General features: G+C 38.1%; 4 protein-coding genes and 1 long non-coding RNA gene across 15 annotated transcripts; 1 reads left to right on the top strand and 4 right to left on the bottom strand.

The window, feature by feature from the left end:
• Positions 1-40,378: 40,378 nt before the first annotated feature.
• TTC27 (tetratricopeptide repeat domain 27) lies at positions 40,379-153,198 on the bottom strand. Of its 3 annotated transcripts, XM_059841329.1 has the most exons (20): positions 152,988-153,197; positions 150,063-150,240; positions 144,419-144,548; positions 136,622-136,762; positions 133,966-134,068; positions 131,518-131,682; positions 127,282-127,418; positions 124,540-124,652; positions 119,793-119,859; positions 94,494-94,607; positions 72,492-72,587; positions 70,291-70,413; positions 63,895-64,122; positions 59,237-59,335; positions 57,524-57,576; positions 53,368-53,533; positions 47,797-47,994; positions 44,283-44,394; positions 43,603-43,703; positions 40,379-40,623 (listed from the first exon to the last, which is right to left on the bottom strand). In XM_059841329.1, the coding sequence occupies exons 1-20, from the start codon at positions 153,073-153,075 to the stop codon at positions 40,501-40,503; spliced, it is 2,535 nt and encodes an 844-aa protein (XP_059697312.1). In that variant the 5' UTR covers positions 153,076-153,197; the 3' UTR covers positions 40,379-40,500. The 3 variants fall into 3 exon arrangements, with proteins under 3 accessions (XP_059697312.1, XP_059697313.1, XP_059697314.1); XM_059841330.1 differs by lacking the exon at positions 72,492-72,587 and having other exon boundaries at positions 152,988-153,198; XM_059841331.1 differs by lacking the exons at positions 70,291-70,413; positions 72,492-72,587 and having other exon boundaries at positions 152,988-153,198.
• Positions 153,199-174,528: 21,330 nt separating this feature from the next.
• LOC132324815 (uncharacterized) lies at positions 174,529-178,963 on the top strand. The gene is made up of 2 exons (XR_009485742.1): positions 174,529-174,678; positions 176,519-178,963. It is a non-coding gene; the product is annotated as an uncharacterized LOC132324815 (long non-coding RNA).
• BIRC6 (baculoviral IAP repeat containing 6) lies at positions 178,743-355,210 on the bottom strand. Of its 6 annotated transcripts, none has more exons than XM_059841327.1 (74): positions 354,836-355,209; positions 339,341-339,522; positions 336,847-336,984; positions 336,273-336,466; positions 334,512-334,623; positions 333,165-333,247; positions 331,789-332,011; positions 331,526-331,686; positions 329,582-329,640; positions 327,551-328,945; positions 318,962-319,111; positions 315,497-315,722; positions 311,116-311,276; positions 308,200-308,331; positions 306,842-306,973; positions 306,411-306,589; positions 305,796-305,926; positions 304,816-304,977; positions 304,573-304,704; positions 304,202-304,299; positions 302,864-303,011; positions 298,229-298,362; positions 297,021-297,155; positions 296,397-296,485; positions 295,358-295,672; positions 294,848-294,947; positions 294,134-294,348; positions 293,757-293,965; positions 293,108-293,454; positions 291,824-292,043; positions 290,731-290,864; positions 288,085-288,222; positions 287,163-287,290; positions 286,611-286,742; positions 284,432-284,647; positions 283,876-284,059; positions 283,343-283,498; positions 282,884-283,017; positions 281,151-281,304; positions 280,266-280,382; positions 279,177-279,331; positions 277,903-278,029; positions 276,923-277,033; positions 275,234-275,367; positions 274,165-274,292; positions 271,519-272,081; positions 268,410-268,585; positions 267,769-267,865; positions 267,392-267,586; positions 265,332-265,532; positions 264,428-264,707; positions 261,729-261,985; positions 260,457-260,565; positions 259,727-259,948; positions 255,725-256,505; positions 254,679-254,822; positions 252,831-252,960; positions 249,286-249,417; positions 246,822-246,989; positions 243,573-243,746; positions 239,284-239,480; positions 236,813-237,113; positions 233,933-234,150; positions 231,477-231,641; positions 229,498-229,666; positions 201,302-201,512; positions 193,437-193,582; positions 192,498-192,608; positions 191,051-191,268; positions 190,215-190,376; positions 188,861-188,938; positions 183,581-183,769; positions 180,511-180,645; positions 178,743-179,428 (listed from the first exon to the last, which is right to left on the bottom strand). In XM_059841327.1, the coding sequence occupies exons 1-74, from the start codon at positions 355,068-355,070 to the stop codon at positions 179,249-179,251; spliced, it is 14,454 nt and encodes a 4,817-aa protein (XP_059697310.1). In that variant the 5' UTR covers positions 355,071-355,209; the 3' UTR covers positions 178,743-179,248. The 6 variants fall into 6 exon arrangements, with proteins under 6 accessions (XP_059697310.1, XP_059697306.1, XP_059697308.1 ...); XM_059841323.1 differs by having other exon boundaries at positions 296,298-296,485; XM_059841325.1 differs by having other exon boundaries at positions 297,009-297,155.
• A 3,034-nt stretch (positions 355,211-358,244) lies between these two features.
• On the bottom strand, positions 358,245-371,262 carry YIPF4 (Yip1 domain family member 4). The gene is made up of 6 exons (XM_059841332.1): positions 370,974-371,262; positions 367,298-367,451; positions 364,480-364,651; positions 362,267-362,344; positions 360,472-360,585; positions 358,245-359,295 (listed from the first exon to the last, which is right to left on the bottom strand). The coding sequence occupies exons 1-6, from the start codon at positions 371,056-371,058 to the stop codon at positions 359,158-359,160; spliced, it is 741 nt and encodes a 246-aa protein (XP_059697315.1). The 5' UTR covers positions 371,059-371,262; the 3' UTR covers positions 358,245-359,157.
• A 92,623-nt stretch (positions 371,263-463,885) lies between these two features.
• Positions 463,886-491,560, bottom strand: CDC42EP3 (CDC42 effector protein 3). Of its 4 annotated transcripts, none has more exons than XM_059841334.1 (2): positions 491,411-491,560; positions 463,886-465,985 (listed from the first exon to the last, which is right to left on the bottom strand). In XM_059841334.1, exon 2 carries the CDS (start codon positions 465,707-465,709, stop codon positions 464,948-464,950), a length of 762 nt encoding a protein of 253 aa, XP_059697317.1. In that variant the 5' UTR covers positions 465,710-465,985; positions 491,411-491,560; the 3' UTR covers positions 463,886-464,947. The 4 variants fall into 4 exon arrangements, with proteins under 4 accessions (XP_059697317.1, XP_059697316.1, XP_059697319.1 ...); XM_059841333.1 differs by lacking the exon at positions 491,411-491,560 and adding an exon at positions 490,868-491,032; XM_059841336.1 differs by lacking the exon at positions 491,411-491,560 and adding an exon at positions 489,367-489,460.
• Between the last annotated feature and the right edge of the window lie 56,972 nt (positions 491,561-548,532).

Genomic DNA, 548,532 nt, shown 5'->3' on the forward strand with positions numbered 1-548,532 from the left:
TGAACAATTGCTCTAATGTTTGAAATACAATGGCTACACTGTTTTGTTTCCAAGTTCTTTAGGAAAAATCACAACAATATTTTTTTTTTGGTACCATAGTACCTCTCTAGATACTATAGAAAAGTATTCAGTGTATTATTTCTCAATTAGCTGTTACTCATTATACTCTAAAAAAAATCTTCAAATTAAAGCTTAGGTACAACTGACACTTAGGGAAAAATCTTTGAAATTCAGTGGAAATGCTTTCGTAGCCTGTGGATTCAGAAGTGGCAGGTGGAACACAAACAAATAAAAAAGGCTAAGAAAAATCTCTAAGTTACATATACCAGTTTCATTGTTACAAGCCAGCAAGTCAACCAAGCACTTAGTTTTATGAGGTGTTACAGAGTCAGAGGAAAAGGGGTTAGGGGACTCTACCAAAAAGCAACAGTGCAAGGTAATGGAGAAAAACCCCCACCTTTGTCCCTCTTAGAAGCCAGTTCCCTGTGCTGGTTGCAGTTGTGATACACTGTACAAACACAGCCTGGTGCTCCTCAGCCCAGAGAAGCTGACTTGGAAAACCCCACATTTTCCCAGCTTAGCCTCACAGTTTTCCCCTACTCTATATGGATCATGGTCTGGTCACTTCTGCTCATGGCCACTCTCAGTGAGCAGCTGTGAAACAGAAAGGTTTTGGTGTGCTTTGCTTCATTCCAAGCTTATTTCTTGATGGCAAATCACACTTCTGCTTTGTTGGTCTCCAAAACTGATTTTGTCATCCCAACTCAAGGAAAGCACCTGTGTGGGACTAAGGCACTTAGAGCACACAGCTGTCAGAAGGTATGACAGGATGTACTAACCTGTCAGGAAATCTCTGTAAGGCTCTAAGAGAAAGAAAAGATCCTTAAATGTCAAAATTACTTTTTTTTTTTTTTTGAAAGAGACACTGAAACCTGTGAGCCAAAAAATTGACTCAGGTAGACAGAAATTTTGATGGAGTTACAGGAACACTACAGCAATTTGTTTTTTTCTTTTACTTTAGCTGTTTTCAGCTTTTTTGTCAGCTTATCTGGGTTTAAGCTGACACTGCTGTGGCTCATTGTATCAGGTTCATTTGTAACACTGTCTAGTTCTATTAAGCAGCTAATAATCCTCACACCTATGCAATACTTTTCATTTATAGACTTCAACACACTGGCACAGCTGTACCCCCATTTTACACAGGGGACAAGTCAAGGAAAGCAAGGCCAACACTGGACTTTCTAACGCACACAGCAGTTTGGGTGGCAAAAGGATGTCGGATATTACTTGGTTTTTTCCCCGGTGTGCTGGAAAAGGATTTAATTAGGCACAGTGGACTTCAAGTGTGCAGCCATTTATGGGGCTGAAGGCTCAACAGGGTTCCTGTGTCTCGCAGGCACAGCTGGTTGTGCTTTGGGGGCAGGGGCTCAGCCTGAAGTGTGAAAACCGCCTGCTGCCACAGCCCTGGGCACAGCACATCTGCTGCACCCAACCACTGCCTGCTCCCACCTTACAAGGACAAGCAGAAACACAGAGGGGAGAGACACACAGCCTCGGAAATGTTGGTGGCATGGGATCAGAGGGAACGTGAAGGGGAGACTGTGAAAAAAGAAGGGGAAGGAGCAGAAACTTCCAGGACAGCGTGAGAAAACACATTCAGGGAAGAAGAGGTGGGACACGCTGCACCTCGTCCATGAAAGGTTTGAGCCAGCAAAGAACATAAGCACTGCTTAGGTGTCCTTTTACATTCAAGCTGCTGGAATACAAAGATGCCTGAGCTTTGCAGTCTTAACACTTTTCCACTCATACGTCTGTCTCTTTTCTTGCCCTGTGCTGGAAACATTCGCAGAATTATAGTCCAGTTCTCCTGAGTACCATGCCCCTGTAAATGGAAGCTTAACAGGACAGGAAGCCAGCCCCATTCATTATACAAGAACAAGAAGGACCATAAAGCAAGATCCCAGGGTGAGACTGCCAGCAGTGCAGTCCTTATTGTCAGGAGCAACCCAGTCAGCCCTGGGGCACAGGCATACCAATGTCATTTTCATAGCCTCATTTTCACTGCCCCACCACCTCTTTGTGAAGCTGACACTCTTTTAATTTCCAGCCTCCATTTATGCACCACCACTTTATACCCACTCCCTGCTTTCTGTGTGACAATTTTCCTTCCACCTTTGCAAAGTTCAGGCTTTTCCTGAGTGGATAACATGTAAGTCGAGTTATCTGCAAGTCTATTAGCACTTCACTTACAGATTAATAACAACTTCTATGTTTATACAGGACTTTATATCCAGTGCACTTCCTAGTACTTTGTAATTGTTAATATAAATTTCTTTTACAAAGGTGTAGACAATGGTCTTAAATCACTAAAGAAGGTGTGATGTTTAAGAATTATTAACTAGACTAATAGATTTATCACTTAAACAACTAAGCTTTTGCCTTAAAAAAATATTTAAACAACATAGCCTTAACATTAAGACTTTTATAATTAGATATATTAGAGAAAACACACTTCAATAACATTTTAGAAAACACCAAATATTAGAATGTTTAGTCTGATGGTGAAGCTTATCAGTTTAAGAACTCATGAAATATTGGCATACAGTTACTTGACAAGTAATCATATCCTGGCTCATGTATTGAACATGAAATTCACACTGGACCCCTCTATTGAAAACAAAGTGCTTTTTATGTGGTTTAAGTTTTAAGGGATTCGTACATTTACCAGTTAAATTGCTGGGTAAAAAAAAAAAAAAAATTAACAATGAGCACAAGTATACTCTAAGAATAAGCTATCAGGTATCCAAATACTGAAAAAACCCATAATCTGACTCTTTCTAAAACAGTTTAAGAAAAGTCGCAGCAGCTGTTAGGTTCTGATTTCCTTTCAAAATTAGATTATTAATTTAGATACAACTAGAAGGTAAATTTGGCTATACCAGTTTAAGTATCAGTCTCCATATAATGTTATTGTTCCCTATTTTGCAACAATTCCCTAATTACAAAGAAATTCTAAGTTGCTGGAAAGCTGTGCCATCAGACAGCTGGCTCAGCCAATCAAAACTAGGATTTTCTTTTTAAAGTTAATATTGCCATTCATGGCCGTGGGCTGCGTGCAGCTCTAACCCAGCTGTTCAGGATAACAAGGGAGCAGACAAAGGCACATTTCACCCTTTCAAACCTTGCTGCACTGCTTCTGCTTAGCTCTTGCTCTGGGAAAACCTGGGAGGGCACAGGCTTTTGGCTGGGACACAGCCCTGGGAGCTGGATGAGGGGACACCCCAGGCTGGAGCAGACACCTCCAAGGGCTGCCCTCCTTGCCAGAGCTGCTGCCCCCTGAACACTCACCCTAACCCATTCTAAGCAGAGAGCAAATTTCTGCCTGCTGGTTGGAAAGGAGAAAACCAAAACCAGGCGCCTGCAGCAGCCTTGGCCATGTCTGAGTGAGTGATGGTACAGAAGTGCTGCAATACCTCTCTGTGCGTGGGACCCACAAAACCCTAAAAATATGAGACTGTAAATGTACTGCAGAGTCAACAGTGAAGAATGGAAAAAAAAGCAGACCAGCCCTCTGGGAACTCCGCTTTCCTAAGTCATAAAACCCTCAGTTTTCCCCGTCTGGAAAAGCTGTCCACAATGCTCAGAACAATATGCTTTTATTTTTAGCCTTTTATACCAAATAACCACGAGGAAAAAAATACCCAGTGTCAAGTGTTGTGAGTGGGCGAAAGTACCATCTTGTAGTTAAGACTGATATGTTTTTAAAAGCTGGAGTTTGAGACATAAAATTGAAATTGTTCAACAAAGTTTACAAGTCAATTTAATATTTCAGGAACATGTTTGTGTCTTTAACTAAAACATGTTTTCAAACTGCTTTAGTTTTTTTATGCTATGTGTAAAAAATATTTCATGTTCTTCACTTTGAAATTCACAAAAAATTAGAATCTTTAAAAAGTCCTGAAAAATGGACATGCCAAATATGTTGTTAATAAACCAAAAAAAAAATTATTTTATTGACTAAAATGGCTTGAAATCAAGCCAAACTTCCAAAATGGAAAGGAAGATACATTTTTTTTCTTCTTTTTCTGAAGGCATCCAACAGTGCAGGAATGCTTTGTTGAAAATCTAAAGATGGACAAATAATCAAAAACTTGGTGGAGCAGCAGACTGTATTAATTAAACCACAATTAACTTTGCGGCCCTATTTGGTTTTGCATGGTCACGCAGTATATTCATGCGTACTGTATCTAATCCTGCTATCACCAGATAGACAAAACTCCAGACACCAGGAATTTGGTTTGGCTAAGTCAAGCACAGTGACTTATTTCAGATGCTGATCTGTTTCTTAAAAAGAAGCATTGTTACTTTTCTCTGTATATTCTAGAGCCCAGCTCAGCTGAGGCTCAGTTGCGTGGGCGTGCTCAAGGCAAACCTTCAGACAACACCCAGCTATTGCAGAAATTTATAAAGATGGTAATGAGGCTTTGCCTGGGTGTGTTGCTGTATCTGCAGCTGAACTGGGTCAGAGACTGAAGCTCCTGGGCACCCTCCCAGCTGCTCACTGTTGCTTCTTGGTTTTTTGACTGCCAGAGGTCACCCTCTTTTGAGATCTGCCTCTGTCACTGCATGCTTAGGTTGGCACTGTGAAATGACATCATTGTCACCGTCATGATTGCTTTATCATTGGTAGCTCTCAGCAGGCACTCACATTACAGACAAGGAAGAACAGTGAACTGACTAGGCCAGGGCTTGCTCACACCTGCACCCACCGGTGTGGCCCAGGCTGCTGCAGGAGTGCAGAGTTTACAGCAGCACCAAGTCATGGCAGGCACTTCTCACCTCGAGGGGCTGGCAAATCCCTCTGGGTACAGGAGCCCCTCTTTGCACCTTTCCTGAGAGATGGAGACCTCTACTCCAGCTCACTGGGCTCGTCTGTATTCTCAGCCTCTGCTGTGCCACAAATGCAGACCTGCTCAGATGCCAATCAAAGGCAACCTTTTAATTTGGCACAGCACAGAATAGGTGTTTAGGAACAGATACAGACAGGGTTTCACTGCATTAACACCTGTGGCAGTGTTTCCCAGAAATCTAACCAACTGTGAGGGGAAGAGGTGATAAGAGGCAGGGTAGTTTTGGCAGCCTGCCACCACGAACTGGTGTATGCTGAATTTATGTCACAGGCAGATTCTGTGCAAAGGTCACAGCAAGCTAAACATTAAAAATCCTAACAGGTCCTTGCGCAATTAACATTTTAAAAATAATGTATATTATATAAACTGCTGTGATTAAAAGGGGCCAGGAACAGGGGAAGGCAGCCTGCAGCCAGGATTGTGCTAATTAAAGTATACAATAGAAATATTAATCAAGTGAACTTAAGGGTGGGAAGCAGGCAGGAGGAAGGGGGAAGACATGACATAATCCCCTTAGTACCATGTGATATTCCAGTGCCCTTAAAAAGGGGACAGGCAGGCAGAAAGAGAGCAGTCCTGCCATCCTGGCTGGGAAAAGCTGTCTCTACCAAGGCAGGGGTTCTGCCTGGGCTGAAAAGCCCAGACAATGTCTCTGAGTGCCCACACTGCATACCACAGCTGGGGTACTGCAGCCTGCAGCATCATGAGCCCATCAAGGCTTTGAAGAGGATGTTTTCCAAATGTAGCTTTAATAGGGAGGGTTTTTTTTACTTTTTCCTACCTTGGTATTACAGACTGATGGTCTGAAGTAAGCCCTGTCTTTAAGGGAAAATCTCACTGGGAGTAACCTTACACAGTAAAGCTCTCTGTTCCTGTGAGCATGGCAATGTTCAAAGCTTTTCCTGTAACCAGAATTCCTATCTACATTTTTAAGGATACCCTAATGATAATATAGTCATCCTCCTCCTAGTCACAAGGCTGTTTGGGAGATGGTATCTCTGGGTCTGAGGTGGGGGAGCATCTGCCAGCAGACTGCTTTAGCCAGGAAAATCCTCTGGCACAGAGGGTGAGTCAGGAGCCTGCCAAGTACAGAGCACTACAAGGGTGTTTATAAAGAAGCAATGAAGCCTGTGCATGCTTCTGCCTTCCTTTGCTTGCTGCTATGGAGGATCATCCTTATGTTACAGCCCAGCTCCTGGCTTGTTTTGTTTAGATCTAGCAGCTCAGCTCAACTTCCTTTTCTCTCCTCAGCTGGTCTTGCTGGTAAGCTGGGCACTTCTACTGAAAAATCCTTTTTTTCTCTATTCTCTCTTCCTCAGCACCACCCTCGTGTGTGGCTGTGAAATTCTGAAATTCCTTACTTAATTCTTTCTGTCCCTTGATCGTGACCTGACATCTTTATCAGCCTCTGATGTTCAGGTTGCTGGGCATGCAGCACACAGCACCTTGGGGCTGGATTTCCCTGGCAGGAACCTGGGGAGCTGCCAACAGCAGTAAGGAGGAAGAAGGATGGTGAATCTCAGCCAGATTCTGTCACATGAATAGACTATCTTACAGTAATTAGGAACCTCACAGCAGCTTGGATATACATGCCCTTTACACTCTGCTCACTACTCATGTGCATACTGTATTTTTCTTAGCATTTTTTTTTCACTGATCTTTTGAACAGTATTTTGGAGCAGCTCTCAGTACCAACAGTAAGATAAACAGGGCAGTCCTGTTCAACTTTAATTAGTAGTTTGCAGCAAGGATAGTATTAAAATATCAGCTCTTACTATCAAAATTACACAAACTTTCTTGCATGCAAGCACCCAGTCAAAGGAATGCATATGCCCATACCAAAAGTTCTTTCAATACCTTTGCTGGCATCTGTTATATACTGCCTGAACAAAGAAAGAGAATGGATCTTTTCATCCATATAGCCATTCATACCTAAGGTCTTTGTTTCTGGGGCGCAGGAATGAAGCTAGTCCCCAGAAAAACAAAAAAAAAAAAAAAAAAGTTTAAAAAGACCTCAATGTAATCTTGTTTCCCTTCATGATTAACTGAAGTTGGGAAAAAAAGGGATCTCTTTCATGAGCCTTAGGTTGCTGGAGACATATTGGAGTCATGCTGCTCTGTCAGCTGAACAGGAGCTCCCAGTGTGAGACGCTGCTAAGAGAGACAATGCTGCTCTTGGATACAGGAGCAGATAGCCAGGGCTTGTATCCAGTAGGCTATCAGATGTCTGCACACAGTCCTGAGCAAATACTGCTGCAATACTGTCCTGGCCCAGTGCCTGCAGTTCAAAGGGGATGCTGATAAATTATAGTAACTTCAGAGAAAAGCCACAAGAGTGTTTAACATGGACGTGACCAATCTTCCTTGTCCTATAAGCTCTTTATAAAATCATTGTTTGAACAAAAGCCAGCAAAGGAGAATGCCAGGAATAATCAGAAGAAGACAAAAGTGGTGCCTTAGGAATCCTACTGCTCACTGCATGGAAGATGAAACAAGGCCATGATAGAAGATGGGCTGGCACTCACCTCTTCCATAACCAGGCCACAGTCCTGCCATGAGCTGCACCTTAACACTTCCATTCCATGTAGCTGGAGCACTGCTAATCAGTTACCTGGAAAATAAACATCATCTATGAGAAAGCCCATTACTTATGACTATTTAGCTCATCAAAAGGAGGTTAAGGACTGAGTTCAGAGTCTGATACATAGAAAAGACTTTGAAAACAACTGTTTCAACTCAGTCAAGGAGAAGGACTCTGAAGGTTGAATATGAATAATGTCTTCATTTCTTAAGGTGAAAAAACTTTTTGAACGTAATACAGCATTTGAAATTTTGAAAAAGAAAGTTCCATAAAAGCAGCCATAATCTCATTTCCATTTTCTTTCTTAAAGCCATTATCCTCTTCACAGCCCTGTGAGCAAGTATTGCTTATTCACATGGTAAATGGCTGTAGCTGTATAACTAAAAGAAATTTCATTAAAAATATTTTCTTAATCCTACATTGGAAAGAATGAAAATAAAAATGGGCATGAAAATAAAAATTTTCATGCCCATTTCTAACTTTCTACTTTGGAATGACCTATTTATGACATAGAAATTAATTAAACTGGAATAAAACCCCCATACCCTAAACTCTAAGCAGTCCAGCTACTCTGGCAGCTTGTCTCTTTTCTGATGGCAGCACACAGCTACTGACAGTACAAACCTACCAGCAAATTGTGCTGGGCCTTCAGACTTACTACAGAAAAAAACCCAACCGTTCAGAAGCCTTTGGCCAGGATGACCCCTGCTAGCAGTTTTAAAATGTCACAGTGGATTGAGGCACACAGTAATTCTTTTGCAGTCCAGAGGTATGCAGAAGAGCTACTAGGAGATGAAGAAAAGCTGGGGATTCTGGGAAGCCAACTCTTGCATTAAAACTTTTAAATAACATTAAATGTATTTTTACGAACAGCACAATCCCTCTTCCTTGGCTTTCTTGAGAATAGGCTAATAGGAATCACATGACAATGATAAGTGCTTCAGCAACCATTATTGTGGCTAGTGGGGTTTTAAAACAACAACAGAATTATTGTATGTTCCTATTAAATCCTCTTTGTCACCCTTGATGGAATTGATCGAGTGCTCTTCAGCGAATAAACACATTGGTGAATGACTCTTTTTCTTGGTCAGCTGTTGTGCTGACAGGACTCTTTTATCCTTGGAGTGGCACATGGTATGTGTGGCTGCTGGGAGACAGCAGACAGAAAGTCAAGGCCAGGGCTTAGGGAACAGGCTAAGAAATGCCAGTGGAAGCTTGTGCAAGAATCAGCCAGATTCAGAAGGGAAGGAGAAGCCCTGTCTAGTGTCTGTGGAGACTGATTTGGGATAGCCATTGGGATTATCTTCCTCACGACACACTTGCTTTTAAAGATGCCATAGTGATTTCAAATGTTGGATTCCCCCAGCAGTTTCAGAAACTATCTCAGCCTCCTGGAAATCAGATGCTGCTAAAATACCTTGCCACAGAGGACAACACCAACACAACAGCAAACGGAAATGCCATTTTTTCATATGCAAACCTATTAGAGGAAAAGTGATTAGAAAAATCTTCCTCTAAATTAAAATGTTGCACATCATAACCCTCTTGTAAGTCCAAATGTTTGGGTATTTTTAGCACCACTCTACCAAATTAAGAGGAGGGATTGAAACCAGTAAATCAACCTATGCTTGCTTTCTGTACCTCACCATGCCACATCCAATATGCCTGTGGTTTCCAGTGATCAGAGAAGGGGCAACCTGTGAAATTAAGCAGGTATTTTGTCCTCAGAAGTAACTTTTTGTTTCCCATTTCCCCTAAGGCACTGTCCTGCCTCCAGAAGCAGACCCAGCCCTGGCATTCCAGCACCATCCCTACTCTCCAGCGCCAGCTGGGCAGGGAGAGTTGGTGCAATGAATTTTGCAGCTACTCTCTGTGTGCACCCGTCAGCGCCACTGACCACATTCCTGGGACCTGACACACACTGGAACACCTCTCCTACACATTCTTCTCCTCCAGTTTTGGCTCATTCCAGTGGTTTTCTTAGAAAAACGAACAAACTATGGTCAAATTACTTTAAAATGTAAAGCAGACATTTTGGCCCCTCAGCTAAACATCTTTAGAGTCAAATACTGCAGAAATGTACAGAAGATATTTTGACCACCAGAGGGGGCCTGTATTGTCCCAAATTTGAAGTAAAACCAGAAAAGCACGTTTTAGGAGAGAAAGAAAGCAGCAAGTATGTGTTTGTACCAGGGTAGCACCTACAGGCATGAAGCAATGATCCATTCATTCCCTGAGATGACGGGAAAGCAAGTTTGTGTGGGGTGAGCAGGGAGTGCTATCTGGTACCCACTCCATCAGCTGTGCTCAGAAGGTATCCTACAGAGGGAATTCTTGAGGAGTAACACGAGTTTTTTCTGTGAATCTGTATGTGAAATACGATGAGATTATTTTGGCTGTTGCTTTTAACCGCTGCTTCCTCCACGCACATTTCAGTACAAACAATGCTGTAGATGCAAGTCAAGCATTCAAGGTTGTTATCTATCATATGTCATGGTATTAATATCTCTGTCTTAACATTTTTAAAACATCAATATTTTATCAATATTTCACATAGATATAAGACAGGGTTAGGTATTCCAGTCAAAGTACAAAGAACAGACTTCAGAAATACAGTTTCCAGTAAATGCTTCTAATTATAGTGAGAAATCCTAGCACAAAATTTAACATGTAAGACTGGAAAAGCCTAAAAGAACGTTTTTTCACCCTAAGAAAATGAACTTATCTACAACTGAGAGATACCATTTTCCAGTACCTACTTAGTTATTGTACTATCTCAAAAGTATTTGTTTTCCCTTTGTCTCCATTTTGCTTTTTTTATCTGTGTAGAATGAATACAAACCTTGTGTAATGCCATACCCCATGCTTGCAACTCATTCATATACCATCATACTAATAACTAGGCAGCAGAAATTCTAATCCAGCAATTAATGCAAATAATCCTGTTTATGTTCTGTGACTTTTACAGCAGACCATTTATACAAAACAATGGCATTAACACTACACAAAACATTTAAAAAGATGGGAAAGTTAGTGCTGTTTGAATAGGAATTGACAATCTTGCATGTTCTTGCTCGGAAACATTGTTCAAAGGAAACAAATCTTCCAGCTGAAAGCCTCGTTCCTAGAGCCATCCAATAACACATACACAGGACCACTTAGACCCAGCATTTGTCCCACACTCTAACTTATTCATCTATTTGTAGCGGATATGAGACTTTGTGGGTGGCCTGACATGGTCCTCATTCAATTTTATTTAATTACTCACTTGATTTCACTTGAAAGAACTATTAAAATGGCATCTTAATTGCTCAGTATTATCCAGAATCTTTTTCAAAGCCCATAAACTGTCAGGGATTAAAAATTATGTCACTTTTCTGAATTTCCTATTCAGAGGGGAAAAGAAAAAAAAAAATCTCCATCCAAGCCAAAATAAATACATAAAAATACACAGCCCTTCAGGAGGGGGCCAACTCTTTCCCTCCCCCTATGCTGCACTTCTGTTGTGAGCAGGATTTGGGGAAAGCAGATGAAGCACTACAGCCATAAAGATTCAGGCAGGAGAGGAAAGTCACATTTGGGATCATCAGATCCTGGATGATGGGGTTTCACAGGCACAGCTCACTCCACCCCCCAGACACGGAACACTGCCACCCCGGGCTAGAGGAAAGGTCCATCCAGCCCAATATCCTGCCTTAGACAGCAGACAAAGGCAGATGCTTAGGAGAAGAATATAAGAACATGTGCATTCAGAGTGATTCCCTCTCCACCCCCCCCACCCCCCAACAATATCCTCTGTGTTTCCAACAATCAGGAGTTTAGGGATTTCCTGAGCCAGATGTTACATCTGGACCACTGTTTTTAATAATCAAATAGAAATTGAGACCCTCTTCTACAGGGGCTTGGCTGTAGCTGCAGCCAGCCCAACACAGTAGCAGCCACAGTGAGTGGCTCTACTTCCCTGAATCCACACAGCATTTCTTCCTGTTTCTGACCTTCATATGCTATAAATTTAGGATTAGCCCTAAGAAGAATTCACAGCCATTGGACTTTATAAAGACAGATTATCCCATCAGTAGCCCTATTAAGAAATCTCTTAGTTGAGTGGAAAGCTTTGTTTTTACATGAGCTACATCTGCAAGTAGGTGTTAACTGCAAGACATATGGAATCTACTTCTTAAATATCTTACATATCAGAAAAGTTTGGTTAGATATTTGATTCAAGTGTACTTCAATCTATCTGGGAACTGGAAAACTAGAAAAAAATAAAATAGATAAATGTTGGTATAGAAGCATAGGGCACTAGTGCATTGGGCCACTACTTCCCTTGAAGTGCTGCAGATTCCTTGTGTAGCAGATATCACGTAATGGCTATGAGGACCAGCTCTCATGGATCCAGAAATTAGATTAATTTTTATCTTTGGAGAAGGGAGAAGGCAACATAGAATGCTACTTTCTTTTTTGTCCTTGATGTCCATGCACAGCTTTGCTTTTTCTTTGTTTAATTAACCAATTTGAAAGAAAAAGTGTCTTTTATTTCTACTTTAAATAAAACATCTCCCTTTCTTCTCCTGATCAAATGCCACACACTTTTAAAAAAAAATATTTATTTTTATAGAGTTAACTCAAAAATAACTGAACTCTAGAACCTGGCATGCAAATAGTTCTAATCTTAGTGTACACACATGTTCAAGCTTGAAAACAAACTGAGTAAGATAAAAATAAAGGTGCTGGTAATTCTGAATATGGCCTCTTGGCATCTGCTAAGACCTTTAGAATGTCCTGATTTAACTCCCCCATACTTTGTGACTTGACACAGATACACCTGCCTGATCTCCATGCTCAGAAGGCTCTGCAGAGGCGGCGGACAATGAAGGACAGCGATGCCTCACAGTTATCCCAGCAGGACCTTGAAGACAGTGAGGGAAAAGAAAGAAGAAATTGCCTAAGCACAGACACACTGCAGAGTGCTTTCTTTCAAGAACTGCAGCTCCCAAATACTTTTGTTGCATTTTGCTACTTTAAGCTCTGCAGTTGACTCTTTGGACTTTAAGCAGTCCCAGTCCCTCAGTTTATCACACTATACATTGAACTGGTCACACCACATTCCATTCCAGTGAAACAAGAGCATCACTGACTGATTTTATGATAATTCATCTCCTGATTCATCAGCGTTTAGTTACATGTTCACCTTCAAGATAGAAGGATCTCATTTACATACCCAAGTGGCTTACTTAGTTGGAGTTTAGTTTGGGGTTTACCTGCTCCAAAACCCCAAAGCCATAAACCCTAATGCCCCTCAACTGGAGTTTCCAGTATTTTGAAGCTGCTTAAGGGAGACTCAAAACTGAGACATTCCCCCAACATCAGGGTCAGACATTCCATTAGGTAAGGATGTGCACATCCTCTCTAGTTCTCCGTTTCTTTCTCAGCAGCCTTTAAAGAAGTCAAATATCTTCAAGGAGCTGGGATCCTCTCAAAACTCTTGCTGTCTCATGGAAGAATGTAGGCAGTGGAAATAATGCTCACTTACCTTTCAATCTCCACCCCTTCTTCTTTTGCCCTTCTGTCCAATCTTTTCTGCACTTCCCCCCTGCCATCCCCGTGCAGCAAGAGAGTCTGTCTGCAGGGCAGGAAAGGGAAGACCATGGGGAAACCAAAATCATGCTCTTCTGTGGACCCCCTTCAGTTAACAATGCAAGAAACATCCTGCCCAGCACTTTTAGCAAGCTCATTACTTTTAAATGCTAGTAACTGAGCTCCATGTTGTCAGTAAATTGTTTTAAACTAATGAGAAAGTACTGCTATCTAAAGAGAAATTGTCACAGAGTTTACACACTGATATGGAGTCAGGATTGCCAGAAATACCCACCTGCATGTCCCAGGCAGTGACTCCTGCAGGAGTCAGTGTGTTAGCTCACACAGCACTCAGGAAGTGTCCAGCCTGAGCCCTGCTGGAGTCATGCTGGGCCTAAAGTTAAACATTAATTCACTGAAAAGAAGAGAATGGCCAGTTCTGGGTACTGAGGAGACACACACCTGTTAAGTAAAATAGGTACTGACAATCTTCAGAGCTCCTGAGGTGCAACAGATCACCCACCTGGAAAATCTTTTCTATCATATGAGAAAGTGCACTTAAATGATATCTGAATTTTCTGAGCATGAAGCATGGACATCTTCTCTCAAAAAGATACAAATACTGAAAAATTTCAAAGCATGTTTTAACTCTAAGTTGGATTTATCATAAAGAAACATGTCTGGTTTAAAAATTAGAATTTGTCTTTTTCTTAGGCATGTGTCAAAACCAGAAGAAATTGATCAGTTTCCTCTGTGCTTAGGTCTGTGTATACATGGACACACCTACATACAAGACCAGCAGCCATAACACAAGTTTTATCATTTAAAAAGCATCCTTCCCTGGGAAAATAATGCCAAAAGTGGCTTTTCTCATTTCACTAATTAGAACTCAAATGGTTTCCAGTTTTGACATAGCTCTTCAGAAATGAGTGTTTCTGCCTGTGACTTACCTGATTTACATTCTATGTCACTTGAAATTCAAGGAGTCATTCATCTTTGCATCACCTACTGGCACATGCTGACTGCAGACACAGTCCTGCAAGCTTCCACCACTCCCATCAGTCTCAAGAACTGTTTCCCAAAATGCAGCAATAACAATTCGTTTCAAACAAGACAGTCCAGCAGCTGGAGTTACACTGTAACCAGAACTGTCAGAGGAAGTAGCATATTTTTCAACTAAGAAATTGCTGATCACTTCAGGCCTAAACAAAATAAGGGGGAAAAAACAACCCCAGCTAATTAAAAACTTGCCTTGCAATATTATGGTAAAGATTTTTCTTTTTTTAAACTGTTTTTTTTTCCCCGTTTGTTGCTTGCCAGATGTTAACAGGATTGCAGCACACTTGCACAGCTCATGGAGATTTTTGACTGTAAAGTTTACAAGAGACACATAAAACGCATCTCCTAGCCTCTGACACAATTTATTTTTAACTAGCCCAAGTGAAAGCACTAAAATTCCCTGCTCAGCACTTGAGGAATGAGTATCTGACAAGGAATGCAGCACAATTGCCCCCAAATAACTTTGCCCTGACCCACCAAACACAAGGATAAAACAAATGAGATGGTTCTTGCCCCTCCTCCTTTTCTGAGAAGTCAGCATTCTCCACTGAAAATAAACCAGTGTCAGTAAGTGACAATTCTGGAATTCTCCTTGGGAGTCAAGTCCCAGCTGAGACACTAAATCACTTCATGAGAATGTGTCCTATTGCAAAACATTTGTATCAGGGTCCCATTGCAGTATCCTTGGGTGCATTCCTTTTTTAATAAAATTGACATTTTATTCCACTTAGGCACATCATAAAATTGCCCCCAAATAATACTTCATGTGGTAGTTCTGTAATAATCAAAGAGACACTCCAGGCACTTTATTCTAAATGTTAGTCCTAATCCTCCAGGCAAATACAACGGATTGTAGCAATTTGGGTAGTCATTGGAGCATAAAAAATGAACTTTTTAAAATACCTAATGCTTAAAAAGCAAACAAACAAACAAACACAATAGTTTGCTTGTCAGAACACAAACAACTTCCCCACAAAACATCTGAGAAATAATGAAAAGGCAGAAGTTTGGACAAATCCAGTTTAGTCATTGCGTGCGAGTCCCTGCCTGCAGTAGGAAATTTTGATGCTTTCCTCTTTTTTACTGACATGACTGCTGCTGCACCAAAGGATCTACAGAGCAAGCAATGTATACAGGAGGAGACAGATTCAGCAAACTGAAAAGCATTCCCTGTTTTCCTGCTCCAGGATAGAGGATACCATAGCTGTCAGTGGATGGGTTAAACCAAAACTACTGAGAAAGCAAAACTAGTGAAAAGCAATTGTAGAGACAAACATTGGCTATGTGACAGGGCAAACACAGACACAGAGCCGAGCTCCCCAGGTGAATGGCCCCATCTGCACCAGAGGAATGATGACACTATGCTGTGTGTGTAACTTACCTTGTAGGAGGCAGAACCCTCCCATTTCAGTCACAGCTACACGGGTACAACTCAAATTTTACTTGTCACCTGAACTTTTCCAAACTCCCCCTGAACACAGAAGAATACATTGGCTTGGAACCATTAAACAATTTTAATTAAGTGGTTGCAAACAAACAAGCAGACTGACCCACACATGCAACAAGACTCTAATTTCCCCAATTTTCATTACATTCCCTTTCTTCCCTACTTTCAGATGATGAAACTGCACAGTTTGATCTTTTCTTTTTGGAATGGAATGCTTGACCACATTTAGACCTTGGACAACAAGATACCCCAGCTAACACATCCTGGGAGTGGCTGCCGAGGTCCAGGCAGTGACCAGAGCTGCCCTATGGACCAGCCTGTTAGGACAGCCATCAAGCCCAGCATGACTTGACCTGGTCTCTTCAGAGCCACGTGTCCCATAGCATCCTGCAGCTATCCTGGCTCCCAGAGGCTTTTACCCATGAACCTGGGGGAACAGGACATCAGATGCCCATGGAGTGCTGCACTGATACACACCTCCTGCCAGGTTTCCACTGGGAGCACTGGCCAAGGAGGCCAGACACAAGCTCAGGCTTTTCTTCAGGTCAAGCTATATACAGTAAGCACAGGACAGAGCTTACCTTTGTCTAAGTGGTCAGGGCAGTCATTTGGGAGGAGAATTCTGTCTTGGTATCTGTACCAGAGATCATTTGTAGCTTCTTTTTAATAAACAACAGACATATGCATTTATACATATATCTACACAGATACCCACTTAACTGCTTGAGCTTAGGTCTAAAATCTGCTAAGGGTGGGTACCCTCAGCTTAATGTATGAAGTGGCACATGGTCCCAATGAGCACCATTTGAGGGAGTCAAATCCATGTTTGCACTGGCCTGATCCAACTGGCTTTGTGTTAAAGGTGCTCAGCTTGCACTGGGCCCTTCTGAGGGCTGCAGGACCACGTCAAGCACTGTCAGAAAAGCAAGTGCTTCTGAAGCTCCAGTCAGAGGTGTGCAGGATAGAAATCCAGGCACTTTAAAAAGAGATGGACTTGATGACTATAGGATGGGAGGAGCAAAGTGTGGGCTTTGTGGCTTTGTATTTTGATATTTCCAGTTTGAACACCTATGTCTTCATGGGGCTGAACCTGAAGCTCAAAGCTCACAGTAAATCCTGTGTTACCAGACAGGAAGCACACCATGTAAATGAAAATGGCGAAGTACTGAAGACCAATCAATTGGAGACTTCACAGAGAAAATATTAATGAATTCTGTGTGCCCAAAGTTTTTAATTGCAGTTTTTGAAGATCACTGATGTCCTCTGATACCCTGAGCTTCAAAATCAAAATGTCACTGTAACTATTTCTTGAATACTTTTCTGCCTTTTCCCTCTTTCTAGATGGAGAATTTTCATCAAAAATTTGTTCCTTACCTCAGACTTCATATTTATGCTGACTCTGTATGCTAGAAAGGAGATGAGAGATATCAAGCATATTTTTCAAAATGTATTTTCAATCACATAAGATAAAGAATCACATTAGTTACCTTTGTAACCTCAGCAAAAATGACAGATGATGTTTCTGGTGATAGAAGTGACCAGACATACTTGGTCACAGTCAGCTCTCTCAGCTCTGGAAAGCAGAGACAAACAGCTGAACCACTGTTTTCTCTCTCCTTAGATGTAGTTCTCATGTGTCAGTGTGGTGGCTATGTTAAATCACAGTCTCTCATAGGATATTATCTTTAAGGAGAGGCACATGGGAAACCAATAATTGGTACAAAAACTTGATCCATCATCCCTCTTGCTGGTAACTCAACGGATCCCCCATTTCCAGGCTTCATGAGATACTTCAGCTTTTGGAAAATGTTCCTGCACTCTGAGCCTGTGACACACATTTTGGTGTTAATCTCATTTTGCTGAGCTCATATCCTCACCTCAGCGCAGGCACTGGTGGTCATATTCTAAAGACAGATGCTTTAATGCTGAACATAATGACATAACAAGATCCCATGGCTAAGAAAGAGATTTAGGTAAAATGCTTTCAAATTGTAAAGCATGCATATTTCTACAGTGAGGAAATGAAGCATTTAATTCAAGTTTGTGTCAACACTGATTTTTTTTACACCTATCTCAAATGTTCTAGGCACAAACCAAGAATTGCAGGGTGAAATTCTATGGTTTGTCCTATAAGGAAAGCTGAAAGAGATGAATATTTATAACCTCTCCTGGTTTTAAAATCTACCAGTTCTTTGACCTGTGATCAGAGTGCCAGCAAGTTTTTTGGAAGAGTTCTCCAACCTATGGTTTTCAGACTATTAAAATATTGTAATTTTGAAAACATGCGCCTGTTTTTTAGTGTTTGCTCCACTTTTCCTTTCCTTTTTTTTTTTTTGGGGAGGGGGGGGGTGTTGCAGTGGGGAGGGACAGGGGAGGGATAGGGAAGGACATGAAATTAAAAACCCCCAACTTTCCCCAAAAGATCTGCTTAAACTACTACACGACTTTGTTTACTTGGGATGCTACCCTGGGTTTTATGCATTCATTCTAAGATAGTACAAAGAATTTCTTACTATTGCTTAACTTTGATTTTGTTCTGAAAGGCAATTAAGTATCTTTTTTCAAAGATATTCAGGTGACTTATTTCAACAGTAAAAAGATCCTTCAAGGGGAGCATGTGCTAAACATCTCTGCAGGCATTGCTTACTGTGTTAAGGATTTACTCAATATTTGAAAAAGTAGACTCCTATTCTATTTTTTACTTTTTTATTCTTAATTTTACAAATAGTGAATCAGCTCCCTCTGACATGGGACATATAACATTCTGTATATTATGTTCAAAGTAAATAAACAATCTGAACTAATTTCCCCTTTGACTTCCTATTATCTAAAGAAGTAAATTCATATCTTTGACTTCCTATAATCTAAAGAAGTAAATGCATATCTTTTTCGTCACTTGTCCTTCATATGGGGAAGAGCAGAAGGTAAAGATCTGTCCCACAAAGGAATCTGCAGACAACTGACTTTACAGCGAACCCCTAAAATGCATAATTCATTTTCCAAACAAGATCCTGCCAGACCTGGAGAGTTTGTATCTAAAAACATCCTGATGTGAGTTTATCCAGCAAACTCACACCATTATTATTCTTGGCCTAGTTTCCTAAGATATTGAAAAAGTGTGTCTTCCCCTCATAACTTCTATGGACATGACCAACTTCAATCGCCTTTTAAGAGGAACAGAGATGTCAAACGTATTCAGTTCCACAAGGCTGTGAAACTGAAATGAGGAGAAGCTCCACTGGAAAATGGCAACAGTTTTAGACATCAGTAAATGTGAAATATTGTGGGAATCCTAGGTATGGGACAGGTTTTGCTGGCATTTGCACTGTAGATCAGATGAGATCTACCCACAAGATAGAAAGTTATGGATTAGACCTCAGTAATGTTGCCCACAAAACTGTTTTCTGTACAATGACTGATGTATTTTTACAATTTTTTAAAGACAAAAGTGTTTGAGTAGTCCCAATCTGCGGCACACCAAATGGCTGGCTGCATCTGCCATCCAGGCTGCCTGCTAATTCCAGAGAAAATATTGCCTCTGCCACCTGGGAATCACTGCTGCCATTTCCTCTTCCCCACTTATTTAGGAGAGGACCTGGAGTTCTACTGCTGGGAGGCACTTCAACCCAGAAGCCTTTATCCCTGTCACATTCTGTGAGCAGGTCCCACAACTGGTCTCCAGCCCTGCCTCCCAAAAACAGCTGGACAGCTAATCACATGAGCCATAAAATCTCATGCAGTAATTTAATCACAATTATATTTGCATTATTTCATGACATTGTTATAGCTTTGGTTGGCTGCTGGAATTCTGTGTCTCTACCTTCTTTTCTTGTAAGTGAAGTTCTCAACCGCCAGCTAAACAACATACAATTATGCTCTATCTATAAGAACTAAAAAGCCACTCAAAACACACTGAATTGAAAAATCACAGTCTCTCTGTCAAGATTTTTCCTGGAACTGATAAATACTAGATAGACTGCAAGAGAAATTGAAAATAAACCTTAAAATATGGCTCTAAGAGCAAACCAATTTGGACAGTCTTATGGAAACTTAGAAAATCAAGCTCAAGCCACAGAGATTTAAAATAAAAAGGCAGAAAGAGCAGATCCTTAGATTCTGTAAACACATAGAACATAATATTTGTTTTGACTGAAAGATTTCCCACTATATTTTTAAAAATATGTTTACTTGCATAATACAAAATTGTACGTACAAAGAATAATGTACATTTTATACCCTGAGATCATCCATCCCATCTCTCAGATGAAAACCAATTGCACTATATGTCTTAAATATTTTGTCACTGGAAGTTTAGCTAGAAAAACAAATGCCTAACAATTTTATTGTTCAGCTCTTGAAAGAATTCTGGTTTTCATTACAGCAAAGAATAGTTATAAAAGCTGCATTTCAAAGACTGTGTATGGTACCACAGACTGACATTAGGTACCTAAATGTCAGTACCTAAATGTCAATACCATGGTGAGAGTAAATCATGGCATATTTGCATCAATAGTCACTGGATATTTGCTATCAATTGGAATGGCATTAAAGTCTCTAATAGCATCTAGAGCATGGACAGTCAAAGCATTAATCCTGCCATCACTTTCCTTCTTTTCTTGATTAGTTAAGATGACATAGGAAAAGCCATCTCTGGCATTGGGAAGCCCTAGATATGTATCCAAGCCACAGCTTTTGTGATTCTAAGCAGGTCATACCAGAAAAAGCCCAGCATATCAAGAGGTGGGCACTAGCCATGCAGCACCAAACATCCCACAAATCTCCTCTGTTCCTAAAACAAAGGTGGGCATGAGAAGAGAGATGGAAGAGATTGGGCACGCACTCTGCGATCCGAGGTGCCTCCCTCCACAAGTAGCTGGCAAAGCAGGATACTTCAGCTAGAAAGGGCAAAGCAGAGCCAGGGAAAGGGAGTGATGGGAACCAGGCATGCTCAATAGTTATTTATTTCTACAGCTGTACAGGAAATTTCAGCTGTTGGCAGCCTGCCTTGGCAAGCCACACCTTGTCACCCTTTCTGAGCAGACAGAAAAGAAAGAAGGGGAGCCAAGTGAGATCCCTCTGTGGGTTCAGCCACCAGTCCACCTGGAGCCAGCAGTATCTGAAATGTGATATTTGAGTACCTGCTTTGCTTTGCTTATGGGTTAGAGATTTCTGCTTCAGCCTCAAACTGGGGAATAGTTGTTGGCCTAAGTGCTGAAATGGCAAATGCTGGTAGGACTGTGAAACACATAGAAAGGTTAGATGCTTTCCTTTCTCAGCTTGAGAAAGAGCTCCGCTGAAGTACTCTGCCCCATTTGGACTCCACACTTGAGAGATGGAGCCAAATGGAGATAGCCCTGAGGGGAGTGATGGAAACTAATCTGAGGCTCAGAAAACCTGACAAACAGGGAAAGACAGAATAAACAAGTTGTTTACAGGAAAAAGCTGAGAAGAGACTTGAGAACAATCTTTGGTGTATAAGGTTGCAAAAAGAAAAGGAGGAACAAACTATTTTCCAGGTCCAGTGTAGACAGGATAACGAGCAATATGCTTCATTTGCAGTATGAGAAATCTGGGGAAAGGAGTCCTCTAACAAAAAAGAAAACTAGACACTGGCGAGTTAGTCTGGAGAGCTCATTATGGGCGGTATTTAGGAACAGAGCAGACAGATCTGTATGACAGAGTGATGTTGGTTTAATGGATCCTTCCTTGGGACAGGGAGTGGACTTCACAACTTTTCTGAGATCATAGCTTGAGAAAACTCTAAATGAGGTAAACTGTGTGTCATGGTCACACTACAGACCCCGAGACACCACGTGTGAATCAAAGTCAGCAAGGACTGTGCCATACCAAAAGGCCAAATGGATTCCTTGGCCTTCAGTGGAGGACTGTGGGTACTTCTTTTGGCCACATTCTTCTAATGTGTGTGAAATATTACCTATTGACACTCCCTTCCCTTTGCAATTTCCAAGTGATTTCTGCTTATCTGGGAGCTGACTCAGAGGACAGTCTTTGTTAGGTCACTGTTAGGGCCTCACTTGGCCTCCTTTCCCATGAGGGAGGAAGTGGTCTGGGAAAAAAAGTCATATCCTCACAATAGTTGTTGGAAATCGCAGCTTTTTTGGAGGGTCGAGACAAGTCTCTTAAATCTGTTTCCAAATTTAGATTAACAGGGAAACTGAGCATGTCTAGAATATACAGAGGCCTGGGATGAGAAATAGACTATGTCTTAGATAAGTCAAAAAAAGAGGACTAAAGAGAGCCATATCACACATACCTCCTGTATTTGTAAAGGGGCCAGGAGCCATCTGGATACTCCCAGCTCAGGTGAATCCTCTTCTTCAATCAACCCCACACCAGCAGGACTCCTTCCAGAAGGGCTGCCATGCTTTTCTGCCTGCTGGTGGAACAATGTCCTTGCTCTCATTCAGCTCTGCAGGAAGCACATTTTGGTGAGTGCTGCAGTTTAAGGAATGTAGGAATGTTAATTATTAGAGCTTCAAAAGATACAAGTTCCAGTGGGCTGGATTACAGAGCTCTGAATGAAATCAAAACCTCATCTTGATCTCCCCTGGTCCACAGTTTGGGATGTTATTGGAAAAAAATAATTGAGTACACACACAAGAGGGTTTACCAGCACAAAACAACAATACACAGCTTTAGGACATGGGGACATGTTAAAGTAGGAGCTGTTGTTGGGCAATATTCCTTATCCAGACTTACCCCTTCACTGCTGCTAAGAAAATTCCACTGGAAGATTTCAGTGCTATGTTTACAGTGCTCTCCTTTAAAACAGATGTAAACAGATCCCCTCCTTCCCTACTGTTTGTTTGGAGTTCACATTTCAGTTCCTATGCTGTGACCATGTTATATAATGGGTGCCACTGGCATTCTGAATGCCATAAGCAAAAAAGAATCACTTAAAAATATATCAGAACTGAGTTTCTCTGTCTGGAGTTTCTCATCAAGTCCCACTATAGTTTCTTGCTGTTCCTCCCCTTTTGCAGAAGAATATGTCAAGCTGTTATTTTGCCTACCTCTCTGTCTGAGGAAGCCTGTGAGAGAAGCAAAAAACCTATGAGATATGTTCCTCCTCTGGTTGCTGAAAAGCTGTGATTTGAGGCACTGGATGTAGGAAGAACAACACAAATACTTCTCCACCTCTGGTTACACATGTAAGACAGCACAATCCAGGGCAGAAGTTCAAAATTTGGTCTGTTATGCCCAGGCTCCTACTGTGGTACACACGGACAAAACCAGCTTGTTTAGGTTATGATTAGGACGATGACATGGCTCATCTAGTAAAATATGAGACCAGACAGTATCTAAAGGAACATGAGGTGTCTGCACAGAAGGAAAGGGAGGGTAATTCATTTTCCCATGAGAGCTTCCATCACAGCTGAACACAGAAGAAAACAGTACAACCACATTCTGTACCCTCAAAAGCATTTTTTCATTGAGTGAGAGAAAAAAAACCACATGAAGATGGACTCAGGCATGGATGCATGCCTCCTCCTAATAGAGGCAGACACACGAGCTTCTTCTTGCCAGCACACTGGTGCAAGCTGTCTGAATTTCAGAAGGTGCCAATCTCCAGCTCCTTCTACTGTTCAGACACCCTGTTTTATGAACCACAGAGGTGAAGTGGTTCCCCTTTCTGAAGGTCAAAATCTCTGGTAGTCACTGCTAGCATGTGAAATGTCTTCTCTGCTGATGGCTGCAGCATGTGTCTGAATGGATGTGGCACAAGGTAGAAGTACAAATCCCTAACTCTTGTTCTGTTTCTTACTTGCTGGATGGTCTGGGGCAAGTCTCTTCAATCTTCTGTGGCTCAAGTTCCCCATATGTGAACTGGTACTACTAATACCTCTTCAAAGTCTCTGAAAATGGATGTCTGAAAAGTTCTAGATACTGTAAGCAGTTTATTTCCCCAGCAGTTCTTAACAATTGCATGGGACACTCTCACAAAAATAAAAGACATTTAAAAGAAGTCAGGAAACTTCCAGCAGTTCAGACTCTAAGGAGAAGGAGTAAAGTCCAAACCTAAGAACTCCTGAGAATCCGGAGTTTCTCATTTAACTAAAATATAGACAGCTAACTCAAACTCCACTTCTTACCTCACTGCCTGTGACTAATTCAACAACGATTCACTAGCACCCAAACAAGGGAGGATTTTCTGTGAGTAGGTAAAAGAAAAGTTTGAGGGAGGTCTCTCTGGGATCTATAAAAACTATGCATATTACACTCTCAACAAGTTCCAAAACCATCAAGATTGAAAAATTGCATTTCAATACAGCCAAGAGTTCAAGTACTATAAAAGCACCATTAAAATGTACATTTGTATTGCATCACTGAGGCAGAGCATCAAAGGATACACATTAGAATTTTACTTCACTGGCTTTACTGTACTTAATCTAGACATTGCTATATCCTGGCTGCATTACAACTATCTCTTTATGACTTTGCCTTTACCATCCAAATATATCCACAAAGTGCCAGAAGTTGTTTCACTGGACTGCACTAAGAACATCATTCTTAAAAAAATAATAGTGCATACTTTGCATTTGACTGGATAATTACCTATGCAATTATGAATGAGTGTGCAATTGTGAAAACTAAAAGATTAGACTTAACATTTGCCAGCACAGGCTTTTGTAGTAGGGCTGGAATGAAAATCTTCTGTTCTGAGGTGAAAAACGATGAAATCAGGATTAAAGGGCATAGTTAATCAACTGCTGATGGTGGTAGTACTATGGTCTCACCAAAAGAAAAAAAAAACCAAACTATTTTGGGGGCACATTACACATCTGCTGTTTTGCACACAACACTGAAAACCTGGAAATAAATCATCAGATCTGCTTTCTCTTATGGGAAAAAGTTTGAACCAGGGTTTTCAAGCACACAAAATATCTCTGATAGTCACTGCAGTACTGCATCCTGTTATGTCCAAGTTATTTTCACTAGAATTTCCTGCAAAATTGGAGCCTGTGTGATAATTCATTTTGTGTTCACCTGTGTATCCATTCCATCAATTTCTTAATGATATTTCTAACCAGGTCCTAACACTGGCAGACTTGTGAAAGATAGCCAAATTCCTCCTTTTTCTTCCTGAAAATAGACAGATGTGTAGAGATGCTATCAGAGTCCTGGCTCTGAGAAAACTTGCAGTTGTGAGTTCAAGATATGAGAGAAGCCTCATGGGAGAAATCCCTTATATAAACACCCCACTGATGGGAAAAGCTTTGCCTGGGGCTCACATCCTCTTAGATAGTGAAAGTCAATCACCCATGAGACAAAAAACTATAGGAAACCAGGCTTCATTAGTTCTGCTGCCACAAAATTTACTTGTTAAACAAAATGGCTATTCCAGGATTTCTGAAGAAGAGCACTGTACTGTAGGCATGTGCAAGTCTGGATTTTTATTCCTTTTTCACTAAGTACTTCTGTTTAATAAGCTGCAAGTTGTGTGCCTAACTCACCAAAATGTCTCACTGCCATCCACAGCAAGACAAACTGGTGACCTGTGAAACACATGAGAGTTGAGCAAAGGTTTGCACAAACAAACCATGACACAAATCTACTGAGAACAACAAAGAATGAACAATTTAAACTACTTGCCTACTTTGCCAACACATGATGCCTGATTTTTAACAAATAAATCTCTAGCAGAACATAGAGGGGAAAAAACAACAAAAAAAGCCCGAAAGCAAGCTGTTCAGAATTTTCTTTTCAGCAGAATACAGTCTCCTAAATTTTCAGCAGTGGTTTTGCATGCCAAAACATCTGAAACAAGATTAATTATCAGAGAGCAAACTTTGAAAACATAAATAAAAACCCCCAAGCCTATTTTGATGTCTCATAGCTGGTCAACTCAGAAATGCGGCATACAAAATCTTTAACTTTTATTTCTAATCAAGTGTTGTGAGTATACTTTTTTGCTTCTTGGAATTCTCACTTTGTTTGGGAGAAAAGGAAATTCAGTCACAAAAGTCTCTCTGTGCCCTTGATGACTGGCATTCTTCAAACACTAAAGCAAGTTACAAAACTGTAATAATCTCTCCTTCAAATTCTGGATTTCACACATACACACACAAAATACCCTCAACATCCTGGAAAGCTTCTGCTATTGTGATTGCACCAACATTCACAAAAACAACCTGGAGACTTGGGCCAGGGTCAAAGAACTGGATCTCTTCTGCTCTCCAGTATGACCAGTCTGAAAAAGTAAGGCTCAGCAGCCTTCTTCCCTGATGGTCTGTTAGTATAGATTTATACTGGTTTACATTTTTCAGGTCTGTTTCAGGAAGCAGGCTACAGACTTTAAAGAAAAACAACCCAAATTCATCTCAAACCTAGTGGACAACCCCATAAATTTCACCTGACTCTAGTTCAAAAGCTAGAAAATGGAAAGGGTGAATGTGACCACAGACCACATATGAAATATTCACATTGGTATGGAGAGGGATCCATTCACTGGGTCTGGAAAGCAATTGCTTGAAAGATTTACTAATTGTCCCACACTTATTATTTTTTCATCCTTTTCTCATATTTTTTTTCATTTTTCTTCACAAAGAAATTATAGTCTGTGAAGGTCTGCAGTCACATAAATCAAAAGTTCCTCAGTTTAGTCTCTAGTCTATATTGTTCCCACTTAGTGGGTTGACAGGAAAACACTTAATGGCTGTAGCCAGATTAATACTGCTGTAGATTAATGTTTTCCTTGCTCTTCTTAAGCCTCACTTAAACCAAGTCTTGATCTTTACTCTTTTAAATCCTCTTTGTTTCTCGCAGCCCTTTTAAAGTAAAATCCCCAAGATCTTTCTCTTTGCACCTTAAAAGTTCATTCAGTTTGCTACCTCCATCATTTCCAGTTTATTTCCTTACCATGAGAACTGCTATATATGTCTTTTCACAACTTCTTCATGTCCAATTTTCAGTTCTGTCCACCCAGGTTTTAAGTGACTGGAGGAATAACAGAATGCAGGAGGTAACAGAGGACCAGATGAGCTACAAGAAACACTGATAGTGGGAAAACACTGAGAATTCTCTAATGAAAGAAATACCTGCTGATTTTTTTTCTAACTTGGCACGCCATAACTACTCTCTGCCTCACAGAATGCTCTGCCCCATAAGCAAGTTTCCATGTCCTGTGCAGAGCTGACTGGTATTACTTCAATTAAATGCATTTTTCCATTGAATGGAGATGTTTAGATAGGGGATTTTACCATGGGTCTCTTGAATCCCAAACAATTACAGAGTCTTAGATGATATATACATACCTCTCTTCAGTGTTTACAGATTATTCATCAAGCCATTTTGCAATTATATTTTTGCATTGTTTCCTTTTTTCCAGTACCTTCAGTGAATTGCATTGATATATTCTGTAATCAATCTTTGTCTGTAACTCAGTGGTTGAGTCACCAGCCCTGGAGATATTTAATAGTTGTGTAGACAGGGCATTTATTAGGGCCATGATTTAGTGGTGGACTTGACAGTGCTGGGTTAATGGTTGGATTTGATCATCTTAAGGGTCTTTTTGAACCTAAATGGTTCTGTGCTTGTAAATGGTTAACTCACACCAGAACGCTCACCACCTAAACTCTGTGGCACTTAAGCCTCACTACTTTAAGTGGCTTCACCATTTTTCAAACCATATTGATGCATACATTCAAGCTGATTTCAGAATTTGTAAACTGCATATTCCATGGTCCTCTACTGATTTAGTTGTTATGTAAAAATAACACAGTCAAATGTGATGAGGTCTGTTAGTGACATAAACAAGGGCTATGGCTGGAATGGCAATAAACTATATGTAGGAATATGCTGATTGAAAAGAGGAATGATCCTCAAGAGTCCGGCATCCTGTGAAACACAAATTTAAGCAGTAAGTGCTCCAATGCAGACATCTGATCCTGCACATTCCAGCCTATCTGGGACCTTGATCCTCTGATTCCCCCCTCTCCTCCCATCTCTGTAAATAACATTTCTTATTATGAACAACCCCACATCTGGCACAGGATTGCTTATGCCAAGCTGCACTACACCCTTCCCCTGGGGAATAAGGTCAGGAATCACGATAAACACAGCAGTATAGGAATTTCACACCTTATAAAATTTTTGTTTACATGTAATAGCAGTGATTACTCAAAAAAATCTCAGAAAAAAAAAAGTTAATCAGATATGTAGACACAGTAATTAGGTTGTAGCCACTACCAGTTATCAATTTACCCAGCAGTCTGTGTCTTTATTCTTCTGCTGCTTTTTCTCTAAGAAAGCAAACCCCCTGCAGTCCTAACTGAGAGGAGAAATAGCATTTAAATACCCTGCCCATGCAGCACAGAGCCCTGATACAGATCCTTTCCTTACTCCCTAGAAAGAAAAAAAACAAGAGAGTGCCTTCTGGAATATATTTATTTTGCTTACTAGCTTGAGACTATTTGGAGACTATCCAAACTATCCACTCTTGTAGCCCTCCCTTAACGCAATTGCTCCAAGCATAATCCCACTGGGAGCAGGCTACCGGAAGACATTCAGCACTTGTGAGCTTCTGCATCCTTGCTATGTGTGGCATGGATGGCCAACCACACAGGAGCACCAGAGACACCATCTGGGAAGAGGTGAAGAGCAGCTTCCTCAGCCTGCCTGTTCTGGATGAGCAGAGATCCAGGGCAGGTGCCCTGTGGCACACACAGCCACGGCAGAGAAGTACCTGCTCAGTCACAATTCCAGCCTGGGGCTGACACTTCTCAGCTGAGATGGAAGGACCCTGATGCCACCAAAAAAACCTGCTGCAGTGTCCCCAGCCTACAGTGTGTGTCTCTCCACTCCAGTTTATTTGCAAGTATCCCACACTTAAAGTGGGAAGTTGACTGTTTTCTATTTTCCCATACAGGTGCTCTCCCCCAGTGCAGGGCCACAAACACACACAAACTCCCTGAGGCCCTGGAAGCCAGAGTGCACCACACCTGAGTTACAGTGATCCTTCAGGGTGCCATCAGCTGCACAAGGTTTGACAGGGAAGGTTTGACATGCCAAAAACCAATCTCTTTCTCTCACTCAGAGTTCTGGCAACAAAGACTTCTTCATGGCTCATGCTTTCTACATTTAGAAAATTCTCTCCCAAGCTGGAAACACCACTCAGGGACTTTCCAGACCCTTCAAAGCTATTGGAAATGGCAACACCATGTGTCCTCCTCCACTCTCATCGAGAGTTATTTAGGAGTTAGTTCCTCTGGGTTCATCTTAAAAATACTCAGAGCACAAAAATAAGTCATGCTTGAAGGTCAATTAAATTGAAATCTTCCAAATGGTGTTAAAAGTGCCCCACTACATGCAGCTAAGAGTAAGGGCTGGGATTTATTTCCCAACACCTTTCATATGGCTCAGTCAGTACTATGCCAATGTCAAGGGGGAGACAGGGAAATACTCCAGAGGGTCAGATTTTTCATCTCTCCTCCTTTCTGTGTAGAGATGTGGACAGACTGACAGGAATGGTGGCAGCGTGCCCATCACAAGGTTGTGTTCCATGACTAGGGACACATAAAATGGGGTTACAGAAGACAACAGCTACACCTTCCTTTGCCAGTCAGCCATAGGATGAGTTCATCTGCTGTCAAATTTACAGGTTCTTTACAAAGCAGACAGCTATGGCCTGGCTGTCCCACCAGTGCTGTCAGCTGTAGCTGGAATAAAGCACATGGGGGACTGCAGGCATGCATTAATTTCAGATTTCTATTTCTTCCTACAAATGAAACCCTTTTACGGTTATATTTCTCTAAAGATGTTTGAGCCATTAATATATGTTCTGTGCAGCTGCATATATATGTATGTTCTTTGACTGTATATAGAAGTTACATCTGCTGTATTCTCAGAAAAGTGTAGTATATAAAAAAACCATTAAGGTGGTGATAGGAGCTGACTAAATGAATGCAGAAGATTAAAATCCTTCTTCAGGGGCAGAAGAAAGTAGTTAATTTGTGGTGAATAGTGAATAGTGGTTACTATTCACTAGCAAGTTTGATTACTTTATGGTTCCCATCTCTTTACCCTTTCCTGTGTAATTATTCTCCCTTATCAGTCATTTGAAGACTAAAACCTTCAAGCCTGGCTTAATTCAGTCTTGTCCTCTTTTATGTTTTCTTGTCAAGACTGCTGTTATCTACTGCTTCTTCCATCTGTGGCTTATTTTTCTGTCAGGGCAACAAGCTTCTCTTTGTCAGCTCCCCAAGGTCACTTCTGGGACATCTTCCATATGTATAACTACATGTAAAACCAATGGGTCTAAGGTCACCTGCAGAGCCCTTTGCTTTTTACAAGGCCTTACCTCATATCTCCTCCAGCTGCTCACAGGAGTTCACAGTAATTTGTACATAAAATGAATGTACTAGAAACTGACGTTTCCTTCGCCTATTTGGCAATCCTTGGGCTGTGGTTTTCTTGGATAGGAACTGTATTCCTCAGCTATGTCTAGACTGGTCAAACTAACAGTGTCTGAGCACAGACCCAGCCCAGTCACCCACCCAGCTCAATTTGGAGAATGGCCTCTGGCATGGTTTTGGCCGAGGCCAGCTAACTCTCTTCCAAGCATTATGAGGGCACAGTTCAAGTTTGGACATTAAGATGGGCCAAGGACCATTCCCAGCTGAGTCCCATGTTTGGGAGAGAGAAGTGTTTCTCTGTGTGGATGTGAGCTCTGCCATGCCATCCCAGAGCAGGCTGACATCCTACCAGACCTTCCTGTAATTCCTAGCTCTTGCAACAGGGACTGCTTGGGATGTGTGCAGTGCCCATGCCTGGGGGATCTCAGCCGTGACTGAGATCTCAGCTTGCTGTCTGAACCTCAGTGACTAAACAACAGCTTTATTCTTCCATTCCTAAGATTTCATGAGTGCATAAGAAAATATTTGCCTTCCTCCCCACCACCCCACATTACTTGAGTATCCCTTTCTTAAGGCACAGAGGCACTTCACTTCACACTTCAATGAGAAAACCCAATTCCAATCTCCCTTTCATTTGAGAAAATCTAAGAAAAAGGATCAGAAGTCTCTGCATTCCCATTCTCCTCCTTGAGCCATCTGCATTACCTCTGCTGACTCAAGGGTTAACAGGGATTTTCTGTCCAAACTCTGCCTGTGAAACCTGTGGGCTCCTCTTTAGGGATACGCTGGAGCAGTGGGACCTGGAGGGATTTCCCAATTTCCCTCATCCCAGAAAAGCCATGCTGCAGGGGAAAGGAAGGTTCTGGGGAGGTACACTGCCTCTCAAAGAGCATTCTGAAAACAAGAGAGCTGTTAATGAGTTGCAGCAGAGAAGGCTAATGTGTGAGGTGGTGATTGAAGGCAAGGAAGATGCAACACAACCAGCAGCTGCAAAATTTGCACTATTTCAGAGGGTGTTCCCATGATGCTGGAGTGAGCAGGGTGTCAAAGATCCCCTTCATGTCACTCCAGATAAAAGCTGTTATTCCTTCCTATAAGGCCTCTCTCAGAGCCCAGGGAAGAGAAGAAAGATAAATAGGAAACTGGGAGGTCATTATCTGTCTCTTACGGGTCCTTAGAAAGAAGAATTTGGTGGCAAAAGCCACAAGTAAGAAAGGAGAAAAGAAAAGCTAGAACATGTCCCCTGCTGTTAACAACATACACTTATATCTCGATGCCTCTCTTGGGCATTAAAGTGCTGGAAGGCAGAGGAAAAGACTGATGCCTGGAAAAGTGGGCATCTTGTTCCTTGCTTGGTTCTGACAATAGCTCATGGAGGCTTTCCTGCTACTGTGCCTTAGAGGCAAAAAAAGCAAATAGGGACAAGGAGAGTGTGTGCATATTCTTATCTAGATTTTGTTCATAAATGAGAAAAGTCTGAAGAGTAATTCGGATCTCTCTTAACTGGGATTCCTAGTGAGAACATTGCTACATCACCCTTTCCAACCGCAGGCACAGAGCTGAGCCCTGAGATTTTCCAACCCCCATCTCCTAAACCCTCCCACCCCATGGCTGCACTGCAGTCAATATTTACGAGTGAGACTTATAAAACAATTTTATATCCATGCCCTCATTCTGCCACAATTCAACACCATCTCCAGAGCTGTTCTGAGATCACTGATGGTATCAAGAGCAAATGGGACAGTAATTTGTAAAGACATGTTAGCATTGTTCGCCTTTAAAAGGCACAAACCCACACACACTTACGTGCCCTCACACACACACAATTTTGCCAAGCATTACAGCCAATGTTATTTTTAAGCTTCTGTCAAATAGATGCATGACTGCTGTGGGGATTTTATATGTTTAAAATGATTTCAGATATTTTCCTCTTAAATCTCTACTTTTTTTTTTTAAATTATTTTTCCAAACAGGTTTTGAAATACTCACAAAGCCTAAAGACATTTAAGCTTGCAGAAAGGCACATTTAAGGTCTGACAAGACTATATTTAGGTAAGTTTGAAGAATCACTACTTTTTCAAGGATACTGTTCTTACTAGAGTGCTGGGTTTTGGATTGATAAATCTACACACACACAGAGGTAACTTTTCTCCACTGCATCCGACAAGAATATGCAAACAAATCAGGCTCACATGCAGAACAAGTCATGAGAGCTACTGTTTTAAACTGCGAGGCCTCAGTTTTAGGAAGCATTCTTTACACTACAAATCCTCAAGTGAATAGAAAGGCTGTTTCACCGAGTTTCTCAGGGGAAGTTCATGGCCTCTGCATTTGACAGATCAAAATAACACTGCTGCTCCATTCCTGAAGTGGTGATGCAATATTTTCACTAGAACTCTCAGAGAGAAAGTCCGAAGAAAAAAACCAAAATACTCCAGATTAAATTTCAGTGACAATAAATCAAGGCATGAATGCTTGAAACAACTCAAATGCAATTGCTTGTCTGCACCGATACTACCTTGCCATCCCATAATACAAACCCTATTTATTTTCACTGATGCAGAACCTTGTTACAGAAATGTCATTACAGCAAGAAGCAGCAAAAGGGAGGATATCAGGTTTTCCTTTGGATTTATGCATTGGAAGGTAAGTGGATCTGCACTACATCCAAAACACATGCAGGCAGGATGTGACAACATATCCCAGTCGTGTTCACTGTTGTCACAGTAAGCTACCCACATGGCTTTCTCAATACTTTCACAACAAGTAGACTTATATGAAAAATAAAAATCATTTGCAATGTGCAAAATAACTTCTAGAACAAATGTATGAGATAATATCCAGAAAAGATACCTTATACCTACTGAAGTTTTTTGGCTCAGCTCCCCAAGCTTCCCCATGTAGCATCAAACTGATCACTCAGCTAAAGGCATTGCCAGCAAAACAACACAGGATTCAACTGCTTTAAAAAAAAAAAAAAATCACAAAACTTTCCTTTTGGAAACCAAACCAACAAACAAATCATCCCACCATGGTATTCACAGAATGGTATATTTTTCACTCAGTTAAACCTCATGGAAATAATAAAACCTTAACCAGAAACTCTAAAATTTAGCCTCAGGCAGAATGCTTGAAAGAGCATAAATCAAAAGCTCCCATGATATCCACCAGAGACTTGGTTACAGCCAGTGAATACTATGCAGCAGGCACTCAAACACTGCAGTAGCAGGTGGGAGCATTCACGTGCAGGAATGATAAACTAGGAAAAACCCCCACAGTTTCAGACATGTCACCTTGTGAAACAGAACATTCCAGATTGCTTTGCCTCAAGGTGGAGAGAGGATCACTACAAACAAGAGACACGTGTGCTTGTGTGTTCTAAGAGTGGTCTGCAAAATCTGCCGGAAGTTAGGCAGTTGGTGTAACCCAATCAAAGCAGAAAACTCTCGGTATTATCTAAGAGCACGACACATTTAAGAATATAATAAACACAAGATACTGAGGAAACAGGATAAGCAAAGGTTTAACCTCAGACTGACTCTTCATCCAAGATGTTCAGGAAACATGGAAAAATCCTATCTACCTCAGTGCCAATCTTCCTGATTAATAGCTTGCCAGAAGTTTGCTATAGTTCTGATTTGGAACATATCAGAATCCATATTTGACAACTCTTTCTGCAGTGAAACAGCATGTGTGGGCAGCAGTAAGCATCTCACTGCCTGTGCCACCTCTGACTGGTGTCCTTGGTACTGTCACCGCTTCTCTTCATTTTATGGACTTCTCATGCTGTTTCTTTTTTCTCCTTCCTCCAATAATTTATAAATTGCACAGGACTCAATTTCAAGTTCTGTTTGGAACTGTGTAAGTTATTCTATATGGATTCTTTACAACTGGCTTTATGCACCTATCAGCTTTCTTAGAGGTAAAAAAAGGGCAGTAAAAGTTCTTGTGAAGTACAGACCAAATGCAAGACAAACTTCAGCTACAAAAGCCCCTTCTCTCCTTAGCATGACAATAAAGACAACAAAAATTATCTGATTCAGTAGCTTACCAAGCTTATGAATTACTTGCCTGTTTTTCACTTGCAAACAGAAAATGCAGACTGATTGACACTGTGTTCACTAGGCCTGGCTTTAGGACTGCATAGAATTTACAGTCAAATTAAAAATCTCTCTAACAGGAGGTGCTAGCATTGACAATAGCAAAACCCGAACCATGGAAGATGGACTGCTACAAATAAAAGAAGCAAAAAAGTTGCAGGTACCTCTGGAGCATTCCCTCAGACCACATGGGCCTGCAGTACGCTGGTGTTTGTGCCTGAAGTTGCTATTGCCAAACCATGACTTACTTTTCTCTCCAGCTGCATCTGTTACTTCTGGTTGGTCTACCATCTTCCTCTGGCAGTGTATGGTCTGCTTAGTCACTGCTCCAACTTTCACTAAGGAAAGACTTGTGCTTTCCTGTCTGATGAAGAATGCTAATCTTTTTTTCCTTGTTTCAGCAGTTCCACAGGGACCATCATAACCATCTCTGGGCTGCTGTTCTTCCTCCCCAGTCTGAGTTTTCTGGCAAACATTCATGGTGCTCTTAACTCCCCTAAAACATTAAGTTCCTTACCCTCTGTCTCATCCCCAAGGGGCTCAGCCAAGACAGAAGGGGAAAATGCCATTTTCCCACTCCTTCAAGTAACTCTCACCTCACTACAAATTAAAATTTTGATGGTGCTGCCAGCTACTCTCTACAATAATTGCAATCTTAGGGCCCTCACTAGCATCTTTCCTATTAAGACTTCATAGACAAATGTTAAAGAAGCAAGGAAGAGCTTTTAGAGGGAGGGGATGGTGAGACAGTACTACTGGAAAGGGACAAAATGAAATTGCTGTGAGGCAAGAGCACACAAAGAACTACAAAAATTAGGAGTGCTTGTCCAGGGACCAAAGGTCACAAAACTGGCAGAGGGCTGAGAGATCACAAAGATGGGCAAGTGAAGTCTGTGCCAGAGAGGGTGGAGTAAGAAACACAAAGGTTGTTTCCATGCTTGTAGGATCACCATTCCAGTGAGCAGAAACTGAAAAACAGATCTTAAGCAGGAAAAAATCCTTGTAAGTGGATGTAGTGATTGCACTTAACACAGAAAGACTATGATGCTCACCTAGAGATGACAGTGCAAAAGAGATGAATTGCAGGGGTTAACATCTAAAAGCAACTTTAAAAATGTAGCTGCTTCACTTCAGCAGTGATGTCATTAATAGGCTAACCTGCAGTTTTGAAGATCTTCATGCTGTTAATCCCAGTTTTCCATTGCATGGCTCTTGGCTGGTACTTCTTTGCCTGGTTTGTTACACTGATTTTTGGCCAAGAACTCTTGTAGTTGACTCACAGGTTACTGAGGTGTAAAATAAATAGGAAAAAAATTGAGAAGGGACTTATGACATCACGGGTGATGAAAAGGTTCTCGATGTGTTCTGAGAAAACATTCAGGTCAGAGTAAACTGGAAACAGAAAAATGGACATTCATACTTAGGTTAACTTGGCAAACAGTTCTATAAAGAAAGCAGTTATTTAACATAGATTTTTAATCCTAAACCACTCTATTGTTGCAGAGGATCATTTTAGGTTTATATCAGTATTAGTGGGTTAAATTTGTAATAGTTCTTTCATCTAACTCAGCAGAGGAGAGCAGCAATTACTTGACTCAGCATCCTTGTCTTGCTCAGTGAAGAGAGCCTGAATCCACAAACTCACTTTTCTTGCCTTAACAAGGGAATCAAAAGTGCAAAGAAAAAAGGGTGAGTGAAAGGGCAAATGCTGTAACAACAGTAAAACAAACCAAACCAAAATGTCCAAGAAGATAGCTGCTGCTGTCTGACAGCTTTTTTTGTTTAAAGAGCAGAAACAAATTCACTTCAGCTGCAGCATATAAGCTTCTCCCAAAAGCAAATTTGTCTCCATTTTCAGTGAGGAATTCTTACAACATGCTGTTAAGTTACCAATTTTCAACTCATTTGGTGAAAACCAAATCCTGTCACTAATAATGACTAAACCTTGGTCATTGAAGGATGCTAATAGCTAAAAAGAGAACCCTGTGCTACTACACTCAACCCATAAAGGATAACTCTTTTATTAGTGTAGCTGAAGGGTTAGTAGAAATGTTTGTCTAATGAATGCAGCTACTATATTTGAGCACATGTCTGAATAAGCTACTGGCTGATTGAAACCTATCTATTTTTAAGCACTCCTGAATGCTGCAAAAACTTGCCCTACTGCAGTATTACATTGGGTTTTGTATAAACGTAAACATTTTATTGCCAGTAACTTGTGAAATTCACCTTATTTGCAGGTTTTATGCCTGAAACACATAATGTAAAATGTACAGGAATGACTTTCTTACATCTGGTCTGATTTCCAGTCTCTATAATGCATACAGCTTTCATGAGATGTACCTTTCTGTAAATGTACCTCTTACACCTTCAGAATAAATAACTGTTTCTGTAACAGACACAAGATTTTATACAAGTATGAGCTTGTTAATACATGTACACATATAAGCTTACAAATATATAGACACAATATAAACAAAAAATTAAAATAACTTTTTGAAATAATTTTTGAAACACAAAGCATTTCATCTCAGTAATCACACCAAAACCAACTCCATACTGTTGATGGCAATCTTTCCTTCTTTACAGTAATGTATTTCCTATCAAATTCCAGTTTATTTTTAATTTCAGAGAGCCCAAGTTGTACCCTATCAGCTGTTACCTTCTCCCTATTTTATATGCACTTCTGGTGTACAGCTCTGCATGAATGCAGATGAAGAAAAAATTAGGTACTTGTATATTATTTTAATTTTTATTCCTCTGGAAATAGAATGAGTTTGTTTAGCTTCCTTTTATCTCCTGAAATACATTATGTCCATCTGTACTGTCAGTCACTGATACTGAGATAGAAATACTGAACAGAAGACCTAAGTCAAAATAATGTCAAAGAGACTTCACAGCTTCTCTAAAGAATGGTAAAATTAATACCTGGTTTTTTTTCTGCCTTATTTAATTTAAAGGGGCATAGTTTTAACCAGTGTATGTACATATGCAAAAGCTGATCTTGTAAATGTGTCCTCTGTATTTGATATAAAACATCCACCATTTTCAGAACTGAAAAAATTCTTTAAAGCTTTATTTCTTTCCACAGTTTTAGTACAGAGCTCTGCATGAATGACAGGATGAGAGCTGCCTGCCTTTCTGAATGCACTGGTCAGTGAGGTGGAAGAACACTGAGGACAATGTGACATGGAACACAACATTTACTGCTCTGTACTTGGGATGACCTGCCTGAGTCAGTGTGGCCCCACCAACCCTAAGAACATTCACTTCAGCTCATGAGTAATGTCCCAAACCCAACAAAACTTCTACTACCACACCCAGCCTGACACAGCCCTTTGGGTGAATCAGATCTTCCCCTGGTTCTAACCACCAGGGGCTGAAAATACATCATGTGTTGAACCATATTAGGTCACAGACATAATAACAAACCCTTTTAGACCACAGAAATTAATTCTTTTTCATACATCATACTTCCTGGCTTATACTCGTCTCCCAAACTCTGAGACAGTTGCTTTCTCTGTCTGGGTTGGTAGAAGTTGAAAGATCTAGACTCATCTGTTTTACCTCCATGTCACACCACATTAATGGTAGACAGACATCAGAAGGGGGAAACCCCAATACTTGTAAAGTCAGAAAGAAAAAAAGAAAGGAAAAGTACCCAAAGGTCTACCCAAAGTGAACTCTAAGCCATTCCTGCAATGTACTTCTTAATCAAGTCCATGCCACGCTAATTAATAATAGGTAGCATGTGCTGAACATAGAGCTTTGAAAATAACAGAAGGGTTATAGAGGTATTTGCAAATGTGACAACTGCATTAGGAAAGGACTGTACAGTTTTGCTAAACTCTCAAGGATTCTGCAGCTGTCATGACAGTGATCCAAGTAAGAAGACAGATGCTTCCCATAAGATGGAGAGCTGAAAAGTCTGAGGTCTGTTTAGGAAATGATTCTTCCTCTTTCTAGCCAGATTTTTTTTTTTGACAGCCAGAGCTTTTATAGAGACATTGTCTTCATGACAATGGTCTCCTAAAGCTATTCTGAACCAAATACTGCTGGCATGAACACAAAAAATCAGTACCACACAAAACTGACATGGTTTTTTGTGTCTGGAAAGTTTAAAAAGGCCTGTGATGACCTCCAAAGAAACAGTATGGGCTTCCCTTGTACCCAAGGAATATAAAACCACCACCAATTCACAGGAAGAGGTAGTAAGTACATACCTGGTAGAGAGATTTACATCAGGTGTTCAGTCTCATGGATAAAGTGGCTGAAGTCTTCTGGCATCATCTGCTCTGAAAAGCCAGACTCCTTAATGATGAGTCAGCTCCTGCCTTGCCATCTTTCACACCGTGTATATTGTGTGTACATATTTCAGTTGTGTATTTATAAGTCTCTGCAGACATCTCCCCTTTACTACATTAATTGTAACAGGAAAACTGATGTGCTGTCATTAACACTAGTCATCCCCCTCTACAGGAACACCCTGTCTGCTGCCACCAGGCTTTCCCTGTATTAGGTGAAAGACAAAGCTGCTTACATTCCATGCATCTACTGAGACAGGGAGGCACAAATGGGGAAAAGATCAGTGCTGAGAAAACATGTGAAGCACTGTAAGGAAGAGACACTGAAAGAGCACAAAGACTTTCACTTGACCACCTTAGGCAAAGAAACAGGAAGAATTTTCAAAAGAACAAAATCAAAGGGAAAAGGGCTTGAAGGCTTTTTCACAGACTCTTCTAATATTCCACAAGAAGTGTCAACTTCCCATCTATCTTTTTTAAACGGTAGGCAGAAACCACTACACAGAAAAGAATCTGGATTCCTGTTCTGCAATACCAAATTGCAGCTATAAAAGTGTCTCAGGTAGACCTGACAGAATTATTGTTTTTTAAATCAAGACAGCAGAATTCAAATCTCATGTTGTCAAGCTAATCATGGGATATAATTATGGTTATTTGCCATAAGATTACTACAAAAACTGAGATTTTTCTGCCACTGAACTATTCCAGTAAACCCTTTCCTTCCTAAAAAACTTAGAGCTGGGAACAAAATAATTTTAAAGATAACCTTATTCACTAAGGAAAAGAAAGTAAGTCACATCAAAACATAATGACATATCAAAAAGATGGTCTGTCACAAAACTCTCAGCCCTTTTTCTTTCAGTCAGGTTTTCATTACATGTATGAGCAAAATGGAAGCAGCTAAAGCAAATTCCCTCTGCCAAAACTTCTAATGTTTCCACTCTTTCTGGGCAATTTCAACAAACAGGTGTTTTGGAGCCAGCTGTCCTTCACTAGCAGGTAAACCTATTACTAAGATGGCCATTTCTGTGGGAACCTCATGTTTAAATACTGTCAACAAATAATTTATTCTCCATTCTAGGAGCCTTACAAAGATGTGCAGCTTTACAATTGTGTCAAGATGGTTTACCCTTCATGCACCAAAATAACAGGCATGTACTGCTGCTTCAAATCAAAATAATGTTTGGTTTACTTGTCCCTTCTGTTTTTCTCTTCAGGGAGAAATTTCTTACCATTCAGGAACAGATCATACCATAGATGGTACAAAGCCAGAATATAGATAACCACACCATCCTCATAGGGAGAAGCAAGCCAAAACCATATATGTGAGGGAATTATTTCCCACAGGTTTCTGAAAAATTGTTATTTTAAGAAATGCAGTAGCAAAGATGCTGAAAAATGAAACCATGCAAAATAGTCCAGATGAAAATAAGACACTTGGGTCTAGTCAGATGCAAGTATTTCAGATTAGACTGCAGTTTTATTGCTGCCTCAGTGGGGGAAAATCCCCTGCCTATAAAAGGCCCAAATGAAGTACCAGTATACTGCCCACAGGATACAAGTTATGTATATTGAACAAACCAATACTGCTTTAAGTAATAACTGTTTGCAAATCCTAAAGGCAACAAACAGCCTTCTACTTTAACTGTATTACCTGAAGAACAAAAAAGACTAAATTCTTGCTCTCAGGACCCCACCTCCCACCCTGTAAGCAATTAACACTGAATTAAAATGGGAAATTGGCTGGGCTCAGCTCCCACCTCTGCTTGCTTCTTCATCTCCTCCAGACTAGCACCTCCCCTGCTCCCCCCCTGGGTGGGGCATCCTCCAGCATCCCAGCACCAAGGTGGATGAAGCAGGCAGAACTACTCCTCCACAATCACCTTACAAACATCAGCAGCTCTCTTCCAGGAAATCTGGGGCTGAAGAACCAAAACATGCAACTTTGTAAGACAGTGGGACTAGGTAAGACACAATCTTAAAAGGCAGATGGAACTTGGAAAAAACTGACCACGAGAACAGCACTGTACAGAAATGTTTTTATTGAGGGTGCTGTTGCCTGAGAATTGTTACCATTTCATCAGCAAAAGTGGTGGTGAAAGAAACATGTAATTAGCATCATCCTGTCCCAGAATTTGGTCCTTATGTCAGCACTGGTCTCTCAGCTGGTTGCTCAGCTCCTGAAGTTCAGCAATCATGTTGTCCATAGTTGTCACCTCATCAGCTATCTCACTGTGAACTTCATTACTTGTAACATCTATGAAAAGTTGCTGCACAACAAAAAGAAATACTTGTAAGTACTTTATAAATACATACCTTTAAAGAATAAATACAGTTTCTCTCCTTCAGGGGAGAGACAAAATACAGGAAGTTCATAATCTCTATGCTGTTTTTCATAATTTTGTAACCTATGATGCTATCTCTCTCAAAGAAAAGGCTATTTTGTGGCTAATAAACAGAAGTTATACACACACACACATATGGACACATATCCTGCATATAGACCTGAAATCTGTGCCACACACCTGATATTGTGCCAAAGGGGTCAAATCCTCCTGTGGATGTGGGGTTTCTGCTCTGACCTGACTGCCTACAGTTACTCCTGATTCCATTGAAAGTAAAGGACTTTTTCATGAAACTCAAATTAGAAGAGCATCTTGCATTCTGTCACTGCAGTTTATAAGGCCACCTGCTGATAAACTGGTTGTGAATTTTAATGACCATTTTCCCCAGCTTCATATTCTGTTTCTTCATTTTCTCCAAAACCTCAAATAATTTTTTTTTCCACACTTGACGTCAAGACATGAATGGGTAGAGGCATTCACCTGAGTGTAACTAGTTATACCAGAGAAAACAAAACACTACAGAGTAATAAAGATTGTTCTCAAAGACCTTAAGACATTAATAGGAAAAAAAAAAAAAGGCAGCTAACTCATGAGCAATCATAATCTCCATCTATTTAATATTGAGGCTATGTGAGGTACCACTACACAGAAATATGGGGAGGGGGGGACACCCAAACACATGTCTTCCCTTCATTATGCAAAGGGAGAATGAGTCACACTTCATTTGACACAATCACAAAGCCTACATTTAGAGACAACAAACCAAGAAAACAAAAGTTGCTCTGGAGTACATCTGTACATCAGTATATCATCAAAACATAAAGGGATAATACAGATATGTATATAAACAAAAATGTACTTGAAAGGCTTGAACCAAGGTATTCACTGTGCCTCAAAACAATGTTGTCACTGAAATAAGAAACATCTTACACAACAATAGGAACATATTCATGCTGCAAGTACAGAAGCTTCTTTAACTTTCAGCCCAAAACACACTGGGAGTGTGACAGAAAAATTTGGTTCTTTCTGGTAAGACAGGTAAATAAATCAGGATGACATAATTATTTTCTCTTTTTAATTTTTTTTTTCTGTACACAGTTAGAGAAGTCTATTCAGCTAGAGACAGCCTGGGGAAGTTTCAAGCACCATCATTCTTTGGACTTTGTGCCCCATGTCTCCCCAAAACAGTGCCCACCTTTCATGCATTTACAAATGATGCACTGGGACAAGGACCCAGTGCTATTTACCACAGCATGGCAGGCCCTGTACAGAAAAGAGTCCAGAAACAGCACATTTGTGATCTGCAGCCTTTGGCAGATTGTGGCTGCTTCATAAGTCTGACACAAACAGAAGCTCAAACATCAAGAGATGGAGATCCTGGAAGAAGTGACATTGTTTCACCTGTTCCACTTATTTGTTCCTATTGCATGTCCTGACTACAAAATTTTGGAATTTTATCTTTTATTTTATCAGTTATTTTCACTGCTCTTTTATTCCTCCTGAAATATGAACTAGTGAGTCTGTTCTTAGCCCATTTTTAAAGTGCTTTTTTCAGCTGGAATTAAAAATCAAAAAAAAAGCCCCTCACACTAATATTGACTCACAGGGCAGCAAAATGAGATGCAGTCAAGCTTGGACAGACATAAACAGTGCTAAAATGTTTGTGCACAGGATCTGACAGAAGATGACTGAGTTTTTAAACTACAACACATTTGAACATTTAAACTAGAACATACTTTGAATCTTACTTGAAATTCAAAGTAAGATGGCATCTTGGAAGGGATGCAAAATCAGTGAGTTCACATAAAATGCTTCATTTCTAATATAACAGTTTTCTCAGAAGTACCATAAAATCATTAGCTGCCAATAATATAGATGTTCATTTAATTAGTGCCTTTGGAACTTAAAACAGAGTTTACTAGACTCATACATTCTTAATCTTTCATAATTCATGATTCTTCATAATATTAACTACCTGTACTTGTATTCATATAATTGATGTCATTTAGTGCTTTCTCTACAGTAATATTCAGTCTATGCACCTTTTTTAAAGAAAACACAATCATATTTTGGGTGTAAGAGCAAAAATATGTTGTCTCTTTTTTCAACACATTTCAAAGTCTTACCTAAAGCCTGTGTCTAAAAGTTGTGTTACAGATCCAGCTTCTGTTTGCTTATGCAACTTTCCTAGGCTTTTATCCTTAAAATTAAAGAACTTGAGAGAAAATGAGCCAAGTTGAGCACACTGATGACAAATTAACACCTTGGAGCACAGGCACACATTATAAAACTTCAGCTCTGTGATTCACAGTAGCTAACTCCACAGGCAGGAGGAATCCCTCTTTAAGATAAGATGTGTATTTTAACAGAAAAAGTATGATTCAAATACGATGAATTGACATCTGAATTGGTAGGGTATCCACAAAAACGAGATTAAAAATTAGTTCTGTTTGTTAATAAATAACTCTTTTTAAAACACTCCAAGTGATGCAAAGCAATCTTGACACATTTGGGACTTTTCCGCAGGTTTAGATCCATTTTTTCTGAGACTGCCCAGTTTATCCCATGACTACTCACATTAAAAAGAGGGCTTTGAAATGACTGATTGCTTTCAAACATTCAAATCTGTTTGTCCAACATTTTAGGTAAAGTTCTACTGTACTCTAAAATGTCAATGCTGTCTCTTAGACTAGTATTGCAATCAAAGCTTAGCAGGAAGAAGGGAAATGAAAGTTTACTTAAAACTGGAATCCTCAACAGCATAGAGATGAACATCACCTGATGATGCACTGCAACAGGCAGGTATTATTTGATCTATAATTGATTCAAAACAGAGAAATTCTGGCAACAGAACAAAGATTTCTAGCTTTCAAACAAAAATTCCTACCTTTCAAACATTCCTACCTTTGCCTTGGATGACAAGCCACGTAAGTTGAGCCGAGCAGAAGAAAGTATCTGCAAAGCTTCCTGACGGTTAGATTTGTTCTTGCTGCATTTTATAGCCACTAGAATCCAAACACAGAAAGACCCCAAAACAAAAAAGCATTACCACTCTAGCAATAATCTTTAAACAAAAACAGTTAATTAAAGATCTTGACACCCTCCACAGACAATTTTCAATCTCATATCCTCCCCCAAAAAAACCAAAATTTAAAAAAAAAAACCCAAGTAATTTTGAGAAGATAACTCTAAACACAACAGGTATCTGTATCCTTCTTAAACATACGTATCACAGAACAGGGAATAATCTTAATAAGTTTCATTCATTTCCTGACTAGCATACTCAATCAATTTACGTGATGATCTGAGGACTGAGATGAACTGCAGATGCATTTTCACTTGCTTTATGAAGTTGCTAGATTATGAAATTAATTGATTCCATATTTACCAGTCATATGTTTACTGACTCACCCTATACAATTTCTGCCTCATTCCAAGTATAGTTTTGTATGCAGTATCAGGATGATACTCTGTTACAGGACTCCTAGTAGTAGGAATAAATACAATAGGTAGAGTATTATTTTGCCACTAAGCTTAATAAATACCTGTTACACTCTTCATGAAAAATAAAAGAGAGAACATACCATGTGCAATCTCTATGGCTCCTTTCACCACTTCCTTAAAAGACGAAACATCTTTCTCCCAATCATGTGATTGAATTTCACATTTATGTGCCTTAGTGAGATACTGCAGTGACTGCAAGGAGGAAAAAAAATTATTAGTATGTCAGAAAATTAACTAGGAAACTAAATTAGTTTTAATTATCTACAAAATTAGTGGTGAATCCAGAAAATGAATCAATGAATCTATCTTTACTATACTTGATTTCCTGTGAGTTGGAGTAGTGTCCTCCTCTGCAGCAGTAAGCGGCAGCTGTAAAACAGATGTTCTTCACCAATACTGCAGCTCAAGTATGAGAAGCATATAAAGTAACATCTGTCTAATTTTCATCTTTTAAAAATCTGTCTAGACTGATGGATGTGACCCATGTTTGCCAAGTCATCATAATTAAATGCACATGAAAAACAGAAAAATACTTGCATTCACACTTCAAACAGCAAATTCATATCTAAAAACTTTTAAGTGAATACATCAAAGCTTTCTTCCTGTATATGTAATCTTGGGAAATATGCATTTTATAGATGTAGCTATTAGTTGCTATACTGCTCCGGTTCTCGGTGTGAACAGGAAAAATAAATGTAAACAATATGGAAGGAGGATCCCATTAAGGTGAAAAAAATAATTTTAGCAGAAGAAATTGATTTTTGCTTTTGAATTTTGTTTTCTTTTTACAGCATCAAAAACATGAAACAAATACATGCCAGAAGTTATATGGCTTAGTTCAATGACAACTCTCCAGTTATCTTTTTAAAGAGTTTAATATAAAAGAATAAAAAAGTTTCAGTATGGGACATATACATGAGCACAGTCAAGACTTCTGATTGTGAGGGATGTCACCCCAGAAACTTCCACCTTCTCTCTCCCACCCGAGTTCCAATCACAATGGCACAGGTGACTGAACTGCTAATGCTGCTGTAAATGGCAATAAAGGGATATTAAGTCAAACCAGAGTGAATTACCTTTTTTTTTTTTTTTTTTCATAATAACCTAGGTTATAACTGGTAGTAGTTCTGGCAAGAAGAGGCAAGAACTTCCAAGAGAAGGAACAACAGTTTTTACAGCAGTCTGATTTCAGTCTACATGTGTCTGAGCCAGAGCAGCAAATGGTGGTGTGTGTGGGGGGGTGGGGGTGGTTGCTGACAGATGTCAAGGAGGGGAAAGAATTCAAAGTCTTGTGGGCTGTTTATTTGCACTTCTGGAACCTGGATTTATCCTGAAAGGAAACAGTTATGAGCCGTGGAAAGTTCAAGGAGCAGAAGGGATTCATAGCCTGGGATGGATCAGCAGGAAACTTGAAGGCTGGAAAGATTCCTCAGTGGGAAAGGTGTGGACTGGACTGCATTCGGTGTAGGAAAGACGTACTGAATGATGTGGCAGCTCAAATACACTAAAGTGTGAGAGTAAATATATAAAGAAAAAAACTCCAATACAGAACCACAAACCCAACACTTCAGTAATTTTACTCTCCTAACTTGCAAACCTTGACCGACTTTGATTCAATTTACAAAGCACTGCTGTGAATTTTAACTGTAGACCCTAGTGATTAACGTGGCATCAGATGTATCAGCAGAACAGAAAAGTAAAAACCCCCAGCCACCAAGACACTCTTTTAAAATACCCACACATACAAGATTGTACTTTCAAATTCAATGTTAGGAACAAAATTGGTTAAATATAATTAAACCTGCACTAAATAAGGTGCAGAATGGAAAGGTATAGAGCAAAGGTCAAACCCTACATTTGTAAGGAGGTGCATGACACATTAAAACGTTTGTTCCCATCTCTTTGTCCTTTGATGTCACAGTACAGTAAATAATGCCCTTTTAGAATTCATTGGCCTTTTGCCTTATAAATGTGGGTGGCAAACTGACTATATAGCTAGAATTTTTCTACAGATATGGTTATATTCATGACCCACGATGGTGCTTTTGGCAGTAAAACCAATAAATACGGGTTTCATCATTTTTACTTTGTAACATGACGTCATAAAGCAGTGATTATTTGGTGCATTGCAAATTAATTTTTACACTGTAAATTAATACATGCTGTGGCTTTAGACAGTTTTGCTCTTTTATGATCTGCATCTATGGTACTGTCATACCAGGATATTTGGATACACATGTAAGCATACCTTAAGTATTTATAAACATCATTCCATCTTGCAGGCAAGCTAGACTGTGTGTTCCACAACCAGCCTGATTAGGACACACAGCTAAAGTACTGTCTACTCTACAAATTGAAACCATGTTTTTAACTGGGTTAGTTAAAAATACCATGATGTAACCAGATTCTGAAATTATTACATTCATAGTATAGATAGGGCCTCTGCTGCTTTGCATGTCTGAGTAAGAATTTGAGGATATATTACAGGATATTGCAGTGTCTGTATTTCTGCATTCTAAATAGGCCAAATCCCTTTTACTGTTCGGCTGTAAAGAAAAATAGAGAAGACAAAAGGGAGGAATTGGAGGTATAACAGACACATATAACAATGACTAAACAAGGCTCTTCCCAGGGCAGAGCACAAAGAGACAATGAGCAAGGCACAAATGATTATAAATTTAAGCCCACAGGAATACAATTTGTAGGCCTAACCATCTTCCCTGCTTGATATTAAGCAATCCTCCAGAGAGGCATTTTTTTGCCCAGGCCAAAGGCATAACCCCATTGGTGAACATATACTGAATGCTGACCTTGTGTATTTTCAACTTCAGTGAAGATCTGACAACCCTTAATTATTTTTGAACTGTGCAAGGCCATCTGAACTTTTTGAAATTTAATATCAAATGCAAAGCACACTCCAGCATACAACAAAGTAAACACTTCTAGCAGTGCAGAATGGTTATTCTAGAAATGCAATCAACTTAATTCCTTGGGAAGTGATAAGAACAAGAAATGGAAGTTAACATAGCAAAACCAGTGATGGATAAAGAGAAACCAATGGTTCAACAGACTAGGGATTAAAAATAATTCTTTAATTCCATTTTAAGCTAATTAAGGACAAAAAAAAATTCTACTCTGGGTACTCTAACTGTGGTGTAGATTATTTTAAGTGCATTTTCCCTTAGTGATTACAAAGAACACAGATGGCTTATGCTGCTACTGGATCATGCCTTTAAGATCCTTTTTTTTTTTCAGAAGCTGCAATATTCTATCTTCTGAATCAAATATTTCAATTTAAAAAAAGTCAAAACCCACACCACCATCTGATTATAGATGTTAGACTGCTGCTAAGAAAAGTTTCAGAATACAAATTCAGGACCATACACATAGGCTGTGTAGGATGTGATAGGATGTTTTGAAATGAAACACTGATAAAAAAAGAGATTTTTTTTTTTTTTCAAGTCCAAGAAAACTGATGTAAAACATCTTGCTCCTGTTGTGTGCAACAAAAACGTGTGCTGTAGGAACATGAAGAAAAGACAATGCGCTTATAAACGGGTCTGGAACAAGAGCATGTTCTACTACAGTTCTTACCTTTTCAATGTCTTCACTACTACCATTCTCTCCATTTCCATAAAGCTGGGCATAAAGTCTCCAGATTGCCCCATCATTTGTCACTCGTGAAGTGACTCTGCCCAAGAGCTCTTGCAATTTCCCCTTCAATCCACTTGATACCTCTCCAGCACGATCTGCCAGACCATCTACTACAGCCCTGACCAGAATAGCCAGCACCTTAAAAAAGCAGCAGGAGAGAGTTATTTCAACTCAAATCAACATCAGTATATGTAATATTATCTGTAATATTTGGTCTCTATTAATGATTGTGCCATATGGCAAGTACAGAATTTACTAAGAAATACACGGACTAATTCAACTGATTTAAACCTCATCTATAAGATTCTATGTTGGTGCAGGTGAAGAGGCCAAAAATATAAGACAGAAATCTGGGTAAAGGAAACTGAGGCAGAAAATATCATCATATAGATATTTTCATCTTCTAACACCTTCATGCTGGTACTTCCTAACTTGTGAGCCTGTTGTTTGGCAACTTTAACGCTTCAACATTTTTGTCCATGTGACACTAATACCAGGAAATCTCACACACAGCAGTATTAACATCAAGACAGTCATAAAACTAACTTCAAAGATGACCTGTGAATAGCTGCAAATCCTGCAAAAACACCTCACAAATCAAGATGCAGTTCACTGGAAGAAAGTAATGCAAAAATTATGACTATCAAAGTGTATCACACTCAGAATAATAACAGACCCAGTTTAGCACTTGTGATCTGTCACTTTCCTAAAATAACTTTTTTTCTGTAGAATGACTCAATTACAATGCATCCCAAAAAATAATGAGTTTAATCAGATACAGAAAATTCTTGTCAGGACAACCCAAATCAATCAAAGTGGCTGATAATTATATTAAATAAATCAAAGTAATACAAGGAGTGAAAACAAATATACATCTACCTGGTATCTATTCAGAACTAATGGTATCACAGTAACATCTGAGCATGAGTTAAACTGCTCCCCTCTTGTCACCCCAAAACCACAGCAGTCACTCATATTCCTTATAAAATGATACAACAAACTGGCAGTTCCTTCAAGATCTCTTAAAAGACACTTAAGATAACAGAAAATATGATCAACTACTAATAGTCCAATTTATATTCATAATTTGGAATATAAGGCACCAAATCCCATCATTAACTAGGTCTTCTATAATGAGTTACTAGAAAAACACCAGTAAGTGCTGGTATTTCCATTACTAAAGCACTGTAATAAAAAAAACATAGGTGCAAGAAAAACCCTAAACTATGTTCTCTTTTGACAAGTAACCAGAACTGGTCCTGAGGATTCACACACAGATATATGACTTCTCAATCAATTTCCTCAGTTTAACAAAACTGTTTCTCAAAGTCCAAATGTTAGTTCATGTGAATATCATATATAATCATCAAAAGTTTTAAAGCTTTTTTAAAAAAAGTTTTATTTTGTTTGTACATTGAAAAAAAAAAGTTTCCTTAATCAGTAGGATGCAGCAACTGTAAAATTAGCCCCATTCCCATAGAGTCTTGACTTTGCTTACATTTCTATCACAATAATCCATTTCCTTTTTTTGTAATTCATCATGTAAGCTTTGGCACTACAGCAGTTAAAATGAAACTAGTGTCAAGACCCAGATTAAAGGGTTCATTAAACAGTAATGAATCATTAATGCTTGGTTGTCCACACTGGTTAAAGTTATTTCAAACTGCAAGTGAATTGTACTAATCATCCAAAAGTATTAGCAGTGTAGCAAAGTTTTGCAATTTAGGTTGCCATAAATGTTAAAATTTGTATCTTTGAGAGATTTTAAACTGCCATACACACTAAACTACTACAGCAATGCTCTGTTGGCCCAAGATCCCAAAGAAGCAGTAGAGGATTTTTTTGGTTGGTTGGTTTTCTTCATGCCTCTTTTAATTAACTGGGCTCCATATGACCAGAGAGTTCATGTTTATCATGATATCACACCATCTGCATGCATGTCTCCCTCTCCTTTGCTTTTGTGAATAATGTGTTTACTACAAACTGAACAAATACACTATGAGACAAAACCTTAGAAATAAACCAAGTCATTTAAAAATGCAGCAATTTTCATCAGTTACTCTCATTTCACAATTGTTCTCCAAAAAACTCCTTTCATATAAAAATTGTCTTGGTCAAACCATTTTCAGATGCTTTACTAATACTAATCAAACTTGACAGTGCTCAAGAAAGATGAGAACCCTCAGATAACAGATCCAAAACGACAAATTTGCAGTCTGTGAGTTCTCCCTATTCCCCTTCCAAACTAAGGATTATTATAATAAAGACAATTGTCATTAGTGAGCTACTTAAATGAAGTAGAGCTCCAGAAATCTCCTCACTTTTCAAGATCCCCTTGGAACATGCTCTTGTGGCCTTTAGCTAGAAATGGTTTGGCAACACGAACTGCTGAAATGAGGATGTTACTTGATGGAAAGGGAACCAGAAAAACTTTGCTAGAATCTCAATAGCACAGAATTGCAAAGTAGAATCCTTTGTCCATACTTCTCTATTCATAATCTTTGACAGCACATAATGAAGATATGGTTTCTGAAATACTGTATCGAAACAGTTTTTCCAACCACAAAATAACTTTGTCATTCACAAGACTGCAACACTCCAAGTAAAAAAGGTTGATTGCCTCCATAAGCACACATGTGATGGAAATTAGTATAATCAGGAATTGCAGAAATGTTCCAGGTACATTTACTAGCTCACACCAATAATTCAGAGACCAAATTGATGATTATAATAGGTCAGGCTTTCTCCTTGGGTACTTTTTAGTGACTGATTTACTAGTGGAAACTACAGATAATTCAGTTAGCCTTTCTATTTTATTACATAACACATATATTGAAGGTTTTCCAGGTATATTTCTCAGCTTTGTGAACATTAAACGATACATGGAAATGTGAAGCATTTTAAGAACCAATAAGGAGGGAAGATAAGAAAGTGTGCTTTTAACATTTATACACAATGCTAGTAAACTGAGACTTTTGAAACTGTCCTTTGTTGTAATCTTTTACTGCACTATTGCTCATTTATAAAGAGCCCTTTACCTCTTCCTTGTCCAATTCTACCTGTAGAATCTGTGCATACATATCTTCAAGCTTCATTATATGATCTCAGAACCTTTGCCACAGGGATGGCATTGTTAAATAACTAGAGCAGCACAGAAGAAAAATTTCCCAAATCTGTGCGCTGTACTCAGAAGGCTGGCACAAAGGACAACAATGGCCTAGCAGAAATCACCAACAGGAATCTGAATGTTTTACTATTATTAGAAGAAATCAGTGATATAAATATATGACTTCATGCTATTCTGAAATAAAATTAAAAAGTTCGATGTAGCTACAGGAATCAAGGGCATTTCAAATTGAATATTCAATTGCACACTTGTAATCAATGCACTCAGTCTCACAAGGGGTATTCTGCAGCAATGATTATGCTAAAAGCAGTTGGTTTTCACAAAGAACTGGAATCCATGACTCAGCTTGTTTCTTCCAGTCCTGTGCATATTTTTTTTTTTTTTAATTCCTACCTAGTTTCTCACCATTATGTCATGTAGCTTAGTAATCTATCAATTGAAATCCATGATGACTACAAATAGTAAATATAACCTGAGAGAAGATCATACTATGTTGAATGGAAACAATGGTGTATGTTTTCATTTACTCATGTTCATGATTTCACATTGTCGAAATACAATTGCACAAGATGGTTATAGATCATCCCTATTCCAAACAATCCAGTTGGAAAAAAGGAGAGACTTACCAATTAATGGTGAACTTTGTAAACAATTTCAGCAGAAGCTTTTATTTTTATCTGTTTTTTTGTTTTGTTATGGAAATACTCTCCTCTTCCTTGAAAGATAATTGTTTCAAGCCTGAAATTCTCTCATCAGGCCCTGAGGTTTTTCTTGGCAACTAGTTAAATCCTCCTAATTGAGGCAACTGTATTAGAAGTTATAATGAAACCCATAAAACACTTCACATATCAGAAGCCAAAGTTAAAACTAAGATGCAAAAAGAATTTAGGAAAGATACCATATACACTTCTTTAAAAGTTGTATGAGAACAAGATGAAAAAAGTTATGCAACAAAAATAGAAATTTAATACAAACAATATCCTCAAATCCTTTAATAAAATATATTGCATAAAATTTGACAAATAACAGTAATAGTCTGTATCATCTCAAAATATCTCAAATGGGCAAATATATGTAGAAACCTCTACTCCTAGTCAGCTCTCAGTCTGTTTTAAATAATACAGTAGACCACCCCTAAAAATGCTATTTTAAGTAGCAATTGACAAAAAAATTAGTTGAAAAAAGCCAACCATCTACAAGATGCTCCATGACAGGCCCCACCAGTACTACAGTAGTCTAGCTGCCAAACACACTAATCTTTACCACATATAACACAGTTTTCCATTGACACTCTCTAGTGCTAATGTTTAATGTTTAGCTATACCAAACCTGAAAGATTTTATTAATACAGAATTTTATCTGGTGCATGACTGGCTTTACTAGTAATAAGCATTGCACTCAGATACAATTTGTCATTAAAAATTAATGTGAAAAAAGTATTTAACATCCCTGTCCACCATGACCAAATGAGATGTCTCCACAATTTTAACTAATTGCTCTCTCTCCTCATCACTGGACTCAAATTCCCAGAAAAGCTACTTTTTCTCTTTTAATGGGACAAGAAACAAAACATACTTCTGGGATCCATGAGCAGGAGCAGCTGGTTCCTCTTACCCTGGTACTACACAATCTCACTAAGAGCTCGTAAGCTCTTCAACCAGATCTGCTAATTTTGCAGAGGCTCTTGAAGGTGTTTTATTACTCTCCTTGAGAGATTCTTTGGCTTGCCTTTCAGATTCACCTTGCTATTTTCACTGAGTGTGCAAAACCCTGCTAGGATCAGGACTTGGTTTCAGGCAAGGCAGCATCCCAGCTGAAGCTGTTAAGCTAGGTTCTCTGGATTTTGTCCAGAGCATACATCTACAAACACAAAATTTAACTGAAATGAACTACATTGAAAGATGAGCTAAATACCTCTTTTATTTTTCTTTGTTCTGGTTATTAAGAATCAATATTATGACCCTAATGCATTCAGTTCACTTTCAAAGGCTCATTTGTGGTATTTTCCAACACATGGGAAAAGCTTCCCTTTCTTTCAACTAAATAATTGATATTATTTCTGACACCAAGATATGCATGAGCAATATGGAAAGATAGGATTATGCATTGCATTTTATATAAAAATAGGTCTTGAAACTGCAAGGCTCATGCCTGTGCTTTCACAAAGTCTGATGCAATCTGGATGCAAAGGTTTTCAGTTTTGTGCAGTTTCATTTTAAATATTTATTCTTAGAGTCCAAATCTCCAAAACTTAAATCACTTGCCTACATAACTTCATTGGCATGTGCACTATCATTACTGACACCACAGCTATCAGCAATCTCTCTGTCTCTGAAGAAAAATTAGTGAACATATAGGATGACTTAATACGAAAATTTCCCCACCTGTGTATCCTTGTACTTTTCTTTTAAGTCCATGAGCCGGTGGTAAGCTTTAACCGCTTCTGAAAACTCTCCAATGTCTGTACTGGTGAGAAGATAGTTCTCCCATATTTGCCAGTGCTCATAGTTGCACTTGAGAGCTTCTTGGAGGGTTCTAAATGCTTTGATCCTAATCAAAAATAAAAGAGTAACAGAAATTATTACACAAGATTTCTACACTAAAATCAGTTGGCATAGCATCAACTAAAAAACTGCTTATTTAATGAATCACATTTAGAGCATAGTGCCATGCAGAAGCTATTCCTTGTAATTTACAACACTGATAATTCCTTAATGTCTCTGGAAACTGTTTTGTATTAGCTCATACACAACACTACACTCTGTAGTTTGAACTAGGTAACTTCTCTTAGCTCTTGTAATTTTTATTTTTTTTTTTACAAAAAATGTATCATAATTTTGCCATCTATGTCAATATTTTCCTTTCCAAATTTTTAACTGGAACTATGAGAAAACAATCTTACTCATGCTGCAGTTGTAACACACATTAAAAAATTAAAAATCATTGAGTTATGATAGATGTAGAATGGTACTGACTTATTTAATCACACATTTTTTAATCACATTTATTTTAACATTTGCACATGGCAAACATGCATATCCATTGCACAGGAGCCCATCATTTTCAAAATTTTTGCCCTTAGGTCAGCTGGAAGATTTACCTACACCCTCTGATCCCTGATGCTGTGCTGCTCAGTACAAATGTGTCAGAATGGCCCCAAACACTACTAGGGTCCTGCTCCAATCTGACCCATACCACACCGACAGGAGGAAGTGTTATAGAATAAAGGTGGACAGCACAGTTCCTATATAATCATCAGCAAGTTACAAAGCATCTTTAGTTTTTCATATGCACCCACTGCAGTTAACTCTTGACCATTTCCTTAGGAGAGCAGTAATGCCATCCTCAGATAACAACATGCCATCTGAAGCATGTGCTGGTGAGGTTTGAGAGCTTACTGTTTAAAGCCTTAAACATACTACAAAACCTTGTAATAAATTTGAAACTTTAAAATAACCCTGCTAGAGAATTGGAATGATACATTTCTTTCTAAGAGACCGAAGTTGGACAGTCACACTCTCAATTTGACAGTTATGATACATAAAAAACCACAAAGGAATGGATTCCTTTAAATTAAGACTTGAAATGGAGCTTTCCTAAGCTGGTAGAAAAGTCTTCTTTGGTAAGGCATAACAATATATCTCTTTTTAATAAATACCATATAAAGATGACCTGTTATCGAAATATGCAGTTCACTTGCTCTATATTGCTTGACTAGAGTTGTTAAAAGTGATTTCACTAAAGAAAGACAGCCCAAAAAAATTGTTGGTTGAGTTTCAAAAAGAGGGTCCAAGAGAGTAAACACAAGCCAAGACAATGTAATCTCTAAGTAGTTGATCAGGCCATTAGAAGTCTGAAATAGCCTGGTCAGGGAAAAATGTAAATAACTGCCAATCTAAGGCCATGATATTAAGTGTTATCAAATACACACAAAGAGAGTGGACTGACAGAGCAAAATTATTTAAGGAGAACAGGCCATTTGGCATAGTTGGAGCAGAACAGTCCACATGCAGGATCTTCCCCTGTCCACTCACCTTTTCTCTCTCTTCTGATATATTGATAGATGTGATGCTGATGAATAAATGTGCAAAGAGTTGAGTTTTCTCCACTGTTAACAATATCACTAAGGGATTTCAGACCCCAATTTTACTAGATTAAATTAGAAAAAAACACAGTCCTGTTCCTTCTGTGGATTTTGCTACAACGGAAGTTGAGATTTGCCACAGCTCTCTGACAGGCTGGAAGGTGCTCTGCCTGACTCATGTCTTGTTTCTGCAACTGCTCTCCACCATCTGTAGGGTTAGTCTGTATCATCTCCCCTACCTTCCTGAAAATTAGTAAGCTATCAGGAGGGCAGATGCCAGTAAGATGGAAATGTGAAATGTAGTCAAGATACCAAAGGGATGGAATGGAAATAGTATTCCACAAATCATCACACTTGCTATGTAATAAAATCCTCTAGATTCTCAAAACAAATCCCCTATGTATTTAACCAATCACATAATGATAGAGTATCCTTAACCAGTTAATTCATACCCAGACAGGAAAGTGTAGGCAGTACAAATGCATTATCTGGTCTTGGGAATCAGGAATCTTTCATACAAAGGACAGAGGGCCAGTCCCAGTTTATTCTGAGAAATGTGAGACCTAGATTTCAAAGACCTCCTGGCACACAGAGTAGTTTTCCTGGTAAACTAAAGCACGGAGTCTGTTTTCATCACAATTAATTTTTCTGGAGGAAATTCAGAACACACAAAACTTGCGGAGTCTTAAAAAGCAAACAACCCCAAAAGTCAACAAGACCCCTGTCCTTTGGGTGTTAGCAAGTTGCTTGCATACACTTTTCAAAAAAAATGTACTTATGTTATATTTGCCTGTTGTGTGAGACTCTGCCAAGCCTTGGCCAAACTCACAATCTATGAGTGGGCCTGAATTAAAAGCCTGTTTGGAGTAAAGCTGGGGTTTTTTTGAGGGAGTCAAAGAAACCTATAAACTTAAATATCTTACTTTTGTTTTCTTTCTTTTTAAATCCTCACTCCACTTAGTTTTTTTTTTTTTCTTCTGGCAGGCTTGAAAAATAAGAATTTATGTACCCCCACAAAAATTATTTAAGTGTACTGCTATAGATATTCTCTGTTTTGAGAGAGTGTTAAACTAGCTCACACACAGTCTTGACCTATAAGTGACTACACAAATAATCAAAGGAGTTTCTATTCCACAGCAAGTACAGGCAACACTCACCTATCAACACTTAATACTCACTTAAAATTTACTGTACATTGACTCCTATCTCACATGATTCTGTGGGAAAAAAAGCTCAGTAATATGCCCTCATTTATTACTTTTGCTACCATATCAAATAGGTTACAAGTTTTGTAATATGCTTAGCATATTATTTTACAAGACTAGATTAAGAATAATAAAATGAAACCAGTAAGCTGAAATTAATCATTCAGTAGTTTCTCAGCCTTGTAGCAGATTAACAGACAGAAAATTATTTTGATTAAAGATACTTTTATGAAATAAGCATAAACCACTACACTGAGCATCTGACATTTTGAATTGTGTGGAAAAGAAGTAACTACCACATGGATTGCACATACCCAAGGCACTGCTGAAGACAAAAGGAACTACTGAGAAGTTAAAACAAGCTCTTGCTTTCTATTACTTTTTAGCCTTGTGTAGTTATTCTAACACTTCATTTTCTCCTCCCTCCTGCTCCCATTGACATCTATCTCCTAAATCCATATTACTTCTCACTTTTCCTATGTATGCTTATAAATTTACACTTTAATGCAAGCTTACTATTCTTTCTCTCTTTTGTTACTTTGCCTCCTGACTACGTAACCATATAAATTGATGTCAGATTTCAAGTAAGGTTTTTAAAAATAATTTATCTTATTCTTTTGTTTTCATTCTTTGGTAACAAGTTATAATGTGAAAATTCTTAAACATCAAATTCTTCCATGTAAATTTTTATTACATTGCATTGAAATAAAAAATACAAAATAAGAGTGGCAGTCCACTTAGGTCAAAGCTTCTTGTATGAATCATTAGTTTTGAGGGAGAAGAATAAGCCAGCTAGCATGTGTGCAGAATACCATCTCCTTTTGTATATAAAAATCAAACTGTCTGGTTTTCCCTTAAATCTACTGAGGAAAATATCCTATGAAACTACATAGGTCTGAATCTATTGTTTGCTTGAAATGGGCCTATCTTCTTAACTTCATGCTCAAAGTAGTTTTTATTATTCATGTTTATTATTAATATTTTGCACTGGTTGTACATACTATATCATAAATACTTCCAACAAAAAAAAAAGTGTAGAGAGAGGCTGCTACTTGCAAAAAAGTTACAAAATTATTTCCTCTAAAATAAAACAGTCACCAGTGATCCAGCTTGAGAGAGAGAACTGAAGGGCTAAGAATTGCAAAATATGAGTTAAGCACCTTATATTAATAAAAAAACTCCATATAAAAAAAGGAAACTACAGCTATTTGTTTTGGAAACAATATCTTCTAATTCTTTTGAAGTACTTACTTTTGTTTTAATCTGATATAAGCAGTTGATAAATTGTTCCAGGCCTCAGCATTCTGGAATGATAAAAGGAGAAGTACAAAAAAGTTTATTCACTTACATTGTGCTTACTTCGTAAAAATACACACGTCAAACTACTGCCAAACATCACTGATTTTGCTAATCACACATATGGACACACACCTTCTACATGGCAGTTAAAATACTGCATTGAAATATAAATTACTATATTAAAATTGAAATACATAAATATTTGACTACATCAGCAACAATCAGGTATATAAATATCAATGAACTGCCTTGGGGTTGCAATACACTAAGTCAGCTCTTGCCTTCAGTCTCAGCTGTAAACAAGCCTGCTCTCTTCTGGAATCCAGCTGGGATGGCTGGAAAGGTTAGTGCTTCCAGCAGCTCATCACTTCTCACTAGCTGGAAGATACTTAAACTGCACCACTCTCTGTTACTGGACAGAAGTGATCTCATGTCCCCTAATACACCTCAGGTGAAACCAGCAGAGATGAGCAGAGATGATTCCTGCCCTTTGCCTGACACTGCTGTAAATGTAAAGCCCCATCACTGAATTCAGCAAAGTGGCAACTAGAAATGATTTGAAGAATAGAGTCTGAGCCCTGCAATGAAATGTACTCTGTACTGAAGGCCATCCTGAGGCTTAAGGAGCATTTAACTCATGCTGAGAAATCTTTCTGAGACTTAATTCATGAAAATGGTCACTACATTGCGACATCTGCAGACCTATAAAGACAGGTTTTGCCTCCAACTGAGAGCCAGTCCAGCACTTTTTACTCTTAAAACCCACCACTTAACCCATTGAGAAGTCAGCTGGCTTAGTCATATGAATACAATTAAATACAGACCCTAGAGAGATAAGCGAACCCAGTTTTAGTATCTACTTGGAAGTAAATTTACTGCACTGAACAACAACAACAAAAAAATATATAGAGTAAGAATTCCATTGCTGTCTGTATGTACATTTTTTCCCCCTAAGGAAGTTATTGCATTTTATAATAAAGAAAAAAGAATACTCTGTCACCTCTCATTGCTTTCTCATTCTTTTCTCCAAGAGGAAAGAATGAATAACGACAGTTTCTACTGAGCAGATGGCATTAGCTCTAAGCAAGCAACAAGCTGACAGTCAGGCCTTCTGGCAAAAGTATTGTCAGTGTATTTCCCAGGTATTTCCACTGGCACCTTCACTGTTTCAATGCACATTCAAACGACAGTATTGTACACATTCATGCCCTGCATCCTGAAAAAATGGCTGAGCTCCATTCTCCCTGTGCTCCTGAAATATACAGTTACAAATTTACTTGTCACACGTAAACTTGACTTTTTTTTTCAGAAGAATTTGATTACTTAGAGAAGTAAATATTTTAATATAATTTTTGTTTTTTCTCTCTTTATGTCTCCTTACAATTTAGTCATTCCCAATTGTCTGTTTTAGCAATGTGTGCAAGCACAAAGGAATTTTTCAAATATATTTTAACATTCACACACTCATACTTGGACAAAGTTAAGTAATGGCTAAGTATTTTTATGATGCCTTATGACAAAAATATATTCTTCATGAAGAAGCTTAATTTATTCAAAGGGCTAAGGTTTAAAAAAGTTTTTCATTATTGCTTTGCTTGTTAATAATGAAAACATCCTTGCTGCTTTTAGATAAGCCATCTGAATGGTTTGTTCAAAAGTACATACATCTGGTTCCAATGTGACACAGCGCTGAAATGCTTTGGCAGCACCTTCGTAGCCTTCTAAAGCAATGTATGCACAGCCCAAGGAAAACCATACACCTAGCTGGAGAGAAAAAATTCATGGTTACCTACGTACATGGATATTTCAGCACAAAAGAAATAATTTGCCCTGGGAGAACACACAACTCTTGTTGATTTTTACCCATCTTCAGCTATGATAGTATTGTACTGGAAAAATCAGTATCCTGTATGCTGATTAGAGAAAAACTTCAGGTTCAAAGTTTTAATAAATATGGATAAGCAAAGGTGTTGACTGCATGAAGACCACTTGACCATTTGTGAAGTGCTCTTTAACAGTCCATTTTCATTTACAGAACAAAGGGATAGTTATTTAGGGGTTTGCATATTTTGCTTTCATTTGTGAAAAATCCACATTCACTTTATACTATTACAAGTAAGTCAAATGATACACTCGGAAATGTTTTTCAAGGTAATCACATTTTACAAAATACATCTCAAATGACCGAACAGGAACAGTTCAAAATTACAGTTTCTTCTCTTGATAACCTTCTCAAGTTTTTATCACAATGTTTAGAGATAGAAATGTACTCAAATAACGCCTTGCAGAGAGAACGGAATTTACCAGTTCAGTAATCTTGCATTTAAAGTCTTTAGTTGTTACAACCAAATACCTCTCATCAATTAAGATTCATCCAGGGAGGAGAGCTCAGCACCTCCCTTCTCCATTTCCCCTTCTCAGGGAGCTGTAGAGAGCAATGAGGTCATGTCTCAACTTCCCTTTCTCCAAATTAGACAAGCCCACTCCTCTCAGGATGCTCCTTCCAGTCAGCTCTTTTTCCAGCTTTGTAGACCTCATTTGGAGGTCTACAATTTCATCTTTCTGAAACTGTGGGGCCCAGAACTGCACACAGTGCTCAAGGTGAGAACTGCAGACAGCAGGATAATCCCTCCTTTTGACCTGCTGGTTGAGCTGTGTTTGATGCATCCCAGGATTCGCTGCCCTCTTGGCTGCCAGGGCTCACTGCTCACACAGAACTGCTGTGCAGTGGTATGATGCATGGGAATGGTACAAAGCTGCACCAGGGGAGGTTTAGTCTGGATATTAGGAAGCATTTCTTTACCTAGAGGGCAGTTAGACACTGGAACAAGTCTTCCTAGAGGTGGCTGATGCCCCAAGGCTGTCAAGTGTTTAATAGGCATGTGGGTCAATGCCCTTAAAAATGTGCTTTAACTTGGTCAGCAGTTGGACCAGGTGATCATTGTAGGTCCCTTCCAGTTGAAATTGTCTGTTCTACTCTACATAGTATTAGATAATGGCATAAATTATAGCAAAATACATTTTCATAGCTCCACAACAGCAAGTTCCTGATTTGCCACATAGTTAATTCTCAAAGAGTTGCAAGCTAACCAGTATTACCTTTTATAAAAGTTTTGTAATTCAGAAAATGATTAAACCCTAAGTACATTAACAGAACATTTTCTGACAGCATCATGCTTTTTAAATGCATGCAGTCAAAACAAACCAGGACATTTTGTAAGGTGTTGCAAAATCAATCCAGGTACTACTATTCTACTGACATAAATTCAGCCATTTCTCCATTATATTAGCCAAGGTCAAAAAAACCCCGTTTTTCTTAGGAAGTTTTTCAAGAGGGAAAGAGGTGGGGAAGAGGAAGATGGAAAAACAGGTTACATTAACTCCATACTGCACAACACCATATTACTTCTTGAGGTGCCTGTTTAATGTTTATATTCTATTGTGTTTTGGGTACTAGTTCTGAAGCAACTAACTCTGATAATTCAGATTCTCCTTAGGAAATCATAATAAATATTTAAACACAAAAACATTACCTTAAAAATTTTTTTAAATCAGGGATTTTACAGGGTTGAGGATAACACTGTTGGCCCATACGCAAGCAGCTTTTACCTCTACAGACTAATTGCAAACTGTAGCAAACATTCTTACAGTTCTCTCTACTTTAAACTCATTTTCCTATCTCTAAAACTCAACTTATATCTGCTCCTGACTTAACTGCTATAAAATTTATAGTTAATCTGCTTCAGAGCTCAGATCCCAGAATACAAACACATGACATTGATCTTTGTCAGAGCTGGCAGCCTGGTGGGTAATCTAACTTCATGATACTGAGAAAAGAACGGCACAAACTTGACAATAAAGATATCCTTTTGCTTATGAGGGGTGTAAGTGGATGGCCCATCTCTGGAGCATATGGGTAAATAGGTGAAGATAGAATTAGCAACCACATCTGGGCTGGGCAAACATGAAAACCTACTTCTCAGCATTGTCCACCTGTCACTTTCATGATTCATAAACTCAATGATCAAGGAAGAAATTCCACATGAAGAGAAAACTATGTTTCTCAAATTTCAGAGGGCAATCCTATTAGTAAATAACCATATAGTCAATCTAATTTTTTAAGGCTCTTTTGTCCACCAGCCCTCCCACATGGCTGTTATCTCATTAACTCCCTTCTATATTCTTTTTAGGTCAGTAACTTCTGGACAGAAAAAGCAGGGGCAGAGACTGGAGCAATCAAGTATGAAATTGAAGGTTAGCTCCAACTTTATAGCTCAGGATACAAGTCAAACAGTGCTTCTGTAAAGCCTGAGAGGAAAAACAGTCACTGCATGTCTTATAAATCTAATGAGCAACAGTAGCACAGTCTCACTTCTAAACTGCACAGGCTTTCACCACCAGAGAACTGACTGTGTGAGCTCTTTGACCTCTGGAAGTGTTTGTCAAGCCTTGCAAGATGCTCATAGTTAAAGTACAAGAGGAATATGTCTGTCACCCACAGTCGTGAACTAGAACAAGCAATTCTGTGAGCAGCAGTGCTAATGAACACAAGTTTCAGGTATATTTGAACAGCAAGGCTTTCATTTCTTTGTGGATTGCCCAAAGACTGACAGAGTGATTGGCTTATATAGCAAACACCTACCTCAAAGATCTTTACCACACTTGACTGGCTGATTAAAAAGTACACAAGATTACAGGAAGGTTGAGAGAGAATGATTTTATCCATTACATATTTTGGGGAATCACTTGATGCAATCTGAAAATCTTTTCCTTCAGAAAGATTTCTAAAACCACAAAAAATTACAATTTCTTTGTAACAGGGTGTCTTTGTTTACCTGATAAATTATTCACAATTCTGTGAACAAATTAATAAGTTAATTAATTTTTTTTTTCCTTGTGGTAAAGTTCTTGCATTTAGAATCAATTTCCACTCTGCTTTTGACTCACAAGATGCCCTAGAACAGGAAACAATTCATTTCTGTAGTCACAGAATACAGACAGAATTTAAGAGACAGTTATGTCAATCTGCACTATCTAGCTGCTCAATCTGTTTGTTTGAAACAATTCAACTGAATCTTAAAAAGAGCTTCCTAAGCAACAAGAGGAGGAAATGTTCACTTTCCTATATGGACTGGCCTATTTTTCTTGGATTTCCTTTCATTCTAAACTTCCTTTGGAAAGGATACAAAATAAAAAAGCATTTCAGCAGAATATTTCTCAGTTTTGAGCCCTGTAGGCCATCTCCAGAAGCCCTTTATTATCTGGAAGTTCTCTTGATTTAAATAAAATTCCTATCTGAGTAATATATATTTTGCTGGCATTTTCGTTCATTTTATTTTCCATTCTAAAGATGTTTATAAGTTATCTGGAGCTCATTTGAATAAGACTAGGACCCTGATTTATTGGAATAAAATACATCAGCGAAATAGAAAAAAAGCTTCATGAAAATTACTTGAAAGGCTGGAGGCATTTAAAGTTATCCTAAAGGAAAAGTCCAGTTAGTCACATGGTACTTAAAACAGCAGCTTCAGCATTGCTCTTTGAGGGGCAAAGAACAGAAGGATGAATATCCTGCTTTTGCATGGACCTAGAAATGGCTATGAGGAGCACAATTTATATACATAAACAACCACAAAGCTTTTTTAACTTCTGAAGACCTTCCACAGGGTGAACCTCATTGGGATGGGATCTAGTGGCTGAGAAACTGAAACAAGATTACAAAAGTCTGCAGAATAGCTTGCAAAGATCAGCAAGGGAAACCATCCTCATCGAGAGAACTCTTTCCACTGTGATTTCAATTTTAATGCATTGTTGTACTAAAAGCTACTGTCATCACAAGCATAGCACAGTGCTTCTCAGTGACTCCAGAACATGACAGACCAGAACACTAAAAAAACATTTCTGTGAAATACAGAGATGAGAATTTGTAACTCAAAGCCACGGCAAACTCAGATAGGGCAAAGGGAAATTTTCGTTAAAATCTGCATTCCTCTTGTAACTGTTTTGCTTTATAACCTGTTCATAATTTATTTCATGGTAATTATTAATTTGCAATTTTCTTTGAAATAATCTTTGAAATTTCTTTGAAAGAGTTCTACAGGCAAAGATTTACCTGCATGCAAAGACCTGGATGCAAAAGGATGTCTTCATTTCATACTACCATTTTTAGCCAATCTTCCAAGTACATGGAGAAAATTTTGCTAAGAATAGTAATAAACTCTTATTTTGGTAACTGTGCCCAGAACTGTCTTTTAAAGAAGTGTCATCATTCAAAACAGAACATCCAAATTAAAACCAAAGCCGTATGTGCACAATTTCCCCACCTGCATAGGGTTGATCTGCACTGAACGTTCAAAGCACTCCACACATTCCCTGAATTCCCGGTTGCGGAGATGCAGGAGGCCTTTGGAGCGCTGGGCGCGGGCGCTGCGGTGCCTGGAAAGCTCCCAGGCCTTGTCATAATACTGGTGGTCTTTAAGAACATCACCAAGCAAACAATATAATCCTGGTGTTTCCTTCTTCTCTAACTCCCGCCTGAGTATTTCTTCTGCCTGTTAAAGAGCAAAGAGAAATCAACACAGAATGAGACCATTTATTTTCAGTTAATTACCTACCTGAACAACTACTGCTTTAGAACCTTGCAATCATCAGCTCAAGCTTAAGAAGTAGAGCTAGTGAGGAAACTGTATCTTCATCCAACACAGCACCAAAGATAAAGTCTAGAAAGGATCTGGTTCCAAACTGATGTTTAAAAAACACTTCAACATGATATGGTAGCTTTTGGTTTAACACACCAAGGAAAATTAAACCATAAAAACAAGAAAGAGCTTACTGCTTTCTTTACATCTTAGGTATGCATTCTGTCCCAAGAACAAATATCAGTCCTGGACATCAAACCTACATCTAATTCACAGCAATGCAGTATCAGCACCATCAAGGCATCTGCAATTCTAGAAGTTTATAATTTTTTTACATGTCCTAGTAAGTACTCCTGCAACGACTTTCCTTCCCTTTTCTCTAATTACTCTTTTCTGAAAATAATGATTTCCATTCTGTCTCACGTTGACTTTCATACTTTCAGTTGTGGAAATGCCATGCCTTTATGTAAATTGTAAATTTATCTAAATGTTTGAAATAAAATATATTTGAAATATATACAGCATTATAAAAAAGAAGACACAGGCTGTGTCTTTCAGACATCTATTATGGGCTGTCACAAACTTTCAAAAGCTATTTTTCTCAGGCCCACTATCTTTGCTCTAACAATAAAATTATTGTTTCACTTTTTAAGCAAGAGATAGTCTGTTTTCTGTGGCTTTTTGAAAAGCTAAATGCACTGGACAGACGATCTGTTGTTCAGACAGACAGTGGGGAACTGTTACCTCAGTCCCCCACTGCAAAAATGTAACACACACAATTCAGATCAGTGTAATTTTGCTCTTAGAAAAGATCTACTTGAACCATCTACACCAAGAAAGATCCAATACTGCCTGCCACAGAATTAAAGTTCAACATTGTAACTCCAGTCATTCTTCTATTGTGGCTCCTTTACCTAAAAGGAAACCTGATATCATCTCTGCATCTAAATTATGACTGCTTTTCTTGCGTAAGAATTGCTTTCTTTGACCATCAGATGATCTTTAGAGAAGCAAAGTTTTTTACTCCTATCAGTAAAATTCATCAAACCTATTTGAAAACCATCTTTAGAAAAATGCTTGGTTTACCTTGTTTTGAAATATCTAATGCACAGCAATTTTAGCATCTCATTCTTACTATTATTTTTGTAAAGTAACAGTAAAGTCTACAAATATTTGAAGTGCACAAGTGTGAAGAAGAGTTTAGATTTCTAGAAGAATAGTAAAATTAGCAAAAATAGAATCCCATTAAGAAGAAAACTGGTGGCAAATTATTAGGAAAATAACTTGATTGCAAGTGTTTTGAAGTGCCTGTGAAGCAGCTCTCTAAAAAAAGCCAAGGAAACCATTATTTAACATTTAGAATTAGCCCAGCCAAAGCACTAGAAAAATCTTGCCTAACTAGAAGACTGTACTTACAGAAACCTAGAGTGGTTTAGTTTGGAAGGGAATTTGTGTATCATCTAATCCAGCCCCCTTGCCATGAGCAGGGACACTTTCCATAAGACCAGGTTAATCAAAGTCCCATTCAGCCTGGCTTCCAGAGATATGGTTAAAGTGCAGTTTACATCCTCTTAACTGCTTCCATTAGTTGCTACAACATATTAATAACAGACATTACAGAAGATTTTTCTGTTTTAGAGAAAAAGAGCTGATTTTTTGCAGCAACCACATTAGACACCAAAAGACAAGGTGGGTTTTTTTTCCCATTCACATTGAGAAACAAGATTGAAATGTTGCTGCATAAGAAGATCCGAGGTGAAAAGTGCACTGCAAGATGCATCTTCACCACTTCCTCTGCAGGGCACTCCCAAGCTCAGATTGCTATCATGTGGCAATGCCTAGACTGGAAAGACAACCACTCACTAATGGTGTTTTACATTTAAGAGCATAAAAACATCATGTTCTGGTCTAAGCTTAAGAATTCATTGCCAACATAAATACTTCAGCACACAGATAAAACAGAGAATTAAATAAGCAGAAGTCTGATTTTTTCTTCATCTGATTAGCTATCTGATCACCTCTCTGGTGTGTTGCAAACATTTTTATTACTTAAATATTTAAAGGCTAGTACAAAGATCAAACTAAAAGAAAACCCATGTGTTATCAACATATTTGCGTTCTACAAAACCAGATAATACTCTAAAACTGGATTTCTCATTTTGCCTAGGATTTTGTGGGGGTGGAAAAAAGAAAGAAAGAAAGAGAAAAATCCTTTCTCCTAACTTTGTGGTAAAGTGTTTTCAAAAAATCACATTTAACCTTTGCTAAGAGCCCTGCTTCTGCAAAAACAAATCTTTCCTTAATAACAAATATTTAAAAAAAAAGTCTTTCACACAGTGCATGCACATGTAATATAAGTAAAAGAAATACAGCCACTAGAGATTTGTTCTTACTCCTTAAAGGGATACTAATTATTAATAAGCATGTTTATAAGTAAAAGTTATAACTAAATTTAGAAAGATATTATATAAAAAAACTATCAATTAAAATATAACTTTAAAAAAAAAGAAGCTGTATGATCCTTACTGACTGAATCAGGTGCATTTATAACAACACTGGTTTTTCACAGGACAGTCTGCACCAGAGTGGACAGAATTCAATACTAATCTCAAAAGTCACTAGAAAGATTTAGGCTCTTGTCTTGTCTTCTAAACTTCTTTGAGTGGTATGGGAATTAAACAGGCAGCACTTCACAAAAATGTCCAATCAGCAAAGAGGGGCCTAGTTTAAACAAGAGGTGGTGCCTTTTCATTTCTCACTATGCAGACTAATGCACACCAAGTTCATGGTTCATCCTGCATCTGGCTTCCCAACCCCAAACTTCCACTTGCAATTCCATTCATGCATTCCCATATTTTAATTTTATATATTTCCTAAAAGACCCTATTATCCTCACTTTTTACTGATCTAGCAGTTCTACTATTTTACAATTAATTCCTTTGCTAGTTCAAAGTATTTCCTAAAAAGTCATTTTTCTGCTTGCACATAATTTGCTTGGCTAACAGAGAAGCAGCATGAAGAAGCAGAACAGAAGAGCATGGAAAAAGGCAGTGAGAGAAGAGGAAAGCTCTTTGGTTTTCATTTCACCTTCCCTGCAATTTCATGCAAGACCCTGGGCGACACACTGACTCCTCTTTCTTAGCTTTGTAACCACAAATAGGAATGCATACCTGCCTTCTGTGACTGTTACTATATTTAGTGGAAATTAATCAAGTTCTTGAATGAGCTCATGCATTAATCAGTGTAGTACTGCCTCACATCTGGGAAGCCATACCTGACTTTAAAGGTGGGCTTTTGAGATCTTGCCATCATTGTGTTTCCTCACTCAAACGTTTTGAGGTATCTGTGTCATGCAAGACAAGAAAAATAACCCGGCAGAACATGGTTTGCTGGGATATGTTGGTCTAAAACCAGACTCTGTATCCTCTCATGAGATGATGGAATGGAGATAGGGCTGAAAACAGGCTGTTTTAAGATGGAATATCCATCTGATGCCAAATGGCAGATCTCACTAATCTATCAAAGGTCAGCAGCTACCATGTTACAGCAGTTACCGTGACTTGCAAGGGAGAAAGGCAGTACTTCAAGTGGAAGAACTGAAAAGTCACATCTCTGGTTCACCCTTTCTTTTTCTTTTAGCAAGGAAATAGTATCAATTGTTAGGTGGAAGAGACCTCTTATACCTTAGACAGAGTTGTCCAAGGTTAATAATACTCTTGAGACCTTTGGCTACTTCTCACAGTTAAAAGAAGGGAGAGAGGCACTTTTCAACACCAGTTCTCACTACACAAACAGAGATGCGTCCCTTTGCAACAAGTCTGTTAAAGGGATACAATTAGTAGAATACTTCAGTGAGAAAGCCACAGCAACTATCAATACACTGTGCATTCAGGCTTTATAGAAGTTTTTTCTCCTTTTTCTGTGCCATATGCTCATTGCTTGGCACTCTATTATTTTTTCTGTTGACTCATGTAATAATATTAGTTCCTACTACTTTTGTTCAGGTTATAAAACAAATTAATATAGAGCCATATCTAGTAACAGTAACAAATCCTCAAAAAAGTTTGCTAAATGTTAGTGACATCTTACTCTGCAAAATTTGTACTGCTACAAGGCCCTGTTATAACCAAATGAATTACCTATTTTCTAACAGCACAATGTGGAGCTTCACATGGCCTTATCCACATGCTCTGTTTCTTTATCAGCAGGTAATTCCAAAACAGGAGGAAACTTACTGTGATGTGTAAGTACTCATCACATTGGTATTGCTGATATTTAGCAGTTTTATTAGATTTTTCAGGATTTAAATTCGGGTTTCCTATATAAAAGCATTTGTGAATGAAAAACATACAGAAGTTTGTTAAATAGAGTTTGTTCTTTTGCACAGATATATGCTAAGCCCATTAATGATCTGAACATCTAATGGCCAACATACTACTCCAGTAGATTTTTGTGCATTTCTCCAAAAATAACTACCAGGTTTAAAATCATCAAAACACTTTTGGTAAATACAAGCAGTTCACACTCTGAACACTTTGCAATAAAGAGCAGAGACATTCATTCCCCTCCATGCACAGCTACATGTTTCTAATTTGCTGTCTTTTTTGGTCCAAAACTAGCTTTCTTCCAGCAATTCTGTTATTTCATACTTACACAGCATTTTCTTTTTCAAAGCACAGCACAATCCCTCATTCCGAAAGCATTTCTAAGCAGTTTCCTGTGTCAGATATCCTGTCCTATTCTCTGAGTGCCATTTTCATAACTCCCTAAGGGCAGTTTGTGAATGTAACTAGGACAGAATGCATTTCCAGGAAATGGAAAATACTGACCTCTATTTCTCCACTGTACTGAGAAGATTGTGATATTAGCATGCTATCCCCAAGGCATGCATAATGTGGCACAGAATTTGCCAGCAAGACATACCTGTCAGTTTATAATGAACAAAATCTAGGCTTTGGTGCATGACTATTAAAAAACCATGTAAGTATAAGGCATTCTGCTTTTTTTCTATTAATTGAAATTCTAGATCTCCATTAAGCTAAAATTATATTGGAGCATAGTATTTGTGCTTGTGGCATCATAAAGGCACACGTACACCCATACATTTAATGCTACCATACACCAAACAGAGGGAAAGGAAGGGAAAAAAAGAAAAAACCCTCTTTTTGTCTGAAATTGGATATTTCTGAATATCTATATAAATTCTGAAAACACTGCTCGATAGCATAAGTTTCTGCTACAGCCTGTGTGAGAGTTTGCACCTAAAAGAGAACACAGTTAAAGTGATATACAAGTAGGCATTGCTTCCAGGTATGATTTTCTAAAATCTTCCCACCATTGCTCTAATAGTAAAAGCACAATAATCAACAATAGGAAGGCTAATATAGCCTGTTACCAGCAATTTAAGAGTTACGTCACTGATATGCAGAGTTAGGTGATGGCTTTTAATTGTTTTTGGAGCTGACGACACACAACGCTAAAGAAATAATGGAGAAATTCAGGAAAACATCAACAAAGACTTAACAAGTAAAGTCTTTTAATCTTACACCACTTCTTGTCTCAAGTGTTTGATTCTGTAATTTGAATATGCTAACATTAAGCAATTACATACATCAAACACTGATGTTACTCTATTTAAAGTGTTTTTAAAAACTACAGCTAATAGTGTGAAATCAAGTGGGAAAGAAAATTAATATCCCCTCCAGACAAAGTTTCAAGACTCCATCATGAATGACTGCTACGGCTTTCCTGAAATGCCCACACTGCTATTTATCCATAGTAGCTAATTCAATTATCCTTGAATATTTTCAAGGATCACTATCACAATCTTCTTTGCATCTCAAGTTGCTTCTTATTTACTAACTTCCATTTCATGTGGCTGTTACTCCAAGTCAATTCTTTTAGCATTCACAGGTTATGACAAGCTCTTATGTGTCAATTTTTCCTAAACAGATTTTCCTGTGAAGACACCCCTGTCGAAGTGAGTGTCATTAGTGATTTGCCAGCTAAAGCCAGACAGTCCTTCACCTTTCAGATGCTATTTCAAGATGGGATCTCAGCCACATGAAACATTTTTCTTACCTTTCCATGTTGTCCTGCTCTTTCATAGCAGATTACTGCATCTTCCCACATTTCCAGCTCCTCAAATATTTGCAAGGCAGAGCTGGTGCAACCCAGCTCAAAGAGCAAGTTTGCAAGCTGGCGCTGCAAAGATAAGAAATTCCAGGTAACTGAAAGTAGAAAATAATGCCTACAGTTTAAAAAGATGCTAGAGGCATTTCTGACATCAACAAAAAGCAGACAGAGAGTATGGAATTATTCTTCTGAAACTTCAGGTTGGAGGCTCAAACCATGTATATACCTCAAAATACTCCCACCAACTGAATAAAAATTGTTGTGCTTTGAACAATTTAACAATATAATGCAAAAATAGAAATGGACATGGCAAGAATGAATTGACAGAGATGAATTTCCAGCCCTTAAATGAGGCCCATGTGGCTGGAGAACAGCTGCAGCAGGATGTGGGGCAGGCCGAGTGGGAAACAGAGGCCAAAGAAGGGAATTAAAGCCCCTTCTAGCAATGCTTTGTCACAGTATTGTGCACCTGTGGAGAGACAAAGATGGAGAGAAAGGCTCTGATACAATTCTGTCCAGTAGCAGTGAGAAATCACTGTCCCAAACAGCCACTGCCAAAGGGTGTTGGTTTTTACACAAACCAATATTGGATTTGAGTTTAGGTTCAACTCTCTAGTTGAGTTTTCCTCACAGTTCAGTCAGCCTCTTTGTTATTTCAAATTCAGCTATTATTTCAGCGTACTAATGAAAATAAATGAGTAATGTCTTCAAAACAAACATGGCATGTTTTCATGACTTTGAAAAGTCATCTTTGGTCTTTATTTTTTAAGAGAAGATTAAAATTACAAATAGGTTTTAACCCTTGAAGTAAGGGTAACATGCACTATGTGTGACAGATAGATAAATAGGTTTGAAAAATAAATGGGAGCATTCTGGGTATGGACAGCTCCTTATGCACTACACAGTTAACCTATGCAGTGGACTTGGTGATCCTGAATGGACTCCGTGAAATTCTCTACATATGTTATGAACCTATCTTTATTGGTTTAGGTTCAGTATCTGTTGCAAATCCAAGGAGTTACTAGAGGGGAACAGAGTAGTAGTAAAAAAAAAAAAAAATTAGCATCTGGCTACAATTCTTTGATATAAATATGTAACAAACTCTGAAAACCTCTTAGCTTGATATTAATCACTTAGGAAAAAAGTTTTGTCATTGTCTAAAACTAAATCTCATTAATGTTTAATTAAATTTGCTCAGTTATATTTGGTAAAATTTATATATGCAATGTGTCTTCATTACTATGACTAGAAGATTGAGTCATCTTTCATTATAAATCCCTATTTTAGCATTTCTATCTTTGGCTTAGGGAACTGGTTTGGATTGAAAATGCCACTCTGACAACTGGAAATGAAAACCATATTTGATGGTTATATTGCAAGTGCCTGATGAAAGGTTATGTAGAAAATCTTGAGAATGCTCAGAGAAGATATGATTGGTTAAAACAACATGCAGTGAGATTAGAAATCAAAAAGGAATGAAACACCACAAAATGTAAACCAACATGAATACCTTTGGAGGTATGCAATGTTAACAATTTTCTTGAGTCTGTTAAATACAGAATCACCAGATAAGACTTTAGTGTGTAGATTTCTCTTCTAGAAAATGAAGATGAACAGTGTAGTTATGGGTATAAAAAAATCCTGACAGTACCAGTAAAAGAGGGGATTATCTCAAAAGAAAAGCTTTCTCAGCTTAAGCTCTTCAGCGCACTATTGACTCCCAACCTGGCTGATTTCACCACGATCAACTTCCCAAAGTGAACTTTAAAAGACAAGAAAGATGCAGTAACAGTAGCAAAAATAAACCAGTAATAAAAGGTAACACAGTGGCAAGTTTATTTTAATAGGAGATATGTTTGAAGTTTGCAAGTTCTAGTCTACTTTGTACTGGGGGAAAAAGGAAAGGAAAGAAGAATGGCACTAAAAAGCAATTACTCCTGTGCAGGTCAGAAGAAGACATCTGAAAGCAGAGCACTGTAGAACTTGACTTCTCTCCAGAAACACCTGGTGTATGTTCGGTTATGTCTTTGTTTCTACAGAGTTTCAACTCAAGGTCGCATCACACTCACTTCACTTTGGAGTGATGCAGCAACAAAAGTAACCACCACAGACTCTTAAGTAAAGATTGAAATGGGATTGTTTCACACCTGTATGGCCCAATGTGGAGGCACCTGACAACAGTAGAAAATCTTCATGCGTTCAGTCACCGATGTATTTGTATTTTCAAACTGGTCTGCAAGTGCCTGCAAATGCAAAGTATATCCTGATTTGCTATTTACTCAGATTTAATCAACCTAAACCTCCTATAAATTCAAAGTATTCAGAATTCTAGGCATTTTTGACATACTGGAGAAATTATAATCAATTATAATCAATACCAAGAATAAGAATCAAATCTAAAATCCCAAGTAAACACTTGCAGAGTCAAACTGCATCAACTATTGTAGTGACTCTGCCTAATGCATTTCAGTCCTTAAGCTAGTTTTCCCCTAAGACAGAATTGATGTGCTTTAGGCATGACAGTTCTTATTTAAAAGAGAAAGACAAACATACTAAAGTGGACCATGGTTTTGGAAACAGTTCTAATACAGAATAAACTATTGTGACTTGGCATACAATTCAATTCAGGCTATTTTCTTTCTTTTGGTGGAGCTTTGGATTGTTGAAATATTTTCTTCTGAAGCCCTTTGAAAGAGAATGTTAACTTTCACAGAGAAAAACTGCACCACTAATTTCTTCTCTGAAAATCCACTATGAAGTTACTTAAATCAAAATTCAATAGCAAAAAACCCCACAATATTAAAGGAGGCTATAGCCAGAAAGGTGATTAGAAAATTTAAGGTAAGGGAGAAACTCTCTTCAAATGCCAGTCACCATCAAGTAGCAAATTTAAGGACAGCATATAAATAAGGGGATATTAAATTACTTGGGTTCACATGATTCACCTCTCAAAGTCTCTTTAATAACTCAAAGACTTACACATGGTGCTACACAGGTCAGAATTTTCTCAGCTTTCTGAAAATGAATGCAAAGATTCCCAAGCAAAAGGAAAAAAATTATAGGATCACTTCTTTCTCTCTCTTTCTAAACCCAACTGTTGATATCAATAATGCAACTGACAGCTGCATAAAATCAATTCTGTGATTCAAACTGCTAAGCATCTTGTAACCATTATTGATGTTAATGGGATTTACTAAGTGGCTTCATTCTTTTAATAAGAAAAGACATCACAACATGCAGCAATAATTTAGGCTCTACATTGATGCTTAACCTCCTAATTTTAAATACTAATATTTAACATATTTCATCTTATTCACATTCTTTTTCATGAAATTATCTCCAGAGGCACGTTCCTACAGCTTATCTAGAAACCTATGCCAAGCAAACAGCTGAGATGTATTTGTAGTAAGGAAAATGACACACTAATAAAATTGCATTCCTTTACACAGTTTCAGGCAAACCAAAAGAGTTAGATTAAAATAAAACTTTTAAAGTAATATTATTTAATTTTAGAAGTTATTTGAATACAAGCTATATAATACATTACATCTCTCTGTTTTAGTTCAGCTGAAATGTTCTAATGCAATGCAGAAGCACATCTTTCTATACTCTGTTGCAACAAAAATTAAACCAAAAAATTGTCCAATTCCTTGGGTACCCATTTTATGAGACCAAACAATGTAGTAAAATACAGTTGAAAAATTTAAAACCAGTAATTGCTCTAAGCCTTAGAAAACCAGGAAACTCCTAAATAATTTTTTTGAGGAGTACAGGAAATGAAAGGCAAGAAATATTTTAAGTGAATCAAAATGTTTTTGGGGGGGTTTTAAAACTTTTTTTCTCCCCCTTTTCTCATCTCTATTGTTCCAACAGAAAAACTGAAATACAAAGAAAAACATTTTTTCAGAAGAACGTATTTTATTTTAAAATGTGTGGGTATATCTTTTCTACACTTCTCAAGCAGAAAAGCCAAATGTAAGTGATGTGTTAGAAGAGAATATGATTGTTAACAAGCAGAATTCTCTCCCTTCCCAAAACCAGTACTGAACTCCATTCAGAGTCCTAACAAAACTGAAGATGAAAGTAGAACTTATGAATATTATACATTCCTTAAGAAGAGTAAATAGCAATTTAGAAGTCCTAAAAATCTGTGGTTAATGCACTCTTTAATACATTGAAAAAATTATCTCTGACAGTTCTGCCTACTATTAAAGTATAGAAAATAAGTTACTCAAATTTTGAATTATGTGTTTCTGAATAATGCTTGGAGAAGTAAAATTTGGCTGTATAATTGCAAGAAAATGAGAATCCTACCATTATTGCACAGCTCATATCTAACAGATATGAGATCATAGAACCATAAATCAATAAATTCAACAAGTGTGCACTATCAAGTGAGCAGACTTTTTCATTAATAACCTTCAACATATAAACTGCAATAAAAAAGTATGTAAATACAGAATACTTGCAACACAGTCAGATGTAAGATTTTTGTGACTTAGTTTAACTCGAGACTCAGATTCCTGCCTTGTAAGTCTTTACATAGAAATAGAGCAGAAAGCAATTAAAATTCACAATTCTAAATTATATGAGCTCTTCTACAGGCAACATTTTAAAAGGTTAACAGCTTACTCTCCCACCATGTAACACACCCTTTTCCCAAGGCTTAAACTGTCACAGCAATGAGTTCTAAAGTCAAGAAACACAATACAGAGACAAGTTAATCCAGTCTGGACACAACAAAACCAGATAGTTCTGATGGAATTTTATATCATGAGCAAAGACTAAACTATTGCCACATTAATGCAGGAAAAGACAGCTCTAGAAACTGCAATGCGTTTTCTCCACCTGACACTCCAACGTCTGCTCTGAGATTAAGCAGTACAATAATGGGATAAGCATACCAGGCTAATTTGAAATGATCACAGTAGGGCTTTTATTACTTTACTTATCAGCCTCAGAATAATCTCTTTTCCAGTCAATCTCAGCTGGTAATTATCCACAACTAAGTACATGAAGCTTGTAAAGGACTTCTCCATCTTGGACATCATTTTCCTATGTTCATTGCCATTGTATATTCTTGCTTTACTTGTATGTTCAACGTATGTGTAACACCACTAAAATCTTCAAGATAAAATATCAGCTTTGATCTTTGAGCCTGACCAAATTTTAATCTCTTCATCCACTCCACATGTTTTACCATCCTCATCTTCAGCAGCTGAGTTAGAACTTATTTTTTTTTCTTTTTAGCCAGACCTTATCTCTGTGCTTAACCTGTGGAAATACTATTACACCCCTACAGTTTCTGAGTTGTGATTTTTCCACAACATTATGCTGTTTGATTTCTCAACCTACTTACAGTACAGTTTTTAAATCTGTTATTCATCCAACTGGTCTGAAATCCCTCCCCCAAAGATTTGTTCCTTTAGTTAAAATATAATCTTTAGAATGGTTTTTGCATCTCAGGTAAATAAATGGCAATTTCACATGTTTCTTTCTATTCTTAACCTCTTTATTCCAGAGTAAATAGTTTACTTGCTTTAAAAAATGCCTCTTACATGTAATACTAACTATATGCAAACATTTTTTCCCATCCATTTCAGAAGGATGTCCTGATCCAAGCTTACTTAGGGGAAAAATCCCCCTGCAAACAAAAAAGTCCCAAATTCCTATCTTTTAAAAAGAGTGGGATATTAAATACTTGTCAAAAACTTACTGGAAATGGCATAACACCTTGCTTGTGCAGCAACTACTTAATTCCATCTGGATCTCCCATCTCAAAAACACTGAAGATACAACTACTCCTATCCAAATTTAACACTGCTGGCCCAAATAAAACCTCCATTTTATCCATGCAGTTTCACCTCACTTCTTCCCAAGTTTTCATACCAGTAACACACAGTGTGACTGCACCACTTTTTCCTTACCCTATCTTTTCCAACAAGAGCATTTTCCAGTTTTAGTGTTCCAGACACAATTGTCCCACCCAACTTCCTTCCCCCATGCAACAGCTTGCTTCACAGACCGTGTTAATCATCATAGCTTGTTTATTCTGTTTTCCTGCCTTGTCCTACTGCTAACCAGGCATCCAGCTGTTTTCCACCAACCACACCCTATTTAAAAACGCTAGTCTTTACCATGTTATTACCTGACCATGTGATATGCATTTACCAGTACAGCTATCTCCACCTTTCTTTTATTTCCTCATACCCTTTGATTTATCCTGGTCCCCTTGATATTGCTCTTTATTTATGATTTTATAAACAGAAAGATTAGGTAAGTTTTTTCTAGACTTCTGCTTCTCAGTCTAGAAATCTTGTCAGGCTGCCAGAATCAATCCCTAGTTAATACCTCTGGGACTCCAGTGGTGATGGTCCAGCCATGAAGTCGTCTCTACATGAATGCTCTCACCAGCCATAAACCACTGTGTTAATCCCAGCTGACGTGGTGTCTGTGGCATTATCTTGTCCTGCTTTTACCCTTCTCTAGCACCTCAAAGCTGTCTGCTTCTCACATGTTTTTACCATATTTGACACAGATTTAGCTTGATTCGATGAATGGAAAGTGCCTTTCAGTCTTTTCTAACACGGAACCTCCAGACACACCTTTCATGAAATTCTTGTAATTCTAGGGTTCTTTCTCTTCAATTTCTCCCAAGCCTGAAGACTCCTGAAAATCCTACAAATCACCTTGACCTTTCCATGCTCTGCCTATAAAACCACTTCCATTTTCCTTGCGCTTCTTCCATTTCTGTACATTACCTCTGGATAACTTATAAGCAGCAAGCTGGTGTCACAACTCTCCTGCTTCTGTATTCTAGCTGTTCCCATAGCTACTTACACAATTTATACACCTATAAAAGTATCAAAGTATGGACACCAGCTGTGGGACTGCTTGGTGGGTGTCATGGCTTTGTGTCAGGCACAGAAGTGCCTCAGGGCACCACGACATAGTTGGAATTGTTCAGCTGCTTGGAAGAAAGGTGTCTGGAGACAAAGGAGGGAAAGAGGTAAAAACACATTTGTAGGGAAAACAAACCTACTATCTCACCTGTACTATGGCTCCTAAGAACTTAGCAGGTGTACAGCTCAAACTAAACTGAGCTCACCTATGTTATTTACTCAAAAACAAAGTAGAGGAAAGCTTTGTAAAAATGACAGCAACTACATGTGTAACTCTGGTTGTAGTATTACAGAGTTCTTATTTTATTCATAAGCTTACTTCAAAAATTATGAATGAACAGGAAAATTTATCAGCAAATAGCTCCTTTGATTTCCCACTACACAAGTCGGTCTCACAGACAGTTTCTACTGCTTAGTATTTACAAAACAAAAAGTAGGCATTTTTTTAAGCTTATGGAACATTAAGTTCTTGTGTAAGATGTACAGACTTCTGTAAAACTTTCAGATTCATTGATAAATTAATTCAAATTTTCACACTATTTAAGACTTAATTCTAAATGCTTTAAAATATTTTTGAGGCAGTGATATTAAAATACTTGTTTAATAGGAAAATCTACATTTTCTTGAAGTCAAAACATTAATTGGCTTATTAATTTTCAAGTTGTCTTCAGCCAAGTTACATTTTCTAACAATAAAGTCTGAAAAATGCTGCAGAAGAAAGAACTACAGTCCATGCTAATTTGGGATGTATTATAACAGTAACTGTCGCAACCTTGTTCCACAACAGTGTACCAAATAATACATAAACACAGGAAAGTACTAACTAAACCTTCATTCTTCCTGAAGAACATATACATAATCAGTGTCTAAAATTCAGAAACTGTATGCCTATTAGAAAACAGGTGACAAATAGAGACAATTAAATATGCAGCATTTTTTATATTTCTTTCCTCTTAAATTTGTATTAGGTATTCCAATCTTTTCTAGTACTATAATTATTTTAGTACCTTGTGGATATGTAATTAGATCTTGAGTTATACTCCTTGATAATCTTACTTTATAAAAACATTAAACCCCACATTTACATTTCAAACAACACACTTACTTCAACAGCTCTGTCAACCCAAGAGCACCTGAAACCAAGACCACCAGGACAAACTGAGATATATGCAGACTTCTAAAATCCAATGGTCAAACATAAACTACCAGTGAAGCAATGCCAGAAATGACAAAACCATTACACATTTTCATATAACAATGCAGTAAAGTTTTGCTTAATGGGAGATATTAATTTCTGGCCTGGTCTAAACTTCATGACAGAGATTATGACAAACTAGTGATTATTTGACTGATTGCCAATTTCATCCCCAGAGGAATAGATTCAAAACCAGTTCATTGGATCATATTACATTCAATCATTATTCAAAACAGCATTTTGACAGTTCAGACAGAACTTTGTTGCTTGGAAACTAAAATGACTTTAAGGAAATAACAAGCTATCCTTTTAAAAGCTCACAAAGCTCACAATTATATATTTCTGTTAAACAATGAAACCATCTCTGAATAGTTAAGAACTAAGGCGTCAAAACACACAGAAAAAAACATTAAGCAAGGATGCATTTCAACATCAAGAAGAATCCTCCCACTCATTTATCTAATTTTCAAAGTGGAATTATGACAGTAAATACTTGAGGAAAATTTATTACAATGATCACTATTATAAATTGTAATTTGTAATTCATAGAAGCTTAAACAGACCATTTCTTACACTGTGCAAAGATGCCAAGCTGAAGACCACTACTTACTGAGATTTTACATTATTCACATTCTCAGGAGGATAAAAACATTCTGTGAGAACTCTGCAAAAGTTAAATGCTTAAAAGCACAAAAATATTGCCTCTTTTTTACACCTCATTAAAATACAAGTCTTAGTTTCATTAAAATCTTGTAGCCTTGAAGACTCGTGGTTTTGCTCATTTTGCAAATTCATCCTCTCATTTTTTCAATCAAAATATTGTTTGTTAGGATTGACCTCAATTGTATTTATTTAAACCAACTAGGACTGTCTATCACACTGCTCCCCATGAACTAAAAACTGGTTTAAAATTTATGAAAACTATCTTTACCATGTTGTATAGCACTGACTGCCTACTTGGTATTGCAAATAAAAGTCTACAAGGTGTCTGGAACACAGAAACTGATAAGATTTCAGGATGCTTCACAGAGAAAAACTACTAACAAGATAATGCAACTTGAAACAAAACTAACTGAAACATTCAAGTAGAAGACTTTAGGATGCACATTTTCAAACCTAAGTCTGTTTGCATTGAAAGCAGTGTTTTACCTACTTTGTTCAATGCTTGGGTAAAAACTTTTTGATAGTATGTAGTCACTACACTGACAGAAAACACAATGTTCACTGACCCAGGTTACTCCTGGGTCCACGAATGGAAAATGGTCCCAGTTTCTAGCAGCTTTACACACAGGAGGAAAAAACGCTGATTTCCTTAAACTGAAATGAAAACAAAAATTTTCTATGCATATTCTCTCAAATTAGAGTAATCCCTTTTCAAACAGCAGATTAATCCCCAACTAATACTTTGCTTATTTTTCCCTCCCACCATAGACTCAATGGAGAAATCTCTCTGAGCTCTAAAAACAGGAGGTCTGCTGGTAGTGGATTCAGCACTATCCACCCCATAGCAATGTTCTAGTAGCTGACTTTGATGAATCCTTCAGTTAAGATGCTCCAGGGCTATAAGTAGCAATAGTACTGAGTACACATAAGGAACATGGATTCTTCTCTGCCATCTCCTTTTTTCTTGTCCCCGCTAAACAGCTAAAGAAACTTCTTGCACCAACAATTCCTCACCAAATACTTGAAAGCTTAAAGTTTCTAGGTTGAGAGGACTCCTAATAGAGGCTTTTTCAGGACAGCTTTCTCTGTGGCATCTGCACACAGGTTTGGTTTCACTGTCAGCACTCGACTTGAACCTGAAAATAATGCAGTATTCTCTCCAAAACAGATTATAACTAGATAATTTCCTAACATGGTTCAAGTTTGGTGCACTTAAAGTTGTTATTCCCTTTAAAAGCATAAGCAAATAAACATTTTTTTTTTTAAACAAAGGTTGTGTCAATTTTGTGGCAAAGGAGGATCTTGCCTTTAATAAAGATCTGACTGTTCTTGCACCAGACACCTCTGTTTTGGTGCAATCTTTCCTCCCCGGCCCCATCAGGCATTACAATAAATTATTATAGAGGGGAAGTTACATCAAACATTTGTGTTTTGTAATATATAACAGACATATTCTTTGAGAGATCCAGTTCTTCCTCAGAAAAGCCAAGAAAGGAAGAGGATAGTCAATCTAAACCCTTTAATAATTTTTCTATACATTATATAATTGTTAGTTTGGGTATAGTCCTAAGCTTTCATAACTATGACCCACTTGATCTATCCTGTATTCCAATTGGAACACCCTGTTTACAAAGACTAATCTATCAGAAATATCCTGTATTTTTTTCTGTTGCTGGTAGACTTGGGTAAACCTACCATGTAGAACACATTTGCATTTTGCTGATAGGAACTTATGCCATAATGTATATATACACAAGCAATTAAAAAAAAGTAAAAGTACCTGTAAACAGCAAAAAAAAAAAAAAAGCCTCACTCAAGCTTTAATATAAAGCATAAGTAAACATAATAGGAATAAATATTCAAAAGAAACCTTTATGCATGGCAAAAAAAATTTCAGAATTAGATGGCCATTTCTGAAACAACAAACACTTTAAATAAAAAAAAGAATTCCAGAGGAAAAGTACTTAAGACTTGTCACTAATTGCAAGCATGCAAACATTTACAGCTTCCTACCTAGGGCAGAGACTGGATGGTATTTTGTTATACAAAAGAAATATCAAAGAAAAAAACACAGTACAAACCAAAATGCCATGTATTGATGTTACTGTTTTGGAGCAAGCATATTTGGTTTTGGTGCAGTCACACAAATCATAATTCTGTCATGTTACTAAGATACCTGGGAAAGTCATGTCTAGTCTTATCTGGATACCCATAACCTGAAATCACAGAAATTCTGCTACTTTAATTGCCAGAAGCTCTTTTTTCAGTAATAGAAATAGTCAATTTTTCATGGGGGTTTTTCAACCACAAAGTGCTCTTTTACTGTCACCTGCTTTTCAACTATTTTCATTCATTTGAAAACTTCAAGAACATCTTCACTCATTTGGTGAAGGGGACAGGAGTTTAAAGGGAAGAGACAGATAAGTTCAGTCTCTTTTTTCCTGAATCCAGCCAGAATGTCTCAGATAACATCTTGGGACACCCATTGTTTTCCCTCCTTACAAGAAGAAATTTTTCCTAAGAATAGCTGCCCTATACAATGAAACCTTGACCGATACCCAGTAATTTCTGTTGAAAAATTACTTGGCAGGAAAAAAACATTCTTCCAGTAGCTGAGCCTGACCCAGAAACCATACAGCGTATGATGGTAAGTACATTAGAAATATGACACACAGGCAAAGTGTTTAAACTTTAGCTATCCCAAAAGAAAGCAAGTCACATGTAAAGAAATCTGGTTTCAATATATGTATTTTCTTGAAAGACATCCAATCCAGCTCTTCACATGTTCCTGGAAAGCTCTCCATACATCAGGGAAAAACAAACAAACCCCCATCACTCTCTGTTAGTCACTGATCTACTCACCAAAGACGAAAAATAAACATCTTCAGTAACAACAGGTTTGAAATCAGTTCAATTTCCAGTGAAAATAAAAACATTCTAAATGCATTAAATGTTCCATGCCTGATTGTATGACATATTCAAATAGAAGTGTATCAAGCTCCCCTGAAAACTCAGCTCTTTATTAAAGAAGGAGGAATCCACAAAACCACAGTTCTTCCACAATTATATAGCCGGTTTGGCACAACCAATCAAAAAATCCAGACCAAATGCAAAATTTTCAGTCAGCTGGAAGTTTTATGGTCTCTGCTGGTCACTCACACAAAACTGGTTAATGGACAGAGACAAGACATCAGAGAATCTTCTGCTACTTCACTGGACTCACGATACTAAAAATCTTGCCCAACAAAACCATGGACTATAGACACTAAGGGACAGCCAGGGTAACATGTACATCCTTTACTCTGTTAACAGTCTTCAATTGCTTGGGGACCATCAGCTGCAAGTCCTAATGGTACCACTCTTGCACTGATGTGCAATTTTCTTGCACATCTGTAGGAAGGGGTAGCATGCTGCTGCCCAAGGAACAGATGCACTTTGCTTTCAGCTAACCCTGTTTTACTTGAGATACTCTAAGTATACTAAGATACTCTTGCTGAGCTAGAGGGAGAGTACTGAAGGACAGATGAACTCTTTCACCAGCAGCTGCCACCACCTACTTCCTGCTACCATTTTTTTCCAGGGGAGAGAAGAACATGAGCCCAGGAGTCTGCTGGGCTTCTGGTCATTCATTCATTCAACCTTCAGTCTGCATCCTTAATGGAGAGCCAGAGCAAAGAAGGCTCTGGCTCTCCATTAAGGGAGATTTCACACCAGAGAAAAGGCAAAGTGGAGCTTGGGAGCTCCTGAAATAGTTAAAGATGGCACTATAATTTGGCATTTTTGACCTTGTAAGTATCTGAATCTGCAACATTATTAATGACCTTGGCTCGTGTGCATTTCACACATGGGAAAACAGAAAGAAAAGAGAAGTGCTCTGTGGTAGAATCATTTACTACCTGTTTCTATTTCTAGGCAACTTCAATGTTTTCCCAGATCTGTATCTGGAAAAATGGGCAGGTATAGCACAGCAATGTGCATAACAGCTACAAACAAAAATATTTATGCCATTTAAAAATCTAGTTCTGGCATGGAAGGTCATATTGCTTACAAAAACATTTCCAGTCTTATCACAAAACCACAGTATCATCATTTACAATATTCAGTCAGAAAGCAATACTATAAAAAACTGGCTAACTGAAAAGTAAATGGAAAGTATTGCAAAGAACCATTATCATATCATACTCTGGGTACTAGACTGGGCCCTCCAGGGAAGTGGTCTCAGCACCAAGCCTGGCGGAGCTGAAGAAGCTCTTGGACAATGCTCTCAGGCACATGGTGTGATTCTTGGGGATGGTCCTGTGCATGGCCAGAAGTGGGACTTGATGATTCTTGTGGGTCCCTTCCAACTCAGCATATTCCATGATTCTGTGATTATAAAACTCTCCATACACTAGTCCTAGTGATTATTTGAATCATTAAATCAGTTTGGAAAGTTCAGAATCCAAATATAGTCCTCAATTCATAACTAAAGCCGTAAGAGGAACTAAATGAGTTGAATTAGGCCAGAAAAATCAGTTCTCTGGTTAGAAGCTACACCAAGCACACACTATTGCAAAGTTTGTCTCTCCAGTCAATTGATTCTTTACATAGTAGATTCTCCAAATTTTCTATCTCCAAACATATAGAAACCTCAGCAGTCACCATATTAAGTAGGGTTTTTTAATAACCCAACCCTCCTTTCCAACTTACCGGAAAGTGAAGCCCTCAGCATGATGGAAATTCTTTCAATGGAAACATCTTTTAGAAAAAGCAGTGCTCACTCTCCACTACTCCATCACAGTCACAAACTAATTTAAATGCATCAACATTTTCATTTCACATGAAACTAGTTCTTATTTTTTAAATGGTACAATCATTTAATCTGAAAATCTAAGAAAAATAACATTTCCCATTGTTAATTACACAATAGTTCATTCTTTTCCTCAAGCATTATTTTCCATCCCTATTTCTGTACTTATCTCACAGGGATTTGTCACAAGCGTAATGGCCTTTTTTACAAATCCCTTCTTCCCACTTTCTGTGAATTCATATTCTCAAGGTCAAAGATTACAAATCTCTACAGCTTATACTTCAAAGTTTTGCTTCAGAAAACTGATCTGCTGAAATCTTACTCTTAATAGTGTACAAGAAACAAATTTTCCAAAGAATTCTCCTTGATTATCCTTGGTGTTGACCTCCATAATAAAAGTAAAATATTTCCAATGTACTGTGCTGAAACTCTACACCTATTTGGTTCTACACACACTTTCTTGCCCCTAAACACCTGAGAGTAATTCTTTTCAGTTTTTATCAGATTTCCCACTGAAAATCTCCTTTGTCAATAAATGCATTGGCCTCCCTTAAAATCACAGCTTGTATGCTGACCTGAGGAAGTAAAATATTTATTTTGTATCAGGAGAAAAGAAAAGCCCTACTGACACACCATTCAGTCTTTTTTTTCTAAACAAATACATATGGGCAAGACCAAGAACTAGTAGTTATTGGGACTTAGTAAGTTGTCTTTGACTTATTACCTATTCCAACTTTTGCAAATATTAGAGAACCAGTATTTCCATATTCATTCACTATTGATACTTTTAGAACTAAACACAGTCTTCTCTCTCATTCTTTGCAAAGGGCAAAGCAGCACTAAGGTACCTTCTAATGAAAGAATTTTTCAGAACAATGCTGGATCACTTTCAAAATATTAAAGGACACATAGACACAAGCACTTCTGTCAATAGCATTTACCTCATTGTTATCATGTTATTTCCCAGCAATTGTTTTTGTACTTCTTCATTTCATTAAAGAAGAAGGCACTATCTACTATATGCATGACTCTGAATTAAAGACTGAATTCATTCTCTGTCTTTCAGTACTGTTCACCATGGTCCTGGAACTTCTGGAACTACAATAACCAATGCATTTAGTGCCTTTTCACTACACTGAAAAACTCATGCATTTGGCAGGCTTTGCACAGCAAGATTTCGCACAGAAAGCAGAGAGGACTAAGAGAACAGCTTTAATTTATTTACCTGATCTTCTTCCCTGTAATAAGCTGATTACCATTACTGAATTGTAACTCCAAAACTATCATAATAAGGGCATTTTATATCTTTGCTGCATATATTTTTATTGTTCTGGAAAATGATTAAAAACTGAAAAGAATACAAAATTATTATGTCTTAATTTGATTTTTAAAAGCCATTTAATGCAATAGCTTCCATATTTTTAATAGACTACTACCCTAATCAAACAAAATAAGCATACAGATTTGTATCATTGAAGGTGAAGAATGACTGAGCCAGAGAGAACTATCACAAATTTACACATTTTGAATTAATAAATGTCAATACTATTATGGTCAGCAAATAATTTTGCTGTGGTTTTGTTTGTTTCATTTATCATGGTTGTGCTGGTTTTTTGTGTTTTTTTTTTGTTTTGGTTTTTTTTTGTTTGTTTGTTTTTTTTAATTTGCATCTTCTCTTCTCTTCCTTTAAAAGGTGAATTTTCATCAGCAGTGAGAATCAGACTGTCTTTCAATGATGGAAACATGTTTAGACAACCCTATCTTTAGTAGAAAATTCCTGTTTGGTTTTTTTTAATTTAAATGCTGGAGTATGATTAATAGCATTTTTCATGTCCTAAAATAGGAAGTTAACTTGCCCCTGTTTTAGGACTTTTTTATCTCTTAAATAGAAATGGAAGTGTGGTTAGCAAATAAAGCAAATGTACATTATGATCCAAATTAAACAAAATTACATGCCTTGTAATGAAAAGACAACTATCAAAATGAGTTTTGCATTTAAAATTTTCTCTTTTCTTATAAATATCTTAGAAGTGCACAGGTTCTGATTGTGCAGTAAAATTAATATATATTAGGGTTTCAGTCCTAAATGTATAGGACAAACACAAAAAACATATCTTTTTGCCCTATCAGCTCCCAAGGAGTTTCTCAATTCTGAACAAATTAGGTCTTAAGCTATGAAAGAAAACACACCTTTGCACCTGCCTGGCAGCTTCTGAAGGCTGGTTTGCCCTTTCCACACACTCTCAATTCCAGATACTTGATCAGCGATTTTTATCAGATCATACATACTATTGTCCTTTAACCTCAGCATCACAACATGTCCTGCTGGTATACTGGTTGAGATTACTGATTATAAGTGTAATTTAAAACATTTAGTAATGAAATATATAAATATTAATTGAAAGATCAGTGTTTCTTATCCTAGTTAAAACCATATTATCACTTGGACTTTAAACTTTGTTGTTCTACAGGTAGTGCCTGTATCACCAAGATAGAGATATTGAATGTATAAATATATTCATATATATTAAGCATTCAACATTTAACAATTCCACTAAATTACCAATTTCAAATAATTATTCTCCACTTCTTAGTCTATAAGAAAAAAATAATTTATCACTTCTTGCTAATCTTCTTTCCAAAAGTGAGCATTTAGAAAAAATACACTTGTTTAACTGTCTATCTCTAGTAGACCTTTTATCTAGGAGGTCTTTCAGTCTAATTCTTTAGTATACCAATTAAAACTGTTTTTCTGTTTTATATGGTGGAAGACTGGAAAGCTACTGCCTATACAACATTTCCCAATCATTTTTCTTTATGATATTCTGGTAACTCATTCTTTCCCACCCATTATTACCTTGTCTCCAGGCAAACAAATTCATTCTTCACTTTAACTTGTCCCTTAAGTATCCCCTTAATGTTTGAGCAATCTCAACATCTGAAGTTATTCATATCACAATTACTTAGAACTTAAAAATTATTGAGGAAGAGACTACCTCTTGAACATAATGTATCCATTTCATCTATACAGTCACTTTAATGGCAGGAAAAAGAGAAGGCAAAAAATTTGTAAGGCATCTACACAGAAGAACTTCAGACACTGGACAACCGATAGTACTTAGTTTTTGCCTAACTCAAGGTGAACTTCCAAGATGCAAAATGATGTTGATAGTTTTAAGGAAGCATGGTGGGGTAGGAGTCAATTAGCATGCTGGAACCGTGCATATCAGTATTTTTTCTAAAGTGAGTCACATAGCAGATACTTAATGTGCATGTTTTGGTTCATTATATCAGGTCTTGTCAATGTGCATTTCACTTTGAAAACAATACTAGCCAACTAAGAAACAACATTCACTTCAGTTGTTCACAGACATTTTACTAAAAAAAGCTTCAATTTCTTTATAATAGGGCTCTTGCAGTGGGTGGGGAAGAAAAGCACATGAGAGGAAATGAGTCAAACAATCCCAAATAAAATACAAAGCATTTTGATATCAAAATTAGCACAAAAGAGGTCAAGGTCATGAGTAGAAGATAACTGGATTCATGACCATCTGACGTAAGATTTCCTTTGTGTTTGAAACACAGAGCCAAGCAGCGTACCAGGCAATTTGGAGCATCCCAACGCAACTGCCCTTTGGAATGTTTTGCTGTAGTCAAACACTACCACCTAAAGAAGCGTGGCAGAACATGAGGTCTCCAACAGCACAGCAGCGCTACTGACTTTCAAAATGGTGAGCTTACTGTTATTTCTGTAGAAATATTGAACACAAAGTTACTGAGTGCCAGTGCTTAGGATATGGTTTCAGTGTTAAAACCTGTTCATGACTTAAGCCTCCACGTCCAGCACAAAATGTTCAGGAAAGTACTGCGTACTTTTCTACAGAAAAGCAGGTGTATTATATCTTTTTTATGCCATTTACACTTATTTTTTATGTTACTTACATGAAATATAATTTTATCGTTATTGCATTATTCTTATCAAGCAAGTGTACCCTCTTGAATGTTTTTGTTTCCAAAGAAAAAGCTGTTCCACCTGTCAACTGTGTTACTTTTATGTTTATCAAAGATGTAAGCAGAATTTCCTCTGAAGTCTATAGAAGAAGGTAGATTTAAAAGTTTACTTGATGAAGGGTGGATTTAAAACCAGACTACTTGTTGTGCTGCCACTGGAGAACAGCAGGTATAAAACACTTTGCACAGGGTGCAAAACCCACAGAGGAACTGCATATGGTTCAAAATAGTATGCCTGTACTAAGTTCCAAGCAGTTGTAGTTACACTGCTTTTATAGCTCCCAAATCAGTTTGATTTGGGGGAATACACAACAGCAGTCAGTGCTGAAAAACAGATCCAAAGACCTCTTGCATCAGCTCTGCCTTCTGTTTTTCACTAAAGGGGGAAGGACAAGAATGAAGAAAGAAAAGAACAACTATCACCATCAAATTCAAGTTATATTACAATATAGGAGAAGCTGACAACTGCCTTGAGATAAGGCAGTGTCTGGTTTGTAGTACCTGGCCTGTGTGCTGGACAGTGTGACTGTCAAGCAGCACAGGGCTATTTCAAAATAGGATTTATTAGCTCACCTTGAGGTACCTATCTCCAGATCTGTAATGACACTTATGACATAAAACTGAAAAGATTCATCTATTCAAATGTAGCAACAGCTGTAAAGTCTTCATCTATTCAATTTAGCAATAGACAGGAATAGTGTCTCCTCTGTGCCATCTGGTCTGTGGAACTAATTATTTTAATTGTTTAATTTGTTGAAGTGGAGCTTATAATGTTTATGCCTTCCAGAGCAAAGCTTAGGCAGAACGATGTGAATGTTGTGTCCTGGTACTCATATTTCTCTTTGCAACTTCCTGTCATCACTTTATAAAAGAAATGCAGTATTACTGTTCAATATGGCTTAAGGATTCTGCTATCACCACCTTTCAAAATGTCACAACACTGAGTGAAGAGAATCTATGGGGAGAAAAGTCTTCAGAACTAAGGCTTAATGGGAAACATTTGGAAAAAAAACTGGAGGCTTCACATTTTTGGCTTATTTTAGAAAGTGCATTGACACTGGAAGTGGAACGGTTCAGGTGTTGAACATAATTGTCAAGAATAGTTGAGAAAATATGAAGAAACTTTCGCACAGAAAGAATGGTTTCATTCTTTTCCCCCATACCAGCTAATAGCACTGACCCAAACTGGCAAAACCAAGAGTGCAGTAGAAAACTTCTAGGCAGAAATCATAAGCTAGAAAATGAAATTACTCAATATTCTCTTTTTTGATAGTGGTACAAAACCACTTCAGTTATTTCCGAATAACTCTTGGCAGACTGGATCTCTGATCCCCCCTCCTCCCTGTCCCTTCCAACCCATAATTACATAGAAGAAAACCAGAAGGAGTCAAGCACCACCACATTAATTATTCTGAAGTGTGCTAATGAGTTTGGTGTATCCCCAGACTCACTAGTGTCATGTAACATCTTCTGTCAAATATGTCATCTGCTTAAGCAAAATGAAATACGTTCTGGAAATGTGTGCCTTGAGACTGAAATCATAACCATCACCAAGAGGTCACTCTCCTTTGAGATTGCTTTCTGAGGTAATAAGGTTTATTTCTAGTGTTCTGGAGACCTTGTGATCTTGTACAGAATTCAGTAAGGATTGGTTTTATAAGACACCTGGCTTTTCTCATCTTCTAAAACACTTTTTTGGAACATGTGTTCTAATAATAAATACAATTCATAAGAGTTAAGAACTATTGGGGTATCAGTGCAGGATCTCCACAGGATAGAAGAGGGCTGTGATCCACTTATTACCCTCCTGAAGGAAGTGATTTATATCTCCCTCAGCTCTCCAGTACATCTCAGATCCCAGCAACTTTCCACTAAAACTTTCAATTTGATGTGAAACAAATTTATTAAAATTATTTTTCTCCCCCTTCCTCCCCTCCCCCATTCCACCCACAACTAAAAGCAAATATTAAAATCTTATTTAATGTACCCCTAGAGTTCAAGAGGGGGATAAAGAACAGAAAGAGGAACTCCTAGTACAGAGATCTAATAGTTTTGCTGAACAGACAGGTGCTGTCATTCCCCTGGTTATGCTACATGTCTCTCTCTATTACTCCAACTGTGGTTTGAGAGGTCTGATCAGAAAGAAAGATATATTACTTAAGAAGCAAAAGAATAGGGAAAAATATTTTTGCTTCAAACCTGTCTAGATCAGCCTTTTGGGAGGAAGACTGCTCCCTTTTCCTTTTTGAACTCTTCCTTTAAATGTTGAATTTGTCTAATGTAGAACCACCACCAAATAAAAAAAGGCAGAGCAAGCAATTTGGCAAGGAAGTGGCCATTTACTTTTGAAAATAAAAAGGATATATTTCTATGATAAATGACATAACTTTCTTGCATAAGCATCTAAAGCCCATCAATGTGAAATTAACAAAACAGCAAAGTTGTGTTCAATCTCATAAAGCTCAAGACACCAGCTCTGTTAGATCTTTATCAGCCTTCTGTTCAATCTCTATCAGATTTCCATTTTACAGAGGAACATAATTTTTTTTTCAAATTTGAAAGAACTGAACACTAACTAGCATGATTCTTTAGTAAGAGCAATTTAAACAAAAAAAATTCCCTTTTTTATACACACTGAAAAACATTAGTTACTGGCGAAAATGACACTCTGAAGTATTATTTAAGTGCAAATTAAAGGGCAGTTGACAGAATTCCCAACCACATACATCTGTGTATGACTAAGGATATAAAACAAGATCTCATGTGACCTTTCAATCTTAGGCATAATGATCAGCCTATAATATTGCTAGTCTGCTCCCAGCTCTCCTGAAGTCTTATTAAAACACCCTTTTCAAGACACATTTCTCTGCCCCAACAGGCAAATTCCTTCACTGCCAAGAAAAGCAAGCAGGAGGGAACCGTATGAAATACCGCGTGTGTTGTACGACGTGCTAGGAAAGCCAAGCCATCAGCTTGCAGGCATGCTGTCACCAGGTGTAACGAGCAGCAGAAAACCCGGTCAGAAAAGGGGCCCATAACAAGCTGACAAAAGCTGCAAATGTAGAGGTAGCCAGTGCAGGCACTCAGGTTAGGGTAGGATACACCTGGGATATCCCAGGTAGGATAAACCTGAGCAGGCTGCTGGAGTACCAGGCACGTGGCAGCTTCACCTCTTTCACTGCTGGCATAATACAGCAGTAAATAAATGATGGTCTTGTTTCTATCCCACCATTTTAATTCCTTTTGCTTCATTCTTAAAAATATTTTTTAATCCACTGAAATGGAAGAGTAAACATATTTCATATATCAAGAAGCTACAGTGGGATGATACTCTATGTGTTTTGAACTGGTTTGGTGTGGGTGGGGGTTTTTTTTGTGGTGGTATTTTTTTTTTAAGATCATCCCTCACTTTTCCCATTTTTTCATAGCTTCTAGACCACTCAAAATTCCTTTTTTTTCTCTCCCATTCTGTTACTTGAGCTTTGACTGCAGTTTCAGCAGTAATTTGTGGCTTAACAGCTTAGTTCAACCCATCTTCCACTATTAATAGTTTCTGACTTACTTTGTTATAAAAAAAAGGTAGGTGAAGATCCCCAAACTGACAGAGCAATAGCAGGTTTCTGGTTTTATCAAAAACCTACCCCCATTTGTTTTCTCCCTCCCATTTTTCTTTGAACCCTAGTACTTCTCACCCTCCAGGACCTTCACCCAAATGGAGGAAAAACAATCACACAGCCTTAAAAATATCATACTGCATGAAGAGACACATTTTAGTTGGCACTACCTTGATCTGCATTTCTCTGTATGTTATACTGGTCATGACTAAATATTCTAGTGGAATGTAAAATAACTAGTTTTGCTTTCAAACGCTGTTTCCCTTTCTTAGAAAAATGGTTGAAAAAATTACTGGCTTTAGAAATCTTTAGCCTTAGTTTTGCAGATCCAAACCCCATTTAAGCAAAAACTGGACAGACACAATCCGCAGCATCCAGAAAAAGTATCACCTCCTCACTTGCAGTTACCTATTAGCTGAAGTACATTCCAGAGTACCGAGAATGATAATTTCAAAAATCATTCCAAAGATTGCATTATCTGTAGTATCTGTAGTTCAGATTTTTAAAATAATCAGAAAAGGGTTTTGAAAATGATCACTCCAATTCCTCTTGAAGTTTTCCAATTAGAAAAAAAAAACAAACTTAAACTTAAGAACACTCTTTGTTATAAAGTTTTATATATATATATATATATATAAAGTTATATATAAAGTTATATTTATTATTTGGAGTCTGACAGTAAATTTTAACCAATATACCCTCATTTCAAAAAGAGCTGCAAATATTTTCAAGTAATTAAAATAATGTAAACAGACATAGCCAGTCCTACAAAAAAAAGGTAGCTGAAAAATGCTTTCTCTGACAAACCAACAATTTAGCCCAGTTTGCTTTAGGGCTGAATAGCAGCATATGCCTACTCAGCAATATTCATTTAAAAATATGTTTATCAGCTGCAGACCCAGCACAGGATCAGGTGAGGGTGGAAATGGGGAAACGAAGAAAAATTAGAGTAGAGTAAGACAGGAGAGTCCCAGCATCACTAAGGTAGAGCCTATAGCGGCTTACGCACTTTCCAGACAACCCTTAAGGAATGCAGAAGGTTTACCATGGCTTATTCAAGCTGTTCTACAAGAATTTTTATAATCCCTTTAAAAGATTGATATTGCAAAGAATCACATTTACACCTCCTCCCTTAATCTAGCATAACTAATCTTTCTACAGCACTCTGAACTCGTAAATAATGAAATTTTAAAACAAGAATCCATTAAATCCATTTGTATGAAAATTCTGTGGGTTTGAAATCCATTTTCTACTGATAAATAGCTGTAGAATTCACTCGTTCTTTGGCATCTTAATGAAAATTATACACCAGCATCTTCATGAAGATGATATATCAAAAATTACTTGTGCTATGTATGAAAATAACACCATTCATGGTATCTTCCCTGATTCCTTCTTAGCACTGTTAGAAACACTGATATTAAAAAAATTCTGATCCTGATGGAACTCAGGAATGAAAACCTTAGCTGGAAAGTTATCCAAGTTATTTGATTAATTTAGCACATATAAATCATTAAACAGCTTTTAACTATTTTTGGAAACTGAGCTTGTTACCATCAAGCACAAATGCGTACAAATTATACACAAATGACTAGAATGCTTAATGGAAGAAAACATAAACGCATTAAGATTAAAGGAAATATTTAAAACCACAGATTCTCTGTCTACTGTGGGGTCATCTCCCAAAATGTCACAGCCCACGCTAATCAAATCCTTTGCATTACTGCAGTTGCAGCACAAGAAGTCAGATAAATGGACTTGCTGAGAGAACCCCTTCATGAAGACTTCTGTCATGAGACTGTCAAACTGTCTAACATAACAATTTCCAGTACTCAGGTTTAATCAAGCTAGACAAAAATGTTGGAGGCACTCCAAATGTTTTATGGCTTAGGGCATCAAGGATCCTGAGATCACTTCCCAAGTGCTGTCAGATTCTACATCTCCCAGATTTGGAATCCTGGCTTCCCTGACAGTCTCCTAAAGAACGACCACAGGAAATTCCTCTACAGCAGCTCCATGTCTTCATCAGCAAAAGAAAAATGCAGCAGCACATCCAAAATGCCCTCCTTCAAAGACTCATGCATCATAATGATTTTAAATAAAACATCAGCTTTTCAGGATTTAAATACATAGCACCATAATGATAATTTTTTACATTCCTGGCTGTTTTAGCAAGAAGGAGTGTGATGGACATAGACAAATGCCTGCTGTTCATGTGTGACAACAAGACTTAGCTATATAAAGATGACAAAGGGCTAACAAAACTGTAATATGAAGGAAAAAAAGAATCTAAAAGAATCTTGACAAAGCCTATAGACCTTTCTTTTGAAAAAAAGAATTTAAATAAATCTACTAGATGACACATTTCAGGATTTTAACATTTCTTTTTTGTATGGGAAAAAAACAATCTTCTTTTTGTTTGGACTGAGATTATTTAAATAATCACTGCCTCAAACTTGCAATAAAAATACTAATCACCAACTATCACATCAAAATGGTAAATTGATATTGCCACTTTATTAATGAATGTGTTTTCTTATTCTCACAATACCGATGACTATTTAAAAGTTTCAGTGTTTTACAGAGCTGATTTACTTGAGAAAAAAAATGTTGAAAAAATTGATAGCATTAGCAGCTTGATGTTCAGGAACATCTACGTGTACTCCTCAGATCCTAAGTCAGAAACTACAAGTACAAAAATAGATTTTAATTTCAGTCTTCCAAAACTTGTCATGTTGTTGAAAATGATGATTCATTACTTGTACATATAAGCTTATCTCAAGACTAGCAGACACAGAAGGATTTGTGGTTTATGCATCTAATTTAGAGTTAAAATTAGAAAATTATCTCGTACAGATTGCAGGGAGGAACTGCAAAACCTTCTAACTCCTGCCTCTTTGAAATTGATTTTATATATACATATACTCTATATATACACACACAAATATTACAATAAGGCAGCTCAGAAGTCTTACCTGAGTCTGTTTCATTGCCCGTTCCACTCTGCGAGTGCTTCCTTTCTCCAGTTTGGTCCGAAGGAGTAAGGCTGATGTCTGAATGGCCCAGAACTTTGGCTGGGAGAGCAAGCACTGCAGACAATAAGAACATTTTGTCATTACTTAAAGACATTGAAGACAGTAAAATTTTTTAAAGTGGTCTCAAGCATGAATGCTGTTTGCTATTCTGGAAGTCAAATATGTGCCTGGAGGACTTATTTCATTAACTGAGGGCTGTACAAATTACCTTAATCTATTTTCAACATAAAAAGTGGCCTTCAAAACCACTTCCTCCTTCTCAGCTATGCAGTGCTACGTTTACATGTACCCATATGGTGCACAGGCCAAAATGCACAAATTAAAATGGCTACTCAGAATCAAAGGAAAATGAAGAATTGATCCTGCGCTGACTGGCTCAGCTTTTTCCACACCTGCATACTGGCTAGCTGTAGACAGCTGCAGGGATCCTACTTTTCAAGGCTGAACAAATCCAGCTCTTTCTTGGCCTCTTCTCATATGCATGATGATGCCCATGTTAACAGCACTTCCACATGAAAAATGCTGAATTTGCTAAGAATCCGAAGAACATTAATTAATCTAGAACTTGCCATGACTTGAGAATGACAGGAAGAATTTTTGACTTTAACAGATGTATAGGGACCATGGAATAATCTATGCAAGCAGTTTTCCTACAATAATTTTAACTTATCGCTTAGAACATGCTGCACTGATGCCAGGAACTTAGTGCCAGTCTCCAACCACTGATTTTCAGGAAAGTCCAATAGAAGACATGCAGCCAATACAATTCTGGTATCTCTTAATAATTTACAGACTGCCTGGACTCTTTCCAGCATGGTTTTAGACAGAATATACCATTTCTGAAAAGTGAGACAGCAGGAAAGCTCCCTTGCTAATTTTATTGACACTGCAAATATGATCCATCTTCTCTGAGAAAATATATTTGTCTATAGATATTTGTAGACAGGAGAAAAAGCCCCAGTGGTTTTATTCTTTCCTCCCAAAGATCTCCCAAAGCATAAAAAAGCACAATTTGCTCATGGTTTGTGTTTAATGCCTGACAAATTTCTGTCATGTTGTAATCGAGTTTTGTTTTCCCTAGTGATTTCAAAGGAAAGGAAGCAGAAAGAAACAGTCTAAAAAAATATCCTCCAAACAAAACTACAATAGGAAGAGAGGCACAACGAAAGCAAAAATGAAGGCAGTGTGAAGGCTTGTTTGCTGTGCAACAACCAAACACTCAACTAATCCTACCCTTTCTGAGCAAGAATCTCTGTACCAACTCTTTCAGGACTTCTCCTCAATCTTAGAGTAAGAGGCACCCAAAGGCTTCTATACTGTCCTCTTTGTTCTGAGAGCCTGGAATTAATTAAGGGAACACAATCACAACATTCTCTATTCTGTAGATTGTCAGGTGCCTTTTTACAAACTATAATCACTAAATAATCACTGGTAACTGATGTATGTTCTAGTTCTGAGAGCTACCTCTCCCCTGTTTCATCCAACTTCAAACACCTATTTTAGTTGCGTCTTAAGACAGCCACAAGCAAGGTATTCCTAGCACAGGACACTGGGGTCCGAGTTTATTTTTTAGCGGCCATACCAGGTAGCTGCTAAATCAAACACCTTAAGGAATTGCTTGGGCAAACACTGGAACAATGTTTCCTTTACCTTAAAAGCTTATTTTGTGGGAAAGGTCACCCTTTTCCCTATTTTCTCCACTATTAGTATTCTGTCATACTATTTAATTTTTTACTTCAAGGGATTTTTTTTCTGTGCTACCTGGTGGTAGATATCAGTATTAACTTTGCAAAAGAACAGTGACAACTAAAAGTCTTGGCAAATAACACTCCTAAAGATATTTTCAGGTCTGATTACTGCCCTTGCCCAGCAGCAGAGTCCTTGCTCTCTCACTGGTTCACTTTAGCAAGTGGCCCACGGAGGACAGAGTACAAAGTTTTTGTCCACCGCATCCGGCTCTGCAGGAGAACCAGCAGCCCAGGAAAGCCTCTCCTCTGTCATTGTGTGCACCTCCCACACCACCACCTGAGCAGTGAGTTAAGCAAGCATGCTGCATGAGCTGTGTATAAAGCCAAATAGGGAGGGAGGAAATCTGAAGAGAAAAAGAGCACAATACAAACAGGGATAATTACATTTCACTCCTCTGCAGGAGCAATGGCAAGTCATATTTTGAATAACAATCCTGCTTTTTAAAGGTATTCATGAAATAAAATTAAAGGTATACCTGCTAAAATGAAAGGTATACCTGCTGTAAAATTACAGAAGAAAAATTTAATTTTTTCAACAGCTTTATTGATACAAGAAAACATTGCAACTGCACAAGACAATGAGAAGCAGACCTAGTTTGCATTTAAGAAGCACTTGTACTTTTATACTGATACAGAGCTCACAGTCCTGTGCCAGAATTCAAATGCTCACCTTTTCATTGCCTAATTATAATGTTTAAAGCACCACAAAAAATCGAAATAATACATGCATAAAGGGCACAAATGTTTATATTTAAAGGCTGTAAAGAATAGTTTCAGAACATCTAACCATAACTATTAAGCAAGCTTTAATCTTATACCAAAATGTCCAAATGTCCAAATAATAAATACTTTCTCATAAGATCCAAAGCTTTATATTTTCACCTGAAGCTAAATCTAGGCTCTGTTAATAGGATTATAGGTTAAAATAAAACATCTGGGGGAGGGGGGAAAAAAACAACCTAAGAACATGCAGGTTTTGTCAACATACTTGAAAGTTCATTACACTGCACCAAGGGCAGCTAAGAAAATTAACAAAATAATTCTGAAGCATAACCACTATTGAGAATCTTCACAAGTCATCTTTGTTCTTAATTTAGGGAAAGAGCAATAAAGTAAAAAAAAGAGAAACACGGGAAGATTAGACAGGCTGAGAAGAAATGAAAGGAAATATGGTTATGCAACATTTTCTGCACAGAATAGGATATTTTCACATGGGAAAAGTAATTTTCCAATTCTTTCACACATTTTTTTCCTACAAACAATATCATCCTCTCCCATCATATCAGAATGTAAAAAAGGAGATGACCAAAGAATTACACAAACCAGAATATTTAATTCAATATGACTTCCTTATATGACATTCAAATGAAACAAGATGATGCTGCAAGTCTTATTAGCAAAATAGTCCATTATTGTATAACACTTACAGCTATGTAAGAACAAAAGGCAAGTTTTGCTCTTGGAACAAAAACTTCTCCAGGCAACCTGTTCTAAATTACTCAAGGAAGTTATTGATACCCTATCCCTGGATGTGTTCAAGGCCAGGCTGGATGGGGCTTTGAGCAAGCTGGTGGAAGGTGTCCCTGCCCGTGGCAGATGAGTTGGAACAGGATGGCCTTTAAGGTCTCTATCAACCCAAACCATTCCATGATTCCAAGTAATACCTGAATTGCAAGGCAGGGGACATTAGTAATGACACCCAGATCAAACCCAGGCACAGATTTTTGTCAAACCCAAAAATCAGGTACCATTAACAAACAATTTCAGCCTCAGTATTCAGAATTTAATCTAGGTGTGAATGACTCCATGATCACTCTTATAACTTTCTGTCAGAGAAACAGAGAAACAACTGCATCAGTTGGTCTTGACCTAGAGGTAAAGACTGGTCAAAGCAACCCTTGCCTTCCTGCTTTTACTAGTTTTAAAAGTTGGACGTCCTATAGGAATTCTTCCTGCCATCAAGGTCAGGAAGAGCTTATTTGAGCATATAAGACATGCTAGAAAACCTGGAACAGGTAAAGATAATTGTTGTTAACTGCAGCACTAATTAATTTTAATGTTTTCTAATTTCTCCTTATGATAAATCTATGCTGTAAGGCTATTGTTTTACTCCTGAAGCTTGCACATGGATAAACTATCTGTAGCCCAGCAAAGTACTGTGATTGCTATGATGGAGATATCATCTGAAAATGGACTTGTAAACTAAGCAATTTTAATTGCAACCAGTTGTGGAATTCCTAAGAATTTGCACATCAGTCCATCAGTGAACCAAAAATATTCTGCTTGTTGGCCAAATTGCCGGGATGTGGTTAAAATTATTTAACTGAAGTCACAGGCATGAGGAACCCTGAAGATAGCTCTGTTCCTCTGTCATGCCTCCAAAGACATGACCCTTAGCTCAGATTCAGCCCAGGTTATTTGCTAACTTATTTTAAATTACAAACAAACAAGCACAAAACACAGGGGAGAATTTAGAGAAAAAAAATGAAAAATATTCCTTTTTAGTTCCTTATATTATCCATTTCAGTTAACACACTTCAGGAGCTTTGTTGTTTACTTTTCCAAAAAACCACACATTAAGATTTTCAAATAACTCATGTAGACTACCTCATCCATAGCCCAATAGTCTTGTCAATAGTCAAGAGTCAATAGTCTTATCAATAGTCTTGTTTCATATAACCATGTGTATCTTTATTTGGTGATTTTTTAGCAATTCATCCAGATAATTAACATGAAACCTTTATTTCTTCAACACATCCCAAGGCAAAATGGCAACCTTTAAACTCATTCTGTTCTTTGCTGTAAAATGAGACACTACTATGGCTTCTTTGCCACATTCTATATCCTGCACAATTATCAGGTGAGTACATAAAAAATCCACTAGTTATGACTGAGGCATGAACAGGGAAAATGTGCATTTGCTTGTATACATATCTGTTAATCTCTGCTGAATGACATTATTTCTGAAAGCTAACTTAAAAGGATTTTTTTTTTTTTTTAGGTACACAACAAAGAATTGGCAAAAACTTCTATGGAATTCATGACTAAGATCAAGAGGAAAAAAATCAGTATGATATTAGGGAGAAATGTGATTTGCTTTCCACATGTTATTCTCATCCAAATAATCTGACACGTTTCTGTATATCTAATGCAAGTTTTTCTTCTAAAAAGTCAAGTTCAAATGACACTTATTTAATTTGAAATTGTTTTGAAATTTTTCCTAGCACTAAACTGGTGACCAAAAAAGAAAAATGAAATAAAATTTAAAATAATCAACTTAGAGAAAAACCTGAAAGATGCCCCATTACTGTGGAAAAACTTCCTTTCATTAAATCCATGTTTTTTCAACAGAAGAGTGTTTCATAAAAGGTACTCCTTGCATTTCTGGGAAAAAAGTATGTACAGAAAACTGCCCTGGAAAGAAGCTAAATGAACTTTATGGAACTATTTTTAATTGCCTAAGAAAGATTAAGTCAATACAAGGTCCAGAGGGATGCAAAAATAATAGAAATTTTGAGAAAAGTCCTTAAAATATTAACTCCTTTACTAACCAAGCTCAAATACAAACGATCTGCAGTAGTACTGGCAGTATCTGGTTGAAATGAGATTTGTAACTTTAAACAATAATTCTGTTAGAACCCTATAAGTTAAAATAAAGTACATTTGTGACTAAGTGGTTTCCAGTACCAGCACACTTTTTATGTTTTAGTGAAAAGCACAAGTATCAAGAGGGCAAGAAAAATACTAAATTTCTAGTTAGAATTAAGCAGCAGAACCATGGCTTGGCAACAGAACAAGCCAGTCAAAATGACCACTTTTAGCTTTTCTGCTTAGTGTAGGAACATGTAAAAATCTCCTGTTGGCTCAAACAGATCAAGTATGTTCAAATCAAGTATACATACCCATTCTGCTGTACATGCCCACCCCAAAGATTTTAAAATAAAGAGGACTCAAAAGAAGATTTGACTATATGGCATCACTAACAAAAGCACGATGCTGAGGCTTCACAGAGCTCAAAATCCTCCTAGTAGTGTTTTTATTCTTATCACAACACTTAACAGTTTACCAATCCTTCAGTGACCACAAATTAAGAGGAAACTATAACAGCTACACACAGACACAAACCCTCAAATCAATAAACAACTAAAATTCATTTCTGTTTTCTAAATAGGCATATTTAAATGGACAAGGAGTAGTATTTGATGTTTAAGCTGATTTAATGTGTGTGACAAAGGATTGCTTTTAAGCACAGAATGCTGTTGTGCTGGTGAATATAAACACTTTAATGCAAAAAATTGCTTAGCAACCAGCTAAAGGAGTATTTATCTCCTTGTATCTATATTTAAATTAAAAGTTTCTATTTTGCAATTATTATAGTACATATGCTCTTTATACACAGAAATGAAATTTCTAATAAATCTAAAAATGCATTCAGAATTGCAGAATACTGAATTACAATAAAGTTTTTTGTCTTTGATACACCATTATCCTTAGTTCAATGCTACCCCCAAGACTTTTCCTTTTTATCTTCCATTGTTGTTACACACAAATCTTTTCTGTTGTTATGTGTAATGATACATAATTACTGCATATTAATCTCTAAATGTATTTTTATGTCAAAATTGAAATGGCACCATAAACTGTCTATTTGTAAATGCCCATCTGATTCATCCCAAACAAAGACTTAATGCTATAATTTCAGAGAGGTTATTTTTTTTGTACTAACAGGGGAGCTCCTCCAGTGTCTTCATAAATCATCATTTTATTGAAATTGAATAATCTGAAGTTCAGACAGAAAGAACTCCATTCTTCTATACTTAAATATATATATGAAATACTTGTCATTTTTTTGAGGATATCACCTTAACACATGACAACTTCACTTTAGGTTCAAAATTCAAACAAAACCTGACAGCCAATAAAGATTACCTCTTGGAAAGTAAATTGGAAGAGGTAGCAACAAAACAGAACACATCAAATTCAACCTTATTGACCTTACTGCTTCCACAGGAGAACTTCTACTCATGGAATCCACAGTACAATCCCCAATTTATAGAAAACATCATAAGTACGTGATAGTTCTAAACAAACAACAGTGGTTAACTTGGGAACCAACAAATAGGATGATGAAGCAAACTGTTTCAAACCATCCTCTCTTTCCAGTTTCTTTCATCCATAATCATTGGCATTGCTTTAGACATGAACAATCAGGCTGTATATTCTCCAGTTACATTTTATTGGCTACAAACACCTTCATATTTTCTAAGGTCCAACAAGAAAAAACTGAATTAGGATTTCACTCCAGATCATTCTTGTTTCAAATGGACAAATTGTAACCCTATTTGGAATAATTATGCCCTTGGAGAACAACACAAACAAAATACAGGACACAAACAAGGACAGTAATATTTTTATACCTTCAGAATGCAAGGCTTCCATAAATACTATGAGAGTGGATATGTTTAGTGGCTAGCAGGAAGGAAGAGAAGATAGTCTAATTTATGCAGAAAATTGTTCCTAGCATGGACTAGCCAACAGACTTTGCAGATTGGTTTTTGGTTGCTTTTTTCCTATTAAAAAATTATCTAAACAGAAGGAATACTCACACCAGGGTGTATTGTAGTCTACTACATCTTTCCTCCTCAAGGTCAAAAGCACTGCTCAGGTATCAAACAAAGATTAACGGCCCTGTTGGTATGTTTAACAGTTATCAAACCCTGTGTTGTATATGCCTTGATACATCTTTAATTTCACACTTTCACTAAACATGGAAATCTGTCCTACACTTCCAGCCATTCTAACAGTTTTGGGACAGAAAAAAATCAAAATATTATCAACTAATCCTGTAAATTAGAAGTCACATCAACACATGAGCAACTGTCTTCAAAATTTCTGCCTTTTTCTGTTAAATGGACTACAATTTTAGGTAGCAACCAAAAGCATCTTGTTCCATGTGGCTTTAACAACTAAACCCTAAAAACCAACAATATGCAAAGTCTTTGGAGTTACAGATTAATAATTGATTTAACAGTCTTAGGGCAAAACTAGCAACACAAGGATAATTAACATTTTTTTTTCTTTGCAAACATGACAACTTGCATTATACACTTCTAATTAATAATATTTCAGGCATTATTCCAAGTCCTGTGTTAGTTTTTCTTTTCCTGTGTTGCATGAGAAAAATGTGTTATTACTTGGGTAGGTCTTACATACTTTCTTGCCTAACAGCATCTAATATAAATTCTACATGGCACCATTAGAGCATTATGCCAAGACATTTGCACTGTAATAACAAAACAAAAAATAAAGCAATGCTTGAGCCTGTAGGAAGTGCATTAGCAGAAGTTCTGTATTTTTGTTTATTAGGTCTCTCGGTGTTTCAGTGAATTGTTACATCATGACAGCATGCTACAAAGTCAGTCGTGATGATCTCTGGTTTTTTTAAAACCTCTTGAACTTACCATGATTTAAAAAATTCTCTGTCTGTTAGGCAAACCAGAGAGGCAGAAATCCTGAAAGGATTAAAGTGACAGAGGAGAAGATTTACTTTCCTGCACTGGCTGGGACATCAGCATTTGCACAGTGCTATTTTCCAGTACTGCTTTAATATTCCATCTATATCAGTAGGTTTAGACCCCACATTCAGTATATTTTCCCCCAAAATCTAAAACTATTCACTCAATTGTATGTCAAGGGTTTATTTTGGTCCATAAAACTAATCCTGGGACTGTTGAACTAAAATAGCTTTTCACCACGACAGGTGTTAGCTGATCATTAGCAGAGCTGGGCTTAAAGCTCTTAACCACAGCCATTAGAAATACCTCTTGGTGTTAAGAAGTCAAGAGTGAGGCCAAAACACCATCAGTGATCTGCATCAAGGGACTAGTTTAATTAGAATGGCATTTTTAAAATTCACTTTGTCTAGTCTTGTCTGGTAGCCTCAGCACTCAAATTATAACATTACATCATTGTAAATACAGAGTACCTTTTGTTGACTCCTACCACTAAAACAAGAATACACTATCTGATTTTTTTTTTTTTTGCACTGCTATATACTTCAGTGTGTACAGCAATGCAAAACAAATGAGATTTTTTCATAGACATAATTTCAGAAGCTTGGATAATTTAATGGATGTGGAGTAAAATATTAATTATGAGTGTTTTAATATGAAACATATGTGTACACACACATACTGATTACTTTTTTCCGCTTTCAGTTTTCTTTTTGTCCATACACACTTTATAAGGAAAAATGTTAGAAACCTATTAGGTAAACAGTTACTTATTTACACTACACTAGACTAACCTAGAAATGAATGCTAGACTCAATAGAGCAGGAATTATACTGCACTTACCTAAAGGCAATTTAATGTTCTCAAGTGTCTCATTTAATCTTAGTCCACATGTGACTGACTCTCTTTCTAAAATTTATTGTATCTGGAATTTATCAAATCTGAAGGTAAATTAAATACAATGTAAGAGTTATTTTGTAGCTTGCTCAATCAATTAAAAAGTTAGAAGACAATTCTGGAATAAATTTTCTTCTCAGAAGACTTAAAAAATATCCCAATACATGAAGGCTCATGTAATTTCACGTCAACTGCTTTTTCCACAGCTTTTTTAACCCCACTTAAATAGTGTTCAAATGAGTAGGTCTTGATAACATCTGCCCACCGGTATCCTCATATTCTATCCTGCTTATCATTCCAAATATATTTCCCCTCCATGACACATGCTTTACACAGTAACTCTTACTCTTTCTGGTATCTACCTTGCAAAGGGAGAATTCTTGCTTCTAGGCAACTATGTATGCAAGATCAGCTTGGAAACTGTGCTGGCTTGTGTACCACTTCTGTAGTACCTAGAATTTCAAGGAATATTAAAAAAAAAAAAAATCAGGCAGGAAATCTTGGAAGTTAGTTCTATTATCTGCTCAAAGATATTGTTAGCAACCTTACTAGAACTAGCAAGACACTTCATTATCTTTCTTCAGCCATCTCTTCTACCTCACCTTAAAAGAATTGTGGTTGGAAAAACTCAACAGGCTCTTCTCAGCAACAGATCAACATTATTCACCAGTAACCTTTTCCTTTGTTAGTCAATACTCAGACTCAGCATAGTAAGCTGACTATACAGCTGAAAGTCTCGATTGGGAAAAAGGATGACTTCCCAAAAGAAAAGACCCTCAGACTTTACAGCTTCTTTGTTTCATTTGTTTTCATTAGCAAAGGAAACATAGCCAATATTCAAGTGAGGCTGCCTTACCCTGGTCTTGGTTCTTCTAAATAATATTAGTCAGGAGAACACCAAACTTCTCTTTCCATTCTCCATCACCATCTTATTTGAAACCTGAAAAATCTCAAGTCCTTTTTGCCTTTTCAGTGATTGTTTTTGAAGAACATGGACCAAAAAGAATCATAGAAAAGGTCTAGATCTGCTGCTTTTACTAACAGACCTAAATATGTAGTTCGATTATTATTATCTCCTTCTGATTCCATGTACACTTCCTCACATGCAGAACATCAGTCAAAACAAATGACTCTCCTTCTCCACAACCACGCTTTTCAGAAGCGTAGAGGGAAATGGTTAAGCACTGTTAGAACAAGGTTCATAACCAAACATCTGAAATGCCATAGCTGTTCCTTCCCCCTGTTATATCTTTACATCTTCTTGACTACACATCAAGGATTTCCTCAGCTTTTAAGCTGGATGTTCCTATGTTTTCTCTTGGAAAATCTGTCTCGTGCCATAACCCTGCAACTCAGGAACACCTAAATATTGTATGTATTAAAAAAATTAAATAAAAGCGTGTCCTTTGACATGGGGCTACTGGAAACAGATCTCTGGTCAGAAATAGAAGAAACACAAGCACATGATGAATGTCTTTCCAGCTAGCTCTGAATGTAGTTCTACAGATAAAAGTGAAATGACAGCCCAGTGTCCCCTACATGATACAATTCACAGGGAAAAAGGTCAGAGAAAACAAGCACTAGAGAAATCCTCCCTTTCAGAGGAAGTCTCATATGTTCCAGAAAAAGAGCTGTGTGAAAGGAATACAAAGATCTACCCTCACTGGAGAATTTTCTGCAGAAACAAAAGACTCAAAGAAAGCTTTGTATGGATTCAAATGTAACCGAAACAAAAAAAGCAAGCTCATATTAGCCTGCATGGAACAAAAATATAATAAAAAAGTATGGAGACTTATAGTGAGTTATAAACATGATTCTTTGCTTCCACAATCTGTGACTTCACTTGCGTGCATGAAGGTACGTGCATGACTTGCAGAGAAAGCTATGGAAGAAACAAATATCACAATTCAAAGTAATTTTAGACACAATGAAATAATCAACTCAGACCAGGATTGGCTAAGAAAATGCTTCAATGCTTTTCCCCCTTTAGGATTTTCTACTTTCTAATAACAGTACAAAGATATTATCAAACAAATTAGTTGTTCAGTTCTACTTATACAACCAAACTGCAGCTGTATCCTGGATGTCCAGAATTATAAAAGTTTTCTTCCAGATTAACAGTCACTGGTGGGCTGATATTTAGCAGGTTTTTACGAGCTTGATGCTCTCTTATGATACTAAGTGGTACACACTTTGTGTCCTCATTTAAGATGTAAAAGAAGACTATTTTTTATGCTATTGCCTAATCTGTTTTTTCTGTTGTATTTAAGTTTTCATTTTTATTTTCATTTTAAGAGACTCTTTAAGTTCAGAAGTAAGCTTTCCTTGGAGGTTCTCAACTTTTTTTTTAAGGAGAAGAAAGAAACTAGAGAAGAAAAGGAAATGTCATGAAAAAAAGAAGATACTGTTTTATTTAAAGGAATCAGCTTTCAATGACTAGTGAAGGGTAAACCACATAAAATATGGCCCCTATTTTCACTTAGAATGAAGTCCAGCCATATGACTGACACTTGTTCTATTGTGCCAAATACATAACTTATTCTGTGTTATGCTGCAAACAACTTCAGCCAGATTTGACTGTAGTAGCATTGTTTTTTTCAGGTCTGTGGTTTGGACTTACTCCTGAAACAGCATAAGTACAGACTTCCACACCACATCACAGTACTGCATTTATTTCCTAAGGCCCAATCTCAACAGTAATAAATCACGATTTTTGGATACAAAAGACTAGACTTTAACTCTTTGGTATCAATGATAAGGATTTCCCTATTATTTAACAACAGCAAATTTCTTGTTTTAACTGCTCAGCCTCTGTAATTTCACCATCTGTGCCAAGATTCTCAATACATCATGTGATCTTGAGGTTATAACCTGAAAACCAGAACAGCTTTATTTTTTTCCTCTGCACAGGCAGTAAAATAGTGAATCTGGTTTGACAATGGCTAGATATCATATTTTAAACATAGATAATTTCAGGACTGCATGCAATGGTACATGCTATCTGCGGACTTGCAATCTATTTAGTCTCAAGACAAACAAAGCAAATGACCAACAAATAGGCTGAAATTTAGAAAAATTGTGTCAATGATGGATATTTTCTAACTTGTTAGAATTGGCCATGTGGGAGAAGAAGTAAATCCTATTCCCCTTGCAAACTACCACAGTAGGCTCCTAAATCCTCTGCCTTTCATGCTCTACCCTCCTTCAGCCTTGCCTCTCCTCTGACAAAATGCATTTTTGGAACAGACAGTGCTACAGCTTAACTCATCCTCTGCTGATAGAAATTTTTTCTTCAGGGAGACAGTTATGACTGTTAATCTTTCCATTTGTTACTGCTGCCTGTGGCTACAGACAAAACCCATCATTTCTCAATACTTTCTTTGGGTTGGTAATTTTTTTCTTTTTTAAAGTAGTACTTCTTACTCAGCAAAATCTGGGTAAACCTACACATTAAGGTTCCCATTCTTTTTTTTCTGCTTTGCTTGCATGAACTTTTCAAGGCAAACTCAATTCTTTCTAAACTCCAGATCACTGGAAAAATTCTTTAGGCCTGACAGATCCTGCATCCTTATGCAACTGACCTAGGGTGGTGGGATTAGTCTGTTCTGCCTGCCTACTCACATTTATGAGCTCACCACTATGTTTTTTTCCACAGACTGCCAGTGATACTTCCTGTTTATTTGGCCTATCAACAGCCTCTGGAAGAATGCTGCTTTATATATTGTTGTTATCTGATGCTGCAAAAATTTTGTACTCTAACAGCAACTTTTGTCTTTAATTCTACAATGATAACCTTAGCACAAATATCCATTTACAATAATTACGCTTGAAATGCCTTAACTGAGAATCTTTTGCAGGAAAAGAATACAGGGTAGCAAAAATACTTGTTCTCAGACAGATTTGGAGCACAATCATAAAAATTGCCAAAAAAATGAAGCATTAAAAATTCCCTTCACAGCCTCACTAGAAGGCATTAAATTATTTTCTTGAAAAGAACTAATTTAAATGGTTTCATAATTTCTTAAATTTAACATTAGTCAATGGCACAAGAAGAATAACAGTTGCATACAACTTTTACATTATAAAATGCACATGTCCCTTTTGTGAACCAATCCTACAATGATGTTAACTAGTAAAAATCAGCTACCACATTTTTTTCTGTAACAGGCACAGTCAAAAAAATTCAGGAATAATTACATGCCTAGACCAGTGATTTATAGTAAGGCTGCCACTGACTTTATTATTCATCTATGTCAGAACAAATTACTGAAGTTCTATAAAACACCCTTCCAACCTTCAGTCTGTAAGAACAGCTGTCTGTAGAATAGTGAGACACAGTAAAAGAAAAACCACACAACGCCAGACAGGGCTCTACAGGGAGTGTGTTTACCTGGCTTTTCCCCGTTTTGAATGCCAGCATCCACCACAGGAATTCTGCCTACAATGGTCTCTATGGTTTAGCAGTCTACACACTGCAATACCTGGTGTTCACAAGTAATGTGACATGTTAATGCAAGAGGCATGCCTCACTTACTGCTTGGTGGGCTAAGGGGATCGGAGATGGCTGGAGATGACAATTTCAGTGAGATTTCTAGGATGGCCTCAACAGTTTCCCCAGAAAGAGTGTATTAGCAAGTCTCAATGTCCATTAGAAGATTGATTTCTATTTCATTCAGTTCCTTCCTGACTTCACCAGCAGAAATATTTTGTCTCTTTAAAGAGCTATTGCTCTCACATGCAAGAGGATCAAGCTGCTGGAGGCCACCAGCATCCTGGCTTTTAACCTTTTGTGGAAAAGTTTAGTTCCCAGGAGCAAAAAACATCTGCCACCTTCCTTTCAGAGCCTGACGACATAGTAGTCCTGAAAGAAGAGTAACTCCTTAAGCAGCAACCAAAAGTGAGGAAGGAACAGAGTAAAAGTAGTCAGCAATACATTAGCAAGAAAGAAATTAGGGAAGATGAGAGCAAGAGTGAAAGATAAACAAAAAGCAAGCACTGACAAAGAAGGGCTGAGAGGAATATGGCATGGATGAGTAAACGAAAAGGGAAGCTGACACAAGCACAAGTGACTAATACTAGTGGGGGAAAGAGTGAGAGACTGCTGGAGTGCATGAAAGAAAATCCTGCCTTGGTGGGCAAAGTGAATAGCATTCCTAAATCTGACGGAGTTGTGAAGAGAGAAGCTATAATCTGAATATATTTATCAGAGACAAATGGCAGTGTCTGGGTTGTGCTTTGACTGGAAAGAAGCTACAAGCATGAACTGTAATGGATTAAGATTCAAACACAACAGTCTAGTGTCTGATTAGTGTACTATGCACAGAAACCACAGCAGTTATTAAAATCACTATGAAATTTGGACAAGGAATCATAGAATGGGTTGAGTTGGCAGTGACCCTTAAAGGCCATCTAGTCCAATCTCCCTGCAATGATCAGGGGCATCTTCAACTTGAACAGGTTGGTCAGAGCCTCATGCAATTTGACCTTGAATATTTCCAGGGATGGGGCATCTACCACATCTCTGGGCAACTTGTTCCAGTGCTTATCCACCTTTTTCATAAATGTCCACCTTATGTCTAGTCTGAAGAAGCTACATAGACATTTTACTTTGAGAAATGAAAGAGGCAATCTTTTTAGTTATGCACCTCTATGGTTTGCAACTTCCCAGCTTTATTACAGCTACACGACACAGAAATGAACACTTGCCTATTATAGATCAGGAAAAGACACACAATATACAGACACATAAAGACACACTGCAGTTCTTGCACAATAAGCTGTAAGATGAGAACTGTGTCCTTACACCAGCCTCTCAATGTCCTGCTTGCTTTCTGACTCACTACTAAGCTAAATGCTTCAGACCATGCAAGCTGCTCAAAATAAAAACATAAACATATTTCTAAACATATTTCATTCCTTTATTCCAGAACAGTAATGCTTTGGCAGATAGGTATTAAACTAAAAAGCAAAGAAAACATGATTTCTAGCAAATAAAAAACCAAATTAGGTACAAAACCCAAGACATATGCTTTCCCTCTCCTGGTGTTGCAGTTATGAAATCAAACAACTAATCTTACAGCACAGAAAAATCTTTCACAGTCTATTTATAGAAATCTGTAAAAATATTTTCTCTCTCATCTTTCGCCTAGACTAGACAGAATTCATTGGAGAATGTGTTGCCCAAAGAATTCTGACAAATGTACTTAAGAAAAATCTAGCTGACACAAAACATGAAGTCGTTAAGAAGAAGAAAAAAGCCCAAGCTCCAATTTAATTAATGCAAGACATGCATGAGGATAATATAGACAAGAGAGTAAAATCTCAAATATGTCAAAATATATTAACTAATACCTAGTGTAATGATTTTTATTTCTGTTCAGAAAAGGCCCCAAATCTCAGCTTCTCAGATAGAAAAGCATTAGTGCAAATACTTTAAAACATTTTTGCAAATTCAAACATGCAGATCATGAAGTTTTAAAATATTTTATTGGCTTTTATTTGAATAGTCTTCTTAACTGACAGCTCTACTTGCTATGATTAATGCAGCCAATCCAAACATGTCAAAAGTATTTATTTTATACCATATTATCACATATATTATATCCTAGGCATATAAGTTATACCAGAAATAAGTCTGAAATTTCCCACAGTAATCATCATTTATGTAATTTATGACAGACATTGCTTGAACAGTCCACTAAAGGAGCTGGCATTGGTTCTATTTCCAGATGCAATGGGCTAATCTTCATCAATAGAATGTAAACCTTTCTTATTCATGTATTTGCATAACTGGAAAGTACTTTTCATAAGGCTCACAAACACTGCATATGAATTACCTTAGGAAGCTTTCCTGCATATTTGATGTTACGATTAAGTACTAAAAAAAATACTTTGCTTTATTGGTCTGTAAATTATTCCAGTAAAAATCTATTTCTCTAAGAAAAAAAATCCAGCTGAGCAATGGGGTTCTACTGGCAAGAATAAAAGCTTCCCCCCTTTAGTCATATAATATGTGATCTGTTCTTGAATTCAAGCATTCTATAAATACATGTAAAATAAATGTGCATACACCCTCTATACAGATGTATTTTAATGATTCACAAATTAATTTATCCTTAACACCTTACTTTCTGGCCAACAGCACTTCATAATTCCATTTTTCTATTTAAATGTGCTGCTTCTGATAAAAGAAAGAAAATACTGCGGAAATGTCAGAATCAGAGCTCCTTAATCTTTGTCCTTCTGTAACCTAGAGGGCACTGTGTTTTTCCACAGCATACCAAGCCAACAAACTCCTCATACAAGGGCAAGACAATACCCAAAACCATAACCAAGATCACTGCTGAACAGAACAGAACTTACTCAAACAACGACAGCTAAGCAAGTAAAGCAATATTTCCATTAATAAAAGGTGTGTTTCTTTGGAAAGTTTTTCAAAAATAGTTACTTCAAATCTTTCTCCATTACATCTCCTTCTAAAAGCCCATTGGTTTATAGACTTAGAACTTGAATAAACACTTTTTTTTCCTCAAAAATATTGAACTGTCAATAAATGTAAAAAAGAAAATACCAATTAGAAATCCTTCCCAGTAGCTTGGCTACCTAAAACTTCAACACGAAAAAAGACCTAAGGAAAAAAAGAATTAAGGAAAGGAAGAATCATTAGAGCCATTTCAGTTTTTCATCCCCAATTTTGGGGCAATGGGAAAAGAAAGCCATGCAGAAATGGGGTAAGGTAGTTTTATTACTTATCAAGTTCATATTATATTTTTCCCAAAGTAGCTAGAATAGAATAGCTGTAACTGACTGCATCCAAAAGAACCAAGAAAACAAGACAGTGACATTTTACTGATGACAAATGAATCAATGAGTATCAGACTTGCACATTTCAGACACCTTGGAAGGGATTGCAATATTTCATGACTGCAATCAAAGACTTTGACACTGCAATCAAACCTATCTCAAAATGTATTAAGTCACAAAAATATGTTATTTGTTCTATATTTATTCTTTAACATAGACTATAAAGACTGTTTGGTGAACTGATATGAAAAATGTTCTACTTCCAGTTGAAACATAGACACGATACAATCAGAGAAAATTAAACTCAAGTTGTTTATACACTAGCAAACAAGAATTCAACCACCTTTATTTTTTCAGATCCTATGAAACAAGCAAGATTAGAGTAATATTTGAAGTATTGGGTTAGGAAGAAAAAAAAATGAAGGGATGATATTTAGGTAGGTAGAGAAGAGGAGGGCAAGACATTATAATAGCTATATAAATTTTTAAGAATAATTCTTCCTCATACAGTAATAAAACAATAAAAAATTTACTTTGAAAAAAGGGAGGATTGGATTTATGCCTTGTTTAGTTCATCTGCGCCCTCTATAGCAAAACAGTCACTAAATCAAATGAATTATACAGAGAATATAAGTCACTAAAGAAAGTGACTGCTAGTACTGATGAGATGTGAACTGATCATCATAACATCACCAAAAAGGGGTTACTAAGCATCAGACAGAACAGTGAGAATGTCTTATTTCCTTCAGATGATACCTCAGACAGCATTCTGTTGAATAGGGGGTTTAATTTCACCTTATTGTTGCAATGAAAATTTTCTTGCTGAGGTATAACTGGTGAAGGACATGAGAGGGGGAAGGGAAGCCTGGGACATGTCAACTGGCTGTCAGAGAGGCTGCTAGAAAAAATAAGTGAGCTGCTGGATAGATAAAGGAGGAGGGGAAGAAGAAAGGGCTGCTGTGGGAAAAAATGTTATTAATTGTCATCAAATTTGTCTGCTTAACTTCTCAAACCCTTAGACAAGCAAAAAAAAAAAAATCAATATTTAAACATGATTTTCATGTTCTTTTACCAGTGCAGTTACAGTGAGTCCACTAAAATCTATTGCTTGAGTAATTCTGTACTGATTATACAAAAGAGCACACCATGCTAGAAAGGAAAGGCTATCCCAAATTTCTTGCTCAGAAAGGCACACAATAAATCAGGAATCATCTCTTGCAAGATATAATTCAAGCAGAGCTGTGGATCCCATGGACTGATGGAAGAATGCAGACCACAGAGGAGAACAAAGTTGAAAGGGATAAAAGTGTCAATTATGCTGAAATCTGATACTTTGTAAAATAAACCAACTTCAGACAGACTGTTACTTAATCCCAGTTTTGGAATGGAATGCAAGCTTCACCCCCGCCCTGCAACACATGCACTACAGAACCCAGTTACTTTACCCTGAAACATCTAAATGCAGCAAACATAACTGACAACAGCAGGCCAGTCTCCTACCCACAAAACACTGCACACCCAAGTACGAGATACTTTGTGAACAAGCTTCCAAGAGATCCAGTGGAGTCTTTGCACATGCAGCAGAAAGAGGCAGCTTCTCTTTTGCTACACTCAATCTGATTTCCCAGTACTGTGTGATGGGCCAGAAGGCATACATGCACTAAATTAGCAAGTGTTTAGATGTTTAGATCCTGACATTCCTCTAAAATGATTCAGACTTTCGTATAAAGTCTTTAAAAAAAAAAAAAAAAAGAAAAAAAAAAAAAAGAAAAAAGAATAGACTAGCTTTGAATTCATTTAGTTAAAAAAGTCTCACCAGTAACTAGCAGGGCTTTGCTGAGAGAAAGCCTTTGCAGTGCTATAATCTTGTAACCAACAGAGGCTATTCAAAATGGGCAACACAGCTTAGAAAATAAGTGAAAGAAACTTTTTATAAAGCCACAAAAGTTACAGCAGTAGAGACACATGGCACTCTTAATGAGCTTTTCAATACTCTTGCCGCATATAAAACATAAAAAAGCTGCAGCCATTTTCTCAGCAGAGAAAAATGCACTGCTTTTATTTAAGCTATATAAACAACTTCTCTTTAGAAACCAAATTGGCATGATAGTTTTATAGAGTTTTGATAGGAAGGCTTAGCATTAAAAATATCGTATGCTGTGATCTGATTGCTCCCTAGTTCCACATTAATACCGCAAATGCCATAGAAAAGATGAGAAAAACAAAGCATTTCCATTTCCACCTTCCACTCCCTCCTCCCAAAGTGCCCTTCTACAGTGAAAAGCAGAAAAAGTTTTCATATATGCATATTCATACACACACACTCAATAAAATGTGCACTGTAATCCCTCACTGTGATTTTCAAAGGTACCATACAACATCAGCTTCTATTACACTCAATAAATGCCCACCTCTCGAAAAAAAAATATCCAACCATTCTAAAATTCCTTAGTTAAAACAGTCTCTTATGGAATCAGTAGCTCAACATTGAGGAAAAGCATTCCCATCTGGTCCATCATTGGAATACTTAGTATTCCTTGGATTTTGCAGGCTCCTTCCACATTCTCCAAGTCCTCCATCAGACCTCAGTATCCCTCTCAGTATCAGAGGAACAATTTCAGCATGACACATTGTTTTTGTTAGAAGGTGGTAAATAACTTCAGTTCTGTAGTCCAAGCAAGATACAAGTTATTACCCTGGGTTTTTTCCCTCTTTAAAAAGTTACCCTCACCTGCTCAAAATATCCACAGAGAGAAGAATTGCCAGAGCTTCCTTTTCCCTCTTTCACCACTTGATTAAAAAAAAACAAAACAAAAAAAACCACTGTTCAGCTCTCCATAAATCCTGAGAAGCCTCAGAATTTTAAGAAACCAAAGCAACTAAATTTTCATGGTTCCGTTTCTCTTCCTTCTCATCTTTCACGGGTTCCAAAGGATACAAATACAGGTCTAAGACTTGGGATGCACAAAGCAAGACTTCTCCTTCACAGTTGCTGGTTACTTTCTCTTCTCAGTCCCCTACAGGTTAATACTGTTGTTGCTGCCACTCAATGTCCCTTGATCATAATACACTAATAAGGGAAAAAAGTAATATTCTCCCACATTGGGCTAAGTGCTCATCACATTTACCACAAAAACCATTTCTCCTGGACTGTTCAAGGGCTTCGACAGATGGAATGGGTAATTTTAAGGACCAGATGGAGCTCCTTAATCTTGGATATTTGTTGGACTGTCATATTAGACTATGAAACATTGTTTTCCCAGTGTGTAAACTATATGCTATAGTATAAGCTTTCTATGAAGCTCCAAGAACTTGTAATGCAGAGTCTAATCGTATTAGCTTGTTTTTTAAAAGAAAACATTTTTCTCTTTTGCAAGAGAAAAATGCAACACCATCCACTATTTAATATTTTCTCTATTTCTCTGCAAGAACTGCATAATATTAAAATTATAACAAAGGAATATTTATTGGTTCTTAAATAGATGTTTCATGAATTCCTGGAACTTTTTTACATATCAGAAATAGTTTGCAGTCCCCGGCTGTAAAACTTATGTTCACATCAAAAACATCTTTATAAAGCCTTAAATATAATTTTGATTTTTTTTTTTTAATATCATGCACGCTTACATAGCACTGTTGTTCATTTCATGTCCTCTTTGGTATACTGTCTGACTTGCATTACCTATTTGAAATAATGCAAACAACCAATATTTTACTGAAATTATTTTAAGGCTTAATTTTGCTCATTTCCTAAAAGGATTTTTTTTCTAAAAAAAGTATTTTGGCCACTGATTTACAGCTCAGTGATGTACCTGTGTAATTCTAGGGAAAAACTGCTGACCAACAGAAAATGCAGCAGAACATCACTATTGTATTTTCACATTAAAAATAATCCACTTAAAGAACGTAATGAAGCACATTTAAGCATTGGAAAACTAATTTGGGGACCTGGGAGTAAGCTAAGCTACAAAATCTCAATGTAAAAGCAGCACTGATTTGGTTCTTTGGTTTCTTGCATTGTCTATTTCCTACATTCTACACAGAAAGCCCCAGCGAAAAATTTTATAAAAAGGAAGAAGTCAGTAATTCTACTAGAGAAGCACTGAGTCTCACTACTGCTTTACTGTCCCACCATCCCTCTCTTAAAATGGCTTTTGAATGCAATATTCAGTTAGGTAATCAGAAAGTTCACCAGCAACATAACTGTGTCTCTGAAGTGGTTTGTGTGATATTTGATTGCTAAAATATATCTTAGCTTTCTTAGAAGACCAAGTGCTTACCATAAGAGAATTAATTTTAAAAATGTATAGCTGTTACCCTAAACTATTAAGTGTGAAAAAAATAATATTTATTCCCCCTCAGAAATAAATGTTTTATTTTGTGTTTAGTCTTACGCTAAAATGTAGAATGCAAGCTGCATTACTTCTCATGTAAAGATACTGTATCAACACCTGAACTATAAGGAGAAAAAAAAATCTAGTGCATCTAATTTCACTTCTGGATTAACATTTTGAAAGTTGAAGTATTATACTGATGGGTTTAGATTTGCCTAGAACATGCCAAAATTTAAGTCCAAATTCTTGTTACAAGAGCTGCTATCCCAAGCAATGAGACTACATACACCCTCACAAGTTGCTTCAAAATGAGCAACCCTGAAAGCAATTCTTTTTTACAGAAGACAGTGCTTTTAGGACAAAAACAACTATTTCCAAGTGACTCCAGTAAATGAAAAGCAGCAATCCTTTGTAGTTGACTGCAGTTACCAAGCAGTGAATTGATAGCATTATTTTTAGCATTACAAGTCATGTTGTTTAATAGATATATATACAGATACAGATATTGATATATAGATATCTCTTCCAGATCCAGTAATTTTCAACTTGTACACATATAAAAGGGAGTCTAGAATGTCAGGTTTCCGAACTGCAACTAGTACAAGGCAGGATAACATCATCTACTTGACACATCCTTTCCCTCTCGTACTACATAGATCTTAATTCTGTCTGCTTGAGAGAAATTTCATGTCATATGCACTTATTTAGCAGTGCCCAGAGCAAGAGGATCTCTTGATGATACAGTGATCAATTAAAATGCCTTGTAATTTTTCAAGTTTCCTAAGATAACTTCAAATGCCTTGCTTTTCTGAGGAAACATGAGTTTCAGTAGATATCAGATGAATGCATGACAACCATCTAACCAGCCTGCAGATTTAGGAATCCACATGTAGGCTGAGAAGATGCCTGCTCACACACACACACAGAGCAGTTTGATGCTAAAGAAATTAGTAGAGCAGCATTGATACAGCGCTCATTTGCCTGTTTTGGCAGTGCCAAAGCTTGGTAAATACCTTAAATACAAGTGAAAACAGCTATGGTGCCATTTAATTTCCTCAGCTAGCAGACACCGTAGGAACCAAGGCTTGAGTTAACACATCAAGGCTGTGTTAACATGGACACAGAATATCCCTACTGCCAGGGAACAAAGGGATGGATTTGCCTCAATGACTCAGATCTGAGACACAGAAAAGCTCAGAGATTTCATCATGAAATTCTGCAGTGACTATTCACAATTTTGGGCTCAGATGCAAGAGCCACAAAAGGTACATTTACTGAAAAGAACTCATATAAGCTAATACCTGATTCCTGCTTTTGGCTCCCAGGAAAGATCTGGGATGGTGTTATTACAATTCATACTTGTTCTTTTTGTGTCTTGGGAACATAGGTCAAGATTAAAAGAGAAAATAATTCTAAGATTCAATTGTCCCTACATCCAATTAATGGAAACATTAGGTAAAAATTGAAAAGAAACATTAGGTAAAAGTTTAAAAGAACATTATTCTGATACCGAGAATTGTTACTCTCCGGTAAATTACTATTTACTCTAATATTTAGACTACCAGCAACTTCTGTATGTCACTGCTGTTGACTGAATTTTGCATTACTGGTAAAATGAACATTCCTATTCATCTACTGCCATAGATCCTTCTTTTTTGCTACTCTGAGCACAAAGTGATAGGGAAGCCTACACAGACCTCTCTGCTGTTTCTCTGGAGATCTAACCTGACTGCCGACCTTACAAGTGTGAAGCAAGCCATAGCTGACTTAGCAGCTCTACAAAAATATAAGTAAGTAAATAAATGAAAAAATAAGCTCCCCGAAATCATTGCAATAAAATAATTAAAAAGTTAATCAGCTGTCCTGTGATTTTTGAGGGATCAGCCACTAGATGGCAGAAAAATGCAGTCTGATTTTCCCGTCATGATGAAGAATTCACCCAACATATCTCTTACACCTGCTCTAACAGGTTATCTGTCAAGCAATGTCAGATAAAGGATGACAGGAACGCTGATTATCTCTTCCCTAGTGCACAACCTACCTTGACTTTTTCTACTCTGCTGTAAAACTTTAAAAATATTTGAAGTATAGACTTGCTTTATTCTGGAAGTAGACCACTACAGGAGTAGGGTCAATTTTGTTAAAGATCACTCCATTTAATATAAAAATGATAGAATATGGAGAAGCTATCTCAAGATTCAGGTATATAATGGCTGGTTTTCCACCCAATAATGATGTGAACAATAATGGTAGTGAGGAGACTGAAGCAAGGTGTATGTTCATAGAGTTTGGAAATAAAATATGAGAAGCAAAACCAAGTTTTCACAGAAAAGCCTACTTCTATAGTTTTAAATGCTGTTTTAACATTTTCTTAACAACAAAAATAGCAAGGTTTGTCTTAATGAAATTACATCATGTCTTAAAACTTCATACATTTGTAGCAACATTACTTCTGGGGGGAAAACTGTATTGTAGTAGTTTCACCATTCTTGAAAAAAGCTTACAGTACTCAGTCCACCAGTTTGGTGTCTCTCCTCCAGGCTTTTTTTTTGTGTACATTTCCTTACTTTATATGTGTTTATTATTTCTGTAATCTTTTGTTCACCTTCAATGGTCGTCATTCTTTAATATTCTTATATTTAATACACTTCAATTACTATAACAGGAGAGCAGACAGTCTCATTTTTTCTACAGTTCAACTTTTTCATGCTCTCTGTTCCTATTTTTGGGAAGAAACAAAAACAAAACAAAGCATACCAAACCCAGAAGAAATTTGTAGTTCAAAACAAAATACTTCAAAATTATATAATGAGGAATTATAGCACTACAATCACTGTACCAACAAAGAGAAAACCTACAAAACCCAAACTGTTTTACAGCAATTCACTGAATTCCTTCATGCATCCCCTCTTACACATACTGCTAGCAGAGGGACCTAAACAAACAGTACTTCTAAACCAACCTATTTTACATTTATCCAGTAAGATTAGGATTATCTTTTTTCACAGATAGAACCTCCTTTTACAAAAAACCCTCAGCCAAACATTACCATAGTTAACCTTAGATTACTGTCCTTGATCTTTTCACATAACTGCAACAGTTAGTGGTAAGATTCTAGCTCAAGTGAAATCCAAGGGGTTTTTGCTGAGATCCCATAATTTACTTTTTCAGAAGACACTACTACAGCAATACAGTCTCTTAATACAAGGCTTAGGTAGGAGAGCAAGTCCCCTTTCCTGCACCCAAACTTAAGTCTACAATTGTGGAAAGTAAGCAAAAAGACAACACAATGACAAGCCTTTCCTCCTACATTCTCCCATCTAAACTGATGTTGAAAACCCCACTAAAGCAGAAAAGATCAGGGCAGAAGCAAATTGTGTTGTAAGTAAAAAAATAATAAAAAATAATTACATTAAAAATACTGAGAATTTTCAAAGCTTCACTGGAAGTTACAGATTTGTTCTGCAGCAAATCAGCCACTGAATTGGGAAGAAACACGTCCAAGCAGAACATCTGATACAGACTGAATAAACCTGACAGAATAAAGCCAAAACTGCTTTAGAACTCTTCTTGAACGCTGTTTAAAGAAAAGCACCTTCAACACTAATGTCACAAGAAGAGTTTGCTGTACAATTATTTAGTCACATATGCTATAATTCATTTGGGAATAAAACTTAAAACACATGGAAATGTTTTGTATGTGCTTTGAGGTGAAATTAAATTTTTAGATGTCAAGTTTTTCCTGCATGATGATGGCTGAGAATAATGTTAAAATTCAGCACAGTTTATTTTCTTGAAATAAGAAAAAATGAATGAAACATCTGACTGCTAACACAAATTTGGTTTACAAACAGTTTCCTGATTAGGGTGATTGACAGATTATTGCTTGGTACTTAAATATTAAGTGAAAAAATCTTAATATTAAGTGCCAGGTAAGTTACTTACTGAAGTAAAAGCCAAAAGTTCCTCTTCAGTTAACTTGTGTATTGGATTATTCTTTTGGAAGTCTATACTGTAAAGAGAAAAGAAAAATAAAACAATGCTGATTTCATCTTTAGAATAACATTATTCAGAACACATTTTTCAAACTTGCAGAAATCTGAAGGACACTCTGGAAATGACAAATGGGAGTAGGCTTTGTGCAGAAAATGACCTAGAACACACAGAAATAAAGAACCGTTTAGAGGACTAAGATATTTTATAAGTACCTTCCCAACACCACTGTCAAGTGAAATGTCTTACTTGGTTTAAGCTTATGGGAATAACAATTTCACTTATCCTAAAAACGTTTAAAATCTGTTTGCTTTCACAGAGATCTGCTTTAAGTTAAAATTCTATAATTAACTGAGTGCAGATTGTACAAATAAAAAAAGTACTAATGCTAAAGTAGTGCTGAAGGGTAATCTCAGACAAACACCCTCCTAGTCACTCAAAATACATGGCCACAGGAGTCCATCTCTCACTAACCAGCATTACCTTTACCTTGAACTATTCACAGGGGGAAAATCAGAAGAAAACACAGAGGTGAGAATTAAAATTGTTTTATTCAGAGTTGGATACGCTTACAGAGATGATAAAAAAATCTGGCTTACAACTCTGTGTGAGTGAACGTTTTCCTTATACAACAGCTCCCCAACATTTACAAACATATTACAAGAGATATCACCAAATTGCACAAAACCCCACAAAAGCTTTAATTCGAGCTCCCTGCTAAAACCGAAGATACCAAGTGAAAATATTTCCGAAATTGCACCACGGATGATGGATTGTGACCAAAGCCATATAACGGCTATAAACATAAGCCCAAACTTATCACACTAAATTCTGCAGCAGGCTTCACATTCTAGGCTAAAATTGCAAAGGTACTTATTGTGATAATAGCTTATAGACTGAGATTACTCCCCTCTACATAACTTGGGAGATTATTGATTGCACTGTGCTAGAGATGACTGCTGGGGATACTTCTCCTCAGAGACACCTTTAGCTCGCAGGCAGTTGCAGGCAGGCACTCGGAATAGACCCATACGAAGTAGGAACACAGTTTACCTCTAGTGAAAAAAGTTCAGGCGATGGTGAAGAGAAAGAGAGCGGGTTCTGCCAGAGAGTTAAATCCAGAGTTTATTCCAAGGTGACACAGATCCGAATCTCAGTACAGTTCCGACAGACCCGGACCACATGGCCTCAACACCTTTTAAGCTCACCGGGAGGTGGGAGGGAGAGGACAGGTAAGCCACCAACCAGGTGAAAGGGGGAGGGTCTCAGGGGACAATGACACCTGGACAGGCCAATGACTCCAGGTCTGAAAAGCATCTTTTGAACTTCTGCCAATCACACGATGCCCTAGCTGGAATGTGGAACTGGACAGACAGCCATTAGGAAGAGGGCAGGGGGGAAACAAGGAGAAAGCAGAGCTTCACACCACAACAGGAGATTACTTTGCCTGGTTTTTCAGGCATGATTTCTTCTACTTAAATACACACAGACTACTCACAACAATTTCTAGAATGTAGCTTGAGAGCTCTTCCAATTCTTCTTCCTGCAACCTCTCCAGACAGATTGTTACCTACTCTGTTCCCCTGACTTCCCATGATGGAGGTTCCACACACACTTCATACCATTTATGCTGATGTTTCACAATACCATCAGCTTCAGCAAGCTATTTGACTGTGGCCACAAGGACATAAAGGAAAGTTTATGAACTACTACTTTAATAAATTTTCCCTCATCTCCCTGCATGAAAAAAAAAGAACCCTAAACTGTTGGTGCACTCTTTTGAAAGTTTTAGATAACATTGCTAGGAAAATAATTCTGATAAATATCTATATATAGATATCTATCTCAATGGTTTTTCCCTGCCTTGTGAAAATCTTCATGCAAACAGGAAAGTCATAAAGAATTTCACTGCTTCAGTTAAACATTTTTTCCATATCTAATGCCAGCTGGTAGCAGACAGACTTCCAGTCAACTGGATGTAGTCAACTCCAGTCAACTGACTTCAGGTAAACAACAGCAAGTTTCTCTGTGCATGGGGAGAGGGAGACAACCAAAGAAAAAGAGGAAAAAAAGGCAGCAAGAAAAGTTCAAGGATTATACCAATTCAACAGCAGTTAGGCAACTAGAATGTTAAATGACATGACCATAGTCCTTGAAAAGCACAGGTAAACCAAGGGACAGTTAAATTGTGACAAAAGTAGAACTTATTTTTCATCATCCTAAAAACAAATTGGTTCAAGCAGGAAGGATTATTCCTCTTCTTATTCTAGATCAATTTTTGTCACAGCTTTTTGAAGCTCATAGATGCAGCTCTTCCAGATAAAAACAGTGCTAAAATAGATCTCTGATTTCCATTTCTGCCACATTAATTTACAAAGCCCGAAGACAAGTAAGTGCAGAACTGTAAACCTTGAAAGACAGGAGAACAACTAAATTGTTTTAATTATTTTTCCGTACTGAATCAAATCAAATTTAAAGCTATAATTTGAATCTGAATCTAGAGTAGAACTGTACCTTAGTTTTAAGCATTTCTAATGACTGTGTTAGTTCTTGTCAGACTACTTTGTGAAAATTTAATTTCTATGACCTGTATTTGCTCTAGTTTCAAGGACCGATAAACCAGTTCATTCCAAAGAATTTCAGGAGTTGAAATCTGAGTGGAATTTAGGATCTACTGTGAAAGATGTATGATGAGGGATCTTTTCATAACAATATGAAGAGAAGTCACTAATCATCACATCATTCAGTTTTGTAGGCTGTTTTCTCGCCACTCTTGAATCTTAAGGAGTTTATTGAAATAAAAGAGGGAAAGAAAACAATGAGAAACAGACATTCTTTAGAGAGATTAAACAGAACCTTGGAGTAAGATGCACTGTGCAGCGGAAAAAGGTACTTTCTGTAAAACAGCAAAAGCTAATTGTCAGTAGCTTACGACCAATTCTTAAATCTGATTAATCAGGTCTACCTTGACAGCCTAATGGATAACGTATCCAGCTTAACTAATAAATTCCAAATTTTGGGATTTAATGACCCATATTTGAAACAGTGGAATTAAGAGCAATCAAAACACCACTTTCTGGATTGTGACTACATACTTGTTTCAAAAACTGATTTTGAAAGATGAAGAATGTTAAAGAACATTGCTAAAGCTATTAAAAATTAAACAGTTTACAGGAATTCTAAAGCTAACTAATTAATTATTAAATGAAGCATTTACCCTCCAGAACTGCATGCCTCATGCATTAAAGCACAGAACCTGCTATACAAGAAGGCTTGAGAAGAATGTTTTGCTTAAAAGCCAATGCTAAATGCTTTAACATGTCTATGCTTCCTCACTGACATACCAGTAGCTAGTATGGACACCAAGGGTACAGCCAGCAATCCAAACCTAAACTCTGCTCTGTTACAAGAAGACTTCACAAAGCTGGCATCCTATTACAACACCCTTTCTGCAACATGGCTGGATCCCAAATCTTGTCTCCATCTCTGACTGAGACAGCTTCAGTCGCTTAATGTTACCCCACCCACTAAATGGCTTTTATCATTCCTATAGGAAAGCAATACTGAATTTGGTTTGGTTGGTTCTCTTTAGCTTTGCCCTGCCAATCACACCTGGCAGTCAATATGGTTCCTAGCCACTGCTCAGAACATGACAATGACGGTTTCAAACGCAAACACTGTGATCGAGAAACCTACTGTGTAGCCAGCCGATGTAAAACTCACATTGTGCCCTCAAAAAAAAAAAAAAAAAAAGAAAAAAAAAGAAAAAGAGCAGTAGGTAAATTAAAACTTTCTTCAGAAGGGAGGGAACAGGAAGGATTATGTAATCTGAACATAAAACAATACTGCATTAAAAAATGAAGTCCTCGTGAAAATGGTCCTCAGGAAGGGACAGGCTTCGCCTTGACTTGAGTCAGAGTGTTGAAGACTATAAGTGAGTGGGCTAAGAATTTATGTCAATCCACTCTTCCCTACATGGTCCTCAAACTGGATCTAACAGATTCCATCATTTTCCAGCTCATAGATGGGAAAAGCACTTTGACAGTCTGTGATGGTAAACATTGCACCAAAGTCACTGACTGAATATATTATACTTCTACATGCCATAACTTCTGATCCTCAGACCTCAAGCCTGCTTTTTGTTCTCCTATGCTATTTACAAAACCCATGAAGCATATAACTTCTAAAAGGGGAAGAAAAACCCCCAAGGTTCAGAATCACAAGGACTTTATACTATAGCTTTTAACTAGCAAAAGACACTGAATACATACAAGTATTCCCATTTCACTGAATAGTAGGGCATTTGCTTGATGGTTGATCCTCACAGAAAATGCCCACTGCAGAACCTGAAATATGTTTTCAAAATCTACCAAAGTGCTATCACTGTATGGTAGCTAATGCTAGCTGATATTTGAAATGTAATTAACCTGAAGCAAAAAGAATATGAAGCTTTTTAAAGATAAAACAACAATATAGCTATTAATGAAATATTGCTGAAATTCTGAACTGGACACTAAAGCTCACTGTGAGAGAACTGAAAATGTTATCCATCTATAATGCAAATCTTTTAGCCTTTTAGCCAGACTATATGACAGGGAAAAAAGTCCCATCAACTCACCATTTCATTATTTCATTGTAACAATGATTCATGCAGTTGTTTCTTTGGGTTTTTTTTTTAAGTAACCATAAACCAACTTACCATATTCCAAGGATTACAGCAAGCTCTTCTGCACACAAATCAGGTACCTGGTACTGATCAGCATCTGCTAATTTTATCTCATTAAGCACCGTGTCATCATTTAAATCATAATTCTGTTGGAAGAAAAAAAGAATATTTTAAAATAGACAAAATTATGCCTTCAAAATATGAAAAAATATAGACTTGTTTGAAAAAGGATAATACTACCATTAAAGAATGACACAATGGAAAGTAATTTACCATTATGATAGAATAACTAAGTAATGAAACCAGTACAAGGAATTATCACCCAAAACATTTCTCCTACAAATATACTGTTTCTTATGGATGAGGAACAGCATTCAGAGCAACTCTAAGGTTAGCTAATATCAATTTTCTATTTAAATAAGCCTGAAGGCAGCTTCCCTTTTCAAACTGTTGCTCACAGAATTATCAACAAGTTCATCCTCTATTATATACGCACAGACAACTGCAACAGATTGATGTTATGGCCATTAATGTGGATTTTCAGGCTAGCCACCTTGGACATGTGGGAATTTAGGGATATCTCTTTTAAGTATCAGTAAAACCCAACTACAGGAGCCATGACTTCTGGCAGTAAAGGTAAATTAAAAAAACCCTAGAGATTGGAAAGACCTCACTGAGCCAGCACATTCTGAAAACCTTTGCTCCTGGACAACTACTGGTAATTTTCCAAAAAAATTTCCTCCAGAACACTTTCTATTTAAAGACTCTTTAGTTTTACAAAAAAACATGCCACCTGTAGTTCACTGTCTATCATTTATTTAACTTGAAGAAGAAAATAATGTAATCTATGTCTGAAAAGTGCAAATTAACATGTTCATAGAATGTGTTTGTTTGAAAACAATGAAAGATTTCCTCGGCTGCAAGCAAAGAGGAAGTAGCTGTAATACTACTTCTTCCTTCTTCCCTTGAAAAACAAACCCAAACCAAAACAACTGGTCCTGAAACCAATTATCATACTTCTGGTTTTTAGTTACCAGTAGTAGTTTTTACAAACTATTAAAAACAGATAATGGATTTATATTAACAGTTTTTCAAATTTCCTATTAATTTCCCTTCAGTGTCCCAGTAGTAGCTGTTTCTCATTCATATCTTCCGTTGGTGAGATCAAAATGAAGGTCCACAGAAGAACAAAGGGCAAACAGGAATGCTTTGAAGTGAGTTATATGCATTCATCAACAGTATTTTATCACTACATAAATGAAAGGAAATTGTGATTTGACAGAGAATGTGAAGAAAATAAGTTTTTATTTTCTTCACATTATTTTAAGAGGATAAGGAAGATAGTCACAGTTTTAAAGTCAAATTTATTACCATCATTTTCTTCTCTTACTGTATTAGACTATTTAAAGATTATCTACCACTTCCAGTGGAAAATTATTTTAGAACTAGTATAATAATACTTCATCAGGTGTAACATAAATTACAATTTCCTCCTTCAGGCCTAAATAATTTTAAAAATCTAAGTTGTATAAACGGTACTAATTACTTTAGCTTCACTACGAATATTGATCAACTGAACTCAACTGCAACTGTATGCCAAAGCTTTAAAGTGTGACTTCCATTCCTAGATATAAAAAGACCTTCCTCAAAACATAAAAACAGCTCTGAATTGTTTAAAACTGATCAAACTATTTTAACATACCCCTTCATATCAATAGTCCTTATGCATCACCTAAAGCCTGAGGCTTTCAGCAAATACTTCAGAAATTTGTGAGTAACTGGGAAAAAACACTCAAACAATAACCCAGTTAGGAACTCTGAGAACAATGCATCCTATCATTTAGGTAAGTTGTAATTGAAGTCTATAACTAAGTGTGGTATTCACCAGGCAGCCTCCCCTGAGCTCTCACAATCCTATAAGGGGTTGCCATATGTAGTTCTACCATAAGCCTAAGTTGTCAAACGTGTAGTCAACCTTGTTTCATCAAATCAAATGCAACACCAAGGATGTGGTAATGGGCAAACAAGAAAACTCTAGATAAGTCTCTAAGATATTTATGCATTCAATTTAGAAATAGAGAAGTATTGACAATTTTTTTTGCTTAAGATCCCTGCTTGACCTGGAAGTCTACAAAGGCACAGTATTTTTTAATAAAGGCTTTCCTACTTGAAGTATAAACTTGGGACCATAATGGCTCAATTAATCTCTGGCTTCTTTAGCAAGTTCAAATAAATTTAAATCTCCTTATGGGGGAAAAATGCCATCCTAAATCAATACAGTGGTTCTCAAGCAATTTATAATTGAAGTCATCATGCACACCCTTAAGATCAGTAGGACCAACTCACATAATTCATGCCACAGGAATAAGAAGAGCAATTTCCTATCTTTGCACTGTAACTGAACACGTCTGTCAGTCCACAGGAATCTGAAATTCTGTGATGCCTTGCAGGCTACTTTGAAAATCTGCCTCTCACCTGTTTTCCTAGCTCCATCATTCTTAGTCACTAAAAATTAATGCATGAACTGTAGAAGATCATATTTGCAAATATGCTCTTAGTTGAATAGCCACATCTGTCTTGCAGACATTCATATGTTGTTTTACCCCATGTCCTTTAATACTAGGCAAACTACTGAGCCACAGTTCTTTCATGAACTTTCAAAAACCCCAGCTAAGTTTCTCTAGGCACAACACACTTTTCCCTAGTAGACACCCACCAAAAGCCTCAGAAGATTTTCATTTTAAGAAATTAAAACAATTCTTCTCAGATACATACTATTGTCAAGCTTTCTAGAGGTGTTGCAGCTGGACTTAGTTCACTGTGAGGAAGGAAGAATCCATCTGTTCTTTGGACATCCAAAATAAGCTGTGCAACGTATTTTTCCTGAAATCGTGTTCTCTTCCCCAAAGCACCTACAGAAAATATGTTTATATTAATGAACATAAACAAATATGTTTATATTAATGAACATATTAGATAACTGAAACCCAGTTATCTAATAATATACTAGAGAGTTACTACCAAGAAAAACCCAGACAAAATAGAGAAATACATGGAGAATAAACCTATGAAATTTAGCAGCGGTTAGCCTTTTTGCAGTGTTCTCACTGCCAGCAAGCACACAAAGTAATACACATTGCAAACACACAAACACACCTATTTAGGTCTTGCAAAGCTGCTTTTAATTAAATTCCCCATAACTCAGCATTTTGAAAACTCATAATCATCACGTTTCATCACTTCCCTGCTTATTTCCAAGCAATAAACCAGAAACAATTGTTCAATTCGCCTGCTAGAAGTTTGTGAATACATGGAGATAATTATGCAAATGAAAATCCCATAATATCTTACAGGACATCATTTTAAATATTTCAAATCTTCACCTGAAGAGTTAGATCCTTTGAAGAAGGATCACAGACATGATGTTACCAGAAATGGCATGTAAGATACCGTAAAAGTAATATTGGGAGTGAGTGAAACAGCAAACCAGCGAAGGCTCTATAATGAATTAACCAATATTCAGAATGCACAGTGTGAAACTCCACTCAGTGTTGCTTCTTCAGTTCCTTATTGAAACCACTGACAATTTTTATTAGTTTTTAAAGGAGTAATTGACACAGATACCAAATTGTAAGGAAAAACACATCTGTTCCTCTTCTGTTAGCAACTTGCTTGCAAAATGCAGAGAAATAAAAGAGTAATTTCAGGACAGTAACTTAAAATAATAGAATTTTAGCTCCTAACCAGAGCCAAAATGGAGCTAAAAATTACTCTATAAAATCTAAAGGTTTGCTTGTTCATTATTACTGTGATACGATGCTCAGACAGTTTCAAATGGAGGAATGAGAGCTAATCCACTGCTAGCAATCCATCTGCTGCTATTGCAGAATCAATCAAGATGAAATAATGTCCTTATTTTTGTGATAATTTGGAAAAATTTTCAGTATATAAAATCTTTGAGGTAAAGATGATTGACTGCTCATGTGAAAAAGGCCTGAAGATGAGGCCACGGTCCATAACCCTAATCCAGCAGAGGGACTGAAACAGCAGTCACACACTTTTCTTCCTGAAAGTGGAAAGAGATGAGTAGGGAAGCCAGAAATTAAACTGATTTCTCCTTTTCTGCCAATTGCCCCTTTCAGTGGAAAAGCCCTGTATTAAGAGTTGATGAAGAAATAAAAAAGGTTCTAAAAATATCACTTTGAAAATCACACAGCACACTGCAGAGAGACACACAGAGCAAAAATCCTGGCTAATGATTCATACTAATTTAACACAGTGGCATTCAAGTCTTTATTTTAATATTCCTTGAAAATCACTATGTTGCAATTTACTTCTTGTTATGTCTTACTGCCTAAACAGCTGAAGGAAACACTTGCAAACTTATTCTGGATACCAATAAAATTGCGTACTACCACTCAGAAACTGGGATTTGTTTATGCTCTCACACCTCCCACCCCATTTTTTAAACCTAAGAACTCCTTGCTATTAACAGGGACAAAACACTGGTTTTAACTGAAAAATATGTACCACATGTGTTAAAGCTGAGAAAAAAATTGGTTGGTTTATACCACTACCACCATGGCAGTGTTGAAGGCCAGCTGGATAACACCTTGAGAAACCTGCTGTACTGACAAATGTCCCTGATCTTTAAAGTCCCTTTCAACCCTTCACATTCTATGGTACATCCTCTTACAAAGTAAAAGGAACCTAAACAGAAACTTCACTTTCTGTTTCATATTACATGTTCCCAGAGATGTGTTACTGGGTATGAAAAGAATTAACAGATCTCAGAGTTCACCATTATTAATCCTCTAGAGCTGTTGATCTTAAATTTATTTTGGATTACTACTCTTCAGTTCATTAAATTTACATGCAAGAAGGATATTGGAAATTGTTTTGTAGAGTTATTATTGATGGTTATGACTCATTGTGAGGAGCATAATGATACTTTTCAATAAAAGATGAACACTACACATATTTGGATTAAGGAGACTTAAAAAACTTACACAAACCAAGTATGATTTATTCACATATTACTGAAATAACTTTGGAAAATATTGATTCTAAAAACTCTGTTGTAAGAACAGTATATATTTCCATATTTCCATGCTGTAATACAATACTCAGCTAGTAAGGATTACAACCATTAATGCACATAAACCTCTCCAAATCCTTTCCTAAAAAGGAAATCCCTCCCAAAAGGCTTAAAAATGTCTTTGCTAGAGATTGGATTTTTACATTAAACCACAGTCTTTTTCGATGATGCAACATTCCTCCCATTTAGCCCAAACATGCATGTCAAATGAATTTGTCTAGAATGCCAGCAATTCCCACATGTTCAGTTCAGTTCATTTGCCTTCAGGTTAGACATAACTATGTTAATAGATTTATGGAGATAAACCACAGAACATTTAGGAGTTTCACAACATTTTTCCAAGATACTGTATCACCACAATCTTTCTCTGGGACTATCATAACCTCTTGGTAAAGTAATAAAAAATATAAATAATTCCACTGCATTCAATCTTTTTTTTTCCTTCTCCAAACAAGAAGGTTTTTTCTAAATTAGGTTTAAGGAAATTATTAATCCAAATGTGAAGATCTCCTTTAAAGGAAAAAAAAAAAAAACCCAACATGAAGACTGTCTCTTTATTTATTCTCAGTTAATTGCATTTTTATAGCTAGAGTATCATCATAGCTAGTGATGTTTTTAATAAAAAAACCAAGAAAATTTTTGACTCATTTAAAGAAAAGTACTTTATAATACCACACTGGCAATAAATGCCACACTTGGAACACACCACATGCACAGATTTTGTTGCATATAGGGAAAAGAGCATAGGATCAATTGAAATGTACAGATTCCTTTAGATATAAACTATTATGTTTTATTTCCATTACACATTCTTGAAAGTAAGCTTTTAAAACCTTTGAATAAATGAGCATGGACTTCCACATAATTTCTGAGAGTTTGTGTTTCTTTGGGTTTTTATCTGGTTTTTTTTTTTTGTGTGTGTGTTTTAAGTTTGGGGTTTTTTGTGTTTTTTTTTTTTTTTGTTTTTTTTTTTGTTTTTTTGGGGTTTTTTTGGTTTTTTTTTTTTTGCTGGTTGGTGGCTTGGGGTTTTTTTAAGTTAAATTATTTAAATGATTCATGGTATAAATAGGATTAGCTGCAGGTCCAGCCTAGATATGAAGGAGCATGAGCCTTGTGACATACAGTGATATAATAAGTAAGGAAGCTGCAAGTTTCAGTTCCTTATCACTTTCCTCTAGTAAGTCTACAAGAAAAAACTAGAAAAAGATTTTTTGTATTTCTACTCAGGTACAATCATAAGTTCTCACAAAGAAAAGGTATGGTTTTATGTCATTTTGATTGCCTAGCAGGACCAGCTAGTTCATAGATCAATATCTATACATGGAAGGTTTTAAGTGCAGCACTCTGATTTTCTTGACACCAAAGAATACGTTCTGAAAGGATAATTATAAAGTCTCCATAGTGATTGACTTCTTGTGACTTCTGTTCATCAGAAATTTAACTTCCCTACTTATTTTCCATGATGATACCCGTCCTGGGAGTGACTTCTAAAAGCTATTTACACAGAGCAGATCTAGGCTAGTGGCACAAAAGGTGAAAGACTTCATCGAATCATCATGCAGACACCTTTTTAAGTGTCTCCAAACAAACAAAACAAAACAAAAAATATTCATCATGACACCAGCAGATGCAACTAGACACAGAATTTGACATGAAACACTAGGAAAAATGCTTATAATACCCCAAATTCTCAAATAACCATTCAGGAATGATTTTTTTTAACTAGATGTCCTATTTCTCTTCCAAGCAATACTAATCCTTGGAAGACAAGTAAGACCTAATTCTTACTAAAAGATCAAGCTTTTTCAAAGTACAGTTATTTATTCCTTGGATATGTCACAAAAAACCCCAACAAGCCATAGGTTAGTTTGGTCCAACCAATCATCCTCCTAGACTTTACAAGCAAAACTTACCTGTAAGATTAATCTGCAGTTTTGTTATGTCTTTAGCCATATTGAAACAGTGCTTAGCTTTTTTATATTCATAGTAAAACAAAAATGTATAGGCAGACTCAAGATGGAACTGAACTGCTAAGTGCCAGCTTTCACCACCTATGAACAAAGCTTCTGCTTCTGTCACTGCAAATTAAGAAAAAGAAAAGAGATGAGAATGCAGTTCAGGAGAATGGTATTTTAAAAATACCATTTTAGCAATATACCATGAGAGAAAGTCTGTTGCTCTTTCACACATTTAAAAATTCACTAACAGTGTACTGAAGATATATGTGATTTAAAGCATTTATCAAGTTTTATATCTAAGGATTATTACCAGAAAAAAGTCCAATCTTTGCTTATATTTAACAGCAAAGTTGAAGTGGGAAATGTCACCTCTGCAGAAAACAAACAACTCTAATTGTATTGGACCTTGTAAAGAACATAAGAACAAAATATTGAGCAAATACCCACCCCTTAAGTACAAAACTTCTAATTAAAGTTTCAACAGCAGATCAAGCATTGAATGGTGGCTTAGGATTTATAAGACATTTTCTGTTTGGTTGGTTTTCATGTGTTGAGTTTTTGTCTGTTTCTTTTGTAAATAATTATTGACTTCCTGAGTGATAAAGATCATGTTCTCCGTCTGAACTGGAAAAAATACCTTTGTGAACAGATCTGAAGTCTTTAGGAAAGAAGACTTGAATTTTTTCATTCAGCATAAAAGCATTTGTATTTGTTATATATTTAAGTTCTATCAAAGTACAGTAAGTTACAAGAGAATATTCCTGCAAATACAGACATTAAATTGAAAATTACTCATCTGATTAGTCTCAAATGGAAGTGGGTTTTGTGCTCCATGCTTTATTTCTGCATTTTCCAAAAATATTTAGGTAATAAGAATTCCAAAAAAGCTTACAGCATCACAGTTCTTAAAAAGTAAAACGGGTTAGCCAGTTATAGCACTGAGGCTGCTTCTTAATGGATGCTTAATTTTTCAAATAAGTTTTATTAATGGTGTTAAAAAGTCTTACTATAAAATACATTATTATCATGGATTTTTTAAACACTTTTTAAAAATTTTTTGATTTTTTTTTTTAATTTAGAGATTGGCAGTCAAATCTAGCACAAGGAGATTTTACTGTTTAAACCTCCTAGGCTTTTTTTTTTTGTTTGTATTTGTTAATCCTTAAAACCTTTCACTTAATATGGAAAGCTGCTAAGTGTGAATATAGTTTTTACACAACTTTTTAAATTCACTAAATCAAAATTTATATAGATAAATCCTGCCTAGTAACAGCCTTTTCAAAGATGAGATTTAAATTTTTTTTAAAAATCACAAACTAGTAATTTAAAAAAATATTACTCCAAGCCTACAAAATACTGGATATGCAAGTACAAGTGGAAACCATACAAAACCTCAACTTTTGAATGGAGTGACACAATATAATTTCAAAGGAAAAAGAAATCAAGTTATAGTATTTAATTGTGCATTACAACTAGACTTTCCACAGCTAGCAAGTTTCAGTGAGCTGAATACAAGATTACTTGTGCTAAAGCCATAGGATGAGCTCAAGTGGCACATTGAGAAGCAGTCTTAGCACTGCCTAAATACCATTTACTCACAGTGCTTGATAGGTTTAGGCACTTTGAGACTTTAAGGACCTTTGAGGAAAGCTTCACATCATTACTAGTGATGCAGTGGCCCAGAAGCACTGATGTCCCAAGTTTATGACATCCTTCTGGCATCCCATATCATGTTTGGCACATGGCCAAAGGAATGGGAAACTGCACCAAGTCCCATTGGTTTTGCATGATGGCTGCTTCAGAACAGCAGGGAATCCTTGCAGCTGTCTCCTATTCAGGTGATGATACTGACCTAACACTTGAGAAAAATGTCATTTCTCCTGAATTTGAAGGTCTTTTTCTCTACTAACTAACACAAAGTTTTCTTGAGAACTTGATATAGACAAGCAAGTGGGTTATTTAAGCCCTACTCAAAGACAATAAAAGGCTTAAAAGTATTTATTTTATGTAATATGAAGGTACTTGTTTGAAATACCAGTAGCTTCAGTGAGAAAGTAAACAAACTGGAAAGATGCACCAGGCAGCAGAAATTACCAGAAAGAAACTCACTAAATATTCAGGTGTATTTTACATCATCTACCTCTGAGAACCATATCCAAGAGTCTCAAAACAAGTCACTGTCAAAAAACCTTTGTCTACAATCACATTTTCATCTGAGAAGCTGAAAAATAGCAAGCACCTTACAAGTCCATATCAACTTAAGTGAAATTCTGTTCCCTCTCTAGTCATTGCAGTTACCTGGAGTAACTGCAGTTACCAACAGTTATGACTACAAATTCCCCTCCCCTGTGATATCTTAAAAGAGATGCTGCAAGCCAATAAAATAAGTAATTAGAAATATACCTTGTTTTATACAGGCCTGGGCAAGAGTAAATAGCTCAGGTGATCTCTCCTCCAACAACTGCTGGTGAATATTTACACATCTTAGAGTCCACCAAGGTAAAGTCTGAAAGAAAATATGGATACTTCAAGTTCAAAACAATTATAGAACTTTAAGAAAATAAAAGAAAAAAAAAGAAAGTGGTTTTAAAATACAGATTTTGTGGTCTTTTCAAGTCTAGTTTCTAAAAATACAAACCTGTCTAAAACAGCTGCTTTATTATAAAAAACAACCATAACCTAGCATAAAGATGAACATATCCACGCAGGTCTACAGTGCTCCAAGGGTTTTATGGATTTTCCTTCTATCAATTTCTCTAACTGCTCTGTGAACCCTGCAAATCTTTAGTACCACCATCTGGTAAGAAATGCTGTGAACAGCAGGAAAAAGGCTTGCATACACTTATTTTGGAGCAGCCACTTGCTACTTTGATTTCATAGCTCCTAACTCTTGTAACAGAAAAGGACCAAAATAAAACCAAAACCTCAAATCCAGTTGTTTCCTACTTATCTTCTTTTGTGTCACATAGATTATTTCAATAGAAAGCCATGATCTCATTCTTCAGCAATCTTCCTGAAGAGTCCTAAACTATTTAGTTACTGTTTGTATGGAAGCCATTCAGTTTTTCTGATAATCCACTGTCATCCTTCTATGCATTTTTTCCTGTTCTGTTTGACCTTTTTTTATTTCTTCAGGTGGCAGCATAAACGAGCCTGAGAGAGGCAGAATAGGAGCAGAATTGCTCTTGAGAACACATTAAAATCACAATTGATATTTCTAATGTCTGTATATTGAACTTCAGAAGGGCAAAGATGTTACTGAACAAAGCAATCACTCCACAGCAGGCAGAGCTGAACCACAGCCCAGGAAATACCTGATTTTAGAAAGCTTTGTACACAAAGCATAAATTTCCCACAGTCTCTTAACCTCTTCTCTAGTTGCAACAAGAGAAAATGCATAGAAAAATTAATTTCAATACTCTAGTCTCAAAATTATACTTAAGATTATAATCTGTGAATGTACAGCACATCTCTACAGAGGCTTTAATGATTGCTATTTATTCTGGAGCTGCTAGCACACCAATCATTTTCTATGAAACAAAGATTGTTTTAGAGGCCCCCTCTTCTGAACTTTTTACGCAGGTATACTTCAGACTGACCTAAGGGTTGTGCAGTATTCAAGCACAAACATCTAAACTAATTATATAGAGCTGATTCTAATGTCCTTAGAAAGGAACTATCAGAAAGAACAATAGCATCTATTTCCAAGAGCAATGAAAGATGACTTTTGATATCAAACTGGACAGAGTAAAGCACACAAACAGGCTTCATGAAAGAGGTCAGATCCCAACATTTCATCATTTATTTAGAAACCTAAAGGCAATTTAAGTGACAAGTTTCAAATTACTTGAGTTTAGCTTTATACAATGAAGTATTAATTTTCCCCCACAATGGAGTATACAGTGTAATGATACAATGTCCTGAGGCCTTATGCTTACCACTTAGAAATTATAGAATCAGTTAGAATATATTTTTAAAGTTTTAGACAAACCAGCTGAGCTGTGTACAATATTCTATTGGCAATGTTTTTTGGGAGCCAAGTTGAAAAGTTGCGGATTATTTTTAAGCATTTACTCTTATATGTACAGTAGCATACAGGGCTTTATTAGTGCTTTAGATAATACATTTTGAAACCTGTTGATGAAAGTAGTTCCTATCAGTTGTTGCCTTTGAACTCCTATTCAAACTTAATGTAGACAAAAATAATTGAACCTCAACCCTGCAGAATAAAGCTTCCCATTATGTCATTCTTAGGGGAGGCATCAGGGGAATTTTCTATACCAGGTACATTTTCTGTTTCTCTGACTGACCCAGTTGCTGAAATTCAGCAGCACTCATCTGTGAATAAGAGGGAAAACGATGGAAGAACTTGGCTTCCAGAAATGCAGTACAGCCAACATCTCCCACACAGTTTAATTCATCACTCATACAAAGACCCAGCTGGGAATGGATGTTGTCAGCCAAGCATAAAGAGAGGCCATGTGGCATTTTGATCTCCAGCCAAATTCTGTTCAACTGGAATTCAATAAAGAGAAGTTGCTGCTGTTAAAACTCCCCCACTTCCAGAGAGCCCTGCTACCAACCAGGCTGCTGCCGAACTACAAGGGAGGTACAGAGCCTCTAAGAGGTGCTTCATCATGTCTGCTTATTTTGAACACACATCCACAACAGAGATTTAGAGTTAGAATTCATACAGTAATGGTTAAGAGTATCCAAAAGCTTGTTTAAATGAGTATAGGACATGTAAACTGCATTACTGGGCAAATAATATCATAAAGCATGTGTCTTGATAAAGGTGGCTGTATTAAAATTTCTAATTTTTACAGCTAATGAAGACACCTTTCCCCTCTTTTGGGGAAGACAGTGAGTAAATACCTCATCTTTAAGAAGAAGATACTAGTGATTAATTGTAATCACTTTGTCCTAACTGCTTCTTAGAGGGAAGAACCTCAGAGCTACAGGGCATGAAATAGAAGTCAGAATGATTCAATGAGGTACAAAGAACGAGAGAACTAATTAAGCAGTAGCTGGTAGTCGTAGTCATTAGTCACATACTTACCTGGAGAGATGTGAGTTTGTGTCTTGAATTCACAAGGATTATCCTGGCTATAAGCAGCAAAATAGGATGAGAAGTCAAGGTATAGACTGATTCACCATCTAGAACCAGCATCTTCAGAATAGCTGCATGCAGCATTTTTGGCTAAAAGAAGGGGAAAACAAAGACAAGTTTCAGGAAACTTAAGTTTATTAAAAAATAATGTAATATAGAACAGAAAAAAAAGCTATTAAAGTATTTAGGGAAAATGTCTGCTCAAAACATAAAAAAAACCCAAAAAGCAAAACCAAAACAAAACCTAAAAGTCTGTCTCTAAGAGTCTCAACCTTTTACCAAATAATGGTAAATTCTGCACTGTATCTTGCTGTCCTGATACAGAGCATCAACATCATCTGCAGGACACTGATTTCCTCCCACCTGAAATGCACGTGTCATCCAGTCAAGTAACCCCAAACACTTTCCAGTAATATAATCATTCCCCGATCTAAAGGGAAAAGCTTGGTAAATCCATGCCATTCAATTTGCAATCACAGAAACGAAACAATTTTATAATATTTATTTTATAATAAACTATTTTATAACAAAACAATTTTATATACAACACTGAAACACACTAGATATTCCTGCAGTGTTGTCAGTATATGTTATCCTTTTCTTTCCCCAGAGGGAGCTTCCTGTTGGAATGGCAGCAGAGCAGCAATATCAGAGCCCTTACTCCCTTTGTCTGATAAATAAAAACCTCTCTCTGCTTTGGATGCATTCCTGTATGATGTTCTCCACAGTAACTCTTTCACTTAATGGCCCTGAGGTAGCTCTCCAGGGACTCTCTCAGTGGTGATTGTCATCTGACAGTCACCTATTCTCCCCTGCCTTTTACACAATGAAAGCATTTGAGCAGTTTATCTTCAGACTCAGGGAGATGTCCATTTATCAGTCTATTCATGGTTCGCATATGACAGATTTCCTTAATGAACAAAAAAATAAGGTTTTAGTTTTCAATTGGTGTAAAAGGGGCAGGAAAGGGGAATGGAAAGGAGAAAGCAGAACAGAAGGTTAAATAACAGCTTGCATTGAAGTCACTTGCCTGGGAAAGATTCTCAATCAGTCTACACAACCAAGGTATAAGTTACTTGAATCATATTTCAGCTTTTTAAACTAAACAAATAACATCATTCCTGAGTAATTTGAAATTCTTTTCAATACCTGTATCAACAGGTTATATCAAAGACAAAAATTGTTAAGCTATATGAATCTCCAACATCACTTTTTAATAACAGAGTAATCTTTAAGTTTATTCTGTTAAGTTTACACTGATTTACTATGGGGTTTTTCAGTTTGAATTAGCATTGAAAATACTTTTACTTTGCAGACAATGATTTGGGACAAAGGGGAATTCCTGTATGACATCACTGCAGTCATTTCAATCCCACTGTGGAAAATGATGATCACAACAGTCAGACTAACCACTTGAGAATAAAATAAAGAAACTGTCAACTGGAAATATACCAGATCTGTTGCACCTCTGGCCATTCAGAAAGGAATAACCTTATCAACATCTGTAATCTTGAGAGGGGAAAGTCATCAATCAGTACTTCTAAAGACTAATTTTTCAAATACACACACACATATACGCACACATAGTGGGACACTCAATACAGTTTTTAGTTTAATGTCAACTTTTTCCTATCTGCACGTTTTTGATTCTTTCTATAATCAAAGTAGACCACACTTAAAATATCCAATGGGAAAGCAAAGGAGATTTGTTATAAAACCTTTTTCAGAAACAGCCTTGCAATGCTAGAGTTATCTGTACTTGTTTAAGCACTGCAGTAACAAATTAATCTCAAATTCACATTTCAAGTCCTTTCACCACAAAACGCAGTCCTGCTAATGTAACATTAACAAAGAATGAGGGAGGAAGAAGGGAAAGTTGAGATGACATATTACAGCCTTGAAAATAAGCCAAGTCCCAGAGCCAAAGAAATGCTATCTTCTATTTTAACAAATCCATGTCCTTTTTCATGAAATAAATCCCATCCTGAAAAGCAGACATCCTTTACCTTTACCTGAGAAAGTTTAAACCAACATTCATTTTTTCAGCCTATGCTCTAAGACTGCATTATCCATGCAGAATTCACTGCCATGGGGTAGTCTTTAAAGTGAGAGAATAGCTACAAGTAAAAACATGTTTAAGGTGCTATGGCTTTAAGGACAGCAAAGTTAAGAATAGAAGTCCACCAAAATCTCTAAAACATGGCTAAGAGCAAAAGGAAATTCTGAGGTTGTGTTCTTGTGTTTAAACACCTAAACATAAAATGTGTTGAACCTATCTTGTACCTTCAAAATTCCATGTATCTCAAAAAAGCCACAACCCAAGACTTGCTAATCTAATGCTCCTTACCTAGTAAACCTGATTTAGATTTTTGAGTCTTTCTATTCTACATCAAACTTGACATCACAAAGTATAATTATTTTATTCAGGAGTAATGTTCTTAAAACACAGAAACACATACTAGATAATTACTTCATAACATATGCAGAGAAATCACTGGAGTAGTCATCCAGCTTCTGCTGGACCTGCAAGTAGTTCTGTTTGACCATCACAAATTAACACACAAATTAAGCTCAATTCTAGATCAATATTTTTTAATCTCTGAAGCACAGCTGTTTCTATATTCAACTTACAAACAGTAACTTAATGGCTACTTTTACTTTTAGTAGTAGCTACTACTACTAAAGCCCTAAATCAACTGCAAGCTGGACAGTACTCCTGTGTATTTCCATTTTCACAGTATTTCAAAAGTATTTCCCTGCACAACTGGAGCCATCTAAGTAATGATAAAAATCAGAAGAAAGCTCCTGCCATTCACATTCAATAGCTCTAAAAATAGAGTATATGAGAATTTTAGTTTAGGGAATTAGTGGTCTTTTCTTGCTAATGATAGTGACTAGAAGCAAAGTGAGCAATCAGCATGCTTTTACTTCTATACTGAGAACCACTCTGGCCTTTGCAACATTTCATCAGCTCTTTCTGTCTTGGGGATCCTTCCCCTGTATATAAAAAGGTAAGTGGAGACATAAAGAAGTAGACAAAGCCAGACTAAAGGCTTGGGAAGACTTGATTAAATGGAAGCAAAGGTGGGGCAAAGACAAACAAATTATTGGATCAGGAAGCTGCTGCCTATGGCTACTAAGCCATATATACTAGGCTTTTCATATTTTTAAAAATACAAAGACTACTCCACAACATTTGTCATCTAGCAAAGCTAAGGTGATCTCCCCTTAAGATTAACAGAGGATGTACTGAGGTTACCTGCCAAGGTTTTGTTATTGAAAACAGAATTCACTCTTTAGACTTGAAGGCAATGGCAATACTGCTTTCGTTTAGAACTGCTTTTCTCTTCAACTTTCTGAAAAGGAGGCAAGATTACACAGGAAGCTGCCTCCAGTTTTACGAGCCAAATCACTAACAGGTAACCTAAGGAAAGCTGAGGTCCAGACTAAAGATAATCATAATGAGCTCATGCAAGCAAATCTTGCCTGAGAGCACTACATGTCAAAGAAGTACTTTGGTTATGAAAGCTCTTGCTCATAAACCCTCTCTTGTTCATGAGGGTGACTTTGCTCTGCTGTTAAGGGGGTATTTTTGAAGTGACTGCATTAAGATTCCCCCTTCTGTTCTATATTCATACCAAGGGAATGCAGGGCAAGACTGTAGGCTACTTTAGCAGACTATCTTTGCTTACAAGACTCTGCCTCTGGATTTAGCCTTTATCATCCGTCCTTACATTCCCCACAAGAGGGAGAAATCTGCATAACTTTCAAAGCCTACATCTTGCTGGTCAAGCACAGACATTTTTTCTCCCTAGCTAGTGCATGCTAATAGAAGCCAAGCATCTGGGCCTGAAAAAGGAATTCACAACAAACTGAATTAACAAAACCAAGGAATTATACTGGATTTGAGACAGTAGTGCCACATAGTACATTCGTGTTTTTCACATTAATTATGACCATGGCTATAGATTCCAACAGAAGCGTGGCAATATTTCAGTCTCTTCCAGCAAAAGGAACAAATAATGCATAAAAGAAGGAGTAATAAAAACATACAAAAAAAATTATTCAACTGTATTCCAAAACTTATCCAGAAGCTACAAAAAGAGCAGGAACTGTTGATAGATGTATTTGGAGGACTTCTACCAGTTGATTACAGGTATTATCAATTAACAGATTGAGCTTCTCACCGTTAGCAGATCTATTCTATTTGTGAATATGAAATCAGACAACAAATAAAGCAGCAAGCAGCTTGTCCTCTCAACATTCTTAACCATTAGTGGTCTTCATTAGCACTACTACACATAATTTTCCAGTTCATCCACTAAAAATCCTGAGCTCAACTGTGTGAAGTAATAACAGTAATATTCTGAAACCTAAGTCAGAAAAAATATGCTCCAACTTCAACAGCTTCATATCTTTTATTTCCTTACATGCAGAGTCAGTGACAACTCTCTTAAGACACAAGGAGCCCATTACTATAAGCCACTTATTTTAAGCACTGAGATCATTAATAATGTTTTAGTCTGACCCCAACAAGATCAAAACAAGAACTGCTAATCCACTTAACTAGAATTCAGTATTTTTAAATCTTTTTTTTACCATATTCACTCATTAAAAAATGCAGCGTGGTATCAGTCCGACTATTAAGTGGTGTGATAAAGTCTCACGGTTATTTTAGAAAACTGAAATACATCTAATAAATAAAATGCTACTTTTGTGTGGACTCTGAAAATCACAAGTGAGTTCTGCAGGACATAAAACCAAATCTTAATAGAGTACATGAATACAACCATAGTTTAGAGAGAAGGCTAGACTGAAGGAGGAAAGGGAAATAATAGACACATACTCATGAATATTGTTCATTGAAGACATCCAAGAGGCCCCACTAGCAACTCATCTTAAAGAAGCTATTTTATTTATTCTTCACTAAAATAATTACAGTCTCATGCAGCCTTACTGCACTTGTTAGAAAAGAAGTTAGCTTGGAGCAAAAATGAAGCTATGTCACTGATCCAGAGGTGAAACTTTCCAAGGATAGAAATGGCAGCAGTTATATACCCTGGAAACAAAGACTAATCCAATAAAGTGTTCTGAAAATAAGAGTTTTTAAAATATTCATTAAATAAATGAGACATTGTAAAGCTGAAATTTAGTGACATTACTTAGAGCAAGCTAAAAGAAACATGAAGACATAATTTTTTAAGTTTGATGGGGGAAAAATCATATTAGTTTGAAAACCTAGAAAATGGATGATCTGTTTAAAAAGGGATTGTATCAGTCTTGATGACAGAATATGGAAGTTACAACAGACAGGGAAACTTAAGAGTTCCATTTTTAACCCACATTTTCTGAATATCTGTGTATGCATGAGAGGAGGGCTGGATTAAAGGAAACACAAAAATGCCACTATTGAGATGTTCATTTTTACAAAGTGCTCATATACTAAGAATCCTTGGAATGAAAAGTACATGAAGATAATTCAAAACATAATTCAAAACCTTTTGAATTAAGACTTTTAATAAAGAAGAGAACTGGATATAATATTTTAGCACGTAAGTGCATAGTGCTCTTGGAAAAAAAACCCCAAACATTAATATGTCAGAAGACAATACAGATAGCAGTAATAAAGGTAAACTTCCTGAATGTATAAATAGCTAAACCTTGAAGCAATATGGAAGTCTGATGGAGTCCTCATTAGAAAAAATGTCTGTTTTCCCTTATAATCTCTTGCCAGTTTCGTTTCTGCAATACCACCCCTGCATAAGCAAACATATTTCAAAGCATCACACTCCCAGCCACTGCAGAAACATAACAGAAACCAAGCAGGAGATCACGTATTTCCTTACTCAACAGGGAATTAGTATCTCATTCTTCCAGACATTCAATGAAATTGCCTGGCAAAAAGGAAGGATTTGGGGTGACCTAATTGTGGCCTTCCAGTACCTGAAGGGGACCTACAAGAAAGAGGGAGCAAGACTATTTACTGGGGCATGTAGTGACAGGACAAGGGGGAGTGGCTCAAAACTGACACGGAGCAGGTTTAGCCAAGGAAATTCTTTGCTCTGAGGGTGTTGTGGCACTGGAACAGGGTGCCCAGAGAAGCTGTAGATGCCCCTTCCCTCAAAGTGTTCAAGGCCAGATTTAATGGAACTCTGGTCTAATAGAAGGTGTCCCTGCCCATGGTCAAGGGCTTGGAACTGGGTGATCTTTAAAGTCCCATCCAAACCAAAACATTTTATGATTCTATAAAATGGTTAATAGAAATTATGAACATAGTATTTTCCAGGTCTCTGAACTCTGTCAGTGACAGCAATCCCATAAGCATCATCTTGGGCTGCAGACTGCACTAGACTGCAACCTGTGCATACACACTAACATAGAAGATAGAGTTCTCCAGTAAACAGAAACCAAAATTTATAAGAATATTTCAATATCATAATATTAAATATTATGAACAAATTATAAAGAGACTCAGGTTTTATTATTTTTACTATATATAAAGGCAAAATGAACTACTTTTCCCTTCAGAGGTAGCACACTTCAAAATTTTTGCTCATTTCACATCCCTAAAGGTTTAGTACACTTGGTTTCCACTGTTACTTACTCTGTCATCAGAAGATAAGATTTGAATTTCAAGTATCAAAAATCATGAGGAAAATAAGCCTATCTATACATACTGTGCCAGCCCTAAAAGATAAACCAAATTTATAAACATCTATTTAAAAAAAACAGGAGCAATACTGTATCTGAATTAGTTATTTAGAAATACAACCTTGCAAATGAACCTAAGGCAGGATTTTATGAATTATGGAAGACATGCCACAGTAAGGCAGCAGAGCCAATAGTTTTATGTGAAACTTTTCATATACTCCAACTTTTCCTCATTTCACAGTTTATAGCACTTACATTGCTCATGGTCCATACTCTATTCTTAGTGAAATTCTAAATTCAAACTCGTGTACAGATTTAGCATTAACAGAAACTACTGATATGTTCTTCACTGACACTGCAGTAGTCAGTATTTTACCACAGCTTTAACCCCAAAAGAAAAATCAAGAAGCTGTGCTAAAACCCCACGTGAGGAGAGTCTGGACTGTGGTACTGCCATGAGGAACAACACACAGATCTAACTAAAAGAAGTTAGGGTGTTGATTAGTAATCTACATAAAATGATGACAAAATAAATAAAACTGACAGCCCTCAGTTTCATCTCCTACATTCCCTTCTGTTTCCAAGAGCTCTATATAAATTAGCATTTTTGTACTAATATTATCTCCACTCACTTGGCATTCAGGCGCCTAACAGGATACTGAGCATCCAAATCTGTTACCATCTGCCAAACACACTGCTATTTGCAAGACATGCAACTTCTACCTTTCCTTAAAGAGGGGAAATTTCTGAGCCATTTATAAACATCTTTCTTCGATCCAGCTAAGAATGTATCCCAAAATAAACACACTAAAAAATTTATTGATTGCAGATGCCCTTTGAGTAAATGCTTATATTAAAGATATCTTCTCCATCCAAACCCAACATTTCCAGCATGAAATAAGCAGAGAAACAGTAACTACTTTTACAACACTGCTGATATAACTGAAGATGCTGCAATAGCAGCCAGTAGGATTGATGATTACAGCAATTCATCTAGCACCCCATCTTGCAGATGTGCCTTCTCTGACACAGTGCTATGGTTACTTGTGAAAAGCAGTGACAATTAAAGGACAACTTATTAAAATCCAAACCTACCTCACAGAATTTCTGTAGCAATGCAGGTGGCAAAAAATCCTGAAGCTTTAACTGAACAGGAGGCCCAGTCCAATTGCTTTGAACGAAGAGCTGCAAACTCCCCACACCAAGCAGAAATATCAGCCTCTGCCTGCAATATAGATAAGAACAGCAATTAGCAACATATTACATTTTCACTTAAGGCTACAAGAGCTGATTAAATATTGTGCTAGCTCAAAACCCTCAGCTTTACAAAAACAAAAAAAAAAAAAAAAACCCAAACCAAACCAAAAACAAAAACCCAAAAAAACCCCAAAAAACCCAAAAAAACAAAACCAAAAAAAAAATAAAACAAAAAAAACCCAAAAACCCCCACCCACTAAACCCACACTCTCCTGTGAGGAGGGTACAATGAATGGAATATTCAAGAATGCACATAGAAAACTAAAAGACCTTAAAACATATTTGTTTATAAAGGTTGTAACTAATGCCAAACATCTTGGAGGAGGAGTTTACATATTTCACAATTTAAGGCTATACATAACTATCAGAGATCAGAAAACTAGCAAAGGATGCAGATAATCCAGTATTTGCATATTGCATGGTTGTTATAGTTTCTTACAATACATCTAACTCCCAGCATTTTCACAGAAAAAATACTGCATTAGCATATGTTCAAAAAGAGCAAGTTTATGTTTGTTTTGACATAACTGTTTATTTTCAGTCACTCTAATAAAAAAATTAAATTAAATCAAAAATTCAGAATACTCCCTAAAAGTTGGTTCAGATACTTTGGCAGTAAATAATATCACATTCATCATGGCCTTTATTTTAAATAATAGTATTTTATTGAAAGATGAAATTAGGAGACTTTGTTTCATTTCTGAAACTAGGTATGGCAAAATTTTCTTTATCTACAAGACTAAGCTCATTTTACATTACTATGATTTCTTTAGCAAATAATCTATGTGGTCTGCAGAAGGCAGGGCACAATCTCTCAGAATTTAACAGTTAATTTAACAGGTGTAGACTTTTAAGATTTATATACAAACTTCTCATTTGTTTTATGATACCTTAATGGCTCAGAATCTTATTGACAAGGGCCCTAACACATAGAAAATGGGTCTCTTAACTACAAAAATTTAGCATTTTAATTGTGCAGGTTTGATATAAACACTGGTGTGTTAAGGAGCATAATTCAAAGAGAAAACCTCGTCCTTTCTTTTTGTAAGAACAGAAACTTAGAGATGTATGAGCCCTCCAATCAAAACAAAAAATTAAAGCATTTTACAACCCCTTAAAAAATAAAGTAAAATAGAAAAGCCACACACAAACAAGCAGTTGGTGGGCAAGAATGCAACAAAAGGTGCAGAACAATAGGAAAACAGGGGTGGGAAACATTAAATTGAAAACAAAAACAAACAAAGAAAAAACCAAAACAAAAACCCCAAAAACAAAAACAAAAAAAACCCCCATCTTTCAGGGGAGTTAGAGAACAAGGACTGGCAAAAAGAGTTCTTGTTGAACAAGACAAGGTAACACTTCCTGGCTGTCATTATTCAGCCAGCAACTATCTGCTAGGAAATATGAATACATGAATATATAACCAAGATCACCATTAAATTTCCAAATAACTAAAGAACACAAAGCACTAACAATTATTGTATACTAAATTATTACCATTACACATAAAATATCAACATTGGTATAAATTTCCTAATTTTTCTCCCATGATAAATTATACTTCAAAGCTTTTGAAAGGTAACACAGAACAATCAACCACCCCTGCACTGTGATTTGATACTCTAGTCTTTTGAAGATAATTTTCATTATTTTATAATTTACACTGTTTCTATCAGTAACTATTTATTTATTTATTTTAACATTACTGATATCTATCTGGAAAGCAAACTTGCTCGAAGAGACAGAGTTTTATCCATGCAGAATGCCTCTGGAACAACTGATAACCAAATCCATTACTTTGGCTGGGATACTGTTTTTCCACTGTTTGTCATCACCAAATTTTTTTTTCCCCATTTTCAGATTCATGACCAACTCCCAGTCTCCTTATCACTCACTCTCTATCAGAAAACGAATTTCAAGCTGTACTCCCTGCAAATGCTGAACTCCCCTTGCCTCTCCCCTGTTTTTTTCCATGAAAATGCATTCTGTCTCCCTGACTGCCCTTCACACTCACAATGCCGACCTGCAGATGCTCATCTCCCAAAGGCTGCCTGGAAAGCAACACAGAGACTGCTGTGAATGTCCCCCTCGCTAGGGTGATCTACATAATTTATTTTGCATTTATCCTTAGAGATATGTATCCATTCATCTTGTTTTCCTTTCTCTGTGTGAATGGGGGTTTTGCTGCCTTTTTTTAACACTGTTTACACTCAGTCCAATTTTTCTTCATGATACAGAATCACATGCTTAATATTCATATTGCTGTATCAAATGCTGCCCAAAAATAATGAACACTAGTGCATTTGTGTTTCCAAAAAAATGGATGTGCATATAATGCTAGAATTTACAAATAAAATAAAAGAAAAAAATATTCAATAGCCAGATTCTGCTTAAGTTACAGGTTTCTGTTCTTTTTAGTGATGCCATATATTGCAGTAAGAGTAGCCAAAACTTTTCAGTGTCTAACTCTGCAATTTTTTAAATTCATGAACATGAAAGAGAGCTGCAGAAACAGCCAGAATGTCCTTGTTTTCAGTTTTCATTCCATACAGCACACCAGTTAACCAACCATCAGATGTTCCATGAGAAATACCAGAAATACCATTCAGTGTTCAGTTTGGAAAATCATAACAAGGTTTATTGTATGCACTTCTTTTGCCAAGTATTCATTTATATGTGGAATAAGGTAGAAGTAGTAAATACAGGCTCAACGAAAAACAGTGTTAGAGCTCATTTCCTTGTTCCTTTAGATTTTGGAACCTGACACTATTTCCTTCCAGTCTTTTGAATCAAACTGTATGTCAGGCAAGGAATGCACCTTCCTCTTATGGAGCTCAGGAAAAAAACCAAAAAAGGCATTCCCCCTCTGCATGGTTAACACATACCCTATTGCTTCATCCTCCAAATTTTGCTGATTAAAACACAGCCATGAAGCTACATTTTCTGTAGAAAATAGCTTTTAAGCATTGAAGTGAGCAGCAATAGCAGGAAAAAAGTTAAACAAAAAATATCCTATTCAACACATTTATTACAAGGAATGCTTATTTTTTAGGACATAAAGACTTAAAGGTCCATAGTGAAAATGTCCTGGGGCAGGGAAAAGAAGGCAATCAGTTAAAAGGGAAGAAAAGTCACAGCAATTTTTAAAATGCTGCTAAGCCTTTTTATTACAGAACCATGGCTTTGAAAGTGGAAGAAGTTACAGAGAACTTGTCCAAAGAAATTACCATCTAGATAAAATTTTGAGCTGTTTTGCCCTCAAGCTGCTCAGTTTTAACTTCCAAAAAAGAACTCCTTAAGAGTTCTTTTAATACTATTACAAAATTGTACTTTGCACTGTTTATATTGTGCAAAAAAGGGTAAGAGTCACATTATCCAACTTTCTCTTTCTGATTGAATTCAACTCCTACTGTGTTTTTAAATCTCCAGAATTATAACTTTCAATTCAAGAAAAAAAAAATTATTTTGACTTATCCCATCTACAGGAAGTCACAAGAAAATCAGTATCTTACTGAATTTTCTGGGCTAGAACTTAAGAGGTTTGCTGCACTTCCTTTGAATCACTCAGTGGAAAAAGAAAATTATATTTTAGGCATTAAAAAATATAAAACCCCCATTTTCAGCATAAGCAATGCAAAGTCTGGATGCAAAGGTTACATAGGTTCCTTCCAGAAGCCCTTCACAAGACACAGGGGGTGCAGGTAGGAAAAAGAACTATGTAACACGCTCCAGAAAGTCATCCAAGACCAAGATAGTACAGGTCAAAGTGCTGCACAGCACCTACCAAAAATAGGAAATTACCTGTCTTTCAGATAAGTAACTTCAGTAGAAGTTTTTGTAGAAGAAAAAGCCACAACTTAGTTCCTTCAGCCTCCAAAACTTCTTAAATTATTACTAATGGAGCTTGAAAAATTCACTTGGATGCAACAAATTAAAGGTTGTAGTGTTTCTGGCAGATGCTGACAGGTTTTGCTTTCATTTTGAATAAAACTTCTGGCCATAATTTTGGGCAGAAAACCCTCTGTCTGCTTCTGAAATGCTAAATATTGCAGATCTGCCTCCATATATTCTGGCAAAGAGGCTTCTAATATAGCCCAGAGCTGCAGAGCAAAAAACAAAACCCACAAAGACCATAGAGCTGGAGTGCAAGCAGCAAAGCAACAAATTCCTTTGCTGTCTGCAGAGGGAGTGCACTATAACAGGAGACATATAAAGTTCAACTGATATAGATTGTGATTACCTTCAAGAAGTTGAATGGCTTAAAAAGGCAGCAACACATATTTGAAGCAATAATTAAGATCAGGATTGAGTCTGTTTCAAGTCCTGACTGATTTTTCTTTCCTTGTCACATTATTCAAATTACCGCAAGGTAACAGAATCTAGAATTATCAAAAAATTTATCCAGCTAATATTTAATAGTAACAGCACAACAAAGTAAGGTAAAAAAAAGAAACAAGAAACACCAAACAAAAAACATGCATGGGAAAAACCTCTGAACACTAACTCAGAAAGCAGGAGTGCATTGTACTGTGCACCACACCAGAAGATGACTTTTTGACACACTATGATCACAAACAAATCTCAGCTCAGTTTTTCAAACTTTTTATTCTCTGATATTTTAGCAAAAACTCTTAAGTTTATGTGTGTCATACCAAAACACACATATTTGGACTCTGCCAACACTGGTTACAATTACCTTCCTATTACTTTTATTTTTTAAGCTTTATCTTCACTTATCTTTTGGTGAATTTTTTTTTACCTTTTAAAATACATATATATATATATATATATATATATACATATATATATACACACACACAACACATGTATTGTTTTCTCCTTCTACTATCCCTAGCATGTCAGATATCAGTCTGTTCATCATTTACACAGCAAACTGTAAACAGTAAATCCAAACTCCTTAACAGCAACAATTAGCACATAGAGTACAATTTAGAGAGACCGTACCAGAGAAAGTCTTGGGAAGAAAATAATTAATTGATGAACAGCACCCATGAGTAACACCTTACTAATTTTCACATTAAGAAGAGTAGAACAACCTCAATATAAGTCAGACTTAGAAATACAGGCATTGCTTGGACAGTAACATGACAGAGTACTTCAAGCAGCCACATAAATGTAATATAACATTTCAGAAAGAAAATTGTTAATTGCTTGATGATATATGGCAAAATGAATTTACACGTGTGACTACTTTATACCAGAACCTTCTGAGGTAATCATTGTAAATAAAGCTAATGTCTTCAACAAACCCCTGTATCACAACATCATTGTTTCTTTCACTGGACAGTAATGAATTGATGCCCAAGGGAGAGGGGGGAATAACACAAGAAATTTGTTTTCTGCTTTCTTGTCAGTACAAGGATTTTGAAGGCCCAATACAAATTCTACATTTTTTAAATGCCTTTTGTAAAAATCAAACATAGCCTCTATAAACTTCTATATAATAAATACTAATTTCCACCTTTCCACGTTATCAACCTCTGCAGAACAATCCAGGTATGCTAGAATCTGTTTCTCCAAATAAGTGTCAATGTTCTCCTCTGTCACAGAAGATGCACTGAAAACATTCTGAACGGCTGAATTTGAAAATATTGCCTCATATTTCCCATCAAACATCAATTGCAATAATGATCCACTTTCTGGAAGAGAAAAAAGAAAAACAACAAAGAAATCAGTGTAAACTTTCAAACAACTTTGTCTTTCAAGACCTTTTAAACATATTCAAATGAAAATATCTACCACTCCCCTTCTAAAGAATGTATCTTCATTTACATGTCAGGGAAAGTGCAGTTGCACTGAAACTCAAGAGCAGCACTAGGAGGTGTCATTTCATTCAAAATAATTTGTATTAAAGTTACAGTGAAACACAAACGACCAGATGAATGTAAAAACAAAAATTTACATTGAAATTTCAGGAAAAATAAATGGATGGCCTTTTAAAATACTTCCATTTTAACAGCAGGATGTTCTTCCTTCAAAACATTTTAAATTAACAGTAAACTGCTATAGATAAGAGAGTAATTTCACAGACCAGAGAATCTACTTAGGGGAAACACAACAAATAAAAATGATTCAATATTTGCAGAGTTCAGTGAATAAAGCCTTATGTAAAGCTGCAGAAACTGCTCAGTCCTTCACTTACAAGCTTAGAATACTGACAAGCAATGGGCAATGAGACTTTATCTTTACAAAAGAATTATCTCCTATGGTAACTATACTACCTCAATGAAAAGCCTGCACAGGGAGCAGATCCTTAGGGGTAACTACTAAGGTGGATTTAGACCCATAAGTGTCTCTTAAGCCTGATTTCAAGACAAAGGGAAGTTAAGAAATGCTACATATTTCTAAGAAGCTTCAGACCCCTCTAGTTCTTGACCCAGGCTACAACTTTGTTCACAGACGCTATCTTCAGATATGCTACAGTGTAATCAATACAGCAGTGGGAACAACCTGGCCATGTTAAAACCTGCTATTTTTGAGCAAAACCATTATCTGCCCACCCTGCAGCTGTGGCTACAGCTCATGCAGATGCACTAACTGGTTTCTGACCAGATGATGCAGGTGTTGGGGATGGTTCAGCTGAGGAAATGCAGAGGTCTGCACAGGATAAGTGCCTCACTAGCAATCTGTGATTCCAGCTGGGGACTGCAGCTCCCTGCACTCAGTAGCTGCACTAAGATCAGCAGTCAAGGTAACCAATTTAACATTGGCACAGCTGTGGATCCACACAAGCAGCAGCTGTGCAAAGAACTGATATGAATACCAACCCCAAGCTCATCCAGCTAAACAAGTACTTTAAATTTTACAAATAAAGGAACACAGAGGGCAGAACCACTTTCAATAACAGCAGTGGATGACTCTGTAGGAATGGGTGACAGAGACTCATTCATTCTAAAGTCCCTGCACCACACTGCTGACTGAAGTTTACTTCAGTTCTCCACAATGAGCTACTGAACGATATAAAAGATAATGTGTGCTGTGTATTATTTAAAAAACACTTTAAGCTGTACCTGGAAGGACATATACAGAAGAATAGCAGTGGTTCTGCAATGCTGCTGACATCATGCCCTCATAAAGAATGGAACTAACAAGAGACTTTTCTCCAGTCTGTGCTTTGGAGAGACTTTCACCAAATGACAACTTTTTTATATTAGATTACAGTTGCCCAGACAGGCAATGCTGTAGCTTGTAGAATAACTATGGGCTGTGAGAACACGTGTTGATGAATGAGGAATTTTGAGGTTCTTCTGTTTCCAGTAACATAACAGCAGCACGTAAAACGTGGTTTTAATTCCGTGTGTAGCTTTTTATAGGACACTATACAAATTCAAAGTCACAGCTTTTAAATTCATTTTCAGGATCATCAATAGGAAGGATCCATGTAAATGATGACTAAGAATCATCACAAATCCCACCATTTTCTGTCTCTACTGCAAGATGCCTTTCTTCAACAAATTTTCCCCACATCTTATAGCAGCACACTACTTAAAGCTCCTCAAAACAAACCAAAGCTAACAAAGAATCTGACAAGAAAAAAGTAATCAGAAAAACTCCACACCACAAACAGCATGCACAACCCTTGTTGAAAAGACAGATGTCAGTCACATCAGCTACCATTCTTGGACAGTACAACGATTAAAGTCAAATGAAAAGTCACATAAGGAAATAAGACCTGATTAGCTCTGTATGGCTCTTTTCCAAAAATCAGTAAGTGCTTAGGTAAGGATAAATGGGATTTTCAATATGTTACAACATGGCACATGACTTGAGTACTTTAGTCTGCCTGAAACATGGAAGCACCTTTACGTGACAAAAGTCACACTTTAAGACCCCTCAAGAGACTATTTTCCATTGATCCCTCAAGCAACTGTGACCGAATAACTAATAAATATAGAAAATGCAGCTCGTGCCAGACTCTTCCTTCCCACGTTTTGCTCCAAGAGCGTGTTCCACCTCACTGCCAAGTTCCAACAGGCAGGCAGCCTTTCCCTCGGGAGGCGGCCGGAGGGAGCCCCGTGCTTACAAGCCTCCCGAGTGCCGGCATCGGGCGGGCGCCGGGGCGTCTGCCGGACCGGCACCGCGGCGGCCGCGGCCCCCGCCGCTCGCACCGAGAGCGGCCAAGGAACCCTGCGGCGGCCCGGCCGGTTCTGCCGCCTTAGCCCTGCCGGCAGTGCCGCTCCCCGTCCTCCAGCCTGACAAGCCCACGGCCTCCTCCACCCTACAGCGGGAGCAGGAGCTCCCGGGAGCTCGGCGAGGATCTGACAGGGCGCCGCAGGTGAAAACGCCCGCGGCGGGAGGCACCCGACAGCCGCAGCCCCGGCTCGGTCTGCTGGCCGCGGACACGCAGCGGGAACCTTCCCCGCGCCGGGCCGGGACCTCCCCTCACCTGCGGCCGCGACTTCGCCCTGCTTCCAGTCCAGGGACTCCGCGGCGCTGAGGAAGCCCCTCAGCAGGGCGCGCTCCAGGGCCAGCATGGTCCCGCCGCCCGGGCCCGCCCCGCTCCCCGCGACCCCCGGCACCCACAGAGGCGCGCGCGCTGCCCGTACGAGCCCTCAGCCCATGTGCGGGCAGCGGGCACAGGGAGCCGCCATGACAGCGGCGCGGGGCACACCGGGAGCGCGCGCTAGCCCCGCCCCGCCGCGAGCCGCGGGTGGCGGCGGCGTGAGGGGAGAGCGGGCGGCGGCGTGGCCGGGGAGGGCCCTTCGGCCGCCGGCACTGAGCGCCAGGCAATGGCTTGTCAGGGAGCGGGGCTGGGCGCGGGCACGCGTACGTATCCATACGGAGTCTGCCTGGGCGATTCCCTGTGGAGAATCACCGAAGGGGTCAGGTTAGAAGGGAACACGGTGGGTCAGCTGGTCCAACCTCCCTGCTCAAGCAGGGTCGTCCTAGAGCACATGGCACAGGATTGCATCCAGACGGTTCTGGAGTATCTCCAGTGAGGGAGACTCCACAGCTTCTCTGGGCAATTTGTTCCAGTGCTCAGTCACACAGTAAAGAAGTTATTCCTCGCGTTCAGCTGGAATTTCCTGTGTTTCTGCCCTCTGCCTCCTTTCCCATTGCTTGACCCCACTGAGCAGAGCCTGGCTCCTTCTCTTGACACCCTCCCTTCAGATATCTATACATCTTCTGTGGAGAATCCTCTGGGATCCCGGGCAGGTGCAGGCTGAGGTGCCCTGCACTCAGGGCCGGCAGGTCAGGATCGTGCTTTGGCCTATGCCGGTATTAATTTCAGCACCTGTCCAAACACAAGCTTAATAATATTAAAATTCCTATTGTGAGATTTTGTGCTTTTTGTTTTGAGAGAAAACCACTAAAGTAACATTTTCTGTGAATAAATAGTTGCTAGGTATAATTCTTTAGTAAAAAGAAGGAATATTTTGCTGTCTTCCTCACCACTGCCAGTTCCCCCAGTGTGTGGGGTTTCACCCTTACAGTTCAGTTCTGGGAGCATCTAGAAACATCTGGAAGCTGCAGGATGTATGTGGGCAGGAGTACCCCAGCAGGAATTTGTGCATTCCTCCCTGGCACTGGGCTGATTGTTACTGCTGATGTAAAAGATGGTTTGGGATGTTTGTCAGGTGCCTCAGACTTACTGAAATCTAAGTTTGCTTCCCTAAACTATTTGAAGAATATATGTTTCTCAAAGAACAATCAATATGCTTTCTTTGCATCTAAGGATAGTTCTGCCAGATGGCTCAAGGGGAAGAAAGTCTTTGCAGGGCTGTGTAGTGCAGATTCAAGATTTGCTGCCTGTCACAACATGGTGCTCTTATTGTTTCTTAGCAAGAAGCAGATAATCAAAATTTCTGACACAACAGTTTTCAGAGAATAACCTTCATCTTTAACTTTTTTCTGAGAGTGAGAGAAAATTATCCATATGAAATGTGCTACTGTGGTATCTGAACTAGCGCATTTAGTATCACCTTACAAGATACCTGTGCTGCTCTATTGATGCAGTATTTATCTTCTGCTGCAGGGTTTTTTTTCCTAAAGCCTTTTGAAACAGATGATCTCTTTTTGCACTACCAAAAAAAACATGCTTACTGTAAAGAAAGATTTTGTAAGCTTCAAGCAATTATTAGTTAACATAGATTTATTATTATGACATTTTTAACAGTGAGCTGCTGTTTGTAAAAGCTGCTGTTACATGATTTTTAAACTGATACTGAATTCTCTGTGCCAGGTCTCTTGTACTGCTAGGGAAAGAAGCAAATGTGTTGAGTGCCATTTTTGAGAAAGAGTAGATTTGCTGTTTGAGGGGAAAGGGGAGGAATTGTCAAGGAAAAACTGGCTCATTGGTATACTAAGATGAAAATTTGCAGGACTGTGTGACCAAACTTTTGCAATTCTAAGGAGCACATTTGATGCACCTGGTGAGAGGAGGGGAGATGCAAGGCTCGTATTGGGGAACTCTATCAGTTTTTCTTGCTTTGGCTTTGTCAGTTCTGCCAAGTTATATCCCACTAACCAGTTGGTTTCTGTGATTCATCATATTTAAGGTTATGTCACCTTAGTTACAGTACCAGGAACTTCAAGCTCATGGGAAGCTTGGGGGGCCCCGGTAGACGTCAGCTAAATGTTCAAACTCTATTCTTGGATTTTGCTGAGTTAATGCACAGGCCCTCACTGTCAGGAGGGTGGGTCCCTCAGAAGGCTCCCAGCATATTTACTGCTTTTCCAGTTCACAATTCAAAAACAGACTTGCAGTCTCCAGGACACAAGGGCAAAAGAAGGGCGATGATAACACAGCTGTTAGGCCCTCCTAGCAGGTGTCTCGGGCACAGGCACGGACGCGATGCCTGGCGTGTGTTGTGCTTGCTTCACTGCGCTCACCAAGCAGCTTTGCATCCCTCTGGTCTCTCTGACCACTTGGCCAGCTTATGCTCTTGCTTCACCAAACCCCAAAGAACAAAATCACTGGGCAGTCAGTGAAGTGGAGGAAAAACCAGCTACATTTCAAATGTGCTAAAATAATAGAGGCTAGGGAATTCTTCTCACAACTTTATAAAGCAGTTACAGTTAGTGTAGGCTACTGCACCACAGGAAAAGAGTGATTCAGACCACTTTTTGCAAATGTAAAACGAAGAACATGGCCAGTGGCAAATAACCCTGGTCAGCTCTTCTCTGGTATTGTGGCAACTCTTCTAGAAGCTGACATGAATCTTCATTAATCATTTGGAAAATACTATATATTTGTCTCTTTTTGTATGGTATCCAGGATGAGTAAATGAGTAGAAAAAGAGGAAGTAAGTCTTCAGTAAATACTTACTCTGTCTGTAAAATACAGCTATAATATTTGAGGTGCAGTCTTCGCACTCGTAATAGGTTAGTTTTTCTAAAATGTAGCCATTTAATAGAAAATCTATGGCCATTCCTGATGTCCATGAATAAGTATTTGCTGACCATTTTGCAATTGTTGTTCTGTTCTTTCTTTCTCCTTTTTTGTCACTTCAGAACATACTTCATCTGAACTTCTAAAAAGTAGTCATTACCTTGTTAGCAGAAATTTGCTCTACCTCAGCTACATAACATCTGTGAGTTTTCAGATGAAGAAACCAAAGCTTATGTGGAAATAATTCAATTTACTGTTCAACAAAAGAATTCAGAAATTACTCTTTAATTAAATAAGCACATCATACCTGTCCAAGTACACATTTGCAAAGTATTTAATGCCTTCTTATATGAGCTCATACAGAAGCATTATTTTATGGTGTCTAATGTCTAATTTTTTTTATGCAGCAACATTTTCTCTCTTTGCTAGCTTCGAAAGGAGAGAAGAATTTAAAGTGAGATTTAAAATATTTTAAATGGCTCTCACTAATTGAATTCTCTTTGGTAGTCTGAAGAAAGAAAGCCAAACAAAATTGGTTCCAGTCACAGTGCATCACACAGAAATTTTAGCTGAAACAGATAGAATATTTTATTAAAACTACATTATCATTTTAATCTCTTTAGTGCACCCACAAGCATGATTATATTTTTGAACATAGAATGCACGTGGTTACCTGTAAGCAGAAACATGGTTTTGAGATTACCTCACATTGAATGAAAAGGGTGAAAAGTTCTGGCTCTGGGATACATTTGTGTCACAACCAGGTCATGGTGGCTTCGGGGTCATCCCTGTGGGGCTGTGTTGGCACGAGATTGGTGGGTTCATCAGAAACACGGACTGTGACAGGCAGCAGACAATGGGGGGATGATGAGTTCCTGATCTGGAGATCCCAGCTGGATCCTTAACATATTGTCTGTCACCAGGGAAGAGTGAAGAAGGCCAGCACCAGTTGTGCCTCAAAATCACTCACAGTGATGCTTTTTATGTTGGGCCTCCAAAATTTGGGGCGTCTCTGTGACTTTTAACTTCAGTAAGATTTGGTGTATGACTTAGGAAATAAGGACTATTGGCCATTCCTGGTTTGTATGTAAGATTTGGTGAGTTCTGTGGATGGAATATGGCATGTCATGTTAATATACAATATTCCATGTGAATCAGCAGAAAATACCACATACAGGTCTGTGACTATTTTTATAAAAATATAAAAAGCAGTTCTATTCATCTTTCTGTCTTAGATGCTTAAAAACATGAGCTGAATTGTTACATTAGACATTAATGCATTTGATGCAAGTTGGATTCCAGAATTGTTTTAGATCTACAGAATAGTCACCAAATTGAGATGTTACAATGTACCTTCCAGTACAATTCTTCTAACTAACTGTCATGAAGGATATAACAGTGGTATTAGCTTAAATGCTCTGTGTTGATTTGTAATGACAGGAACACAACAAGGAACATTCTGCTTGATGAGAAGAGTATTGTCCTAAAACTTCCCATTGCTCACAGCTTTGCCAAATAGCACAAATACCAAGTTTGAGGTTTTCTATTTGGAAAATGTCCCTTAGCTTGGACTTCTAAGCAAACTAGGTGCAATTTCTCTCGCTTTTTAAACACAACCACAAAAATGTTTGTTCTTGTATTTTCTACTCTTTGAAATGTGTATTTTGGATGAGGAGGTATTTAGTGATTGGGAGTGTGGTGGCCAGTATGTCAGAGAAGTACTTTTTACCAACTTACTTTGAATTTGTGTAAGTAAAAATTCAGCATAACTTTGCAGTGTGATAGAATTATAATCATAGAGTAGTAGAACTTAGGAGAACCAAATGTTAAGGCAGGAGGCCTCAAGTCGGGAAGTGTCTGGAAAAGACAGAAATCCAGTTGTTGTAGTGAATTTAATTTGGATAATCACTTGTGCAGTATTTATGAGAAGTTGATGTTTTATGGTAATTTCAAATGTTATTTTGGACAATATGGGACATTCCTGTGGATTCTATTGGTTCTCCAAAGTTTGGGGCAGGCAAAATTGATTGCAAATGTTAGAAGTTGCAAAGAAAAAGGTTCTAGTAAAATAAATAACTAGGTTATAGTGGAAGGAAGTAGATGGAGAGACTATTCAGACTTAAAACACCAGTAGATCTCAATGTCCTTCAGCAACCAAAAATCTGCACTGAAATTATTTCCCATATGCTCTATAATGAATTTCTCCCTAAACCTTTGAAACTGTTAGCTTATTTGAGGATTATCTGTCCTGGCAAGAACAAAAATAAGATAAATGTTCTCTTTCAAAACCTGCCTCAACACGCTTGTCAATATTTACTATATATTTATAACTTGACACGGTGAAGGATTGATGGGATCATTACAGTGGATTAGGATGACTCATTTCCCTGTCCTCCATTACTGCTTCTCCTTAGCTCTTTACTTCTCCTGACTGCCCAAAGGAGAAACTGTGACGTATTCTGAGAAGGCTTCCAGAGAGTTGGAAGAAATCAATCCATTCTTTTACAGTCCTTGAAGATGTCCAAAGGATTCTTCTAAAAAATTTTCTGTGTAAAACCAGCACTCATTCATCTTGCAGTTGTTAATCATTAGACTTCACAAACATTAGGAAATCTGTGTCATTCACAATCTCTTACTTTCTACAAGCAAAACTCTTAGTACCAATAAAATCAGGCTTTGACTTTCACTGGTAACCTCTGTACAATCTTTCAGATCCTACAGTACAGTGAGTGGTATCATATTCCAGTCCTCTTCCAGGTTTCCTGTGGCTAGTAGGATGAAAATAACTTCCTGTAGGTTTTCCAACTGTTCTCAGCAGTAGAGTTATGCCTTACTTTTGTGGCTGTGGGAAATTCTTTCCTCTTTCTGATGTTGTAGGTTTAAGAACATTCTGGTAGGGTTATGACTAGAACTGCTTATGATGAGAAAGCACTTTTTATAGCTGCTGTTTGCCTGAGCTCTGCTGATCTGTTTACACATCCATTCTGTGCAAAGACTGACTGTAGCAATTATTAGTGAAAATAGATTAGGAAATAGTAAGTACCCCCCTTTGAACAGGAGGGTAAGAGGAACATTCATACTGTTCTCAACCTGTTCACCTGAAAGAAAAGCAGTTGCTTTGGACTTAACATTGTATCTCAGAGGAAGAGCTCTTCTTGTTTGGCTTTATGAGTAAAAAAAAATATTAACAACGAAACAGTTCTGGGTTTTGGTCCTTATCTACTCCTAATTTTAGGATATTTGTCTGAATTGCCTAAGGCTCTTTTTCTCTATATAGTACTTCTAGGTTTCCTGATAAAGAATGATCTGAAACAAAACCAGATATTTTAGAAAGGAGCAAAAGTTATCTAAATCTGGATTTGCAGTAACAAATTTAGAAAAGAAAATTAAAAAATCTTAGAAGAAAGTTGTTAGAGACATAGGAGTCTATCAAGAGCTGGAGAATGCTTTTTGTCTTTGTATGGATTCACACACAGCAAAAATATGTTGGTGGTCTGACATCCCAGGGTGGCTTTGAATTGTCTGAATCATAGAACTGCATCACAATGACTCATTCTCATTTCGTACTGACATCCCTGCTGGGAAAGAGCTGCTCTCTCTCCCTTGTAGCAATTTCAGTTGGCACATTTTTGTTTTCTCCTCCTAATGAAGTTTCTGTCTTAACATACATCTACAGTGGAGAAGAAAAGAGGCACTGTTTTGCAGGTGCAGTAAGTCATTTATTACTCTATTAGAAGCAGGTATTCACTCCTCCAAATGGAAAAGGAATATAAAAATCCTTTCTGCCATTTGTAGGGATGTTGCTATAACTGAATCCTTTCCATTGCCAACACACAGGAGGATAACACAAGCAGAATGCTGATTTGTGCTGTTTGTATGTGCCTTTCCTTTATAGATGTAACATCTAAACCCTTTAGAATAAAGATGCTAATCCTTTTAAAACAATCTTGTTTTAAAAGCCACCAAAATAAAAGCCTTTCTAAAATAATATGATCAGCTAGTGCTACAAATTCTTTGTATTCAGTTCCATCCAGCCTGGGATGAAATGGTACTTACTCCATGGGTTTTGCCACCATACATCAGTCCAAGTGAGCCAGGAGTGGCACACATAGAGGAGATCCTTCCCTGACTGTATGTTCTTCTAATCTCTCTGGATGTAGATGAGGCGTGTTTTCAGGGCAGATCTCCAAATTTATGCTAAAGTCAGGGAGAAAGGAACTCAATATATCCTTCTTCCAGAAACTCTGATGATTTCCACCCCCTCCCCACGCTTATCATCCTCTGTAACCTTAGTGACATAGCAGGTGATCTGTCCTTCCACAAAGTCGCTAGAATTGTTGCTCGCTGCATTTTTCACAAGGACTTTTCAGGTGAACATTAATATTACTGCCAGATTCTTGTCAGCACGCTTGGGCTAAGAGCATATGACTTAATGTCTGGCAAAAGTCCTACAGGATCTGCTTCTGAAAATTGATAGGCCCTCACAAGTTGAGGAGAGATCAGGCCAAAGAGGCGTAATCAAGTGCCCTCCTGAATAAAAGCATCCTTTCTTAGAACTTCCAAGGAATATATTTTGGGTCTCTGCTCCTACCTGTGTCTTGATAGTGCTCTTGGATCTTCTTGTCCAGACCTATTTTTCTTTTTTAACTCAGTGAAGCAATGTCTTGACTTTTCTTGCCCAGGAAATGGAAGCTTAGGTTTTTTTATTCAAATTTTCCTTTGGAGTTGGCAGTAATTCTAAGGTTGAGCTATAGATTCCTCATTCCTATATTGGATGCTCACATGCCATTTTAACCTTCAATGCAGATAAACTTTGTAAAACTGTTTAATTTTTCCTTTATTGTCACAAAATAGGTTTTTTTGAGAACCTATTTATATATCCTTTCTTCCACCAAGAACTTTGATGAAATGATGAAATGTTTTTTTCACTTATGCATTATATTTTAATTTTTTTTTTTAATTGCTGAAATCAATGATAAATTCATTTAGGAAATTTTAAGCTAATGTGTCATCACAGGATCTGTGCTCAGAAACAGATAATTTTGGCTTTCTTGTCCCTTAGGAACAGGTCTGTTTCTTTTGGTGTTTTTCTGACAATGGCTAAAGCATCAGGGAACCAGAAGGTTCTTTTAAATTCCTTACCTGTTAATCAGTAATTCTCAGTTTCTCTCTGTTTTCCTTGTCAAATTTTGATACTTTCTTTATGATACTTTCTAGTCTGTAAAAAAAAAAGTCAAAAAAAAAGGGAAGTTTTAGGGGAGTTTGTGATAGTCTTCCCATTTATAAAAAGTTGCTGTAAAACAGACACACAATGTTCAGCAGACCCTTGGACTTTTGTGGTCCTGTGATGCTGCAAGCTTTGTCTAAATGATCTCTGGATGAAGGTTTTTCCTTGTGATTTTGTCTCCTCTGAAGTTTTTCTGTGAGCCACGAATCCCTGTGATACGAGATGGCTGGATTCACATTTGATGACAATGAAATACACATTGCACAGAATATGCTGGCTTAACTTCCATCAGTACAGACCTTTCCTGGTCTGCTTCACTGAAGTTGCAGTCAGGAAAAGGGGGACAAGATCTGTCATGGATGGTTGTGACCTGATTAATAGATTTAAAACGATGTGTCCCATTTACAGAGCTGCTCAATCATCCTGTAAGAGTTTTTAATGATTTTAGAAAAGTGATTCAAAACATTTAGTCAAAGGCTTCTCAGAAAAACCCCAACAACTAAAATAAAGCTTTCCTCCTCTTCTTCCTCTGCTGTTTTGGCTTGTTACCTCAGTCCCCACTCTGCACCCAGGCAGAGCCCTAAAATGAGTAATAGGTCTCATTGTGGGAACAACACCTGCATGACCTTAAAAAGAGGAGGCAGAATTACAGCTTTGATTGGAAACTGCTGCCGCTCTTTCTAGGTGGTTTGTTTACAGTTATGTATTATTCAGTCTTAATGGTGTTGCATGTACATGTACTGAAATAATGCTTTGTTACTTTTCCATAAACTTAGCAATGTAAGCAGCCATTGTGCATTGCTTTCCTTCTTTTCTGTAGGTAAACTTACTTTTTAATAGTTGAATTTAGTTTGCAGAGTTGACATTGAGACTGGCTGGCACGGAGACAGATTCTGATAGCATCACGGCATGTTACAGGTCAGGACTTAATTTAGTCTGGCTTCTAGTGTGGATGGATTCTCCTGTAATGTCATCTTTCTGCTCCTGACATGGAATAATAGCTAGTTCTAGATACATCTCATTTTCAAGTCACAAAATTCCTGCTAGTACCAAAAAGACAAAAAAGGCAGAGGATAAAAGATAGTGCCCTTGCTATAGTTCACTTGTTTCTGGAAGAATGGAGGTGATGCTGGGCACTTAAGTCCCACTCTCTTAAAAATAAATAAAGATAAGATAAGGGTTTTATCCCTAAGTCACCTAGTTAGTATAGCAATACATGTTTGTGTTGTTGTGCAGCCCTCCAGTTTCTAAGAATGGTTTGGGTTGGAAGGGACCTTTCAGATCATTGAGTTGCAACACCATGACCACAGGCAGGGTCACTTTCCACTAGACCAGGTTGCTCAGGGCCCCATCCAATCTGGTCTTGAACATTTCTTATTTAAATGAATTACTTGCTAAATTTCTGAACTTAAAGGAGTCTGCTTCAGGTATTTAGTATGTGAAACCTGAGTTTTGCAGAGCCTATTGGTCCTTGTTAGAGAGGTTACACCAGCCTATATTTGTAAGCAATATTGCCTCTTTTTTGGTTTTAATTGTGTTTTTCTCTTTCTTCTAGTCCCTTACCTTTACTTGTAATGATTTTTTTTTGCCTTAAAGTCCTTCTTGACAAAATAACAAAATGCATTTTCTGTGTGCATGTGTGTCTCTCTCAGTTAATAAGCCATACTGTCCTCCATTTCTGGCAGTCAGGTTTCTGCTGTTTCCAGGTTTGTAATCACTTATTTGGGAGCTTTGCTGCTGGTTTTGTTTTGTAGTATTTGTATTATCTTCTCCTTACTGCTTATTGGGATTTGAGCTTTATACACATGAGATCTTCAATCACCATTTTTTGGCATCTTAACATCTTGAATTAATTTAAGCAGATGAAAGAGATCAATAGGTAAGGTCTTAAATATCCTTGATAGCCAGATGCTCCTATATTTTGCATGCAGAAATCTTCCATCTGCTGTCAGGTTGACAAATGAACCGAGTTTGAATGTGTCCCCTGTTTACTTTAATGGCTGAGCATTCAGAGATTCCAAATTCTGTCTCTGCACTGAAGTGCATAGGCCTAAGTACAGGAAAGCTTCATGTTTATTATGTAGTACATATCTGATTTAGATTTGTAAAACAGGTAATTCAAATAGTTATTTTTAAAAAAATTTCAAGTAGCTTCAGACAAATTTCAAATGCAGAATCGTTTAACTGCTTCAGACTTGCACAAGTGGCACTTGGGAGAGGCAGATGAGAAGCTTATTTCAGTAGCTGACTTTTGAACTCTGGAATTGACAATGTAATCCTTTGTCACCTGTATTCCCTAGCATTATTTCTTGCATTTGATGTGCAGTTGCTATAAATCAAAACTTTGTTACCTTGGCATGTACAGAGATATTTCAGCTGGTCTTAGCTATTACTGCATTATTCCAACCTTTCTAAAACAAGCTTAAAAACCTCTGTAGTAGATACTCTATTGTCCGATAGCATTTATGACTGAACTAAAACTACACACCCTGTCCTGATGTAGGAAGGTCCCACATCTGGAATATCCAGAGTACCTGTTGTCACTCTATCAAGCCTAGTGTTTGTTGACACACAAGTTGCTGTAATACAGCACGTGATAGCAAACTTTAAAAGACATTATAAACTAATCTTATCATCATACTACTAGATCAGTGGTTATAAAATTCAATACATAGATACCATAAAGATTTTATTGTTGCTTAATGACTTAGAAATACAAAAAAGTAAATCCCGCGGGTCTAAGCACAGCCAAAATCTCTGCCAGCATCCAATTTGGAAAGATGCCATTTAGCCTCCAGGAAAAAGGCCTGCCAGCAGCTTGGACTAAGAATGTTCACACTCACTGCCCAAATAAATGGGCACTAGACTTCAGACTCTATTGAATGATGGTGACACAAAAAAATTTATTAACCAACCCTAATAATGTGATAATGTCAACTTCTTAGTCCTCCGTGTGACTGAAAATAAAGAGAACAGGGGTGTGGGAGAGGGGAACATTAAAGGGCCCGAGAGCAGAAAAAGCTTTGGTTGTATCCTGCAGTCAGCTGAGGCACAAACCAGTTGGAGGCCACACTCACAAACCCATCTGTACACAAAACTCCTGATTTAGTTATGGCACCATGATCCTTAACACTACTGCTTACAGCACCACACATTTGGAAACTGTTTGCTTCTCCCAGTAAATTTTTCTGTCTCTTAAATTCTCTTTGCATAACAAAGGGGTTTTTCCTCAGGCCTGTCACTTTTTTCCTGTGTCATAGCACCCATGTTACATCTCTGCAAAGCTCTGCTGCCTGTGGCAATGCAAGCCACTGTCTTAATTCACTTTTGGCCTGTATTTCAGTTAGTGGAATGACTTTATTTTACAACCAGCTTAAATTTAATTCTTCTTTTCATCAATAAAACTCTGCAGCTTAAAATCTCCAAACTCCAGTTCGAAACCAGGATTTGTTTCTATAACTCATTCTGGTGTTTTCTAGAGAAGAGAAAGATGATTCTGGTGTACAGTGATTTTCTTTTTAAAGTCCTGTCTTAGTGATTGTGGGTTTAATCACTGTCAATATGCCCCAAACTTTCTAACCTGAGGATGCTTTGCTACAGGTTACCAGGACAGTTCTGAAACCAAACCAAACCAAACAAACAAAAGTCTAAAAGAATAGTAGCTAAAGTGAAAATGTGAGAGGGAGAGATGAAAGAGAAAGGCTTGATGTTTTCTCTGTTGAGTCAGATTTGCCAAAATCCTTGGATTGCAAAGTTGAAAATGATTTTCTTTTGGCATCTTCTTAATTTCACTTGGGATGGAATATATATTCTTACTGAAATACCATTAATTAGCAACAGGACTTAATAGGGGTGTATGAGTAAGATAGGTAGCATCATCAAAAAAAGGAGAAAAAATGAAACAGTCCCGTAAAACACCCTCACCACACTTGCCTTTGCAAAGGACAGCTGGATGTTGACATTAAATTCTGTATATTTCAATGAAATCAAAATTTAGTGCTACCACAGGGGTACCTTCATGGCAGTTCCCAGCTGCAGTAGCACTGGCTGCTTCCCTCTACATGTAATGCTTCCTTTGGACCCAGAAACAGCTGTGAAATCCTGGAACAGAGCTTCTTAAAAAAAGGCATTCCTGTTCCTCTCTACATAACAAGTTAAAATTTTTAAAATGCTAATGGAGAGGGCAAGGCTTCAGTCTTTGGATGAGTGAGGTTAGAATTTTATTTTTTGGAAGAATTGTAGCAGACTAAAGCCAATCAGAAATAACCATGTTTAAAGGATTTTCTTTTGAACGTTTATTTGCAACACTTTCTCTCAGACATCAGAGCTACAGTGATAGTGTAAGTCAAGTATAAAATATTTTGTGCTGTTGCTTTTCTTTAAAAAAACCCAAAAGCAAATTAGAAAGCATAAGATGTTGCCACTCTTCAGCTGCAAAACTTGCACAACTCCTAAATCAGTTTGTAGCTGGCTTCACATTTTAGCTCAGGAGAATTCATGGTAAGAATGATTCTAGGTGACCTTGAGAACTCCTGAAAGAGCCCACCAAGAACTTGGGGGGAGCCAGGCTCTTCTCCTCCTTTTCCTCTTGATAGAAAAAAGCCAGCAACCATGGCCAAAAATAACCATGGAAAAAGACATATTGCAGAAAACTCCAGTCTCTCGAGGACTCATAGGAAAATTGTTTGCAGAGTATGACTAAAATGTGAGTTAGGTGACTTGTTTTTCCTTTTTAAAAAAAAAAAACCCCAAACCCAGATATCCATCTTTAGATCATTTTGTCATCCCAATGTTTACCGATACACCAGAAGTAAAAGCAAGACACATTCAAATAAGTGTGTGAGCAAGCAATCTAATTCAAGATGGAAGGATAGTCTGAGACACAGAGAAAGGATCAGCTCTTGGAAATAATGACCTCCCAGTACTTCCAGAGTCTTGATAGTTTCCCTAGTCATGAGCGAATTCACATCTTCTGTGATTTGTGACTTTTTCAAGAAGACTGAGTAAAAGAAAATGGAAATTTAAACAAAACCAATGTTAAAGCCACTGCAGCAGCAATCTGCAGGGTTTTTTTTCAGCACATGCTCCAGCACTATTGTAGTCAGATATCTGCTCTTGGAAAATGTCACAGCTTTCTCAGGTAGAATATCTGCCTTTGAATTCTCGTATTGTTTTTGCAAATGGTCCTCATCCTTATTATTGAAATGACTAGTTAAGAGGCAAAAGACATGGCTCTGACAAACATTGCCTTGTGGTGCAGGACACTGGTTTTACATATAATTCTGGCAGCCAGTAGATTCAAATGTGAGAAATTTGGCAAGTTCAGCACAGGATAGTCTTCAATCTAGGAATATCTTGGATGAAGCCACAGATCAAAATAAAACCAAATATGACTTATCTTAAACGTGATTCATCTGCAATCAGTCCATGTAAGAAGACAGCGACAGTTTTTCTTTGGTGTTGATAATGCAGTTCAGTGCCACCAGCTTGAGCTTTGCTTATGTAGTGCTCACATAACAGAGCACTTGCAGTTTCTCCTATTTGTAGATTTATTTTTTAATAGAAAACATTTCAGTAGCAGTTTTTAAGCTCACATGAATGAGGTCCTTTCTTTTTGCAGTTCCAGAGCGATGTTGCTGTTTGTTCATACTAGGGTTGTGCCTCTGCTAGACCCTGCTGTTCCACTCAGTGTACAAACACAGCATAAGAAGCTTGTCAGTTCCACGGAAAGTCTGATTTCAGCACTGCAGTCTAATTGCTTTGCTAACTCATTGCCTAGGAAGTAATTTTTAATAGCCCATATTAAAACAGGGACCAGAATTCTTCATCGCAACTGAAGATTGGGGTAGCAGTCCTTGCTACACGGCTAGCAGGCAGCAGCAAGCTCTGGCTGCTCCTCAGGGCTGGTGAGGACAGAGCAGGGTCCCTCACAGTCAGGGCCCACTACCCACAGCACCTGGGCAAGGCAGCCCCACGAGCCACAAAACCCAGCCGAGTCAAGATCATTACAAAACTCACCAGCTCCAGGGTCAAGCCAGCCCAGGGGTCCAGTTCAAGAGAAGCTATAGCAGAAGCAGAAACCAACACCAGCTCAGTCCAGGCAAAGGCTACTAACCCTGGGCTGGGTTTAAATAATGCTCTTGAGCCCACAGGAGCAGGTGTGTCTGGAAGCTGCAGGGGGGGCTGGTCAGGCTTGTTAAAACCAAGGGCTGTCAGTGCACTGGGGGTTCTGTCAAGAACCCTTTCAGTGTTTAAGATGGGAAGAGTTGTTACAAGATACACTTGGAGATGCTGTGGAGTGCTAATGTAGTAAAAGGCAGAGAAAAGAATGTTTTTATAAGTCAGCTGTGTAAACAGCTGCATCTTGTTGGATTTTATCTTTTTAATGAAAAGATCTGAGTGCTACACAAATAATGGAAATTGCTGCAAACCCTCCATGTATTTACAATCAGGACATTGCAGGAGCTGTCATGGTAGATCCTGGAAAAGGATGAAAAGAGGAGTGCTGAGAAGTGGCATTGCAGACAGGCCTGGAAGGGTTTTGTTTTAGTTTGTCCATAATGCAGTATGAAAGACAGATGAATGTGTTTGTGGAGGAAAGGGTAAACTGGCAATGGAAATGAATGTTGCTGTACCAGTTTTCATACATGTGTATTAACTCCAGTGCCTTGCTCAGGAGGTGATGAATAAGGTGAGGGAATGGACATATAAAAGGTCTGATATGCCACTGTTATTGACAAGAAAATAGTTATTAAAGGTAGCATTTTGTGCCAAGAGTCATGTTTGGGAAAAACCTCCATGTAAATTGTGGAGGCTCTGCTGGTAGAGGTTAAGCATGTGGACAAGAGGTTCAGTCCTTGACCAAGGCTCCTTTGAAGTCTGCTTTATTTCTTTGGAGTGCAATAGAATTTTTCAAGCAAATGAAATCTAGTCCATGTTCCTTCCACCCCCACAAAATTTTGTCTAAAACACCTCCTGTTTGTCTTGGAATAAAGAGCATTTCAGCCTCATAGCTCAAAAATAGGGCAGGTGGTGTCCTTGCAGAATTTAAATAAAATAGCAGCGTGTTGACACCTGTAAGGGAAGCGGTTAGAGCAATTCTGCAATGCAGTCACTGGGATGTCAAAAACAGAGAAAAAAGAAATTTTACTTCAGCAAATGCTGCAAAGAACAGTTTTGCAAATTGCTTCACATTATTCTTTGGCTTACCACAGTGCATCAGGCAGAAATTATTAGAGAGACACACATATACAAGAATTTAAAGAAAAAAAAGTAATTGATTTCTGCATGTAGTAGGTGGAAGGAATTAGAGGGAATTTAATATATCCATAGCTGGCAGGTTTAATTTGTCAGCTTTTGGCATGGCTTTGAAGGATAAGAGGCCCCAGCATTACTTTAAAGCCTATGCTATCTTTATCAACATCAAGGAGTACAGAAGTTTGACTACTCAGTTTTTTAAAGTAAACACAAAGTTGACAGCTACACTCTGTTCCTGCACTGAATGCAACATGGAGAGTGTCTGCATACAATTCTCTTCTTTTATGTTACCACTGTCATTACCATTTAAATGTGACATTAACATATCACTGAAATTAATCATTGTTTCAATTACTGAATTGCATTTTATATTTTCTTCTTAAAAGGGCCAGAAAGGTGAAGAACCTGAAAAATAATAAAATGGAACACATCTAGGGTGCCATTTTAGGAAAAAAATTTTGAAGATTTTACTGTTAATTTAGAAAATACTGTATGCATTAAGAGAATTGGGCATCCAAATATAAGTTAAGTCCTAAACACAAATTAAATGGCCTGGAGTGATGGGCCTCTCATTACCAGAAGAGAACATTTTTTGAAAGACAGAAGTCAAGCATTGCCTGAGCAGGGTGAATATAGAAGGGAAAGAACAATGCTAACTTTGGAAAAGTTAATAGTAGTTTTTGCAGTGAGAGAAAGATAAATGAATAGGAAAAAATCTATGAGCTGATAAAGGGAGTCATGCAGGAAAACAGCGCTTGAGAATACAGTGCTTGAGTTCAAATGTTTTAGTGAGAGGAATTAATAATTGAGTCAATTTTTTTGATCTGATTCTATTTTGAGTTTCTTGAGAGACAGCAGTATAGATTATACCACCCAGATCCTGACTGATTGCTGCCAAGGGTTGGTCTCATTTAAGGTGGCGTCCTCCAAAATGCCAGGAAACCAGTATGCAGCTATAGATTAACCTCTTGATACTACACTTTAATCTATTTCCTTTCCCCTGGGTCAGTATTGAGAAATGAATGAAGCTCATCAGAAGGACAGAGGCTGTGTCATACCTGTCAGAACAGGGCAGGGTTATTTCATTTGATTTTGCTTTCCTGTCATGATCAGTGGGCTCGCATGCAAGTACAACTATGGAAATACAGTCTCCCTTTATGAGGGTAAGAAACAGAGGGAAAAATAAGATTTTTTTTTGTCCCCGAGGCAGTTGGTTTTAATTTTGATGTGTGATGTGGGAGGCAGTAGGATTCCTGGACAGTATGCAGAAGTATGGAAAAAAGGTTTTTGTTTATTTTCTTTGTGTATTCAGGTGGCTTTACTGGTGATTTTTGTTTGGTTTGGTGGGGGTTTTTTTGTTTTGTTTAGGTTTTTGTTTTGTTTCGTTTCCTGTTTTGTTTTTTTTCCCCTATACTGTGTACTGATGGTGCAAGGTCATGCTAAATGTATTTCAGAGCCCATCTAGAGAAATTTAAATTGGTGAGCTAATCAAGCTGAACAAAAATGAATAAACATGACTGATAAAAGAATTAGGTTGAATTCACCAATAAACGGTCATTTTGTAATAAATCAGATTAGTTAAAGGATCTATTAAAATATATACATACATTTTTAATTTTTTTTTTTTTTTACAGCAGAGAAGGAAACTAAAAGTTATGAGGTAAGGCTGAGATGAGACTGCTTGCATGAGCAGCTGAGCTGGCCAAACAGGTCACTGCCTCTGAAAATGAGAGGTCTCAACACCCTGCCCTCCTGCCTTGCTTCCATACACCCTGCCCTCTACATTCCTTGGGGGCTGCAGTTCCTGACAGGTGCCTCTTTGCTCAGGCAGCTTCTTGTCAGGTTGAGGATGACACTGTCACAATGCTGGCAGTGTTGGATGAGCACCAGGGCTCAGCTGGCAGCTCAGGAGTGCTGGAGACCACCCCCATTCATGCAGCAGTGACCCCCTAGGTCAAGTCAGGCCATGTCACAGGACTGTGTGTTGTGCTTCAGGAGGAAGTGGATAATTAAAACATTTGTTTTAATCATTGTGCATAACATTGTACTGAAATTTTACGTTTTACAGAAATAAACTGCCCCAATGAAATTGCTTCTCCTTTGGAGTCAGCTGTTGTAATTTGAACATCAATAGGAACAAAAAAAGAACAAATGCACACTTTTGAGTATTAATTCTCTTTTGCCCAAAGTAGGTATTCTGCACTATGGTATTTGTTTCTTCAGGGTGTCTAATTTCTAAGTTAAACTATTAAAGTCTGATGTACAAAAACCTGGCTTTGAAGCTGCTGACTGTGAAGCTGAAAGAGCCTCAGCCCTGTGGGACCCATTTTAAGAGCTGGATAAATGCTGAGGGGCTATCCAGCCTTCCATTTTATCTGTATAGGAAATGGATGTTTTTAAAAGGGACTGCTTTTTCATTGCAGCTGTTCTGTGTGGGCTGTTGCACACCTTGGATTAGATCAGCTGTGTGGAAAGAGAACTGCTCTGCCTCACCCAGCAGGGCTGTGGTTATACATACCATGGCTACAGCAAGGGGGAGGGATTAAAGCTGTGGGAAACAGATTTTCAGCTGTTTCCCTGGTTTGTTTTTCGTGTTTTCTGCAAAGGAATAAAAAAGAGCAAATAGAAAACAAAAGGTTTGAATCAAACCAAAATCAGTAATTTCTTCCAAACCTTGACTTAAAATCCTACAGAGAGAAATGGGGAGTAATAGCTTTGACTTTTAGGTTTGGTCCCAGTCCTTCCCTTTTCCATGATGCCATATAAATACATTTGTTGTACCAGGCTGCTGCAGCTTTTCAGAAAATAGTTGCATTTTGGTTAAGGTATAGGCTGTAATTCAGACAAGGTTCTCCCCCTTTTGGAGGGGCAGAAATAAAATTCTGTTTCTCTCCTGTACTACTGCTTCCTTGTTTGAGGATTCTTATGCACACAGCCAAATTAGATGCTAAGCTAATTCCAGTTTATATGTGTTCAACTATATGTGCCTGTACAAATGGTAAATGGGAAGCCCTGAATTTCAAAAACTGTCCTAAAAAAGGGAAGAAATTAAAACCTGCAATGTTAATTATTATTTTAATCATATTTTACAAACTATTAGCTGGAGCTTGATTTTTATTCTAGAAAGGTTTTGGGTTCTTACATTTTTAAGCTGTATGTATATTTTTTAAGTCTGTAAAAGTGAGCCTGTGTCAATACAGTATTTCTATCTATTTAATGAAAATTAAAATAAAATTTACTCTTTAGCAGCTGACATCAATCTTGTCCCCTCTCTCCCCTCCCCCTGCCTCCCATAACCTTTAGTGCTAAACAATGTTCCAGAAGGTAAATTCATTATATCACCTATTTCGATTCTCTGACATCATTCTGTCATGGCAATGAAGTGATTTACATGGAAAAATGTATTACTTCTGCTTTTAGACAAAATGAGTTTATGATGATTAATGGTTTTACTGCGAGTATGACAGAACCTGGAAATGGCCAGCCTTTCTAAAGTGAAACATGACCAATGGTCAATTTTCCTCCTTTTTATTTTCTTCAGTTATTGTAAAATGGTTTTGGTTGTGAGTAAATTAAAATATTAAAATTATGTCTTGTAACTGAAGTAAGCTATAAATGCTGGGGTGCCATGGTAACATCATTACAGAAATGGAGACATAAGGGAGAGAGAAATCAGCTGGAAGCACAGAGTCTAAACTATCGTGATGGCAGGGGAACTTGGATCTCATATTCCACGAGGAGTCAAAGTCCTCAAGGAGGGCACATGTTTCATTTGGAGAAGAGTGGGCTAAAGGATGATTGCCTCCAGCTGTCCCTCCTGCTCACCATTCCTATGATTGTGTAACAGTCGACTTTGGGCAGAGAACTTAGAATACAGAATGGTCATATGAATGGTGAAATAGCATTTTAACAGGAAAGCATGGAGCAAATAATATTTTCTGATACATGCCTTAAAATGACATTTGAAACATTTCCTTTAGCTTCATACAGAGCTATATTTTTCCTTAGATATAATACAAATAACACGTGATACACCAAGGCCTAAACTAAGATGAGAAAAAGATGCTGTTTAAGAACTCTGAGATATTTTCTTTACATATGTTAACTGAACTAAAACCCAAAGGCCATTAAGGCAAAAGCTGTTCAACTATGGAAAAACTTAAATTCAGGAAAAACGTAAACAGTGGTGTTTTTCCCCAGGGGCCTTATGGAACAGAATCACTCTGCTAAAAAGAAGGCAAAGGTTGAGGTGAACAGTGGCAATTTAATCTGCATGGAGACTTTTTATCATTCACAAGATGTAATATTTGAGAATGAATAATTTTTGTATGACAGATCAACTACATATCGCTTCTGGACATTTAATCCCAGGCTGTGATGGATGCTGGGCACTGAGCACTGTTCTGCTGCCTCACAGGAGCCTTGCTGCCTTTCAGTGTGTGGAAATGTGTAAAATAAAGTACTGGGGAAAAATGAAAACTGGAGGAATTTACAGTCATGGCTTGTCCTTAGTGACACTGATTGGACAACTGTCTTTGAGGGCACACTTGGCAATGGAAAATAACTTGCTGCTGGATTCTGTGCATGAAAAGGCATTTGCAAGTAAAGCAAAAATGTATTTAAGGTAGTGATTAAAATACACAAGTCACACTAACATTTTCAGGAAGACAGCAGTATCACAACAAGCATTTTAACCGTGTTATTTTTATTCAGATGATTAATCCAAGTCTTCCATTTCCATTAGGCATGCATTGAATTTAACATTCTACTGCAGGTCTCTATATGCAATCTAGAAATTTCAGCACTGTCCCTCATTGACTTCTGCTACCAGTACAGGCTCTTGAGAGCTCTTCAAGACTGAACTCTCTTTCCTGACTTACATAGTTGTTTATCAGGAACTGTGTACTGTTATTCTCCCATTCTTTGCTCAAATGGCTTGGCTTTTCCTCCAATACAAGTTATTGTCCGTTCATCTGGCTATTTGTTTTCTAACATGAATTTCCTTGGAGGGAGAGCTAGAAACAAGTGAAAGAAGGTTTAACACATTAGTAGGCAGTGCAGATACAAAAGGATATTTTGTTCTTTGGCTTACCTTTGCTTCAGTCACCATTTGCTCTCATCAACAGCAATTGTTTGAGTCTGAGTGTACATAGTGTACATTTGTAGTGTTGTTTGTTTTGGTTTCTTTAACTAGAGTGAAATTTGTATGGAGCTAAATCAATAGTTGGATGTAATTTACACGTTGTTTTCCTTGTTCTGTCAGATGGATCAGGTGGTGTCTGTTAGACTCTTCATGTTGCTGATGCTGAAGTCTCCCAGGGACCTGTACTGGAGCAGTGTTGCAGTGTCTGTGTGACAAGCCTGCACACTCTTGCCTTTAGTGACCATGAGGCAACTGGGAGATATGTAGAATTTTTGCCTAGTCTGAGGTTTCTCTAATGCTCTGGGACTTTTCCAGAATCCCACATGCTATGTCAAAATTCAGCCAGCCAGATGGTCGCATGATTACTCTTGTGACTGCTGCTTTGCTGGAGGCCAGCCCCTGTGAATTTTATCTATCACATCAAATTTCTCTGGTGGAAACTGTCTCAAAATACAGTTGAGATTTGCAGTGTGACTATTTGGTAGCTGAGAAGATGGGTCCTGTTGGCAAGCACAGCAATTGCTTTCCAGCAATCCTGCTGCTGGCTGCTAGGTTTTGATGTGCCGTATCACCTCTATTCCCTCTTGAATCACTGCCCCACTACATTGCCAGCAAGCAGCTGCAAGGTTTTCAGGACAGCCAGAACTGTAGCTATAGCCAGGATGGAGGCAGGGACTCATCCTGCAGACTATTCCCAGCCACTGTGCACAGGGATCTAGCACCCTGAATTCCCTAATGCAAGAATGCTGGTGCTTGGCTGGGCTGGTTGTACATATGTGATGATGGTGGCCTCGTCACAACCTGAATTATCCACACTGGTACCCCTCCTGCAGTGTTAAAGAGGTGCTGTCACAGTCCAGGCTTAGAATTGTGCTGCACCAGAATCCAGCTAAGGCCACCTTCTCACGTGCTGCTTAAAATACATGTAAAAATAAGTTTATACTGAAAACTCTGCAATGATTGAAGAAATTTTGATTGAAAAAGTTCTGGAAATTTGCATTAATATGCTTATTCCTAATTTAGGTATGGGCAAAGTTTTCCGTGGCTGAAAACTTAGAATTTCGAGGTGAAAGAACAGGACTTCTGGAGACATCCAAGGCATTGCTTAGGAGTAGATTGTAAGACATTTTCTGTTGGTATTCTGTTTCTGCATCACATGAATGTTTAAATATCTTAATGAAAAGAGAAAAGATGGAACCCTCCCAAGTTTTGCTGTTCCCATTGCTCTCTCGGTCAATAAGAAAATCCTTAATGAAGCAACACAGAATCTTTACAGATGGAACACTGAATTTTTTTATCATGAGATTTTCAATTTGTTTTCATTTTCCACATTTGCACTCTTAATGCAAAGGGTAAGTAGCATTAATACACCTGGAGAACTAAATGGACCGGGTTATCATTTGAGAGCCAAAACTTGGGCTGAGGCAAGACCAGAGGAGAGACTGCAGCCTGCAGAGATGACAGGTCACAATATGCAGAACTCTCTCAATCAAGACAGAGAATTGTGGTTTGGGATTTGTTTTCTGAGCCTTCATAAAACAGAGGCAGCGTTGAGATTATTTGGGAGCTCTGCTATAGTAATTCAATGGGTGGTTAATGTATTTTCTGCATTCATGGTTTAGGAGAATAAAACAATGACAACAACCAAATCTCTGGAGAATGAAAATGTTTTTACCTGTGATTCATTTCAGTAATTGTGGAGCTTACTTTTACCCCTCACTCAGCTCAGTGCATTTCAGAATGCTCATTGTTGTGATATAAACACCCTATTGTTCCTACTAAAGCTGTGACTGTCTATGCAGAAGGAAAAGACAGCACAGGAAACATTTTCAAGACTGCCAGACCAGATGCATGTATGTATGGATAGATATGTATGTGTGTTGGTAAAAAAACCCTGAGAAACAGATCTGAAATACCTTCTGCACCTTGTACTTGTTCCTTATGACATGAAGAAATGAAAATGTCTCCTTTCTTTTGTAAAATGCTTTGCATTTCTGTTTTCTATAGAGAGAGCTGACAGTCCAAGAAGGTAAGTCCACTTGGTGATAACTGGCTTCTGAAGAAATAAAAAAGGAAACACCTGTAAATCACACTAATACAAAGGCAGCATGAAGTTATAAATGAAGAAGGCCTGCCTGAGAAACTCCAACTAAAAATCTAAGCCTAAATAATTCTCCTTTACAGGGATCAGAACAACATAGTATAGTCCTGGCTTAAATGTAGGTCAGCTGGGTTTCTGTTCAGGTATTTATGGGTTTTTACAAGACAAATTAATAATATGGCTGTTTGCTTATCGAATTGTTTTCCTCAGGACGTAAAACAGAACATTTCCTAAAGTGCCACCAGAAACATTTTGGGGAAGAAAAGTAATAGATGACATAGCTGGAAAAAGAGACTGTTTTGAAGCCATGTTTTCTTAGCAATGTGATCCTGCCAGAAACTGAATGCCCTATTTGATAGAGCCATCAAAAGTAGTACAGTACATTTCCTGTACTGTATGGGAGCTTTCTCTCTTTTTAAAAAATTTTTTTAAAGCAAAGAATAGATGCTCTACTGCTGCTAAACAGAACATCCAAGCACAGCACTGGCACACTCGCACTAAAGCTCCCTGGAAGTGATCAACAGCCCAGTGCCTTACCTGTGGCAGCAGGATTTTACCTGTGGCTGCAGAAGAGTCTCCTCACCTGACTGGAAGAGGTGCACAGTATCACCCTTGAGCTCATGGAAAAGATTTACACAAGAAAAACATTTACAAAGCCCAACCAACAATGCCACACAGGTCACTGCAGATCCAGTCCATCTATAGTCACACATATTTTATTCTGCTTTTACCTAAACATTTAACATGTAATTACTGGAGTGAAACTTGGAAGTTTTTTACAGCTTTATGTTTCAAATTTTGTTTTGTTATTTTTTTTCTTCTTTTCTAGATTGTCATATTTGTTTCTTCCTTTATAGGAGTGGCAGAATTACAGAGGAGCATTAATCCAGACATTTATGCACATCTTTTACCCAGAGGAAACCATCAAATCCTGCAGAGGCACCACCATTACTGTCTGTATACGGAGAGTGCTGTGGCTACAGCTGCAGAACAGAACAGTCATTCGCGTGCAGCAGTCAGTGCAACAAGGGCTTTGCTCTCATGGACCGTCTCCCCTTCTGTAGACACTGGGCCTGCAGCAGGCAGGAAAGCCTGGCATTGTTGTCTGTGCAGCACCACGAAACACTCCTAACTCTGAGGTGCCTTACTCTTCCTCTGCCAGAGTGGCTACAGCAATTCCAAAGGCTGGTAACATCCCACGCCACCCTACAGAACTGTAGTGCCAACAATCAATCCTGGGCCAAAGGCAGCACCAAAAAGCACGGAAAATCCCATAATGATCTAACTAGCAGCTTGCTGCCCTTTGCACTTTTGAAAATAACTTCTGTTGAATTTTAAAACATTTTCTACAAAATCAGCTTAACAGTTAAAAACACGGGACCTGAATGGATGGTTAGAAACTGTGATCTATATTTGTACAGGTTTCTATTCACTTTGATGAAATGGTAAGAGACGAGTCTCCCACCTCAGAGGATTTACTGTGATGTTACTGCCACGTAGCATAGCTACCTTGTGTATTTAAAAACCTAAAAATGTGTATTTTGTATTTGTTGCCAAGTTCACAATTTACTTAGGCTGTAATACAGTTGCAATTTATTAAGGATTGAATCTCTGCATTAATTTGGTACAATACCATTCTAGCTCATGTTAGAGCAAAAAAAGGATAATTGGTATGTAGATGCAAATTTGGGTTTAATATCCCATGCAGCTGTTTACGTCTGCTTAATTAAGCAGCAGTGACTTCACATTAGCATTGCTATGAAACCGTAAATACGCACTGGAGATAAAGGTACAATCATGTTAATCACCTTCCTCATGTCAAATCAATGCCAGATGGGTACTTTTTGTTTCAGTCTGGTGTTTTAATGGTAAAGAAAAAAGTCTTCACTTTTAAAGAGGATCTTCAGGTTCAACACATTTGGTTTTGATATAAGTACCAGGATTTTATAAAAAGACTGTGCTCCTGTAGACAGGCAGCTTAAGCAGTAAATGAAGAGCTCTAATGGAAACTCCTAACAAATATAATTGGAAGTCAACTGGTTATTTTGCTTTTGGAGCCTTTACAGGAGTATCACAGTCCTTTTGTACAGTAAAAGAATGTAAGTAAATATCCATCTGGAAAAACGCAGGGCTGTTTTAATACTGATGAAGTTCTAACACTTGGACTCTGTGGCATAAGCTCTTTGTTTCATGTCTTTACCAGCAGTTCTGGCACAGGGCTGCTTGTTTTGCTCTCTGACTAAGGACCCCTGAAGTTCCACAGATGTATTTTGAGAGGTATGTACAACCAGAACAGGCCTTGGATTAACACAACACATCAGTAGAACATAAAAACTGCTCTTCGGTCAGGACTATCAGAACTAACTGTTAACCATCAGCATAAGAACACAACCTCAGTTGGTGCCATTTTTAATGATTAGAAATAATACATTGTAAAACAAAAAGTGAAAAAATTCCAGCGTGATACTTATAAACAAAGAACAAATAGAAAACAAAAAACTTTCGGTTTTGCCTGATTTATAGTATGTATCATACAACAGATCATTAGTCTGAGGTAATACCAGTATTAAGTCTTTAGTCCTTCAAGGACTGCTCAAAAATTAATAACAATGATAGCAATGCATGTTATGTTAAAAGTGAGACTTGATCATTAAATCAAGCAAACTCCTTAACCTTTTAGTTAGGGATCTGTGGTTGCAAGTATAAAACTGGAAATAATTCTACACAGTAGGAACTACAGAACATCAGAGTCCTGTGTGCCGTGTCTGTAACAGTAAGCTGAGTATGTAAAAATCAGACATTTCAATACAGTAAAGACTTTGTTCCAGAATAGCCCTTAAGAAATTTAGAATACTGTTAGTTTGCATAAAATAGCCAAAAAAACCCCAACTAATTCAGAAGTCCAAATTTGGCATGAGGTAAAACCATGTGCATTTATTTAATCTGCATTTTAGATTTAGTAAGCATAAAATTAAGAATGTTGACTGTAATGAATTCAGTCGTACAAGTGCAAATCTTCAGCTAGAATGTATTTTATGGCAGTTTATTTAAAAAATGTACCAGTAAATCATAAAAGAGGGATCATGTCCATTTAACGTTTATTGAAGTATACAGGAGGTTTTCTTTAGAATCAAATATGAGCATGAATATATGGCCAAACGTAAAATCTATCAAATTCAGTGAAAATTTTCTGACTTTAAATAGTAGCTGTAAGAATGACCAATATATATTCTTTGTTACAACCGCCCTCACTCTACAAGTAAAAAAAAAATAATAAACATTCAGTAAACATTCTTTCCTAAGGTAGTTTCCCTTATATATCAGTGATTTATCCATTTTTTTGTATACATAACTTTTTAAACATACCAATCAGTGGTTCTCACAATTGAAAAATAAAAGCACAAAAAAGTTTACACTCTTGTACAGGTAAATAAAAGATCATTTTTAATTAAACTGTATATCCTTAAGGGCATAGTATAGTTTCAATTTCATTACCTATTACATAATTAACTTCTTACATACAAATATTGACATATTTGGCTTGTGCTTCAAAGCCGCTGTGTCTACAAAGTCCATGTCAATGCAACTCATGACTTGAAATCAGTGGGGACATCTTTACTGCTGCTGGGTTTAACCTGGTCGTGCAACATGGTCTCTTCTGAGCTTGTTGTGGCACTGCATTTTTCTGGGGAGTCATCAGTGTCTGGATCCAGCCCTTCAGGACAGGGAAGTTTTAGAAGTTCTTCCCGCAGCTGGGCTGTGTGACGCTGGATATACAAGAACAAGTCAGTGTGGAAGGCCACAGTTAAAACAATACTTTTCACAAGGTTAGAACTCTAAGACAAAAAGAGGAGTAGGTAGAAAGGCTTAAATGTACTATTTCAATGTCTGGATCAACTTCTCCCCTATATTTAAGAACTGGTACTTTCATTTTAGTGACAGAACAATAAGCAAGAGCTGCTGGTGACAAATTAAAGGTGGTCAACAGAACTGCAGCCAACAAGTGCATCAATATAAATGCTACACCATTGGTCCTGCAGTTGAGTCATATCTGTGTTCAGGGGTCACAGCAGAAACTGGCTTGGACTTGGCAGGTCATACAGTCAAACCAAATTTATAAAGAATTCATGATGAGACCTGATCTGTCACAGAGACAGACATGGAAAGATTTGTATACTGGTCACAGTAACTTCACAGTAACTTCATTTTGAAGACCAGTCACACTGAAAGAATGGAAGTCTGGCAATGGACAAAAAGAAGCCTTTCCAAATCTGGGATTTGCACCTCAGAGGAAATAAAACCTCAAATATTAAAACCAATATAGCCCTGTTATCTGTGTGGTCACAAAATACACAAATGGTAATACTTGGCTAGGAAGGCAGAAAATATTTATAATGGTTAGAAGATTCAAGTTAACACAGGATAAAACTGATTGTAGCTGACCACAGTTTATTAACTGCTTGTCTACTCTAAGAGCTTGTTTTCTGGCAAGGAACTGGTTGTAATACAACTTTATCATTAACCCCCACCCACCCTCAGAGTGAACCAAAAAAGCTATTATCACAGAATATTCTGTGTTGGAAGGGACCCACAAGGATCAAGTCCAACTCTGACGTGAATGGTCCATAGGGGATCAAACCCACAACTTTGGTGTTACACCAGCACCATGCTCCAACCAACCGAACTCATCTCGGGGTCACTGCATCCTATACAAATATTCATAGAAAAAACAGGCAGGACAGGTGCTAGAGGAAAATCCAACTTGTAGTAAAAATACTGAGGAAGTGGAATTCACACACATTGTCTCTCTTGACAACTGGGAAACTCAGATTTGTTATAAACATCTCACCTTCAGAGCTGCTGCATGATGGGACATGGTCCTGCCTACCCGTTTGTCACTGCTGTACTGCTGTATGTCTGCTATCCACTCCTCACACTGAGCCATGATCTCCACTCTTTTCAAGTAGAAGTGTTTGTGGATGACCTGCAAAAAACATTCCCAATGTAACATGGATAGAGAACCATGTATTTTAACAATACCAGATTTGCAAGACCTCTGTGGGTCTAACTGAATATAAGGGAAAAAAAAAATCAGTATGAAGGTAATTCAGAATTGAATCAGACTGGAGATAAAATTGGAATTTCTGTCCTCAGAGATTTCCAAAATCCAACTGGAAAAAGCCCAGAGGAACCTGTTCTGAATTCAGCTGATGCTGTTTTGAGGAGTTTGCTGGTCTGGATATCTCCTTCAGTCTGCAGGAATCCACTGTTTGTGTGCAGCCTGCCATTTCAGCAGTTACTTGTGTTACCTGGGCGCAGGGTAAACCAGGGCCAGAAATAAAGCAGCAGAAGCAAAGGGAGAGCAGAGCAGAGCACTGCTCACGTTCTGCAGTTCAAAGCTGGATGTACTATGCGGGCACCAAGTTCACACAGGAGCAGAGCTACACAGAGACAGTGCTGAGGCTTTCACTGTTTCTCTCCCTGCCCTGTTTTGCTAGAGAAGCACAGAGCAAGCAGGAGCACCACGTCCTCCCCTCCCTGAGCACAGGCAGCCCCAGCAGAAAACAGATGAGCAGAAACACTGCTGGGGTACGAGCACAGGAACGTTGTGCGCTTCTGCCGAGAGCAGGATCCCAGCAGCTGCTTCCGAGGGGATGCAGCCGCTTTGCTCCAGGCAGAGGCGGCACGTTTGGGAACACTGGAATTCTCAGGCCATGGCACTTGAGCTGCCCAGCTTGGATGGGAGCCAGTATTTGACTGAAGTGTAATTTTGGTATTGAAGTACACATTTGAGTTTAAAAAATCCAACCAATCAACACTCATACAGAGTTGTGAAACTCTACTTGGTGTTGGCTTTGTCTTAAACAGTTTTCTGAAACTCTGAACAGTGAAGGCAACAATACAACCAAAAAAAACTTTATTGAGCACTGAGAGTTCTTGGCCTTATTGTAACATAAAAGGAAAAATAATTTTTCTGTCTGGAGGTTAGAGAAAATAGCTATCTGTCCAAAGAGAAACTGCATATTGAAAGTGTAATTGACTTCAACTCTGGATATATTCCTTAAATCCATAATGGAGCTTGGAAAAACTCCCAAAGACTGGCAGTTTAGATCTCCTGAGCCTACCCATCATTTGGGATACTGAAGACAAGACTCAGATTTTTGAAGACAACAGATCTCAGGATGTATATTCTTAGACCTCAGTCTTCAGCATGAGTTTGCATTTGTGTTACTGAATTGATCATCACTGTTAAGGTTTCTAAGATAATGGTACAAAAACCCCGGAGGTCTGAACAAAAAGGGAATCTCCCAAGGAAGCGCTCAGATAATCCAAGAGATGCATTTCCATTCGGATGGGGCCGCAGATGGACTTAGCATTGTTCCAAAGCTGCCTTTTTCATACCAGCAGTGTGAGAGCACTGCAGAATAAGAACACAATTACTGAGACTCTCAAGGAAAAGTGCAGGAACAATAGCTGGGATCGAGTTACCAAATGGTCTAAGACTGCATATCCTTCACTTCTGTACATGTGAGAAGAAATGTGGAGCATTATTGTCCACTGCTTTCTTATATAATCTTATATATTCAATTAATTTAATCTATTATTTGAGAATGCCTTTTGCCAAAGTGAAACCATTACATTAGCTAGAAGAAAAAGACCTATTAGCAGAACTTATTGGATTATGTGTCCAGATTTTATCTTTATCATGCATGGTCTTCTACTTATTGAGTAGAACATTTAAGAGGTAATTCTGAACCACCACCAGGTTTTATTTCATTAATCCAACATCCCTACATAGACTGCACATCCTTTTTTACCTGCATGTGGATAAAAATATCTTTTCTTATTATTCCACAAGACACAGTAATTTTAATGAAAAAAGGTTTTCCATTCCAAAGAATATATTTTACAATATCAAGGATGGGATGGGAGATCAGCATCTCATATGCCACACCCAGCAATGTGCATAAACCTAAAATATTTAGGCTTTTTCAACATTTTATTGTGCAGACAATTGAAAGCATAGGTGATACTGCCAGATGGTTCAACGCTTCAACACTGGCAACAGCTGTGGTAGTTCAGAGCAAAATGTGTTTTTCTGGAAATATTCGCTGGTAATACTGTGAGATGACTCATGTTTGACCAAACATTTTGTATTAATATTCATATAGATCCTCTTAGTGCTTCTTCAACTCTTTTCTCCTTGAACTCTTGCTGTATATGTTCAAACCCCTGAGATCTAACTCATCTGCTTTGGGAAAGGAATTGGACTACAGACACTGAGAAGTCCCTAATAACGAAATTCTTCTAACATGCTACAGGTGAGCTTTAGTCTATCTACAGGAATGTAAACAAATTAAGCAATTTGATTTATTGCAATAAATTTTTTTAAGACAGCTTGAATGCATGAAGGTTAGCATTGCTTTTAGCAGTATCAAGACAGTTGTTTTCAAAGGCACAGGTTTCTAGTGCAGATGCTTTGTGGAATTTCTTTTAAGGTATTTTTCCAATTTGCATTATCTTGGTGTATCTGAAGTGTTTCTTAGTACTTGCTTCAAATTTATGATCCTTGGGAAAATACTGCCTGTTATTTATGCAGAGTATGGAGCATGGAGTGCCCCTTTGTAGGGCTGACCAACAGGTGTTACAGGCCATGTAAAAGGTCCTGCTCAGTAGTAAGAGTGAGCTAAGCTGATTGAACCATGTTCTATCCAACTGTGCACCAGGATCCCATTCAGGTCAGTCCCACTTTGCCTGCATTCCTCTTTCCTAGGAAAGGATCTGTGAAGTTTGGTGCATCCTTGTTCACTTCAGTCTCTTGACTGAAGGTTAAAACAGACATCTCATGCATTATCTTCCCAAATATTTGCATTATTCTTAATGCTCAAAAGAGAAATACTGCCTTTCACAAAACCTACCTCCTTAAAACATGGTGATGGATTTCTCATTTGTTCAAGCATTGCCCACTTGACTGTGGCCTGTCGGATATTTCCATCATATTCCCTGGAGCTCTGGGTACCACTCGGAGTACCTCGCGATCGCTCGTAACCTGGTTCGTTAAAGTATGGTTCTGCCACCAGTATTAGGGACTGGACAGACACTAACACCTGTTAAGAGAAGAAACCAAATATTAAAACTGTGCTGCCAAACTATTCTTACAAATATACTGTCGGAATTCAGGACATCCCTCTGGCTGTCCTGGATTGCCAGGACCCCTGCCAGGGGGCTCAGAGGCCCTGGCACAGAGCCCAAGATGCCTGTGGTTTTGATTATGACCCATGGAGCAAGTTACCAACCTTAGATGAAGATCTGCAAGCCACAAAAGTCTAAGTAGAATAACAATTAGTTTGTCACAGGGTGGAAAAAGTAGATTTTGGGGTTTTTAGAATGGTTTTTAGAATGGGCGATCCTTCTTCTTGGCCTCCATCTTCTGCTGTGATGTTGGCACTTATAGATTGGTTTAGAGAGAAGCTCACTGTCTAACACAGGTATAGGTATTGGAAAGTAATTGTGAACATTGTTTATGTAGTTTTTAGTATAAAGACATAACACCACCCCGGGGGCAGGCAGAGTGCCTCTGTCTTGCTGAGCAGACCTCGGCAGGACAGGAGAAAGAATTTTATAGAAAAGATACAATAAACAACATTGAGACCGAGAAATGAAGAGCCCTGACTCCTCCTTCAAGCACCGGGCTGGGAAAGGGACTTTCCAACTTTCCTCAGGGTCACTCTAACCAGCTAAAGCCCTGAGAAGATACAAAGCTCTGCTCACTTTACAAGCAAAACCTTTTCTATGGCAAAGTACTTCCATTTGTGATACAGGCTATGTGCAAGCAGGGAACATCCACACTTCAAACCTAAACTGTCACTACACACAAAAACCACCGAGTCCTGTGCTTGTGTTTTTAGCTCAAGCACTGAGAAAATGACAAATGTAACCTAAAACCCTGAAAAACAATCATACAGATGTAAGTAAGAGAATGTATTTCAAGAAAGAGTTGTCTGATTGTGCCCCTTTGTAAAAGAAAGTGTATTTGTCAAGTTCTCAATCAACAATTTTGATTTTTTCTCCTATGGCTGAGCTTACTAATTCCTGTAATTCTGAACTAGATGGAGAAAAAATAAAGGAAGTAAAATGCCACATGAACGACTGAAATTAATCCTGATCTACATTGTCTCCCATTTTTTCTTTCAAATGAATGTCCTTTAGTTTCAGATTTTACAAACAATACTGTGTCATATGCCAATAAAAGAAAATCTCAGTATTTTCTTTAAGATCAGGGAAAAAATGTTGTCAATACTATATGAACAAAGCACCAACTATTCAGTAGTTAGGAAATAACAATCTTCCTTTCTGTTTTACTATCCAGCACATGTGTGAATAGATGCTTACATAAATTCAAGGCATTTAAATATATACTCAGCCATTCCTAATAAAACCCAAGGAATTAAACAGATACATAGTGCTCTTAGGTATCCAAATGTAGATGTACTGCATATTCATGATTTGAAAGCTTGCTGGTTTTTCCAGTGTTAAAGTTTATCCCTGTCAATTTGCTTTTTTTACTAAATGAAGGGCAAGTTTTTCTTATGTACTTAGGACCAAGTCCACCAGCAACAATTTTAGGGATTACAGTTCTGTGACACAAACTTCCAGAACTGTAAAGAATTCAACCAAGATGACTGGAACACTTATATTTCCTCATTTAGTGAAAAGCTGATGATATGTTACAGACCTAGGAATGGCATTTCCAGCACTGGGCATACTTAGGTGCAGATGCCCACATGTCAGGGCAGTTGTTTCTGGAACTGACTCTCCTCCCAGTCTAGGTACAACTTAGAGCTTTAAAACATCCCCTAATTTGTGAATTTGGATGTGGAAGACAAGAGTCCTCCTTCTTCTTGGTGCATGCAGAAAGTACAGCTCACATCAGACAGATGCCATGTCAGCAGCAATCCAAACTCTGACTCTTTTGCAGGCAGTGCCCTGACATCCACAGCTGCGCTCTGTGCTCAAGTGTGGCATTCTCCTGGAGTTTCTCCTGTGGCAAAGGGGGCACAGAAGTGTTCCAGCTCCCCATCTTCTCTGTGATGGCTCCTCACTCCACAGAGACAATGCCAGAGCAGTAACTCCTATCAAAGCAGGAGTCCAAGAGCCAGCTGAATGACACAGGCTACCTTCAGTCCCACCAGCACCTCACAGGAACACACCCTCACTCCTTCAGGTGCCATGGCACTTTGCCCTTGTGTAGTGGCTGTGCTTTCATTACAGCACAGACAGGCAGTCTAGGGCAGCCAAGTCTTTATCCTGATGGATTGGACAAGCAGCTGTGCAGTGGGAGATATGAACCAGCCTCCCTTGTTGGGCTGACAAGGAAAATTAACCAGGTTTTTCCGTTTCTCAGGCTGGTGCCCCAGGTAGCTGCTGGTACCGTGTGCACCATCATCACAGTCTCCTGTACCCTGCCCTGCACTCAACTAGAAGCAGCCACAGTTATTTAAGTGTTAAACCTTAAAATGTAGGTAATACATTAAAATGGAGAGAATGTGCCTCACACATTGGGTTTCATCAAGCAAATGGCCACACAGATACCAAAAAAGGCAGAATATTAATGTAGATGTGTTAAGTTATGGTTGAGTGACTTCACTGCCAAGGCTTTGGATATGAAATGTGATCTCTGTGGCTTTTACATGTCTCTGGAAGAATAGGCTTTTGCTTTTCAAAAATTTTCTACTTTGGATATTTCTATCTTTTTAAAGTAGCTGTGGTAGAGAAATTTGACACTGCAGCATTTTACTTTCTGGGCCTGAATAAGCAGTCAATACTTTGAATTATAACTGTAAAGAATGAGAAACTATACACCAATCTTCCAGTTTTGCTGGGTAATAAAAATTAATTTCTGAAGTATTTTGGTGGTCAGACAATAGTTCAATCTCTGAGCCAGAAAAAACATGTAGTGCTTAATTCTTTCCAAGCAATTTATTTAGTCCTACAGCTGTTTTCTATTTAATAGTTGTAAAGTGTTTTTCTCCCAATATGGTAGGGATGGAACTTTTCCCAACAATTTTCTTACTATTCTCAAAATGAAACACTGAAAGAAAGTTTTGAATTATAAACTTCTATGCTGCATGTGATTTCTAACCATTAAATCTAACATTTTAATGTAAGAAAAAGGACTTTAGTGAAAATAAGACTTCCTAAATACTTGTACCTTTCTACACTGATTTTACACTTGAAGTCCAAAATTGCAGTTCATCTCTTGATTAAGAATTTGGATCTTGGGAAACTTGCACTCATTAAGGAAGGCTGGATACCTATCCCAGCATGATCCTCTCTCTTGCTGATCTTGATGCTGAGTGGGAGATTTGCCTGGAAGTCTCCTTGATTGTTCTGCCTTTCAAAGATGGGAGCTAATGGCTTTGCAGTGATACCAGCTGGCTCCCTTGGCTCCCCGGGATTCATGGGGTTTGGTTCCACAAACATGTGGGTCCAAGCAGCTTCAATACTGTTCCTCTACTGTGGGCAATTCCTCATTCTCACAAACCTCCCTAGTGAGGGTTCAGGGACAAGGGAAAGCAAGTCTTACCCCTAAGAGTGAGGCAGAGGTGACCTCTGCCTTTTCCATGCCCTTGCCAACAGGTTTCCTTCCCCAGTGAGCAGCTGGAAAGCCTAAGGAAAATGTGTTCTTTCGCTGCCAGCATACTTATGAAAGGTCTTTGCGTTCGTCTTTATAACCCTAAACATTTTCAGTGCCATCTGAGCTTTAGTTTCCCTAATTTCTCTCTTGAATGTTTGGTCAATATCCTTTTATTTTGCACAAGTAGCCACCCCCTCCTTCCACCTTTTCTTGCTTCTTTTTGCAGCTGAGCTTGGGCAAGAGTTCTTGTTTACCCATGCTGGCCCTTCTGCCTGACTTGCCTGACTTCCACACACTGGAATAGATCATTCTTGAACTGATAAATCAGGAGACTGATAAATCTGCTCTCCAAGGCCAAATCCTGAACAAGCTGAACTCTGTTCTGCTGAAGGCAGTAATTCGATTATGCTGAAGCTGTGCAGTCTTCTAGGATTTGGAACAGAAATTGTACCTTGTGCTACATAATAATTACTCCAAACTCGGAATAAATTCAGTAACTGCCATAGGAAAGAAGCCATTGCAAGCTTTACTTTTACTTAATGTCTTGGCTTGTGAGTCAGTGCATGTCTGTGAAATAAAGCTGAAAATTATAAGGACTGCATGCCCTAATAAATTCTGCTCTAATGTAACACTAATTGTTATTGAACACAGCATAGCTGCACTTGCATTCCCTTCATCTTTATTCCTCTACTCAGCTCACCTGCACACCTAGGAGGAGGAAGGCTACAGTCTGCACTAGTGTACTTCACTTTCTCATCTCTCAGTGTGGAGCCTCTTTTGCTTCTTAAGCCTCTTCACCATAAAAAGCTTGTGATAAATCCACAAGATGATGTCACCTCCAAGTCCTTTTTTTGTTTTTTGAAAATAAAATAAACTATTTGAAATCATCTGAGCAGAACTGGTGCAGGAATAAACTACTGCACATATGAACAGTTGCTCTTCAAGACCAGACCAACAGGAATACTCATTATAAAGAGCATTCTGAAGAACCTGTCTCCTCAGTAGTGTTCCCTTCTTAGAGTTCCAAGGACATTTTCTGGAATTTTGTCTTATTTATGTTTATTTGAAGAAAATTAGTGTCACCGATGTGTTTTATGAAAAATCCTTTCCTTAGGATTTTTTCCTCCTGAGAAGCTGAGAGGCCTCAGGAACAAAATGTAAACAATGGTTATCTGCTGCTGTGGAATGCAGCAGGTGGATCTGGGATTGGTCTCGTGTGGTTGTTTCTAATTCAAGGCCAATCACAGTCCAGCTGTCCAGACTGTCTCAGTCAGTCCAAGCCTTTGTTATTCATTCCTTTTCTATTCTTAGCTTAGCCTTCTGATGAAATCCTTTCTTCTGTTCTTTTAGTATAGTTTTAATATAATATATATTATAAAATAATAAACCAAGCCTTCTGAACATGGAGTCAACTTTCTGGTCTCTTCCCTCATCCTAAGACCCCTGCGAACACCGTCGCAAATTAGTCCGGTTTAAATGGTCTAGAAAAGGAATCCTTAGGATCAAGAGGCAACTTACTACTCCTAAATGACATTTAGAAGAGAGAGAAGAAATTGCTCACCTGCAAAAAACTTGATGTTTGGGGATTCCATTTCTCTTCTGGCCTCCCATGCCATGTGTTAAGTATGCTTAAGCACACCTGAAAAAGTGACATTATTAATACCACAAATATTATTACAAAATTGTTCTGCCTGGACAGAACAGAATGTTGACATTACATTTAATTTTTTTGACAAAATTTTTTACAACAGCATTCTAAAAGACAAATTTGTTGACAAAATCAATAAGGTTGGAAAAGACCTCAGGGATTATCAAGTGCAATCTGTGATGGAACAATACCATGTCAACAGACCACGGCACTGAGTGCCAGGTCCAGTCTTTCCTTTAAACACCTCCAGGGTTGGTCAGTGACTCCACCACCTTTCCTGGGCAGCCCATTCCCATGTCTAAACATCCTTTCTGTGGACAAATTCCTCCTAATGTCCAACCTAAGACTCCCCTAGTACAGCTTAAGACCATGAGACTACTTTGAAAGGAAAACATAAAAATAATTTGGATAACAAGAACAGCATGCTAATAAATAAAGACAAGGCAGATTACTTTTCCTCACAGGAGACCTATGGATTCTAGTGGCTCCAAAAAAAAAAGAATTATGAATATTGTCCAATTCTCCACCTTCTGCTTTAAATACTGTTCTAAAACCTGCAATTGCGTGTTTTGGAGACATTCTGCTTAAGCATGTAAAAGGTGGTTTCTGTCGCACAGACTATCAAGAAATTGGAATTATTCCTTAACTTTTGTGAGTGATCTGAATGTCAGGGAAGTTTATGGTGTTCTTGAATCTTATTGTGAAATGTAACAATCCAAGAGAGGGAAAACAAAGAGACAAAATGAACAGAAGACACTTAGAGGCAAGTATTTTCCAAGACTTAAAACTAGACAAAGAAAAATGGAGATTAAGTCTCCACTAAGAATTATATTCTGTGTCCACATTAATAGAAAGCAAATGGAGAAGAATAGACAAGGCACTCAGCAAACCTTCAGCTGCAGCTGATACGAAGCACACTTTGTCCATGGAAAGGGTATTTCAGATAGCCAAAACAGATTTCTGACTGGTTCATTTAGCAGAAAATGTTGGAAAAGAACATTTTTCTCAGTCAAAAGTACTTGCTTTTTTGGTCCAATCCAACTCATAAAGGCTGGATCTCCAAAAATCTGCAAGACTATTTAGAAAGGAGGTAATTCCCACTTGAAACTGACAAATCCCTCTTCATTTATTTTGAAGACAGGTATTAACCAAAGAGCTTCCTCCTGTACACTGGGAGTGGCTGATCCGTAATTCGATCAGAAAAGGAAAAAACTTTCATCTGTTTCACTTCCTTTTCACACCTAACACAGGATCCCAGCTGACATACCTTGCCATCATTGTAGAGGTTTGGATTAAATCTCACGCTGTGGCCTCCAGTTGTTTCCAGATTGACAAGTGGAGGGGAATTTGGATAGTCTTGTGGGAAATACACATCAAATTCAAAGCAACCATTTGCGTATGGGGTGTCTGCAGGACCAGTAATGAGAACCTACCAGTGTTAAAAAGAGAGAAAAAGAAAAGAATTTAAAATTCCCACCCTTGTATCTATCACACAGTTGAGCTTTTGTAAGTTATACAAAGCATTTTATTTCCACCTGCTGTGTAGCAGGGATTATTATTAGACCTCACAATCACACACAGGCTGTCGGTCTGTTCATTCTGATACTGTGGGTAAGCAAAGCCCTCTGTGAACACTCATTTCTCCAGATTACAAATGGAAAGCAAGACAGAAGGAGCTGAAAACTCTTTCCAATTGGATGCTATTTAAAGAATGTTTTTTTCAAAATACAGGTCCAGAGGCATTCAGTGTACTTCTCCATACCTACTGCCTGCAACTTCAATGGTCACATGTGAAGATAGGTTTGAACCATAATGGAGCAGCAACACTAAACTTTTCCCTTTGGATACCTGAAAAAGAATGAATCCTGCTCTGTGAAGACTCATTGGCCAAAAAAGCACTCCTGGTGCAGATGGGGTCTCCCTGTCCCTGCCAAGCTGCTGAGAAATCAGACTCACACTCAAATACTACCACTTACATTAATGCCTGGACAGCAATTAAAGTGGATGTGAAATATTTCTGGTTTTTCCTAAGATTTCAGGCACCTTCCTGAACTCTTCTATGCCAAGCTGAAGAGAGAACTAAAGCCAGCTTTGCTTCCTTACCTTCATTATGTCGAGCCTCTCCTCATCACAGCGCACAAAGACGCTGGACGAAGAGGAGAGCGGCAGGGAGGTTGACAGAGTCACGGCTTCCTGGGCCAGGCGCCGGGCCCTGGCAGCGCTGTTGGCGTCGCTCGCGTTTTTCACCTGAGACATGTAGTGGTAATTTACTTTAAATACCAATTTGCCATCATCATCTTCGGAAACCATTTCAAATGTATCTGGAAAGGAAAAAAATTTTAACGTATCAGGAAAGGAGGGAAGTTTGTAGTGGATTAGTCTTGGATAAAGATTATGAGCATTAAAATCAGGAAAGTTTAATTTGCATCACAGTAACTCAGAAAACACTTGCTTGTTTTTTATTTCACTAACAGTGATCACAGAAACCAAAGCATTAACAGTGGTGGGCTGAAACAATTTCTGCAGCTAATTTACAAACTCTCATATGCAACTTGTCAAATATACACCACTCCCAATCTGGAAAGCTACCAGCTATTCCCGACCCGGAATATGATGATACATACAAATACAGAACAATGCTAATAATGGAACCCTTGTGAAGCCAAGTGCCAGTGGTATTTACTCGTGTGCTGGTGGCAACGTTATTGAAGAACCATCAAAGACTACACTGAGGCTGGTTTTCTTTAATCACTTGCTACACAAAATCTGCAGCACAGCTGCCAGAGAGAAAAGCTCCCACTTCCTACAAACCTTCATAACTCCTACTCTTGGCATACACTCCACAAACATTTGTGAGGAAAACCTCTTGCAAATACAACAGCAAAGAAATGTGCCTGCAAATGCTGTCACTGCAACTCAAAAAATACTCAGTGAGCATGTTTTTGCAATAGTTTTATAGCTCCTTTTTGGATAAGATACTATTAGTTTTTTATGCATTTTTTTGGTAACACATTTCTTTTACAGCTAAAGTAAGGACTGATTCCCATCACATTTTCCAAATGCAATATATTGCACTTCTTGAAAAGACACAATTAACTTTATTGCAGTTTCATTTAAAAACCACATTTTGATTTGAATTATTTTCTATTTAAAAAAAATAACATATATGAGCTTTATATATATATAAATAAGTGCATAAAGCTCATATATGAGCTTTAAAAAAATCAAACATTTCAATGTAATTTGAGAACTGAAAGACTCACAAAAAATCATTACTGTAATGAAAATATGAACACAATCACATCACTGAATTCATCTGGTCCCTTGAATTGCCTTAGTGCATGCTTTAAAACATTTATTAGTTCAAAGAGTGCATGAGTTGGTAACCTGAAAATACGGATGTACAGTTTTCCTCATGTGAAAATTATTAGTGGTCACATATGCAAGACAGTTGTTAACTTTTAAAATAATAAAGGATTCTGTTCAACAGAACACACATTTCTTCAGTGTCTGCTTTGTAAAACACACACATTCATACTTCTCAACCTACCAAACTGGAGTTTTTTCATGACAGCCACATACTTCTCTTCAAGAGATCGTAAAACAGACAAAGGCTTAGGCTTCACAGCAGCCTTTTTGGAGTATTCAGCCATCTTCTTTTCTGTTGTGTAAAATGTGATTATTTGTAATTAGCTATGTAATTCCAAGAAAAGCACAGCAAGTGTTGACATTTTATGGTTACATCCTTTCATAGAGACCTCTCAAAACTGGGCATCACTTAGGGTACGCAAATCTCTTTCTCACTACTGTATATCATTATCTGAGCAGCTTGGAGTAAATAGATCATAATCTCAGCTTAGAAGTAAGTCATGACTCCTGCTGCTTCTTTGAATATTCTTTTATTGTTTCTTTTAATTTATCTTTTTTTAATTTCAAATAGGAAGTATGACATATGCTTGTGTGGATGGCTATTCCCACATGCATTCCTGGACTCTCCAAAATCAGGAACTGATTATACATACTTTTATAAAGTGCACTCCCCTGATTCAGCTACTTCATATTTAGTTTATATTACTAGACAACCAGATGGTCTTTTGAGGTTCAACCCATGTTTCAGATTTTAGTTCTGCACTCATCTACTTCATAGTTAATCCAATTAATGAGATTTAATTTCAACAGAAATGTTTTATTACTAAAGGTCCTGTATGTTGTTTTCTGCCAAGAAAATAATAATAATAATAATAAAAGGTTCTAAGTAATTGTGCTGGAAGCTATTAGGTGTCCTCTAACTAACTTGAATTATTCTGTTTCCTTGATCAAAACACTTAAAAACTTCCACAAGGTTCCAACCGCTTTTGAAAATGCAGTCAGCAGTTGGGGACAGGAGGGAAGAGTTTTGTCTTGCCTTTAAGCTGATTAATGAGTTATCTGTAAATGGCTTCATTACAGACAAACAGCAAGAGCACCTCTAGAAGTGTTTGTGTTTCACCTTGGTTTGCTTGGCGCAGACTGGTGGTGGCAGCATAAACGATCTCCGCCGTCTTTTGGATGTCTGGCACCAGCAGGGTCAGTCCCTCTGGCTCCTGATCAGAAGTATCTGGTTTTACACCTGCTTTAGCTTTGTCTTTTTTAGACCTGCATGGGGCAAAGAAACAGGATATAACCTGAGAGAGTATCTTTCAACCAGCCATACAGTATCCAGTGCATCTGTCAACAGGGAAAAATACCAAAGATAATGGATTGAGACTAACCCAAGCCTTCTGAAATGGAATGTGTCTGTACCTTCAGGTTCGTCACCAAATGAAGCAACCTGCAGTTCCAACACTGAACATGCTGCCTTGATTTGACAAACAGATGTACAGCTGGTATGAGCAGTGAAAATATGAATACAAAGCCAGCAATTCCAGTACAGCAGTTTCTGCTTCAACATTTCAGGCCTACCCTTCAGGCTGACCTGATGTCTGCCCACCTTCACACAGGATTAGAAAATCTTACAAAATCAATCTAACAAAGATCACATCATGAATATGCATTTCATCCTTTCAGATCCTTGTGCAAAACTAAGTCCTAAATAAGTGACAAAATTCTCCTTCCTGTTATACAATACACTAGCAATTACTGAAAATACCCTAATGATTAAACTCTAGGAAATCTCCAGTAAAAATTCACAGCATGTAGCTGAACATCAACCCAGACACCAGAGGACTGTGGGTCAAACACAAATTTTATCTATGCAGTTCTCTTCTGGGCTACAGAAATGTAGAGCTTTTATTTCAATAAAGAGTTTAATGTAACATAATTTTAAGAGCCTTAAAATATAAAAAGCATCTAGATTACATCAGATGTTTATAATCAAAGTACTGCAAATCAAAACTTCAATTTAAACACCTCAAATTTTTCTAATTATTTGAAAATGCATGTGCATAACGCTGTTGTTTGATAGAAGCTAGCTGCATAGTAATCATACATTTAAATCTTTAGACTGTGACAATCCAGTCCTCAGTCAACTGCTGAAATGAGGGCAAGGGTATTTGACACTAATGCAACCTAAATGTGTGTATTTAAAAGCTTCTGTGCTTTGAGAGCTAACATAAATTTACACTGTCATCCTGCAAAACTTGGGAGATTTCAATGCTAACAGCACCCAAATTATTTTACAAAGGTTTCTACTCATTTTTGTTTCAACAGCACTTGTTCATTTTGAGACCCAAACAAGTTCAACAGCCAAGATGAAGTGGTTTTCTCTTTCTCACTAGCAAACCAATATCCACATGAGTAAAACCAGCAATTCAGTGTTTTGATATAGCAAACATATTTTACCAACTAAAAACTTTCTGTGTTTTTATCTAGACTGAAATTGTGCATAATGAATGACTCTCTAAACTATTCAGTAGAGGTGATTACAGTAGTACTGAATATGGTCTCTGAACTGTACCTAATCAAATGAGAATATCCCTAGAGAGCATTAATAACAAAATACATTACTGTAGCACGGTCCATTTTCCCTGTTCCAGATTTAATCCAAAAGGATGTTAGCCCATGGCAGACTTCAAGCTATTCTGAGCTTTCAGATACTCAAAGTTAGGAGGAATTGGAGGCATCACAGCCAGCCCCAGGTTGCATTTGAAGAACACTGTATGACAAAAAAGCAGCAGCTGCATCTCTCATGCATACTTTCCAATCCTTATTATTGCATTTTTCCTTGTGGAAAGGTAGGCCAATATTTTTTAAATAACATACTAAGCACCTTCAGAAATACATACTGAAACCGACTAAACCTCAGTGATAAACTGCTTTAGCATCACACACATGCTAGCAGCTATCAGTCCCTAGAAAGGTATATAGAATTAGATCTGCCTGCTATTGATGCAGAAGCCTTAAGGTATTTGCTACAAAACCCTTGGAGAAATTCTGGCTGAAGTAAAATGTCAGTGGGCATTATGCAAGAGAAAGATGTGTGAAAAGCAATAAACATGTGCTTAGTGAAGGTACTAAAGTATAATTAATTCTTACAAATCTATTTTCAAAACAGTGCTCTTGTGGCTCTTCTATTGTCCAGTTGCTTTTACAATTTGGACCACTTGTTTGGTTTCCCTCCTTCTATTTGGTCTTCGAATCAAAAAAATCAAGGTGTTGGCCTCATTAAGCAAAATACTTCACCACATGCTAAAAATTTCCCACAGACATAGTGAGTTACTGACAGCAACTACCTCAGCAGACAAGGAATATATATTAGTTGAAGCAGCAGGGAAAGGAGACATCTACTTGCAATGCAAAGACATCTACTTGCAATGCAAACTTTCAGTACCAATAATATTATCTCCTCTTGTTCTCCCTGCTGTCCCCAACAGTTACACTTCAGCCCTTTTGAACTGTCAAAAGAGAATGTATTTCACTAACATCTCCTGTGCCACCAGGGAAAGGAGATTCTGTGCACTGCAATCATGAGCACAACAGAAAACCCCTGCCCTGCCTCTCCTCAAAAGAGACTTTTGAAATCCTGTATTTGCACAACAGCTCTACCCTGACAGCTGTAGTTATCTGGGGCTTGTGTGAGGGTCTACATTATCCAGCTGCCTAACTTCTGAGTCAGGCCACATCTGTGGAAGAGCAGTTTAGGAAGCAAAATGTAGGAATAAATCTGACTCAGCCATACCTCTGCCCCATCCAAGTCTCATTTTCTGTCCTTGACTCTGCCTAATCATGGATTTCAGCCAGATTCTTAGGGAGGATAAGATAGCTGGTAAACAAATTCCCAAAATTAGACATACTGCCTTATCAACATTTAGCTTCCTCCCATGTGTTCCTTCTATATTGTAATGGTTAGTTAGGGTAAAGTTGGTTTGTTCCCCCACTTTTGGGGAACAAACCAACTGCTATTGCCATAGCATGCAAGACTCCTATGAATGATGACATCCAGTTTTTCTTCCCCCATTTTGTCTTCCTACCTTTATTTGATTCAAAAGAACACCAACTTAGTGTGACCCATCCTGAACTGTTTGTGTGATCACAGAACGGCTTGGGTAGGAAGGGACCTTAAAGATCATCTCATTCCAAACCCCTGCCACAGGAGGGACACCTTAAACTGGATCAGGTTGCTCAGAGCCCCATCCAGCCTGGCCTTGAACACCTCCAAGCATGGGGCATCCACAGTTTCTCTGGGCAACCTGTTCCAGCACCACACCACCCTGAGAGCAAAGAATTTTTTGGTAATATCTAATCTAAACCTACTCTTTCATTTGAAGCCATTTCCCCTTGTCCTGTCACTACATGGTCTTTGTAAAAAGTCCTTCTCCAGCTCTCCTGTAAGCCTTTGCCTCATTATTTTATTCTCTACTTTAGCGTTATTCACAAATGTTGGAAAAATGTAACAGCTCTTTACAGTTTCTCAGTTTATTTACAATCAGCATATGGAAAATCAAGTAATTCCCGAGACTCTAGATGGGAAAATCTGTCCATGGCTCCCCAGCCATATGTACTCTCACACTGATGATAATTTTTAAAGCTCACAGAGTTTTGTGATCTGAGAAAGAAATGAACATCCCTGCAGATATGAGCTATTATACTTGGTTTTCTATTTCTTTGCCATTAGAAGATCACAGCAGCCCTTTCTGAAAACATATCCTTAAAACATGTTTATGCTTTTGGCTATTAAATGGTTATTAAATCATGCAATTTAAAAAGAACAGGTGCACTATAAGACAAAAGTCTTGCACAAAACAGCTCTGGAGCAGATGGAAGTGTGAATATGGTCTCTGTACCCATCTCCCTCATGTAACAAAACATCCTGGTCTGAAAAATCTAATCCTAGCTCCCTAAACTGTATGCTTATAAAAGAGCTGAGACAAAAACGTAATTCAAAGCCCAGGAAAAGGTTCAAAGGATTTCACATATCACCAATACACTGGGCAATCTTAGAGCACACAAAGTGAACAAAGGTCAGAGTCACTGAGAGGGTCCCAGTCCCTCAGGAAGGTCTCCACGAGCCTGCTGCAGCCTTGTGGCTGCTCTATGGACCCCACAAAATAACTGAACTCCTTGGTCAGATTCAATCTTGGTGTTCTCCAGTGCCAAAATTACAGCTCCAGTGAAGATGACAGTCCATAAACTCTATCTCAGTGTGACCTGAAACCCACGGTATTGCTGTGTGCACACATGAGAAAAGCAACCTGATGACTACTCTGCTATTTGTGAGCACGTACAATGTGGGCAAAGCCCACTGTTAGCTAAGAAAACGCCATTCTCCCTTCTTGCTGTCATCTCCAGTGCTGCAGTCCTGTCTGGATGCAATTTCTCTCCAAGCTGGGTGATACTCAAGTGATCCAGAGGCACCAGTAGGGCCCCAGCTTGAGAGAAGCAGTTGCTGGGAACTTCACAGCTCTCTCAACACTTTATGAAGGAGGAGACAATAGAGCAAAAGTGAAATCCTAAAGCCAGTAAAGATGCTTCAGCTCCTTTCTTGCATTCTATCAGCCTGCATAGAAATTTCTGTATGCAGATAACTAGCAGTTTAACAAACTCCTGAGCTTTAATGCAGGAAAAACATTTATCTAAATGTTATGACTTCCAGAGTGGAGGAGGAGCCAAATATTAAATACAGACACAGAAACTTCCCCATACAGTTTTTCAGCCACTGAAGAAAAAGCAGAGAAAATGTCAACACATATTTAAAGGGATGACAGTCACTAATATATTTGCTACAAGAGACAGCAGTGTACATGCTAATAATTTAAGCCATTAATTTAGCTTGTGCTAGAGATGACAGCCTTCTCTTTATGCTGTGCTAAATGAATAATGAATTATACACTCCCAAGGCAACTTTAATTTTCAAAGTCAATACTAATACTTATTCACCCATGCCTGGTACTTGGAGGTGAATGTGGTGATCCAGAATGAGACCCTATCAAAGCACTCACTGAATACAGCCAATGAAGCATTCAGCCCCTGTGCCCCACAGGAACAGTGCTTACAGCACAGGGTTGCTTAGTCTTAGTCTGGGGCTCACCATCTTGGGATAAAACTACCCTGGGTTTGCAACCACAGCCCTCATGGACTCCACATTCATTCCTTCCAGTAATTCACACTTGGTCAAACAAATCTCCTGAAATCAGGCAAAACAGGCAAGGGACTGTGACTTTGCAAATGACCACTGGTGAAAGCTGGTAACCTCCTCCCAGATGGCTTCACCTACCCCACCTTGGGGCTTGAAGCACTATTTACAGACATTCAGTGGAAGCATTTCAAACCAGAGGCTGCAGGACTGCTCCCTGCAGACAACCAGCAGCTCAAAATGGGAGTTTCAGCATGCAGCAGAAAGAACTGACAATTGTTTTTTAAAGAAAAATAAATTAAAACAAATTAGGCCTTGATTCTTGGGGCCCAGTTCTAAAGAAATTTTTTTTTGTTTGAAAAATGCACTCTTTCACATAAAAGTTCTCCAAAATAGCAGTGAAGACAATGAAAAGCCATAGCAGAGAAAATACCTCAAGCCCACCTGGCTGTATTCCAGCATCCCTATGAAGCATAGTTAGAATTTTAGAGGTAAGCTTGCTAGAAACACATCACACGAATGAGCCACTATCTCATTTTGCCAGAATAACCATTTGGCACAAAGCTCACCCAGCAGATGTTGGTTCCAAAGAGCCTGCTTTGCCACACATCAGCAGCTCCCTGCAGCAAGGGGCTCAGCCAGCACAGCAAGCTCATGTCTCAAACTCAGCCCTCATGGCAGCTCATTACACCAGCCTGACTGCTCTCCAATCACTGATGGCTTTGACTTCCTAGCATTCAAACAGCCATGAGAAATCATCTCACGCCTAAATGTCTTCTCCATTATCCAGAAATGTCTCAATTTTCTAACAGAATACTGTGGCCTTTGAAAGCAAAGGAAATTCAATGCTAACTGAAGTCCACAACCAAACTGATCCCCTTCAATTCTGGAACAAAGTGGACACTCCCAGTCCAACATGGAGATGACATTTGGCAGACATGCAAGTCTGCTGCTTAGAGGATGTGATGTTTTGCCTTTGAAATTAGAACCCATAATTTTGGGTTGTTGTTCTGCCAATTTGATCTGAAAGGAACAGCAGATTGTCCCATTTAAGAAATTCATGCCAATACTTGCTTATATTTCTGGCATACCTTCAACTAAAACGCTGAGAATTCAAGCCTTCCACCCCAGTGACTCCAGGCTGTTCAGGCTGTTGATGTTTTCATCCTTGTCTATACACTGCTTCAAACACAAACTGCACCATGCTTAAACCACCCAGTAAAAGACAGACTTTCCTTTTGTATAACAAAGTAATACAAGAAAGTTGTACAGATAATGCACAAAGAATGAACCACAGAATTCCTATCAAATCCATCTAATATTAAAATAATTGTGACTCTAGAACTCTTCTTTGCTTCCAGATCCTAAGCTGGCATGAAGAACTACTCATACTGCATTTACTTTAGGAAATAGAAAAGAGCCTATGAACAGTAGGAGCACGCCACTCTCACAGAGAGACTTTTTAGTCTTCAGCCTGGGGAAGTGACATGAGAAGATACAGGTTTCCATGGCCATTAAATGCCAGGCTAATGGATGATCAGATGAGCAAAGAAAAAACAGTCAGCAATTCTGGTGGAGAATTACATACACAGGTATTGAAATGGATTACACAACAGCCAAGTTTCTTTCCTATTTTAAGAAGATTACATATACTATGAGATATATAGATAATATTGCCAGCAAGCACAAGATGACTTTTTTAGGTGGGTATCCAACATAAAGAACTGGTTTTTGTCCTTCCCAGCTCTGTTTCTTTTGCACCACACTAGCAAAAAAAAAATCTCACTACAGGTACCTTACATACTTGATAAGCAAGACTTGCAGTCTCAGTCAAGAGAGACTGGAGAAATTGATGGCTAATTTAAATTTTGCAGAGAAAGACAGGTTATTATTTCTTAAGAAGCTGTCTTTAAATTGGAAGCAAGTAAACAGAATCAAGAAACCAACTAATTACTGGAAACAGAAAATTATTAAAATAAAGAAATGAAAATTTGCCTTGCAACATTGATAGTCATCAATGAAATGACAAGAGTACGCAAATCTACCAGCTTATGTTCTGTCATACCAAAACTATTCCCTGTAAACAGTCTAGTAAACCAGACAGATACATACAAACACAAATCTAGATCAAACAGATGGTATATTCTCACTCTGGATGGCAACATCCATTCAGAGAAATATACAGAATTCCATCTTCTTTCACTTCTATATTCATAAGTAAAAGCTTGTCTTGTTGCAGCCAGAACATGGTTAATTTTTGCAGTATCCAGGAGAGGGCATGGCCAGGACCCAGAGGTTACTGTACCCCACCTCAGACCATTGCTGGGGCAGGGGAAAGGGACTCTCCTCTGGGAAGAAGGGGTTCCTTCTGGTCAAGTAAGTGTGGTGGAGGGAGCAGTTGGGTGGTGCCAGCTCCACACTGGAGGGAACAGCTGGATAATGCCTGCTCCCAGCTGGAGGGAGAGGTCAGGGTGGTATAGCTAAAATTGGGTTGAGTTTCATGATGAGCATATGAATCACTCTCTCTTTTGTACACTTTTGTCAGTAATACTGTTGCTGTTTGTTCTCTTATCTCATTGCTGCTTCCAGTAAATTGTTCTTATCTCAACCCATGATTTTTTAACCTTTTGTGCCTCTAATTCTCCTCTCCAGCCCACCACAGAGGGAGGGGAAGGTAGGAGCCAGCAAGGGGCAGTGTGGTTTGGAGTGCCCCAGGGGGGAGCACTAAACTGGGGAGTACCTCTCTTGAAGCACAACCACACAACACAGTTTAAGTGAAGGGCAGGGCTGACAGAAGTGCTTACCTCAGTCTGTTGGTGTAGGTATCTACACAGGTCTTCATTTTAGCCAACAAGGTCCCAACAGAAGCCTGGGACTCCAACTGCTCTTCCTCCTCTTCGCTGCTTTCTCCTGACAGAGGAAGAAGTAACGGCACCATGGATGTGCAAGAGGCAATGGCACGGAGCAATTCCAGCAGAGCTCGGTACAGGGGAACGTGGCGAGCCATATCCAAAACTGCAAGAGACAAGCAGTTTACCAAAATTACTAACACTGGAGACCCTCTCTCTCCTAGAATGGATGTTTCAAATAGAAAAGCTACATTTTAGTAATGATTAAAATACTAATGAAATGTAATGATAAAATACAGTATTTTGAAATCATCATTTTCAACTTGTGTTGTAATGGACCTGTACACAAAGAAATTTACAAGATACCTGGAAAACAACAGTTAACAAAAGACACAAGAGGACAAAATTGCTAACAAGGTATGGAACAGGATTACCACATGCTGTATTAATTTCTAGTACCTTAATATACAGTCCTGGCTCAAATTGTACGCTGACAGTTACAGTAAACAAAAATCTATGGAGGAGAAATCATAACCTATGGAGTAGCAGAGTAGCATTTGCTGAATCTAACAGCATAAGCATGTATGAAGACTTTCACATCACCCACTTTATTTACAGTCATCTTCTTTGGGAAAATTTCTCTGCATTACTGCAAAAATGTTTATGGCTCTTAAATGAATGGAGTTATCTACTCAGCAGAAGTCCAGTTTTGCTTCTTTTCATGAAGAAAGGATTGTTTTAAAAACCATTACGTATTCTGCAGAGCATGCAAATTTTATCTGCATATATATAAACCACAAAACAGTGAAGATGAGTAAGAACATATATTAGGCAGGCAAACCTCACTGTCTTAGTGCTTTCCAGTGTGATATATAAGTGGTGCAGAAGTAACTGTGGGAAGAATATAGATATCAGCTCCTCTGATTAGGAAAGACATGCAGAGATACACAATTCTAATGGATTTCCTAGCACCACATTGTTTATTTTTCTTCTCCACTTGCTTGGACAAATATGTAATGGATGTCATTTCAACTGACTTTGTATCATTAACAGAAATCCTGAAAATGTAGCAATAGGCAGATACTTTAACACAGCTGCTTCCTCTGCCCCTAGGACATGCTATTTTTAACCTAACTGCAGAAAATATTTGCTCTAGTTTAAAGAATTCACAAATGACTGGGTTTATGATAAAATACATTTATTATTTTTCCAGCAAGAAACGCCAGACAACAAAAAGCCCCTGACAACTTGCATTAGGACAGAACAAAGAACAGAAGAACTCTTTAATGTTTCATTTAGCACATCTCATCCTCCAAGCTAAAGCAGATCACAGACTTTCAGCTCCTGTCACCAAACCCTTAGCTCTAAATACAGCAGGATGGGACAGTATAAATAGCCAAGCTAAATTCAACAAGCCAGTTTACGCAGGTTTAAGGCTGGATTTAACTCTGCCAGGAGTTCTTTGATCAATAGCTTGCTATTTGTCTTTTGAATCTATTACAATGGCACAAACTCTTAACTGGGTGAAGTGCTATTGAATAGGAAGAAAATTAACCAAAACAAAATATTAATCTGCCAGGCCTGGTGTCATGGCTCTAAAAATAACCCAAGTCAAAATAATCCATATATCTAAAGCAAACTGAATTTAAACACTGGCATTAAGAAAGCCAGTTTTAATTACCTGCTGATTCTTACCTTTATATATATATTTATATATATATATATATGCCTCCATTTTTTATGCTCACTCCCTAGTGAAGAATGATTGCCCACAAAATGTAAAAATAAACACATATAGATCTGACGATGTGTGGATTAAAAAAAAACAAAACACCAACAAAACCACACACACCCCAAAAAAAAAAAAAAAAAAGGTAAAGGAGGATGGTGAAAAAAGGGCAAGCATAAAATATATCCTACCATATCCCTGGCCAGAAACCACCTCCCACCTGTAGTGCTAAAGACCAAGTGGCTCCTCAATTTAATCAATAGCTGTTTATTATGAGGATGGTGAGTGAGGGAGAGATATGACCTCTGAGATAACCACAGCATTTCACTCTGGAAACCTTTTATTTATTTATCTTAACCATGAAATTTTCATGAGACCAGAATACATAATTCCAAATCCTTCAATGCTGGCTTGCCCTCTCCTTTGCTAAATGGATAGTTAAGTTCAAAATTACCATCAGGAAGGGAACTGAACCGACATAACTTTCAAGTAGGAATGTTTTCCAGAGAGATGGGAGAGATTTCTGGTTTTAGCAGATCCAAGTCACTTGCACTGCTTTGCAATAGTTCTCATGTGAAACAAATGAAATGCATTCACTTGGCTTCAATTTAAACAACCTTTTAGGGAACAACTACTAATTTCTTTTACCTTAATGCCAGACTCTGTGAAACTCAGTTTTTGGTACCATTATGTTTTTTATGCTATTCTTCTCCTTTATTATATTTACTAAGAATTGTGACTCACGGAAGCGTATTTTTCTGCCCAAAATGCCTCAACTCCCTTCCATCCCCAATCTAAATCCCCAAAATGTTCATCAGGACTGGATATCTAGATAAATATCAGAAAAACTTGCTGGAAAGAACCCAGAATTGTCAAATTATTTTTATTATCTTTATCTGGCAGTTCACCTACTCCTTGTGCCTCCTTTCAATTGAAAGAATGCCAAACTGATTACAGTGTATGCTTAGTGCAGATACAGCTCTGCTTTCTCAAAGAGGTGAAAGAGACTTGAGCAGTTTGTTGAGCTCTAAGTAATTTTTAAGACATTATGTTTAAGCCCCTAGGACAACAGGATACTCTTCTGTAAATTACACCCCCTGGCCCAGATCTACTCTTTGCTAACCTGTCCACCTCTTTCTGGTGCGACCAGCTGCAGCTGCAGATGTCCCAACAGCAATTTTCTGGTCTGAGAGAGGCTTAACATGTCCAGCAGCATTCCAAGTAGAACTTCAGTTCAGGCTGTGCCACTCACACTCCATCACCGTCCTCGCCTCTTTTAGTGTTTGCAGCACATTTAGCCAGGATTTCTGAATTAGATTTTTCCTTCAGATATCATTATGTATTTCATAAATAAAAATTACACAGGTTTATAATAAAAAAAATTGATCCTGTAACAAGGTCCTTTAAGGGAACTGAATTGAAATACAATAAACATGAATTAAAACATAAAATGCAAACCTGAAAATTAAAAATGTCTATCTCTATCAAATAAAAGCAATGGAACTTTTGGACTACTGTCCTTACATACAGGTATCTGGCCAACTAAGATGCCAACAATTTGGAATTCAAGCAAATACAAACTTCAGTGAAGAACACGTGTTAAAAGTAAACCACTGTATTCTTCAAAGTATCCTCTCCCTTGGGAACATTTCCAGCTTTTTTTTGTCTGATTCAATTGAGCAATGAAGGTGTGTCATAACACTTTACCTGAATTAATATGATAGCTTTTCTTATAGGAAAAAAAAATCCAACACACCATGAAACAGAAACAAATACTTCTGCTTATACCAGACCTATAATTTGAATACTATTAGGACATATTTAATATGTCAGAATCTTTTTATATGGGTACTACAGTTGTGTAAGAAGGCACCAACAGCCTTTGATTTATATGGGCATGCATGTAAGCACACCAAACTGCAAATACACAGCATTCCTAAGAATGAAAATGGGAGATCAACATTCTTGGCTTTGTAAAAATGACAGATGGATATTTATCCAGGAGTGTCTGTTATTCCAAGGGCAAAACAGTTACTAGATAATGACAGATACCTTTTACACAGAGCTCTGTTTGGGGCTCTCAAGTCTCCTGAACTGAGTACACTCAGAGTGTCCTGGCTGTCAGGCTCCCACCAGCTGTGGTGTCTCTCACATCTGTCCATTTTTGTGCTGTTGGTGCTCCCTGATTCTGTGGGTCAGCGAAGTGCTGAGAAATGTTCAGCTCCCAGCACCACAGAAGCTCCCCCTTGTTGACTCTCAAACAGAAGTGCTACTGCAGAGAGCCCATGTGAACTTCTGCTGGGTTTCCTGAGCACCTCTTCAAATGATTACTGCATGACACATGCTTACATCAAAAGAAAAGATTAAATTATTTCATTTCTATACTCAAGGCAGGGATTTGCACTCAGGTTTTATCCTGCTTCCTTGTCTGCCTTAACCAGGGCTGTCAGGATAGGTCTGCCTGGTGACAAGGTGGTGTCCCAGAGAAGGCTCCAAAACTAGAGCTGGGAACTGGCTTCTGCACCATCTGACCCAAGCTGCTTCCCCCACAGCCTGCCATGGGATTCTCACACTGCACTGAGTGAATACACATCAAGGTCTCACCTGCTGGCTACACCAGCAGTTAACCAGTCAGCCAGCAGAGCATGAAGCAGAGCACAGGCTAAAAACTGCAGCTGAACCTGGAGCAGGAGCAGGCAGCTGCAGGACACCACCATGGCCCCTCACTGGGGCCTGGAGGCAGCTGTGACAGCCCAGGGTGACAGAGCAGGGCAGGAGGTGACAGAGAACAGCAGGGCAACAGCACCATGGGCCGGTGGCCAGATGATGACAGCAGGGCTCTTGAAGGCTGGAATACCAGTACTACCACATGTAACTGTTAACAGCAGCATTTCTATGCTATTAACCTTTGTTTTATTCATTAAGCAATTATGAGTGGACATATCCAAAAACCGGGTCAGTGTCTTTCTGTCCCTGAGCAAAGAAGTTCAGGGGCAACAGGCAGCATACATATTTACTCACAATTCATATCCAAAAAGTACCTCAGGTCTAAATTTATTCTGTTGCACTTGTGAAAAGCAGAAACCTGAGCAAGGTCACTGCCGTTTGCTAAGATAAGTAGGGATGACAAACACCTAGAAAACATCTCATGGTTTAGGGGAATTCAGCTAGTCTCTTGCCACAATATTTGCAACTTAGAAAGATAGTGAATGAAGGCTAAATAGGTAAAAAAATAGAGATTTCACTAACCTAAATCTCCCTTCTATGCTAGTAACAATGAGTATGATTTGGGTGGAAGGAAAAGGAGTATGACTGTAGTTTTGTTAAGAATTCTTGAGTTCCACAAACTGCTGAGCATCCTGTCTTTTGAAAACTGCAGTCTTTCATATGCCTACATGTCATGGGATATTAAGGCATTTTTGAGAACTTTTAACCTATGCCAGCTTATTCCTGTAAAGCAATTGATTAACATTTAAAGATCATGTGAGATTTCAGAACATTTCAACTGCCTTCCACAAATCTATTTGTTCATCACTAATATAGATCTATTTCTTACAAAAATCTAAGACTAGCCATATGCAAGTACAACCTTAATATAATGAAAAAAGCATATAAGGGCAGGCAGTTTCACAGGATCAAGGTATCACCTTAAATTTCATCTATATCTGTAGCAACATAATGACCCAACTGAGTCTAATACTCCTTTGCTTTCTTTTAATATTATACAATATTCAAACAAAGAATAGCCATGCCTAATGGCCCATTAAATAGACAGTACTGAACAGCAATAAATTTTTTTGCAATTGATTTAACATCCCCAGTTCAACTTAACTGGCTATGAATAAGATTATTTCCATTGCAAAGTATATTTAAAACATCACAAAGAATATGCACATTAATTCTAAAATGAAGCAAACTATTAATATAATGTATCCATTATAGTAAAAAAAAAAATCTTCACACTTTACAGCAAATTAGAGAGACAAATACAGAAGAATAATGTGTAAGAAAATTGTGAGAAGTTCTGATTAATTTGCAACTAATGTCAAGGCCTTCCCCACTGTGATTCTCACTGTGACTGTATTAGGAATTCCTACCCCAAATGAGTCTATAAACTTGATGTAAAAAAAAAAAACCAAACAGCCACTTGAAGAAAAATAAAAAATCAACACCTTTACCAGACCCTCCTTGCTTCTGTGCTCTTTTAAAAGCTGTCTATATATGCTCTCAATCTGTCTCCTGTATGTAACTTCTCATTTCTGCACTCATTATTTAAGGACTTAGTGAATTTCAGTCATTTTAGAGACCCACAGAAGTATTTTTCTTCTGTACAATCTTGTTTTACTTTGGACCAAGACACATGACTGATGCTCTGCTTTTGCTGAAGGACAGAAGGTTGTGCTGGCAGCCACAGCAGAAACTGGAAACTCTTCCAAAACTACAGTCCTTTTATTTCTTTTCTCAAAGAGATCTACCACTGCAAATATGAGTGAGATGATAATGAATGATCAATTAAAAGGAAGCAGCTGAAAAGAAAAATGTGTTCAGGAGAGAACCCATAGGGAAACCCCAGAAATATAAGGGAGGCCTCCTTCTTGTATGGGGTAAAGTTTCCAGTGACCGAAGAGATGCCTCCAATCTCACTTCTTATTTTGTTTTGGATCTGATTCAGTAAGATGTTTCATCCTCCTGAGAAGATGAATGTGTTTTGTTAAATACTCATTCTGAAGTAGCCATCTCATCCTGCCTCAGTTTTAAGCAATGTGAAAGATAAATACCAGTTATGTGGAGTAACTATATTATAAAACTGTTTTATTCATATCATGCACAAATGCTCAAAATTTACAACAGTGTATCCAAGCCTCCCCTGCAAAACCCAAGAAAATACCTATGTATTCTGAGTGACCTATTTTTTCTTTCCTAGTAATAAAGTTTAAAAGACATGGGATCATCAGCTTAAGAAGCTCAAAGTCAAACATTCTTATTGCCCTGCAACTTACTAAAGTTTAAGACCAATGTTAAGACCATGACTACAGCACCACACTCACCAGGCACTATATTTTTCATTTCATGGTTTTTAACCTCCAAATAAATTAAAAGTAAGATCCAAAAATTGCCAATTTTACACCATTTCTAAAACATGCTTAGTAATATGGGAGGATGTTTTTTTGATGCCTCAGTATGTTATTCACCCATAGCCATGATCAGATTAATGACTTCAGGATCTCATTATCATATTAAAGACTCTCAGCTGCTATGAACACCACTGCTCAAAAAAAAGAAAAAAAAGAAACACACAAAACAAGTGCTAATTTTGTATTTCTAATTAACACTTTCAGAAGACAGAGTCTTGTGGCCACATATACTGCCAAGCATGAGTGAGGCATTGTCTTTCCAACAGGGCCACACACCCTTTTGCTAAATATTTTAAAACTGGAGCCATTCTTCAGCCCCCATTTGCTGCATCTTTGCAAACATATGATCTATGAATGCAGTCCCTGCTGCAGGCAATAGTGTCGGTTCCAAATACGTCATGCTCTGCTGCCTCTTGATTTTCTGTTTCACAATCAACCCAGGGCAAGCCTCTTTTATAATAGGCCTAATTAACACACTGTGCTCTGCTCTGCTTTGATAGAAAAAAAGATTGCCCAAAGAGTAGTTCAAAATCAGATCTCTAAGAAAACATTAGCCTTTAAGTAAAAATAAAACAAAAGCTTTCCAAATACTGTCATCTTGTAGTAATTTAATTAGCCTGACTTTTTCTTCACTTATTTTAAAATAGGAATAACACCAGCATTTTCACAGTACTGTTTTCAGTACTAGGAAAGATGACATCAGGAGAGTTTCGTCCCTTGAATGATGAAGCAGGAGAAAAGGGTTAAGCACCCTTACAGGCCATGAGTCACAAAGCTCATGTCAGAGCAGAAAAACAATGGGTTGGCCTCTGAATTTAAGATGGGTACAGTGTCATGCTCCAAATTATTACTATTATTGTTCAGACACAACTTGAAAATTTTGTCCTTCTGATGTCAGCACTGAGCCCATTAGCAGTTAAAAAAAATCAGGTCAAGTGTTAGAAAAGCTGATAAATTCTAAATTAATTACTGAGGCTGCATTCAATCACTAGTATCACTTCACCACCATGTGCATTTCCCCCTTTTATCAAAGAGATGGGACAGACCTGGAAAAGAGAGAGAAGGGTGACTAAACAACACAAGCTACAGAATGAGCTGCTGCACTATCTAAAATGAAATAAAGACATTGCAGCCTCAGTGACTAATGAAGGGTATCATAAAGACATTGCTTTTAAATTATGAGTGGTAAAAAAAGTGTGTAGAATTGGACTGATCAATATGTTAAAGGAATGGGCACACCATTAGAAGAAATAATGCCATTTGTACAAGAACATACACTACACAGAACATCACTTTTAAGGTTTGGAAAAGCTTAGCACTAAATGCCAGGGCAGTAAATATTACCACAAGTTCAAAAGTAATTGGGAAAATTGATCTAAGAACAGGCCATCAAGGGCTAATAAATGAGGGGACACCACCCTTGGCAACATCCTAGCAGTACCAAAGCAGCATCAGCATGGCAGCCCCATCTCTATATTCTCCCTGTTATTGTCCACTATTGGTGATGAAGTGGCAGCCTACCAACCCTGGTCTTAGCATTGCTATTACTGTGTGTTCTAGGAAACTTGGGAAGAAAAAGTGTAACTGCAAGAGGAAAGGAAATCTGCTCAATTAGGCAGGCAAAATGCACTGCTCGGGAAAGTCGGTCAGTCATCCGTAGTGCAGTAATGAGCACTCGAAACTAGAGCTCTTAACCATTCCTGGCTTGCTTATTTTTTAAAGCACATTTGATTTTGGTGGAGTTGAGTACTTTCAGGAAAGTTCTGTTTAAAAGTCAAGTCAAACAACACTTTTCACACATGTATCCATGAATGCAGAAAAAAATCCACTGTCAGAAAAAGTGCAAAGCATTATTTCATTAGGCCAATATGTTCAGTTCAATAAACAAGACACAATTTCCTGCATGTGAAAAAGGATGGAAAAAAGAAACCCAAACAGTACAGAAGACGTGAAAATCAAATTGAGCTTTTAAAGCATAAGTGACTACTAAAGCCAAGCATGATCCCCAGTGTTGGGGATATTACTATTTAATGCCACACTCTAGTCCCTCATAACAGAATCCACTGGGTATCACTCTGTGCCATTAAACAGAACTCCAAAAAAACCTGGAAAGGTGGTCAGGTAATGGAGAGATTCTTCTTGCAGTCTACAGAGCAATCTTCTATGTAGCTTGGGAATACACCATCAAGCAAGAATAATTAATGAAATCTAAATATGCAAAATTGTGTATTCATTGGTTTTATTTGATTTTAAGAATGGCCCAGCAGACATCAGTGTAGAAAGGCTGTGAGCAAAGTACTGAAGAGTAAGCACAAACTGCCATGGGATCCAACCCCACCACACCTTTTAATAATTTCTCCTCTGAAAGAAAGCTGGATTACCAGTTCTTAAAAACAACAAAATACAGAGGAACACAATTAAAACATAAAGCTCTAACCCAATCATGTTTGCATTGAAATCTAGAAAACAAGTGTAAGGAAGCATTAATGCTCCAGGAATGTTCTATATTATCAAACAAATAAAGAACAATCTAGAGAAAGGCATAAATAAAATAAAAAATAATTTTAAAAATATATTAAAAATGTGAAGAAAGACACATATAAAGACAGGCATTCAGAGACTGCATGAGAATAAGATGTTTGCCTGGTTAAGGGACAACAAAAAAACTTATTGCTAATACAACCCACTATGGCATTTAGTGAGATAGAAAGGACCAATGATTTCTATTTGAGGTTGATATACTAAAATAAATCTAATAATAAAGGTAAGCTAGAAGTGTCAAATTCATCTTCCACTTAGAAAAATAAGGGAAATATTTTCTGCAGAGAAATATACAAGATTTAAATATTCTGCAGACAAACCCCTTCTTAAAAAAAGTTTAAAAAAAAGTTCAAAATAAGTAAGGAGGTGGAGGCTTGCTTATCATGCCATCTTAAGTGTTCTAAGTGTGCAGCACTACACAGAGATGAAAGGAAAGGTATCACTAGCCTTAGAACATGGATCAGGATTTTTTTATAAAAGTTACATTGGCTTTCATCATCCCTGCAATGGAGAAGGGAATAGTGATTTCACTATTTTTGGCAGAGGAGTGGGCAAGCAGCCACCTTGAAATGGTCCTCAGTCTGAGCATTACCTCTTCCAGGCCATAAAACAGTCACCAGGATTTTCGAATAAGATAGGAATCGGAAATAAGATGGAAACCTGCCATTTCATTGCACATGCGGCAGAAATAGATGCAGAAATTCAAAATTAGATAATGGAGTTGTGGAATGTTTTTAAACCATTACTTCAGCAGATGGAAAAAGGCCAAGATTTGGGTCTTCTGCTCTGTCAGCAGAGGATACCAAGACCTCTACTGGAATGAAAGGATGTGTGATTGCTGTACTCTATTTTTCCTGTGTGTGTGAGCACACCTACAAGATCATGTCCTCAGGGGATAGAAAGGAGACTATTTAAGCATCTCATTCTGCATTCAATATCTAATTATTTCGCTTGGCCAAGATAGCAGAGCCACTGTGCATATGCAAAACAGAACTTTTATCACTCCTGTGTATTTTTCAGAGAATAGTTGGTTCTTTAAATACCATGATGGGCTTTTAGTAAACACACAAAGAACATGCTGAAAAGTTACAGCTTCCATGAGTCCAAGTTAAATGAAAGCTAATTTGTATTTACTGCATATTCAAAGTGCCTTAGGTAGCTCTTATGTGGCAAATATATCAACCAACTTAATATATGATAGGAAGAATCATCTATAAGACTTCTGGAATAAGAAAAATTTCACCTTCCTGCAAACTCGTGCAAGTTCCTGCACCACTTATTAAAATGGATCATCCCATATTATGCTGCACCAGAGCAAAAAAAAAAAAACTCAAAATGAAATACAATATTCTTTTGTTAATAAGCTGTGTTGTCTTGATGTCCTTCAGAGAGGACAAGATAGAAATCTCATATTAAAAAAAACTATACTTTGTGTGGGAATAATTTGTCATAGACTACTTCCTTCAACCACAGGGATCCATTACCTTGGATTTGTACTCAGGACTAAGAATACCCTCAGAGGATAGTAAGAAAGGAAATACTCTGAGTGGGAAGTGTCTGCATAACAATATGGGAAGCACCAGATACATTTACAATGTTTTATTTTCAAAAATATGAGAGGAAAAAAGAACACAAAAGAAATAAATGACAAATAAGGTTGTTACTGTCCAGAAAATGAAAACCTATCACTTGACTAAATAAATAAAATTTTCAAATGCTGAAAATGAAAGTCAGCCTTCACCTCAGTAAGTTCTTCAAATGCACATCGAGACACACACCCCAGATGACAAAACTCTTCCCTGAAAGTACAGTGAGCTTGCTCTTAGGAAAAGTAAAGCAAAAATGTCTAGGACAACCCCTGGCAATCTGCTCTGTGCATGAACAAAAAGGGATTGTTAGGGATTTCTTAAGTCAGGAAATTTTTAGCAGCTTATCTAATTGTGCTGCCACTACTTGGGAAAACCAGTAATATGGAGAAACACAACAAACTGAAAATGTGTTACTTACAGCGCTTTCAGAGGTCTCTTGTGTACCTTAAAACATTTGTGTCCTGTTAGTGGTTACTGTATCTTACCAAGAAGGAACAAGAGTTAAAAAAAAAAAGGAAGAAAGCACATTGGACATTTCTGCTATATAGGACATGTAGTGTGGTGTCACATTCTTCTTTGAAGTCATATTCTCTTTTCAAAAAAGACTGAGCCTGTTGGTAATGAGGCATAATTTTTTACAATTAATTCTTAATGCCTCTAGTAAAATCTGTGAATGTTTGTAGCATGTGGCACTGCAGAGCAATCTATTTCACACATCCACCACTCATATTCCCAACCATAATTACCAAGTCTGTATGAAACCACTTGAGATGTACTGTCTAACTAAAGTAAAATAAGCAAAACCAGTAGGACTGGTAACATTTATTCTGGAAATTTTGAAAGATGCAGTGTGGTATCTCCAATTTTAAAGGGCTGGCTGAATACCTTCACCAATTACCCTCAGAGGGGAAACCAATACATTACTTATAGACTCCCAGGCTTCCCCTATGAGCAAGGATACAGCTATCACTGTTGGCTTCCAAGGGATGAAGGGAAAAAGGGAACTCCTGGGTGAAGCACTCCTGAGCCTTAGCAATGAGATAAATGACCCAAAAAAGCCTAAGGATAGGCTCCCTCCACACTAAGCTTCACTGCCTTGTGCCTTGAAACAGTCAGGGCAGTGTACTGTACTGTTTTCCCAAAACTAAACAGCCATCACAAGATGGTGACAGTCTATTGGCAGAGGGAATTTCACTGAACACTCATGGCCAAACCCAGACACTTTTGAAGGCAATGATCCCTTTTATTTCTCAAGTGAACAATTAAAAGTAAGCATACAGAAACCAATCTCAGGAACGAAACCAAGACCAGCTGCATCTCATGTATGATTTGTTAGCTTCTATACATCCTTGTATCAAGGATCAGCATCTAACAGTATTTCCTGAAAGAAAACTCATCTGCAGGAGGCAGGAAGGCAAACACCATGGTTTAGTTTCCTTCTACATAAGACATATTATACAGCAGAGTACAAGGCATAAAGTTCTGTGAAAAAAATCTGTCTCTGTTTAGTAGCAGAAGAGTTATGTTTAAGTGGATCCAAAGGGGAATAGTAAAAAATTACAGGTCCTAGACAGGCAGATACAGATACATAAGCAGTTTGTTGCTCAAGCTTTCAAGACAGTGATAATATCCAATAACCACAAAAGGTCCACAAATTCATAGTGGTCTCAGAGGAGGAAGAAATCTTGTTTACTTAGCATTTCAGGACTGTCCTGTAAAGCACCTTCAGAAGCTTAGCCATCAATTGGAAAAACTTCTGTTATTTAAAGCTCACAAAAAGGAAGTGACAGACAAAAACCCCACCCCACTCTTGATTCCAGAGCAATTTACTCTTATCATTTAGGCAGCAGGACAAAAAAAATGTGGATGAGAAGCAGAAGGAAGAACAACGAGGGATAAGAGAAGCCCCAATGAAATCTCATCTTTACCCCTTCTATTTCTCAACTGATATTTCTTGAGTATCTTAACCATGAAAATCCTTTCCTTCTGGAAAATTTAATGGGCACTTTAATTCAGTATGATCAAGTGAGGGGGGCCAGAGGTCACAAGCTAGTCTGAGGTATGCTCTGTACTTGCAGCTGCAAAATATACCACCAGCTGAAAAAAATCAATGAAGATCTGCCAGTTCATGAATTTATGTTTAAAAGCCATATAAAACAATGTGCAGTACAGGAACAGATAAAGATTGAAGTAAAGTTCCAGTGTCTCAGTGAACTTTGCTAAATACCAATTTGCTGAAAAAAAATACTTCCAATTAGCTCTTTGTAGCAAGCCTCAGTCTTGAAAAGAGCAAGTGCTTTATCTGTCATGCAATCCAGTACCCAATTACAAATCAAATTTAATCTACTTCATTCCTACAACTAGGTTTTTAATTTTCAAAGACTCCAATGCCACAATGTTTCAATTACTCCTTATAAATTACAACAAATTTCTGCAACACAGCAGAGCTGAAACTACAAATTTATAATTTGTTCTTTCATAAATCCTTTATATTATTAACCAGTCAAACATATAATCAGTTTTGACATTGAGAAAAATTCTGTTATAGTTCTAATTCAAAAGCAGTATCTACTAGAAAACAGTCTGCAACTTCAAATGCTTTGAAAATACAAGCATATATTCATATTCTTTTGCAATAGGAAATAAGAGGTTTTGTGGGCTAATATTTTCATCCTCTTATTTCAAACTATTTCCAAATAAAGATAACAAAACAGAAGAAAGAAACATATAAAAGATGCTGGGAGTGCAGTAATCTCTAGGTTTGTTTTGTTTTTCAAGATCAGTCATCTGAAAACTCTTTCTCAGATGGTTAAGATGCTTTAAGGACTTAGGAGATAGAAGTTGGTGTGGGACTGCAATTCCCTGAGAGCCACCCTCCTGGACTACGATCAATTCTCATTACTCCAGTTGCCCAGTAAGGACCCAATATTCACTTACTGGACTCTAACACACCAAAATTCATGAAGATGAGAACTCAGAAAACTGATACTTGAAAGCCCTAATATTCCCACAGAAGCATGAAGCCTACAGTCAAACATTGTGAAGGAATAGTCTCAAAAACCTGCTGTCCTTGATTAAAAAAACCTCTCTTGAGCTACAGAGAAGAGCATTGAATCAGAACTGAAGCACTTCAGAAGTTACTAACCACTTTAGAAAGGCACAATACCCATACAAGAGATTCTTTTTGATAGAAGTAAAGAAGAGAAAAATGAAGATTGCCCAGTGTCAGAAAGTCACCACACTCAGCTGGGGCTGAAATCTTCACCTTTAACTCAGGAACATTCATCAGTCACCAACTTCTGAATTGCTTCAGTACTTGAAGACAGCGATTTAAATACTTCTCTCCTAACAAATCCATGACAGGTCACGTGACACCTTCCAAAGGCTGCTTTTTCTCAACTTTTGTTCAATTGTCAAGCTCAGTACTTTTCTTGACAAAACAGCAGTGTCCATTCTGACCACGATCACAGGAACTGAGCTTGACCAGTACCAAGAGAAGCCGGTGTTGAAAGAGTTATGACAGAAGAAGTGGTACTACTTCACATCCATTTAATTGACTTCTTAATGCAGAACAATTTCAGAGCAAGGGGGAGAAACTGGAACAAGAACATTTTTGCTAAGCGAAAACTGACAGGTGGGAACTGACTGGAGAAACTTCTGTAGTTAGTTATGAGAGAATTCTGATTTTTTCCAAGGGTATTTTGGGTTGCCATCTAAGTTACAAAATCAGAAAAACCCCCAGACAATAGCTAAAAGAACAATGAAATTCCTCAATCAGAAGGAAGACAAGATGAAGTGTATAGCTGAAGTGTCAAAATCATAAAGTCAATGCTGAGCTGAAATATATGAAAGAGCCATGAAAGAGAATAGTAAGAAAGCTAAATAAAAATAACTTGTGCTGCTTCAGATGGAGGACCTGAGTCCTTCCTCTTTTTTCCAGCAGAAGAGTAAAAAAATACTTTGAAACCTTGCCATGCCTATCACTGCTGACTCAAGGGCATCACACATCAATCTGCATCATAAAAAATAGGCTAACAGCTCCCACAAAAAAAAACCAAGAGTATCTGTGTTATCAGGAGAAAGAGGGAATGAGGCTGTCCACTTCTTGCTTATGCTAAGCCAACCAGTTCATCTTAATTTATGCATACTATTGCATCTCCCAAGAGACACAGCTTTGCTCCATTGTTCTACAATTTAACTGAAAAGCCATCAGACCTCAAAAAGGGAAGTTTGTGGAGGTTGTTGGAGAAGAAAACTAAAATACATCACCCTACAGAATACATGTGCTACCTCATTTCAAGTACTTTCCTGCATCTTAGGGAAAATTCTGAACAACTACAAGGGAAAGCAGTCTTCATGGGCAACTGATCTTTTGGATTTCATAAGAGCACTTTAACCTAAATAAATTTTAAAGTCTAGACATGATCTGAGTAAAAACATGCTATTTTAATGAAAAAATACAGCCTATAGAATGATTTTAGAGTACACAAAAATCCAAATTCTACAAATTCATAAAAATAAATGAGGAAAAATTAAACATACACTTAAGAGAACTTGCTTCTTTTGCAATTGTGATGCTCTGGGTTGCCACATTACTCAAAGCTGTAGCATATAGCAGGACAATGATCATCGAAGGATTGGGATTGTAAATTGTTGAATTTATACCAAGGAGTTTTTACAAGATAGCTTGGCAACTTCCCCTGAAGTATGAATATCTTTAAAATATGACATACATTTGTACTGCCTAAGGTCTATTCCCATGCAATAGAAGTGACTTCAGCAGTAATGAACAGAGTGACCTCTAATCAAACGAATTTGCCCTGCTCTCAGAATACAACGTAAATCAGATACTGAGGAGTTGCCAAAGTCTTACTAAGTGCTTGAAAGCTCTTCCTAGATGGAGGTAACAAAATTAAATTTGGGATGTTTTTGAATACCAGTGTCCAAACTCCACATACTGTGTAACCATGTAATGTTCACCCCAAAACAGGTGGGTTCATTACTGACTTCTATAAAATGCACTCCCAGGCTCTTAATGTTATTTTACACAAAATGCAAAGTATCTCCCCATCTCTCCAAATATTGAGTATTATGGATAAACCAAGGCCTTTTCTACCCAACCTACATTACTCACTTCACTCACATGAGAAATCTTGCATGAAATTTTCTCTCCATGCTGGAGATGCTACAAGGAAGTTATTTGCAAATGCCAGCTTGCACCCATCATGGATGAGTTCCTTGAGTTCTGTATAACTGACAAATGTTAAGTCTGACAGCCTTTATTTGCTTCTTCTCAAACAGCAACTCTTTGCCACCACTGACAGCTTAAGCAGCTACTTCCCCATCCTTACTGTGTTGTGCTGGAGATTTATTTTTGGCTGGGTCTGTTTCTCAAGCCCATTCACGTCATACCCACACAGACACTGCATACCAATGCAATGGCAGGATGTGCAAACTCTGCGTCTGAATCACGCCGTGCAGGAGGCAGCTCTGCCCCTCACCTGGCTGCAAAGGCAGCCCACACAGGTTTGTTTCCCAGGCTTCACCCAGCCACTGAAGCGCCAGTTGCAGCACAATTATAAAAACAGCAGACCACGATGAGACCTCAACCATGGTAAAATCCAGGCCAAGTCCTGTTTCAGGATTTTTTTTTGCTGCTCTCTGTGGGTACATCATAATTAGCTGGTTATTTGCAGTGGAGCTGCAAATATATCATTAATCTTTAAATAAAATATTCACGTTGCACAATTTCCCTCTTTCACAAGGGAAAGAGTTTGATTTTGAGCATGTGAGGGTTAATACGGTACAGCAGCTTGAAAATTCTGTTATTGCTAGGTGCTGTCAGCAATGTGAATGGTCAGAATACAGAGGTGAAAATTCTCCCATCTCTGTATCTCTCCATGGATCCAAATGAATATAGAAATACATTCAAGTTATATAGAGACAAAACAATTGCAAGAACAACTGAAGATGAAGCAGAGTTTTCACAAAAAAGGGAAGAGCTTGAAAGGAAAGACCATTTATAAATATTGGAAAATATATATTTAAGGAAGCTATGGTGAAGAGATTTAACCTAATTAGTTAATTCTTCTAGAATCAAACTATGTCACTGAGGCAACGTAACTTTTGGGATAAAGGGCAAATCTCATACAAGTACCATAAAACTCACAGTACTTCAAATGTGGTATTTACCATTAAAATAACGCACATGCAAAAAATGCAGTTTTGTCTGTTACTAAGAAACTGAAAAATATACTTAGACACTTCAGAAAAATAATGAGAAAAATGTAATGTAAATTAAGTTGAAAATGGAAGAGTTTAAAACAATGATTTTACTGTCTTCTGCTTTCTCCTTAGAAGATTTTTCAACACTGAATTTCAAACAATGCCTTGTAACTCCTAAAATATGCTGTTCTGGAAAACAATTAAGGTTTTCCAGTTACATTCCTATTATTCAAACTCAATCTAATTAATTGCATTTGGATTTTTCAAAATCATACACAAAAGTGCATTTTTGTACATTTGAATTCTGACTTGCTTGGCATTGCAAGTATTTTTTACAAAACAAGTTTTCCCATATACTGAAAATACAGCTGCATTCACAGCAAGAAGCTATGCTACACCAATGAAAACACATTGCACTGGTAGCCTTCATAGATCAAAGTGACTGAATAAAATAATTTGAAATACAGCTCTTTCCAGAGGCTATTAAAATTGCATGAGTTCTTTTTTTTTTTTTTTTTTTTTTTTTTTTTTTTTTTTTTTTGGTCTGGAGAGACTGGGAGGAGAAGACTTTACAGAGTTCTCCCCCCTTTCCAATTGGACAGGAAAAAATTGCCTCTCTGATTGAAGCAGGAAAAAAATTGTGTTGATGCTTCCTAAGAAATCGGAACAGGATTATTTTTAAGTGTTTTCATTAATTACATGGTAACCTGCATTCTTTGGGAGGTGAATAAAAGAGGAAAAGCATTTATATGCCATAGAAACAATTGCCTGTCAAACAAAGCATAAAAAGACAAAAGGCAGAAACAGTGTTTCAGCTTGAATGCCTTAATGTCACCATTTGTCATGCAGCACTTCCTCAGAAAACCCCCAAGTGCAGTTATCTCTGCTCCTCTTTACACCGTGCACTTTCTCCATCGGTACAGGATTAAAATGTGCCCGGCCTGCCGATGAAACAGCAGAGCCATCGCACATTGTTATGCAACTCACTGTCTGCAAGGGTGGCTCCTAGCTCCTTCTTTATTCAGCAAGTGCCAAGTGCATGTTTAATCAATGTCACAGCTCACCACAGTGTGCAACTAAAGCCACTGTCATTCCTCTCTTCAGATTTGCCTGGCTGAGTTATGCAATGCTCCGAAGAATACCTTGGAATTCTTTCCAGAGGCTCTGAATGCAGGTGGGTGACAGCATTCCAACTACTGCCAGCAAAGCAGACCTCTTTTCATCCTTTTTCAGGCTGGACTAAAATTACATAGTGTGACTGCACGTAGTCCGCTGCATTTGGAATTACAGCATGTCAACGTGAGAAAGCCTCTTCAGACGGCTGCCACAAAGAGTAAATCAAAGGCTGGGTGTTTCTGAAGTCTTAATAAATAACTAAGTATAACTGAATAAAACCAGGAGCTGTTTGTATTTTTTTTTAAGACAAAACAGAACAGCATGCATTTTGTTGCTCTGCTTCAGCTAAGGAAAAAAAAAAGCCTCAATTTTAATGAGAATTAGTCAACAGTGAGGATCGTTATGAGAAAGAGCTTTACTGGTTTTTCGACTACACTTGCTTTAGGGGATCACTGAGAAAAAACACCAGTCATTTGGAAGACTCTGCAACATAATTATCTTCACTGATAAACTTCTTCATCAAGAAATTGTACGTGCTCCTATCTGGTCTGTCTGAGAGAGGAGAGCAGCCTCTTCATGAAGATAAAAGCCTGGCTTGCCACTGAATCGACGAGTAAGAAGCATGTCTGATGACATTTTATTCCTGATGCAATGTAGGGTAAGAAATGCCTTTTTTTTTTAACCTTTCTGTAAGATATGTGAGCTGATGACATTAATTAGAATCACAGCAGAAATACCTTAATCTCCAATGATTAAAGCCGTTTGCAAGGAGAGAAAGATGCTATTGCACTATAAAATGATTGTACATCTTCAGTAAATTGGAGTGATCTGAAATAGTAGAAATCCCCATCAAATTTCAGATCAATAAAGCTAAAACAGCATAGCAGATTACATACAAGATGAACATCCCAGTCACCAATGAACATAATTTTACAGGGAATATGTTTCTAGAAGATATTTGACTGCAAATTAAAGAGTACAAGCAGCTAAGTAATAGAAATGACCTGTCAACCTCACTTCTGCAACCAAAAAAATATAACAAATAACACATGCATCTGTAAATGTCTACTTGAATTCTTAAACTGCATAGAGTGTTGCTACTATAAAAGTACTACCATCCTGTGGCATACTGCAATGATCAGCATACATAACAGCCACCTTTATATTTGAAAAGACAGAAATTTTCTGATAAATGTTTACTGTTGCATGGATGCCCAAAAGCTGATCTGTTAAATGTGAAAAAGGATAAGATCTCACTTGCAATTGCCTGCTTGGGGCTCACTGGTAAAAAACAACAGTGATACTGTATTAAGGAGGCATATTTTCCATGTTTGAAAATAGCAGGCATGAATATTTTCAACTGTTTTCTTTACACGGCAGTTAAATATTTAAGAAAAGCTAAAAATGCATATAATCTCCCCAGGCATTTCAGAGTACTGGACAATGCTCACACACCTGCTTTCACCAGTACCATCTCTGGCTTAAGATAAATTTTAAATGTCTTTTGTAATAAAGCATACTAACTGGCTTGGAGCACCAAGCTGTTTTTCACTCCTATCAAATCTGTACCTACAGAACATTTATTTTTAACATGGACATGTTCATACAAAAAGAAAACAAAAGACAAATACAACTCAATAAACACAGCACTAAGAAATGCTGTATGAAGAACTACAGAATTGTTTTTAAAAAGATCAAAGCTTGCATGTTTGTCAGACCAGATTTACCATTTGCTTTCTTTTTTCTAGCTAGCTGCCAGAATACTGGTGAAGGTATTTGCAGGAAAAATGGGGACCTCTGCCATCACAACACTAGAAGATGTAAAAAGGCAAGAGGAGAAAGAGGAAAAAGAAGAATCTATTTTAGCACTGCTTGGGATTATTGGAACTGTGCTCAATTTATTTGTTATTGTTTTTGTGTACATCTACACTACACTTTGATGACATTTTTGAAAATCAATTGTACAGCACAAAGTGCAAAGACCTGCAATGGTAAGGATGATTTATAAATTTAAAGCAAAAAAACCCACCACTCTCTGAAAAGAGCATCAAAAACATTCCAGAGTGAAGTGTCTGGCTAAGGCTGCTGCATCAATGACTGCAAAGTGTACCTATGAGCCCAGCCAGGGTGCTAAATTACGTAAATGAAGGCAGACCAAACACAACATTTCGTTGGTAACAGATGAAATCTGAATAGCAGGATCAGAGACGGCACTGTTTTATTGCCAGCAAACATGCAAGACAGAAACACAGCCAAACACTGAAAAGGATCAGAACATAGAAAGAGATAAACTAAATCTATGAGCAACTATAAGCAAGTCCCATGCTTTCTATGGTTTTGTGCAGTATGTCTCTTCCTAGCTGAGACCAGAAAACAGGCAAAAGGGTTTTTTAGTTTTAGGCCACCATAATTTAGGCTTATAACTTACACTAATGCATAGTAAGTGTGAAAACAGGAACGCTGTTATACTAGGAGTTGTAATATTATAAATAAAATTTTAACTATTGACTATATTCTGCAGCATTTTTGTTAGTCTTGTGGAAAGCTGAAAAAGGTTAGATTTTCTTGTCTTTACTAAATCTGTATTTGAAATCATCATGCTATATTGATAATGTGCTTTTCTAATTAAAAATACTTTAAAGTGGTGTAAAAAAAGAATAATTTTAGTACTTCTTTTAAGACATATTAATAATTCCAATGACACACTAATACGTATTCTCCAAATGAAAAAAAAAAAATCTTAAATTACCTTTTCTATATCATCATTTTTAGAATGTGCTTAGAAGAAGTCAAATACAATTCTCATGTTTTCACCCTGATGCTTATTTTCAAGTAAAACATCATGCAAGGATTCACAGTGTGGCATGGAAAACAGGTTTAACCTCTGCCCAGAGGACTGCACTCTCTCTTTCTCGACCAAGTTCCGAAGAAATTTTCCCTTTTTGCATTGTCTGTGATTAAGCCCAGAACTGCAACTCTTAAGCATATTTCACAGAACATACCATTTGGCTACTGAAATTAGTCAAACTAATTCCACATATTCAATTAAATCTACATATGCCTTTAAACTAGATCCAAAGCTGCAGACAGTCTGAGACCATAGAAGTTTTTGTATACATGAATGTATCTCACATGTACCTTATAATGAAAATTACTTCTGAGAGTTTCAGATTCAAAACTTATTAAACAAATAACATGAAAAACGTAAAAAGAAACTGATTTTAAGAAATACTTTTCTTACTATTACCTGTGCTACAGAGGAACAATAGAGCAGCTGCATTTCTGAATATCAGCTCAATTTTTTCTAGGCTACAAAACTACATCCAGTCCCTCCATAAAATGACATGTGAAGAAATACATCCCTTATATAGGTGATAGCTTGTTAGTGTATAGAATTTGGTAACTGCTAAACCAACTGAGCCTTTGGAAGTCACTTTGAAACCAGTACATGCATAGGATAAGGTCAGGGACCTAGAAGAGAATGAATTTGGCAATGATATTTCAGTCAGTTGCACACTGTAACACTGACTTATGGACAAATGAGGTGGAAGATGGTATATTCTGGTTTTGCAACTCTGAGTCAATACTTGCTCAACTAGAAGAAATGATAAACAGGGCTGAGGCTGCACTGGAAGGAAGCACATGCAGACAAGAAAATTTATTCACCAGCCACAGTCTTCAGCAAAGTCTCTATTAAATGTATACTTATTTTCAGTATATGAAACACCAAAGTGTTATGCAGGTTACTAATGTTTATTTAAGACTATTTAAGAACAGATATTACCATTATTATTTTTTCAATGTACTTCTTATATCTACATACTTATGGATATTATTGCATTTAATCTCATAATACCAGGATATTTGAGATGGATCTCTGAAATGAAATATTACAAGAACCTGAAAAGTGAAATTCAGGTAAAAATTGCTGCTGTTTATTTTGATCCTGAAGTTATTTAAAACTTGTTAATTCTGTGAAATAAATAAACAGTTTTATTTCATATCATCTCAGTGCATAGCTCTCTTCTCGAAATCGTGATTCAACCAGTACAACAGCATTACAGTGAAATACTGCACATTTTTTTTGTAAGCTCTTCAACAGCAAAACAGACAAAAACCAATCCCAAAATTATAACCAAATGTGGCAAAGGGTCAGTATGATTTCTTTTACCAGTGAATGAGCTCATTAACATTAATGAAGGCTAGAAGAAATTTTAATTTCAGCAATTACATGCTGTCTATCTAAACTGCCACTGTACTTCTGATTTCATTTATAGCAAAGGCTTTGATCCTTAGAGGGAAGTCACAGGGTAACATTATCATTAGATTGCCTTAGCATACAAGTTACATTCTGTTTTAAAACAGCAATCTGATGTCCTTTCTTAACAGATAATACCTGCAGGCTATACTCAAGTGGACCTAAGTCTAACTTTAATTAAATGACCTCTAATAAACAGCTTTGGTACTTATACATTTAATCCAATATACGCTTAAGAATTTCACCAACAAAAAATATCTTAACAGCAACTACCTCTCATTATACACAGCAAAAAGTCAATAGTCTAGGGAAGAGCAGAGTTGCATGATGATTCAACATTTACACTGCAGCAGTACCGTCACACCTTCAATAATGGATGAATAAAGAGCTCAGTGTGAACCTGCCTCAGAGCACTCAACATACTCAATTCAGTGGGACTGGATAACTTGACAGAAAGTAAAACAACACCATGCAATGCCTTGAGAGTAAGTGTGATTGCTAGAAAACTCTATCTTCAGCAGACCAGCTGGAGTCAATCATGGTCTGAGGCCTGAATAGCATGACTTCAATGGACTCAAACTAAGAGAGGTGCATCAAAAGAGGCAGAAAAAAGAATGCAGCAAATTCACATTCAACAGATTTGTCTGCAGTACTGATTGGACAAAGTTCACAATGAGGTATTTGGCAGCAGGATAAAGCAGCACAACATTAATGAATCCACAAGTCCATGATGTGATAGTATTTGGTAAACTATGAAAAGTGCATAAAAAGCAAATACTGGACTCTCATCAAGTGGAACACTTTGGTCAGTAAAGACACTCCTTTTAGCAAAGCCCTCCCACAGAAATGCATCATCTCTTCTCAGCAGTCAAACCCAGGGAAGACTAAGCTCATATAACACTACAAGCTATGCTGGCCACATCACATGGCATTCTGTCCAACAAAGAAGGAAAGGTGCCTAAGAAAGGAGCATGTAAGCAAACCCCAGCTAAAACTACAGTATCATCTGTTTCCTGTAAGCCTGGAAATTCAAACAAGGAGAATTCAAGAAGAATTCTGCAACTTGCTATGAGGTCTGTTTTCTAAGGCAAAGGTGATAACAAACCTCTCCTGATATTTGGCTTTAAACAAGTCTAAGTCATCTCAGGCCTTGCTAGTCTAAGGACATTACCATTAAGAGACTACCTAATATTGTGGTATTGACAAATCCCAACTTCACTAGGCTTTTTACTGTTCAAGCCTATTAAAAAATAGACAGTCCTTGCCCTGTTCTAAAAGTCAGTTGATTTTCCCTCTGTTTCATGATTCCTTTGCCCTGTCTTGTCTCTGTAAATCTTGTTAGCCACAAAAGTTATTATAAATACTGCTTTCTTCTCTCCCACTTGCAAACGCTATTTTGTATTAGTTTCCATAAACCTATCAGTCAAATAACTCCTACTTGTATTAGCAAAATCTAGACCTTCACGACAGTCATGTATGGTCACACGTTGGCTGGGAACCTCTTGTTGTACAGTGAAAATTTTATCGCTGTGCATTTTGTTCAAGAAGAGAAGTGCTCACATATTTGAAAGAGTCCCTAAAATCTTTCAAAACAAACATGCTGTATACAAGACAAGAGTGAAAAGGTTTTACATGACAGTTTTTAGCGTGAAATGTGCATATATGCGTGGTAATGAATAAAAGCTAGATGTTTCATGATACAGAAGTTAAAAACTACATCAATTTCACAAATGTAAATATGAGTTAAGTCTTAGGAATAAACACAGGTATAATAAAAAAATCTCAACATGTTTCAAAAATAAACCTCCTCATTTACAGAATGAAAGATAATAAAAACTACAGTAATGCCATAACAAGACACAAAACAAACACCAAAAAAATTATCAAGAAACGGTGAGGATTACAGCAGCTATTTCCCCTTATGACAAGAGCTATCTTGCATACTAAGGAAAGTTCTTCAAGGACAGATAAACCTTCCTTCTCTACAAGAAACAAGCAATTATAGAAATCAATTAAAATGGTAATAATTTACAAGGACTTCACAATCACCTCACTTCGATGCAGATGAAACTGCAGAACATATCAGAGCAATCTGGTTTGTACTAATCTGGTTCGAGGTGAGGTTTCTAAAAGATTGAATGTTATGTGAGCACTGCTTGTCTGATCAATATTCCTTTTATCTAGAACTATATAGATAACAATCTAGTCCATGTATGTCTCGGGCAAATTAAGCAGGATGTCAAAATAAACTTAAGCAACAAAAATCCTAGATAGATTTACAACTGAGACACAAGGCAATCTGTTGAAAGAGCTTTGCAAGATGGATGTGCCAGACCTGCAGCTAACTGAACATGTAAAAAAATACAAAATTCACATCAATACCAGAATACTTATTGTCTTATATTACCACAGAGTTACCAGCCTACCGTGCAATGAAAGAAAAAAGCATGCCTGCAGCTTCATTGCACATATTTTTATATCAAAATTCCCCCCCACCTTGATTTTATGTGTATGGTAGATACATATAGATATGTGAAGATCACTATTATTCCAATAATTACAACAAAACCTAAAATCCAGCAGAATACCTTCAGCATAAGGGTAACCTTCATCTGGCCCCACCAGTACCCACTCAAATCTGAGAAAGTTACAGGGTTGCTGAAAATCACTAATTTCTGTTATCACTGTGCTGGGCACAGCTTGTTCCTGCTCAGGTGCCAGAACCCAGGAACATTCTGTTAGCATTCTATATGCAATACCCTAATTCCTCAGATCAGACCAGCATTTATTACAGGAAGAATGCAGTTACCTGCTTATTCCACACAGAAGTACATTTTGACAATAGAAGTTGCAGCAGTCTGAAAATTAGAATTCCGTATACGTGCGCATTACTACCGACACTGTTCCCTTTCCTACTCTCCCTAGACTCCTGTTCAGCCTTGCTAGAGAAGACACAGGTATTCAAGATAAGTTTGAAATTAGATAAAGCTCTATCAGGAAAGACTCAAATCTGTTCTACTAAATTGCATTGGTCTTCAAGATTCTAGAAAAGGAAATAAAAATAGTAGTAATAATAAAAAAGTCATCTCTTTATTTGAAATTGAAATATTTGAACCAAAAACGCATTAACGGAAATTTTCAGTCCCACAAGCATTGTACCAGAACCTAACACAGCTTCAGAGCTTCTCAACCTGCTTCTATTGTGTTAGCTATGTCTGCTGACACTCAGTGACACTGAGAGCCCCATCACGTGCAACTTGCACTCATTAATGTGAAAATTATCTGTCTGCCTTTAAACTCAACAGTAATTGTGCCTTGTTATCACTAAGACAAACTGTTTTCAGGGGTTCCTTCCCAGCTAAATGCATCTGGCTCAAATATTGACAAAGAGAAGACATTCTTTCCAGAAGTCATCCTCTTTGCACATTTCCCTTTCATACTTCTATCCTATTGTGCTTCCAAAGATGAGCCTGACTGTTGCAAGCCTGCAAAATTATTATTTTTAAATCCAGGAGAGCATTGTTAATGATAGTGTTTTATAGACTTTTGAACAAATACAGCAGGAAACATTCATATTGCTTTGATCAATCAAAGGATAACAAGCCTTAGATTTTACAGTTCTAAACTTCAATAGAAATAACCCCACTCTTTGTGAACTTTTAAATGGAAGGGTAGTTTTCATTTTTTTCTCTGAAAAGCAAGGTTTTGCTTTGCTTTAATACAGTTTAACTGCTACATTGCTCACTCTTTCCTAATTGTTAATGCACAGGCACAACATTTCAACACCACCTGCCAACCAGAAACAAGAGTAGTTCAGCAGTGGAAAACATACCTAAAATAAACATGTTTCACCAAAACTTTTCCTCTTCTTTGTACAATGAAAAAAAAAAGGTTCCTGAAAGCCAAACTAGTCTGAACTTCTCGCCACCAGCCACATATCTCATCTATTCTATCAATATCTGACTGTTCTCTCCCAGTTAAAGGTGACTTACACCGACAGATACATTCTTCTATTGAAAACAGGAAATAGCAATTTCAGCAGCTGTGATTCATCTGTAACTCAGGATCAGCTGCTTCATCCTTTAGATAACATGGCATTTTTGCCAGGTCTTTCAATGACTCTTCCTTTTCCTCAACAAAGAAGAATTTATGAGTATCTGTTAGAAAGATTACTTTATTCTTTTACTTTATAATTTCCTTGATTGTTTTACATTGTATTTTCAACTGCAATAACAAGCTTGGTCTATCATTAGTTCATTTTCCTCACTGTAGTATGTGTCAAACAGAACCAACAAATTCATTGCAAAATTAGGGTGAGGTGTCAATCTGCAGACTAGCAAGTGGAAGATCTTTATATTTTTATTTTTACTATAAGACCCCGGCAGACTTTCTGAACTAGTTCCATTCCATCACACAAGATTATGTAACGCCCTAGTTACTACAAATTAAAAGAGCCACATTCTTGTTTTAGTTCTAAGTAGCTTTGCAAATCCTTAAGATAGGGATAATTTCTCTTTTACCTCTAACATAAAACGTATGCTGTAATTCAAGGAGCTATAACACTGTTTCATGAATTCACATCACCACACCCTCCAACTGGCATCCCAAAGAACTGCGGTAATGTGACAAAGACATTAATCAGTTGCTCCAAAAATAGGGCAGGCAAAATAAGCTCCAAAACTGAATTACTCAGATTTGCAACAACTCCTCCAGATACTTAAGGATTAAATCCATCTTTATGAAAAAAGTAACTTAATAAAAATCCAACCTAAGGCTCATCTCCATACTAAAGCCTGTCATCTAGTGAGACCGAACATAAATCACAAACCCAGTCAGCTGATTTTGTCATTAGTTCCGCACAGGCATTTGCTTAATTCATACTGCTTCACACCACCTTGTAAAACTGAAATGGTTTCCCCAGCCAGGTACAACATACCAGATGAAAACTATCAAAGCATCTTGGTTTTAAAATTATAAGCAGAAATTTGATGAACTCATAGAACTCATTTACTTTTGTTTTAAAAAGCTCAACAATTTAATTGTTCCCATATATATGAAATATTTTACAGTTCTGATAAGAGGCTTATTTTTGTACTTTCTAAAAAAAGGGAAAAAGCTTTGACTGAGGTAGAATTGCCCTACTATGTGCAACGTTTACCAAATTCAGGTATGCATTTACTCAATTTTCTTTAAAATTGACATTTCTCTTCCCACTATGTTTCATGGTCTTGTATAAAGTACTCCTTTCCTCTGTGTATCTTCTGTAGAAGAACTAACATGCAAAATTTTCAGAAGAAAACACCATTTTCCTGTTAGTTTCAACAGCTGAAGAAATGAACTTTAAATTTAAAGAGATATTGCAAGAAATGTGAGCATTTCAACAAGATTCTGTCTGATGATTCTGTTTTATTTTGTTTTCTAAGGCTCAAGCGAATGTTCCATTGTTAAACTTCTAAACTGGCAAGTGCACTGAAACAAGAATCCCCTGTTGTTTCTGCAAAACCTCATTTGACAGAAGTAAGGCAGCTTTGGTTTTGAAGGAGGCACGGACGCGTTACCTGAGTCGTTGCGGAGGTACGATGACATGGCTGGGATGAGACAGGACTGACTGAGCAGCTCCAGGAGGATGGATGGAAGAGCGCTGCTGTTTTGGCCTCTCCCCTCATGGCTCGTTTGAGTCTCTTCATTTGATGTACTCCCTGCAGGATTTATGTAACTGGCAAGAACCTGAAATACACCAAAGTACTTAATCAAAACTGATCTATTTCAGTCAAAAGAACTTTGACTTTCCTTAAGATACATGCCCTAACACTTCACTAACTGTTTTGCAAATTCAGTTTTGGTATTTATTTCAGCAGGCCCAAAGAGGTTTCAGAAGAATTTCTATACAGTTATTAGATTATTAGTAAAGATAAAATTAAGTAACTGTTAAAGTTCTGAATTGTTTAATTTCATATTCAACTAAGATGAACTTGACAAACCTGCTGAAGTTACTCGAAGCAAGAGTGTGCCAGCTCAGACCACTGAGACCTGCAGCTGACCAGTCCCTTTCACTGCAGAACACCAAGTACTCCAACTAGCAGTAGGACTTTTATTTTTTCCAACTGCAAATGCTTCAGGTATTTTTGTAACTTCCTTTGGGACGGGACTTCAGGGTTTAGAGATGAAACAGTAAGTTATGGGGAGCACAACAGTTACCTGGAGGAACAACTACTCATGAGCACAGCTCTTATCTAAGTAAGCAAAGAGCAGCCTTCCCCTTGGCAATCGTGGGAAGGCACCTCCTGACAGCACACCTGCCTGCCCCAAGGCTGACTTCACAGGCCCTTTCTGTGCGCTGTAGATGTGTTTCCATGGCTCTGATTTGTGCAGCTGTACTCTCAAACTAAGAAACTTTGAGTCTTGACAGGCTGTATAGCTTGAAGACCCAGGGACTCTATTCACCTTTTCAGCCTCTTCTCTTTTCTTTCATTCATCCTCTTTGTTTTAACCCCCTTACCCATGGTATTTCGCTGCAGTATCTTATTAGCACTCTGTACAACAGAATTTCTCTCAACCTTTCTAGAGCAGGGACTAAGGAAAGTCTGCTGTACAACTGACTGACATGTTCAGCAAAATGCTACTGCCTTCAACTGCTGAGTGCCCTCAGCAAATGCCTCCTTACTTCATGACTTAGGACATTGATAGCGAAACCTCTCCCTGGCAGAATACAGAATACTGCCTGGAAGCTTTGCTGAGAGTAATTTAGGCAATTTTCCTCTTTCTTGCATAGAAAAATGTTTTCAGATTTTACGTATTGTACTTTTGCAAGGGATATGATGATTGTGCCATGTAATCTACAGTGTCTAAAATAACTGATCATCAAAATGGTATCTTCTTCAGGGTGTGGGCATTTTCAAAATTTCATCTCCTTTGTGCTCTAACCCCAGCAGGTTAGCTAATGCTTTTCAACTGAAATAAACTTTTGATGACTAGATACAATCTCATATTCCCTACATTCATCCAAGATAACAGGGATTGGTTGGATTTCATAACTGGTTGGATTGAAAAGCCTGATTATGCACGATCTTCTTCTCCTTAGGTATTAGAAGATATTAGAATTTTACTAAGATCTAGATGCTTATTGAAGAACTACTATTGTCATGTAAGTGACATACTCAAGATTTTCTAGAATGTATGTACGAGTGAGATTTTGTTATACTGGCATAACACATTCATGGACACCAGTATCAACTACAGGCACTTCCTTAAAGTAGCATGAAAAGTATGCAAGAAATTAATAGGTAACACTGTTTGGCACATAAGTTCTGAAGTTTCTCTTCAGAACTCATAACCAGGTCTTCTATGCAGCAGCCTAGTGACATCTGAAAACAGCCTTGCTCAAAATATGATCTATATAATTTTCCATTAAGACAGTTGTTTGCAAATAATTGTTGCCCAAAATATTGTAATTACTCTACTGTGTGACTGACAAAACTCCAGTTTTATTATCCATGCTTTAAGTCCCTCTCATTAATTGCAATCTATAATTACACACCTGTAGAAGGCAGGTCACATGCTCTTCTTCTAGTCTTTGCTTAGTCAAGGCTTGTTCAACATCCCATCCTGAAGCTGTAGAGCCTGTTCCAAATCCTGTACCCTTAGCCCAGTACAACTGCTGCTCTTCTGTTGATGCAGTATTGTGTGTACTTGACACCTGTGGCTAAAGTAAAAAAGAAAAAAAAAAAAAATTATGTAATGATTTAATCTTGGTAGCACTATCTTTAAAAAGCCTTTGTTATGCAAAATAATCCCAGTTTATTAACTTTCTAAAGATATCATCAGGATCCAGTGAAATTCAAAGCTTTCCATGGGAAAGACTGCCACATATATGGTAAAGGTTAGCAGTAGACTGTTGAAAGTAGTTCTTCAGTTTGACCGGTACTGTAAATCCTTTATTATTCTCTTTTATGATACTATCACTGCTTAAATTATGAGAGGTATTAGAATGCTACTTAATCAATATCATTCTAAACATCACAGCTCTGTAATTATTGCTGTTTAGAACTGTTTAGAACCTAATCAAGTCTAGTAACACAATGAGATGAAGGGGATGGGAGTGGAAATGTTATCAAGAGAACAGAACTGAAATATTAATATGCTCAAGTATTTATTGATTTTGAATATACTCCAAAACAAGAGGAGTAAGTTACACGTATAGCTCTGATACATGATCTCTGAGTCCCTAAAATACACATTACCTCCTCCCTAAGTAAGAGCAAAGAAGTCAGACTAAAAATTTTCTAAGAGCATTTTTCCAACAGTGCTTGGTAACAGCTCAAACAGCTTTTACCAATCGTCTGCCTCAGTTATGTTTTAGTAACATAACTCCAATATTACAATGCTCAGACCTCACGAAGTAGTGTGGAAGTATTAACACTAATTTTTGAATTTTAGCAGGTCACTGGTGAAATGGATGCAGAAAAAACTCTGATAAGCATTTTTTAACTGATGTTTTCCTATTTGCATATTTACATCCTAAACAAGTGACTCGCTACTTTCATTACTTAGTCACAATTAGCTGGAAACCACATCATGCAGTATTTGTTTTATGGCTCTGAAAAGTTTCATTTTCTGTTCACTTCTTCTTCAGTGACTTTATTAAAGATTGCATATGAAAGAAAAGAAATGATACATGAACAGACTGCAGTGGTAAAAGAAATTATCATCTGTGAAGTATCACACCGACAGTAGTCTTGGATAATCTTTTACACTGGGAATGCAATGTGTCTTGGTGATGAAACAGCTGTGTGGTTATTTTCATGTAGACATTACTCATGAACAGGTTGTGCCTTTAACACTCTGAGAGGACTGTCATGAGCACTAAATTAAAGCACTTAAGGGAGAGCATGGCCCCAGAAATACAAGCCTCAGTGCAGACCTAATGGATCCCTAGTTTCAAGTTACCATCTATCACCTGATAGACATGAATTAATGGAAAGCAAGCTGTTAAAGGGGTCATGGTAGCACTGAAGCAGAAGTAAGAATTAATGGTTGCCCTTTCCCTCTAAACATGCAAAAATGCTAAGGTGTTAATGTGTCAGCAGCCTGATACCCCATTAGAAGTAGAATCTCTCAGCTTCCCCTTGAATTTGATTAGCCATTAAGGTGAATTATTCTCAGGCACAGCTTCATCTCTTGCTTGTTCAACCCTTCATCAGTATCAGAGCTGCTAAAATATGCACAGTCCTATATTTTGCAAGTACTAATCCATATTCAGCCACCAGGAACTGTTTCATGCAAGCCTCTACCAAAACAATGCTAAAGAGGGCGAGTCATTAATATTTTTGTAAAAACACTTTTACAGACAATTGGTACATTATGCAGAAATGGTAACTTACAGTCCTAAAAAGAAAATCAGAATCAGAATATGCATATTCTGAATAGAGGGTGATGTAACTCAAGAAATGCCTTTGAAAAAGTCATATTTTGGAGATTATTTTGAGATCTTGAATATGATGGAAAATTTTGATTATTTTGAGATCTTGAATATGATGGAAACTTTAGATCTCATTTAAATATCAGTACAAAGATTGTAACAAAAATCACTGCATTAATTCATTGATTTTCACAACTAATTTATATTTGTGAAGCATTTGAAAGGAAATAATTTGTATCCAGGACTTTAGATGATGAATGTTAAATAAGGTAATGAGGTCATACTATCTAATGGGTATTAAGGAACCACCATTATGCCTTTTCTGCCTGGGAAAAAGAAGGTCCTGGGAAAGAAACTGATTATACCTTAATGCCTCAAGGCAAGCCTTCTTTCTCTACTTTCATGATTACCATGTTTATTTGCAACATGCAGGGACAATTACCTAATCAGGTACTTCACAATTTTTTTTAAAGTCTGCAAAACTTAGGTTACAACGAAAGCAATGAAATGATTTAATTTTTTTAATTAAAACTCTTAGTACTTCTGGCTGGTACCTGCTGTGCTGGTAACCTTACCTCCGCCTGGTTGGGACTTGAGTTGGGCACTCTTGGTGCGTGGTGGCTCAGGGCAGAGAGACAAGCCAGGATAAGATGGATGGCCCCAATCTCCAGCGCCATCCTCCTCAGCAGCACTCCATCGTCGGTGGTCAGCGGGGTGGTGCTGAACAGACTGCGCAACACGTGGAAGGGCAGAGTTGGGAGCACGTTTGCTGAAGGAGACTGCAGGATATGACCTAGGTTGGAGAAGGAAAACATCAAACCCACATTTTCCTTCAATAGTTCAATACAGCTTATTAATCTCTGCAATAGCTTATGTACATTCAGAAATCTACTAAGGACTTCAGCATTCACATACAGTAAAGCCATCTATTACTATGTTTCTCTTCCAAGAAACATTTCATTATGAGGAGAGTGCAGAAGAAAGAATGTTTCTTTATTTTATTCATAGATTTGGTAAAGAATCAAATTTTAAAAATTTGATTTGCCATTTCAAGGGAGAAAACTAGTCTGGACTAATTTTTTAAAATACATATATATTTTTAATCATTGCAAATACAGCAAGATAAAGAATGCACGTGATCAGCTAATAGCAGCTCAGCTGGCAAGTAGCAGTAGTTTATCATATGTAGGATTCTCTTCTGTATCCATGTGCCCAAAGTATGAATTAATGTATTGACACAAACCAAGTTCCTACTGAAGTTGAACCCATGGTGAAATACTAACATAATTTTAATTAAATGAGTTGCATGTATGAATTTTGTGCTACAATTCCTTAAAATTTTTAAGCCCTTTGCATTATGAGCAAAAATTTTCTTTTAAAAGCCACATTTCAAATAATGGAGTGACCTATTAATGCAACACACTGAGATATGGGAAACTCTCATTTTTTTCTTGTATTTAACAATACATTTCACATTGCTTTCTCAGTGCATATATAAAAGAGACAACTGACAACTAGAGATGCTTCAAACAGTGAAAATACTTTAAAATAGCCCACTCTGTCCAGAAGTTTGCTTCCTATTTTAAATATTTTATTTTCTCCCTCATTCTTAAGAGTTTATCAGCTATATCATCATCCAGAGATTTAAGCAAATATGTCTGTGTTTGTGTGTATATGTATCTACACACATGCACATGTGTTAATTCATATCTATCTGATACTCTTTGCATAGACAGTAACAAGAAGGAATCAAAAGCCCTCTGACTGGGATCTTCATAAATAAACTCAAACATTTCTGGAAAATAAGCCCATCTGATAGAATTCCATAACTGCAGGCATAGCCAAATAAAAAAAGAGAAAATCTAAACATTTGCACATTATTTATCTTTGCAGACAACTGAATCCATGTTTTAATCTATAAATCATAGATTTATAATTGCAGCTCTTCATATTATGTAAGAAAGTAACGAGATCCTACACGTGTGAAAAGCTGCATTTCAAACAAAAAAGGAAGTTATCAATAGTTTATAGAGAAAACTAATGTGGATTACTGTGTACAACTGAACCCACATTTTGTAAAGTTGAATTCAGATGTTTGGCTAAGGGAAAAGAGAAACTGGCTGTTTAGTCCAGCTAAAACTAAGGCTACAAGGGAATGTGATTCCTGTCAACAAATGGAGAAAGAAGAGCTGTTGTCCACTAACTGCATATGAATAAACAAGCAGAAAAGTAAAGCAACCCCTACCCATTAAGATAATTATGTTCTGCAACGGTATTTCATTAGCAGTAGTGGCTGCACACACACACACCTACACTACTAAAAAAAAAGAAAGCAACCCAAATTCTAAATGTCTCTTTATTAAAAAAAAGAAAAGATATAAAAATTGCCTGCAGTTGTAAGGGACTGGGACTACTTTAGAAACTGCATACAGTTCTTCAGTTATTTATCACTCAGATTAGGTGAGTGTAAGCAGCTAGACTGAATTTTTATTGCCCAGTTTATTCTCATCTACTGTCTTGCACCTAAATACTAGTGAAATAAAAAGATAAGCGGAAGGGAGGGCAAATGAGATTCTTGGTTTTCCAGCTGGTCTTATAAGGTCCGTGTTGCACACCACTCTACCACTCTATTCAGAGTGCTAAACAGAGGCTAACTTCTGATGATTGCAGCCTACAAAAACCAGCACTCTTCAGAGTCATAATCACAGAATCATGTAGGGTGGAAAAGACCCTTGAGATCATCAAGTTCAACTGTAAATCTGACACTGCTCAAGTGCACCAATACACAATACCCAGTAAAAGCAAATGCCTTCCATGTAGAAAACATATTTCAGACGCACTCTTCCAGTTTTTCAAAACAGTAAGAAATGTGAATATTAGAACTACATGCAGAATTCCAGGCCCAAAAGACACTGACAAATTTTTCTCCTGGCTTGTCTGTTTATTCTTTGAAGAACATCCCATTTCTCCCTCTGAACTCACACCATCAAGGCAGAGCTTCTGTTTAGGCAATTTAATCACTATAATTTTTAAATCTTACTCTCCTTTTCTAGAACATTATTCAGTGGTTTACTCTACATCTGTTGTAGCTTTGCTCTTATTCATATTATTCTACATTTGGAGGCAAAATTATAGGCTGCTTGCACAATTAGTTGAGCATTTCCAGATACTTAGAACATTCTGTCTGAATGCAGTTATCTTGACAATGTCATTGTAGGTTTTATCAGTGCTTATTTTACAATTACTCTGATATGAGATGAGAACTCTTGAATACTGATGATTGTGATAAAACTTTGCCAGACAGAATTTATTAGAGACAAGAGTTTATCAAAGATGCCTGCAACATGCTTCTGCACAAACCAATGCTAACTTCCTGATAAAAGCAATACAGTGCAAATAAATGTAAGTAAAATTATCTGTGGTCTACAAAGAAAGGTAATAATTACAGCACATACTTCCTTCACCATCATCTGTAACTCCCAACACCAATCTCAACAGACACTGAGCATGTTTCCGTTCTTTTAGCAGCACCTCAGCATAGCCCGGGAGACGGAGAAATAAACCAAAGGCAGCCAAAGAATGTGCAGGTATGGGAGACATAGTCTGGACTGTTGACTTGATTGGTGGAGGCTCTGCAGCAATTGTTTCTGGTGCTTCATACACCAATTCCCCTGATTGTTCAATGGTAACCCATTCAAACTGATCACTGTCCTTCTGTTTTTCCTGTGTGGCTGACGTAACCACTGGAGTGCTCACCTTAACCAACAGAAACAACAAAGAAATTTAGCAGTCATTCAGTTAAACACCTTAAACAAAAATGCTATTATAATAAGGATCTAAAAGACATGCAATCTTAATGTAGGACACAATAAAGAAGTCACATGAAATACTCCACCATTTGCAGATATAGGGACCATGCCAAATGGCTTAAAAGGGCACACTTGTATTTTCAATGCAGTGCTACAAAGCTGTGCCTACACAAGCAAGGAAACATATTTTAGCAACCTAAAATCCTCAGTTAAAATGTGCTGCTTCAACACAGTGGCATAAGAGATATAAATTACTCTGAAGTAAATACAAAGATTAATTTATGTACTATACTGTTAAATAAGAAATGGCCCTTTATTTTTAACATTAAACACTGAAGGTAAGTATTTATTTTTAATTACATATTACAAAAAAGAAGAAAAATTAATCATAATGCCTTTAAAAACTAAGAATAACTTCAGGTATCTTAGCAGTTTTGTAGCAACTCAGGAGCCTTTTGAACTTTTTATTGATTTGACAGGCTTCATTACTATTATACTCTAACAGAACAGTCTGTTTTATGACCAGAGGACTGTGCAGTCAAGCATTATGATGGGAATCAGAGTTTAAGAGGGTAGTAGCTCTACAGTGCCCAAAGACACAATCAAACAATTTAAATGAAATTATGACACTGAGGTCCCTCTCATAATTAAATGTCACAGATGTTTCAGGCTTTCATGCTATTCAGATAAACAGATTTGATCATATTTAGTATTTCGGTATTTATCACCAGACTGATCTAAACTTGAAAAGGTTAATATGAAAAGCCTTTACAGCAATTATCCAGAATACCAAATTCCTAATTGAAAGTCAAAGCCATGTTTTACTGCATTTATTCCAATTATGTTCACATTAGGAGAATCAGAAGTACCAGTGACTTGGAGAAATATAAAAGTAAAATTAAAGAATTAAGGGTCTGGAGAAATCATCAGTCTTCACTCTAAACAGTCTCTTTGGTATTACTGTATTTAATTTTTTTTATGGTTTGCAGAATTCTTAATCAGTATTTGAATCTAAACATATATCTCAAGCTAAGAAATTGTGAAAAGACAGTAAGTTCTAGGACTATAGAAAAAGAAGGAAAAAAAGGAATGAAATTTCTCATGGTTATAAGTTACATTTCATGTCTTGCAGAATTCCATATATCAGTTTTCTTGAACACAGAGTACACATTATCTCTCTTGGAATTCATAATACAGAAACTGTTTATGTAAATACTTTTCTTCAACTTATAATTTTTGAACTGCATTGGTACTAGACCTCTAGGGCCTTTGTAGAACTATTTATAAAGGATGAATAATAATTATCCAGTCTCACTATAGGGTTCCTATGGTTGCAATAATTTTACAGTCAAGATACTGAATAACGTATCCTTAATTCATACCCTTAGTATGATACCACTAATTCATGATTAATTCAGTTTCAAAGGGAATAAATATTATTTCTTGTTAGGAGTATCAGCCAAAAACTTCAAAAATATAGTCAAACAGAATCTGAATAATTCACAAGTTTTTTTTTCCCTTTTTAGCAGTGTGTACTTAAAACAGTAGCCAAGGGAGTAATTCCACACTAACACCACTACTGCACTCTTGAAATGTCTATCAGTGCATCCAGAGGAATTCTATATATAAGTAGACAAATAATATACATTATTTCTTAATATCAATATAATTAAGATGACACTGTTATTTATAACAATAAAATTACATCATCTGCTTTGAGAACTGAATTTCACTTAACCATTAAAGTATCTATAAGGGTACACTTGCACAAACAATTAAGTGATAAGCAAATATGCCTTTATAGTACATCTGTAACTATTTTACTGCACCCTCCAAGGTATTCTGTTACCTTCAAGGTAACAGAAGCAGCTTGCCTTGGTCCCACAAGGCCACAGCTACTCAGTCTGCAACATGGACAGGGAGCACAGGTACAGCTGGAGAGGGCTGTGGAGTTATCCATTTGCCTATTTTAAAGTAACTTCCCCAAATAACTGAGAAGTTAAACTAAACTATAGGGAAAGACAAGGAAAATACTGTCCTCAGACAATGAAAATACTGTCCTCAAACAAACAAAATACTCTCAGCATGTTTTCCAACACTTATTTTTTTCTACTCACTTGCTGAATTACATCAGGATAAAGCATAGGGAGTCTCTCTGCAATAAGAGCCAATCCACCCATGCCAGCAAAAACTTGCAGTGGAGACTGAATGGGACAGGTTTCAAGAAGTGATTCGTCTAGAACTGCATCCATACACTCATCCCCAGGACTGATGGCTTCATCTTCAGGGCAAGGTCCCAGTAAATCTGCATGCTCTACAAAAACAAACATAAAAGAAATTAATACATATCATCAACACTGTGTTTATTTCTTTGTCCTCATTTAAAAGTAGTTTTCAAAAGTACTGGTTCCTTCTCAAGCAAAGACTGAGCCAAGAACCTGAAATGAATACAATAACAGAAGAAAATAAAAGTGCTAGTGGTACCTTCTCGTGTTTCTGTGGTTGAGATGACTCCTGAGGTATTAGAAAGTCTTTTTTCCCAGCTCCGCGACCGAAGAAGAAGTCGAGATTCGTCGGTTCTGCTTTTCAAGGTTGTTTATTTTCCCTTATCTATTACATTCTTTCTCTGACCTGCTGAGATCTGTCTGGCAGGTCGGGTTGTGGCACACTGACCTCCCTTGGGGCGGTGCTAACTTTTTATACTAAGAACTACATGTACTTTATTTACAATAATTTTCCAATACCTATCACGTATGTTAGACAGTCTGTCTCTATTCTAAACCAATCAAAAAGTGTCACCATCACAGCAGAAGATGGAGGACAAGAAGAAGGAGAAGAAGGACAGGACATGCCCAGATTCCTCCATCTTGCTTCTTGAACCACCCCCCATTCTAAATCCCCGAAATTCTACTTTTTCACCCTGTGACAAATTAACTATCATTCTACTCAAACTCTTGTGGCTTTTAAACTTCACACAAAGTTGGTAATTTTTCCATGGGCTAAAATCAAAGGCACACATGTTTTTGACTCAGTGCCAAGGTCTCTGAGCCCCTTGCCAGAGTCTCTATTCACCGAGCAGATGAAGGCATGTCCTGGGTCCCGACTGCACCTTTTGCCAATGACAGCAGATCTGTGTCAAACTCAGCATTATTTATACACAGCTACATGTTAATTACTACCATCTCATGTTTTATTAGAATTTGACCTATGTCTTCAAGGCTTTGCTAATTTTGGAGTTATGACACTTTTTAACACTCTTTAGTCTAGAAGTTAAATGTAGGTTTGTTATTCTCCAATAAAGAGTTTATACCTGAAGAAAGGAAAGATCATCTTAACCTTAAACCTTAAGCTGCTTTGCTTTCACATCTCCTCTCTGTGAGGTGTCAAAATGACCCTCTGCAAAAGCCATAAGATTTAATTCTATTCTTCCTCATGAAAAAAGATCATGATCTGGATTTCTAACTTTCTACTAACATCACTCCTCCCAGTTTATGACTAAGCACTCTAATATCTTGTACAACAAAAAAAATGAACATTCTATGCACTTACACACACAAGTACATGCAGAATATACAAAACCCTACCACAATTCCTTATTGCCAAACATCAGCCCTCTTTGCTAATTGCCACAGGCAAACTTCAGTGAATATTCTGTATATTTAATTTAAAAATCTGTTTTGCAGATTACATTTTAAAGCAATGTAATGCAGGGGTCCTCCAAGTCTTCGCAGTACAGCCACATCAAAAAGCAGGAGAGATCAAATGGTCTTAGTATCTCTTCACTGTGAACAGTCTGACACTCATCATAATCCTCTGTTATACTCCAAATATATAGCACACATGTTATTATTTATTATATACTTGTAAAAACACAGAAGCACATTAAGGAATAACTTGTGCAGCTACCAATATAAATTTCTTATGAAAAAACTTTTAAACAGACACCGTATCTTTTATCAGATACTTCATCTTTTAAAACTGCTTCTTCCTAATTTGAAAGGGAATAGGAAACAGCAGGTCTTTCCCCATCCTAATTCTCAACTTTAAAACATGCAAGAAGCACCGTGTTACAAGGACATAACTGATACGCTGTGGGAGGATCACACTGCTTTGGAATAATATGATCAAAGTGTAAGATTTAATAAGCTTAAATCAGGGACATGTAGGAATATGTACATCAATTCATTCTACTTCAAACACAAAGACTATGAAAAGTCTGTCTGAAGAAGTCTTTCATAGACAGACTAAGAAAAGGTCGCAGATACCTTCAAAGCAGGATAATCCCTGTAAGAAAATGTCCAATCATAACACTTTCAACTTTCAGTACATACAGCTTTGATGCCTACTGTTCTAAAGGACACAGGCAGAAAACTCTGTGGAAATGCTCCTTTTCCCCACAGACAGTGGGGTGAGGGTGTCACAAACTTGCTGGTATCAGCAAGGAACTGCCTTCCATCAGACATGTGAAGGATTCCGCCTCACTAGGCTGAACATGATTTGCAATTCAACTGCTTGCAGTGGCATGAATGGATCAGACTACAGGAAATGTTAGATACCCTTCATAATGATGGTTTTAAAAGAAAGATTTTGACCAAAAACCTCACCCCTCTGTTTTGCAGTGTAAAAAGCTGTAAGCCTTCCCAAAGGAAGAAAACAAGAAAATAGAAACAGAGAGATACTGATAAAGCACAGAAAACTGCTTCTCTGCAAAAGACACTTGAAAAGTAAGCTCTCAGTGAGTAAAGCTATAGGCAGATCCTTTCACTGAGTGTAAACACAGTATCATCTTCAATATTCACTCAAGGAATTACACTTAAGTATGCTTCTCAAGTCCTTGCTTTAGTTAATTTTCTTATAATCCAATTGAAACCATTTCACCTCCATGAGTATTTTCCAAATTTTCAGTGAAGTCATGCACTTCACTGTGGAAAACTGCTCATCTCAAAAAAGGCATTGAAGCACACAGGAAAAAAATGTTAATAAATTACTCTCTTCCTCAAGTAGTAGTAAATGTAGCACTAGAGACACCATGTGAACCTATACAATCTATCCAGCACGTCAAAAATCTATCCTGGTGTCAGAAAGCCTGTGGTCTACTTTAAGTACCAAGTAAAGGAGCACTGATATGTAAGAATGATTGCTCTAGATATTAGACACTAGTCAAGAAGTAGCTCTGACCTTCATTACTGCTGAGTGGTGATTGTGAATGTAACTGATATTTTGCTGTATATCACCACAGATCAATGGATTTGGAATGACAAGCTCAAATTTTCAAAGTGTTTATCTCAATAAGGAAGAAAAAAGTGCCCAATTACTTAATAAAAGTTCAGAGGACCTTTATGTCTTCACACAACTTTACTACTAAATTGAACCTTCTGTAATGATTTGAGTTTTATTCAAATAGTAAAATATTTACTGTATGTTTAGAATTTAAATAAAGAACATAAGTAAACCAAAGTATTATTTAAAAAAGACGTGTCTCTTAATAGTGTGAGAGATATTGTATATCCAGACACTGCACAGAGTCATGAAATGCTTATTTCAGACAAGATATCAAGAAAATTATAATTGTTTTTCAACCTTTCTGTTTCTTATCTTTTCTAGAAACAGACTATCAAGTGAACAGCTTTTAAAAGAAGCCCCTGCCTGAAAAGAACTGAATTATTAATTTTGGAATTCCATGCTGTCTCAGTAGGCTGATGATCAGCAGATCACAATTAGCTTGATTTCAAAGTCCCATTTCTCTAAGTCTTGCCTAAGAGAATGATGTAAAAATATTTCAGAACAGACTCCTGGGATAGATCTCCTCCTTTCCCCTTCCCCAGCAAGTCTATAGATAGCAAGCAACTGGCAGAAGTATTATCAAGAAATTCATCATATTTGAAAATGTTAAATGTTTTTAAAAGTTGGAGTTATAAGACCTGCTTAAATGTCTTGAGAGAAATCCCCATTTTCAAAGCAGCATTTGGTACCTAAGATACCTCAATAAAAAAATTCACAGGCCTCTCTAACTCATATGGTTTCAAACAGCTCCTGTATTACTAAATCTGCCCTGGTTACCAACACAAACAGTTACACTTACTTACTAGTGAGAACTGTTATAGTGTCAAGAAATAAAATGTACTGTATCTATACAATCACAATGGTATCACATACAATATTACAATGAAAATAGAAAAGCAAAACCAGAGCAACCACATTGGAGCATCTTATAGATACAATTTAGGCAGGGAATGAATTAGCACTTTATCACAAAGTTTAGCTCTTATCTGGAAAAGAATAGCTCAGGAAAATCATCCAAGAAAATACAAAAAGCTGCTGTTTCTCATCAAGAAAATCAAAACAACTTTTGTCCAAAATAATAACATTTTTAAAAGGAGTACACCAAAAAAGTAAGAATACTCACCTTTTTCTGTGTGAAGACGTTTAAATGAGTCTGTTTTTGATAAGCTTGGATCTGAGATGACTTTGGAACCAAGTTTAACTGTCAAATCTATGGATCGGTATCCTTGAGGGAGCTTGCGGTCATACAGCAGAGTCAGAAGCTGGGCAAGTGTCATTTCAGCTGGTAATGGCTGACCTAGACAACAAAGGCATCAAGTCAGAGAGGAAAATTCTGACAGGGTTACTTTAACATACATATCCAGGTGCTGTTCATTACTTGCACCACAGAAGCCAAGTAGACAAAATATCATTTGGCTCCAAACTAAGGCCTTTATTTTACCATTTGTTCTCTTGGGAAAAGGGGCCCCATCAGTTTGGAACCAATCATCAAAAAGATCTATGCCAGCATTCCCTAAGACAGCTCTGTGCTGAGAGGACAAGCACTTGGCACATTTAATGGCTAAAGCTGTAATTTGATGTGCATTTTAAGTGGGTACTGGCTGTCCCCTGCTATTAAACACCACCTATGCAGCATCCCTGAATTGTGGGAGCATGGAGGTGTCTGTGACAGGAAGGTAAAACAGGTGGTATTGAAAAAAGTGGAAAACAAAGGAACTGGCAATACTTTTTCAGGCCTACTAATCTAGCCTAGCTCATGACTCCTGTGTCAGGACAGCAGAAGATAAAAAAAAAAAGGGCACTGCCAGGACCACTTTTCTCCACAGCAATATAGACTTGAAATGCACATACAATACAGTCCAAATTGATTATCCTAATTCAGATTGAGGTTACTTTGTTGATTACAAATATGTTCTTCCCCAAAATTACAAGCTAATCTGAAGGCAGAAAAATTTTGTCTGAAAACAAGTAGATTTACCCATTAAATATTTTAGAGTTGAATCATGTAATAATAGCATGTCCATTTCATCTTGATTGTACTTAATCAAGTAAAACAACATCGAAGAGATCCTTAGCAACAATCTGCTTCTTCAATTGAAGATTATGTCTTAAGAAAAACAAAAATTAAAAATGCCTTGCCATTGTACAACATAGTAACTGCCTGCTGTGCAAGACATGGCCAGATGACAACTACAGAACAGCTTACATGACCATAACGAGACAGTCAACCTTTACCAGCTACAAACTGAAAACAGGCACGAGGTTTTGATCCCATCTCCAAAACAGCAGTATCATAGATTCTTGTCTCTTCCAACATGAGTTGGAAGAGACAAGAATCAAAGCCCAACTCTTGGCCCTACACAGGACAGCCCCAAGAGTCACACCATGTGCCTGAAAGCATTTTCCAAGTGCTTCTTGAGCTGCCAGGCTGGTGCTGTGACCACTTCCCTGAGGAGACTAATCCAGTGCCCAACCACCCTCTGGGGGAAGATCCTTTTTCTAAGATCCAACCTAAACCTCCCCTGACACAGCTTCAGGCCATTCCCTTGGGTTCTGTCGCTGGTTACCAGTCACTGGAAAAGAGATCAGTGCCTGTCCCTCCTCCTTCCCTCATGAGGAAGTTGACTGCAACGAGGTCTCCCCTCAGTCTCCTCTTCTCCAGGCCGAACAAGTGACCTCAGGCATCCCTCATATGGCTTCCCCTTAAGGCCTTTCAGTCTCTTCACTGCCCTCTTCTGAACTATCTTTAATAGCTTTAAGTCCTTCTTATATTGTGCCACCCTAAACTGCCCTCAGTTCCTGAGGTGAGGCCAGCCCAGAGCAGAGCAGAGCGGGACAATCCCCTCTCTTGCCTGGCTGGCAATGCTGCGCCTGATCTGCCCACCCTTCAGAAGAGCCTGTAACCATCCCTCATGGCACACCATCACTGCACTCATCCCACCAGGTTTTGCTCATTGTCCTGGGTTGACTATATGATGCTTGTATCCCCAGTCATCTGTTCTGTTTATGCTGGAGAACAGGTTTTGCACCTTTAAGACTTGCTCTGAGAGTGAAGGGGGAGAGAAGAACACGCAGTTTGTTATCAGACACTGCACTCACTCCTCCACATTCCTGCTCCTGGACTGTGCTGTCTGCAGCACGGACAGACAGCAGGCCAGAGCTCTCCTTTGTTTTAGTTAGTTTTAGCTAGCTGAGGCAAAGAAGTTCCCTGGACTGTGTTTTTCTTTTTCCTTTTCTTTGGACCTGTTTAAACCTGCTCTGGACTGAGCACCAGAAGAGCACTGGCAGCTCGCACCTGTGGCCCACCGGGCTGGGCCTGGGCCACGGCACTTCCAGTGCCAGAGGGACTGATAAGAGACTGAGTGAGCCAAGCTGCAAGCCGGGGAGGGGTCTTTTCTGAGTTTGTCATATCTTCTGGAGCAGCAAGAGGTTTTATTGATTAATATTGTTTAGGTTTTATTGTTTAATAAACAGTTTTTTCCACCTTTTTCCAAGGAGGTATTTCTTCCCAAACCAGTTGGGGAAAGAGCCAATTGAATCTGCTTTTCTAGAGGAACCCCTTTGGGAGTTCTCTTCCAAATTTGCCCTGAACCAGGACACCCATCAATTTTAGATATTTTAATCCAAGTTGTACGATCCTGGTAATAATTGCCAGAGGATAGCCTCAAAGCTGGTAATTGGATAGTAAGTTTCAAATTTAGGGGTTTTTGGGTGAAAATAACTTTCATCAGAAGTTAACCACTTAATTCCATTAGTTGGATCCAGACAAGAAGCTGTTCTGCACAATAATGAAGTGTTTCACTCATGTTTCTGTCTTTTATTCCTGATCTAAGTCACTACAATATCTTCCTGAACAAGAGAGATTGCCAATCTTGCTATACCGTATCTGACATACATGGAACATGACCAACTGCTTAGGATATGCTGCATTTTTAAAACACAAATCTTATGGAATTCAAGAATATTCCTGAACTGGAAAATCAACCCTTCAGAGAGCAATGCAAGATGGTTGCCCACTCAGAATCTGAAGCAATAGGACATTGGTACCAGTTCAGTTCTGCCTTGTATGTGGAAGAAAACCTATGTCACCTTCCAAACCCACTCTGCTTTCATTTGTGAGTGTTGTGAGAGTTTTTTTAGGAATAAGGTACTAAACTTCATGGGAGATCACCATAATTGCCACTTTTTTTGAGATGCTATGATGCTACAATGGTGCAGTTGCTGATGTTATAATGATTTCCAGTCGAGAGCTCTTTACCAGCTCCACCCTTCCAAGATACTAATGCCCATTACCATTGTAAGAACTTCCTGATCATGTATCAGCCACTGAAAGACCACAATTTTGATACGTAAAATGTGTTATTAAAGTTACCTGGTAGTAGTTTATGGTACAGATGGAAGACTGGAACACTAATGGTCTTGCTGGAAGATTCTCCTCCTGAGGAAGAAGTACCAACTTTATCTGCCATCACTCTTCCTCGCCTCGATGGTGGACGTGGAGGGGTGGATGAAACAGCTCTTTTTGACTGAGATTTCAAACCTAGTAGAGAAGTAAAAAATTTCAAGTTGTTCTAGTATTTAATACCTTCAGTTTGCCAAGATACAACATATTCAAAACCTTAAATGATAGAAAAATGTAAGAACTTTACTTCACTGGCTAATTAAATACCAGAATAATATTTTTGTATAAAACATATTTGGATATAATCCCAATATTTTTAGTGAAAAGGTTGTGCATTCTCCAAAGCCCCAAACATAAACAAAACCATAACTAAATGATATAATGCACAAAAAAAGCTATTCTGATTCTGCTCTCATTGAAGAGTGTCTCACAACGGGCCCTAGAGCAAAATGTTTTTATGCTGTCTTTTCACCTGAAAGCAAGAAAGGCAAATTTTTCCAAACTGAGAGACATTTCAGCACAGATTATAGCTAATAACCCCTTGTCTGGCTTACAAAGGTGACTTTAGCTGCAGTACTGACAGTACCACATGTGATGAAAGGTGTCCTTATATGTGCTTTCCAAGTTCCCTGGCCCCAAAACATTTGAAGTAAGCACTACATGAAAATTAGGAGGCAGAATAGCTACAAAAAAGCTTACTGTTATTACACAGCAAGACTACCTCATCTTAGGACAGCTTAAAGTGACTTAAGGTACAGCAAAATTATACTGCAATCATGTACCCTTCTGTGCAGGTGACAGAGGTAAAAAGCCAGCAGGTCAACAGACAAAGACAGACAATTACTAACTTATCATTGTCCAAGAGCTGCCACAAAACTAACAAGATCCACACTTCAAATGCTGTAACACACTCTCGTTTCAGCTGTTCATTAGAAGCAGCTCTAATGTGCAACACATGGTCCAATAATCTCGGTACACTAAACTAGCTTGCCTCAGGAAGATCAGGCTGCAAATACCATCTTCTCCCTCTATTAATTTTACTCATAGGTAAAAACTTAAATGCTTTTAACTTCTTGAGATTCTGAGGACGCTATAAAACCCTCAGAATATATGAAAAATTATTACAAAAGAAGAAAATATGTGACAAACAGGCAGCAAAAACAAATCCAAATTAAATAAGTTTAAATGTAAACTCTTACTAAATTGGAGAAAATTGGAAACACCCGAAAAAAACTGAACTCTGCTTCTTTTTAATAGAGAATGAGTGAGATCACACAGTAGGATGAACAATGCAACTGAAATGACAAGGCTGACTGTGCTATGCCCTATCTTCAAGCTTGGCTTCGTATTTTTGTTTCTTTCTAGATTTTTTGTGTTTTAACCCTTTCCTTGGACCTACTACTATTTCAGATACTACTAAAACAAGTTTAACTTAAGAGGCACCTACTGTAACTATTCTGTCAGACAAAGATGCTGTAATTAACATAGTTACGTTGTTTTAAATGTACACCAAGCTCAGTGAAACTGCTGCCCTGTTCAACCTTTGTGTTAAGTTATATCTACATCTAAAAACCTGAAATAAAAAGCTTAAGAAATATTGGTGCCAGAAGTCAAAGGAAATCAGCATCTCTGCTTTATGCTTCATGAAGTGTGAATGAACTCGAGGTACCTGAATAATGGCAGAAAGCTAGATAGGAAGGGAGCAGTTTGAAGTTCATTAATCAACTTCAAACCAAAAGACTAATGACTTCTACAGCCATCATCTGAACTGTAACATTTGTGTACCAATGCAAAATTACTATGTTCAATCGATATGCTCCAACAAAAGGTTTGCATTTTTGTAAGGAAAAGGGCTTACATGAAAGACTTCTGAAGATTCGATTCAACAGTATTTATACACTGAATGCATTGAAAGAAACTCCAGTATTAGATGTTTCCAAGTGCAATAACATGGGTTTATGCCAAAATCTCCATTTGACAGTTTTTAGCAGAGTACCATTAACTGTTCTGCAAAATATGTGCATACCTTTTATTTCCAAGGCACATTTTCAGAAGAGAGGTGACTAAACCCTGTTGTACCAGCTACTGCAAAAAGTAGAAGCAATAATAGCCTCCAAGATGCAGGGATGTCTTTAAAAAAATGCTGTAAAATACCCTAGTAACAGAATCCATGAAGATATCACTGACACATATATTTAGGTGTACATAGATTTGACAAATTTGTCAAAGTATAACCTACTAGAGGCAGCTGTTTCACCAGGAATCAATCTTTGTTGCCTAACAGTCAGTTACATTACAATTGTAGTACTAGGTGCTACAATCTTTCTAACCATCACAAGTAATAAAGTTAATTATTGGTAGGTATTTTCTTCCCCCAACACCCTTTTAATATCAGAAAGATCCATTTTATCAAAGACACAAGAAAAAGACATACCAGAAGCAACAACAACACTGTAATTGTCCTGAAATCCATTTTCTGCTTTAACTTTTTCTTTCTCCTCATAATTCTTCTTTTCTTTATCTTCCTTTTGTTCATTAATTAGCTTAGCTGTAATACTGGGTGTATCTATATGGGGATGGAGGGGATAAGAAAAAGAGGAAAGAAAAAAGAAAAGTATTTCAAGATACTAAGTTGACTTTATCAGTTTCTAAGCCGTTAACAAGGCTATTCTCAACTATTGCAGCATTTCAGTGTTCCAACACAGGCAGCAATAGTCTTGTCAATACCTATGAATTAAGATATTATAGTAATTCTGTCCCCTTCTTTCCCCAAAACTCTGTCCTCTGACAATTTAAATCTGTAACAGTTTAAAGCCATTACTTCCACACTTGTTTTAGTGTGGAAACACTTGAAAGTCAAGTGTTTCCACACTAAAAACCCCACTACACCACTGCAATCAACAAAAAACAAGATCAAGCAAAAAAATCCCTATCCAAACCCAAACCACCAAAAAACCCACCAAAAAAAATCTTGACAAAGCAACAACAGCAAAAAAATCAAACAAAAAAAAAAGAAATACCAAAACTTTTTTTTTAAGGACAGCTGCAGACTTATTTAAACATGCTCTTGTATTTGAGTCTGGGTATTTCTTGTTACATACTGATCCAATGTCAGAACTGGTAAATTCTCTTCCTGTGAAATTGGAAGATGCCTAAAGTACATTACACAACCAAATCTTGAGCTGTTTGTTTAAGAGAACATTAGATTACTGCAGTTTGACCATTTTTCAGTTCAAGTAGCGTAGATCACAACTATCAGTATGTTATTAAATCTAATCTAACTTATTAAATCACTGATGATTGGTGACAATGGACAATTGCATACCCTGGGTGGTACAACACTGGCACTAAAATGGCTAAGTAATTCTCTAATTGCTTCTGAGTTGTTTCCACATAGCCACAGCAGCTTTAAGGTACAACCAGACTCAAGACCTAAAAGTACCATGCAGCTACCTTTAACTGTGTGTCACCAGTGGGTGAGGTGCTGAAAGGGACGTGATTTGGCTGCTTGAAAATATATTATGATTTGTGCCTGAAGACATTAGTTATGTTTGCAATTAGCAAACAGCACTGGAGACTAAAAAGAGATACAGAGTGTAAAACTACTGCCACTGAGGACTCTACATTCACACACATACACTCTCTCTATGTATAGATCTGTGTGTATATATACAAGCACATTTGTGTATACATACATACACACATACACATGTATCTATGAGACTGTGTATGTTTTCGGCTTTGAAAAAAATTTCATCATTATTATTATTATTAGTACTACTATTATTATTATTAAATTTCTGAGTTGCTCTAGTTTTGTCACTCAAAGTCCACTTACTGCTGGGGAATTTAAAGGTCATTAATAAAATTATTGAAGAAGGTTAAGCAATGGTATTTTAACTACTCAGGCAAAATCCAGATTTGTTGTTCAGTTTTTCTGACTCCAGCAGTAACTCAAGACTAAGGTGCAGGAAACACAAAAGAACTGGTACTCATCCAGACAATCCTATCTGCTGTGTACTGCACATTTTCTTCCTATGGTGAAGGGATGCAAGCAGCAGATCTATCAGTGATTTTTGACCTCTTTCTCCCCCTCTTTTTTAAAAGCTGGGAAAAAAGTACAAAATGAATATGGGTCTTGTGCCTTACTCAGAAAGTATGAAATGGTTGAGACATTAACAGTCGTAAAGAAAAAAGAAATTAACCCAAGGGACAGATTCTCACACAGGATCTTCATGACTTCCATAGTGGTGACAGCCTTTTCTTTATTTTCTAACCCAGTCCACCCCTTCTCTCTCTCTCACCCTATATATTCAAGCCTTCCTTACTCTGTCCTAACCATGGACTTCATAGAATGCCATCCAAGAACCACAAAGCCAAGATATAACAAGGCAGTAGCAAACCCCAAAGTTATGGTGCCCTACCAAGTCAGCACTTGACCATTTTCAATTTCAGACATGACAGTTTACCACATCATCACATTCTCCTCTCCAGACCTTATTAGCACTGGCTATCAAGCTGACAACAATGCACCACTAAGGCAGCTACTCAGTACAGTTCATGTCACTGCTCAGCAACTGATGCCTACCTCATACGAAGTGACCATCCCACCCATTACAGTAATGAGATCCTTGTGCAGTTTGTGGTCAGAAAAACCTTAGTCACATTTCACACATGACTCTCTGGACAGTAAATAAATATAGAATTCTATCAGAAATAGTAAACTATTCCTTGATAAATGAGATTCAAGCATTTAGCTAGGAACAGATATCTTTCTATTAAAATCCTAAAACATACCTTGTCCTTTCCAGTGTTCTGCCAAATTATATTTTAGTACTCCTATCAGCTTGTTAGGTAACATTTATTGCCCCAACAAATCCGTAAATGTAAAAATTTTCCATAGATATAAAAAAGCAACAGTTGCTTTTAACTCCATGAAGATCTGTCTCACAAATTAAAAGTTCATCTACCCTGAGTTCCAAAGAAGTACACAATCAAGTAAACCTACATACAGGAGCATACATACCTAGTTAGATGAAAGGGCAACTAAGAGCATACCCTCCAGTGCACATCTCCCAAATGGCAAAAACATAATTGCTCTAACAATCTTTGACTTTTCTTTGGTATTATTGAGAACCATGTTTTAAGAGTAAAGAGGAAGTCCTGGATTTGTTTATTTTTTTAAAACTAGACATGTATAAAACTGATTTTTCATTTAATATGTCCAAAGAATTTTTGCTCTATTTATTACTAGAGGAGAATCAACTTAGAATCAACTTACATTTTGCTTGGTTTTACCTAGAGAGCTCTGGCACGGAGATGACATCTTCAGTATGAATTCTACTTGTTAACTAAGCTTAAAAAAATTATTAACCCTAATCTTTAACATACAGTTCTGTTTCCTGAAGTATTAAATAATCACTAAAATTAAAGATGGGATTCATTTTAAGATTAAGATGTCTACCATTTAGGTGTCAAAACCCTTATTATGGTCTGTGAAAGCCTGATCAACAGAGTTCCCCACAGAGAGGTTAATCTCTCAGTGTGTATACAAGTAGTATAACTGAAAGTACTGAAATTTAATAAACAAGTAAATAAATTAATGCCATAACATTATCCTCCCACTGTGAATAATTTTAAAAGTAATATCTAAATGTAAACTATACTTTTCATTTTTCATTTAGTAAGCAAATGCAAATATTTATAGAGAAGACAAATGTATAACCACAGAAATTAGATGGAGCCCTTACCAAGGTCCTTTTCACAGGACATACATCTCCACCTTGAGACGTACCACTAAGTTCCAGGCTATTTAACTGACAAAATTTGGGGAAATTTCATGAAAGGATGAAAGACTGTGTGTTTTAAAGACCGATATTTGCAGTATCATTTGTATGGTCAAACAAACAATGTAAGATTTTTTTTTAAACTGCATTTAAAAAAGACACAAAACAAAACCATGAACTATTGCAAACTTGCCTGACACACGATCAAGAACCTCTGCTAGAGTTGTTGAGACAGGCAAGTGAAGAGTACGGAATTTGTGTCCAGCTCCATACATTGGATGTTGAATTACATGACTAGTAGCATTAATTCTACCTTTGTACAGCTGAAAGGAAAAAACAATCAACATTAATTATGACTTTAACACTGAGAAATAAATTAAACCACTATGTTCTTATAAAGGCACATCCGTTAGATAAAGCAAAACTCTTAGTATGCTAAAAAAGAAAACTAATACATCCTTCAGCTTTAGAGGTAAACAGTAAAAATACATCAAATTAGGACATGTTTAGCTTTTTAACTCCAAATAATTTGTTTTGAAAGCCTACAATATTTTTAGGACCAGAGACCGTATGAAATCATCTTTGCTTTAAAAAACCCAATCATTTTACATAGCTGTAATATGAGAGAAAAAATCACATGCCTGAGACATGCAATTATTTAGGAAACAAAAACTTAACTTTGAAACTAAATATTGAAAAATAACAATGTACTTTGAGTAGAGAAAGATGTTTTTCTTTTGTTCTCACTTGAGGAGGAAGTTCATTCTAGACTTAATATCTACTTTTTGTTATTGCGACAGGTAACTAAGTCACTATTAGTTAAAACATGGCAAATATTTTACCATAATGTATTTTAGACAGCCCTGACGACCTGTTTATTCATTTGAACTTACAGAACCAATGCATAGTTGTGCAATGCAATTTAAAAAAAAAAAAAAAAAAAAAGTATTTCCTGACAACCAGAACTGAGCTTCTGAAAAACAGTTTTGGTATGAACTTTTAAGATAAAAATGGGGAAGGAACCAATCTTTGAAAGGTTATGTTGTTGGATATTCTAGAAGTATATCCTGAAAATCCACATTATTTTTAAGGTTTCTCTTTGCATCTTATAGGAGGAATCATCTCATTAAGAACACAATATCCCAGTGTTTTTAAGAAAAGAAAGTGAACTATGACAACTTCAAGACATTTTTTCTGCTTTTACATATCTAGTAACAGTTTTCTGTAAAAATCTGTTGTATGTTAAACAATTAACAGAAAACTGATGTTACCTTCACATTATCAATGGACCTGTTAATTATTCAGCTAGTTTAAAACATTTAAATGTTTGCGCTAGAACTGTATTTGTGCCTCCTTTTCCATTTTATACTATCCAACCCAGTTTCCCTCTCATATCTCCTGCAGTACTTCTGAGATGCAGAAAACAACACAGCAAATACTTTTTTCTGCAGTATCTTTATCTTTATCTGGGAATATCAGATCTTTTAAAGAAACTTGTGGTTTTGCCCTATTTTTTTAGTCACAGCCTTCAATGGATAGCACTTCAGACATCAATTGCAATTCTGTTCCAGTGAAGCATGTGGGACCATAAAGCATACATCTGCTTTATAAATTAATTCACATATTTGTCACTCAATTTATTCATGGCATTTTGGCTAACTGATGAAGCATGTCTGCCAATTTTGACTATAACTGATCCTTAATGATACTGCTAAGGACTGCTGAACAGATATTCTATCTATATTTACTGCTAGTGTGTAAGGGTACTATTAAAAAGCCTTCTGTAAGATAAATTTCAGTTGTGACATCCTTCAGAAACAGTATATTTCTAACAAATATTTTGTGTTATTGTAGCACAGTGCCTTGAATTTCCTTCTAAAATTCTGACTTAAAATTCAACAGCACATTCCTTTCCAAAATTCCATAATGTGTACAGCAGTAAAAAGCTGCTAACACGTCAAACAAAGTTGAATATACTCAGACTTAAGATTTACAGGCTAAATTTATTCCACGTTTACCATAAGGTATCAAAAATTCTTACTGGACAAGGTGACTGAAGAAACAAAGTCACTTTCTCATCCTCTAGCATCAGCTGCAAAAAAAGCCTCCTAATAAATCCTGAAATATTTCCAGAGGTTGGGAGGTTTCCACGCTGAGGAGAGGACTGGAACAATTCACAGAGAACCTGAGAAGGCAAAATGATATCAGATTTAAAATATTTCTACATTTAGGTCTTTAAAATATAGCTCTACACAGCCAAAGTAGTAGGCAGTGCCCGAGATCCACGTCCAGTTACCACACCAGCTCAGAAATGAGCACCACTGAAGAAAACACCAGCAGCAAATAAGGCCCTTAACATAAAAGTTTAAAATGCTGACTCCAGCATCAAAGTAATTGTAAACATATAGATTTCTCAAAAAGATAAAAAAATGAAAATAAAGTAGTTATAAAACCAGATTTTGAATCCCTAAAGCAAACCTTTCCCATGGCATAATGCACTATTACTCCCAGCCATTAACAGAGAACTGACTCAATTTTTTTACTGAAGTCTACTTTTTCCTAGAGCATCGTTATTTTTAATGCTGAAAAACCATTTTTTCATTATACTTGCATTCAGCTAGGTCTGCAAGGTTAATGAAAGATAGCTTAATCTGTTAAAGATAGCTGAAACTGAATCTGTTCTAGAAGGCCAAATGCAAAGCCATATTCTGCAATACCCTGTATTTCCTTGGACACAGGTTGCACAAGCAAACTTCCCAGGAAGTTTCCTTAGGTTACTAATAATAAAATATGTGCGAAGCTTGCTGTTCAAATTCCTTTTCACAAAAGTTTAGCCCTATCAAATTAAACAGTCTTTTGCAGTTCAGTCTGAAGTTTATTTCTCTAAACCAAGAGGAATACAAATCTATACACAGGACTGGACAGCCATGCCAAAACATTTTTTTAATGTTTCAGACTCAGATCAACAAGCTAATAATTTTAATATAAAATTTTTCCAGTCAATGACAGTTTACAAAACCCCAAGTTATTATAAAGAAAGGTAAAAAACACAGAAAGTTTTCAAACACTATTATTTTTCTCTCTCACCTGTGCCATAAGTCTCTGGTTATTAGGATGGCAAGAGATGCACTGGAGGAAAAAAGCAACTGTTGCATTTTCAATTGCTGTCCGCTGCTGAGTGGTCAATCCTGTGGTTACAGTTGAAGAAAGCGAGCTGGATCTTGCACTGGTCTGCTGTGCCGTCATATTGTGTCCTCCAGAGGTAGCACCAGAATGGCACAACAGGAATAAAAGTGCTGTCCATAACGGATTGACTTCAGAGCCACCCAACCAATCCTTCATCATGTGGCTGTTGCCAACTTCTGTCAGAAACCTGAGAACAGGAGCAACCAGGTCTGCCGTGATGGGCATTTTATTAAAGTGCTGTGGAACATGGTGCCTCCTGAGCCTGTCCTGGGTGATATCCAATGATTGTGCAGTGCAGTCAGAGCTAGAAGTATGGTTAAAGCAAAAACTAGCGAGACTTCTTACAAGCAGTGAAGGCAAACCTGAGTCCAGTAACTGCTTGATAGCTTCAGGAGACTGAGATGAGGCAGCAAGAGTAGCCAGGTGAGACTCTGTTAGTGCAAGAGGGGCTTGTGCATTTTTAGAGTCATCTGTCAAAGATGAACTAAGGTCCTGCTTTTTGCTGTCATCCGTCATAGACAGTCTGTGCTGACACTGCATTGGAGGAGGAGTGATACCCATCCATCCCATCAGTAAGGAAAAATAATTTGGGTGGATATGGCACATGGAACACAGCAAACTATCAACAGCTTTCTTCAAAACCATGTTGCAGGGAAGAGACATGGACCAGTTAAATAGTGACCTGTAGAAGACAGAAAATTGTATCAACACATAGTCTGCCAGTTATTTTTCTCTTTTTTTATCACTGGTTCATACAATCTTTTTGCACTGTATGCTTAAATTTCTTTCACCATACTGTACTTCAAATAGATATAATCCAGCTGCACACAAAAAACAGATTTTGTTATTTCAACAGTTGTCATACATCTCATCCATTTTTAACCAACTGCAACGTCTTTGTGCTGTCAATTCTCCAAGCTGCAAGCCATTAGGGTCACACACATGACCCTATGTGTGTGTACAGAGGTCATTTCCATGAAGGTCTCAGTTCCTTGTAAGACCTGAAAGTACTTTAACATGTTTCAAAATTTTTGAAAATTTCCCTTATTAGGCATTTTCTTAAAGATGCTGCAAAAAAATGAAAGCAGCAACAACCTTGTTTGTTGTTGAACAACGCACCCTTGTAATCCTTACTTGACTCAATTTAGGACACAAGTTAACAACAGAATTATTCCTCAGCTATTCTGAAGCCCCACCAACCTTTGGCATCACATCCAAGTACTATCTGCTTGAATGCTAATCCAAGCCATATGAGTGCAGAAGCTAATTTAGCTCCTGTTATCCAGATTAAATTTCAGAAGGGGTACTTGTAAAGTAAAATGATAATTTCTTCACACAGACTTGTCCAGAGTATTTGAAGTACTTAGGAAAAAAAACAAAAAACAACCAGTTCTCCAAACTGCATTCACAGTACCTTGACACCACAGGTGTTACATTATCTTAACATTTACATACAGAGGTCAATATGCACTTCATGCCATTCAATGCTAGGTTTTTAAATTAAATTTGGATGTATTATTGTATCTTGCATTCCCACTTGAAGGCAAGGATTGTTTTCCCTTCTTCTGGATGGAAATGTTATTTATTCTATGTTTAGCCTAAGGGCACTCTAGGAACTCAAGGAACTCTCTGGGTCTAACCAAAAGTTGGATTTATCACCAGTCAAAGGTTGATAAAACCCCTCCCCAACAGAAAACTCATCTCAGTGGCTAAATGATCTATAACTCTGCAAAGACAGTCACAATTTCCAAAAGTCCACATGTAATAAAGCTACACTTAACTCTTCTCCAACTATATAGTAACACAATCCAAATGCCAAAATCTTCAGGATGAGTTCATGCTCTATGAAAAATAAGGTTTTTTTCTAAATACATATTTAAAAATAACTGTGGGATTAGGGGATCCATTGGCCAAAGCAAAAATACTGAAATGGAAAATGCGGATGATGGGAAAATATTTCCAAGAACAAAGTGATTTATCACATGAAGGAGAAACTTGGAGCTATAGCTAGAATCCATTACAATATTTCAAAAGTTACAATATCAAAGAAAATGAAGAATACACATGAAAAGTTACTTTTCTTAGAAAAAATATTTGCCCATATAACTTTGACAAAAAAGGTTTTTAAATTTGCTCCAGATGGTGGCCTATATGAGGGATAGTTTTATATCTGGCAGGAGGTGGGGGAACAGGGTCATATTATAACTTGCATACTCAAACTAGGTACAAACTATCATTTCTCCCTGTGATGAAAACAACACAATTTCCTCCAAAAGACAGGAACTCAACTGTGAAACCCACTTTTATATATAGATTTTATATAAAGCTAATTGGGCTGTCCATTTTGGAAAGTCCATTTTTATTAGAAAGTACAATTTTATTGGAAAGTACATATTTATTAAAATGTATCCTGAAAAAGTATTTCTGTTAAAGTGTGGAGGGCTGGTTACGTGACAAAGGCCACGTAGACACGCTCTGGGATAGCCGAGAATTGGAAAAGTACTGGACCCAGCTAATCTGAGTCCCTGCACCTGCAAGGCCGCTGTGGCCTTGAGCATAGCTGTAGTATGATAACAAGATGCTGTAGTTGAGAGAGAGAGAGAGAGAGAGAGAGATGAGAAAAAGGAGACGTAAGCCCTAAGGAATGAGGAAGTAAGAGGGGAACTGATATCTATAGTATAACCAATAGATTGCTTAGCTTACAGAATATGCATGAGCTTATTACTTGTTGTGCATAAATGTCTGATGCTCTAATCAATAAACGAAGCTTGCTGATCATTCATATTGAGCATCCGAGCCTCCCTCACCATGACATTAAAGTGTATTGCTAAAAAGACTAACTGACCTGCAATTTAAAATCCTTGAACAGATTCCCAAGATGAACAAGCTGATTTTGAATTAAAAGTTATCTACATCACAGTATCACTGAAGTGTCTTTGGAAATTGTTTTGCTTGGAGTCACGTTGCACATATGTTAGAGTTCCACATGCTTGTACCTGTAACCATAACTTATACTCTTGATAGTGCTTTAATGTTTGATTGTGCTTAAAGGAGACTGGTTGTGGAAAAATATGAAGGTTTCCTAAGAGCAACAACAAAACCATGTGCAAAGATCCCTTCATTAACTGCAACCGCATTCAACAGTACAAATCAAAGATGCCTGACTAATGCTAGATACCATAATTTAACAGCCATTTTTCTATAAAACACGTGAAAAAATGTTATGTGGCTTTTTTGTTTTGTTTAAATGGAAGAAATAGTTAAGCACCATAAATTGCAAATATTATATCCTATATTTTCATTTTTGGAGTCACTAAGAGTATACATCTGGTGTTCAGGGTGAACTTCTCTTCAGAAGGCATCAAAATGAAGAAAGTTCATAGTTTAAGATTCAGTCCAGATTTTGTGCCTTCATTTCTTTCAGGTCAGGCTAGCCAGAACAGAAGTGAAAACTCCAAGAAAACATCTCCACCTTCCCACCTCTCAGAGACAAATTAAAAAAATGCTTCTGTAACAGCATCCTAATGAAGACAACTTATATCTACTGTGAACATTACTGCAAACAATTTCAACAAGAACAGTCCATTAAAAGACCTCATGAACAAAGCCATGAACCAGCTTACCTTTCACATATATGTAAGTATACACATGGATTTCCTGTTTCATTTCAAATTTTTGGGTCTTTAAACACAATTATACCTGGAATATGTGAAGTGCAGCTTTGAGTTTAGAACTACAAAAATATCTGTTTGGATATCTTTAGGTATCCACTCTATCAATTAGCTTCAGGCATACCACTTTCCACCACTATTTAACAATAAGTACCCTTCAAGTTGTATTATATCCATGAACAAAATAATTTAATTATACAAATGATGTGGTGCTAAACTTTGCTTTACTTACTCAAAGAGCTCCCTGTCCAGCAGCGCTGGCAAATCGTATTCAACGAGCAATTCGTAACTATGCCACAGAATTGCTGCTACGCAATGCAGGTGGGAAGGAGATGGCATCAGAAGCCCATACTCTCTGGTTGAGCTGTTGGGACAGATGTAGCTGACCCGACCACTTTTTTTCATAGCTGCAACTCTTGCAGAATCACTGACCCATTTCAGCAATGCTTGAATTCTGTAAGACAAGATGATGTGGCACATTATAAACAAGCAAAGAAACACTCAGAGTCAAATCAGCTTGCTGTTTATTTGTAATCCAATTTACACATTTATCTCTTTCTTTGATGCAAAGTTCGAGAGTGAGCTCAAGCTCTTTTTTCTCAAGACTCATATCAGGGCAAAAATTAATTTAAAAAATTTCTCTTGGACAGCCAAATGTGAATCTGCTACAGAAAAAGAAAATATAGCAGGTATCTAAGTTCTGACTATTTGAGAGAAAAGTCAGTTGAAATCCAAAGTTTTATCACATTTATAAGAGCAGAAATAGAGGGACAGCATTCCCTGAAAAGGATGAAAAGAGCTAGGACAGAAAACTGGGAGACCTTATTCAGATTTCTGCACTTCCATGCTATCTCCTAACAATGAGATTCCAAAAATATTTGGTTTTGTGAACTAATATCAAGTCACTGTTTAGCAGGTTATTTTTTGAATATGCTTCCATATGACAACCCAAATAGCATTACCTATCTTTTGTTCCAGGATCTTGAGTTGTTCCAAGCTGATAAAGAATGTCTATTGTGGAGTCAGAAGAGAGACCATTTAATCTTCCAAACAGTAAAGGGCTATTCAGATCTTGCCGCATTCAAAAAAAAAAGGGGAGGGGAAATAATAGAAGTACTTACATACATATTTTTTTTAAGTGTACTAATGATATTATTACAGAATTGCAATATTAACATTGAATTCAGTTTTCCCATTTACATAAGGATGAAATTCCTATACACACCACTGTCTCAAAACTGCACATTTTGTATGTCCAGTGTTCAGCTTTACTATGAATTGAAAAGCCATTACAACACTCATCAGACACCAGACCTGGAGGTCTGCATAATAGGGTTTTTTTCAACATACTCCAAAAAGACATGACTAATTCCAACAGAGCTGTCAAACCTCTTGCTTTACAGAAGCAAACACTTTTTTCAAAATGAAAGCTTATTTAACTCCAATTTCCATCAACAGGATTACAGCTAAGATTTCCACAGATTATTTCCTATTCAGCGTCTCCTCACTGTGTTCATCCTCTGCCTTGCCACAAAGTACTTTCCTATCTAGCAACATTGCAGCAAAACAGAGCAGTCTATGCTGAAACACTAACTCATAGCAAAAGAAGTAATGGAAGCCATTTAAAAAAGAGTGTTTTCTGATAGCAACATCAAAACAGGAAAGATTGAATTTGTTTTCTTTCATTTAGAAATTACAAAACAGCAAAGTTGTATGAAATCATAAATATAAAACCCCCAGTTCACTAACAAAAAGCTTCTGCAAAACTTCACTGTGGGACATAGAATGTAATTGTATCTTCATTATGTACCTCTACACATAAATATTTTCACTGTTGAGTGGTATTCAGAATTCATACTGTTCTACAGACTACTGCTGCCCAAATTCTGCTGCCTTAGTTGTCCTTAGCAGCACTTGTGGCAGTGCTCTTTATTTTAAAAACATCTGGACACAGTATCTGGAGTAAGAGGCATTTAGGATTCACTGTGCATCCTATGCTTCCTTCAGAACACCCATCTAATTTTGAGAAACCAAACAACCCCGGTTGCACTGCCGTACCCTGGCAGGACTACCCACATACAAAGACTGTGATGCTTAGAAGCCCAACAAAGCACAATGTCAAGTTCTAGCAACCCAGGCTCAGAATCAGAAAGCAACATGCAAATATCTATATTTGTACTTTTATACAAACAATGCTTTTAAGCAACAACTGAAAAGAAATACACTGCACTCACCTGCAGGATCACTCCCTGATGCCGAGCAGTTTCTTAGAAGAATGTCAATCAATTTTAGGCCAATTCTGGTGGACTGAAGCCCAATTTTCACAAGCACAGCCTCAATGTTGGGAGAATGCATCCCACAGTAAGGGGACATTAGTAAAGCAGCACATGTCTGCAACAGATTAGCAGTGGGTGCTGCAGCACTGGCCATCATTCCTTCCAAATCACTTATGTGAGTGAGGCAGTGGTGTAATAATCTTAACCATCCAATACTGAAAAGGAAAACAGAAAAATGAGCTAATGTATTACTTTATTGTATTACTTTTTACCTGTACTGGATTACAGGACAAGTACCGCAGAAAATTTCTGTGACATGATCAAACATCATCTGAGCAAAGCAAATGACTGCATTTAAGACCATAATGAAATACACCTTAGTAATGCTGTTGCAATCATTGGATTAAGATTATAACAAAGGCAGGGTCTGTGGACAGAAAGAGTTAAGAGCCTACAAGTTTTATTACTAAGGTTTTTCAAGATTTCTCAATTCACATACATATTTCTTCCAACAGAAGAAATCCTTTCCTGCTGAGGGAAGGATGAAAGGGAAGGTGTTTATATATGGGGATGGGTGTGGGGCAGGTTTGGGTTTTATTGATTGTTGGGTTTTATTTGCTTGTGTATTGTTTTTATTTACATCAAAATGAGTGAAATGCAACAGTAATTGGCATTAAAATTATACACCTGCATAACTTCCCTGACATTACAAACTTTTAGGATCATACATATTTACAATAAACTACAGTGAACCTTAGGGAACCTGATTTAAAATACATATAGAAAAAGCACAGAAATTAAAAATGTGTTAGCTACTAGATTTCCCTCATGTCTCTCATTCTTTGACAAAATCATTCAGAAGTTCTTTCAATAATAAATCCTGAGAAATAAACCTATTGTAATCAAATCAATTTGGAAACACATCTACTAGACTTTACACCACAATACTATTTAAACTGGAATCATGAACAAGATGGCAATCTAAGCTGCATGGGAAATAAATGGCATCTTTCACTGACAAGTTCTAAACTAGCAGGTTGTTTCCATAACTAACCTTCACCACAGTTTTAAAAAAGGCAAACTTTATTATAGATCCTAAATTAGGCTTACAATTTAATTTTACAAATCACTTACTCCTAAATCAATTTGATTTATTAATTAAAAAAGAGCAAGTTCTCTGCTATGTCTAAAATAAAATTTATGCCAAGTTTACTGAATATATGTTTGACATTACTATCACTGTTTTACTGAGATACGTACAACATTAAGCTGAAAGCTACAATAAAATATTTAAAGAAATTAGGAACATACATTAACCTTCTTTCTTTAGATACTGGTTATTGTTGTGTGACTTTATTATAACCTTTTCTTAAGTAAAAAGATAGTATAATTTGGCTATAGTAATTTTCTTCACTGCTATTTAAGAGCAAAGACCAATTTCAGTTATACAGCTTTTATAAATGTACACTTAGAGTATTCATGTTCTCTAAATTTACCTACGCTCTCAAAATTTTTCCCTGCAAAAGAAAGATTTTTAAAACTTTCCCAAGTTCTCTTCAAATTTAAAAAAATTAAGGTTCAAAGATATAGTATTTAAAATTAATGAGTTTTAACAATTGAGTAAGCTAAATTTAAAAACCAGCAAATGTCAAAAATCCATCTTGTAAATTAAATTCAAAGTTGGAAAATGCTGACACTTTAAAAAAATTCTTGAAGTGTTCAGTTATTTTTATTTTTAAAATGAGTAAGAAACTCAAAATGCCACCTAAATAAATGCTTTTGAAAAGAAAACTTGCTGAAATGCCAGAATCATAAGAACCTTCAGCTCCTATTTCTGAAATGTTTGCAAACACCAATATTAGATATGACTTCCACAAAACATTCCATTGTTCTACTTCTACTCCTGCTCCAATACTTATGTAACTCTGTTGACTTCTTTAAGGATAAGAAGTATTTTGGCACTCCATTTTTTTTGACAACTGCCTACCCATTAAAAACACAAAACGCAACTCAAAATGCTTTCCTGTGCCTAATATTCTCTCACCATTGCAGGGACAAAACATTCCCTTTTATATTTGCAGACTAAGCATGCTACTAAAGAATGCAGAAGTGCTGCTTAGATTTCCCAATGTGGTACTGACATTCTCTGAACAGAGAGAGAGACATGGTTCTCTCTCCCAGGATTTTTCCTAGGGAAGGCAGTGAGAAACTCAAAGAAGAGGAGAAAACAATTCTTATCTCTACTTGTTGCTCCTGTTGCTTGGCACATGGGGAATGTGTTAAGGAGATTGTTTACTGAGAGTGATTTGTTAATTGGATTCTGGTGATGGTTGTTTGAATTGATTGGCTAATTGGGTCAAAGCTGTGTCGTGACTGTCTCAGACACTGTCAGGTTTTTCTTAAGTACCTCTTTAGCATACTATAGTATTAGAGTAATATAGCTTAATAAAGCATTTGTTCAGCCTTTTGAAATCATAAGAGTCAGAGCACATTATTCCCTACGTTGGGGTCACCCTGCATCAATAGCCCTTCTTTGGAAAAAAAAAGGAGGAAGAGTTTGCTTCTGAAAGATCTGACTCAGAGAAGCAAACACCATAGAAACCCCAAATGCTAAACCATGACCTGGCACAAACTGTCCCCTGACACTGGAGTCTTACCTCGTTTTGGAGACTTGGTCCTCAGAGGGAAGGAAGGGGTTGTTGACGGTGGCAGAGGAGGTGTTTCCGAAGGCTGTGAGGCCCAACAGTTTGATCTGAGAGAGGCCCAGCGTGCTGGCATCCCGAGGGCGATGGAGACGAAGGCAGACAGCTGAGGCAACTTCAGCTTTTACCAGCTGGATTTTTATATAGGTGAGACCACTCGTGATAACAGGGGTGGACAAAGGTAACATATTGACGCCATCTGCGCTTATTTCAACAGACACTGATGAAGGGCAAGCTACAGAGTGAGATAAGAAGGTTTAACATTATTTTAATCTGTACCAGTTTGTCTTCATCATGGCTACACAGTCGACACTTAAAATTCAGAGAACAGAATGACTGAAATGGTCTCAGGCAGACACTACTACAGAATTGCAGCTGGGAGAACTTGACCTGGGAGACGGTAGATGTTAAAAAGCACAAGCATTTTGATACATGGTATATTCTGTTTATTTCAAAGACTTCAGAGGAAGAAAAGTCCTGTCACTGAAAACAGCTTCTCTATCAGGGTTACAACAGCAAGGGCTGAAAACCTCATGCTTTCTCCCAACTACCATACAGAAGCATTTAGCCTGAAGAGCCTTGACCAATATCACTTTCTCACAGGGCAAAGTTCTGCTGAGCATGACAAAGTTTTTTGACATATTTAACATGAATGGCACATGACATCTACTACACTAGAAAACAAGCAGAGGAAGGGACTTCTGCTCTCAAGGAAAGCAGAATTTGCAAGCTTTTCAAACTTATTTTACAGGCATTACTCAAACAACTTCTCAGCTTTAGATCCTCTGATTACACTCTTTGTATTGTATCCCAACCTTCAAATTTTTGAACTGGCATCAACATCAGTGAATCTACTTACTTGCCAGAGAGGCCAGGTGAGGCTGGATGTGGATCTCCTTGAGCAGCACAGCTGCAGGAAGGTGAATTGTGAGGTCACACCAAGCTTCCTCAGGTAAAAATATGTATGACCATGCAGCAGAGCGAGCCCGTCTGTGAGGAGGAGTAGCCTGCAGCAGCACTTCAGCAGGCTGGGCAGTGGGGCTGCTTGAGGTGATTGAACCTTCAAAAACACCACCATTAACTATTATTAATATTTATTAATAAACCCCAGATTAATTTACAACCTGAACTGTGGAAAACACCCTTTTTTTCCTGTTTAATCTCTTCTGCTTTATCAGTAAAATCCCATATTTAATGTCCACTGCCCAGTTACTTTTCTTTTACTCTGAGCTATTTTAAATAGGCAGCTTACATATCCACATGCATATGTCTGTCCTTGAAATTTGCTAGGGGAAAATTGCTACCAAAATTCTAAACGTACTCTCTAGAGTACATGACAAAAATCAAACCAAATAGAAAGGTGCAGATTAAACAGCATGCTTAGAACTTGAACTCAGTTATTTCACAGTTAACACATTTTAAACACTAAAATAACATAAATTACTTTCAAACCAACTTCTGCAACCCTTTTTCTTTAAAAAGGTTTCACATGAAAACCCTTTCCTAGAAAAAACACGGGAATAAAAAAAAACTGACCATAGTTGCTGCTTCTTTTTCTACTCCTAGCATAAGTTAAGAATGAAGAAGGAAATGTAGGCTGTCTTCTTTTGCAGGTTATAGGGCATACAAGACCAGATTTGAGCTGTTCCAAACCCCAGGTACTTGGGGTGTTTTACTGTAAAGTAGCTATAGCCTGTCTATGTCTAGCAGCAGCTGGACATTGAAAAACTTTCATCCCAAAATGAATTGAGCCCATCTCAGAGAATAACCACATGATGAGAACCAGAATGTACTACACAGACTACCAAATGATGGGAATTAGAATGCAATAAGTGAGGGCAACCAGAAGGTTAATTTTAAAAGCACACTCCTGACTGAAAGCTAAATATTAAAAGAGATGCCCTCATGGCAGAACATCAATAACTGCAGCACTTTGTAAGCTGGAAGATAAGGTAGGCAAGAACCTACCACCACATATGCTTAGGATTTTTACAGTTTAAAGTAATAAAGAATGAACATGTGCAGGATTCCTAAATTTACCATGTAGAAATTTGTGAAGAACAAAGTAGCAGATTTCCAGTGGCCCCTATTCTACCAAATAAACCTCTTTTTATTGTCTTTCACAATGCCATTCTTTTTGACACTCTTAAATCTGAATCACAGGACTGAATGCACTGCTTTCTCATTCAACAATCTCTGCAGAAATTTTAAGATTAATCCCCTCTTTTCAGTGACACAAACTGCATGAATACATTCAAGAACTGCACCAGGCTAGTGGGCAGCAACAGAAAACAAAGACACTGGTACTGAAAAGGAAAGCCTCTGTAAGATATTGCAGTACCACTACCTCTTAAAACACACACATTTTAGTTAACTGGCAGCCATTGTATTGATATCCAAACAGCACTGCAATTCTAACAAATGCCCGTGCAGGCCACATGAGAGCAGTCAGAAGTAGATATGAGAGCATCATCAGCAATATCAGCCTTATGCTCCAGCTTCCCAGAGCTCAGGCTCATTCACTACCATCCCACCATGCCATGATTTAGTACGAACTCCATCAAAATTGATGTGCTTTAAAAGAAGTTACTGAGTCTTATCATGTCTAAGGCAGATAGTGGGCTGGAACCAGGCATCCCCTGACCTAGGGGAGGAGAAAGGGGCTCACCTTAATGCATGACTTCATCAGACACAGATCACTCCCTCTCCTTCTCTCCCCTGTTCACATGAGGTCTTATCACCTGTGGTGGAGGGGACTAACCTCATCCCTCAAGATTATCTTGAAACACCAGCAACCCCTCTCAAAAGAAGATTTAGTAGTATTGGAACATTTGACACTACTGTTTTAGCTTTTGTTAAGAACTTGATACATTGAAATTACTAGTAGATACTAATCTAGGAGGAAGAAGCATTACTCACCCAAAGGTGCAAAATTGTGAATTCCTTCTGCATTATCAGGCTCAGAAGCAAGCACTCTGGCTTTCAAACTGCTGTCTGATGCTTTGGTGGGACCAGAATCCAGGAATTTCATTATAGTTGAAACCATGCTTCTTGCTGTGTTAACAATAGCTCTTGTGCTTGTTACCATGTTGTTACAGATAAGTTGAACACCACCTGTGTATAATGTGGGCAGAGAAAAAAATATTGTGTGCTCAGGAGCACACAATAGATTCCACACAAGCAAAGGCCTGTTTAATAAATTGGCTCATGTTAACACATATATGTATTCTTTAAGTGCCAAAGAAAAACTAAATCAAACTTTTTATTTGATGTGGCTAAAGAAAAGACATTCTTACCCATATCATGGAAAGCCTTCAGTGCCTCACTTGTATCCAACACCCGTAAAATGAACCAGAGCAGTGGCTCGGATAACTGACATGTGGCAAGAGAACCCTAGAACAAAATCAATTAAGAAATACATGGTTTCTTACAAAATTAGTACAGTAGAAATTTAAGTAACAGCTCTCAGCATCCCCTTTTAGTAGGCAAAACTACCAGGGAAGAAATGCCACCACAGCTAATCTCTCTGCCACCATATACGATGCCATGTTCCACATGGTTGAATTCCTTACATAGGAAAAGTCTTTGGGGTATGGAAAAGCTCAAACTCAGGGGGTGAGCATCTTCACAGAAATATGAGTACTGAGCATTAAAACAGCCATAATAAACGTGCTTCTCTCTTGCACGTAATAAAATATCTGTTCCATCTTCAAGTCTTTAGCCAGAAACATTAACAGGAATGTCAAAATGTCCTTAGAGAAAATTCTTTCCCTCTACCACAGGCAAGAGAGAGAGGCTTCCTAACTTCAGCACCCAAATGAAGTGAGGTTGTAAAAATGTTACTATTTCTTTTACATAGCAATACTTTAGTTTTCTAACCTTACTACTGATGACAGAATCAACTACCATGTAGCACAGCAAGCCTCAGGGAACTTACCTGCCTTCCCATGTACCCACAGGCCATGTAGGTAAGAATAGGCTGAAGCATCACTTGAACTGTTGTTGCTTTCTTACTAAGTGTCGTCAGGATAGTGAACAACCCATCTCCAACTGATATTGCATCTAAGCCACCATGAAAGTTCTCATGTTTAGTCAGATGTAAGCCACTTGCACCTAAACGAAAGTAGACAGTTCAAAGGTCATAAACTGAGACCTAACAAACCATTAACAGCACATAAGAGAACTCAAGAATATTCAAATGTTCACTTGGATTTTACAAAGTAAAAAATGGACCAGTTTTCAGGATCATATGACTTACAATTAGTGCTCCCAGATAGGTATAAATAGGAAGACTTGACCCAGGCAGTCAGGAAATTTAAATCAAATCAGACCATAAAAATGAGTGTAATTAGTGAAGGAAACAGGGTAACTACAAGGATTGGCATCACTCCTAGCTAGAAGCAACTGACATTTAGGATCTTTTTCTGATAATAATGAAGTGCCCTTGTGCGGCCAAAAACCTCCCCAAACATTTAACACATATATTTCTATCAGAAATTACTCTCCTGGAATTCTGCTTCTCATTATTAAAGCTTAGGATTTATTCATGACAATTTTCTGAATATCAATTAACAGCAATATTGACTACACATTGCTGAGATTACAGACAGTAAGCAAAACTTGTCTTCCCATGGAAGAGACTACTTCCATAAATACAACTGTCTTACAATCATATGACTGTGATCTGGAAGAGCTGTTAAAAGTGGTCTTAGATTGAAATGCAAGACAACTATAAAATAATCCTGTCCCATTTAGAGAAACTGAAGCTGTATGAACAAATAATAATAAAAATCATTGTGCCTAAGTGATCTTTGGAGCATGTCTTAAAGAAACCTTTTAGCAAGAGAATTGCCAGGCGTTGTACTTTGGCCATTTTTAAACTGTCAAGAAAGCAATGCATGCAGAGCAAAAAATAAAGCAGTCCTAAGACCCAGCCTCTCTCCAGCCTAGAAAAGTTAAATGGAATCAATGACAGGGCTGAAGTCAAGTAAGCTGGATTTGCTGGGAGGGAGGACAAGATAGGACAGGAGGTGAATACTGTTACTGGTATGATTTTCAGAGTTTGTCATTCACAAAACATAAAACCCTAATGAAAAAGACACAGTGATCATAAAAGAAAAAACAGAATGAAAAATGTTTAAAAAGTCATGTGACAAGTGAATTACTCAGGGCCATCCTGGAACCTGACCAGCTGGCTTGCCAGATGCAGTCAATTAACACTATTAGCATAAATTTCAACACCAGAGCCACTGGTGTCTGAACATCAGTAACATTTTCAGACATTATCTTTTTTACCTATCCTGGTAGTACCTTTCCATACCACATTAGTTATGATATATTTATTACTATATGCTCATAACTGATTTTTGGATCCTGTGTAACCCTGGCTGCAGTCTTGCAAAATGTTTTTTTTTTTTTCACAGAAATTGTCCGGAGAGAACTTAAAATAGTTTTTCTTGAAGGAACTAAACCCACAAATAGCTGTGTTACATATTCCCAAAATACATGGACAGATCATTTTCAATAACCTGTATTAAAAACCCTCTCTAAGAACAATCCATTGAAGGGATCAGCTGGCCCAGAACCCTAATTTCAATAAAAAACATTTTGAAAAAACTATTTTTCCAAACTGCCCTTGAAAAATGCAAAACAACTGCCAGACAAAAATCAGTGGTTTAGAAAAACATCAAAGTTGAGAAGAATATCTGAATTTCACTCCAAAGAAACACACACTCAGAACAAACCACCATTCCCAGAACAAACTACTTTCAGTGTTAATAGTGTATTTGCAATATGACACCAACTGCCCAAAGTGATGGAGGAGATGCTCTGGAATTAATTTCAGGAAGGTTCCAACAACACAATGCAGGCTTGTCAAATCCTGCCTCCTGTTTAATTTGACTACTAGAGATAACTATCTCTTCCTCAATTGCTTTCATTCTGTAATAAACCACTGGTCTAATATTTGTAAGGGCTCACTCAACAAGTAACTGTTTTCTGATAATAGCATTGGTTAAGTTTTGTATCTGCTTAAAAGAGGCAGCACAGAAAAGGCAAGGGCAACTTGCTTCAAAGTAAGAAAATGAGTATAAAGAGAACAAAATCTTGCAACTATTACTCCTGAAATGGAGTGCAGGTCTTTGTTGATCCTCCTGCAAAATGCTCTGCACATACAGAGATCCATGGTATTTCAGCCAGTGGTTTAACTTGTGCAAATAAATTCTATGCTACCATCACAGCACACAAGTAAGTCACAAAGATAGGTAGACTCTCTGAGAAAATGCACCTCAGATAAATGCCTGACAAAAAGCAGCTTTGATTTCTTAGTATCATCATCTCCCTCACTAGTTCATAGCAGGAAGATCCCACCCACAAATATATGACTGCAACTCCTGGAACATGATGTTAATGCAGTTTCTGATAAAACAGAGGAAAAGTTTAGGCATTCTATGAAAGGGATGTGATTGTAATCACTATTTTCCAAAAGTGACTTAAAAAAAGGAAATGATTCAGTCCAGCAAACAATTGAGGTAAGGTGTCTTGTAAGAAGACACCCTAATTCACGCATAGAAGTATATGATGGCCACAGACTGAAATACAGGAAATTCCACTTTAACATAAGAAAAAGGCTTTTCTACTTTAAGAATGATTGAACATTATGACAGGTTGCCCACAGCAGTTGAGGAGTTTCCACCCCTGAGGAATTAGAAACCCAACTGAACCAAGGTACTGAGCAACCTGCTCTCAACTGAGGTGGCTCTGAGTTTGTGCACGAAGGCTGCACTAGACAATCTCCAAAGGTCCTTTAACATTAAGCATCCTGAGATTCAGCAAATTCATATGTCAAACACATTCCTGTCTGGTTTCAATTACTGTCTCCCACCTCCTGTTAGGGGCTTTTTTCATGCATCTGTTCCCCTTTGGCTTTTTCTCTGTCTCTTTTTTCCTGCCATTTCTTTCACATCTACACCCAGCTTATGAGATTGCAGAAGTTTTACATGTTTCACCACCCAAAAGACCTTCCATGTTACTCAGAAAATACCTACCAATAATCATGGCCATAGCACTGCTGTTACACTGGCCAAGAGCAGACAAGATCTGGCTCATAATTTGCTGGTTGGCCAACACCAAGTCCGCCACGTATGCAGTTGATCCTTGAGTATTAGGGTTGCTTCCATTGCCGTCTTTGCCTCCTGAAACCTTTTCCTCATCAGACACACTGTCTGTAGTGCTGCTTGCTACTGGAACACGGGCACTGTATTCTCGGTTGCTGGAAAGTGGCAGTTGAACTAAAATGTTTATCAGCTTTAATAAATCAAACATGAGCTGATCCCTTGTCATTTCTCCACAAACTGCTTTGGCATCACCTGGACGGATGATGTTGGCAAAAAGCCCTCCAAAACAGGCTCGAGCACCCACAGAGCTGTCTGAGCCACTGCGAGACATTACTTTGTCCGAACACGTAATGTAATGATGCACAAGAAAGGTTATAGACTCAATCACTGCAGAAATAGTGCTAACTGATACAACTTCAAAATTCTGTTCCAGGGTGAATTCCAAGAGTTTCACTTGAGCATCCAACGGTCCCTGGCCTGTCTGGAAAGCACCCCTGAAAGAAAAAAAATTAAAAAAAAAAAAAAAAGAAAAGGAAAGAGATATTAGAAGGTATACAGGTTTGGCTGTTTGAGTGTGGTCTCTTTCCTTGATTTTTTAAGGATTCAAAAGCACACCAGACTTCCAATAAATAAAAATCCAGCTATTTTTGGAAATGCACGTTGAAGCAAAATCTCATCTTCCACCCGCATCAAGCTTCTGTAATTGTTAATATACTGGTTATTAAACAGCCTGCAGAACCTACTCATGCCACCACCTTCCTGATATCAGTAAGGATTAAGAGGTTAACTTTGAAAAAGGCTAGGATTCATCTTTTGTTTTGTAATTCAGGTAATTTTGTAGGTAAATACTTGGAATTGTCCTTCGATTTTTTTAAGATTTTCTAAGCTTTCTGATGTTAACATTCTTGTAGAGAACTTTCTCACACACTTTCTGTAAATAACTCATTGTTTTGCATTCTTTTATAGAAGAAGAGAAATTTGATAGACTGTTGGTTTGTCCAGTGTCATTGGAGAGGTGGCACTGTCACCCTCCAATCCACTGTCACTTTTAGAAAACTCTAAATGTTAAGAGTCAGAAAATAAATTCCCCTTTCTCTTCACCTTGAGAACAGCAGTGCGTGCCTGTGCTCTTTCGTGTCCTATAGTGACATGGAACAGTCTACATACAGACTGAACAGTCCTGTTCAGTTATTGGTGAAAAGTTTCCTACATTTGCAAGAAAACCTCATGGAAAGCAGTCACATAATATTTTAATATCATGAGGATTATTTAGTTGCTAACAGGAAATCATGATGGATTTTTTTTCTTCCCATTGATTAATCTTACTTGAACTTTTAAAATTAAATACAGAACAAAACAGTTTATAGAAACAGCCTTGAAAATAATATTAGGAATTTAGGTAATTCTAACAGTAAAATACTTCTTTTCTTTACAATTCATCTTATGATCAGACACAGTACAGTTCCATAATTATCTGTGGTTTTAGAAATAACCATGTAAATCCCCACCTGGTGCTTTGCTTCCATTTCATGGCATTTCACAAAAAACCCCTAACACATTTCAAAAACTACCCTTTCAGTGGTCTCATTAGCTTATTTTAAACAAATGCTGGCATGCAGACACACACTCGGAGATTCACTGTGAATCAATGATTTTATTGTATTATGACATCTCGTAGAAATCACTGATCATCTATCTAACATGGTAAACACCACTCCTATAATTTAAGTTACAAAGGTAAAATCTCTTGGAGAAGGCAGAAACCATTTTCTGTAAGATTAAAGAATAGATAACACCAGTGCCACCTACTGGGAACCCAGAACTGAGGAAGCTCATTCCTAATTATAGGAAGCCTTTGTCTGGAGATGAGCAGAACATCAAGACCAGAAAGAAAAGCTTTCTAGTGTACTTCAGACTAAACAATTGCTTTCTTTCCAGTGTACCACTGAGACAGTCTTGTGCCCATCAGCCTTGACTTGAGGAAGCAAAACTGTCAAAGATGAGCCATAGGCTCTTCTCTCTCTCCTGGCCAGAGGCACTTCTTTACACTAGTGAGCATCAACAGGCCCTAGGAGAGTGGGACAGAGGGTGTTTTCCACTGTCATGGGGAGAGAAAAAAACCTACCAAAGATAAAGCAATAAAAATGCATATTGCATAACTAGAATTATGCAGTCTCGCAACTCACCCTACCATATGAGAAAAGACATCCATACTATTTTCACAATCTATGAATTTCTGAAATCTTTCATTAATTCAGACCTCTCAGAATACTTTTTTTAATAAGTAAGTTCATCAACAGTGTCCTTACTTTAGGGAGTTACAAGGTTTATATCTTAGCTTTAAATAAATTCAGTCCAACATTTTAGTGCCTCTACTGACACTCCCTTACTCCCTTGTGTGTGAATTCCAGATGCACTTTTCCATGTGCCAGGAGCAGCCCAGGTCCCACTGCTCATGCTGCAACAATAATGATGATTTCCACTGACATGGCACATACATATCTGAGGTGTGATTCACTATCACACAGATTTTAAAGAAAAGGAGGGTATGAAAGAAAACAAACATGTAAGATTTACCTTTCTGTTGAAAGTATATGTATTAATTTCAATAAAAATTCACTGAACATCTGAGGACAAGTGGAAGAAAGATGCACCTGTAGTCGAGTAAGAAATTCTTGCATAGCTTGTGTTGCCGTTGGCCCAACCTAGAAGCAAAGACATTTTAGGAAGAATGATATACAACTGAAATGTCTTCAAGAACATTAATATCTTCTAAGAACAGGAAAGTGTTGCATAGCTTAACTTGCTTTTTGAGAATTTTTGCAGCATCATTACAGAACTAATCCATAACCATTTATATTACGTGTTTTTCTATTATTAATCATGAGTCAAAAGCAAGAAATTTAGTTCTTTGTCTAAGACTTGTTTTTCAACTTAAGACTCTTTTCAGTAATGCAAACTATACTCCATACAGAATCCACTTCTGTGCTAATCTGAATGTTTTTTCACAAACTACATACTTAGTAAGTACTTTAATGGCACTGTGCAGTGTAAAGTTCTGGAAATGACAATGTATTTTCTTGAAAATTTACTGGAAAAAACCCCCATGTAACTACCAGGTGTTTTCTGCCTCCCAAACTGAGACTCCTGGCAAATACTACCTACAATTAAGTTCACTTGGGCTTTTTTAAAAACACTATTCGTAGATATTTCAAAGATGGCAAAAAAAAAGAAAACATTAATTGAAATTACGAGAGGCAGCAGATACCACATGAATTCAGAAACAGGAAGAAAAAGAAGTATAATTTTAAGTTCAGGAATTCTTAGCTATTAAAACTTAATCTTCACTGGCATTTTTATCCCAACCCAAAAAGACTTTGGGAAAGTAACCAAATGGAAGACTTCATTCACATATGGCATCCTCTCCCTGTGACAAGTCTCCAGAGAGCTGTGAAAACATACCAGCACTACTGAGAGTGTATCAACAACATGAACTTCCCTATGGCTGCTCATCAGAACCAACTAAGTCTATAACTAGAAGAAGAAACAAGACAAGGATATAATACATTATGAATGAACACATTTCTGTCAAGTGTCTTGAAATCCTGTTGCAAAAAGTTTCTCTCTTATTTTAATTGCTCATTACCTGCGGACTGTGTTGATTTGTTCCATGAGGGTTAGTGCCAGAAAGAAATTTCACTAACACATGAATAAGGTTGGGATCTGACACCAACAATTGGGCAGTACTTTCCTGAGCTCCAATGACACTGCTTGGACCAGCTTAAAAACAAAGACATAAAAATTACGTGCATAATCTTAAACATGAAATGTAAATCAAGTATTTTTAGTGCAAACCCCTTATATTTATTTCATGACATGGAAATATTCTCAGCTAAATCAGGTACCAAAAACTGCTTACTCAGGACCACAATTTTGAGTTTTCTACTAAGTATAGATATAAAGCCCCAAAACCATCCAATCAGTGTTCCAAGCTTGCTAAGGCAGTATTCCTGAAAATTGAGATTAATTTTGTAGGTGCAATACATACGGACATTTTGATTTGTCTCTTTTTGTTAGTCCAACACTTCAATAAGGCTCAAGTACCTTTTTTAGTTTGTCAGACAGAGACCAAGTGTTCTATTATCCTGTAAACCATCACAGTATTTTTGTTCTTGGCACATGCAAAGACTTCTCAGAATAAAACTGTAGGGAGCTTAACAGATAAGAACTCTGAAGACTGGAATTTGAATTAAAATGCACCCTTCAAAGATCAAACAAACGAGCTCTACTAAATGTGAAGTCTTACACTTGCAGTAGTAGTATACTGAATCAGTTCAAAACCCAGAAAAAAGCACAATATGAAACAGATCCTGTGGAAGTGGGACAATGCTTTCTGATTAATGCCATCATGCCAATGTTCTCCCTTTCACAACCGGCTCAGGTGTAAAACTGCACCCTGGGGGAGTTACATGGACAGTCACACAGAGGTCTGAATGCGCTCATCCCTTTTGATAAGGTGTAACTGACTCAAGCCTTGACAGTCCATGTGCTTGTTAACTGAAGGCCAGAGATCAGGCCATGATCTCTTCTCAAATACTACGAATAAGAGTGAAGTCTCAGTTTGTGCATAAGTGTCTTTCATTAGTTTTTTGCAGCTCTACTTCCCCACCTCATGACAAAAATTTCAGCAGATTTTTGCGAGTCTGATTTCTAAATAACATGACAGAAAGCAAAAATTTTATGAACAAAGTGCATCTGAAAGTCAATGACTTGAAATAGCAAATATGAAAAAAAGATTCATAGGCAACAATGAAAAACTACTTCCTTTAATTTCTATCAGTGTTGTGGCAAAATCTCATTCACAAAGTGAGATGATTTCTGCTGTGTTATTGAGCAATACAGAGAATGTGAGATATTACTGGTATGCACAGGGAAATTAAATGCTGGATTTCTATTTTAATAGATTCAGCTGCTGGGGGCTTAGTTTCGGATAGCAGTGACTGGTGCCTGCATATTTATGAAAATATTCCCACTCTGTCAGAAAAACTTCAATCTCATTCACAGCAACTTAATCACTCCTCTCTGCTAGCCCTAAAACATTTTCTTGGAAGACACTGATGACTTACTTATAATGACATTTTCTTTTACCATAAGGCTTTCTGTTTCCCATGGTTCAAGCAATTCAAGGAGCTCACTCTTGAAAAGCCCCAAGTTAATGGAGAACAAAAGCACACTTATGACAAAAGGAATGTTCTGGAAGTCTTCTGATAGAATCAACATTTATTTGTACATCTCCAAAACTGCCAACATAACAAAACCAACCAACCAAACTTACCATTAAGCTGCATATTTGTCATGAGTGTTAGGCTGTGAAGCACAAGGCACCATGTCCGGAGCAAAGTATTAGGATACCATGCCAGAACTGACAGGAAGCTAGTTACTGAAGCTGTCAAGAAAAACAGTTTTTTTCAAGTTTTAATCTTCAAGGTATTACTATAAATTTCTAATTTTTACTGCAAGGCGCTATGCTGACCATTGTTATTAATATTATTGTTTCTTGTATCCATTTTGTTTTGACCACTGTTGTCACTGTTCCTGCAACCACTGTCGCAGGAAATTAGGAAAAGAAACCTCACCAACACTTCACAGGAACTGGCCCACAGAACTTTCTACAGTGTACAGACCCTGACAGCTCAAAGAAAATGATGCAAAGAAACTGGTTTCAATTGTTCTCATGGGAGTCAGTGTAACAGGTTCATTATATCAGGCATTAATATTTTTGATTATCAAGCCAAGTTACCACAGACTTTCTTAATTATATAGTATAACATATTGCAAGAAAAAAAAATTCTGCACGTCTTCATACTACATTAGTAGTCTGATACTCAACAGTAATGGAGCTTTCCCACTCTGCTGAGCCCCTTTTTAAGGGAGGGATCATAGGATGGCTTAAAGGAGATAAAATCAGAAAAATGCATACAGCTGCACAGTTCATCTCAGACTAAGAAGTGCATTTTAATGAGTCTTCTTGGGAATAATTCTGAGTTAAGAACCACAAATTTTAGCATTTGATTTCTACGAATTTTATAAAAATTGAACAAATCAATTCTCAGTTACACTCTAGCAATGTATTTTCCACTTTTAAGAAGTTAAGAAGACCCAGAATTCTTTAATAAGAACACAGAAATTATCTTAACACTGATCTTATCAAAAATACTTACCGCAAAACTTCTTGCTTTTTAGCAAAAATTGAGTATTTAAAAAGAAAAACAAAACACAACCCCAAACTTATTTCCCATATTTAATATATTTTACCTTGGTTTAGGGAAACAACAGGTATTCGGTTAGCATTATAAAGGAAAATATCAGCACCACTATCTTTACTTCCAGAGGAGCTGGAATTCAGGCTTAATGTGAGCCATAGCTGCAATAGGGATTCAAGCTGAAAGAAAGGGGAAAAAAAAAACCACTATGAGAACAAACTCAGAACTCCAGAGCATCAAAATTTTTATTTTAAAAGCCTGATCTACATTGTCACCTGCTACTGTTTCACTGCACACACACGCTCTCACTGGATTTGAAAATTCTGCTAAACATAATATTCAAGGCAAATTCAGCCTAAGCAGCAAATGCTTCTGCTATTGTTTTTGTAATTGATTTCTTCCAAATAATTTCTCTGAAGAAGTTTATTCAAACTCGTGTTAAGAAAATGCAGCTTTACACACTGTTCTAAAATATCTTTATCATAATCCTATACCTATAACATGTACAGGTAGGCTTACAGGTTTACAGGGAAGCTTTTGGAATGTTATTAAAATGATAGTTTCCCAGTTAACCAAAATTATTCAAAAGGCCCATTTATCTCATGAGAAACCTCAGAGACACTGATGCTTACTCTGAATAATTCCCCTGAGGAAAAACTTCAGGGGAAGCATCAAGGATGTTTAAATACCTCATCCAAAATAGTTTCTCGTGTAAAGAACAATTGAGGGATGGAGTCAGCCACTCCATCAAAATATCAAGAGGGAGGCAGGCTAATCATTATATTATATAGCATGCATGACATTCCTTTGTATGAATCAAGAAAAGCATTGCTAAACCAGTGACTTTTCAAAAAGCAAACCTTTCAATTTGCTATTACCACACAGGATCATTGGATAATTCAGATTAGAAGGAACCTTTGCAAGTTATCCAATCCAATCTGCTCAAAGAAATGCCAAAGAAGATATCAGACTCTGTCGCTTGGGGGTTTACTCAACTGGGTTTTGAAAACCTCCACAAATCTCCATTTGTCTTTAAGTGTCACTTAGGGACATTTTTCATTAATAAGCAAAGAATTATCATTCGGTGGACATACAAACTTGTTTTTAAATATGCAAATGTATACCAGTTTTCCACAGTAATAAGCAATGTCCACTTTCACAAAGGCTTTCAAGGCTTTGTTTATTACATTATCAGTACTGTTGCCCATGACATATTCATAAGCAATGAAGCACATAACCTAACAGAAGTAGCAAGAAGTAGAGGAAAACAACTACTAAATTTAGAGAAAAATACTATCAGAACATATAAAATTCAAAACTCTCTACCTGAACATGGTGGACTTGCAGCATGGAAAAGAGTTTGTTGAAGCATGCACTCAGCATAGGTATAGATGACAACTGCACAATCAGCTGGGCATTTTGGTTAGCAGCATGTAACCCCCTCAGCAATGAATCATCTGTGCCACTGGGAGACTGCGTCACTAGAAAACAAAACAGGGCACCATCCCCCTATGAATTACTCTGAAAAGTTGCCAGAAGTCATTTCATAACTATTTCCTTGCATTTTATACTTAAGTGAAAGACACTTTTTTATAACTTAGAAGAACATCCTCAACATAAGTGTTCTGTTGATTTGGACTACTGACTGCCATAGTAGTGGCATACTTGAATGTCAAACATTTCCATCTTGACAAAAACTGTTTGGAACCAAGTCCACACAAATGCAATTTCACAGCTATTACAGCAGTGTTCTGGTAACACAATGGCAAGACAAACAATTGGAACATCTCTTTCATGCATTACAGTGCAACTGTTGCAGACAATAATGAACTTTCCAGAGAATAAACTCTGAAGATATCACTAAACCTACTCCATCACTACATACTCAACCAACGACTGTATGCATATTCAAGTACCCAGAGGGCCACAATGAAACACATTTTAACAAGATGGGCAGCACAACCCACTGAAAAAAGGTTCACAAGTAGAACACCGAGTGTTTTTGTAACATAAAGCTCACTGAACAGCTGAGTTCAAAATTGTATCCAAGTAGTTTCACTTTCATCACTTAGTAGGTGTAACTGTCAAATGCAAAGAGCTTTTAAACACCAAGAATGAAGCTAGACACAGGAAGCTTAATGTTTGCTTGCAACTAGACCTAAAGCTGAAAATTTTCCCTTTTTTGTAGCATAATCCACATGCATAACTGACTGTTTCACAAAATGTCTTAAATACAGGCATATAAATTAATAAAAAAATCTGAATAAATAACTATCTCTAAAGTTCAGCCTAATAAGAAAACTCAAACAAATGTGGCTTTTCCTCAGCTGCTAAGTGACTACAGAAAACATTACTACAAACTTCAAAGCATCATGATCATTATGTGAAGAGAATGATTTGACAACATGTAGTTACATGTAGGAGATGTGTTTGTTAATGCTTGTAGAATGGAATCAGCCTCCAGTGTGGACATCATTTTCAGCATCAGCTCAGCCTGCTGCTCAAGTCCAACTTCAAGACGTGCATCTAAAGCTACAGAACACAACAAAAAAGGTAAAACTATGTATATCAAGAACATACATAATTACAGAATATTCTGAATTGGAAGGGACCCACAAGGATTATCAAATCCAACTCCTAAGAGAATGGCCCATATGGGCACAGGACCCACAACCTTGGTGTTATCAGCACCATGCTCTGAACAACTGAGCTCATCTCACCTTTGTTCCTCTAACTTCCTATAGCATTCCTCCAGATGTGAAATATGTAATTATTAAAATATTGTATTTTTGTGAAACACCCCCAAATTTCTTTCCCCACTTACTTTACTATCACACACGACAATCTGCATATGTTCAAGTTATTTCTTCCTAAGGCAACAGTTCTCAAACGAGAACCAAAAAGCTGTTTTTTCCCAGTGTGGCAAAAGAAAAATTTATCACCCATTTCAGTAGTGCTCCTACAAACGAAACAAGTATGCCACTTCACTCCTTTGGGGTAGAGCCAACTACAAAAGAGCTTCCAAAATTTCCTGAGAAAACAGGAATGATTTAAAACTGCCTATAAGTGCATTCCAAAATGTTAGAAAATAAGATTTTCTGCTATGTTGGGCTTTTTAAAATGTAAGTTTCACATTATATTTTCTCAGCTACAACAGGAAAAAAAAAAAGTAGCACATATAAAACATAGTACTTTCCTCTTAAAATACATAGATATTGCTAAAATAATTTCTTGTCCTAAGCTGTCAAACACAGTATTACAGAAAAGAGACCATGAACAGAACTTCAATTCATTGCTTACCTTGAGAGACTGATATGCTGACAGTTTGTGATCCATTTTTCTCTGTAGTTACAGGTGGTTTTGCAACTGGAATTCCAACACCACCAATGTAAGGATTGTAATTGTAGGTGCCATATTCAGCACCCCAGTAATCATACCAGGTGCTGCTTATAGGCTTAAAAACAAACAAAAAAAACAAGGAAGAACAATAAACAGGAAGTCTTCAGATTGACAAAAGCTCTTCATGACTAACAACAAACTTGGAAGTTAAAAAAATTTAAAACCAGAAGATTGGTTCCAATAGCTCTAGACAATTGTTTCAATCCTTGTTGCAGTATAAGCTACTGAATCCTTAGTGATTATCAAAGTCCAGCAGTGTAGTTACCTGCCTCAAAGATTCAAGAAGCCAATTTAAAAATGTTAACATCAGTTTTTCTTCCCATATTTGTACCATACTGTAAATTTGGAAGTAGAGTATCACACAGATATTTTGAGGAGGTATTTATCATGACAGAATACTATACTATACTATTAACTGTACTAATTAAGTACCTTGAAGCCTCACTGAGGCTCAGGGACTATTTATACTGGGCTCTGAAAAAGAAACAGCTGAGTATTCTCTATTTGTGTCATAATTTAAGATACTAATAAAGCATATGGACACAAGGAAAAAAGTAATGTAACACTGTATAAAGGCAACTTGCATATGCTGGTCTTTTTAATGGTGAGATCCAAGACCAATTGTTATTTTACAGATAAGGAAGGAAATATTAAGAAGAATGAATAATCAAGAAGTGGTTTTAGGGTGATTTTTTGGTAGACATCAAAGCAGGTAATAGGACAATAAAGATATCTTGGATGAAGATGACTAAAGAGTACTGCCACATGACATGATAGGAGAATAAAGAAGGAAATACCAGTAACACAGAAATGCAGCAGTAAGTGTAATTTTTGGTGGTAGACTGAGCTTTAAAGAAAAAAATCTTTACATGATAGGTAATGGGTGGAAGGACATATGAGGGAATACAGAAAAAAAAATCTGTGTTTTGTGAGCAAGTGGTGAGACAGATAATTTAGGTTAATTCAAACGAGAGGTTCAAGTCAATAGTGAGAGGCATGGAAAAACTCCAAATGTTATCCTTCTAAACAGAGAAAAGAGACTCAATATTTCATTATGAACAGTGTGTTTCTTTAAAGTCAATTATTTTTGGTTTTTCATAGACATTGAGAACATTGTAATTGTACAACATATGTAATTTAGCCTTTATTTTAAGTATAAAAGTACTTAGTAATTTTCTTGTTCCCCAGTGAAGTAAATTTTGAAGTGAGTTACTTCTCTTCATAGTCTGAAGCCAATCGGAGCACAAGCTATTGCTGGCTTCCTTTTTTAAACACAATACTAACAGCATAAACTCATCTTAAGATCAGTCACAGAAGTGGTGCTCTGTTCTTAATAAAAAGAACAAGACTAGATCTTATTCTTCTATTATGCTTTTGTTGTCTTCAACATGGGCTAATGTGTGAGTAAACTCAGAACCTCTTGTTTACACAAGTATCTTCATGCAAAGGTAAAATATTTTGTGGTCAACTGAGAAGTGAATATTTACATTCTTTTCTGTCATTCCACATTAAACATCACAAAAAACTAGCAGCATGTCTAAGATATCAAATACCACTACTGAAGAAGTATAAGAGAGTAGGGATTTTTCTATCTCACATATAAAGGTTATCCTGAAAATTCAGGTGTGACATACCTTGAAGACTTTGGCTGCAAGGGGATCTTTTTCCAAATCAATATCCAAAGGATCAATATCAACTTCCATCAGGTCTTGCAGTAATTCAAGATCGATGTCCTTGTCTTTTTCTAACGATGACAAGGGTGGAGCACCTTGAATCATTAAAGGAATATTAACATTAGCAAGTAGAAATTATAGAACAAGGATGCATAATATACTTAACAGATAATTTTAACCTTTTTAATATTAAAACTTTGTAGAAAAAGTTAAAATATGCAATCAAGTTGCCTTTTTTAAAATAGGAATAATAACCATTTTTCACTTGCCAGATGTAAAACTAACTTAATTACTTCATCTGCCTATACTATCCAAAACTATTTACATCATCACCAAAAAGTCTTTTACTGATACCTTGATAGATTTTTTTTTTTTTTAACTCTTGAATAAATACAAATACAAAATTAGGGAATACTTTACCTGTGATGTCATGTGTCAGAGGCTCATCTATGGTTTCCACTAACTGAACTGTGGACTGTTGGAGAGAGTCATCAGAATCTCCAGCTGAAGCTCCAGCATCTTCTCCCAAAGCACTTTCTTCCATAGCTTCAGCTGCTATAGGTGCCAACAACTCTCCTAGGTATTAAATTAAGCAACTTCATTTCAAATTTTATTCACATTACAAATTAACATCCCAGTGTCTACAACAATGTTATTTTTTTAATCTAACTCTAAATCCTCTGGGGGCTATTTCTTCACGGGGAAGTGTTCTGAATAATTTCCAAATAATCAGGGTCACATAAAAATGAATTTTCAATGTACAAATCACTCTAATTGCAATTTTAAATCACATTTTTACACACTAACCTAAACGTTATGATTTTTTGGGGGTTTTCTTAATAATTTAGGCTGTGTCAGCAGATTAACACAGTGATAAACTCCCCCCCAAAATACTAAAGGAAGAAAGAATTAAGTGCAAGACACCTTCTAAAGAATATGATGTTAAAACAAACCTGCTAGAATATCCTGCAGCATACAAGTCAGAGAATACTGAGCCCACGCTCCTCCCCAGGAGATGTCTCCTCTGTTAAAGTCAGTTCCAACAAGAAGCAGCAATAATCTTTCTAACTGAGTCTCATTTACAATCTCACATAAATGAATTGTTGGTCTTGTAGCATTTGCAATTCTAGCAAGAACCTATTAAAAAAAAGAAAGATAAATATATGCCTATTCATAGTTAACCCTATGAAAGTATATAAATTTATTTTCTATGATTAATTTTGCTAACAAATAAATCAGGTATTTTTAACCAGCTCATACTTTAGAATTTTAAGAGTGTAATTACATGAATGTATTTTTTCTAAAGTTTATTTTTCCATGCAATTTTGAAGCCACCATATTGTAAGTCACACAAAAAGTGACAGATCAGAAAAACTACATCAGAAATGATTAGCAATTTTAGTGCTGCAGCTAATTCTTAATATCAAGCAAGCAAAAAAGCAGTAATAGAAAATGAATTTATTGTGGTTGCTACTGCAGCTACATAGTGATGTTCCATATCCCATTTACCTTACAGACAAAAAGAAGTAAATCTGCATGACAAGTAAAGTCCATGGACAAGAGAAAGAGTGCCAGCTTTTGCACTACAGAAATGCAACGTTCATGTGCCAGTGTAAAGGGAAGTGGTTCAATTTCTGGAGTTTCCTTTGCTGTTGATACTTCTGTATCTAAAGAAGAACGAGGCCATTCTGCAGTTCGACGCAAGCGTATTAAGTCCTTGAAGTGCTGCAGAAATTAAATTTGAAACAACAGTTACAGTTTAAAAATGACCTCTAAATCCTTTCCCAATGAATCAGTGTGGCAGCAATAACAGAGACTGTGGAACTCCTTAAAAAAATAGACGGAAGTCTAAAAATATATGAGAATCTGGAATGGAATTAAGGCTTCGTTGGCAGAAATTTGTTTTGGCAGCATATTATCTCAGATGACAAAGGCATAATCGAATTCAGTTCTGCAGAAGTGCCAATTAAGCCTTATGTATACCATAACACATATTGAAAATACATATTCTCAAAGTTTCTTTCATGTTTTCACACATGTACATAAAGCTGCAGGTACCATAAAGCAAACTGCATATAAAAATAGACATCATGGAAATTTACTTTCACAAGAACACTGACTTTTCAGTTCTTCACATTTGATAAATCATCAGGAATTTCTAAATTTCTTAATAATGCCACGATACAAAGTATGTATTATTCATACCATAAATTGAACTAGTTTGATTTTTGATCATGGCTCTGAACTAAAACCTTTTTGACAGAGAGCCTATATGCAACGGAGAAAAGTAGGTGCTTTTATTAATCCTCTCATTCACCAAGAGCATTCATTTAGCAGCTCAGCTCCTTGTATCAGCTACACTAGCAGTCATTAGATAATACAATTGGCTCTTATAATCTCAATTAAGCCATAGCTACTAAAGTAGACCAAAGAAAGAGCTATTTATTAAGACAAAGGTTTCACTTTCTCCTAAATGCAGTACGTGTCTCACATCACTCACAGCTTGTCATAACTAAAAGTGATTAGTAGGCGAAATAGCAAAACACGCATAAAATGCAACTATCAAGGGTGCAGTAACACCTTAATACAAGAAACTACAAGAGGAAAGATCTTGAGTACAACACAGTTTTTTTATGCAACATGGTTACTATAAAGTGAGACTTCAAACAGCTGGACAGCACAGTTCAGCCAGTAACTCATTTAAAGATGCCTCAAGGGGCCACCAGTGGAGCAGCTCCCTTGGTATAACCTGCTGGAATAAAGCAGAAGATAGTGCAGGAAAGAACAGCTCATGACAAGCACAGTTAGTGAAAACTTAGGGCTTCATTTTTATGCTAGTGATTTTCTTTTTTCCATAAGTACTACAAATTTTAAGATTTCCCTTTAGATTGCCTGTAAGGTCCAACATCATGTAATCTCCTTGCACAGACCTATTTTCAGGCATCCTAACAGACATGAATACTTCTTGAACTAGGGAGTAAATATTTCAAGAGAAATATTTCTCTCAAAATATTGATATTTCAAGAGAAATATCACCTAAGTTTGGTAGCTGGAAAGATTTACACATTTTTGGTGTTCCCTGCAAAGTCCACATTGTCATTGTCTGAAATCCCTAAATTTCAGCATCTCCTCTCATAGCCAAAACAATTCTTTAATTACATCATCAACTCTCACTATCTGGGGCCTATTGCAAGATACCACAACTGAGGTGGTGGATACCTTCAGGAAGCTAAAGAGCTTATGACAGACTTCAAAAATAATTCTCAAAAGTCATATTTATTAGTTCGGGAAGACAGACATTGACATGATTACTTTCTGATTACCCAACCAGGAAAGCATCTAGAAGAGCACCATGCATAAAAGCTAGTATATATAAAGTACTACTTTATCTCTCTATTGCTGTATGTTATCCAAAGTTTAATGACATGACTGGCATCCTCGAAGCTACAGGTTTATTAGTAATTTTGGCCATGACTACCTAAAAGAATCCTGTAGAACAATGAACTATTTTTCACAGAGCAATAAATTTCCAGATGGCCGCTTTTTTTCAGTATTAGAATATACTTGATAGCAGCCATGATGAAACAACTTTTTGTAATAAGGTCAAAGTAAGACAAAAATGACTTTGCAGGAACAGGTCTTTTCACATAAAGGACAAGAAGTCAGTTACAGTTTCAGAGCATCATACCTTTGAAGTAGCCTGCTTTAGTTTTGCCTGTTCTACTAAAAGTTTGTATGATGATCCTTTGTTGCTTTGTATTTTCTCTTTTTCCATCTGTTCCACCAAAGCCTTCTGTTTTGCTTTTAATAAGTTAAGTTGCTAAAAGAAAATGTTAATAGGAATAAATGAAAATTTAAGCAATAAGATGTTAAAAGGATCAGTATGTTCACATGATAGCAATCTTCAGTTCAAACTGTAACTTGAGCTTTTAAAATACTTTAAAATCACAACTTAGGTGCTTGCACTCAGGGGTACTCAGATTTGTGTAGAAAATACATTATATTTATTGTTCAATAGAGTACAACAGTACACTCCAACATTTGTTTTTCTAGCAGATCCCTTGCCCCATGGTTTTAGATGAATGTCAAAGAAGTTAGGCAGCCTTTAGCTACAGAATCAGACCTATGCAAAAGCAAGGCTGAATGAGTCCCGATGCCAAAGCTGTTGTTCCAAGAAATGAGATATCCTATAAATGAGACACACTGCTGTGAAAATGGCCACTACCATGCAGGAAGTCACCTGTTTATGATGCACGAGCTGCTTTCTGATCTTTCGGGAATACAGTCTATCGAGGCTACTGTTCCCTTTAGTAGATCTGCTCAGACTCTGAGTGTGAAGGCTATTATTTATAAAACTCCACTGGTTTCCTAATGGAAATAAAATTTTAAAAAATTAATCCATCTTATTAAACCTCATTTAACTCTAGAGAAAAGCTTTTATGTTTCAATGGTTAGCATCTCCATATACTAAGTACTAAAGAAACGAGCTAAATCCAACTCTTGGCATTATTCCACTATCCCCACTCATAGTAGTATTTCTATTGATATTAAAATGCAGTGGTACCATCTTTTTTTCATTATTCTTAAAACATGTAAGAAGACAAACAACTCTGTCCTAAGTAAAAACAGATAAGTATCTTCATAACATAAAAGCTTTATTTTAATTTTTAGAAAAGATATTAAAAGAAAACCATGGCTAATCAAAGCATAAAAATGATAACAATGACAACAACAACAATATATAGTACTTATTATTATTATTTACTATTATTATGAAATAAATGAAAACCAGACAAAAACCAATTTAAAAATAGTGGATACAAATACTAAAACATTTATGAAATCATACTGCTGGCCCTTTCTCACAATACAAAGTGTCTCAACATGGTGCACATGCAATTGTAAAATCCCAGTCAGACAGTAATATACAGACATTTCACAAATTAAAATCAATCCTGCATTTTTCACTTGAAAAAATGAAAGAGATTACATTTATAAGGAGATATAGATGTAAATAAGTAGACAAGGATGAAAAGAAAAAGATCACAACATGCATTTTTAAAATCTCTTTTTTCAAGTGAATAGAAAACGCATTTCAGGTATTTGAACAGCTCCCAGAACAATACCCATAGATTCAAGTTTTGATAATAAAGGTGATGCACCTGTCAAAAAGCGTTCCCTCTCTTTTCCATTCAGAGGCTTCTTGGCTGTGGCTGCTTCATCTTCAACAGTAGCTACATAATCCAGTAGTCTGGACACCAGCATTACAACCCAACTGATCATGGGAATATCTAAAACTCCTTCAAAATAAACAAATTTCAGTGCTTTAATAAATTTCTGGAGACATAAACATAACATATTTCATTAGGCCACAAAGACTCCACTCCACTCTTTTTTTTTTTAAAAGGAGAGTTAGAGTCTAAGCACTCATAAATGAGGAAAGAAATCAGTATAAAAACTTAGGTGCAAACGAAAATGTCACAGTTCCCTTAGTCTGATTAAGTCAGATGTCAAAAGCTTCACCTCAACTGTTCAAGTGAAAAACTAAGCAGCATTTTTCTTTAAAATAGTCAAAAAATTAAAGTCTGAATTTCCTAAATACAAAAGCATAATGACAGCTGCTTGCAATAAAGTACCTGAAGTAGATATCTCAAATTCTACAGCTTGCAATTCCTCCATCAAGCCGGGTTCCAATAAGATAGTTATAACCATGCATACTGATACCTCCATCTTTACTTCTCCATGAGTGCATTTCATGTTGCCATCTGAATAAGTTGCAGGAAAGCCAAGAGGGACTTCAGACTAGATGAACCACACTGGTGGCACTAAAGACTGGCTAATGCCTATTTCAGTCTCACACTTTAAATGCCGTATTTTTGTACAGGCAGAAAGGAAAAAAACCTTATCTTGCGCATCATGCAAGAAAAATCTTTGTGCATACGGAAATCCTAATAAACAGTTCCAAAGTGAACTCATGACTGCTCAACAAAACCAGAAACCTGCAAATAATGACCACTTAATTACAGTCATTATGCAAATGGCATAATTCTACCATGTCAATATAGCAAAGACATCAGCACTAGAGGTTACACCCACATTTTCACATCAATGCGCTGTGCTGAGCCACATTTAACTACACTGTGCTCTTCATGCACCGACCTCAAAAAAGCTGCAAGTAATTCAAACTATTATTAAAGACAGATCAAACAAGAAAACTAAGGCACAGAAACGATCCATCCAAAATCACATGTAGCTGCTGGCATCCAAGCATTAGGATGCAGCCTGACTTGTTAGCTGCAGTTTCCTGAGCACACTCAGACAGAAAGCAGCCCATCCCATGGAGGCAGAGGAAGGACCCCAACAGGTCCATAACAGGACCTGGACTGGAATCACAGACTCAATTGCAAGAACAGAAATCAGGAGCATTGGTGACTGCGACACACCTTTTTGACTGGCAGAATAAAAAGAAAGGATCCTGCTGCAGAGTGAAGTACATACCTTTTCATACTTCTGTTAAAACAAGACCATTTATTTTCCTTTTATCTCACACAAAAAAAATAGTTTCTCAGCTTCTCTCCCTCCCTCCCTCTGCTTATTCCTTTTTTCCTCTTCCGGTCTCAAAGTTTACAACCTCTCTCCACCCATAACACTCACCTCTTACTCTGATTTTCCTTTGCTTTTTCACTTTTTCCCCAGTAAGTATTTACCCCTTTGACCCTGATTTATGTGTGACAGTTCTCAAATAGGAATTTCTTCTGCCATACCTGATGCTTCCACCACACATAATATTGCCCTAGTACTCACCTGTACTGTCCAGGAGGAAGGAAGCTGGAAGACCAGCAAATAAAGCTCTGAAGTATCAGTTACTTCTGCTTCCTAAAGTCCTCCATGAGGACAACTAGTAAGGCAAGAGCTATGAAAGGAATTGGAAGCTGTGGGGAGAGTGCAAACAGAGGTAGAGGAGATGTAAGCTTGGGTTTGCCTCAGACTAGTTAGAGACTATAGCAGGATATGGCCCCGATAGAGAAAGCACATGGTAGATCAGTGGGAAGCAATAGGACAGCTTCTGACACCAGCTGTAGGTCTGTTAACATCAGGATACAAGGGAAAACTAAGGACAGAGTCTCAGCTGGCACTTCACAGAACTCACAGGGCTAAGAATTTTAAACAACTGATCTTCTATAATGGTTTGCTACCTGTACATAATAAATGAAGGAGCCTAGGGTGTGATGTTTTCAAAAATAAGAATTTGTGTCAACCTTGGGGTAGTTAAGAGAAAATTCAAAGAAAATCAAGTTTGTAGGATATAATTTCAGTAATTTTTTTGGATCAAAAAAAATGTAAATTCCTTGTAATTACAAAAAGCTCCACAAGAACAAACCGTGTAGTCTGCAGAAACCATGCAGATACACTTAACAAACTTGTTTTTGTATCTGTTTCACCTCAAAAACTTGAAACTTAGAAAGGATCTCATGAGCAAAAAGGTGCATTTCTCTCCAACCATTAAATTCCAAACTCGTTCACTAGAGCTGCCTATACATTGAATGTTCCCCCCACTCTGGCAAAGCTTCCTAGCTGAATTATAAATAATCAACTAGATTTTGCTCAGTTTTAATGGGGTGGGGGAAGGAATCTCTTTTAGCACCTAAAGAACAAGAAGATTAATCACATTTTAAAAGACAACTGTTCTTCAGAAATATAGTAAACAAGCAATTTCTTCTTTTAATACACCAAAAAATTGTGAGTTAGTCTCTCAATTTTCTAGGTTATAATGAATATGAAAAGAATCTCCCAAATTAGAAGGCTACCTTCAGTTCTTCTGTGCACAGGTAAATGAGGTTGCAGTGGTGACAGCAGGTTATCCAGGAGATTAAGTAAACTTTCTAAAACACCACTGTTGCTAAGCGATCTTTGGCCAATGCAAGAAAGCAACATGAAGACCCTAAAAATAAAATTTACATATTTAAGATTTTATTTCTCTTTCAGAATCAGTAATATAATGCAACACCCTCATATAACATTATTGTCCTAGGCTTTCATCTGAGACACAGACAGGTTGCTACAGAAAGCAGTACTGCAGTCCAGCTAGTAGACTGGATTTCACACTCTTATCATTGTTAAGGTTAATGCAGCATTTTAGGGTGAACATCTTCTCTTTCACCCTCAAGAGGTCAGCAGAGTCTTCCACATCTGAAACAAGATCTCATCCATTTTATTTCCAATTACATATTACTGATAGCAGGGAAAGAGAATGAAATCAACGGATTCTTATATTCTTGAATCAATTAATTTTAAAATTAATTAATTTTTAATTCTTAATCTTTTAAAAAGATAGGAAAATATAGATGTTGCTGTTCAAAAAAGACAGATAGCCTTTAAGCAGCAAATATGTTTGATTAAAATAAAATGCTAACATTTAGAACATTAAAAACCTCAATCAATAACCTAAAATAATTTATACATCTAACATTTAGTGCTCAACTCTACACATTCTTGCTCTTATCTCAGTGCAGTCTTTTTGCAGTGAATGCTAATAGTGTACCTTCCAGTCTCAATCCCACTTTCAAATACTGGAGAAGAGCAGCTCTATGATGAGGGTACATTTAAGATTGATAAAAGAGAAAGCCATTTCTGACGCTGGACAGCAATCCTGCTAGATATGTGAAGATCTCCAAGTAAGAAAAAATTGCAAATTTTTGTGGTGTAAGAACCAGATAGGTGCAATAAATAACTGCAATTGGACATCATCTGCAGTGCTTTTTTGGGTCTATTTCTTAAATCAGTGAAAATCATGGATAAGTACCCTTCAGTCCCATTTTGTCAATTCCAATGCTAAGTTATGAACAATGAAATTACTTTACTGATCCACAGGTAACGCATCAATATAGATTTATACCTTACCTGTCTTGTGGAAATATGAGAAGTTGCTCTGAATTGTATAATTCCTGCAGTACGTTTGAGAGAAACTGACCCCACCACCTTTCACCTCCGCAGAGCTGAACCAACAGAAGGCCAGTATGCAATCGTATCTTGGGGGTTCCACTGATGCACAGGTGTTTAAACAACTCCTCACAAGCTTGAGCATGAAAAGTACTCTGCAGAACCACAGGAACTGAGTACCCTTTTAAGAAAAGAAAACATCTCTGTTTAAAGAGAAAGTGACTTGAAAACATAGGAAGAAGTTTGCAGTAAGTTTTTTAAACTACTACAATTCGACTAACTGGCACAGGAGTAAAGGAGGTGGGAACATATGGGGAGATGGTGATTTGTAGGTAACTCAAAGACCAGGCCATTTGGACAAAACCAAATCAATACTAAGTCAGTGCAAATACTCCACAGAACCTACATGAAGCAAAAACTAAACCTCCATCATGTTTTAGAACAAACTGGCACAGAAAATCACACAACAACTTATCAACAGAATAATGTTTCCTTTTTTTGTGGTTTTTTTTTTTTTTTTAACACCACCAACTCCTACTCAGCTTTTTCAATTCCAATTCGCCAAGACTTCATTCAATGGCAAGCTTAGGAAATAAAAATCTTTACTGGATATCAAAAAATCATGAACTAACTAGAAATGCTGGTTTTATGAATTCACTACCACCACCACTCTCAAGGAAACTTCTGCTTCCTCAGCCTGCTTCTAACTGCCTAATCCATGCCCAGCACTGCACTGGCCTCAATTGCTCACAGATCCTTTCACAAGATGATTCTGCCTGTGAAAACCACCTGAGTATTCTGCCTGGGCAGTTTTTTGTTACTTCAGCAAATTGGATCATCCCAAGAAAGATCAGATGACTATCTGAAAAAGGAATATGCAGCCAGGACTACACAAAAGAGAGAAGGACCTTGACATCTTCTCCTATCCTTTTCAGGAAGTGGTTAGGCCAGCTTGGTGCCACTGAAAAAACTTTACAAAGTATGCTATCAGCTACTAAAATCACAGTAGATGTGGCTTGGAGCAGCCTGGTCTAGTGAAAGGTGTCACTCTCCATGGCAGGGTGGTGGAACTGGATGATCTTTAAGATCCCTCCAAACTCAAACACCATTCTACATTTCTATGATTCTACATCTAAACATAGTATAAAGGCCTTATAGTAGAAAAGTGCAGGTCAAGAAATAAAAATACTTGGAAATTGTTTCTACTGACATGACAAAAAAATCAAAACCTCAAAAAATACTGACCATTGGACGAATGTAGCAAACTGAGCAAAGTATCCAGTAAGTATCTAATGATGGTGCGTAGCTGTTCTGTAGATGACATCTGAATCAACTCTTTTGGATCTGATTGCTCCTTCAGTGTTTTCCTGCTTGCCCCTAAAGCTACTTTGAGTCTCTGAACAGCATGGTGAGCCAAGTTGAGCTGAAGCTGCAGCTGAATGCAATCCTGGTAAGCAGAAAACACTCTGCTGTCTTCTTCTACTGCCTTGTCTGGCTTTCTCAAAAAGTACTGGGCATTGTTAGCACTATTGAGTGGTGGCAGGTCTATACTCTGCAGGAGGATTTCTAACCGATGACAGGCCAAATTGTACCTAAAGGGAAATATTCAAAAAACACAATTCAATGCACATTAGCAAACAGCAACACATTTGACAATCACCCTGCCAGAAGCCAAATTCTGGTCCATTGTGCATGCATTGTTAAAACAGATACAGAAAAAAAAATACAGTGTAGTCTTTATTATTGCAATAAAGATATTCACAACAACTCTACAACAGCAGAGTATTTTTTGGTCTGAAGAATATAATGGGAAGAAAAAAAACCTACAACATTATGATATCCCAGTGGTTTACATTAAAATAATTAGCAAATACATTTTTTTATTTCTTCTAACCTGCACTGTATGTCTTCTTGCAATGCAATCATCATTGCCAAATGTTGATCAATTTCTGGCTGATTTGCTGATTCACCTTCTCCTCTGAGGGGATCATGCATTAGTTTCAGCTCATTTTCATAGGGTAGGATATAGGTATGGCCATAATAAAATCCTAATGGGATTTTTGCTCTGGCATTTGTGCTACCATATCGACCAATAACAGTGATCTGAAAGAAAATGCAACTATATTGTAACACAATTGTATCAAAAAAGGAAAAATAAACATCAAGTCAAAAATACATTAAAAATTTATAGCCAAAAAGAGTTTGGTCTGAAGACACCTTAAGCGGAAGTTCATGTACTAACAAACATCAAGAACTTAAACATCCTTTTACCTTCATAAACCTGCAAACTGGGGGTGGCAACAAGTCATGTAAAATAAGTGAATGTGTGCTAATGTCAGTAGCCACTACCAGTCGCCTTCCATCCACTTCCTCTCCTAAAGTCCAGATGTCAATGGACAAAGAAGCCAAATCCCCACAAGTGGGGATCAATACATCTGTCAGTAATATAGGTCTTCCAAAATCCAGGGTCACAAATCTTCTTGCTCCTAGGTGAGAAAAACACAGGATTGACTGAAAGACCAGTGTGTGCTAACCAGCAAGACATGTTACTTCTCAAACAATAAAGCCATTGTTTATGTATTGTTCAAAAAGTATATAAAGGTTTATGCATTGTTTAAAAGGTATATTTGCATACTTGAGGCTAAAAATAGCTGCACAATCCCAGAAACTCCTCACTACAGCTTGAACACTTTGAGAAAAACATTTTGGCATCAACTTAAATTAAGCTGTTTTGCTTTTTATGCATTATTTTTGAACAGGTGCTCTGTTCAGAGACCCAACATATTCCCCAAGACTCCAGCATTTTTCAACTATCTTCAAGTGCTAGGTCTTAAACTCACAGGTATCACAGAATACAAACCGAGAAATATCTTTACTCTGGAAAGCTAAGAGAGACTGTAGCTAAGCAACTTATTTAAAGCCCCAAAAATATTCCACTTCTTACTAGAACATGTGTCAAAACTGATTTAGGAATTGTGGTTTTACCTGAGTGCATTCGCTCTATAATAATTGACTGATGAGGTGGAGGTTGAAGAAAATGTGAAGCATGAGATATTGCAAGAGCAAGGCCAGATCCAAGTGGATTCTGAGGAGTGGAAAAACATCAGTAAAATTAAGTGATTAAAATCTATGCATTTATTGTGAGCTGTTAAATATGTATAATTTTGACAACACTACACTTAAATTTGAGCATGAATCATCAAAATATATGAACTACTAACTCCAAAGGATTATTAACTCCTTACACAGTTAAGCTAGCTCCTATAAAGAGAAACCAGTTAAGGTACTGTAACAATACTATCTTGCTTTCGTAAGTTCTTTTCTCATGGTATAAATTTAGCAATATATTTTTCACATCTCACCCAAATATATATATATATATATATATATATATATATATATATATATATATGTATTTACTAGCACTCAAGTACAAATTAAGACCCTGGGAACGCTTACAGCATCTTGTTTCTCCAAGAAAAAGAAAATAATTACCGTTCTAGACTTGCTGGTATTTTTGTTATGTGCTGCAAGGTTAACTGTTGGGGGGTCAATGACTGAGCCAGGAAAAAGCTGAGCAAGCTCTGCATTAATAACAGCAGAAACTGCTTCATTAGGTGGAGTCAAAGGTGGAGTCATGAAGAGAGGAGTTGTTTTTGGTGTGGGTGGAATGACATCTGAAGGATGAATGAAGAACCCTGGAGCTGCTACTGTATTGGAAGGCACAGAGTTGTGAACAGGACCAACTGCTGATGCTGCTGCTGCTGCTGCTGCCGTTGTCTGATGCAGTTTTGCTTCCAGCTTAGCTTTCTGTGGAGAAGATGAAAGCAATGTATGTAGCAAATAATCCTACTTGTGAACATGGGAGTAGCATTGAGCCACAAGTTCAACTTTGATTATACAACTGGATTTAATAAACCTAAGCTACCTTCAATACAGGTAAGCTGAAAAAAGCTTATGGATAAGCTGAAAAATTAAACTATTAAACTATTTAATTTGACTCACAAGCTGAGGAACACGAATAATTATATGGAATAACAGAAAAAAAAGTAAAAACCCTACACGGAACAGCAAAGTAGAGTCAACACAGCCAAGCACTGGCCAGCTAACAATGGCTTTATGACTGGCACTTCCCTGCGTCAGCAACCATCTTTTCATTTCAGTATGCTTTTTCAATTTCAGACTGATATACTTATGAAGCCTTAGGTTTTATTACAAACTCCCAACCCACCCTTTAAATACACAAAAAGTCTCAAAGACCAAAGCAGCATGGGAGACACTACCAGCACTTCACTTAAGAAGAGTGAATCAGAGTGCTGAGTGGTTCCTTCCTCAAATACACTATGGAGAAAAAAAAAGCCACCTAGCTCTGCAACTACTTTCTCAGCTTTCGACGTTTAGATACAGCACTAAAAAGAGCCAAATGGCCTCCAACCTGTTGCTGAAGCTTCAAAAGCTGCTGCTGTTTCTCTTGCAGCACCTGGAGCTGTTGCTCGGCTGAGGCCATTGCATGAGAGAGAGACTGCAAAGCTACCTGGGCTGCTGAACTCAGTGCTGTCGAGGCTTCCCCAACTGTTCCAGAAGAGAGGCCACCAACTGCTGGGGTAACCCCAAAGGTACTCACTGGCATGAAACAAACAAACAAAATAAAACACCTATGTAGAAATTATAAAACACACATTTAATTCCTTATACATTATTCAGAGTGATGCAAAAACAAGAGAAACATCTTTTAAAATCCAGTTCTTGCTACAAGGTAACATCATCTTGAGTTACAAAGTATATGGTTTGTAGACTATGCACTTGGTCATGCATGTACCGCTTGGATTACAGAAAAGCCATGTATTGCTCTGGAATTCTTATACCACAAAAGCTTGCAAGGTAAAGATGCAAACTTGTACATTATACTCTCCAGTAGAAACAAATGGATTCAAGTTAATATTTTTTTAAATCCACTTTGTTTGCTAAGATCCAAGACGTTTAACTTCACATCTAGAAATTATTTAAGAAAAAACAAATCACAGACAAAAACATTTTAACATTTGCAAAACTACAAGCAATGAGTTTTCCAAACAGTGCCATTATGTTAAATTAAAAATGTACTATGGAACTATGCTAAGTAGAAAAAATGAAAAATTGTATATACCAGTAAACGTACTTGCATCGTCCCTTTCTATTCTAGTTCCATCACTTGTTGAAACACAGGTAAAGTGCAGAGGTTCAACTTCCAGAAGTCCAGTAAGGGAAGTAAAACTACCTTCAGCAGCTGCACAGCTACTTATTTTCCCATTTCCTGAAAAAGAAACATGTATCTGCACAGTCAGCCAATGTTTTCTTCATAGTGACATTTCAATTCATGAAGTGTCAAAAGGGACAACTAAATATAATGCACATATTTTATTAGTTCATGTTGTAGAAGAAACATCTTAACATTATCACATCCTCAATATAAAAGGGGATTTGCTGTCAAATCTGAAGAGAGCATATTAATAAGTCAAATTGTCAACTGTGACAGAAGTGTAGCATAACCTTAATTCCAGAAAAAAATCATATATGGGTGCTCTATTTTTTCTACACTGAAAGCAAATTAGCTTGCAAAAATATATTGATGTTAACTGAAAGGAAGAGGAAGAAACCGTCAGATTAACTAAGAACATAGAAAAATTTAGTATAAAACACAGACTATTAATCAATATCCAAACAAATTCAGAGTTGCATGGAGGAAGGGACAAGAAGGAAAAAGAAGATAGTATACAAGAGAAGGAAAGGAGTCACTATGACTGATGAACACACTTACTATGAAAATAATTTCCTGACAGCTAAAAACTATTTAGCTCTTTAGGACATCGCAGGGCCTAAAGAATCACTTATGAATTAACCTGAGAAGATAGACACAAATATGCTTTTAAGGTATTTTAACTCCTCTAAAACAGAAAAAATACCTCATTAAACCTTTGTATTTAAGTAGAAGAATGCCATATGGCAGCTTTCCAACTTCAGAAAAATCCATTTAGGTTTCTCTGCCTATGTGAGTCCTGCTAGCCTCAATGAATAATAACACAGCTCAAGGGAGTTACTTGAAAGAGGTGACAGATGATTCCTAGATGACTGACCCGCAGAATGAGAGCAGCCTTTCTGTCTAATCTCTACTCTGAGATATTCCAGAGGATAAGAAAATAACAGATTCCAGAAAGAGGCTTTTTCTTCTTGTCCTAAGGCCACAGGAAATGTAAAAGATACCATGAGCAAGAGAATACCTTGGACTTCAGCTTGGCTGGAAAGTATAAAATCACATATTCAGGAAAAGAAAACAATATAACAGATTTACTAATTCTACCACAATCAATCACTGCTAAACAGACATACCTGACAGAACATCAGACAAATCAATTTCATCTGACTGCACTCCAATACTGCTGTTGTATACATTTTTACAAGAAGAGCCACATATTTCCAAATCAAACAGAACTGGATCAAAAGGTGAGCTGTATAATCCATATCTGCAAATAAGACAAACAGTACCATTCACACAATAGGAACTCATATAAAATTATTTACAGTAAAAGATCAAGTATTTTACCATCCAGATTTATTATACTGCAAACTATTCTGTTCATTCATTAGACACATCTTAAAAATTATCACTTGCTTATAGTTTATTAAAATTATTTATTTGATGGCATTTTCAAACAGCTTATAATGCTAAGTAAGTATCTCTTCATTACTGAAGAGTTTTGAAGATGTAATATTGTCCTGGAAACATGACACGCAATCACACTAGGCATGAAAATAGAACTACAAGCCTTAGACAATGAGCAAGACACACACCTGCACATGGTAAATGAGACATTAGTCTGAAGTCAATAAAAACACAGCACTGTTTCAAAACGGCAGAAGAAATTCCACCTCAGCTTGTTCTTCCAGCTGAAGTAAGAATTAAAAAAGGAAATGCTGCTAGGCATACCAATCAACACTTGTGATAAACACCTCAACAGAGGAAAACTCATAGCATTTACTCTGGCAGTACTCGAGGGCAAAACAATAGCACTTTCAAAGTTGTTCCAAATGAATTAGGGTTTTATAAGCCAAGAAAAAGGAAACTCCAAAGTAGTATCAAAATCAGTGAGTTTTTTGTTTGTTTGTGGTTTTGTTTTTGTTTAAAGGTGGGTTTTTTTGTTTTAGGGGTTTTTTTTTAGTGTTTACCAATACCTATTACCAGCAACTGAAAAGAGGAAAAAAATGGAAATTGGGCTAAATTACTAAAGCCAGAGTAGAAAGAAAGGCATCTGTGTAGATACAAAAGTGAGAAACAACACTCTGCACTTTGGCAAGAGACAGAAGAAATCGGAAATATTTCCACAAACACACTAGCAAGAGCAGTAAGTTCTTCCACTCCCTTTTCCTTCTGCCTCCAAGCAGTCCCTCTTTTCTTTACCAGCTGAGGTAAAAGCCCCCAACATGCTGAGAAGGCTGGAACGTTTAAATGTCTTTTTTGATCAAATCATCACAGAAGTGTAAATGTCTACATGAATACAACACCAGCAACAAGGTAAAAACAGATTCTAGATTCTCTGATTGTCAAAATGTTTCCCCATTTGCTGGGGTCAGTGCTTTTGGCCACACAATACTATGACTGTAATTATCAGAAAATGATGAACCATCTTACAAAAGGGCAGACTACCTGAAAATTACAGATTAACCCCATTTAACATAACATTCCCCAGCCAAGTTACTTAGAAGGTAGCAAATTTAAAATAACTTTATACTCAGAACAACACAGGATTGTGGGTTGCTCTTTACAAGCATGTATTAGACACGACCAGTGCATCCTGCACATCTGACAAGACTAACGTGTATGCTGCCTGACCTTTTTTTGCACACGGGCCAAGAAAACACACTCCTGTAAAGTGGCTACTAAAGCACACACAAATGCTCAGACACAATTCAGTGTGGTACCTTCACAGCCTGCTTTAGACATCAGATTTAAACATTGAATAAATCAGGTCAGCTCAACACTAACACTGATTACTTACATGTTTTAAATAAAGAGTTTGATTTATTAAATAAAAGTGTGATGAAATGTTAAAATTCGGCAAGAGTATTGTAGAGTAGAATCAGAATTTTAACATACTGCAGAAGGTTTAATTTATGCTGTCCAACCCAGATTTATTTCAACAAGTATAGTGCCTTTTACCTCTTCTTCAGCAGGAATGATCAGGTTCACAGTTTTGAGTTTCATTACCCATCGTTTTCACAAAAGGACATAGAAGGTACGTCAACAAAAACTTAGACTAAATCAAGAACGTAATGTAAAGACTCATCAATCACTGTATTCATCTGTGCAGTACTGATTGTAAACTACATGAAATACCTCTTCTGGTTCATTCATCAGTGCCTTCAACTAGAATAATGTGTAAAATTTTGTGTATCACAATACAAGGAAGGTAATGACCAAAGAAGCTGAAGGAAAATCTTTAGGAATGACTACAGATCTGGAGAATACAATGAAGATACAAACACACTCCAGACATCCAGAATTTGTGTAGAATGAAAGAATCTGCTCTCCAGTGCCACTGTGGGGAGGACACAAGCACTTGTTGTTATCTTATGGCAGGGGTTCCATACTGTTGTCTCCTTATCACAAAAGTTTCACACCTTCTCGGCGTTTCTCGTGGGCAGCTCCTCAGGGCACTGACTCTTTCTTCTTCACACAGTTACCAACTGACTCCAGTTCCCTTCTCAATCAGCCAACCCACTCTTTTATAACACTCTTCTTATTGGTTACAGCAGTGGCCTGTCAAAGTCAGGCCTGTTCATAATCTGCCAATTGGCCCAGCTGCAACTCCTTAGGGGTAAGATTACTTTCTACACTATCTTTATTTTCTTATATTCTATCCCCCTACAAGCACTAAATGGAGCAGCAGGAGAGTTTTCAGATTAGATGAGAGCCAGAGACAGTTCAAGTGCGAATCATAACAATAACTAAATCATGTAACACCTTACAATATTTAGAATAATTTAATTCCACGACGACATGAATGTGGTACTTTCAATAAGAGGCTGGAGAAATTGTTTTAGATTGGCTAGAGACAAAACCAACCTGTTTTTTTGTAAGACAGTCTAAAATCCTATCTAAAATCCCTTTTTTGTTGTTTTATGAACTGCAAATCATGTAACACACCCTACTGGCCTTATCCTTTCAAGTTTTACTTGATTTATTGCAGCACATCATAGTAAAATGAGTATTATTCTCCTATGAATGTGCAGATCTGTTAATTAGACATCTGCTTTTAGCTGATTACCAGATGTTAGCCTATTGCACCTGGGACCAAGGACAAAGAGGAAAAACACAATAATGTAAATTTTGCAAGACAAACGTAGACAAAAAAGATTCAATTCGGGGAAAGGGAAAAAAGGGGAAAGTTTGCCTACAAACTTCTGTTTAAAAAAAACCGAACATAAAAACCAAAACCCAAAAATGACAGTATTCTCTCGATCCATAGACTTATGAAAGAAAGACCCACAAACTTTGCCTGAATTAGTAAACTAAATCAAGAAATAGTCAGTCCTTGCTAGAGAGCTATTGTAATCAAATAAGGGATTTGCTGCTACTCTTCAAACTACCTACGGGGTTATGGAGTTAAAAGAGAAAGGAAATTAAGTTTCAAGAAGAAAATCGGTAAAACACCATCTAGAAACATTCAGAAAATCTAAGCTTGAAGGACACCAAGAATGGGCTCACTTCAGAAATCTTCCCTTGCCATGCAGACAGCATGTGCTCACCAGAAGGTGATCTGAAATGTCACATGTACCAAATTCAAAAGTGGGTAACTGGAAGGAAGGAAAACCTTCTAAGAACCTTAAGATATGCTGTTTAAACAAAGTACTCGGAAGCAATTTATATGAAGGAACAACTTGATTCCCACAGATAGGTGCCATTCTCATGTCAAGTATAATTTTCACTTTGGTCTCCTTCATTTGATTCAATTCACTTATTTTTTTAAAATTCTAAATTTTTCCAGACACCATTTCTTTTGCTGGGATTGGTCTTCTAATCAACTGTAAGGACTACAGATGGTGAAATAAATTAACAACTAAGCAGAGGAATGCAGCAGACAGCAGGATAAAGATCCAAGCGTAACATCCGAGACTAAGTTTTTATGAAGTATTTTGGAATTATAGTTCTTTAAAAACAAAAGCAAAAATTAGCAGATATTCTCCCTCCTCTACACCTTCCCTTACTATATTTTCTATTACATTTTCGATTTTACCTGAAAATTCTGAACTAACCTCCACCAAACCTTTTCTACCTTGATCTTGTTTGGCTTTGAGGAAAACTCTTGCACCCAAACCACAACTGAAAGAGATGTCAAACAGCAGCATTTTTCCTTCACCAAAATGCAGCTTTGGAAACTACTACACAACTGAATCATCAGAAATTTCCTTTTCATACCATGTAAGTCTACAGTTAAATGGCCAATCAGTTCCGTATGGAAAAGATGTAACATCACAGTCCTAAATTACTCTGATATGTAATTTAAAAGAAGAACCTGCATTCCCACTAAATTACTCCAGGTCTCTACACCTAGAATGTGGCCTTTGGAAGAAATATGTTAAATGTACTGTCAACCTACTGAAAGACTATAGCTTTGTGAAACACTGTGCCAAACAGAAACGATTCAATATACTTCATTCCTTCCAGGAGTCAAAATATGACATGCTAAGTCCTTACAATAAAAATCATAAATACTAACTTAAGGATTGCACAGACTTCAAACACCACATACATATTTGCTAATTTAAAATGTGACACAGCAATTAAATTCAACTTTAATTTCGCACAAGTTAAAACTGTTTTCCTGGACTTTATCAAATTAATTCTTGCTCAAACAAATACAGCAAAGTGTTAACACACAACCTTTTTCAGAACACCAAAGGATGGCATTAGAGGGTTCTTAGGCTTGTTTTTAATAAGTTTACAACAGCCACATTTCTTAGTACCTTGTTTGAAGTAACGCTTCCATTGGTGTTAGGCGATCCTGCAGCTGCCGGGACACCGCAGTCAGCAACGATGCACAAGCTGTGCTGCATCCTGCCAAATCTTCATCTTTTACATAGTTCAGCAATACAAAATACCAATACACAGATCCTGCATTAAAAAAAAAATCACGTGAAACATGACAAACTTTTGACTAAGAAAGCATACTTTGAACGATAATCAACAGAAGTGATAATTACCAAATGGTCTGAATATAGACTAGGAGATATTCTATCCCTTCCCCTTTTTTGAGAGGCTTTAATTAAGAATCATTCTGCAATCTTAAGTTCCTACAAGTATTTCCGATTCTCTTATCAACAACACATAATTGAAGGAAAAAAGGGTTCCCAAGAGACAGCTCTGCACACTTCCTTCATTTCTCCTGCTGACAGCAATCAAAATTCTCTTGATATATTCAGGTGCTTGGCTAGAGGCTCCAATCCCACCAGAGCCAAGCCATACTCCAGAGCAAACTCTTTTCCTCCTTCCATCTTCTGGTTCTGGTTGCTGTCTCCTTAATCCGTATTTGCTGGAGGCACTGCTTCCAAACAAATCAGTTCTGGGAGCACAGCACCATGGTTCTGTACAAAAACACAAATCTCAGCTTCCTCCTTCTCCTCCTCTCCCTGTGCATTCCATACCCCCTGTAGCACTGTGCTATGTGTTTTGACCTGGGTGGTAGTACAACAAGCCTTTTGGAATGCAAACCAATTTCTCTGTAAGACTCATTGGTGATGCCAAGCTAGAAACAATTCAACAATATCCTAGTGTGAAAAGCAGGCCTTGCCACCCAAAATACAAGGGTGAAGTCATCTTGTCATTCCATCTGGCACTCCAGATGCTTCAACAAGGTGCTAACAGACCATTACACTTCAATATAGGTAAGAAAGAAATTTAATTTAGTTAAAATTTCCTTGGAGTGCAAAAGAATCAGAAGTGGATTGCTAGTTGGACATCATTTGGATAGCCAAGTTTCCTGGCTATCTCCTATTTTTAAAAGATAACAGACCACCCTGTTACTTATGTCAACAGAATTTGTTGTTGCTAAACACCTTTCAGAATTTTTAGAAAAGTTACTTAAGTTCTTCAAAAATGTCAGCCTTCACTTTCTAGTTTAAGCGAGCTTATTTGCTTAAAATTTCACCAACTGCAAATGTCTACTTGATGACCAGACCACTCCAAGGAGCATTTTGTACTAACTGAACAATTACCTCATACTAATTTCACAAGAGAGTCCAACACAACTCGACCAACAACAAATGCACCGTGTATGTTTATGACAAGAAACACTGCATACGTACCACCTGTGGCAGCAGCAGGCAAAAGAGGCATATTGTCGAGTAAAGCTTTTAGAAGAACTGATCCAAACCCTTGCTGACTCGGGTCACACCTGCCGTTGCTACAAAAAAACACGGACACTTTAACATTTAAGGAAGTAAGAATGAGGGATGAAGTCTCCTCCAGGAGATGAAGCTGAAAGACTGGTGTTCTTTGCAGTCACACCCTAAACACATATTTCTTGAGCAGAACATCTACCAGGTTTTGTTGCTTTATGAATTCAATGTCAAACAGCAACAAACACAATATTCAGTTCAGAACGCATGCAAATCCCCGAAATACATGTAAAACAGAAATAAACAAAAATAAATAAATGCAAATAATTAGCACTGACCTGATGCATAGTGCAAGGAATCGTGCACATTTGTGAGCTATGCTCCGCCCAGCTTCAAAGAAGCAAACACGTATAATATCAGAGACACATTTACGTGTTTTAGAAAGCAAACTGTCATTTCCTTCCTTTGAGCTGTGAAAACAAGTTGCATACTTTAGAGAATAACACAAACCTATTTTTTTTTTTTAGCCAAACTGATACTGAGAAACAGCCATGATAATTTGAACATAATTCCTCCCTTACCTGCCAGGGCCATTTGAATATACTCCGGCCAGCCAACAAAGCGTGTCGAGTACAAGACTCTGAGCATGTTCTGTAGTCAGACCATCCTCTGTCTTCTTGCAAAGAGTGGTGAGCAGCTTCTCATGGAATTCTGAAAACTGTAACATGGCACACCGCTGAACTCTGGGGAGGAGGGGAAGGAAAGAAAACCACAATTAACCAATACGGCCATTCTCCAGCTTTGTATCCTGTCTTAGGAGCAGCAAAAAAAGAGAATCCTAGAAGAAAGCAAAAGTAGTACACAAGCATATGCAATACCTTCTGTGCATACATTCCCAATCATCTTGCTTTGTGCTCACAGAACTTCCTACATTACAATACATCAAGCAAACTCCTATAAAGTTTTTCCCCCCATTAACTTGTCTAGCAACTTCCAAACTTAAACAAACTTTCACCATCTACAAAACTCTTATCAACTGTTTGCACTCTTTGCAGCCTCGTTGACCTCTTTAAGCCCATTACAGTCAATGCCACCACTGCAGGGTGGCAGCTAGTAATACACTTTAAATACTGTATTACCTGCATCTAGGTCTGCAGTACCAAACCAAAGACTTCAACCACTTTTTTGTTAGCTAAATTTGATTCTAGACTTTTTGACAAATAATATAAATTCTTCTGTACAAAACAAGGCAATGTGGAAATAGAAAGGGAAGATGCTTCTTTTAAAAAAAATTTGTTTTAAAACTTATTTACATTTGCCTTTTGAAGTCAGGCAAAAAAACCTCACTCAATATAAAATTTCATGCATAGTATTACTCTACCACAACTTTCACAGCATAGTGCCCTCTTACTTGCAATTTACAGGATTTTCCATACAAAATAAGCTTATGAAATACCAACTTAAAACAGCATCTTGACCTGAGCTATTTCAAGAACTAAGCTTTTGATGAGAAGCATAACTAAAGCTCGTATTTTTTTAGAATTATAAAACACCTACTAACCTTTCCTTTGAAATTGAAGTTTTTTTAAATCTTCGAATTGTTACAGAGACTTCTTGAAGTAAGTCACAGCCTCGCAGATTATCTGATTTTCTTGAAGAAGTAGTGGCTTCAATTTTGCTAGATGGCTTTTCCTTTTATTTTTGGGAAAAATAACATTCATAAATCACATTGGTTCTGATCTATTTTTATACCTTGTTCAGTGAAAAGTAAGCAGTTTGCTAAAATCTCTCAGCTTGAGCATTATACCAAAATAAACCACTTTTATTCACTAATTGCTTTAATACAGAACAATACACATGCACACACACACACACACACACCTTCACAGAAGGATAAGATCTATCAACGACTGAAAATACTCAAGGGAACAGAAGTTTCAGAAACAAGTATTCAGAATGTGAAAGTGGCAGAACAGACCTTTGCAATTCAATCTGCACAAAAGAAACAACTTAGAAATGTTGAACTCTAATTCTAGAAGGTGTCAACACAGTGTCACCTCTTTAGAAAGTAGATTTTAATGGATCTTAATTCTGCTAACAGCTGCTTAGATTTCAGATGACATGAATCATAGCAAGTCTACAACTACCAAACGTATCTTCTTTGGATATTCATTACCTTGCCCGCTGCAACTTTTGCCAACAATGAAGCAAGTGAATGGCCCTTGTTTGTCTGAGGTTTTAGAGGAGGTATTCTAACCACTGGTCTAATGCCACCATTGCAGATTTCTTCTGTTCCTCTGTCATTTACTGCTTTGACATGAATTAAAAATGAACGGTACTTGCCACCAGCCATGCCTAAAAGTACAGAAGAAAAAAGGAGGAGGGAGAATTTGCACAGTTTAAACAGATTGCAAAATGTAAACAGAACAGATCAACCATGTTAATTACAGTAGTTTACCATCGGATCGAAACAGCAACTCACTATGGTGTTATACAGCAGAATTTGTCAATGTAAAAATAAATAACAAACCTATGTCTGACTACAGAAGTACAATATGCACTTCAGTCACACAGGCTTCATGCAAACAGCATAATAAACTGCTTTACCTTTAACAAGCTTTGGACTTGTTAGTGTCAACATTCCAGCATGTCCTGATAGATCGAGTCCAGTAGCCAGCCATACTGGACCACAAAGTATATCTTCCTTGTGTTCCTCCAGAAATGGACACAATCTAAGACCTTAGAAAAACATAAGTAATATGGATCTGAATTAGCCATAATTAAACCATAAAATCTGATCATTTTCATGGATTAAAAATCCACCATGTCAAACTCAGATCACTAAGTACATACACCTTTTCACAAAAAAAGACTTGCAGTTCACTTTTAGACATTTTCCAGTGAAATCAATTAAGGTAAATGACAGTTTTAAAACCATTTTCAGTTACATTATATGAATTAATATATATCTTGATTGGCTTATAAAAGCTACAAAATACACAACTGATTAAATAAAGAACCAATATATACAGAGCCACAATCCTTACTGGGTCATTACTGAAGCAGAACAACACTGTTTAAAAACAAAACAAAACAAATAATAAATTTAAAACAAGGATGGCTTTGTTTCTTCTATAGGATATACAAATTACTGAGATCATCTTCGCTCATCTGTTGTTCCTTTCTCAGCATCAAACACCTTCTTTCAGCACTTTTATCACCCCTTTGTTCCTTCCCTTCATCCTTTCTAACCCCTCCTCATAGGATCATAGAATGGTTTGGGTTGGAAAGGACCTTGACAGTCATGCTCTAGATAAGGCTGATTACATGAGAGAAAAGCAGGTGTAAAGTAAGTCTGTTGAAAGGACCAAGAAAAAGAACCATCACTCTAGAACTGAGTCACTCCAACTGTCAAATTTTAGTCTGCAGCTCTCCTCACTCAGACCCACTCAATCCCTTCACAGTCTAAGATATTTTGTGGAAGAGTGCTAGTTAACAACAAAGTTATAAAAACAGGCACAGTGTGACATGGCCAAGTTATGAATTCTTTATGTTCTGTTCCTTATTGGTTTACCGCAGTAATGTCTACAAAAGCCAGGTATGCAAAGAAAAGTTATACTAAAACTAGCCAAAGAAACAAAGTAAAATACTGCTGAAACAGGCTAACAATTTAAATTAGAAAGGTGCCATATCAATCTACTTGATTTCTAAACTCAAATAAACATTAATCTGCTTCTAAGCACCAAACCTCTCCAGTAGTTTAGGACATTTCTAGTGCATTTGTATTAAACATTTAACTCCTACAGCAAACAGATAAGAGAGAGAAATAACTTTGAAGACAGCTGAGAAATTAGTCTATTTTAATGTCTGGGAAATTTTTGCAGAGGAATTCAAATGTATCATTTAAACAAGTAAAAAGCAAGGTCCTATTTTAAGTGAAGTATAACAAGATCAATAAAACTTACATTGTGGTTCCTCTACATCCATATACTGCATTTCCTCACTGAATTCCGCCAGTCCTGGTTTTCCATTTCTCTCCATTTCTATATTATGAGCTGGAGATAAAGGAAATGCGATCTGTCTATCTACTGCTGCTTCTGGAAATAAAAAAATTTGCATGATTTCAAACACTTCTTAAGGCTCAGGAAAAACAGAAGAGGTAGTTTTCATAGCAAAATTATCAACTTTCTGCCCACAGCAATATTTTTAATACAAACCCACAAGTATACTAGGACATGTTTTTCATATGGATTGCAGCAAACAGTTTAAAAAATAGTATTTCTGAATGACCTGTAAAGAACCTGTTTTAACACTGCCCAAATGTTTTTCCCCTATTAATCAACTGCAGATTACTCCTAAGCAATTAGATTCCAGCACTGAAAGTCTGGTAATTTAAACATAAAATAACTGGATTGCTCCTGCTGAACATCAAACATTATTTTGGTAACACTTAAACACAGCCCTTTTTCCAATTAAATGGATCACATGAATTATAGATGAAGAGGACATGCAGGCAAATTAACAAGAAGTATATACAGTGAATTAACTGCCAGACCAAAATCATTAATTCCCAAGCAGAAGAATTATGCCTCTGGCCTTGCCATTACTACACACTACATACTTAACTGTTTCCAGGGCTCCTGTCATACAAAAGAATGACTGAATAAATTCTGCCCTGCACATCTTCCCTACGTCTCATTATCTTACAATTTTAGTTCCTTTCTCTCCCCATCTGGAAGGAGAGAAGTTGGAGGGGGAGTTAATCGAATTTCAGTCTGAGGTTTTTATACATTTGTAAGAGCCAAACAATGTTGAATATTCCTTCTCCTTTGGTTAAGATCTATCACAGATATAAATTACCTAGCTTTGTCTTCCCTTATAATGAAATCATTAGTGTCCTATTATTTTATTCAAGAGTGCAAAGAAAAAAGGCAAATGTCACTAAAGTCATTTTCCAAAACTCAAGAAATTGAAAAAGGTAAGGAAACAACTGCAATGCAGTTACACTTAGAGAAGATGTTGGTTAGCTGTGGATCTCCAATCCTATGAACAAAAAAGAAAAAAGACTGTCAAGGCTGCCTTGCAGGTGCTCTCACATTCCCCAGACCTTTCCAAACTGCCTGATCCCCCATTTGATGCCTTTTCTATCTTGTAATACAAAAAAGCAAATTCCAGTATATTACATGCAAGGAAGTGAAATGTCATTTTCTGGAAGAGCTCTGTCATGTCTTCTGATCAGTATGCTCTGCTGAAAAGCATTCACAGAGAGCTCTGGCAATTTAGTTCATAGCTAAATCAAATGTCTCCAAGGAATTACCAACTCATGGAACTGTTTGTTCAGAAGTGTTTAAAACTGAAGCATTAAGGAAAAGAGTTTAGCTTTTCTTCTATTGTTTTGTTCCATAGGTGAAGATTCTCAGATTGATTCTGACATCCAGATCTTCAAATGGACTGAAATCATGCTGAAAACAAAGGTTCCATTCAGGAGAGAAACATGGACAATCTGTTCTAGTTTTTCCTTTGATAGAACAAATTTTTTCTCCTTGTTAAAATTCAGGTTTTACAGCAAAGATTAACAAAAATGAAGAAACTGAGAGAGCATCTGTTGACTGCTGTCCTGCAGTCACAGCCAGCACTTCTGTTAAATCTAAATCATCTCAAGCCCTAAAAGAGTACGTGTTTCTCAAACTATATTACTATGCTAGAATATTTTGTTCTTGGGTTTACAACCAGTTTACAGTATTTTAGAGAGCATCTCCAGCACACATATTTGTTGTTAAACACTGGGGGATGCTACACAGTGAAGTTTTATGAAAACATGTTAATGATCTTTGAAATGCCTATATTCCTTTTTGAAATTTACTGTTACTCTTGTGTTTAAGTGGGATGGTCTTTCTTAGCAATTCAAAAAAAAATAGGAAAAGGAGGGAAAAAGGGCTTTTATGATCATGCTTGCTGTTTTTCTCAACACAATTTATATCCAGCAAGCAATTTAATAATATCTGACAGCAAGATTTCTCTGAAATAGTCAGTTCCCAAAAGCCTTTGAAAAAGAGGTGGCCAGATAAAGACAAGCAATTATGCCTTAATAAAAGGAGGTGCAGTATGTAATACCTTCCACGCCTAGCAGACAAGGCAGCAGGACATGAAACAAATGCTCTCACCACAGGAAAATCCCAGTGGAGGCACTTCCACATCAAAGAACTGACTTTTCAATTTATGCTACCCCCTCACAGGTTCCCTGAGAGCTAGTAAGATGCAGAGTCCAGTTAGGAGTCTTCCCAAGGCAAGATCATTCCTAACTTTGGTCCACTCTGTCAAAGCTGCAAGAATAAAAGGTGAAATCATACTGCAGCTTTCACAGAGCTTAGTCAATGAGCCAAATGATGAGACAATTCCCAAGAAAGCCATGGGATTTTTTACTTTTATCAAGAAAAGCCTTGCTATTTTCTCACTGGCAAATAATCTCCTTCTGTGACTTGGAATAATTTAGTATATTTTTTTTTTTTTACTACATCGAGACCTTTAAAGAACACCGTTTGCTTAATCAGTCAACCTCTAGGATGATTTACACGTGACAACTTATTTTTAATAATTGTAGGATTAATGCAGTATAGAACTATAATTCAGTTCAGTCTTTTTGAACTATGTACTTTTATTTGCATAAATGTCAAGATTTTCAAACTGTTTACCCAGTTCGTCTCCCCAATTTACATTCAAGCATGATAACTGAAAAGAGCCCATGATACCAGGAAACAGAATAAATCAGTAGAAGTCAAATACTTACGAAATTACAAGAAATTGTTATGATACACATCACAGAGAATAATGAGTTTGAGAAAAGAAATAATGTTTTGAAAGATATCCTAGTTTTTTCTTACCATTGACTTTCCCTAAGCCTGGAGCTTTATTTTTCAGTAAAGTCACTTGAATTTGGGGAATGTTTGTGATGTTTGAATTCAAAACAAATTTGAAGTCCACATGTCCAACCATACAGGCTTTTGGTAGAACTAGTTCAAAGACATGCTCATCCCAGCTGTTGCTGTCAGGAAAAAAGAAGACAATGACCCAGTGTACAGAGAAAATTCCCATCACACAGTTCATTCTGCAGCTATGCACACTCTCTTTAACAAGAAGAAAAACTTATTTTGCATTAGTTGACATCCATAGGAATTTCTGAAGAAGTCTTTCAAACTTTAAAGCTTTCAAGACAACCACATTAATTTTGTGAAGAAGATGTTAAAATGCCAACTGATATGACAGGGAGAAGCAATGTTTACATTAAAGCAGAAGTAGAAAGATTCCCTATTACCTTTATCACAGTACAGTTTCCATATTACTGTAAACACCAGTTACTTGTCTCCATGAAAAATAAAGTACAGGAAAAAAAGACCAAACAGAACACTAAAAGAAAATCTATCAATTACTGAAGCGTATGAAAGCACAATCAGACCTTGTAATCTCTTTCAAGTTGTCCTTATCCATTGTTTAACACTTAGTGTCACTTTCCAGTGGTACAAAATCAACATACAGGAAGCTAAAAATGCTATTTCCAAATTATTTTTAAAGCACATTTGATTATTCATACAGGATGAAAAGTGCTTCTTGCCAGGTGCACACTCAGAAGCCTGTGCTGTGCAAAAGGGTGCAGCTTTCTTTCCTTATGTCACATTTTTGTTTTGAAGACAAGTTTGGTTTACACTGAAAGTGTACACTTGAGACAAGTACCCTTCGATGATCCCTTCCATAGTTTGATACCCTTTTTCGGGTTGCAAAAAATAGTTCAAACAGCAATGAAAATAAAACTAATTATGTGTCAATTGTCCTGTTTGTGTACATTTTTAAAACTAACAGAACTTCTTGATCTCCTTAATTTAGCAGTAAATAATTTTTTATAATGTAACTTTGATATACTTATTTAGCTGTATAACTGAGAACACTAAAAAACTGAGTATGCTGCTATAAATATTTTTGAGACATCTTTCTAACATCTAATTCACAAATAGGTATTTTAACTTCAATAGCATGCTACACACAAAATATTACACAGAAAACCATTTCAAAATAGATTAAGGAATGGTGCAAATGTATTTATTTCTTTATGGTAATATCCCTGATGGCCAGATCTCCTTCAGGCACATGTAATACAACTTAAGAGATTTCAGGTACAAGAAATGAAATGGCACAGGCACACCAGCTTTCCAGAGCTAGCAGCATAGAAAAGCAGAAATTTTGGGAGGAAAGATGGACAGAAGCAAGAGAATTTGTGGTTATAATTCAAAAAGAAACAGTGAAGAATTTTCAGCTAACTGTACAAAGAACACAGGTAAATAAAATATAATGAAAATGCATCCCACTGTTCTGGGGGGGAAAAACCCTAAAACCTCTGTTAGCAACTCTAACACTAAATATTTAGAATCACTCATGCCTTTCCTCTAGCTTGAAGAACACATAATCCAATTCTGCCAAACAGAGAGAGGTTTGGGGGTGGTTTCTCATGTCATGCAAAGCAAGGACTAAGTAAGACACTCAAAGGAGCCAGACTTTGGAAACAAAGTAATATTCTACTCATCCAATTTTAGTTAAGGATCTGGTACAAGCCCAGAAATGAATAATAAACTACTTTGTCTGCAGCAACCTTTTGTAGTCTATGCGCTGCATACAATGTACACAGCCATTGTGAATTACAACTGTTATTTGTCTACCCCAGAAATATATTTTTGACAGAATTGAGCAGCAGAAGATGCTCAATAGGCACATATGGAATAAAGAATCTCTCTGAAGGTCTCACATGAATCCAGCAGTTAGGAGATCTTATACCTCTGACAATAAACTTCACAATCTAATTCTGTCATTAGTTAAAAAACTCCCGTTTAAATTTTTCTTTTAATATCTTGTAGGTTGCTTTAAGTACATCCTTTATTGATGCGCAAAGTTTCAAAGCAGCAAACAAATTAATTTACTTCCTTGTTATTTTCTCATATATTAGCATATCTATCCTAAATAGATAACCCAATGCAAAGTCTTTTAGGAACTCTTCTACCATTGAAACCCTTCTAAACCTATAGCATCTTTCTAAAGAAAAACATACAATTCATACTGTGTTCTAAGCACCAATATACCATCATTCTCAACTACAAGATATTTTCCAACACACCTTTTCCTTTTCTAGAACATCTCACCGTCTGACCTTCTACTACAACTGAACATCACTATCTAGCTCTTCCTTCTTTCATATATTTTCAAATAAGTCTCCGTAAGATGAATACATCCTACATAAATTTGAGATAAAGCCAGGAAACTCAGATGTCACTGTTTTATCCATTCATATTAGGAATTCATGTACCTCTATTTTAAAAGAATGAACCTCATTTAACATTTCAGTTACATTACACCTGAGGGGACAATGGTATTTAGATAATTCACAAGGTAAATCAGACTCTGCTTTTCTTTTTTCTTTGTGCACGGTCTTTTTAAAATAACAAATTAGGATTGTAATATAATGCCATTTTCTAAAATAGAGTTATAGGATTATCTCTTTCTATCTATTTGAGAAACAAAAGAATTACCATATCAAATTGCATTACTCATCCATCTAACAGTGTAACCCCACATCGTGATAGGTATCAGTATGAGGCACTCAAAAAGGAGATAAAAGGAACCTTATATTAAAGACAAAAAAAATAATCCAGAAATCAATCAGTTATTCTTCCCAGATAACTTTTACTTAAGAGCTAACATGGATTTCAATCTTAAGATTCTACCCTAAGAACAAAGGGACTGTAATTTAATAATTTCCATCATGAGTCATATAGTAGCTGTCAAAGATTTCTAGTACTAAACCAAAACTTCTAACTTTTCCTCTTTACAACCCGTTTTAATTTAGCAGCAAGCATAATTCTTTTCCTCTAATGAAACAATACTCATAAGCTAATTTTCCACTTACCCCTTTCCAATTAACAGCTATCACCTTCACTTCTTGCTTCCTTGTAACTTCATATTGATAGCTTTTTACTTTTCAACAGTTGCTGAACACATTTCAATAATCAATAGTTTTAACTGGAAGTTATTTTGCAAGGAACCTCCTCCCTTCCACTTGCTACATACAGAGTATTTGACTTACACAATGCAAAACCACGAGAGAAATAAAGGCTTTAAAGCATTTCAAGTTTTCAACCGTAGCTTATGAATATTTATTTAAAGCAAGTCCAACTCCTGTTCTGTGTCAGCCCTGGAAACACCTCCATCTATTACATGTTTTCCCACCTGGAATGCCTCATGATCACATGCTATCTTTCAGCTGTTTATATGACATGCTTTTTTTGCCCCACAGATGACCTCTAGCTTCCCCAGCAGCCTTTGGCCATTTCATTATTTTCACTCTATGGCTATTTCAAGTCTACATGACAATCCAAATGTTACACATCAGTGGAACAGACGTGTAGCAGTCTGACCTAAAAATCTTGTAGTATCTTATGCACGTCCCTTAATAAAACAATTTCTATCTATATTGAGTTTCTCCAAACAGTTTTCACAAAAAAGAACTATACAAAGCTACTTCAGGTAGTTTTTAAGCAAGCCTTCAAGGAGACTGCAACACTGCTGTAGTCATATTTAGGGAGCACAGAGGAATTCCAAGTTTTCGTGTCACGTGTGAAAAAGTCCTGCTACACATCCCATGTTGGTGCAGCTCATTTCAATGAAAATACTGCCTAAACTTTAACACTACTAGGGCTTTGGAGAGCTTAAATGTTTCATATATAAAGATTTAAGTTGAACAGAGACAAAATGAGATTCTACCTTCATATTTTAAAGTAAATTACAGCATTATTTAATTTAGGACAACTAATTAGTCACACTGGCATCCGCAGTTTGCATTTTCTGATTAAATAATGTACTAAAAATGTGTGTATACATAAGAAGGGTGAATCAGACTTTTACAGAAACTATCAAGAATATCTCTAATTCTGGCAAATGTGCTTGTCTATTTATGTAATGTAATGACCACATTTGGCAAATAAAACTCCAACAATTCAAAACCTGATTTTTCAATTTGTTTCAAGGTCCTCTAAAATGCCTCTGGCAATCTCACCAGCACCTATAATGCAAACTGCCAAATGGGGATTATCATCTTTGCAAACACGTGTTCTTAAACTTGCACACTAGCTAAAAACAATTAAATTGCATGAAACTTGTGGTTGTACAGCCCCACCAGCTAGTTAAGCAATGCACACAATTCCTCATGACTGTTCCCCTCCGTACCTGTCTGTCTGTAGCTTCCAAGTCCGAGTGTGCTGAGCTGCATCCCCGTGGTGCTGCTGGTGCAGATGCTGAGGGTGCCGCCTCTGCTGCTGCTCCTGCTGGACTTCCACCCAACAGGGAGGGACAGTGGCTGAAAACCGTGGTGTCAAGGTCTCAAAACGGGTCAGTTCCACCAAGGATGTCAGTGTCTCAAGGGAGAATGGCTGGTCCACCAAAAGATCAACTCCTGAATAATTACAGCACATACATTCATTACTACATAGATATTTTTTCAGAACATCCTTTTAAGAATAGTTTGAAATACATCAGAACTGCTATAGGCAAAATGAACTACAAGTCATATGAAGGTTTTTCAGTTAAAAAAGAATAATAATAAACCCCCCACCCCCCCAAAGCACCACCCTAAACAAATAACAACAAAAAACAACTACAGAAAATCCCAACACAAGCAACCAAACATCCCAGCCTTGAAGCTTGTATCCTTTGAAGGGAGTTCACTTAGAATAAATTTTCTAAATACTGAGAGCTCTGAGCATGCCGTCTGGAATTCAGCCAGAGGCATCAGGAATAAGTAATTAGCCAGCTATACTTTGAAGATGTAAAGCTGATTAAACATTTTTTTTAATATCCCTACTGACTCGGATAAAAAAAATTATTTCATGAAAACAGACGTAAAGAATTACTGTGCATTTTTATCACTGTTTAAAACATTACTTTGGCCTCTGACTACCAATACTGACTTGTTTTATGGTGGACTACGAAAACATTGTAGTGTTAATAGGCACTCCCAATTTACCTTAAAAGAGGGGTAAATGAAAAACAAACATGATTTATGTTAAGCACTTAAAAGACGCTGGGCCTTGACAATTATTTTGTCTACTTGTCTTTATATTTAGGCCTTGTACCAAGGAAACAAGGGTATTAATGGAACTACTGAAAACAAAAATATCCTAGGAAGCCAAACCCTTAAAGGAACCACAAGAGAAACCAAAAATTCATAATCAGATTTCCTCAGACATAGAAAACCTCCAACCAACCCAAAAAACCTAAACCAAACCAAAAACAGACAAAAAAAGCCCCAAACCAAAACAAGAAAACCCCAAACAAAACCTAACCAACAAATCAAAGAACTCCTACCAACCAAACCTGGGGGGAAAAAAGACATGCACAATGTATATTTTCTAGTATTTTGAGCGTTTTCTCTTAAAAATGTGCTTTGAAGAAAAATCTTTTACTTGTAAAGAAATCATGCTTTTCAAAAGGAGAAATTTTGCTACCTGACTACTACTGTCACCATTCAGGGTGAGGAGATAATAATGCACCACACAAATACCACCCTCGCTGCAAAGCCTGAACCTAGAGAGCATCTTGAAAAACAATCCAGGTTGACTTGGAAATGAGATGCTTGGACAGGTAATAAATTCACTCTCATTGCAACTATAATAATTTCTACTTTTCCATTTCAGAGGCAGGAAAATGCCAAAGAAATTAGAAATGCTTTAGAAATTGAATTTCAATAATACAGCAAAGACCTTCACTTTTTTAACTGCCAAATGTGAACCTCATTAGCTGGATGACACTGCAATCAGAAGTGAGATCATTGCTCAAACTGTACAACAAGCCTATCTTTGAGCAGACTGGATTTTTCTGCTTCATTCTCCTTCCTCCTCCAACAGAAATAAATCCAAATTCAGAGTACTCACAGCAACCACATACAACTGAAACATTAAGGACTTAACTTTCCATTCCTGTCAAGTACAGTTGGCTTCTTTTAAAAATTACAAGACTTTTATTATATTCTAACAAAGTGTTATAACAAGACAAAATTCTAACACCAAACTTGAAAACAGGCTTAAACTAGTCAGGAAGACTAATATTCTTTTTTAACTCACTTTGAAAAAGGGCATTATTTTACATTACTTCACCACAAAAAACCCTCTGTTCCTTAAAAGGAAACACTAATCTAAGATAGCTATAAGATTAACTTATTTTCTCTTAAAACAATAAAATTTAATATGCAACTAAGTTGCAAATTCAGGCTACAAAATAAATGCAAAAAACACATTCTAGACTGTAAACAATGAAGAAAAATAAATGCACAAAGACCAGAATATAAAGGAACAATGCACGAGTAGAAGCTTCTGCTTCTTGCAGGACTTCATTTCCCCAAATAGAAGCCTTTCTCTTGAGCTCTGTCTCTGTCTGAAAAACATGCTAAGACAGAAGTGGAAGAAAACCCTTTTTCTGTTTTTTAGTATGTAACACCAAAAGAGAAGCAACACTGATATTATAAATCAAAGGCCGATCACGATCCACACAAGTACTGACAATCTCAGTACTGAAGAGGTTTACACAGCCCAAACAATCATTCTCATATATTGTATTATTGACTTTAGTATCCTCAAGAGTTCTGCAGCCATTTGGTTTCACAAACTCCCACCCAGACCCCTCATTTCAGCACTGGCTTCCTATGACTATTAAGCTTCTCTCAGAGCTTTTAGTGATTCAGTTTGACGCCACAGCAAAATAGTACTCAGTTTATCTGATCATTCCTGTATACCTAACAACTCTTTGGAAACCATTACAGAACAAAATCAAGCAGTACTACAATGTCTAAATTATATGACTACTTAAAGGAGGACCTGCAGCTTTTGGACAACCTAAAGATACCTCTACTTTGAAGTCTATACATAAATAAATCAATTTCTTATTCCAATAAGTCATATTCAAGGCTATACTGAACGCTGGATGGGAACAAGATAAAAAAATGGAAAAAAAAGTCCTTTTATAGTACTGGGAGAATTTAAACAGTAATGATCAACAGTATTTGACTCATCAGGATAGTGAGAGTTACCATTTGCTTGGAAGTCACTTATCTCTGCTGATAAGCTACTATACAGGGAATGCATCCATTGAAGAACATCCTTGACATCTGTAGTCTTTTTTGCTTTATTTGCCATTAGCAAAAGAAGGGTATAGAAGAAAGCCATAGACTTTTCCCCCCTCATATATGTACAACACTTTACTTTCTAGTGATCTTCAAACTTCAGGAATGGCTTCTCTGGTAAAAAAGAGGAGCAGCAGGAGAAATTCAGACTCCAAAGCAACTGCTGTAATGCTGCTTACAAATAAACTTACAACAAAAAGCATGTTTTCCTTCTTTTGACTCACTCTTGAGGAATAAAATCAGGGTCACACAAATACAGTCTGCCACGCTTAAAATCACACTTAAGAGACTGGAAAATGTCAAAGTGTTTTGTTTTGTTTTTTTTTTTGAATCAGGAACTGCTGAAGTGTTATGCTTGTACACACCCAGAGACAGACATACAGCAACTACAGAACTCTAACTTTGGGCAGCAAAACAATTATCAAGCAGTATGCTATTAAATAATTGCAAGTCATGTTCAGATGCAGCTTTCAAAAATGACAAAAGTATTTTGATTGATGTACACATGTGTAATTTACCTGTAATGCCTGGACTAGAAGGGTTGGATAAGGGCTTGGTGCCTTCTGATGACTGGTCTACACTTTTGGTAAGGGACCCATCTACAAGTATATCAGCTTCATCGATGTCATCGCAGGTGCCTCCAATCTGAAGGAAATGAAGTTCTCCACCTAAAATCATCACAGACAACAAAAGAAGAAAGTTTGGACAGGCATACAGCTAAATTCAACTCACAAGACAGGTTTGCACTGTTATGCAATTATGACAGTAACGACTTAAACTGCTATGCAATTATGACAGTATTTACACAGGACCTGAAATCAGTGAAATTGCACAGGAATGCTTATTTTGCTTTACTAATACTCCTTTTTTTCAGGGCAAATGCAAAGCAGAACTACAGAAATACTGCAGTTGCAAATGGCATCAAAGGTAAAAACTATACGGGAGGGGGATGGGTTTTAAAAGGCAATTAACAAAGCAAACCTCAAAAGAAACCAAAAATGGTTATGACACTTCCCATAATCCAAATTATGCTTATAACAGAAAATAATCTACCTTGTCAAGTGAAGGCCTACACTACGTCATCTGTACAGAGTGCCTAAACTTCCTTTTAAAACTCAGTATCTGAAAATGAAACTAATTTCTCTGAATTCTCCTAACTAAGGAGCCTTCCACATTATTTCATCAAACATAGAATTAAAACACTGATCAAGTCCACAGACAAAAGAGCAAAGTGCAAAATTTTCACTGGACACAATGTATTGATGGAAGTTTGAAATCATTCAAGGAGGTTGCCCATTATTCACCACTACTGATAGACATAGATCAATTCTGTCATTTATAGAGAAGTCACAGGACCAAATTTGGAGTGCTAAGATCCTCAGGTCCAACCATTAACTGCCAAGTCCAACACTAAACCATGTCTCTAAAAGCCACATCTGCACATCTTTTAAATACCTCCAGGGAGAAAGACTCCACCACTGCCCTGAGCAGCCTGTTCCAATGTTTGGCAACCCTTTATATGAAAACAGTTTTCCTAATATCAAACCTCTCCTTGAGCAGCTTGAGACCATTTCCTCTTATCCTGTCACTTGTTATTTTGGAGAAGAGGCCAACCCACATCTCACTACAATCTTCTCTTGGGTAGGTGTCCAGAACCATAAGGTTATCCATGAGCCTCCTTTTTTCCAGACTTATCAACCCCAGCTCCCTCAGCTGCTCCTCACTCCTCCTTCAACTTGTGCTCTAAGTCACTGAGAAAGAATGTTTAACTTTACATAATGCTGGGGGAGGGGGGGTGGGTGAGAAGAGCTGTTACCAGTTCCAGAAGTTACATGAAGTCAAATTAGTAGGATTCAAATCAAGAGGCAAATCCAAGCATAGGCCTTAATGTGATATTGCTGAAAAATTATCTGACTGAACTTCAGCATCTAACATTATGACAAACCCTGTTATACAAAATATCCAGGTAATTTGAAACAAAAAAACCTGAGAATAAAAATGCAATAAAACCCCAAGATAAAAGCAGGTACATGTCCTGTATTGTCAGGGGTGAGGGGAGTGAAATAGAGTGATAGAGAGGCACAGAGAAAAGATGTGAGGCACAGAGGGAACTCGCACAGTTTTGGGGTTTTTTTTGAGATCTCACTAAGAAAGGCCTGACAACAAATGGCTTTATAACTCAGTCTTTTATGAAGACAGAAAAACAAATTGCTCAAATGACCAAAATGGTCAGAACAACTTATGGACAGGATCAGTGCATTGTGCTGTGGGAAAATCTATTCCAGGTCTAGGTAATGTACAAAAGTAGTATTCTTGGGATCTGAAGAGATGGGAGATTTTCTCACTATATTTATTTATCTTTTCATTCTATCTTCTCAAAACAGCTATTCCATTAAGCCATTTCTTGGTGGGTCTTTTCTAACTGAGATCCACTAAGAAGCCTGTACCTCCCCTCTCTCAGTCTCAAACCACAGATCCTTGGTGCAGAACAGTAAGTACATCCCAAACAGACCTCAGGAGTGGAGGGGGGAAAAACAGTTCTAGCTAATAACACTTCTGAGTTTCCTTGAAATTAAACAGCTCATAAATAAGCAATTTTCCTCAAACTTCAAAGAGAATTTGAGACACATTAGGAAACACAGATGTTGACAGCTTCATTTGGTAGTAAGTCAAACCTTAGTTTGTATATCACTTTGTTTACTGCTCAGCAGCAAAAATGTCCTTATCATTTTTTTCCATACAAGAGAATAGTCATAATCCCTGCATTCCTGAAAGATTCCAACACTTTTCCAAGAAAAAGTCTGTGCTAAACTTGAGATACCTCACTTCCTCTTATTCGTTTTTTAAAAGGTTCTGTAAAGAAGTTTACCATGAACTGAAGTTGTACAGTGTTAGCCTCTGCTTATGCACACTTTTCCAAAATGCTGTAGCTGGCTGTGCCTCTGTATCACAAAGGAGGCATTTCCTCTCAAAGGACATCCAAAGATAACTTTCTGATGATGCATGCTTCATTATTTGTTTCAATAATACTGTAGTTCCAATAGACAAGTGCCAGTGAAAAAATCTGCGCAGAAGTCAATGCCCTTTTTTTTTCTCTTTTTTTTTTTTTGGTGTTACTACTATTGTTTGCAGTACGAGGCTCAAGGAGTGACTTGTCCAGTGCTTTCTAATTCTAGCCAGGGAGCAAACATCTCAAGTAGCTGTTTATCTGAAGGCTCCCCTGCTTGCATCAGTTTGACAGAGGCAATAAATATTTCTGTTGTTCTACCAAGAAGATATGAAAGTTGACACTGACTTACTCAGTTATCACAAAAGAGACAAATTGGAAACTAGCATCATTATACTTCCTTCAAAATACAGGTAACACAATCAAAACATTGTTAATTTAATTCTGAAACCTACAATTTGCATGGAGTCAAAAACCTGGTAGCAATACAAACAGAACAGAAGAATCGTGAATTTATTCAAATAAATCACAGGCTTCCTTCAGGCAAAACAGTTCCTGGTTCCAGGAAAGCAGCACTGGAGCAAGCTAGAGAGCACGTCAGAGACTAAGGCCACTGCAGTCAAAGCCAATTAGGTGAGATGTTCCTGCACTCTAGAAGGAGTTTGGGAAGAGTGACACCATTGCCATTAGTAAATCACAACACAATGACAGAGTTGAACAATATAAAATTAATTAAAAGGAATTGAAAAACAAAGCCATACCACAGGCAACTATGCACTAATTAATTTATAGTCCCCTCCTTCTCTTGTCATTGGTTAGCTCTAAATGTGCAAGTTCAGAACACTTGAAAAAAGTCATCAAGAAAGCTGTCCCAAAACCTCACTTGGAAACACTTCAATTTAAACTACTCTAGGAGATCTTAGCTATAAAATTCTGCCTTGACTTTGAAAAAATAAAATGCAATTGAATAGGGACAAGTGAAAGTTACCATGCCTAGAAATAATTAAAAGTTCTGTTACAGGATGAAAAAAAGTTCTGTAAGAGAGGTTCTTGTGAACCAGATAATAAACCTCATTCAATTTCCTGCTCAAACGTGCAAACATTCCACTATGTATATACACATATGGTATGTACAAACTTCAGAGCTGCTTGAAGAATTCATCTGTAGGATTACCAAGCCTGGTTTTGCGTATCTCATCAAGAAACTTGTGGACTGACTTGATCGGATCTTTTGAGAGGGGAAAGTAAAGGCTGCTTTGTTTTTTCCTTCTTTTGTAAGTTTGAAAGGATTGGAGATACCCAGCTTGAGAAAATAAATGGCTGGAGAAGGACAGCACCTAAATAAACTTTGTCTTTCCCTCCTTTTTTGAAGAAATCTCTTTGCCATATTCATAATGAATGGTACAACAGATATGACTCCAGTGACAAAGATGATAGAGGCTAAACACTATCGAAAAAAATCATCATCAAGGACAGCATGCAGCAGGAGAAATTCCATGAGCAGACCGTTAAATCTCTGTCTTGAAGATGTTTGAGAATGGTGATCAGTAGAATGGGTAAGTATAATTGACCTTGACTTGAGGACGAGCTCTTAGCATGACTTCCAATACTAATTCTGAAGTGGAAAAAAACTTGACCTCTCTCAAATCCTATTAGACTCCATTACCAAAAAAGGCAGAAAATTGAAAATACCGAATTGATTCCTGAACTTCAAACACAGTACACAGGGCAGACAAAGCCTAATGACAAGAAGACACAAGTAAGATATTCAAACTAAATCAGAAAAAAAACTATAGAGTGTGAATCCTACACTATTTCTAACTCAAGAGCAAGAAAGCTGCTGTAAATGAAAGGCATGAGATTTAGGGGAATCAATTCTCAAATGTATCCAAGTGCCACACGGTTTTGCCACACTTACAGGTAAGAAATATCAGCATAGGCAACTCACTCTGGACATAGCAAAATCCAGCCTGAAAAAAACACTTTTTCCAACAAAGGGAGGGACTAAAACATCTTGTTATATTGTAGCGCCTTTAAAATGTTATAATGTAACAAATTCAAAATTTCAGGTGAGCACACTCTATCAACAAGAAACTATATCTGACCCTCTTAAACACAAGATAATATACTTTAAATACCAAAAGGCCACCCTACAGCAGTATCTCTATTTAAAAACAGTACCTGCTGCCTTGTTTTAGAATAAAGAAATTACTTATTTTCTTACTTATCTTGAATGTCATAAAAGCAGACTTTAGACTCTTACTAGCGACACAAGAGAAAACACCTGAACCCTCATATGAGAGCAGACAAAGCACTGCTAAGAGGGATATTAAGCATAGTCTGCTATTAAATATAGTCTACCTTGGCCAAGGGGAAGAGAAGAAAGCAAAATTCAAAGAGATTAAAGTTCACTACATTTGCTTAATGGAACTGGAACCAAGAATATACTTGTACACTTTCCCACAGAGGTCGAGCTCAGGTAATCCTTGCAGAAACAGGTAAGTACCTGAAGCTGACATCAAGAGGTAACATTCTGAAGTGTGACTCACAAAGAGAGATGACGTCAAATGCAGGTCTAAAACATCTTTCCATAAAACCACTCCAGATTTGAAGCACCCATTTACACAGAGGTTTCTTTTTCAGTCATATCTTACAGGCAGCTAGGAAAAAATATTATAAAATCTACCAATGAAAATAATGCATCAACAAGCAGGAGAAACAGAAGAAAATTAATGCTATTCTGCATTCAGAACTTTCAGATATTAAAGTACCTCTTTGCCTATTCTGACGTCCCAAACAAGTAAACAGGAAAGAATACACTGCTCCTGCCTGAGTATTTTGCAACATCATCCAAGCATTTCCAAAGCACGTATGCTCCAAAACTTTCACTTAAAATTTTCGTTTATGTCTCTGCACTACAAGCTCCTTTGTAGATGGAATAATGTTGAACACATCACTGAATACAGTTATTCTACTTTCAGTGTATCTCTTTAATGCTGTCAGACTGCAGGCACCATCCCACTTGTAGCAGTAAACCTAGAGGAGCAAACAGCTGTAAGCGATTTGCAAAGAAGCCCAAGAAAACAGCACTCAGGGAAAAAAAAAAAAAACAGTAAAACCCTCCATCTTCAGCCACCTAGCTAAGCAGGAAATTCTACCCATTTAAAGCAAAAGTTTAAAGGATAATTTTTATTCAAGAGAAGGAAAATTATGCAAAGCTTATTTCATATACTAAGCTATTCAAACATAAAATAAGACAGAGGATTTAAAAAGTTATATTAATAGTTGAGGTTCTTGTTTTGCTTTTTCTTCTAGTGTTCCTGATTTTTAAACCTTTTACACCTTATTTATAAACCATTCAGTTCAGTCATTCTCTATCAAGTGACATTTATTTGGCATAAATGTTTTGACTCTGAGGCTTCAGACATACCTAGCATCAGATTCTGAAATCCAGACTTCTAAAGAATATTGACCCCTAAGTATTTAAGATGGCTTTGGATTTAATTTCTCAAAAGTGAGAAAAATATAACTATGACTGATATGCTAAAAACGGAATAGAAATTGAAAGCATCTGAGGCCATTTAAGCAATGAAAGTAATGAACTCCAAAGTCCATGGTTGAGCAGAAAATGGAAGTTCCAAATAGAGGTATAGTGGATGTAAATGAAAGGTAAGACTAATCAGTGGATTTTTTTTTTTTTTAAACTAAACAAAGTACTATATTCCAAAAGAGGACCCTTGCAGGCTGACTTGATACCTATAGCATACTGGGCTACAGAAGAAAAAACACTTCAAAATCTCAGTCATCTTAAGGGCAGCATGAACAAAAGAAATCCAAAAAAGCTATTGATAAATTACTACACAGGTATTATAATACTGAGAGAGATTTACTGCAAAAGCAGAAGGATGTGCTTGTCCATTACAAGGAAGATGGAAGTATTCTCCAGTCAGTAAGAGAGATGGTAGTTACCTAGGCAGAGACAAAATACTCCACACAGAATAAATGCTTCCAGCTCAAGAGACCTGTATATCTTAAAACTCCATGCCCTGAAGAAGTTTAGATAATACCAAAAACTACTAGAATATGATCACCACACACACTAGCATTGGATGGAAAAGTACCATGCACAATAAGCTCTTTAACCTCTATCATGAATCTTAAAACACAAGAAAGGTGAAATAGCTCTGATGAAAGGAAAGAAATTTATAGCAATACAATTCTGTAGAAAAAAAAAATTCTGTTTGGAGGTCTTTTCAATGAGATTGCAGTTTGATCAGCTAAGTCAAAACATTATGACATGGTATCCTGGAATGACTTTATGATGCTTGTGTCCCCATTTGTCTGTTTTGCCCAGAAATAAGTTTTGCACCTTTAAGACCGGTTCTGAGAGTGGAGGAGGGGAGAGAAGAAGCACAGAGTTTGTTATCAAAAACTGTACTTGCTTCTCCACATCCCTGCTCCTGAACTGCACTGTCTGCAGCACCAGACAGCAAGAGAGAGCTCTCCTTTGCTTTTAGTTTGTTTTTAGCCAGCTAAGGCCAGAGAAGTTCCCTGGACTGTGGTTTTTCTTTTTCTTAGAACTGTTCAAACCTGCTCTGGTCTGAAAACCCAGAAGAGCACCTGGAACTTACACCTGTGGCCACAGGGCTGGGCCCAGGCCATGGCATTTCCAGCACCAGAGGGACTGATAAGAGACTGAGGGAGCTGACCTCCAGCCCACCAAGGGGACTTTCTGAGTTTGTCATCTCTTTAGATTGGCAAGAAGTTTTATTGTTTAATGTTCATTTTTTGAGATGGTGAATGCTTTGCCTGTTGAATAAACAGTTTTTTTCCACTTTTCTCCAAGGAAATATTTTCCTGAACCAGCTGGGGGAGAGGCCACTTGAAATTGCTTTCTAGAAGAATCCCTTTGGAGGTTTTCTCCCAAATTTGCCCTAAACCAGGACACATGGATATGATATGATATAACAGTTTTCAAAGGCAATTAACCTTGCAGAGTTCTATTTTAACTAGGAAAAAGCTTGCATTATTAAATACAGCTGAAACAGTTTAATAGCTATTTTTTCAAAAGCAGTCACCAAAAGAGAACAATTTAGTACATATGAATGTTACCCTTGGGAATCTGCAAACATAAATACTAGTTACTAACTTGCAATGTTTTCATTAGTATTTAAAAAGCAAATCTGAAATGCCCACTTCTAGAAATCTTTGTAGGTGAGTGAGAACATGAAACCTTTAAGAAAACAGATGTTTACAATAAACTTGACTTTATCTATTGGAAATAACAAGTAAATCTGATTTAACAACTGCTCATAGGAGGACTTTATAATTAGTGTGACACTGTCATGAAAGGAAAAAAGGTATCAATTTCAATTCTTCTAGTAAAGAAGAAGCTCAACATAATATTGGTGGGAATTTATTTGAAAGCTATGAACCATGCCATCAGCTAAACCCCTCTGAGAGCCTAAGCATTTCCTCCACAGCTGCAATCAACTGCAGATGAACTAACCAGAACACGGGGACATGGAGGAACTCAGCTGGATAACACCCAGAGCTGTTTCCAGTGCTCCAATGTGATATAAGGAAACAGGGAGCTGTGTGGTGGTTATGGGGCTTTTACAAAGTAGTTGTTACCTGGGCTTGAGTTACACTCCCCTCCTACCTGCCCCCTTCCCCAAAATGCCTTGTGTTCATTTGGAAAGAAAGAATCCTGAACAAATATCCTGGCTCTAACATTCAAGAAAGTACAATTCAAACTGCAAAAAGCTGAAGCAGAACCAAAGCACACTACCTGAATGAAAATACACTGGGATAAGGTATAAAAGCATTATCTTCTCTGCTCTCTTGACTATCATCAATTACAGGCAAAGACATTTTTCTGAAGTAGGATTTCTCTATCATAGAAGTAAGTACATACAAGAATGACTTTTATTTGTTTTGGACTTAAGGAAACCTGTGCATCTTCAGGAATTAAGACACATGCAAGAACTACTGCCATAATAGAGATTAAAATTGACATTTAAGGTGAGGAATTAATTAGAGTCCATGCTTCTTAGTAAGCGCATTCAGGGGAATTTCAAATTCAGATTTTAAATTCTGTAACATAATCCAAATACAGTAAAATCAGTAATTTTAAAAAAATTTTGAAGAAAAATCTTACCTTTGGTGCATGCACATAATCTGTCTGTGCCCGAACAGTATATCACAGAGACAAACATATCTGGTTCCTCAGTGCCCTCTTTTTTAGGTGGCTCCACTTTGGCCAGAATTTCAAAGTTTGAAAGATCTAGTATTTTTACATATCCTCCCTGAGTAGTTATTACCAGGTGCCCAAGAGTAGAGATCTCAGATCTTCTCTCTCTCCCACTGCCATTTTTAGAAGATAATTGTATTTCCTCTACAGGCTCCTCACAGTCATCTTCTCGATTATCCAATATATCTGGTGGGAGTAAAATCATTGAGGTAATTGTGTCTTGGGGGTCTTTGATATGCTGGATTTTTACTGGTTCCTCCTCTAGTGTAACTATTCTAGTGGCATAATTCATCTTATAAAGAACTAGGTATCCACCACTAACACTTCTCTGTTCAGGCTGAAATATTAAAGGAGTTGGTACATCTGCTGGTGTCTCATGCTGGATTACATCAATACTCGTGCCATTCACTACAGCAAGACTTGATTCTAGTTCCCCCTTCCTTCTATTACATAGTGCCGAGTTTAATTTATTTAAATTATTCAAGGCCTCTACTTGATTTATTGCACTCAGAGATTCAACAGGACAAGTCCGCAGTCCCACTAACAGATGAACTCCATCTGCACAAGGTGTGATTGAATCTACACACAGGTTCTCCTCCTCTGCAAACTTGGGCAGACGCAGGCACTGAACCAAAGTCCCAGGCTTGGGAACCATAGAGCTCCACTTGTCCGAGTCTGGAGATGTCAGGTTGGCTGCAGCATCTGCAAACTGCTGAATGTAAGTCACAGGGGGGTCCTGCAACAGTAACTGTTCCTGACTGTCCAGCTCCATTTCAATGATCTGTGGAACTGTGAAACCATCATCATGTATACTTTTACTCATAATATTGTTCATCTGTGAAAAGAGTTTTCCTGCTTTTTCATCAGACTCCTTAATGCTGTACAGCAGCAATACAGGCAAAGTCCTCCTTACCAGAGGGGAATTCAGTTCTGAATTAGTGCAGGATTCATTGTCAGTTGATCCCTGTTCCGAGACACTCTCACCTCGAGTCCTGCTTAAGCCATCTAGTGATCTCTGAGAGTTACTGCTAACAGGAGAGGTAGCAGGTGATTTGTATGTTAATAGACCTCCGGCTAATAAACAAGGAAAGGGAATGTTGTGTTGTTCTAGATGTTTTTCCTTCATCTTTTCACTCTTACAGTTGGCCAAACAGGGATTTGCCCCAAGTTCTTCCAGATCTTTAACTGTGTCCTCCAGAACATTTGCAACGATTTCCCACTGAAGTTTTTCAGGCTGCTGAAGAACACTGAGAGCTGTTATATCAAGGCTGACTTCCATAGTTTCTTTTTGTGATGTATGCCCTTTAAAACAAAAACGTTTAACATAATACACATGCTCAAAAAGCAAAACAGGAATCATACTGCATATATTACAGTTTGTTGAAAAAATAGGATCTTTTTCTACATTTCATGCTCTTTTTTCCCCACTTGGTGATCCTTACTCAAAGATGTAAACCATATCATAGGAAATAAACATGTAGTCCTCCCTCCCTGAAAATTTCTGACTCAAACACAAGAATACCATGCATAGCACTGTTCTGCTTCTATATAAAATCTTTATTCAGGAAGAAATACTTTATCAAAGTGCATACCCTTAGGGAAGCAATCAAGACACAGGAACTCTTTTGGCAATCCCCTGAATTTAAAGTGTTTCATACAGCTGTAATTTGTTCCTGTTCTAAGAAAGTTCTTTTATCTTGGTTTGTGCGCTTTATTGACAGCAAGATAAGCAATGCTTGTTGTCAAGTAAGACATTTATTAACTAACAAAGTGCAGTTTTTCTTTTCTCCTGCATGCCATCTTTCCATCACACAAACTTAAATACTGACACTCCTTTCAATGGTAAATCCATTGAAAAATCCTATTCCAACTCTGGAAGAAGAATTTCCCCTTTCACCTCTAAACTATTACATATATAACAGGTCAGATATAACCTACCTGTAACAGATTCCGATCTGGAATGCTCTTCACTGTCTGAATCCTCCAGTAGATCATCACTGGAAAAAAAATAATGTAGGAATGACACGATGTACATGCTAATTGCAAGCTTATTTTTAATAAAATTAGTAAAAAATCATAAAAAACACAATGTATACTATAGCTAGCCATTCCTTTTAGCCAGCATTGTTCATCCGTTGATGAGTTCATCATCACAGACACCAACAGCATAAAGACTTTTTTCTCCATTATTCAATCAATAGACCAGATTTCTTTTTGCCTCATTCTACTCTTGTATTTCCTACAATTCAGGTCTAAATTGAATTAAAATGAAAACCAGTTCTCAGGAATCTTTCCAAGAAAAATGAAACCATACAATCATCTGAAAATGAATATCAACATCGTCAAATTCCTCAAAATCATCTCTGGAAAGTGGAGCTGATAGATCAGTCTTCAATTCTACAAATGATTTTGTAGCTAGTACTGAAACAAGGGATGAACAGTGTTGTTGGTTTTAAAAATATTGCCTAAAATACTGAACTAACTAAAAATACTGATAAATCTTTCTGATAAATCTTTCTGTCATAAAACCAGATTCTGTTCAAGACACCTATTCAAGATAAATAGGCTCCTGAGTAGTTCTAAGAATATATAAATAATTAATGCATCTGACTTTTCCAGTAAAAGAAATTATTTCCTGTAACAAGCTCATTACTCACAGGAAGAACAGTAATCCCTTTGCAGCTTCAGGTAAAACTACTCACAATACCAAGTCAGATCCTCAAACTTCAAGAAACTGGATGCTTATTCCTCAAATCCAAAAGACAGATCTTTGTGGGCTCAAACCTGATCAACATTCACTTCACAACATGGCAGACACAATTCAATACTTTAATTCCAATCCAGCTTCCCCTTAAGCGGAGAAGTGACAGTAAATTCCATGTAGGTTAAGAGAAATGGAAGATGCTTAGTTCTAGGCAGAATGATTGCACTGTCCTTTATCCAGCTCTTAAAACTGGTTTAATTCTTTAACTATTAAGGAGTTCCCAGCCCTAAAGCTATAGTAAGAGTCCAGGCAGCTGCTGATGTCACCCATGTCAGCAGAAGAGCAAGCTTCATATTTGCTCTGCACTACTGTAGATATCACACTAAGATTAAAACCAAAGATTCACCTCCCTGTGCATATAGCAGCATTGTTACCTTCGTCTTAACGCTGAAGTTTAAGAAGAAACATTCAGAAAAGCAGCAAGACTCCCCAGTCAACTTTTGTTGTAAATTTTCCAACAGTTATTCACTCTATTGAGCTTTGGCAAGACCAGAGTACTCAGTAACAGGCTGCATGAAGCACGAGTGAAATACTACTCTTTCTCACATCACACTTTCTAAGCAGTGACATACCCTCTAGCTTATGCAAACCCTTGCAACAGGACTATCTAATTGTTTAGAGTCTGTATATATGTACTAAAAGTATGCAAGGAAGCACAAATTCCTAGCACATCCACACAGTTTATTTTCAGAATGACACAACCACAAATTGCGGAGAAGCAATCAGAAAAAAAGCGTATTCCAGAAGTCCATGAGGAGCCTTTACTTTCAAAATCTGAAATGTATAATCCATAACTAAAATGAAAAGCAATCCAAAACTTATATTCCTTTCTCTTTTTACACTGCCTCTGAAACATGAGCATAGAGCAGAAATGAGATCTGCAATCTCTTTGCTAGAAGAGTATAAAACTGGAACAGCAGGAAACTGGCCTAAAAAATAGAAATTTAGATCAGTCTTTTTCAAGTGTTGAATTGTGTACAAATAAAGAGTTACTAAAAATATTATTTCCATGAAAAGAAAATTACCAATCTTATGTTTCACAAAGCATGACTTTGCTAAATGGCATTTACCACTCACACAGGAGCACTTAATATTTCTCATTTGGTAGAGTGGCTTACCTGTCTCCTTCTAATTTTGGTATGTCTGAGCAGCTAGAGGAATCTTCTAACCATGCTAGTGTTGGTCTCCTTGAGTCAACCCCTGAGCTCTGTTCTCCTGGTAACATAAGTTGCTGCACAATAGCGGGATCATATGCATTGATTTCAAATTTTAAGTGGACCTGAGAAATAACAATACAAAAGCAGAAGAGGTATTTGATTTTGAATCAAGATATGCCTTATCAGTAAATAGGTGATGAAAAATAATTATTTATATTGCATACCTTCATAAGTTTGGAAACATCCCATATGCAGATCTTTCCTCGTTTTGTTGCAGCAGCTAGAAAATGAGGGCAACTTCCAGATCCAAAGCAGGTGATTCTGTCAGTGCCATCTGTGCAGGGAAATTGCGCTGGACTTGTTGCCAGTGTGACTGAAAGAGGTACATTCTGAGTGTGCTCACCCTTGACAAATGGGCAGTTTGGGGAATGTCTCTCATGTTCAGACCTTTCCGATTAAAAACAAACACAGAAAACAGCCACTTTTTACTGTGAAAACTACACACAGCATATGCAAGCTAAGCCCTAGAAGTGAAGCTGAAACTGAACTGTTTGAATTGCAGTCAACCATACAAGAGAGTTCTGAAGTTACCAACACACTTTCCCTGCTGATTCTCAATAGCAGACTGTATTAAAGACTTTGATCACTCAGTGTACATTCATATTCAAATAGATCAATCTACACAATGCTCTTAATATAATTAGTCCATTAAAAAAAAAATTGCTCTATAAGCAGTGGCCAATCATGTCCCCAGGAAGAAAAGCCCAGATTAAATTACCGTACATTAAAACTCTAATGTTACGAGTAACTACAGAAGCAATGTACTGGTTTTTGTTCTATATCTATACAATTGAAAAAATCAAAACTGGAAACAGTCCTGAATGTCACATTAACCAAGAAGCATGGAAAAAAACGAATCTTGATATACAACCAATGCAGAGACATGACAAGAGCAATTACACAGCTACAAAATGTCTTGAAAATCCTAAGTGAAAGGAGTAGACAAAAACTATGAAGATAATATTACAAGGAAAAGTTTCTAGCAAGTCAGGAATCTGATGTGTTCAAGAAAAGATTACAAATTACCAACTAATCAAGAATAAAATTACATAGGAACTCTTTAATTAGTGTAAGGTCCCCCATTTCTGTCACTATCCACAATTTTAGATGATTCAGGAAACAAGAAATGGATACTGCAATTTCATATAAAAGGCAAATCTGCACTACACAGCCATGGCAGTTTTTGAACCTAAAAAGAGATGTATTCTAGTCACAATCAAATAGAAGATTCAGTTTAGATCCCCGCAAAGAAGTATTGGATGTCAACTCTCAAAGAAGCAATTTGAAATGAAACAGCAAATCAGAATTAAGATATAAAACCAACTACGTAATTTTTTTTTTAGTATTATACAGAAATTTGACATCAACATCAAATCTTTTTGTGACTCGTTCCATGGAATCATTTTGCAAACCCATTCTTGTCAATGACTTTTCCTAAACTCACCACAAATACCATTAAGAAATGTTGATTTTTGACCTTTGAAGATTTCTAACCTCTTCAGCACAAAATTAGGTTTTCCTCACACATCATTAAACTTACCAAGGTTCATCTGTAGGCTCCCAACACACCAAGCACACACTACAGGTAAAGCACATGGCTCTGTCATCTCCTGATGAAGCAGGCTATGAAAATAGGAAGAAACACTTGAAATTTATATAGCTACGTACTATGAAACACTTTTAACTAGGTGATCAACTTCTTTCCCTCTAGTGACACACTAAAGCATCACACCAAACATATAAAAGGCCACAGATTATATACTACAAAGTGGCAGCATTTCATATTAAAAAAAGAATGTACATTACTGTAGAAGAGATCCAGAACCAACATTCATGCAAGTCATAGGATGCAAACAACAGACAAAGAACAGAAATTGCTTTTTTTTCTTTGGCAAAAGTTCACGAGGTTAAAAAAATTTAGAACTGCAGCAGAATACATGCTTGGATAAACACGGGTTAAAAAATATTCCTACCAATCTCTTAGGACATTAAGCATTCTCTACTACTCCTCTGCAAAGAACAGTTGTTACTAACTGAAGTAACTGAGGAAAAACAATCAAAATTTCCATTCTCTTAAAATTTAGCATTTTCATGATCTCATTTCAAGACATGCTTGGGAATATGCAGTTGCAATTCCAACATATGAATTCCCTGCATTTCTCCTTCTGTGCACGTTTAAGAAATCATCCAAAAACTTCATCCACCTATCATGCTTTACAGCTGACAGAATGAAGCAAACAATATTGCTGTCAAACGACAGGCACTACCCAGCCATCATTATCTAAATCCATATTATAAATATATTTTTAAAGCAGGAATAATTTCAATTAATGAAAAATGGAAATAAGTAAAAGTAGGGGAATAAAACATTGAGGTTGTATTTATTCACTGAGCCTAACAATTTAATGTGATCTAGGACCTCTGTTTGATTCAATAAAGTTCTACTAGGAAAGTACGTTTAGAGAAGTCCAGTGCCAAGCTTACTGCTTTTTTGCTTTCCTTGTCATATAAAAAGGATTATTTACTCAACAATCTAACAAGAAGAAAGACAGATTCTATGTAACAGCCAATTTCATCTCTATTACTGTTAACTCAGATCAATCTGATATTTCAAAAAGTTTTATATGCTGAAGTTAAGAACAGCATTTTCTGGAATCTGTACCAAAAAAAAAAAAAAAAAGCAAACTCTAGGCACCAAAACCCCTTGAAGCTTAAAAAAAAAACAAAACAAAAAAAAAGAGCTGAATGACAAAGTTTTTATGGTTTATGCATAATTGAAGGAACCCATTAAAAAAAGAAAAAAAAAACCTAGGAAAAAACATCACCACCTTTTTTCCCCTGCCCTCCCACCTGGGGAACAAATACTAAGAACAACTAAATCTCTTACCTGGTGATAGAACCCAGCTTGAGCCATAGGATCTGGCTGTGCCCACCGATAACCTACATGAGGCCATGAAGTGAATGTCTCCCGTCTGTTAGCTTCACTGTACATCAAAGACCTAAAAAGGTGAAAAACTACATGATCCAAATTGCCACTTAAAATTAAAACCCCAAACTATTTATAAGACTTTTAGTGCTTTGGTAACCATTAAAAATAGCACAAATAGTTACCTATAATTTACATATAAAATTATAATTAGCTATTACAGGAAAACTACAAACTTCCCTCACTTGGGTGCTTAAAGTACATCCCCAGTAAAAAACTAAAAGCCACACAACAAACTATGGACCTTAAAAGCAGGATTAAGAAAATAAGCTTCCAGGTAGCCTGTTTGATCTACCTGCAGAAAAGCATCAGATACCCAAAGCTATTCTGCATCGAAGGCAGGTGGAGAAGCTAGCCAAACAGAACCGCAAGTTGTCATTTTAAACATGACAACTACCGCAAAAATTTGGGGTTCTTAGTTAAAGATATGAATATGCATATTTAAAAATACTCTAAAGTGATATTTTAGGCTTAACTAAATATGTGGTACAAGCCTCCTTCCCAGTCATCACTCACTACATACTGTAGTACTTGTAAATTTTAAACTACTACATCCCAAAATATGAACCCCTCTGCAACTCAGCTAAGAGAGCAAAGAAGTTCCTCTCTTTTCCACCTTCACTCAATGCATGTCTCTCATCTGCAATAGCACACAAGAAATGAGTATCAGTTTTCCTTTTCCCTTGACAGAGTTTTGTTCTCCCAAGAACTAGGGCTGTTAGAAGGAAATGTGCCTTATTTCCTGTTTCTACTTCTCAGTTTCAGGAGATTTTTGCTGTCTTGTAAGAGAATGGAAATATTAAACATTTCCTGCAAAGGAAGTAATCTATTCTAGCAACACTCACATAAGAGCTATCTTAACTTGACATTATACCAGCTCAAGAGACAGATCCTGGGAGAGCTGGAATCAAAATACAATGTGGTGAGGTACAGGTAGACCTGAAGGCTTGGGAAAGGAAAGCTAAGAGATGAAATCAAATTCATTAAATTATTTGAGATGTAAGAAATGATAATACAAAAGCAAAATAATATTTGTACAGACACTTTCAAGAAAGAATAATTTATAAACTTAGAAGACTTACCAGTATTCTAACTAGTCTCAGCTTATGAAGGTTAAAATAATGCTTGTGTATACATTACCACTTAGATCAGAAAGAGATGAAGCAGCAATCTGAGATAAAACGTTCTCTTACCCTGCACACGTCACAGTTGACTAGAGTTCAGAAGCAGCATATATATGGTCTGCAAAGGTAACTTCCTAAACTTCTAAACCATAAAACATGAGCATGACTCTTTCTTGTATGAAGGAAAAGCAATTGACTCCAGGATACTGAAGTACGAAGTAATGAAGTATAAATACTTCAGTAATGAAGTATTTAAGGCTTCAATTCTTACCTTTCTAAAAGTGTATGTTGGGATTAACAGCAAAGTAAATTTGATTTGCATTAAAGTTGAAACCCAGATTGTGGTGTTCATAAAGGCTTTCTTAAATTCAGTAATATGTATGGCACAGCACACATTGAACAGTTCATTAGCTGTATGTGTAACAGCAATGAAGTACAGAATAGGACTAACTCTTTGGCAAGTAAGTTAAAGTCATCTAAGAGCTCATCCTGATACAACTAAGGAGTCAAATTCATCACTTATTTTGTCTTAATATACCTGTCCACAGATCGGCCAGGTCCCACACCAAGCTCTGGTCGTGCGCTGGGTAAGAGGTAAGATAACCTATCCATCACAGAGGATGCTACAGGTAAGGCAGCAATATTTTGATTTATCTTCTTGAGTTCATTTACAATGGCACTGGCGACAGACTTCAAAACATGATGAGGAAGGTGGAACGTAACCGTTGCCCACTAAGTAAGGAAAAAAAAGTCTATGTTTTAGAATTTTAAAATCTTTACAACGAACAGATCAGAAGAGTGTCAAAACCAAAACTGAACACATGTGATATCAAGAAATACAACAGACACACGAAAGCAACAGGAACATAACACAAGGAAAGTAACCTCGAATTTTAAGCTCAGTTGGGGTTATTAGTTGACTTTATCAGCAAGAAACTAATCTTGTTTCTTCTCTTACCAAGTGAAGCTTTACATATAAAACTAAGGAATAGATAATATATTCCACTGTCTTCAAACAAAATCCACCATACTGAGTCACAGATTTTGTATGCTTCAAGGGTAGACACACAAATTAGACTTGGGAATCCATGTTAGACAGTACAAATTCTTACCTTTGCAACTTTATGATTTGCTGCTGTTTCATGTGAGGTATTTTTTAAGCCATCCTTCAGTTGTGTGATGAACAAATCATATCCCTCTGTGCTAGAAACATCTACTTTTTCTATGCAAGCAGATAACAGCTGCTGAGCCTAAAATGCAGATGTGCAAGCAAAGTTAGCATCCACACTGAGTAACTACAACAGAAATTATGCCTGTTTCATTACTCTCGGAAACATCCTTTGCCAGATCCTACTTTATCATATATTATATCAGCATAATTCCCATTCCAGACCTGAGTATGATGTTCCGAATTTTACTTCACAGGCCAACCCACAGATAAACTTCAGTAATGGTAACAGTAATTTCTACAAATTCTCTCAAGAGCAATATTACCAAATGTTAAAAAAAGTCAGCTATAAAAGTTAAAACAAGATCTATTAAAGCAAGCAATGAGGAGACATCTATTGCCCAATGCTTTCTCTTCAAAAGGATTCATTCAGCTTTAACGACAAAAAGTGACAGCAAGAACAAAAGTCTTGCCATTTTCTGAGTAGCTTTGTACCTTCAAAAAGGTCAATAATAATGAGAACAACCACACTGCAATACAATTAGAGATAAGTTACTTACAATGCTAATATAGCAAAGCTGAAAAATGAAGCAAAGAAAAACCTAGGCCAGTTTAGAAGTTAGTTCTTGAAACTCAGAAATAATGCAGCTAGAAGAGAATGCTATAATCATCCATTTATAGACATTTTCCTACAAGCCTCATCAGTTTCCAGTTTATCCCTCTGTCTGCTAACTTTATGTTGACAGGTAAAGTTTAAAGGAATGCTTAATTGTGCAAGGCACAGAATATTCTAAATCTGCTGTTAGGTGGGTTAATATCTGAAAAACATTACAGGAATTCTTTCAAGTTACAAATACAGGGGAATATTTCCCAAGGACAATGGTGAGCCAGTCCTTTAAACAACCACAAGCTGCTCGAAACAGAATGGACCAAAAGGCCTCTTAGTTATGTCTGGGAAGTTCAGGGGAAGAAAGACTGAAATAAGACAAACTAACCCTCTAGCTAAGGTTGTATCAGAAGAAAAACAGATAAGACTGTGGAAGTTCCTAGATTTTAGTGTTCTACAGCAAATTCAAAACAGCACAGATTGCTTCATTACTTGTTAATGCTGACAATTAGAAATGCATAAAGGTGCACTGCAGTACCAGCAGATCAAACTACTTAAAAGACTACTTAAATTAAGTGCAAAAATTTGCAGAAAAGTTCTAGAGACAAAAAAAACCAAAACATTAAACACCCTTCCTTGGATGAAAGTTCTTGACCTTTCTATGATGAAAGAGGTGGGCAGATGTGTTTGTATGATATTTGCTTAGTATTTACTAAGTTTTTCCAAGGTTTGGGTTACCACCTCTTTAAAATTAAAAGAACTTGAGACTGATAATGTTTTGCCTCCTTCCTCACTGATCTGGTGATGAAACTGCCAAAGCTATTCCTACTGAAGTCCACATTTCTTTTCCTATAGGAAGGATCTTTCCAGAGAAATGCTGTAAGTAAGGGTCTGTAAACACTTTAGAACCAAAGAATCTCTGTGCCAAAAACTGACACAAACTTACAGGTTGTATTGAATAATGTGAGACTGCAAACCTGTCACAGCAGACCTTATGAAACAAAATCCTGACCTCTGACACTTCACACTCAGCCACACATACCAGGATTCTTCAGTAACCCACAAAGGGTACAAAAGCAATGCCAGTGGGCAGCAAGCATGAGGAACCCAGAAAACTCACTTCAGAGACCTCTATGAAACATTTTATTGCTGTTACTCCTACTCAAGTCACATAGTTAAAAACCTCAGATATAACATACATTCTTGATTCATAACACATAAATAAAGTACATCAATGCTGAGGATTAACAAATGCAACAAAATCCGAAGTATTACACTCTAAGCAGAAATGTCTACATTAGCTTCTCTAAATGCCCAAACCACAAAGTACTGTGTTACACCTCATCCAACCATAAAAGGGAAGCCAGGGTTGCACAGAAAAAAAGTCTTCTGTTTGGCCAGCTGACCTTGCTAGAAAACTTACATTCCAGCTCTAATTCTTCACATGATGGAACACCATGTTACCTGATTTCATCTTTCTTTCCCTGAAAGACTATAACAACAAATCAGGGATACCTAACAGGCCAGACTGACTCCTAGAAGTGCATATATATTCCATACACAATCACTGACAAAGGTGGGGAAATGAATCCTTATCTCTGGTCACTAAATACTTCTTTCTTCTGAAATAATCTGGTATGGGGCATGCTCTTATTTGTTTGAGATACAAGAAACTGTGAAAAGCTATGGCCCTACAACAGCTAATAACTAAGAAACTTTTCCATTGCATGGTGTTAATATCACCCTAGAAACTCAGAGTCAAATGTCTGGTTTCAGTATTTCTGACACAGTTATTTACATACCTCTTTTCGTTCCACCCCCCCCATCTTACCTCTGTAACTGGCAATTCAAGCTGAACCACGTCATCTTGTTTTGAAACAGGCGTTTGCAGAGCTGTGTCTAACAGTAAGATGCCATTGAGATCTTTCCTACATCCTACTGCATAATCGTCCACAAAGATCACTTTATCCACAGCAGAAATATACTGACATCTCACCCGTCCACCTGGTTTAGCTATAAAGGAAAAATAAAATGCAAGATCTAATTAGAAAAATGCTTTTATAGAAAAGACCTCTAATTTCTGTTTATGAAAGTAATGTAAAACTTTGCCAAAATCTTTACTTCTTGAAATGATCAAAACCTAGTATTTTAGCAACCACAATTTTCACCAAGCTTTTATATTTACTACATTAAAAAACAAACTACCAATACATCCCATCAGTAACTACAACCATTTTATTCCTACAGTGGAAGCCATTACTTTAAGTCCTCCTCCTAGCAGGAGGCCTCAGCTAGCATTTTCTATCTTAATGCAGATGCCTGGTGAACTTGATACTAGCTGACAATCAATAATAACAACAAAAATGTACAAACCAGCATGAACACTGAGACAAAATTGCTAAATTACCATTAAGGCTTACTAACAGCACTTCATCAAGCAAAATAACACTTAAACTTCTCAAAACTAAGTACAGCATGTAACACATACCAATGTGGTATGTGTTCCTTGAGACTCTACAACAGCTCATTTCTGCTTAGTGCTGCACACATGATGCTAGTAACAGGTCTGAGAAGTTTGGTGAAGGCAGGGGAAGACTGCCATCAGATTAATAAGGAAAGGCTGCTGCAATGGATATTATCCCCTAAAATGTTTAATGCTACTCATCACTATTACATGTCTAAAGCTGGATAGACTGCAGAACTAAATGTAATCCATGTGAAATGCTACCTGAATAAAAGGCAAACTGCTTTCTATCACAGAGTAAACTGCCTCTCCAGAAGCAGATTGTGTGTACCTTATAAATACATGGACGCATTCTCCAACAGCAGCTGAAAATGCTGCATCGTCAACATAGATGTCTTCCTGTCACACAGAAACAGGAGTTTCATCAAATTTTGCATTAATCATGTCCTGTCCATGTTCTCCTCTTTCCTCAGACACTGGATACTGTTTTTATTATAAATAATTTAAAAATCACCATTTTGGTAGCTACCATACAGTAAAACCACCAGGTAAGGACAGCTACATAATTCTGTAATCTTCACATTTTGATAAGAGTTAAATGGAAATTAAAACTTCTGGAAATACAGGGCACATGAATCTGACCACACTACATTTGTGGTATCCTCTCTTTGAAAATGCAGGTAAAGAACAGTCGTCAGCTGCCCTTCTCACCGAGATTTCGGAAACAATGACATACCCCCAAAACAAAGGACATATGCCTTTGCCAGCAGTAAGTATACTGCAATTGTAATCATTCATACAGCAGTCAGAAACACTTGAAGAGTCCGGAATCACTTGATAATTGCAAAGTCTTTGGTCCTTGCTCAGCAAAAAAGAGTTCTCTGAATGGTAAATCAACTAATTTCAAAATGTGGTTTTGCCAATACACTGGAGTTCCTCACACAAGAGTTTCTACAACCAACACAGCTGCAGGCAAGGAAAATAAGCTTTGCAAAAATTCAAATACAAGTTTTATTATCTTTAAGGTTTCAACAACATACTGGAAACTATTACGCAAATAAATTGAACAGTATTTGATGCACTAAACTAGAAACCTCAGTAGATTCTGATGATGCTTGCAGACTATCCAGAGTGATCCAAGGGATGGATCACTACAGGACACTTTCTTTAACACATCACTTCTCCTTCCCCCTCCCAGAGAAAATGGGAAAAGCAGCTAACCCTTTCTGGCAGTGCCAACACCATGAACACTTTCTTTTGCACTTTCCTTATTTCCTGTCAAGCACAGGAGTATGTTCATGCCCTGTGAACTAGGAGTTCTGTAGTATGTAGGAGCCCCAGTCATTGTGGCTTTCCAGGCTAGACCACTCTTATTTTATCAATTCTGTAGGGATGTTAATGAAATCTCAAGTCTAAAGCAGCAAACAGCTAATATCCTCTGAGTAAATGGTCCAAATCTTTAGAAGCCAATGAAGATAACTAATAAGGCAAGTAACATAGCATTTCTGCTCCATTGCAAAACAAAAGAACTTATAACGTAGAACAAAAAATATATTGTCTGCCAGCTGTGATTTTTTTGTTGTGTGCTGGCTGGTTGGTTGTAATGACAGAAAGATTGGCCAAATTATCTCTAGGAAGTTATTTACAGTTGCTGTTTCTATTTTATTTGAAGCACATAAAAACAAAACAGCCTCCCTTAGCCTAAGTCGATGGAACTTCAAGGAAATTATTAGATCAATATTTAATATTTTTCCAAAACCCAGAGAAACACATTTTGTAACTGACTAGTTTACACTAAATAGCCTCTGAGTTGCTGAGAAGCTTTTTTGCAAATAGCAGTTTATTTTAAAAGTTCACAAAACACATTTCAAGATAATTCTAATACTAGTCACATGATGTAACACAGTCTATATATGGTTGACCATATGATTATAACAATAGATTGAAAACCAGGAAACCAGTGAATATAGAAGTCCCCGCTACAGATGTAGTAACCTAGAAGTTATGCCTAAAAAAGTTAAATCATCCTAAAGCATTGTGAGAAGTGTTCTTTTAAACACAGGATCAATATTTTACAATGTGCTAAAGGACTCTGACAATACTCACTGAAAAACATACTGGTGCCCCTCTAACATTATGTCCTGCCTGTCCAGCCTAAGTTTACTGCAATAAATAGTGATCTGCACCTTCGCAAACCACAGCTAAAAGGTTTCATGTAAAATCACTAAATTATTTAAGCTAGATCATCAAAACTCAACTGTTACTCTCATTTTAGCCCCCATTGCTCTAGCTGTAATTTATTCTGGGTGAGAGGAGAAAAAACAGTCATTCCAAGTTTCTAATGATTTTGCTTTTCAGTTTTGGCACAAGTGAATCATAGCTTCATCCAATATCTCCAGCTTATCTCCTAGTATTAAAAACAAAACAACTCACAAAGAAGTCATTAAACCTTTTGTCAGTTCCTACAAGGAAACCTGGCAGGCTGCTAGCATGCCAGAAGTGCAAATCCAATAGCATATTACACTGCGATATGACATCTATCACAACATTAAAACTAGCAACCTAAAAACTTGAAATAAAACCAAACAAGCATCAGATTGCAGAAATTAAGAACCTAGGAAAAGGAACATTTCACCTCCACCTTTTTTATTTCAAACAACAGAGAACAGAAACCAGCAATTTCCTGTGATCGAAATCTGACCCATGGGAGGTATTACAGAAAACAAACTTGTCTGGAGAACTCATAACAGTCTAAGCAGCATCTGGCATGCCCCCTTGCCTATGGGCATTAAGATGAACCAAACCAATTAGAGAATTAGCCTTGCATTTCAAGAAGTAGAACAATGAAAAAGTTTGTCTCCATCTCTCTGCTAAAGATAGATTCAGCCTCAAAGCTATAGAGCTTAAGAGAAGTGGTTGTCACTTGCATGTGCTTGGCCACCATCATGAAGTGATAGAGATTAATGCTGGCAGTAACACCTTTATCTTTTGTGATATTGGAAGAAGCTAATTCACCTAGAAAACTGCTAGCCAGGAATATTATTAAAACATATCAAAGTCAGTAATTCTCTTGACACGCAGCTCCCAATACAGAGGAAAAAAGCTTAAAAATAATTTCTAAATTAAAGAAAACTAACACTTACCTGCAGCTATAAAGTGAGAGTGGTAAACACATGCATCATAGCACTGATTCCATAGGGCTAAGACCCAAGTCCAAACAAGTATCTAAAGGATCAAAGTTCATAACTTTGATCTATGTCACTAGGTCTTTAAATAAAGAATTAAAGTAACATTTTTGGAGAAACAGGAATCCCATCAGCCCAATAGAACAGATACATTATGTGCAGCAATACCTGTTTCTGGTATTTAATTGCATCTGCCATTATTAATTGCCAATCTGGCAATTAATGGCATCTGCCATTTAAATTAAAATATCCAAACAATATCCCACTACTCATTTCAAAATACTTGTTAGCATGGAAAAAATAAATAAATGAACTTTAAGGAGATCAAAAGCCGTATCTATTCCATTGATTTTGTACCATAAGATTTGAGCATCAAGCTCCTTAAAGAGAATCCAAAACTCAAGAAAAGGCGAGGTTAGTGGACAGCAAAACTATTCTTTCCATCTGAGACCAAAACACTTCCTGCTAGAACCTCACTCAGCTACTTCTCACGCACTTTTCACATGTACCTGGGATTAAAAAAACCTTAGGTATCACTTGTCCTCATCTGTTATGAAGCAAGTGCCTTTCTTACTGCTACCACCTCATGTAACCATAAAATCAACTGAAAGTTAGCAAATATAACACCTAATTACATACTAGCTAAGCAACATATCTGCCAAGGCAAGCATACCAGAACATTTGCAATTTGAGGAAGTTCTGCAATACAAATAAAATTTTAAAAAAAGGAAAATCCTGTCCTAAAGTTCAACTTGCAGGAATCTAAATCAAACTAATACTACAGAAAAATCCCAACGACGGATGAGTTGCAAAGAGTTCACACAAAAGAGCATAAAGAGCAAATCTCTAAGTCTGGTCTAAAAGTTGTCTCCAAATTATTTCACATCAGTGGCTCCCAAATGAAACAAAGACATGGTGGTTATGAACAGATGGGAACACCATAATGAGAAGATGTCTAGTGGCTGGCCAAATCAGGCCATGACTGCTCGTAATTACTGAATTTATCAGTTATAGATCCTCCCTCGTTTCTCCTCTTCTCTTCCTTATGTACATCCCCTGTGGATACTTCAGCAGTGTAGTTTTATCTTCCCAGCCCCTTATTTGCACTAAACATCACCTCACCAAAGCAGTCTGCTGTCATCACAAAGGCACTCCATGAACCTCTCCCCTCCTCAAAACAGAAACATTCTCAAACTTTAGGAAAGGATAGAAAGGAAACTATTAGAGGAACACAAGTTCAGGTTCCTATTTTAGACAAATTACATTAATGGCTTAAACCAGGTATATACAAACAACATTTTCTTTTAGATTTCACTATATGCACATACCTTCATCTGCCACATCAGCTGGAAGTGCTGTCCAAAATGATTTAATAAAGAGAAAACACACTAGAGCTGAAGCAGGAAAGAAAATTTGAAATGTTCTACAAACAGCAAGAATGCTGAAGGAGACGAATACCCAGATTCTCATCACAAAGTGCCTTCAAACCCACTTATTTGCAAAAACTGGATTTAGTTAATAAAAAACAAGACATGTGATCTAAAGTTTATCTTTTCCTTTAGCAACAAGCACAACAGAGTTGCTTCAGTATCAGTTTCATTATATGATAGCTGGTTTTAATAATCCTTATTAATAGGAAGATGTGTTATCTGGGCCAAAGCACTGGAGACTGCCACATTAATATTAACTAGATGTGTCTGCTCAAGCAACTACTAAGAGAAGCTAACACTAACACTTAAAAGGTTTTAGAACATAAACAAAACCCCACTGAGATCAAGACAGCTCATGTCTCACTCACTTTGCAGGCATAGAGTCCTCTCCCACTGTACAGACTCAAAATGAGAGTGAATCAGCAGGAGGATGTTCCTGAGCTCCTTGTACCCATGCTCTTTGTGTGGTTTCAGATCTCCATGTATCTGATATCACTGGCATCACTTGCATGTACAGAACAAAACTACTCACACAGCTTTACGCCATTATCCCAAGAAAAAAATGAGGAAAGATTTCACAAGGTATTCTAGAATCCTTCCTGTAAGCCCCAGTAAACTGTGAGACTGTAATCCTCTGCAATTCTTCTGCAAACAACGCACTGAGGGCACATTCTTCTTCAAAATTTTTCTTAAAGTGAAAAATGATAAAAAATTTCCAGAAAGTTTTCTTTCAAAGGGTGCAGACAGACAGATTACACAGCTTCCACCCTCAACCAGACATGGACAAGGAACACTTCACAGCTCAGTAACAGGAAGTTCCCGTTCTTCAAGTGCTAGGCCCATCACAGCATTTCACAACAAAGAAAGTTTGCCAGATGAAATTTTACTACCAATTCCTCTTTTGGTCCCTCAAGTGGCATCTGAGTTCACCCATTATGTATCCTGCAGTCTCTGTGACAGAAGAAAACATCTCCACATATGGCACTTTTTGAACTCCCAAGACTGTTTGGCAGGAAATGATTTAGCTTCTCACCCTTCCAAGCTCCAATAAGGAGATTCCAAGAAATCATGCTGGGAGAAGCAGCAAGAACTCAATAGCAGATGGGTGGGTTATAAGGCAAGTGAAAACCTGGCTACATTGTCATGTGCAAAGTTAGTCGCTCAGGATACAACACCTACCCAGTTATGAGTGGCATTCAACAAAGCCTGATATATGGTTCACTGCCTTCATCAATGGCTTGGATGGTGGGACATGCTGCACCTTCATTTAGACTGTGGAGGACACCAATGGGAGATGACTGAGGGCAACTGATGCATTAAATGGCAGGGCTGCCTTTTACACGGATGTCAGACAGAAGAATAGCTTGACACAAATCTCCTGATGTTGAGTGAAGACAAATGCAAAGTCTTACACCCAGAATGGGATATAACCCCATACATCAAGAGAAGCTGGGGACCAATTGTCTGGGTGGCAACCCAAGAGAAAGAACCTGGGGATCCTGATGGACGGGCTGAACAAGAGGCAGCAGTGCATCCTCTCAGCAACAAACTGTTACCATAGAGAGAACCACAGGAAAAGATCATTCTCCTCTAAGCAGCAATAAGCCCACATCCAGGATATCAGTTCCATCTTTGCTCCTCCATCTAAGATATCAGCACATATTTGCCAGTCCCATGAAGGGGGTACTAAGAAGTTAGAGGGCTAGAGAATACAACACGAGGGGAAAGACTAAGACAACTGGGCTTGTTTAGTCTGCAGAAAAAGAGGTTTAGCAGAAAATCTAACAGCAGTCTTCCATTACTGCAGCAGTAGCTCAAAAGCTATTTTAGACTGGTGAGTTACTACCTTCCTCTTTTGGGCATTGCTTTAAAAAACCTGTACTGACCAGAGAAGCAGGCATAGTGGATCAGAGGAAAATGCTCATAACCCCATATTTTGCCCAAGACAGTAGTCTAAACCAAGCGGTTAGTAACGAATTTAAGAAAGGTAATCTGCACAATGGTTCTTTCCTGGAACACTCTCAGCCTGATCCAGTTTGTGCTTAGGGACCTTCTGTCCCAAAAGGGATTTTGATTACTACAATGACCTTAGACAGGCTTTTCCTCTACCACTTTGTCCAACATTGTTGTAATTCTACAAACAATCAGCATCCACAATGCCCTGTAGCCAGGAGCTCCATATTTTACTATTTCTCATAGTTACTTCTTTCGATGCCCTCAGCTCCTGTACTTGAATAATCAACTCCCAATTTTCATTTTTCACATGCTCTCACTCTCTCAACTCCCCATTCCAAATCATCCCCATCATCTTTTTCAGACTGAACACTGTTTCACATATATAAACCATTTGTTTCACGTATATAAACCATTCCATACCTTAATTTTCTAGTTCTGTCACACTCTTTTTGAGATGGAAATACAGCCCATATACCACCATTGAAAAAGGACATATAATCAGATGAGTTCTTGACAACTTTTCTAGCATTTGCTTATACAGTAACAACTGAGCGTTTAGCTGGTATTTCATATTCCTACCACATATTCCACAAGATCTCCTTCTGGCATTATGAATTCGTTCAGACCCCAGTACACCAGGCTACAACGCCACTAAATTCTTATGAGTACTTCAAGTTTATTAAATGCATTCTCATATTCTCCTAGTAACTAATTCTACACAGGGAAGCTGAAGCAGAACACACTAGATTCATGCACATTTAAGTTATATTTAAAAGTGAAACTATCCTTTAGGATGCCTTTTCAAGCTCTTCAGAGAAGCTAGCAAAATTAAAAGGCTTTGTACATTCAAAACACTTATCTGCAACATAACATTTGAACATGGTGATCATATAAGTTAAACCTGAGTTCTGTCACTGAAGAAGGACATTCAGAAAAGTCCCTAAGTCTGGCGTTGCCAGGTGCCTTCTGTAGGTATTGGGAAGGCAGGTACTCCACAGATTCAGAATAAGGACTTTTCCTTTCCCATTATGGCACAGGGAGGGAATCTGAGATTATTTGTCGAAAAATGCTGATCTTGTGACTTCTGACTCACGAAAGCTATAGAAAACTGATGAGGAAAAATCCACTACTAAAAGAAGTTTAACAAGCAGTTTCACATTTACAGTGTTACATTTACATCACAACTTAAACCTAGGAACCTGCGAAAGACAGGTCAGCCAAGTCCACCCCACTATTTCTCCACATTAACCACACCGCCTACTTATTCTCCAATTAAACCCTATATTTCCAGTCTTCAGTGCCATCTTCCCAGCTTCCTACTTCCCTAACCCTTTCCCCATTGTCATTCAGGCACTCCATCATAATTCTCAGTTCCACCCTTCACCCTCCCAGCTCTTCCTTTCAATATGGAGTTTTTCATGAATCCTTGTATCCCACTGCCCAGTAAACAAGAGTTTACCAAACTGTTCTCCTACAGCTGTCAAATGCAACAATGAGATCCTGAGTGTTTCATGCTTAGCCAAATCAGGGAAATGCAGTGGATCAAAAAGATTTCCCTCCTCAGACCGCACAGGGGACTGAAGAACTACTGACAGACTGTATGCTACGCAAGCCTTCATTAACCAGCACTTGTCATTGGATATGTTTTCATTAACACTATCAATTTTCAAGACAACTTAAGCAAATTCCTTCTTCAGCTACATATTAAAAAGTTATCCATATTCACTGAATGGCCCTAGCAAATAGCTCAAGAAAATTTTAAACATACTAGTGTTTATACTGATATGACAGATAAGTTATTATTTCCATAATTTAACACCTCTAAACTTTTGTTATGGACAATGTTTACTGACTATCATCCTTATCTGTGGAGTGCTCTTTCTGCAACAGGTACAGGAATCTTCAAAATAAATGTTCTGCAGTGTTCCTGTCTACCTTTTCACTAGCAGTGTACACTGGGTCCTTAACAAATCTTGATACTCTTCCCAAAGACAAGGCAGCAAAGGACTTGCAAGTGTTAATATTCATTCATCTGTATTTCACAAATGAAACAACAGGCCAATAGCTGTTCTTTCTTGAAACTTCTACTCAGTGACAAGCACTCATCTGGTGACTGAAAGCAGTCAGTGCAATTAAGAAAGCATTAACTATTTAAAGGAGAGCTTTCTAACAGCAGAAAGCAGTACTGTGGCATCACTTAAGAACCATCAGGAAAATGAACTAACCCATGTGTAAATCTTTTATTTACAAATTTTTAAAAAACTGTGAAAAGTTACCAATCCCACTGGAACAGACAACATGCAAAAAGCTATCTCACAATATGACCTGGGACAGTCTGATATACTCAAAAGTTGTTCATGACTCCACATGATTGCAAGCCTCATCTCCATCTTCAATGCAGCTCAAGAAACATTTCCGAAATACATCATAGTGTTCAGGGAAAATTTAAGAATGCTTGTAAAAGCAAGGATGGACACCTTTGTTTCGGGATTTGAAAGTAACTTGGAAAGAAAACCTGAAACCAAAAAATCAGACCTAGTCTTTATTAAAAAAAAAAAAAAATTAAGGTGAATCTTCACCTAGGACAAATTTTTCTTACACTCTATCTTATAAAATTTTGATGTTCTATTTCACTTAAGTTATGGATACCAGGGTAACAGCAACCATAAAAACATAGTTATAAACAATGTAACTAAAGACTCAGAAAGTGGTTCTACTGGGCCAGCTAACACTGTGGTGGGCTGCCAGAAGGGACCAACTATAGGACAAGAGAGTGTGTTAGATACAAACCACAGATCACCAGCATGCTCAGAATAGTAAAAGATCAGGCTTTGAAAGATGACTGGACTGGGCAATGAGTAAAAGCCTTCTCCATGCTTTCATTACTTCAAGTCCAACAGAAATACACCTGCTTTTTTCCACAATGTTCTGGACTTGAACTATCAGTTATCTGTCAGGATATATTTCTGCCAAGTTTCTTCTACATCTTACACAACACAGTACACAACATCACTGGGAGCTGAGCTGAAGGGTTTATCATTTAGGCATACTAAAAGCCCTCTTGATCAAAGTTGGACAATAATTAGCACTGAGGTGAAAGTCAGTTTTTTCCCTGAGAAACCTTTATATCAATGAAAAATGCCTTAACTACCTGTGAGACAATTAGGACAGGTAGTCAAAGTTCAAATCCCTGACACAAATCTCAGCACAGTGTTTCCTCCTCAGGTCACTAAGAAGCATTTCAGGATTTGTCTTCCTGCAGAAGACCTTTTTCAAAGTCCATTTGCAGAGATCTAGGAATTTTCTGATTATCTGACACTAAACTATTTTCCAGCCTTTAATAATACTGCACTGCTGTTGCAGTGACAGCCATAAATCCATCAGTCCAAATATGAATGATCTGTCAATAAAATGAAAAAATGCTGTGTGATCGTGCCTGCACTGCTGCCTGTTACAACTTCTGAATCCCTGCATGAAACATGGACATGCAAACATCTCTTTAAAGCTATGTGATAAGAAAAGATCTCTAATTTTACTCTGTTCTAGCTTATGCAGAAGATAATCCAGATGTGTTTCAACAGAGTCTGGAAATATCAATTAACAGCATTTTGACAGTTTGGCAAGATGCTTGGTAAGTAAGAAGGGATATCGACACATTGATTAAGATAGCAGACAAATGAAACTCACAGCAATCTAGAGCCTTTGCTAATATAAAACACTGAACTCAAATCTAACAGTTCTTCTATCCTGTTTTCTCAAATGCTTAAGGCACCTCATGAATGACCTTAAGACCACATAAATAAATGAAATGACCTCTTTGAAAAGCATTTCACACAGATTCGCAGTCACCCAAGTATGCTCAAATACAAGGTGGGCTGTAGCGCATCACTAGATTTGATAACATTCCCTATATGATGAGAAATTCTGTGTTAAGACCAAAGGGGCTTCATTATTATTATTATTATTATCATCATCATCATCTTTATTTCGTAATGGAACAAAAGAATACAAGAAACAAAGTTGGAAGAAACTAGCCCCAATTTTGAGGAATGATGGAGAACTTGAGCAGTATTACCAGTGAGCTTCAAACAGTTGAAACTGTTGATGGTGTCTTCAAAAAAAATCAAGTGTAGAATTGGATGGCAGAGTATCCCAACAGTTTCTCCCCTAAAGATTACTGTAACTATAAATTCCCTCTATGACTTCCAAGTAGCAAAAGAGAAACTTTTCCTCTTATTTCGCTTTCTGCATCACATGGAAAAGAAAGAAACAGATCTGGATACCTCTTAAGAGCTTTTCAAGACACCATAATTTAGACAGCTGAAGAAAAACAAGACTTCCCAAAAGGGAACTCTGACAGGCAATGGAGTTGAACTTGTTGGCACAGGTGAGCCTCCTGGGCTGAGATCTATTTACTTCTACATTCTTCTGATGAAGGAACAGCCCTTGAGGATCTCTAATGATAAGGCAGAAGCTCTGTTTCCCCTGCAGAAACTGGTACATGTGTACCATGAACAGATCCTTCCCTGTACAAATTCAGAAGTCTATATTTTGATTTCTGTTAGGGCCTCTAGAGTAATTTAGAAGGCCTTAGCTACAAAACACTGCGCATTTTAACAAACAAGGCTCTGAAATTACTGCTACATCAAATTAATCTAGAAATACCTACTGGAACATTCAAGATGGTTACTGTCCTTCTGATAGTACATTTTAGTCTCTTATTTTAATCCTGCCCAAGCTTCTCTGGGACTTATAGCACTCTTCCAGTTCAGGCAGTTTTCTTACTCTATTTGTAAACAGAAGGGACTGATAAACTGAACACCTCTATGAACACTAAGAGAGTCACTCAAGACTAATCTGGAAGTTTTTTAGATTCTTCAGGGCCTTTTGTCTCACTGTTCTGGTTTGCTTCTTTTGAGGCAGAGGAAAGGGCTCATCTTTAGTGCTGTATTTGAACATTCCTCATTTATGCTTTTTTAGCTACCAGTGTTCAACTTGAAACTGAAACCACAGAAGTACTTAAATGCCTAAGAGGGAAAATAAAGTACTTGATAGACTTGCGTGACAGATTCAAAACCAGTCCTGACTAACCACTGCAAGCGAATAAACAGAAAAGCAGAACATCCAGAAATCACAAGAATTGTCCTTGCACTTCCAGTCTGATTCTCTGAAATGCACAGTGTGCATGCAACAGTCTTGACAGAAAAAAAAGGACAACCTTATGACCAGGTAAGACAGAGCTTAACGTTAGTGGTACCTGAATTTCCCCCTACTTCTATGCACTACCACGCACGGGGCTGTTGCAAATGATCACCTGGTCCTCTTGAACAGGCTGCTACAGGGCTCACGCTGGAAACAGATTAAAGATGATTACACACTTTCAAGAGACAGAGCTGCTGAAGATTCAGCATGGTCTAACAACCCACAATGAATTCCTACAGACTGGGCTCAGAAGAACAGTCCCTGGATCACCACAGATATTAGATCAATGAAGTTCACATGAGCAGCCAAAGCACACAGACCACATCCTAATGTCTGGATCCCACCTAGAACTGAACCGTCTTCTGGCTGTGAATCCTTTGCCTTGCTCTTTTACACACCAAAGAGCAATCTGCATTTCTGTTCTAACGAAGGCAGCCTCCACTGCTCTACCACATTCAGCATTCCACAGGTTCAATCTTTTCACAGAGAATGAGCTCAAAGCTTAATATATATTTCCGCAGTGAACTGTGACTGCAAATACAAAACACACTGAGGCTTGCTGGTGTTTCTTTTCCTCCCCTATCCTGCCTTGATAGGAGAATCTTTTCCTTGCTCTGCTTTCTAGAAAGAGGCTTGCTTACATTTTGTTTTTCTTTGGGTAACAAGCAATAGCATTTCTGTCCAACATAAATCTTTTGGCAAGGCAGGAGACCTGCAGCCTCAATTACCAGGGAGGACAAGCAGTCTCCCAGGAGAAGCACTTTTAATTCCTAGAGACTCTATTTTTAGTTATAGTACCAGAAGTCCCTGAAGCAACAATATCCTTTGACCTGTCATTTATGGCAGGGGAGGGAGCACAGACAGAGCTGGTCTACAGGTCTGAGTGTCCAGCTACTACTACCCTACATTAGAAGAGCTCACACTGTACAGTGCAGGCAGACATCAGAGAGCAGCTAAATTCCCTTCTCCTTCTCTTTCCAAAGACGGAAGGAAGGGAGAGAAAAAGAGTGAACAGGATTGCTAATAGCCGCAACAGACACCAACTGCTGAGATGCACCAGATTTCTGACCAGCATGCCAGTCTGAATCCATAAGAAAATTCATCTAAAGTTTCTTCAAACTAAAGGTTATCTTTTTTTTCCCCCAGTAATAAAATCATCAGTTCTACTGCATAGATAAAATTTGGGTGGATTGCAAGCAATTCTGTTGCTTTATGTGAGGAGGAGTAGAACCCATCTTTTACAGCCATGCTGTCACAGAGAAGACTGACACTAAAGGAAGTATACATGATTGAACGTACGTAACAGAAGCAAAGCAATATGTTATTTTCAAATAGTTACTATTTCAGGGAGAATTTCCATTAGCATTTTGAATACTGAGTCAAATCCTTTGCAAGGATTCTATCACAGCAAATTGTACAATCACTTTGATTTACAGATCATTTCCTTTTCTGTATCTGAGAATTAAACATCTCCTACACAGACAGCCAATTACAAATTAAGTCCTCTATTTATGCCCTCTTCATCCACAACTTAAAAGCAATTTTAAAATTCCTGCAATTGCGTGAAAAAAAGAAGCAAAGTTATTAATAAAAAAAGCACTTTAGGAGACAGCATGGTAGAAGAGAATTATAGAAACAGAGTGCTCTGAATCTAAACAATGCAGGAAACACCACACAAGAGCCTCATTTTCCATGCAAGCAACTGACAACAAAAGCAGCTGGCACCTTCTTAATAATTCCACAAAACTTTTTTTTTTTTCAAGCGCCCCAAATGCTTAACCTTTACATACAATGTACCAACTTAGAGCTATGAAAGGAAATCAGCAATTTTTGTCCTGTTCTCTTCAGTCCTACATTTGCGATACAGTTACTGGTTTTCAAGGTGAAAATGTACATATTGCCTAGGCTATGGCATTCCCATGAAGTTCTTGGCATTACTGTACCACGTTCAGGCAGCAACCAACCTTTCACTACCACCACTCAGCAAAGCAACATCTTATTAGCAATATACAACTGTAAGGAGAACCCAAACATGGAGGTAACACAACTGGTAAGAAGCCTATCTTTCTATTTCAAGGGCTGAACTCACAAGTAGACAAACAGCCCTACCCACCACCCACTGCCAATATTCTGACAAGTGCCACAGTTTAAAAGCCATTAATGAACAAGGAACAAAAGCTGTTAATGGCATTTGGATCTTTTTCTACAAAGCTAGTTTATTAACAGTGCAAAAACACTAATGGTCAACAAATAAAGTTGCTTCATAGTTACGGAGATGCTACAGCCTAAGCCTCTACAAAGCCAGTACACAGTCATGCTTCCTGAACATAATAGTGGGGATATGGTTACTACCACCAGAGACAGTCAAGAGAGTCAACAGCCTGAAGAACTATTCAAACACCTACAAAAACATATCACCAAATAACTTCAAGAAGGATTCTGATCTTAAATAGTTTTAAGCCCTAGGACAAATGACACTTTTAAGCAGTAAGCCTTCTTCAAAAAGCAGAATAAGGCTCAATAAATAAATTATTTCAGTATCATGTATCAATAAGAATTAGAACTATGCCTGTCCTGCCTAACATGCTGCTTCTAATCTTTGGAAGGTTCAACGTTACAATGATCCACAACAACACCTGCAAAAGCAAAATTAAAAAATACAACCCTATACTTCACAGCCTTTCATCCCTATTTAATCTTTCAGTAACCATGCCAATTTGAAATAAAACGCCTCGGCGCTGTTTACATGAGCATCTCTGCCCCAAAGAGTAGGAACACAGAACCAGAGGTTCTGGTTAGAAAAGACCTCCGAGATTCACCGAGCCCAGCCTATGACCAAACACCACCACGTCAACTAGACCATGGCACTGAGTGCCGCATCCACTCTCTCCTTAAACATCTCCAGGGACGGCGACTCCACCACCTCCCTGGGCAGGGAGGCCCTTCAGGCCAGAAAAAGAAAAAGGGGTGACAATAGGCCGGCGAGATCCTCCGGCACCCAGGGCCCGAGCCAAGCCCGGCCGCTCTTTCCCGAGGCTCCCCCGACCCGCCGCGACACCTGTTCGGCGGCGGCCCCGTTCCCCGCTCACCGCCGAGCGCCGACGCCTGCAGCGTGGCCCCCGAGGTGCCGTCGATGACTTTGATGGCGCCGCGCGCGGTCACGGCCAGGATGGCGTTGAGCGCCGGGTGGTAGCACAGGCTGCAGAGCCCGTCGGCGTCGCAGCGCAGGCAGCCGTCCCGCAGCAGCAGCCACTCGCAGGAGCCCGGACCGGGACCGGGCCCCGCCGCCGCCGCCGCCGAGGAGCAGGAGGCCGCCGCAGCCATCTTCGCGGCCGCCGCCGCCGCCGCCCTCAGGACAAGAGGCCCGCGGAGAGCCGCTCACTGACAGTCCCTGGAGCCGCCGCCGCCAGTCACCATCCGGGTCCGGGGAGAGGGGGAAAGGGAGAGCGCCCGCGTGAGCGGGAAGTGACACAGCCGCGCCGGATGCGGAACCGAGCGGCCGCGGCCCGGCGGGGGGCGGGGGCGAGGGGGCCGCTCCGCGAGGGGCGGGGCAGGGGCGGAGCTGCGCATGCGCACCACTGCGGCCCACCCCGCGCTGGCTCCGCTCCCGCGGTCCTCCCGGCCCGGGGCGATCCCGGCCCGGGGCCGATCCCCGCCCTCGCCGGCCATCCCAGCCTTAGGCGGCCGTCCCGGCCCTCGCCACTGCCGTGTCATTACTGCTTCGGACAAAACTTGGGTTGCAAACGGGCGAGCGCGTTCGCCGACCCCTGCCTCGGGGAAAGCGGAGCGGGGATTTGTGTTTCATAGCCCGGCTCCCACGCCGGTTGTGGTTTTGACCGCGAGTGTGCCAGAGAGCCCCGGTGTCAGGGGCCTCAGCGCTGGTGTGGAGTGGCAAAGGCACAATGCCTCAATAACTCTGCCCCCCGCAATTCCGCTGCCCTTGGGAAGGGTGTCCCTGGTCCCGGGCCGGGAGCAGGAGCCATTGCACCCACGAGAGCATTCTGCTCTGGAGAGGGCTTCAAAAATTATTTGAGTTTAATAAAATATTTTGTATTTCGCTGAGATTTTCCCTTTTCACCCACTAAAACACCAATTCCGTTTGTATAGCTCAGCCTACCTGTACAACATTACTTTATCTGCCATAGGCTTTATTTGACCGAAGTGACATGTCACACAAAGCTTTTAGGCTACTGATGGTCTTAAAGCTAATTTTCAAATATAAAGTTTTCTACGGAATATTTTTATTAAAAGGACCCCAACTAGCACAGGCTGTTCTAGCAGGGAAATTTTTAAAGAAATACAGTGCGTGAAGAAAAAATAAGGAAACCAAACCAATCCCATATGGGTGTGCCACCAAGGCTAATCAAAATTGTCCTGAGAATAAAATGAGCGGCTTTTAAGCTTGCTGCAGTACTTCAAGCAAAACATTAAACATCAGTAAGGATAATGATAAAATTACAGCAGACCTCAAGATGTATGTTGTCTCAACAATTGATTTCATCACCTTTTCAAGTATGTATAATTTTTCTGATTAACAGCAGAGTTTGTCTGATGGGTAGGAGAGGAAACAAGATGTACATGTCTAGCTCCTCTCTGGAGATCATTCAAAATGCATGTCTCACCAAGGTCTGATACGCATGTCACCACCCCAAAATGAGGTGTTGGATCTTAGAAAGGCTATTTTTTTGCTAGATGGACGTGCTCTAAGTTTCCAGTTTTGACAGACCAAAGTAGTATCTTGATTATCACAAAAACTTATTTATAGCCTCAAAGCTATTGGTATATAGCATCAATATATTGGTGGCATGCACAGGAACACGGATGTGTCCTAATTCATCAATATAAATTATTCAGTATTAAGTCAGTAAATATAAATGAGCTTCATAGATTCTGTAAACAAGTTTAATTCAAAATTTTTATAAAATACATCTTGTATTTACACACATACCTCATCTAAAAATATGAGTTTGTTGAATGCAAAGTTATTACAAACTATCAGAATAATTTGAGAGCTGCTTATATGTTTCTTGCACAATATATGCAAAAAGTGACCCTAAAGATACTAAGATTAAAAGGTGCAAATCTGCAATTGGGTACAAAATATGTACTATGTTAAGTGCATTACCTACATTGCATATTACATGTGTGCCAAGTCTGTGGAAGGGAACAGTTAAAATTCCAACCATAAATTTCACAGAACATTACTGGAAAGGGTGGTACTTGGAGATTCAATAGAACATTCTTGCATCCTTTTTCATAGTCAGTTCAGATGCACAGAACACCTCATGAACAACTATCAAAGAGGAACTAAGCTTAAAGCCGTCTGACAGCCTAGTAACCCAAATGTGTTCTTGTCCTTCACCTTTGTGGGGACAGAAGTTAAATGCATTCACAGGGGCTGGGTGCAGTCTTATAATAACAGTTGGATATTCCTGTTAAAAAAAGAAATATAAGTAATGAAAAAGGAGGTAAAACCAGATTATCATGCAAGATTCCAAAGCGAATATGCTTTTTTTTAAAATACACTGTAACTTCATTTTTTTCTTTTCTTTAGAATGTGGTATGAATGCTCTCAAAACACTTGCAGATAAGAAATTAGCAGCTGCTGATATAAATTGATTTAGGACAAGTTTGCATTAATTCCATCACAACTTATTCAGAAATCAAAAACCAGGTGAAAAGTCAATCACTCTACCAATTTTTCTCTTTTTATATATTACAAGCTCAAGTATTACACTACAATTTTTGTCCAGCACTAACTTCAAGTGGTTCTGTTTAAAGCCAACACAAGAATCAGCCAGGAAAGCAGACTGAGTAAGCTAAAGGATTGTGGGAGAGCTGGAATTTAATTATGTATTTTGCATCAGTAATGACTGGTAAAAATAAGTTACCAACCTGGCTAGTTACAGTCTAAAAAGCTGAAAAACTACAGTTCTGATATGGAAATATGTCCATCGGGGATCCAAGACAGCCCTTGCTATTATCTTGTCATGGCTGATTCTTATTTGTAGCATTAAAAAAGGATGGGGGGGGGGAGAATGGGAAATGGTTTTTTTTCTGTTGCCAGAAAAAAAAACCCAAATCTTCAGAGCTATTTGTTGATACCAAATCATTTGTTGATACTAAATCATTTGTTGATACTAAATCCTGAAGATTGCAAATGCCTATGTTAGTACCATACAAAGTGAACTTCAGTGGACTTCCCTTGTGAAGAAATATTACCATAAGGACCATTATATAAGCAATCAACACAGTACACAGGAAATATTTAACATGTCATCACATTATTACATAATCCTTGGAGAGTCAAAATTAGCAAGACTCTAACTGTTACTAAGGCTGTAACTCTGCCTTGTTTAGTGGAGGGAGAATCTGGCCTTCCAAATCTTTATTTTTCTTTACAAGGGATTAATTGTATTGGCAAAAAAAAAAAAAAAAGATGCATGTTAAATACCATGCTATTAAAAGCAAAACAGAGCAAGATGTTGTAAAACATAGTTAGGGAAGCAATATTTTTATTTCGTCATCATAAAATAACATTGTTTAAAGATCACACAAATTTGATAGATCATCTTTTTTTTTCTCCAACATTAGGCCAGCACTAGATTGAGAAAGGTGTTCACCCATTTCTCTGTAAATTTATACTTTTAAGTAAAATAATTTGATTCTCTAAATATGCACTTTAATTAATTATGTCACACAGTAAGTATCTTGCTCCTTTGGTCAGATAGTAAATGAAAACTTCAAATACTTGTATCTTCAATTTTTAAAAACCCAATATACATCCTTAACCAAGGAGTATTTACGGTACACACAAGCCATAGATACAAAATACACAGTATATACATGTTTTGAAAACAAATTGGAATTTATAAAAACTCAACAGCCAAATCACAGTAATTGAGGCACTAAATTAAAAGTAGTATCTTTTTGTCTTGATTATACAGACTATTCTGTGAACAATCAGGACTGTTTCATAAATATATATTATCTACAGAATTTGCTGTGCCAAAAAAAGCCAGCTGTGTTTAAGCTTAAAGGAAAAATTGCACTTTGAGATTGTTAACAGTTAACTTCTCATTTTTAATTCTTGAATATAGTAATCTGGTCCCAGTGCTTTTGGCACAGGTATTGAGCTGCAGTTTTGCTACGCTTTGTTATAAAACACAAGGTTCTTTTATTTTGTTCATTAAAATCTGAAGAGTCTTAAACAAACCTAGAACTTTGATACAAATCTATATAGCTACAATTGCTTCATTAAATAATATACACAAATATGCTCTTCCATCTTAAAACATCTCGACAACTGCATACAAAACAGTCACTTGTATTATCTCCAGCCTTCTTAATCTTACACATTATCAGTCTGCAAGTGACTGAAATATGGTTTCTGGTCACATCTTACACTAGATCACACCCCAGTATACAAGGACAGAAAATAAATGTATAATAAAAAGATTGGATAAATTAGAAGGGGTTTCTTGGTCTTGAATTCTTCTCCCACTAGTAATGATGCAGCACTGTATGCAGCCCAGAAGACTCCAAACAACTGAAAAAGAAGATGAACAGTCTTAGCTGACACCACAAGAAAGTGTCTCCAAATACCACTGTAAAAATCACTTCTCTCAGTACAACACAGAGACAGTTACAGAAGTAGTGCTTGTCACAGCCCAAGAAATTTTGGTCATGTGGGGCTTGTAAGGCATTTTCATGCTAGTGGTGCAAAGATAAGAACCTTGCAGAGATTCACCCTGAAGTTATCATAAGGCTGTTAGTAGTAATCAAGTAACAGAGGTTTCATGAACGTATATTTATTTTGAAGTTATTTATTAGTTAACTGGCAAGTTAATGATTTACATTCTGACTATTATTTATCAGTAATCACAGATTATCAAATCTCAAATAAATCAATTTTGTTACTTATCATAACTCTAGTTGTACTTAAATTATACAGTTTGACAGCAAGCTAAAGGGACAGAAATAATGAAATCAACAGAACAAACCTCAAGAAAGTGTACAGCTTTGCTCGTAACACAATTTTATCAGTTAACCTTCCCAGGCTCAGCAGTAACTTCACAGGCTACCTTAAAGGGTTTTAAGAAGTACTGGAAGTGTTCAAGAGCGTTATGTTGTTCTGGGATCATTGAGGGAATGTTTCTGGTTCCATAAATGGTGTCCAGCAGCAGGTGGTATCAGGCAGGTTATTCTTTGTGCCTTACATTCCCCCCCACTAAATCAGAACAATCCTTACCTTCTCTGCAAAGGGTATGGAGAGCTTTGTACTGCTACCACTATGGGGAGGTCTCAGAACAATGACTAACGTGGTATTCATGCTGCAGTGACTAAAAATAATCGGGATTATGGGGGAAGGGAGAGCTTATTTTCAGATTCTTCATTCTGAGGTTTAATTATACATTCTCTTCTCAAAATGAGAATCCCATCCTTTTTGTAATGCAGCTATTAGAGCACAGCAAAATACTTAAATACAAGCTACTCTAGTAACAACAGGTGTTGTTATAGCAACAGCACTGTATATTTCCAAGCACTCAAATGGAGCATTTAAAACTTCATTCACTTTCCACCATGCTAACCAAAAGGATCACAGAGCTCACTTTGTAGTTCTGAAATTTTTGACACATCATTATGTTTTCCTGAGGAGATTACTTGAAGTGTTAAGAAAGTGACTTAAAAATAACTAAATTCTCAATAAATGATAAGAACTTACTTTTATTAGGGTAGAAACAACTTCAAATGATCCAACCACCAAAAGTACAGGTGCTATGACAATGAGGGGAAGTAGGGAATATCCTATAACACCCAGAACTTGGCCATAAGCAACCTGAAATTTTCAAGCACATAAAAATAAGCTTTGCAGTACTCAATTTCTGTCACCAAATACAATTTGTTCTTGTTCTAACACTATCAATAATTATTATGTGTTATACTTATGAAATTTCAGCTAAAGGAGGCTTGCTAGTATAAAAATTGGTTTTGTATGCTAAACCTTAAATTAGAAATATGTTTTTTTTTTATTTTTTTTTTGTTCCAAAAAACTGTAAATTATCACTTTCAAAGGAAGCATTTAAATATGATACCCAGGAGCATAAAACTGCAACAGATCTCTCAAGGACCAGCTGTAGTCCTGGTTGTCAAAAGCAGCAAAGACATAATTTTCTGCATTAACATACTTATATCCATTATACATAAATAAATACATAAAGCACATGAATGTTTTTGGTGTCAGCAGAAGAGTTAAAACTTGATCTCTGTAAAAATTCTGATTTCCAGCTTCAATTTATTGACACTATCTAGAACAGAGCTTTTCCAAGTACTTCCATAACTACTTTTAGCTTCAGAAGGAAATGTCTGGTTTTTCCCTACTATGGTCTGAAATGATCCTGTGCACAGCTAGGCTTCTTGGATTTAACAGGAAAAGTAGTGGCATCTTGTAAATATTTTTTTGTGGATAATGATCCTTCATGACAAGATCTGCAAACCTATACTTTTTCTCCAGTTTATACATCTGATAATTTCCCATTTTTGACCACAAACCAGATTGATTTAAGGGCCTCTGGATTGTGTTGAAATGCAGAATACCATGTAATCGCATTTATAAAATAATTTTTCTTTCAAAACAGCATTCACAAAAAAAGGCTCTAGCAATTATGATTAAAAGGAAAATTTTTAAAAATTAAACAACATAGGACCTCTGTAATACTAGTGCATCATTAATGCAATATCCATAGTAGAAGTATAAAAAAATAAAGCATCACTGAATATTTAGCTCTTCACAACACAGTTCAATGCATTTTATGCTGCAGATCCATCTTAAGAAGTTTTATCCTCCTGACTGTTCCACTGCAGCTGTCCATGGGCCTTGCTCTAAGTAATTTTTTGTTGTTTGCACCTGAATTGTTTAATAAGTCAATTTGTAAACATCTCAAGCACTATTCCAACCCTGCTGGTGCAAGCAGCTGGAAGAAGGGATGCAGGCCACAACTCCAGCTGGCTTTGCAGTTGAGAAACATGCCCTGGCTTTCATGCTTTGATGGTTTGAACTGCATCAGGCCAGGGATGAAAACAAACACTGGCAGGTGCTTTACACACAAGGACATCCAACTGCTGTTAGCCTCTCATTAAAAAAAAAAAAAAAAAGTTTCCATTTAGTCCAGTGACCAAAAACTTGAAAGCATTTCTCCCTCAAGAATGGAATTCAGTTCTGGATCACAGGAAGCTGCTAGAATTCCTGGGATTCACAGCACAAATTTCCAGACTGTTTATCTGGAAGCAAGCACACCGTCCACTGCACCAAGAGATTAGCTGATGATCTCTGTATTTTAGACTTCATTTTGGAGACTGAAAACCTGAAATGTTGACTTTACACTTAGCACCTGCATCCATTCTTAGCTGGCTAGAAGACTGAAAAACAAGCACTATGAAAACCCAAATACTGCTGAAAAACATCATCAAGAGACTTTACATTACCTCCCTGTACATCCTTTTCACATACAAGTACTTACTTCTCCTCCAAGAACTCTGGCTAGTAAAAAAATTGTCAAGGATCCAAATATCCAAATAGTTATAATCCAAGAAACAACCTTGAGAGATAAAGAACAAGTCATTTATATGAGTAATTGTCATTGTGAAAAAGGAAAATGCATTTCCATAATCGCTTTCACTGCAGTCACGGATTTTATTATGCAAAACTGAATTCTGAATTGTGGCAAGAATAGTGTTTAGTATCACAGTGTAATTTGCAAATGAAGTTCAGAAGTTACATTTACAGAATCACATTAATGGTAAATTTGGAGTACACGGAATGCAAGTCCAATGTATTCTGTAAGTATTGTAACAGGAATAGGAAGTTGAGTTAAAACTACCCTAAATGTCTTCATATCCCACCTATTACAAAATATGGGCTCAGACAGTTTTTAAAAGTCAGCTGAACCAATACAAGGAGTTGGAATTTTCCTTCTTTCACTTATAAAGATGCCACTTTATCCTTTACTCAAACTAAGAATGCTCAGAAGACATAGGACTTTAATTCTCATTGGAACTTGATGATGATTATAACTTAATAAAGAGCTTCAGAAGTCAGTAGTTATTTTTTCTTGCTTCTTTCATAGTTCTGCTCTTAAACTACAGAAGAAATCCTAAAATCATTCTCTGGCTTAAAAGATCCTTCAAATTAACTTAGCTGGTTTTGGTGTTGAGCCACTGGAAGGACTAGAAGTAAAGCTCTCCTTTCTGAAACAACTTTTTAGAAGGAAACAACAGTCTAAGTCCAGTCTTTGTATTTCCAAACATACAATGACTGAACTTAATTTTTTAAGTCAGTACTCAGTTCAATACTTTGCTTAATTAAAAGTTCAACATTTCCAGAAGAGTGAAATAGGGAAAATCACAGCAGCACTAAAAGCAACATAAGTGGCTTTATTCTATTTGTGAAAATAGCACATAGCCTCTTTTTACTTCCTGTTTTCCTCCACTGACTAAGAGGAGGACCAGTTTAAAGTCTTAGAGCAGAAGTGCTCATCTCTTCAGTTTAGAGCCCACCTTTGGGTTCATCTAGTCCAGCTGCTGTCACTCATCCTGTTGCTGGCTGCTAGCTTTTCCTCCTCATACATACACAGCACTCCTATATCCATATGGTAAACCCACTGCTCCTAAGGAACATTAGACCCAGTGCTCCTGTACAGGAGGTACACAAACTGCAGGAGGTGGTTCATCTGTCACAGGTTCAAGGAATGGTCGTTGCTTTGCCAAGGAAACAGGTGAGTGGTCCACCCAGAAGACTTGAACAATAAAGTGGTTTAGTCTCTTCACTTCAAGCCTCATAGAGACAAGAGAGTGAATTCTTAGTCAGCATTTGGTATGCCATATGGAAGCCAGAGGTCCCAAAGGGAATGATTTTATCCCACCATTCACAAGAATCCTTGCATAAGCACATTCTGCTGGTTTACATACAGCTTATTGCCATACTTGGTCACATTTATAACAACTGTAACCACACATTTAGTCATAAAGATTTCCAATGCAGGAGCACCTAGGCTTACATACAAATTGTTACTATAAATGATAACACTTCTTTATTTTAATCAGAACATCAAGAAAAAAGCTAACAGTGTTTATGACAATTACATATGCACAATGCCCCGAGTAGCTATTCACCCTGGAGTTCAAAAGAAATTATGGAAAAGTCTATTGACCAGAGGAAAGTTATTTGATTGTAACTGAGCAGGGATGGCAAAATAGCAAACATCACTAATGAAGATTAAATACACCAGATAACAGCAGCCATATAGCATGAATTAAATAAGCAGCTTTATTTGTCAGGAAATAAGAATTCATGCCATCCAAAGAAATGCTTTCGCTCATATTTTTTAGTAATAAAAAGCAAGTTAACAAAAGGTCACAATTAAAGTTGGAAGATTCACTAATATGACTATAACCCCATTAGTATCAAACTGGTTCCTCTAGAAACCACATTGTTCCTTTGTTTTACTGTATAAAAACAAACCTGACATTTCATCATGATTAACTTACCCGTGGGCTATTTAATACATTCCTAACTGCTGTCTTTCTACATATTAACTTGAGAAACAGCACTTGAAATGCCCCACATTAGTATGTGAAAAAAAGACTTTCTACCTACGTAAGAATGCAAATTGCTTAGCAATCACATCCCCAAATTTAGTTCAGATTTCTTTTTAGGCAGAAGATGTATACCTACCTTAAATTGTCCATATAATGAAATCATTGAGAAGAAGAGGACAACTGCCAGAGGACCCCAAAAGTCTGGATTGTCTCTCACTACCTGCCTATTGAACCCAAGAGATGGCATAGGCATCAACACACATCGAATTTTGTAGTAAATATCCTTCAGATCAATGTCAAGTTCTTCCCTGAAATTGTAAAGAAAGTGAGCGTTAGTATACACCACAGTAATGAAATAAAACTAAAAAAATAAGTACAGGGGCAAACAGTAGATTTACAGAGCAAGTCTCCTGTCAGTGACAAGGCTTTCTGAAGCCACGACTAGCAAAGGAACAGTTTATCCACAGTAAAGCAACACCCTAACTTCATGCTGCATTCAGTAACTGGTGGGACACAGATTTATTTAATTACTCAAAAACAAATTACATAACTGACAACAGAAAACATACACAGCATATGCAGACCAGGCTGGATGGGGCTCTGAGTAACCTGGACTGATGAAAGATGCCTCTGCCCAAGACAGGGAGGTGGAACTGGATGATCTTTAAGGTCGCTTCCAACCCAAACCATTCTATGATTCTGTGATACCCTGAGAGTCTGCATTAAGATAGGAGGGATTTTTTTCGGACACATTAGGACATGTGATACATTTGTGTCATTGTAACTACAAGTCAAAGACATGCACACATAAAGAATGTCTGTATATTCCTATGCCAAGCAGTTTGCCATGAGCACACTTACTATGAAAATATTTTATTTCAAATTCTGCAAGAAAGAACACCATTACATTCACTAATCTTAAACCATTCCAAATATATCACGTAAAATTAATTTTTTAAAAGAAAATGGAATTTAGCTTCCTTCAAGAACAGTAGTTTTCAACAGACCAGTTTATGCCTATTGTTTAATTTCTGGCTTGAGTCCACTAAGGGTAAAATAAATTGAAGTCACTTGAACTAGCTGCAACATGTATCAACAGATCTTGCCCTCCTCTCATTGCCTTCTCTGCTTCCTGTTACAAACTCTCTGCAAGCAGATACAAATTGGCCAGAAGACTCTTCTGCCCTGGACTCTTAGCTGGTACATGCTGCCCTGACCGTACCAGCCCAATGGGGAAGGAATCACACTTCCCAAGTAATGGGCAATTCCACTTCTTTATGGGCAGAACCTCAGTCATGACTGAAGAACTCTGAAGAGCTGCAAGAGACTTCCAGCAGATATACTGCTCTGCATTTAAGAACACAGTGAAAAAAAAATGTAGAATTATATCCTAAGTCCATTTATGAAGGTTTTGTCCAAGGCTTTTTGTTTTGGCTTTTTCTTCAGAAAAGCTGATGTGAGAAAAAAAATGCAAAGGTGTAATTCACCACAAATTCTGTTTAAAAAAAATTAAATACTGTTAATTCAGTCTCTCAAGGCAATTTTTTGGATTACTATTACTAAAGCTACTTTATAAGTGGTATTACTAATTGGTGACTAAGTAACAATAATTATTCTTTAACCATCCCTGAATCTAAGGAACAGATTAGAAGCATCTATTTGCCACCATTTATCTAAAAAGGATGTAGCAGACCTATACCTTGTAGACTGTGTAATAGAAATATTTGCTACATGGAAATAATTATTTCTCATTGTCTAGGTCTTCTGACAGCTTCTCATGCGTATTGTCTTTTGCATTAAGCTGACAGCTACCTCACCTGAAAGTGATGGTAGCTGTATCAGGAAATGTGTCTGGAATAAGGCTGCCCAATGAGAAAGTAAAAAAATTAATTGCACTTTATTGAACAAAACATTTGCACTGTAGCCCTGCGTTGGTGAACTTCCCTTAGCAGGCTGCTGTTCTTTCAATCCTTAACAGGATTCAGATTGTAAGAATTCATTATGACACGTTTTTGGGAATAATAAAAACAACAAAATTACACTCAAGTCAGAATTCCTATGTTGTAACCTCTCTGCAAAAGTTTGTTTCTTAATTAAAAGTTAGAGGTTCACAAAACAGGAACACAAGGACCTACTTCTGCACACTTTAATTTAAGCCAGTTCTCAAGGAGCACTGTCATTATTAAGCTCTCTAGACATCTGTTGTCTCCCAACACTCTCATCTGAGCTCTACAGAGTACTCTCTGTCTCACTCCAATTTTTTAAAGGATCATTATGTCTAATTCACAGGAAAACACTGAGACAGTGAGAATGAAGTCGCTTAGGTGCAGAACAAGGGCCAGGCTGCCTGACTCACAATGTAATAACCTTAAGATACAAACTTTCTTCAGCCAGCCAGGTTTCTAGGAACAGAACAATGGATGTGAGACTTCCAGATTTAAGGACATTATCGTCCTTCAGCACCAGCACCCTTTTAATCCAGCTTTATAGTAAAAGGCAGCATCAACGATGATAAAGTCTGTGCTACCTGTTCTAACATCCCTACTGCAACAACCGTGATTCACAATGCTTTTGCTTCAGAATAACTGACAGAACTGACTGAGATTTACTTAACAGGAGTCTTCCCACGGGGTTGTCTTAGTCTTTGATTCTTTCACAATATCCAGAAACATGAATGCAAAAGATACAAAGAATACAGTCTCTTTTTAAAAAATCATTACAAGATCAACAGTTAAAAGCAGAAAAGCCATATAGGCTTTATACTTACGGAGATTAAAATCCAGAATGAGAAACAATATTTTCATTCTTGCACCAGAAAACACTCATTAGTCAAGTAATTTGTCAAACAGAATTCTAGTCACAGCACATGGCTGTGGGATGGTCAGAAAATACAAGCTGCTTCTTTTCCCTATACAGCTAATAAAGATAGATACCCAGAAATAATTAAAACATACAAGAGTGGCTTGTTATCTTCTGGGTCATCATCTTCCACTTCCAGAAGCCAGCCATATCCTCTCTGTCTTAGGAATGTAGTTGCAGTAGATTCTTTGATGAATTCTCCTCCAAGATTCAGCTTAACATCTGGAGTTGTTATGGAACCACTAAGATCTAAATAAAAAGGGAGAAAAATATAGACCTTTTTATGTCTTGCCAAAAGCCATTTGATTTTAAAAGTACTGGAAGATAAACAACAACCATATGAAGCTACATGTGTTGGTCATGACCATAAACCAGTCAAAGTTATAAAATAAAGTTACACTTTCACAGATACATAATTTGAAAGTGTACTGGTGGTTTTATTGCAATAGTAACAATGTTGGGTTAGGTCTCAAATACCAGGTTTTAGCTTTCATATGGGACTCTTGTTTTATGACACAGTGTTGTGGTACAACAGAAAGGCTTCCATTTGTGCTTTATCATTAAGTGTTTAAAGGCAGAAAAGGAGGACACTAATAAGAGTCTCACCATGCTATTAATTGTGGATTATTCCTAATTTTTTTCTGATCATACTCTACTTCTTTTGGCACCCATTTTTTAATAGTGGCATTGTTTCAGCCAAAACCAGTCTCTGCTTTTATGTCAAATTTTTCATATAATGAAAACATTTGAAGATGTTTTAATTTGTAGCCTGCCTTCAATGCAGCTGAAAATGTTAGAGAAAGAATGATACCAGAGATTCTTAGGCTCTAGACAATAAGAAGTGATACACCTTCACTTTGATATACTATGATCTTTTTCTACCACAGTACTAAGCAAAACAAAGAGCAATTTCTCTATGTTCTGGATGGTTTTGGCAAAACTGCCAATAGATATTAAATTTTTTTTTGCTCATTTTATTCAGTTATATATAGATGGAAAATAAAAAATAGAATAGGAAAATAAATGAAGCAACTTGATGAAAGAAAAAGATACATAAGAAGGGAGTAATAACTATTCCTTTAGTAAATAATAGATTTCCATTATCTGCTAAGAAGCAAAAATCCAAACAGAAATGTGTAAATATTTTGTACAAGCTTACTATATTGAGAGGTAAAGAAAATATCTTTTGCTTTATCATCATTGTGTGTTTTTCACACATTAAAGTTCCTCAGCACAAATTTCCCAGAACACCTAACTACAGCAAGTACTTCTGAAACACTCACAGAAGCACATCAGGGCACATTTGTAGATTACACTTGCAACATTCACTTTGGAAATATTACAGTGTTATAGAAACAAAATTCGTACAGTAACAGAATCTCAATGTCTTCAGCCAACATGTCTCAGGTGTTCATTGATCATTCAGTATCACAATTAACTCAACAGAATTCTCCTTCCCAGACCAGCTTGCTAGGCCACTCAGATTCAAGCCTCTCCACAAATGCTTTTCAACTATTTCATAATCGTGAGAGTTACTGATCCACTCCTTTGATTCTTGGAACACCATCTGCACAGAACCCTGGTAAAGATCACTGCAAGTTAAAGCAGGAATTTCTCTTTGCTCTTCCCAGTCCCAGCACACATACACCATTCTCACCAGACTCAAGCAAAGCCTTCCTCTGCTGTTTACAGAGGGAGGAAAAAAGAAAAATCTTAATGCCTTAATCAAGCTGAAGCCTCAGAAGTTTTGTCTTGATTGGGGAACCCTAATGTTATGAAGACAATATTATATATATATAGTCTTAATTTTTTATATATATGTATAATGTTATTATTTGTTTCTGCTACAAGATAACACTTTTTTGCAAGGAGTGCTACTCTGCATAAATGCAGCTGTCAAAAGAAGCCAGTACAGCAGTCCAACCAGCCATGTATTTCTCCTTTCTCAGGGACCACGAATCCATCCCAAGGCATGGAAACTCCTACACAAGTTGTGTTTACCAAGACTCCTTTTAGCAGTTGATGAATACCTGCAACTACACTTTTGAATTATGAAATCTATTAACATGAACTTAAGTCTGTTTTGCAAGACAAAAGCTGCAGAAACCTAGGGGAAAAGGGATTGGTCACCTCCTCTTCTGCAGGCTGCTTTGAATGAGATTTTTAACTGCAGGGCAACTGGAAAATCCGCCAAGAACTGCTGACACTGATGGTTCCTAGTGAGAGTCTGGGTGCCTTCATTCCTTCTGTCTCAGGCTGAACACAACAGAAGCAAACCCAAAGTCTCTCAGATGCCTCATTTCAACAAAGCATTGTAGAAAACCAGCTTTCAAAACAGTCTTGACTCTTAATTTTGAAAAAGCAGTACAAGAGGCAAAACCCTGAAAAGAGGGCTCTTTCTACTCTGTCTGGTGACCTAGTTGTCAACATCTCTCCAATTTTCTTCCATACAGCTCCCACAGAAATAAGATGAGGAAACAGTACAGCTAATTTTTATTTTTTCATATAGATTTTTCATATAGATTTTTATTTTTTCATATACATTTGGGAAACACGTAAAATGCATAGTATTTTAATTTTAAATTATCAAGATGCCTAATTTTGCTTATGTTTTTTCTTTGCTAGGGTAGGTCTATCCAGCACCTTGAGGACAGGACTACACTTGAGCAGGAGATCACATCTCGCTTGTGTTCATAAAAAACACAGAGCCAAGTGTGACCAGGCTACACCGGTCACACAACACAACCTACCAGAAAGGTGGCTTTACTAGATTGGGTTCAGCATTGCCCAACAAATACTTCCAGGGAAGAAGCAGAGAGCTTCTGCTCAGAGGTACATGGATTCTTTTTCAGGCCAAAGTGAAGAAAAAAAACCCAAAACAACAGAAAATTAACCAGCAAAAAAACCCCTCAGCAACAAAAACCCCCACAGCTACAACAATACAGTTGGCTTGTATTTCTTTTCAGAAGGACTGTAAGTTCACTAAAGAACAGGTATTCCACAGTAATTTCTGCACTTCAGCAACTTCTTTCCAGGGTGGGACACATGAGTAAGGATTTATACGATTTCTGAGTCACAATTTTAAGAGTGACTAAATACATACATGAAAGTAGAATCCTTGTTATTTAAATGGGGAGTGACCAAAAAATCATTCTCCAACAAAGTAAGTTTGCACGATGTTGACTCCTGTACGTTCAGTTTTGAAGTCTGAAGGCACATCTTCACGGCATGCTGGCATGCCACTGCTGTTTGTGCAGCAGTTTGGCAGCAGGCCACACTTCACCCCCTAAATTACACACACGGCCTCCTTTTCTCCTTCATGACAGTGCCGCAATGAGACACGGCGCAGTCACTGTGGCACACTACAGCAAACGTGAACATACGACACAAGCTTCGCTGAGACAACAAAGCGGGCTTCCAGCAACTCGGGAGCCAGAGGAGCGGCCAGTGACAGTGGCCACGGTTATGTCACGCAGCCGGGACGCTCTCGGCTCCGGCTTCCAGAGCAGCTGGAAGCGGAGCGGCACGGCCGCCTTTGCCACGCTGCTGCAGCTCCCGTGACGCGGACGCGGCAGCGGCCCCAGGGCAGCGGCCACCTCGGGCACCCCGCTCCGCCCCCAGCCACGACACCAACCGCGGGGGCGGCGGGACGGAGGGCAGGGAAGGCCCCTCCCGTCTCTGCGGCCCGGGAACGGCGCGTTCCCCCCGGGGCCCGGCCGAGCCCTCGCCTCGGGATAGCGAGCGCGGCCCTGCCCGCGGTCCCGCGCTCACCTTCGGCATCCGCCGAGGAGACGAAGGTGAAGTCCCCGCTGCTGGGCGCGTAGAGCGGCGGCTGCTGAGCGCCCGGGGGCTGCATCTCCCCGCCCTCCGCGGGGGCTGCGGGGCCGGCGAGAGGCGAGCGGGTACCGGGGCCTGGGGCCTCCCGGCTCCCTCCTGCGGCAGCGGCGGCGGCACCGAGCCCAGGGCGCAGCCGCCTCACGGGGCGACAACAAGCGGCGCCGCCCCTGCCATTGGCTGCTCGCAAGGCGCGCCCGGACTGGCCGCCGGTGCTCCAGCGCTGACTGGATCCCGGCGCTGTCCCGGGAGTGAGGTCACTTCCACTCCGCCGCGAAGCTCCTCCTGGGGGGCCGAACCAACCAACCTCCCTCCCTCCCTTCCTTCCTTCCTTCCTTCCTTCCTTCCTTCCTTCCTTCCTTCCTTCCTTCCTTCCTTCCTTCCTTCCTTCCTTCCTTCCTTCCTTCCTTCCTTCCTTCCTTCCTTCCTTCCTTCCTTCCTTCCTTCCTTCCTTCCTTCCTTCCTTCCTTCCTTCCTTCCTTCCTTCCTCCCTTCCTCCCTTCCTCCCTTCCTTCCTCCGTTCCTCGCACGTTTTTGACTGACCTGCAGAGATACCTATGTAGCACTAAAGAAATTGTAAAGTAATACAGTTGAGATGTTGCCAATCCCTGTTATAATAAGAAGACAAACACTGGCTCTGTTTGTGGTCTGTGCTTTCAAGAATCAGTAAGTGGGATCTCACTTTTCCTGTGTTCAATAACTTAGCAGAAAAGCTCCCAGATAACTCCACATAGGATAAATTAATCCCTTTCCTTCCTACTGAATGCCAACATTTATTCTGAGAGGACACACTTTTTTACTGACATCTCGAGGAAACAGGCTTAAATCTGGCATTCTTGCTACATATATTTAATTCTATTTCATGCATAGATTTCATTGAGTGCCATGGGATATAAATATAAATGTATTATAAATTGGAAAAGTTAAAGGTCCAGAAATAGCATTAGAACAGTGATTTGATTTGTAGAAGGAACTTTCTTTTTCATACACATCCATTAAAGGAAATCACTGAGAGGTCCATCTCAAAAAAAATTTAACAAGTAAAACCCAATCTGTTTTTTAAGGAAAGAACATGACTGAAGTTCCTACTTTGCCACATCCAAGGATCACTCAAATTTGCATGTATATCAAATACAATTTGGGTTCAGGTTTTCTGAGGACATTTTGCAACAATTATCAGGTTCCTTGCAGCAGCAGGAAAAAAACACCTATAATTGTACATAACCTATTTTTAAATCAAAAATTGACTTGAGAATACAAAATGCCCCTACAGATACTTGTATGGTCAGATTTTCCCTTTTAAAAGGTGAGCAGTCAAGACATCTGTTTAGAGCACCTCATTTTCTTAGCTGTTATGTGGAACTTCTTTGTTACAAGACCTCTGCAATAGGCTTCTTTCAGTTTCTGATGTCTCTTTCTCTCTATTCAGTTACAGCCAACCTGTCAGAATTCAAGGAGCTTTTGGATGATACTTTTAGTCATATAGTTTACTGCAAGGAGGTGGGAATTGGACCTGCTCATCCTTATGGATCCCTTCCAATTTGAGACATTCCGTGACTCTATTATTATATTTAACTACAGTGCTATGAATGTGCTGTTCCCTGTTGTCGGGATGTCTTGGATGCTTCTGGAATCTGCCCTCCAGAGGATGCCAGAGAGGTCTATTATTGAACAAATTTCAAATAATGAAATCATAGAATTATGGAACCATTTAAGCTGGAAGAGACACTTCAGAGCAAGTCTAACCATTACCTTAACACCACTAAATCCACCACAAAACCATGTCACCACGTGCCACAACTACACTTTTTTGAATGCTTCCAGGAATGGTGACTCCAGCGCTTCCCTGGACAGCCTGTCCCAATGCCTGACCACTCTTTCAGTGAGAAAATTCTTCCTTTAGCCAATCTAAACCTCCTCTGGGACTTGAGGCCAGAGGCAGGCCCCTACCTTTCAGGCAGTTGTTGAGAGCAACAAGGTCACCCCTGAGCCTCCTCTTATCCAGGCTAAACACCCCCAGCTCCCTCAGCCTCTCCTCACAGGACTTCTGCTCCACCCTTCACCTGCTCTGTTGCCCTTCTCTGGACACGCTCCAGCACCTCAACGTCCTTCTTGTAGTGAGGGCCCCAGAGCTGGACACAGAACTTGAGGTGCAGCCTCACCAGTGCCCAGTACTGGGGACAATCCCCACCCCACTCCTGCTGGCCACACTGTTGCTGATAAAGGCCAGGATGCCATTGTCCTTCTTGCCTCTCTGGGCACATCACTGTCAACCAGCACCCCCAGGTCCTTTTCCCCCAGGCATCTTTCCAAACATTCTTCCCCGAGCATATAATACTGCAAGGAATTTTTGGGACCCACGTGCAGAACCCATTGCCCTTGGCCCGCTGATCCAGCCTGTCCAGATCCCTCTCTGGAGCCTAGACTCCTTTCTTAGTTTGTGGTTTTTATTGTTTTGTTTGTTTGGTTTTATTTTTTATTTTTACTTAACTACATATAGGGATGGCAACAAAGAATGCCATGTCAAGGAATTGCTTGCACTTAAGGCAAACTTTTCACTTGCCTCTGCAATTCTTATTTATTGAAATAGGATTTTAAGCTGTTTAGTACTTGCCTCCTAACAAGACCAAGCATACAAAACTAGAACAAAACTTGGTGATTAGGGGCACAAAAGTAGTGTACCTCTTGATAAACACAAGGAGCAGTCCTCAGGGCACTGTAAAAGGGTGGGAGGAGACAAAAGAGAAAGAGATGAAATATCACACTGAATCAGCTTTGAGGAGGAAACTTGGACAATGGTAGTTAATGACAGAATATTATGCAATAAGATGAGTCACAAATGCATGTTTTATTAGTGTGCTGAAAAGGAGCATTGACAAATGAGGCTGCATGACAGGCTGGGTGACTAGTTCTGTCTCTCTTTGTTCCATGGTTTCATGCACTGAACCCTGTGCTCTGCATGTACTGCATCATTTTCTAAATATAAGTGAAATACACATAGGTTGATGTGAGGCAGGAGGTAATTTTATGACGCGGCTGGTACCTAGAAGAGACAAAATATTGTTCACTATTTGGAAATATTTTCTGTGTATTCTCATTGTCTGATTCTGTATGAACACAAGCACTTAAGTAATTTGATTTCTCTGCTTTCAATAGGCTATTTATAAAGACATTAATTATCATTCATTATCTACTTTAAAATATAATTTTGATAAGACTAAGACCAAAACTTGCTCTAATTATTTCCTTTTCTAGGGATTTTCTGACCAGCTGAGATCCAGATGGAATTTCACATCAAAGAGACACTGAAGGACACAAAGGATAGATGTTCTGCCCATGCCTATGTAAAATAACAATGGGTAAGTTTTTAAGAGTTGCTCTTCCAGATGCTCTGTCATACATGAGTAGTGAAGGATCAAGAAATCCACCTCATCCAAACCCTCTGGATTTTTCTCAGCGTTTGCTCAAATGTTCAGATTTTGGTCTCCTCCTTTCAGCCTCCTTCCCTTCAGACTAGAAGAGCAACCCTCTATCCCCTGCCTGAGCTGTGCCAGCGGAGGGCACTCTAGCACTGCTTTTTCCAGAGGTGAGTGTGTGTGTGTGTGTGTGTGTGTGTGTGTGTGTGTGTGTGTGTGTGTGTGTGTGTAAGAGAGAGAAGTGCTTGAAACCAGCTGAGTAAATTGCCTTCAGCTATTAAGGCGCACACCACATGTAAATATGTAAGCAATCGTAAAGTGTTCTGTTTGGTCTGTTGAAGTTCGGGGTGTCTTATAGCTCTCTGCACATAGCCACCCTTCCACATATTTTAACTATTGGCAAAGGCTGGCTTCATTCTTACCACAGTGGGATTTTGTTTTCCCTCTGGCTTACTGTATGGTAGAAAGGGAAAGGGAAAAGGGAAAGGAAGCAATTCAATAGTTTGTAATAAGCTGTGCTGCATAAAAACGCCTTTTTAGATCATCAGGAATACAACCTGTCTGCCATTAGGAAAGGCTCCTGTTTGATTTAAATTTTAGACATTGAAGAATCATGCATTATGTGAATTTCAAAACATATTGTAATATTTACTGTGTGAAAAGGAAGTCAGACCCTCTAATATTAAGAGTCATCTTCTGATTTCTTTGGGAAATTTGGAGCCAACTGCCATGATGAGGCAAGTAGGTAGAGTGGAGTGCTGTGGAGTTTTATTCCTAATGTCTCAGAGTAATATCAGATTAGGTTAATTGTTATAATATAAATCATCCACTTTGAAATGGCTTTTGAATCTTCATCTAGGGTTGTTAGAGCTTCTCTTTGGACCTGCCTCACTATATCTCATTGCTTGAGTCAGTGCTGCTCAAATTAGTGAGGCCTGGCTTCTTGGAATAATATGACTGTTTGGTTTAGTCTTGATATCAAAGTCCCACAATAAACACTTCATGAATTAAAGTTACAATCTTGTAATGAAACCATTAAAAAATGAATGAATTAAATGCATCGTAGATACACTAATTTCTGCTGGTAGCAGAAATATTTGCTAACTGGACCATTAGTTCTGGACAGAAAACCAAGTTTTTGATAACTCTATCATATAATTTCAAATACTTATGAATTGGAACTTGCTTTACATCAAGAAACCATTCTCTAATTTTTCTGGCAACAGAAGGGCATTGCACAAGTTACTCTGTAAGCAAACAAGATATGAAGTAATTGTACAAGGAGGAAATTTGCAGAGAAAGTACACTCAGGTAATGTGGAGACAGTTTTTGACAAGCTCTACAACACTTTGCTGGTTACTCTTATTTTACACCACAATAAGGTATATTGTGCTGAGAATGTGAATGTTTTAATAACCTCTGAAGTTTGTATGCTAATACAACTTGAAAATCCTACAACTTATTTAGAAAAGTGATTTCTTATACATTTGCACAGAAGTCGTGATATGTTCTGTATCCTAAATGCCACAAAGTATCAGAGAGCTCCTTTCAAGTTAGTGATGCATACCACAGTCAAGCTGATCTGACAGACTGACCCCAGACCTGGCTAATCTGCACCAACTGCTGTTCAGGTTGCAAAGGTGACACAGTTCCCCTCTCTGACCTACTGCTGCCTCTCTGGGAGGTCAGTCACTGAATACCAAGGTTGAAAAATTTGGGTGTTTGCTAGACCCCACAATCCAGTAACTGAAATGGATATGGCAATTCGTATGTCTGCCTTTGATAACTTGGTAAAAAAATGCTTCTCCTGGATTTGTTCCACAGGAATATCCCATTTGATCTTCTATGAGTTACTTTCTCTGGGCTGAGAGGTAGTTCATAATGATTACATGATACAGTACCTGATCAGTAGGCTGTGTTTATCTTTTTGTGCAAACAAAACTTGCCATATAATTGATGGTATCAAAATACAGATAGTTGTAGTATGTGAGAGAGTAAACATCTAATGAGAGAGTAAACATCTAATTCCATCTAGCAGTTTGCTGTGACCAAGGCATTAGAAACATACCAAAACACTTCAGCTAAGAACATCAGTTATTATTTTATTTTTCCCCATCCCATTCATGGTTGAAGGTCTCAGAAATATGAGAAGGCTATGCTTATTGTAGCTACTGAGGATACCATAACCTACATTGTGAGATAAATCCCTGATGAACTAAGCAACCTTGAAGAAATCCCACTAGGCAAGTGCTGTATCTCCAGAGACGCTGTGGAAATTCTAGGTAAAAATAATAATAGTAAGTTTACAAAAGGAATATGTGTGTTTTGACAATCAATACATAATTTTGTAGCAGAAGGAAAAACCATAATTCTATGGTTAGACGTCCTTTGTTGTTCTAACCAGTATGTTAAAAGATGGCTTAAACAACAGAATGGAGGATACACTTACAAAATTTCTGATGATACTGAGTTTCAAAGGCTTACAAACCCTGATGGAATACAAAACCATGAAACAAATTGGATGTACTTAAGAACTGATTCAAAAACAACAATAGGGAGTTCATTACAGACAGATGTAAATAGCTGTAGCTGGGAATGAGTTGTCATCTTCATTAATATAAATGGAGGTTTACCTGTGTAACAGATAAAAATTGAGGCTATTCTGTGAAAGACTGGAAAAACCGTGCTATTGCAGAAAACATGTACTGGTGAGCCCTGAAAAATAAGTCTGTGTTGAGCCTCATTAGGATTATTAAGAAAGGTACTGAGAAGTTGAGAGAGCGCACCAAGAACAACTAGAGGTTAATAAAATGTGACTTATGAGCAATAGTTTAGTTTTGTTTTGCTTGAGAGAGAAGTCTGAAAAACAGCTTTCCCAGTGGACATACAATCTCTCATATTTGAGAAATACTTTTCTCTATAACCACATTTTGACTCAGCAGCTTGAGGATTATCTGGATCTCCTTGTTGGCAAGTGAGACTGGAGTGAGAATAGTATCATATCCTCTTCTGGAAGAAACAAGTCAAAAGAAATTAAGGGAGAGCTGACCTTGCATTACCCTCAAATCCAGCAACCTGTAACACCCTCAGTCTTTAATTGATTTTAAAGAGTGTGCACTTTATCTGTGTGGTTTTTTTATGAGCTCATTTTTGTTAGCTTTGACATTAACTATCCAGATTAGGGAAAGCTTTTTAGAAAAAGGTAATAAAACCTCCCACCTGATGGATAATAGGTAGGTGTTTTACCAGTGGGTTTTTTCCAGTGGGATAGTATAGTTGTCTGACCTAGAAAAAGGAAATTTTTTCCTACCAGCAGGACAATTCTAGTATAGTTACACCTCTGTAATTTACTACGTGAAAATTTATTGCAAAGACAGAATATGCCAATTAAAATTTAGACCTCTAAAATAGCAACAGAATGATTAGAGGATATTAGTTCTACAAAAGAGGGCTGGAGTAGATGTAAACAGAAGCTATTCTGTATTTATTTGCCACAAATGAATTCTTACTCTACAGCAAAACAGCAGATAGCTTGTTTTAAATGACTTTACCATCTTTAATATACCTCCTTTTGGGTTTGCAGGAAGAAGTCACCATGTGTTGCTTTCTTTCACAGTAAGACATCTCACATTTAACATGTGATAAGAGTTGACATCTGGATATTATAACAAATTTGCAGGTGTGCTCTCAAGTTCATGTTGTACCTTCACTTTACAGAAAGACTGAAACCTTTTTAGGTCCTGATGCAGACAAGTCAAAATGAAGTCTCCAGGCCCCCAGAGTCCACAAATGTCCCAGGAGAGCACCATGCACACAAGGCAGCTCCAAACACAGGAAAAAAACAGATGAGTCACTTGGCCACCTCTGTAAAAAGTGGTGGCCAACCAAAGACGGCGCTCTTTGCTTCCAGCGTGCCAGTGGAATGAAGGGGCAGGAGCACCTGTGAGAGCTGCTGTTTCACTTCTCTAGGCACTGTTAAACCATGGATGCTTCTACATCATGAACCCATTAACTCTCTGTTATCTCCTTATATGCTCTTGTGCTCGTGGGCTCTGTTTTGTGCTGGGCAGTGCTTCGGAGCTGTTTCATTCAGCTACTTTTGCCCTGCCATTGAAAAGAAATAGAGCAATTTTCCTGTAGTTCAGTTCCTTCAAAGGCATGATTCCAATTCAGCAAAGAGCTGAATTCAGTGAGAATGTGTAACTTACCTGTATTGAGAAAATCTTACATAGTATAATTTTTTCCCCCAAGCAAAAAAATCCTATATCAGATATATGTCCAAAAATGGAATAAAGCTGAACAAAATAGAAAAATTGATTTGAAATTGCTAGGTTGCATCTGTGAAAACAGACACATGGATTTTTGCAGTAAATACTTATTTTTAATTTTGATGTAGAACAGAGATCTCAGCATAATATGATAAAGAAGATATTCTCATTAACATTTAAGAATTCCAATATTTTCAGTTTCTTGGTTGCTTAGCAGAGCAACTTTGTGCTTCAAAGCCCTCTTTTAGATTGGTCAAAATATGAAGAGTAACCAAGCTCTTGGTTATCCCTTCATCTCTCTTCTCACAGCTTGGTTTCTTCTCACAAAATTTGGTTTCTTTCCCTCCGGCTTCCTCAGAAGACTGTACTTCTCACCAAAGCCTGTAGTTAATGTTGTTTACAGCAGAATCAATGAAAAGTTAAAAAGACTATTTATGTTTTCATTATGTTTTCTTTTGTTTACTCTTTATCACTGCCACCTGATCCTGCAAAATGAGTCAAATCTCTTGTGCTCCACAGCTTGTTAGAAAATACAAGTAGACAAGCACGTACTCTCTTTTCTGGTGGATATTGAGTTGCAGCATGCTGAGTGTTTTTGTCTTGAGATGTATGACAGCTAAGACAAATGATACAAACCCTAAAAGCTCTGTTAGGCCTCATAATTCATGTACAAGGATGTGGACAGATGTTTGAATCAATCAAATGAAAGGGCTTCATTTTCCATGTAAAGGCACTTGCAAAAACTCATCTCTAGAAAGCTGCTGACAGAATAGTGTTAAAGGCTGTTGGTGAACCAGAAGAAAGCGTGCAATCCAGGCAGGGAGCCTTGTAAGAGCAAAATCCTGAACAGATGGTAAAAATTCAGTCCTGGAGCTTGAAAGGAGATGGATGATCTTTTTTGGGGTTTTTTTGAGTCCCCAGGGAGAATCTTAGGGAGCAAACCAGGAGCTTTGACATGATGCTGAGAAATTAGAATGAACAAGAAATATTTACTTTTTGCTCCAGGTGCCTGTGCAGTTTTGTTGCCAGTTGGCATTTCAGACATAATATAGGACCAAGCTGGAAATGTGAGCTGTAGAGCAGTCAAATTTTGGTGAGGCTGAGAAAGAAAATAAGAGCCAGATGAGGGCTTATGTCTCATGCCATGCCAAAAGTGAAAGGACTGTGCAAGCCCTGAGGCAATCTACTTCCTAGAGCTAAAAATGGGCATGTAAAGTTTTTTGGTAGAGAAAATGAAGGAAGAGAACTGAAAAACATGCCCATGAAGTTGCAAAACTGGGCAAATGATGCTGTTCAGATAGCTGAAGACAAATTTATACAATTTTGAATTGGCAGTGTTATCAAATAGCACTGTTGGCTTCGCTTGTTTTTAGCCTCTTGTGCTATTCAGCCATCTTGTTCCTCTGAAGACCGTCTGTGTTCTGTGGAAAAATTGACAAAACCACTCATGATTTAATGATTGTAATTAAAGGACTATTCTCTTCTTCCTAACATGTTATATTGTCTTTAATCCCAGAGTGTCATTTTTCCAGAGGGAGCACATTGCAATGGAGCCTTTTGCCCTCACTTTCTGCTGAGGCACGTAAATACTGTAGTGCGTAATGGTAGAATATCAGGCACTGGAAATGCGGAATATTATGCTGTATATAGAACTGGAGTATGTTGCATGTCTTGTGAGATAAGAAATGAGTGCCATTAACTCTAGCCTTTGGAGGGAATACTTTACTTACAGTAAGTAGTAGGAAAGTCTTTCTTAGGACTGCTGGGGGGCGGGGGGGAAGCAAGCAACTGAAGAACAGTGTTTTAAACATTTTTAAAAATTGGTAAGTGAGCCTTTGGAAGACAGTTCTAAAGAGTAGTGAATGGTAGCCTGTGGATAGTCTCAATCCCATCAGAGGAAAGGCATAATAAGACCAGATCCCAGTTTTTCCATGGTGAAATCAGTGAATAAGTTTATATTATATAAACCAGCACATTTCAATACTTCTCCAAAATATTTTGAAGTGCAAAATTAGCCATTAGGGTCCTCTCCTCCATCCTATAAAGCAGAGGAGCTGGGGTCATATACAGCTGATTTTTCCAATTTTCTCAGTTGCTTTCCCCAGTTTTCTTCCACAGTATCTTGGAACCACATTCTTTTCTATTTTGTTTATGCTTGTAGTGAGCACGGTAGTGCTCCCTGCAAACACGAACAATTTTAGGTTTGTTTTTACAGCCTATCCCCTTCCTTCCTAAAGATCTGATGATTAACAAGCCGAGTTATAACATTTTCACAACTTAAAGATAAAAATATGCTGATGAGATACTTAAAATGTCAAAACACAGACATAGAGAAAGCAGGAAACTGCACCCTACAGAAGAACGTTGTTTGTTGCTACAACGCAGCATAGTGTGGTACAATAGAGTATGCTTTCAGTGATTTATGAACCATCATTTCACCTGCCTTCTCAGCCCTCTGGAACTGAATTAGCCTCTTGATAGCTCTGATTAACTTGGCCCCTTCAGTCATATAATGCTGGTTTTGCTTGTAGATAAGCAGCTTTTGGTTCGTTGTATTTGGACTGTTTCCCACAAGTGGTATAAATGTGTCCTTAATGCTTCTTACAAGTTTGTTAATAAGATTAGAAGGATGACTGTAATATTTGTTGATTACTATCCACTATACTGCTAATCCATTAGCAGTGAGGAAAAGGAAGTGCACAGCATGGATTTGAACAAAAATCTCAAACAGTAGCACTTGTTAACTTTCAGCAGCTTATGTATTTTATTGTGCTCATTGCTAATTAAAATTCTTACACGGAAAGCTTGCTTCACCCTAGGCTTGACCTGCCTCATATGATGCACGGAGGTGGCAAGTTCCTTGAATTAGGGTAGCTTGGGCATGTGACAAGTATTCTCTGATCACCTTCCTTGTTGTGAGGCTCTAATAACCAGCTAGCACGCAAGAAGTGTATTAGCGTCCTTACTGTGTTAGCTCTCCTGTGTGAAAATATATTGGGATTCAATAGGAAAGAAATAAGGTTGGGACTATTTCTAGCCTTCATATCTGGCACTGAAATTTATTCCTCTGCACTTGTTTTCCTTTGCTTCTTTAACTTTACTCCTTTTTCCTCCCTCTCCTTTTTCCTGTGAATTTTCCCGGACATCCTTCTCTTTGAAACAAAGAGATTGTAAACAAAATGTATTTAACTAGATTTTAATGGTGATATTGGAATGGTCAGATTACTTTTGTGGGAGTTGCAACCACTCAAATTCTTTCAAGACCAGGATCTCAAAAATTAGATTGAGATCTGATCAACTTGTACCACCTGCCACAATGCAAAAACATAACAACAGTAATAGGTTTGTTAGTATTAAAACTCTTTTTTTCCCTCTCCAAGTTATAAGAATATAATAGGAAAAACAGCAAAGTGTTGCTCCTCTTCAAGCCTGTGAATATCTCAGTATCAGAGAGAAATTGAAGTGATCTGGGGATGCAGAAACTTAGCTACATAGCTATTCCTGTCCTTTGTCAAGGCACACAGAGGTCTCAGGAGCTTTACTCACATTCCCTTAGGTTCTCTATTCAAAATTACCCCTGACCACTCCCAGCTGACAGTTTGAAGGTAGGAATGGGAGCACACCTGGCTCTCTGCAGCCAGTAGCAATAGTGCCTTACTGGGAAATTCTAGAAGCTCATGCACTGAAGGTAAGAGAGTATGTCAGCTCACACATAATCCTAGAAAAGGCCTAAACAACTCCTATTCTGAATTATATATTAGAAGATGGGAGTGAGATTGCGTGCCTGGTGGAAGCAAACCTTCTCCAGTACAACATGAAAAGAAGTAAGAGTGATTAGGAGATTTCAGCAGGAAATTAACTACAGGAATCCCCTGGGCCAGCACTCATGGCCAGTTACACACAGTTCTGCTCCACTGATGTCAGTGGGAGTTTCTCTGGGGTCCTCTGTGGAGCCTGAGCTTTGCTGCTCCTTTGCTTCCCCTGATTCTTAAACGTGCACAGCCTCATCTTTCTCAGTGTACTAATGCTTACCTGTGCCTGGCACAGAGCCACCCTTTAACTGTTGTACTCCTGCTGCTGAACATAAGAATAACCTCTGTGAATCTTCAGCAAAGATTCAATAAGTATTTCAAGTGAAGGGAATTGAATTACTAAGCATCTGCTCTACATTATGTGAAAAATAAATGACTATTGCTGCAAGATTAGAAATCAGCAATCACTCCTCACTATTAGCTTAATTTCAAGCAGGAAGCTTCTTATTTATGTCAAGTTTATGCAAGAGTAATTTGGTTTTTTTCATTAAACCTTGCACTTTTTCCATTTTTAAGTCTCATTTGGCTCCTGGGGAAAAAAAAAAAAAAAAGAACATCACAATAAAATCTACACTTTGGACACAGAGGAAAACTAGATTTTTTTCTTTAAAATATAAAGTGGTCTTCACATATTGTCCACTGTAAGAGCACATTTGCTACCCAAGGATAAATTGAATGTAAACCATCCTATCTCCTGCCTTAAACCGAATATATCCTCTACAGACTTGATTAGCAAAAGTTTTGTGACAAAAGAAAACAGCAAATTCTTTGAACTGCACTTGAACCAACACAATTTTATTTTATCAGAAAATGCTACTTGTATGATCAGCTTTGTGTGTTTCTGTTTTATTTTCTTTTTAGAGATTCAATATAATACACATAACAAAACCAGGTACTGAATCACCTTTTTTTTTTTCATTAAACAGTATACACTGGAACTTTTCTGAATGTGTATGAGCTAGTTTAGATAATGATCAGATCCAGTGCCCCAAATAAATTATAGGTCAGGCCATTATATTTATTAGCAACCACTGGGTGTCACTGTGTCTCTACAAATACAGGTAAAATGGGCTTGACACTATATTAAGAAATTATATCAGTTGCATATAATGCCTACCATTATTGTGGCTTTTTATGGAACTGTCAACTTGCTTATTCTCCTGTGTATATGAAACTCTTAACCCCAAAGTAATGAACAGGTAATGATAAGAAAACTAGCAGTCAACTATGAGATTACCATAGGAAAAAGATACTCTCTCTGCTCTTTTTACAATCTGCAGCTGCGACTGCTGGCATGAGCATGGGCAGAGCTCATTTTATATTTCATTCTCTGTAACAGATTAGCTACAAAAAAGCCTACCATATCTTTTGACCAAGCTCTGCAACTATTATGTTATTAAAACCTCATACCTTACTGCATTTAGAAGCTGTTCTCCTTTAAAAGATTCATAGTGGCTATAAATATTAACCTCAGCATGGAATTCATCCTGTAAACAACTTGTTCTCCAGAAGGAAGTTCTTTCTTCAGTGAATATTTTTCTAAAAAAGATTGATTATGGCACACAACAGCTCAAAACTCTGGTTTTCCAACCCTCTGTTTCACCAGCAGCTTTCAGTCTGACAGAGAAAGCAAAGCCCAGGATGACTTCCAGGCTTTGGACAGATCATTGTACACATTACTCCCCTTTTCCAGCTATTTATGTTTCCCAAGGCAGAGTGTCATTGCCAGTGAAGGTTACCATGCACTGCTTGCAGGGACAGCAAAGAGAAGCTCACCAGCAGCAGCATCCCAGCCTGGAGCTGAGCTGTGCTGAGCTCCTGCCAGCAAGGCCTGGCAGGTCATTGCAGGACTGACAGTGGGAAGAGCAGGGGCAGAAAGAGGTGCTGCTGTCAAAGGAAGGAACATGGATCCAACTCATCAGAATACTTTAAAGCCCTCACTTTCAAGTCCAGGCTTATAAGTGGTGTCTCAAAGTCTTTTTCCATAAGATTCTGCCATGAGTAATTGTCATGACTGGCACAAATGCAAGGCTCAGAAGAAATACATGGTGATACTCTCTTGGCATCTCTGGACTTAACACCAGCATAAGTAGAAAGTGTTGAGACTGGTAGACAACTGCACCTAAGATTCAACATTTCTTTGGTCTTGCAGCTGTGGTTATCACAGAGCAAGGACAGAAAGTGCTGGTGAAGTGCTTTCTTTTTTCTTTATGGTCAAATTAATGTGATATATATTTAGCTATCTGAAGTATCCATGTGATATATATTTAGCTATCGGAAGTATTTGTGCAAGAGACAGGAAGCTGTAGGTATCAATGACACTATTCTGATTGATCAGTCTCAGCAAGGGAGGCAGAAAGGTCAGTGTCCTGGTGGAAACAGGAGAGAGAAGTACTGACTTAGTGTGAGTTATACATGTTTTATCTTCTAAATTCTGAATATGCATTAGAAACATTCTCTGGTGAGGAGCTGAAGCAGCTATGCTATGCTCTGCCTCTGTGAGTCTGCTGATGCCTAAGCAGTTGCAAGAACTGGGGCCTTGTGGTTGCAACTAGAATTGCCTAAAACTTAGGCTTTAGTACTCCTAAACATGGACTATTTCACCTCTGATCTGGAATGGAAACTACAGGCACTGTCACACCCTTGCCAGATTTTTTCTGTCTTCTTGCTTTGCTTTTGTTTTTGTTTTTTGCTTTTAAGAAGCAACAAAACTGATTTATCTCCTGGGGACTCTCCAGCAGGTTTGCTGCTGCTGCCCTGTGGCCTGGCACAGCACTCTACTCTGTGCCAGAGAGCCCAGGACACTCAAAAGCCCCCCCAGGATCCCGGCTTCCCAGCTCCCAGCCCCAGCTCAGGGAGCCAAAAAACTCTGGTGTCTACATGTAGCCTCCAGTCCTCTGCTGAGGAGAGGGGAGGTCTTGTGACACCTCGTGGGAGTTGAGGCTCCCAGAGCTCCTGGGCTCTGTGTTACAGCCTGGGAGGTTAGCAAGAAGGGAATCTGCCGGCTGTACGGGCAGGGGACTTGAAATTTGGGGACCTCTAACCATCAGCTAACCTGAAGAGCAGACACACCTGTGCCTTGCATGTTCTATAAGCACGGAGTAAATCTGTGTGGGGGCACCACCAGTCTAAGATTAGCTCAACCCCTGCCAAAAATTTGATTTGATCTCTCAAATCCCAAATCAGGTCTGTAACTGTGGAAGCAAGGTTTATGAAGAACTGCTCTCTGAGGCAGTCCCTCCCAAGTTTGTAATGGCAATGACATCTTTCCCGACACCAGGCAGAGCCAGGTGTTGTTCCGTCCTTCCCTTTTCCCATACGGGTTTTGCAGAAGTGGAAATGATAGGAGGAGTCCTTTTGCTACCAGGATGGAACCTGTGACACTGGATCATTTCTGCCTGGTCTTCTGTCAGGAGGGCTGAGCAATGGACCTTACAGAAGCTGTCATCAGCTGCTGTAGCCCAGATGCAGGGCTCTGAAGACAGCAATCAATTCGAGAGGTTTCTTCAGAATATTGTCAAGTGCTCTCTCCTGCAAATCACCTTTCTGTTCACAAACTGTAAACTTTGTGTCTTCAACTCCTTCCAACTCAACTCATTTTAAGCTTTGCTAGAGCTGGCAACAGTTCTAGACCTTTGAAACACAAACTCCTGAACCAGCCTCTCTCCATGAATTTTCAGAAAACTAGGCAAGTTTTGAAAGGAAATACAACAGTGATTTGGAAGAAGTTTGTTGAAACCAAACTATTTCCAAAGAATATGTTGGTTTTGATAGGTCAGGATTTTCCACTGTCATTAAATTTTTCCTCAGATTCCTGAACAGCTCCAATCAGGTCTTTGTTCTTGTTCCTTGACAGCAACGAGATCATCATCCAGTCATGCTGGACAGAAAGCCCAATTTTGTTGAAGTTCCTTTTTCCAGCTGTGAGGTTCTACTTTGTGAAGGGTCTCACCACTTCTTTAAACCACAGTTTGCATTTCAAATTTCCTTTTCTTGAAGGGAAAGTCACAGGATGCTGAGAAAGAGGAGCACCAAAGGCATATGTTTGTAATGAGATCATCCATTCAAATGCAAACAACTCCAAGTGTTGATGACATTTTTGGAAAGGATGGATAAAGTGACTACTTTAAGCCAAATAACAAGAAATCAGGGTGTTTACACACTGCCTTCCTCCATTCTACAAATATAGAAGCACTTCTGTGGATGCATATCTCTTGGTTGAAGGCAAATAGGGGCTGTAAGGCAGGAAATGACAGACCTAATGGGAATTTGCTGACATTTAACTCACATGCTGTGATTAACCTGACATATGCTCAAATAACCTGTAGTTAGAGACACTTGCAACAAAGCTAAGAGGGATCTTCACCAGAAGCATCTCTCTTCAAATACAAGATGATTTTATCAGCTGTGTTTCTCTTCTATCCCACCACTGCAACTCTTACTGATCTGACATAGACCACATGCATTGATTTACCCCCAGATCCTTAGAGTGTCCTCTAATTTTATTTTTTTATGTAACCATTTTGAATTGTGCTACCAGACAGATATTATGATTTTTTAATGCTGCAGTCCTTAGTGCTAAGATCACCACCAAGAGCATGCATGCAGAGGTTCTCAGATTATGTTGGTTTGCACCAAGCTGTTTCAGAATTATATTGAAGTGCTCCCCGTTTTGAAAAGGTCTGTGGGTAATATTGTTGAATCAGCAAGATCCATCTATAATATTTTAATCCTTTACATTTCAAGTGACTGATAAAATTGGATTCAAAGATCATGATCCAAATTGGTCTCAGATGTGCTTAGTTCAAGATGAAGCAAAATGTGCAGGGTCTTCCTTCTCAAGGCTATTTCTGATTTACCTCCTTGCTAAGGAAATAAGAAGCTGATTGAGGGGAAGAGACAAAGCATTCTGGAAGTATTAAACAGGAATTTGGTACTGTTAAACTTCACCTGGTTATTGCTTAGATTTGTCCTCACAGTGAGACCTAGTGCAAACTAGTCATAATGCAGATACAGTCCCAAAATTTTCAGTCCACTTTTGAGCAACATTTAACAGAGTGACAGCTGTAGAAGTCCAAGGAAATGGACTATGTGCCAAGCAAACTTGCTAAAACATGCCTAGTTTTCATCACTTGAGACAAAAAATAAACAACGAGTGAGCACCTAGACTTGGGACTTTGGGCAGGTAAATTTGAAAATCCTTACATTTACTGACTAAATAGTGAACTTCACTGAACTGTGGGCAGATGGGGCTGCCTTACACCATTTGTAAGGTACAGTAATGAAGCAGCTGCTGGTGGATCAGGCACTTCCAGGCCCACCCCTCAATCATAACTGAAGAAAGCAGCTAAGAATGAGATTTCTCTTTCTCTGGTCTTTTGTACACAGACACAAGATTTTTTCTGCGCTTTGTGGTTCACTTGGTTCTGTCTGCAAAGCTCTATGATAGAAGGATTAACAACAAACTTCTTTACAGGTCACTTAGGACCCTTTAAAGTACATGGCATGTGGGGAGCTTATTGCTTAAGTTTCGTGTGACTCATGCAAATAAAATTGAATAATAACAATATCTCTTGAACTCAATAAACCCAGAGGACTTTTAGATACAGTTACAATGGTGCACAAGCCAGAAGTATTATTAGAACTGATCCATCTCAGGACTGTTTTAGCCTGAGAAGCTTGCAGCTGGTTTATGTCAAGGTTACTGTGGCTGCAACATCCTGATGAAACCAATTTAAGCCTCCTTTATTCATTTTTCTACTGTGTTATAGCTGTCATCAGTGTATAGACCCAGCGCTAACCTCAAGGATATCTTTTAAAAAATAAAGGTAAACTTGAGTTTATAGGTTTTGGTTAAACAGATAAAAACCCCTGTAAAATATCAGGGGCTATTTAGATCTTCAGCCTAGTGTAATTTCAGAGGATTGCCATGGAAACAAGTGTCAATTTTTCATTTTGGAAGAAACTAGTGAATTAAAGTAGTGAGTTAAATAATGTAGAAGATGAGTATGAATGGCTGCCTAACTCTCAAGCAGCAAGTTCGCTCTATTTATAGCATAGTTTCCATTTTCTCTCCTTCTATCTGTATGCATTTCAATAATTTACTTCTTCACTAATAAAGTATTCAACAAGGTCAGTATGCCTTGCTCTGCACCAACCCATCAAAAATGTGAGTTTGGGAGACTTGCTTCTGAGGTCAAATGAAGAGGGTGCATGAAGAAGATGCTCAGTCTGAGGGCAGAGGCAGCGGTGCTGACATGACAGCACTTACTAACAGTTCTGTGACCTGTTTGGCAAATGTCGTGTGATGGCACCACTGCACCAGTGACAGTTTCATTCCAGTCTGAGATGACAGAATAGAATTATCCTTCTGCCTAGAAATAAAAAGGCAAGTTGAGTGTTGATCCAGTTAAATGGTTCCAGGAAGGGAATATTTCGCTGGAAGAAAGGGCAGTTGCAATGCAGAGGATCCTATTTGAATAAGGCAATGCATTACTGGGTGAATGATCTCCTAGTTCAAAATAGGAGATGGGCAAAATTTCTCATCATCTTTGAAAGGGGCACATGAAGACAAACTCTTATAGCCAGGTAACAGACAAGTGAGAAGGCAGAAGCAAGGTCACAAAGGCAATGATAGTTCTGGGGAGCAGCAAGTCTCCAAAATCTATTTATTTCAGTAGTAGCTGATTTTAAAAAAGAAAAAAAAAACATTAAGCAAAAAAAAGGAAGAGCTGTACAAAAATGAGAACTCTGAAAAAAAATTACCTAAAAGAGGCAACTAACATGCAGTTAACATGATAACTATTTATAAGCAGTATTTCGAAGGCTCAGAAGGATGGCAGGACTTCTTCCACACAAACTTCAGGTATTTCACATTCCACCCTGAGCCCAAAGCAATCAATTGACATGATTTAATATCAGGTTAATGGAAGGTATTTGAAGTAAGAAGACAGGCTTTCAAATATCTGAGGCTACACTGAGCAGAGGAAAATGGAAAATAATATAAAACCTGGCAGGTTAAATATAAATGCATATGAAGGCAGGTTGGAAAAGAGTTTGAGGAACAACTTGCAGAAGACATGAAATATAATATAGACTATTTTTCAAATAGATGAAGAATAAAAAGCCAGATTGAAATTTAGCGGGGCAATTAATAGCCAAGCATAAAAGGGAGTATTCAGAGAACATAAGGACAGAGAAGAAACAGTAAAAAAAAATTGTAGTTGTGCTTTCTTTGGAGATTTTGAGTATATTTCTCCGTCAGACTCCTCCTTTCTAGTGGATGAATCTGAGCCTGTGTCACAAACTGAATTGTTGGTGGAAGTGGAACTATCAACAAAGTTAATAGTAACAAATCACTATACCCAGATGTAGTTCTGAGCAGAGTTGTAAAGGATCTCAAGCTTGGAATAAACTTTTAACTGTTACATGTAGTGTTTTGTTTATAACCACAACAATGACAGCTGAAAGGAATTCCTTACAATTGTCAGAAAAGAGAGTTCAAGATTATTGAAATGCTATCTAAACAGGTAAAAAGAGTGGTAGAGAATGTAGTCACTGAGCTGGAAAGGAAGTTAACAGTGAAGTGACACATTTGCTGATGCTACTGTATAGTTCAAGGTTACCAAAATGAAAGCTGACTGTGAAGATTTGTTGACTTCTATGATGTTATGGCAGAAATAGAACAACAAATGAAACTGAATGCATAAATGTAAAGTAATGCCTGTGGGAGAAACAATCCTATCTGCACATTAGACTCAGAAATATTTAGTCACTCAGGAAGGAGATTTCGAAAGGTATCCTTACTAATGAATTATCAAGCTGCTAAAATTCTGTGACTTATTTGGAAAAGAGTATGGCATGAATCCACAGTGGACAAAGAACTCATTCCAGTGTCATCATCTCAAAAAGCATATAGTAAAACCAGAAAATATAAAGACATAGACAAGAGGGATTCTTGAAGCCAGGCAATGTCTTCCACGAAAGGAGCAGAACACAGCACAGAAAGTAATGGAGAAATGCCATGGCAGACTTCTGCAAACAGAGTAGCAAAGAAAAATGAATAGGAATAGAAATAGTTATCCATTGCCTTTTCTATTATAAAAACTATGGATATCAAATAGACCTAGCAGGTGAGAGATTAAAAACAAACAGAAAAGAGGCACTGCACATAATGCATCCTTAGTCCTTAATATTCCTGAGCTGAGTAGGCTTCAGTGAAGCATCATTAGATACCCTCCCTACTATTATATTTGGATCCTTCCAAATATAAGAATAGGAACTCATAAGGCTTGGTGTCTGAGGGGTAGGATGCTATTCTCATGTCCTAGGAGAAGGTTATTCTCATTCCATAACACAAATTAATTTCATTCCTCTCCTTTCCATTTTCTGAGTTTATTTGCAAAGGTCTCTTATCATGTCAGCAAAATATACAAGGACCTGGAATTCAACCCCTGTAGCAAGAGCTTCCCAAGAAAACTTGGGATAAGTAGATAAGTTTAGTTTCTGTTGAACTTCAAGCAGAAGTCCTTTTGGTAAACACATATCTCCATAGAGAAAACATCCCTTTTAAGGGAGAACAGTATTAGATTACAGGGTATGTGACACCATTTCTCCACATTCCAGATGAACGTTCACACAAGCTCTTCCTCCCAGATGTGACATTTCGCCTGACACTTACTGCATGTCATGCACTGGCCTGAAGGCAGTAGGTGAAAGTGACATGGCATTTAAAGAAAGTGTTCCCGCCAGTGTTGTCATGATCTGCAATCATGGAAATCTCTACTGTTTATTTACAGTGGCTTGGTTAAAGACCTGTACCCGGCCCAAGGGCATAAAGCAGTGACCTAAAGTCTTAAATAGAATTTGACTTGAAATAAAATAAAACAAAGAAAATATGTCACAGTGATAATATTTGAAAGATCTGCTGAGTGGCAAAATAAACACTGCCTCTATTTATTTGGCTATCATACCATGGAGAACATGAAATAATTTGTCATGCTAGAATGGTGATACTTATGAGCATCTTTGGGATAGCTCACTTATATACATGCAAACTTAGTGGAAAGACACAAGATCAAAACCATCCCCTCTTTAACTTTATGATACAGTCAACACTAAGTAAATAATAATAATTTCTCTTTCCTTTTCCCAGCAGTCATCAGTCTTATTTATCTCAGAAATTCAAGCTATTCTCAATTTTAATTTAATATCTGCAATAAAATCTTGTAATGTGTACTAAGAAAGCATTTTTTAGTTATTTGCATATTTTTAAAGGGAGTTTACAAATATGTGGGAGCTCAGCACATCACTCCTGATGTCCAGAGCTACCGAGAGAACCCTTGGGGGGCTCGGGAGTCTTGGAATGTTGCCAAAAGCACTTGGTGGCTTGATTTTGATCCATCTAGGGATGTGCCACCGATGTATGAGGAAATGGAACCTGTGAGAATCACTCGGGTGTAAATGGTGAAGGGAAGGTATCATTATAGGGTGAATCACAAATTTTGGGGTTTTGGTACAGGGGGGTTGTAGAGATAAAATGGAGGAATCAGGGTGTGTCACCAGGCTCTTCTTTCTTCTTCCTGTCTTCCATCTTCTGGAGCGGTGTTGGCATTTGGGGATTGGTCTAGGGTGAGGGTGTACTTGGTGACGAGGGTGATGGGTATTGGGGACAAAAGGTAAATACGATATACGTAGTTTTTGTTATAAAAGATGCGGCCGCCTTGGGGGTGGGCAGAGTGCCTTTGGCTGCTGTGCTGGTCAGATCCTTCGGGCAGAGAAGGGACTTTTTAGATAAGAAATAATAAACAATTCTGAAGACCGAAAAAACCTAGCGTCCAGACTCATCTTTTGAAGCCCAGCATGCACGAACCATCCTAAGCGTGTGTGGGAGCAGAAACAGACAGCTGAACCCCATACAAATAATATGGATTTTTTAAACAATGCATTTTAAAACATACCTGATGTTCTACAAGGAGAGCTGAGAGACAGGATGGTGGTTTACAATGATTTCCCTTTGCAGATGTGATAAATAGGCTTGGAAGTAGATACAACTATCCCCATGGTACATGCCATGTGGAGGTTTGGAGGACCAAGGGCTCCTGTAGTGCCGCACTCCAGCAGCATCCCTGCAGCTCGGAGAGCAGCCAAGGGAGGGAAGAGCAGTACCTGCCAGGCCCGTGGGGATGGGGGCTTGAACTGGCACTCAGGTGCAGGATATTCTCTGACTCTCCCCCTTAGTATGTGCCTAATCCCATTGCCAAGTCATGCCTTGCATTTGAACAAGGAAAAGGTGCAAGTCTATGTTCAAATATGGTCCAATGGATAACATGGGTCCGCCTGTGATTATGGGCAATTTTCTGTCTAGTCCTCCTGGGTCATGTTTCTGACTGCCCAGTAGATGGGTCTGAAGATACTGACTTTTCTGGACAAGAAGAGCAGAAGAAGCAGCCCAACAACTTGCTGCTCTAAGAGCTGCTCATTCAAGTACGTAAAATCAAACCAGAATTACAAGTCTGTTCCTTTATTTTGTGTATCATTGCGATACACTTTACCACACGTTTCCACATTTTCAGCAAATAAAGTAGGGCTGCTCCAGACACTCTCAGTCATGTCAAGGCACCTCACTTGCCATGTACACCACCAAACATTGAACAGAAATTTTGCAGGCAAAGCCATAGATAAGATTCTCAGAGATACAGTGCAGTGCTTAGCAGCAATGAAAAAACAAATCTACAATATATAAATAGAAACACTGCCTATAATCTGTCAGAAATAATTTTGGAATTATTTAAAGTGAACAGAAGTGTGCAAACATGAACAATATGCAAAAAGATGAATATTCAGGGACTAGTATGAGGAGAAAAAGCAACTGGAGAAGTGTCTGAGTTTTATGGGGTTACAGAGAAGGTAACAGAGCAAATGGCCTGGTTCTCAGGGAGCTACATGAGGACTTCTGAAGTGACTCCATTTTATATCCACAAGCAAAAGTAAGAAAAGGATCCAGAAACAAAGGATAATCTACTCAACACAGAAATTCTCAACTCCTGAGCCATCAACTCTTTCCATAAATTCAATGGCCTTTTGCTGAAGCCCTTACATATCCAGAGCAGGGTAAAGAAAAACAAATGGCCAGGAGCAACATTCTGAAAGGTGGCTTGGTTATCTGTTTGGAAGATTTAGAGAAACTGAGAGAGAACAGGAATGAGCCCAAGGCACTGACACTGCTGAATATCTTGTCTTTTTTACACAGGCTTCTCATTAGACCCAAATCTCTGGTCTGAAACAGTAGGAGTCAGCAGGATAAATGTACTGTAAGAAACACATTTTCATCCAACAGTTCAAAAGCCTCATTAAAAATGGTAAAGCTTAATCTGTCCGCTGTGGACTGTAGCAGCAGACAGCATGGGTGGGGCCTCAGTGCAAGTCTTGGCTGCCTGTTTTTTTAGGGAGCTTGAATAAAGATATTTATTCTTGGAAGAAAATAGGTCAATTATTTTCTATGGCAACTGGAAAATAAACACACAAACTGCCAACAAAACATCTATCCCCTGGTTTGGTTTTTTTGCTTTTTTTTATTAAAGCCCAAGTAAAAGGTTACTTTGTAGCATTCATTCCTAAACTATTTATTCAGCTAAATTCCATGTTGGCTTTTTACAGCTTTGCAAAACAGTTCACATTGCTGGAAGCTAATGGGATGAGCCCCAAGAACTGTGGTGGAATCTGAGCTTCAGCCTGAGCCCAAGCCTAAGCCAGAGCCAGGCCACTGCTGAAAGTGAGTGGGGGGAAATTTCACCTGGATGCTCATGCAGCAGGAAATGTGAATCATGAGCACTGCCTCACTTCTAGCAGGATTTATGTGTGCATTATTTGTATACAAATTAAATTTTCATCTTAAAAGATGTCAGCACTACTGGGTTGTTGAGATCAGAGGGAAGGTACTTATTTACTTACTTCCCTTGTCTCTGCAGAAGCCAGCACTACTTGCTTTCAGCAGAGCAGCCAGCCTGCAGCTCATTCACTTCTCTTAAGCTTGAGCCATCTTGGGTTCTGCAGATAGGTTTTTCCTTCCAAAAGTCAGAAGGTTTCCTTGGAGGGTGGAAAGAAGCCTCCTAGCTCCTTTTAAAAGTAAGCTGACTGACTTCTCCAGCATCTTTTCTCCTTTTGACAAAAGCAAGCCTTAGCCCCTCTCTGACTATTTTGAACTGTCAGTTGTGCATCTCCCTGTCAGTCTCTCTTCCACTCTGTTGTCTGTGGGTGATGTGCCATGCACTGATTTGTGGGAAAAGGCAGGTAATATATATCACTAAGATCTGTACTTGTCAGCTGAGTTTCAGATCTTGTTTCTTATATAAACTTAACATAACCTAAATGATCTGAGTCACAAGATTCATTTCAAACTTTGAGTCCACTGATAAAGCTTTGCAGGAGTACAGCTAACATGGGAAGCCAGCCTATCTTCATGGGAGAACTCTGAGTTTTCTGAATTATTTCAAGACAAAAGGGTTGAAATGGTAGACTAAATTTAAAATCTGCTTTTGTGAAATAGTAGTATCTTCAAATACCATGGTAAAGGGGCAGCAGTAGTTAGACAGTAGACATAGCACTGAAACATAAAAATATGAAAATTCTTAAAAATATCTTCCCATTCTCCATGAGAAGAGAAGAAAACTTGCTACTGCTACTAGCAGCAGGTTTTTATCTAAGCAGCTGTTCAGGATCTCTTTAGATCTGGCAGTTGGGAAGAAAAATTAGGAAAGGATTCAATCACACATCTTCCATGCAACTTGATTTACAGGAACGTCCAAATCCCACTTTGACCACAGGAAAAAAAATTAAACAACCTATGACAGCTTCTTCACTTACCCCTTCAAGACTCCTTCTGCCAGAATCTTAATCCAAGAGTCACCTCTCCAAGCCTCCCACAAACCTACACAGCAGCTCTGTTCAGGCTGTTGAGGCTGCTTTTTCTCTCTCTTCCAGTGTGTGGTCTTGCTCCTCGTACCCGGAGCCATATCACACACGCAGGCACGCACATACACACGCTCCATGCACTCACACATACTTTTCCTAGAACCTCATGTAGTCAAAGCATCTCTGCTCAGAGCATTCAAATTCCTGAGCAGCTCTGTCTTGACTTTATTTTGTGTTGAGTATCTGACAGTGCAAGAGTCCCACAGTCAGAAAAAGAGTGAGAAAATTCCAGCCTTGATCTAGAGACTATAATAAAAGGCATTCTCAACCTTAAAGTGGGTAGATATGGGTTCTAATGCCAGTTCTCTCTCATCCCACATGACTGCACTGTTCATTGCACCCTTTCTGGTATGCAGAAAAAGATGTCTCTTTTTCATTTGAGTGCTTTGAACCAGGGGGCAGAATCAGCCCCTCTCCTTTCTTGCTCCAAGTGACAGGGCACTATTTCTCCCCAAGTTCCTGTCAGGGCCCAGCAGGTCAGCCCTCTCCTTAGAAACTGAACATGTGGTGTATTAGACATCCTTGGGTGCATATTTTTGTGAGAAGGTCTGGGAAGGGTCATAGGTAAATAGGCATGAAGTGCTGGGTAACAGCACCTATACTCCCAGATTAGGTTGTTTCTGAACATGAATGGTATCTGGTTTTAGGTATCTAAGTAACTTCTGATCTCTAAGTACTTCTAAGATTAAATATTTTGAGGCAGTAGGTTTTCTAGACCTCCTTCTCAAAATTCCTGCCTTTATACAGCCTAGCTAAATTTTACAAAGTTTGTACAATGCATTTGGTTGTGATATTTCTTTTCAGTCAAAATAGAGCTGTTTACCTCAATGATATTAATTCTCATTTTTTTCCCTTGCAAATAAATTTGTATTGGTCCCAGAATCTGTAAGCCTCTGGAGCATAACTCTAATAGAATCTTATCCTTGGATAATTTTAATAAGCAAAGGTGCCAAAGAGTTCTTAGGTTTGAAGAACTAGACCATTTTCACAGTTTCTCTCCACTTTAAATGCTGCATGAACTGTACAATACACCTTTGTTAAAAAAAAACAAGGCATGAAACTTTTTCTCAAACATCTCCAAGTTCTTGGGAAAAGGGATATTGTTAAAAAACATGAATTCTTGTCTTCCCCTTTCTCATTTCTACCATCGAAGTTTCCATATACCCCATTTCTTATTTTCCAGTAGTGGAACTCACCAGAACTGATGCTGTTTCCAGAGACAACGCCTGGAAAACAAAACACACAGGTTTGTTTAACTTAGAGTTAACTGGAGAGACAGAAAAAAAAGACAGCCTAATGCAGTTTCTAGTGGCCTATATCCCATTTAAGCCAGATCTGCTTTACATTTAGGAGGCATTAATTTGTTGGGCAAGAGAGGAAATAGGGAGAGGTTTTTGCCTTGTTAGTTTTCATTCTTTGTTCATCTTCCACAGCTTCACCACCTAAAAATGTTGTGTCAGAATATGGCAGGAATGGCTGATAGGAAATAATGGAAGGAAAGAGGAGAGGAGGTTAGCCTTGTGATAGCAGCTGGCTAGCACAGTCATGCAGCACCAGGGATTATCAGTGTCCCATGCCCAGACTGTTCCAGAGTAGACGGCTTGCTCTCTAGAAGGGAGAGCCCTGTCCTCCTCCCCATTCACCATGTCTTCCTAAGGTGCCATTTTAGAGGTGTAAAATTGCCTTCAAATACAGATAAAATTATACTTGAGAAACAAAGTTTCATATCAGCAAACCAGCAATATTTCTGGGGTGATGTGAAATGTGTATTTGAACGTGGAAAAACACCCTGCAACTTCCTCAAGATTCTGAGTACTGGAGAGTTAATTAGTTACTCATCCTGACTGAAATTCTCCCTGCAGGCTGGTGTGAACAGTTTTAATCATCTACATATAATGCCTTACAACATACAAATTTTTATTCCCAAATACCAAGAAGAACAATGGATGTGGCTTATTACTCACGTTAGTGAGCAGTTACCACAGAGTGGTAACAAAAGGCATTTGGGGAAGACAATGCAAGTGACCACTAAGCCTATTTTTGGTCAGCATATCTGCAGTATTGAATAAATGACTCCATTTGGTTTGATTTGCTAGCCAGCCACAGTGCTAAATGTTAGTGTGTTCCCAGCAGCTCCTTAATACCTTCTAAAGCAAAACTGGGATGTGGGACTGGGCATTGTTGTGCCAAGTGAAAACCCCGTGCCAAAAGCTCTGTGCTCTGTGTGCCATTAGTCTGCTTAGGAAGGAATCTGCTCTCATTTCCAAACAACCTGACAAAAAGAGGCACTAACACTAGTGGGGGCTTTGAGCAAGATGCTAACTAGTGTTTGGAAGTGGAGAAAGAGGAGAGGCAGACGAAAGACAGAGTAGAAGTTTTGGTGATGCTCAGTTGTGCATTACCAACCAGAAAAAGCTTTCTGAGATCAGTGTAACAGGGATATGTTTTACTTGGCTGAACTGAGCACTCCTTTAGGTCTCTATTTATTTGGATTCTCTAATATTTCAATGAGATGCTAGAAGCCTCAGGAAATTAAAATGAGCAGTATTTTTAGAGCAAGCAGCATCTTCTTTTTGTAAGCCCTTCTACCTTCTTCTCTCCAAGCTCCTGAGACAAGGAACAGGATGTACAGCTGCTCAAGAGGGCTGCTGAGGCTTGGCTGTTTCTACAAATGAGGGTCTGTCTTGGAGAAAGCAAAGACATCAGAACCAACCATTTAAAGGGAATAAGATGAAGTTCAAAGGACTCTTTAAATACTGCAGGGAAGAAAGCAAATTTGCTGTTAAATGCGTCTACACTTATTTGCAGGCTCATGTAGCTTAAATCTGAATCACAAACTTTTTTGGAAGCTTTTTGTCAGCTGGTGCAAACAGGGTATATTGACAAAGAAGCAAAAAATTCCACATGCAGAAGGAAATGAAGAGTAAGAGACAAAATTGGAATATTTGAGAAAACAGTAAAATTAAGTAAAAGAAAAGCACTCTAACTCAGTTAATGGAATACTTTTTCTTTTCAGGAACTGGAGAGTTAATCCGATTACAGATAATGTGGTATTTTCCAAAATACATTCTCCTACATGAAAGAGCATTGATTTGGTGAGAAGATTAATGTCTTACCAATGCCATGTTTATATTGAACATTTATAGCTTTATGTGACTAACAGAATGATTTATCAGTGGCTCTGAAATAGTGTAAACCGGTCATCCAGACCTTTGTACAGACTTGTACAGTACAAGTCACGAGGCTTGAAAGCAGTGCTGCGGAAAGGGACCTGGAGTCCTGGTCAACAGAAACCTGTACATAACTGAGCAGTGCCCTGGCAGCCAGGGGGGCCAACTGTGTCCTGGGGAGCATCAGGCACAGCATCATCAGCTGGGCAAGGGAGGGGATTGTTCTGCTTTGCTCTGAGCTGGGGTGGCCTTACTTTGAGTGCTGGGAACAGTTTTGAGTGCCAAGAAGTAAGAAAGATGAGAAGTGATTAGAGAGTGTCCAAAGGAGGGCAACGAGGATGGAGGACCTTGAGGAGCAGCCATATGAGGAGCAGCTGAGGGCACTGGGTCTGTTCAGCCTGGAGGAGACTGAGGGGAAACCTCACTGCAGTTCCAGCTTCCTTGTGAGGGGAGCAGGAGGGGCAGGCACTGATCTCTTCTCTGTGATCACCAGTGACAGGACCCAAGGGAGTGGCCTGAAGCTCTGTCAGGGGAGGTTTAGGTTGGATATTATGAAAAGGTTCTTCACCCAGAGGGTGGGTGGGCACTGGAACAGCTCCCCAGGGAAGTGGTCACAGCACCAGCCTGACAGAGTTCAAGAAGCATCTGGACGATACTCTCGGGCACAATGTATGATCCATGGGGGTGTCCTGTGCAGGGCCAGGACATGGACTTGCTGATTCTAGTGAGTCCCTTCCAACTCAGCACATTCTGTGATTCTATGACTCTACATGCACTACATGGGACCTCTAGTATCAGATTTGGTATCACATTTGTCAGGGTAGAAGATAACAAAGTGATTCACATTTCTAGAATCATTACTCAATGCAATAGTAATAGAAAAGAGAGAAGAAATAAATATTAAATGAAGAAACAGGATAAAACCTAGGATTTTTAAAGGATTAAATTTACTTCTCACTGCAACTTATTATGAAGTCTTATCAGCCATGGAAAAATGCACTCCCTCTTACCACTCTTGATTCTACACCCAGAAAGGAAACCATAAAATACCCTTTCTTTTATTTTTCCTTTTTTTTTTTTTTTTTTTTTTTAAGATGGCATCCAAGATTGTTCTAATTAGCAGCAGGAGACTGAAACCACACCAGAATATTGCTGAAATATAAGCTTAAAGCATTTTGGAAAAGAACACAAAATGCCTCAATATGCTTCCTTGTTTAAGACTGAAAATGGAATAGCTAATTTATGCCACAAATCTGTTTGTGGCAAAGGCTCATGTAGTCTGTTCCTTCAAAATGGTGGAAAACTGCAGTATTTAATCAGAGGAGAAATAAGCTCAGAATTCTTTCAGCATGACTGAATTCCTATTCAGAACAACTGCATTTAGAATATTTTGGCTGATTTGATTGAAACTGCTTACTACCTTCAGCACAGGGATACAAAAAATTATTGTCAAGAACCAATGTTATGGAAGACATGGACTAGCAAGTTCTAACTTGCTATAAGAGGAGACCCCACTGTGTTCTTCTCTTGTAAGAGAAAGCTGCAGAGTTTTCATAACTTAAATGTCCATGTACTTTAATACTCTAGAGGTACAAAGCATGTAGTTAGATGTTTCATTTGATAAACTGCCAATGCATTTCTCATTGTCCACTTCTTTGGTAGGAAAAAAACAAAGTACACATGTAGGTAGGAAATGTAACAATCCTGATGCAGCTGTATTCAAACTTGCATCCCTAGAAGTGCTGACAGTAAGTAAATTCATATGAGTTCTTGAATTTCTTATCTTTATCAGTCATCAGGCCCATCAGTCATGATGAAAAAACATTCTTAAAAAGTGAAGTAATGCAAAACATGTGAGACCCAGAGGGTTTTCAAGGAGCCTAGGTAGTCTGCTCACCTTTCCTGCATCACTCACATCATTATTTGTTTGTTCATAATGTTGGAGGAAGTTTCTGTTTTCTGGGAACATGATAGGGCAGACACGTAGCTAGCACTTACACAGGGTTAGCAGGGCTGCAAAAGTCCAGAAAGAATACCTTGGGATAATGTGTAGTCTATGAGAAGGAGACCAGTAATTGGGCTGAATGACACCCTTGAGATGAATTTATTTTTTCCCCAGGATTACTGAGAAATTTGAATTCTCTATATACATCCAGTCACTATGAATTTCTGTAAGACAATCTATAAAGAGTTAGTACTAATGACCTTAAAACTTCACTCCAGTGTTACGATATTTAAATAATGTTGAAGATTTATTCAAACAACATACATGGGTTTGATTCAATATGTCAGTCAGATTGAATCAGTCATTATAATCATTCCTACAGCTTTATTCTGCCTGCATATGTAAGAGTAAGAGGAGAATAATCAAAGAATCATTATGAGCATATGCAATCTAACAATGAAAGACCGACAAACCTTCTGCTTTTGTAATTTCTAGTTTCATTTCCATGTTGCTGGAACAGCTATCAGACTAAAGATACTAAACAGTACTATAACTATAAGAAATATATGAAAATCATATAAAAGAATCTTTAGGTTTAATTGTGATGGCCTTAGACAAAAGGAATAACAATGTTGTCTATAAATCCTTAATTCCATCCCTTCATACGGCATAGTAGAAATAATTAGAAGCTCACATATGATTTTATTCGGCAGGACCTCTATTTCATTCAGTATGGTGTATCATTACATTTGTCAGTGACTTCTCTAAAAAGCTCATTAGATCCTTGCTGGCCTTGCAAGACCTTAAGCTATTGAAAAGAAGCTCATTTTCCCTGATTTTTCACAGCAGCAGTCTGCAAAATTCTTTGTGAGCTGTGTTTCTGAAGCCCAGGGTGGGGTCAAAATCTTTGTTGGAGCCTTCAATTTACATCTAATTAAGTCTATGAATAAGCAGCCTTTGCTTTTTGCCTGCCATAAATGCCATGCTCTTTGAGACTTTCAATTGTCACATATTCACTGTTAAAACCAGTGATGAGCTATGAACATCATCTTCAATGCAATAAACTCCCTGGTATCTGTTGGTAGAATGGATAGAGCAGTTTACAGCACTGATTGTAGCTTCTATGCTCTAAGACATTGTCAGCACTAATCTTTTCCCAAGATTGGGGCCTCCTTTCTGCTGCTTCTTTACTTCTTTGATCATACATAAGCAGTGCTAGAATTATTTATATTAAGATTTTACAGTCATGTGTATCATAAAGTAAATGTGCCACTCATTTCTATTCAAATTTAGAGACAATGTCCATATTATACTTCTTCTCTTTTACTCCTGATTGGAAATCGAATTGTAAGGATTCAGCACTAATAAAATTAATACAATTATCAGTATTTTCAATTCTTAATTTTTTTAACAGTCCTGCAATAGCTGTTGTTCCCTGAGATTCTCAAATTTTACAATAAGGATACTTAAAGACTGCAGGTATTTTCATACTGAAAAAAATGTGATGAAAATTTCAAGAATTCCAGTCCTGAGGGTTAAATTTTTAAAATGCAGAATTAAAATGCCGATATCAAGAAGCATTTAAAGAGAACCATAAATCCATTAATACTGTTTGATTTAATTGATTAATTTTATTTGAAAGCCTCTATCTGTTTTGGGGGATCTGCCTCCATTTGTAAGAATGTTTGATACATGACTTTTTATTTTGGAAGATGAAGAGCAGTAAAACAGAAGAGAAAAATTATTTGAATGACAGCAGAAAAAGAACTTGAAAATGTAACTGCAAGTTAAAAAAACATCCTAGAAGAACAGGAAAAAAAACGACCTTTTATCACATTTCTTAAGCAAGACCGGGATTGCTCTAACATCTGGCGTGGCCTCACACTGGTTTCAATCCCAAATGGGCTTTTCTGTGCAATTATGCAGGACAGGAGCTAAAGTCTGGTAGGCAGCAGATTTGAAAATGGCAAGCAGATTTTTGCTCATTGCTGTTGAATTTATCATATTTTCATTCTATTCAACACCACCAAACAAAATGATAAATGATAGCTACTTACATCCTACATTCAACTTTCAGTCATAAAGCTGTTGACAGTTTAAGTAGGCTCTCCTTGACAGATATTAGACAGCCATAGATTCTTTACTAAATCACCTGTTTTTTTCCTGGTCCCAAATTTGCCATCCATCCAAGAACTAATTTTGCAGCTTAATGCTGTCAGACAAGAGCATGAGGACAACCTCATGTTCTTTAATCTTGTCACTTACTTTAATAGGTGCCACCAAAATCCTGTGGATACTTTCTAAGCCCTGAGAGCTCAAATATTCTTAAGGTAGCAGCTTCCTGACTGTGTCAGCAGATGAAATACAATGAAAAATTGAGAGAAGGAATCCCTAGTTTTTACACCCACCTACCCAAAACTGGCTTTTGTATAATCTTCTAGGATTGCTACAGCTCATCTTTGGGCAGCACTTTTAGAAGCATAGGGACTGCACCCATACACCACTGTGCAACTGAAAGGATTATGGCAAGGCCCTCTTTCCAGAAGCTCGCTGTACTTCAGTAGCAAGAGGCTCCATAAATAAACAATTCTGACAACCCAAAATCCAAAGGAAAAAAGGTGGTCTTGAGGGATCTAATGTGGCATGATCATGATAGAAGAAGCAAATTTACAGAGATACTGTCCAAAGCTAAGAGTAATTATAGAAAGAAACATCTGTCTGCCCCACTTGCAAATTGTCATTGGACTGACATACTGCAACACATATGCCTAATTATCATGTTGCCTAAAAAAAAGGACAGAAAACAACAAGAAACATGAACATTTTTGACAGCAAAAAAAAACCAAAACAATAAACATACATGACATTACCTCTTCAAAATCTGATTCTGTGTACCCTTCAGCTCTGATGGTATTCATACACAGACAAATGTGAGCCTGGCAGCTGTTTTACCACCATTTTTAAAGTGGTATTTTCAGGCAAGAACATGCATAACAACCTAGTAATGTTTCTACATGTATTGCATGGGGTTGAATCAGAACCATTTAGCTCTTAGCCAGTGTGTTTCTTCCATAAGATCTTTTCCCTGTAGTACTCAGTGACAGTAAGGGAATGACCTCTTTGATATGCATTTACTGATGTCTCTCAGAGACATGGTACTGTTTGTATGGCCAAGTCAGAGCACCGCTGGAAAGGGATGGACCCCTCAGCAATTTCTCTTCTCTGCAGCCTCACAGACAGAACTTGTCAAAGGCTGTTGCCAAAGCAACTGAAACCTCTCACAAAATAGCACTTATGATGTGAGACAGCTGTAGTCCTGGAAAATAGAAAGAAGCTATTTTTAAATGGCTAGTGTTGAAGCAACTCATTATGAAAATGCCATACTATGATTAACAGTAGTAAGAAATTACAGTTTCAAGGGTGGTGGGATCATCTCCTGTAATGCTACTTTCCTGATAAATAGAAAAATAATCTACCAAACAGTGTTTATGAGGGGGCTTTTAGGATAAATTCAGCCCTTTTCTCCATGGATGAAAAAAGCTCTTGATATTCTAAGCCTTATAACTCAACTATGAGAAGTTTAAAGTACTGGCTGAAAAGCATCATGATATCTTCATCAGTTCCCTATGCATCTGTCCAGGCAGAAAGAAGGGACAAAAAACCAAGCTGTGCAGAACCTGAAGAGCTGCAATAGAAAACAGGCTTTTGGGTCTTGAGGCTGAGGACTATGAGTATGCTTTACTGCTTTTCTGTAGATGCTAAAAATAACACTTCCATGAAGGTTTCTTTTCCTGTTTGACTTGGCATTCAAAGTAGATCTTCAGTGAGGAAGCATCTTCCCTTTCAGTTTTTAGCCAGAGAAGATGCATTTAGGTGTATCAAGTTCTTTTTTTAAAGTGACAGAGGACTAATTGAATAATAATTATAAGTACATCTTATACATCTTTCACCTAGTAATTGATTCTGTCTTTTTTTCTTTCTTTTTTGGGGGCTCAATTTCAAGCTGAAGTTGGTGGAGGTGTTGAATAAGAAAAGGTAAGAACATATATAAGCTGAGTTATAGTATATAAAACAAGTGTCATTGAGTTATTTGACCAAGCTATTTTCCACCCTCAGATTGCACAGCTTCCCCATATTTCTTGTGCTGCAAGGCACATGAAGGTATAAAGGCAGCTACTCACACTGGATACCTTAATACATTACATTCGGAAGAATGGGCTGGCATTGGAAAGTGGCTGTGATTTGTGAGAATTTCTAGGACAGCAAATGTAATTTCTCATGTTTCTTGGGGCTGGAAGCAATGACAAATGTCATTGACACTCGTAACCTCCTTCAGCTCTGATACAGAAGAAAATGAAGGAAGGAGTGGTAGGATTAGAAAGTTCACATGGACTTCTGCATTTATTGTTCTCATTGGGGATATCAAACTGAAAGGTGCTGAGCTGAGGCATACCTAGGAGTACAGAAAAAATTATTTTAGTCTCACGGCTGTGTCAATCAGGAGTCAGTCCATCAAAGTTAATTGATAATGTCAAGCCCAAAATGAATAAGTTTTGTTAATGCAAAGAAATCAACACAATAATCTTGAAAATTGTTAGTAAGAGCTTCTGGGAACTTTATTTTGATCGGACTTGTTCATCCATCCCATGTTACATGCTCTCCCCTTTATGTCATGGTTTCTTGCTTTCTCTCCTTCTTCTAAGTGAAAAATTTTTGTTTCCTTTAGCATACAAGATTATGCATACTTACATTGCCTGCATAAGTTGTGCCTTTCCTGATATCCCACTTCAAGGATCAGGAAAAGAAATGTGCTGTTTTATGTAAAGTATAGTTCACTAAAAAGGCAATGAAAGAGAGTCTCTAAAGTGGCAATTTTTTATGGGGTTCTGAGCCATTTCCATTTGAATCAACTTAATCTTACATAGTTTATACATCTTTAAAAAATCACTGTTAGCAATGTTTGGATACAAATGTAACTACAGGACAGCGTGCATTTCAAAATGTCTGGAATGCAGTTGTGAATACTTTTCTAAATGATGTCTCAGCTGTCCAGCTTCAAAGTGGCCCAGCACCAGAGTTAACACTTAACTTAGAACATTTGTGTTTGCTAAACTTGTAATTTCTGGACATTTATTTGAAGAATCCCTGTGTCATTAACATTGTTTCTATACTGATCGCTTTTAAAGACTGGAACTTTGATCACTTTGTTGCTTGTTTAGATGATACAATCAAAAACATCAAATGGCTACTACAAAAGGGAGACATTGTGTCTATCTTCATTTTCTCGTTTCTCCACTTGTAACAAATTAAGGTCTATCCCGTGGATCACCTTGCATAAATTGAAAAAATAATATAATTTCAGAAACAACTCCTCTTATCCAGAGGTTGTTGGGGGGTTTTATTTTGCATGTGTGTTTTGGGTTTTTTGCTTTTGTCTCCATAACTACCTCAGCCAAAAACCAATGGCATAATAATGTATATGCACCTGCTAAATTATTAAAAAGTTTTCCAGCCCTTTGACCTCATTGTTTCTATGAATCCAGTGCAGCTATTTACTCACATGGTATTTCCTTGCCTCAGACATGAAGATTCAGACTTCCACATATGCCAAGGCCAGAAATGAGAATGTTCCAGTGTCATTTCATAAGTCTTCATTATCAAAGGGGAGATATGTGTATCTACTAAGCCAGTTCTGAGAACAAATGCTCAGACAAGAAGCAAGAATTTACAGAATCTGAATGAAAACCTTCTGTCTCTACCAAATATCTTGAGATAAACTCCTGAAGTACCTTTGATAATGTCAGGAAATCAAGTGGGAATTTGACTACTGACTTTAGGGCAAACATGGGTTTGCTTGTGTGTTAATAAGCTGAGCCAGTCTGCTATCTGACAGATGTCAGGAGATCAAGGTCCTCCACAAAAGGACCTTTGAACCATTTCCTCTGTCTTCAAGAGCTCCTTCAGACAACCTGGCTGGGCGAAGAGGGGAGAAAATGCAGGCTCTCTTCATTTCCCACATTTTTCTCATAGTAGACAAATAAAGGATCTTCTTTTTGAGGCCCTTAGTTATTAAAACCCTTTTTACCCTGTTCACTGTTCTCTCATGACTCTCCTTCCTTTGCCCCAAAATTTCCTTTCCAATTTAAGTCACTTTAGCAATTGGAATCTGAACATATCCCAAAGTTGTTACTTTTCCAGTGGGCCATGAAGTCCTGTTTGCAGTTATTGGGTGTTTTGTTTTAAACAGAATATATGCAAGCATTGTAATATTTTCTGTCTTTGAAACTCAAGAGAACTTTTTTTTTTTTTTTTTTTTTGAGATCTTTATCATAAATTGGTTTCTTGGACAGGAACATTCACTTGGCATTAAGCAACAGTAAAGTGCTTTGCTTTCACTCAGGCTGCTTTAGCATATTTTTAAAGGCTACAGGAAATATTCTTTCTATGATTTACACTCTATCTTAATTGTGCTACAGTATTTCCAAAACAATATTGAAGGATGTTCTTTTGTGGGTAGCTAGGAACAAAAATATCTTGTTTAACTTTTGAGCTATGTATACTTTCTTGGCAAAGATTAATTTGAGAGATGGAGAAAAGATAGTTTTTTTGCTCCAAGGAAGGGTTTTACTCTAGCAGATTGAATTTTGTTACAAGTACAAACTTTTTACAGTTTGGGTTCAATTATAAGAAACAAAACTTGGAGAACTGACATTTGTTTGGCTATTTCCCAGACTGTTGGTTTCACAGTTTTTTTTAAGTCTTGGTCACGCAAGGCATCCTAGTGTTTGTCCTATATTTCTTATTTTTGGAAAGAGAGCCCATCTTGTGGTATATAAAACTCAGCATGGAAAAGGTGACTAATGAAGAAGAAAGATGTTTGTTGACCCTAGCTTCTTCTGACTTGCATGCTGGGTTTTTTTCCCTTTATGTCGACTGCTGCAACCCTGGGTATGGTCATAGAAACAAGACTCTTTCCAGAGGCCTGATGAAAGGATAAAAATAATCTAAAATACAGCCTTCATCAGACCCATTCTCAATTTCTGTGCAGCACCCTGGCAAGGAGGAGCAGTGGGGTGCCAGGGGAGGGGAGATTTCTATACAATATTGTACCACAAGAGTTTGGAGCATCTGAAGTTAACTGGCATTTGCACGCTTCAGGAGGCTGGGAATACTTCACTGAGTAAAAGTATTTGATAAAAATTTATTCTATTATTAGAGTAGCTTTGGAGCAGGTTTTTGACAAAAAATCATGGCAACTGCGAGATATGACTCTATTTGTTTTGGGTTTTTTTAAAAGTGGTAATAACTAGATTTGTTCAAATGGATGCTTTCCATCCTCTTTATTGCAAACCCTGAATGTGGTAGTCAAGATCGATTTAATTGATGTTAGAATTCATAAAACAGGAGTCATGCAGTATCTCCTCTGCTTATGTTTTGTTTAACTTTCCTACTGCCATTTAAAATACAGTATTATTCTTAAAAAATTCTGAGATCTTTTGGAGGTTAATGTGTTGAGCTGGAGTGCAAATTTACTTAAATGTAAAGACAACAAATAATATGCTGCAAATGTTCGTAAATTTACACTGTGATTTTTAATGGATAATTTTGCATTAAAATTCCATTCCTTCCTAATATTTGTGCATCAGCTACCCTCAGCAAATTAAACTGAGGTGGAATTCCTATTATAATAACCTCTCTGATCCCTGGTGATGGTCAGTGCATGCTGCCCAGATGTGCACAGCTAACTTCTACCTACTGACAGTCACACTTGCTTCCACTTGTAGATGAATAGTTCCTGTTGTCATCAGAATCACTTTTATTCCAACAGAAGTTGGTTCATTTGTCACTACCATGCTTCCCACTCCCCAAAATGTGAAGAAAAGATACTTCTCTCACCATTTTTGTATTGCCCTCACTCACACATATTTCCAGCATTGGAAAGGACATTTGGAGATCAGTGAGTCCTCTACATGCCCCTTTAGAAATTTGCTCCACCTCTGTGTTTGCAGAGCCCTTTCTACAAAAGCTGGCACTGATTTACCTATGAATGCAGCAGGGACCACAGCAGCAAGGTTGGTAATTGCTATCAATTCTCATATAATGTACTTGCTTGCAAAGTAGTTGCTTTTCTTCCACAAAAGCTGTGGAGGTTTTAAGCACATCTACAGTGAACTCCTGTCAGTCTCTGAAATGCTCGTGCCGATGGGCTGTGTCCATCACATGTGCACTGGAAGAATAAAAGAAAATATGGAATATATAATAAAAGAGTACATGTTTCTAAACCTATTGAACATGTAACATGTTCAATAAATCCTGAATTACAATAAACCTTATGAAGAAGAATTGGTGGTGTGTGTGTGTGCCTGTATGGTTGAGGCAGACTCACTTTCCTCCCTCTTGTCCCCCTTTGGCTCTGATTAGAAAACAGTCCATATTTAAAACAAGTTTGGCAGTTACAGTTGAAATGTGGACTTGTGCTGACAAACACGCTTAAAAAGGTGTCAAATTGTATTTACACTTATTTAACTGCAAATATCTGTCTATAGAAGAATTTAAATGTTTTCAAAGTCTGCTTTTTTAGCCTAGACAAGTTGGAAACACTGTCCTCTCCAAAACAAACTTTTTTTTCTGTATCTGACCTACCTTTAAGAATTTCCAAATAAGCAGCTATTTGTCCTGTTTCTGGTTTCAATCAAGCCCCAAACCAACACTTTTACATTTCATAATGCTGTAACTGAAGACACTAAATTTTCTTTGTCTGTATTAAGATGAACACAGCATACTAATCTTAAGTTGCAGGGATACAAACCAGAAGTGGGGTACCCAGAAATCTTTGATACCCATGTCAATCAAAACTGGCAAGGTCTTCAGCTTTTGGGTTTGCTCCAAAACTTTTAGTATTGCAAAACAAACTTCTTGGCTAGGAATCTTAAAGATGCTCAAAGAATTAAACATTTAGAGAAAGGAAAGGCTGTACAAATATTTACTTATGATTATTACTGTGGTATTTTCAGATACAGGCCTTCAAACACTTAATAGATGTACTTAACTTTAGTGGGAGTACTTCCACTGAGTCAGTAAAAATATTCATCAGCCTAAAGTCAGACACAGATGCATTTGCAGGGCTGGAACGTTGTGTTTTGTATGACTGGTATTAAATTCACCTTCCAACTGTAGCTTTAAAGTTCATTTCATAATGGGTCTCCTGGGGAAACAAGCTTAGAAAAATTTATGGTCCTGGAAAAATATTTTGAGTTCATAAATAATGTGATAGAGGATATTTTCAAACTTTAGAATAACTTTTCCATTAAGGCAGGTTTAAAGACTTGTTTAAAAGAAACATGAAGCTTAATTTAAACATTGGAATATATTGCCACAAGGAAGGGTGTATACATTTACATTTTTATGAATTAGGTTTTGCTGAATTCTTTTATTTACTGCCATCCTATCTGCATTTGCAAGGGGCTTATTTTGCATATCACAAGAAGACAAAGTACAATTCATGCCTGAGGTGATCTCCTCTGAAAATGTATGATATATTTATTGAATCTGAAATTTGGGTGTGCTTGCATGATATATAAGTTAGAGAATTCAGTACACTTGTGTCCCAATTTTCTTTGCTTTTTGTCCTTTATGTTTTAGCAACACTGATACAAAATCTGTAGAAATCCATCAGGTCACAGTGCCACCTGCCCTGGTAGCAATGATGTGAGGAGAGCAGCACTGCACAGGACTCAGCCTCTCTGCTGAAACACAGACCTGCTCATAAAGCCATAGTGAATGGGGAGGGAGAGGGGGCCATAATTCCCTCACCGAGTTGTACGCAAAAGCAAAATCAGATCTGGAGCTTGAAATGCAGTGCTGAAGAGGTGCCTGAGAAAGAGAAAAATGCCAGAAAGTGACAGTAAAGCCTCCTTTTATACGACAGAGAATTACAGGCCTATTTTATAGGACAGAGAATTATTTGCTGAGAGGGAGAGCAAAGTAGTGGGCTGTAGAAATATTTGGGAATACAGAATGCAGTGCTAACAGTAAATCATCTTTTTGGGTAAAGTTGGTTGCTTTTTTTCCTCAGATGATTTCTAATTTTAGGCCTCAATTAAATTTAAACTTTTAGGACTTTTCTATGAGGTCAAGTGGAACATCTTTGTCTAGCTCCACACAGTAATAACAAACCTGAAAACTTACACCCAGGAAATATTTTTCCCCCACTTGAAGATGTATTTGTGCAAAAGCCATACAATGTAAGAAGACAGAAAACTAACAGGCTTTTTTAAAGACAGAAATAAATAAATAAAAAAATTAAGACCAGAGAAGAACTTTACCATAGGTTTCATTAAATAATCCTGGGAATACTGCATAAAAAGATGATCATTCTCCACCGTATCCTCTAAGACTGCCTGGTAAGGACCACTGGAATATGCAATCTAGTAAAAACAGCAGAGGTGTTTTAATGCAGCCAATACATTATGGTTAGGAGGTAAGGCTTTCTAATGCAAGAAGTCAGGACAAATAAAAGTGCCAGCTGGTATGAAGAGAGTAAAATTCTTGTGTTTGTCTAGAGAAGATCTCCCTAAGCAATATAGAGAGGTGACCATATAACTTTTCTCTAGGACCTCATCCAAAGCACAGGAAGCACTCAGAGGTCAGAAGGAATAAATTCAAAGAGGGTGAAATGCCATGCAATGCTTAGAAAATTACAGACAGTGGTGTCTAAATTAAACTAAACACTTGTCCAGCCTCCAGGGTGTCACTAAAAGGTGCAAAGATTGTTTAAAGCTACCTTGCTTTCCAAGATGCCCAAAAGCTGTACAGTTACTTTCTTATGCTGAGTATATTTCTTGGCCATATATCTGAGAGACAAAGGAACTGAACTCTGTATAGACACAGATCTACTGAACATGTTGGTATCATCCCCCAAGCCATTTCATTGAAAGGGAGGCAAACTTCCTCATGAATGTGCTCCAAATGCAGTCACTTGGTCAATCAAACCTCTATATGCTGCATTCAGGATTTTTCTTCCTAGGAGAGGATGAGTAAGGTCATGAACAGGATGTACAAAACTCATGTCAAAATATTGTTTCTGTTTCAGTAAATACGGTTTTTATATTTTTTTATCAGTAGTTTTATGATTCCCATAACAAAAGTTTGTAAGATTTATAGGCTTTCTAACCAACAGAGATATATATACACATCTGTATTCACAAGTACTATTTTACTTTCCAGTGACCACAACATTTACAAGAGATGAAGTTATGGGCAATAATTACTGAATAAATTAGTAGCTGCTTAATTAATATTCTTGCCTTTACTAAAGCTTGAGGTGCCAGAATACTTAGATACTCTTTCCTTTGCTTTTATTTGCTTCAAGACATTTGAAAGGTTCAGTGCAATATGCTGAACACTATAGGAAAGCAGAGCTTACAGGGAGAGGCAATATTTTACATTAGGTCATCTGACTATTTCACATTAGCCCAAACATAAAAAAAAATATAAACTTTGGGATAAGACTGTCTTCTTTCTTCAGGTCACTACAAGCATTGTTTTGAGCCGTACACTTTGTTTTCCATGGTATTATAGCAGTTTTACAGAAGCAGAAGAAAATTGGTACAGATTTAATGGGTGAAACTTACGTAGTGTGAGTCACCATAGACATTGCTTAGTCACCTTATTTTCAATGAAAGACAAGTATTGATGATTCTGCTAATATTTTCATTATCTGTGACAGTGCAGAGCACTGATTGAGGTGCTCAATTCCACCAAAGAACCCAGAAAAAAAACCCCAACAGCTCAGACCTGTGACAATATAAAGGGTTAATAGAAACCTTGTGTCTGACAGACCAATGCATGAATTAGAGTAAATGGAGATGTATTAATCCTTGGCAGAACAGATTAGTTTCAGGTGATCTTACCTTAAAAAAGCCATGACTAGTAGGAAAACAATAGCTCAGATCAAGAGGCTTTTTTTTTTTTTTTTTTTTATCATGCACAGTGACATCTGCACGTATGTGGCTTTTTGAAGATGAAGCAGAGATAGAGGAAATTGGGAAAAGGAAGAGGAAGGAGGAAGAAAGCAAAGATGGAGATTAAGGAGTCCTATGTGTTATGCCAATGAGATCAGATACAAAGCCATCATGTTTCCTGATTAAGGATTTAAAAATCCTCATTGTATGAGGTAAAATGCTACAATATGATTCTAATTTGTTAGAAGATACAAATAACAGTGTAGACAGATCAACAGTAACACAACTAAATCATGGGTGGAAAACAACTGTAAAAAGAACGTGTCTTACAAGCTAACACACTGAGACAAAATAATCTAAAACATATGGAATGCAACAGGAGGAAATGATACTAGAAATGGAAAAGGACTGTTTGTAGGGAAACAGTAATGCTGAAAGAAGTTCTATAATGAAGAGGGTAGAGATTCCCCATGTCACCAGAAATCTGATATAATTACATACACAAGAATAGAGAGTGTAAAGAGAGAACAGTGTGACAGAAAAGGGAAGAGAGTCTGATGAGGACTTGCTGCCTTCACAACCTTCACGTGTTGTCTTTATTGGGAAGATCTGCTGATCAGTCTTCAAAGAAAGAAATTATATAAGCAACCTAAAGAGATGAAAAACTTGAAAACTCCAGGGCTAGACTGTCTTACCTTATTCATGGAAGCAGCTTTTTGAAATCAAAAGGCAAATACTATGAGCAAGCCAGATGCAGTTAGACCTTCAAGAAGTATTTGCATGTGAAACTTAGATATATTCAGGTAATGTGCTTCACTAAGTCGCTGAGCTGGGACTCAGAAACACTACCAATAATGTTTCCAGCTCCCTGGCTACAACATCTTGAACGTGCTCATTTCTCTGCATACTTCCACTGCTTTTCTTTCTAGCTTTTATTATTTGAAAACCCTTTGAGGCAGAAACTTAGTCTTGCTGTGCAAACACACTTAGCCAGGGAAATGTTTTAGAAAGGAAATTTCTAGGTACAGTTATCACACAGCAATACACTTTCAAGAATGCCTTTTAAGCACATATTCACGGCACAGATTACTTGTCATAACATCATCAGTAAGGTCTGAACTTCACTCCTGTTACTTCAATTTTTTGCTGGTTTTAGTCCAGACAAAGCTGAAGGGTTTTTTTAAGAAGGGTTCTGTTCATCTGAAAGGGAGATCTTTGTATTAGCTGGATTTGAGTAAAGCATTGAAATTTCTCTACTTAGCCACAGGTGTAGCTTTCCACTATAATACTGTGTAGTATTCTATTATCAGTTCACCATCACAAGTGAAATAATATGCTGGTAGAAGAGCACAATTAGGCAGAAAGCAAACTTTCCCAGGAAGTTTATGAAGTTTAGGATTTCATTATGAATGTACATGGAATATTCTGCTGATGCAATTAATTTTTTTTTTTTTTTTGACCAGAATTACTGTGTGACCTTGGACAGCTGTGGTTAGCACTAAGCAGCATAAAATACTGAATCCTAAAGCATTAGATTGCTTTGTCAGCTGAGTGCACAAAGCATGAATTTCCAAAGAGCCTCAACAACGAATGAGATGATGGGAGAGAAACATTTCAGAAAAGAAAATTGACAAATACGTACACTAGCATGCATACTCCAAGCATTTTAGAAGGAAATATTGTCTATGATTTGTTCTTAAAACAATATTTCTTGCATAAAACCTTTCTGTACCTCTTATATCAAGCAAGTTCATGAAATATAGTCAATTTAAAGATAAATTGACCTTTACCCTTTAACATACCACTGACAGCCACTTAATCAAATGGTGGGTATTTGAAGGTAGTTTTATAAAATGTCTTATGCATTATTTGGGCAATGACACAAAATTAGAAAAGTCTAGATATTTTAATTATATTTTCAGTTTCAGTATCTCTGATAGATACTTAAATATCAAGTGCAGTGGGCCACTTATTCTCCTAACTTGGAGTCATGGTGGGGCTCTCTCCCTATCAGAAAACTCATTTGGTTTTAGATCCATTTTCTTCTCTTCTGTTTTTGAGTGACCCCAGCTGCTCACACTACTATTTTTTGCTGCATGAATTTTCATCTGACCCAGCTCTCACCATCTAAGCCAAAATATTAACTTGTCTCCACACCTTGCCTTCTAGCGTTTCTCATTTTTACTTACACAAAATGTTTCCTAAACTGAACTGTTGGGGAGGGATTTTTCATGCCGTGTAAAAAGCCTGGAAGTGCATCAAAGGGCTCTGAAGTATTGTATCTGATGGAAGATCTATTCCAGTGCTTAATTATTTTACAGCTGGGAAATCTTCCCTTGTGTCTGACCTGAATTCGCTGCAGTGCAGTTTGAGCACACTTTATTTTTTCTCAATCTCCAAAACACAAGAAGAACAATTTGTTTCTAACCTTTCCACAGCAGTGTCTATGTATTTAAAGATGTTCTCACATCTCTCCTCAGTCCTCCCTTCCTTAGACTAAACAAACCTCATCCTTTCAGTCTCAGAAGTCAGATTTTCTGGGCTTTCAAAAATTTCTTAAGAAGGGCTGCCCAAGGCTTAGTATAAGGCTCCAGGTGAGGTCTTGCCAGAGCTGAATGTGAGAGTTACAATGCATACTTTTAACATGTCTTACACATTTTTGTGCATCAGTCATTATATTCAGTTTTTGATCTACTAAATCTCCTAACCGTTTTGCCCAGAAAGGCTTTTTAACTGTTTGTTCTGCATCTTTTAATCATGAAAATAATTATTTTAATGTTTATTATTTTGTGCTTGTCCTTACTGAAATATAATTTATTTATTTAGTATTTCAATATTAAAATAAAATACTTTCCCCCCTAGCATCTAAGTCACTAGTGGTAATGGTGGAAATACTGATTTAAAAGGAAAAGAGCTTCCTGAACATGATTAGCATAGTCGTCTCTTTTGAAAGAGCAATACTAATAACTATCCTTTGGGTACAGTTTTCTAACCAGTTTTCCAGTTCCCATGTTATGAAATTTACTCTACCATATATCCCCCAGCTGCTTTTATCATCTGAGAGCAAATTAAGATAACCATGTACTAATTCTCTAGTATACACACGGCCAATTACTGTGTTACAAAGGGAAATTAGATTAGTACTACATCACTTGTTCTCTATAAGCTCACCCTGCTATTAACCTATTACTCTGAGACCTTCTTGTAATTACAAGTACATTGTTTAAGTGCCCAGTTTGATAGTTTTCTGGGAATAGAAGTTCAGTCAACCTACCTCTTTTTGAAAGAGGAACTTTATATTTCTTTTTCCATTAAACTGGGGAAAATGGCATAAGGCTGCCTTTGAGGGATCCGCTCAAGTCCCCTTGGTACAAGCCACAGCAGGATGAATTCCAGACTTGGTGACAGAAGGGCACAAATAGGCAAGAGTGGTTGCACTGAACACTTTTCAGGTGATACATGTCCAAGACACATAAAAAGCACATCACAGAAAACACACTTCACTCCTTATCTGCCCATCCAAGGCTGAACATGTTTGACACGTACCCTATCACTATCATAAAATCATAGAATCACTAAGATGGAAAAGACCTCTGAGATAATAAAGTCTGACCTTCTTTATAGCCAAATAACAGGAATTTAAAGCTATGTTCTACAGAGTCTGAGCACCTTTCCTAATGGGATCCTGATGAACTGGCATGTTCTGGTGCAAACCACTAGGAATCTGGACAGATGCAAGACATTCTTCTCTGTACAGATGCTCAGAGTCTCTCAATGCCAGTTCCCTAGCTGGCCTCATGCTGCATTACATAGATGCTACTTGCTTTTTGTTTATCCATTCATTTTTCCTCATAATCTTGATAACATCAGTTTCATTCTTCATGCTGCGCACCAGCTGCCCCCTTGCCAGCCACAGGAGACTGTGCCACTGATACACTGAAATGAGGCAGCCATGAGTCACCCCTAGCAGGTATGCTCCCACCTCTTCTAAAAGCTGCTCTGGAAGTGGCTGTGAGCATGCAACAACCTGCCCATCTCTTGCTGACATGGGTGACTTATGACTCTGGCAAGCAGGCAGCAGCCAGCCTGCCTGGATGTGCTGGCATTGTGTGACTTGGTGACAGAAGGGCACAAGTTGGCAATAGGCGTTGTGTTAGCTCCCTTCACGTGCTCAGGCACACAGCAGCTTGCACGCTCCATTCATTAGGCACGGCCCCATCATATCTGAGGCTGTGTTTTCAGGTTCACTGGTTGCACAGATAGTGAATTTGGTCCTAAAAGTCTCACTGCTCTGCCCCACAGGCAGCATTGGTAGGTCTGAGGGTTCCCTTATGGCATCTGAATGCACTGCTGTAACTCATTGGAAGCCTGTGTATGCAAGGATTTGGGCCACTTCACATCAAATTACTGTTATGAAAGTCTGAGCAATCACAGAAACAAAAAGTCATACAGATTAATTAAAATATACACCAGATACATATTGTGACTTCAAAAAAAGTCATTAATGATCACTTATTTTTTCTTCTACCTAAATAGTTTTCTACTGGAACAGTTTCCAAATGCTAAAACTTTCTTTGATGTAAGAATGTGCCTGGATCTCTGACGTTTTTTAAGGGCAACATGGAGACCAGTTGCTGATTTTCAAACAGGATGCATATGTTAAATATCTACATTCTCATCTTCAGAAATGGCTGAGTTATACCAGGCTGGAGTCAGGAGGGTAATAACATAAGACCTGATATTGACAGGAGACAATAAGCAAAATCCTCCTAACATCAAAACAGTTTCATAAACGACAATGAAAAAAAGGTTATGAGGAACACACTACTTATTTGAGTCCTTTGCCATCTTAAAAATTTGAATGACTAGTAGAGCTTCATTACTTACACACCCAAGAGCCTAAGTATGAAAATTGCAAAAGGATCTTTTAGACTTGATTATGCAACCAAAGAGAGCTTGTGTAGAAATGAGGTGTAAAGATCTTCATTAATGATGATGTGTTTGGCTTTTGTCCATATGTAACAAAAAACTTCTCTGTCATGTATTTTCTAGCAAGCGTGTCAGAATTCACCTTTTTCTGTAGTTTTGTGGCTACAGAGAAGTGCTCCTGATGATACAAGGATAACTGAGTGAGTGTATAGTGAAGCAGACTTCATTTCTTAATTGCTGTCCTCGTTCATTCCTTCAGACATCCTCTGAGAGAATGGAATGTTCTCTGCCTTAAGTTACAATTTTTACTCTCCAGTCTTGCATCATATCACAGGGAATTTTCCAGTTATTTTTGTGTTTTCTTGTCTTTGGTTCCAGGCTTTCCTAATGAAAGATTTCACTAGTCTGCAGTAAGGGCATACAATGACAAATACATGAGAAATTCATAATTATGCCTCAGCTCTTTTCGACAACTATGTGCATGTACAATATGCTTCCACTGGACTTACTCTTCCATTTTTGTGTTGACAGAAAAAAGAAATTGAGCAACTGCATCTCTTAATTTATAACTTTTGAACTACTCAACTCTATGTTTGTATTGATACTGTGTTCAAATATGCAATCAAGGATTTGATTATTTGCAAAATAAAGTGACCTTTTTGAGTTCTGGGGACTTTTTTGAGTCCCCAGAACTCCAGATTGCAAGATGCTTACCTGCCTAAGGGCTGAAAGCACAGATTTATTTCAAAATAACTTAACAGATTGTGCTATAAGATGTATTATTCTCTCATAATAGGGGGGAAAAATTAAAGGCAATGGGAAACTTGTTTATAGGCCACTCTAACAAGAGTGATTAAATGGGAGAAACTGACACTCATAACTCTATCTCAGCCATTAATCAATATGAAAGTGCACTCATAATTAGAGTCTGTGAATGAACAAGGTTCCTTCAGCCATTCTGCTTCTCATGGGTATGGGAAATGACAAGATTAAGTTTTTTTCCAGAAACCTATGCCAACCATCTGTTGCACATGAATAATTTTTCATTTTTTAAATTTATCTAATTACTTCTGCTGCTGCTCTGAGTTCTAGCAACACAGAGGAGCAATTATCTTAGCTGAGCTTTCAAGGTTAAAATCAAATGAGTACAGGAATCCTTCAGTGGTTTCCACAACTGTGTTTTAAGTCTCTTGCAGAATGTCTCTCAAACCTCGCGTTGACTTCCCAGTCTTCTCAGAAGACCTCCATAGCAAGGCCTATCAAATCTTTGGAAGAGAGGTAATTCAGATGGCAAAAAAAGAAGAGAATGAAGGTAGAAGGCAGGATAAAACTGGCAACAAAATGAGACCAATGAAGGAAAGGGCAGACAAAGATGATACCTAGACAGAGATTCCTTTCAACATCTGAACTCAAGTTTTGGGATTAAGTATTGCAAAATTATGTCCACATCTTTTGTCTTCTTACCTGGCCAACATGACACCCACTGACAAAGTTAACAGTCTATTTCCCAGCCTTTGGTATCTCCACAGTAAGTTGTTGACCACTATTCCTGATGCTACTTTAAGAGGGAAAGGTGTTATTTATGGACTGATGTATTTTTCAATTTTCAGGTAGAAATTTCTTTTCAGAAATAATTAGACACTGCAGCATTGTTGCAGACCATAAATTGGCATGAGAATAGAGTACTTGCAAGCAAATCTGCTCACAATTCATGTTGATCCTAGGCCTGAGGACATGGTGTGGGAATGTGGGAAGCACTATTTCCAAGCTGTTAATTCACTGTCTGTGATCAATGGCAGCAATTAGTTGCCTGTCAGACTTCTACATGAATAAAGCATGATCAGGATACACTCCCTATCCCCTTGGTTCTCTTTGTGTGCAGTATGAGAACGATGTTGTTGAGTGTTAATATAGGTTTCTCAGCCAGCCAGAGCACAAGTGGGGGTTCAGAAGTCAGAAGTTAGTTTAGTAGGGGCGCAAATTTGTTTACGACTCAGAGGCTGAGCTCTCAGGTGCAACCAGACATTTACTGGGCAAAGAAAAAACAGTGTTGAGGAAAGAAATACCAGAAGTGAAGAAGGGAAGAGGAGGGGAGCACTAAAGAAAAAATTAATTTGTGAATTTTTATGTGAGTTAAACAAATGACTGAAGGTGCAGGTTTCAGGGATCCATTGAGAGTTTTCCTAAAAACAGACCTACCTCTCTGCTTGTGCATGTTCCCAGTGGTGTAACTCCTGGTATACCTCTTACCCAGGCATGAGGCATGCTGAAGGGCTTTAAATACTTGGAAAGAAATTATCTGATGTGAGCCAAATTTTATCATTATTAGAGGAGATTAGATACCGCAGATAAAACTCATCTTTCTCCTTGACAGTGTGTCCCTAGAAGTGCTCTGCAATTGTGTCAAACTCACAGATGAGTAGCTCCATGGCCCATCATTTCTACTGATCTATGGTTGGTTTGTGGTTAAGGCACTCCACAGCCATTTCTTATCTCTCTGCCACTGACTTCTCCTGACAAAACACAAATTTCTCAGTGATTTAGCTCCTGATGTATAAAACGAAATGTTTTAGCAAATACATAATAAAGACCAGCCCATTTAAGATGTGTTCACACAATCCACATAGTGTTATACTTGGGGGGAAAAAAATTCTGACATAAACAATGAGTTTGTGAGGCAGGAAAAGTAGATTCCTAATCTCCTGCTCCTGTCCAGCACCTACATTCCCCATTACCAACACAGATGGTATCTGTAACTAAAATTCCATGGGAGTGCATTAGAAAAAACCTGAACAAGCCTAACACATACCAGAGACTGAAGTAATGTGCACAACTATCTTGTTGGAAAAGAAAAAATAAACACAATTATCTGAATAAAACCAGAACTTGCAATACTTAGATAAGGAGGCATAACAATTTTTATTTGAACGAGTTACCAATTCAGTGCTCGTATATCTACTTAAGCTGTCAAAACATTACATGCCATGGAATATATTATATATATTAGATGGGTCAGATTTAGGCCACTTCCTTCCCACATACAAAATCAGAGATGGTTAAATAGGGCACAGATTTTAAGCTTGTTCATGGCCTCCCATTATACTACTCTCAGCAATTCCTGCTGTAGGAGCCAAAAAGAGAACATTAGGAATCAGAAGGAATAATTTATATTTTTTTGTTATTACTGCCTATCAGCCTGATGTTCTATATACTTTCCTCTGACAGAAGTCCTTAAACAGCCAGGCGTGATATGGAGCAGATGACTTAATCATTTGACTACATCTCTCACTCTCCAGAAGTTGCCTGAGGTTCTCATGTACTTCCCGAATGTTGTTGCAGTCTCTCACCACTCTGTCACTTCCCACACCAGAAGTTTTAGCTTGACCTATCTACTGCTCTGTAATCTGCAGCCCAGCTGGCTCTTGTACACGAGGCTGGGGAAATGGGAGGAGACTAGGATGCTCTGAAGCAGATGCAAATTACATCTCAGTAGGGCTCAGAAAACAAGAATGTAAGAAGGACCAAGATTCTGCCTCCACCACTGCCTAGGAGATGCTATTCAGGGAGCATGTGTACTCTTGGCCGCTATCTCCCTATTACTCTGCCAACATCCAGAGTCATTGATTTTGGAATTCCTGTTAATTTTCTTTAATATAGTATTAGACTGGTTCTTCAGGAGCTCCTAGTTCCTTGCTTCCTCTGCTGTAAATTTGTGGCAACAAATTTCGGGATGATGAAGGGTTTGGTGAGCTAGCAGCTCTGCATCACTTCATTGATTACCTTCACATTTCCCACTGAGTATTCTCCACTCAAAGTCTAGAATTGCGTCCTTTAAGTCTCTTGTTTTGATACAATTACTTGACATCCTTAATCACCTGTCCTGCCTTTCTCTGAACCTTTTGTAACTCCACTATGACTCCTTGTGATGTGAGGATCAAACATCAGACAGTGACCAGAGTGTGTGAGGTTTTGTACTGCAGCAAAATTATGTTTTCTGTTATGTTCTCAATGCCCTTTCTGATGAATTTTGACTTTTTATTTCCTCTTGGCTACTACTGTATCTTAAGTTAATGACTTCAGAGAACTGTTGGTGATGATTTCTAGCTCTCTTCCCTGAGGTATATAATTGCCAATTACAAGTTCAGAATCCCATAAGCACAGTTTAGACTATTTTTTCCCCAAGATTAATTACTTCCCATTTTTCACACTGACATTAATTTGGTCATTTTTTTGTCCACTCACTCAAGTTTGTGAGCTTGGTCTGAAAAACAGGCCTACAAAGAACATTTCCCTCAACTGCAACTGCAACATGCAACTGTGTGAAACCCCTTGTGTGACTGGAGCACACAAAGCTCTTGCAAGTATCCTGCAAAGAGGCAGCTCAGTGCAAAACAATATCTATTCTCCTACCTGAACAGGCTCTCATGTCCTGGGAAAGCAGGGTGTTGAAACACCAGCATGCTTAGCAGGGATTTTCTGCATGACTGTATGTACATCTTGCATGAGTGTAAAAGTGTTCTTCAGCCATTTCTAGAATGACTAAATTGTAAAATGCTTGTATTTGAGTGATTATGATTTAATCTTTAGGATCAAAAAAAGGAATTTCCTTGCCTGAACAGCTATGAGAATTTTGCAGCCCAGTGAAGAGTTCACCACATGCCTTCTCTTTCACTGGCTTCTGTGTGCAGTGACAGCTGGTCTGTCAGCTCCTCTGACTGTTCAGTTTGTTTGTTCAGTCCTTTGAGATCCATCTTTTATGTCAGGCTACTCTTATCTACAGGGATATCAGAAACATCAATTCCCCTGCTGTGTCCATGCAGATCCACAAAACAGAAAGCTAAAGGAAGCATACTTTACATCCCATCATGAATTTAAGCACTCTAGTGTATTATCAGGCAGGCTGATAATCACAGAGACAGATTACATCACTGTTTTCAAAATTTCCCAATAAAAGGCAGATTTAGCGATGCAAAGTAGCAAAATAAGATTTATAGCTGGTCAGGGAAGATAGGACGAAGGAATGCCAGAGAGAGGAGGCATGTTGAAGCCTGTAAGAATCATGCAAAGGGCTGTCAGAGTCAGAGGAGCAAACACCCTTTGGACTCCTGAATCTAGGAGCTAAAATAGCAGTACACAAACCAGTTGCTTTGATGGTCAGTGCTTTATGTGCTGCCCGAAACTTGCTTCCTTTTACCCATTCTTTATTTTCAAAGCTCATACTAAAATTAAATGCTTCAGAAACAGATTTTGCAAGCAACCTTAAAGTCTTCAGTAAAGTATGTGAAAGACAACTCAATCTTCCAGTGCTCTCCTACAATATGGAAATTACTTGTTCATCAACTTCACAGAGTTTGTCTTCCATTTAAAAAAAACCACCACAATAAGATTATACCATAAAAGACAGATGATACATTCTGCCTCAGGGGACCACTCCTAGAATCCCTCTTCCAGGATGACTTAACCCATACTCCAAATTAGCATTCCTTGGAAAAACGTACCTGTTTCCCCTTAGGTCCTGTCTCTGCATGCCAGAAGCTTTCAGTTCAACCTTTCTCAGCAGTACAGCTGCCTGCTTCCAGGGCAAGGCCCCTCAGGCAAACAGTGCCAGCCTCAGACAGGACAGCAAGAGCCTAATCTTATTTCCTGGCTGTGACCTATGGGGAGAAGCTGAGAGAGTTGGGATTGCTCATCCTGGGGAAGAGATGGCTCAGAGGGATCCTCTCAGTGTGTGTAACTGTATGATAGCAGAGAGCAAAGAAGACAGAGCTAGGCTTCTCAGTGGTGTCCAGGGAAAGAACAAGAGGACACATATTTAAATACAGGAAATTCTATTCTAACTATATTCTATTCCATTCTATAAGAAAAAGGGCTTTTTCACTGTAAGGCTGGTGTAACATGGGAATAGCTTGACAAGGCAGATAGTCAAGTCTGTGTCCTTGGAGATAGCTGAAAACCCCATGGGACATGGCCCTGAGCAGCTGCTTTGGTTAACCTTGTTCTGAGCAGGGAGGTTTGGATGAAACAGCTGGTGAAGGCCCTCTCCAAACTCAACCCTTCTCTGTGATTCTCTGTGAACTCTCACAGGCTTGCAAATATTAAGCTCACTGCTTGGCTTTCTTGCAGATTTGTCACAGGATAAAGGAGGGTTTGAACCCTACTCTCAAGCACGTGTGTTTGGGACAGTATTTATACTGAGACAACTCAGGAGAAGAGCAATAAACTTGAATTGTACACAGGTACAATTTATGTTTGGACATCTGTCACATGCTCTAAGGCTGGCTTTCCACCAGAGGAAAAAAAAAGGCAAAATGCCCCAGAACCAGCATAATAGCCATGTCTCAGCTATGTAGGACCATATTTCAAGAAATAACTCGCATTTACTGCACATGTATTTGCCTACAAATTTTAGTGGGCCTTAAGCACTCTACTGAATCAGGACTAATATCCACCAATTGTAACAGGCACTTCACCTCTACAGGGTGACCTACTTAATTACACTAATACCTTTTAAGAGATTTATTCCTCTCCTGAGGTATGCATTTTCCCTGGTGTTTTAGGAAAGTCTATAACAGATATTATGATGTGTTAAGTGAACTGCTAAAGATTCCAAATAGTCCCAGATAACAAAGAACACTTTTTCTTTAGAGTGCTTTAGAGGAGTAAAGTAAATATATCTGGAAATTTAAGAGCACCAGTTGAAGTGTTTATGAAGTCGTACATGAGCTATTTGGTTGTAACAATGCTTAACTGTAATTTAGTGGTCTTATTTGCAACATTTCTTGTCTTTTTTATGACTTTTTTTATGGGACTAGGCAATTTACAGTGCTGTGCCACTGTGGGCTAGAGAATCATGCTACAAAACTGAGATGCACCTTTTGTTGTTTCATATGGCAGTCTGGCTTCTGCAGTAGTTCTAGGAATCCTTTGACACAAGTGTGTGTTCAGACACCTATCAGCCTCATGCACACATCCTGAAGTAACACAGAAGGTTTAGGCCAAAAAAAAAAACCCTTTGAAGGCCTTTCAATTGCCTCACCAAATCCATTAACTGTTCATTTCCAGAAGAATGCAAAGATGTAACCAGAGTACAAATACTGCTAATAAACATACCAGAGCTTACTTCTCCATCAGATAAGTGCTGAAAACAGTTGTCTTTCTGACATTACCAAGGTTAGATGAGTTCAGCACCTGTTGTAGAAAAATGTGTTAACTATTGAGCATGTTTTTCTAAAGCAGGTGTTGAACTCCCTTGATCTTATTCACATCAGCTGGACAAATGGACAACTGCTTTTCATCAAAAAAGTCCAAGTCTGTGATCCTGACATACAGTATTTTCTGTGATTTTGAGAAAGTCCAAGAGTAAATCCTAAAATTTGCAGATTAATAATGTCAACAAAGTGAAAATCAGCCCTGAATTAAACACTTTCTCCAGCCTAAACTTGAACTTGACAAGGTTTTTGATAGATTAGTTTATTTGATACCTTTAAGGATGCCAGTTCTCATTCTATTCTTTTTTTTTCCAGCCATCTGGAAACTAATAGCTGATCTCTCCCTTAAACATTTCCAGATACACCTGTTTTTCAACCTCAACTTCTTCTGAAATCCTTGCCACCCTAACCTCTATAATACCATTCAGCACATGGCTGACTCTAGAAGAATAATTTATTAGATATTATGCTATATTATATTATATATTATTATGTATTATATATTATAACATTATTATAACATTATATTATATTATATTATATTATATTATATTATATTATATTATATTATATTATATTATATTATATTATATTATATTATATTATATTATATTATATTATATTATATTATATTATATTATTACATTACATGACATGACATTACATTGCATTGCATTGCATTGCATTGCATTGCATTACATTACATTACATTACATTACATTGCATTGCATTGCATTGCATTGCATTACATTACATTACATTACATTATATTATAGTAATTATCTTTCCTTACTTCATACCTCTTCCTCCAGGAAGGGTAAGCAAACTTTTGCCATATTGTAACGTATGTGAAAATCACATAGTGAGTAAAAAGATTTATTTGTGTAGATATTTCCCTTCTGATTTAGGTTTTATTTCCTCCCAAGTTGTAATGGAGCTACCCTTTTCCAGAGGGAAAATATACTATTCTATACAGTGCCTTTCAGTTAAAGTTAATACCAATGTAACTCACAAGGCTTTATCTTTTTTTTTGTAATTTTCAGATGCTTGGTTTCAAAGAACAAATAGTTACGCCTTTCATTTACAGAGTACCAAGTTGTATTGAAAACAAACCCATTTTAATGGTTGTATGAAATCATGAAATAATAATATTTTAACTTGTTTTCAAATCATTAAAACTAATTAGCACATATATTCAAGTAAGACATTAAATAAACTGCAAAGTGTACAGCAATGTCTAATAATGTTCATATACACATAAAAGATAGTTAAACACAAGTGTTTCTAAGATATTATAATAGAAATTCTGTTCCCAAAGCAAACAGAATTTTAGTAAGATTAATTAAGGATCTCTCATTTTTATTCTTCTTCTTCTGATTTTTTTATTTTCCCTGCCCCTAACTAGCTCCTTGATGAACAGAAATAAAGCAGTTTGAATTTCTTTGGGTAATATCATGAATACTCACTGTGAGCCCTGTCTAAAGATTGGTTCATTCAGAAAAAAGATAATCAAGAGCAGGGAATTACTTTTATATCTTTCAATTAAAAAAGCGGTTATGAAGTTAGTTCAATGTACATGCTCTTGGTTCTTAGGATTTTCAAGATGTGCATCTTGTGAAATAAAAAAGAAATTATTTCTTCCTTTGTCTGTGTTCAGCAACAAAGGGAAGAAAACAGTCTCATAATGTGTATATTGAACTGGAATTTGGGACATGGATATAGTATGTGCAAAATAAATGTTTAGGTGCTTTCAGAGTTAGCACTCATAGACTGGAAAAGGTTACTAGGCCTTCCTGAAAAGAGATACAGATATAGGTATAGATGATATAGATAGATATAGATATAGATATGTAGATAGATGATATAGATGTAGATAGATAGATAGACAGATAGACAGATAGATAGATAGATAGATAGATAGATAGATAGATAGATAGATAGATATAGATAAAGGTAGATGTAGATATAGATGTAGGTAGTTATAAACACCTTCTGCTTTTCCCCACCTTTTTATTTTCTGGTACAAGAGCTAAGCATGTTGGAAGGGAACTATCTGTTCTATGACTACTTTTACATGTAAAAGTAGTTACTTTTAAGTAAAAACACACAAAAATATAAGTAGACTACAAAAAGAAAAGGAATGAATGTGTTAATGTGGTGGACTCTGATAATTTGTCATGTGAGTGAGACTGTTATTTTCCTTCTCTTTTCCAGGCAGTTGCCTGGTTTTACAGGCACAATGAGAGGCCCAGACACATGGTGTCTTCCTCCCTGCCACAGGAGCAGGGCTGCTGCACTGATTCCAAAAGTTGTACTCAGAACATTCACATGCCTGGTCCTCTCTTATTACGGGTTTTTCTTATCCTGGTCCTGTTCTTGCTATGAGGCCTTCTCATTTCAGGTCCATTGCCTGCACTCCTGAACAACATCCCCTCTTGTGATAGCACTGAGGTTAGTTAGTTCTCACATGCAGAGCACATGAGCACCTCATATAGCAAGTGCTTTAGCTGACAGTATTTGAAAGGCTCATATTTATATATTCCTACAAAACAAATTTTATCTCATGTTCTGTTGGGTATGATTTTACCATGAAAATATCCAGCCTGTGTTTAACTGGGCTGACCAGCAGAGCAATCAGCCAGGCAAGGAGGAGTCAGTGGATCTTTGCAGGAAGTAAAGCAGTTCTCACAGTAAGGCCTGTCTTGCTCCACTACAGCAGAATTCACTGATGTGTTAGTGAGGGTCGCTGCTAAATAACAGTCTTAGTTTTTGGAGGAACTGAATCTGTCCCTGACATATCAGCATGGAGCTTTCACTCCAATGAAAATAGACCTTTTTTTCCTGAAAAAGTCATGCTCAAGACTTTTCCTCGGTGTCTCGCTGAGAAATAGTACAGTTTCCATCCTAGTTGAAAAAATTTATCAATGATTTTTTCTACCTAAAGTACTCTTACATGTTCTATATAATCCATGTATTTTTTAAATTATCTGGAAAGGATGAAAACCACAGAATTCTTGCTGTCTTTTGAAATTTTTGTTTCAAGGCTTGTAAAGGATCAGTTACCTCTACACAGAGACTGTCTTGGTGGGTTACAGATGATGCTAAAACATGTTAAGCATCAGTAAGGCAAGGTAGCACAGTATGATCTGAAGCTCCATTACGGCTCAGAGAGTGCCAGTGACCTCTCTGTAGGGTGTTTTCATCTCCACAAATTGCAAAGCTGCCATCTGGACTCCATTCACCCTCTCTGTAACAGCACTACACAAATACAGATACTTTTAGGCTCAAAAGTGCTCTGTGATGACAAAGAGAGTCCTTCTGTCTTGATTCATTTAAAGGGCTCCATGGCAGTTCTCCAGCTACACAGCAGTAAGCTGGAGGTGCTGCCTTGCAGTCACATACTGTGTGAATACAAGTATAAGCTTTCAAAGAAAAAGGGACTTTACTGGTAAATGAGATAGGCTTAATTTTTGTTGCCTAAGGGTATATTTGCAACTTTCTCCCCAGCCTCTTTCTTCTGGGTCCCTGAAAATGTGCAGGATTCGTGAACCAAGAGGAACAGCATATGGCCATAGTGTCACTTATGTGCACAGCCTGGCTCTCTGGGAAGGACTGCTGAGGGAGCTGGGGTGCTGAGCACTGCTGCAGATGCTGTCCAAGCACAAAACCCCACTCTGCTGTGCCTGCAGCACGAATCCTGAAGCTCATATATTGGTGAGTGCCTCCTCTACTCTGGAGAAAGAGCAGATACACAACAGCATTGCAGACAGCGCAGCACCGGTCCTTGAGGTGCTGCTCTGCTGCCAGAAGTGCGTGTGGAAGGATTACAAGCTGTGACCAGGGTTTCTCAGGCAGGACAACCATCAATACAACAGCAGATCACCCCACTGCTTGGCAGCCTCTTTAGTGCTCCATGGTCTGAAATTAGTCAGACCTGGCTTTGTGAAGCTTCATTTAATTTTCACCTTGTAACACAACATTTTCTATTTCAAATTTTCTATTACAGAATTATTACCCAGTCACAGTTTTTTGTGTTAGGCTTGCACTAAGTATTTCACTCAGTACTACATTTAATGAATATCAGCTACCTTTGAACAAACGATTTATTTAAACAGCAGGTACATGAGTACTTTTGAAAATGCAAAGAAAATAATTACTGAGAGGGAAACAGGTAGCATTCTGTTCCAAACCAAAACAAGTGAGATGTTAAACATCTGAAACCGAGTTCTCTTGCAAATATACAACATCAAGTGTTTGCTTTATTGCTATTACACAGAAGGCTTATTACTTAAGCCTCAGTCAGAAGCTCAGCCAGTACCAATGCTGGGCTGCAGCAACTGGATTTCTGGACCTGGAGTAGGCATTTAGGGGAGGCAAAAAACATTTTCCATCTACTCACCTTCTACACAACTCCTGCTTCTCTAACAATTTAAATTAATAGAGCACCTGGCCCCTACTGAGTCTCCATCTTATTAGAAACACATTGAGTCTGACGGCTGCTTGGGAAGCCAAGAACCACATTCATCACTGGGGTATCTCATCTGACATCAGTGAGATCAGAATTTGGCTTTAATCCTCCAGAACGCACACGATTTTTACTCAGGGACCATGTGAAAATTAACTTTGACTGCTACACTAATTCTACTGTATTTGGAGGACACTGAATGTTTCTCTTTGTTCAAAACTTTTCTTAACAGCATTTTATTTTGCAGCAGCAGATAGGGCTGGGCCTTCCCACCACATGCTGTCAGGAATATTGTAGGCTAGAGAATAGTCTGGCTTCTTCTCACTGAAGTATGGAAACTTGCTGTTTATTATTTGATTTGTATGCTCTCATTATGTTTTGATTTGGGCTGCTGAATGGAAATAAGAGTACAGAATAAATTTTGTTTAATGGAAAGAAAGTGTATAAAACAAGATATAATAGAAAAAATGATTGGATATTTACTAATTGTTTGAAACTACCTTTTTCTTAATCTAGAGATCTTCCAGAGAATCCTTTTTATTTTTAAGAACCACTTTGAATGAAGCAAAAACTTCTAGTAGAACACTTTTTACAGTTAGATTTTCCTTTTAGCTGGATTTTGGATGACAATTGGATTTTCATTCATAAAATTAAATAGTATTTTGTTAATTCTCTTTGGTATAAAGCGTAGGTAATGTACAACTTGTCTTCTACTCTATGTCAAAAATCTGGTCATTTTGCATCAGAACTTTCAGTCACAGACCTCATTTTGTAACACCTGATTCAGATGTGTTTTAGATGTATGCACTTTGAAGAGATGTCTCTGATAGCTTAATTTGCAAACTGAACTTGGAGCTGAAAACCAAAATCATCTTAGTGCCTCGAATTCAGTTTATTTATTACTTTCAAAAAATTAGGATGGTACTCACAATAAATTAAATCGGAGATTTCTATCTCCAACACAAGCTAAACCGATAAATGCTGGACATCCTTCTTGCCTGTATTTGTGCCTGTGTGTGCATGCACATTTATATTACTTGGGCAAAAGTTGTTATGTTTTTTACATCAAAGTTTCTCTAGCTACTCCATCATTTTTGTTGTTCCACATATTGGGAGTGATAATTGCTGGGAGCTCTGAACAATTGACTTTTACATAATTATCATAAAATCCTTTTAATGGAATATTTCTTGTGTGATAAGCATTGTTTGCAAAGTAGTTCAATGTCTTATAAATGACAGACTTTTACTTAATCTTTCTTTTCACTCTTTTAAGAGGGAAAATTGTAGAAAAAGAGGACACACTGCAAGACTTGATTATGTTATTTATTACAGAGTTTTAACAAACATTTTCATAAATGGCTGACTAATGACACAAAGATTTACATCCTGCACTCTAACTTGAGCTTGCTCTAATGATCTTATCTATAAATGGTTTATGGCATCGGAAAGAGTGGAATTTTCTCTGGTTTTCAGCACAAATCATGCCCAGAATATGTTCTTTGGCATCCTGAAAACCAATATAGAACAAGAATGTGTTTCTTAGTAGGAAATAAAAATCTAAATCTAAGCATGTTCATCCTCTGGGGCTTCTATTCTGATTTTTAGTGATTGCCAAGTATCTTTATTGATAACTGATTTGGTGAGTGTTCTACCCAGCATTCAGCAGTACAAACACTAGAAATATGTCATTGCATAACATTTAAGTATGTGATTTTAGGAATGAGACATAAATATTAATTGCAAATAAGAAAAAATATGGTTTTATTTCTTCATCTAAGTGTGTAACTTATTAGGAACCTCCCCATATGTGCTGTTCTACACATGGGGAAACTTAGTCTAGAATAAAGCCATAAGCAATCTAAGCTTGTCTAAATTGTGTAAACGTGCAGCAAACCCCAATTCTGCCTTCTCCAGGTATTGTGGGATTTTATGGCTTTGGAAATGGAAAACTGAGAGAACTACATGACTGCACAATTGCCTACAAAGCCCAGGGCATGCAGTTCATTATTGCATTAAATACAGTGACCACATCTCACAGCTTGCTTGAAAGAACCATCCACAGGTATAAAGCCAGAATGCTTTTAAAACAAGCAAAACCGAAACTTCACTGTGGGTCAAGAAATGGTGCTATTAAAGAAGCAGGTGCTACTCAGTTGACAGACTGCTAGTGGGATCAACAGCCTTAGATCACAAATAATAAGAAAAAGTTAAATTTATGTCTATCTTGGAGGCCTTCTCAGTAAAATACATGCAAAATATGTGAGGTTCTTATTCACAGATTTAGGATGATGCTTCTCATATCCCTTTTGCTTTTGTGGGCTATTAGAAGAAGCTCTTCTTATGATCTTGAAAACATGAGAGGAGATCCTATATTATGGCATGGAGAATGGGAGAGATTTCCATACATTTTTTTAGATACTATGACAAAACATTGCATTGCATATTGTTAAATTTCAAAAGCAGAGCCTCTTTCTTACCTGAGATGAAGTACACTTTTATCTCAAGGGAATGTATGTCACAGTTACTGAGTAAAACCAATGACATAAGGCTTAGTAGGTACTAGGCTTTACAAACTTAGTAAAATTATGAGACATATAAATGTTCAGAGGCTACCTAAGATATGTTACAACTTTAGCATTATGATTCTTTAATTTGGAAAAAAGCAAACTGTTAGTGTTTGTCAGTTAATATCTACAACTGTAGTTGCCCTAAGGTCTGATAGAAAAGAGGTTTTTTTGAAAGCTAGGCCAAAAAATATTCTTTATTTGAATAATGAAAAAGATCAGTATGTATGTATGCAGATGAGAATGCAAATGTCTTTATCTTGCTTAAATTGAGTGGGAAAAGGCTCAAATGAAGAGTGAAGTAATTCTGGCAATTTGATGAAAGCTTGCCATACATAGGCAATGCTCTCATGAGAAGTAACACTGGATGGGAAATTGTTAAGAAATGGATATCCACGAAATTCTGGAAAAAACCAGCAAAGCAAACAGAGAACTGAAATCCTGCCATCTGTATCTGTTTATATATGGATTGAATTTATCCAGTGCCAAAGTAGTTAAGTCTACATGTTGCAGAGGAGCAGAGGCTACTTTATTTTCATGTTATAACTATTATCCCATTTTAACTCTCAAAGAACACCCCTCAGGTTGCTACTTCATTGTGTAAAATACAGCACTAACATCAGGACTTCGGGGGTTGGAGTTTGCACACTTTTTGTGGAGAAACTTTTACAAACAGGGAGTCCCCTCACACTCCATTCTGCCTATCTCCCCACCAGGTGTCCATGCCTTTCATTCATGCCACCTATTTGTTTAAAGCCAATGGTGATTTAAAGCACAAATTAGGGTTACAGAGGCAGTTGTTTAAACAGAATGCTAAAAAGCACTTCTTTCCCCATTTCCGCTGTCAAGATCTGCAACAGCATTTTGTGATTGTGGTGTATTTCTCACAGCTAAAAAAAAACCCAACCAAAAACCTGTTTAATTCTGAAGCCATAGGTAGCACTGGTGCTACCCAGTGTCATTTATTTGTAAATGGCCAGCAGAAAAGAAGACAAAAATTAACCTGTATGAACAGCTGCTAAAATTCAACTTCTGCCTTCAGGAGGTGATTATTTTCAGCTCCTCAGGGAAAGGTTATCCTGTTGTCAGGCTTCCTCATCACTCTTATACACCATCCCTAAAGATTCCAGTCACATGGAGTGTACACCAAGCTTGCTGCAGTGGTGCAGTGTGACACCTCCACAGGAGAGCACAGTCCTGCTCATCAGGCACCACAGAAAATTTCTGCTGCACATGGTCAGGCTTCCACTGCTCCCATCTTTGTGACTAAAGGTGCTACTCATTGTGAACTATGTTTATTTCAGCTGAGATTCCTGGATTTGCTTCATTTAAAATGCTAGGAATAGAATTTTTTTAGCAGGGAAAAAAAATTATCTTAGTAAACTGAAAGAATGTTGGAAAGGAATTTGCTCCATCTTTCTCCCCTCACAGTATATATACAGAGTATTAATCTTCAGACAGGCAGAGGATGATAACTCGTGTGAGCAGGCATGCACTGCAATCAACAGTGATTTAATTCCATTCCCGTTCTAACATTTAAAAACATTATCCCTTCCAAGTATCATTAATCAAGTCCTTGTTTAGGAAATACCAAATTACACTATTGCTAAAAGGCCATCAATAGATTTTCATATTTCAGAGGAATATTCCACTCCTGGCTTTTTGTTCGGATTTGCTTGCTGGCTACCAACTTTTCAGCAGGAATGTCACAAAAGGCTTGTTCAGCATATCTCTATCTTCAAACTTGAGGCAGAAGGAAACCATCTGCAGAGCATAAAGTATCCTTGGCACGACCATGAGCTTGCAGGCAGCTTCTCTCCCATCCATGAAGGAGGGAGCTGGTTTCGGTTCCTGTGATTTCCTTCTAAATTATTAGAAGTTAATGTAGATTACACAAGTGACTGGGGTTGTTCTGACATGTAAGTAATCTAATTAAGGTTTGATGGCTAATGGAATAATTGTGGTTTACTAAACAGTCTAGTGGGAAAAAATAAATGGGTTCCATGCTGAGAAAGAATGTGTAACAATAAGACATGATTCTTCAGTTAGGAACTCTACCTTGAGTTACCCCAGTGAGTTCAGTGTAGCTTCTTAAGGAAAGGAAGGAAAATTTTGAGCCTGTTTTCTCTCTAATCCATTTATAGTTAATATACTTACACTCGGTTTATAGTAATTTTCTTCCATTTCTCATTTTGCAGCTTACTTTCATGTTTGGACTGACTACGTACCACACAACTTTGCTGCCCACTTGGTGACATCCTACATAGTAAGTATCCTGCAGTGAATATCACGTGTTTGCAGAGTTGAAGGAAAAATGGATTAAATACAAAGCATGGCCATTTGTAAGGGTGGTTCTGTATATGATCGGTAGAAAACTCTGAATATTTAAATAATTTTGTTAAGATGAGTGAAACAGGAGTGTGAGCAGCTTGTTAGCTGCTTCATGAAATGGCTGCTCCATTAAACTTATCTGAAATTGCACTGATTTCCTACAAAAATAGCTGGCACCTGTTTCAAGTTGCATTTTTTGTGGCCTGATCACAATGTTCAGAATGCAGTGGTTCACAGATAGCATCATATTTTTCTAAGTGAACACTTCAGTCAAGCTTTAACTTTCAGTCTAATTCATTGCCTGTTAAGTCAATGTAGAGAGGATTTGAAGGGACAGTGAATGTACAGAAATGTTAGAGAGTTCTTCTTAGAAACTCTCCCTTTAACACGGCTCTTACTTAACTTAAAAGTTGAATTTTCTTATCTTGTTCCAGGATGAAGCTGCTATTTAGGAAGATGTTGCAGCATTCCTAAGAAATATGTAGAAATCAAAATATACTGGCTAACCTGAAATGGAAAGTAACTTTCCTGGTGCAATGAATCCAATGGATGGTAAAATCATAATTAGAAGCAATAGAGACATCTGCTTAAATCTCTAGGCTACAATTAAATACCTTTGTCCCCAGATGCCTTTCTAAATCAATTCCTTAATCTGTAACACTGAGGATTACATTACATAGCAAGGATTGTGATGTGTTTATATCTCTGTCACCTCATATGAACATGCCAACTAATGCAGGTGTGTGATCAGGTAAGTTTGGGGAATGGTTTCCTGGAGTAGTTTATAGTGAAAAGGTTCTGACAAAGCAAGTGTCAGTGACTGCATTATAGTAGTATTTTAGGGCTGACTGGGAGGATAAATGAAATTTTTCTAATGCATTTGTATGCACTTCTATTGATCCTTTGATAAAGCTGTGCATCCCAAAGTCATCTCTGCAGGAACAAACATGGACACCCGGAAGAGGATTATATTTGAAGCAGCATGCACTGTGGTAACTATAGTTACTGTGCTGTTTTTGTAATTTGCAAATAGTGTAGAGTCTTTTCAAAAGAAAAGGTTATGTCAACAATGAATAACTTCATCTCTTTCTCCTACCTTGCTGGCTTAAGACACGGAAGTTGTTTTGGGGGTTTTTCTTGACCTATTTTGTCTCTGAAGGGTTTTTTTTCTTTATTTTTGCCTGTGCTACTCATCTGCTTTAGAGTATTCTTTCCTATCTACTCTTCTTCCCTATGTTGTAATGTCTTCACATCCCTGTTTTCTTTATCATTCCCCAAATGTTTTCCTCATTCTGTGTTTCTATTTTCTTTCCATCAATAGTTAATTTGAATCTCCAGTAAAGTCTTCCTTCCTTGCCCAGTCTTCATATTTAGTGATGTTTGCCTCAGTCTCTGATCTCTCACAGCTGCCTGTATTTCCTCTATAGTGGTTTTCTATTATACCACTTCTAACATTGCTTTCATTGTCCTCTCACTCCCCTATGTCTTTTTTATTTCCAGGTTCTATTGTCTTTGAATCCCTCCTTCATATCCTAAACAGAGTGAATAGATTCTATTCCCTGTTTTCAGTTTCATACTCCTTGGCTGACATCATTGTTTCCATGGCTTTCCTCCCTTCTTTTGATGTCTTAAGGTTGTCATATCTTCTCTTCCCTGCTCTTCCTCACTGTCTCTTCTGGCCCCTCATTCCTCTTTCAAAACTCTGCGTGTCACACTTTTCTCTGCATGGCTGCCATCTCCTGTCAGCTCTGGTTATGTATTGTGTGTTTTCACAATTGGCACAATGTGGCAAATGAGATATTTTGAAGAGATTGCTGCAATTCAGTTCTGAGACCAGGCACTGGAAAGACAGCACAGCTCTTTCAGTAGGTAAGAGCGGTGCTAGATGTGACAGTTTGATTTAATGAGATGAATATGAGCACATCCCATGAACACATCCCTGTCTTAGAGGAGGTTTTCTTTGTCCTAAAGAGTTTCATTCATGTGTCGATATTAAAGAATTCCCTAGCCCACCAACTTTACTCCAATCCTGCTAAATTTCAAGCAGATTTGAGCTTTGTGTGTGCTGAAACACTGCAATGGCTGCGCTCACACTTCCCATCAATGATTTGTGCTTCTGCATGTCTGATTTTTCTTCAGGCTTTTGAACCTGAAGTTGACAGATTTCTAGAATGAGACCAACTTTTACACTCAGTTCTGACAACCATTTTTTTTTCTTGCAGTCACTAACTAAAGAAATTCAGGGAATGTTGAACTCTTGGTGAAGCATCACAATCCAATTTTAAAAGCAATGACAATCTGATGGCAGAGATTTATATTATCTTGCATTTTATATTAAAGACTACAATGTAGCAACATGTACATCAAATTCTGCTCTGCCCAGCCAGCCTCAGGCTGTGTGCTTTCCTGCCTTATGGCAGCAGCAATCTTCAACATACTTAAATACAATATACCTAATTCTGAATAACAGTATGGAGAGAAGAATTCTGTTTCTCTTCTTTGAGTAAGGTATTTCCCCAGTGACAGATCAGTGGAGGTTCCATAACGAGAAATGCAAGTGTGTGTGTGTGGGCTAAGCTGAAGATTTCCTTTTATCAGTTCATAAGGACAGCATATTCCAACACATCTAGCAAGAAGCTGGAATGTTCACACAAAGGCTTGGAAATGCTGTCATCACTGAGTGGAATTAGCTACAAACTGCAGTTAGAGAAACAGTTGCTTGGGTTTTGTGTCCTTTAAATAAATTTAACACAACCTGCCACTGAAAAAAACCTGGATTTCAGTTACCCTAACAAGGGAGAGTTTTCTCAGCTGAAGGGAGCTTCAAAAGGTGAAGCATTTCCCTGATGCTCATGACTGCCAGAACTGTTCTTCCCTGAAGCTGCTGCTGGCTGAAGTTCCTGTTGTAACAGATCTCTGAAGCATATTATGAGAAGAAAGGTCAGATAAGCACTGATACATTTTTCTAGTGTGCTTGAATGTATCAGTAATAACCATGAGATTGTAACCTGGTGATCTAGACTTTGTGCAGCTGCCAGATACAGGAAAGTTTCTTCTGTTCAACTTTAGTTTCATTTCATTCTTCTCTCCAGTTTCTAATAAAATCAACACTGCTTTCTTTAACATAATCTTGTTCCACCAGTTGTTACAGAAGCAGGCTGCTTCAATGCTCCAAATGAACTTCTGACCTCTGGGGGTGATAGCAGGGAGGTAAAAGATACTTTTGCAGCAGATATGAAGCCAGGATATCTCCAAGATGTTGGTGATAGTACACAAAGCTAGTAAAAAAAAGGGAGGGATATGTCAGACACAGGACCAAATACTGACAGGTGTCAAGAAGAATTCTCTTTTACACTGTCAATATTCTTGGTTTACTTTGTAAGAACATTTGCCCTCTGCTGTCCTACAAACAGCAATATTAAAAACACATTTTCAAATGATGCGAAGAATCACAGCCAGAGGTGGTTATTCAATAAAATTTATTTCATTTGATCTGGACACACGAAATGAGGACAGATGTCCTATTGAAAAAGCCTATAAAGAATCAATCCATGCTCAGAAAAATATGAAACTTCATTAGGACAGTAGTCTCAAGTTTTCCTTAATGAGGTGTATTTGGCCACGACCATGGGTTTACATGGTGTTTAACCAGGTGTTAAACACATGAAAAATTTAATTTCAATCTTTTCACAGAAAGATTGCCAAAGATTTAAAGAAGCACAATAAATGAAATTCAAGATTATTATTCTTGTTTCCTTTAGCACTCATTCTGAGCCCGCTTCTCCCTTTTGTGTGTGTTTCAGTGTCAGGTCTGGGAAACACTATGGATTTTCATTTGTATATGGGAATGTCAACATTATAAAAAATGGTCATTTCCTGAATAAGCTAGAGACCTGGAGGGTAGCAGGCTTCCAGATCTTGGAACGCACATGTGTCATTCCATTTAGATTACTTTAGCTTTAATGTCCCAGTTTTAAACCTCAAATCACTCTGGAGTCCAGAATGTGGACAATGTGGAGGCCTGAATTATTCAAAGTTACTGAAACACCATTCAAACAGCTTTTTTCTATCAGTAGATGTTTTGGCATGAGGACTGGGAGCGCAACTTTGTGTGAAGGAAATTCAGCCCCTGAATTCCTCCCTGGTAACCAAAGGACATGGACACTTTTATTTCCATCCATGGGAAATCCACCAGAAACTACAGACAGTGCTAGTCAGAGAAGTTCAAGGCCTTCCAAAATTTTAAGCAAGATTTCCCCAAACTGTGAGGTTTTAAAAATAAAATACACTATTCATCATTGCATGATATTTACATTCAGAGATCCTAACTATAAAAGAAAGGTATTTCTTCTGTACAGCTTGAGAAGTGAATTTAAAGTGATGTAAACAAAACTTATGCCTTCTGAACACATATTTTTTTCCAATTTCTAATGTCTTATTTATTTTGAGAGCAGCTACCTGAAATGGTGTTCTAAATTTCACTCTCTGTAAAGAAAACTTGGTACAAATATCTTTTATTTTCAGTCTTGCAAAGGATAGCATGACAAGTTAAAACTGGAGCTCTTATATGTCCTGGTGGCAAAAGCGAGTAAGATTTGAGAAAATAAAGGATTTTTAGATGGGAGATGATTCTTCAGCTTTTTGATTAAGTGTATACATTTACATCTTTTGCTATCTCTATTCAGAACAGCTTCATTTTAAAGCATTTGGGTATCTAAATATATAGGGTGTCATTTCCTAAGATAGTCCTGGTGTTGTGTGCTCACCCACAGTGAAATCAGCCCTTGGAAACTGTAAGAGACAGTTAGAAAAAGTCTTTTAAACCCAACAGAGTACTGAAGAATGTGACTACATTTAGCAAGAAACTGGGCTTCCCCCAGGTAAGAATCCTGCTTAAGACACCAACAGAAGACAGCCTCTATTCCTGCCCCATGTAGAGCCAGCTCTGTCTCCATAGCCATCATGGTACACCCACAGAAGAGCCTTCTGTACACGTGATTAGAAAGCCTACTCTCAAGGCCTCCCCTCCTCTTTGCTTTTACAAGTCAGGTCTTCAGCCCTCATCTCAGTTCATCTGTAGAAAACATGACCCTTAATGCCTCTCAAGCTAATACAGAAAGCCTTTCTATTTGGGCTGCAGCATAACTGCAGGAAGTGTCCAACAAAGTGTGCCAGTAGAAATCCATTCATATTTCCTATTTTAACAGTCTGTAATTTGAGTGTTTGTTCTCCCTAGTGCCTTCAAATTATGCCAAATTCTAGAGATTAGAGTCTAGGCTAAGTATTCTCCATGAACAGATAATACAGTGGATCTCTGTTTTAGTTGGAATAAGGTATATATTTGAACTGATTGCTCATTGCCTGAAAGAGCTATTCAGCTGGCTATAAAGATTGTGGTTTTGACATGGGAATGTTCCTGTGGCATTGTTTTACATAGCAGTGGCTGAATCTGAAATTTTAGATTCTCTTTGGACACTTCAACTGTGATGTGGTTTGAACTGGAGTACCCAAGGCTGTCTTTGATTCCCTACCAAGGGAGAAGTTAAATATTATTGCATGTTTTCAATGTCCAAAGAAGTCTACATTACTTTCTATACAGGATCATCTTGCTATGTTACAGGTACACTTCCTTCCTGGTAAGTAATTTTGAGTAATTGATATTTCTGCTGCAGGAAACTGAATTAAAGGAATCAAGCTTATAAACTTGAAATTAGTCTAAATCACTCACTGGAAAATATTTCTGTTTGCATACAGAGTAGTGACTAAGTTGGCAAAAGCCTCTTATTAATCTGGTGTTTCATATACTGACCCAAACCAGAATCATGGGAATATCCCAAGACCTCCTCAGCTTCAGGCAATGAAGCTGAGAAATCAGGTAAGGAAAATTGCATTGTGGGTGCTGAGTCCCATATACCACCCAAGTATACTTACAACAAATAGAAGTCCTTGAAAAATATAGACAAGATGGGGATGTATTACAAAGGTAGTTTATGCACATGGGTGGATTATTGCATTCCTTACAATATAATGATGTCTCCTGACAGAAGAAAGATAATATTGAAATTAGCTACTCATGTACATGACCATGTAGAACTAGAAAAACACTGAGGAAGCACTCACAACAAAAGATTTTGAATTTCATTATTTAATTCTTTTGATAAATAGATATGTAACTGATTCAGGGAGACTTATGTGTTGCAACTGCTGCTGCTGATTAAGTTCACAAGGCACTGAGCACTTTTCAGACCATCTTATTTACTATTAATTGTTAACAAAAATTAGCTTAATTTCAGCTACTGGGGAAGTTGAAGTTTACTAGGTTTCATCTCACATATAGTTGGAGGTTTATATTGAAGGAATTTCTGATGTACACTTTTTACATTTATAATGAATCAGGCATTTTTGAATCCTGAATGAGCAACAGCAGCAAAAAGGATGATTGAGCTTTTCAGAGTACACTATGAAAAATATGGAACTGCTAAAGTCCATTTCTGATTATTCTTAGGTGAATTGAGGCAAAGTTTCTCTTGGAGTTTTGCTTGAGTGTGTGCTACAGGATTTGGTCTAGTTTTGCCTATCTTCAGTAAAAACAACAGTGCAACTGATCTGTTCTTTGCCTGTCACAACACAAATGGTCCCTTGAAACAAAGATCTACACTGTCAGCTTCAGTATGCTGTATGAATTAGTATTGACTGTAACTCTGCTTAGTCAAGAACATTATAAAAAGAAAATTCCAGATAGATGGAAAAAAAGAAGAGACTTAGGAATTAAAAGATTCAGTTGTTTAAAAATAGGTTGGGTCCTACGTGACTATTTTTTAAAAGCTGAAACAGTAATACTTTAACAACTAAAATAGCTCTACTGGGCAATTTTTGCTTTATTCTGACAGAATGGTGTTGTGTTGAATTTCAAGGCCGACCCTGGAAAGCATCTTAGGTGGCAAAGCAAAGATCAAGAAGAATGTCAAATTTTTCTAATTTATATCTCTCCAATCCTTTCAGAGTCTGGAGGCAAGATGAAGTCTGACTGGATTTGAGGTATTATTTTCCCACATATGTCTCATGAAGAAATTTTCTTGGAACTAAGAAGGTCATAGAAGAAAAATCCCTGATTCTTTTTGGCTTAGTGTAAAATGTGCATATGTGAAGTGTAACTCTGGTGAGGCTTTTCAAAATCTCTTGTTTCAGACAGATACTCATGAGTGTGGCAGGTATCCTTAAACAGTGAAACTGCTATCAGCAAATTACTCTCTTCTCCAAGATCACATGAATGCCACCCTGCCATGCTGAAAGCAGGAAGTGAGGTTATATTTCACTTTAGGACAGAATGAAAGCTGGAACTGGTTTCATATTTTCCCCCATGTTTTCTTTTCCACTTTCAGTCATATATGTATGGCTGATGGTTAACAGGGTGCCTTGCTTCTGTGTGAGGAAGCATTTGTTGTTGCTTGCTTACTATTTTCCATAGCAGCAAAATGTCTCTGTTTAAGATCCAGTGGAGATGAGCAAAGAGAAAAGCCTTTAAGAAGCAGTTTGTAAAAGAAGCTAAATTAAACTTAACTCTTTCACTTTAACAGTGCAGTCAGTATTTATTCTGGTATTAAAAAATGTCTTATAAAGGGCCAGAGTGTCCTCAATCTTAAGGCTCAAGGATGGACATTTTGGGTCAGATCCACCATCTCCTGAGCACAGAAAGCCATCTCTGCCAGCACAGGGTAGTAGACTTCTACAGAAGAGCACACAAACAGAAAAGGCATGACATGATAAATGCCCTACTATACTCTTTTCCTCCTTCCCTCCCCAGCTTCCTTCAAGCTTCAACTGAGAAACTATCTTGACTAAAAGAGGTGTCTGTGTTTTTAAATGCAGGTGCGTAAAAAGCAGTTAGATTGAAAATAATTTTATCCTTTACTCATTCTATTAATGACAAGAGACAAATCACAGTCTCTGTGTTTGGTTACAACCTGCCCTCATGGAACATGTAAGAAAAAGCAGACAAAAATCTAAGATGGGAATCAGAGGCTATTCAAAAGGTCCAAATAATTTACCGAGACTTTTAAAGCCACAAAATGAATATAAAGTACATAGCATTAAAACATCTATATTGAAGATATCATCTACTTTCCAAATAATTAGAAGATCAAGTAAATTGTAAATTAAGACTCGTGTCAGGCTGCAAAAGATGAAGTTTCCTAGAGACATACTCAGCATGTGGAAAAGGCTACAAAAACATGGCTAGGGATACACACATCAAATGGTTCATGCCCCTGCCCATAAACTGAAGTATGTACAGGACTTTGTGCACAGGTCCTGCTCTTGCAGCAACATTTGGTAGAAACAGCAGCCATTTACAACCTGCATTTTTTTGGAATATCCTTTTCCCCACCACAGACATTACCTACTTGGTGATAGCAATAGCAGCTGAGAACTCGAGCCAGGTAGAGAGCACTACCTGCTCAGCATTTCCTGTAAAGGATTTGGAATTCAACAGGCCATTCACCAGCACTGCCAACTCTCATAACTTTTATTGTAAGATCTTCCAAATATGAAGGGTGCTTCCAGCCCTAAGTTCCAGAGTAATTTCCTATATTGTATTAACTGCCCTTTTATCTTCCTTTCCCTTATGTTTATGTCTGTTATGACTGCAGAGAAAATCTTGAAAGCACATACACTAAAGCCTGAGAACTTCACAAATGAAAATAATTACCAATTTTTAGCTCCCATGATTACCAACCCAATCCAGTTTGCATGAGCCTTGTTCAGGCAGGCCTGCCAACACCTCAGAGGGCTCTGACTCTCCATCAACCTGGCCTTTTTCTTCAACAGTCTGTCCAGAAAAGGGTGCTGTCACTACTTGAAAAACAGAAAATGCCCTAAAGTAGAGTCATGTTCTCACTCTTCAATTTAGAAAAATAAAAAATTGCTTTGAAATAGCATTTAAAAGAAATGTTAGCTATTCCCTGTTTGCTCACTGGCAGTTCCTGGCTTTATAATGTTCGTTTTTCATTTTTTAACAAAGATAGATTTGGATTTCAATTATGATGGTCTGGTATTTCTACTTTTAAAAATCATGACAAAACATATGGAGGTGGTTTGTAAATACTAGTGGCACATGCACTGAGAGAGCAGTAGTGCTCTGCAGCAAAGGGCACTGAGTACATTAGGATCCAAGGAAGGGTAAAAACTTCAGTCCATAAATAACACCCTATCTTTTTCTCATCTCAGCTGGCACGAGAACTCTATTGTCTCTCATTTCTGGTTTTAGTCAGCTTTATTTTCATGGTTTGTTTCACCACCAGACCCACAGAGCTGAATAGCGGCCATTTTACACATGACTTAGAGCTACTGTACTGTATCAAAGTATCTATGTAGGATAGTATAATTAGGATTTTTCCTCTGCTACAACAAAACTGTGCTTATAGACAGTTTTAAATATGCCCAGTGATTTATGAAAATATCAAGTGACAGTGAATGATAAGATAGGTTTTTGCCTCAAAATCATCAAGTTTGTGAAAACAACAGACTGACAAAAATAAGTAGTAGCACACAAAAGAGAGTAGGGAAGAAATGAAAAATGTCCAGGAATGTACATCTTCAATTAAAGTATGCAACAGCAGTAGAACAAAAGCAAGATCCACAGAATTCCACACTGTAATTTGTGTAAATATTTTTTATTTTCAATCCAACAGTCTTTCCGTAACAGCTACATGTATAGCATGGGATTGTTTTGGAATCACTTAAATTATACAAGTATGCGTTTCTTGTACTAACTCCTACTTTTTTACCCAGCAGGTCAACATGATAAACATAAGATAAAAATAACTACCTAAAGTCTGAATCAATTCCCAAAGTTTCCTTACATGAGGCTGGAATCTATCATTAAATCCAGACCCACTGCCCAAGTTCTCGGATCCTGTGTGATGTTAGGGCTGCCAGCTTTACCACCCATGAGGCCTGAGCACCCCTCATGTCCCACATGTCCTTTCGCAGACCTGATGTGCCCGTGCACAGGCATTTTGGCTCTTTACCACACGGTAAAGCACAGCTTCCCACCGCTGGCACACCTCAGCCAGGCCCTGGGGCTGCACCCAGACATGGAGCTGTGCTGAGGGGGTGTTGGTGCCACGCAGGCCATGCCGGAGTCCTGGTGGCACACAGGACATGCCACTGCTCCTGGTGGCATGCAGGCCATGCCAGAGCTCCTGGCGCCATGCCAGAGCCCTCCAAGCCCTCCAGGACACACAGGTGCCACAGTTGGACCTGGTGCTTCAGCCCCATGAGCCATTAGCAGCTGTGGCTCGGCAGCCATGCTCCACGGTGTGGGCAGACAGCACTAAAAGCAAATGAAAGAAAGAATGGAAATTCAAATTAATAAGTAAAAAAAGCCCCAAACCCTCAAAGCATTACAATATTCTTACCGCTGTGTGTGGGGCTGCTCTGGAGCTGCCTCTGCTCTGCCTTGGGAAGAGGTGAGTGCTACAGCTGGGCCCTCACATAAAGAGCGGGAACCCTGAGGGACGCCCTCAGCTCTCCCTGTCTCCTCTCTTCACACAGCCCTGGCTTCTCCGGGCTCCCACCATGCTGCTGCCTTCTGGATCATGACAGGTCCTTCTATTTCAAGGTATTACATGTATTTTTTACATTCTGATTAAAACTGAAGAGTATGGTTTCAAAAGCACAGCCAGTTGATCTATCGCTCAGTGCTGCCAAGGCGGGGTGTATGTTCATCTGCCTCCTCCCCCTCCTCACCAACACGCTGGTGCTGGCAATTGCCAGAGCTCTTCTTATGTGCCAATTCCATTAGCTAAAATGGCAAAAAAATCCCACCTGAAAAACGCACAATAGAAAATTAAATAGTTCTCTGCCATTCTAGAATTAAATTAGATCACAGCAGGGCCCAAAGTGTGCCAGAGCAGGTGTAGGAAAGGAGGTGTGCAGCCAATAACAGGACAAGAGGGAAGAGGGTGAGGAGATATTGTCTCCTCTCAGTTTATTGAATTTCAGTCTTTGTTCTACTTTAACTCTGAAACCCTGCCATACCAGCCTGGCACTGTCAGGCCTTTCCCCTCAGTCACTACTCTGTGCCAACCAAGTACTGCTGGCATTTTGGAACCTGGCTCAAGCATCCATCACTGTGCTCTCCCTTCTCACAAGGGCTACCAACAGTGAGCTTTCTCCTCCATAAGACAAAAAAAAGTTCTTAGGACAGGAATTGCTTTGATAAAATTTAGGAATTGATTTTACCATTATGCTACAATGGCTTAAATGAAGCCTGAGCCTCTTTTGTGAATGAAAACTAGAACCTGCCACAGTGTCTAGATGTATACATCCCCAAGGTTTTGTTCTAAGAAACATCCTTCTGGAGAGGAATGTTAGCTTCCCCTGTACAAAAAAACACACTAATACAAATGTCTGTAACTTTTCTAATGTGGAATATGAATATTTTTCTTTAAAATCACTCAAAAACTGTGAGGGAAACACTGTGCAGGAGAAAGCATTATAACCTGCATATGGATTAATCTCATAGAGTGTTCATATTGGCATAGTATCAGAAAGCTTTTTCGGGTGTGATAGAATTTAGTAACTAATTCAGCCTATCTTTTTATGCCTTTCCTGGAAAATTGGAGACAGCAAATACATTGCCTTTTAGCATTGTTCTTATCCTTCTTCCCACCCCACAGGCAGAATGGGCTTATCAGTGCTAAAGGCAGATTGAAGAGTTTCTAGTATAAACGCATAGGGATAGCAAAATGCAGTGGTTGAAGTTTAAATCAGCAAATTTACAACAGGAAATAAAATACACGTTTAACACTGAGGTATGTAACTACTGGAGCAGTTTACCACAGGCATGCAAAACTCAGCATGTTTTGCACTCCTTAAATTTCAGCTGGTTGTCTTCATAAAAAATATTTTCTTCTGAAGTTTTTGGAGTAACCATGGAAATGGCCAGATAGGTTAGGCAGGAGGTCAAGTCAGGCCAAACCATTACAACCATCCCTTTATACCACAAAATATCCTCTGTACCTAAAAAGCCATAGGCTGATTGCCTTGAATAGCTATGAAAACCCATATGTTTTCTTACAAGCTGACTTGAAAACTGAAGCTGGAGTGTGCATTCCCTGATTCCACTGAAGAGTAGAAGGCCCGAAGCAGCCTGCAGAAAAACTGTGAATTAGGAAGAAATTCTGCAGCTGAGGCCAAATACATTTAGTTCACCTTACATGACTATGGATTTTGAAGAAAGTAATCAGCCCACGGTAATGCAAGTGCTATACAGTTATAAGTATTTTGCTTTCCAGTTTCATTTAGTATTGGCCACTTCCAAAAGAGTATTTGGAAAATATTTTTTTCCTCTGTTGGCAATTTCACCAAAGAGCAAAGACAGAGATGACATTAATTTTAATTTCACTAAGCGTATTCATTGTAATTATCCACCGTCAGAGTCAATGTCACCCAAAAAAAGAGAATTGAAACCTAAATTAAAAGGACATGACAAGTGTCAAGTCCTGTTACCAGTTTACTTGAATAGCTGCACCCAATATGGGATATTTCTTTTTGTCTAATGTCCAGCTAGAAATAAATGTTCAAAGGGAAAATTTTATAAAACAGAAATAAGAAAATATAGTAAGCTGTAAACATCATTATATAATGTAAAACTATACAAGATCACTTAGCAACAGTAATGGAATTAAATCAATATTCTGGCATCAGCACTGTGTTTTTCAGGACTATAAGTTTTGCTATTTTCCAGACTCTTCCACCTTTTAACTTCCCATTAATTACCTTCATTTGTCAGCTGGCAGTACAAACAGGGTACAAATGTTTAGTCTGCTGCTTGTGTTAAAATCTAGGAGCTGCAGTAGACAGAAGGTTTCCAGAACTCTGCTGTATAATCATCCTATGAAATTGCTTAGCTCTGATGTTTGTTACCACTATTAGCATGTTTTCTTTTTCTTCAAATAAAGTAACAGATGAAAATTATTCAAGTCAATATTGGCTTGTTTGCATTCTTAACAAAACCATTTTAGTGCACAGCAGTGTTCCCGCCTCAATATCAGTTTTAGATGTTCTAACTTACAAAGTACATTCTAACATGCAGTTTTAGGGGCCAGAATGATTTACACAGTGGAAGATTTGCGTAAGCTGCCTTGTGTTCCCACCTCATGAATAACAGTGTGGGCAGAAATGGAGGTGAAAGCAGGTCCATAAACTAGACTGCTCTGTTGGTCTTCTCAGGCTGTGAAGCAATAGCATATTGAGACAAGAAGCACATTGAATGTTACTGCTGCGCTCCCACCAAGGGAAACAAACTTGATCTTAGGCATTCACTTGCTGGGGCAGAAAGAAAACCAGAGTACAAACAACTATATGCACAAGAGCTTTCCATCAAGCATGGCATTGGACCAGGCCTCCTCATTGCCATGTAAACCAGCCAGTGCAATGCATCATCAAAACTGGAGATAGCATATTGTGCTATTCCTTTTCCGAAGTACCCATTTATTAGCAGCAGACACCCCAACTCTGAGGGTAATTCTAGCAAAAGGTCTTAGCAAGGACCCATCTTCTAAACTTATACTAACACCTTGTTAGGAGATATCTTCAGCCCGTTTGGTCACTCAGCCAAGACTGTAACCCTGTCAGCATTCCTTGGACTAGAGCTTTTCTATGAGCAGCATCATCAACTGCTTTTAGTGCTACTTCTTATTTTTACCTTCTGGAAGCTAACCAAACAGATACAGGTAAGATTCAGCCCTGCTCCTTAAAAAGCTGTCCCAGAGCATGACAGTGTCACTATTTTGATTTACACTTGTTTCTCAGGCTCTTTTTACACTGCAGCTGCAAAAAAATAAGGGAAAAAAAACTGGAAAAAAAAGGTGGAAATTCAATGACCTAGTAAATTTTTCCACATAAAAGCTAGTACCAGAACTGGCATATTGACCTAGTTCCTCATGCTGCAGTAGGCTGGTGTGGATGTAACAGGCAGATATGCTAGGTACCCTAATCTTGCAATGTTTTACAAATGTCACCTAGTATCGATAGTTATTATTTGCAGGACTGGTCTTGAAGTCAGGTCCAATAAAACTTTAAATCTTCAGAGAAGAGAGAATGTAAGTGGGCTTTTCTCTCTGTCTACGTGGAAGTACCTATTTCATCTTGTTTATGACAACAACTGAAGACAAGCAGTAACGCTGGTTTACTTGTCTCTATACATCACAGGAAAATGATGAAGATTTCTGTCTTCAGTGTTGTTGCCTCTGGCTCTTGCAGAGGCAGCTAGCAGGTTTATACAGCTGAGCTTTCCTCATTCATTTTATACATATTCTTTTGGTCAATATAAACACAGATCAAGGCTAAAATGTTTTACAAATTAAGCTAGAGACAAAAGAGGGCAGCTGGTCCCCAGAGGGAAGGTTCGAGCCTCCAGGTCAGACAGATGGAGAAATTTCCTTTTTGTGTCTCAAAGGTGGTTGCTAAGGAGATCAGTTTTGCTTCAATGAGGCTGTGGGGATGGACTGGTTGACATGTATGCAGTATTTCTGCTACTAAGAAAAAAGAAGCACAAGCTGTGAAGTCTTTATTGAGATAGAAAGCTACTTACTTTTTAACTGCTGTACTTGTTCCTACTGACAAAAGTTGGTAACTTTACTATTTGTCTCCTTTCCTTTGCAGTCAATTTCATTTCAGATGAGAAGGAAACTGTTGCTGTGAATGGCAAGGTGAAACCTTACTACCAGCAGAAATCCAAGGTAAGCACAAACTTTCCCAGGGACCAGGTCTCTAGATAGGCACAGTCCTTCCTTTACAAGTTCAGCAGGAAATCATTCCAAACTTAGTTCCATCTGTATACTCTCTATCAGTAGTATGCTTTTACAATGACATGAGGGTAAATGAACATGAGCTTGTTTCACCCAGATAGTGCTCCTGTTGCTCAATAGTTTCAACAGTGCTTTTAAGTAGCAAAAGTATTTGGCTTGGTTTAGAGCTTAAAATTTCTATTTTTACATCTAACCTTCCAGCATTCTCAGTCTTGATTTTATTGTTTCATGTTGACATTTGTATCAATAGATTTGACATTTGCATCAGTTGTGCGACTGAGGTTGCAGGACCTCTATTGTCCAATCTATTTTTTCCCTGTGATGATCTTTCTATGAGATAAATTAATCTAGATTAACATTTCCTAAAAAGGAAAACAGAGGAGTTTCCACTGCAGCACTATTGAGAATTAAAAGGTCATTCAAATCTGATATACTTTTTAAAGTTTTACTATTCTTACTGTTCTGATTAGAAGCGGACTGTTTCACCAAAATAGTTAGATGCAGGAAAGGCTGTTGGGGGGACACCCAACCTGTATGCAAATACTGAGATACCTAACACAGCTTCTTGAATAAGTTCTACTTGAATAAGCCTGTTCATCTGCACTGAGGAAATTCTGTCAAAGCTTGTAGCAGTAAAACTAGCGTAGATAAGGCTCCCCTAGTAATCTATGGCTCATCTAGGAATAATAAACCATCAGCCCTTCCCCTGTTCCCTGAACCTAACTTTACAAAAGAATTTTAAAAAACCAAGGAAGGGCATGCAGGTTTTATCAATGAGTTTCATTCTCCTACCAGGTGAAGTGAGACTCCCTTCCCCAGTGACAATGGTGTGTTATTGCCTTCATTTGGCTTTGGTTCTTTGTCTTCGGACACAGTTTTTGGTTTTAACCTTTAAAATATTATCTCCATCAGTAATATAAAGGGGCTTACAATATACACTTGAATAGCACAGATCTTTCACATTGAAGGAAAACGTAAACATGTGAAGCAGGCAGATGGCAAAAGAGGATTAAGGAGCCTTAATAATTTCTTTTCAGTTCAGTTAAGCTCTTTTTTTTTCACCATAATAGATACATTGATTCTCAGTCTACAGGAAAGTAAAAGTAAAAATAGAATATGGAAAGACTACATAGACCCAATGTGTTTCATTTCAATAATTGTCTATTTGTAATTCTTTTAATAGAGATTAACAAAATTTATCTAAATAACTCAATTATACAAATATATATACACATATACATTTCACATATATTTACATTTACAATTTACATGTATTTACATCTATTTACTGATTATATTAGAAGAATATAAGCATTATTACCTTTGAATTACACAGGAGACATAAACTGTTTGGTTACTTGATGGTCTTTTGCTTTGTACTCTTATGCTCGGAGGGAGGAAAACCTAAATATTATAGATCTGCTAAGAAGAGTGTCAAACTGTGAAAAATGTGTCAGTACCAGCTACTGTTCCTACTGCTGAGAAGTGGGTTACAAAGAAGGGAGGTGAGTGAGGGATTATGACAGACGGAGAAAAGTAAGGCTTATTTAGTGTGGTGCTGGTTGTTTTCCTGCAGTTAAAAACTGAATAAAGAACACCTGGAAAAACTCTAGAAATGGCCTAATGTGCCAGAATTTCCATGTCTTTTGTAAAATAAAAGGTAATTTTGTTGTTGTTGTCACTTTTTATTTTGGGGGGAGATATAATAATGTTCTGCAAGGCATTGTATTTTTATGGAACATTGTTTCATAAAATCATCACCTCCTCGATGCTGAGCTAGTAGGAAAGAATGGATTTCATTGTAATGTCACTTAGATCTATCACTAACCAGCTCTGGTTTCTTCTCACGTAATTACTCATCTCATCCTCAACTATTTATATCTTAGAAATACTTGGTTTATTTTTCCCACTCAGAAGGAATGCAACTAGAACAAATTGAAAACAAAAGGAAAAACCCAAAGTTGCTTCAAAATGAGTGAGCATGGAGTTATTCTTCTGAAAACACTTTTAGCTCTTGATAAATTATTAACACTTAAAAAAGAAAATGCCTAAATTATCAGAGATTTAACTGCAGACTTTTTGTGCTGAACCTTTTTTCCTTTTTAAAGGTTTATAGAGAAAACACTGCTTTGTTCACAGTGCATTAATTCTTACTGTTTGTAGAAATTATTTTGGAAGGTGTCATGTTTTAAATAGGAGTTTCCAGTAAGTTTTTTGCATTACTTCTTGCTTGTGGGACTGAGCTTGTAGTCAGTAATACACGACAGGGGCTTAAATTCTTTCAAAGCTGATGTGTTTTGCACCCTGAGTACATTGTTCAGTCTCTCTGACAGTTTCTCTGGAGAACTTCTGCAATACATGACTCTGGGGCATCTCAGCGCTCAACCAAAGGGAGTAATGAAGTTTCTTCACACACATTAAAGTTCCTAACACCTTCACTATTTATATATCCTAAATGTGCGGGGAACATTCTTTGCTAACAAAATAGTATTGCAGCTAAGCCATGGCAGTTCTCAGCAGCTGAAGATACCCTGCTCAGTTGTCACATATTGCTATAATTCACCTTCTCCATGATAATATTTGCATTATAGCTATTAAAATCCATTATAATAAACCATGTGCAGAATTTTTGGCTTTACCTAAGAGGATTACAAATAGAAGCTGTGATATTATACCTGATGGTTAACATTGAGATCATCTGACCCCCAGGAAAATCAAAAGGAGTTTGGCCATTACTGTAAATATCAGTGAGTTTTCACCAGATTTTGCAACTTCTCCTGCCTAGATACACTCAAGACAGGCTTTTCCCCCCCTTCACAATGGCATGAAAAATGAGAAATTTTGTCATGAAATGAGGATCTCTTAGAAAAAGAGAATCATACCCACACAATATGTTCATAGCCACTGTAGAGAGCCTTTGTCTCTGATGTATTTCCATTTAGCCCAGTCCTGAGGAGGGCCCTTTAGTGGTGGCTCAGCTGTATCAGATTCCAGCCTTCCCAGATCTGTGGGACCTCACAACGTCTTACGAATAAAGGATGAGATGGAAACTGCATAAAAACTCCCTGAGATTTCTTGCTCCCATGGATGTGCAGGTGGAATGTAGCTCAGGTTCATCCTTTTATTAAACAAGGATTTACTGGAGACAACAATTTCCATAACAGGAGAAGCAGAGAAGTAACTGTTTTGCTGCTGCAGTCTGGGTCATGGTACAGGAGGCTGTGTAGCAGGTCAGCATCTATACTAATATCTGGTGGATAGTAGCCAGGTCTACAGGGTCTTCCTTTCAAATGCACAGCCCTCCAGTTTTCTATCAAAATCAACCACTGCTTTGGGAACACCCAGCTAGAAATGAGGGGGGCACAAACATGGCTTTGTCACAAGGAGAGGGAAGTGCAGTGGAAACACACCTAATTCACACAAATGCTCAGCAACTTTTAGGTTCTTTCAAACATTTCAGTGCTAGTAGGTTTCCAAATAATGTCTCCGAAAGGCCTGAGGCTTGATGTCCCTTTCAGAAGTAGGTCTGATCACAGAAATCTACAAGTTCAGGAGTTCAGGAGCAGTTAGGTGGAAAAAAACCCACACCAGTTATTGTAGCTCCTAACTGGTTCACTATATGACACACTTTCTATTTTGCAACAAAAGTCAGCAGTAGCATCACACTTCACTGCTTTGCAGTCTGTAGAGGCTTCTCACTTCTTGCAGGATATAGGAAAGCAAGGTCCAAGGCTCCAGCAGGCTCTACCAGTGCAAATTAGGAAGCTCAAACACTGGTGAAATCTCTTTTAAGAAATTGCATAGTCATCTGTGTACAGGAAGGATGAACTTAAACCGGAATGTTTGCAGAAAAGAGCTGGACGGATCGTTAGGGAATGAAAGGCCTTTTAAGAGATTGAAATAGAGCAGCTTGTTTAGTCTAGCAAGACTAAGATCAAGGGAGAAGATGAAAACTGATGACAAATACACTGGTGAAGAGGGGTAAACACTAGGAGAAAAAGCTATTTAGGGTAAAAGACAGCACTGGCACAAGGGTACAAACTGACCCATAAAGATTTTAGAATAGAAAAACCAGAAATCTTCTACAAGAGTGAAATGCTGGAGCTATGACAGCAGCAGTGGAAACAAGGGGTTTAAGATGGGGTTTGACCTTGCTATGAAAGGGTCTATAACATAGGACTTTACTTTATTGCAGTTTTATCTTTTTAAGACCAGTCTACAAACAAATGTACTGAAGTAACTCCAACCACTGCCTCTCCAGCAGTGAGCAGAACCTTCAAACAGCAGATGAATTCCACAAGAACCATTAAATGAGTCCAGGCTCCCTTGTGAGCCAGAGAAAATGGACTTGTCTTTACTGCATTTGGAATTTGTTACTTGTAGGACTAAGGAAAAGCTTCAGATCTCACTGCATTAATAACTAAATACAAAACTCATTTGCTTGATTTCCTGCATTAAGAGTTATAGACACAAGACAGATTGTGATTTTAATGACCTTTTATTTATTTCTACAACTGACGAGAGAGAGAGTGGGGGGGGGGAAATGTAATTGGGGTTGTCATAACTGCTGTAAAGTGTTCATTAAAAAAATTTTTTGAGAAACATAAGCAGGTTCCTACCTTTTATGAAGGATTTGTCACCATTTCCTGAGAGCAGTTTCTCCTAGGATATGTGTTCTTAGACATCATTGGAACATAGAAAAAATAATTTCAAAGCTACATTGTTTTGCAGTGCTGTATTAATAAATAACTTGGCAAAAAGACTTTGCCTTTATGTATGAGCAGGCTCATAGCTGTTCCTGGAATGCTCATTCTATTATTCTACACCCAGAGACTCTATCTTAGGCTTCTCTCATGGCCTAGTATTCTCATGCTATTGATGAAACTCCTTCCAACCCTCTAGTCAGAACAGGTAAAAATGGTCTTTAAAGATAGTGCCTTTGTCCTGTCCTATTGCTGACCCAGAGGTATCTGCTTGGCTGCCACAATTCCATGCAACATAGCGAGGCCTTGCTTGGATATGTCGCTTTTCTTAAAATGACTGGCTCTTCACAAATCTTAAACACACAGAAGCAAAGCATTAGAGCCACATCTCTTTATGTTCAGCTTGAGATTTGCTGGTTTTAAATTCCTTGTTATATTTTGTCTGATCAGAAAGAAGAAACTGTTCATCTGGTACAGTAAGTGATTGTAGGCAGATAGTTAAAATATCAGTTATTCTCTTTCAGTGTATTCAGCTAACGGGTAATCTTACCCAAAGATCTCAACTATTTATTTATACAGCACAATTAAAAAATGATCTCTGGTGTAAACCACTTATTGTAAGAAGGACTTGGGCCAGTTGGATCCAGCAGTGCATAGAAGAGAAGGGGAAAACAATCCTATAAATGGATGAGATTAAGAAGACTTATGAGATCATCTTGAAATTTCCCCAAGACAAACATGAGGAATAATTTACCAGAGAAAACAAGTGGTGATTATCTATGTATTCAAGAGATACCTGATTCTTTCTCAGGTACGCTGAATGATGTTACTCCAGAGTAGGATCTAGGATCATGTCACCATTAAATTTCAGATCCATGGTTTAAACTGGGCCAAGTGGGAAACTTCAAAGGCCACCTATGTATTACTGGAAATACAATTGTGAAGATTTCTCAACTCAGTGTTCATTTCTGCAACCATTCCTTGTGCTCTAGACTGCTCAAAGGGTGGTGGCCCATACATGCTTAGTCCTTTACTGTGGCCTTGATACAGGGAAAAGAAAGGAAGGGGACAAACCCAGAATTACTGGAGCATTATAAAATCATATAGCTTCCCACAGAGGGCTCAATTTCTGATTGCATTCTGACAGCTCCTCAGACATATACATAATATATATTGAAATGTAAATTCTTCCTTCAATCCACAGGAGGTAAATGTGGAATTTCACTGTAAAAATGAGTTCACAGACAGTCAAAAGAAAATCCACAGAGCACCATGGACGCAGCTTATCCTGAGAACATATCTACAGTTTTCAGTTTGTCACACACTATTATGTACAGTAGAGAAATCCTAATTTCCTCAAGCCTAACTGGTACTGTGAGAATACCTCACAAGTATGAATTTTTGCAGCTTTATGGATGGATTTGATATATTTAAGTGTTTCTTTTTTCCCTTATCTTGATAAAGTCTGGACATCACTGAGTTTTATAAAATGTATGTGAAATGCTACTTAAAACAACAGCTTACATTGTGGAGAGAAGGAAATCCAGCAAAACTATGTCATATTTTGCTTTTCAAAGTGTTCTTTGGCAGCTTAAGTTGAGAACTCTTGGTTTATTCAGTTAGAATGTCTAAGGATGTTTCCCAGTAACACAGCTTTCTAAATGTGGATAAAGCTTATATTTTTTAACTCTCTTACACCATACACACATTTGTAACTAGGAGACCCTAAGTGGACAGGAAAGCACATTTAAAATAAATGTAGATTTAATCAGGAGATGTGATCAAATTGATTATGGGGTGAGTTTCAGAAAGGAAAAGCATAAGTTCAATATTTCTGATTGGGTGTCTTCCCTACTTTGACTCCTTCATGTGCAGATGTTTTGCACACAAAAATGAACAAAGCTGGCTGAACTGAAAAGCTGGGACCTATCAATTAATAATTGTAATATAAATGTAATGCTGGTAGAAAGTATAATGGAACAAGCAGGTATAGAATGCCAATAAGCATATATGTTCACCTCCCTTGAAGGAAGACTAGTGGAAGTTTGCTGTGCCAATAGATTTACCCCTAAAAGGAAATAGTTCACAGAATCCAAAAAATAGCCATGCACAAGCCCAATTGCACATATCTCTGCCTGACAGTGATGAACTTTTTATGAGATAGTTTAAATTACCTCTTTGAGACATTTCCTAAAAAGGAAGAGATAGAATTGTCCACAGCAGATTAAAAGATGTGTTAAGAAACAATGAACAAACAGTCCTAAATTGGACTCTGTAGTATTTTAATTTATTTGCACTTAGCACACATCTGAATATCAAAACAGTAAGTAAAGTTCAACATCAATTTTCACTTTGCCTGAATTCCTAGACTTTTGTGTGGGTTGCAACACAGTGCACAATTAGCCTGACTTTCTAAAGAAATGCAATTTTGAAATCTCAGTATGGATTCATATATGTATGGGATCCTGGAGTACTTTTGGAAACATTGGCTTGTTTCAGTCAGAGTGAAAATAAGCAGCTAGACAACAGTGAGAGGCCCTTCCAGTGTGTCTGTACTCTCCCAATGCAGAAAAGGGTGTATTATAAAAGGAGCCCTTTTTAGACATGAGAGAATCTACACAGGATTCTGTTCTTTGGGAACAAAAATATAAAAGCTCTTAGAAACCCTAAAGCGCTAGCAATGTCGGTGTATTTGTATGAGTGTGCATACTTATGTCTTAAAATGAATATAGTGTTATAGGTTGGATTTTATTCTGTAGCAGAAAAAGCTGCATTATCCAGTGGGTCAGACAGTAATTCATGATCTTTTCTCAGATCTGCCCGCTGGCATGATGCATCTTCCAACATGCCAAGGACTAAATGGCTGTAATTTATTGTTATAAGGAGGCTTTCTGAAGGCACCTTGTAAATACAAGTTAACAGTGAAGAGGGGACATTTTTAAATCCATATTCCATTTTTAGAACTAAAAGAGGAGCCCTACAAATGGGATAGCGTGTAGTTTCACAGAAAGCAAGGCACAGTGGGCACACTGTCATCTGAAACACTTCATAAGGTACATAGCAAAAGAGGCAAAGCCCACAATTCCAGCAGGGGAAGGCTCTAGGACTGTGCATAAACTGGTGTGCTCTTGGGCTTCTGTCTGTGGGGTATGCCCAGGCAGCATCCTGCTTGAAATCAGAGCTGACATTCATCTTCCATTCCTATGCTCAGTTTTCAGTAGAAGAAACCAAACATATGTGGTAGAGGAGAGCTTGGCATGCTTTAGCTTTGTTGTGGTGCTGTTCCACTGAGGGCTCTTAACTTCCATGTGCACTGTCTCTGTTACTCAATGCCTACAGAGTCTGAACAAATTTCTAAAGTAAATGGAAAAGCCTACAGGGTTTAAAGTTTGTTAAGGACACTAAGACTTCATTAGCAATGCCACATCTTCCTACAGGTTATAGGACAGCTATGTCAGATCCAATTCTTTGTTGTGTGAAGTGCAAAGTAATCCCCTTTCTATATGACTGCCTCTCATCCTGATGAAATGATTTGGTGAAAGGATGCCACCCCACATGCAAGCCACTTACATTTTTCTTCTTTTCATTCAATAACTGTAGAAAAGGAAAATACCTTCTGGTTGCTCCCACATCAGGGAGCAATCCACAACACTGGATAAATATTTTTCATGATGCAGCGGTAATTAAGGATGTCTCTTTCTCTTGCTGGCTGTTTTAGGAATAGTGTCAGATACTCTCTGGCTCCAGGACAGTTTAGGATTACAAATTCCATTAGGGTAGAGAGTCCCATGCCTGACTTAGAAGAACTTAACCAGAGAGCCCTTTCATGGTGGTCTGATTACACCTGTTCACACTTAACTGATTCTGCACAAATTTGACCTCTGCTAAGGTGTCATGGCGCAGTGAATATCCTCTCTGTCGCTGGCCACGTGTTGTATTATTTCTTGAACTGTGATGACAGCCAGGTTATTCTAACTGCTCTCCAGACATAGGATGGGATTGTCCTAGTTCCCTACCACAGTTCCAAAAAGACAAACAATAATAGTCAAACAAATAAGTTAAATACCTTGCTTGTAATTCTTGACTATTAGATTTACTGAAGCCATCACTATCTTATTTTGCCCTCTTTCCCAAGTTATGTAATCATATTGCCTTGTGGTTGATTATTGTTCAAACTGAGAGCAAAGCTTAAGATTTTTTTTCCTTTAAATGATACAGTTTTTCATGGGAGTTTAGAGAAAATATGAATTAGAGGTGTTTATCATTGAAATCTTACACAGTCTGTTAAAGATAGGTATTTATAATACTCTGTTGTGTATAGTCTAGTAAAGCACTGCAGTTCCATATAGCAGTACTCCTTAGCTACCCCAGCTATCCAGTATTCCTTAGGTATGCCAGCTAATGTTCTTAGGCTAAGCATTGCCCTCCAAACATTTTACCTGCAAATATTTTCACCTTATGTGACAGAATTTCACCCAGTTAGAAGAACAGTGTTATCTTTCTTATTCTAGTGATGTCAGTCTCAGCTGAGAGACATCATTTGCCCAAATTCATGGCACAGACCAAGTCTGTGCTACAGTCAAGAGAGTCTAAAGAGTCTAGAAGTTCAGGTTAATGCTGTAGTCAGGGAAATCTTCCTCTTTTCCTTTGTTCTTTCCACTGCCCTGCAGTGCCAGGGGAAATTCCCTTCACTGTGCCAGTGCACTCACAACTATCAGTGTGCTGGAAAAGTGCTGGAAGGCACATTACTGTCAGTATGAGAAATAGTATTCCTCAGTATGCACTTCTTTAGTGTGGCTGGGACCTTCACAACTCTGCCACAGGGTATTGGATTTACTATAGAACCCCAGCTGAAATTTAGCATATTTGAGGCTTACATTCAAATAATTAATATGTCAAATGCAACACCAGCTCTTACAGCCCTGTGGATGCAGAAGGTCAACCTTTACAGTCAGTTTGCTAGTTTGCTCTCTCCATCTGCATTTTTCTAGTGAGAGCAGTTTGGACGGCATAGCAGGTGACGTAAATCTTTTCCAAATTTAGAAAATATTTGATGATTAACCAGAAGTACATGAACCATGAACTGCAGATATTTGCATCTGCCAGGAGAGGAAATAAAAATATTATTATTAAATATATTCCCACAATTTTTCCACCACATGAAATGCAGTGGAAATTAAGGAGAAACAGTGAATATATCCCCAGAAATTCTTCTGTACTGCAGCACAGTGCTTCAGCAAAAACAAATAGGCAGAAGCCCCGAATGACAATGATTACATGCTACAGTATCACTCAGAAGTTCAAAGTACTGGGTGGCACTCTGTTTCCTACAAAGACAATAAATATTAGGAAACAAACCATCCAGTTATTACATTATAAAGTAGATGTTAGGGATATCTGGTTGGGACTCCGAGAATTTAAAATTAATTATTTTATTCTGATACTGCTTACTGTTTCTAAGGAGCCTGGCATAAATGTTTTCAGTTGTGGAAATGTTTTTTCCTTCCAGTTGTCTAAACATAGTGACAGCGAGCACATTTCATAACATTATTCTTAACATACATTTTTCTTTTTAACTGTGCACTGTATCTGTAGGCAGCTAATAAGTAACCTAGAGCTTATCCTACGCTATAATAGAGAATGCATTTTTAGTCCATGTAGATCACAGGCTGTTGGGGATTTGAAGATTAGGGGACAGCCTTGGTTGTAGTGCATAGAGAGAGATGGTTAAATTCTGGATCTCGAGAGAAGAAAGACAGGCAAAAGCAAGATCACAACCTTAAAGTTCAGAAGAGCAGACTCTAACCTGTCAGGGATATGCTCAGAAGAAGCCCCAGGGATACAATTTAAGAGAGAGGAGGGATCCAGGGGAGAGGTTTTATTTTCAAGGACCATCTCCTCCAAGCTCAAGAAAGGTGACTTTTCTGAGAGTGAACCTTGGAGGACTTGTCATGGCTCTTATTGGGTCTAGATCCTCAGGATATGTGCTTGGCACAATAGATGGCAATGTTCTTCCCATTCCAAATGATGGGCCCATTCCTAGTGTCTCCTCCCACAAGTCCCCACTGATCTAGCTGACTCCAGCTGACATTCCAACAGATAGCTCCTGAGGAGCAAATGATGGTGAGCAGTTCCCACTATGGCTGGTTGTGGCACTGGGTTGGGTCTGGGCCTTACTTTCATTAGGTGCAACTGAGATCACAGTACATATGGAGGAGTCTGGAAAAAAAGCAAGGAAAGGCTCAGGCCCACTGGCCTTTCACAAGTGCATGAGACCATCTTATAATGTAATGTGACAATATCTGGGGAATATCTGTGGACTGTGACCTCAAAGCACTTAGAGCTGTAGGATGCCACAATGGACTGGTAAAAAATCTACTTGGCTAAGTGCTGACATATGATATCTGAGTTGGTGTGAATTTTACCTTTCCAATATGTGGATGCAACTTTCTTCTTGAGTAGTATTATCATCTAGCACTTTATCTGTTTAAACTGCAGCATTTTTAGTAGGGCATTTAAGTGCTCTGGAATAGCAATGGCAATTTGCTAAGCGAGCAAAAGGCTCAAAAGACTTTTTTTTGAATGATGGTCATCCTACATAGCAAACAGCAAATGGCCCAAGGCTCTTTCATTTGTACTGAACCATAATCTAATTGTGTGTCAGATGGCTTTTGTGACTATGACTCACTGAAGATAAAATTAAACTTCATCTCCAGATCAAAAGGATTACCCACGAAATTCTGCCAGAGGATGTCAGGGTTCTTAAGTCAGATCCCACCCATCCACTGGGTCAGAAGGCCCATTTCATCTCAGCCCAGGGCCTTCAGTTCCTGCCCCACTGATGTCTGGTCTCCACCCTTGCCATGGCTTGTGTTTCACCCTGGAGGAGGCTCTAACAGAAGAAAAGTTGCAAAATATGTGATTATCTCAAGAAGCAAAGGAAACAGCACAGGATAGAAGTCACTCACCACCTGAAGTCCTAGTTTCTCTGAGCACAAGCTAGAAATATCTTAGGCAATGAGGAAGATAAATAGCTTGAACAATGTGTACAGTCATACCACAAGGTACCCATGAAAAAGAACATTATCTCTGCTGTAAACATTCTGGGAAATTTATTTCTCTCTGGGAATACCCTGGTATACATCTGAATCTCTGATTTTATTGGAGCAATGTTAATTTATACTAGGAGACAATCAGTTAATTCATAACTGTTATAGGGGAGAAAATAACTTACAATATTCAAAAGTAAACAGAAAGAGTTAGGTACTTCCTTGATTTTCTAGCACTTGTGTTAGAGAGAAGCAGTTAGTAATGGATCCAGTCTCATATTTGGAGTCAGGAAACCTCTTTAAAAACACATAAAATGAAAATGTTATAGGAAACAGATGTATTGCCATACTTTGTATTCATAAGGAAAGGCAAATAGATGCAAGCAGACCAGCTGGGTCACTAATTTTTTAAATGTACAGGAATGGTTTCTTTCTCTTCTTGGAATGAAGTCTGCTGTGTCTCTTATCTTCCTCTTGCATCATTCAAACTTTATTTGGTCTCATGACACTTTATTTACATTAGACATCTCAGCTGCTTCTGATTCTGGTCATGAATGACATCCTCAAAAAGGCAGACACCCCAACTGTCTCTTCTCTCATTAATTTTAGCAAGAAGGGAAAAAAATTGAGCCAGTATCTCCCATGCTTTCCTGAAACCTGGCTATAGTCTGTTCCTGTTGTTGAGATTTTCCTACGCAAATCAGGTAACATCCTTCAGGCTCTAACCTTCTTAACTAGCTTCCTTGTTAGCACCAAAAAATGCAAAAAGGAAAAAGGACGAAAAAGTAAAATCATCCTTAAACAAGGTTTTGACTTGTTTATGACAGTCTTTGGATTTTTTTTGTTTGTTTTTTGTTTTGTTATTTTCTTCCCTTTTCTGTCATGTTAACATAACATACCGTTATTTACACCTATTTGGCAGCAAATCCAGATGGTGCTGTCTTTACCCATGACAGTATGAAGTGTGTACAACAGGTGAAATGAGACAGATACCTTCAGTACATTGAAGTTTCAAGAGAATGAATTCAAGTTCAGAGTTTCTGCTGGCCTCCTTTGCAAACCGTTTTCCATCAGTTGAGACTTGTTTTGCTTCTCAGTGTCTGGATTTGGTCCTTAGAAACTGACAGATATCCATGTGGGCCTGTGTACTTCCCAGCATTTTACCAGCTCACTACCTCCCACTGACACCCTCAGCCCAATACTGATCACCTCAGGCTGGCTAGGGAACAGGGACAGGAATTCCAAGGTTCTTGAATTGAATGGTTATTGGACTTTCAGGTACCTTTTTCTATTGTATTGTGTATAGCTCAGCTTGCAGGACTACACAGATGTGAAACTTGGCAAATACCTATATAGGAAGTAGCCATATGCCTCTGCTTTCTTCTTTGGCACCTTTAGGTTACATCGCTAGGCCTCCACTGTAGATCTGCAGTTAGAAGGGATGGCAAAGAGCTTTCTGACATAATAGAAGGCTTTGTGAAACATCTGTCAACTTTCTGTGCAGTGGTACAGTTAGCACACTTCTCCCATGGACACAGAAAATTGATGCAATAACCAAGGCAACTTGGAGATATCTCTCTCTTTCCATGTATATATGTATAGATACATAAATATATATATTTCTATCCAATTGATGCAATAACCAAAAGGCCAACTTGCAGCAGGATATTCAGAAAACTGACATGTAACTCCTCCTTGAAAGTCTAATTTCAGTTAAGAACTATATCGAGGCTTCAGGAGGGCAGCATCTTTAATTATTTTTTTTTTAATTTAGATTTTGATCTGACAAATTTAGATTTTGACAGATGAGATGCCAGATCAGATTACACAAAGCAGTATTTTACAGAAGACCATGTCAGAACAGAAGCTGGGCACATTTTGACTTTGCATATTCTAGGCCTTTACATGTAAGACTGAGGAGATCTGAACAATTCAGGGATCCAGCTTCTTAGGGAAGTAACAAGCAAGCTTTAAAGAAATATGAAATCTGCTTTGCCAGGACAAAGGTCCTGTTGTTGACATGAGGAAAGGTTCTCCTCCACAAAACAGCAGTTTTTTTGCCTGGAGCAATGGCTATTATTTTTGTTCAGACCACCCACCCTCATCACAAGACTTAAAGATTTACAAATTTAGAAGAGCAATGACAGAGAAAGGATAATACATACCAAAAAATCCTGCAATACTGGGTCACTTTCCAGCAGCCTAAGCCAGGAAATAAAGTATAAAACAAGACAAAGCAAAAATTACATGACTGCAACAGCTGCTAATATAATCTGGTTTTGCTTTTTAGAGAATACTTTCTTGGAAAGCCCTAAAAGATAATGACTTTCCATTCAGCAAATACTGCAATGTTCTAATCATGGTATTTGAAGCTGGTTTACAGAGAAAATGCCTAATTCCCTGTTTCACCTAAACTTCCCCTATGCTAATGAGTGACAGATTTTTCCAGTGAAAGTTTTGGCCTAAATTCTCCTTAGGTTCTAAATCCCCAGGTCCCATAAGAAATGTGGCCAAGCAGAGCTTTGAATCTGCTTTCAAAACAGAAAAAGCACCACAGTAATCACCATTGTTCTTGGAATATGAATACATTGGAAATTTGATACGGGCTTACACACAAAGAATATGAAGTTAAAGGCAATTAAACATTATCTTTAAAATAAACAGTTCCTGGGCATTCTACATCTCATTTCCTCACTTATAAGAATAATATGGGGGAGACTGTGCATTAATGAGACATGCAGCTACAATAACAGATGTGTTTAACAGAAGTTAAGATTGTGTTCCTAAAACACGCTGAAGGAACCTTATTATTTGGCACTGATCCCCTAGAAATTTCAAGGATAAATAATATGTACTAAATAATCCATAAGGTACATGTTCTTATAGGAAGATACAGATAAATAAAGTTATCTAATGAAGAACAGTCTACAAACTGTGTTGGGATTTTACCTAAAGACTTCAGTGAAAGCTACTGGAACTCTGCCACTAACTTCACTGGGCCCATAATATTATTCTCTCATCTCCCATTACTTTAAATCAGTATATATATATTCCAGAGGGTCCTATCTGCTTGGAGTTTGCCCTTTAAACCTCAGGAACTAAACTGGAGAAATCAACTGAATTAAGTTAGAATTGGTTTACCCATTGGTCTCATATTTCTGCAACTAGTCTGTTTCTTTATAGCAGAAAACAAAACTTTGTGTTTTGGTGAGGCTGTGTAGTGAACCACAAAGACATAGCAATTTAAAGGGGTTTTTATTGTATTGCACAAGGTATTTATGCAATCCATGTAGGTACTGTATTGAAGGATCCACATTTCGCAAACATTGGCTGCTGCTGCACACATCACTAGCATTGTGAATAACCAGTGCCTTCTTCAAAAAGTAAAATAACCAGCTGCAAGTTTAAGCATGTTGTGGAAATAAATGAAGAAAAAAGCAAGGACTATTAATACATATTTCTCTTCAAACATACAAATATACAATTTTCAGAAGAGCACCAGTAATGCCAAGCAAGTACTTTGATGAGATAATGTATGTGTAGGCTCTGCAGTAAAAAGCCAATATGCACACAGAAAATATATTTCAACTTTTAAAATAATTTAACCATAATATCTTGCATGTGTCACCTGTTTACAACATAACATTTCATATACAATGTCAGGCCCAAGCCTCAACGTGTGTAAATTTGTGCATACTCATTTAAAGCAGCTTAGACTGGACCAGATTATTCAAGCTGAGAAAGCCTTCAAACTGTTCACAACTGAATTCAGAGCGGTAGTATAAGACCAAGAAAGTAGTTATGGTGAATTTATAACAGAAATGGTACTATGGAAAATGAAGAAAAATATTATAAAATCCTCAAACACAAGGTTCTAGAAAGAGGCCTACATGTAAAGTGATATTGTAATAATTTATAAAAGCGAATAATTAGTATCAGTCTCCTTTCTGACATTAAGATTCTCACATATTCAGAAGCCTGTAGAAGTGAACTAAGCAAATGTCACAATCAGTATTATCCTCAAATGCTGTTTCTTAAGTTTCTGACCACTAATACTGGTACTTCAAAGCATTTTAGAATTCCTGAAACTGATTATTAAAATTTATATTCCTGATATGAGAATTTAGTGTAATAAAAATCATGAAAAACAATAGGTAAAAAAATAGTATTTTAAGAATATTTTTAGAAAACGCATCATACAACTGCAAATACAGCTAATTTTTAAGCATCTGCTTTTGAACTGTGATCTTTTGTTTGTTTTTAAGTGAATCACTAATAAAGAAGCAAGGGAGTACCAGTTCTAAGATTTATTCTTGTCCATTACATTGAGGACCTCATCCAAAAGTGAGGGCCCCAAGTCAAGTTGCAATGAGAGAAGAGAGCCTGCAAGATCTGAAAGGGATTCTTCTGACTTTGTCTTGGTTAGTTCACATGAAAGCCGACTGTCATCCAGTAAATCAACTGTTTGCCAATCAGTGCATCGTTCAGAAAAGCTGGACGAGTGACTGTCGCTACCGTTAGTAAAATGTGAAGAAGAACCATTTTGCCCCCATATGTCATCTTTGTATGTTTCTTCATCCTCCATCTCTTTAGCTTTCTCCTGCAGTTTTTCTTCTATTACTGGCTCACAGCTAAGCCTAGGATTTCTGGATGACCTGATGGATTCTTGCTTTGAATTAAATGTCACTGGTGACAGTAAAGGCAATGTAAGGGCTTGAGAACCCCCAATGGCAGGAAGGGAAATAGCATTTTTGAGCACTGGCGATGGAGTTTCTGTAAACATGGATTCAGAAGTGCTGTTTGCCCTTAAGAATTCATTGTGGATACCAGACTGGCTAACTTTGGTTTCACCTTCATTTCCAGGCAACAGCTCATAGTTGCCCTGCAAAAATGAGATGTCTCCAAAAACATCATGCTGTCCCTCTTTTCCAATGTGTATGGTGTGACGAAAATCTCCAAGTGGAGGACTGATCATATCAGGAGATAAGATATCCCTTAGTTTGAATTTCTTCCCTTTCTTATTGTTAGCAGCTTTCAAGTAGATGGGTGTCTTGGCTGGCATCTTGCTTGTAGTTTCTGAGAGAAGTAGTTAAAAAAAAAGGTTAGGGAAGGAGAAACCTCTTACAAAGCCAGTTCTTCTCAGGAGACCTTCAGCGTTAGCAATGTTACATCATCATCTTGAACCACTCTTGCACACAAACTCTTATTCTTCTGATACAGAGAACTGCCGTGTATGTGAAGGTAAATGTCTCCCACATCAGCTCTTCGCAAGGTAGAGCACACGTTTTGGGGTCAGGTACCAACCAAATGCCCTGCTACTTCCTCAACTTGAGAAAACCTGCATGGGAGACAAAATCATGTTATCATTAATTTATTTTTCATGGTTCATTCAGTCTTGATTTAACCAAACCCTAAAATTAGTCATGGTACTGACAGTTCCAGCCTACAGATTAGCTTTATGATGTTGCTTCCCTTCATTAGGCAGGATAAAAGAGTTCGGATTAACAAGGGCCACCTAACCTCTCTCTGACTCCATAGCTTTTTTTGAAGTCAGACTTTTTAGACACAGTTGCTGAGCACAATTAATTTGATAAGTATCACTATCTCAATCTTTCTTCTCCTTATTGTGGCATTCAAAATGCTGACCTTTAAGAGCACATGAAGAAACACACTTACAACATTCAACAACATTAAGTTTTTGGTAGATCCAGGAAGACTGACAGTCATTCAGAAAACTGTTTTGGGTATGGAGTAGACTCCCTTGATTTAGATAACTGGGTAATCAGATTAGCATTCAGATACTTCCAATTAGTGCTGGAACACTCACAAACTGTAACGTTTCCAGTAATTGTGCCCATTTAAACAGACAGTTTTAGGAACTAGAAAAAAGAGCTCTTCCAGGTCTTTAAAATTTGTTAGGAACATCCAAACTCACTTTAGAGGAGACTGATTCTTGTGACTATAATCTTTAGGCTACATGAATTCCTCATAGCAATTAGTTACAGACTAGCTCATGAATTATGCAGACCATGAGGCCACAGTGATTTAGAGTTGCTCTGTGCAACCAGTTTAAACAGTCTCTGCAAACCACATTGTCCTACTAGAATGTGGTCTTTGAAAGGCCTCATAGAGCTAACAAGGGCTAATAGGCTATGAAGTCAAAAAGCTAATGAAAACCACTCTTTTTTAATACTTTAATGTTATATTTCTTCCTTATAGTGTTGGTTCCTAACTCTTGGACACTCTCAGAATTAACACATTTTTTCTCCTGGACATTTTTATACATTCTTCTATTATGTCCATGCACCACAGATTCCCCCGCTCTCATTAGAATACTCAGCTACAAATCTGTCACCCTTAGTCCACCACCACCCCCACTGTGCAAAGGAGATTACAGCTTTTACACAGCAAGACTGCTCTATATCATAAGAGGAGGGAGCTGACTATAACAAGGGCTACTTTTCTGCCTTTTACTTGTGCCCTGGCAGGGTTTTTCCTTCACCAAATTAAGCCCAGTGCAAATCACCAAGTTTAAAACTTAGCACTGTATGGCTACACACTCAGGTTGTCAAGAAGCATTTAAGCATTTTAACAAATCCTTTAACCACAGTAATTAGTTCCTACAGTTGGGTACTTAACTGTGCATCACAAGGGGAGCTGGGAGTCTAGCCAGGTCAATGTTTCGGTTTTTTGATTCCCACCAGGTATCTACTGCACTTTGATAATATTGAAGAGCCCTCCCCCACAAAATATATCAGATGTAAACAGGTTAAAGTTGAAATATAAAATAAGTTCAATAATTTGATGTTGCAGAAGATGAAACAGGAAAGCCTTATAAATATGTTTGCCTGGCCTTCAATTTATGAGGGCATTTTAAACTGTTAAGATCGATTTTGAAAATACAATTGATTGCATCAATCAATTGAAAGCACTTCAAAGCCTCCTCCTACACAACAAAATGGTAATGCATTAGGATCTACAATATACTAGGAGATTCACATTACTCCATGACAGTACTGCAAGATACAAAAGTAACTCCTGAATAAGATCTCTGCATGTGCCACCTGCAATGGGAACAGAACTGATCAGTCAAATCAACCCTGCAGTTTTAAGGTCTAAAATTCACTGCATTGTTTCCCTCCATTTATCACTCTGCCCAAGCAACCCATTTAACTAAACAAAATGTCCTCAACTCTACAGAGAAGACTATTATCAAACAAAGATGAATTATGAGATTGTTTCATAGTTATCTAGGGGACTCAGCTCTATCTCACTTCCTAGAAATAACAGGCCAAATTCTCTCTGATTTTAATTTCTCATTCTTTAAGGTCTTTTAATTTGAATGAATGACAATGTAATGACGATGTGGTCCAAAGTCATGCCTGTTGGTCACTAGTTTAAAAATGAAAGATAAATGGTAGTTCATTCAAAACTTTCATGGTTTCCACCACTTAGGATCTGTATCATAAACCATTATCACCAAATTCCACAGGGAGGTTTAAAAAAAACTTGAAGGACATAATGAAATATCTGAACATTCAGGAAATATTAAAAAGAAAATGTAAAATAACTCCTAGGTATAAATAGGCCATTTTAACATACAAGAAAAGCACTATATTTTATTTAGCTCATAGCTCAAGGGAAAAAAAAATACAAAAACTCTGAAAGCAGCACACAAACTTTGGATATCCAAATCTCCTTTGGTTCTTGTACTACGAGACAGCCCCAGTAAGGGGCAGTGTAAAACCACACTACCTGAGACCATGCTGCAAGAGACTCCACTATGAAGAATTCTAAACCCTCTATACAGCAGTCCCTTTAACTGTGAAGGCCTTGCCTTTCATTTGGCCAGTGCAAGAGGCTTTACATTTGAAGAGAAGAAATTTTGCAATTACATGCTTAGTGCAAGCACCATTTTCTCTGCTGAAAACAAAGGGTATTCTTACTGTAGATTTCAGTACCCACAGTATTGGAAATCTGCAAACTACACCTTTTAAATAAAAGAAAAGGGCTCCCTTCTCTATGGACAGGCCTTCCATGTACAACATAACAAAGCTTCAGAGAAACTGTATTTTGTTTCTGCATACCTATCCTCTTTGTCAACTACTGCCTAAAGGAGTGCAGATTTTTAGATACTTCAAACAAATAAATCTGGAAATATTCACTAAATATACAATACTATTTTTATTCATTCATTTGCAATTAAATAAGGAAAAATCTATACAAAAAGTTAACATATAGCATATCTATACACACACATACATATATATAGTAGTTCTTTTAGTAAGAAAAAAAACGTATAAATCAAACTTTGGCAAATGAAGAAAAACCTAACAAGACTAAGCTTCCAGCTCAAATGCTAGAAGACAAAAATTAGTCCACAAAATTTTCACAAGAATCTTAACACCTTAACACCTGCACTCAACAAGATTTAATGGAATCTTAAGTGCACATGGCCTAAGAGAAGGGACACAACACAACCCAGTCTTGATATCAGGCTACACAATAAATTTCTCCTTGTCTTAAAATGAGACACTTTTCAGATCTTACTGCTGAAAGAGTCTCCTGTTTTGACTAATTTCAGCTCAGTAACCAAGTGATCGTATAGCTAAATTGGAAAGCTGAGTGAGAAATTACCAGAAAACCAGAAGTCTGCAATCCTGGACTGGCAGCCTACAGTGGAAGACCATAATTTAAGAGAAAAACAACATGAAAGGGTTTTTATTCCCGTTAAAAGGATATCCCCTCTCCTAACAAGATCCAAGCACAAGCCAAACCAGAGGAATTTCAGCCCAGTGAAAATTAAAGTTTTAGTTTGGCTGTAGCGCTTGCTCATTTTCATTCCTATCACTTCACACTCTCATATAAGTATTTTGCTTGGTAACAAAGACTAATATTTTTAGAGTTGCTTCTCAATCTGCCTTCTGTCCACTCAGCAATCATCACCTTCCACACAGCTCAAAGTTTTCCATGGATGCCTTAGCTTATTCCACGGTCCATTTTAAAAAGACAGACTATCAGCAAATATCTCAACAGCTAAGCTTGCAAAGTCAGAGACAATAAGGGTCAAGGTGCAAACTTTTATTTGTGCACACATCCCAAGAAATCTAGATCCCTTAGCAAAGAAATTAGAGAAAGAAAATCACATTTCCACAGAGCAGAGCCAGAAGTGACTGTGTGTGCTGGGAAGCCTCGGGGCTTTCTCTAGGGCAATCCCTTGCAAAGGCTCTGCCTTACACATCACTGACGAGAAGCATGTGAAGCTCACAGAAAGGCCTTTCCAAAGCATAATTTAAAATATAATTGAATTACCTTGTGGAGAAAGTCAGTAAGAGAAAACTGAGTCTGTACATCACCTAAATATCCAAATGAAAGCACAGCAACATAGCAAAAAGACAAAATTATTCAACAAGCAGCTGCAACTTTTCTACATGATGAAGGATCTGCAAGCATAGAAGAATTAGATTTTAGGGCTTCATTTTAGGTTTTAGCTATCAGCAGCTTTCAGCAGTACAAACAAATTCTTAAGAACATCTTGATCAATTACTTTCACTATGTCTAAAACAGCATCAAGTGTAAAACACATTTTTACTGCTTTTACAACAGGGGCCTGAAGTCATGCAGTCACAATTCCTGAATGCTAGTGAAATACACTCCCAGTTAACCCAGTCCTCAGGTACAAGAAAAGCATCAGATGATGCACCACAGATCTTACCTCTTATGTTTCTGGGGACTCAGGTGTCCTTATCAACCATCAGGCTCTGAAGACAGGAGGCCACAAGTCTGTCCACTTCTAGACCAGACCACCAGCTCTCCACTTATAAAGCCACTACCTTCTAAGTAGCTTAAACCACATCAGGTGCTAACAATTCTCCCTTCAGATTGTTTATAAAAGGCAGAGCCTTTGAATTAATCTACATTAAAGTCAACTTCCCTTGATCAGGTTAGAAGTTCTTGTCTCCTTTGCTTTTCCTTTCATTAAAGAATTGGCACCTTCCTGATTAAAGCTACAGATTTAATTACTTTATAAAAACAATCAGGCTAAATGCACTTCAGTTCAACTAATTTTCCCAACTGCACTCAACTGAGTCTCCTGGATCAAGTCTTACCTATTTCATTGTGCCATCACATACACTATTTAGAAAATGAAGGAAAAAAATCCCAAATAATTTCCACAGCAACAGAAGCACAGGTCAAGAGAGGACCTGACTCTGTGTTGCAGTTGATTCATTTCTACATTGCCCTGAAAAGACAGAGATGCCACGCACTAGCTGTGAAGGTGTTTGTCCACCTTTCTCTTAAAATTCCCCATAAATGCAGACTGCATACATTAATTTACTTCACAGAGGTCAGTTATCAGAGAATATGCACCTAAAGTGTTCCCTGTTCCAATCTGGGTCCTGATTAATAGAATAAATTATTTTATCTATTCTAGCTGTGGAGAAATAAAAAAGTAAAATTTTTTTTAAACGCAAAAAAAAAAATCACATGCACATGTAATTTGATTTCCCTTGTTATAAAACAATTTTTTCCACATAAATCAAAGACATAGTACACTAGCTGTGAGTTGTCCACTCGAAGAAGGGTTAATTGCCACCAAGTGTAAGCACAGACAGGGACAGGCTGCATACAGCATCTTTCTCTCTAGGTATCTTTCATTTCTCCAGTACCTTCCTGTTTTTCCCTCCTCCCTAAAACCTAGATTTACAAACAAAGGAAAAACAAGTTCTTGATTTTTAATTATTGACTCCTTTAACTCTTGCCACCCTGCTCAGCACTCTTTCAAACAGATCAACCTCATGTAAATCATGTTAACCAAACCAGGGAACACTTTCCACTAATTTTAAACAATTCAAGTACTTGTGTATTATATGGAAATGAATGAAGTATTTAATCTATTTAAGAATTTTTATTTTAGCTTGTAAGAGAAAGAAACAAAGGAGAGCAAACCTGATTTGGGGGGAAGGAAAAAAAAGAGGTCTAATTTGAGCAACTGGCCTCAGTTTCTAGTTATTATTTTGTTCTTTATCAGTCTGAGAGTACAAAGGCCCTTTATCAACCAGAAATCTTCATTCTTGTTAAGGTATTTGAACACTAACCAAGTTGTTTCTCAGTCATCCTTTCTGAACAAAGTGAACAGGGGGAATTCCTCATGTGGTGATAGTGGGAGAATAATTTTAAGCCTTCTGGTGTCTCTCCCTCTCTCTTTTGAACCACCTCCAATTTTTCAACACTGTTTTCTAAGCAGATCAAAATTAATGACAATATTTCAATATAATTCTCCCTAACAGCATATATGAAGATAAAAATCACTTCTTTCTTCCCATCATCATTGTCTTGTTTATAAACGAGATCATACTTCTGCTCTTATTCTCATCCTCTTAAAACAGGAATTTTCCTGTATTTACAGAGTAGAATTATATTACAAACCATTTAAGAATTCTTGTGCTAGTATAATAAAAACAAGTTCTCCAAGCAGAATAAACTATACTGGAAAAAGTAGAATTTGTTATCCTTGCATTTTATTGGTTCAGAGTGGGCATCTCCATTGTTTTTTTTTTTTAAGGATCAATATATAAATATATTAATTTAATCAACAAATTTTGGCAGCACAGCCAGTGGCAGTGCTCATCCTACACTGTTTGTCCAGTAAGACTTTACTCCTTTCCTTTACTCCAAGAACTAAGCTAAAAAGATTTCCAAATTATCATTCTCCAGCAAATAAACTGGATTTACACTCTACAGGATAAAAAGTAATGCCATACTTCAGAAAGAGAGAGAAACATTCTATTTCAATGTGCTCAAGCTGTGAATCAATGAATCAGTTGAGCTTTCTCCATCTCCATCACCAATATACTTCACCTGCAAATTTGTACTACAACAATTTTGTACTTATTTGCAAGATGCTCATAAAAATACTATGCAACCCATACTGTATAAATAGATCTCTATTGTATCAGTGGAAATACATCCCTTTTTGATACTGACTTATTTTTGACATTTACTCTGAGATTCTAAACATTTTTAATACATGCTTTGTTAACACTATAGAGAACTAATATTTTTTAAATCTGGTTGTGATGCAATAAGAAAATAAATGCCTTACATAGTGACTATGACTATAGTTCACTACAGTGAACTATAGTCATAGTCTATAGTCTATAGTTCTATAGTATAGAAACTATATAGTAGAACTATTTTCTATACTATAGAACTATAGTCTATGGTTCTATAGTACAGAAAATATTCTATGACTACTCATTAGAATATTTTAAATAACTTTTTTATCAAGCAATTTTTTTTACTTTTCCACAGGCTTGAATCACAGCTTACTTTCAGCTTTGAAAAGTTAGCATCTTTTCTAGAACAATAAAAACTTTCTTTTCTCCTCTTCTCCAGAGACAGGGACTTAATGAGCTCACTGTATTCTGTTGTTCAGCTTCATGGATGGAAACAGGTCCCTCTTCACTACCTTTTCCTTAGCTTTGTTGGCTGGTACATTCATACATACATTTAATACCATATAGTTCATTGCCTTCCAAAAACTGGATGAGCGCAAGCCCATGCAGATTTAGGCAGAGGTGCATGTCAGTACAAGGAGCAGCACAGCACGTTAATAATGCAGCCAGCCACGGTGAGGTTATGCTACTTCAAACAGACTGCACGCTGAAGCACAGTCACACATCTCCTACAAAGTCACACACCAGATGAGCAGATAGCTGGGTACCATAAACCCATAAGCCACCAGATGGACAGGCTTAAAGACTCGTCCATCCGTTCTCTTCAGCCATAGGATAAAACATGAAATGGGACAAAAAAATAACCCCTACAACCCGAGCCGATGTGCCACCTAAAAGCTGGCAAACTGCTCTGGTTGAAATCTCAGCTGTCCCCTTCGATGTTAGCCAGCACACAGATCAGTTTAAATGGATTAGGAATCCACACTCCACACCCTTTGTGATTCGGAGCAAGTTAGCATAGATGGCTCTCTTTTGACACAGAGGGTGTAGCTCTTCAGTCCAACTCTGCTCTCAAAGCCGGTTTAAGAAGTTCCCACCTTGGATTCATCACTCCTCATTGCTGGTTCCTGGTTCTGCACCGCAGTTCCTTATACCCTTCACAGGCAGACAGACCTACCAGTCACACTTCAAACTGGTCACAGCCGCAGTCCTCTCCACTGACTCAGTTTACAGGACAGGCTTAGCAACAGCTGCAGCTGCCCGATGGCAGTGCTTCAAGAGAGTTCAAGCCCAATATAACTTGCTGTCAGAAAGGCATTCTCTCCTTCCCCCCTACAGTGTGCACACACTTGACCCCTTACAGGCCAGTTCAGCACACAACAAGGTGAAAACTAACTAAGAAAGAGGTCTAAAATCACTAGGCTTGGCGTGAGACTGCTACTCTGCTGTAAAAAGTCCTTTCTATAGCTAAGCTAACTCTTGAGACAACACTCTTAGAAAGCAAGGACTTGTGGCAGAAGGGCTGGGCAATCCTTAACCATCTCTCCAGCAAGGAAAAACGTCCATGGAATTACATCCAGACTTTATGCGCTCCTAATGCAAAAATGGCTTTGTAGCTCCACTTGTTTCTGCCTTAGGGTTCCCAAGACTGCTGTCATACTGAATTTTTTTCTAACTTTATTTAATATAGTCATACTATTTCTGGAAAAGACCCTTAGTTTAAAATTTCCGTAATTGCTAGCTACTGACAAAAGGCAATCTAAAATATAAGGATCCTGCAAGGTTTCAAGAAAAAAAAAAAAAAAACACCCAACCACCAAACCCACAAAACCCTACCCTGAACTCCTGACCTCCAATTCTCAAATATGCTTCATCTCTAAGTCAAATACTCCTTATCATCTCCTTGAAACACAGAAGTGACATAGGCATATCACAATCACCAGTTCTATTATTCATTTTTCAGAGTGTTTAAATAAGTATTGACCATCTTTAAGTGGCTGATAAACTAGTTTTGAAACAAACTTGAAAGCCAGAGAGCCCTCTATAAGCAAAGACTAGCAATGAGGTAGATATATATAGATACAGAAAAATCTAAAGTTGCACAGGACTTACTTTTTTAATTACACAAAAGAAGGATGAATCTTGTGCTCTGTTGCAGTTCTGCCTCCTTCAGAGAATTGAATGGTCACCAAGATGAGAGCAAGGCTGATGGCATTGGGGTAGATGGAAGAAAGGAAATGCTTCAATAGATTAAAAAAACCCTCACTGAATTACTTTTTTGGTCCAGCTCATGCCCCCTTTAAAAAAATGGGGCTGAAATCACAGAGTAAATAGGGCTTCTAAAATTTTTTTATCTACATCCAGTTTCAAGTATATTGTTAGTACAGCTAAGGTTTATCACCCTTATATGAAACTAAATGGAAACCCTGAAATTACATCTTCACAGTGAGTTTATACTCTACTTCTAACAAAACAATTCCACTATTTGAAGGCACCATTTGAGCAGAGGTAAGAATCTGGGAGTTTAAGTGACAACTGGAAGACATGTCATATTCTGGAGCTGCTCTGCAGCATGACAGTGATGCCTGCAACATGCTCCAGCTGACAGGGATGCACCACACTGGACAGCAGTGAAGGGGTCCCCACTTTCTCCCAAGACATTTGGTTCTCTACCTTAAGTTGCTTGTACTCAGCAGATCAGACTTCTTTTTTCTGAAATATATCAAGTAGTATCAGGGTGAATTTACACGTTGTGCCAATACTCGTATTTCACACACTGCTCTGAAAACCAGTCAGAGCAAATGAGTCTAATTTGAAAGAAATCCATATACTCAGCACTTGTACAGAGGTGTACTGTCTGACTATCCGGAGTGCACTGCGGCAATTCGGTGCTAAAGCCAGTTTACTGATTAGCAGCTGATATTTCTTTCAAACTCTAAATCCCACGTATTTAATTAAACTGTCCAAAATACTGTTGTCTCAAATCCCACTAAAGCCACCTTCTCAACACTCAGGGTTTACATCAGCCAGCACTCAGAACCTATCTTCCCATTTTTGTAGCCATATTTCAAAAGCTAAGTATACATCTAAGACAAAGCTTAAGCCAAATGGTGAATGGGATGACAGCCCTTGTATAGACTGGACTTCGAATTTGAATGTGCAGGCAACATGAGAGGATAAGTAAAAGGGTCAGGGAAGCATGTTGGATCCAGTGAACCCAAGCAGACCCAGTGTACTGCAAGTCAAGTCCTGTCTTTGCAAACTTCTGGAAAAGCATTTTGCAGACATTCGTTTTCTCTCAGCTCTCTGCAGGGGCTCCTGCTTAGAGCTTTGCCTCGAGACTGCAAGAGAACATAAATCTCTCTGTTCAAAGGTCAATATTTCAAAGTGCTCCAAAATGGGCGTTTTGTTTTCAGAAGTAGTGTCAAGAGAAGGCGTATTGGCGGCAAAAAGAAAACTTCTAGTGGGCAGTCACATTAGGGTAATGTAATCATGACTCATGCTCCTCACCCATTTCCTGACTAGCGCTGTGCATGATCAAAAGAAAGCCAGCCACAGTAATGCTGCCGCTCGTTAATGTTAGCTGGCCTGAAAGGATTACAAACTACCAAACTCATTGCAGAGCATCCTATTTAAAGCTTGACACAAATCGACACTGACAAACACAGTGGCGTAACACCAACCAAAGCAAGTTGCCTTTGTTGCGAGAAACAAGTAACAACTTTTATGATGAGTTCTCCTACCCGATCCAACCCTCCCACACACCTTTAAAACACTGTAAATCCTTGGGAGGATGCCTAGCGAGAGGGAGGGGAATGTGTAGTTGCTAGCTAGTATCCAAAGAAACGCAAGATGCAAGGACCTTTTGGAGAGGATCACACCGAACTCAGACTGCCGTAAAACAACTACCACCTCCCCAAAAATGTTGTAAAAGAACATACAGACGGGACTAAGCATGAATTGGGCTTAAGAGTCTCCCACCTTATAAGAAAAGCACTGCGTGGGGCAATTTCTGTCTCAGTGTTCCCCTGCTGAGCATCCCGAGTGAAGCGTGTGCTTAATGATGCAAACTGCTGTTCATTCGTAGAAAGATTTCTTCAGCAGAAAATATATTTCAGATCTTCGTTGGGACCTCGGTCACATTTAATTTGTTCCAAAACCCGTATTAATGAAAACCCCAAAATTAATCAGATGTTTCATCAGAAACTAGGCTAGACATTAGGTAACAGATGCCAACACCCAGCTGCACCTCTCTGCATCCCTCACAGGCCAGATAGAATCATTCAGGCTGGAAAAGACCTTTAAGATCATCAAGTCAACGAGACAGCTTCTTTCCCTCACGCCTACCTCAGAAGCACAGCTAGGAGCCTACATTTGCAGGCCCCTTTCACTCCTTTATAAATGCCAAGTGCTAAACATGCTCCTCAGCACCAGTTACCGTGTTCCTTATGGTACTTCCAACAAGGGAGATCAAGGGGTGAGAGATTCTGAAGGTAACCATTACATACATAATCCGTGGTCAAAACCACTGTCCATAGATTTAAGACTGATCAGCAGCGGCATTCCACTCTCAGGATACTGAAGAGACCTATACCATGTGTCTGACAGCCAAATCCAACCCATATTTAACAACTGTCTTTTTAGTAATGCCTCAGCTCACCGTTTAGTAATCTTACCCTTCTGCCCCTCGCATTAAACAGAGTACTGGGGAACAACAGGTGGGAGAAGCAAAGTGTTGCACAAGGCAAAAGTTATGTTTAGGTCTGACTAAACCAATACCAGCTAGGTGTATTGAGGCTATACTTTATCCAGGTTGCAGTAATTACTTCAGAGTTGAGAGAAGCTGGTTCTGAAACAGAGCACTCACATATATACCAAGGCTTTATATTGCATTGTGACACTTGCTTCTGGACTGTTAAAGCTCTGTTCATCTTGTTCATACAACTCTAGCAGCACAGAAATTAGATGTAGCAATCCCTTTGGGCATGGATCCACCTTGGTATTGACCAAGAACGAGCTGTTACCACATACTGCAAGTCCTCCATATACCAATACATACAACTGGTATGGAAAGCAGTGGTGTGTAGGCAGAAAAATAAAAGAACATAATTCTAGGACCTACTTTCCCATGTAAAGGACATATTTATTTACTTAATCCTCTAATAAGTAGGTAAGACGAAATGCTACCTTACTCCAGGCTATTTAAAGCAAATTTCTAATGGTTCTTGCAAGCTCCAGGGAGCCAAAATTCAAGCCATGGGAGAAGCACTACATTGCTTAAGAAAAGATGACATGTTTTAGAGTCCAGGGAGCACAGCTACAGTGCTGACAAAAACTTCTGCTGGGGGACAAGGGAAATCAAGCAAAATAAAACACAACAACAAAAAAAGAAACACTGCAACACCAACTCAGAAGACAAAAGCAATGTAAAGATGTTCAGAAACCAAGCCACCTAAGTAAGCGGACAGGTATTCCTGATTTTCTTACTGTAGGCAAAGGAAGAGAAATTGAAGTAAATTTCCTTGTCCTGAGAACAAATTCAAACCATATCCAGCAAAAAATCCCCACAACATATAATAGCATAACAATGCATTAGGATTGCAATAATTTAAAGCACAGTGTGGGCCTCTCTTTTCTGGTCCATATGGTTCTTTTAACAGAGATAGCAGCTATGGAAACAAAGACAAGGAACAAACTATAACTCCCTGAATTACACAACAGAGACACTACACTCAAGAAGTTTAAGAGGGAACTTGCATTCAAGTAGGGCATCAACATCTCAGTGTTGCTGCTTCAGTACTGGACCAGAAGAAATTATTGGATAATGAAGGGCCTGTTTCACAGGCTCTCTGGATATAACTCCCTTGGGATGGAAGAGAAATACCATAACTAAAAGACTCTTAAACACAGTTCCATCAAAAGGCATGTACAGTAACTTCTAAAAGGAAGATATCACCCAAGTGCCATTCTTTCTTTCCCTCTGTACATGCCTGCTAACCTGGATTCACCAGAGGTATGCTCCTTCTGGCTGCAGAAGCAGTGGGCAGCAATACCTGGGCTTCTTCCTTGGAGCCCAAGGAAATCCCGACTGCAGGAAAGTATTAAATAGTTCATTAACGGCTACTAAGACCAATGTAAAAAGTAGTTCAGTAACACTCCAATTGCTATAGTCATAGGCTTCCTAAGTTAAACCACATCCTTGAGTAAAATGGGATTTTGCTGTTCTTTTGTTTATTCCTCAGAATGCAGCACTAAACAGGGTTCATCCTACAATAATTCAAATTAAATATATATCTTCTTAAACAAAAATCAAGCCACGGATATACTGCTGTTAAACTTCTGCTATTCCTGGAAAGACCATAACTCATTCACTTCAGAGGACAAAAATGGGAAGAGACAATTTAGCATGGGAAAAGGAAAAAGGCACAAACAACAATGAAAAGAAAAAAATCTGCACCTAGTCAGTAAACTAAAACTCTCCAAGTACAACACATTAGCAGCTTGCAGGAAAACAGTAAACTTTTTATAGTCACCAGGTTCCCAGATTAATGGCTCTGATTGAGTTCACACCTCCCAAAGTGTTTCAAATTGTCTGAAAGAAGACAGGCAATTTCACTCAGCGTTCCAAGAGGCTGAAAGAGCATTACATCTTAAAGCAAAATCTCAACTTTAAAAACAAAAAATTATGAATACCTGAAAAATCCGGAGACTATCAACCTGACTTGCATTTGGACTATTGCATTCCCAGTGATTTATAATCCAAAAGACACACTGAGTGCTGTTTTAGAACTTGATTAAGGCTAATAAATAATAAAACTCCCTTAATATTTCTTGCTAGTTACCTTTCTGATGCAGAAGATACAGAACATTTTTTCACTAGTTTTATCAGACACCAAAATACTCTTCTTGAGCTTTCCACTGAAATTCTGAAATTTCCTATGTACCTGGAAATAGCCATGTGCTCCTGGGTCAAACACTTAGCTGATAGCTTTGAAAACAACTAAGATAACTTTTTGAGTCACTAGTTTACATCTTTTCTCTTTCAACAGTAATTGACTCAGCGTAATTATTGGAGGCTATACTGCAGACGAGATCAGAATCAAAACTCTTGCTTTACTAAATAGATTTCAAGATACAAAACTAGTACATCTGCAGTGGAAGGACAACTTGCAATATATACAGCTCTTCTTTTAGCCCAGTACATCCACTGAAAACCACAAATATTCTTTTTTTTCCTGTCACAGGATCTCAGATCAATTATGAGTTCTTACACAGCAGCTTAGCATACCTGATATCATAGGAGTTTCTCTCCATTTGCAGGCCCCAGAAGGTAGTGCCACTCCCAAGTCAGACTAATAATACAAAGAAAAATTGTAGCTTTTTTCCTAAGGGCATTTAGAGTTGTGCGAGCTTTCTGATCAGCAGGACTTGAAGCCTGCATTACCAGTGAGTGCTCTTTAAACTCTTCGCCTTGAATTGATCCATTTCAGTTCGAAAACTACCCTAAGATGATCTGCACTGGAAGACTTAGAATCAAAGGGAAAAATAAACAGGTAGATAATGAAATTGAGCGATAGAGCCGCCTTGATCAACTCTGTCCTTATTTCAGCTGGGATAGAGTTAATTTTTATCCTGGTAGCTGGTACAGTGTTGTGCTGTGTTTTAGATTTAGGGTGAGAATAATGTTGATAACACACTGATGGTTCAGATGTTGCTAAGCAGTGTTTACACAAAGTCGTGGCTTTTCAGCTTCTCACCAGACCCCAGCAGCAAGTAGGCTGGGGAGAAACTGAGAGGAGAAATGGCCAGGACAGCTGACCCCCACTGTCCTAAGGGACGTCCCATAGCATATGGTATCATGGTCAGGATACAAACTAGGGGGAAAGGTGGCCACAGGCCACCGCTCAGGAATTGGCTGGGCATTGGCCAGCAGGTGGTGAGCAATTGCACTGTGCATCCCTTGTTTTGTACATTGAATTGTTGTATGATTATCCCTTCCTTTTCTGTCCTATTAAACTGTCTTTTTCTCAACCTATGAATTTTACTTTTTTTTTCCCCCTACTTCTCTCCAAATCCCCTTGGGTGGGGAAGGAGTGGGCAAGCAGCTGTGTGGTGTTCTGTTACCTGTCAGGTTAAACCACCTCAAGCTGATATCTGAACACCAGCAAGCCACTTGATTTTTAACAACAGCCCAAGTCATGCACTCAAGTTTAAAATGGAAGACTAAATCACAAAGGCCACAGTTTCAGGAAGGAAGACTGTGCTCAGAAACAGAAATAAGTGGTCAGAAGAGTTAACCAAGCTGAACCTCATCCTCTTGAACTGTAGTCATAAGAAGCTAGTGCAATTCCCTGCTGCATGAGAGAGGACACTGCAGGGAAAGATCCAGTAATTCTGTATTTGGCCATCACCATGTTCAGTTCCTGTAGCCACAATTCCAAGACGATTCATGAAACAAAAGAAAGTTCCAGGAGAGCCACAGGACTGACATTACCACTTACACTTCATAGAAGCATAGAAACATTAAGATTGGAAAAGACCTTTAAGATCATAAAGTTCAACTATCTAGCTTCAGTTTGCTAGACTGAAGGTAGTCAAAGCAATTACAAAGGAAAACATACATTTTTGGAAGAGCAAGAACAATTTACTCAGGCTTATGGTAGATTCTGTTATTTGAATATTTGCTAATTTTTTCTTTGTTTTTTAAGAAATTACTATTTAATTCAAACAAATCAGGCAGAGCCAGGAGTCATACTGACACAGAACTGGGTCATGATTCAGGAAAGGCCTACAGCTTGTCATAAGCAAGTTCCCAGTGGTCTGGTCTGACTTTTATCATTCAAGATATGAACAGTATTCTCCCCTAAATTCATGGCATTTCTCTTAAGAATTAAGTATTTGGAAAAGTATTTTTATCTCAGTAATGACACACTAAATTTTTAGAGCCTTTCTGTCCACCGATTTTGTTTCTTTGGCCATCATGATGATTATGAAGGTTGAAAGGACAAATTTCCCAGCAGTTATCAAAATAGACCTCTCATCAAAACTTGTGTTTGGAAAGTTCTCATCTTTCAGCACAAAACAGAAAAAAAAAAATTAGTAGATCTCTGTGTTGGACACTACTTCAAATCCTGCATGGAGAATCAAATAAATTCTGTCCTGTCAAATGGCCATCAACAGTTTGAGATCTTGCAAGATTTTAAAACCGTTCCTCCTTTGACACTGTGCAAGCAGAAGGGCACGCATTTCACAGCAACTTAGGCCTCTTCAAAACAAAGAGGAAAAACTTAACATTTTAAAGTATAATGGTCCAAGAGGAGTATATAAGATCCATGACAAAGTGGAATCCATGTCCAACTCATGTCCAACTACAGATACCCAGTTTTGAAGAAAAGCAAAATTTAAAACTATTACATGTGGCTTCATTCACTTTTACTAAAAAAAAAAAAAAAAAATCACACAGTTCTTGAATTTGAAAATACAACTCTATCTTCTTTTCAAGTCACATCTCCTTTGTATTGTTACTACTGCAAAACTTGACTTTGGGACTTTCAGGATACTTATCCCAAAATGACAAACTTTGAAATTTGGAAAGCCCAATAACTACCATCAGCTACCTCAGCAGATGGATTGAAAGAACACATTAAATCAGAGCACCTGAAAAATCATCTGGTACCATTTCAGTCACAGATCTTAAATGTACACACACACATAGACAACTGCTCCTACTTCTGCAGATACCACTTTTATTACAGAAAGAATACACGCAATTTCTCAGATGATGCCTTTTTAACATGTCCACCTACACTTCAGCTGTCTTGAAAGCTTCCATTTTAAGGCTTGTTTTCAGAGTTGTTTATCAATATCTGACACTGCCATTCCACATTTTCTATCCTCTTCTGCAGCCATCTGTGTTTGTTTATTGGGAGGACTGGAAGGAGATGGGAGAATTTTAACCCAAGTTTTTAAACTGTTTCTCTAATGAGATAAAACAAAATGATTTAATTTGACTCCCCAGCTATACTATAATGTCTTTTACTCCTACAGATATGCAAACCATCAAAATCCACAACACTACTAAGAGGTTCTGGCACTTCTGTACTTTTAAATGTGTCTTTTCCTGTCATTCTGAATTACCAGGGCAAGCAATGTCAAGGTGTTAAAGCGTATAATTTTTTACAAGATTCAGTAGCTTCAGTGTCTGACATCTAGAATCTTCTGAAATCCACTATTGAAAATATACTCTATTGAAAATATCAGCCCTCATTGCTTACATTGCTCCATCCCCACAAACAACTCAGTTGGCAGGAATAGCCATCAACCCAAATTCAGATCAGTGATGGAACATCTGCATAAAAAACAGGGATGTGGAACCAGGAGATGGAGGACAGTGGATGTGGGGAAGGGATTAAGGTTTATTCTCAGATGCAAGGTACAAAGACATTTAAATAGGCTTGATGCAGGAAAATTGGTTGGAATTTAGCAACGGGAGTAATTTGTTTAGACTGTTCATTTGGCCATTGAAGCCTACTTTCCTTGCAGATTTTTCAGTTATATGCAGATTATATATTTGTATTTTCAGAGACTATTTGGATACCCTTAAAGATGTACACTTGAATGAATATACTGTTCATACCAAAGGCAATGTCAAAAAGCCTCCAATTTCTCTGTTGTTGCTTCATTAGAAAACAATTCTGTCACTTCCTCCTATACAGCTATCAGAGCTTCTCCCAGTAATCAAGATGTTATACCATGCCACAAGATACCTCATTTACAATTTCTATTTCTCTGCCAAGGTAGAGGCATGGTTTTACTCTCAAGGCAAAATAACTACTGCAACTAACAGTGAAATTAGTTCTCAGACAAAAATGTGAAAGCCATCCACAGCATAAATTGCATAATTGTTCAGCACTTCCATTTGGAGAGGCAGGTTTTATTTTTGTCCTCACAAATTCCTTTAGGAACTCCTACAGATTAATAACCTTCTTGGACTCTTGCTATTGAATTTTTTTTTTGTTGGGACCAGAAGTATGCATTTTTAAGAGAGCTGTACAGTCCACTGCTATCAAATGGATTACTTTGTTGTCCTTGCTGTTGACCTCAGGGGTTCTTATCTGAAAGACTCCAGAGGCTGAGATGGGTATTCATACTGCCTGAAGGTACACGAAAAGAAAACCAGAAGAAATACAGCATCTCTTTCCACTAAAATCATAGCAAGCAAGTGGGGAGGGACATGCAAAACAGAGCAGCAGCCATACAAATTACTGGTCTGCTCAGTCCACTATCTTTGTTCCTAACAACAGATTTTCTATTCAGTCTTGAGGATTTCTGTGTGCCACTGATTATTTTGCATGTTACTAATAGAAACAAGTTAAGCAGAAATGCTAACAGTAATGAGCAAACCTTTTCATTTAAGTCTTTCATCAAACTGAATAGATGCTACCCCTGCCTTCTAGGCAGCAAGACCAAAGTGAGCAGTGAACTACTACAAATTTGTACTACTACAGCATCACCCCCCTAACCACAAGCCAGGTATCTAGTATATTAAGAATTACACACACATAAAATGACAGCAATAACATCTCACAGAAGACAGTTCTTCAGCTGTTGTATCTTTTGGGGCAAGGAATATCAACGGAATTGTAGCTGCTGTGAACATCACCTTCCTCCATTTCACCTTTCCACTCCAACTGTTTGGACTGAAGCAAAGTACAGTCCTGTATGCCATATATACAGCCTATGCATGGACATGCTACTCCATTCTTCACTCCTATATTCCCATCTAGGGGAACAATCAAACAGAAGAGACCCCCAGCTGCATTACATCTCACCCTCCTATGAGCCATGGTTATTATTCCAAAGTCATCTGCTACAGGAGCCATGAGCAATCAAGGAATCAGCCTGAACTTGATCAAGAGTAGTAATCTATGATATCCAGAGCAGAAACACTGAGCTGCATCTGACCTGCAGGACAATTTATGGCACTACTCCTTCCTTGTCCCTTTTTCACTCACAATGTAGTTCTTCTACTGTTCAAACCTCAAATTGGGCTAGCCCCTAAAATTATTTCTAGGAGCAATGTATCCTTCAAAGGGAAATGCCGAAGACTACACAGCCACAAACCATCCTCCAGATGAATAGAGAGAAATCACTGAAAAGCCAAAGGAAAGTGCCTTTGCAAGGACCACAGTGCCAGCGAGAAATGGCATGGCTGGCCTTTACATGGCATTACAAAAGGCAGAATCTGCACCTTCTTTTCTCTTCACCCTCACGGTGGCATGTGCAACATCCAGTTTCAAGTATACTTTTGATTTGATTCTTTGTGGTTACAGAAACATGTACCCTCAAAGAACTAATGAGTCACATTAACGTTTCAAATGACATGGACCTCATAAAATTTCAGCTGATTAGGCTGTCATTTGAAATCTGAACATGAGAATACTGATCTAACTGTCCTCAGGAAACAAATTTTAACCAAACTGAAATGATGCTTTAGTTCCCAAAAGACAGTTTATCAAATAATCCAAAAATAAATACAAAAAAATAATATTGATGGCCATTCCCCGGTAGAATTTCATTAAAAGCAGTGGCAAGAATGCCTTAACAAGATCCTGTCACAATGAGGATAAGATGTTTATGGTGTGCATCTTCAGCACAGCAAAGGGGAAAGAAAAAACAAACCAAAACAATCATCTTGGACATCCACCAAAACTCCACCACATCTTGGACTAATCTGTGCTTCAGTTTCAGATCTAATTTACCCAATCACATAAATAAACAGAATTTAACTAAATCAAAATATGCACTGAACCATGTTAACTGAGCTGAAAAAGTGAAGTTGGAGGTTTCTAAAAAAATATGTAAGCCTTCATGAAAAAGATGTATGCAAACATACACAATTCAGGCTTTACTTAGGCCAAACTGGAGATACACATAAGAATAAAGAATGGAACTTATTTCTGATCAAAATATCTTCATGGATAAAATTTAAAAGGTTAGATTTAGGAACTATTAGAACAAAGAACATTTAAAAAATTGTTCTGGTCTCATAAAGGATTTTTAAGGTTTGAAATTACTGAAGTATTGATTTTTTGGGTAGAATTTAAAAGCTTTTTGAATGAGAAGACTCCATAAGTGCAGTCATCTATTTCTTAAGAATATAAAGGAAACATGAGAAACATAAACAAAGAAGTGCAAGAATATAAATATGGAGCAACAGCCCCCAGCAACACTGGCATAATATTCCTGTACATCACTTGGTACTAGTGCATCACTCAAGTACTAGAAAAAACACGCCCACAAAATGTCTACTACACAGAAACTGAACTACTCACATAGTTTGAGAATACCACCTTCTTATAAACAGCTTAAGGAACTTTACTTGAAGAGGAGAAACAGAGAAAATATTTATCAAAGCAATAAGATCCTTTATCCTCTTCTCTACTAAGACTTATTATTTATACTCTTTCAGGGATTAGGATTTCTCCTGGTGGAGATGGTGACAGAGCTCTGCTGGCTAGGGAGCTGGTTTCCCAACCTCTCTGCAGAAAGGCTTCAGAGATGCTGACTGTGGTAGCAGCAAAGCACCTTTGATCTTCCTTGCAGAGTATCACTGAGAATTGTGAACCCCATAATTAGAAATATCATATGTAGAGCACAAAGGTTGCAAACTCAAAGAACACAAAGTTAGAAAATCCAAAGATTACATTATTTGTGGAATCATTATTTGATTCCTTCATCATCTGCACCACCCAAAACCACTATGACAGAGCAGGGGCTTCAGCTTTAGCCCAGAATTTCAAAAGGATTTTCCTTTTTTGCTGTGTCTTACTTAATTCACCCCACATACTACGTAGGGCAAAAGAACTGTGAAAAATAACATGATCTTAATGCACTTATAGGTGTATCACCATTTTCTACAGGCTTTTGCCAACTTATGAATACATCCTTTTACCAGAAAAACAGGTTTTAGAGTTTTGGGTTTGCTTGACTTGAATGTTATACTGTATAGATTTCTTAGCAGGGAGGGAAAAAAAGGAAATTTCAGAGTAAAAGTTTGCTTTTATTTACTATTTTTATGCTAGTGCCTAATATTCATAAAGCAAAAAACTCCACACTTGGAATGAAGACTCAACACCTGTTTCCTTTGTTTTAGACATAACACAAATCCTCAGATACATATAAAGTTTCTATAGCAAAATAGTGAGAAACACACTTGAAAACACCTGGTATTTCAAAGCAATGGAAAAAAAAATACACCAAGCCCTACATTTTAGATCTTCCAAGCAAAGATATGGAGTAGTATTTATTTTTAGAAAGTTCTTAGGGATGACTGAAAAAAAAAATTAATTGCCATGTAAATGTACTTAAACAAGCTTGCAGACCTGATTAAGCAAGTCATACCTAGTCTCAGCTTGTCATCAGCTCTTGTATCTCTACAGAAGGTCAGCTGCTGTTTACATGTAATCATAGAAAAGTTCACTTAGCTCGTTCAGAATGAGACCCAGCACAAAAACTCTCAGTATCAGTCTATTTAATTTCTTATCTAACATGCTCCCCGTTGACCTTTATGATAGAAATCAAAGCAGTGTATCAGATTTGGTGAGCTTTTCTCTATTATTCCGTGCAAGTAAAAACAGCATGAACACAACATTTACATAGTTAAGTTGTATGTTGTTGCTCTACCACACATAGTGAGGGTTGAAACCCTTAATGTGGCTCCCTGGCATTCATGAGATACTAGGTCATCAAGTTTTAAGAGTATTGCAACACTCGCTAATTTCAAAGATAAGAATAACTGTAATTCAAATTACTTGTGCTAAATATACATTTCAGTAAAATGGTCTTGCATTAAAACCTACTAAGATCATGACGATACAATTTAGTGTGAGCATTCAAAAACGACTCTCACATTTTCAGAGTTTTAGGCACTAAAAGTGTTATTTGCCTGTAGGCTCAGCCTGTAAATGGCTCGCAAATGGCTTACCTTTCCTCTTTAAAACCCAAAGCACAACACAAAAAGGAGTAAAATACATTCAGCAGTTCACTAGACTCTCAAAAGAAAAATCTCACAGCTGCTTACAAAGATTATTGACTAACTGTGCTCTGTGGACTTGACTAGTGGTAAAGCCATAAAACAAATACTTGTTTCTATACTTGACTATTTATTCCACAAATATCAACGAAACTAAGTAAAGGTATAAATACATCTTGACACCCTGGCCAACTTTGTCCTCTTGTAATCATCCCATTTTATCTTGGCAGTGTGCTTCCTGAGGCTTTTACTGGGTCTTGATATAACCCTTGAACTATGAGGAAGTTAATCTTGTCAGCCAGTTCCAGCTGCTCCCATCAGACTCACCTTCCCACCAGGCACCATGTTGGACCAACATCTTTGCTCAATAACATTAGGAATGTCAATTATGAGTGTAAATACAGAACATTGTAAAATATTGTAAGCAATGCTTATCTGCATGAATGTCAACCAGAAATTTTAACACAGCACTAAAAGTGTGTCTCTTCTTCAGCATGAGCTTTACTTGAGCTCATGAGTAGTTGCACCTTTTTCTGCCATCCTGCTTCACACTTCACACAGGATGTACTGAACTCGGCAGAGAAGCCAGAACTCTGCTCTCACTGCCCCACCCAGACACATCCCTTAGCACCCCCGAACTGCTTTCACTGCCTACTAACCCGTCTGCTTCTTAGTGAGAGAAAACCATTTAAAAACACTCCTCTACCCAACAGCCGAACACAATTCTTCCCACATCCTCCTTAAAGTTCAGACTTCAGGTTATTAGGGAAATTCAGCTTGCTATCACACAAACAAACAACACTTCCAGCCAACTGCCTTCCCTATAAGCATTGTACTCATGGAGATACCGCGGCTTTTAGGTACAGACCACCCAATTAGTTCAGTTTTACCACTGGGGGAAGGAGAGTCCTCCATGAGATGGCTCACATCTTGAGAATATATATGTACTCTGACGTGATCATAAGAGGGGGAGGAAAAAAAAAAAGATGGTTTTATTTGTTTGCTTCCAAAAAGTAAAAATTTGCATGGGGGAGGGTGAAAGCCTGTGGTGGTTTACATCATTATGAAAAGCCAAACAGGCATCAGGTGACCTGATCCACAGCAGTTCTGTTCACTAAGGTGAGGAAGAAGAGGAAGAACTGGTCAGAGAGCATTGCTAAGCCCCTGGGACACACACGATCTCACTGGCAAGAAGCAAAGGAGAACCTGATGGCAAATTCTGTATGGCAGAAAGAAATTTTTTTAAATGCAAGTTCCCATTTCTTCCCCTAACTATTTGTTAAAACTTGGGCAGAGGACCAGAATTTCTTCCAGAAGCCATCTAGGTCAGAAGACTGTAAACCAAAGCAGCCTTCCTAATTATGAAAAGCTGAGAGCAAAGCATGTTCTGCCATGAACCGTGGCTTTTGTTGGTTACAGTGAAGCTGATACAAGTGGTTTGGAACAGTTTTAGATGTCTCTTTCAAGTCAATGTGACATCTAGCCACAGCAGTCAAATAGGGATGGTGCAGACCCACGCAGCTGCTGCCTCAGGGAAAATGTGGCTCTGGGCTGCCTCTTAGGTGATATCCATCTCTTTCTTTTCTAAAATTCACCCAGGCCGCCTCCTGGTGATTCAGGCTGGCTTTACCAATCACAGAAGAGGGGCAGAGGTAGTTTCTGCAGCCTGGTTTTTACCTCTGTGGATGTACAAGGTGCTCCCCAGACAACAGTAATTGTGATTACCTTTAATCTAAGGAGAAGATAGGCCTTATTGTTTCCTTCCCAGATACCGTTGGCTTATGCTGAGGCCAGGAAAAATCATTCCCTTCCGTACTGTCCTACCGACCAAAGAACCTGCTCAGTTCCTCTCCTTCGCATGCTGTAATGCAAAACAAATGTTCAAAGCAAGGAGTGCCTCGAACATAGGAGTTTTCTCCCGCTTTTCTGAATGTTTCTGCTGAAAGGTTATTTGTAACACACCACAGAGTGCAAGTAAATCTTACTGCTAATGCTAAAAAAGGCTGAAGCCTTTCAGTACAAGACACTTTAAAAATAAATCCTTGCAACAGGAATCACCTGCTGATACATGCTTTTATGTTTAGCCAGCTGCCAAGATGCCACATCTGTCACTTCTTGCTTCCAGAAATGTGCTTTCCTTTTCTGTAGGGAACGAGAAAATTCTGCTTCTAGAATTGCGCTGAGTATCATGATGCCTTTTTTGGTATCTCTGTCATTCCTCTAAACATCTGAGCCACGGCACATGGATTACAAGATTTCTGGTAGTTTGCATCTAGAGAATTGTTCAGCTTTAGATTTTCATACCTTAAACCTTCTGATTTTTTTCATCTACGTTTTCCTGAACAATGTTACATCCTTCCAACCTATATATAACTGAAATTAATGGTCTATGCATGAGTCCTTGCCTTCTCCCCCCCCCCCCCAGATATTTTTCAAAGGAAAATAAGAGATCAAAATCGTATTTGTTACATTAAGCATTTCATAATAAGCCTTCTTCCTATTTTTAAAACAAAGCAACAATCTACAGTGACGCAAGTCCTAAATTAATTGCTTCCTCTATTTTGGTCTCTTTTAAATTTCAACTGAAAATAAATCAAGTCCTTTCTATTAATCTACAGCCCGCATTTCTTCATCAGCAGCCCAACCCAAATTCTCAAATTTGACTCCCGACTTGAACTCTTAGCTCGACAACCAGCACCACACCGGGTACTGACTTGCCCCCAGCGCAGAGCTTGCCCTCGGTCCAGCCCCAGCCGGGCAGGGAGCAGCGCACTCAAGCGCACGGTTATTCTCAGCCCCACGCAGGAAGGCGCGGCGCAAGGGGACACACCGCACAAAAAGGAGCGCAGCCTGTTTCGGGGGGTTGTAGGCTGGGTATGCCTTCTGTCTCCAGGGCAAGGGCATAAAATCAGGTATGCCAAAATACGCCGGGATGGAAATTTAAACCGATACAGGGGCGAATTTTAGCTCGGAATTTCAGTGATGTAGAAACACCCCGAGTCTTTCTAAGCGATAGCTTGGGCATGAACCTCCCGAGCAGCCTCCAAGATCATTAATGGGTACTCTCTCTGGCTACCCCGAAATGCGTAGCCTCCCTCCCGGCCCCCCGAGCGGGCGCGCTGCGGCCCCGCCGCCGCTCCGCAGGTCAGGAGGGGCAGTGCCGCGTCCCGGTCGCGCAGCCCGGCGGTGGCGGCCCTCCCGCTCCGCGCCCCGCTCCCCGACTTACGGAGCTGCCGCTGCTCCCGCGCCGCTCCTCCCTCCCGAGCTATCTCCCTCCCGCCGGTGCGGAGCCGGGAGGGCAGCGGGGCCGCCCCTCCGCGACTCGGGCCGAGCGCGGCACCTGCGAGCGTCTGTCAGTGCGCGGGCGGCGGCGCCCCGTGTGCCGGGGGCGCGGCGCGGGGCCGCGGGCGGCGAGCGGCTGCCGCGGGGAGGCGGCGCTGCCGGCGGCGCTGCGGGCGGGGAGGGCGGGCTGCAGGGAAATCCTGGCACCGCGGAGCGCCGGCGGGGAGGCGGGCAGGGAGGCCAGGAACAACCACAATAACAATAAAATGTTCCCCCCATCTTTTTTTTTTTTTTTTTTTTTTTTTTGAGCTGTTTTGCTGGGGTGGGGGCGTTGCTGGCAGTCCGGGAGGCCTTCCCTACACCCTGGTAGTGTTCCGGTGAAGCCCTCGGGTGGGCAACCCCCCTTCCCCCTGTCCCCCGAGCACGGTCAGCTCTGAGGTGTGCTTTAAAGCTAATGATTTTTCACCCGAACCCTCTTGCCCCTCACCTCTTCGGCGCCCCGATCCGTCAGGGGTGACACTCAGCCCGCTCTCCCCCCGCCGTACTCATTCATCCTGCCTGTCCTCCATTATTTACGCGTTGTTAAGGAGCGCTCGGGCTTTCAGGATTCGGCGGTCTGTGATTTACAGGTAACCGGCAAATACTGCCAGAGCCGGCGAGGCGCAGGGGCGTCTCCTCCCGCCCAGCGGCGGGGCCGGAGCGGGGCAGCGGCGCGGAGGTGCTGCGCGGGGCGCGGACCATTCAGCGTCTGCCAAGAGCCCTTTAATGACAGATTTAAGGGCACCTGCCCGTCTGTTTTACACAAGTGAAACTGCCTTGCCCAGACGGGAAAGGGCTCAAAATAGCTGTTGGCAGTCCAGCAGATTACTGACTAGGAAGCCAAATAAATACTGTGCTGATGTTAAATTTTTTACAAGTTCTCTGGTTAATCCAGATAGAGACCCCGGCATTGGTCCACCTCTCGCAGTGACATCCTCCCAAAGGTTTCTGTTGGCGGGTACCTGGACTCAACACTCTGTGCCTGACAGTTTTACCGAAGGGTAATTTTTCAAAATGTTACTTTTGGCACTGCCATACAAGCACTGCATGTGCCCTTACTGAAATATTAAGTGTGGTATATACCTTACCCAGGCTAAGATATTTTTCTAAATATTTGCATAATTTTCATTACATATGGTGTTTTAAAATCAGTGTAAACAGTGGATGCATTGTATGTAAACGTGTATACTTAGTTTAAATTATGTTTACATACCCACATCTGGGTGAGAGAATTTTCCCCTTTGCTCTCTTTGCATTGGAGCACTCTGACCCTAAAGCACTTTACCGCAGGGTAATTGTATTTTCTTTTTTTGTAAATAAAGTACCCAGATTCAGAGAACATGTTCCTTTCAAGGTGTTGAGACTGTAATATTCAGCATGCCCGCAGACCACTGTGCCCTTATGCATACAGGGTGATATCTCTGGGCAGGAAGCATCATGCCATGCATGGCCCAATCCTACTATCTGAAATGAAATTTACGGAGAAAGTAGTGTCCTTTCACATTTTTCACAGTGTCTCATTGCTGAAATATTTTCAATTCTGTGAAAATCTTTTTAACCATTTGATTTACATATCCCAATGATAAAAAAGCCCCACAGGCCCTCTATATATCATTGAACAGCCAAGGATGAAGTTGCTTGCTCCATGGGAGCAAGGGCTTTGTGCAAACAGTCCCGCCCAGTGTGTGGCCTCCCAGGTGGGAGCAGGCAGTGACACAGCAGGTGGTTGGAGGCTGCTGCCCAGGGGATTGGGATGGCTCTGTGCCCTGGCCTCCAATAGTACTGGAGGCATGGCCAGAGAGTGCACAGTTCCAGTAATTCTTAAATGCTATTGCAGAAGCCAAAGTAAATTTGAGAGCAGCCCAGAGGCTGCTCCCAGTTTATACAAAAGGACAGTCAGAGAAAACAGCTATTATAAAGTTTGTGTAAGCAAAAGAAAAAAGAATTCTGTAATAATTCCTGGCTTCTTTGGATACATTTCCAACTTAGCAATTATTCAATTATTTACCCTATGTGAATGCACTTCATGCTACCTTTCATCTACCAACTCTACGCTTGAGACTAAGTTCTTGTTTAGGAACCTAATTTAAGTGGTTTAAAACTTTTTAAAAGGGACACTGAAGGGATGACATTGCTCTTACTTCCTTTTAGTTCAGAAGGGACATCTGTGTGGGCATGCATGTGTGTGGCACCATGTGCTGAAGCTGAAGAAAATCCACACAACTGTTTCTGAGGACAAAAGAAACACACACATGGATTCATTTGCTATAATAACAGTCTGGCAACACTTGACAGTAGCTCAGTCAAAAGCTTGTTCCAGTCATGTTACACATCCCTGCCTCTTCTGAATATTTCCTTGGTTCTTCTTCCCAGAGCTGGGTTTCAAACCTGCGGGCCACTGTACTGTGCCACGGTTGATTTTACTCAAGTTTTTCTCTTGTGCCCTTTCATGTTGTGACCTCTTGCACCTCTGATCTGTGGCACCTGTTCCAGCTTTTCATTCTTCCTTCCTTCTTTTCTACTCGTCTTTATCCCATCTGAGATTCATGCACATTTTCACTGCTTTACTCCAGCCCTAAAAGCCAATTTGAAGACACAGCCATGCCATTTCTGGTGTCTTGTAGCACTGCTCTTAGCTTTTCAAGTTCCACATTAGCCATCCCACGGACATCAAAGCCAGGCTGCAGCTCTCTGCACTGCACCCCACATAGACCATAATGATACTGGTTTGTTCACTTAGGTAGGAGCAAAGGACATATTAATAGGAAAGTGAGAGGTGTACACATCAATAGCATTTGTAATGGTTTAGAGTGAAGTTCTAGTTTCTCTTCAGAAAAAACACCAATTCCTTTCCCAGCTAAGCATGTTATGGGAAGCACTGAAGCACACACATGTAGGGGCCAGAGGCAGAACCAAGGTTCCTAGGAGAACTTAAATTATTAATTTCTTTAACTTCTTAACAGCTAAGGTATCAGAATTATTAAAAACATGCAGATTTTTAATTGAGCACCGGAAAGGAGTGATGGTATCCTCTGTTGTTAAGCCTCTTTTCACCACAGATTTATGCCTTCTCTCCTTTTAATTTCAAACCTCTTTTACTAGGAATTAAAATTGGAATTTAAAGTAAGTATCTGTTTAAGTGCTTTGCTGAATCAGGAGAATTTCTATTCATCATAATATTGGGCTTATTTATATAAACCAGCTTAAGTGTGTGGTGCTTTTGCTCTTCTTTCAGCTAGAGCTAGACCATGAGTTTAGTGAGGATTGTTAAGCAGTCTGTTCTGCTTTGAAATTGTCTGTTTAAAAGATTTCATGATCTCTAAAGTACACATGATTAACATAAGCTCTGGAAGCTAATAAGTTAAATTATTTAATGTAAAAAACTTCATACTACCAACACAAACAAGAAAATGGGACTAAAACCTTTTTCAAAAACTCCATTTTCCAGGGTTCCTGAAGAATGCATTCTGAAACACTATTGCTAAATAGCGTTTAGCAATACTATCTAGGAATGGTCTAAATATTTGGCTCTGTTTGAGTAACTCGTGTGGATTACCAAAGCACACATATCCAAGCATACTACATTTCTGGTAAATTACTTTAGAGAGTGACTATACTGTAGGCTACTATAGAACTACTATAGTAGGGTCAGAACTGAAGGGATGTTGGTGTCATCTACTCCACACTGTGCCCTGATGGAGGATCAAGCTCTTATTGCCATTCTCTTTTCCAGGGCAGATGCAGCCCCTTCAGAGTTCCCTAAAATGGGCTGCTGCAGAGTGTATACAAATCTCACTTTTCACAGTCTCTCCCAGATCCCTGTGGCACTGTGGGCAAATTGGTCAACCACATACCCAGGATATTCCTACACGTCTTCATTTATCCTCTATTCCTGAATTCATCCACTGGTAGAAAATCCACAACCTCCTGAGGTGGACCCATAGTCTCATTTTTTCACTATCTCTATTTTTTCTGTTTTCCCAACAGATATACAAATTACATATTTCTTGGCTGCAAATCAGTCTAATTTTTTCTCTCAATGACCCCAGAGAACAGTGAGCTGATCTTTATAACAATCCTATTAGGAGGCTGTTATTTTCCCCAACTTTATGCTCATTTTTTGTTCTTACCAAGTGAAAGCAATGATCAGTGCTACATAATAAACCTTCTTTTCATGGAGATTATTACACAGCATTGGAAAGCAAGGATATGATCTGACTGAGGGAAAAAGTCTTCTGCAACTTGTTTGCCACAGATTATTTCTGTAACTGTCACTTTGGGAATTTCTATAAATAAAATCACTATCACTCTTCTGAGAAGTGAGCATTTACTACCATGTTTCAAACAATGAAAAAATACAGATCTGTTTTTCATCTAAATTCTTTATATATTTGAAATCACTCAGAGAAGAGAGTCCAAAGAAATGTGGTTTAGTTTGACGAAAAGAAGCCTCCCAGTGGGATATTTAACAGAATACCTAGAAAACAGTGTTGAAAGACTTATAATATTTGGAACCCTTTTTTTCAACTCTTGTTCCATGACCTCTGATTTTCAGAGGACCATACTTGACTTTAACTCATTGTCCTCTGTGGTGATAACACTTTGGACCCAGGGGAGAAAAGGACTAATTGACCCACAGTTTGAGCAAGGGCTTTGCCTAACCTTGTACACATTAGTGATGGATGTTTGACTTTCAACTGTTTTTGATATCCAAACCCTGCACAAGATTTGGCTTTTCCTAGTCTGCATTTTCCTACTGCATTGTAAAATGCCAAGTGGAAGGATGGGAGGGTGCAGGTACCAATCTTCCCCCCCTCCCCAGTCTTCCCAGGCTGCCCAGTAATGCCTGGAGGAGTGCATGGAATGATTCAGCCAGTGAAAGAAGGTGGTAGTTCACTGATTGCCTCAAAGAGCTTTTCCTTTCTCTTTTCATCAGCTCTCTTGGTCCTCTAAGCTCAGAGCACTTTTCCTTGCAAACACCTCAGGGAGATGAGGACAAAAATTCCGCTGTGTTTGGCGGGAGGGCATGCAAACAAGTATCTAGTGCCAGACGTGTGCCACTGCCTGTGATCAACAGCAGCTTCAAATACATCACTAAGTAATTTTCAATAAAAGACATTAATGCTTGTTTTAGACTTACAAGGGAAAAAGTAAACCACAAGTCATTTGAAAGGATATGGCAGTAGCTTACATAAATGTAGTAAGTGGATGGAATAAATAGAATAAATAGTACTTTTAGCAATGAATACTCACAAAGAAAAAGAAGAGTAGAAGAACAACAGCTCTGCAAATCATCTTGCTTAATATGAAAATTTGAGCATCACTATCAGCATTTAGGGACTAATTCTGAAACTGCTGAGTAGTCTTCCATTAACTGATGTGGGAGTTGAGAGCACCTGGCATCTTGAGAAATTGGGCTCTTTGGCGGTTTTAATTTAGTCTGACAATAACGCTGAATAAAAATATTCTTGGGGATAGCCCACAATTATATAGCATGAGCTCACTTCTTCATTATAAAATGTGAGCTGAAGCCATTCATAACTGCCAGCCAATATTACAACAGGCAATTCCAGTTTTTCATTGCATGGGAAAAGCTCTAGCAAGCTTTAATGAGTTTCAAAAATAGCTGCCACATCAGAAAATTGTTATGGTGCTTGTTTTTCTAATGTGAATACCTGTTCAGCAGACATCACTTAAACAATGGCATCCAAATAGACCAGGGCATGTAAAATAGCTACTTGTATTTGTCAGCTGCACACCCATTGTTTTCAGTCAGAGCCTGCAGAGCAGCTTCGGCAGTACATTCCTGGGAAGTGAATAATATCAGTTGAGATTACACTACAGTACCACATCTATTACAGGCACATTATAAAGAATGAATATAACCTAATTAGGAAATGCTGAAGTCGGCTGGGTGTGGATGTGGGCTGGGAAAGAGTCATTTTACACGACCTTCGTTTACTGAAAATGAGAGTTCACAGAGGATAAAAGCAAAGGTAACAGTGTAGATTTCAGTCTCAAATCCAGATATCACGTGCACATCCCATATTCCTCATACCCTTCCTACTAAGCTAAACAATTGCTCCCCACTTCCATGAAACTCTTTTATAAACACTTCGCAAATCCAGCAGGACAACACAAATTGGGTTATATTCTTTATTTTCATGTGGATTAGAAGTAGAGCTCTACTCTGGTTTATAGCGCTGGAGGGAAGAGGTTGCAGAGAGAGGTAGGGAGTTTCATCTTAACTAGATAAGTAAAGAGGAAAGCTCTTCCAACAGCTTCATGGAACCTTCCTCTTCTTGTAAATCGGATTCTTCTGACACCCTTTCTAGTCTGCTGCACAGGGTTGTTTCATTGCTTTCTGCTCGCTGCCTTACCACAGCATCACTGATCAGCAGTATGGGATTTCACAGCTATGAAAATCTGCATCAGCTGCCCCTATGTCTGCATGCTGTTAGCCAGGCATGCTGCTGGCTAACAAGTCACTGAGAAAATGCCTTCAAACATGTCTCATGTCTTGCATTTACCTCTTGGTTCCAAAATGAAGGTTGCATTAATGCCAACAGCTGGAACAGATCAGTGCTCGAAGTTGGATTCCTGCCTTACCACTGATTGGAACAGAGGTTGCAGAGAGAAGACTGCAGCATGCCAAGCTGAAAGTAGTTTACTGTGTTTATGGGACAAAGTCTCATCTGTGCAGGTACTCACAAAGGCCAGACCAGTTTTCCCACGGCACACCACAGAATGGTGCAATCGAGCACACAGTTAAAACCAGTAAACACAACCTCAGACATTGCGGTCTGCCCATAACTGAATCCAGTACCAGAGTAGATTCACTTGGGCAGAGCTCTGCTGTTCATGTGCTTAGAACTGACTAAAAATCACAATTACCCATTTTCTTTGCCATTAATATATTTCTGAGATCCTGTTCCTACTGGAAACAAGGGAATGATTCATGTTTTCTTCTGTTGCCTTTTGCACATTGTTTAAGGACTATGAAACTGATTCTCAGTTGATTTTACAGTAAATTGAGAATAATTATTAATATCAGTGACATGGTGCTGGTGTGAAATTATGTGCAATTATCACTTAAAGAAATGCACTTCATAAGTTTGACTTTTCTATGTATTTACTACAGTGTGCACTTCTGCATGTCCTGATGTTACCATAGCTGTGCAGCTCCTGTCCCCTGCCTTGTAGATTGGAACCAAGTCTGCCTCTAGTTATATCTTCTCACAAATGGAATTAGCCATATCAAAATCTGCATTTAAAATGCAAAATAAAATTACCTATTCCATACTCCCACAAATATTCTCTAATTTACAATTTATACAATCCACAAACCAAGCCTGAAACCACCAAGACCCCCAGAAAGATCTGACTTTTTTTCCGGTTCTCCAGTGTCCCCAAAGTGGTTGAGGGAAGTGAGTTGCTACCTTGCTTTTGAAGCACTTGCTTTGAACCTGTTATCTGTAGGCCCCTGGTGCTCAGTTCTGAGGGTCTTATGATGACAATTAGGAAAAGAGTGCTTGTTGTCAGTAGGTATGGATCTGCACAGGAAAATTTTTAGGAGTTTGCAATTTGAGAAAGATGGAAGTAGCTAACCCAGGACACACCTTTTTCTTACACACAGTAAAGATTTATTATTTATTTTAGATTGAAAAGTGTTAGTAGAATCAAAATACAGAAAAAAAAAAAAGCTTTAAAATGGTTAGCATGATAAAATCTGAAATCTCTTTTCTAAAGGCACCTCCACTTCATAAGATACCTAGTGCATTTTGCAGAAAAATTTCTGTCAAATACCTAATAACAAATATAACTGGTATGTGTGGTTTAATTTTCATAATCTTCACATCAATTATGGTAATATTTTTTGCAGTGCTTCTGTTTTATAATTAGATGGCCTGACGTCTGGCTAAATGAACAGTGTACCACATGTGATTAAAACACTGATCAAATGGAATCAGATAAAAATATGGCAGTGCTGGAAAAAATCATTTGCTGGTGATAAACAGTGTTGGGTTTTGATCCTCAGACAAAAATCCTTTCATCTGAAGAATTTAACTATCATTAACTCTTTCTCTCCTTTCCTTGCCATTCCACATGTATATAAATATGTTGCCATCCTAGAATATAATTTGGGAAGCAAAGGGACTAATTTTTTAAAATGTGTAAACAGCCTACAGACTGGCCATTAACTACATGCCAATGGTGCATTGTTAGTGTAATAAGAAAACACCCACTTAATTCAGGTAGGAATTTTGTCTGCACTAGCTTAGTCCAGAATCAGGTGCTGAATGACGTAGGTTTTTTTTCTTAAGTAACCACAACACTTCAAGGTTTTTATTTGGGACCTGGTATGTTAAAGGTTGACTTTTTTTTTTTTCCTATAAGTCATTTACTCAGGTGTATTAAACTTAATTCTGTCCGTCAGGATTTATGGAGTGGGACAAATAGTAACATCTGCCAGTTTACTAGAAACATATAGAGTGTTTTTGTTACAAAATTTTCATTACTTGCAGTGGCCAGTGCTCTGAAACCTCCAAAAACAGCTGTCAGATTGCTACACAGAGGTATGCATTAACCCAAACCAGATTATAGGTTTGAATTGATAACGTCTGATGACTTTTTTAAAAGTGCAGATGTTTGTTACAAGCCCTCCTGTAAATGCAGCCAATATGAAGCATAACGAACCTTCCCAGATCTGAGCTAGCACTCCATAGAAAACAGAAAACCACACTGCTCTGCAACCATTTGTTTATTCAGTCTCTCTGAATACTTATGAAATTTGTTGCTTGAATCATTGTATTTGACTTCTGTGTGTCTGTTTAAGGCTACAAATCAGAAAAAAAAAAGAAATTGCTTCCAGTATCTAATTCTCTTCAAGTCTGATCTGATTTTTAAGAAGTGGGAGTGTCTTTATTTCCTGTCAGTTTTGAGTTCCTTACAAATATTTCAAGTAGACTCATTAATCTTCAGTTTAATGGTTGAGCTACATCAACTTAAAGCTAGGGTATTAGGGCTCAGCTTTGGATTTCCAGCTGTGCATGGTTGTCATGTATTTCTGTCCTTGAAGAGATGACTTTTCTACTCAGTCTATTCCATTTTTATCTGGACTACAAACTGATGTGCAAATCTCAGTTGTATATTTTATGCAGTTTTGGAAAACAAGACTTTAGAACCATGGAAAAATGTCATGTGATGACTCTCTCATGACACGTCCAGCTTAAAATATGCATCATTGAAGAAAAATGCCAGCGCTGATTACAATAAATTCCTTAGTGAATTCCATCAAGAAAGGAAGTGGTCTTACTCAGCGTTAGCTCACAGCCAACCAGTTCCTGCAGTCCTGAAGATTTACTCAGGCTCCAATGAGGTTGGATGTGCACATGGAGATGCGGAGACAATCCTTCCTCAAGGGATGTGGAGCTCCCAGCGCTTGGGAAGAGCTCCCAGAGCCTGGAGCTCTCCAGGCTGGGAGAAGGGAGGAAGGTATCAGCTGGGAGGAGACATGGTGGGATCCTATTCCTGCATTTCAGTGCTTTCATATTTACCTTTGTTTGGTCTTGTTTGCTATTGTCTTGTGTTTGTTTTAAAAATGAGTCAGAATTTATGGAGCCTTTGAGGAAGATGTCCTGCAACCTGTGATTCATGACATCCTGCAGAAATTGCGTGCTGATTAATAATGCCCTCTCTGCATGGAACTGCACTTCCAAGCCGTGAAACAGAACAAGTGCTGACAAATCCTTCTAACGTAATTCTGTTGAAGACCTGTGTTGTGATGTGCAGCCTGTCAGAGTATGGGTCTGCCCCCCTACAAGGCCTTCAGAGTGTTTGGGGGTGCTCTCAGGCCTCACAGAGCCCATCCCTCCACACACACTGACCAAGAAGAAATAAGGGGTCATTTTTATCTGAAAAACTGTTGGATATTTAAAATGCAAACATTGAAATCAAAGTTTTTGTCTGTAAAGTCAGTCACCATGTCTAGCACTCCCTTCTGTGGAACAGTCCCAGAGATTTTGCCTGGGAGAGACAATCTAACGTCCCACCTGAGCTCAAAGGAAAATTGATTTCATCTAGCCCTCTGCCTGGCAATATATCTAATAAGATTTACAAGTTTGGAGCACATTGACTAGTGAGCTTTTTATAACTAGTTTTAAATTACACTGTTATTTACAATAAATAAACCCCCATGATATCAACAAATTAACAGTATTAACAGTTAGGGAAAGAAATTTTGAAATATGCAGTCTCTTCAAAGTGAACTAGAAATAAAAATGTGGGAAGGAAAATGCCATTAAAACAAAGCTGCTAAAATTATGCAGCATGCAAGCAGTGGCTTTATAGTTCATTATTAACTCCTGTGTAATGTGCTGATACTTCACTGCTGAGATTTGGCAAAATGGGCTCTAAACAGAAAGTCCTGACTGGGCATCAAATTCTCTTACCAAAACATAGTACCAATGACATTATTATACATGCCTTGCTGTTGTGGGAATTCCTTTTCTGCAAGGTATAAGAGTTTTATGCTCCTCAACAGGAATTATCTGAAAGGAAATTATTGACCAGAGAGATAAATACTGATCTGAACTGAATCACCTTCCAGCTAAAGAGTAATTTCTGTGGGTGTGGACATGACAATCTACACTAGGGAAGAATCAAGAAACACTGAACTTCTACATTCCAGCCCTTGCAGTATTTCCATGTGCTGTAAATAGCTGTGGCTTCAGCAGCATAGAACAGGATGTTGTAAACTGAAACACTTCCTAAAAAACACAATGCCTGCACAGGTGCAGTGAGCCAGCAGGATGACATAAAGTGTTACTCTGTGACGCTCATCCTCAAAAATATATGTGATCCTGATCCCTGTGGCCATAAGAAACCCTTTGGCCACCTTTTCTCTTAGCATTGAAAACTCCAACATGCAAAGAATGTTTTCAAACAGGATGACAAGGCTACATCCTGCATGGATTTGAAAGGAATTGGTTGCAAAAAGCAGGCAACAGCCCATAATATCCTTCCTGCTCAGTTGGTCCTCCTATCACTGCTGATATCCATATGGGAAGTCCCAAAAAAATAGAAGCTTTAAATTTCCCCTGTTGGGCCACATTCCTGTTTGGCATCTAAACCCCTATTATTTGCTATCCAATGGGGAGACAAATGGATCATCGATTAGCTCATGGTGTGTTTGAATTGAGGAATGTGAGTACTTGAAATTGCAGCACCATTAGGTCACCCTGGGCTCTAAGCTGCTACAAACCAACCTCACCCCACTGATTTCAAGGATCTTTCCCATTCCCTGTGGAACACAATATCCATGGTAAATGATCTGGCACATCTAGGCTGTGTCCAGGCTGAGAGCAGATGCCTGCTTTGGTATCCAGTGAGGATCCTGATTCTCCCCACAGTGCTGTCATCTTGCCCTGAGCACATGGCAGCTCTCTGCTCAGTTTCCATGTTGCTTCCAGCAGAAACCAGGGCAGGGAGGAGACTGCATGTGCCGGAGTTTATCTGCCGTACACACCTGGGAAGTGCCTGGGCTGCCCTGACCCAGGGGACTGGAAGTGTTTCTGGATCCACCAGTTCAGACAGGCCTAAGGCTGGTTCTACGACAACTGTTTGGTTTGACAGTGAGAGTCACCCCTCTGTAAGTTCAAAACACAAGCCACACCTCGCCCTTGTTTGCATCTCTCTCAAGACATCCAAGCTCTTTCCAGCATCCTTATGGTGCTTCTTGAGCTTCCAGCAGAAATGACACTCTAGCACCAGCCTTCCTCTCTCTCTGCAGCTGGTGCCTGTAGCTGGGGGTAGACTGGGGACAGTGAGTGGGTAGGAACAGGGCACTGCCTGATTGCTGCACAAGGACTCCTTGCAGTGAGGGTGTGCAACCCTGGGGGGTTTGGAGCAGAACAGGAATCCCCCTCACATGCTGGCATCCCTCTGGCCATGTGGTAAGGGTCAGCCAGGAGTGAAGTGAGGGATCTGCTGCAGTGATTGGGGGTAGATTTGGCATCAGCCCCACCAGGGCTCTGCTGCGGGCATGTTGGAGGGGAAGCGGGGACTGGATTAAATCTGCAGCTGACTGCAGAGATTTATGTGTTTCTTCTTAAATGTCTCTGCAGTTACACAAAAATTGTGCAACTTTTATCAGGTCATCTATATCTTATGTTTTCTCTGTTTGTTTTTCCGATTTTTGAAGAGTGAAAAGAGAATTTCCTATGATTTCCTGGGACAAGACTTCAACAGTAACTGAATTTTTCACTAATATGCTTTTTGTCAGCAATCAAATGTGACTATCAGTATGCATTTCCACAGCACAGGTCTCATAAAGAAAACGGCATAAACAAATAATGCAGCATTTTGTATTGTTTAATTGATAGAAGGAAAAGCTGAGATAATTTACCTTTTCATCATCCTTCAAATTAAAAATCTCATGCTTTAAGCCTCTACCCAGAGCTCTTCTTTGTTACTATTAGTTAATAAAGGTGAAAAGGAGTAATTATGGGGGCAGGCCAAATTCTGATATAATTATGATCTTTTAAAGGGCTGATTCTGCTTTCATTAACCATAGTGCCAATTAGAAGCAAACTCCATAGGCTTCAGGGGAGCTGAAATGTAAAAACATCAGTGATAATATCAGGATTGTAGATATTTATAAGAAACAGTGCTTGTGTCTGCCCTACCTCACTTTAGTTTGAAGAAGAAGGTGCAGACCAAAATTTCAGACTGATGGTGATCACTTAATTCCTGTTTTCTTTTACATACATATTTTTTTTTCTTCCTTATATTAATCTACCTTCTATTTGGACATTTGCACAAAATAATGAATCAAAAAGGAAATGAAAGAGTCTGCACTAAGCAGATAACGTTGTACTTTAAAAGCAAGTCCTTAATGTAGCACACTTAGCTAGCACACTGACAGGAAAATCATCTTTAAGTGAAGAATAATATACTTTTAAAATGTTCTCTGTAAAACATCTGAATCTCCATGTATATCAGAGGAAGTAACTAATTGTTTAGCAGTGGCCAAGTGGTTCTGGATAAAAGGCTTAAAACTGGACTTTGCAGCTATTTTTTTTTTCATTAATTGGAGCAGTGAACAGGATCAGAGCTGGCGAGTCATTGCAGGAGCCTGCTGGAATGTTGCTCCAGCTGTGTATTGGGATCTGCAGGTGCACATTTCTTGGACCAGATATTCAAAAGTGGTAGGGAGGCACTCAACATGCAGCAAATTCTTACTAGATGGAGAATGTTTTCTCCAAAGGAGAAGGGCATGGAAGCTAAACTACCCATGGCAGCATATAGTGCATATTACGGCATGGAAATACAGTGATTTCTGATCTGCTTTGACTTTGTGCCTTGGTTTCTTTTTTTAGCAGTCCAAACACAATAACACATTAGTGAGCAGGACTCAGTACCAAGAGATTACTTGAATGTTTTCCTACACATTTTTTTTTTTGCCATTTTTCCTCAAGCCTGCACTGAAAGGGAAAGTGAATATCCTGGGACTGGAAACCAGCCAAAAGATCAAGGACTTCCCACCAACAAGAGTTTGTTGAGGAGCACAGCAGAAAGCATGTGCAAAAGATGTGAGCTATTGTTACTCAGTTAGTAATCTGAAAAAGTGGAGTCAGATCTGTTGTGCTCTGTAAGGGATTCTGCCTACAAAATTCAGTTTACCCTACTGGTACCACCACTACTCCAAAAAGATTGAAAATAATTTCTGCTTTTAAACACCATTTTTACTATGATTTGTACTTTTTATTACATATATTGTAAGAGTTTGGTTTTCATTATGAACAGCTACTGAGAGAACTTCTCAGTGTGTTTTATGCCAGTCCTCCTAGGGTTTTCTTTAATCTGAAACAAGAGAAATTACAGTTGTATGCCTTACTACAGTTTATTGCCTTTAAGACCTTTCTTACCTGATCAACAGAAGAAGGTGACTGTCATAATGTAAAAATATGCAATGAATCTGAATTGACTTTGATCCAGCTCTTTCCATTGATATACAGCACAGACTTTTGATTACATGATTTGTTAACAAGATTCCTTACATGACCTTAAAACACTCATTTGTGACAAGTAGCTATTTGCAGGACATGCTTCTGCAGGAGGACTTTTGCAAACTTTATTAATTTCCAACAGCAATAGCATGCATTAACAGTTGTGAATGATACAGCAAAACTGCCACTCTTAGCACGTTCCCTTTTTTTGTTGTTTGCTTTCTGTTTCCAAACATGTGCCCTCTTTCTTTCTACCTGGAAATCTTGCCTGGGCAAATTTTATCACTTTCTATATTTGTCTGGGATTTTCAGCCTTCCCAGAGATTCATGGTGAAAGGTCAGATAGTGTTTTGCATATGCCCTGAACTGACATGTGAGCTGACACTTTTACCTGACTTCTGTACAGAGATCAAAGACTCCTGTACTGTCTGTGGACACACAGTATGGATCTATGCCTCACTCACCCACTGCTAGTTTGGCAAACACCAGATATACCCCACATGCATTAGACAGCCACCTTGGACCTGTGCAATTAGTTTGACCCTTACAAGAAGAATTAACTTTAATTACTGGGCTTTGTGGGGAGGCAGAAGGTCTGGGAAACCCCAAAGCTATGTATGTTGGTGCTACATAGAGATAAAGCATCTGTGGCAGAGTTCACCTGGTCCTATCCTCAGTTGCACAGTTAATCAACTTTGATACTGTACTTCCAGTTAATAAGACTTGGTTTCTTGAGTGCTTTCTCAAAGACAAACTCTCACTGGAAATAGTCTCATTTCTCTCTTGACCTAGCTCTAAGATTCTTTCAGAACTACCAGAGATTTAGACACTGTTGTCTTTTGTGGCTTATTGTGAATCTACATAAGCATTTAATTATATTTGAGATCTCACAGAAATCCTGGTGATCTCCTGTGACAAGATCGTTCATTCTGTGGCCTGCTGAGCACATGAATATATGACCCTCTGAAATGTAGCTGAAACACTGAGGTATAGTTCCTTTTTCAATTGACTTATTTTAACTGGAATTTAGAATAATCAGCCATTTTATTTTTTTTTAGATTTATGTAATTATATAAGCACCACTAAGACTACAAATAAAGCCTTAGATGATTGTGAAACAGCAACAAGAATCCAAGAAAAACTCCAAGTTACCAGAAGAATGTTCACTCGTGGATGGAAAGATAAATATTTCTAAGACTCACATCATAATTTTAGCAGTATCTGAAAGAATGTTTGTTTTTTTTCAGTTTATCTTTTACCTTTGGTAATTAGAAGTTATGGTTCTTGCCTGGAGGAACTCCGTTTTCTATTTAGCTTTAATTTCAGTGCATGAATGGAATGCAGCCTTCTGTGCAAAATGCACATGCTGACCCATGGCTTTCTCATGACTGAGGATGTGTTTGTCTGGTGCTTGGTGAGCTAGGGCTGAAAAAATCCCAAAAAACCCTCTACATTTTGGATTGGGCAATGTCCTTTGCTTATGGAGGTATGGGATAGATTTGTATGTAGATAGGGCTGGTATCATTTCCATATATGTGAGCAAGGTAAATAGATATAATTACCTTTTAATCATGGTTGCATTTATGCTTATTACATGGTTTTGCTTCATTAACTCTTTCATTCTGAATTTTCAGTCAAAAAGGTATTCCCCAGCCATTCTTTTCCAGAAACACTAGTATAGAGTAACAAAGATAAACATCAAAAAAAGAGAATCATCTTTTGCCAAGATCATACATCCTAAGGAATTTAGTCAGTTTGTTTGACTAAAATGTTTTATTTAAAGTAATAACTGCTTTTATAGCACACCAGCTCCCTTCCCAACCAAGCTACTTTGAGATCTGCAAAACCAGTCAGAAAAACAGATGATACCAATTAAAATTTTATCAGGAGCTGGTTTACTGTGCAATTTATTTCACGTAATTGCAGAACTCAGGCAACCAAAAATAACAAGATAGTTTCTCCCCAAATCATAAGAATCTAAGTAATAAAAATGTTGAGGCTGGTTTTATTCTTTGATGTTAGATACACTCTGCGTGACCTTCTACCTAGTCTGTGTCATACCTTGCTCTAAAAACAGCACATGATATTGTATTTCATTCTTCTTAAAAGTTCCCTATGTCCCTGGACATTCAAAAGGTCTCTCTGACGTATCATCAGTTCCTGTGCAGTTTTATTGACATTAAAAATAGTTGTAAGAATCCTTCCATATGTGCATTCAGTTAATCACTGAGAGTTTTTTCATCAGGGTGGTGTCTGTTTGCACAAACATGTATCAGCAACAGCTACTGTGAGCCTTTTATGCTAAATGCTGTTTAAGCAGAAGTCAGTATCATGTTTCTTAATTTAGCCTTACCAATCCCAACATTTTGCAAAATCTGAATCAAACCTAGAGGTGACGCTACAAATCGTGGTATTAAAAAATAAATAAATGTACTTTTTTATCTGTGTCTTTTTTAATAATTTATCTTTATAATTAATTTAATGTGTTCATGGGTTCATTCATACCATGTGTTCATTCTTTTTGCAGGACAGAATTACAGGAACCATTTCTTATGAAATGTAGTAAATATCATAGATATAGAGCAAAAGGCTTTGTTGGCAGCTATACTGTAGCATCATTTGTAGCACCATTTAAAATATTCATGCTTTCCTATCCTGCCACCCATATATAAAGACATCCAAAGCGATGCAGGGGGAAGATAGAGCAGTCTGGCTAAAAAGAAAAGAGAAAGTCACAAAATCAGTGTCTAGTTTGCAAAAAAAAAAAGTTTGTAATTTTAAGTGTAGATTCTGTATTTTGGTATATACTTAAAAGCATAGTGAGGAAATATTAATGAAGGAATAGTGGACTGAAAAAAAAAGATTAAAAAGCAAACCAACACACATTAAATTACCAGAATAGATTTAATTCCTAGAATGGCATGCTTAGCATGGAAATAGGCAAAGTCAGCTAGGATTTCTAATACTATATTCAAGTATGTATAGTGCCTTTATGTTAAAACTGTAATGGGAATTTTTTTTAATTTCTAAAGTTTGTGCCAAAGTCACTTACATTTTTATTGTTAGACCAAACTGTGGCTGCTAAAGGGCTTTTGAAGTTTGTCTAATAAAATCAAAATGAAAATTATATTAAAATATTGAAATCGAATACAGTGACATGAACTGTTAGTCATTAGGCTGAATCATATCCTACTGGAGAGTTTAATGCTGATAATAATACTTTGCGTTTTTTGATTCAAAGCACACTTGATTATCAACTAATTATAAAGCTGGTTATCAATTATTTACTAATTTATCCTCTCTGACATGAAAGTGACTTCCATTTTATGCATGGAGTAATTTGGGTGAATCATACTTACGTGACACTACATTCTGATTCAATGATACAGTGAAGATCAGACTTCAAATTTCCGAGCACATAGACTTCCACTGGCAGTTAATAATTTGATACGTTTATGTAACTCAGTAAATGTGAACAAAGATTTTTGGTAGTTAACATGTATTATAAAGGATATTTTTTAATTAAACAAGTACTGATTGAATTTGATCTATCTATCCTGGAAGTCTGCAGCCTGGGTTTTCTCAAGAGTTTACATGGTTGTTTCTGTTAAGAAAAGTGAAGTTAAATTGCTTTCAAGCCTGAAGTGCAGCATTTTACATTCACTGTGCACTTCCAGACAAGTGGAAGTGATTCTACAAGTAATGTGGGTCTCTGAACTTGAACCCTCATACTCTAATCTCAGGCTGTGGTGCCATCATGCACCTCACATGGTAAGGTGGACAGAATACATGGCACTGCTCTAAATGTAAACTCTGGAAAGCAAAGAATACGAGCGCAAGACACACATCGTCTCTACAGCACCCACCTGCCTCCTTCAGCAGGGATGACACCACACACCAGAAATGCAATGGCTCTGCAGATGGTGGGGGGACACTTTGGGAACCAAAGCCGAGGCAGAGCGCTGAAAGCCGAATGCTTCACTCTTCTCTTTGCTCAGACAAATCCCCAGCTCAGGTCAGTTACATTGAGTAGGAGACACTTCCCATGAGCCATCCCAATGTCTATAAATATTATTTTTCTCCTTTCTTCTGCTTTCAATATGACTTGCATCTATTTAACCATCAGTGTCGGAATAATTTCTGCAGGATACTTCCAGCTTGCTCTTACTTTCTGTGGTGATAGGAGAGCTTGTACAACACTGCAGGTACAATCTACAGAATAAAGTATCGACAAAAGTCTTGTTTCATGTGCATGTTTAATTCCACTCTTACTGCAGGAACAGCTCTGGCAAACTGCTGCTCAGTTTGTTCACCATTCCATACAGGACTGAGTGCAGGGAAATACTGCACTTTAAACCATTATGATACAACCCCAGGGAAAGCAATTATTTCTGCTGTTTACTTCCCAGATTTTGGACACCTCAGAGATTATGTGTGACCAAAGCATTTATTTTGAGAAACACCAAACTCAGCCAGAGGGTGCCTCCAATTCGCAGCCTGTGGCCATAGCTATGGTAAGGACAGGCAAGGGAGGAAGAAAGAGCAGGTTTGGAATGAAATAGTAAGTAGGCCTGCCCTCCTGTCAGCTCTGGCTGCAGTGGTTTTCATTGCATTTGGCCCTTGCAAAGCAGGAGACTCTGACCTAATCATTCAGGAGCTTTATTTGACCACACTCTGTCTCTCTCTTAAGGAAACATGATTACTGTGTCCTAAATGCTTCCTAGAGTCTTTCATCTTTCCTCTATCTAATTAATGCTAATTTCCTTGATGGTACTCCTAAAGTACAGTTGGAGCCTGGATGTAGATTACAGAGCACTTTATAATATCAGCAGTAAATCAGACAGAGATTGTGAAGCACATATAATCTGCATTTCCTGAGAGTTGTGAAGGGTGGGACTTTATCTTGCAGTGCATTAGTGCTTCTAAGATTGTGTAACGCTCACATCATGACACTTTGTTGCCTGGAAATCCTCTTCCATTACACTGTATGCCTTTTTCATTTTTGTGGACAAATCAGTTTGGCACATGTTAACCTGAAGCTATAAATTGTCTTTTAGACAGTTTTCAAGAGTGATTTTCCCAAGGAGCAAAATATGTTGAGAGGAATACAGAAGAGGGCCTTAGATCATCTTCGGGGGATCACCCTCATATTTTAAACCCCAAAGCATACCTGAGACACAGGAGAAGAATACACATTAAAATAAAAAGATACACTCAGCTTGCACTGTAGGGGAATGACATTATTAAATTAATTAAAAGAAAATTATCCTCCATTTTAGAGATACTTGCCTCTAGTAAGAAAGGTACATAGGTTATTTGGTTATTTTTAGTGTAATGTTACATCATTTGACTGTATAACTTAAGCCAAATCATGCAGCCAAGATCAGTCCATGAATAGCTGAGAAATCTTTCATATGACAGTACATGACTGCTTGGACAAGCACGTTTCAAGGTGTATCTGTGTATGTACATCAGTTGTAGGATTAGCTCAGTTTCTCTGTATCCTCTCTTACTGCCAAAGGTCAGAAAAGCTGTCAGTAGATCTTCCTAGCTAAAACACTACATCTTCTAAGATCCATTCAAGAAAGAAAAACTGGACCAAAATGACACTTTCTTCCAAGCTTCCCCAAGTTTTTACCTGAGTTTTTATATAGATTATAGAATGAGAACAGTATCAGATCACATGTATACAAAATTAAGGGAAATGCTATATTGAACTTAAACCAGACATGTTTCTCTAAGCCATCATATATGAAAATACATTCATTTTTTTCAATAATAGCTTAGCTTCAGTGACCCAAACCTAAATTACTTTCAGTGTAAACTATAATACCTACATTTTACAAAATCTATGTGTTATTTCACTCAAAATCCTACTCCCTATTAATGAAATACAGTAGCTGGCTCTTCTACTGAAAAAAAAAAATCATTAAATATTTCCATACTGGCTTCCAGCTTGTCTGGTGTTTTTGCCTGGCAGAATACAGTGCATCTTTGTGTGTTATTAATGGGCTGAGCTTCTGGACAAGACCATGCTTTTTGCCACTGCAGAATTTCCTTACAAACAATGTGCTGTAAACCAGACAGGAGCATAAGCTTTCATATAACCAGAGGACTATTTTTGACAGAGTAAGTAAGTTCACTTTCATTAGACAAAAGGTGAAATACCTATTTTTTCCCTTCAGAGCATAAATTAAGTATTAAAAAAAAAAAATCTTAGGCATTTTAGCAGTTGCAAAACTGTTAGGAATGTGGAAGGCTGTTAATCTTCAGGTCTGGTCTTAGGCCTGAATGAGTCCTCCCCTCCTTTTGGCTCTAAGATGAAGGATAATGGTGTGAACACTGCACATGCAGAACTACACAGAAGGGTTGCCAGATGTGGGTGGTGCTGACAAATCACTGTCAAGTGTTAGAGGAACTTTTCCAAGAGTGCTGCAGGCTCTGGGATGGGAAATGTGCCATTCCCAACAGCACTAGAAGCCATGTGCAACACTGCTACATCCCCCAAGCACTCTTGAGTTATCCCAAGAGGTAAATACTGAGATACAGCATTTCAATATTAGGTACCCTTGGTGCCCTGGCACCCAGGAATGCTGTAGTAGAGCAGTGCAGATGAGTGTCTGAAGCTCAGCTAAGACCTCTCTGTACTTCATGGCATGCTTAGCACAAGAGGTGGAACTGGAGAGCAGCTGTGCCTGGCCCTGTGCCCAGTGGGCAAGAGCTGGTGGAGATGGTTCTTCTCATATCAAGGAGTTAAACAAGAGGTTTCCTTGGCTGTGCATCTGTCCCCTTAATCCTCACTCCTACAGCTGAACATGTCTTCTGAAATGAAGGCAATTCAGAAAACTGTCTAGAAACTGTCAGCCCTCTGAGATCTTTAAACTACAAAGACAGTTTTTGGAGAATCTTCCAGAGATTGTCACCCCTGAAACAGAAATAAACATGTGCCTTGGTCTCAGCTGCAATATGTCATAAACCTGGGTAATGTGTTGAAGCTGGGAAAAGGGAGTTGTGCTGTTGAGCCAGCATGTGAGTTGTTGGGGACTTAATGACACACTTTCCCTTGTGCCCCTAGCAGGGTGCAGAGCTCGGTGTGTGTGAGGGGCAGCTCTGTCAGACAGGAAGAGAGGAATTTTCTGAAATTAACCAATCTAAATTTGCCAAATGACACCATGTCTCCTAAGAGACAGCAGAAAGGTCTCATGTAGTTGAATATTTTATTGGTAGCATTTCTGGCTTCCTTCATTCTAGAATGATTTGAATCAGGATAAAAACAGATGCAGGTAAAGTGGCCCCCTGAATCACTAATTCATGAATACAATAAAAGACAAAGCAAGAGTCACTAATTTAAAGTGTCTCAATCACATTCACCAAATGTATGTATTTAATCATCAGCAATATAAATTTTTTCAAGCATGCTTCTTCCCCATTTTTCCATTCACACTCATCCAAAACCTACCCTCCTGCCTCAAGACTTCTAGGTTTTGAATAAAGAAAAGCAATGTTATCTGTTGTCTATCACAGTGAAGATCTCCAACTCGGTGTAGGGTGAAAACTTAGGAGTGTGTCCTTAGCCTTGACTAGACCACACAGTGAAAGTGGTACATAGATAAGTGTTTCAGTGTTAATTTAACACTGAAAGGGAGAAGGATGAGGATCTGACCAAGGTGGACTTGCATTTCATGCCTGCTTGGCATACGTGAATCTCTCAAAATGATTTTGTGCTCAGTGGCTGGCCCATGCTTAAAAGTCTCATATCCTGGAATGAGATGTAGAGAAATTAAAAAGGAAGCAGCGGTGGTTGAATTAAAAAAACATACCAGGATATGAAAAACTGTAATTTTTTTAAAGAAAGAAGAGTGTAGTGAAGGTCCTAATGTAAGGTCTGCAGCGGAAGAAACAGAACAGCCTGTCTTTGATGACAAAGTTTTTGTTGGTTTTTTTTTTTTCCCCTGAAAGTTCTTCACTCAACATTGCAAGGAAATAGCATGATTTTTAATCTAACAAAATGAAAATCCAGATTTGCTTTTTTTTTTTTGCTGGTGTGTATACCACCAGCAGCCACTTGCTGGAAGCTTCCCAAAGCTCGGGAACAAGCTGCGTGTTCTTCAGCACCATCTACTGGTCCGTGCCCTATCCGCCGCTTGGGCACTGCATTACCTACCGCCCTTGAGAGAGTCAGCGAGAAAGAAAGCAGCTAAAATCCTCCGAGAGGCTGCCCATACGTGGTAAACCTAAAGACCAGCCTGGCTGAATTGGTGCTTAAATAGATTTTGATTCTAATAAGAAACAGTACAAATCATCCATTTAGAATCTGTGTAATTGAGCTTATGGTCATACCTGACCCCTAACAAAAACATAATGAAGGCCAGGGACTGAGTAAAACAGGTCAGAGTAAAACAGAACTCATGAGGTAATGGAAACACCAGATGAGGTTATCTGGGCAGGGAAAAAAGCTACAGGAAATGTAAGAAGATATCAATGTAGAAAAGAGCTTTTGGAAGCTGAGACAGGATGTATTTCCTGAGATCTGTGCCTTAAAAATTACATTCCTGGACAAGCTTGACTTTTATTCTCTAATTTTGTAATACTCTTTTTAAAATATAACATTGATTAAGAGAAGGTGTGACTGTGTTTTTGAAAAAGACTTTATTTAAATAAGTTTGGACCACTCTGACTATGTAATCCTTCAGTGAGACAGACCTGAGGCTGGTTTATTGACTCTATTGTCTTCAGAAACTCCAACATGAAAACTAAAACAAAAAGAAAATTTGGAGCACAACTTGCAGACACTGTAACTCACTGACATTAAAAGCACTTCCTGGTTTGCTACAGTGGAGGAACATTCTACTCTGTTTGATGCCTTTTCTGCCAGTGGAGCAACCCCAAATTCAAGCACAACCACTGAGTGAGCCCTGAGCCCTGAAATATATTCAACAAGCTGAATAATTTTTGTTGCCAATTTTCAGAATTTGCTTAATTGACAAGAGGTAGTGTGCCAAAGGTATTCCAGACAGTCAGGAATGAGGTTTTCCTCGTGTTTCAGAATATGAAATATGAAAAAAGAGTAGAGAAAAATTATATAACATAATGTGCTACTGAGATATTTGGATAAATACTTGTTGATCTTGTTTGTTTGTTTGCTTGTCTACAGCACTATCTATTCACAAAATCAATACAGAGAGAAAGGTATAGTCTCCTCACCATAGAACTTGATATCAAAGAAATTTATTCTAATAAAAAACCATTGGTAGAAGGCTTCTATCCACAATTTCCTACTCAAAGATGTTACTTCTTAAAAACTTTCTGAATAACATTATACTTGATTGCAGCATCAGCAAAATGTTGACAAAATGAATATTTTGCAGCATAAGCTTGCAGTGTCTCTTTTTGATAGCAACACCTTTTGAAAAGTATTTCAAAGTCTTCAGTTTGGTGTTATGAGAACAAAATTTAAGCAAAATAGCATTTAGCATCAGTGCTTGCTTACTCTGTTGTGGCAAACACAAATGCCTCCAGTTGCTAAAGACAGGACAACTCAGTTATTTGCTGTAACTGGGGAATCCAGCAAGTTGTACTTCCTCATGACATGTGCAGGCTTGTGAGCTTTCTAAATTTTTTCGAAATATGTTATTTCCAAAGGGAATACAAGTACCTGAGACATCTTCTAAAGTTAATGACTTTCTATGACTTTTCTATCATTTCTCTGATTGATAGAAATGGCCATATGTGTGGCCAACAGTTTAATACAGTCGTCCGTGGATGAGCAGACCATGGGTAAAGCAAGACTGGCTGAGAAGTGAGGTTAGGGAGACAAAGGATTGAAATTAAAAAAGCCAGTAACATTCTTTGAAAAGGCAATTCATAAAGAATGGGCAAAAGCAGATTTAGAAAAATTAAAACTGTGGGAAAATTTTGCTCAGAAGTTATTCTGGAATTGATACAAATCAAGCTGTTTACTATTTAAGTACTTCTTTAAAAAGATTAACAGAAAACACTGGGTTTTTGGGGTTCTAAAACATTCAATTCATTCATCAGGCGCTTCCGTTGCAGTGCAGTTTTACCACGCTTCCAAATTTAGTCATTTTAGCAACTACAAGCTCAGAAAGTTGCTACTGTACTTAGCTGAAGATCAGAAGTTGGCAACATATGATTCCAGATGGCTTTAAGACAGATCCAGCATACCCAGATAGAGCTGGAAAGTGCTTGGTGAACATATGGGCGAGTGAATTGCTTGTAGATTTTGTGATACATTGATAGCATCACACTTCCGGCAAAAGGCAAACTTCTTGTTCCCATTTATAAGAAATGAAGCATTGAGAAGTGTTTGTCTTGGATGACAGAGAGCAAAATGTACACCAAAGAATCTCCTAGTAGCATCTATGACTGAGGTAGAACAAATCCTAGAACTTTGTGTGAAAATATAAAACAAAGAAAGCCCGCAGCTGGAGTGCTAAAACTGGAATTTGGCCAGGACTTGCAGATGTAATGATAATCGTCTTCTTTTAAGGGCTGCAATTCAGCGTGTCAGTCAGTGTTACAATCTGGTCTTCAAGTGCAGTTCAAAGTGCTATTTCAAGCTACCATGTCTTCCATCCTTCAGGGACAAGTCAAAACGTGACATTAAATGAAGGTGCTGTTCCTGGGTCTGAGCGTAATCAAAGAGATCTAAAGATTCTGAGAGTCAATACCTGAGCAGATGGCCTGTGGTAGTAACAGATTTTAGCTCCTATTTCCTTCCCATTCAGTGTTTTACACACCATACATATCTTTTGCTGGTACTAGCATATTATGTCCTATATGCAAGCAGCAGAACCCAGAGTAAGATTAAAGAAGAATAAAACATGCCTCCCATATGCACACATGAAGGATGGGATTTTCCATGCCTATCAACAAACTCATCCAAGAATTACAATGAAAGGAATGTGGCTTCCTGTTAATAAAGCCAAAAACTCGTGGCAAGGAGTATTTATAAATAATCCAGAGCTGACACTCCTACCTTTGGTTAGCATGGGGACATCTGTGCACCTGGAGAATGTATAGGCAGAAGGGGAAGGACTCCTAGTGAATCCTCACTCCATGCCACAGGCTCAGCCAGCCCAGAGTTTCCTCAGCTGCTCTGCAGTAATGCCTGCTAGAAGGTGTTGGCCTTTCTGCCACAACCCACACCTACAAGGAGTTAGCTGTGGATCACAAGCAGGTTTCAGTCCCAGACCCTGGTCCACAGTCTGCTTCATGCACACCTTCAGATGAATTAATGTACTGCCAGTGGTGATATACCCCAGCTCTAGTGAAAGCCACTTCCACTGCTAAAGTGGTCACTGGATACAGAGATAGGGAACCCTGAAAGAAGATTCTACTGAGAGGTAGGGTCCTACAGCTCAGTAAGCAAATCACATTATTGTAGCAGGCCAGTAACTATTCTAGTAGCTGTATTCTGTATTGCTTTCCCTCTGGTTTAAATGTCAAATAGTGGATGACTCTCCAGAGAAAACACAAAGAACCAAGCATCCAGTCTCTTGTTTGCAGACTTCCAGCCAAGTCTAAATTTTTGGGTAATTCAGCTACACTGTCTTGCTGCTGGGAACCTGAACACTGTTTAATGAGGCAGGGTAATTACAGATATGTCCTAGTGACAGCTCCATGTTGTTGTAGATAGGAAGGATATAAGAGTACCTGAAACAGTTTTCTAGTAAACAGCATTAATCAGAGAATGGTTGAGAAGATTCTATTGGGAGAGCATGAGAAACACTGCCTTTGGGAGGAAAGCAAAGTTTGAAATTTCTCTTTTGAGTGATGGGTAAAGGGTCAAGACTGGATCACTTGTGAATTATTCTATAATCTTTATTTGATGGAATTTAATAAACTAGCATTCATTGACTTTTAACTGGAAATTTTGTTGTTCAACACAGCAGCATATCCTTCTGCTAGTCTGAATATCTGTGTCTCAGCTTTCAACAGGCCCCCATGCTCTCCCACTCCAAGGCAAAGGAGCGCATAGGAATACTGTCTGTGATTCTGCAAGGAGCAGGGGTACAACAAAATGTGTACATAATGCCCACTTCAGTCAACACTGATATCGAGTGAGATTTTAGGAAGTTGAAGAATATTCAATTGCATTGCTTATTAACATTTTAATGAACTGATCATTTTACTCCAGAGGACTGTTCACAGTCACAAAGAAAATTGAGTTTCTTACAGTCGCTGCAACTGCGCTGTAATAGATAATTTAGTCAGAATACACAATAATATCTCTCCTGTGTATGGCATGGACAACAGAAACATAAAATAATTTACTTAATGGAAGTTTTGTCTTACCTGAATTCATTTCACCTTTTTAGGACAATATTTGTGGGAACAGAGGAGTCATTCAAAAGGCATCATCCATTTGTGGAAATGAGGAGTACAGATTATTATACTTAAATGCTACTTTTAACTGCTAGAAAGGATATTTGAGCCTGTTTCTGTCTGATGATACGTGGGAGTTATTGGAGACTTATGTAAACTCAGCCTAGATAAAACATCCAAACCTAGGCTTGAAACCACCAACTCATCTAAGTTTTGCTTAAGCATTCAAGAACCATCTACTGTACAGCTAGGGCTCATTGGCACTTGTGTATCATAACAAGAGGTCAAAATAATTTCTGAAAGAAATTCAAAGAATTATGAATGTAGAGAATGCTTTGATTTGCTTTTATTTCCTAGCTCCCTGTAAAAACTGGCTTTTTGCCTTGCTTTTCACTATGCTTCACTAGCTATGAATCAGAACTTTAAGTCTCGAAGGGACAACAAGGCAGCATAAAAATCAATTTAAATTACTATCCTCAGAAAAAAACCCAATAAAACTAGTATGCAGTATTTGACAACTTTACTGAAAGTTCAAAATCACTTATTTAAAAAAGTGCTATCTAAATTGTAAGAAGGAAAAAAATTTAAATTCTTATTGATTACATGGTTCTACTGATAATTTTCAAGAATACTGTTTTTCTTTCTTTTTTTTTTTAAATTTCCAGACAACAGGAAAATATGCATAATACTGGAAACTACCCTGCTGGGATGGGTAAGTAAACAAATTTTGGCAGACTAAGTTGTTAATTATTCTGCTTGTTTTAGCAAGGTAATTACAATTCTTGCTAAGGGTAAAGAATGAAAGACTTTCATAGGTATTCAGTAGAATTTAATAACAAAGTAAGAGCATGTGAGCTAGTTTTAATGATGTTGGATAGATTCAACTTCAAAGAGTGGGCATACTGAGGTAATTTAATTAAAAACTTATGGAATGTGTGGATAAAATATGCTCTTGACTGGTTATTAGCCAAGAATATGCTCTTGACTGTCTATTAGCCAAGATAACAGGTCAGTCTGCAAAACAATAACAGTCTCCTTGTAGCAAAAATGGTAATGAGTCTCCTTGTAGCAAAAATGGTAATGGTTGAAAAATTCAGTCAAAAAGACACTGCTTTTAAATTGTGAGGAGAAGACAGTCAGCCTTTGGCTGCTTCTATGCATATCCTAGCTTCATTACAGATATGTCATGTTTTTTTTCTGAAAAAAAACTTCTGATATTGTCCATGCATTTCAAATGCAGACTGGAGAGCTGAAAGGCAGTTAAAAGGCTGGCAGGGGAAACAAAGAAACCTGAGCAGTTGCAGTTTTGCTAGGAATATCTCTGGTGAGGTAGACTTCTATAAACTGTGAGGGTTGGACATACACTCCAAACCAGAAGGGCACAGGCAAGTTTCCAGCTGTGATAGCAGCTCTCTACCTAAAGTCATCCTCATCTGGAACATCATTGTTACAGCAGTCATCCACTGCAACCTAAGCAGATGCCCTGACTCTCTTTTCTTTCTTTCAAAGCTTTGCTTTTGGAAAGTGCTTTTGGACAAAAACTCTTACAGGCAAAGTCGCAATTCAAAGGGAATTCAACAGAAAGTCCTTCAAAGGGCTTTCTGTTGCTTCCTGAGCAGCATGGTGCACATGGTGACAGCAATTAAGAAGAGGGGCTTGGCACATTTCTGTAAAGGCAGGGATTATGCAGAGGTGCACACAGCAGTAACTGGAGAAAATGGGTTTCTATTAAAGGACATGGAAAGGCGGGGAGAATGAGATGCTGTTGAAGATGAGGTCTTTCAGCAGAGTGTCTCCCCTGTTCAGAGGCTGGGAGTGGTTAGACTCATTGAAGGAGCAGTAAAGAACTGTGAGAAGAAAAGCAAGAGTACCATACACGGTTGTTCTGTGCAATGTAGCCACTGATAGTTTCAAATATGTACGGCAGAAGATTGGAGTGTAATACCACCTGCATAACAATGCAAGCTGCTCCTCCTGCTGATCAGGTCTGTAGCTAGATTACCAAATCCTAGAAGCCCCTGCCTCTCCCTTGCACAACAGTGGTGCAAAGAGCATGGTGCTTGGCTGACCCTTGGCCGATGCACAAATATCCAGAGGAGGTAGAAGTTGAGCTCTATCCGATGGTGGCTTGGAGTCACACAAGGTCTTGGGAGAGGTATAAACCAGGGAACAGCAAAACAAAAAAAATATCTGTGAAATGTTCATCAACAAACACGTCAAACCAGATTGTGATTACCCAGAGAAGGGCTGGTACATCAAACAGGAGCTTGGCTTTCTGATGAGGGAGGCTGGTTGCATGTGGGGTATTTGGCGGCCGTCTTTGTGGGAGACAACAGAACTTGCCCAGAAGAAAATATGGTGAAGGGCTATTTTCAAAGAGCGCTGCTGACTCCACAGAAGCTATTTGCGGCTATGATTTCTGTCATATTCCTTCACAGCATTTTTCTGTTTCAACAAAAACCAACGTTGTGTGTCTGCATGTGGTGAACTGCAGATGTGCTAGAGAGGAGGAAAAGTTCATTTCAAACTTGCGTGTTGAAACACTTCATGCAGCGTGAACTTATTTTCTCTTTAAACTAAATATATATTTGTGTACATTAAAAAAGTGCTGATTTTAACTATTTTTGTTTCTGATCTGGGAATTCAAAGGGCAGTCATCTGAACAAATTTTTGCTTTTGACTGAGCTATTATTACACCTTAGAGACCTGAATGGTTCCAGTGTGTGAATTTGAAGGTAATTTGACAAGACATGTGGAATCCAAGGTAGTAGAAGTGCAGATAGAGGCTCATTTTCTTACAGCAAAAAAAACTATTAAGAGCATAACCTGGCCTGAAATGCCGACTCAGCAACAAGGTGCCACAAAAATTTATTTCCAAACATTGTGGCATCTGTTAATGCCAGGAAACCTCACAAAAGTTAAAGAATGTGATTGAGATGTTCAAAGCACGATTCTGAATTCTACTTCTAGCCCTGGTGATGACAGTTCCTGGTATGTCTATGCAGGAAAAGTAAAGTATTGTTGTTATATGGATAGGTCTTCCTTGCCGGCAAAATCCAGTAGCATGATGAAAATAATAATCAAGACTCAAAACTCCAACATATTAGCACATGCCAGTAACTACACTAATAACTTTCCAAGAATCCTGGCCATGTTAGTTTGCTTTTTAGCATGTCCCAAAGGCCAGGCCACTGATTACTCTTGGCTGTCTTCTGTCCTTGCCTGCTGATACTGGTGCAGCGGCAAACACCTTCCCTCATTTTGCTGTGATGCTAGTAGCACAGTGGAAATATTGAGATCTGTAGATTTAGATATCTAAAGAGGGAAATTGATTTGCATTTCATTCTGATGGTATCTGAACTTGCTGCCGTGCTCTGGAGAATGAATCATGGGCTCTCATTCTGGCGACAGGCAGCTGTGCACTCCCACACTCTTTCCCAGTGTCTCTCTCTGACTCAGAACACACTCTGTCACCTGGGTGGCCAGAGATGTTGGCAAATGAAAGCAGCATTTCAGAGTGAGTACACAGAGATGAGGAGGTGGTAATGCAAATGGGTAATTCAGAAGTAAAAGCTAGGTAGTTGTTCTAAAGTAATAATTAAGATTTATCATGTGTAAAATTCTCTCACCACATCTAAACCAAGGAGTGTTTTGGAACACCTGTGCTTTGCTGTTGGAAGCTCATTTGAGCTGGAAAATTCTTCCTCCAGAGGCAATTTATTACCCATGTAACGGATGCTATTCTGTTGAACATGTAGCATATTGAGGTTTGGCTACCAGTTTCACTCTTTCAACGCAGAGTGAAAATATGGAGATTGTGGGTTTGGAAGAATTTATTTTATTGATGTGGAAAACTGAGAATTTAACTTGGAAATTCTTTGATTAATTCCTGATTCTGTTTATGCGGGGAAAATTCTGTTAACATTGGAAATTAGGTTCAAATGTGTTCAATAACAAATTCCCTTCTTCAGAGGCAGCTCTTGTTTCACCTTTTGATGGGACACCATTCCCTGAACAAAAAGCCTGTCTTTCAATAGACTGCTATCAAGATTTTATATTTTGATATTTTACAAAGTTATATACTTTACAAATGAAAAAAGTGAAGGTCTGAGGCAAAAAGGGAACATTTGCTCTGTCTTACTGATGTTGTTTTAAAATATTGAGAACAATTAAGAAGCCATCAGCTCTGAAAAAAACCACATTGAACTGTGTACCCTGAATCAGGTTAAATCACTTGATTTTTCTATGAATGATTTGCAGTATATTTCCACAGTTTTAGAACAGACTTCCCTGGAGTGCATGCCTACCAATCTGACAAGATTAGAGAAAACCTAAACTAGAAATCTAATTGCTTCATCTTTTCTTCCTAAATGTTTGTTTGAAAAAATATTCTGGTTTCCTTTTGTATTTTAATTTCAGTAAGCACAAGAAGACAGGTATGACTCTGTTCATTCTGTGTATAGAACTGCAAAGGAATTACCTCACTAGACTGTTCACATCTATTTGGTGTCTGACTATTCTAAAACGCATACGAGACATTGTGAAATGACTAATCACAAAATGAAATTAATTCATGTGAAACAGCTGTAGCACAGTCACTAGTCTTTGAATTTCAAATGTTCCAAAGTGATCAGAATTTTACATTCCTTGTTCTAGTTCACCTCAAAATGACGATGGCAAGAATGTTTCTATTATCACTCCACAGTGGTTTGATTTACACTGCATTTAATTACAGCAGTTTTGATAACGTTCGTAGATTTGAATGGCTTGCCAGTCTCATTCTTTTCAAGTGAAATATAAGAGTTGCTTCATTTTAGCTGCAAATTATTAGGAGTTTTTAAACAAGACCAGTGAAAAGTAAATCAGTTTGATTCTTCCCTGGTGTAGATAGCTCTAGCCCAGATAAGCTTTTGTCTTGAGGCCAGTCACCCATGAGTCCTAAAGGAAGGACTAGATTTATGTGTTCTCTCCTTACCTCCTCCTTTGTACATTCATATTTGGATTAATGTCTTTGCAAACGTTCTAGGGAAAATGCCAGATCTGCAAAGACAAAGAACAGGTATTGCTATTTTTGCTGTGAAGTTTAAGTTTATATAATGCAGAATGACAGGCTGCTTGTGCAAATGCAGCAGTACAAGTAAACAAAGTAGAAGGAAATACCTCAGAAGTCTACACCAGCAGATAAACTTGGCCATAAAAGGTCTGGAGAACAATTTGTGGGCTCTAAGGGGTAAGTGTTGAACTAGAAATTGGTGTGTTCATACAGTTTGTTGGGTGGAAAAGAATAATAACAGTACACAGTACTGATTGAACCCATTACTTGAAGGTAGTTATTAAGGCAAATACTGAAAAACTATTAGCTCAAAGGCATGTGGTGACATGCAAGTGGCTTATCAGAATTGTATCATTCTGTAAACAAAGTTGCATATCTCAGATTTCACAATGACTGCTTCAGGCACGGCCTTTCAATTGAAGCACAAACTCTGTCAGTACTGAAGAGACAGGTTTCATTTCAAGAACTGTTTATCAAACAAATATAAAACCAGGGCTATAGGTTTGTTTTGTTTATTTCTTTCAATTTTTAAATTTCTTTTAATGCTGTATTTATAATGTGAATTTCATGTTGATTATACGGATTCTTTGTCATTCCTATTTGTCATTCAGGGTCCTTTTCCAAGGCTTGTTATCAAATCAGCTGAAAAAGCTGTATTTACTTCCAGCTAAGGTGACTGCTCCATTCTTGTCACAGAGGCTTCCTAATCAGTGGCTTCCAAAAGCTTCACTCTGCAGATAATAAAAAGAGAGAGATAAACAGCAGGGTTTCCCCTTTCATACAAGCCTACTTGTGTTTCCTGATTTATACAGGAGTGAAGAGAATTGGGTCTGTCTAGATTTTTCTTCCTCACCAGTTCTTTTTTCAGTTTCTTTCATCAGCTGTGCAATTGAAAACAGTCTCCTTCCAGGCTCTCAGGACAACAAGAGGTGTGAGAGTCATAACACATGATAATGCCAATTAAATCTCCATCCTGTACCCTTACCATATCTGTCTTGAAGTTGCTCTTTCCCTCTTGGCTGTTTGTTCAAAAGACATTGTCTTGCTGCACAAAACCTGCTCCATTAAAGGCTCCAGTCCTTGTCTGAGGACAGTGACTGGAGTCACCCTGCCGTGGGGGACACCTCCTCGTGCCTGCGGTGGACAGTGAGTGACTTTGATTTTTTCCACTCAGCATTGCTTTCTGTGTTGTCATTCACCTCTGTTCCCCTCACTGGGTCTTGCCTTTGCCCTCCTAACTCATTTGCACACTGTTTTGAGTGTGGAGGTGGAATTACTTCTACTTCCAGCACTAGCCTTGATGAGTGCACAATCTCCAGCACAGCATTCACAATTCTCCCAATTCCCACAGTAAATGCTGTGCACTTGGGGTCAGTTTAGAACCAATACACAAAATGGCTGAATGATTCCACATCACCATAGAAGCACAGTGGAGGCTTAAGCCCCCAGTTCCCACATCCTAGGTTGCTTCCATAACTGATTTGGTTATTTCCCCTCTCCTGTGTTAGTGCTGGAAAGGAAGCGGTGCTGGGGCTGCTCTTGTGCCTTACTCATGCAATGGGTGCTGTGCCCTGCAGCCTCACCATTGCCTCATGTACCCCCATGCAGGGCAGAGCCTTACCTTAAATAAACTTCATGGCATTTGGAGAGCAAGCCTCTCTGATCATCTTACAGTACGCTTGTGCAACAACACAGGAGTTGGCAGGCATTTTTTCTCTTATGAGCTTACCTCCAGGAAGATGAGAAACCACAAGGAATCTGAGTGCTTTGAACATAGGCTTTGCATGGAATTCCTACCATCTCTCCTGATAAACACTTGGAATCAAAGTTATTTTCAGATGTCCCCAAAGAATATTTTCAACAGATTGCTTAGATCATGACTGATAGCTTTATTAGTAAGAAATGTAGTTAATTGCCTGTTCAGCAGCAATAAAAAATATGATGGCACATATTTTTTGGCCAGATCTTTCCTACATTTTTTTCCTTCCCTTCAGACTTTCCTCTGGCACACATGAATGAATTAACTGTGCAGCCCTTTGTCATTGCCAAGATCCTTCTTATCCTGCTTTGTAGATGAAAGGATGAGGAATCTATGTATCTGCTTTGTATCTCTCACTGCAGGCAAATGTCCCTGTTATCACCAAGAAACGCACCAAGTCTTGGTTAGGATTTTAGGCACAGCTTTGCTATGCTCAGACTCAGGTCAGAGCTTAGCAGGCTGTTGTCAGCTGGATCTAAACCCCAAGACCACTCGAGGCAGACAGGCAGTATTTCAGACCTGAACATACTAAGCTGCTGTGACACTGGCATGTGTGCCTCTTTTTGATCCATTTTACCAAGCTAGTAAACACAATTGCAAGTCTTAGGTCTTGAGCAGGATCTTGAATTCCACAGCCAAACACCACATTTGCAGAAGTGCTGAATTAGTCTCCTGGTTTTGGCTGGAAGGTTGAATGTTAGTATTTTCAACGTGTTCTGTAAATCAGGTCATTCAGAGGCATTTGAACTTACTATACACTTTTCAAAATCAGGGTTAGGATATTACTTTGAAAAAGTAATTTTTGATCTACTGTAAAGTCAGTGGCACATAGAACATTTAATACAGAGAAGGGGCTAGGCTGGAGACTTTTAAATATATAAAGTACTTAATTTCAACACCACAGAGACAAAATGAGGGCCATTTATACCCCTGCGCTGATGTCAGTTGGCTATTGACTTGCAGCAGGAGGGCTTTGAGCTGCAAGTTGTCTCTATTGAAAATAAGTAAGGATAACAATCTAATCTACTACCAGCAGTCTATTAACAATGTTCTAGGCTTGAGTATGAATTTTCAAATGCAATTCAGATGGATACAGCACCAACATTTTTCATCTTGTACATTCTATATGAGAGACCATCATGGTGGGCTTACTGGAGTTCACATCTAACTCGACTTCCATTAAGAAAAGTGCTTTTAAAAAGGTTTGTAAACTTCTCCACACTTTCCTATGGACTCCTTGATAAAATTGCTGTTCTATTGGAACCTCATTACTGAAAACAGCTGTCCTCTTTGCTCTTAATATGAAGGATAACTTGGAAGAAAGAAAGATGGTATCTGCTTTTAAAATACACAACATTTGAAACTGGAGATAAACAAAATATATGGCAGCTCTGGCATTACAAATATGAGTGACGAGTATGAGTGCCACCTCACAAAGAGGTGGCATAAGGTGACACAGCTTTGAAAGTAACTGAATTCAGAGGCAATAGCTGAAGTCTGTGGAAAGACTCAAATTCTTATTTAACTGGGAATTTCTCAGCAATGGACATTGTCATGTTTCCTGTCCAAAAGGTTCCACCTGATTCTTTACCTGTCTCACATATTGACAAGATTATCTACAGGGAAATTTGATAGGAAAAAGTGGCCCAGAGTTTCATTTTACCTAATTTTATTTTAAGGTAGCTTCTGATGCTCTTGCTGAAACTGAAATTAACCTGGCTGACTTTTATGTAAGTTTCCAGGTAGTTTAGATTAGCTATAATAGTTAAAAATAAAATTTGTAAATTAGTTTGACTGAAAGTGTACGCTCTTGGCTGTTCTGCTGTAAGGATTGTTCTTTGCTGTGTAATCTCTGCTAAATGCAGCAGAGATGGTTCTGTGACTACTGAAGTAGTGGGTTTCAGAAGCCAAAAATTTGTTTATCTTGAGAAGAAATGTTTTAACAGAAGTGATTTTTAACTACTGTTTTAAAAATACCTCAGAGCAGCAGAAAAAGGGATGTGTTGCTCAGCAAGCCACAAAGCATTATTTAGTCCTTAATTTTCTTTACTATTTCTCACTTCTGGCTCTGCATGCAGCTTCAGTGGGTGCAGGCTCCAGCCTTAATGGCCAAGATCCACTTCCTTACTGCTGAAGAATCTGGCCCTACTGGCACTCCATTACATTGAGCAGAAAAGAAAATATCTTAAAAGGTGCCCCAGCATAAGGGAATGGGAGAGCAAGTGTAAATAAAGCAGAGGCTGGGCAGACCAACAAGAAATGTTTAACATTCCATGCTCTCCACAAAGGGCAGGTCAAGGAAAGGGAATGAGTGGTTGGGATGAAGCACATGCCATGGATATTTTTCAAGCACATTTCAGCAGAGTATATCTAGTCACGTAAACATCCACAACAAACAGAACAGCCCTGTTCTTGAACGTGGCAGACCTCCCGAGGTCCCTCTATATACACAGGAGATGGCTCTCACTATGCAGGGAAGCCACAGCTGCTGAATTCGCAGCTGCAGTTTGAATTCAGAGGCACAAATTATACTGAGAGGGTCAGACATTCTCAGATATGACCAGCTGAACAATTGCTTGCTCGTGCCCGAGTCAAACCAATGTATTGTCAAGCTATGTGTGCCCTGGGTCTGGGCAGGTAAGAGGTGGAAGAAGTGAATTTGTTGAAAGGCATATCTCAGGGTTTGGGGGAAAGCTAAAAAACCCATAAATGGAAGTTCCATATGTAGTGGGCAAGACTACTTCTTCTTTCTTATTCTCAGGTGCTATCCAAATTAATTGAATGAAAATCAGAGTTATTAACTCTATCTTTATATAGAGTTATGAAGCAAGAGTTCAAGTCACTCAAGGCTTTGAATTTGTGAAGCTGCAATCATTTAAAAGTCACAGGAGATTAAAATTATGTTTATTTTTGGTTTATATTGAAACTTAACACATACCACATTTAATAGCAGTTGGGAATGTAGACATGGGTCTTCAGAAAGCTGCAAAACCTTCATCAGAGGTAAAATACATCTATGAACTAAACCCTTCTGAATCAGTGACTACCCCAGCCTGAGAACTTCCATGCAGTCATATAGAAGCCAGAGCATGTCACAGAGATAGTCTCACTCAATAGGGAAAACATGAACTGCACCTGCAAACAGCAGGATAGGAAGGAATACTCTGAAGGTCAGATACTCATGAGGAAAACATCTTGCCCACTTGCTTATCTGGAGATTGTTTTGTTACCATTGTTTGCCCTGCCAGGGCAGGACCACCAATTGCTCTTGAAGATGCTGAAGTCTTCCCCAAGCATCCCATGAGTTCACAGCATGCTCCAGCTACTGTGGAGTTTCAGCAGCAGCCAACAGGTTGCATTGGTTGGCATAACCTTTTATTTATGGAGAGTGAGGGACTACAAATCTTGACAATAAGGTTTCAAAGGAACAAAAAAAAAAGTAGAAGAGCTTTCTTAATTCCTCTTGGTAAGACTTGAACATGTCCCAAGTTGGTATTAATAGTTCTCTAGAATATCATACATTTTTGGATGCCATACTTAGAACTGCCTCTGCCTTAATGTAGAAGAATGCTGTAACTCTATTACCTGGGTCTGTCATGGTAACCATTTTCTTTTTTTAAAATTTTATTTCTCTCGTAGTTCGCAAAATAGTAGCTATTTTGCCTCATGTGCAGTTTGAAATACTTATTGGGTAGCTTGGATGATGGTCCAGAGAGAAGTAAGTTTTCTGAAGCTTAAGAGTTCAGCAGAGAGGCGATTTTTATTTTTTTAAGATGGTAGGGTTCAGAAATCTAGCTGGAGTTCATGAACCTATTCTTCCTGTAACTGAAACCCATGTTTTACTCAGGGTTGATTCAATTTTTAAAATAAATGTTTTCCTAGTTACAGGGAAAGCCAGTTCTATGTATAAGGGGTAGAATAACACCCTTCCAAAATCCATGTCTCATAGGTGGGTGGCCTATATGCAGGATATGCATGCATACAAAACCTAGCTTAGAATAAGAGACTTTTCCTCTCCCCCTCTGTTCTCCCCAACCCACTCCCTTGCCATAATTTCTGTCATTTTTCTGCCTTCTCACTGAGTTATATCAACTACTGCATTTTTTAAAACTAAGTTTGTGGACATTATTTTCAGTTTTTCTAAATGGAAACTGAGCTTAGATCTCACCAACACAGATTCTTTGTCCAGTTTCCATTTAAGTATCATTTACTTTTCTTTAATGGAGTTGGGTGTCTGAACTTGGATTACTGGCATAAACAGAGTGATAAGAGGTTCTTACTGCTGGGGTATGTAGTCTATGCAGTCTGACTTACCAACAGCACCTACTGTCCTGAAGCACCTGGAATATCAGATGTTTCTGCAGATACTCAAATGGGGAGAGTAGGGACATGTAACACAAATGTTTCCAACATAACCCTTGCAGCAGTGGAAACATGGAAACCTCTTATGAGCACTCTCCAGTCTTTATGCCTGAGTCCTTTAGCCCTCTTGCCCAGTGGAGTACCACTGGTGTCCCATCTCTCCCAGGAACAGATCTCTTAGGGCAGCAAGACTTTTCCTTTCTTGGACTGTGATCATATGCTTTGTATGAAATTCCTATTCACACTGGGGAAAATTCCATGTGCAGAACAATGGCTGCACAATCTTAGGTATGCAGTCATCTGCCAGGAACAGTCACTGATTTTGTTTCATAAAACAATGGAATTACCCTCTGCAAAAGGAAGATATATCATTAAAAGCATGTTAGGACATCAGACAGGAAAATGTAAATAACCATACATAACAGCAGCTGTTCCTAATCAGGTTCTATTCTTTGATCTTTAGAAAGATGGCTATTAATTAGCAGGGTCAACACTAAGCTTTTTCTTGGTAACAATGATCTTCTGAACCGCCCAAATAATAGCTAGCTGCTTGTAGTTTTGCTATGTTAAGCTTCTTGGGAAGGATTCTTCAGATAAATTGGATAACAAAATTACCTTAATATAAACAGCTCTGAAGTTAGGTCACATTTGCAGTAGATAGAGGATACATTTTGTTAGTAACCAATCCTGAATCCTTTGAAATCATGCATGAAATTAGTTCCAATCATACTGAAATTGCAGGTAATTGCTACAGAGATTGCAATCACGGCTTGTCATGATTACCTACCTGCTGTGCCAGGTTCCATCTGCAACATACAAGTCACCACATTGTGGACTCTAAGGTTGTTGAAACACTTCTGTTAAGCTGCATTTCCATTTTGCACTACTGGTTGGAAAAATTTTCTTTGAATGCATTGGATAAACTGCAGAGTCCTACTAACGCCCATGTGAATGGACCCCATAACTGAGTGCACTATCAGACCCTGAGGCTGGTATCAAATCCAAAACAGTCAAATCCCAAAGCCTACCAGCAAACCACAAAGCCAGTGTAAAATCCTGAACACACAACATATTCCAGAGTGGGGTCTGACTAGTCTCCAGCATGGAGTGTCTGATTCCACTTTGGAATTCAGCAGCAAACTGGAACAAGTTACACCTGCAGTTTAATTGTGGGTCATAAACAACATCTTTCTTGTTGATATGGTATAGTCACACAACATCTTTTCAATGAAAGTCATAGCAACATGTATGGAGGGAGTCCACTGAAGGAATGGAAAATGACCTTGATTTCTCCTATTTTCACACAGCAATAGGGATGAGAAGTTCAGAGTCTGTGATTATGTCTCTCCTGTCACAAGACATGCAGGAGACTAGTCCATGTGAATTTGCACATATAGTTGAGACAAGCCCAGTTGATCCAAAGTCACAGACCTAAGAATTAATCTTTCACAATTTCCATGGTCAAATGCTCAGAGAATCATGGACGTGCCATCTTATTTAACTGCTAATGTAGTTTGACAGCGAATAGCACATCCTCTCAAAAAGGATATGTCGTCAAATTCACAAACACTTCCTCCTATATCTGACTAGACAGTAGAAAAAATGTAAACTCTTCTGCCACTGGTTCATAGTTAAGGTCGTAGTGGTTGCATAGTTGAAAAGTATTTCCTTGGATGTCGTGAAGGGAAAGATGTGGTACTGTTAAGACTAATCCCTCCTGTTCCTCAGCACACATTGCAGAATCATAAGATTATGTCCTGTTTTAATATGCAAACTGGCCTTCAGATTTCATCCAGGTCTTCAGCAATTTATACATCCAATTTGTTCTCCAGGACCTGTCAGCTCCAAGGCAGAAGGGCTAATGTCTCTGTGGCTGCTTGCAGCATCCCACTCTGCTACTGTTTCTTCCCTTTCACAGCCACACTCTATTCACACATTACTTCTGGGCAAGACTCACTGCCCACCTCTCTCAGGAAGAACCTCTCATTGAGCTGGGGCTCACTGGATTGCAGAATGTTTGTGACTGTGTCCCCAAACTGAAACATTTACATACTGTGCTTGATTTGATTAAGAAATGAGGTGCACAAATGCCTCAGCCACCTGAGCCATACTTGTTCAAAGAACCTAACTGGAAACCAGCAGGTGGTGGTTGGAGTTCTTAAATCTGAATTTTGCAATTCATAACTAACGTGAACAAACTTGAGTTTTAGGTGATAATTAGATGCAATGCCAGAGCTATATCTTACTTTTGAGTCCCTTGCAAATAACATCAAATTATTGACCTTAAAATGGTTTGATATACATCCACTTCCTATGATACTTTTCTCCTCATCCTCATTCATTTCCTTTGTGCAGCCCTGTAAACTGTAGCAAATACATTATCAGCTCAGAGTGCTTGTGGCACCCTGCCTGCAGTGATGTTCAGGTGCATTACAAGTGATAATGGAGAGGAAACTTCAAAAAAATAAACCCAAATATTTCTGTGAAGTGTGTTCCCCCTGTGTGGGGGTGGAGGCCATGTCTTCCTTTCTCTCTTGGTGGACCCAAGCCCTGAGTTTAGAGTCTCTAACTGTGAGGGGAAAAAACATACAAATATTGTGTCTTCCTACACCTTCCCCATCACCCATGGCTTATAGACAGAGCACTGCTTGGCCCCCTTCTGGAGCTCCTAACTCTCTGTCTCCAAAAGGCTTTATTTCTACCCAGGGAAAAAGGGGCTAATAGGTTAAAAATGTGGGGATGTGTTTGGAAGAGTGAGCCCTGTAGTTCTTTCTGCCAATTTTACACACTACTACCAACTAGTGCATAGCAACAGCTAACAACAGGGACTTCTCTGTGTCCCCTTCAGTCCGAATGCTAAGTACTAAAAACAGATGCTAATTGTATGGTTCCAGAAAAAAAGAAAAAGAGCACGCTGGGGTGACTCAGGACATATTCCCACTGTTGTGCAAGGACAAATAGTATTTAGATATGTGGAGATTTGTCTGTGGTTAACTGTGGATTGTTGGGGGGCAGGGGAGGGATATGCTTGTGTATGCAAAAACTTACAAGCACCACCCTGAACTATTTTAAGTCTTGGAGGTGAAACTGGTGATTATCTTCTAAGCTGTTCGCAAATGGCTATTCAGTGCCATGGTGGTACAAACTGAACTCAGTGACAAATAAAGAATGGGATAATAAACAGAATTTTATGCGTCTCCTTTGAAGCATAAAACTTGCTACAAATTACATATCATTGAACAAAGGCATAAAAACTTATTGGAAAACAGAGGGTGGCAACACTTCAACAAAAATGTAAATGTGACTCTGATGCATATATTTTTACCTGAGGGAAATCAATGCCTGCGAAAACACTCAAGACAAAAATACTTATGAAAATGAAAACATTCAAGGCAAGAATTTATTACCCTACGATTTTATTTTTTTATTGTATTCTCAAATATCCAGCCAAGTGATAGGAATGCATTGCTCTGGATTGCAGTCACCTTTCTTTCAGCACTTGACTGTAAGCTCTGCCAAGGAACTTTGTACAACATTTTACACCTCAGGTTAGACACTTTATTTGTAATTAGGCATCTAATTAGTTAGCATCATTATCTTAGTGAATAAGACATGAACAGAAAACTTCTTTAGAAAAGTTAACTGAAATTGCTAATGTAGGTGACTTACAAGTACAAAAGCTTGACAATGGTGTCGAGAGCCTTCCAGCACCTTCAGTTATCTTAGTTGGAAGAATCATTACATGACATTCCATGCTGCAGCTGGTTTTTGTTACTGTAAAACTACATAGGCTGGAGTCAAGTTATTAATTAAGAAATATTTTTTGGCACTCTGGTGTGACTTACACCCCAAAAAGACCTGCAGCATGCTTTGGTTCCAAGCAGTTAGCTTCCCTAAGCCCTTTGACATGTTTCCTTGAATATTTGAATAACAAAATCTCTCACAGAAGGGTTCTTTGGTATGGTCCTTCCTTGTCTCATCTGAACTAAATTCTGTCTTTAGGGCATCTTCTTCACCTTTTGGACAGACATAGTTCTTTCTATATGCTCTAAACTGCTAATAGGTTTGTTTATACAGACTGTAAGTGGTGAGCAAGAAGGAAAGCTATTTTTACAGCCATTAAAAATGAAAATCATGCTCCTGACATCACTTTACAAACTAAGCCTTCAGGTTATAAGGTCTCATTTCTTGCAATGAAATGTCAGGTTTATTGCTAGACATTATGCTACTCTCCAATTCTAACCTCCAAAATCCTTCATTACAATCTCCAGACCAGATAGGACTCTGCTGCCAGGTTGAAGCCTAGAGTGAAAGAGGAGCAGCAGGGTATAGTGGAGGCAGCTCTCTGGGACTGTGCAAATGAAGAACCTGATATTTGAAGAAACCAAGGCATGCTTCCAAACTTTTAGCAATTTTATGGCAATTTCAGGCACAGAATCAAAAGTGGCGTTCCACTGTGCTAAAGGCAGGCTTGGCACTCTGCTTGTTGGGTCCTCTAGTATTTGGGGCAACATCTGTATTGTTCTGCTATTTTAAAGCTCCAGATGCTGTTAGGTTAATTCCTGTGAATGTGAGCTTTTGTTAAAGAAGAAAATAGTTACTTAAAGCAAGTCTTCAATATGATGACAAGATATTGAAACTGTAAACCTTAAATGACCTAAAACCAGAAGGAAGCAAAGTCAATACTTCTGGTTTACTTAGAACTAGAATTTCTAATCCAACTTTTGGTGGATGCCCAGAAATGGTCTCAGTTTCAACAAGTTGTTTGGCTTTCCCTGCACATGTTCTGTCACTGGAACACAGTGTCTAACCTTGCTTCTCTTACCAGTGCCACTGTGAGCTTATGTTTACACTGGTTGCACCATGGCTCATTTTTGTGGTTCTTTCCCTCCTTCTTGCCAAATACTTCTGTTTCTCCTGCCAGAAATAAGAAGATGGGGTGAGTGAAGTGTTATGGGGTGAGTGAAAAGCAAAGATGGGGTGTGTGATGACAAAGGGAGCAGAACTGGGAAGTGTGGGGAGAAATGGAGAAGAGGAGGAAGCTGAGATATTGGGAATGCATGTAAGACTCAAATAGGATGTGTCATTGCACCTCCAGCACTTCCAAGACAGAGCTCTAAACAACATTATTTTTGTCTGGTTACTATAAACCAATAAACAGGAAATGTGTTATAGTAATAAACAAAGGACAGGAAAAAGGAAACACCACTAATCAAACAGGAACACAGCCTGGGAACATGAAAAAGGAACAAACAAAAGTTATGTTTTGTCCAATTCTCACTCAGGATTGTGAACAGTAATGAGTATGACAAAACACAGGACAAAAAAGAGGCACTTGTGGCAGGACAGAAATGAAAACCAACATTCTCAGAGACATTTTGGACCTTGTTTCCTGCTAGGAAATAGGATGGGAGCTTTTGATGCAAACTCTAGTTGCTGTTCTACCTCTTACCCTGGAAGTTTTAAAAGAGTATTTGCATCCGCATATGAAACTGTAACTACCTCACCTCAGATCTGTCCCTTGTCTTTAGCACAAATTTGCAAATCCCTCTGTAAATCTGTCCCTTGTCTTTAGCACAAATTTGCATCAACAGAATGAAGTTATTTAGCATGAAAACATTCAATACTCAGCAGTCACCAGAGGTAGGCTGTGTTCATGCTGGGTGGAATGTGAAAATATAAAATTTTTTCACTGTTTATACCTCCATTTTATATATATATATATGGATATAGATATTTATATACATGTATATACACATAAACATGCATTTATTTGTGCAGGAACATCCTACTTTCAACATTTCTGTTTTACTTCAGGGCTAGGGAGTATCCTTTAATGTATTCTCTGTTCTTTTTTCATATGTTTGTTCTGTGCTTTAGCCACAAAAGCCTCTTTAGAAAACAGACTGTTTCTGTGGAGAAACTTTAGTCAAAAATAAGTCCAAGTGTTCCTGTGGATGTTTTTCCATGAGGTTCATTCTGAAAACAAGGCTACTTTCTTGGAAATATTCTGTTACAAATTGAATTGGTATATGATTCACTTAATTCCATGGGTTTATGTTCCACTAAAACACACAGGTGAATAATGAAGAACCATTTGGATTTACTTTCTGCAAGTAGGATATTCATAAGTAGAAAGCTCAGGAGAAAATGAGCTTCCAGTGGATAAAAGCTATTAGCATTTGAAACACGTGACTGTTCTTTATTAAAGATCTAGATAACGAAGCAGACTGCACCATCAGCAAGTTTGTACAATACCAGCAGGAGTGGTTGATGCACCAGACAGTTTTGGTGTCATTCTGGGAGACTTTGACATGCTGAAGAAATCAGACAACAAGAAATTTAGGAAATTCTAAAAAAGGAAAAGGGGATCCTAAGGCCACAAGCAGGCACTGTGGTGGTATCCACTGAAAAGACAAGAAGCAATGGGTAGACACTAAAATATAAGAAATTCCATTTAAACATAAGATAAAAAAAATATTGCTGTAGGGGTGATCATACATTGGCACAGGTTTTTCAGAGTGGTTGTGGAGTCTCCACCTGTGGTGGTATTCAGAAGGTGACTGAGCAACCTACTTTAGCTGACCCTGCTCTGAGCAAAGGGGCAGTGGGGGGCTTGGCCTTGATCATCATGAGATCAGTGTTATCTGGGGGACAGACCTTGATGATCAGTGTTATCTACTTTGTGATGGTGTAAAATTAAATAAAAACCCACCACAATAATGGCAGGCTGAAGATAAATGTTTGTCGATTCACAGTGAAAGACAAGAAGGGGAACATTTTGCAGAGCACCTCTGGCTGCCTCGCTTCTGAAGATACCCAAAAAGCAAGGAGATGCTGCTGAACAGTGCTCTGGAGGTACAATGACTGGACAGCTGACATCTGAAGGGGCTAAGCAGCTGAAGGAGAACTCTGAGCTTTCCTCCAGCAGACATCACAGATGGCTGAACCAGGAGGCAGTGGGTAAGGCAAATCCTGGGTTCTGGAATGAGAGAAAAGAAGTGCAGGTGGAGTCACAGCAGGCTCTTTGGAGAGGGTTTACATGCTAGCACAGTGGCTGTGGAGATATGGCTGGCTCCTACTGTGTGCCTCAGTCCTCTTACCTCTCCTGAATGAATACAGGGTTGTGTCCTGCCCAAATGGATGCTAAGCTGCTTGGGAACAAGCATGGGTCTGGCATGAGTGATTTCTCATTCAGCTCTGGTCATCACCTGCTTCTCTCACTTTTCCTCCCAATTGGCTTCAGCTGATCATCCAATGCCCACCAATCACGACATAATTACTTAGATATTCCTCAAGCAGCTCTTTGGAAAGTACTACCCAACATAAGGATGGCAGAAGGATAGGCTGAAGCATGTCCATTTCCCTGGTCTCTTTTGGGTCCCTGTGCCAGAAAATAGCACCTTGGAGGTCTGGAGAAAAGAAACTAACCAGGGCTGACACACACAACATTCATGACCTTCTCATGGGATAGCTTAAAGGTAGGAGTGAGATAGCACCCCATCAGAGACCAAGGTATTTGCAAGCTGTGCCTATAGCTATATTACTCCATCAGGGAGACACGTGTTCTTGCTTTGCTCATGGTCAGGATGAATGAATTGCTTCACTGCTGTGCCAGAAGCCTGAGTCTGACAGGCTGTGAGCAATTTTATAGATCTGCATCTTCCCTGCAAATGGCCCAGCTTCAGACATACCTTTAACTGGCATCAGAAGGTAATTTAGGTGTTCACTGCCGTCAGCTCGTTTATGTTGTCAAATGCAGACCCTCTTCATTAGTTTTTCTCACCATTGCAGTCTCTGTTTGGTTTTGCCTTTCCAATACAAGTAAAAGATTTGGCAGAGCAGCATGTGGGGAGAAATAAGAGATTCAGAATGGACAGCCCTGCCTACATGTCAAATCATTTGATTAGGCAAAGGGCTCAGTCAGACTGGGCAAATAAAATGTAATTAAACTGATTTCACTTAATTTGTGTATTAAAGGGACTTATCCCTGCTAAAATGGCAGCAACAGGAGAAACCACAAGTTTTGCCTACATGAAACCATGCTTAGGTCATGAACAGAAATACCAAGTGTGGTAAGCAGGACATCTCTGACTCTGAGCACCCAAAATACTGCACAAGGTTCATCTTCAGAGCACATAAGGATATCAGCATGTATCACCAAATATGTCTGTGATTTAAAATGCTAGTAAATTATGATTCCCAGACATATGAGCCAGATCTACAGCTTTACTAAAGTGCCACATTTTTATTCAGGTCATAGTTTGAACCCATGCCTGATTCAGATAAAACTTTTGACACTCAATTTTTTTGTTGATCACAAGTATGAAGGATTTTGGTAATAATGGTTGAGCACTCACACTGGCCAAGTGCACAGCAAGCAAGTCTTTTATGCAGTCCATTTCTTCTCAATATTATTAGTAAAACTATTTAAAGCATAATTGGTCTTTTAAGTTCTTGGCTAGGCTCTCATTCTGCTGTCTGAATGAAAATAAAATTAAAAAACTCTAATGAAAAATTCCTGACAGATGTTTTGTGCCACTAAGCTGATGCAGGTGCAATACACCATCTCACTAAAGCAAATTACTCTGGCTCTGAAAACTTGAGACATTTATTCTTGAGTCCAAATTTTAAAACCTTTAAAAATCACATTAGAAGCAGAAACCTGGGAGTAAAGCAAACCAAAGTCTGGGTAAGTTAGTTTTGGCAAAACTAGTAAAGAAAACAGAACAAAATAAAATATGGTCAAGGGAAGGGGAAACCCACAAACATAAAGGCACTTAAGGTGTAGTTTTTTCAAAGTAGATTTTCACCAAAAGTAGTGCATAAACTCAAAACTTCGTTAAAGCATAAAAGTCTGAAAGGGTTTAGTGGGTGAGGCTCTTGTTTATTATGCGTGACTGTGATGTCAGTCCAGGTGAGAGCTGTAATGAAAACAAGTTCCAAGATTTTAGTCCAGTTTTTTGAAGGTTAACCCAACATCACAAACACATCAAGTCATATAACAACCATGGGCAAGGCCAGGGTTCTACCATCCAGATAGCCCTAAGACTGTATGGACAGTACATGTATTAACCCACAAGTAGTTTGTGGGACAGTGGCTTCGTAAACATAGGTTAAACTATTATCAATAGTCTGGAAAAGATGAATGGCCAATCTTTCCAGAAACATGCATCTGTCTTCAGCGTGAAAAATATCCTCCAGGTGTTAATGCCCTCAGTATTTGCACAAACAAGTACCTGAGAGCACCTAATTTGCAGTTTACTGCTGAGTGCTGTACACACTCGTGTCACACATGATGCAGAATGTTAAAAAAGTAAAGCAAACAGCATCTTTTTAGGTAATATACTAGAAACCTAGAATGGAGAAGGGGAAAGAGACAAACTCAGCTGAGACAGAAAACTCACCCACATACCAAAAACTCGACAAGATTTTTAAGAGATGCTTAAGAGAAACTCCTCTCAAGAGACCTCATAATGGGCCTGAACCAGCCTCCAAAATCCAAATATTTCACAAACTTCTTTGCATAAGCCTGTTCCTAAAGAAGATAAAGGAAAAGGAAAGAAAATCCTGATTTTGATTTGGAAAAAAGGAATATTTTTTTTCAAGATAGAAAATATGTGAAATGCTATCTCTGTTGCTGCCTGAGACAAAAAAAAAATGCAGGGAAATTTTCTATTAACACTTTTATAACTTCACCTGGGTTAAAGGAATTACTACAGGCCTTTTTTAAGGCACTGTGCACTGAGGGTACTGTCACGCACATGTACACACCAAAGGCTGCATTACCTTATTATGGAGTATGCACCACAGCCTGAGCAATGTACCTACATTAAACACAATCCTTTGCTAAGGAGGTCTTAATTCCACTGTTTCAGGAAGGAAACCAGTCTCTTGCAAAGCATGCATTTCAGATTTCTAACTCAGGCTGTTAGAGGTGGTGCTTTGTGTGCACCCAGCTCTCCCTGACCACATTTTCTCTCATGTCCTGCACTAACAGCAGAGGGAATACACTACTCCCGTTAAGTACATGGACACCTTGTCAGACACTGTGTATGGAGTCCTTGGGTCTTCTGGAAGCTGAAATGCTGACTGTGAAGCCAGTGAAATGTGCTCTGTCTCTGTGGGAGACAGAGCAAGACTCTGGGGCAGGTGAGACTTAACTCTGTTGGCTGCATGCATTTACCTCTCAATATCCATCAATATGGGCCTTATCCTCATCAGAGGTCCTAAAACCACGTCAGACTCTTGTCATGAGAAAAGAGTAGTGTTAATATTTCTTCTACATCTACTGAATGTCCCTTTTGGGAAAGGTGGGGGCAGAGTCTCGTGTTTTCCACAGGTTTCACTTGTTAGATGAATCATGAGGAAACACCTCTGCCAGGAACACTGTGTGTCTGACCCTGTGAGAGCATGAACAGAAAATGCCTAGAGAAGCAGACCTGCAGGCAATGTAGATCTGCTAAAAGCTTGTTTAAGAAGGGCTTAAACAGGTAATAGCACGGACATATCCACACTTCAGTAGTTATGACATGCTGAGAGGCAGTAATTTGGCAGTCAGACAGCTCTTCCTAGGCAGGTATGTTGGAAAAGTTACTTGGAGATTTGAGGGCTGAATTCAGGTAGCTGAAGTGGTAGGTGGATGCCTCAGCCCATCTGGGGCCTGATCCTCCCATGGTTTGCTAAATACAGAGTAGGAAACTGAAATTTTTCTGCATTGCTGAAAGAGAAATTGTGCTGTTAGTAAAAAAACCTAGACTGCTACAAGTCTTTGTGATTTCTGCAAGGAAGACCTTGCCACAAGCCCAGGCAGCTGTATCCCAGCACAACCTTTGGAGACAGATTTATGGCGCTCTGCCACTGCCCTCCATTGAACATGAGCTCCCCCAGTGCTTGCACAATAACATGGAGCACATTCAGACTCCAGCTACCCCTCAAATATCCAACTCTAGATGTATTTTTCTGACCCATATTTCTCATCACTGTGGAAGTCTTTGGCTCTGGTTTGTAAAAGCCAGCATTAGAAGAAACCATGCATTGTATTTTTTTGTTCTGAATTTGTTGGATTATTTTCCATCTGTCAACACCAGACCCTCCCCCCCGCAAAGCAGCAAGTTAGAAAGAATTCTGCTAAAAATTGCCACCTAAATAAGCTACCACTAAATTCTGCTAACTGAGCATTTTTGCATGATGTATGAGGGACCCAGATTTGCCTGGTGGCTGGAACTGACTCAGATAGTCTGGGTTTCCAGGCAAGTGCTGCCTTCCTGGGCTGTGGTGCAGACCTGAGTACTAAGTCAGCCTTAGGCTAAAGTCAGAGACCCCACGATGGTGCAGTGCTTTGGTTTGGGTACACCCAGATTCATCAGGTCTAGGGATGCAGAGTACAGATCCTTCTAACCCACGTAGAACAACACACATCCTGAGGTCTTCCATAATTCAGCATCTTTGTAAATGTAATGACCACTAATAAGTTGTACAGACATCCCTTGGATTTTATTTAGAATTAGAAATTTTCATAGAATTAGATAAAGACTTAGGTTGATGAGGACACTCAAAGACTGAGTAAAAGGACTTACATTTGAAACCAAATGCCATAGGCCATATGCTCACTAATTCCTCAAATCACCTTCTCTGGAGACAAGTAGCAAACATATCAGCAGTTCTAAACATTTCTGCAGTTATAAACCAAAGGAGAAATTAATACTATTTTAAAATAATTTTTGATTATTTATGAACAAGAAGTGATGGCAGAATGGCACTTGTGTCATGGCCAGCACAGCATATGAGGGGAAAGAAGAGATTGCTGGGCACAGCATAGTTCTACCTCAGAAGTTCTCTGAGTCTTGAGAGGGTCCCCAGAGTTCTCTTTCCCATAAAGCATTAATTAAGTTCTCCTTCCCATAAAGCATTAATTAGTTTACTGTTATTGTAAAGTATTTCTATTTTTTAGCATCTAATAGCAGTTATGCATTTGCTATTGCACCTTTGTTGGAAATTTAACCTCTGCTGTTCTTAGACTGAATTATTGCTTTATTAGGCAATTCCAAATAAATTGCCTTAAAAAAGAAAATATCTTTTTTGCAAGATTATTTTTTAAGAGAAAACCAATGGGGTTTGTAAAATGTTCTCTATGTTTCTAACCTCATTTTTATGTTTCCTTCCTTCACACTAATTGCTCATTCCTGACCAGTTCTGTTTCCCAGTATCCCATCTGAACATCATTACACTCTGGATGTATTCAATCACCTTTTTACCAACTCAGAAAGAGGGGCTAGTAACATACTATTTTCTCTAGCTTACATTTATTCAAAGAAAAAGAATACGTTACTATAGGGACCCAATATTTTTTTCTTTTTTCATTCTGGCTATTGATGTTATCATCTGATATCCATCAATAAAGCTTTTATTCTGTAGATGTCTATGTATAATTCAATTGTCTGGAGAATCAGTGTGAACTTTTACAAATAATTAAAACACTGTACAAGCTCCTTTATAGGTGATAGCAAGTGAAAGCCTTGTGCAATTAAAGTATCAGAGCAGGTTTGGTTTGTTTCCCAGATGTGCATATTCCACTTCTCCCATAACTCTCTGAAGACCTCAGTCTGGCTCACTATAGCAAGTCTGTTAAAAAACTCCCCTGTGACATCAATGTTAGCACAGAACTGCTTGGCTGCTAGAAAGATTCCAGAGTTTGAATGTTTTCCTGTTGGATGCTGGGCTGTGACACCACTTTGCCTCAAATCCTATTTTTCTGGTTTAAACTGCTCTGCTTTCCCATACTTGCAGCAGTTTAAGCTCCTCTGGCAGCCTGTTAGGTCAGTGGAGAAATTTTTGACTCTTTCAGCTGAAGTCTATCGAGAAAATGTTGGTCATGTAGCATGAGGGGAGGGCTTTATTTGCTGAAGTCTGCCTCTCAGGGGAAGTTTATTGGCATATTTGAAGAACTGAGGATGTTTTTGTAGTACAGGAGCCAAGCTGACCATGATAAGACCCTGTGGGGTGGGACACCAGGGTATTTTCTCTGTTTAGTTAAACTCTCATATCTGTGAGTTATTTAAAATGCTGATTAGATTTTATTAAAGACTTGTGATTCTATTTTCTCCAGAGGCCTATAAACATGAGGGTCATCTTAGTCTACGAACAACTCATATTCCAACGCCAAGATCTAAAACAAACAAACAAAAAACTCCAAAATCTAACTAAGACAATAGCTGAGATCCTAAGGACCTATAAATTAATAAGCTTTCCAGAATGAAGAGAGGGTGAAGTCTAGGAGAGTAAATGACTTCCCAAAACAATGTGCTAAGCAAGCTAAGGTCAGATCCAAGGCTTGCTGAAGGCACTGAAAGGACTCTTTTCATTTGGACATGAATCTAAGGACTCTGTGACATCCCATAGCACCATGAAATAGGGAACTGTGACTCAAATGTTATGTCATACTATGGTCATTTGGACATAGGACATTTGGAAGGACTATCTACTTTATGGAAAAGAACAACAAAGAACTTCAATTTTATATACGTGAGACTATCTTGATGTAAGTCTGAGGTGTAGAAGAAGCTACCAGGGGCAATCATTGCTTAAACAGTAATAGGAATCCTTGCTTTAGTTTGTCTCATCAACACAAACACAAAGAGCCCACAAATACATTTGGCAAAACTACTTCTAAATTCCTGTCTCTCCTTGCTGAGTGATGCTTGTATGGTGTGTGTAATAGGTACAGCAGCGTGTTGTGCACGCAACCACTGTGCTGAGACTGCTACCCTGCTGAAACATGCTGTTCACTAAGTAGCTACCATACAGCTAAGAAATAGTCATACTAAACACTACTCCTGTTGGAAACAACCTTCCATGTTTGTGACAGTCACCAAAAGAATTACAAATGTGCAACAATTCCATGCACTTTGAATCTGAAATACTCCACAGTTTACAAAACTATTAGTTTCATCATTGCCAGGAATTCTGTCCTGCTTTTTCCCATTGGCCGACATGAATGACTTTCATTTCCATCTAACTCACCCTGTTTTCTTGTGACAAACACAGAAACCTCTCTACTCTCTGTACAAAGATTGTAGTCATCTACATATGTAAAATATGGAAACACAAATTAAGTAAGCTCTATAATACTTTTCTACCTGTATGTTGGATCTTTTCCTGTGCTAAGCTTCTCTGTTTCTGTAGGACCTCAATTTCATACCAGTTGTGTATCTGCTTTAAACAGCCATATAAATAGACATCCCCTGGAGAGGAGAGAAGGGGATGCAGTTGATGGGATTTTAACCAAATCATCCACAATGAAGAAAGAATTGTATGTGGTTATGACAGACCAGGATAAATTTGTAGGTTTAGATTTGTAGTGTTAGTCTAAAAACCTTTCTCTAATTATGAATGTTTTAAAAGTCAACCTACTCAAAGTTTTAATTTTGCAATGTCTTACTCAAAACAAAATTGAAAACCTAAATATCTAACAATCTGCTTCTGGTTTTCATATATTTGAATCTTAATTCATGAGCACCCATCTGCTACTCTTGACTATTAACTAAAAATAAATAATGATTTTAAGAAAGGACAATTAGTTCTCAGGATTTTTTTGTTTTGGAAAATGGAACTTTCATAGGATTCTATTTTTGCTACATACATTATGTAAAGGACTGTGAGAAATATAACTTCAAGCACTAGGGTTTTTTCAGTCCTAGAGCCGAGGGATCAAGCAGCCAGCCAAGAAACACCACAGAGGAATGTGTTGAGGGAGTAGCAGTTCAGGTAGATGGTTTGGCATGTTTCCTTCTCTTGCACTGATAAATTCCAGAGGCTTGCACTTGCCAGGACTCAGTGCAGCCTTCTGCATAAGTTACAGACCGATGGGGCTCCCAGATTTACTAGACTCACACACTAGAAACCTGCGAGCAATACTGCAAAAAATGTAACTCTTTGAAAGCCAGTTACAGTTTGCAGCAGCAGAAAGGCTGGTACTAATATTCTCACAGTATGTCCAGAAAATCCCACCTCATCAACCTCTTGACATGAGCATTTTAAGAAACCTTTCCAGAGTCTCCTATAAATTATTATTTTTCTGGAACAATATACCTTTCATGGAGTTGGATAGGTTTTGTCACAAAATATAAGACCCTGAGAAGTTTTCATTTTCTTTTAAAATGCTTTAGATGTTCTGCAGTAATTTTTTTAGGTCACTTTCTGGCTTTATCCTTATCTAATTTTGCGAAATGCTTTCATAAAGGAAATAATTCATTAATGGCAGTAGCCTTTAGCACAGGCCTAAATGAGGAAGGGAAGTCTGGGTTCCCTGTTGCTGGTGCTGGCAGTACATAGGAAATCCTTGCCCAATGCTCCCACCCAGAACTTGGCATGGACATGGTTGGAGAGCAAAAGGTCAGAGCCCGGGGAAGCGCTATATTGAAGGTGATTACGATTTATTAGGGCTATATACAAACAAATCCTCTGCACTAATTAGGGAGGCCCGCAGAGGAGGGGGTAAATTGCAGCTTAAAAGGAAGACAGGAAGGTGAACTGATAAAAAAGTCTCCCTGAGCAGCAGCTTGCAGGCACTCCTGTCAACACTGCCTGTTTTCTGTCCCATGCTGAACTACCAAGTTAAAATTAATACTGCCCGTTGCGTGTCATGGTCTCAACAGAACTCTCGTTTCAGCTGTCATCTCTAGAGATTTTATTCAACAGGAATGAACTTGAGCAATACAAAGACTGAGGAACAATAGGAACATTTCACAGAATTCTCAAAAAGTTCATCCAGAAGAAATTACAGGCTGTGCGGCTTTAAATTACTTGTAGGTTGTCTGTGTAAAGTACTGCTACAGGGAAGGATCAAGACTTTTCAACAGAGCAAGAAAGATCCTTTCTCAGACTATTTCCTTTGGCATCTAAATATTCCTTTGTCTTATATTTGGAGTGACAGAACCAGGTTTTCCGACTTTCCCTGAACCTCAAAACTCTCTGTGATGGAAAATTGTCTTGTTTAATCTTTTCACAGTGGTTTACTTGGTCTTTGGCTGTGCTGGTTCTCTCCCGATTCTATAGTCTCCATCTGTAAAGCACACTCAGTGTAGCGCTGTCTTAAATTTTGTCTGCTGTTCTTGTTACTAGGAACATGATTTCATTGATGAATGTTTATAACACAGCTTGAGGAATTTCATCCTCCCCTGGTAAACTGTGTAGGAGATTGCCTTAATGGACAAAGAAAAATTTCTGCTGGACTTAAGCCAGAAGCTTGGACTTGCTTTTAAAGAAGAAAATACAAGTATAACCTTTTGTTGCTGTGTACTGAAGCCATATTTTAAAAAAAATTCACCTATCTTCTCACAAAATAAAATTGAATGACTGATAGATTTATGCAGTTTTCACTATTTTCTGTCAAATTGCTTAGTTGTGGCAAGTTTAATTCCACTTCTTGATCAGATATCTTACAAGGCTGTACTGCTCTATTTTCTCCAACAAATACCTCTAACTGGGAAAATAAATTACAGATGACTGTGAAAAAATGAAGACAAAGTTAAGAGAAGAAAAAATGGTCATATGCTTCATTTACAGGTGTAAGGAATTTAATTTGAAACAGCAAATCAAAAGTTAAAGCCCAGTTTTTACTTCCCTGAATAGTTTACTTGAGCAAGACTTGGTATATGAATTCAGAAAGCCATGATGTTAGTTTGATTTATGCTTTTTCAGTTTGTTTAATCAGGGTCTGAATAAAGACTTAGGGGTTTGAGCTGTTCTGAAGGCTACGTGAGACTGGGTGTTCCTGTGCTTAAATTAAATTTCCTGTAGACCAGTTTCAAACCTCTGCTGAAGAGAAGCAGAATCCCTCTGGGTTGTCTGGCTAATCTGTTGTGTTGTGTTTATGGTAAAGGAAATATACGTGCTATATTTCACTGCTTGCTGAAATTACCTGTAGATGCCTGGCAGTTCTAAAGAGGAGTTTCAAACAGGTCGCAAGGATAGCAGAGCTAGCAGCCAGAACGCACTAATGCCTTTCTCAGCCTGAGAACAGTAATTTGGAACTATGAATCACTCTCTTGTTTCTCCCTCTCACTCCCTGGTGGAGGTTAAATGCACTTAACTATATCCCCACAGAAATTGTTATGTGCTAGGAGTGGAAAAGCACAGTAGTCCCATGTAGCTGATTGAATGATTAAAAGTCGATGGATCCCTTCTGCCAGTGCATCTCAGAAAATGAAGAGAGGATGCCTTTATTTCCTTATAGCACCTTATCCCTGCTGCTTCTTCTGGGCTGGAGATGGATGGATGGTCTTTTGGCTGTTGGCATTGCCTGACATGCTCTGGAATAGGAGGTGGACTGCTCTCTGCTTCATTGGAGCAAAGAGCCCTGGAGAACTGGAATTTGTCTCCCACATTTCTAGAAAAGACTACCCATCCAAAGTGGCAATGGAACCTTGAACATACTCCCACCTCTCAGGTTCACAGGTTCCCTCACTTTCACTGCTGAGCTGTCAAGAATCGCAGAAAGCATGTGAACTGCTGATAGAGAAAGCCAAGTAAGCTTGCGGGGAAGCAGGCAGCTTGGGATCCTGCCTGGCTCCTCTCACAGCCAATGTGCTACTCAGAAACCTGTCAATTACAGTTTGAGTTATTTTTTTTCCCAGTGGAGAAATTTGCTGTCAGAAATTTCCAGCCAGTCTGCTCTGTGCTGCTACTGCTGCTCCAAATGAGGAAGCCAAAATGGCCCAGAGGGCCTCACACAGGGAAGGTGCAGGGCCTTGGGAGCCCTGGCATGACAGCAGGTCTGCAGTCCTGGCTGCCACAATCCAAGCACGAATGCACTTCCGAAATGTCAGATGTTCCCTCCAGAATTACGTATGCATATTCACTCTAGTGTGACCGCCAAAACACTGCATGTGCCTTGCCAGGGACTTCAAAGGCTTTTGTACAGCACTGCAGTCCTCTGATAAAAAGTTCTGCTTCTTATTAGACTCCTAGTCCTGGTCAATATTCTTTGAATTTAAGAGGAAAGTGAATTCTTCTGGATTTTTTTTTTTTTTTTGCATAAAGAAGGATATGCTTTTTTACAAATCAAACTGTTAAATAACTTGCATTTTGTTACCTTGCCTGTCTGAAATAGCCAAGCTGGACAATGATGTCTCTCTGATGTATACAAAAATTGCAGGGTCCAAAACTCACCACTGAAGCTGGGCTCTTCAAATAAATTGGGACAGTGCTCTGGATGGGTAATATTGTAGAAGTGTAACTGTGACTGGCTGGCTCATACAACAAATCAGTTACGTTATTTTCTTAAATAATAACGCTCCATGTACTACCTTTTACCGTATATTAGAAAGTGAAACATGATGAAAATTATGATGAAACATTATGAAAATATCTGCTTAGTGCAATACCTTCTCATTGTATTTAGAAGTAGATATTAGTAAATGAAGTAGGAGTTAAGTAGTAACTTGACTGGTTAACTAAAGTGCCTATAATGATGATGTGTTCTAGCTCAGTTTGAACTAATTTTTATTATGCATTACATTTGAACAGTGATTGTGGTCTTAGAACCATCACAGATAAAGATGGCCATTGCTTCAGAGCAATTAAAGAATTGAAAAAAAAGAAAAAGGAAAGAAAGATGCAGATAAGAAAAAATGCATTGAGAAATCCATATTTGTTTATAAATACTGGCCAAGCTTGTTTGCTGCACCAGATTGCTGTTCAGTACAACTCTAGAGGAGAAGGCAGCCAAGATAAGCAGGGAAGTCACCACAACTTCGTGATATTCTGCTCATCCTCCTGTTTTCAGTTCAAAATAGATTGCAGGACATTTTGCCAAGGTTGTAAATAAAGTCACCCTTTTCACTACCAAAGAGATAATGAGTATCACATGGGCTGGCCTCCCATATAACGCAACCCAATACGTGCCTCAAATAATTTCCATGACAAGGATGCCTTGCAAGTGGCAGAGGTCAGTATACCCTAGGCACATAAAGAGCAAGACTGAAGTCTACAGCCTGAAGCAGTTGGACAACTACTGACACTGAACTTGAAGAGTTGCTCCCTTTCCAAGGGGCATTTCTCCCCAGAGAAGTTACAGAAAACCTATAGCTATGTACCCTGGTGACACATGTAAATTCGGGAGGTAGGAATCCAGGTCATGACCATCTCTGTTGCAGAAACAAGCTCTCTTGGCATCCAAAATTTTACAGAGAGTTTCTCCACCTTCTTTGTTTCTACCTTTACTTTACATTTGTGGTTATTCTACTTCTGAGCATCTGTTCTACTGCTTCCATTTCTCTTTGGGTTGTTATAGTTAACGGTTTTTTTTGGTTGGTTGGTTTTTTTTTGTTTGTTTTTTCAGGCTCGAAAGACACACTACTCTGAGCTGAATTTTTCTTATTAAGGGACAACTTACACAGAATCACACCATGATAATGCACTGTCATTCAGATCTACACTAGAAACAAGAGCATATACTACAAATATATGCTGCTCTTTTAACTAGTCCTGAAATCTGATAGTCTGCCTCTGGTACAGGTACAGGATACAAGGTGTTGTCTTTCCTTTCTTAATTTGTATCTCTTGCACCCTTTCTCCTACAACAATTGCAATTACCGATGCACTTCCATAAGATGAGCCAAATCAGTCACTTTTCTCTTTCAGCTCCTGGCCACACGCTCCTGCCTTTTTTTCTTACCACGGGCTTTGCCTTGAGCTGATTCAACCCAGCAACCTGGCAGAACAGTGACAACAAAACAGCGGTTTTCTCAGCCAAGGCAGCGAGCTGGGCTATTTATCTAATGAATGCTGGATTCAGCACGAGGAAGGATGTAAAAGTACTGCTTTGGATGGCAGCAGGAACCCGTGGCACGCCGCTGCCATCCGATCTCTCCAAGTGCAAGCGCGAAGCACACGGAGAAGCGAGGAGCACCGGGGATGGGCGTGCTTCAGAACGTTTCCTTCCTTCCCTCGTATCCAGGGCCGTATCCAGGGGCGCCGCCGGCCTCTGGGAGACAGACAGGGAGCGAAGGCGGGAGAGCGACCCGCCCCTGGCGGCC

Source organism: Haemorhous mexicanus, chromosome 3, assembly GCF_027477595.1.
Source record: "Haemorhous mexicanus isolate bHaeMex1 chromosome 3, bHaeMex1.pri, whole genome shotgun sequence".
NCBI classification, from domain to species: domain Eukaryota; kingdom Metazoa; phylum Chordata; class Aves; order Passeriformes; family Fringillidae; genus Haemorhous; species Haemorhous mexicanus.

What these genes read in the sequence shown, in the direction of transcription:
- BIRC6 (XM_059841322.1), bottom strand. Translation starts at nt 355,070, where the DNA reads ATGGCTGCGGCGGCCTCCTGCTCCTCGGCGGCGGCGGCGGCGGGGCCC. An exon ending in CCAAAATTAGAAGGAGACAG is followed by an intron (nt 329,641 to 331,525) that starts GTAAGCCACTCT and finishes TTTTTTTTCCAG; the next exon opens with TGATGATCTACTGGAGGATT. An exon ending in GATCCTGGAACAAAAGATAG is followed by an intron (nt 259,949 to 260,456) that starts GTAATGCTATTT and finishes CTTGTCTTACAG; the next exon opens with AATTCAAGCATTGCTGAAAT.
- TTC27 (XM_059841329.1), bottom strand. Translation starts at nt 153,075, where the DNA reads ATGCTGGCCCTGGAGCGCGCCCTGCTGAGGGGCTTCCTCAGCGCCGCG. An exon ending in GAGGTTGATAACGTGGAAAG is followed by an intron (nt 144,549 to 150,062) that starts GTGGAAATTAGT and finishes TCTATATTGCAG; the next exon opens with GCAGAGGCTGATATTTCTGC. An exon ending in GGGCAATGAAACAGACTCAG is followed by an intron (nt 72,588 to 94,493) that starts GTAAGACTTCTG and finishes TTGCATTTGCAG; the next exon opens with GCACTTGCAGACCAGTTTGA.
- YIPF4 (XM_059841332.1), bottom strand. Translation starts at nt 371,058, where the DNA reads ATGCAGCCCCCGGGCGCTCAGCAGCCGCCGCTCTACGCGCCCAGCAGC. An exon ending in CTCCTCGGCGGATGCCGAAG is followed by an intron (nt 367,452 to 370,973) that starts GTGAGCGCGGGA and finishes CTTTTTATTTAG; the next exon opens with ATCTTAGTGGTTCCATAACA. An exon ending in TTGTTTCTACCCTAATAAAA is followed by an intron (nt 359,296 to 360,471) that starts GTAAGTTCTTAT and finishes CTTCTTTTTCAG; the next exon opens with TTGTTTGGAGTCTTCTGGGC.
- CDC42EP3 (XM_059841334.1), bottom strand. Translation starts at nt 465,709, where the DNA reads ATGCCAGCCAAGACACCCATCTACTTGAAAGCTGCTAACAATAAGAAA.